Source organism: Camelus bactrianus, chromosome 26 (assembly GCF_048773025.1).
Source record: "Camelus bactrianus isolate YW-2024 breed Bactrian camel chromosome 26, ASM4877302v1, whole genome shotgun sequence".
Classification (NCBI taxonomy): domain Eukaryota; kingdom Metazoa; phylum Chordata; class Mammalia; order Artiodactyla; family Camelidae; genus Camelus; species Camelus bactrianus.
The window spans coordinates 30,234,486-30,782,213 of NC_133564.1; the positions used below are offsets into that span (position 1 = coordinate 30,234,486).

The 547,728-nt window shown below is 38.5% G+C and overlaps 11 protein-coding genes, 2 long non-coding RNA genes and 2 other non-coding genes across 34 annotated transcripts; 12 read left to right on the forward strand and 3 right to left on the reverse strand.

The window, feature by feature from the left end:
- The first annotated feature begins 21,999 nt into the window (after positions 1-21,999).
- Positions 22,000-29,451, forward strand: LOC123617749 (uncharacterized). Its single transcript, XR_012502396.1, has 2 exons — positions 22,000-22,222; positions 23,454-29,451. It is a non-coding gene; the product is annotated as an uncharacterized LOC123617749 (long non-coding RNA).
- Positions 29,452-36,026: 6,575 nt separating this feature from the next.
- On the forward strand, positions 36,027-88,022 carry PLEKHA2 (pleckstrin homology domain containing A2). Of its 4 annotated transcripts, XM_074353493.1 has the most exons (14): positions 36,035-36,291; positions 36,512-36,605; positions 41,367-41,499; positions 47,066-47,229; positions 58,270-58,326; positions 64,299-64,347; positions 65,777-65,874; positions 70,381-70,521; positions 71,094-71,240; positions 71,534-71,602; positions 71,962-72,032; positions 75,533-75,596; positions 83,583-83,660; positions 84,091-88,022. In XM_074353493.1, exons 4-14 carry the CDS (start codon positions 47,089-47,091, stop codon positions 84,451-84,453), a joined length of 1,278 nt encoding a protein of 425 aa, XP_074209594.1. In that variant the 5' UTR covers positions 36,035-36,291; positions 36,512-36,605; positions 41,367-41,499; positions 47,066-47,088; the 3' UTR covers positions 84,454-88,022. The 4 variants fall into 4 exon arrangements, with proteins under 4 accessions (XP_074209596.1, XP_074209594.1, XP_074209595.1 ...); XM_074353492.1 differs by lacking the exon at positions 41,367-41,499 and having other exon boundaries at positions 36,038-36,291; XM_074353495.1 differs by lacking the exons at positions 41,367-41,499; positions 83,583-83,660 and having other exon boundaries at positions 36,027-36,291.
- Positions 50,584-50,655, reverse strand: TRNAA-AGC (transfer RNA alanine (anticodon AGC)). Its single transcript has one exon. It is a non-coding gene; the product is annotated as a tRNA-Ala (tRNA).
- A 152-nt stretch (positions 88,023-88,174) lies between the features above and the next one.
- Positions 88,175-97,456, forward strand: HTRA4 (HtrA serine peptidase 4). The gene is made up of 9 exons (XM_010958055.3): positions 88,175-88,846; positions 89,263-89,362; positions 90,091-90,295; positions 91,191-91,385; positions 91,802-91,834; positions 93,127-93,241; positions 93,628-93,685; positions 94,039-94,134; positions 97,201-97,456. The coding sequence occupies exons 1-9, from the start codon at positions 88,342-88,344 to the stop codon at positions 97,364-97,366; spliced, it is 1,473 nt and encodes a 490-aa protein (XP_010956357.3). The 5' UTR covers positions 88,175-88,341; the 3' UTR covers positions 97,367-97,456.
- A 149-nt stretch (positions 97,457-97,605) lies between these two features.
- TM2D2 (TM2 domain containing 2) lies at positions 97,606-119,294 on the reverse strand. The gene is made up of 4 exons (XM_010958049.3): positions 118,949-119,294; positions 108,362-108,449; positions 106,524-106,639; positions 97,606-105,538 (listed from the first exon to the last, which is right to left on the reverse strand). Exons 1-4 carry the CDS (start codon positions 119,173-119,175, stop codon positions 105,325-105,327), a joined length of 645 nt encoding a protein of 214 aa, XP_010956351.1. The 5' UTR covers positions 119,176-119,294; the 3' UTR covers positions 97,606-105,324.
- A 234-nt stretch (positions 119,295-119,528) lies between these two features.
- Positions 119,529-188,669, forward strand: ADAM9 (ADAM metallopeptidase domain 9). The gene is made up of 22 exons (XM_010958041.3): positions 119,529-119,880; positions 127,509-127,606; positions 130,360-130,418; positions 138,706-138,784; positions 140,806-140,882; positions 141,908-142,103; positions 143,549-143,614; positions 145,567-145,638; positions 148,074-148,243; positions 150,880-150,961; positions 151,483-151,616; positions 155,910-156,081; positions 160,546-160,638; positions 161,635-161,830; positions 163,790-163,895; positions 168,455-168,638; positions 174,802-174,882; positions 175,130-175,235; positions 178,284-178,416; positions 179,894-179,981; positions 185,150-185,217; positions 187,209-188,669. Exons 1-22 carry the CDS (start codon positions 119,790-119,792, stop codon positions 187,300-187,302), a joined length of 2,445 nt encoding a protein of 814 aa, XP_010956343.2. The 5' UTR covers positions 119,529-119,789; the 3' UTR covers positions 187,303-188,669.
- Positions 188,670-191,273: 2,604 nt separating this feature from the next.
- ADAM32 (ADAM metallopeptidase domain 32) lies at positions 191,274-270,430 on the forward strand. Its single transcript, XM_045518873.2, has 24 exons — positions 191,274-191,319; positions 193,388-193,461; positions 194,439-194,453; positions 198,938-198,999; positions 202,243-202,318; positions 204,506-204,582; positions 205,859-206,033; positions 210,564-210,632; positions 213,875-213,946; positions 214,157-214,323; positions 218,633-218,714; positions 223,620-223,756; positions 231,156-231,333; positions 234,232-234,324; positions 235,663-235,861; positions 245,972-246,077; positions 246,643-246,820; positions 248,991-249,074; positions 254,021-254,120; positions 255,269-255,428; positions 257,473-257,505; positions 263,776-263,814; positions 267,327-267,368; positions 270,293-270,430. The coding sequence occupies exons 1-24, from the start codon at positions 191,274-191,276 to the stop codon at positions 270,297-270,299; spliced, it is 2,271 nt and encodes a 756-aa protein (XP_045374829.2). The 3' UTR covers positions 270,300-270,430.
- A 715-nt stretch (positions 270,431-271,145) lies between these two features.
- On the forward strand, positions 271,146-317,876 carry LOC105071530 (disintegrin and metalloproteinase domain-containing protein 5). 2 transcript variants are annotated; one of them, XM_074353585.1, is made up of 20 exons: positions 271,146-271,685; positions 272,425-272,504; positions 276,238-276,293; positions 277,530-277,605; positions 277,875-277,951; positions 279,395-279,572; positions 280,474-280,539; positions 283,200-283,271; positions 283,471-283,634; positions 284,422-284,503; positions 290,947-291,083; positions 295,246-295,429; positions 298,632-298,730; positions 303,295-303,490; positions 309,470-309,560; positions 310,179-310,398; positions 313,294-313,380; positions 313,738-313,849; positions 315,355-315,514; positions 316,779-317,876. In XM_074353585.1, the coding sequence occupies exons 1-20, from the start codon at positions 271,172-271,174 to the stop codon at positions 316,828-316,830; spliced, it is 2,703 nt and encodes a 900-aa protein (XP_074209686.1). In that variant the 5' UTR covers positions 271,146-271,171; the 3' UTR covers positions 316,831-317,876. The 2 variants fall into 2 exon arrangements, with proteins under 2 accessions (XP_074209686.1, XP_074209685.1); XM_074353584.1 differs by lacking the exon at positions 316,779-317,876 and having other exon boundaries at positions 315,355-316,314.
- A 3,489-nt stretch (positions 317,877-321,365) lies between these two features.
- LOC123617792 (U6 spliceosomal RNA) lies at positions 321,366-321,472 on the forward strand. The gene has a single exon (XR_006726035.1). It is a non-coding gene; the product is annotated as a U6 spliceosomal RNA (small nuclear RNA).
- A 3,594-nt stretch (positions 321,473-325,066) lies between these two features.
- On the reverse strand, positions 325,067-386,210 carry ADAM2 (ADAM metallopeptidase domain 2). Of its 16 annotated transcripts, XM_074353593.1 has the most exons (27): positions 386,056-386,210; positions 385,839-385,890; positions 383,337-383,371; positions 375,516-375,668; positions 374,609-374,659; positions 371,669-372,101; positions 370,164-371,566; positions 369,511-369,587; positions 367,166-367,221; positions 364,500-364,578; positions 359,324-359,400; positions 358,699-358,867; positions 355,968-356,024; positions 354,554-354,625; positions 353,781-353,947; positions 352,711-352,792; positions 350,450-350,586; positions 348,973-349,147; positions 347,184-347,282; positions 346,876-347,071; positions 337,553-337,658; positions 333,645-333,828; positions 331,584-331,661; positions 331,244-331,379; positions 326,890-327,049; positions 325,638-325,702; positions 325,067-325,237 (listed from the first exon to the last, which is right to left on the reverse strand). In XM_074353593.1, exons 7-26 carry the CDS (start codon positions 370,216-370,218, stop codon positions 325,669-325,671), a joined length of 2,196 nt encoding a protein of 731 aa, XP_074209694.1. In that variant the 5' UTR covers positions 370,219-371,566; positions 371,669-372,101; positions 374,609-374,659; positions 375,516-375,668; positions 383,337-383,371; positions 385,839-385,890; positions 386,056-386,210; the 3' UTR covers positions 325,067-325,237; positions 325,638-325,668. The 16 variants fall into 16 exon arrangements, with proteins under 16 accessions (XP_074209694.1, XP_074209695.1, XP_074209692.1 ...); XM_074353594.1 differs by lacking the exon at positions 383,337-383,371; XM_074353591.1 differs by lacking the exon at positions 375,516-375,668.
- Positions 333,835-336,844, forward strand: LOC123617744 (uncharacterized). Its single transcript, XR_006725943.2, has 2 exons — positions 333,835-334,450; positions 335,640-336,844. It is a non-coding gene; the product is annotated as an uncharacterized LOC123617744 (long non-coding RNA).
- A 9,451-nt stretch (positions 386,211-395,661) lies between the features above and the next one.
- On the forward strand, positions 395,662-453,940 carry LOC105071520 (A disintegrin and metallopeptidase domain 3). The gene is made up of 20 exons (XM_045519008.2): positions 395,662-395,784; positions 402,214-402,269; positions 408,376-408,451; positions 411,209-411,285; positions 411,761-411,938; positions 416,400-416,462; positions 419,719-419,790; positions 420,023-420,189; positions 421,280-421,361; positions 425,433-425,572; positions 427,688-427,874; positions 431,203-431,301; positions 434,536-434,731; positions 435,225-435,315; positions 435,589-435,781; positions 444,466-444,546; positions 446,222-446,336; positions 448,613-448,778; positions 450,980-451,030; positions 453,611-453,940. The coding sequence occupies exons 1-19, from the start codon at positions 395,662-395,664 to the stop codon at positions 451,026-451,028; spliced, it is 2,211 nt and encodes a 736-aa protein (XP_045374964.2). The 3' UTR covers positions 451,029-451,030; positions 453,611-453,940.
- Positions 453,941-455,556: 1,616 nt separating this feature from the next.
- ADAM18 (ADAM metallopeptidase domain 18) lies at positions 455,557-466,794 on the forward strand. The gene is made up of 6 exons (XM_010958019.3): positions 455,557-455,926; positions 456,525-456,601; positions 462,749-462,804; positions 465,090-465,168; positions 465,518-465,594; positions 466,584-466,794. The coding sequence occupies exons 1-6, from the start codon at positions 455,872-455,874 to the stop codon at positions 466,783-466,785; spliced, it is 546 nt and encodes a 181-aa protein (XP_010956321.3). The 5' UTR covers positions 455,557-455,871; the 3' UTR covers positions 466,786-466,794.
- Positions 466,795-466,811: 17 nt separating this feature from the next.
- Positions 466,812-481,833, forward strand: LOC141575148 (disintegrin and metalloproteinase domain-containing protein 18-like). The gene is made up of 6 exons (XM_074353697.1): positions 466,812-467,153; positions 470,779-470,850; positions 471,053-471,219; positions 471,966-472,047; positions 477,427-477,563; positions 481,067-481,833. Exons 1-6 carry the CDS (start codon positions 467,094-467,096, stop codon positions 481,260-481,262), a joined length of 714 nt encoding a protein of 237 aa, XP_074209798.1. The 5' UTR covers positions 466,812-467,093; the 3' UTR covers positions 481,263-481,833.
- A 40,834-nt stretch (positions 481,834-522,667) lies between these two features.
- On the forward strand, positions 522,668-536,941 carry IDO1 (indoleamine 2,3-dioxygenase 1). The gene is made up of 10 exons (XM_010958010.3): positions 522,668-522,824; positions 526,307-526,402; positions 526,521-526,640; positions 529,631-529,749; positions 530,427-530,441; positions 532,515-532,614; positions 533,319-533,436; positions 534,481-534,532; positions 534,975-535,123; positions 536,110-536,941. The coding sequence occupies exons 1-10, from the start codon at positions 522,750-522,752 to the stop codon at positions 536,472-536,474; spliced, it is 1,209 nt and encodes a 402-aa protein (XP_010956312.2). The 5' UTR covers positions 522,668-522,749; the 3' UTR covers positions 536,475-536,941.
- Positions 536,942-547,728: the final 10,787 nt, after the last annotated feature.

Sequence of the window (547,728 nt, forward strand, 5' to 3'; positions counted from 1 at the left end):
GCGGCAGCCTATAAAGTTCCTAAAAAGAGTATTTCTCTCTAGTGTGCCCCTGAACCGTCCGGAGTAAGGATGTGGCAAACTTTTATTAAATTAATAAGTACATAATAAATTAGTGTAAATGAAGAGAAAATGCAGCAGGAAATAGAGTGCATTGTAGAAGTTAAGGGTAAGTATTGCTTCATGAAATTTGTTTCAGATATAAATAAATGTGTGCTGGGTCACAACAAAAAATAGGATGCAAAAACTTGATCTAGTCAACAGAAGTGCTTTTACAAATGAAGAAGCTGAGGCCCAGAAGGAGATGTGGGGCATCCACTTGTGCATTACTGACCGTTGTTGCTGTCACTCAAAATGAGCAATGAAATTAATTGCCCCTTGGTCCTTTGGGAACTCTTTAAATCCAAGTTCTCCCAGCTTTGGATAGCAGTATAATTCTATCATTCTTAATGTTTGTAGGTAATTTAAGAATGAGTCAAAACCAAAGACTGTAGAATGAATGTTTTTTCTACATTCATTCATTCACTTACCAAATTTTTAACTGCATTTGCAGAGTTAAAGGGAAACATGCAAAAATTTCTCATGCTAGTTAAACAGAAATGTTTTGAAGTTTAACTGAAGCTTCATTTAAATATAAACCATATGCTAATTATAAAACTACTCTTTCCCAGAAACTATAAACATCAGTCAGCCAAGAAGGTGGCTGGCATGAGAATCCAGGCAGGTCTCTGATCTCAGATCTCATTCTTAAAGGCACTACATCCTGGGAATACTTTGGAATATGTTCTTCAGCAGGGACAGGGCCAAGGAGGAACTTTTTATTCACTGAATGAATTTTCTTGCTCTTTTCTCATCTCAAGTGGGAATATTCAGTGGATATCAGAGAAACTTGCATAATGACATCACCAAAGTTCAGTGGTGTTAAGAACATGAAACACAAAGATGCATAATTTGGGGGAGTGGGTATAGCAGGGTGGTAGAGCGCATGCTTAGCATGTGCAAGGTCCTGGGTTCAATCCCCAGTCCCTCCGTTAAAAGAAAAGATGCATAATTCATGACTGTTGGGAAGGCAGGCGGCGTCAGGGAAATCAGAGCTCCAGTTCCTTCTGCCATCCTCGTTCGCAGAAACAGTTTTGGCATAAAGGCTGAGACATGGTTTCTGGTCCTAGTTTTGGTCAGCTGCCTTGGACAGGCCCTTAACACCTTCATCTGAACTGGGAATGCTAGAAGATCCTTTTCTGTGATTAGAGATTTTACAATCTGTGAAGTGCTAACGATAAGACCAAAGTCTCCCAGTGTTTCTTTCAAAACCATTCTGAAAAGGCCCGAGTTGTCCTGACGGTAGCGGACTTGCCACAGGATGATGGGTCTGCAGGGCTTTGTGCCACGAAGCCTGTGCCTACAGCATTTGGAGAGGTGAATGCCTGTCCACATCACCCAGGATGGGGAGAGGCCTGGGCCGCCAGCCCCAGACCAACATCCAAGGCCATGCTCTCATTTTCTCTGGCGACTGCAGCTCTGTGGACCTTGGTTTTGTCCTCAGGATGAAGAAGCTGGGTCTGTCCTCTGAGGCCTTTGCCAAGAGTGAGTGTCATTGTTACCAGTCCCTCTCCGGATTCTTGGACAGCAATACCGCAAAAATGGATATCGCTTCCACAAGACTCTTAGGCAAGCAAACTTTTTGTTAAAGAGATGGTTTTTGCATAAAGGAGAAGGCAGCGGGGTGGGGAGTGCCAGCTCTCCGAGTAAAAGAGGCGAGTTGCTTTTATAACAAAAGGGAAGGTTTGTCCCATGATCACTGATAATTCCCAGAAACGTCAGACTTCTTCGATCAGTAGCAGGGGATGCTCCGAGGTGGTTCTCAGGAGTAGGGGGTGCTTCTGTGAGGGGAACGGAGTGCCTGAGGACTTTCTGCAAAAAAGCACCAGAACAGATAAGGTTAAAATTTATGGTTGAGCTTCTGGTAACAGATAAAGTTAATCTTTTATTCCTGCGAGCCTGGTTTTTGTCTCTGGGACTCAGGCCCCCAGGACGTTTCTTCTTTAGCTTGCAAGGTCTTTTTTTGCCCAAGGCTGTTCCCGAGTCCTTTTCCAAAATGGCTGTGCTCTTGTCTTCCTGTCTCCGTTACAGCGGCCGCACCCCTGACTCCAGCCAACACAAGCGCAACATTTTCCCAGGAATCTGCCCACAGGCCTCGCAGTTCAGCTGCACGCCCTGTGAACACGGCCAGCCTGCGCTGTCTGCATTTCTAGACTAGGCTGACAAAATGTGTCGAGTCCTTAAGATGTGCAAACTCACAGTCACAAATAAGCAATTGCAAAACACCGTGTAGATCCCAAAAGGCATTTTTGTTCTAGACACCAAAAATGACAGCACACTTAGCTAATTTGGTGCATTCAGGCATAATCACAATATTTTTCTAAAACCCTGAGTCTGGACAGATCTGTCCAGCTTCGTGGTGGCGTGCCAAGATGAAAGCGATCTGTTTCACCCCAGAACTGGCACTGACTGTAAGGTCTTCTGAAATCCTGATTTTTTTTTCCCCCGACACATTATTTTTTTTCTTTCTCCCTCTTGGTTGATCTTTGTAATAACCCCAATTTTCGGGAAAAATAAGATGTCTAAAATATGATTTAATGTGTGTGGATGGTCACTAGGGGGCTCCACTCCCAAAGACTTGCAGTCAGTCTTGCCGGCCGTGGTTTTCAAACAGCAGGTCAAACCCCATTATAGAGGCTGTGGATTAGAAGAGGCCAGAAAAAATAGAGTGTTTGTATGAGTAAATAGTGAAAGAAAACATTGTTTTGTGGAACTTTTATTTCACTTACATGTGTATGTAAGTGTGTACTGGGTTGGAATTTTATTTCACTTACATGTGTGTGTAAGTGTGTACTGGGTTTTAAGTTGGGGGCTTGAAAAGTCCAAAAGAAAAAAAAGTTTTAAAGTGGTTAAAAAGCCATTAACTTCAGGTTATGGGGGAGGAAGTTTGTTGAATCAGTCAAGGGTTTTATGAGAGTCAAAAATAACTTATGACAGCAATATCCATCTTTTAAAAGTAAGCTACAGAGTTAAAACACTCGGTAACCAGGCACCACGGTTTATAGTAACTTAAAGAAATCCAAACTTGAGAACAGGAGCACGAAGCTGCATTCTGAAAACGGGACAGAGTAAAAATTCCTTTCTAATGCTCAGTCAAGAGGGAGAGGAGAAGAGAGGAAGTTAGCAGGAGAGCGTATGGAGAATAAAATCCTGTGACCTGAAAACTGCTCTAAAAAATAAAGTGTGTTCAAAAAAGAAAAGCAAAATTCTTCTTTACTAGCCCCCTTCCCACTTCGTGGCAGCAGAGAGGGAGCTACATGTTCAAAAGCCCCATTTCTGTTTTGTTACTGCTTTAAAAAAAAAAAATAATGAACCTGATTCACATCTGAAAAAAATGAAACCTTTGTTAGGAGCAAGAATTCTCCTCGATTATACTCAATTCTCTTGGCACAGTTCAATTCAAAACGAGAAACGGTTCGTATCTGCAGTCACTGAGATCCCTCATGCAAATCCTAACGAGACCAGGGTGATTGTTACCACCAAGGCATCCTTTTTCAGCTCAGTAGCCACAAGCGACCGGTCCACAGGCGGGAGATGAGTGAGTGACTCAGTCCCGAGGTGACCACATGTTTTCAGAAGTGCAATAAAGCTTGAAGTTGAATCCGAGAGATTGAATTAAGGAAATAAATGTAAGGAGAAAACAGAGAGGTTCACCGCAATGTCACGTGGATAGAAATCAGAGAATTTCAGGGGTCCGGGAGAATAATTGGTCAGTTGGAATATTTGTTGAAATAACCACAGGCTTCTCTAAATATCTTACAGCTATTTTGGAATCATTGCAGAAGTACAGGAAAGTGGATCCTATAAACTTTCCTTCTTTTGTGGCGAGCTCTCTGCCCCTACCCTTCCCTATTTCTTCTTCCACTCTTACTGTGTCCAAGACAGTGGGAGAATTTATTGAGTGTTTCCCATATGCCACGTCCCCCGTGGGTGCTGATGGAAGAATCATTTCTTGGTGATGATGGGAGAGGCTTTGCTCATTTCTTTCCAACAGTGCTGCCCCCTTCCTTCAAACATTATTGCAGTGTGTGGTCTGATGCAAGAAGGGACAAGGAAGGATCTGTGCTCACCACCCATCTTAGAAACAAGCATCACTGTGGCTTGTCACCAAGTGGTGGAGTTGTGGGCTATCTTGTTCCCAGGAAGAGAAATTACCTTAAATCTTTTTAAAGCTGCAAATCAACAGGTGATCATTTGTCTTAGATCAAAGAAAGGCCCCTCCCTTTTCCTCTCTGCATCTTCTATGCAAAGGGCCTGAGTCAAGTTGAAGAAGAGAGCTTGGTTGAAGGCTCAGCCAGCACAATGGGGCTGTGGATAGTCCCTGAGATGCCTGATCCTCTTTCCTCACTGGTAAATTGCCAGAAGTTGGGACTCGCTCTGTGAGTCTGTTCTTTCTGAAACCGCGTACGTGTTTAGGCATTCTGTCATGTTCCATGCATCTTTAAAACTTGAGCTCTTTTCCAGTTTCTGTTCAGGCTTCCTTCATTTTCCAGAGAGGTTCTCCTGCTATAGCAGTTTTCCAAATTTGTTTGGTCACAGTCCTGCACTGAGAACTGCTGCTCTTTATAGGATTCCTGTTTGAAAGTTCACCCTCCAAATTAACTTTTGCCTGAGCCCTAAAAGAAATCAGTAGCACAAAAAAGAGAGAGAGAGAGACGGAATCATGAACCCCTAAGCAAAAATACAGCCAGCCATGTCTTTGTGTGGGGCCGTGTGATCTTCAGGGAGGAGCGGGTTCCCTTGCTGGAGGCAAATGCTTTTGTGTGTCTGGGAGACAGTCCGGGGGAGGGGGAGGGAGGCGTCAGTGCCAGGAGGCGAAGCCGGCAGCATCTGGAGGTCCCAGCTGGGTCCTTTTCAACTCCGTAGGTGGATCAAATTCTGGGCCTCTGTGCTTTTGGATGCTGATGTGCTAGTTTCCTGACTCTGGAAAATTCCTATCTCTGGTCTATGAAATTGCCCAGTCCGACAGTTTTTCTAGCTTATCTGGGAGGACATATCTTGTAATGTGATTCTGGTCACATTTTCTGATCAGCATGTACTTTCTCCTTAGACGAATTTATCATTCTGTTTTATTTATGATTTAAAATTCTATTTTATTTAAAATTCTGTTTTGTTTTCAATTCTATTTTATTTACTATTATTTATTATTTTAAAAGGATCTAAGGCAGTTTCCAGGACGCTATAAAATCATCAGCGTCACTTAAGATTTCAGTTAAGAGTGATGATGGCGGAGCATTTGCTTGATGCAGTTAGGACTCGTGGCTCCCACCCCAGCCACACGACAGGCTGAGCCAAGCCCGCTAAACTCCTGTCATCCCAGATTGAATCTTTCTGAACTGACTCTGCAAGTTACTCTCCTAAAACGTCTCCCTTTTGCCTTTATCCAAGTGTTAGTTAATTCCACAAACATGTGAACATCAATTACTCGAAAAGGACTAGATTAAAGGTTATATGAAGAAGACATAATTCTGGCCTTTGACAGACCCAGGATCTGATTCAGGGCTCAGTAAACCATGGCCTGGGGCCAAATCCAGCCTACTGCCTGTTTATCGACAGCCCTCAAGCTAAGAATGGCTTTTACATTTTTAAATGGTTGAAAAAAAATCAAAGGCAGAATAATATTTCATGTCGTATGAAAATTATATTAAATTCAAATTTCAGAGTCTATCAAGTTTCATTGTAACACAGCCCCACCCATTCGTGTATGTAATGTCTGTGGTGCTTCTCCATCCCCGCAGAATCAAGCAGTTGGATGGAGACCTTTTGACTCACAAAGTCTACATTAGTAACTACCTGGTCCTTTACAAAAACTAATTTGCCAACCTGTGTTATACGATTCAGGTCATCTATTGAGGGTCTACCGTGTTCTTTCTTGGCTCTTGGTTCTACTGGGCTCTGGGCTGCAAAGTTCCTATCCTAACGGCCCCTGCACACTATAGGGAGATGGACATTAATAATTAGATCCTAGGGTACTGAGGACTGTAATCTAGAAAATAACAGTAATCACAAACCCCTGGTGCTTCTACATGCCAAGCACCACTCTGAGGATTGTACATGCGTGAACCCCCTTCATTTTCACAATAACCCCATGAAGTGGTTTTTTATTTTCCCTCATCTGGAATAAGTCTTTTTTTTTAATTTTTACCTTATGAAGTGTTGAAATAATTTTTAGAAAAGGGCATAACCATGCTTTCTATACAGATGTAAAAAATGAACACATGTCAAAGATTTTATTAAACTCATTAATGAATGAGGGGACCAGTAAAATGAGTGATGCCAAGGAGAACTCAAAGAGCCTAGACAGATTGAGAGAATAAGGAATTCTGAAATAAACTTATGAATAGGTACAGATGAGGTGTGGCCGCAAGGCAATAATCAGTTGCGTCCTCTCTGACACAGACACACGTCCAGGGACAAGGATCGTTTCCACTAGCATCGGTTTCTACGATTTACAGAGCTGAAAGGAACTTGAAGGTGAGAGTGAAGAGAACAGAGATGGGGCAGCTGATCTGAGTCCTCACCAAGCTTTTTTTTTCCTGCCTATTTCAGTCTTTCACAATCTTTTTCTGGCGGAAGTCAGTACTAGTGTGTGTCCATAAAATTTATGTTTTATGCACTGAAGATCTTCTTCATACAGTTAGCAGTTGGAGGGACCCCTGAATTAGGAAGCCCACCGAAGTGTGGGTCCTTGTCCCCCTGGCTGGGAAAGAATTCACACAGCAGAGGCAGAGGGACCAAGTGAACAGCCGCTTTACTGCTCCGAAGGGGAAATGGAAGGAAAGCGCTTGAGCGGAGAGAAGGGAAGAAAAGCTCTCGAGGGAGCGGAGAGCCGTCAGCCAGGGTGGCCGGAAGAGACAGCTCCTGCCCCAGTCGGGCCAAGGGGTCTTTGGTTAGAAGGCTCTGCCATCATTGCCTTCATTTCAGGTGGTGGTGTCATTATTTTCTGCTACGGGCTCTTCCCCGCTCAGAGCTCAGCCCTGAAACAAAAAGCAATTAGCAGAAACTTCGGAGGAACAAAGGAAGACATACTGGGGTACATCCTTCGATTTGTAAGGAGCCAGCTGTGCGGTAAGAGAAATGTCCTGCCTTTTCATTAGCTGGGGACTTCCTTTCCCTCGGACATCAGCCAGGGGGACCTCTGCTGGCCTGTGGCAGAGCCAGAGTGAGAGTCCAGAGGGGCTGGCTCAGGGTCCGTCCTCTGCACGGGTGAAGAACGAGGCTCTCATACCACGTGCTCCCTCAGGCAGAACACCTGATTTGCACAGTCCCCGTAGGGCATGCCCTTCTCTCCCATTAGAAAGATGACTTTACGCCTGGCTTAGTTATCACCGAGGGTTCTCCCTGACACTTGATGATGCTTCTGGCAGGACTCACTCGAATCTCCGGCCCCTGGTTAATGGAAAGCCCAGTGCCCTCCCCAGATCACTGAGAATTCCACACTGGCTTCCCTGCTTATGGTGAACTTGGAGCCAGCTTCCTTCCTCCAGTGAATTCTTGTTCTTCACTCTGGATCCGATGGCTGTTCCTAAGTCCCTATACCTGCAGTGACTGAAATGTGTTCTTAGCATCTTTTTAAAGACGTCTTCACCAAAGTAGTAGTAGTAATAATATAATAATAATAATGTAAACCCTGTGGCTGTAGAATGACTGCAGAACAGGTTAACATCCCAGGAATGCAACCACTCAACTTTGAGCATTAGACAGGGCTGGTAATACCTAGTACCTCCTGAGTGCTTGTGTGCTAGGTACTACCTATACAGCTGTATGCACAGTAAACTCCTCCACAGGTAACACATGGAGTCCACGTGTTCAGTCCCCCAAAACGCAGATTGGTTAATGAAATGACCAGAGGTGAGCTTGTTCCACTTGCAGGCCAGGCGTTCCAGAGGTCCAGCTGTGTGCTGTAATTCCATCCTATGGTTCGGCCCCATCCCCCGAGTGGTGACTGACCACTCTGGCTTAACCATCCATAGCGTCAGTCTCCCATCCTGGGGTTAGCCGGCCTTCCAGGATGGTAGCCCCAACTTCAGGAACCTCCTAGTTAGATGGTGCCAAGGAGACGGGCAGGGAGATCACGGGGCATGAAAGCACCCTCTGTCTTCTGAGGCTGTGCCACCCCCTCCCACAGTCCTCCCCTCCCCCCAGAGGAAGTGAGACCCTGAGCCCAGCACAGCCACACTGCTGTGAACTGTCACTTAAAAATGGTTATAAGAGGAAATTTTAAGTTACATATATTTTACCACAATTAAAAAAAAAAAGAAACTTAGCCCAACTCTGGATAAGGATGGGAGTTGGGCAGAGGAGGGGAGCCAAGTACCAATTCTCTTCTAACTAAATTTGCTTTATCACAAAGTGCATCATGACAGGCTTCATAGCTGGAAGCCTAGGTAGGTGACCAAACTCTGGGGTCTCCATTTCCAATTGCATCGCACAGACCCCACTACCATTCCACCTCTTGGTTGAACTATTTCCAACAACAATAATAAACAAAAAAAACCCAACAAGGTCTTACTGTATAGAACAGGGAACTGTATTTAATATCTTGTAATAACCTGTAATGAAAAAATATATATATATAAAACTAAATCACAATGCTGTACACCAGAAACTAACAGAACATTGTGAAACAACTATACTTCAATTAAAAAAAATTTTTTTAGCTTTTAAAAAAATAACAAACAAAAAAACCACATTTCTTCCTCTTTATTATGCACAACAGTTCAATAATTCCTCCCCTGGGTCTGTCTTTTTAGGCTCTGTCCCATCTTTTAAAACCTAAATGTCCCTTCAAGGTACTTTTCTAAACAAAAACAGTTCCCTCCTTCAGAGGAATTCTTGCAGAGGACTTTAAAATGTTTTTTCAGTATTGAAAGGTGACCTTGAATCCACTCTGAATTTTCTAAACATCACTTTCAAATTTTAGTGCTCTAAGTATTCATTTGGAATAGAAGCCTGACAGTGTCACGCACCCCCCCACGCCCTCCCCCCAGTGGTTGAGAAGCACTGCTTTAATCTCCCAATTCTGCACATGTGTCAGATTACAGATCGACCTCAGGGCTCAGAAGGACTGTTTATGAGCTTGTCTCCTCACAGCTGGAGCTCCTGACAAATGCTTGGATGCAGCCAGCTGAGAAGAGGCGTCTCTCCTGAGCCTCCTTCCCGGGACTTGGTACCACAGAACTGCTCTGGGATTGGCCCAGGACGCGTCTCTCCACTGCCCTCCGCAGCCCTGGCTGATGACCTCTGGCAGAAAATTTTGGCCAAGTTGCGATTTGATAGGGAACAAAACCCAGGAGGAGCCATGACTCAGCCCCACGGCCAAAAACCTAGAATGGAATGCTTTGTCTCCTCAAGTTATCTCGTCAACCTTCCTGCCTTTTTTTTTTTTTTTCCCCTCTCTTTGCAAAAGTGAGACCCTGAAAGGCCACAGCTGCTGTTGAACCTCCAGGGACCACCTCAGTTAATTCCTCAAATTAGGGCCTCTGATTTTAACAATGCAGCGAAGATCCAAGCTCAGAAAACCAAGAAAGAAAATTGGCATTGATGAGTCCCCATTCACTGGACTGCAAAAATCCACAGCCTCGCGAGGAAGAGTGTTTAAGTCAGAACCGGGCTGAGCAACTTCAGATGCTGGAGGGGTGATAGACGAAAATGACGAATCAAAACCTCCCCTTCATGTAACTTACTGATGAGAGAAATCTCACTTTCTGCTGATCAGAAAATGTCATTGCCAAAACAAAAACAAAATCGAAAACAAAAACAAAAAAACAAAAAAAGAAAAGAAGATGTCATTGACAGAGGGCAGGACCCTGGGAGATGGTCTCGTCCCAACTCCCTTATTTGGCAGATGTGAGACATGGGGACCTGCCAGGGCCACAAAGTCGTTTTGTGGCCGTGATGGGATTGTTACTTACGTCTTCTTTCCACTCAACCAGTTTACCTTTAGAAGAAAAATTTCAAATGTCTCTAAGTTTTAAGGAGGAGAGGTGCTTGCTATTGTGATAGTTATGTTGTAGTCTACACGAATGGCGCCCCCTGGAGTTGTGACCTGTCCCAGTTGTGACTGTTCATGGTGCCCTGATGAGAGTTTTATAACTGAGAGTCGGGTGTGGATGGCCCAGTGGTAGAGCGCATGCCTAGCATGCATGAAGTCCTGGGTTCAATCCCTAGTACCTCCATCAAAAAATAAATGGAAATAGTTTTAAAAAAAAAAGGGGTATACTCTGTTTAGGAAAATTGCAGCAAATTAGACAAAACTCTCAATGGCAATCTTGGAAGAAGAGGTGTTACCCTCATGGGCCTGTTACAAAGAGAGGTCAAGTTTGGGGCTGAAGGGCAGGGTGTGACTTGCCTGCTTTTCTGGTTGTGACTGGCAGCCTCCTGCAGTCTCATAGTTAGAAAGCTGCTTCCCTTTGCTGGGTCGTGGGTGTGGTGGTCCCCCGCCCGTCTCTTCTCACCCTGTCTGTGGGTCCTGGGCCCCTTTTCAGGGCAGCCCTGCCCCCCCCCGACCCCTGCGTGGAGCCGAGACCACCCCTTCCTGACCTTCGCTGCCCTCACTCCTCGGGTGGGCCCAGCTTTGGCTGTGGCCCAGGGGACATAACCTTGAGAAGTGGAAATTCCAGAAAGTTGGGGGAAATATCTTCACCGAGAGTAGAATGAGTTTGAATTTGAGAAATGGGGAAGTGGGTGAGTAAGAGCGAGTTGAGCTGCGGGGAAATAAAGGGAACAGAAGAGGAATCAGTCTGACTTGACCCTTGAGGGAAGCTGCCTTAAAAATGTGAAAATACTTTGCAGAGGAATGTGGACACGAAAACTAAACTAAAGAAAAAACAACTTACACACCAGCATCTAAATGTCACTTGTTCCCAGAGGCAATGAGCTCAGAAGCTACAAGGAGAGGGGAGCCTCTCCAACTATTAAATGTATTTTTTTAAGGCTCTTTTGGGTTATTTGGTTCCAGGAAGAACATGGGCGCGTATCCCCGGAGAGGTGTCTGTGCAGAGGCTCGGGGAAGGGCTGAGATGCTGAGTGTTCAGATTGGGGGTGGCTGGTGCCCAGAGCAGAGAGGTCAACCAGAAATAGTCTGCCACTGGTGGTTTCAGCCAATAAATTCAGCCAGATTTTGAGATCAAACATTTGGAGCTTGAGAAACTCCCTCCGGGGCGGCTTTTGTTTATCATACTTTTCTGGCCCTCAGAGTTCACAGAGGGTGATCGCACAGAGAGATCTTACAAAGGAGGTCCAAGTTTACCAAGGCACAATCTTAGGAATGGAAAACAGCTCCAAGGTTGGTTCAAAAGGGTCACACAGAAACCGAAGTGGGCCTTCTTCATAAGGACCTCCTGAACAGGGAAAAAAGCTGAAAATCCAACTGCCAGTGCAGGCAGCTAGCTGGGCCCCCGAGGGGAGAGAGGAACCAGGCTTCCTGATTCCCAGTCTTGTTCTTTTGTTATCAGCTTGATCCTACAGCATAGAAGTCAGCCTTGTAAGTATAAAAGTAAATTCAAAAATGAAGTTGTGGTGGGGAAGATACAGCTCAAGTGGTAGAGTGTGTGCTTAGCATTCACAAGGTCCTGGGTTCAATCCCCAATGCCTCCATTAAATTAAAAAAAAAAGTGAGGTTGATTTATTTTATTTTATTTTAATTTTAACCTTTTTTTTATTGAATTATAGTCATTTCACAATGTGTCAAATTCCAGTGTAGAGCACAATTTTTCAGTTATACATGAACATATATATTCATTGTCACATTTTTTTTCACTGTGAGCTACCACAAGATCTTGTATATATTTTCCTGTGCTATACAGTATAATATTGTTTGTCTATTCAACATATGCCTGTCAGTATCTACAAATTTTGAACTCCCAGTCTGTCCCTTCCCGACCCTCACCCTTGGCAACCACAAGTTTGTATTCTATGTCTATGAGTCAGTTTCTGTTTTGTATTTATGTTTGTTTGTTTGTTTGTTTGTTTTTTAGATTCCACACATGAGCCATCTCAATATGGTATTTTTCTTTCTCTTTCTGGCTTACTTCACTTAGAATGACATTCTCCAGAAACATCCACGTTGCTACAAATGGTGTTATGTTGTCGGTTTTTACGGCTGAATAGTATTCCGTTGTATACATATACCACTTCTTCTTTATCCTGTCATCTGTTGATGGACATTTAGGCTGTTTCTATGTCTTGGCTAGAGGTTGATTTATATACTAAATACAGAGACACCTAGTGTCCCCAGGCACTGCACAGAATCCAGACCTCGAAGCAACTTGTCACAATCTAAGGACATCCAGTCAAAAGGGGATCAGGAAGATGCTACCACCCAGCCTGAGAGAAGGCGGACTCACCAGGCTGGGGGCTGGGGGCCTGGGGGGCTGGGGGCCTGGGGGAGGCCACTCTTACCCCTGCTGCAATTTCAGGAGGCTGCTTCCCCTTTTGCAAAACCTCCGACTTCCTCCCTCCTCTGTAGGCCAAGGCCTAATGTTCTACCTCTAAAGCTTCGTTGGTTTGCCTCTGAAAGCACCTCTGTCCCCTTGCTTTGGGTTAACAAAGGCTGGAGGAGTCAGTGTTACCGCAGGTGACTTCAAGGTAATACTGGGGATTCCACCCCTCTCCATTCCCTCCCTTCATCTTTACCTGCAGATCCACTCCCCTCCCCACCTCCTGCTGGTTTTGTTGGATTTTTTTCTCCCCTTTCCACTGTTTTATATCAAAAAGTCTCCAAGGTCATTACAGTGTGTGGTCGACTACTGCTGAGTCTTCAGCAATTTCCATTCATTCAATGAACCCTTCATCAAGTGCCTTCTGCGATCCAGGCTCAGTATTAGGGAGTCAAGGCCAGTCCTGGTCCCTCCATGGCCTGGGGGGGTGGGTCAGAGAGGAAAACACTAGGGAGGGCTCGCAGGGAGGGTCCGGTGCCCAGGGGAGGGGAGGGGTGTACGTGGGAGGCTGGCTCTGCCTGGAGATCCAGCAAGGGTTACCCTGCGGGTAGGACGCAGGTGAGAGGTGACCAGAAAGTTGACTTTGAACCCAGGGGAAAGCGTGGCTAGGAGCACCTGGCCACAGCTCTGGGGCTCCAAGGAGGTTGTAATACTGAGCAGTCAACCATCCCTAGGAACCTGGGCCTCCTTGGGTTTGTCCCACGGAGGTGGGGGGAGCAGTCCCTGGGTGCCCTGACCTGAGAACTCTTGGCCCCCCCCAATGCCATCATCTGTCTCCCAGAGAGGCTGCTGAGGATTTGGGAACCGCTGCATTCACAGACAACCCCAAGGAGAGGAAAAGGCCGGTTCTATAAATAAATGCGCGGCTCCTGGGTGATGCCCTGTCCTCCCACTCCCACCCCCATCACCTTGTGACTGGCAGAGCAGAGCAGCTCAAGCCAGGGATCAGTGTGAGCACAAGGTCACGGTAGATACCCGGGTCCATAAATACTCCTGGAGAGCTTTAGTCTTTGGACAGGAGCCGGGAGGGGGAAGACCAAGGGAGGAGAGAGAGAGAGCTGGACACCGGCCGGGGCTAGCTTGAAATGCTACAGTAAAAACAACGAAAAAGAAAGGAGCCTGGCTTTCCTCCAGAATGTGGAAATCTAGAGAGAGTGTGGAGAAGGGAAGGGGAAGGGGCGATTCCCACAAAAGTGCTCTTGTTTTTAGGGTGGCGAGCCTGAACCTGAGAACACAGATCTGGCCCCCAAACGTTGTAGAAAGACCCAAGAGCTGGTTCCACCAGAAGTTGCAGACTCTCTCGTAATACAGTCAGCATCAGAACGGCTGAAAGTTCACAGAAAATGAATTTTTGGCCCTTCCGCAGGGGAGAAGCTCAGAGAAGCAGGAAGAGAGGGCAGGGCTCCTGGGCCGATAAGGCAGGGGAAGAGGCTGGGTCTGGTCTCCTTGGATACGCAGACCAGAGGAGATCACTTGGAGGGGCTTTTCTGTGGGTTCTGAGGACCCTCGGGACCTCTGGGTTTGCACACTCTGGGTGGTGCAGGTGGACGGAAACGGTGGAGAAACGTGATGGAGGTGGGGGAGAGCTCTGGGTAGGAGCAAGTTGCCCAAGAGGACGGCACCTAAATAACGACAGCCAGGATGCACTGCTGACGGTGCCGCAGAGCTGATATTCTGCCGTTTCACCAGATGTGGCGCTGGGGCGGGGGGCGGGGGGCGTGGCGTTCAGCGTCTCTGTCAGCAGCAGAGACAACGTCCTGAGCAGCTTGGATGAATCCTCTGGTGCACATGCATACTCCCAATGTTAAATATGGGAGATGGGGGTGGGGAGCTGGATTTGGGGTCTGTTATTTGGGGACCCAGTGTGTCTAATTCTGTTTTCAATGATGGAGTTTTTTGGTACCCTTTTGAGTGAAACTTTGTGCCACTTACTTAAACACAGACCGCCACTAAACTTCTGCCGTTAGAAGGCAAAGACCTAAGTTACTTAGGGTGATGTACTTCATGCAAGCAGCTAATCAACAACAAATTAGCTAACTGGGACACGGTCACACGTTATGAGCATCAAATGCTGTTAACATCTTTGTCTTCCTCTTAAAACCTAGGTCCAGGTCGTAGTTCCAGAGTGAGTTTGTATTTCCAGCTGATGTTCGGAGGAAAGACTTGGAACACCGCCCGCCTTCCCACACCTCCCTGGAAGCCTGTGTTGGAGACAGAGCATGGCGCTGGAGCCACGACAGATGTGACCCTGTGCCACCTCATATCCACAGAGAGGAGCCATGGAATTAAATTCCTCCTTTGCCTTTGAGGACCTGGGTTCTGCCTCTGCAGAAAATAAAGATTAAGGAAGATGATGACTGAGCAAATGGGGATACAAGAAACTCTCTTAAGAGGGTCAGAGGTTAAAAGCTAGCTAACAAAAGCCTTAAGGGACTTTTCTTGTGCACTTGGAGCTGAGTGACCATGGGATCTATATTAGGTGATATTTAATCAATATGAAACATCTTGCTGGGATCTAAAAAGCTGAAACTCAATATATCCATCAAGTAACAGATATATTTAGTATGTGTTTGTTACGTGCAGTCAATGAACTCCATGGGGCACTGCTCTGAAGACACTGTGTCATGTATCAAATTAGATTGGTGAGTCAAGAGATAAACATATGGAAAGTGAAAAAAGAAGAAGGAGAGGCAGAGGAAGAGGAAGAAGAGGAGAAGGAGAAGAAAAGAAGTCAACCGCAATTTTGTACCATTAAGTGAGGAGCTACGCGGACTTAAACTTGACCCAGAAGCTGCACGTGGCTTTCTGCTTGAGACCAAGTGAAATCACCACAGTCAGGATTTATGGAAGGATGAGTCATCATAATTTGTAGTTTGATTTTAAGTTTTCAAGGCTTTCTTCAGAAATCGGTCCTGATTTCATCACATCCCAGCACCGGCCAGCCACCCTCCCCTAAGCATGGCTCCATGCGAGGCGGTGCCAGCAGTGATGTCTCCCTGGCAAAGCCTCTGGGTGTCTTGCTGTAGCTGTCTGGAGAGCAGGAGAATTTATGATCATTGGTCTTCACAAGGGGCACATTTGCCTTTGGGGTCCCATCATGACTTTTTTCAGTGAGAACCTGCAAAAGAGTCATCAGCGACAAGAGTTCTCTTGACCCTCTGTCAGCAGCGTGCACGGATGGTGCGCCCCCGTGTGTAGTTTCCAGGGCTCAGCACACGTGACCGTCTCCCTGTGCCTCCAGGTCAGTCTCGCCTCCCCTTCTTCTGAGATGCAGCTGCTGAAAAAAAGGCAGGATCCGTTTCGAATGCATTTCTCAGTACGTGGCATGCACTTTGAATAAGCAGCAGAGAAGCTGCTCCAAGCGCTCGGCAGGGTCTTTCCTGATTCTCCGGGGGTTCATCCTCACTTGTGGTCCGGCCCATAAGCAGACCCAAGCTGGTAGAAGCCACATATTGACCTTCAGCATCAAGGTCAAGAGACCCTGAAAAGAAAAAATCGACAGCTGTTACCGCCTGTATAACACGCCACCCAGCACTTGATTATATAGTCCTGGGTTATAGTCTAATTCTGTCCCACAGATCAGCGTGTCAATTGACAAGTATCAGCTGAGTGTCTTCGCCAGATAACATCGTGATCTCCCTTCCCCAAACAGAGGGAACAGGTTACGTACTTCCTCATTCTCCCCGGCCTGCACTCCACAGTGCTAGACACTCAGCAGGAAATTATGAAGGGACAAGTTCGGTCTCCAAGTATGCTGTGCCAGCCAGCTACCAGGTCCCCGCTGCCATCTGTCGGTGGGAGGAGCACTGCCCAGGGGATGATGCGGACACTGCAGAAGGCGGAGAGGTGCCTGAAAGCAAACAGGCTTCAAATCCGTGCCCCACAAATACTGTTACCTGGTCAAACCCTTTCCCAAACTCATCCTTACCAGTGAGGACTGATGGATTGAACCCAGGACCTTGTGCATGCTCAGCACGCGCTCTACCACTGAGCTATCCCCTCCCTCCACCCCGTGGGGTTTTTACTTTCTCAGATGTCAGAGCTAAGGGGGCACCAACTGCTCTGTAGCCCCTAAATCTTAACATTCTCTTTTTCCTAACCTGGGGGCTTCCTTCTCTCAGAGCAGCTTTCTTCACCCACCATGGGTAATCTGACACCCAGCTTTGATGCACAGAAGAAGAGGACCTGGATTGTTTTTATTCAGCTCTAATTTGAAATATCCCAAATAAGTTGACCAATGGGCCAGACTTGGGTCACAGCCTCATCCCTGGATGGATGCACTGAGCCCAGTAGGTGGGACATGGTGATGGGTTTGGATTAAAACAGGGATCCATTGACCCTATGACCAGATGACGGTATGAGGGAGGCAGCGTTCGGGGAGAACACAGAGATGACAACCCCTCCCCTGCGCCCCAGGCTTTGGAACCCGAGTTGCAAGTTGTGGAGAGAGGAAGAGGATTTCTCAGGAGAGCGGAGGTGTGGGGAGGGGACCTTCTCCCAAGCCGCGGTGTGTGGGCAAGTGTCCTGGGCGGACGAAGCACTGGAGCCAGTCCTCCATCACGGGTCCCCTCACAGCTGCTTTCCAGGTCTGCCTTCCTCCCACCCAAGCCCTCCCAGCCCTCACACCAGATGCTCATTGGCTTTTTGCCCCACAGAGGTACCAGCGATCCTCTTCAGAAATCAGTGACTGATGGAAATCACACTGTTACCATCTTCTGGAATCACTGAGCTTTGCATCGGGCACAGACTGCAGACCAAGTCCTCTCTCAGCCAAAGTCCCCTGAAGTGATGTGGGCAGAGGTGCCCTTTTCTTCATGAATTACTCCACCTGCAGTTTACTTGTACTTTATTTTACTTCCCTTTCCATGTCTGTTACCCAGCCCGGCCCTCTACTACCTGGTGTGACAATTATTCTTCCTTCCTCTGGATTGAACAAAGGCTTTCTCTCCCCGCCCGCGCTGCCCCCAGCAGCCCTCACAAGGTGTCCAACTCTTTGTTAACAGTCATGACTCCTGCCATCTTGGCCCAAGAAGGGCCATCAGCTGGTCCGATCCTTTTATCTCACCGGGGAGAAAAGGAAGCTAAACAATTATATCTGAGCTTTTTCCAAGGCCACCCAGGACAGCAGCGGCACGGGACAGCTGAAGTCTTGGTGTTGTCTGGTTCCGAACCCAGCAATGTCTCCAGGACTGGACAAAACACCAGCAAAAACTAGAAATGGGGTGGTACACAGAGAATCACTCAAGCAGTTCCTCAGGTCCTGTGACCAAAATCCCCCACTGTCATCCTGCTTTTTTTATTCTCGTTTAAAATAAATCTGTCCCCCTTAGGGACATGTCACCGCAGGACCTCTTACCAAGACAGGGCGGGCCTCCCGTGGCTTGTTCAGAAGAGAGTTATCAAGTGACTCTCATGCCAAGTGGGGGATGCAAGAAAAACAAAAACAAAAAAACCCCAAGCAACCAAACAAAAAATACATTAGCTCTGGTCCCTAACCATCAGAAAGTTTTCAGCTGGTTTGAGGAGAAAGGCCAAACATATTTGATCCAGTTCAGGAGACAAGGACATCAGAGAGCAGAGTGTGATGTCATCAAACACGTGGAGACACCAGGCTTCACAATATTGTCCTTACTCTGCATTTTGTCATCATCTTATGTTAAATATATATATATATTAGAAACTTCTCCTGAGCTCCATAAAGATGCACCCAGATCTCCTCCAGTTTATTCTAGAGGTTGAAGAAACATAATTATTGCGGGAAAGGGATAGACTTCAGGACCAAGAGTTCAGAGGATGAGAAGGGTGTCTGAGGAGAGGCCACCCACTGGGCTCTGAGCGCCACCCCCAACTTCTGGCGTCACCAGCTCCTCATCTGACGCGCGAGAAACTGAAATCCTGCAGCAGGACAGGGAAGAACTCGGACCAGAACTCAGAATGCCTCTTGTGTCAACTTTCAAGTGATCCTGTGAAAGCAATGGATGCACACAGTTCAGGACATCAAGTGATGCTACGAGACTTATCACACAAAAGAGCTCTGGGCGTCAACCGCCACCCTGACCTGAGAGGTAATCACTGTGAACTCAGCTCTGTCGGACGCTCTTTACCTTCTTGGTTTCAGACATCATATTTGTGCTCTATTGCTTGTTTTTTTTTCCTTCGGTGGACATCTTACTATGGAGTATGAGATTTTTCTCTCCCTTACTTCTCTCCTTTCTGGTTACATAACCAGTTTTATCAAATCAACGTTCCACGTTTCCATTAGTCCTTCTGTAAACATTGTCCAGAGAAGAGCCACGTAGCACGTTGTGATTACGCGTTCTTTCCTATATAACTTTCTGTTTTTCCTGGAATTAGTAACTTGCCTCTTGGTTGTTGTGATTGTTTAACTGGTTTTCTGTGTCTCTCTCATGAATTCATCTTCCAACTTTACAAGTTATAAAATTATAATTTCAGAATTATCAAATTCATAATTTTATAAAATAAGAATATAATTCTATAATTAATAGGACTTATAAAATTCTTCCTAATACCTCCAAACACGTCAGGTGAGCTCTTAATTTCTTATAAAAATAGAAATAAGACAAGTCCTTTGGATTCACCAATCCTGAATTTCTCAGTCCTCCAGCCGTGATAAGGACTGCTTTTCCCCTAGGTCTGATGCTCAGCTATGATTTTGAAACTTAGCTTCATTTTCATCCTGGGAATTCCTTCCACCTCCTGTGTTGGGCCTGTTTTCCAGGATTCTAAGTTTGTCTCCTCCTTTGGGAGGAATGCATCTTCCAGTAGCTTTTTGCGAATGGGTAAATGGGAAGTGAATTTTGTGAGAAAAGGTATTCCTGAAAAATACCTTTATTCTATCCCCGTGATGGGTTTACACTTTGGTTGGGTATAGAGGTCTAGGTTGTAAGCCATTTCTCCTTTCTGAGGCCTTTTGAAGACCTTGATCCCTTTGGCCTTGGGAATCCAGTACTGCTAATGCCAGTCTGCCTCCTGGACTTCTTTGAATATGACCTGTTTCTTTCTGGAAGCTTTTAGCATCTTCTGTTTATCCTGGAAGTCCTGAAGTTTCACGGGGATGGTGTGGGTCTGTTTTTATTCACTGTGTTGGGTACTCAGTGGCCCTTTTAATTGGGAAACCGAAGTCCTTCAGTTCTGGGATTCCATCATGATTTAGTTTCTCTCTTCTGTCCTTTTGTAACTCTTATCCAGACATTGCCCCTCCTTGGTTTGTATCCATTTTTTCCCCGTCTTTCCTGCTTTCCAACTTTGTATCTTTCTGTTTTACTTTCTGGTAGATTTCCTCAACTTTATCTTTCAACCCTGCTACTGAATTTTTTCCTATCATATTTGTAATCTCTGTGACTTCTTCTTCTTTTTCTTTTTTTTTTTTTTTTTTTAACATTTTTAATCTCCATGACTTCTTTCTTGTTTTCTGAATGCTCTGTCTCTCTCTTTAAAGGGCATCCTGGTATTTTAAAGAAGTTATTATTATATTAAAAATGAACACTGTGTCTTTTTTTTAACTTCAATATTATAGTATTTTTTCTCTCCGTGCGTTGCCTCCGTTTCTTTGAAGTTCCCCCATTTCCCCTTATTTGTTTATCTTGGTCTATCTTATGTTGGAGGGTTCCCTCCAATATTACATGGTCCTTGATGGTTCACAGTTCTGAGTGAGGCACTCAGATCTATTTGAAAGTGTTGAGCATAACTGGGGGGTTTGAAGGCAGGTGGGCTGCACCAAAGCTATTGCCCTGGGAGACAGAGACCTGATTCTAGTGTTTTTCTCTTGAGCTGGACAGTTTCCCAATGATATGAACCCTCCATTTTCCTGCCTGGGGGTGGGGGTGGGAATTGAGGAGGTACAAGCCTTTTTCAGCAATCTTCCATCAAGAATGAGTAAGGATTGTGTAAGGGAGATGGGAGATCCTAGATCTTAAGCCCTGAGACTTCGTGTTCAACCTCTCAGTCTTCTTCCTCCCCACACAAGCTTTCAACCAATCTTCCTGTTTCCAACCTCACCCAAACCCCACTTCCCCCGCCGCCACCCTGAGCCCATCTGGGGCTTGGAGATGCTGAACAGCCGGTTTCTGACTGGCCTCCAGTCTGCGTAGGTCTAGGTTTCTCTGGTAAGGTCGGTTAGTTTCCACTGATCATAGCTTTTATGTTTCTTGAAGGTTTAACATTATTGTTCGTTGTTGCTGTTTTCACATTCTCTTTGTCCTTGAGGAGGTAGATGCCTTTCCTCCCTTTATTGTCATTTCAATGGAGGTTTAAGAGGGAGCAGGGATAAAATTATATCTTCTATAGATCGTGCTTAACTGGGATGTCCATGTGCCTTTTTGAAAATTCACTGTTCCAGTTTTCTTTTTTTTTTCTCCCTGTCTCTCCTTCCCTTCTTCCCTCCCTCCCCACTCCCTCCCTTTCTCCTTTCTTTCCTTCTTTTTCTTTCTTCCTCAGTTCCTCCTCTCCCCCACCCCACCCCAAAGGTTGTTCCTCCCTCCTGGAAGGTGTTGCAAAGGCTGATGGTCTCTGCTCTCTCCCTTTCTCCTTCCCTCCCTCCTCTCTCTCCTTTCTGTCTTCCGTTCTTTCTTGCTTTTCTTTCTTTTTTCTGCAATCCCTCCCCCTCCCTCCCTCCTTCCCTCTTTCTTTCTATGGGAGACGTGAGCCCTCCTTCTGGTGTCTCCTTGGCCAGGCAGCTGGGGATGCACTCTTCCGGGCTCAGCATTCACGGTCTGCAGAACCAAAGGCAGAGGCACTGACTGGTGCACAAGATCCCCCTGAAACTGGCTCTTCATCCTTGGACATCACTCTTGTTATCTTCTCAACTCCAAACCTAGGGAGAGTGTGTCATGTTGAATCAGAGGGAGGAAACACATTCCACTGGTAACCAGCAGTGTTTTTGAGCCCCATCTTCAGTGTGGAAAGGACCAGGGGAAAACAAGTCAGGCAAACCCTGAACTAGAACTTTCCCAAACCACAGGACACTCTTAGACATGCTTTTTTGTCTCAGGACACTCTTTTTCTCTTTCTCATTTTTTTCCCCTTTCTTTTTTCTTAAAAACTTTTTTTTTAAATTTTTATCTTTTTAGGAGGGGTAGGTAATTAGGAATTTATTTATTTATTTATTTATTTATTTATTTATTCCTTCGTTCATTCATTCATTCATTCATTTATAATGGAGGTCCTGGGGCTTGAACCCAGAACCTTGTGCATGCTAAGCATGTGCTCTGCCACTGAGCTATATCCTCCCAACCCTTTCTTTTTTTCTTGTCAATAACAAAAAAAAAAAAAAAATTCACCAGAGGATTGAGACATGGAGCTAAGGAATGGCCATGAGGACAGAGGGGTGGGGAGGGGCAGAGGTTAGGTCTGGAGAGATTTTCAGGAAGGCAGACCAACTGTCCCCCAGAGGAAGATCAAGGGGTTAAGTGCGTGAACTGGGAGAGCGACACACACACACACACCTCTCTGAATTTCATCAGTTTTTCCGTTTTTAAAACTCTTGTCTCTGAAACAGGAACTTGCCTTGAGGCTCCTGAACCGAGGGGCACAGGGCTAGCCTCCCTCCTCCTTGCTGTCACCTCGTCCTTGTCAGCGGTTGGCCGGCCGGCCGAGGTGGTTGCTTCTGGCTGGTGAGGAGCTGGCTCCCTTGTGCAGGGAGCCTTGTGCTTCCCAAACCAGGGCGGGTAAGTGGAGGCTGCAGTGCCCCCCAACCCAGGGGGCTCCTGGGGGGCTCCTCTCTCACTTCTAAGAATGAGGCAGAGAGGGTGTGTGTGGGGGGAGGGGGGAGGAACAGGAGGTGGGGGTGGGGTGCAGAGATTCTGCCAAATTACAGATGGAGCCGCCTAGATCCAGAACAATTCCCAGGGGAGCTGCTCCCCCGCCCACAGGAAGGCCGAAAAAAGGCTTGAAATTCACATTATTTTTGGTACTTGGGAGATGGGAGGGGAGTGAGAGAGGGCAGTGGTTAGTAAATAGAACAGAAGGGGGAAGAAAAAAGGAAAAACTTGGTCGGTGTCTTTCCTAAGCAGCAGCTCAGGACTGCAGCAAAGACGATCTGATACGAAGTTGGACTTGAATATTTCCTGTTCCGCCTCCATGGGCTAGCCTGGGCGGGGAACAGTCACAGACTTGATATCAATTTGGTGTCTGCCCTGCAAGCAGCAACCGCTGCCCCACCTCCGTTTTATAGCCCTGTTTTTTAATGTTTTTTAGTGACTTAAAACAACACAGACTTATTATTTTATTTTAGTTTATTTTTTATTACACTACAGTTGATTTACAATGTTAGTTTCAGGTGTACAGCAAAGCAGTTCAGTTATACATTTACATACATGTATACATTTATTTTCAGATTCTTTTCCATTATTTATTACAAGAAATTGAGTAAGTTCTCTGTGCTATATGTCCTTGTTATTTATCTATTTTATATATAGTGGTGTGTATCTGTTAATCCCAAGCCCCTAATTTACCCCCCTCTTTCCCCTTTGATAACCATAATTTGTTTTCTGTGTCCGTGAGTCTATTTCTGGTTTGTAAATAAAACTTGTGTCTTTCTTTAGATTCCACATATAAGTGATATCATCTGATACTTGTCTTTCCCAGTCTGACTTACTTCACTAAGTATGATCATCTCTAGGTGCATCCATGTTGCTGCAAATGGCATTATTTCATTGCTTTTTATTAGCCCTGTTTTTGAGGTGATGGGGCTCTGATGTTACAGTTCTGTGTATTCGAGGTGGTTCTTAAATCACCCCCCTCTGGTGATGTGAAAAGCCTGGGTACCCCCAGGGAACATGGTTTTAAGGGCATCAGTCTCTACATTTGCCTGAGATGGAGAGAAAACCGGGTCTCACATCCATCTCCTCTGCTCCCCACTCTCCTTTCACACCAGCCTTCTCTCTTCTTCTCAAAAAGGAAAGAAAGGCATTGCCCTTTGCCGTAAAAACCTCCAGGGCCAAGACAAGGGACAATGAAAAGTATCTGGGTTTGTGTTGAGAAAGCAGAAGCCTTTTGTAACTGAGGTGCGAATCATTTCACAAGGTAGGTGGTTTCCAATTTATGACTTTCCATAAAACTTGGAGAAAAAAACCAAACTGAGCTGACCACTGATAGATCATTACAATAAAGTTTTTAAATAGACTTTATTTTTTAGAGCAGTTTTAGGTTCACAGCAGAATTGAGCAGAAAGCACAGTGTTCCTGTACCCTCCCTGCCCACCATATGCACAACCTCCTCCATAGCGTAAGTTTTGAACAGATGTCTGACCTATAACTTGAAGGAGTTCAAAAAATTGAATGACACTGCCAAGTTTGGCTATGCTGAAAAACAAATTTTGAGTTCCCTGGGAAAGGTGGATCAGCTAGAAATCTTCACGCAGAATTTGTGTTCACAGGCAAATTCCAGCCTCCCCTCTGAAGCCACGAGGCCAGAAATATGTCCCAATTTTCCTTCCTTCTCGACAGCCCTAAACATTGTCATAACGAAACTCCTTCCAGCCCCATCGACTTGTTAATGTGAACAAGGTTTCTCAGCACCTACATTCCAAAAAATGAGAAATTGGGACAATATGTTAAACCTACTCTTCTTGCGGTAACTAGTATTAATTCATGGCTATTTGAACTAATTACATATCTATGTAAATATGTAAAAATCCATGTATTTAAAAATCCATCCTCATCCATCACATTAAGAAAATAATTTCCAATAATATTTTACTATTTTATGTTTAATGATGAATAAAATATATATCTATCTTGTTACTCATAATTGTAACGATGACTTGGTCTCAAAAAAAAATGTTTCACACTTAAAGCCTGATGGGTCACAGGATATTTTTAAATTGTGACCTTTTAAAATTGTAAACTCAATTTACATATGCATTTTTGTTTCAGAAAATATGATAGGATAATCAAAAAGAGATGTTCCAATAATAAAAGATGTCATAAAAGTATATGACATTTGGATACATACACTTCTTTAGAACTGGAAAGAAAATACAGTTCAAGGAGGGAAGGGAAGCATTTAACTTTTTTGACTGTTTAAAGAACTGCTTCGTGTTGAGAAAGGAACAATGGTGTCAAGTAACTCTGATATTTAGATTCTATCGGGTACATTTTAAAAGCGTGATCTGACAGTTTTATTTTAAAATATCCCATGTTGCGGGGAGGGCATAGCTCAGTCGTAGAGCGCGTGCTTAGCATGCACAAGGTCCTGGGTTCAATCCCCAGTACTGCCATTAAAATAAATACATAAATAATCTAATTACCTACCCCCAATTAAAATATCTCATGTTAACAATTGGCAGAATACTTTCTTTGCAAGCACTCAAACCTATGATTAAAAGTTACAGATGCCAACTTAAAAACGTGCAAGGAGATAGACACTTTTCCAGCCTTTTTAGGGGGTGTGTGAAGAAAAGCTTGACAACCAGCATTTTGTGTCATGGTCTTATTTCTTCTGGTAATACAGCATTTTACATTTCTAGATTCTTTACAGCTTTGAACAATAAAAAATGCAGGCATCATTTTACCTACAACGTCAGAGGGTTCCTAATCCAGAGTTCTTGGTACCTCAGCATGCTGCCCACCTACTCTGAACTGGGTGCTAGTTACAGGGTCATGATACAAGGGCTTAAATTGGAGAAACCAGAAATAAATCAGCCTATAGACCTCGTGGCTGAGCTATTTCAAGACTATGCACTTACATTTCAGGGGCCATGATTTGACTCCTGGTGTAGTCAGTAACATACAATCACAAGCTGCATCCTAATTGACTTGTACTGTGACACTGGCTTGTCACCTTCTGAATTTATGGGGCCACCGCAGGGCTGGATGGTCGCTAATTGAAATGATCTAATCAACCCTGTTGTGCACCCTGTCATGGGAGAGTGACTTTCTTGGGTACCAGCCGAGGTTCTGGGGGAGACTCCACAACACGGATTGTAGCAGCGAGGCAGGAGAGGAAGAAGCCCTGTTCCTCACGTCGGAACTGAAGAGGAAATGTTAGCTCACCACCATCTGAGTACTGCCAGGCACAAAATGCAAAACTGCGCTTAACCGGTGTGCGGAGTGTGTAAGTAGTGATGGCTTCATTAAACTAGGGTCGAGAGGGGAATACGTTTCACCGCAAGTGACTTTAAAAAAAAATCTATTTAAGCACAAAGCACTCACAAAAATTTGTTTAGCTTTAAATTTTTTTCTCTAATTAAACCTTTTATTTGGAGATAATTATAGATTCACAGGCAGTTGTAAGAAATAATTCAGAGAGACCCCACGTACCATTTTACCCAGGTTCCCCTGATGGCAGCGTCTCGTAAACCACAGTACGATATTGCAACCAGATATTGATGCAGATACAGCCAAGAAAGAGAACATTTCCATCAGCACAATGATCTACGTGTTGCTCTTTTTTTTTTTTTTGCCACACACACTTCCCTTTCTACCCCACCCACTTCTTAACCCTTAGCAATCACGTATCTGTTCTCCGTTTCTATTATTTTTATCATTTCAAGAATGTTATATACACAGAATCAATCATATAATATCTCAGCTTTTGGAACTGGTGTTTTTCACTCAGTGTAATTCTCTGAATATTCACCCAGGTTGTTGTGTGTATCAACTGTTTGTTCCTTTTTTGTTACTGAGTGGTATTCAGTGGTACGTACGTTCCACAGTTTCTTTATTCACCTGTTGAAGGACGTCTGGGTGGTGTCCAGTTTTGGGCTATTATCAATAAAGCTGCACTCAGGTTTTTGTGTGAACATAAGTCTTCATTTCTCTGGGATAAATGCCCAGGAATGCAATTACTGGTTTGTATGATAGTTGCATATTTAGTTTTTTTTAAGAAATTGCCAGTTTTCCAGAGAGGCTGTACCATTTTACATTCCCACCAGCAATGTACCATGATCCAGTTTCTCTGCATCCTCACCGACATAGGATGTTGTCACTGTTTTATATTTTAGCCATTCTGATAGGTCTGTAGTGCATCTCATTGTGATATTTCTCATTGTGTAGAATATATACATATATATATTAAAAATTTTTGAAATTTTCCCATTTTTATTGATATAATTGACATATAAATTGTATTTGTTTAAGATGTACACAACATAATGATTTAATACATGTGAATATTGCAAAATGATCCCACAATTAAGTCTAGTTGACATCCATCACCTCACATAATTACACTTTTTTGTTCTGAGAACTTTTGAGGTCTACTCTCTTACAAACTTTCAAATACACAATAGAGTATTGTTAACTCCAGTTACCATACTGTACGTTACACCCCCATAACTTACCTATCTTATAACTGGAAGTTTGTACCTTTTGACCACCTTCACCCATTTCCCCCACCAACCACTCCCACCTCGTGCTCCCTCCCTCCTCTGGCCCCCACTTGCCTCTGGAAACCACCAATCTGTTCTCTGTCTCAGGTGTTTTGGATTCCACATATAAGTGAGATCATACAGCATTTGTTTTTCTCTGTCTTATTTCACTTAGCATAATGCCCTCAATCTCCTCCTTTTTTATGGCTGTGTAATACTTCATTGTGTGTGTGTGTGTGTGTGTGTGTGTGTGTGTGTGTGTGTGTGTGTGTGTGTATACACATCACATTATATCTATATACCACATTTTATATATATATATGTATATCCCCCACATTTTCTTTATACATTCATCTATCAATGGACACAGGTTGTTTCTATGTCTTGGCTATTGTGAATGATGCTACAATGGTCATGGGAATGCAGGATATCTTTTTGAGATAATGATTTTGTTTCCTTCTGATACATACACAGAAGTGGAACTGCTGGATCATATGGTAGTTCTATTTTTAATTTTTTGAGGAACCTCCATACTGTTTTCCAGAGTGGCTGCCCTAATTTGCATTCCAACAGTGCCCAAGGGTTCCCTTTTCTTCACATCCTCCCCAACATTTGTCATTTTCCAATAGCCATTTGCTAATAGCCATTCTGAGAGGTATGGGGTGGTATCTCATTGTGGCCCTGATTGCAGTTCCCTGATGGTTAGTAATGTGGAGCACCTTTCCATGTACCTATGGCTGGTTGTATGTCTTCTTTAGAAAAATGTTCAGATCTTCTGTCCATTTTTTAATCAGATTGTTTTTGTTGGTGGTGGTGTGTATGAGTTCTTAATATTTATTTTTATTTATAAAAATATATTTATTTATATGTATTTAATATATCTATATTTATTTGTTTATATTAATTTTATTTATATGTGTATATTTATATTTTATATTTATCTTTTTATTTATCTTGGATATTAAGCCTTTACTGAATATCTGGTTTACAAATATCTCCTCTCATTTGGAAAGTTGCCTTTTCATTTTAATGACAGTTTCCTTTGCTGCGCAGGACTCTTTAGCATGATGCGGCCCCACTGGTTTGTTTTTGCTTTTGGTGCCTCTTGTTGCTTTTGGTGTCACATCTGAAAAAACCATTGCCAAGACCAATGTCAAGGAGCTTTCTTAGGCTTTTTTCTAGACTTTTATGGTTTCAGGTCTTCAATACTTTGATTTATACAATTTCCTTTTCAAAGACTTGTTATTTGTGAAGTCTTTTGCAGGGGCTTTAAATTTTTTTTTTAAAAATTTATTATTAAACAAAAGAAGCATAAGGCACACAATATACTATTTAGAAATATACAAGAGCACGAATGAATCCTGTCTCCTCTGACCACCTCCCGGGTGGTCTCCCCCCTAGGGGCCACCACTCCTACCAGCAAAACCATATGAAACTTTCCACCTAAAATAAAGGCACCGATCTCAGTTCAACCACTCTTTCCTACCCCAGGTCATTGCTGGGAATGATGAAGATTGTCTCGGGCACACAGAACCCCTGGGAATGCTTGTTAAATTTTCTTTTCCTCCTTTGTTGCTGTCGGCGAATCCATTTACAGGCAGAGGAATGAACTGAATGAAATCATTTCTGCTCCCCGCCCCACCCTCAATGGCTTCTCCAGTTTCTTGGTTTCTAATCGGCTGAGGACTGGGAGACCACACAATGGGACCTTCTGAAATGAGGTCTTCAATCAGAGTCAATAAGCAGGGACTTTGGCAACTCAGAGGCCCTTCCCCTCTTACTTTCTGGCTCGGAGTTTTGTTCCAGAGGTTGAAGTTACCAGAAGGTGACCCCCAGGTCAGGACCATGTTCCTGTCTCTGTCTCTTTGGCAAGCCAGGACCTTGAAGCCTTCCGACATCAGGTGCTAGAGCGTCCATTTGGCTGTTTATCCAATTATCGCATGTGCAGCATCATTAGGTTTTAGGTGTAAGGATGCAATTAGCTTGTTATTACTTGATTACTAAATGAAACTCACGCTGGACTGGGCTTAATTCTGCAGCCTCAGTGCTACACTTAATTTTAACAATGTTTGGCAGACATGTGGAGTCATCATACAAATTATGATGAAATATGAAAGAAGATTCCTCAGCAAATTACCTGTCTCCAGTGACTCACACTGAATCGCACTAGGTCTCGGGTTCAAACTGCTCATCAGGTTTCGTATATGTTTTCCAGTGGCCGGAGTTTTAATGTGAATGGATACAAAATTGGCTAAAATTTCTTTAAAAATGTATCCACAGACTGACAAGTATTTTTAAATTGAAGATAAAGTTAGCTCTATTTTTTTTAAACCACAAAGCAGCTATGAGATCTCTGAGTTTTACATTGAAACCCAGTTATTCACTTATAAAATAAACATTTTGTCTCTTATCATCAAATAATACAAGCATCTTGAGGAATTCTTGGACAATTCAGAAATAGGACAGGTTTAAAAAAAAAGAAGATATTTGCTCACTCTTACTCCTTTGTACTTTTTGAACTTTGGACTGTGTGCACGTATTCCCTATTAACAAAATAATGGGAGGACATAAATCCATCTGTCCAAATATCCGGTTTGATTGTCTTTGTTTTGTAATCATCAGCTTGTGTTGGGAACTGCTGATGTAAGAGGCAGCCTGCTTCAGTGACCTCCACAGGCATCTCTTGGAATAAACCAGATAGAATTTATTCCAGATACAACTTTGACTATATTCGCCTCCAGGATTTTCTCATCGCAGCCCCCAGGCAAGGCTTGGTGTTGAAGAAATGGATTATGTAACTAGTCTAAGCAAACATAAAGTGAAATAAAGCAGTAAATCATGGTCAGGGACCCAAACTGAGGGTATCTAGTTCTTCTCTGCTCTGATGCCACAGGCCCAGCTCTTCCCATATAATCACAGGGCACATCTCTGGGGATGCGGGAATCCCAGCCGTGCTCTGCGCTTATCCAAACTGACGGGAAAACAATGCCATGAGCATGAATCAGTAGGAATGGTGCATTGGGCCGGGAGACTGTTATTTCTGGGACCTGGATGAACACTTCGTTTTGAAGTTTATATGAGCATCTGATTTAGCAGTATAGCAATGTTTTCCAAACTCTGTCACTAGGAAATCATTTTGGCATGTGTACATATGTCATGTCTATAAATATGTATGAGTATAAAAAGTACTATCGCGTGGGTGGCTTGAACAACAGAAATTTATTTTCTCACAGTCCTGGAGGCTGGAAGTCCGGGATCGGGTTGTCAGCACAGTTGGACCCTGGTGAGAGCTCTTTTCTTGGATTGCAGATGGCTGCCTTCTTGCTATGTGTTCACATGGCCTTTCCAGGATGTCGTAGAGACAGGGAGCGATCTCTTCCTCTTCTTATAAGGCCATTAGTCCTATCGGAATAGGATCTTGCCTTTATGAACTCATGTAACCTTAATAACCTCCCAAAAGCTCTGTCTCCACACACAGTCAGATTGTTTGTTGGGGGAGGGGAGGGTATAGCTCAGTGGTAGAGTGTGTGCTTAGCATGCATGAGGTCCTGGGTTCAATCCCCAGTGCCTCCATTAAAAAACAAACAAACAAATAAATAAATCTAATTACCTCCCTACCCCTGCCAAAAACAGCCCACAAACAGATTGTGAGTTAGGTCTCCAATATATGTTTTATTTTGGGGAGGGGGTGTATGTGTGGCATAATTCACCATGTATAAATATATGTATTTTTTATAAGTTTGATTTTATATACAAACTTCCTGCTGTTCCACCAATTTTTTCTCTTTTTGACTTTACTTTATCACTGTCCCTCACTGCTGTTTCCCTTATCCTATAAACAGAAATTGCCAACATTTCTTCCACTCTCCACTTTTCCTATTTTCCAAGCTCTGAGAATTTGAGCTAAGAGATCACTCTGGCTTTGGGGCAGGGATCGCTGAACCAGGATTCAGAACTCATGGATTCAACTCGTGACTGGCTATATGACTCTGAAACTGCATCTCTCTCCTTAAAACCTAAATTCTCCCATCTGTAAAATGAGATTACTAATATATAATCCTGTGAAGGTGTGAAGAAAGAATAGTTAATAATTTGTCATGTAATGTTAGCTCTTGGTAAAAAGTTTCAAAATGAAAACAATTTTCATCCAAAAGTATGAAACTGATTGTTAAAATTTAACAGACATTCATAGCACTTACCATGTGCCGTAAAAACATTAACTCAACAGCCTCAACAGCAGTGCTATGAGACAGGTTATCTGTTACGACCACCTTCTCCATTTCACAGAAGCACAGAGAAGCAGAGCAACTGGTCCACGGCTATACAGCTAGTTAGTGACAGTCAGGAGTCACATCCCGGCGGTAGCTCGGTGATGGAGACCAGTTACTACGCAGTCACCAACTGCGGAACTGCTGCTGTTTATTTACTTCTAATTGTGTCACTTCCTTGTTCAAAAACCTCCAGCGGCCCTTGAACTAAAGTAAAATAAGTTCAACTCATTTGCTTAGCAATGAAGACCGTCTAGAGACCTTTCTTTTGTTCCTTTGTTTCACCCCCCCCTTAAAATCCTTCATCCCGTCCACCCCCATCCCCCACCCGTGCTCCGGCTCAGCTGGACCCGTCGCTTTATCTGGAATCTACCTTTTCTAAAACCCCTCTCCATCTTCTGTATTTCACACTGTCTGCATCTTCAAGTTCCTTCCAAAGTGCCATTTCCTTGATACGTTTTCTCCTGCAACTCTCAATCCCAGCCGGTTGTTTTTTTTTTTCCCCCAGAATTTTTTCTCCCCTCTCTTCTCTGCGTGGTATTGGTTCCTAGCTTTTATGATAGTTCTTTCTGTATATGTTATATTCCCTCCCTAACAAATGGTGGGATCTTTCAGGGCTGCAATATGCTTTCTCATAGAACTTTAAAGTTTTTTTTATTAACATTTAAAATCATTATTGTTCTTCTTTGATAACCAAACGTATGCAGGCTTATTGCAGAAAAATTAAACATCACAGAAATAAGTCTCCTAGTGAGATCCATCAGTATAGCCCCTCCTCCCCGACCCTAAGAGAACAGTTGACAGTTTGGAATGTAGGTTTTTTTTTTTTTTTCAATTGAAATACAGTCAGTTATGATGTGTCAATTTCTGGCTGTAGCACAATGTCCCAGTCATGCATATACATACATATATTCGTTTTCATTAAAGGTTATTACAAGATACTGAATATAGTTTCCTGTGCTATACAGAATGTAGTCTTTTAGGCTCTTTTTTTTGTGTGTGTGTAATAAACATGTATCCTTTTTATTTACAGAAGTGGGATTGTACTGTACGTGGGAGCGTATCCTTTTTATTTACAGAAATGGGATTGTACTATATGCAGGAGCTTTATGCTTTTTTTTAACCACTTAAAATATTTAGTATTTTTCATATAGAGATGTATCCCATTCTAAAAAAAGAAAAGCTGTTAAAAAAACAAAACAGCTGCATAGTATGAGATTGTGTGGTTGTGACAATACTTATCTGTTTAGTCCCCTGTTAATGAACACAAAAGTGATTTTCAGTTTTCACCCATAGGATCACTGCTGCAATGAATACGTGTGTGTGTTCCGTATACACACAAGCGCACACACTCCGTATTGCACTGTCTGTATTTCCAGATGACTTTCTGTAGGACAAATCCTTGGACGTGAAATGGCTAGCTGAAACGGAATGGAGATTCTACATGATGACAATTCTTGAAAATGTGGAGGGAAAAGAGTCTGGTTTTATGTCTTCCTGTATCCTTCACAAACTTAGTGGTGAAGAGGGCAGACTCTAGTAACAGACTGCTCAGGCTTGTATCTGGGTTTGGTCCCTGTGTTTTAATCACCTCATCTATAAATGGGGAGTAGGACTTGACTCCCAGTGTTGTAAGACTTAAATGAGATAATATGTGTAGAGCAATTAGCATTTAGTAAGTAGCTGGAAAATAAGTAAATGTAAGATATACCGGAGGAAAAATGGTTAATAGATTCGGATAATTGCTGAATGAATAGTATGAAATAGAACAATAGTAATTTGAGTAATCTTCCTAGAAATGGCTGGTACTTTGCTATCAAAACCAAAAGCAACTCTTTATAAAATGACCAGCTAGCATTATAAGTGCGATGGCTTTGGAGCAATGTATGGCCTCTGTGCAAAATTATCTGGGTTGAACCAGGCACAACCACTGACCTTGGCCTCTTCAGTTGCACACTTTCCCCAGCTGAACGAACTGGCCCCAGTCACAGCCTGAAACCTTATATAATGGGTGTGTCTAAGGACAGAGAACAATGTGCTTCCCCCCAGGGTGCGTGGGGCTCACCACTGAAGGTTGTCAGGGTGTCTAGTTACCCAGCCGTGAACACTGAAAATAAACAGAAAGTGCATAAATGGCTAGAGTATAAGGCTCTCTGTTTAAATTCTTAGGTTCTGGGCTAGTAGTCTTCATCTTCACGGAAAGATTCCTGTATCAGTACTAGACAATTCTGGGGATAGTCGACCCCAGAAACATCTCTGCCACTAACTAGCCACAGAACCTCGAGCAAATTGTTGAACCTCATCTTGCACCGATACAACAGGGGGCTGAAATGGCTGATGTGAAAGGTCCTTTCTGACATTCCTTTCCCCACAAGCAGAATCACATTTTCAGACACCAGGATTGTTTATTGCAGTGAAAAAAAAAAAAAGAAAGCATAAAAATCAGGCAATGGAAATACTTTCAAAATATGTGGGTCAGGAGATGGCAAAAGGACCACAGCAGGGCTCGCACTCAACTGACACCCGCTCAGTGGGGCCACTACAAGTGGGGATGGTCGGGGTCCTCAGAGGAAGCATTGGAAATGCAGGGAGGAGGGGGTGGACTCAGGGCAGGAATTGTAGTCTGACTGGAGCCAGGTCCTGGCTGGGAGGTAAACGTGGCAGTAAGTGAGGCTCTCAGTGAAGTCCAAGCATCACCCAGAGTTGCACTAATGACCTTCTCCGCAGCCCAACAGGTACACCTCCATCCCCCTCACCTTCCTGGCCCTCAGGAGTCAAATTGTACCCATCTTTTCAGGCCCATTTCAAAATCTACCTCCTTCTTGAGGAACCCCTTCCCCACCACCTCCTAACCCAACACACAAACACACACACACATACACACACACAATTGCACCTCGGTCCTCTAAAGGCTGCCAGCACTTGCCCTCGGTACTATTCACAGCACTTCCAGGAGGGATACCAGGCTGCCTCAACCCCTTAGTGACACTTGGAGACCCCAGGCCATTGGCTCTTCTTTGCCTCCCAGGCATCCAACACAGTAGTGCTCAGAAAATATTTGTGGTTCCGTGATTGAGTGACTCAGACAGGCCCCACGGGGAGAAGAGTTTCGTGGGTTTTTAATATGAACCATACCATGGAATCTGAGACTTTTATCTTATTGCTCAGAATGGAAACCGTCAGTTCCAGTCAGATTTGCTGGGAGCCAGAGGGAATTTGGTTCCTTTTCGTGCAGAAAACCATAATCTAATTTTTAAAGTCAAAAACATTTACATAGCGCTTGCTTCATGTTTGGCTGTAATCGAAACACTTTACAAATGTTCCCTCATTTACTCTTCATAACCATCCAGATGTAGAAAGTGAAGGCGCCCAAAGGTTGTCACTTGCCCTGAGATCAAAGCTAATAAGCACCAGAGCTGGGATGCAACCCCAGGCCATCTGGTTCCAGAGTATATGCTCTGCCTGAAATTTATGTGAGTGGCAAAAATCTTCATGAGCAGAAAAAAAAAATGACATTGATGTATTTATTTCAAAGGAAATTTTTTTTTTCATGTGTCCCCCTTTCCTTCCTCATTCAAAGCAAAATGTTCTAAAGCTAACAGTCTTTTTTCACACCTGAGAGAGCTAGGGGCTCTTTTTTTTTTTTTTTTTTGCTCTGACAATCAAAATGCAAGAGGAAACTTGTGTGGTTTCTTCGCTGGTGTTTTCGGGGTGTGTGCTGCGCTGCGGGTGGTCCTTCAGCCTACCTCCAGGCTGATGTGGCTGGAGCCCCCCCTTCCTCCAGGCTTCGTTGCCTCAGGTCCTGGAGACTTTTAACAGCCTGCCTGTCCCCCTCCAACACTGGGATATGGACCCGCCTTTCCGGCACTCCCGCCTGATCCAGACTTTGAGCCTCAGGGGTCTTCTTAGGCCCACCCCTTCGTCAAAGCCCCGCTGGACCCAGACCTTGTCAAATGTATTTGCATCAGAATCCCCAGAAATCGCAGCTCGAGGTCTTCCATCCCAGGGTGAATCCACTCCATTTCTGTTTGGGAAGTTAAGTGCCTGACTTCTTGTATATTTAAATATCTATCTCGCCGCGTGGGAGGCCGGCGTCAGAACCCGACAGACCAGCCATTGATTAACTGTTGGACCCAGGGCAAATTACTTAACGTCTCTGAGTCTCGGTTTCCTCATCGCGAAGGGGATTGATACCCACTGGGTTGCCGCGTGGATCCAAAGAGCGAACGCAGAAGCTGCACCGGCACCCAGCGCAACTCTTGGGTTCCTCTTGGCAACATTACTTAATACCTGCTGGTCTGTTTCCCATGTTTTTGCAGAGCACCGTCTAACTCTGAGGGCTACAAGGTCGTCTTGGCGCCACATTCTGATAAAGCCCCTATTCACCCTTGTTAGAACGGAAGACCCCACTGGGCTCCTGGGGCACATTCATGACAACCTGTGGGAACCTGCGCTGCTTCTTTTGACTCTGACGCTAAACCTAACTCCGCGGACCCAGATGGCTTAAGGGCGCCGGGTCCGAGGGAGGCCCTGCTGAAGCCGCCGGAGGTGGCGTGGTGGGAGGCTTTGGCTTCGGGAAGAAGAAATGGGATCAAGAGAGAGCCTGCGCTCTGACTCGCCTCCCTCCTTCTGGGATGCCCACAGCCCCGGGCCCCTTTCCCTCTCGGACACCTGCTGCCCGGGGCCCAGCGTCGGAGGCAGGGCCTCCCCCGGCGCGGCCGGCTCCACGGCCCCGCGTCCCACCTGCGCCGCCGCGGGCGCGGGCGAGGTGGTCCCGGAGCGCAGCCTGGGGGCCGCCTCCTGGGCGCCATGCCCCTGCCCGGTCCGCGCAGCCTGGGCGCCCGGCCGCGCCCCCTCCCAGCCCGCGGCGCCCCAGCACCCCTCTCCTCCCCCGGCGGGCTTGGCGGAGCATTGTACTCACATCCGGGGCTGGGTTTTGCTTTAATACGAAACGTAATTAACCCGGAAAAAAGAGCCGAGAGACCAGAGAGAAGGAGGGGGCGGGGGGTAGGGGGAGAAGAGCCAGAGGAGCGCGAGGCCCCGAGAGTTCGGCGGCGACAGAAATCCCCCGAGAGCGACGGCCCGGCCGGCCCGAGAGGCGCGTCCCAGCCCGATGTGACCCACGCACCCTTCCCGAGCCCCGGCCGTGCGCGGCGGGGTAAGTGGGGCGCCCGCGCGGGCCCGGGAGCCGAGCGGCGGCGGCGGGCGCGCGGGGGCCGGCGGGGGGCGGGGGAGCCGGGCGGGCGGCCCCTCCTCCGGCCCTCGCGAGCGCCCAGGGTGGCCAAGGTCGCCGCCGCCAGGGGTCGGGCTGCGGGGGTGGGGCCGCGGGCAGGGTGGGGGCGGGTGTTCTGCTGAGCTGCGTTTTCTCACGTTTGCAGCGGCGAAACTTCTCTGCGGGTTCTGGCGCTGGGGCAGCGGCCCCGCAACGACTGCCCGGGCTGCGGGGAGGGGAGGCGAGCAGAGAACGTCCAGGCAAGTCCCGGGGGGCGCGGACTGGGCTGTGGAGGCTCCTTTTCCCCTGCCCTTACTACCTTCTTACATGGCAGGCCTAGAATACTCCCGAGGGAGCGCCCTCCCTTCCCCCTGGGTCCAGCCCGGGCCCTCGGGCTTCTGGAACTCGGGCTTCTGGGGTGACTGGAAGGAAACCGTCCTAAAATGCAGGTTCGGTGCCAGGTTGGGAAAGCACTCGAGGGAAGCTGTCTGTCTGTCTGTCTCACCAACTTCTTCCTTGCTTTACACGCTTCCCTCTTCTGCTCCAGTTCTAAACACTGTTATTTCATCGAATTAAAAAAAAAAAGGGAAAAGAGAGGCCTTGTAGGAAAGAAAAGTGTGCAGACACGTCTAGAGAGGAGGCGCGGCTGGGCCACCTCAGTAGGGGTTGACGCATCTCCTGCCCGGGCCAGCCCTGTCCCCCACCCCCCTCCCCCAACCCCAGCCTTTCGCTTTAAAGGTTTCCTTCCTTCTGGGCGAATCTTCCCCCTCTAATTCCTTCTCCAGCCCCTCCCTCCTGTCTTTCTTTAGGACTCCAAATGAGGTTCTTGGAGGAGAGTAAACAGCGGAGAAGGGGGAGGGGACATTCTACCGGGACGCCAGCTGTGGCTCCTGGAGGCACCTCCGCCCTCTGAGTGGTGGTCGCACTTGGGATGAAGTTCCAAAATTGGACTCATGTGTCCTTACAGGCAACTAAGTCAGTCCCCCTTTTGCTTCTTTTTGGAGTTTCATCGTTTTTCTTTGTTTGGTGGCAAAACCTTCAGAAACGGAGAAGCCGAAGATCTTGGAAGAATAGAAGCGTTTGTTTTCCATTTCAGTTGCATTCAGTTGACATTTGTTGGGTAATCGATTGTTGTTTGTTTGTTTTTTGTTTTTTTAATGGAGGTGCCGGGGATTGAACCCGGGACCTCGTGTGTGATAAGCTCAACCACTGAGCTGTACCCACCCTCCCTAGGGAGCTGTGACACCAAAGGCAGTGATGAACAAAACGTAGCCTCTATCTTCAGGGAGCTTACAGTCTGATGGAGGCCATAGGCCGCACAGAGTACCTAGAATACAAAGCAGATTGCTGAAATCGAAATCCAGTATGCTTTGAGAAACCACAGGAGACTTTTAAAAAGCCTCCTCATCGTTTCAGATATTAGCCTTCTCCACTGCTGCTTTCATGCAGGTGACTTTTGCCATAGCGAAGCTCTAGTTTGTAGTTTAAACTCTGTGGCCAGCCTGGTGTATGACATCTGCTAGCTGCTAAGTAAATGTTTGTTGAGTGAATGTGTGAGTGACTGCAAGCACAGGCATTGTTTGCCTTTGTCCAAATGGAAGAGAAAGGAGTGGTGTGGCAGTGCGCCAAGCCAGTTCAAGCTGGTTCATGAGGGTTTACCTTGGATATTGCCTTTAGACCTAAGTATCCTTTGCCCTATTTGTAGGCCTTGCTTTTTGCAAAGTCTCTGGCACTCCTAGTGATGGAGTCTTGCTCCCCTTTCAGATGGGTAATCACCTAGTTGTGAATTGGAAAACCACCTACCCTTTGGTGGAGAGTTTGCAAAGCCTTCTTTTCCCTTGTCGGTGCATTCTTTATTCTGTGTAAGGAAGTAGGGTCTGCAAATCCCATCCTGTCTTCGTAGTGAGCTGAATCACATTCAGCCCGGTATTTTCCTTGACGTTAAAATAAACCCTGAAGACCTGCAGGTTTTGGTGGCGTCCTGCTTATGGAGAGGTTCTGCAGAGTGGGAAGGGGGAGGCATCAGCCCTTATCACCAAGCCCCTCCGAGCAGCCTTCTCGCTGGCTTGCACGGTGTTTGCTGAAAGTCCTGGAGCACTAGGGAGACCAGGACAGCAGGGGCTCGTCTTCAGGTGTCACCAGATCTGTCTGCTTCATGGGGCAGGTGGACAGGTGGGTGATGCCCCTGCTAAAAGTTTGGAATGCTTCAAATTAGGTCTTGCTGGGGCCCCAGTGCACTAAATATCCTTCTGTTTCACTGAAACTGCTGAGAGGCTATTTGTTCTGGCCGATGCAGCCCTAGAGCTTGGAAAAAATGATCTGGGTGCCGGGACATTGGGCTGCTCGGCTTCTTCCCTCTTCCCACCGTGGGCAGTTGGGGCTGCCTTACTTTCAGTTTGCTGTGTGTCTGAGCGAGCTGGAGAGGACTCTGGCGATCCAATCTCTTAGGCTTTGGACAGGAAGGAAGGAGAGCAAGTATTATAGAGTGACGGCCCATGGCAAGAGAAGAATCCTAGCTCTGCCCCATGTAAGCCCATCCCTGAGCCGAGAAGTGGGACAGGGAGGGGAGAGGGGCTGACGAGCGCTCGCAGGGCCGGGGTCGTCCCTTCCTTTCCGTCCTCACCAGGCCTGTGGTTGGTGCAGCGGGACAGTAATTGGGAGAAGACTCTGTTGACCTTAACTCTTGAATCTTGCGCTGCTCTGCTCTGGCCTTCCATGGTCCCTGCTGCTAAACCCGCCCTCCTTTTTGGCTTTATAACTTTCTTTTTTTCTGGAAGCCCCTTCTCTGCCCTGACCCCCAGCGACTGAAGCACTTGCAGGGGGTGGAAGGCTGAGTTGGGCTCTCTCTCCTGCTGCTGGGGCCGCACTCCTGACACTGCCCAGTGTGGGCAAAAGGCTTTCAGCTCTGGACCTGTGATGTACCTGTCCGCCCCTGGAGGCCGGCCAGCTGAGGTAACGAGAGTGGGAAGCGAGGTCCCTTCTCCTTCCGCTCTTGAAAAACACAGTAGTTAAAGTGCGGAGGCTGGGGCTTGCGGTCCCATCGGCGGGGACCCCCACCTGGCCGTCCACTTGCAGAGTGGCCCCGCTGCTGTGATTCTCCCATGGGCAGAGCAGGAGGTGGCTCCAGGGTCCCTTCCCTGGAACCGGCTCACCCGCCTGGTTCTGTTAACTTTCAGGGTGGCCTGGCTGAGATGGAGACTGGATTTTTGATGGAACTCTTGGATTTCTGTTTTAACCTCTTGGAGAATTTTAGAGATGAGGAATATGATGGTTTGGACTCAAGGAAATAGGATGGCCAGTGGATGCCTTTCTCTCTGAGGGATCCCAGTGTCACCGCCTGGCCGCTGGGATTTGCTTGTTGATATCTGAGAGGTAGAGATGGCGAGGCAGCTGCCTGCCTTGTATTAAGCAGCTTTGAGGTAGTTGTGGGAGTCCTATACCACTTGTTAGACACTTCTCACACACACACACACACACACACACACACACACACGCACACCCATCTTAACACCAGCATTTCCCCAGTGCTTAGTCTTTTCCAGACCTCCTGGTAAGCTCTTTTCACACATTATTTCATTTAACCCGCACGGCAGCCTTTGAAGTAAGTAGAGCGATTCTCTCCATTTTGCAAATGAGTGTGAAATGGGCTTAGAAAAGAGTAGTAGGATCTGTCTGACCCTAAAACCTGTGCCCCTTCACTTCACTCCAGCACATCGATGGGTAACTGAAATCAGCACACCCATTTCCCTGTCACCTTCTTGCAAGAGTTTCGTCAAATGCACTCACAACCATCGCTGTCACTTGCACATCCCCTTTGCTACACGCAGCCCCTCCTCCTTCCCTCCCTCCCTCCAGAGACCAGAGCATCTGCCTTTAGACAGACTTGCTTAGGTCGTTTAGATGTTCCCCCAGCACTTTGCCAAAGGCTGGTTTATGGGAGAAAAATGGATGCTTCCTCTGCATTCTCCTGCTGCCAGTGTTTTCGTGGGTGAGACAGTCAGGTTTTAAATGACGATCATAGCCCTGGGCTGCTCCCGTGCGGCTCCCATTAGGAAGCCGGACAGTGAAGCTGAATTCATCCAGTCTTCTAATCCCGGGGGACTTTCACATTCTGAAAGTTGGAGATCTCAGTTTTTATAGGCTATTTATAAACCCACGGTGGCCGCTCCCTGTGCTGGTTGATCCCTTTGGTGGCTGTGGTCCAAGGAGTCAAGGGCAAGACTTTGTTTCCTGCGACCCCATTTTCTCTGAACCCAAAGGAGGCTGCTGTGAAGTGTGGTCATGCGCATTGAAAGATTTTGTTGTTTTGGGCATCTTTGTTGCGGTGGTATCAATATTCAGGTATTCATGCCTTTTCCCCAATATTTTTTCTCTTAAAAACTGCTCGAGGGTCCCTTGCCCTGCATTTTGGGTTCTCAGGTCCAGGGGGAACTGGGCACTGTTTCTCACCCTCCCCTGGGGCTGTTGGCGGCCCTCACCCTGCGCTTCCGTAGGGACCGAGTTCTCAGTACATCCCCTCCTCTCCCACATCATTCTTCTCCTGCCTTAGACTATTTGGAATGTGCTCTGATGACAGCTTCAATATGCAACGATGTTATCACAATAGGAAATAGATGTTCCCACACTTTCGAAGTGATAATCTTTGGCCGGCCTCAGGGCTGTGTTCTGAAATAGCTGTGCTTGAGTTTGGTGGCTGCGCTGGTTGTGTTTTTACTGGGCCCTTGGCATCGCCGAGGCTCCGCAGTGCACACTCACACAGGCTGGAGGTTGAAACCTAGGTGAACTCTCTGTTCACGTGGCCCCTGCCTCTTCTAACTTCCACACCCCAGTTCCTGTCTGCTCATGCCAGCCCTCTCTGGGACCTCTGATGTCATTTCCCGATTAACTTTCTCCTGTCGAAGTTTAGCAGTTTCCTGTTGGTATCCCTCCTGCTCACCACGGATGCTGCCGTCCCCAGCTTCCACCCTCCAGGGTGGCAGCGCAGCAGACGTGCTCACTGCCTGCCCTCACTACTTGTCCAGGAACGCCTTCTTGACTTTTTTCTGGAGCAGAACCCCTGGAAGTCCTTGTCCTGCCAACGCCAAGTAACGTGAAAGAGAACTCTCCAGATTGAAAAATGGATTTAATTTTGTTTCCATTTTTGAACTGTCGGAGGTGAGAGTGGCTTGTTTCATCGTGGGACCAATACCACTTAAGGCTTATGTCTTCTATCACTTTCTCTTGTTTTTATTTACCTGAAAAATGTCAGAATTATCAGGCCAATGAATCTCCTTTATTTCACTCTTTTTTCCCCCCTGTATCTGCAAACCACATTAGAGATCTTAAAAATAAAACATCCACTGGATAATACAGTAAGCCATAGCTTTCATGACTTTAGCTTTTCTTAAAGAAAACCTGTTTATCCATCTCTTTATTCATCTGTGCAGCCCTTTAATTTAAAAATGTCAGTCCCATCTCTCCACTTTCAAGAAGGAAAATTCCACTGGGGGGTCTTTGTAGGGGTCCCTGCTTCCATTCCCGGGATGGAGCCATCAACTCGGGTGTGAACCTTCAGGCGACCCCCAGGACAGGGGCTCCTCTTAGGAAGACCAGAGAGCAAGGAACCAAACCCACAGAGGAAAGAAAGAGCTTCTCTAAGAGGATGTTGCAATAGGAAGTAAGAAACCCAGCTAGATTGGAGGATGCTGGAGCCCTCTGGGTAGGTACCTGGCTTTTAGGCAGTTGTGATGGGTGGAACATTGCTTTGTTACATTTAAGACTTTGCAACACAAAAAAGCCCCAAGAGAGCTATAATTTAGGCAAGGTTTTGCTTGTTTGTGAACTCTGGAGAATTGAGAAATTTATTCTCAGCTTCAAACTTATACGCTGGGGATGGGGTCGGGGGGTTGTGGATGCAAATAGCTTTTCCTCCTGCTAAATAAAGTAACATACATTTCTTGTAGAAAATTTTCAAAATATGGAAAATATATAAAAGTAAATAAAATTTGCCCATGATCCACAGATGATGACTGCTAATATTTTGATGTCTGCATGTCCATCTTTTTCTATCCAAATATAGAAATATAAAAGTAATATTTAGAAGATTGGGATCATATTTTAAATCATATTATTGTATCTTAAAAAAAACTTACAGTTAAGTTTCTCTCTAATTTATTTAAAATTACTTGAAAATATAGTTGTTTTGTTTTGTTTTGTTTTGTTTTGTTTTGTTTTTGATGGAGGCACTGGGGATTGAAACCAGGACTTCATGCATGCTAAGCACTCGCTCTACCACTGAGCTTACCCTGCCCCACAAAACATAGCTTTTTAAAGATCATGTAGCGTTTCCTTATGTGAATCATTTATTTAATTATTCCCTAGTCATTGGGACATGCAGGGCATTTCCAACTTTTTGTTATTGTAAATTCTATTACAGTGGCTATCTTTTTATTTTAATCTTTATTTGCATCTTTATTTACTTGGATGGAATCCTAGAAGTAGAATTGCTGGGTCAAAGGGTATGAGCATTTTTAGCTCCCTTGTTACATACGGCCAGGCTGCTTTCCAGAAAGATTCATGCCCCTGTCCCGGGTATAACAGAATCCTGTTGCTGCTGATCCATGCATGGGTGACTCCATGCAAAGCCACTCCCTCAAGGTTTCACTTTTACCATGAATTAAATATTAAATGTATTCATATTTTCATTTGCAGCACATACTTAGGAACTTAGACACTGAAGGAATCTAGATTGTGTAAAACTTCCGTCTTTTCTTTCTAACTTCTCATTGTAATGCATTATTTACTTACCTGGATTATGTGAGGCCATGTTGTGGTTGGGTCTGGGCACATGCGTGTGTATGTGTGTGTGCGTGTGAGCATGAGGAGGCGGGAAATTGTGTGCACACATAATTTTGATTTGCATTTAACAAAGTCTCGGAAGGAAGATGAAGCTGGAAACTAACATGAAAAAATGTTCCGCATCATTATACGTTTAAACAAGCCACAGTTAAAAATAATGAGAACATTCTATGTGTGTGAGGTTACGGCAGTGGTAACAATATACTGCTGGCTGCAGCGTAAACAGATGAAATCACTTCAGAAAGCAATTTTGTAATAAGTCTCAGGAATTATAAAAGATCATAACCTATGATCTAGTCACATTATGACTTGGAATTTATGCTGTTTCCGTGTGTAAAAGAAGAAACAAAGTATAAAAACATGAATTTTAGCATTAGAAAAATTGGATGTAATCTAACCGTCTAATCATAGAGAAATGGTTTGAGTAAATTATACTAAATCCAGCCCAGTAATATTATGCAACCATTAAAAACAATGATTATAAAGACCGTGTAGCAACATGGAACATGTCTGTGATATAATTTAAAGTTTTAAGAAGCCTGATTATGTGGACAGAGACATGAAAAAGCATGCAAGACTGAAAACGGTTGGCTTGGGTGATTTTTTTTTTTTTTTAAAGACCAGCAGTGTTATATGGTGATTTTTGCACTGAAAACGGAAGACACTAGGGAGGCTGGCATGCTTTGGAAAGATAGGGTGCTGCATGCGGTGGACCGAGGTCCCTGCCTGCACACACGGTCTGTGCTGTTTGTCATCCCTGTGTTGTGATGGCAGAGGGGATCCTTGCTGGGTGGTCTTATCGTGGTGTTAGAGCCAAGGCAGAGGGGCTGGCCTGAGAGAGGGGTGTCTGGCGCTCTGACCCAGCGAGAATACTTTGCATGTTGTCCCAGGAAGTGTGACAAGAGTCGTTGTCTGGGTGACAGTGTTAGGACGCGGAGCAAGTCCTGGGACCCATCCCCCGGTGTCACCTTCCACCCAGTATTTTTACGCCGGGGAACTCGGTTCAAATGAAATTTAAGATAAATGATTTTCAAGTTTAGAAGATGGGCTGAAACTATGTAACTGAGGAGTGTCGTGAGAGTTGGAAAGGACATTTCCAAGGAGTGAGTCTGTGTATGTCCCCCTCCCCTTTACATACCTTTCTCCCCGCACTGCCAGGTTGTTGGGGCTGGCCTAGGGGTGGGGGCAGAGTAACTGTATTAGAGGAGCCTCTCTGGGGAACAGAGGAGGAGCCAGTGGGACTTGGAAGATGATGGTGGCAGGTTGAAGAGGCAGGGAGAAGGGACTGGAGCCTGGGGGGAACGCAGGCTCTCTGTACCACATCTCAGCTGCTGTGACAAGGGATGTAACAGATGGGGCTGGGAGGACCGGGCTCAGGACCTCGGATTTGGGCATTGTGTACCATCTCTGGGTCCGCTGTCTCTGCGTGGGTCGGCCAGTTATCAGCACGCTTCCATGTGATGCTTGGTTCTCTGCCGCCCACCCTCGCCCCACCTCCCACGTGCCACTGAGCTCTGTGACTCAGCTGCTTCTCAGGACATCTGAGCAGCTTTTTTTTTTTCCCCTGGGGCTGGCACCACTGTCAGGAGATGTGTAAGCAGAATTCTTCTTTTTATTATTGTTCCTTTTGGTCCCTGAGGTGCCTCTCCCACCCACGGGTCCGTGCCAGTGGGAAGCCCCCTCAACAAGAGTAGATTGTTGGCAGATGGTGGAAAGAGGGCCTTCTGTAGCCTCTGATTTGAGAACGAGGCTGGCACTGATGAGTGAATCCCTCGGGCTGCAGCGGGAGCACTGGAAGGCAGTCCACTGCAGTTTATATGCCTCCTCTTAGAGATGTCCCAGGAGCGGCGACAGCCGTGACTGCCCTGGAGCGTCTGTGTTTGTGGCTGGGCTGGCATCAGGGGAATTTGCTGAGTTTTCCTGGGGGATGGGTGCCCGCTTATGGCGGCGAGGCTGACCCAGCCTTTCTGCCTGGGACTCCTGATCTCCCCTGATCCCCTGGGGGAAGCCGCATCCTTTCTCAGGGATCTGCTTCCCCTCCCACCAGCACCGGGCCTCTCCCTCCCCATCTTTGACCCAGTGTCTTCCAGACTTGAAGTCCCTTCCATGGTCCCTCCCATGGCGATTGTTCTTTGGCTTGAGCCCATCTCTCTCCCTTTTCTGAATTCACAGTTGCCCCTCGTGAAACTGGAGCTGGGCTGGAAGCTTCGTCTGGGGAGGCACTGAGAAGCAGGGCAACTGGAGTGGGTACCTCTGACCATGTGATGTGCCGCATGCACGGCTGTTCCCCTCCCCTCGGCCACCTTTTCCATCCTCCTCCTTCCACTGTTTCTTACCTCCTCTTTTACTTCTGCTCCTTCTCCTTCCTCTCTAGCTGCGCCGTTTCATCTGTGTCCTGTTTCCCTGCCTGCTTTTGCTCTTTTGTGCCCCATCATTACCCAGTGAGTCATGGTGAGATCCCCTGACCCATCTCCCTCCTGATGGAGTCATTTGCCCCTTTGGGGTTCTGCCTGACCTCACCTGGAATCTAGGGGCTCACTGTTTCCTGATATCCTTGTGTGTGTGTGTGTGTGTGTGTGTGTGTGTGTGTGTGTGTGTGTGTAGGGGGGTACTTTTTTCTTGGGGCAGCCTCTCAGCATCGCAGGGCCCCTTGTAGGGGCAGGAGAGAGCAGACCACACCGCCATCACCACCCTTAGAAATAAGCCTGATTTCCTGGGAACGTGGGTCCCTGCTTGTGGGACTTGCCCCTCCTGGCCCGGAAGCCTGCGAGCGCACATCTCGGTAGCCCATGTGCTGACCCAGTATCGTGATGCAGGGCCTGGCCCTCCGCCAGCCGTCTCACCGCCACGCTTAGTCATAGACTAAGGGCCACGGTGGGCTTGGGTCAGTGAAGCTTGCTTTGTTGGAGCCGAGCAGGGCTGGGGCTGGGTGGTGTCTGTCCTTGAAGGTCTGAATGTCACATGGGGTTTTCTAATCCTTGGGGACCGTGCCCCACTTCTGCAGTATATTGTGCAGCCAGGTGGGGTGTCCCTGCCTGTCCCAAGAAGGCGCCCGTCCTCTTGGGGGATTGAACAGCGCTCCTGCCTCTTCCTCTGGCTCATCAGACAGACGGAAGGAAACCAGGAGGAGAGGGAGGCTGGCTTGAGGGCGCGGCTTTTCTCAAATCACCAGACCCTGTTTTGGAGTCAGGGAACGTGTTCAGGGCTGGGCTCTTCTTCTGTTCCCTCATCCTTTCAGTTACAAGTGGCTTCTGGGACGTAGGGAAGTGAGGGGTGTGATGTGGGGGCTGAGGGGTGGTCCTGCCCCAGGAACCCCTCGGATTTGAGTCCTTGGTGCCCTGGAGGCCTGCCTGCTCTTTACTCCTGAAATCGGAGTTTATCCAGGTATTTGCACTGGAGCTTAGACCCTGTCTGAGATTGTTCCTTTATGTATAAAATTGGGTTATGACCTACTTTACAAGGCTTTTCTGAAGAGTCATAATAATTCTTCGTGTTTCTGAGGGCTTCCTGTCTGTTCGGCACTTAATTCTCATCAAAATCTCAAACGGTGTGGGTCCTAGTATCATCCCCATTGTCCAGATGCGGAAGCTGAGGCGAGGAAAGATGAAACAGTTCGTGGTCACACAGTCAGCCAGCGGCCAGAACTGGGATTTGAACCCAGGCCCCGGACCCCAGGTCTAGGATCTTGTGTTTGTGGATTTTGATGATGTGGAGGGGAGTTGGTAGACGTTTCCAGGGACTGGTTAGGGTGGGACATTTGGGGCCCTGGGGAAGGGGGCGGATGAGAGGGGCGCCAGCCTCCCTCCCTCCCCGAGGTGAGTCAGGCCAGAGCGAGGTGCCCGCCCCCACTTCTCACGGCCCCTCCCTCCCTCCTGCCACGCAGGGTGATGTGAGCAGAGCCCAGGAATGCCTTATGTGGATCGGCAGAACCGCATCTGTGGGTTTCTGGACATCGAGGAGAATGAGAGCAGTGGCAAGTTTCTGCGGAGGTACTTTATCCTGGATACGCAGGCCAACTGCCTCCTCTGGTACATGGACAACCCCCAGGTGAGAGGTGGGGGGGTAGGGGGTGGGGGGGCTGGGAGGGTGGGGTGGCCAGCCGCCGTCACTGCCTGGGAGGATGCGCAGAGGCTGAGCATCGATCGAGGGCTTCCTTTCTCACGGGCAGCACCAACCTGCGGGTCAGTGAGTAGGAAAAAATCCTGCAATGCACACCTACACCCACACCCACAACCACACCCACACCCACGCACAGAAGCAGACACGCCTGCACAGGAAACCAGCCCAGATCTTGGCTGGAGGAGACAGAAGCTCATCTCTCCTGCCCCTGGGGACCGGGGGGTCTTGTCTTTTTCCAGACTCAGGAATGTAACACTTGCAGAAGTCCAGCCGAGGCCGGCCAGGCTGGATCAGGCTCTCAGGCAGGGCTTGCTTCCTCTTACGTCTCGCCAGGGCTGTGGCCCTGTGGCCACGCCTGCTCCTCCAGCCGGGGGCCCCTCCCCAGCAGAGAATGTGACCAAGCTTGGACTCCTTTGGTCTCCTGCTCAGGGAGTCATAGAATCCTGGGTTGGAGGTGACTTTGGGGGCTGCCCCGGGTGTGACAGATGAGAAATTTGACTCTCACGTTGGAATTGGCTTCAGCAAGGACACAGCCAGGACTGGGGGGTGGGTGGTGCTGGCTTAGCGCTCTGTGGCGGTCAGGCGAGAGGACAGGCCCCGAGGCTTCACTGCTGTGCCGGAGTCACTGGTTGGGAAAACGTTGCTCTCCTCCTAACTGGGGATCTCAGATCTTTTTCTCTCGAGCTGAGTGCTGTCGGCTCTCCCCTCCCCTCTGCCCTGGGCGCGTGGTGGGATGAGGCTCCCAACGATGGTCGGGCCCTGGCGCTCAGCAAGGTCGTGGTCATGGCTGTGTGGGGGCAGGGAGGGGTGCGGGGCTGAGACCTGGCTCTCCTTCAGAGATTTGGGAAGAGGAGAGTCTGAGCGTTGGGGGCTGGATTTGTGCTTTAAGATGTGAAGTGGGAAAAATCTGGAGACCAACTCTCTAGAAGCCTTTGGTGTTTGTCCTCTGGACTTGCTGGCTGAGAGAAAATGCTACACATACGGCCTTTATACCTTTACACCAAGGTAGGTCTGGTTGGATGGAACGGCCCAGCGGCCAGCAGTTCGCTGGGGGCAGAGGGGTTGCAGTTTCCCCTGCTGCTGCCCATCTAGGGAAGAGGTGGGGCCTGGAGGGGGAATCTCAGGTGAAAAGTGCCCAGGAGATCAAGGATCAAGTCCTCTCTCCGCCACTGCGTTGTTTTGTAGGTTAGGCAGGTCATCACTGTAGTCACTCTACGTCATCCGTAACCTGGCTTTTAGTCCTTTGTTTCCTGAAAGGCTGAGATCCTGGACAACACTATTTAACACATCCTTGCACAGTATACCCCAGAATGCTGAAGTGACAACTGTGAATACGTCCAAGTCTTGGTCTTGTAGGTAGGGAGATGGAGGACTAGATAAAAATGTGGCATAGAGAGCTACGGGCCAGGCCTTCGTGGAGGGATGGCTTAGATCCAGGTCTGCAAGGATGGGTGAGCCGTGAGTCATTATTCCTCCAAGGAGTTCATAATGATAGCACATTTTACAGGTTTGAAGTGTTTTCACTTAACGCTGGCTCATTTGATTGTTATGCACCCTGTCCTGAGCAGAGCCCAAGGGGAAGAGGAGGGCGTCCCAGGGCAGGAAACAGCGCCATTAGCGGTCAGAGACAGCACCAGGGAGGGACGTGAGCTCACCTGCTTCCAGGATGTCCAGGGTCGGGCTCCCCAGAAGGAGACCCCAAGACCCAGCCTCAGGCACCGAGACAAGGATCGTGGCAAGTTCTTTATTAAGGAGATATTTTCCTGGAGACTGTTAAGAGGATTGGGAAGCCGGACAAGGGTGTGAGCTCAGGCAGAAGTCTGTCAAGGGTAGGCTCAGCCTGATTCTCTGGGACTCGCCATGAGTCAGGCCGAAGAGGTGCCCTAAGGAGGCGGGCTTCCGCGTGCCACACTGTGGGCCGAAACGGCAGAGATGGGAGGCCAGCGACCACGTCTGCTTGCAGGACGATGGTGGGTGCGTGTCGGGAGTCACCGTGGACCACATACAGCTTTGACTGCCTGTTAGATTTAGATTGCTGTGCTCAAGTGTGAAATCAAGGCTTTTTTCGTCCAGAGAGTGGTGGCACCAAACAGATACAGGCTGAAACCCACTGGCTAAAAGGGACCCTGTCAATGGAAAATTTCAGTGTTATCGATTCGGCCACCGATTTGGTTAATGCATTTAAAAATCAATCTGCTGACAGTACTGAGCACACAATTCCTGAAGAGAAACAGAGAATGGCTGGGTTTCCCGTAAGACGTGACTGTGATGTGCTAGGACCAGCATGTGCCTTTCAGTTTCATGTTGGTCCCTGTCGTGACGGAGGAGGTGACAGTCCTTCATTAGGCTGCTTTACTGTATCACTGTGACCCTCAGGGTCACTGTGTTTCAGTTGTACGGCAATGCTCGTGTTCCACCCTTGTGATGCCCGCTTGGTTAAGTATCACGAGACTTCATCATACAGCCAGGAGCAAAGGGTGAACAGAAGCATGGCAACAATGTCGCACGAGATTGTGCTCTTCTCAGATTTACTACATAATCTATGTTTTCTCTCTTTTGCCAAAAAAATACTCAGATGCTTTCACTTTCCAAAGGCCATGATGTGAATTATGGATTCTCATAATCTCCAAAATGATTGCTTTTCTCTGGTAACTCTGGGGCCACAGTAAAAGCCCTTTGCTTTTGGCTTTTTTTTTTTCTTCAATAAGCTGGAAATGATTCTTTCCATTGAAAGGGGCAAAGAGCTTTAACTGTGTTGACAAAGAGATGGATCTTTGGCTGGATTTTAGTGGAAAGAATACAGAGGACCAGGAAGAAATTACATTCACATACAACGTATAATGGATAATACTTTTGCCTTAAAGGCTAGGTGAAAATTGCTATTTTTTTTTAAATTGCGTTTTCTGTATCAGAAGTTTCTTTGAGCAACATTTGGCTGAAATTCAACAATATTTAAAAAGCTTCTGTGTCGTATGCTTCAACCTGTCAAAATGCCAAGAACCAGGAATATAACTTTCGTTAAAAAATGGCCAGCACATACACATGATATAAAATTCAAAATGTGGGAAAACTGATTTAGTGACACATTTCTCCCCACCCCGTCCCTCAGCCACATGTCCCCCCAGCCAGTGGCAACCAATATTTCCAAGTTCTTTTTTTTTAAACAGCTTTATTGAGATATAATTCACATAGTTATATATATTTAAAAAATTTTTATTTATTTATTATTGTTTACTTGTCTCTTCTTTTTGGGGGGGGAATAATTAGATTTTTCTTTTTAAATGGAGGTACTGGGGATTGAACCCAGGACCTCGTGCGTGCTAGGCACACACTCTACCACTGAGCCACACCTCCTCGCCATTTCCAGATTCTTGTGTGTCTCTCCAGAGATACTCTCTACAGGTGTAAGCATCATGATAACTTTCAGATCTTCAGCAATTGTTTGCGCAAAGAATTTTTTTTAATTTATTATTTTATTTTTATTTTTTAAATTTATTTTTTTTATTTCATTGTGGGGGGAGGTAATTAGGTTTATTTATTTATTTTTTAATGGAGGCACTGGGGGTTGAACCCAGGACCTCGCGCATGCTAAGCATGCACTCTACCACTGAGCTATAATCCTCCCTGCAAAGTGTTTTTAATTCATGATTTTGTGTAATTGGTATATTAACTGTCCATGTAGACACATGACTTCAAGGGTTAATTGGAATTGCTGGCCTGCTTTGGTCCATACTAGGTTAGAGTAAGAATGCAGAATTCCTTTTGGAAAAAAATCCCCAAAGATTTTAAGCAACAGATTTGTGTTTTCACCAAAATGCAAATTCTGCTTAGGGTCAGTTACTATTAAATTAATTATTTTAGACTCAAAATATTATGTGGACTTTCTGAGAGTTAAAATAAGTGCAGTTTTGTTTTCTGTGCTTTCTACAGTCATCTTATTTTTTTTAGGACAATTCTTGTCCTGAACAATTATTCTTGTCCTATAACAGGATGTGCTTTGTCTAAATTAAAAAGAAGTGAAAACTAAGAAGCACTTTGGGACAACCATGTTAATAGTTAGCATTGCTCAGTATGAAAGTCCAAGCAACTAGAGATGGAAGCTGTGAAGATGAGCAGAAGTTTTACTGATGCAGGACTGTGGTGAAGACTGTTCCAAGTTTTCTTGAAATTTGTTGTTAGGTTTTGCTTTCAATTGTAACCTTCAGCATTTGTTTTGTCTGCCTATTGTATATGTCTATTTTTACATGGTTAAATATCTACATGCAAAAAAATGCCATTTTATTATTAAAATAATGTGTCTGGGAGAAGGATATAGCTCAGTGGTAGAGCACAAAGTCCTGGGTTCAATCCCCTGTCCCTCCATTAAATTAATAAGTAAATAAACCTAACTGCCCCACCCCTCCAGAAATAGAACTCTGAATAGAGCTTATTTTTAAAAAAAAGGAAAATAAATTTTAAAAAGATAATGTCTCTAAGGCAGAGCAGGCAATTGTGTGTTTGGGAGAAGGGCTGCATATCAGATTTTGCTTCAGAATCCCTTTTGTTAGTTACATCAGCTGAGCACGAGGCACCTGGATGAACATGTTAATTAGGAAAACAGCCCCTTTTCTGAGCCTCCATCATCTTTACCTCAGACCCTGTTGCCATGAAGAATAAGTAAAGTGATGTGTAGGGAAGCACTTTGATAAACTAAAGTGCTACAGAGACGCCATTTGTTCAGGAAGCTTGTTCTGGCAGTGACATCAGGATGGGCGGGGGAGCCGGGGAGCCTGAGATTGGAGATGATGGCAAGGAATTCATCCTAGAGTTTCCGGAGGTGTTTGCGGTGGCGGTGTGGTGGGAGCAGCGAGGAAGGGACAGATCTAAAGGCCGTCTGAAGGCAGCCAGTGGCCCGCCTGGTGACTGACGGAAGGGTGAGTTACATCCGTCAGAGGCATGGTACCCGGTTGACTCGGGGAGAACACGGGGCGGCCGATGGACCTGGGATGTTGGGAAGGGAACCCTTTGGAGGGTGGAGGGGAAGTGATGACTGAGTTTGAGGCAAATGTGTTGGAGGCTGCGTTGATGAAAGGGGTGAGGAGTTGGCTTATGAGTTTAATGTTTTGGAACCGTTTCCATGGCCAACAGTTGGAGTCGTAGAACTTGAACATGTCCGGGAGATTCTCTACAGCTTAGCCCGGTGTCTTTAGGTCATTATCACTAGGACTGAAAGAGGGAAGCAAGGAGCTGGGGAATGGGACCAAGAGGCTGACACGTCATGAAGTCCATCCTGGCTGAACAGGTGCTGGTGTGTCAGCGAGAGACACTCTCAGATCCGAGGATGAAAGCATCGCACCAGCACAGCCGTTTATGTCATGGGTTTGGCTGTTTTTAAATGGAAGTATAGTTGATTTGCAATGTTGCATTAGTTTCTGGTGTCCCACAAAGTGATTCAGTTACACATATGTATATAGATAATCTTTTTCATACTCTTTTCCATTGTAGGTATTACGAGATACTGAGGGGAAGCCGGTGGGGAGGGACAAAATGGGAGTTCAAAATTTGCAGAAACTAATATACATAAACTAGATAAACAAGGTCTTACTGTATAGCTCAAGGAACTGTATTTAATATAGTAGTAACTCATGGTGAAAAAGAATGTGAAAATGAATATATGTATGTTCATGTATGACTGAAGCATTGTGATGTACACCAGAAATTGACACAACATTGTAAACTGACTACACTTCAATAAAAAAATACATATACAAAAAAAAAGATATCGAATATGATTCCCTGTGGACCTTGTTGTTTATCTATTCTGTGTATAGGATAGGATTGACTTTTCTTGAAGGGAAAGATTAAATGCTATTTTGACCTGGAGGATGGGGAGAGGAGCCTCGGGTCTGTCCTCGAGTTGGATCAGCAAGTGGAGCCCCAGCTGGTGGAGGTGTGCTGGGATCGGAGCAGCAGGTGAAGCCGCGGTGCGGCCGTCCAGGGCCTGGGAGTAGCTTGCTTGCTTTCCTTTGGGTTGGTCTCTCATGCCGGGGCGAAGGCTGGGCAGTGGGCAGAGGGAGTCAGGCTCTCCCCTTCCTCCGTTCCCATCACACTGCTCTGCTGAGCAAGCCTTTCTTTTCCGAGAGTCTGTGTCTGGCCTTGGCTGGTGGTGGTTTGAGTTGTGGGTTCACCTCGGGGGCAGCCGTGGTGGCTGGACCCACCCACTCCTCCCCCTACCCTGGGTCACCAGCCGGCTGGTCTTGGCTGCCGGCGGTGCGCCTTGCTGCCGGCCAGGCGCCTGGGAGGGACGTGGGAGAAGGTAAGAGGCCCCAGCATCCCCCTTCTCCCGCTTCGCTCCCTGAATCTTTTGGAGTTTGGCACCCACGAGCCAGTTTGACTAGCTCCTGCCCTGCCCAGTTCGGGCAGCTCTGTGGGGCCTCTTGGTGTCACCCAGCTGGCCCTGCTCTCGTCTTTACCTTTCATTGGTAATGAGCTCTCAGATAATGAGCAGGTCCTGGTGGAGTTAAAGGACTGTCTCATGGGAGGAGGCCTGGTGTAGAGAGGAAGTGCCTGCGATGTGAGAATCGGGAAGGGTTGGGTTCGAATCCTGGCCTGACTAGCCTGTACCTCCGTGACCTTGGGCAGCTTGCTTCACCTGCTTCGCTTCACCCGCGTTTGTGGAAGACTTCATGTCCGTGAAGCCGGGTTAGGATTAAGCGACGGGGGGCCGCAGCAGCAGCCCTGGTGTGTGTGTCAGTTTCCTCCCTCCGTGCAGCCTCCCAGGTGGATGCTGGAGTTGTGAGGTCTGTCTGTCGGCCCCTGGAGAGTGAGGCCGAGAGGCCCCGTGGTGAATGACCAGGCATCCACAGAACCTTCTAGTGCCGATGTTCTGTGAACTTAGGCTCTGTGGACGGATCTTCTGGTCATTTCTGTGTTTTTTGTGGTTCTTGCTTGCAGGTGGGGAATTGTTTCTCTTTCACCAGGAAATCGTGTTGCTTCTAGAAAAAAGGCTTCCCCTAGGAAGTGTGTCACGTCTCTGGGGGTCCTCGGCTCCTTCCTTGGTGATGGGACAGAATCACCCCTGGGGTCCCTGCTCAGGGGGAGTGGGAGCTCCTCTGAGGCCCTGGGTGGCAGAAGAACCCTTGAACAGAAAGCAGGGGTTGGCAGCGTCTTCCTAAAACCATCTGTCATTTCACAGGAACGTGCCCTGCCCCCTACACTGTTCCAGAAAGTTTAGAAGCCCCAGAATTGTACAGGCTGCCCCTGGGGGAGAGACACCCAGTGTAGGCTGGGCTCTCCTCTCCCCCATCTGCCACCCACGACTGCCCTGCTCCTCTTCCCTGAGTGCTGGTGCCACACTGGGCCGCAGCTGGGTGTGGCCCTTTGTCTCACCAGCTGTTGCCAGTGTCTGCAGCAGTGAGTCTCAGACCTGGCGGCCCAGTGGATTCACTTGTGACCTTTAAAAATATACAGGTGCCTGGGTCCTACCCCTTGTCACTTGGGATGAAGCTTGGGCATTAGTTTGTATAAAAATCCTCCCAGGTGATTCACACGAGGAGCCTCCCCCACAGCCTCTGTCTCCGCTTCCCACCTGCTCAGATGCTCCCCACCTGCTCAGATGCTCCCCACCTGCTCAGATGCTCCCTGGCCTTCTCCCTAGTCTGGTCCTCAACTCCCTCCCTGATGGGACTCAGTCTGTCATGCCTTCTGCACCCGGGACAAGGGAACTGCAGACTGAGGTGACACCCAAGCTCAAACATGAACATGACTTCTGGAAAAAAACGTTTGCCCGTGGTGGCGAGAAGCTGTCCTGGTCTTCAGTACCATCTGAGTGTAGCCGGCTCTCATGGGCTGGTTTGGAAACTTCACCACCACGTAAGCAGTGTTTTCATTTAAAAATCGAGGAGTCTGCCGGGTAGAGGAATAAGATTCTACTCATGTCCTCAGTGTGCTTAAAACTGAGGAAGAAGAGACAAACTCACAGTAGGACATAGTCCAGTGCAGACTCCAGGGTGATATTTTCTCCCGGAGACCGGTGGTTCTCAAACTTGGGCCTATTCGAGACCACGGAGGAGCATTTAAAAATGGGCATGTTCTGACCACATTCCACTTGAGTCTGATTCCATGTGTTTTGGGTGAGGCTTGAGTCTGGGCCTTTTTAAAACAAGCTCACCAGAAGAGGCTGATGTGCAGCGAAGCTGGAGAGGGGTGATGTACACACGAATTCAGAGAGAGGGCGATCAGGGCAGGCGGCAGTCATGGCCAAGGCCTCGTGAAGGCAGGGCCTCTGGTCCTTTCCCTGGAAGAGCCAGGCTGGGGCCAGGGTTGGGAGGGGCGGCTGGTGTGGGCTCTGACGCCGGGCCCTCCCCAGGTGCCGATGACATCTGGCTGCTGAGACCCTCAGCACAGGTAGTCGGCACGCTCTTCCTGAACCGGGGAGTGTCTTCCTGGGGCTGTTGCCCTGGCAGCCAGCTGTCACCGGTCATCTCCTGGGTCCAGCAGTCACCGTGGACACTGAGCCATCACTCTGGCTCAAACCTTGGCTGTTTCCTCCTGTCACTCATTTCCCCCCGGGTGGGGAGGAAGGTGGGGGGAAACCGCCTTTTCAGACATGTGTCATGCATGTGGGCCTAGGAGCAGGCGGGCAGTGGGCAGGCTGTGGGGAAGGGAGTGGGGACACCCCCAGGTGGCAGGGCTTGGTGAACGGCTGTGTCTTTGTTTCCGAAGTGGGAGAGCCCGGGTGGCAGGGGCTGAGGGTGGAGCGGTCCTCTGGAGGGCGGAGGGGATGCAGGGGTCGAAGTGGGATCCGCTCACCTCTGGCACTGCGTGAGGGTTAGGGACCGAACGGCTCCTCAGATCCCACTTCATCGCTCATAACTGGAGACGGGGCTCTGGGGACCTCTGGGCTGTGGCTCGGGGTGAGCAGAGTGAGTTGCGTAAGAGCGGCCCCGAGACTTGGCGTCCGCAGTGTGTAATTAGTGTTGTGGGTCCGGGAGGGGTCCGGCCCTGCGCGGGGGCTCGTGCTGGTTCATCTTACGTAACCCTCACAACGAGCCTATGAGGCAGGGCTGAGGAGCCCCCCTTTATAGGTTAAGAAACTCGCCTGCAGTCCCCGGGCGGTAATGTCACAGCTGGAATTCCAGCAGCTCAGGCGTTTAAAATGACACTGCGCTGCTTCTGGGGCATCAGGTGGGAGTCAGGAGACCTGAGCTCCAGTTCAGGCTCAATTGTGTGGCCTTGGGCAAAACCCCTTACGCACGAGTCACTTTCCTCAAGTGTGAAACAGGAGGCTAGGGGCGGACCAGGTGCCCCTGCTCCGTGTGTTCCTGTGGGCGATGCAGGCCGGCCATGGACAGCATCCCTCTGAGCAGAGCTGTCTGCCTGTGGTGGTTCACAGGCTCCTCCGGGGCCGTGTCAGCCGCTCACTGGCCTTTTGGGGTGCTGTGGCTCCTTTCTGGACTCTGATTTAGGGGTACAAGCCCTCTCTCTCTTTCCCCAGTAGAGGTTTTCTGAAAACGAATGCAGCCACTATGTAGTGGAAAAAAATAGGTCAATCCAATAATCTTTACTGGAAATGCTAATTCAGCTACTTGTCAAAACTTTTAGGTTTATGGCCTAAGGGGGGAGGTGTCCTTCATAGATCTCTCTCTCCCTAAATTTCTAGGGCTATCAGAATCCTTTTGTCCTGGTTTATCCCCGTCCCTTTTCTTGTGACTAGGAAACTTCACCCTCTCCTTTGCTGATGCATGTGAGTTTAGGTGGCTGGGCCCAGAAGGGCTCTTCTCCACCATCTAAGGTGCTTCTTAGGGCAGTCCCCTGGAGGGACAGGTCAGTTCGCTGGTAACCCTTTAGGATACTTACTAAATCCCCATTACCCCAGATTTGTCTCTTGTTCATTGCTTTGAGGTGACCCCAGGTAGTGGGGGCTTCAAGGTTATTCTTTGAGGCTTATGGCAAGTTTAAGAGGTTACCAGGAGCTGGTCCTTGGGGGAGTGAATTTTCCAAGGTGTCAGTGAGAAACTCCACGGCTGTGATTTCTCATCCTGGCCACTTCCTTGGTTTGATACCATCCTCCTGTCTTCACCACCTCACTTCTGACAGTGGAGACATTAGAAAGCCAAAGAGGTTGTGTCACGGCAAAATATTGCCAGACAAGGTGCCTGTGAGTTTCTGGCTGTGTTAATAGTGCATTTACTTAGTGTTTTATAGTGTTTGGACATCATTCCATTTGGAATACTCGTAACAGTCCTGTGAAATAGACTGCACAGTTGTATTTTTCCTTTTTGTTTTTCTGTACTGTGTGAATCTGTACCCTGTTTATTGAGAAAAGGATTTGGAGTGGCATAAAACAGGACCAAGCCAGCAAAGAGATCAGAGCAGTCAGGACTGAAAAAAAAATCTTAATGGCTAACCCTTGCTGAGACTCGTGTACATACCAGGGACGATTCTGAGGGGTCTTTAAAAATTTTGTTTGTTTGTTTGTTTTTGAGGGGGCAGGTAATTAGATTTATTCATTCATTTATTTTTAGAGGAGGTACTGGGGATTGAACCCAGGACCTCGTGCGTGCTAAGCATGTACTCTACCATTTAAGCTATACCCTCCCCCGCTGAGGGGTCTTAAATGTATTAACTCATCCTTAACTACCTGCCTGGTAGGCAGACACTTGTCATGCCTGTTTTTACAGAAGGGAAAAAACTGAGGCTTATTGGTTAAGGAATTTATTCACAGTCCAGTGGTGGCGCCCACACTTTTAACCCCTGTGCTAGAATACCTCTCTGTGACAAATGAGGCCAAGGGAAATATTGATGTCCTTGTACCCAAATCCGTGATCAGTGTTTTACAGACGAGGAAGGTGAGCTAAATAGGAACGTGCCTTGCTCAAGGTTGCAGAGCCAGTCAGTGGCAACACAGGTCTTCTCTCTCCTAGTGCTGATTCTGTGGCCTTTGCACAGCATCCTTCTTAACACGAAAAACAAACACATGTCTTTCAGAACCTGGCAGTTGGGGCAGGAGCCGTCGGATCTTTGCAGCTGACCTACATCTCGAAGGTAATGTTGGCCTGGAGCTCTGGGAATTCGTGGTCTGTAAGTAGGTTTAGTATCTGAACTAGAGGAAGTGTCACCTCCTCTGGCGTTGGCACTGGGGAGGTTGCGGGGCAGTCATGGTTGCCTGGAACCCCTGCTGCTGGCTGGGGCGGCGGGGTGGGGGGGACTGTGGTCAGCAGGTTCTCGGAGGGCGGCTGGACCCCTCTGTCAGTGACGCTACTGGCTCCCGCCAAGGAGGGAGGGGGTGGGGGGAGGAGCAGGATGTGGTCTTTTTTGTATTTGGGATAAAAAGGAACACAAACACCACAACAGAAAGCCTGGTGAATGTAAACGATTCTCCCAAAGGGTGTGGTTCAGCTAGCGTAGCTCAGGAAGAGTTGGGGCCGCACTGGGATTTTATCCATCACTGGACGGGATCTCTGTGGAGGGAAGGTTCAGGCTGCCCCAGGAGGTACTCAGATGTGCCAGGAAGCCATTCCACAGCCAGATAACTGCTGGAGGGTCTGGCGGGCCTGCCGACAGGCCATGCCCTTGTCTAGTTTGCGCAGACAGGGCGAGAGCAGCCCCTCGAGGTGCTGAGACCTGGGTGGGGGCTGGAGCTGGTTGATGGAGCCCCACCCGGAGCTGCTGAATTCAGCTTTTTTCAGCAGCCCCTCCCTGGAGCAGGCACCAGTGCTGACCTGTGATGCAGCCATGATAAAAAAGAAAAAAAAAAGCTGGGGAGGTAGAGCCTTGCCAGAATGAGGAACTCTTTGTCCAGCGAGGAGAGCCAGGTGGCGCCCAGCCAGCAACGAGGTTCTGGAAGGCCTGCTCTCCCCCGCCCCGTCACTTTGGGCCTCTTGGGGACCTCTGCTTCCTCGGCCACCTTCTCCCACCCTCGGGGGTGTTGAGACCCTGGTCTGAGTGGCTGCAGCAGGCCCTGGGGGTCCTTGAGCAGCCGTCTCTGCTGGTTGGAGGTGGAGGCGGCGGCAGGGGCAGCAGGAGCAAAGGCGAAAGGTGCAGGGCCACATCTGAGCGCCTTAGGGAGGGAGGGAAGGACCTGGGGGGCGCGGGGAAGGGCCTTTGAAAGCAGGCAGTTTGTGGTAAGAACGTGTGCCCGGCTGGCCCTTCTTTCTTCCCCGCTTGCTCTGAGCTCCTCACAAGATTCGGAGAAAGAGAATTCAGAGAGAGGGGAGCCGAGAACCTCAATATTAATGAAACTGCAAACGCTCCTGTTGGAGAGTGATTTATAAATACAGCTCCGATGAGGGTTTTTGAAATTCCCAGCTTTGGAAGCAGCTTCCCTTAGCAAGGATGGACCTGCCCTTTGCCCTTCGCGGATGGAAGAGGCAGGCCTGGGTGGGTTTTGCAAAACCCGCAGCTGCCCCCTGGTCAGGCTTCTCTGAGCAAAGCATCTTCGCCTGCTGCCTGGTCCAATGCCAGAAAGCGGAGTTTTCCCAGAAAAATACTTTAGCCGGTGCTGGGATCAAATTCAGCATTCTGGGGTTTTTTTTGTTAACCTCTAGATTTGTGCCTCCCCGAGTGTCAGCTCAGTGTCAGCTTGGCTGGGGGTTGGGTGTGTGTGGCCTCTCTGTTCAGGGGTGTGCTTTCTTGAGCACTAGTGTGGGGGATGATGGGGTACTTCAGAGGGGCCAGCAGAGATGAAGGTTCTCGACTTGATGTCACACAGGCCCTTGATGGCAGCAGAACCAAGCTAGCCGCCCACCTACCCTTGTCCACACAGCCAGCCCCACTGTCCTGCCTCCAGCGTGTGTCCCATTTTCTCTGGGCTTCCCCGACCCACTACTTTACCTACAATGAAGATTGCCCTAGAACAGTGTTCCTGACTTTCGGGGGAGGGTTCAAGGATCCTTTGGAAAGTCTGATGAAAAATGTGGACCCATTTCCCAGGTAAATTACATATGTGTGTACACACCCTAGTTTTGCCTGTAACTTCAGGGCTCATTGACCCCACGAAGCTGGCCCAGAGACCCTGACTTAGAACCCCTGCGCATCGTTCTGTGTAAGTGATGCTCCCCTCTCTCTTGAAGCCGCCTTGCAGGGCAGGGTCACTCTGGACACGGAGGCAGAGCTGCACCAGGGCTCCGAGGCCTTGGTCTGATGCTGCTGCTTCAGGCAGAGGGGCCCCAGCTCCACTTCCGGCCGAGGGCAGACAGGGTGGGGCGGGCCAGCCGTGCCCCGCCGCCCCATGACTTTGCTGCTCCTGTGGTCTGCGTTTGATCTGATAAGAGCAAGTTCCCGAGAGTCTGTCGAGCTGCGGGGCGGCCTCATCTGCGTCACTCTGCGGGTGACCGGTGCCCGGTCCCTCCCTCACATCCTCACTGCTGCCTCAGCCAAGGACCCACCAGCCAGCCACCATTGTGCAGCCACTGAACTGTGGCCAGAGTCAGCCTGTCAGCCACACTGCTTCCTTAAGAGCCTCTGTTCCTTCACAACATGTGTAGGGGGCTGCGTGGCCTGGCCTGGGCATCACCGTGCGGTGGGGGTATGGGGGAGTGGACTTAGTTATGCCTCCCGGGGGACAGGTTCTGCCCTGCCACCACCAGGATGTCAGGGGGAGGCCAGAGGTATACCCCTCCATAGTAAGTGAGACCCCCCGAACTGGGCCCTTCTCTTTGAGGGCACAACGACCGCTAGATACTTCATTCTCTTGTCATTCTGAGGCTCTAAGAAGAACGATCATTCCACTCTGGTTTTGCCAATCAGGAACCTGATCAGAGACATTGAGGGTCTCACCCCTGCTAAACAGCCTATCAGGGCTGAACTAGAGCTGATGTCCTGTTATTTCAGCAAGGAACTACTTTGCAAAAAATCCTTCCATGGTCACCGTGAGGCATGAGGCAAATTATAAACGAGGAATCACGCATACCCTCAACTGAAAACTGGGTGAACCTATAAAAACGAATGAAAAACCAGGCAACCTGTCTGAAAGCTTCAGTTCCCGTAATAAGCACGTGGGTAGCGTTCTCACTGTGGAAGCTGGTAACGAGTTGTGGTCAGAGGGGACCATTTGTCACCCAGCCAGGGTGAAGGTGTCCGTTTGGGTGCTCTCTCCAGTTGACGATGAAAGGTCAAGTGTCCTAACATAAGCCAGCGACGGTCTCGAGGCCCCCAGCCATTTCAGTGCCCTTTGAAAGCCAGAAGTAGAAGGGGGGCCGTGAGACAGGTGGGTTCTGAGGGCCAGGGGGGCCGGGGCGGTTCTGCGACTGTCAGGGTCACACGGGAACCAGGAGCAGGACACACAGGAGTTGTGGGCTCGAGGACCCACAGGGACACGGATCCTGAGGGACAGAGGAAGCACACGGGTCACTGACAGATCAGAACATCAGAGGCAAACAGGATGAAGGCACACACCCTGGTTCACATTGAATTCTGGGCTCTGAAACCCAGAAAAACAAGATAGCACGGCGGTCGGCACTCTGATGTCGTGGGGCTCTAGCGCGCGGTTCCTGGGAGTGCTGAAGACCTGATGGAATTTGCACTGTCTGCGTCTGAACTCAGGATACGGTGCTCACCACTGCGTAAATCTTCATGTTTTGGGGGACTAACTAAAGACTTTCCCAGGCCCCATGGCCTGCACCTCACATCATGGTAAACATATCAAAATGCACCCACATCCCTCATTGACTATAATTGTCTGGCTGTAAAATATTTGAAAGGATTTTAAGTTTTTTTTAATTCGGGGGACGTAATTAGTTTTATTTATTTATTTTTATTTTTTTATGTATTTTTTTTTTTTAACCGAGGTACTGGGGATTGAACCCAGGACCTTGTGCATGCTAAATAAGCAGGCACTCCACCACTGAGCTGGACCCTCCCCCTGCCCCAAAAGGATTTTAATCGTTTTACTTTGGGCATCATTTGGCTGTAACTCATTTAATTTATGATGAGCTTCATTTCACAGCAATCCTCTTATACATCCGAGGATTCTCGTGAACCAAGAACATTGAAGCAACTAAAGTATTTTTGAATGTAATGCAATATTGGCGAACGTTTAATTGGAACGTTGATGACGTTGACTTAACGTGACATCTTGTAGGCATTTACTTAAATACTTCTCAGCGAGATGGAGTGTTATACAGATTTGTAATTAAATATTTATTAAAGTCAAGTATGCCATGTTCATTTTGTGGGTTGGAGGCCAGCTCTTGTACCTTTATTTTGGGCTCCTGAGCACCTCACAAAGCCCTTGGCCTTTTGCCTATAGTGCTGAGCATGGCACCACCTGTATTGATATGTAGGGGGTGGGTTTAAATGACTGTTCAGTTCCTCTTTGACTGAGGAGCTTCTGTATGACAGGATGGGTCAAGTGCCTCACTCGCACTGTCACGTTGAACTGTCGCCATAGCCCCTTGAGAACACGATTTCTTATCCCTGTTTGGGAAAACAGGAAATGGGGGTCAGACAACCTGGGGATGCCTCCGGCACCAAAGCCCAGGCCGTGCTTCCTTTGATCTTTTATATTTTATAGGCTGCCACCTCGGTTCCTGTCTTAAGTATTTCGGGCAGTATTAATTTTGGTTGTTAAGGAATCTGGGCAGGTCTTTAGAAAGAACTTAGAGCCAAGAGGGAGACTGCAGACAGACGGGTGGGTCAGTCAGGCCCCGAGTAACCGTGAGCCACGAAGAGACCTTAATTTCTTTTTATTTTTAAAATTTTTTGTGGGGGTGGGTAATTAGGTTTGTTTGTTTGTTTGTAAAGGGGAGGGACTGGGGATTGAACCCAGGACCTTGTGCATGCTAAGCATGCACTCTACCACTGAGCTATTCACCTCCCCCAACCCTCAAGACCTTAATTTAGACTCAAGTTTTCTTTAGCTCCTGACTTCTAATTTGCCTCCTGTAAAATTAGCAAGAAGCACTCCAGGAGCCCTGGGTGAGAGCGAGTAGGAGAGTGCCCTTGGCTGGAAACGAGGGGCTTGTGTCCACGGAGGATTATGAGAACGTGTGAATAGTGGTTCCTGCCCTAGTTTCCGGAGCAAGGGGGCTGCCGCCTTAGAAACCACAGGTACTGGGGTGGAGGCCAGCTCTGGGGGGACTCAGTCCATCACGGGCAGTCACCCAGTTCCGTATGCTGTCCTTTCTCCGATCAGTGCATTTGAACCTGAGTGTGGCTCACATGTGCACAAAGGAATGTACATGCAAGAGGCAGACTTGGAAAAGCAGGAAATACTTCGGCTTTCTTGTGCCTTCCCTTCATCTCGGGTCTGTCTCTGATTCTACCTGCTTCTCTCTGGGGAGGTGGAAAGCAACTATTTTCACGGTTAAGCCGTCAGGGTAGACAGAAGGGAAATCGGTCACGTGTCCCAGTGCGTGAGTGACAGGCTGCCTTACTTTTCTGTGAGCTCCGATTGGAATCTATGTATTTGTGGCAATTTTACCTACAATTTGCAGAACCGTTTAGGGAGGGTCTGGTCTTTGGGAGAGGAGTGGAAATCTTGCTGGTGTGAGGGGTGCCGGTACAGTTTTGTGGTCCAAAGAGAATTCTGGGGGAGAGTATAGCTCAGTGGTAGATCGCATGCTTAGCGACCTGAGGTCCTGGGTTCAATCCCTAATCTTTCCATTAAAAAATAAAGAAGAATAAAAGTTAAATAGTAAAAAAAAAAAAGGGTTAAAGAATACAAACAAACAGAACAAAGAGAATTTTATCAGGACTCTGTGGCTTTTATATATTTTTGCAAAGATCAAGATAAACACAGACGTGAAGATATTGGTTATCTTCAAGGGGCGGAGACGGGATTCTGTCTGGGAGGGGCACACAAGGGCTTCTAAGAAATAGGACTGATAATGGCCTATTTCTTAATCTAGGTGGTGAGTACAGGGTTTCCACTTAAGTATAGTCTTTAAAACGTTCCCATGTATTTTACATACTCTTTTTGTATAACATTTCCCAATTTAAAAAATTTGGGGGGAAAAAGGACTTTGCAGCACTGTTAGAAACGTATTCATGTTTCTTTAATTTTTTATTTGATTTAGGTGAGCATAGCTACCCCAAAGCAGAAACCCAAAACTCCGTTTTGCTTCGGTAAGTACTGAACCAGAGGGCAGGTTTTCTGAACAGCCTTACAGCTACTTCCTCCTTTGCGTGGAGTCGGTCCTGTGATCACATGTGACTTATACCCTGTGTGTATGAGTGACTTCAGTCCCAGCCACGTCCCTGGGCCTCAAGTGATACTCCTTCCCTCGGTCTCACTGCAAAGATTGTCAGTAACATAAGGCAGAGGTCCTTCCAGGGAACAGTCACGTTTCAGTGTTCCTGGCTCCACAGGGCAGGGTGCAAGATCCTTTCAAAGTTTTTAGGAATCCTCGACTCTGAGCAGTGTGCTCAGGAAAGGTGGTGATCCAGGGAGTTGGGGGATGGTAGAAAAGGAGGAGAATTCTGTCTCGGGTCTCACTGTTGCCAAATGAGTGGCAGCTGGGGGTGACACAGGAAGCGGAGCCACTTGGCAGATGCAAGTCATTGAATCATCATATCTGCTCAGCTTCCCCTGCATGTCAGTGCTGTCTGAGCTACGAGCCTCAGCAAATAAACAGCCTCTGTTGCACATCTGGAGGGGGTCTGAGGGTGAGCTCCACGAAGGCTGGGGTGTTCCTCTGCTGTGTCACTGCCGTGTCCCCGGCACTTAAGAGTGTGGTTCTTGGCACGCAGTAGCTGCCCAGTAAATATTTGCTGAATGAATGAGTGAACTAATGAATTCTGTGTCTACCCCCATGATGTCTACCTCTTCCAATTCGGGCTTATTGATGCGAGGAGAGTAAAATTGCCCCCTGAGCTACATCCCCTTTCCCAACTTCAGGTTGATTCGAACTTTTTTGGTGCTCATTCTCCTATTTCATTCAAACATCGCTGCTAAGTTCAAAAGTGAACCTCAGATTTTGTGGGTGGCAGATCTAAAAAAACAAAACAAAACAAAACAAAACAAACAACCTAGAAGTAAATTGTTGACCTCATGGAGTGCTCAGAGGAAAGACCCAGTTGTCGATGAGGTCAAGGTCACAGGTTTGATCTCAGGCAAGCTTTGTTCCGTTTCCCAGCCACAGACAAGACTTCTCGCCCAGGTCAGATGTGCCAGTGGAAACCGGGCACTGGGGCCCAAATTACCCACATCCTAACCATAACTGTAACTCTCCTGGTGCCTCTGAAAAGCCGTTCAAGCTGGTCTCTTATGGATGGTGGATCAGTGGCCTTACCGCACAGCAGCACGTTAAAGCTGTTAGTGTTGTTAGGCAGCATTCTTGTGGCCAATGGAATAATCCACACTTTTTAAAAGTGAGAGCCCGCTGCTCCTCAGATACTCACACGAGTGACTTCATAAAGATAAAGGAAATGTTTTCGTCCGCTCTGGGGGGCACCCTCCATCCTGCTGGGTCCAGCACCTTAGTTTTTTATGGAGTCTTTGTGTTGCTTAGCTTATAACCTGGGTTCCTTTTTTTCATCCCTGTGCCTTTTTCAGTCATCAATGCCCTGTCACAGAGATACTTTCTTCAAGCCAATGACCAGAAAGATCTGAAGGACTGGGTCGAAGCCCTGAACCAAGCCAGCAAAATCACTGTACGTATGAGCCTTCTTCCGGGTGGAGGGAGTCGGGGCCTCTGCCCCGCAGGTGGCCCATTTGGGTGGGGAAGGACCCCCTCCCCATCAGATGGCAGCGGGGACTTTCCCCGGACCCCACTCCACACCAAGTCCCCTCCCTCTTACACCTCGGCTGACTAACCGCAAGTTGAACTGAGAGTTTGAGTTTGAATCAAGTTCAAGGGGAAGTTTGTGGAGTGTCCCCTTGGTGCTTCCTGGGAGGGCTCCTGGTTGGTCGTGGTCTGGGTCATTCTGGGATGCTGATTCAGAACCTGGTGGGATTGGAACATGGATTGCTGACTACGAGGAACAGTAACGGGAAACACAGATGAGGAGGGAAGTCAGGGCCTTTTCCTGGCCCGGGGGAGACTCTCTGACTTTAAGAGGTGGCCCTGGGACCCGTCCAAGCCATCCACACACCCATCCTGGGAAAGCCTTCCGTTCAGAAGCACCGCTGAGCTAGTTCTATGAAGATTCATTTTCCTGGACTTGGCTGACGAAGAACTCCTTTCGTTTTTCTTAGAAATACAGAAAAAGAAGGGTAGGAAGGAAAAGAGGGAGAAACTGTATGTCTGGGATAAAACTGGACCTTGAACCAATAACACAGGCAGACTTCTGGTATACAAAAGAGGCTTTGTTGAAAAGTTTGATTTTCTGTATCATACAGTCAGAAATGCTTACATTCTAGTGACTTCCAGGGATAACCAGTCTTTGCTGGGGCAGGTTATTCTGTCTAATACCTAAGGGTTCCCGTGAATAAATTAATAGGAGAAATCTGTACACCCATCCAGCACCCGTGATACTGCACCCAAGCAGGGTACCGTTCAGTCATTGAGGCGGTTTTGCTTGTTGGCTTGTTATTCTGATAAACCTCGGTAAACCTGTGAAAAGGGAAAGAAATGGTGGGGTGGGGAGCAGGGGGTTTGCTGCCAGCCCACATATGTCTGCTAACCACGTGCTTATGTATGTGAGTCTGGAATGATGATTTTCTTTGTTCACGTTTGGGTCTTCACCTTTCTGTGTCTTCCGCAACTTGGCGGGTTTCTTTCAATGTCTGGTACTTTCTTCTCGTTCAGTGTTTCCTCCTGGATTTCCTCCTTTGCTCCTGCCTGGTGAGCTGGGCTCCACAGCGTGTGAGGCGGTGCAGCCTCTCAGCCTTGCTTTAGTGCCTTGAGTGTAGAGTTGCTGGCAAAAAGCTGGTTCCCTGTGCTCTTCCGTGGCCCCGCTGAGGAGAAGTGATGAGTGACAGGAGTGGGAGGGCACGTGCTGGTGCCCAGAGGCCTGTCGGGCTGTCACCACCTCTGCAGGGGCTCCATGTCCTCAGGATCTCCCTTCCTTCCCTTTGCTCTGTTTATTCATCTCCTCACTCCTCCGTCCAGAGGTCCCTGTGGGACAGAAGGAAGGGGAGGGGAACTCTCCTTCCCAATTATGTGCATATTTACCTCAGGGCACCTTGTGTGCAAAGCAGAGAATCTTGAGGGAACGCAGAGATGGAAGACACAGTGTTTCAAGCCAGGCTTTCTCACGTGGTGTACCATTCACTCCTCATCAGTCCTGTGAGACGGGTGGTTTTACTCCCATTTTTTAGGTGAGGAAAACGGAAATCAGTCTTGTCCCAAATCTAGAGGTTAGTAAATGGCAGAGCTGAGATTCAAACCCAGGACCCTCAGACTTCCAAGCCCTGAAAGAGTTCATTAAAAATGTGAAAAACGAGCAGCCGTTGCAAAAGATGTTAGATTACACGCCGCTTTTACGTCCATGGCTTCGTTTTAGCCTCGTGAAAACCTTAACTCGGAGGAACATGTGTTACTCCCTCCATTTATAGAGGAGGAGATGGAAGTGCGCAGAGATCCGAGTGGCCTGCCCGGGGTCAGGGGTCGGTTTTTCTGCCCACAGATCACTGGTCATTTAGTGCCAGGTCACTGAGTCCCCGTGATTGAAGATAATGGTCGGCACGTGGTGATTAGAGAACTGGGTTCTCTTGGAGTACTAGTTTGGGTGCTACGGCTGTCGTAGCAAAGTGGGCCACTTAAAGCAGCAGACATGTATTCTCCCGTAGTCCTGAGGGCTCTGAAATCAAACTGTTGGCCGGGCCATCCATGTTGCCCCTGAAAGCTCAAGGGGAGACCCCATCCTCGCCCGTTCCAGCTCCCACTGGCCCCCGGCTGGCCTGGGTGTTCCCTGCCCATGGCTGCATCCCTCCGTCTGCCTCCGTCGCTGTGTGGCCTGTGTGTCTGTGCGACTCTCCTCTTCCTATGAGGTCATCAGCCCTTGGGCTCAGGGCCCTCCCTAAACCAGTGTGACTTCATCTTAATTTAATGACATCTGCCAAGACCCTGTTTCCACATAAAGTCATGTTACTGAGGTTGTGGGTGGACAGTTTGGCGGGGACACATTATTCAACTCACTGCCTTTTTTCAGAAGGATTGAAAATTGAGCCGTAAGAGTAAATCACAGCTTTCCCTTCCCTCCCAAGTTGGGTTACTCCTTGTAGACAAGTCCTTGCAAATATCATTTCACGTTGCAAGTAGGGGCTCCCTGTGGCCCACCCCATGGACTGCCCCCATCAGAGAGCCCTCCACAGTGTCGTGTGTAGAGTGCCCACCTTTCATCCGGCCTCTGGGAGGTGGACAAGCCAAGGGGATGACCTTGTTTTCAAGCTCTGGACCATAGTTTTGGGGAGTTTGTCCTCCACAGGCTGATTCAGAGTCTCCGAAAGTGGAAATGGCTGTGAATGGGCTCCGGGTTGGTCAGAGGCAGCCCACAGTGCAGGGGTGTGAATGGGTCCTTGGGGTAGGCTGACAGGGTTGAGGGGCAATGCAACAGCCCAGCTTCCGTGAGTCCTTTTCTGGCCACTGTGAACTTCCCCTCTTCTTTGCTGAATTTCAGGAATTCACTTGGGGGCTGTTGTGCTGTTCCATGGTGATGATATCACTAGCCATCCCATAGCTGCTCCACTTCCCTAAAGAATTTCATCACACCAGAGCCAAATGCAGAGAAATTGGAAAGGGTGGACCAGGTAGGTAGGTAGGCAGTGGTGCTTAGCAGTGAGGCAGTTGCTTCGTTTTAGTGAGCTTTAGTTTACTTCATCTACGAAATGGAGAAAATAGTGCCCATCTGGTAAGATGGTCTGAGATGAGAGATAAAACTTGGTAAACAGACGTGTACTTTGCCTGGAACTGAACGGATGCCCAAAGCAATGAATCAAGTCGCTGTTGTTTTCCTGCCAGAAGGAAAGGAGAGGGTAGATTTCTGGCCCGACAGTCTGGTCTCTGTTCAGGTGTTAATCATGGCTTTGGGCAAATGACTGGATTGCTTTTGGGCCTCTCTTGTGATGAAAGATTTCATCAGCGTTTCCAGAATAAATGAGAAATGGACAAGGAGGAAGAAAAGTGGTGACGTGAATGAGGATAAATGGTACCTGACACACAGCCTCGAGTTGGGAGGATGGTCAGGACTGTGGCAAATTGAAGGATCTATTCCCTGTTCGAAGACTGAAGTATGTAATTTTCAGCACAGCTGAAAATCAGGATTTATATATGAAATAATCCAGATTTTAACTGCAGATTGAAACACACAGTGGATGGGACAAATAAAACACAGTTGGGGCAAAGTCTGCCTTTAAGCCACTAGTTTGCAACTTGTGGTCTCAAACTCACCCTAAGACTTCTGTGATTCTTTATCAGCTGTGGTGCTCCAACTCCACCAAGGAGCGGAGCAAAGACAACTCATTCTGCAGAGAGAGCTTCGTATGTAAGTGGTGGTACCGTTTGTAAAAGGTTACTTAGAGTATTTTGTTAATTAAAATACTTTTGTATTTTTATCTGTGCTCCTAAAGTTTTAAAATTTATATCCTCTGTCATTTGTTGACCAGGACAACACCATGATTATGTCCCTCAGTGACAGGTCGGGCCCCAGGACTCATGCTCCCCAACTCCTGTACGGTACACCACACACATCTGACCTCCTCCCTAGCGTGCTTTCTCCCAACTTTACATTCCTGCCTCCTTTTTATCCTCCATATTACTGTTTACCATCTCCCCTAGGGACCTCCTCCAGCCCCGCCAACCACACCAGCCACACCGGCCACTCATTTCAAGTAGTTCCGCTGCCGCTGTCTCTCTCAGCTCCTGGTTATTGTCTGCATGGCACTCGCCACGCTTTGTCATTACTCTGATTGTTAGTCTTGCCCTGTGATTTTTGTCACTCTCCCCTATCAGCGTGTACATGGCGTGAGGGCAGGACGTGTGTCTGTGTTTGCCGTTTTATCTTTGGTCTCTAGCCAGACACGGGCAGCCTCGCAGTAGGTGCTTAGTACATTTGTTGGCTTGCAGACTTCATCACATCCAGGTTTGGATGGACGGAAGGGCAGTGGAGAGAAGGACAACTTACTGTAACTGGATACATTAGATTTCCTCCCCACACCCCCTCCTGCTGCGGTCGCTGCTTTTCCTAAGCCTGTTAACCATGCTGTCATTCTTCCAGGTACCCAAAGCTGGGAACCTGCCCCTGACGACTGAAGTTCTCAAAAGCCTAGCAGTTCCTCCGGCCCTGGAGAAGAAGCCACAGGTGGCCTACAAGACTGAGATCATCGGAGGGGTGGTGGTGCACACACCCATCAACCAGGTGCTGGGCCCGGGGCTGCCAGGGGGTCGTGGGGTTTGGTGGTGTCCGTGGTGTGCCAGTCACGTGACAAGAGGACTGGACTGAGGGGAGAGTAGGGGTGGGGTGGGGGAGCCAGTGCACATGGAGTGGTCAAGAAAATCCAGGGCAGGGGTGGGCGTGAGTAACAGCAGAGCAGAAATTCGAGGCCACCGCGCCCTGAAGCTCTGTGGCCGGTACTCCTCTGCACCACACGTGGGAGGCTGACACTTGTAAACCCCAGAGGAAGTGGGGCCCGAGGGCGGCTGGAAACAGGCCCTCTGTCCCTCCTCCCGTCGGGGTGCTTATCCCCTCTTGCGGTTTGCATTCTCCAGTATCTTGTCCTTTTATCCTGGGTCCGCCCAACCTCCCCGTACTTGTTCTGTGAGAGCGCCCAGGACAGTGCATGACGGAAGCGAAGCAAATGTTTAGTTTCTTGTTTATTTCTGATTTGAGTGCCGTCGTCGTCGTGGGCCGGGAGACAAGAGATGATTGGCCAGAGGGGTGGGGCGGGGCAGGGGGTGTGGCTCGCTAATCCTGCCCCTGTTTCCTCGCAGAACGGTGGGGATGGGCAGGAGGGGAGTGAGCCCGGCTCCCACGCCATCCTCCGAAGGTCTCAGAGTTACATCCCCACGACGGGCTGCCGTGTGCCCCCCGGGCCCCCCCTCATTAAGAGCGGCTACTGTGTGAAGCAAGGGAACGTGGTGAGCGTCAGTGTCCGGGCGGGAGGGGGTTCCTGGGACCCTGGGAGCCCGTGAGTGTGGGCGAGGCAGAGGGGAGGGTGGTTTGCACGGAGGAGCATGGAGCCAGCCACACCCAAACCTGGGAGAGGCTTGGAATAGGACACCCGCCACCCCGCTCCTCCCCCCCCCCCCCCCCACGCGCAGCTTCAGCTCCCGGAATAGGAACGAGTCCTGGCCATACCCCCAACCCTGAGCGACCCCCCCCCCCCCCGCTGAGACCTCTTCTAAAGCCCTGCTTTTTACCTTTATTTCAGCGGAAGAGCTGGAAACGGCGCTTCTTTGCGCTCGATGACTTTACCATCTGCTACTTCAAGTGTGAGCAGGTGGGTAGTCACCCTGGGGCCCTCCTGGGAGGCCGTGGAGGGAAGAGGCGCGTGACTCACACCCCCGCGTGCGTGACTGAGCCGAGAGGTGGGCACGCAGCCTGCAGAGTGCCTGTGTCCTACCTCCACCCGTCCTGTGTGGGCATCTTCACCGCCACGTGAAAGTGGCCTTCACTTCCTCCCTGCCTCGGTGGTCAGAGCCACAGAGCACCGTATTAGATTTTTTCCCCCCTCAATTATTCTGAGACCTTGTCTTGCTTGCGACCTGGTTTTGGCCAGTCATCCTTGAGGAGGGAGGCGTTTGGGCCCCTTGGTCTGGGCTGAGAGCCTCAGTCACCCTCTCTCCGTTTCTCCCGCAGGACCGAGAACCACTGCGGACCATATTCCTCAAGGATGTTCTCAAGACTCACGAGTGTCTGGTCAAGTCTGGGTAATTGTCTCTGCACATTCTTCTGTGATCCGAACCCCCACGTGCCCTTCTTCAGTTACTACCCTTCTGAGGCTGCCTTCCAGAGTCTTCCTCCAAGAGCGGGACGTTGTCTTCTTGTTGGCATCTTGCAGCTGACACTCTGCATCCAAGCTGAGCAAAATATCCCTCTTCCGTCCCTTTAGTTTAACTCCTGCGAACATGAGCGTCTGTCATAGATTTTTTTTTTTTTAATTTTGTTTTGGAGGGGTAATTAGGTTTACTTATTTATTTTTAGAGGGTGTACTGGGGAGTGAACCCAGGTCCTCATGCAGGCTAAGCGTGTGCTCTACCACTTGAGCTATACCCTCCCGCCATAATAGTTTTCTGATGGAGAAACTATTTTCTGAATAAAGGAGAGAGTGTCTTCTCCAGTATCAGAGGGAGATGCTCATCTCACAGGAGACTGGGGCTCAGGGGGCTGTGCTCCTAGTCTCTTGCTTTTCACCATTTCTGGGCAGACCCCTCTTTTGCCGGTGCCTCTGCCCTGAACTTAGGACGTTTCTCTCCTCCTTTTGACAAAGTCCCTAATGTCTTCTTAACACCAGGGTGATTCACGGCAATGCTGTTGGGCAGGAAGGGGAAGTATTTTTAATGTGTTCCTCTTTCCACGAGGAAATGGTTACCTTTCAAGTGCCATGGTGCGTCTTATGAGTTTGGAACCCGGGCCCCTTCCAGGGCTCTCCCAGCTCCAGCACGAGTACAGGGGCCTGAAGAACCCAACTTCAGAAACCCCAGGGCATCTGGGCATCTAGCAGATCCTCATTCGGCCCTCAGTCTGCTGGGACAGTATGTTGTATCTCCGTCCCACAGACTATGTGGGCAGAGCCAGATCACCAGGGAAGCTGTTGGCAGCGGGCAGACTGTTGTCACATGAAGGCATGGGAGGGTCTCGCATGACAGCAAGGGGCCGCACGGCCCAGGGAAGCAGGGACTGTCCTGAGTCTTGCCAGTGGCAGTTGCAGAGTGTGGAAGATTAGGGAAGTTCCCACGGACAGTTTATAATTCGTGAAAGCTACAGAGCTACAGAGGGAAGTTCCAGAAGCCAGGCTCCAGAGGTGACAGTGGGCGGAGGAGAGCTTGGGCACGACGGGGTCCTCGCAGGGCTTCCTGACCCTGGAGGCCTGTGCAGCTAGATAAACATCTTGGGGCAGCTCTGCGAACCCAGATCAGGTTCAGTCCTAAGAGTTCTTTGCACTTTGCCAGAGTCAGGCTGAACTCCAGTGAAAGGAGTAAGGGAGTTGAAGACCCCTGGGGAAGGAAGTTCCCGAGGCTGTGCAGTCAGTGGGGGTTTAGGGCATCTGAATAGTCAGTTAACATTTGTTGAATTGAATTGAATTGAGTTGAGTTGAGTTGAGTTGTGTTGAATTGAATTGAATTGAATTGCAACATGCATCCTGAGAAGTAGATGTGAAAAGGCTGGGGATTTCCTCCCTGTTTTGCTTCTACCTCCTCTGCAGTTGGCTACATGATTGTACTGTCTGTGCATGAATAGTTTAAAAGGTTAGACTCTTTTAGCCAGAAAGAAGAGCCATCTCCACTCAGATACTCAGAAAGTGATTCTAAGAGCTAGTGAAATGATTTTCAAATGACCACCACTCTGTGACGTTCATTGTACCAGTTGCCATGGTGGTGGTGAGCTTGGTAGAGGAGGGCTTTGGGTGTCTGTTTTATCGTCGGAGTACAAAGCTCACTAAGTTTCAAACGTATTCCTAAAATAGCTTTTCCCAGTGGAGTCGCGTTGGGTCCCAGGTCTGTCCGAACGTCGATTGCCATCCATCCCCTTCCATGTGGGTCTTTAGTCTGAGGCTCCTCCTTTGTCCGGGTGCCCAAGTCACTGGCCAAGCACCTGCCGTTTCCTTCCAAGTCCTGATTCCTGAAGTCAGCCCTGCCTGGGATCAGCCCTTTCTTAAAATCCTTCCACCTCTAGGCAGATAACACACCATCCAACATCTGATTGTATAGTTTTGCTTTGTCATGTTCTTTGATGGGGAAGGAATTGGATCTTTTTGCTCCTGTGTATTTCCCCACAGTGACCAGATACACAGAGCAGGCATTTCACACTGTAAATAATTTCGGGTGACTTGAGGTTGGTGGCTGAGCGTCTGCTGCTTCTTGCCTCCTTCCTTGCAGAAGTCAGTATCCCTCTTCCAAAGCTCACACCCGATTCGAAGCATCTTAAAATGGTCCACTCCCTCCTGCCCTTTCTCCTCTTTAGCATCCAGTCCCCTCGTGAGAGCAGGAATTTAAGGACGCTGATGAAGTTGGCCCTGTGCAGACAGCAGGTGTGGGTGGAGAAAGGCTCTGGGACTGGGAGAGTTGGGTTCCTTAGGGGAAACCGCTGGTGGTGGAGTAATTAAGGGACTCTGGGGTTAGACCTGGCTTCAAATCTTGGCCCCACCATTTACTTACTCCGGCACCACGGACAGGTCACGTCACTTCTCTGAGCCTTATTGCCTCATTGGATTGGTGTGAAGATTGGATGAAATAACACATTACAAAGCACTAAGAACATGTTGGTGGTTGTCAGAGGCAGGGGGTTGGGGGGTGGTCGGAATGAGTGAAGGAGGTCGAAAGGTACAGACCTCCAGTTATAAAATAAATAAGTCCTGGGGACAGAGTGTCCAGCATGGTGACTCTAGTTAACATTACTAGAGTGTATCTGAAAGTTGCTAAGAGAGTAAATCTTCAAAGTTCCCATCACAAGAAAAAAAAAATTGTAACTGTGTGTAGTAATGACCTTACTAGACAGTGATCTCTTTTTAGGTTTTTTTTGTTAAATAGAGGTACTGGGGATTGAACCCAGGACCTTCTGCATGCTAAGCATGCACTCTGCCACTGAGCTATACCCTCCCTCCCGTCGATCACTTGCAATGTATACAAATAAGGAGTCATGTTGTACACCTGAAACTAATATAATGTTGTGTGTCCATTAAACTCCAATAAATATGTATATATAAATATTTATATAGAATTGAGATATAATGGACATATAACTGTGTGTGAATGTTTATATGTGTGTGTGTGTGTGTGTGTGTACACACATACATATATATATGCCACTAAAATTTCCGTACACTTGACCCTAAAGTAGAAGCACTCAAAGCGGTACTTCTCGCAAAGCACTTGACACATCTTAGCCACTAAAAAACACACATGTGTAGGTAGTATGGGGTGTGGTACTGATGAGGCAAGAGGTTTTAGAGGCAAAGGAGCTCTGCCTTGTTAGAACTGGTGGTGGTGTGCATTAGGGGAGCGTCCACAGGGGTGGTTAAATTACCTGAGACTCTCCAGGAAGGGAAGCTGGAGGAGACCCTGTGATGTCTTCCGAGGCCGGGGCCGCAGGAGGGACGGCTGGGGACCCCCCTTCACAGGAGGGGACATGGGTGCCTGACGTCGGGCACATCGGGTCCTCAGCCTGTGACCAGCATGCCCAGTAACTTTCTTTCTCTTTCTCTGTCTAGCGATCTCCTAATGAGGGACAACCTGTTTGAAATAATCACAAGCTCGAGGACCTTCTACGTGCAGGTAACAATTTCCTTCCAAGAAGATGCCGACGGTCCTTTTCTGTAGATGGTGGACTTGTAGGCCTGCCTTCCCCTTGGCCTTTCTCTTTTACTTTGTGTGAAGTTTCTAGGTGGTAAATTTAGCCCCCGATGATCAGTCTGAGTCCCATTTTATTCTAAACAGGATGTTTGCCTAGAGCTTCCCAACCATAAAATAATGAGCGGGTCGAGCCACTAAACTGGGGAATGTGAGTTTGTACCAGCTGCTCTCGGCTGCTGGGCGCCAGCTAAGCAGAGAAAAGGAGAACTGGTCAGTGGTTTCACTTCTCCTTCGGAGGGTATTTATAAGCCCCGTCTGTGTGGACATCGCTGTGTGCGGAAGGACAGAAGCACAGAGGGCCCTGTGCAGACAGCAGGTGCACGGCCCAGCTGCACAGAGCAAGCCATTGTTTGGGCTCCGACCGTTCAGCTCTCAGAAGCTTCTCCCCTCCACCCACAGCTTTGGAGTTCTCCCAACTCCTTCTGAAGTCATAGGAGCTGGAAAGGCAGATTTCTATCCTCCAGCACGGTCTAGACTTTCAAGGCCGAGTCCCCTCCCCAGCCCACCCGGCGGTCCGCACAGCTCATTCCTGCAGCCTCGTCATGATGCTGCATTTCTGGCGTTAGGACCACCATGGAGGGTGATGGTTTAAAAGTGGGGCTCCCCGAGCAAAGCTTTTCAGGGTACCTGGCACACACCCCGCTCACTACCTATTCGTGGGGTCGCCCTTTCCCCCTTTCTTGGGCAGCAGCTCCCTCAGAACTGGTCCCCAACCTGAGCCCAGCAGGCAGGCTCGCAGCCTGACTCACCTGTGGGTTCTCTCCATTCAGACAAGCGCGTGCCCTCTGGGAAGAGCTGTGGAGCATGTTGCTGGGGTGTTAAGAGTTTGCTCCACCGCCATCCAGGCACAGAATTCGAGCCATGGGTGCAACGAGAGAGTTTCTAGTTTTTGGATTTAACAGCTATCTGGAGAGCATCCCCAGAGGGCAGGCATTGCCTCACCCTGGGGACACTGCGGTGTTCAGCGGAACAGATTCTGAACTATAGAGGGAGATAGTCAAGTAAACGGGCAGTTAAAACAGTGTGAGGAGGTGAGGGAGGGCGGGTTGGAGAGATGAACTCAGGGGAGCTTCTAGGGCAGTGAAACTGTTCTGTATGATAGTGTAGTGGCAGATGCATGAAACAGAACTTTATAGCATGTAGCATAAACCTTGATGCAAATTTAAAAAGTCATTTAGGAGGTCATGTGATCCTAGCATGGCGTGCAGAATCTGACAGGTGAACTTCAGTGTGTTACAAATATGAAACAACCTCATGGGGTGGGGTTGGGGGAATAAAAGATAAAAAAACAAAACCCAAAACCAAGGTGGTAAGGGCTCGCCCTAGAGTGAGTAGCGGTTGCCATGGGAACTCCTAAGAAGGGGACTTCAGGGACTCGGGGGAGGCCTCCTGAAGGAAGACGCATCTGAGTCCACTGGGGAGAGAGTGGCCCCTGGGGCAGAGGGAACAGCAAACAGCAAGTGTCAAAAAAGCCTGCAGATCAGAGGGGCAGAGAGCGACCAGGCGCTGGAGAGCTGATGGGGAGGGTCAGGGCCCTGTGGGCCTTGTCAAAGAGCTTGCATTTTATCCTAGAGGTTAAACTAAGTTTGGGGGCGGGGGGAAATGACCCAATCAGATCTGCCTTCTAAAAATAACACTTGGGCAAGTGACTTAACTTTCAGAGCCTTGTTTTCCATCTGTACAGTGGAGAGGACAGACCTCGGCCCTGGCCCCTTTGACGGGACGCTGGCTGTGAGTGTCCTGGCTGGAGCAGGGTCGGGGACAGACAAGGAAAGGGTAAGACAGGAGCTCAGGAGAGCAGTTGAGAGTCTATTGTAAGAGTTTAGGTGAGGGATGAAGGCAGCCTGATCTCAGGTGGTTGGAGAAAAGTGGGAAATTTTAAAGCTTTCCAGGACTTAAGATTGACTGGATGTCAGGTAAAGGGAGAGAGGGGAGAGGGAGGGTCCTTCTCAGATACCTGGCTTGGTTCTCAGGATGGCTGAAGGCAGTGATCACCGTGATGGATGGTCACACGGGGGAAGGGATTGTTGAGAGCAGAGATAAGCGTCGCACTGGTGGTTGTGAGTGCCTCTGGGACATCCAGGTGACCTGTTATGAAGGCCTTTTGTTAAGGTGGTGCCTGACAAGTCGGTGTTACTAAGTAAATATTTTGTCAAGTGAACAATTATGCTGGTAAGAGTAGAACAGAGCTTTGCACTGGAGATAGTGATTTGGGAAACATGTATGCCAACCACCACCAAAAATGTTCCAATGACACGACATCCTTTGCCCGAGTGTCCACACATCGACCAGAACCTCATCATCACTTCTGCCCTCCTCTGCCATCTGCGCCCATGTTTCTGGGGTAAAAGAACACTTAGCATCGCCCTGCAGAAATAAATGAGCGAATGGATGGATCTGTGTTTGGCACCCAGCTCAAAGAGAATAGAAAGTTGGTGAAGAATAGAGATTAAAAAACCATTAAAAATAGTATTTGTTCATTTTAAACCAGCAACCATAAACTCCTTAATGTGAACCCAAGTAACATTTTATGAAAAATAACTATCACTAAAACAAAAAAGCAATGTGAGGAGCATTGTTGGGTTTTTTTTTTCCTCACATTTTTGCAAATCTCATTAATGACTGGCTCATTAGAAGTCAGCAGAACTTTTCTGTCTGCTTCTGCATTCGGTCTGTGGCCATATGTTGTTTTGATGGAAGAAAATGATGAAAATCTGGCCCTGCCCAGTTATGTGTTTGGAAAAAAGGAGTATTTTAATAGCTCTTTCAGATGATTTGATTCTATACCAAACTTGACAAATAGTTTCTTAGTGTTTAGGTGCAGTGCGGAATTGGAAACTGACACCAGTAAACGTTCATACTCTTGTGTTGAAATCCATTGGTTAGTTTTACACTTTGAATGGATCCTTTTTTACCGATGCATGATTTTGCAACTGCATGCATTGGTCATTTGGAAATTAGTGGTCTGGACTGAGGTGCGCAGACCTTCTAAACGTTGACACATTTTATCAGATAATACAGAAAAATCATATTCATTAATGTCACCACTGGTAACATCAAACCAAGTCTTTGTGAAAAGCTGTCAAACTCATGGAGGTGGATACAAGGTTCCTGAAATTCTCTCTCTTTTTTGTTTCTTTGAAAGCTCAAACTTCATCATATGCAAAAGGAAAAAAAAAGTACTTGCCTGATTTTCCTTGACGTAACAGGCTCATTCATTGCATTAGTTTTTCAGAAAGAGCCGGCCATGCCCATGTCTGATTAAGTTTGACTGACAGTTTGCCAGTTACTCATTTCAAGTAAAAATCATGTTTCATGCAGAAGGTGAAACAATACAGTAGCTACTCAGACAGTGTGGTGTCAGCAGTTTTACCCACCACGCCAGAGGGGCCTTCTGACCCGCTGCCCGAGGTGGTGATCAGTAAATCTGCCTGAAGGAACCACGTTTCCTTGGTGTCTGGGAAAGCTCAACCAGAGAGCCGGGCGGATCCAGGCAGAGAAAATGAACTCCTTGGACAGAAGGGAAGGACTTGGGGATAGAAGGGGGCTGGATTCTAGCTACGTAGGGGCTGGTCATTTACCTCTATGTCACCTTGGCTTTAGATGTCACATTTATGTATCACTGCTCACATCGATGTCCCAGGCACGGTGTCAGGCAGTTTATAGGCAGGACTTAATTCTCACTTAATTCTCAGCTGTCTCTGAGATCGTCTCCACTTTAGAGGTGAGGAACCGGAGTATCTGAAGGCAAATTACATGTTTGAGATTATAAACCTGGTGAATTATGGTACTGACTGAGAGGTCCCAGATGCTAGAGGAAGACCTCACTTGTGTTGTTGAAAACTGAAAAGCTCAGTGCAGAACCCAAGAGGTAGCAGGTGTGACCATAGGCAGCCAGGGGAGACTGGCTCTGAATCGGGAGACCACCTTGAGGCAACTGGGTGTGTTGGTAGGTGGGTCATCATGGTGACAAAGATCCAAGATCTGGAGGTAATCAGGTATCTAAGTTTGTGATGTTAGCAGGTTCTCAGTCTGGGGCAAGGGTTTCAAATGAGATTCCAGTCTTTGGAATACAAGGCAAGCAGAGTTCACCGTTTCCCCATTTCCCAGTCACAGAGGGTCAGGGGTATTAAGTAGCTTATCAAGAGGAGGATCAGTTGCTCGAAATGAGAAATGTAGTGTAGACTGGTTTTGGTGACTTGGCAGAAGCCGTTGTCAGAACTAGGGGCTATGTCAGGGTAAGAATAGTCACAGAGGGCTCACCCATGGATTGCAGAGTGTTGGGCTAGAACTCCTGGGGTGCTTATTGTTTTAATTTAGACTACAAGGTGAATGACATCCCTTAGAACCATGTAGTGCATAGCTGATGAATCATGTGGCAGGGCTGTGTCTAAAGATGGGACTGGTTCTTGGGGAGAGGGTAAGGGTTATGAGCTGTTGGGAAGAGAGGGCTGCAGAGGCTGAGAATAGGATGAGGAAGGAGCTGCCTAACATTTTGGACGACTGCAGTGGAGGGAACCAGAAGTACATACTGGAAGCCTTTTCTTGGTGACCTTTCGCATTCATTGCTTGAAACCACTGAATCTGTTACGGTGCGGGGCTCACGGCAGATACTCAATGAAAGCTGTCGGACTGCAATAAACCACAGACTGCAGTGACTCATTTTAATACCCTTTGTTCCTCTCACCTCAAAAACTGCCCTCAAGGACAGAAACCCTTCTTTTTGTTTTGAGCCAAGCACGAGAAATATGCCCACACTTAAGCAGACCGGGAAGAGAGGAAGGGTCAGCCTGGTACCTCACTTTTTGTTCTGCTGAGTTTCAAGGTTTTTTTTTTTTTTTTTTAAGTCTCAGGAATTCACTGTGGGGTTGATGGGTTTCAGCTCTTTTTTACCTTTGGCTCATGAAGCTACCTTTGTGATGTGGTTTTAAGATATTTTTGAGTTTTTTGATGAAAGCTAAGCACAGGCTTTCCATAAAAGACAGATACACACATACACCATGATTTTTGCATATTGTTTTTGAGGTTTCACTGAATTGCTGTTGCCAGTGGATTCCAGCTCTTAAAACTACTAATAGAGATTTTAATTGTGATCTCAATAAAATAATACTCTATTTCTTCTCATGTGGAATCAATTTCTCCTTTTCTATTTGAATAAGATTTTAAACATCACTAAGCATTAAAATAATGTTTCCTCATGTTTATTATCCTCATGGCTGGGTTAACTCCCTAGGTTATCTGACCGAAAAATGTCCTTAAATGGAATTAGAGAAACAGGGAAGAATTATAATTAGCAAATAATTTCCATCTCAGTTACTAAATGTTTTAAGAAAGAGATTTAATTATTTTGCCTTTCGTATTGGCACAGATTTTTTTGTTTGTTCTGTGGGGTTTTTTTGGGGGGGGGTAGGTAATTCAGTTTGTTTATTTATTTATTTATTTATTAATTTATTAGAGAAGGTACTGGGGATTGAACCCGGGACCTTGTGCATGCTAAGCACACGCTCTACCACGTGAGCTATACCCTCCCTGCTAGCACAGATTATTTTTTTATTGCAATATTTAATTCTAACAAGGGTGCGTGTAAAAAAATATATGTATATACACAGTTGGTAAATGAAATTTATATTGTTGGCTAGAAATCACTCTGGCCAGATGTAACAAAAGCCTTAAAAGAATGTGTTCTCTTTCATCCAACAATTTCCCTGGGAGCTGACGACTCCCAAGTATGAAAAGGGGTTTCTCCACAAAGATGTGAATAGCAGTCTTATTTCTATTAGACAATTGGAAATGATTGAAATGAGCTTTAGAGGATTTTGATTCTTGTGTTTGAATCTGCTGATGGGAAGTCAGGTGATTCCTGGTTTTCTCTGATTCAGGGATTCCTTGCAGAGTGGAGCTGGGGTGAAGCCCCCTAGGCTTGTGGTGTGATTGCTCCTAGAGAAGATGTGAGCGTTTGTTGGTGAGGTCTCAAAGGGCAGTCAGATAGGTGGCCTGTGGCTTGGGCGGGTGGGGAGTAACATTTAACATGGGGGGGGGTGTTTTGCTGGGGTAGCAGACAGAGCAGCTTAAAAGCCCTGGAAGCTGATTCCTGGACTGTCATCACAGGGCCCTTGTGATCGGGGCTGAAAATGGCAGGTCTGCCGTGTGATGCGGGAGACATTTGTCTGTCCCTCCCCCAGCTCCGTCGTTCCTTCTTTCTCACATTTCCCCACCAAATCAGCTTCTCTTCCCTTACAGGGAAGATCGCTAAGAAATGCTTTTCTGCTCATGTTCAGTTTAATTGCTGCCATCTTATTCCAATTCCAATATGGAATTTTTCCTCCCTCAAATATGTTATCTTATTTGATCCCAGCAATTTGATCCTTTAGGTGAGAATTATCTACAGAAAGAAAAAAAAAGATGAAGAAAATGAGAGAAAAAAAAAAAAAGTCCCAGGGAGGAGACAGGGAACATATTTATAATATTGGAATTTGAGGCTTCATTTGTGTCCCTCATATCATATAATAATAATAATAATAATAAAACAGTAATGACTAATACTTGTGAAGCCCTTTCTGTGTAGTAGGCACTGTTCAAACTGCTTTACCTAAATGAGTTCGTTTAATTTTTCCCAGTAGTTCTGCTTGTGGAACAGCTAGTCCCCATAACTAGTAAAGTGCCTTCTGGAGGAATCTTGGAGACCTTGTCCTGGATGTCCTTTTAGATGAGGAATGGATTTCTTTTTCTTGGAAAACCACCAGGTTGTCAAGTACCTGGGCAAAGTCCAGGGCAGTGAGAGGGCAGGTGCACTTGCAGCTCTTTGTGGCCCAGTGCCAGGGTGTGAAACTGTTTCCCTTGTAAGTGTCCTGCACACACCTAACCAAGGAGGGTTTGTTTGGGGTGACAGAAAGGGGTAGGGATGCAAGTTTGAAGGTTTAAAAAAAACCTGGTCATATATTACCTTGATACAGTGCAAAGAAAAAGAATCATTGTAGAGATGGGGAGAGGGAGGGGAACATGTGGAGAATTTTGCACGCCAGCGCGTGATGTTTGCATTCACACATGCACAGGCACGCACATGCATGCTGGTGATGTTGGGTGACGCTCCACTGTCAGGGGAAGGTGCAGGGGGACAGAGAGAGCTTAACAAATACACACTCCTGGAGGTCAAGGATTCAGTCTTGGTCCCATCGCTGTGCTGGGTACCTGATGCCACGTGTAACACTGAGTCAGGCCTCAGCAAACGTTTGCCGGGTTCTCTTGAGCACAGCCTCTGTAAAGCTGGAAAACGCTGAGAATTCCCAGGGCTCGGCCTGCTGTGGCTTGGCCTCGGATTTTCCTTCCTTTCTTCACAGAGCTGCTGCTGCCCCCTTCCGGGGCTGCCCGGTATTTCTGGGGGAGGCACTTTTTAAGGGCTCAGCAGTGCCCCTACCTGCTGGGGAGCTTGGTGCTCCAAGTCTCGCAACTCTGGAGGTCTGGGCGAGATTCTGGACAAACCCGGCTCGCTTGTGCTTTGAGAGAAGCCCTGTTCCTGGAGGAAAAATGGATGAAAAGATGGGCTGCACTGGGAGGCAGGAGACCTGGAATCCAGAGTTTTCTGGGCCTCATTTTCCTTTTCTGTAAAGCAGGAGGAGAGGGGCTTCTACAGGGAAGGGCCTCCAGGCTCTGCCTCCCTCGTGACCTCTGCCCCACTGCCGAGAGGCTCCACTTTGAGCCCTTTTATTTATGGGGTGTCAGATACAATTCTGCAGGGGAAAAAAAAATGTCCTCAGATGACTGAGGGCCACTGGCCTTAATGACCTCTGAGATCCCTTCCAGTGCTAATGGTGTGATTTTTATGAACTTAGAATTGAGTCAGAGATGTGACAGCTGAGATCACAGTGCCAGACGGGTCTCTGTAAGTGCAGGGCGGGGGATGTTTTGCAGGCAGACAGCCCAGAAGACATGCACAGCTGGATTAAGGAGATCGGGGCAGCTGTCCAGGCCCTCAAGTGCCACCCCAGAGTAAGTCACTTCCTTCCTGTCCCCAGGCAGCGTCAGCCTCGCGGTGAGTTGTCCCGAGTGGGCAGGTGTTATTTGGTGACGTGAGCAAGCTGCCCGGTCCCTGGATGCAGCTGAAGCCCGGTGCTGTCGTGCTTGGTTTTCTCTTTCGACTGATTTGGGCACAAATTTTTATTTTTTGTTTTTTTGAGTCGTCAGAGAAGGTGAGGTAGGGTTGGATAGAGAACCAGAGCTTCTGATGCGTCTGGTGCGTCTCCCTGCCAGGCTGACCTTGGCACATCTGGAGCGGATTCCGTGGGCTGTGTCTGATTTCTGTCGACAAGTGTCTGGACCAGGGAGGTGGTGATGCTGGGTGGGGCAGCCCTTCCTGGGGCTTTGGTATAAACATCAGGAAAGCTCATGTTGTCCTTTCCCTCCTCCTTTATTTGTGTAGGAAATGTCCTTTTCTAGGTCCATTTCTTTGACCCGCTCTGGAGGCTCCAGCCTTGCAGGGGGGCCCAACTCTGCCTTGTGCAGAGGGCGGCCCCCTGTGGAGGAGAGAAGGGCCCTCTGCAAAGCCCCCTCCGTGGCCTCGTCCTGGCAGCCGTGGACGCCTGTCCCCCGGGCTGGGGAAAAGCTGCTTCCCGCCGAAGAGACTCTCGAGGACTCTTTGTTCACGCCTCGCCCCGGGGAGAGCGGCACTGCTGGGGTGTCGCCCAGCTCCCGGATGAGGCACAGATCGGAGCCCCAGCACCCCAAGGAGAAGCCGTTTGTGTTCAGCCTGGATGATGCGAGCATACGGACCTCTGACGTGTGATGAGGCGTGGTGCCCAGGGAGGGTTGGTGGGGGGGGCAGCTCAGACAAGGGGCCACGGTGTAGCTTCTCCACCTGCTCGAATCCCTAGGGAGCTCTGTGGGAGGGGCCCTCCCAGCTGGCTTAAAAAAATATGTATATCAATGCAGTGTATTTAATTTGGGGAAAGTCACTAGGTTAGGCCTGTAGGTATGCCCAGTGGAGAGCGGGGTGCCTCTTACTTGACTATTCCAAGGTCTTCCTGGTGAGAGGAGGTTGGAAGTCCAATCTCATCCCCAACCAAGTTTTATTTCCCTGTCTTAGTCTTATCCCTTTGTTTCCAAGCCAGGCACAGAATCTTAAGGCCGGTCATCTGGTTTTATCCTATTTCCTGTTTATTGGCTGAAGTTTGACTGTGAAGAGCAGGGTGGAGACTAGTGCAGCTGATGGGAGGGGGGGAGGAGGGGGGAGGAGGGGGCAGACCCAGGCTCCAGCTCCACAGGGACACATTCTGAGGGGAGGTGTTAAAATCTGGGGGCTCGGGGGGGGGTCCCTCAGAATGTTGACCAGGGCTGATCCCCCCAGGGGACCTCCGTAGGGGAAGACCTAGGGACCTCTTGTAAGGTACGGGGAATGATTCCACCTCAGCGCATCAGCCAGTTTTGGAAATGACTCTCTACTCTTCTGGACGTTCTCTGACCCTAAATACTGTCGATGTGAGAGACAGACCTGCCCACCCGGCTTCTGTGTCAGGCCCCAAGGATGCGTGAAATCAGCATTCAATGTTGAGAACAGAATGGACAGTACCCTTGATAACCGGGTTACTTGGAACATGGAGAGGGTTGATGAATGTGTGATAATTCACTCCTGTGACAGATCAGATCTCTGTTCTAGAATGTGAGAGTCACTTTACAGCCGGTGCTGGGAAGAGATGGATTATAGTTCACCCAGCTCAAATGTTTTGATCCATGTTTTCCAGATAGAAGAAAAGGTCCGTGTTAGCAAAGACGGATGACCTTGACTCTGTGCCTCACAGCCCTTCTTTAAGGGGCCGATGGAAGTCTAATTTTCAGTGGTGTGTGGTGTGTACCCTGCCAGGTGTGCTTTCTTCCCATGCTTTGTGTTGCCCTTTGAATGATGCCTTGTGTACTTGCGTGATCACACCTGTCATCTGATGAGGTCCCCTGTACTTAACAGCGAACAGATAACAAAGATAATCTCGAGAGATATTTATATTTTTAATAAAATAGAAATGTGCATAGAAACATTGATTTAGAGGCTGTGCTTTGCTGCCTAGAGACTTCCCGGAGAGAAGAACATAGATTGTATTTCCCATGCCACATCTTAGGAGCTACATTCTTCTGTTTGACAAGGGAGTCTTCTATATTTCCAGGGTCCCTGGGAGAATCTGTCCATCCGGCTTAGGTGGTGAACCTGAAGGGGTTCCCTGAAGGGAGGGAGCTTAACTCACTTCTGTCTGTAACTTTTTATCAGCTAGATCATTCACTTTTGTCTTTACATTAAAAATTAGTGACTAGAGGAGGAGATCAGGAGAAGCATTTTTACCTCAGTCAGTCCTTTCCCCTGCTTATGCCCAAATCTCATGCAGGGGCAAAAACATGTGATTAGAAAATCCTTACTGGCTGGTGGGAAATCCTCTGTGTCTTTCAGGCACTGGAGTCTCCTTGAAGTCTGTGTCAGGTTGAGGACTTTTCTTGACTGCGCTGCTGAAACCTTCATTTAAGTTGTTTGGCTGAGTGGTCCTGGTGTCAACATTGATACAAAAAAGGAAATCTGCCCTGGATCGATTGGTCAACTGATCAATCTCTCTCTTTTTCTGTTTTCTGCAGCCTCTTGTATACTTTTATCCTCAGAAATCCGTGGTTTGGGGATTATTTATCTGAGTGGTCAGGGAGACAATATACTTCAAGTGGTCTGATTTCAAGAAGCCATTCCCAGTTCTTAAAACTGTTTTGTCTCTAGTTTCATCTTCAAATTTTACTTGAGAAAATTCTTTGGCTAGGTCAGTGATACGGAACTACCAAAAGTAAATTAGGAACTTTTGAGATCTCTTAAAACAGTCCCTAACTCATGGAGAGATGTCATCTCTTGATGCTTAAGTTGTGAAAACCTATCCATTTCTCTCTCTTTTAAGTAAACTGCTGGATTACCATTGCTAAATCAATTGGCCATTATAGTAAGCTGATCTGTTTCTTATTCAGTAAGGTCTATTTTGAGAATGTACCAAATTAAACATACTTATAAATCCAGATTGTATTATTGTGGTAGAAGGCAAACAAGGACTCTAGTTGGCAAATATTTGGGAATTCCAAGTTAGGACATTGTTAATGTAGTTCCAACACTGGATAAATATAATTATCTTCAAGGAAAGACATTCTCCTTCCGAAATCTGAATCTGAATTCTGAAATTGAATTCCTTTTTGTGTCCGTATTTCTTACCTCTGGTTAATTTCATATCACCACCTTTTAATGTAACTACCTGTGTGAGCCAAAGATGGCGCCTATACCGCTAGAGCCTCTGGTTTTAAATGTGTAAAATGGAACCAAATGGAAAGAACAGGGTGGGGACGCAATATTGGTTAGTAAGTTAAGTGCATAGGCTTGGGCATAAATCTGTGTTCAAAAAAAAAAAAAAAGAACCAAAAAATATACTGCATTTTCTTTGTGGAGTAAAAACATTCTCTGAGTTGTGCCGTTTTCATAAGACATTGGACTTGGTCTTGACCCACTGTGTGTAACAGTATTTCGTGTGTCTCCCCATAGCTGAACGATTATTGTCCACCGTTCTTGAAAGTTAAGGATTTGCCTGTTCGCGGTCAGCTGATGGCTGGTGAACATGGTTTGTCCTTTTGCATTCAGTGAGACGACATAATTGTACTAAGGTGTCCACCGAGCAAAGTGAGTCAGGTCAAAATATGAGAATTTCAAATCTGTTTCTGAGTAAAATGCTGAGCTCCCGTGAGAAAGAATCCAACTTCATAGTTCACTTGAAGCAGAACTTTTTTTTTTTCCCTTTTTCTTTTTGACCCAAACCTAACTGGGCTCAGATACGGGCTAAAAAGATCCAATAAGGTAGCAGATTCAGTAGTGGAGAGCAGTGGCACCTGGTATGTTTATTTTCACTGTTAACCAGATAAACAGACAAATTGGGGTAGCAGCATTTTGGAAACTGGGTTTCCCAAATCAGCTTTGTTTTATAAACTTTGAACATGTCAGAAATGAGCAGGTTTTTTAAATCTTTTTTTCTCTTACTCCATTTCTCTTTCTCTGTTATGCCTGCGCTAGTGAATGACAGCCACTCATGCTAGGAAAAATCTGAATAAAGCAGACATTTGGCCCAAACCTCTACTGTTTGACCCCTTCCCCGGTTGCTTCTGAGGGTGTGGCATGACTCTGTTTTGAACCAGTGTGTTTCAGCTGTGAAATGCACTCCCCGTAGGCTCTGAGCTGAGTGCATGGAAACTGTTACGCTTCTCATTTTACGTGGTCTCCTAATTGGTATGTAGCAAAAAGTAATTTTCTAAAACTGTTTTGTTGCTTGTTTTGTAATAAAACCATGTGAGATACTGAAATGTGGTGTGTGTTTTCCCAGCTCTGACCTTCCGTCCGTGGGTGGGTGATGTGTCTTGTCAGTCTGTCCCCGTTATTGGTTTTAATGTATTTCAGCAGGCAGGTCCCTGCTGGGCCGGGGACGGGTCTTCATCGCTTGGGGCGGGTGGAGGAGGAGATGGACGGGGGTGTGCGGAGAGGGCTGCCAGGTTCTGCCCCTTAAAGTCGGGGGGCTGGCGGAGGCGGCAGCCCAGTCCGCAGAAAGCGTTGCCCTTCTTAGAGCAGCTGCGGGCCCAGGGGAAAGTCATTGGGAAAGTGGGAGGGAAGAGGGAAGGGAACAGGATGAGCAGACCGCCGCTGCGGCCCGCGGGGCTCGGTCCCTCCCTCCTGCTCTGGCTGCTGCTGCCCCCGGGGCCTGTGCCCGTGCCCGGGGTGCAGGCCTGGAGGGCCAGGCCCCCGCCGTCCTGCCCCGCAGTCTGCGAGCCGATGCGCTGCCCCCAGCTGCCCCCTTGCTCGGCGGGGACGACGCCGATGCTCGACCGCTGCGGATGCTGCCGCGTCTGCCCGGCGGCCGAGGGCGAGGACTGCGGCGGGGCGCTCGTCCGGCCCTGCGCCCTGGGGCTGCAGTGCCGCGCGCCATCCGCGCCCCGGCTCCTCGGCGGCGGCGGCGGCGGCGGCGGCGGCGGGCTGGGCACCTGCGGCTGCCGGGCGGCGGGGGCGGCCGTGTGCGGCAGCGACGGGCGCACCTACCCCAGCCTGTGCGCGCTCCGCGCCCAGAACCGCGCCGCGCGCCTCCGTGGCGCGCCCCCGGCCGTGCCGGTGCAGAAGGGGGAGTGCGGGGACCCAGGTGAGCGGAGGGCCGCGCGCCCTCGGCGCCCTCTTTGCACTTCCTTCACCAGCCGCCTTCGCCGCGGGCTCTCCCCCGCTCCATCGCCAGAGGGACTCAACGCCTCCTTGCTCCCGATTTTCTTCCCTCTTAGGTGTCTCGTTACCGGTTCCCACGTGGTTGCTCCCCAATTTCCTCCCCAAAGCTGTTTGCAGTCTTACCTTTAAAAAATTTTTTCCACCCAGGATGGGAGGTCTAGTTCCTTCAAGGCGTATCCTCATGGGACCGCAGTGAATACATAGGGGGAGACCCAAGAGAGGAAGGGAAGGGAAGGTGACGGAGAGGGAGGAGAGGGGCCGAGAGATTTGAGAGATGACGCCCGGATGCGGTCAGGCAGCGAGGGTCCCCCGCCCCAAGAATGGAGCATCTCTTCACAGGGACCAGAAGCGCAGGCTGGCTCAGGAGCAAGTACAACTTCGTCGCGGCGGTGGTGGAGAAGGTGGCGCCGTCTGTGGTGCACTTGCAGCTGTTCCGCAGGTAAAGGAGATTGGAGGAGGACCTCAGTTCCCGAGGGTTAATTGTTTCCCTGAGCCTCCGTGCTCTCCAAGCGTCATTTACTCGTAAAAACCGCGGAGAGGAAACCAAGCGACTCAAAGAGGTTGAATAAACTGGCTCGTTTAGCCGAAGAGCAGAGGCACAGGGATTCTGACTTCCCAGTCTGGGCTACCCCTCTCTCTCATCTCCCACAGATTTAAGAGCTAGAAGGCATCTTGATGGTGATTTTGCCTGGCCCTCTCCTTTGCAAGGAAGGAATCCCAGACCCAGACAGCAGGAGTAATTTGTCCTATGTCACAAAGCCAGTTAGTAGCGGAACCTAAGCTGGAAGCAGACTTCCTTGACTCCCTCCCTGCCTGGGTGTTGGATAATGTGGCACTCGCTCCACTTTTGCCCCCAGTATTATGATTAGGTCAGTCCTCGTTGAAGCAGAGGGCTGATGCTTTGACCAGCTCTCAAGAAGGGAGCATCCTTGGAACAGGAGAGTTGGAATCAGCTCTCAGTCGTGTTCACAAGAGACGGCCAGAGCCCGGAAGAGGCAGAGTCCAGTTACACATGGGGAGAATGAAAACAGACAGGGAAAAGGGAAATGTCTGAGAAAACTGTGGTGGCAGTTATGTTTAATAAATGTGAGGGTCCCATGCTTCCGGACCACGGTGGAAGCCCGGATTTTCCCACCCTCTGCTTATGCTGCTGTCTTGCCGAGACAGGTCACCTCTCACTGGCGAGGATATTCCTGCATCCAGTGGCTCTGGGTTCATAGTGTCTGAGGATGGGCTCATTGTTACCAATGCCCACGTCCTCACCAACCGGCAGCGGATCCAGGTGGAGCTCCAGAGCGGGGTCCAGTATGAAGCCACCGTCAAGGACATTGACCATAAATTGGATCTCGCTCTCATTAAGATTGAGCCAGACGTGAGTCTGCGAGGGCCAAATCAAAAGTCTGCATATTTGGGGGTTTTCATCAATTTGCTCATATTTTCTTCCCCACCCCCACCGCACATCTTTTCTCCCTGGTATATGCCTTTTTTCCCCATAGTTTCCTTTCTTTTTGTTCTTCATGTCTTCTCGTTTATTTTCTTCCATCCTGTCTGTCTGTATATCCCTAACGATTTCTATTAACTACCCAGCAGTCTTTTTTTCTCCTTCGCCTCGTTCTTCCACAGATACTGCTGCTGGGAAACTTACTTCTCTGCTTGTCTTAGAACAGCGGGAGTGCTTGAAATGGATTCAAAACTGCTAAGGAATGCTTTGAGTTTCTTGCTATACACAATGGTCTACCCTCCCACCCCCCACTTCCGGCAGCACTGACATCATCTGAGAATTTTTCAGAAATGCAGAATCTCAGACCCCACACAGGTCTACTGAATCAGGGTCTTTAGTAAGGTCCCCAGGTGATTCGTGTTTGCATTAAAGAGATGTGCTGCTTTGGGTGACATTTCTGCCTGTGGCTTGTTATCTTTGTAAATTTTTGAGCTGGAATGGTGCTAAGTAAGTTGCGGATGTCAGTTTATGTTCATCAGTCACTTCGTGGGCAGTTTACTTACAGTGATTTCTGCAGGCGATGATTTTAGATTTTAGAGATGGTCTCCAGCATCTCAACAAGGGAGAGTTCAGAGGTAGTTGGAATTTAAGGAAGAGGCCTCGGTCAGTTGTAGAACCTATGTTGGGGGGTGGTGATTCTTGGGTTATAAGTTTCAAAAGGTTGGAGACTGTGTCACATGTGTGTGGTACACAAACACTGATTGATTCCATTCTTGATTTGTTCTTCACCTCTTTGTTGTCCCCGTCCCTCCTTGTGCATGTGCAGACGGACCTTCCTGTATTGCTGCTGGGAAGGTCATCTGACCTGCGAGCTGGCGAGTTCGTGGTGGCCTTGGGCAGCCCGTTTTCTCTGCAGAACACAGTGACCGTGGGAATTGTCAGCACTACCCAGCGAGGGGGCAAAGAGCTGGGGCTGAGGGATTCCGACATGGACTATATCCAGACGGACGCCATAATTAATGTAAGTCACAGGGGTGGACCATCCTCAGCTCCTAAGACACTGGCAGTGCAGTGAGAGGAACACTTCAGGGTGCCTCCTTTTCCTTTTGGCCTTTCGGGCATGTCCAGAGTTCAGTTTTATCCCCACAAGAGGGACGGGATGGCACGCTGTTAGAGCTCAGCCTGTTTGATGTGATACTGGGCATCCATGATACTGGGTGGCCTCTCAGGGTCTGTCACTGAGGTCACCACTGCTGTAGGAGGTGGTGGTCCTCCTGCTGTTGTCCTTCACCTGCACCGACTTCAGCATTTATGATGAGGGGGCATAGCTTTCCCTGCCCTGGGGGACTAGGAGCTCGCTAGGGCAGGCTGCTTTTGGTAAACCTCTTTAGGAACTATCAGAAAAGGACTGACACCTTTTTCAAATTCTCTCTTCAGCACGGGAATTCGGGGGGGCCCCTGGTGAACTTGGTAAGTGGCCCCTTTCCTTGCTGCTCCATGCCTCTTCCTAACTTTCAAAGACTCGACAGATTCCCTGATGCAGACTAGGATGTCGCTCTTGCATAGAGATTTGTGGAACAATGTTTTTCTATGATTGCGTCTTAAGGAAAGGGTTAGGAAAAATTTAAGATCTACAAAGGATTTGTCATCCTGGCGTGTGAGCTCATCCAACTGAGGGCACCGGGGTGTCTTTACAGTCTCCTTACCTCTTCAACATGCTTTGTTTACATTGGCTACTTAACAAAAGTCCTGCGTTCGCAACCCAAATTTATGTCAAATGACACGTGTATTATGTAAGGTATCTCCTTCAAGACCCCTTGTTGCTGCGTATGAGGAACTAACCCTCATCCCCAAATGTGAATTTTGTGTTAACCTGCTTAGAGATGTCAGAAAAGCCACAAGAATCCCTTACTGTGTAGTGCATTTAATTCTTAAATTTTCTTCAGCATCCTTAGTGAAACTGCCAAGGTTTCTGGTTGCTGGAATACATGTGAGGGGGCAGTGCTGTTTGACCCGCAGTCTGTGATCACACTTTCTGAGTCTCTGTGATCTGATTGCTTTTGGTGCCTCTTTACATATTACTCTTGCTTGTCGGAGGATGAATTGTGTGTGAATTACCGAGCGCTTTTTACTCCTAACATTGCATGTGTTATTTGTGTCTGCCGTCTCCAGTAGATAATGAATTTACAAGAGCGGGGATGAACTGCAGAATTTCAGCCACACTCCAGACCTACCGAATGATAATCTGTGTTTTAATGTGATTCCTAGTCTCTTTTCTGTCCTTTCCGTTACTGAGCTAAAGGATGGTGAAATGCACAAAAAGGAAAGTATTTACCACATCATAGCTTTAGCTTTTACAGCTCTGTTCCTAAGTTCAATTTGCTCAATCTTCTGAATAGTTTCACTGAAGTGTTGCTGAAAGTCCACAGTTTTTTTGCCTTTTCCCTGTTTATTTTTAGTTTCATTTAAGGAACAAAAAGGCAAGTACTCCTTGTCCTCATATCTGTGTCAAAATATGAAGTCTGGTTCACTTTGAATATCAGTGTAATTTGGCCAAGGGGGAAAAAAAATGGGAGCTCGAGAATAAGCACCAGATTCCTCAGCAGGAATTTGCACACGTGTATGTCCCCTCTGATGACCTGTCACACTGTCCATCCCCTAAGAGGACAGCCGTTGCTCTATCCTAAGTGATGTGGTTTGCTGGCCTCTGCTTGTTTCATCTGCCCAACTGGGCAGCTGAGTGATGTCACCTGCCTTGTCAGGATGGTGAGGTGATCGGCATAAACACCCTGAAGGTGACAGCGGGCATCTCCTTTGCTATTCCCTCCGATCGCATCCGACAGTTCTTGGAGGAATTCCACGAGCGCCAGCTGAAAGGTAAGGGGGGTTAGGACTTTTTCTTCCCCTCCTGTGCTTCCTAGGAGCCCTCCAAGGATGGATGCTCCATCGTGGTGGGGACACTCCTTTGAGGTCTGTAGAAAACGGAGTCACTGTTACTCAGCTCTTGTCACAGTGGTCCAGGCAGCAATACGGGGGGACCAAGCCCCAAACCCGGAAATATTTGAGTTGAACTATTGTGGAAGGGGAAGCGATGGGCTGGAGGTGGGAGGTAGGTGGGAGGAAGGCAAAGGTTCTCCGAGGCACGTTTGTCTTGAAAGGGCAGCTATCCTAGTAAGGATATTCTGTGACTTAGGTGTCTTTTAAACTCTGCCAAAAGGAAAGAAGTCTTGTCGTTAGGGACGCATTATAACTTTTCTTTCCAGGAAAGGCTCTTTCACAGAAGAAATACCTGGGTCTGCGAATGCTGCCCCTTACCATGAAGTAAGCACTGGTTTGCAAACGTCTGGGGTGTTTTTCTGAAGCCAAAGCTGTAGGTAGAGTCTTGGCGGGGAAGTTAGAGCCTTTGGCTACTGCTGGCTCCTCATGTGACCGTAGGAGTCCAGGGTGGGTGTCTGCCTCTGCCTGTACCCGCATCCACTGGACTTTCCAGGGCTTTCTTTCACTGCGGCTGTCTGTGCTTTATCACGCCCAGCGGGTCTTGGCTTTAGAGAATCAGTCAGGGAAGAAAGATTGTGAGCAGCCGGAGGGAAGGAAGCCTCATCCCCTGGGTGTGAGCCTCGAGCGTGCCTGATGGTGTCCTGACCTCATGGGAAGCCTCTGCTCACTCTCCTTAGCCTGCTTCAGGACATGAAAAGGCACGATCCCGACTTCCCTGATGTGAGCTCTGGGGTTTTTGTGTATGAGGTGATTCAAGGAACCGCGGCTGAAAGGTAAGAGGGCCTCAGGCCTTTGCCCAACCTCCTCCGTCCTCACCAGCTGTGTCCCATGCTAAACGTGTGTTGCATCTGGATTTGCAGTGTCCCCCCACCTCCCCCATGGCTGTGGAACCCTTGAGGTGTGGCATGTGTGACTGAGGAACTGCATTTTAAATTTTATTTGAGTTTATTTAAATTAAAAAAACAAACCCAGAAGCAATGCAAAATATTTTCCCACTTTTTTTTTTTTTGCTTGGGGAAGACTGCATTTCACTTTAATAACTGCATTGTGTAAGACGTTACCATTGTAGAGCAGCAGATGGGTGTGTGCTATTTCTGGGGGACTTCAAAGACTTACAACAGAGTATCAACTATCTGTTAAGGATTATGATTACATGTTAAAATGATATTTTGTATGTAGTTAAATAAGATATATTATTAACATTAATTTCATCTGTTTAAAACTTTTAAAAATCTTTAAAAACTGTAATTTTTGGGGGGAGGTAATTAGGTTTATTTACTTATTTATTTTTAGAGGACGTACTGGGGATTGAACCCAGGACCTCCTGCATGCTAAGCATGGGCTCTACTACTTGAGCTACACCCTCCTCCTCCCTAAAAATTAAAAAAAAAATTTTTTTTAAACATGCCTATCAGAAAATGTAAAATTGTATGTGGCTTGCCTGACATTTCTCTTGGACAGTGCTGATTTAGACATGTGCTTGTAAGGTTTTTTTTTTTTGGAAGGGGATGGTTCTCTGCAACCCGAGAATTCATGCTATGAGGTTACAACAGAAGTTTATATTAATTTTGCCAGGAATTCCCAAGTCTATTCTTTTGCTACGTTAGTTATTAAGAATCAGAAGAATCCAGTGGGTTAGAAGCTTAAGAATATATTTTAGGGACTTTAAGACACTTTTGGCTTTGAATTCGGGATGACAGAGGCCAACAATAAACAGACAAACAAGTAAATAAAAGTAAATAAAGTGAAGCTAGAGGCATTCTGAGACATTTATCGTAACTACTGAGGGAAGAGGTGGCCTGTCCTGCAGTTATCCTCCTGGGCCTCTCTTGTACATCTTCGATCTCTCTCTCTCACCGTTTTTGTTTTTCAAGAGCCCACTAATCTGCTTAGATTATGGCCACCCTTTTAGCAGGGGGAAGAAGTCACAGGACACGAACGGTGCAGAGTAGCTAAGTGTTAGGAAACCTGTTACTAAATTTGGCTGGTCACAGGCTTTTCTAGACTTTCTTGGTTCCCCGCCACCCCCACCCCCAGGGCAACACACATACACACACTTATTTTTAACTTCTGGTTCAAGGCCAGAGCTATTTCTTTCAGCTCTCCAACTCCTTGCTCCTCAAAACGTGGTCCATAGACCAGCAGCAGTAGAATCAGCTGGAGCTGTTTAGAAATGCAGAATTACAGATGCACCACTGAATCAGAAGTCTGCTTTTTAAATAAGATCTTCGGGGCAATCTGAATGCCCATGAAAATGTGGGAGGTACTGCTTGCTTGAAGTCGCTGATAAACCGGAAATGGTTCTGACGTCTCTCTAATAATAATGGTAATAATTACAGTAATAACAGCTGGCGTTTGTCAACCACTATGTCAGGCACCACTTTAAGTGTTCTGCACACTTGTTTGAGCCCCTCCAGGAGTTTGGGGCGGGTACAGGTGTTAATTTATGGAGGAAGCAGCTGTGCTCCAGAGAGGTTAATTACCCTGAGTGTTACACAGGAAGTCAGAGGGCGGGCATGCGGAACCAGCCTGGCTTCTGTAGCAATTAGCCCATTGCCGTGGCTGCCCTTCTTGTTTCTGAGAGGCCGAGTGACTGGCATCGAAGATGAGTTTTCAAGTCTGAAAGACCCAGGATCAAATTCTGCTTTAGCCTCGTACGACGTGGGGGTCCTGGTGAGGTGTTTGTTTGTTTTTTTTTTTTTTAATCCTGCCTGAGCCTCACTTCTTCATACTTGGTGCATAGTTGCCCTAACAATCTGCAGGTTTTTCTCTTCACAGAACTACTACGCATTAAGTTCTTTCTTGGTGCTCTGTGCCTGTCATCCTCCTGAGCTGTCCTTGTTCTAAAGGCTTTTCCTATTTTTAGCTCTACCCTCAAACTTCTCCACATCCTCTTGCTTTACATTTTTCTTCTTCTTTTTTTTAAAATAAGCCACACGTATCTTGGTAATCTTCCCACATTAATCACTCTTCCCTGGGTTTCCCACTTCTCTTAAATGGTGTTTCCTGAAATCATTTAATTTTACTTTCAGCCTATTTTTTTTTGGCAGGGAGGAGGTAATTTGATTGATTGACTGATTTACACTGGGGTCCTGGGGACTGAAGCCAGGACTGGGCATGCTAAGTATGCCTTGTACCACTGAGCTAACCCCTCCCCACTTCAGCCTGTTTTTGGCTTTAAGACAAATCATCAGCAAGGCTATATATTTATTGCAGTGTTTTGTTTTTGGAGCTGGTTTTTGTTTCTAAGGTATATATTGCACGTGAAGCAAATATGCTGGAGACTGAATACAATCACAACTTGGAGGCAAAGGAGCCTAAAACCAGTGTCTTAAATATTTAGACTTTGGAGACTGGTTTTTGACTTACTGGAAGCAGCTTCTACGGCGCACCTCAGTATTCTCTCCAGTTCCATAAAGTGTGGGTGAAGACAGGGCTAGCGAGTGCGCCGTCTACATCAAACTGAGCAGAGTGTAACTCCGGGGAAAATAGATCGCTTGGGCTTTTCAGGTTTGCTGGTAAGACTGAGAATGCGCCTGAGGTTAACAGCAGTCAGGGATTAATAGAAATGAAAAGCTAAACTCTCTATTCCAAACCAAATCCAACAGATGGGAGGAGTAAACCTCTTACACTGGTATAATATTCTGGTATAATATTAATTTTAGAAAGGATGTTGCCCTTCAGGTGATTTTACAGCGTATCTTAGAACAGCTCTCATATTTGGAAGGATGGAGGCGATTTCTGGTTTCCTGATCGGCATGTTTAATGCTAGCAAAACAGTAGTGCTGTGAGATAAGTAGAACTCATAGTTTGATGGTCCTTTTCACCCCCTCTTCCAGCTCGGGGTTGAGAGACCACGATGTAATTGTCAGCATAAACGGGCAACCTGTCACCACCACCACCGATGTGATTGAAGCCGTGAAGGCCAGTGATTCTCTGTCCATCCTGGTTCGTCGGAAAAGTCAAACTTTGATCCTGACAGTCACACCTGAAATAATCAATTAAGTGCCTTGCTTTAAAGAGAAATGATCTAACAAAACCAAAGCTATATGTAGTACCTGGTTTGTATTGAAGATGTGTCAAAGATGGAAAGGTGTTTGAAGGCTCGCTCTCTTATAAAGAAAAATGAATGCTTTCAAACACACACACTCACTCACACACACACACACACACATATTCAGGGTTGAGGGTGTTACAACTGCTGCTGAGAAGCCTTCCTAAGGCAAGGACATGGTGCCAGGAAGTCTGGGAAGCTGATACAATTTTATTTAAAGACAGGAAACAACTGAAACAGGCACAGTTTCTAATTTAACCTTGACAGAAGGACACTTTAGTATTTTAAAACCTCTCTATAGCCACAAACTGGATATGAGACACACACACACACAAATAGATCTATCTACCAAATATTAAGAAACAATCTGCATCCAGAGTGCAAAGGAGATTACATTTTAAATAATATTCCTTTGTTCAATCAGTTTTTCAGGTTGTACCGTATCTGGCCAGGGTTTGTGAAAACAGAGGACAGGCAGGCATTGTCCAGAAGTCAGACTGAAACTGACAAATGCACGTCGTCACAGAGGAATAGAAGGATTCCCAGGTTGTCACCCAGCAGTGGGAACAACCTGGTTCTCTATCAGCTTTCCTGACCACGAGAAAGGTTTCTTCCACAGAACAGAAACTCTTTACAATTTACAGCCTTTTATCTTTTTACCCAAGCTCTTCTTCCTGGAAACACTAATGATTAATGCTTTTTGGGTCTGGAAACTTCGAGAGATTTTTAATTTTGTTTTTATTTATTTTTAATTTTTATTTTTTAAAAAAGAAAATAGTTTTGATGGGGTTGGTGAATATCCTCGACTTTTTTTTTTTTTTGAAGTGTAAGATGAGGCAGGATTTGTAACTTAAAGTAGTATCTTATTTTGGGTAAGATTTTAATTTTAGTTACTGTTTCCAGATTTTTCTTAGAAGTGAGTTTTCTTTTTTCTTCTTCTTATTTTTTTAAATAGACTTTATTTTTTAGGGCAGTTTTAGGTTGCCAGCAAAATTGAGTGGAAAGGTCAGAGTTTCCCCATATCTCCTGCCTTTACCTACACAGCCTTCCCCACTATCAACATCCCAAACCAGGTGGTTCATTTACTATAATAGATCTACCTCCATCAACACATCATTATCAGCCAAAATCTGCAGTTCACATTATGATTCCCCCTTGGTGTTGTACACTCTTCGGGTTTTGACAAGTGTACAAGGACATATCCACCATTAGAATATCATGGGGGATAGTTTCATGGCTCTAAAAATCCTCTCAGCCCTGCCTGTTCATTCTTCCTCTCCTGCCCCGGGCAACCGCTGATCTATTCACTGTCTCCATAGTTTTGCCTTTTCCAGAATGTCGTATGGTTGGAATCATACACTATGCAGCCTTTTCAGATTGGTTCCTTTCACTTTGTAATATGCATTTAAGTTTCCTCTGTGTTTTTATAACCTGATAAGTTTTCTGGCTTGATACTCTTTTTTTATATTTATGATTTTCTTTTCTTCTTTTTTTTTTTTTTTTGTGGTATGGTTCCTGTATAGTAAACTACACATATTTCAAATGTATAGTTTGATGAATTTTGATAGATGTATATGCCCCAGTGAAACCCCTACCACGATCAAGATAGCTAACATTTCCATCACTCCCCAAGAGGAGCAATTTTCAAATTCCCAGTTTATCCCTTCCCACCCCTTTTACCCACTGGTAACCATAAGTTTGTTTTCTATGTCTGTGACTCTGGTTCTGTTTTGTAGATGAGTTCATTTGTGTCCTTTTAATTTTTTTTTAAGATTCCACATACAAGTGATATGGCATTTTTCTTTCTGGCTTGCTTCACTCAGAATGATGATCTCCAGGTCCACCCATGTTGCTGCAAATGGCATTATTTTATTCTTTTTTTATGGTTGAGTAGTACTCCATTGTATATATGAACCACAACTTCTTTATCTGGTCATCTGTCAATGAACATTTAGGTTGCTTCCATGTCTTAGCTATTGTAAGTAGTGCTGCTATGAATATGAACAGGGGGGTGCATGTGTCTTTTTGAATTACATTTTTCTCCAGATATATGCCTAACAAACAGTGGGATTGCTGGATCATATGGTAAGTCTATTTTTCAGTTTTTTAAGAAACCTCCATAGTGGCTGCACCAATTTACATTCTTACCAACAGTGTAGGAGGGGTTCCATTCCTCCACACCCTCTCCAGCATTTATCATTTGAAGACTTTTTAATGATGGCCATTCTGACTGGTGTGAGGTGGTATCTCATTGTAGTTTTGATTTGCATTTCATTAACAATTAGTGATGTTGAGCATCTTTTCATGTGCTTGTTGGCCATCTGTATGACTTCTTTGGAGATGTCTACTTAAGTCTTCTGCCCTTTTTTTGATTGGGTTGCCTGTTTTTTTTGTTTGTTTTTTGATACTAAGGTGTATGAGCTGTTTGTGTATTTTGGAAACTAGCCCTTTGCCAGTTGCTCATTTGCAAACATTTTCTCGCATTCTGAAGGTTGTCTTTTTGCTTTGTTGATGGTATTCTTAGCTGTGCAAAAGGCTTTTAAGTTTAATTAGATCTGATTTGTTTATTTTTGCTTTTATGTCCATTACTCCAGGAGCTGGTTCAAAAAATAGATTGCTGTGATTTATGTCAGAGTGTGTTCTGCCTATGTTTTCCTCTAGTAGTTTGCAGTATCTGGTCTTACATTTAAGACTTTAATCCATTTTGAGTTTATTTTTGTATGTGGTTTTGGAGAATGTTCCAGTTTCAGTTTTTACAGGTAACTGTTGAATTTCCCCAGTTATCATTTTATTGAAGAGACTGTCTTTGCTCTACTGTATATTCTTGCCTCCTTTGTCGTAGATTAATTTGACCATAAGAGTGTGGGTTTATTTTTGGACTTTCTATCCCATTCCACATTGTCTATTTCTTCCTGGTTCAGTCTTGGCAAATTGTACCTAAGAAGTTTTCTGTTTCTTCTACGTTGTCCTTTTTGCTGGCGTATAGTTGCTCAGAGTAGCCTCTTATGATCATTGTATTTCTGTGGTGTTGGTTATAACCTGTCCTTTTTCATTTCTGATTAATTTGGACCCTCTCCCTTTCTTTCTTGATGAGTCTGACTAAAGATTCATCAAATTTCTTTTCAAAGAACCAGCTTTTAGTTTCACTGATCTTTCCTATTTTTTTTTTTTAAGGTCTATCTCATTTATTTCTACTCTGATCTTTTATTTTTTTGAAGGGGGAGGTAATTAGGTTCATTTGTTTATTAATTTTTTAAGAGGAGGTACTGGGGATTGAACCCAGGAACTCCTGCATGCTAAGCATGCGCTCTACCACTTGAGCTATATCCTCCCCCTTCTGCTCGAATCTTTAAGATATCTTTTCTTCTACTGACCTTGGGTTTTGTTTGTTCTTTCTCTAGCTGCTCTAGGTGTAGGGTTAGGTTGTTTACTTGAGATTTTTCTTGATTCCTGAGGTAGGCTTGTATTACTATAAACTTCCCTCTTACAACTGCTTTTGCTGCATCCCAGAGGTTTTGGATCATTGTTGTTTTCATTGTCATTTTCTCAAAGTATTTTTTGATTTCCTCAGTGACCCATTGTTTGTTTAGTAGTATATTGTTGAACTTCCATGTGTTTGCAGTTTTCTTTCTTGTAGTTGTATTCTAATCTTATAGCATTGTGGTTGGAAAAGATGCTTGGTATGATTTCAATTTTTAAAAATTTACTGAGGCTTGCTTTGTGGGCCAGCATGTGGTCAATTTCTTATTGATTTTCTGTCTGGATTATCTGTCCATTGATTTAAGTAGGGTGTTAACGTACCCAGCTATCATTGTGTTATTGTTAATTTCTCCTTTTATGTCTATTAATAATTCCCTTATGTATTGAGGTGCTCCTATGTTGAGTGCATATATATTTACAATTGTTACATCCTCTTGGATTGATCCCTTGAGCATTATGTAGTATCCTAGTCTTGTGTAACAGTCTTTACCTTAAAATCTATTTTGTCTGATATACATATTGGTACCCCAGCCTTCTTTTGGTTTCCGTTTGCATGGAGTATCTTTTTCTATCCCCTTACTTTCAGCCTGCATGTGTCTCTAGCTCTGAATTGGGCCTTTTATACAGACAGCATATATATGGGTCTTGTTTTTATATCCAGCCAGCCAGTCAATGTCTTTTGGTTGGAGTGTTTAATCCATTTACATTTGAGGTAATGATCGATATGTATGTTCTTATTGCCATTTTGTTAACTGTTTTGGGTTTGTTTTGTAGGTCTTACTTTCCTCTTCTTTTGGTTCTCTTTTCTGTGGTTTGATGACTAGAGAAGTTCCTTTAACTTTTGTTGTAAAGCTGATTTAGCGGTGCTGAATTCTTTTAGATTTTGTTTATCTGTGAAGCTTTTGATTTCTCGATCAAATATGAAGGACAGCCTTGCTGGACAGAGTGTTCTTGGTTGTAAGTTTTCCCCTTTCACCACTTTAAATATATCAGGCCACTCCTTTATGGCCTGTAGAGTTTCTGCTGGAAAATCAGATAACCTTATTGGACTTCTCTTGTATGTTACTTGTTGCTTTTCTCTTGCTGACTTTAATATTTTCTCCTTATCTTTAATTTTTGACAACTTGATTACTGTGTGCCTTGGTGTGTTCCTCTTTGGGTTGATCCTGTGTGGAACTCTCTGCGCTTCCCTGACTTGGGTGACAGTTTCCTTTCCCAAGTTAGGGAAGTTTTCAGTTATTACCACTTCAAAAATTTTCTCATGTCCTCTCTCTCTCTCTCGTCTCTTTCTGGGACCCCTATAATGTGAATATTAGTGCACTACATGTTGTCCCAGAGCTCTCTTAAACTATCCTCAATTCTTTTCATTCTTTTTTGTTTTGTAGTGATTTCCACTAACCTGTCTTCTAGCTCACTGATCCATTCTTCTGCCTCATTTAGTCTATTCTTGGTTCCTTCTAATGTGTTATTCATTTCAGTAACTTTATTCATCAACTCTGGGTATTTTTTATATTTTCCAACTCTTTGCTAAAATCTTCACTCTGTGCATCTATACACCGTTTAAGTTCTCTGAACATCTTCACCATCATTAATTTAAATTCTTTCTCAGATAAATTGGCTATCTCTTCATCACTTAATTCTTCTTCTGGGGTTTTATCTTGCACCTTGGTCTGGAACATATTCCTCTGCCACCTCATATTGTCTTTCTATTTGTAATTTTAGGTAGGTTAGTTATATTTCTTGGCCTTGGAGAAGTGGCCTCTGTGGGAGACGTCCTATGCATCCCAGCAGTACACTCGTCTCTTGTACCTCAAGGGCCAGGGTTCAGCCAGTCCCAGGGTAGATTCTGGCCTGTGTTTGTGGATTCCTTCCACAGGCTTTTGGGTTGTTGTTTTCTTATTTCTGGTACCTGCCACCTGGTGGATGAGGCTGGACTAGAGGCTTATGCAGGTTGCCTGGCAGGAGCAGTGGGAGTGCCTGCCCACTGCTGGGTGAAGCTTGGTCCTGGTCCTCTGGTGGGTAGAGCCATGTCCCAAGGTGTGTCTAGAGCTGTTTGTGGCTCAGGAAGTTTGCTGATGGTTGGGGCTGCATTCTCACCCCATATATCGTTTGGCCTGAGGCTTCCCAGCACTTAAGTCTAGAGTCTGTTGAGTGGGACTAGGTGTTGATGCCAATGATCCAGTCAAGATGTCAGCCTCCAGGAAAGCTTGTGTAGATGAACAGTCCAGGAATGTCTGCCACCAGCTTTTATGACCCGTAGGTGAGCCGCAGCCATCCCCTACCTCCCCAGAAGACCTTCCAAATCCAACAGGCAATTCTGGCCCACGTTTCTATGAAATCACTGCCTCTGTCCTTGGACCTGGCGCACGTAAGATTACGTGTACACTTCCCAAGAGAATGAAGTCTGTTTACCCCAGTCCTGTGGGGCTCCTGGTGTTAAGCCCCACTGGCCTTCAAAACCAGATGTCCTGGGGTCTCCTCCTCTCAATGCTGGAACCCCAGGCTGGGGACTTATATGGTGCTCAGGACTCTCATTCCTGTGGGAGGGCCTCTGCAACTTAATTATTCTTCAGCTTGTGGGTCACCCACCCAGGAAGTATGGTTTCCAATTATATCACGCCCCTCCTACCGTTCTGCTGTGGTTCCCTCCTTATATTTCCATTTGAAGAAGATCTTTAATAGGTTTCAGTCTTTTTTCTCGATGTTTGCTTAGCAGTCAGTTGTGGTTTTGTTGTTGAGAAGACTATTTATGATTTTTTTAAATGGAAGTAACTGTACTGGGGATTGAACTCAGGACCTTGTGCATGCTAAGCCACTACTCTACTACTGAACTCTCTGTTTTTTTTTTTAAGGGGAATCCTTGAACTCCCTTAAATCCTATGCAAAATTTTATGTATCTGCATTTCTGGGGGGAAAGGGTCGTTTCTTCATGGCCTATGGGAATTTAAGTAATTCTGCCTTAGAGATTTTGAGTAAGAATCTTAATTATTACTGTTATAAACAAGGTTAAGGTCAATGTGGTCCAGAACTTTCAAGGTAGAACAGAATAAGTTGTTTTAATTTCTACATGATAGCCATCACTTAATAGCAGTGATCATATTAATCAGGGCTAATAAAGCTGAAACTTTTAGGAATACTGCTTCATAATGATAGAGCATTTCCAAAGTTAGTTTAACTGTGATTCCTGGTTTTTATGTCAATTATTAGGAGACTAAACTTTGAACAGGTCTACATTGATTGTTGCTGGAAATTGTAAGTTACTGAAGTAGCAGGCTGTTAGTTTGACTTACATACAAATTTGTCCTTTTGCTATGTACTTTAACAGTTCTTTTCAACTCAGATTGCAAGGGATGGGAACTAAGTTTTTAAAATCATTTATAATTCAGAACATTTTTGTATACTCAGTGATTTGGGAATGCAAAAGCTTGGTTCTCTCTTTACCTCTGGCTGATGGCTGTAGCCCACAGGGAGAGAGTTTGGTACCATGCTTATTTTGACAGAATGCGTTCAATTTCTCTTTGCCCATATAAATCACATCCTAACTCTAGCCAGCACTCATAAATAATATCCCTTAAGTAAGAGTCTGTTTTTCTTTCCAAGGTCATGAGGTTCCTCACCTTATCTTACCTAACCATAAAGAATATTTTTACAGTTACCTGTATGAAATCTTTTTTACCAGCTCTCTAAACTGGTAAATACGAATTTTTAGATAGGAAAATTCTGCCAAGAGGACAGCTTAACCTAGACATGTCTGATACTGTTGGCTTTCAAAGCCTAACTGGAATGAAGAAATTATTGTATCATATGTGTTGTCTCTTGGGCATAATGATGATGCAACAATAGGGTTTAATTAATAGGCTCACTCCAAACGCCTAGCTTTTAGCAAAACGTGTATGATTTTGAGTTTCACTGTACCTCCTGAGAATACCCAGCATTCCAGGTTGGTAACGTTGAATCTCAATGTGTATGAAAATCCATCACCATTTCTACTTCTGCTGAAGATTTTCGCTGGTTCTTCTCTGCGTGAAGGCTCAGGATCACAAAAGGCACAAGGCGAAAAATATTCACTTTGTTCATCCCGTTGGGTCCACTTGCTCCAAAAGACTGACAACACAGCAATGCACAGAAGTAAAGAATGTGGAAACCCTGCTGCGGTTTATAAGTTAATTACCATCCTTTATATTTTGTACATGAGGAAAGGTACACAGATGATACTGGCAATACTGTTTGCGTGTCATTTCTAGTCTGTAAGGGGAAATTCTGCGCTGAAAATCCATAGTCCAAGGAAACCTTCCTAACCAAATCCATTCCCTCCAAGGAGGGAAAGCAGTGGTCGAGTCTGATATCAAGGAAGAGTCTGACGTCCAGGAGGAGCCTGCAGAGATGAATTCAGAAGACTTGCCCCTCTGAGCCAGGACAGCGGCTCTTTTCAGTAAATAGTGCACCAATTGCTGCCGTCACTGGGCATCAGCCCTCCAGCGATGAGCAAAATGAGGTCAACAAACCACCAAATCCCAAGTCCTCCAAGTGTCAAGAGCTTCCCTACGGCTGTGCCAGTGTGTCCCAGACAGAAACGATCCACTCCGAAACAGCCCAGGAAGAAAGAGTAGAGTAAAGTGGTTATGAAGTAGTGTCCGGTGTACCTGGACAAAAGGAATTAAGAGGAAGGTGTTTACCACGCGGAGATGAACACACTTCATGACTAGTGAATTTCATGTTAAGTGAAAAGGTGGGGACGCAGTACCTTTGTGACCTCTTACTCCTGTAAAAAAGGGAAATCTCTAGTTAGCTGAGTCTCAAAAGAGTACTTGCTAAGGTATGAGGACCTGTAAGATCCCAGACAGGGCTGGACTGGGGAAGAAACCATCAAGCACATTTGCACAACTGGCATTCTGGTAGGAGTGGAGTTGGGCCCCCCCTCCCGCCCTCACTCAGGCTCCTTTCCCAAGGCCATGGTGCTGAATGTAGTTCTCTAACGAAGTGTTACGGTTCCTGAAATGAACACTGACCTCCTCATTCCTTTCCTGCTGTTTTGTGGCACCTAAAAACGGGGACTTCTTTGTAGGGACTTCCATCTTACGTCCTGTGACGACATTCCATTGCGGTTGTCCTAACACCATCACTCGGCACAGTCATAGACTCTCTAGCAAATGGTGTAAGTAAATTCTGGGCCTTAAAGCAGAGTTTACAGGAATAACCCTAATTCTTTTAACTTTCATCAGTGTTATCCTAAATGCTGATTTTTCAGGGAGAGAGGCCCACAGTTTTCATAATAAAACCTTTATTTCTGAAATTCTAAGGCTGTTTTCATACGATTTATGCCTGTCATAGGAACCTTGGAACTATATCATCTGGTCCAACCCCCTCATTTTGAGGATGAAAAGACAGAGACTTGGGGGTGCCCAAAGGTCCTGAAAGAGACATTTAGAAATTTCAGCCTTTGGTCTCAAGTCCAGTGTCCTCCCTATTATAACCACATTACCCAGGTCGGTGGATTATGCATAGAATTAATCATGTTGCCCCATTAACACTTAAGGTAAAAAAAGAAAGAGTCACATTGAGAGACGACAAAGAAAACAGCTCCACCTCCATCCAAGTATTAACTGCCTCATTCAAAGTAACACTTACTTTATACAAGGTTTATTCTCTCGTAGGAAGGTTCTAGGGCTGGCACACTCAATCCCGTCTAGGGCCCGGCACTGGACCGAAGTGTGTTCCACGTCGCTGTAGGCCTGACCACCAAACTGTGGAATAACAACCAAAACAAAACCACCAACTGACCAAACTCACCAGAGCAAGTCACACGACACATTAGCTTTCCGTGAATTAATAAAAGCTGACTCAGGACAACCATCACGCTAATGGAGGTCGGGTAAAGCTGTGCTAAATAGCAAGGAATTTTGTGACATCCTTTAAGGGATTTGAAATTAATCCATCCTAAATGTACATGGTTTTCAAATAAACTTTTTTCCCCCTTTATGACTGCCTTCTTTAATAATACAGCAAAAAAGTTTGTTATAATCACTTTCATTAAATGCCATTTAGTATAGACAGACACAATGCTTTAATTATCATATATTTGCAGGAAAAAAGAACACATTTCTGAGTATTTGGAAATGGGTATTTAAAAAGTCAATGTGTATTTGAGGTCTGTTTTATACACATATTATAGGTGAACATAATTAGGAAAGAACTCAGAATATTAGCTCAGAACTTGACTTGGGTCATAAAAGTGTCATCAGATATCTGTAGTACCGCTAAAGAGTAAGTTTAAATTCCAGCAAAAAATTTCAGAACAGGACCTCTGACCCTTTGTGTAACTGAATTTGAACAGAGAAAGCACAGCTGTATATTCTCTATTGACACCTTATGAAGTGCTTCACCACTGATTTTTCTGGAACATTCCTCAAAGGGAAGGGAGTGGGAAATGAGGACACTTGCTTCTCATATCTCCCCCGGGGCTCCGGGGCCTGAATACTGAGGGTCCTCTAAGAATTCAGGGGGATGTGATGGTTTGAGTGTCTTCTCGGGATCAACCCAGGTTTTCATTAAAATGGGCCAAAGCATATCTGTACAATGATCTCTGTACAGTGCTCACTCAAACTTTTATCAGTAATTATCAATACAGCAAGATTTCATTGGATTAAAAATACTTCCTTATACATGATTGCAGTAGCAGTTGCCTTTTTGGCCTTACCATTTTTAGGTTTATTCCTCTGGGTCTGATATAGTACAAGGAATACCTTCCTGTATTTCTCTTATACCTGACTGCGTCTTGACTGGCATCACACAGCGTAACAGAACATAACGGTGAATCAACAGTGGGGACGAAGAACATGAACTTCACTAGTTCTCGGGAGACTGACTAGGAAGCATGCACCCAGCTTTAGGGATGTTATTTATGGAACTGCATGGCTTTTTTCTATTCCAAGATGCCACTGTTATCAAAGGCTTCTCCTGGAATGTTATAACCTCCTACAAAGACATGTACTCACAGACTCTATTTCTTAAGGACATGGTGGGAAATTGCTTGTCTGGTGAAAAGAGGTTATTGGCAACAGGAATTCTGTCCCAGACGCGTGGGTAATGAAGATATTGCTCAATCCATCATCACTTTTGAAAGTCCACAGACCTTTCTTTTCCTCTTTCAGGAAAGTACAGGCCTTGAAGGATAGTCAGGGGTGATATTTTAGCTCCGAATCTGTCAGTCTCAATGGCCAAAGGAACCAAAGACAGGTGGGTCTTTGCACCTGGGTAACTTAGGCACAGAGACTGTTTCTTCCAGAGGCAACTACATGTCTTGTTCAGCCACTGACCCAGGCTATGCTGGAAATTTCCAGTAACAGTCATTCCAGTGAATTTTACAAAATGGTGACTTCATATCCTTTATACTTTTCTGTAACAGCATTTAGCCAGCACTATTCCTCTGTGGAAGAGTCTGCTTATAAAACAAAACAAAAACCCACCTTGAGACAACCATAACCAAGTTCCTGGGATGCCGTTGCATTTCCAACATGATCCACTGGGTCTTCACATTCTATAAATTCATCAGGTCTGTAAATCAGCAGTAAGATCAGGATCACCGTCATCATTAAGGACTTTGCAAATGGCTGTTTCAATGTACATAATCAAAACAGGCAAGAGACATTTCTTTGTTTTCTGCGGTTTAACTTCATTCTGACTCTTCTCCAAGATGTGATGGTGTCAATTAGGCTGACACACAGCAGGTCAGCCATCCAAAGGAAGCTTCTGTTGGGGTGGGGTGGGTATTTTTGGTCCTATTTCTTTTTTATTAATTAATTTCTAAAAATTGAAGTATAGTTGATTTGCAATGTTGTGTTAGTTTCTGGTGTACAGCATAGTGATTCAGACATACATAGACTTAGATACACTTTCTAGGTTATTACAAGATATTGAATATAGTTCTCCATGCTATACAGTAGGACCTTGTTGTTTACCTGGTCCTATTTCTACAAGGATTCTACTTCTGCCATGGCTTCCTCTCATCCCTAGGTAAACAGCCACAAGGCTATGGAGGCAAAATTGAAACCAAGGATTCCAGTTCTTTTTGCATTTCCCAAGTGCTTTTGCTTATCTGACATAAAACAGATGTTAAAAATTTTGGGGGGAGGGTATAGCTCAAGGCCCACAAGCTGAAGAAAAATCAAGTCCCAGAGGCCCTCCTACAGGAATGAGAGTTCTGAGCCCCACATAAGTCCCCAGCCCAGGATTCATTCCGGTACTGGGAGGAGGAGACCCCAGGACATCTGGTTTTGAAGGTGAGTAGGGCTTAACCCCTGGAGCCCCACGGGACAGGGGGAAACAGAAACTTTATGCTCTGGGGAAGCGCACACAGAATCTCGCAGGTGCCAGGTCCAGGGGCAGAGGCAGCGATTTCATAGGAACCTAGGCCAGACCTGCCTGCGGGTTTTGGAAGGGCTTTTAGGGAGGTAGGGGATGGCTGGGGTTCGCTCAGGGGACATAAAAGCTGGTGGCGGACATTCTGGGACTGTTCATTTACATGAGCTTCCCTGGAGGCTGACATCTTGACTGGATCACTGGCACCAACCCCTAGACCCACTCAACAGCCTCTAGGCTTAAGTGCTGGGAAGCCTCAGGCCAAACAACATATGGGGTGAGAATGCAGCCTCGACCATCAGCAAACTTCCTGAGCCACAAACACCTCTAGACATGCCCTGAGACATGGCTCTACCCACCAGAGGACCAGGACCAAGCTTCACCCAGCAGTGGGCAGGCACTCCCACTGCTCCTGCCAGGAAACCTGCATAAGCCTCTAGTCCAGTCTCATCCACCAGGTGGCAGATAACAGAAATAAGAAAACAACAATCCCAAAACAACAGGCTGGACTACCCGGGGACTGGCTGGACCCTGGCCCTTGAGTGACAAGAGAGGAGTGTACTGCTGGGATGCATAAGATGTCTCCCACAGAGAGAAGAGGGACATTTCTCCAAGGTCAAGAAATTTAACTGACCTACCTAAAAATCAAATAGAAAGATAGATGATACGAGGCAGCAGAGGAATATCTTCTAGGCCAAGGTACAAGATAAAACCCCAAAAGAAAAAATAAGTGATGAGGGAACAAGCAATCTATCCGAGAAAGAGTTTAGATGAATGATAGAGAAGATGTCTAGAGAACTCAAGAGGAATAGAGATGCACACAGTGAAAGTTTTAGCAAAGAGTTGAAAAAAGTAAAGAACATCTAAACAGAGTTGAAGAATAAAATCACTGAAATGAATTAACACACTAGAAGGAACCAAGAATAGACTAAATGAGGCAGAAGGATGGAACAATGAGCTAGAAGACAGACTAGTGGAAATCACTACTACAGAATGGAAAAAAAGAAAAAATAATGAAAAGAAATGAGGATAGTTTAAGAGAACTCTGGACAACATGAAGTGCACTCATATTCATATTATAGGGGTCCCAGAAAGAGGAGAGAGAGAGGTGAGAAAATTTTTTAAGTGGTAATAACTGAAAACTTCCCTAACTTGGGAAAGGAAACTGTCACCCAAGTCCAGGAAGTGCAGAGAGTTCCACACAGGATCAACCCAAAAAGGAACACACCAGGGCACATAGTAATCAAATTGTCAAAATTAAGGATAAGGAAAAAATATTAAAATCTGCAAGAGAAAAGCAACAAGTAACATATGAGGGAAGGAAGTCCAATAAAGTTATTAGTTGATTTTCCAGCAGAAACTCTACAGGCCAGAAGGGAGAGACACCACAGAAATGTAAGAGATGATAATAAGTTACTATGAGCAACTATATGCCAACAAAAAGGACAATGTAGAAATGGACATGTCCTTTGAAAGGTACAATCTACCAAGACGGGACCAGGAAGAAATAGACAGTATGAACAGACCAATTACCAGTACTGAAATTGAATCAGTAATTAAACTCCCAACAAACAAAAGTTCAGGACCAGATGGCTTCACAGGGGAATTCTATGAAACATTTACAGAAAAGTTAATACCTATCCTTCTGAAAGTATTCCAAGAGGAATTCCAGAGGCAGGAAGACTTCGAAAACCATTCTATGAGGCCATCATCACCCTGATTTCAAAACTAGACAAAGATACCACAAAAAAAGAAAATTACAGGCTAATATCACTTATGAAGATAGATGCAAAAATCCTCAACAAAATACTAGCAAATTGACTCCTATAATGCATTAAAAGGATCATACACCACGATCAAGTGGGATTTATCCCAGGGATGCAAGGATTTTTCAAAATCTGCAAGTCAATCAATGTGATACACCACATTAAGAAACTGAAGAATAAAACCCACAAAATCATCTCAATAGATACAGAAAAATATTTTGATAAAATTCAATATCCATTTACAATGAAAACTCTCCAGAAGTGGTCATTCACTAAATATACCTCAAGATAATAAAGGATGTCTATGGCAAACCCACAGTTAACATCATACTTAATGGGGAAAAGCTGGAAGCATTTCCTCTAAGATCAGGAACAAGACAAGGACGCCCACTCTTGCCACTTTTATTCGACTTAGTTTTGGAAGTTTGAGCCATAGCTATCAGAGGATAAAAAGAAATAAAGGAATCTAAATTGGAAATGAAGAAATAAAACTGTCACTGTTTGCAGATGACATGATACCATACATAGAAAACCCGAAAGAAGTGACCAGAAAACTACTACAACTCATCAGTGAATCTGGTAAAGTTGCAGGATACAAAATTAATACACAGAAATCAGTTACATTTCCATACACTAACAACAAAATAGCAGAAAAAGAAATTAAGGAAACAATACCATTCACCATTGTACCAAAATGAATAAAATACCTAGGAACAAACCTATCCAAGGAGGCAAAAGACTTGTACTCCAAAAACTATAAGACACTGATGAAACAAACTGAAGACGACATAAACAAATGGAAAGATATACCATGTTCTTGGATTCGAAGACTCAATATTGTTAAAATGGCTATAGTACCCCAGGAAATAAAGAGACTTAGTGCAATCCCTACCAAATGCCCAGGGACATTTTTCACAGAGCTGGAACAAAAAATGTTAAAATTTGTATGGAAACACAAAAGACACTGAATAGCAAAAACAATCTTGAAAAAGAAGTATGGAGCTGGGAGAAACACCCTCCCTGACTTCAGAGTATACTAGAAAGATACAGTAACGAAAACAGTATGGTACTGGCACAAAAACGGACACACAGATCAATGGAACAGGATAGAAAATCCAGAAATAAGCCCATGTACTTATGGTCAATTAATCTACAACAAAGGAGGCAAGAATATACAATGGAGAAATGACAGTCTCTTCAGTAGATGGTGTGGGGAAAACTAGACAGTTGTCTAGAAAAGACTGAAATCAGAACATTCTTTAACACCATATACCAAAAACCTCAAAATGGATTATAGACTTAAATGTAAGACCAGATACTATAAAACTCCTAGAGTAAATCATAGGCAGGACACTCTTGCACATAAATCACAGCAATATAGTTTTTGAAGCAACTCCTAGAGTAATGGAGATAAAAGCAAAAATAAACAAGTGGGATCTAACTAAACTTAAAAGCTTTTGCACAGTTAAGGACACTATCAACAAAATGAAAAGACAACCTACAGAACGTGAGAAAATGTTTGTAAATGATGCAACCAACAAGGGACTAATTTCCAAAATATACAAACAGCTCATACACCTTAATATGAAAAAAAAAGAAGCAACCCAATCAAGAAATGGGCAGAAGACCTAAATAGGCATATCTCCAAAGAAGACATACAGGTGGCCAACAAGTACATGAAAAGATGCTCAACATCACTAATTGTTGGAGAAATGCAAATCAAACCTACAATGAGATACCACCTCAAACCAGTCAGAATGCCTTCATTAAAAAGGCCACAAACGATAAATGTTGGAGGGGGTGTGGATAAAAAGGAATTCCCCTACACTGTTGGTGAGAAAGTAACTTGGTGCAGCCACTATGTAGGACAATATGGACACTTCTCAAAAGACTAAAAATAGACTTACTATATGATCCAGCAATCCCACTCCTGGGCATTTATCTGGAGAAAAATATAATTCAAAAAGACACATGCACCCCAGTTTTCATTGCAGCACTATTTACAATATCCAAGACATGGAAACAACCCAAACGTCTATCAACAGATGACTGGATATAGATGTGGTGTATATATATACAATGGAATACTACTCAGCCATAAAAAATAAAATAATGCCATTTGCAGAACATAGGTGGACCTGGAGATCATCATTCTATGGGAAGGAAGCCAGGAAGAGAAAGAAAAATGCCATATGATATTGCTTATATGTGGAATCTTAAAAAAAGGGACACAAATGAAATTATCTACAAAACAGAAGCAGACTTACAAACAGAGAACAAACTTATGGTTACTAGCGGTTAAAGGGGGAGGGAAGGGATAAATTGGGAATTCCAAAATTGCACCTCTTGGGGAGTGATGGAAATGTTAGCCTTCTTGATTGCAGTAGAGGTTTCACTGGTGTATACATCTATCAAAATTCATCAAAGTGTATATCTGAAATATGTGTAGTTTACTGTACAGGAACTATACCACAATAAAGGTGAAGTTAAGAAAAAAAGATATGAAAAGGTATTTGAAAAAAATCGTAACTGAAAAATTCCCAAATCTAAAGAAGGAATCAGATATCCAAGGACAGGAAGCATAGATGGTACCAAACAAGAAGAACCAAATAGACCCACACCAAGACATGTTATAATTAAGATGGCCAAAGTTAAAGATAAATCGTTCTAAAGGCACCAAGAGAAAAACAAAGAGTTAGTTACAAGGGAATGCCCATAAGTTACAAGGGAATGCCCATAAGGATTTCTCAGCACAAACATTGCAGGCCACAAAGGTGTGGCAAGATATAGTCAAAGTCCTGAATGAGAAAAAGCTGTAACCTAGGATACTCAATCCAACAAGACTATCCTTTAGAATAGAAGGAGAGAGAAAGACTTCCACAGATAAGCGAAAACTAAAAGAATTCAGCAATACTAAACCTACCCTAAACAAAATACTGGAAGGTCTACTTTAAATAGAAAAGAAGCAGGAAACTATAGAAAGGAGAAAACCATAATTGGAAATGTGATAACTACAATGAATTGCAAATGAATAAACATGAAGATGTAAAAGAGGACATCAAAACCATTAAAGATGCGAGAGGGGAGCAAGAAAATATATACTTTTTTCTTTCCTTTTAGGATGTGTTTGAGCTTACATGACTATTGGTTTAAAGCAAACAGATATAGTAATGGGTTAGCATACTTTAAAAACATGGTAACCACAAACCAAAAGCACAGAGTCACAAAACCCAAAAAGAAACCAAGATAATACAAAAAAATTTTATCAAACCACAGAAAGAAAAAGGGAAAGGAACAAATAAGAAATACCAAATCAACTGGAAAACTAAGTTCAAAATGGCAATAAACACACCTTTACCAATAATTACCATAAATGTCAACGGACTAAATGCTCCAGTCAAAAGACAGAGTTCCAGATTGGATAATAAAACAAGAATCTACAATATGCTGTATACAAGAGACTCACTTTAGGGTGAAGGACACACATAGATGGAAACGAGAGAATGAATGGAAACCACAAGAAAGCAAATACTGATTTCAGACACAATAGAGTTTAAACAAAGTCCATAAAGATAAAGAAGGAAACTACATAACGATTAACGGAGCAATAAAAGATGAGGATACTACACTCCTTAACATACATGCACCCAATATAGGAGCACCTAAATACATAAAGCAAATACTAACAGATATAGAAGGAGAAATTGATGGGAACACAATCATAGTAGGAAACTTGAATCCCTCATTAACATCATGGGATAGATTTCCCAGACAGAAAATCAATAAGGCAATGGAGAAACTAAATGACACAATCAAACAGCTGAACTTGGTTGATATTTTTAGGATACTATATCCCCCCAAAACAGAATATACATTCTTTCCAAGTGTGTATGGAACATTCTCTAGGATAGGTCATGTCCAATCACTCAGGCACAAAAGGAGCCTCAACAAATCTGAGAGGATAGAAATTATTTCAAGCATCTTTTCTGACCACTATGTCATGAAACTAGAAATCAACCACAGAAAAACAAAGGAGAAGAAAAACAGCAGCATGGCGATTATACAATATGCCCCCCCAAAACCAATGGATCAGTGATGAAATCAAAGAATAAATTAAAAAATACTTTGAGACAAATGACAGTGAAAACACAACCACACAAAATGCACGGGATGCACCAAAAACAGTCCTAAGAAGGAAGTTCCTCGTGGTACAGGCCTTTCTCAAAAACAAGAACAATCTCAAATGAGCAACTGAACCCACCACCTAAAAAAGTTAGAAAAAGAAGAACAAAACCTAAAGTCAGCAGAAGGAAAGAAATAATAAAGATCAGGGAGGAAATAAATAAAATAGAGATTTAAAAAAAGAATAGGAAAAAAATCAATCTCACCAAGAGCTGGTTTTTTGAAAGAGTAAACAAAATTGACAAACCTCTGGCCAGGCTCACAACGAAGAAGAGAGAGAACACAGGTAAAAAAAAAATAAGAAAGGAAAATGGAGAAATTACAATCAATACCACAGAAATACAGTAAATCATGAGAGAATACTATGAACTACATGGCAATAAATCGGACAACTTAGAAGAAATGGACAACTTTCTAGAAACATTGCATTGTTTCAGCCCAACAAAACTGAATCAAGAAGAAACAGATCATTTGAACAGACCAATCAATACAAATGAAATAGAATCAGCAATAAAAAGCCTCCCTGCAAACAAAAGTCCAAGACCAGAAGGCTTCACTGGGGAATTCTACCAAACATACAAAGAACTCATACCAGTCCTTCTCAAACTCTTCCAAAAGACTGAAGAGGAGGGGATACTCCCAAACCATCACCCTGATACTAAAACCAGACAAAGACACTACCAAAAAAAGGCCAATATCATTGATGAACATAGATACAAAAATCCTTAACAAAATATTAGCAAACAGAATCCAACAGCACATAAAAAAGATTATACACCATGATCAAGTTGGGTTCATCCCAGGGACACAAGGGTGGCTCAACATATGCAAATCAATCAATGTGATACATCATATCAACAAGAGAAAGGACAAAAATCACATGATCATCTCAACAGATGCAGAAAAAGCACTTAACAAAATTCAACACCCATTTATGATAAAAACTCTTACCAAACTGGGTATATCTCAACATAATAAAAGCAATTTATGATAAACCCACAGCTAGCATAGTACTCAATGGTGAAAAAAGTCTTCCCACTAAAACCTGTAACAAGACAAGGCTGCCCACTCGCACCACTTCTATTCAACATAGTGTTGGAAGTCCTAGCCACAGCAATCAGGCAACAGAAAAAGTAAAAGGGATCCAAATTGGAAGAGAAGATGTAAAATTGTCACTATATGCGGATGATACTATATATAGACAACCCTAAGAGTTCCACACAAGAACCACTAGAGCTGACAAAAGAATTCAGCAAGTTAGCAGGATACAAGATTAACATACAGAAATCAGTTGCATTTCTTTACACTAACAATGCAATGTCAGGAAAAGAAAGTAAAGAAACAATCCCTTTTAAAATCATATCCAAAACAATAGAACACTTAGGAATAAATCTGACCAAGGAGGTGTAAGACTTATACATGGAGAATTACGAAACACTGATTAAGGAAATTAAAGATGACTTGAAGAAATGGAAAGATAGCCCATGCTCTTGGGTTGGAAGAATCAGTATTGTTAAAATGGCCATACTGCTGAAGGCAATCTACAGATTTAATTACACAGGACATTTTTCAAGAACTAGAACAAGTAACCCCAAAATTTACATGGAATCACAAAAGACCCAGAATTGCCAAAGCAATACTGAAGAAAAAGAACGAAGCTGGAGGAGAAACCCTCCCAGACTTCAGACAATACTACAGAGCTACAATAATTAAAACAACACAGTACTGGTACAAAAACAGACATATGGATCAATGAAACAGAATAGGAAGCCCAGAAATAAACCCACAGATGTATTCTCAATTAATCTTTGACAAAAGAGGCAAGCATATACAATGGAGAAAAGACAATCTCTCCAGCATTGGTGTTGGGAAAACTGGACAGCCCCATTAAATCAGTGAAGTTAGAACACTCCAGCACATCACACAGAAAAATAAACTCAAAATGGCTTAAAGACTTGAATATAAGAAAGACAATATAAATCTCCTGGAAGAAAACACAGGCAAAACATTCTCTGACATAAATCTTAGCAATGTTCTCCTAGGGCAGTCTACCCAGGCAATAGATATAAAAGCAAAAATAAACAAATAGGACTTAATTAAACTCACAAGCTTTTGCATAGCAAAGGAAACCATAAGCAAAACAAAATGACAACCTACAGAATGGAAGAAAATATTTGCAAATGATGTGACTGACAAAGGCTTAATTTCCAGAATATATAAACAGCTCATACAACTTAATAATTAAAAAAAAACCAACCCAATCCAAAAATGGGCAGAAGACTTAAACAAGTAATTCTCCAATGAAGACATACAAATGGCTAATAGGCACATGAAAAAATGCTCAATATCACTAATTATCAGAGAAAGGCAAATCAAAACTACAATGAGGTATCATCTCACACCAGTCAGAAAGGCCATCATTAAAAAGTCCACAAACAGTAAATGCTGGAGAGGCTGTGGAGAAAAGAGAACCCTCCTACACTGTTGGTGGGAATGCAGTTTGGTGCAGCCATTTTTGAAAACAGTGTGGAGAATCCTCAAAAAACTAAAAATAGACTTACCCTATGATCCAGCAATCCCACTCCTGAGCATATATCTGGAGGGGGCTCTAATTCGAAAAGACACATGCATCCCAATATTCACAGCAGCACTATATACAATAGCCAAGACATGGAAGCAACCTACATGTCCATCAACAGATGACTGGATAAAGAAGTTGTGGTATATACACAATGGAATACTACTCAGAGATAAAAAAACAAAATAATGCCATTTGCAGAAACATGGACCTGTAGGTCATCATTCTAAGTGAATCAAGCCAGAAAAAGAAAGAAAAATACCATCTATCACTCATATGTGGAATATTGAAAAAAGAGAAAAGAGGATACTAAAGGACTCATCTACAAAACTGAAACAGACTCGCAGACAGTAAACAATCTTATGGTTACTGGGGGAAAGGAGGTGGGAAGTGATAAATTTGGGAGTTTGAGATTTTTAAATGTTAACCACTATATATAAAAATAGATAAAACAAATTTTTGCTGTATAGCCCAGGGAACTATATTCAATATCTGTGACAACCTTTAATGAAAAATAATATGAAAACAAATGTATATATATGTGCATGTATATATATATGTGTATGTATATATATATGTGTGTATATATATACACATACACACACACACACACACATATGCATGACTGGGACATGCTGTACACCAGAAACTGATACACTGTAACTGACTATACTGCAATAAAAAATTTTTTGACTTGGTTTTGCAATGGTAAGGAGATACATACACACACACACACACACACATACATATACCCGCATGTATATAATATATATACATTTTAAAGGAAGTGCCTTGTAGGGACAAGTAATTAACTCCATTTGTGGCCTCAGTACCAGCACCTGCGTCGGCTTCTCCGGTTAAAGGGAGTAGGACAAAGAAGCCACAATCTCGTACCCTTCTTCCGGTGTCTACATGTCACTTCTCCCTACTTCTCCTCTTTGGGGATCCTGAACGATCTGCTACCAACACACAGGGCTTTTCCCTGCATGGGTGAGAGGACTGAGAAACCTGCCACGCTATTTACCTCCCAGGTGTTGCCTATCAGGTCCTCAGGTGAAGAGCGTTTAGGGAAAAAAAGGCAGCCCCCCTCCCCTCCTCTCCCCGCACAACACCCTTGCATCCCAGGCCCCATCTCCATCTCCACCCGCCTCGACGACTGGGCAGCTTACAGGTAAGAGCAAAGGATGACTGGAGAGTGGGGGTCGCCATATTCCCAGCTCGCCGCGCCGGGGGAGCCCTCCGGGTGGGCGACGCCAGCCGATGTGAGCTCGGGCTCAGCGGTGGTGTTGTGCGAATGGCTCCGAGAGACACAGTGCAGCAGAAGTAGGTTCCCCAGCAGCAAAGCCGCCTGGCCGCACAGAAGTAAATAACTCACCGGGCAACCCCCCAGCACCATCTTCCCAGGCCCAGGGGCGGAGACCCAGCTTTAATCGCAAACCCGGGCCGGCACAGCTGACCCCAAGCTCTGTTCCGTCAGGCCTTTCCGCGTAGCCCCCCCTCTCCTCGCCGCCAAACAGCCAATGGGAGCGCAGCTCGACCCCGTCAACCCCGCCAACCAATCAGAAAAGGCTGCGCAGGGGGCGGTGCTGCGCTTCGCTACAGCCTCTCAATTCCGCTTCTGGACCTGAAGTTCCGCCTTCTTTTGTGCCGAGCGCTTCCTCCAATGGGTTCTCTCGACCCCCGAAGGAGGCGGGCCTGGGCGGGGCGGGGGCGGGCCCAGGCGGGGCGGGGGCGGGCCCGGGCGGGGAGGAGGGTGACGCGCCGGGCGGACTGGTGCGGGTCTCCGCGTCCGGATAGAAAGCCCATTTTCCCGCCGTGAACGGATTTCTCCCTACGTCAGTGCAGCCGGCGCCGTGTCGGGAGCGAGCTCGGACCGGGGCCGAGTTGCGTCAGTGCGGAGCGCGCGCTTCGCTGCCAGTTCTGGGGCCCCGGCGGGGCTGGGAAGCGGTGGAGCGGGCGGGGGTAGGGGCGACGAGTGTTTAGTGGAACCTGTCGAGGACTCCGGCCGAGATGGGATCGAGCGCGCCCTCTGGGACCCTCTGCTTCCAGTGGCTGCTGTTGTTCGGCTTGGTGAGCCCAGCCCTCGGTGGGGCTCGGTCAGGTGGGTGTCCGCCCCTGGAGACCTTCGGGATTTTTGTTTCCTAGGGCTGGGATGTTTGGAGTCACCCTGTGGTGCCTGGGGGTGGAGGGGCCTGGCCTGACGACCGGACCTGGAGTCGGGGAGGCGGAGCTGCTTAGCCGTGTGAGGACAGTGTTCGGGACCCCCAAACCCTTCTGGGGTTCCTCGTCCTCCGTCTCCTGCTGGGCAGAGCCTTTGGCGGTGCGCCCTACCCCCATCTCGTGCAAAGCTGGGTCCCCAGACCCTTCCTGGGCGACTCGGGACCCTGACCTCGGGGACTCGGCTGAGAGCTTTGGAGGCTGGGTGCACGCCTTGGGCTTGAGAAGTGCTCTGATAAATGGAGCTTGGTGTTGCTTGTAGAGTAAATGAGGCCGGGAGATGGAACTTTTGCTCCAGGTTGTCATGATTTGAATTTTTGATGTCCAGTTCATTAGCGGAGTCACCCGGAGGTACATAGAGCTAAATTTAGCGATAGAATAAAGAAGAGGGGTGGGGAAGATTGCTTATTTCTCTCGGGCCATTTTGTTGTAGTAAGAATACTTCTTTTTTGGGAACGAAGTGCTACATTTATTTCTATAGCCAGTGTTTTATTTTCGTTTTTCTTGGGTTCGTAATGTCTCAAATCCAGACAATCCTTGCTTGCTCTGCTTAACTCACAGGATTGCCGTAAGAAGCAAATCATTTATGTAAAATCACTTGAATTGTGAAACTTCCCTTGAATATGTAAGGTATTTACATTGGACATGCCCAAACCTAGTGGAAACCGGTCGCTAAATTCTAGCTTCTTTCTGGGAACAACTTCTTTATTTGTTTTGGCTCCTGTACTAAATTATTGTTTGCATGGCTGTTGTTTCTTTATCAGACATAGAGTGTGATGGAGAATGGGGGTCTCTACTAAATCGTAGTCTTGAGAGTTGTTCAAAGGTGATGATGGGAGGTTTCAATGCAGGACTGCCGACCTTCAGGAAACTAATTAGTTATTTTCTTATCTTTGGTTTATTCTTTCTCAGTTAAGTAAATTTGCCCTATTGCGGGCATTTTGAGGCTCTCAGTGCTGAAACTTTATTGAATGGGAAGCTACCAGATCTTTTCTGGTGAAGACTATTTTTGCTGTGGTATTCTCCACTAGTTAACTTTTACCAACATTTAAGGGGAAGTTTACACATCTGGAATTTTAGTAATCCATGATTCTGTTTGCAAATACTATAAATAAGACTAATTTTGATGTTTATGTATGGATTATTACATACCTGCATATAGATAGTTGGAATATGCATTTATTTTTTCACTGTGGCTGTAACAGTTTATGACCAGTTCCTCATTTCAAAATGTATATGTTTTCAAAAGTTAGTCAGCGTTTATCAAACTCCTGTAAACCCTAAGGTCAGTGCTTGTGGAGGGGCACAGCGTGACCAAAGGTACTAAGTCTCTTTGAGGGATGTTGGGGAAGGCTTCATCTAGAAAGTGATATTTGAATTGATCTATATAGGCAAATGGTCAAGTAAAGGAATACGAATGCATGCTAAGCAGAAGAGAGAGTTTTTGCATGAGTATAGAGGGGTGAAAGGACATGACTTGTTAGGGAATGATGGGAATAGCGCCAGAAAGTCTTCAATGAAGGGGAGGCAGGGGAAAGATAAGGTGAGTTGGGGAGAGTCTTCTGTGACTCTGTGGTTTGGACTTTACCCTGTAGCAAGTTCTTTGGGCAACCAGGTTTTTAAATAGGGGTGTGTGGTAATTGGATTTGCAGTTAATATAATTGGCTACCCAGTGGAGGGTAGACTATAGGAGGGAGAGAGAGGCCGGGAGAGACCAGTTAAGAGGCTTCTGTAATAGTCTGCGGTGAGTCAACTCATGTTTCCCTACGGGAATGTTCTTCCAAAGTCAGCTGACTGAATTTTTGCAATACAGGATGTTTAAAACATGCACTGAAAATGCTTTCCCCTAATGAAAAAGAGGAATTTAAGTACTGAGTAAGTATCACCCACACATCAGTTACACTAGGAGTTAAATAGGTTTCAATAGGATTTCTGTTACCATTTAGAACATTGTGTCAATGAGGAAATGCAGTATAAATTCCACAAAGCTGACACTTACAGTAAACTTTTTTTTTTTTTAAGCTGGGGCTGACAAAGGTAATTTTGTATCATTGTGAAAAATAGCAAAAGGAATCTGGTATGAAACCTCATCCCATTTTCTCTTTTAAGGTAGTAATTGTGATGTGCAGATCTAGAATTTTTTTTTTAAACTAGAATTCTAGAGGAAATGAATTTTAAAGCTTACTCATGGTGAATCACTATAAAAGAAGCTCATGGTAAGAACTTAGGTTCATACTAATTTTGATTTTAGGTGCCTGTGGGTTATTTGAATTTGGTATGTTTGCGTTGGTGCTACAAAGGAGGATGTAGTCTTTTAAATTTAAAGATAATTTGGGTTTCACACTTTTATGTAGAAAATAAAAACATTTACAACTAAAATAAGTACAGAACAAGTTGCTAGGTTCCAAGACAGTTTTCAAAACACACTTTAAATTTTCTCTTACCAAAGTTGACTTTATATTAATTTTTTTTTGTTAAAAATCCTGGTTTATTATAGAGTCCCCTCCAAGATGCAAGGTTTATGTAACTGGAAACTTTTTTGAAATAGCCACAGGCTCAAATGCAGATAGCCTCGTGATATTTCTTCCTTTTGTTTTTTTTCCCTCTGATTCTTAGTATATGGTAGAGTCTTAGGGTCTTGGAGCCATCCTTTGCGTCAGTCGTACGGGACTGCCTCACAAGTAAATCTAGTCCTCTTAGTATCACAGTAACTAACCCCCCATGACCCTACCTTTGAATGGGACCAGCGTGGACACAACCAAATTTGAGTTACACTTTGAATTGCATAGTCTTGTTTACATATCAAGATATTATTGTAGTTTATTTTTCATTTTGCGACAGTGTTATTTTAGTCAGATCCTTTTCCCAAAGTGATCAGATGTGGGGTAACACATCTTTTTAAGAGTAAATTTGGGAATCTGAGACATGCATTCAATTTCTTCAGTTTTTAAACACGCGGTTGTTTTTGTATCTGTTTATATTGATTTTAACCTAAGAATTAGAGTATTTCAGCTTACAATAAGTAGAAAGGGTGCCACCTCCAGACATTTGTCATATTGTAGGACAAAAACCCATCCCCGTACATGGGAAATGCCTCTTTCCCTTTGACACATTTTCCTTTTAATGAGATTTCTTTATGGTTTAACTCATTTTTGGAGGGTTCCCCCCCACCCCTCCTCCTTTAGTAGCTCCTCGAGTAGAGCCCTGGAGAGCCTGTACCACGTTCACTGACACGTCGGAATCTTGTTAGGAATAGACGTTCCAATCCCAGCTGCTTAAGAGGTGAGAGTAAGCAGTCTGTGGAATGGCAGTAAAGTGAGAGAGAGTGTTGCCATTAACGTGACCAGTGTGGTGAGCCAGGTGGGTTTGTGGAAAATTGAAATGAAAGATGCTGATCATAAAAAATAAAGCAGATTTTAGGTTGTATATGCTAATTGCCAATTATGAGAGCTATGTGTGTACAGCTGTCAAGATCAGAAGAGGTCATTTACTCAATACACATCTTTGGAGAATCAACGGTTCCAGTGCAGGAAACACATGATGAGTAAGACTGCCTTTTGTTTCAAGAATCTTAAATTCCTTGGTAGAGGAATTTAAATTCTCTAGAGCTTTAAATCTTATAAATGGTGAGTGTTTTTCCCAAAGGACCACTTGCAAACAAACCATAGCAGACGTCCTGTTTCTTTTTGAATGGAAACATGGGTAAATGTAAAAAAAAAAATATATATATATATAAAACACAAAATGTAAGCATTGTTGGACATAGCAGTGGAAATTTTAATTGTGTTTGAAGATAGTTCTTATATATAATATATGTTTATTTGGGATTGGCCTTGGAACGGAATGGAAATACATGGCTCAGAGTAACAGTGATTTCTGGATCTAACAACAATCTCTCTTCAAGAAATCGTTCAGACAACAGATTTATTCATCCTGTATGTGGAACCCAGGTTTATTTTCTATAGTGAAAGTACTTAAGGGTGGCTCTTTGTTTACATAGTAGGCGGAAGGAAAGGCGAAAATCCCCTGGCTGAGGGTTCAGATTTATTTGCTTTGCAATTAGGTAGAATTCTTTTCACTTATTTCCCTCTGCTGCAATTGTGATCGAGAAAAGCCAAACTCTGACAGCGGGTGTTTGCAGCGAAGTAAGGATTTGTTGCAGGGCGCCAAGCAAGGGGGAGAGGGAGACAAGTCTCAGATCCACTCCCTAGAGTTAGGGTTTTTTTTTTTTTTTTTTTTTTTTTTTTTCCTTTAAAGGGGAAGAACAAAGGTGCCGGGATTAACCATCATCCTGTGACATTTCAGAGTAGTGCTTCTGGGAGTCAGAATGCCTCTGGTTTGTGATTATCTGGCCAGGTTATCCATAGCTGGGGCCTGTGATCTCTTGCCCTGGAGAAACACCCTGAGTTTGTTGATGGTCCCTACAGCAGTCTTACTACATCAACGATGTTATCAACATTAGTCATTTTAGTTCTCTGACTGGTTGATAAGTATTAGTTAGCACTGGATTGCGGCCAGAGGTGACCAGAAAAGGAGTAGAATTTTAGATGGAGAGATTCATCATGAACTCCGTAAGGGAACTAGCTTTTAGGGGGATTCAGTTTCACAGATACTGTTACAAACCATAGACTTCTTCCAAAACACAGTACATAAAAGTATCTGTGGAGGTAGAGGAAGAAAGAAATGCAACGAACACGAACCTTTTCCTTTCTTTTACTATGTTTAAAATGCTTTAAGTTTCAATTCTTCTTTTTATTTCCAGCCCATGTTTTCTGGTAATGGGATTTTTTGATGGTGCGCTTATCCTGTCAAGTTCTTATATAACAGTTTGTATTTTCCACAGAGCTGGTTGTACTAAGATTTTCGTTTTCATTGTGAACTATATACCAGTGGTTTTCAACAAGTGATTTTTGCCCCCCAAAGTCATCTGGGGGATGCCTTTTTTTTTTTTTTTTTTCCTTTTCAGTTGTCACACTCGTGATGCTTTCTGGCCTATGGCGGGGCAGGCTCTTGGACGCTGCTGGCCATCCCACATCGCACAGAAGAACACCCACCACAAAGAATTTCCTGTCCCCAAATGTCAGCTTCAGTGCTGAGGTTGAAGCTTTACAGTACAAATAATGTTGATGCGCTGCCTTTATAGTGACATGGGAAACTTGTTCTTTTGATTTCCCATGAGAAGTTGCTACCATTTGGAATTAAAGACAAAAAGTAACAGGAATTGGGGGGAAAAATCTATGCAAGGTAGGAACAGGAAAAAAAAAAAAAAAGAGCCACAATCAGAGATAAAGCAATTTGGAAAAAAACATAGGAAGGAGGATTTTCATACAACTAGTGTATATTGCTTTTGAATGACAGAACCAAATATGTGCATTTTTTTAATGGTGTTTTAGAACTCCTTACGGAGCTCAGAAAGTGGATGCTTGGATTTTAAAACCGAGGAGCCAGTATCAGAGTAACAGCTCTTAATATAGAAGTTATTTTTGGGTGGTATAGTTTTGAAAGCCTGTTAAAAATAAGTGATTAATTGTGGCTCCAAAACAAGAATTGTGCTTTAAAATGGAAGAGAGGAAAGAACGTATCTTGTATTCCTATACCGGACATTCGTTCTTTGCTAACAATCTTGGTGAAAGATTCATAGTTTCAGTCCTGGCCTGAAACTGGCTGGGTGACCTTATAAAGTCACTTATGTTTCAGAATGAGAGCTATTTCAATATGTACCTGCTCATTTTCTTAAAATTATTTGATTTACACTGTTGTGTTAATTTCTGGCGCACAGCATAGTGATTCAGAGATATATACATATATATATATATATATAAAATCACCTATCTACACGGTGTTGAAATTTCCCTGATTGTCTCAGAATTTGTTTTTTTCTGTTGATTTATTTGAATTGGGATCCAAATAGGTTCAGCTCTTACATTTGGCTGTATAGCTCCTTAATTTATAACAGTCCCCTCTTCCTCCTTTTCATGGTATTTGTTCAAGAAATTCCACTTAATGAACTTCTTTCCTAAATTGATCCCCACTGAGTGGAGGCTGTGACTCTGTCCCTCCTGTGTACGCCATTCTTAAGCCTCCTCATACCGAATCTGATTTTGATATGTGGAAATGTAGAGACATGTAAATTTTTCATCCATGGTCCTTAGATGGTGACCATCTACTGCATCACATTCGCTGAACAAACATGTGCCATCGGCAGTGATGCTGGAAGGAGAAGAATAGGTTGTGTAGAGTGTATGAGAGACTAGGTGTCAGCATCCAACCTGGGTTGTGTCTTCCTGAGGGATTTCCATGGGCCATTTTAGTTAAATCCAAACTTTGCTGAAGTGATGACTATTTTTTTTCCCCTAGGTATCTAATTGTTTTAAATATGTGATTATATAACACCTTTAATAATATCAAAAATATCAAGAATACAAAATTAGAACCTAACAATAAAACTCCTTATTTAGAGATAAATCCTCCTTGACCATCTCAGTGACAATGAACCAGAAATGGCTTTCTGCTCGTTCTTTCATTCAATTTTTTTTAAAGTGGATCTTACTTTTTTTTTTAAATTGAAGCAGAGTTGATTTACAATATTTTGTTAGTTTCAGTGTACAGCAAAGTGATTCAGTTATATATATATGTATTCAGACTTTTTCATTATAGATTATTATAAGATATTAAATATAGTTCCCTGTGCTATACAGGAAGTCCCTGTTGCTTATCTATTTTATATACAGTGGTGTGTATCTGTGACCTCCATACTCCTAGTTTATCCTTCCCCCCACACCCATCAAGGGATGACTTTAAAACTCAGGCCCCACTTAGATGCAGTTTCACTGTGTGGGGAGCTGTACCAGATTGGAACTGGGAGGAAGTCTTGCATGCTTGTCCTGAGTTCTTCATTGTTAATGAATTTTATCTATTCAAGATTTTGTTTATAGGACAGATAATGGCAATAATTTCGTTTGAGATAATTACTGCATTGTTAAGTGTGCATTTCTTAAAGTTAATCCACCAGGAGTGAAAAGTAACTTTTCCCTCTTATTGTCCTTGGCCATTTCATAGAAGTACCCCAGTGCCATCTGGGATGTCATTCACGTTGGGTGAGGGTGTGAGATGAGAGAGGAGTGAATGGTGCCAGGCTCTACATGCCTTCCCTCCATACCCTCCTCCAAAAAAAGTAGTTTTTTTTTTTCTTTTATTTATACCTTAAGATTTCCTTTAAGACAGAGGGTTAAGGTTTATAGCAAAAAATTGTTTGAAAATGATTGCTGTATGTATACTGTTTGGATAAAGGCTGACATCCTTTTCTAAGAAATATATTTCTTCCCTGCTCATACTTACCTGGTACATTGCTGTTTTCCTATAAAACTTCATGTACGTATATTTTTATATGGGAATGCCAGATGATGTTTTCAGTGATTTGAACGTTCAGCTTTTGATTTCCATTATATTTTGGAACTGTGTAGTTTTTCGGGTTCAGTTGTTTTGTAACATTTGTTATTCCCTTTTCTGTAGGTTTTCCACAGACCTCACATCTCTCTTCTTATGAAATTATAACTCCTTGGAGATTAACTAGAGAACAAAGAGACGCCCCTAGGCCCCATTCAGAACAGGTAAGTTGTCTCTTGAGAAATATGGATGTATTTAAATTTCACTTTTTTTCTTTTTTTTAAGACAAGGGTGTTAGTTTCAGCAGTGATTTCCCACGGTGATTTTGGCACTGATATCCATTGCACATTATTCTGGTCATAGCGACATATGGACCCTTAGTAGCTTTTTTTTTCCCCCAAAAAACAAAATAATCAACTTGAAACATAACAAAATGAAAAAGTCAGATGAGGAAAATTCTATGACCAGGGTAGGATGCTGGTTACATAGTTTTCTGACCCTTAACTGACTGGCGGTGGTTGCAGTGGTCTTGTTATAATAAGGATTCACCTCTCTCTTCGCGTGTAAAAGGTAGAATATTTCATGCTGTACCGTCACTGACACTGGAGAATAGTAGTGTATTATATGCATATATTTCCTATCTGGGAGTGTTTGCTCTAAAGTGAGTTTTATCTCCATATCAGAAGAAACATACTATGCTAACGGGGTAACCAATGACCCCAAATTATTTTTTATACTATTTTTTCTTACTGTAAAGTTCAGAAATAATGTATTTGGTTATCAACGGATTGTACAAACTCTTCAACTTTATAGAAGCATAATTTAACTTTATTGTAATTAATTTAACAGTAACAGGTAGTGAGAGAGAGAGTTTAGTTTATTTCCCTCTGAATTGCTGATCTATTTCTAGCTATAAGGTAGCTTGTGCATTGTTTTGGGATGAGACGTAGTGAAGAGAACACTGGAGTTAGCATCAGGAGCTTTTAGTTTTAGCCCTCCCTCTGGTTACTAATTGGGTAGATCATTTGTCTTCACTTACTTCTTTTTAAATGAAGAATAAATGACTCTAAGATCTCCTTCCAGAGGAACAATTTGTAGTTTTTCCTTGTTTTGCTTTTGAAACTGGACATGCTACTCTTTGATTTTGTTCTGCCTTTAGAATAGAATTCATTTGTGTTTTCTTCTTTTTTAAATTATTTTTTATTGAAGCACAGTCAGTTACAATGTGTCAGTTTCTGGTGTACAGCACAATGTCCCAGTCAATTTGCATTTTCTTTATTGTTTTTCCCCTTTCCTCCACTTTGTAGCGCAGGGACTGTGTTTTCCACGTTATGGTGTCTCTGATGATCTTCATCAGACCGCACACATTGAATACTTGTGGTTGTAGTATGTGTCTTGCGGGCACCCCGATAAATACTTGGAGAAGAGTTGGAAGCCCTACTTAAGCACAGGGGATACGGCAGTGAACAAAACAGATAAAATCCATGCCCCTTTGGGGCTTCCATTCTCGTGGGTGGAGATTAATAACAGAGATTACTTAAGATGCTAATAAGTGCAGTGGAGAAAATTAAAGCAGGGAGGGGAGCACTGGAATTGGGGGTAGGGGTGATGGGCTGGGGGCTTGTGTTTTTTAATAGGATAGTCAGGGAAGGCCTTACTAAGAAGGTGACCCTTGAGCACAGTGAAGGCCAGAAGGAAGGGAATGAGCAATCGAGGCAGATATTTGGGGAAGAATATGGGATCATGAAACAATTCCTAGACTCTCAGAATTCTCAGAGGAGACGACAATGATGTTTTTGCATCCTACGTTTGGCTGAGAGCAGAAAGGATAGAAAGGCACACTCCAGACCTGTGGCGATGGGAGGGACTTGGTATTTTGATGCTTCAGTGGAGACGGAGGCAGAGAGCAGAGTCCTGAGGTCCGCACACAGGATGTGGAAGTAGGACCTGGATCTCGGTCTAGAGGCCCCAGAAGTCAGGCGTTGAAGTGCCCTAGGAGGGGGGATCCTGCTGTTTCTTGGCAGAATGTTAACCCAGAGGCCCGAAGCAGTAGGGAGACTAAGAGGACACTTCTGATAATATTCTTATTTGTTGATTCCTCTATGAGCATCGGTTCTATTAGAATTTAGGCAGAGTTGAATCCCCTGGTTCTAGAGATCACATTAAGGGCTCTGGTTAATGAAATGGTGAGTTGCTGGGGAGGATGTTTTAGTGTTTGAGGTGGAGAAGAGGACCCCGCGAGCTGAGATGTGTAAGCACAAGTGGCCTTATCTCAGCTCTGTTACTCCGAGACGCCACCATTGTGAGGCACACTGTTATTTAATGGATCTCTAATTAAGAAAGAAACAGGGGGGTAGGGGTATGTAAGCTCAGTGGTAGAGCACATGCTTAGCATGCATGAGGTGGTGGGTTCAGTCCCCAGTACCTCCATTTAAAAAAAAAAGGTCTTAAAAAAAAAGAAGAAACAGAATGCTACCCATTTGACTGCTACACCCATGTACAATGTGTCCTGATTTCACAGATGTTCTTGTGAGGGTAAAAGTGTCTTCTAGAACCATTGAAATGTGTTATGAAGGTATAAAATCATAAAAATGTATTAATTCGTTCTCACTTTTGGATAACCAGAACAAGGGATAATCTCTTGAAACTAAGAGGTTCATTTCCTTTAAACAAAAGGAAGACGTACTGGATGGACTTAATAAAAACAATCCCTTAAGTTATAGCTCAATTATAAATGAATTTAAGAAAAGTTTAGATAAACATGCAGGAGATTTTCTGTAATAGGTTATTAAAGGAAGGTAGGGATGAGCAGAGTATATTTTTATTATTTAAGAGCATATTTAAGGTTCTTTCATACAATAGTTTCAGTCAGATTATTTAATTCAGGATGGAATTTCCAGTGTCCTATAAATACCTGTTGTTGAAAAGTAATTTAGAAGATAGTGTTTTACTGTTCTTTTCTCCTTTGTGCATTTAGGTATCTTATGTCATTCAAGCTGAAGGAAAAGAGCATATTATTCACTTGGAAAGGAATAAGTAAGAAATTTAATTTACTTTGGCTTTTCAGTAATGTTATTTTTTTTTTTTTCCTTCAACAGTAGATTGGTTTCTTTTCTAGTTAGATGTTGCTCAGTGGAGTGATAAAAAGGTGAGAGTGATAAGAGTAGAAGTATGGAAAAAGCCCCACTTTGCATTTCTGTGGACATTAGAGCAAAGGAAAATAAATCTAAATTATAGGAGGAGAAAAGTTGTATTTAAGAAAACTTTTCAATCATGATTGACCCAAGAAACAATTGAGCAGGGGGTAAAGAAGTCTTTTTTTCTCAGCGGAGCCCGGATGTCCAAGATCAAGGTGCCAGAGGGGTTGGTGTGTGGTGAGGGCTCTCCTCTTGGGTTGCAGTTGGCCACCTTCTGGCTGGTGCTTACAGGGCCTCTCCTTAATCTGTGTGCATGGGGAGGGAGGTGGATGGAGGAGCAAGCTTTCTGGTGTTTCTTCTTATAAGGACACTAATCCTGTTGGCTCAGGGCCCCACCCTTATGACCTCATTTAATCATAGCTTCCTTAGTGGCCCCATCTGCAAATACAGCCACACTAGGGGTTAGGGCTTCAACATAGGAATTTGTGGGGGACCACAAATACTGAGTCCATAACAGTAGTGTCTCACTCCCCTTTTTAATCTTTTCCCCTCATCTTGGCATGTTTTCACCTGATCCCACCTTGGTAATCTGTGTTCTTCTGCTGCCTTATTGAAATGCCACGCTTCTGACTGTGCTGAGCTCCCCACCTTCCTGTGGTCCATCCTGTGCTCCTCTCCCTTTTCTATGTAGCAAAACTTCCAATATCTTCAGTGAGAGATCTCAGGAAGAAAGTCACCTAACAGTCCTGCTCGCAGTGAGATGTGAATGATGGGATGGGAAATGCCACTCAGAGTGAACCAGCAGCCGCAGCAGCAGCACCTGGGAGTTTGTTAGAAATGCACGCTCTCCAGTCCACCCCTAGAATGAAGCAAGGTTTGGGGGAGCTGTCACAGCAGCCTGTGTTTTAACAAGCCTTCCAGATGATTTTTAAACACCCTCAAGTTTAAATAACACCTTTTATCTTAGAAGAGAATGCTAAGCCAAAGGGTGTGAGATGTCCTGGGCAGGACTTCAGGCAGTGTGACAGATATTTTCAGACAGAGAGGCTTTCTGTGTTGCAGACACTGCACCAGGTGCTTTTAAGTGTATTACTCATTTCATTCTCACAAGACTCCTGAGATCCTGCTTGACTCCAATGTAATGATGTCATTATGCACAAAAATCTAATAGCTATAAATATTTTTTCCTGTGCTTTCTGTAGGAGATGTAAGTTAAAATTATTTCAATAAAATAATAGTTCCTTATGTTTGCCTAGTCTTCAGCTTGTAAAGCGTTTTCAATCACCTTTATCTCGTTTGTCATATTGTTGTGACAATTTGGTTGTAGAGCAGTGTTTGTGGTCCTCGCTTTATGCAAAAGAATATGAAGGTTCAGGAAGGTTAGTTGACTGACTTAGCATCACATAGTTTATAAGAAGGGCACAAATCCAAGTCATGTGACTGGAAATCTAGTGATGTACCTCTGTGTGCTACATCTGGTCTACACGCCTGTGCTTCTTGAATTGGTGGGCAAATGATAATTTTCCAGGCAATTGTCAGAGTTGCCAGGTCTTTGTGTATCTTTAAAAGGTAGTCATCAAAGCTAATGATCACAAAAAACAAGTTAGGATAGTCTATTATTATAGCTATCAGTGAAGGAGTGACTTTATTTGAGTAAATGCTTATTTTTTTCCTCCCATTGCCTCTAGAAAAATGTTCTTAACTTTCTTTTTAGGATCACGAGTCCCTTGAGAGTCTGGTAAAAGCTGTGGAGTTTCCTTGTAGCTGGGTGTACCTAATTATTACCGTTGGGGTATTTGGCAGGGATGGGGGTTTCTGGGGCAGAAAACAGCACACCTTTTCTCTTTCTGTGCTGGACAAATTTAAAATACATTCAGAGGGCGAGTTAGATAGAAGGTGAAAATAATCACTTTTCTTATTAAGGACTGGGTTGGAGGATTTATCATGGAACAAGAGCCTGATGGACCTGCCAGTCGTGACCCCAGGGTTAGGCAGATTCAGCCACTCCCGTCAGCACAGCACAGTGGCAGGCAGCTCACTAAGGGGACTTTCATAAAGGTCAAGGATACAGGACATCAGGACGAAGAAAGCACAGGTAATCAGGGCTTCAAAAACCCCCAGGCAGAGCCCCCCAAGGTCCTTTATCAGTTGCTGGTATGTGCTTTGTCTTCAGATTACAAACCACTGAGACATGAGGGAAGCCTCGGCTTTCCAGGGTGGCGCAGGCACAGGTTTACTGGAGGGGTCTTTTTACACTATCCCGGTTATGTGGCTAAAGCCTGGCTGTGTTACTGATTCAAATGCATGCAAGCCATCAATCTCTCTGTCTCTTAAACAGTCTAGACAGTCTGGTCCTGGAGTTTAGAACTTTAAATGGCGCATCATAATTCACCAGCTAGCACACTGCCTCCCTGACTTGTCCTTAAGCCCTGGAGATAAGTTTGTTGCCGCCCCAGTTCTGCTGCACACAACAAAGATTGTTTGCTTGACTGAACTTTGGCCAGGCTGCTGATCCTTCTCCTGGGCCCATCTGTGCACTCCTTGGAAAATCCAGTTTTAGCAAGAACCCCCCACCTGCAACATGTGATCAAGTTCCTCATCCTTCACCATCCCCCCCACCCCCGGTGATGTCTGATCACCGTGGCCCTTCCTCAGTAAGAATCCGTCAGGTGGGTTTAGCCAGAGCCTCCTTCACCCCTCGTGTTTCCTCGTAGTAATTTTCCATCCACTAACCCTCACCCTGCTCATTGGGTACAGATTCCCACCCCCCCGTGCTGTGTATGGAGTTGAGCCTGATCTCTGTCCCCCACTGTAGAATCCCACTGCAGTGATCCCCATACCTTTGTGATGGTCTGAATCAGATCGGCCTCACCGTCTAACAAGTGTCATTGACTGTATTTTTTCTCTGACAGTCATGGTGCTGTGACTCGAATAGGATCAGATTCATCACTGGACCCCCAGACCTCTCACTCTGGACCCTAGGTACGCATGTCTGAAGCCTTTGTCTTCAGTCCTGACAAACTGATCGGGGATCCATTGGTGAGTCTGACTCCCGAGCCATTGCTCTGGGCAAACGTCTGTTGAAGCTGGTAAGGACCGACTTGATGCTGAAGGTGTTGAGTAGACTGAGGCTGGGTTAGAGTCTCGGGCTTCTTTCAACAGCTGCCTCCTGGGCTGGCAGGCCTTCTTGGCTCCTTGCTCTGGGTGGGGATTATTCCCTGGCTCCATGGGTTGGAAGTCCCTTCTCGACTCTGTGAGTCTCCCTGTTGGATTCTGTCTTCTCCCATTGGAACTTCTCAGTCAACTGAAACCCCTCTTCTCCCACTCCTGCTGACTCTCTGCTCTGCCAGCTCTGTCTGCTTCCTGTCTTGTTGGCATGATTTTACAGAGGATACTTTGGAACTTTGTTGGTCTCTTTGGGAAACTTGAGGTCTCCCCAAACAGGCTCCTCGAATACTTCTCCCCCCATTGCTTCTGTGCCTCCTCTTCCCACTGTTGGTCTTCCCTCCAGGTCCCTTGGGTCCTTTGATGTGTCCCACTTCAAACCCCACCTCCTCCATCCCTCCGTCCACTCCCTCCACCCTCCCCCTTCAGACTTTCTCTTCTCAAGAAACTCAGGTACCCCTGAAAGCAACGACTTGAGTCTGAAAAGAAGAAAAAAAGGCTATTTAGAAATAGAACTGAACGATTTGTCCACTCACATGGGCTTTGGAAACATCCAGACAGCAGTTAGATGTCTCCTGTCACTCACCTAAGGTTTAGACCACGGTAAAAGAAGATTTGTCGAAAGAAAACCTTTGGTAGGCAGGTAATCTTAATTTGTTCCATTCACCAGAGACAGTTCAGATGAAAATACAAAGTGGAGATAAACCATGAGATTGTATGACTGTTTTACTGACTCCTGGCTAGAATTTTAGCATAAAAACTCTGTTATTTGTGTCTATACGCTTGCGTATGTCTACGTATGTACGTATGTTATAGATGAGTGATAGTTTTCTGCCCCTGGGTGGTATTGTATGTTAATTTATAAAATCCCTTAAAGAGTTCTATTCAAATTGCCTTAGAGATAAATGAGCATTTATCAAAATTGTTTTCCTATAACTCTGGAATACAGAAACTAACCCAAGTGTTTTTTTTAAGTTCAAGAGATCTCAAGTAAACTTTTCGCTAGCTTTTAAATTGTTGATACAATTGTCTGTCAACTCTGACAGCTTCAGAGTTGTCAGCATTAAATATGTTATGCAGATATATAATTTTTTCTATCTACGTTTACTGTTCAAGCAAGCTTATGTTAGCTTTACTAGATATTTAAGGCCACAAATTATAAATCCATACTAAGAACACAATGTATAGTAAAAAAGTTGCTTGATGTCAAGCATGACAGTTAAAAAAAAAAGGGAAGAAGCATAAATATATAATTTTTTAGCTCTTTGCTTTTATGGTTTTTTTTTTTTTTTTTGATACTGGCCTGATTTGTCAGAAATCAGTTTAGGAGAAACAGCTTAAGATGGTGGATGGCTAGCTTTGTTTCATTAATGTCTCATGAAATTTTCATGAGTAATTCAAGCCTAATTGCTCAGAACAAGTAAATTAAATAGATGTAAACAGGATAAAATTTTGTAAATGCTTTGCAGTAGTAATTATGTTTTATATCTCCTTAAAAATAGCTTCAAAACTTTTTTTGTATCTTGAAACCTTAAAGCTATATAGTAAGTTGAAGTTAAAGATGGGTATCTGTATCTAGACAATTTCCAAATAAGATAAAATATTGAAATATTAACTGCTGAAGATAAATTTGATTGTATTTACTTTTGGCATCTTATTTTTATATGGTATAGAGAAGCTTAATATATTTGGGTCTGTTAATAAGCATAAGAAATTGTACTGTGGGAAAGACACGTCTCTAGAAATTATGAAATGATGTATTCATGAATTTTCTACAAAATAGTAGTATGTAGCAGGCAGTTTGCTTCCTAATTTTTACTGAAAATTCATGTCACTGGTGATTAAAAATCTCATCAATATGTGTGAATTAAACTGCTAGGAATAATAAGGGTAAAGAGAAAAAAACTATGCAAGGAAGGTGTTTTTGATAAGAAAGAGTATGAAGAATGTGTTTTGCTAAGGGGAAAAGAGAATAATTTTGACTTAAAGTAGAATGACTGGTTGTTCCAGAATAAGAAAGAAGAAAAACGTAGGACAAAACCTAAGTGATATAAGAAACATTTTTTGGGAAGTTTGTGGAAAGGAATCTCTCCTTGGGTAGTCAAAGTTGGCTAATATTGGATGGATTTATTTGTAAGGTTTTTTCTTTTTTTTTTTTAAATTTGCCTTAGCATTAGTAGTACACTGATAACAAAAAAAAAAAACCAGAATTTGATGTTCTCTCTCTATTAAAATGGCAAGTTTTTTTTAGTTTATTGGTTTGCTCTAAATAGGAAATTGTAAAAAAAAAAATTGTTTTTCTTTACCTTTAAAAGTAAAGGTATTTACTTAAAGTAAACAGCTTGGGAAGAAGAGATTTTGTGTTTTTAAGGTAATTTCCTGTGTGTCATGTCTTTATCAGCTCTTTGATTATTTAAGAAAACCAAATCTCAATATTAAAAAAGCTAAGTTTTTTTTTTAATAACTATGTAACTTTTTGTATTTGCCTTTGAAATCTTTTAATTGTGACTTTGGTTAAATGGACAGCTAAGTGTGTCACAGTGACACCTGTAATCCTATTAGTCAATTGTTCAAACATGGCATATTTAACAGCTTCCTTAAATCAAATTCTAAGTGGAATCTTTTTGACGTCAAACTAACTGAGATTTCCTAGATGGCTCTTGGAAAATCGCAAAGGATTTGTCTCTCTCCTTATAAAAAAGGAGATGTTTAGCTAATTAGGCTTGTTCGATGTGTTAAACACATCTTATTTTCATGGCAATATAGTTATTTGCATAAGTTCAATAAAAATCTGTTCTCCTTGTAATGAGAAACAATTGGAAACCTTGGTTTTATTACCATGGCTTTGATAGGAATGTCATATTTGAGAATGATGTATCGAATAAGATATGATTAGATAGCTTTAAGGAACTAAGGTTGATTTTTAAGGAGGCAACTTAAATGTTTATACAGCTTCCCTTGGGAAAACCAGGCTTAGAGGGTTTCCTGCCTTACAGGTGAGTCAGGAAGGTCATTTCTGGCAGGCCCAGGAACCTCAAGATATTTTGGGGATCTCGAGAAGAGAGGAATTCACCCAAATCTTTAGATATTTCAGGCAAAATCTAGTGGTGAGTGCTTGACTTGGCTTCTTAGCCTTGAGAAGCTTTTCAGAGTACAGTCAGATTCCTTATGAAATGTCCCAGCAAAGCAAACTCAGACAAGGACCTGTGTGGTCAATCACCGTTTTTGCTGCGCTTAATGTAAATAACCAGGCCAAGTTTAATGAGACCAGACTTACTTTTTGCGAACAAATTAGTGTTAGTTTGATTATCTTTCACAGAAATGGGGGTGGCTGTAGAGAGAATGTTTTTTGTTCCGATAGAAAACTATAATGAACACCCCTTGATCCTTGCATCTTGAACATTTTGCCAGCTTTCTCAAATCCCGAATTCTTCTGGTTTTCTCCAGTATCAGGCTGCAACTCTCTAAATTAGCAATTCCAATTTTTATCATTTCTGACTTGGAATCATTGAGAGCTAAAACTGTCCTTATCCTGAAGCTCTGCAGACCGCAGCTGGAAGACCTGATAGAAACTTCAAAAAAATTATTACAACAGATCACATATGAGCAGCCTTCATACTTCCTGCTGTCTGGAGCACTCAGGAAGTTCATCAGAATATCTCATGCTATTGCCAGAGACATTCAAACTGCAAACCAGGAAGATTTGTCAGATGGTCAGCACCATCCTCACTCTGCCATCTGAAGATGCTCCAAACTCAGGTCTGAAAAATCCTGACCGCTGCCCACTCGACTCAGAAACTGGATTTCTGTCTGTTAATCTTTGTTTTTCTTTTATTTTCATAGCAACTCCCCTCATTAGATTCCTGACTGCTGGCACCACCCAGCAAATATCCTCTACTACCAAGTTCCAATAAATGATTCAACTGGTCTGTAATGAACAAAAGACAACTGAATGAGGAAATGGGCTTGTGTTACTCAGAGGAAAGAAGAATGTCTCTTCTTTTCTTGAACAAGAGGGGAGACAAAGACTCTTTGCTTGAGCAAACTTTAGTCAGGTTTCTGAATCTTCTCCTAGGTCCATCAGTGCGCTTTGCTGTAAAATCTAGTTTCAGCAAGGCCCTCTACCCCTCCTCACATATCTGATCACTCTGGATGTCTGATCAGGTTCATTATCCCCTCCCCCTGCCACCCCCACCCCCTGCAGTGATGTCTGATAACGCTGGCCTGTCTTCAGCAAGAATCTGTCTGGTTGGTTTAGACAGGATGTCCCTCACCTCTGATGTTTCCTCTTAGTAATTTTTCATCCAGTGACACTCACCCTGTTCTTGGCTTTCAGTTCCCACTTGGCCATGCTGTATTTGGAGCTGAGCCGGCTTTTTCTCCCCATCCCCCTGTAAAATCCCTTTGAAGTGGTCCCTATACATATCTCAGTGATAAAGTCTGCCTTACCATCTTCAACAAGCGTCATTGGGTATATTTTTCTCTAACAGAGCTAACCCTGTCTTTACACATGAAGTTCACACCATCCATCTCCCTTAACATGGCAGGAAGCTTCAGGAATCAGCAGTAATTGTTTCCTCTGACAGCTGACACGGATTTTGCCCCTGTACTTAGGCGGTGAAGGGAATGAGTGCTGTTTCTTTATATAGGACATTTAAAAGAGTAAAATAATTTATTTTCTTTTAGAAAGATGATGTGCTATATAACCTAATTTATACTTTCTCTATGAGATGTCTCAGAAAACTTTTAGGATGTTACGTGTATTTTTTTGCAACCAGCATTTTATAACCATGAGAACAAATGTGCAGCCTAACTATTCTTTATGATGGAGCAGTGCATGTGATTTCAGATGCCAGTCCGTTTATGAGCTTTTAGTTCTATGATAGCTCCTTCTTTAATAGTTTATCAGGTAAATGTTTTTATTCCTGCACATCTTTCTGAGGAGTAATGCCTTATGAATTGTGTTCTTAGTTGTAAGTAGATAAAATAATTTTAAATGTTGTGTTTTATTCCTCTTGCAGAGACCTTTTGCCCAAAGATTTTGTAGTTTATACCTACAACGAGGAAGGGGCTCTGATTGCTGACTACCCTAATACACAGGTAATACATTTTCCTCTTGATCCTATAGCAGAATTTGAAACAGTTATAATTTTAAAGTAAGTTCTCTTCTAAAGGTGCTTAGGACTGTTACCTTGGTCTACCCCCAAGGGCCACCTCTGATGTTATAACATACGGAATTGTCCTGGGGTAGAAGTGGTGAGTGCATTTCTGTAGATTAAACTGTACCTTACAGCTCTCCTGGTACTCTGTAGTCAAGTGTTCTTTTACAGAACAGGAAAATAATCTTCTATTTAATGATAATCCTTACTGATTATAAGGGGGAAAAGTTTGATTTATTTTTTATTTCTGTTTATTTTTTACTAAAAGTTAATACCTCTGAATGCACATCTTTCTCATTTAACCATTAGATTTGCCGTTAGTACTTAGTAAAGAACAAACAACTTGTTTGCGATTATGTATTCTAATTTTTTGCTAAAAACAGTTCTTTTCTAGAGAAGTATGGTCCTCTTTGCATCAGAGAATAGAGCAGTCTTGAGGACAAAACTAGCCAGAAATACTTGAAATAATTGACAGATGTCAAATTTGGCTTTATGTGTTATTTAATTAGAGCGTCGACATTTCTAGTTTTATTTGGAAAGAGTGTCTTACAGTCTTTTTTGGCAGTTAGGTATTATATATTATTTTCTTTTGCTGTAGTTTTCTTAAGAAGTCTTTGTTTTCATTAAACATGTATTATTTTTCCCCTGAGCTTTGTAAAGCTTTGCTAGCTGGAATTGTTTATGTGAGTTATGCACTTTTGCAGCACTCTTCAAATAAATAGAAGGCAAAACATTTATTTTAGATTAATTATTTGTACTTTAAAAAAACAAGGAAATGCTGACTTAAACCTATCATTTTTCTGGGCCATTTTCTAATTCCTTTATCGTAGTATTTTGTTTGTCCATTTTTTAATAGCAGAAGAGTTAGAGGAGCTTAAATGTACGTGATAGCATAAACCAGACCACACATAATCCATTCATCCATCCAGCCAGCCATCCATCTGAAGGTTATTACAGCATGAGACCAAAGATCACATAATTTATGCCACTCCACAAAAGCAGTGATCTTAAAAAGGCTTTTTTTTTCCTTTTGGAGAGGTTTCTTGGCCTGGATTTTGGTGACACACACTGCTTGGACTTGATTCCCGACTCTGTTATTGTGGACTGAGCACCGCTTATTAAAAAGTGCATCTTTGCCTCGGTGATTTGAGATGCCACTTTTATCCTGTTAAGTTCCATATGTATTTCAGTCTGTTTTGAAACCTGTATTCTGCCCCGCTGGTTGGTCTCTCAATAATGCACCACCAGTACCATACTGTTTTAATTACTGAGGCCTGGTGATGTGTCGTGACGTCCTCCCCTTCCTCCCACTCCCCTTGGCTTCTTTTTTTGGTGTTTTGTAATTACTTTAAAGATGATAAAAACCTCATTGTATGCACAAAAAGCCTGATATTCGTAAGTGATATGCTTGTATATCCACTGGTCAATGTCTTGCTCAAGATTAAGGATAAAAGCTCTTTAGTTTTTAAAGATGGCTAAATGTATAACTAAATAATAATATAATCAATATACCTATAGGAAGAAAAGAAAAATCACCTGATCAAAGTCCCTTTTTTTGCAGTAACTGAAATTTTTTTCTCTTGGCATCATTGGCCTGTCACAAGGTCCTCTTCTGTATCCGATTTCAGTTGGCTGTTGTGTCTTGAATTGCCTGTGATTTAAAATGTTAAACATGATGTAACGCTATCTTGATCTGCTTCTAGGTTTAAAGGTTATTGGGGGGTAGAGCTGTTTGTACTCAGTATCCTCTGGAATTCTGCCTAAATATTTGTGTAGCTGCAGGGTGATGGCGGACAGTCTGAAGATAGACCAAAGAATGCCGGGTGTTATTATGAGATGCCGATGATGCAAATAAAATTTTCAGTTTAGTGACTTTAAATAGTTTTGTTGATTCTGCAGTTTCTGTGATGATGTTCAGCAGCCCAACAGTATTTGAAGGTAATACAGTTTTTATCATTATAGAATCATTGCCATTATCGCGGATATGTGGAAGGAATCTATGATTCATCCATCGCTCTTACTGACTGTTCTGGACTCAGGTAAGGAATATTCTTTATCAGTTTTTTTTTTTTTTCCTGTTCCCTTCTTTCCCATTTACTTATCTCTATCTCCAAATCAAGTCATTTGGTGGGGCGTAAATGTAGATTTTACTTTGATGTCTCTGAGGATCTAATTTAGAGCTACGGCTCAGATACCATTCTTGGCATGTTTATTTAGGATGATACTACAGTTGATGAATTTTAAAAGATAAAGAAAAAATTTCATTTTTTGAGACTGCTAAGTAAGTTTTACTATTTAAAGTAAAGCGTACTTTAAATTTCTGTGACCCCTTAGTTTTAGAATATTTTCACAAGTATTCTTTCATTTAAGTCTCATAATGACCATGAAGAGGGGCTCATTTTTTCCCCATATTTTTATCATATATCAAGTGAAGTGAGAGCAATATTAAAATTAAAGTTATTAAGGCCCTGGCAGTATGACACTGGGGTAGTTGACTGGTTGCATGATTGATGGAACGAATAAATATTACTTTTAATTCTCAAACCAACTATCTATGAAGCCTGTAATTTTCTCCATTTAAGTAATGATGCTTATAGAATAGGTACTATGTACCAAGCAATGTTCTAAGTGTTTTGTGCCTATTAGATAACTTAGTTTTCAGAATAGCCCCATGGAGAAGGTTAAGGCAGAAGTTAAATAATTTGGGGAGAGTCCTATGGTTAGCAGGAAACATTTGGGATTCGAACTCTGGTCCTCTGGCTCCAGACTCCATGCTTTTAGCCATTATTCTGAATTGCCTTTCGTTATACAGTGGTCCTTCCCAGAGGTTAAGTAACTTTCAGGCAGTGATGCAAGGAAGTAGCGGCCCTGAGCTATAAATTTAGATCTGCTTAACTCTAAGACCTCTCTGTTTTTCTCAGTACCCTGCTATCATGTCTTACTTACGTTGAGAACTAGGACTTGAATTCAGGTTTTCTGATTCCTTTTTCCTGTGTATTTTTTTGTTGTTGTTTTTCATCTTCTTTTCCTTCTCAAAAATTGGGAATGTGTCACATGACACTAGAGGATTGCTGCATATCGAGAATGTGAGTTATGGAATCGAGCCCTTGCAAAACAGCTCTCGTTTTGAGCACATCTTGTATCGAATGGACAATGTCCACAAAGAGCCTCTGAAGTGCGGGGTTTCCGGCAAGGATGTAGAGGAAGAAATCACGTGGGATGAAGAAGGCCAGCCTCATCACATCACTCAGCTACTTCGAGTAAGGAGATAATGTTTTTCTTCATGGCTCAGACTAAAGTTTCGAATAATCGTGTGTTTGTGCATTAAACCAATACCTGTCATGACTGTGCTTTTGCCAACTGTGTGCCAGACATTGTGGTGGGTACCAGTGGGTAAAAAGATGGGCAGCATGCAGTTCCCACCACCAAGTTGCGTGCAGTCGGGCTTCTGTGTTCTGAAAACTAGGGCTTAAATCTTAAACACTAATCCTATTTCTTTTTGTCATAGCTGCATACTAGAGAGCAGTGGAGTTTTTTGTTTTTTTTTAAACGTGGATTCCTTTTACACAAACTGGAATGATGGTTCTGGAGCTCTAAACTGAGCTCAACAGAGAGAGGGAGATTGGGTTTTTAGGGCTTCAGTGACCTCAGATGTCTTTCAGGGACACTTGTATCCCTGTTTTGAGGCTGCTGCTGCTTTTTTTCTTCTCTCTCTTTTAAATTACATTGAATACAGTCATAATTTTACGTGCATTCATGTAGTTTTTTATTTTTTTTAATTTTTAATTAATTAATTAATTTTAATTGAAGTTGAGTCAGTTACGTGTCGTTCTCTGGTGTACAGCACAATGTCCCAGTCATGCATGTGCGTACGTATTTTCATTTTCATGTGCTGAGGCTTCTTTTGGATTCCGTGGCTTTCTCCACACAGGGATCTCTTAGACTGAACCATTTCTAGGGCTAGAGCAACCTCGGCTGCAGGAAGGCGGCTTTCTGCAACATGAGATGATGTTGCCGGGTTGGGAGAGATGTGTGGCCCTTCCAGTCTGTTGTCACTAACTCATACTAGTTTATGGCATTATTTTCATTGTCTCTCCCGCTGTTCATTCTTTTGGCGATTGGACTGTTAAAACTTTAATCATTGGAAAACATTGAAATTTTAGCTCATTCTAAATTTTATATAAGTTTCTATAATATCACAAAACTAGTCATTTTTTAAAAGTGGACAGTATGTCGGTGTCAATTATAATTTAATAGAACTAGAGGGGGAAAAGTAAATGAAAGACAAGAACAAACAAATTAAATGGCAAATCTTGTCTGCCCTTCTGCTCTCAGGGACTAGTAGGTGTTTTTTCTCTCACTCTCAGCAAAGTAGGGGGTTTCCTATTGAAATGTGTGTGTGTGTGTGTGTGTGTGTATGTAGTTCTGATGTTAGAAAATCAGTAATTCTGCTTTGGAAACTTGAATAACTCGTATTATCTTTAACTAGAATTTTTCTCAGATCAGTACAGATGATAGATAATCACTTAAAAAAAAGCGTGTTTTTGGCTTTATTGATTTAGGACGTGTTAAGTAAAATCATGTTCTGAAGCTCTTAGCAGGCATGAAATAAATGACTAGACGTTAAGGTAAGATCATTGTGTATGAGGAACGTATAGACTTATACCTTTTTTTTTTGCCTTTATGTTGTTTGTGTTTTTGACAGAGAAGAAGAGCTGTCCTGCCCCAGACCCGCTACGTGGAGCTGCTCATTGTTGTAGACAAGGAAAAGGTAGGATCGGTGACAGTTTTTTTTTCTTTTTCATGAAAAGCAGACGAGAAGTGAGCATCCCATGAAGGAAATACGCAATATTGTGTATCTGTATTGATTTTTCTTAAATGTAATTTGAAAACTAAAATTAACTTTTTTTTCCTATAAACATACTTAATATTCATAATAACCTCCAGAAGCTGAATGTAGCAAATGAGTTTACGTCTACCTGTATTTTTCACTAGTGACTTTGTTTTATTTTTCCTGTCCTTTCGGGTGATTGGCACCTGCTGAAGTTGTTAAGTGCAACTGTACTGCTTTCTCAGGATGTGGAGACCTTTTCAGATTAATTTAAAGGACTGGGGTAATAAACCCAGTTAATCAGATATTGCTTTCTTGCCGTATAAAATGCTTTGTTTGCTAGAATTTCGGCTAACCGGGACTTCACTTTTTTTTTTTTTTCCAGTTATTGATTTATTGCATCTTAGCTTCTAATGAACCCTCTTAGCCTGCTCTGTGGAAAGGATCTGGGATAACCGATAATTTACTTTAAGAGATGGGAAACCTCCATTCCTGGAGTGCTTTAGAGGGGAATGGAGGAGAATGGTTCTCAGCATTTATTGTCACTTTCACTCTATGGGACAACACCAGGGCGTTTTCCTTATTCATCAACATAAAAGTTGTGCTTTACTTAACTAAGAATAACGTCTCTATCTCAGCATTTTCAGAATGATCAATTTTAGATATAGCCACCGTATAATTTTACCAATAGATTATTTAAAATGTTTTGTCTCACAAAATTACTGCCAACTTGGTTGGTTGTATGAAAAGTTGTTTGCAGAAATGTAACTTGGTTGACAATTCCTTTCTGGTAAGCTGTAAGAGGAAGTTTTGAGGATTTTTATGATTTAGAAAAATCCCTTATTCTATGGAGGTAAGAAAAAAAATTCATATTTTTAAGAAGTAGATATACATTCAGATTTGTTCATAGTAGGTTCATTACCCTCAAGTGTGGAAGGAAGACGCATAAGGCAGTGTTAACAAGCATGAACTCTGTCCCAAATGATGAATGGAAAGTTCCTGTAGAATGTTGTGCACAAGTGACAAAAATAGAGATTTGGAATGTTTTTCTTTATTACTCTCTCCAGATAGGTAGAAAAATGATTCAAAATAAAAATGGCTCTGTTCTAATCAAAGCTTGTCAAATGTATTAAAATGTTTTTTTCTTGATTAGGAGAATCATGGTAAAATGCCTAATTGAAAAAATCTGATATATTCTGGCATGAATGCCCTTATCACAGGGAAAAACCACTCATTCTTTTAAAACTTTTCTTGTAATTAGTTATTAAATTGGTTGTTTTAAAATAATGTTAAAATAGACATTTGGATTTAGCTAGTTCTCAAAGAAATGAATGTCATATCAATTCTTTGGTTTAAATGGTTAAAATTTCATATAACTCTATATATCTATCTATGTATAATGTTTCCACTAGTGAACAGTGGCTAATCTCTGATTATTAATTTAGCCCAGAGTTTAGAAATGGGTTATTGGTAATGTCTTTGGCCTCGGAGGTGAAAGGATCAGGAAATCTTTTAGATCGTCTTTTATTCCTTTAAGTGTTTTGATTGTTTTAAACTACCTCTGTGAAATGCTTGAAAATGTTTTTGCATTAAAATGAATAAAAAGACCATTAAGAGCAAAACTCATTTTAAAATTGTACTAATTTGGAGAAAATTAAAGTTTCAATGCTTTTTCATTAGGATTCACTTCACATATGTACCTGTTTTTCTTTTATTTCTACTTGTCATAAAATGTACCCTTTAGATGTATTCGTTTGAAATGCAGGAGAATGTTTAAATGCTTCAATTTTTGGTTCAGAGGGAATATTTGGATTCTTCATTATAAGAGAATATAGATTTTTTTTCTTCTTAAATTACTTTGGTGATAATGATTTGCCTTCTTTGATTTTCAGTATGACACGATGGGAAGAAACCAGACTGCAGTGCGAGCAGAGATGATTCGTTTGGCAAACTGCCTGGACAGCGTAAGTCGGATTTTCTATCAACAGGGACTATTCTGTCCTCCCCTTTCACAGGCTCCGAACAGCACTTCAGAGTTGTTTCATTTTGAGCTCTGATTATTCTAGAGCCTAAGTAACTCAGTTTTTCAGGGACCTGCTTTCTAAATTTGTTCCCTAACTTTTCTTATGTTTAAAAGGAAAGTGTCATTGTTGAGAGTCTCTGAGACAGACAGGAAATTTCAAATTAGCATCTACTTTAGAGTCGAGTCAGCGAAAAATTGATCAGTTGATCTAAGAAAGAAATCGAAGATTTTATTCGGGCCGAATTTGAGGATCATAACCTGAGAAGAGCATCTCAGAAAGCCCTGAGGACTGTTCCACCAGTTAGAAGTCAAGACACAGTTATAGAAGTGTTTTGAGACAGAGGGCTGCACGTCAAATGATGTATTGTTGACAGTTTACAGAATCCAGATCTAAGCTAAGTGTCATCCTGGTGGGTCATGTGATGCCTTATGAGATCAAGAAGGAATGTTATCTTTAAGGAATTATCTTGTTGATCTAGGAGAATGTTGCTTTTTGTGATTGAGCAGGTATTTTTGCCGACGGGGGAGGTTTGGTGGATGCGTGATGCAGACATGCAATGCATAGTTGGGGGAGAGAGGAGGCCAAAGGACAGAGAAGAATTTTTAAAGTTTTTAATTTAATTTAATTTATTTATTTAATTTTTTGGGGTGGGGCTGTAATTAGGTTGGTTTATTTCTTTCTTTGTTTAAATGGAGGTACTGGAGATTGAACCCTGGACCTTGTGCATGTTAAGCACGCCCTCTAACCACTGAGCTATACCCTCCCCCTAAAGTTTTCTTGTCTTGCCATAAAATATGAATTTTATTTCTCTAGGGAGGCTAAGGTACTTTGGCATTTATGAAAAGATCTTTGAATTTTTACTGAGAGAATCTTATTTTAAATAAGGCTGCCTCCTACTCGGAAACCATAATATGGCAATGTGTGTGTGTGTGTGTGTGTGTGTGAGAGAGAGAGAGAGAGAAGGAGAGAGGAAGGGAGGGAAGGATTTGAGTCAGAGAGAGAGAGGGAGGGGTTTGGTTTGAGACTTTGGAGTTCATTCATTCATTGTGAAATACTGAAGAATTAAATACACATTCTTACAATTTCATTTCTAAATTGTTCCCCTAATACGAATACCAAGCACAATAATGATGATGATGACGATGGCATTCTATTGAGTATTTATAATGGGTTAGAAATGGAGCTGAGTACCTTAGACTTATTAAAACATTTATTCCTCACACTGTCTCTGTGAAAGAAATACGATTTCCATAACCTTTATCTGAAACCTTTGGGGCATATGTAATTTGAATTTTACATAAGAAGGATATATGGTTCACTCTGTATTACATTACACCGTCAATAGGAGTTTGGGGTAGCACCTTGTACTCAAACTTATTCATGTTTCTGCAGTGAAATGGATGAGTATTTACATTAGGTGAGCTAAATATGGACGATAAATTGGCTTGCATTCATTTATGGAAAATTTTGGAACTAAAATACCCCAACCTTTAAATATCCAGAGTTTGTCAGATTTTCGAAAGGAAGATTAAAAAGAATTTTGAACTTTTATTACTTTTGCTTATGCATGAGGAAACTGAGACTCTTGAGAGATTAGAATCTCATTGTATTGAGAGAACTTTTTATTGGAGGAGAGGAGTCCTGCTTTTAATTTAAATAGTTGTATTAATTATAAGTTAAAAGATATTCTCATATTCTTTATGTTGTTTTTTTTTTTAATTGACGTATAGTCAATGTACAGTATTATATGTTACAGGTGTAAAATGTAGGGATTCACAATGTTTGAAGGTGATACTCCATTTATAGTTATTATAAAATACTAGCTATATTCTCTGTATTGTGCAATAGATCCTTGTAACTTACTTTATACATAATAGTTTGTACCTCTTAATCGCCTCCCCCTGTATTGCCCCTCTATCCTTCTCTCTCCCCATTGGTAACCACTAGTTTGTTCTCTATCTGTGAGTCTGCTTCTTTTTTGTTATGTTCACTAGTTTGTTGTATTTTTTAGATTCCACATATAAATGATACCATACAGTATTTGACCTCCTCTGTCTGGCTTATTTCACTTGGCATAATACCTTCCAAGTCCATCCATGTTGTTGCAAATGGCAAAGTTTCATTCTTTTTTATGGCTGAGTAGCATTCCACTGTGTATGTATACCACATCTTCTTTATTCATTTATCTGTTTATGAACACTTAGGTTGCTTCTGTGTCTTGGCTATTGTAAATAGTGCTACTAGGAACATTGGAGTGTGTATATCTTTTTGAATTAGAATTTTAATTTTTTTAAATTATATAAAATATATACCCCTGAGTTATTCTCATATTCTTTAATGTATTTTATATATTTTTATTTCTGTTTACTTCCCAGATGTACATTATGTTAAATATTCAAATTGTGCTGGTTGGACTGGAGATCTGGACAAATGGAAATCTGATCAGCCTAAATGGAGGTGCTGGTGACGTGTTGAAGAGCTTTGTAGAGTGGAGGGAAAAGTTTCTTATAACACGTCGGAGACATGACAGTGCACAGCTAATTCTGTAAGTGAGTTTTATTTTTATACTATTAATGACATGGTCAGAATAATAATTTTTGCTTTTTTTCCTTTTATTAGAATCATATTCTCTTAAGGTTTTTGAGCATTCACTTCAATGAGGAAAACTTTGATACTATAAGACAACTGACAGTGTGCCAGTAAGACCTCTCTGTGTTGGACCCCCTGTGACCTTTACCCCATACTCTTCTTCCTCTTCCGTGGGTTTCCCTCCTCATTTTGGTATGGCATGTTTTCTAGTTTCCTTTTGTGAAAGGATAGATAGAAAGAAAAAGATTTCACCTCTTACATGTCAGAAAATATGTTTCACAGACTCGAAACAGAATTTTAAAATGATCTCACTTTGACCTCTGAATATCCTAGGGCATCAGTAACTCAGTCTTTCAGAGGTGTGCTTTCTAGTTTGTTTTGTAAATTTCTCGTTAGTTTGCTGGGTATAAAATTCTAGGTTGAAAACTTTTTTCCTTCAGAATTTTGAAGGCCTGGCTGTTATCTCTTGACTTCCAGAATTACTGTTGAGAAGCCTTAATCCATTCTGATTCTTGATCTCTTGTAGGTGGTGGTAGCCTTTTTTTTTTTTTTTTCTCTCTTTCTCTCCTCCGGAAACTTGTAGATCTTCTCTTGGTTCCTAGGCTTCTAAATTTCCTGATGTTGTAGGTCTGTTATCACTCATTGTGCTGTGTTCTTAGTGGGTAATTTCATTCTTGAAACTCATGTCCTGTGGTTCTAGGAATTTTTCTCAAATTGTTTGGTAGATGATTTCATCCTTTTTATCTTTATTCTTCATTTCTTCTGGAATTTCTTTTACTCTGCTATCGAGTTTCTTGTGCTTGTTTTCTGTTTTTATTTTATCTTTTGTGTCCTTTCTTTTCATTGTCTTTTGTTCTACTTTCTGGGACATTTCCTTAAATTTATCTTCTAAGCTTTTTATTGCATTTTTCATTTCTGCTATCTTACCTTTAATGTTTAATAGCTCTTTTTTTCATCCCCCTTAACATTTTTATGTAATTGAATTCTTATTCTATGGATGTAATAGATTTTTTTAACTTTCTTTGAGATATTTCTGTTATATATTTAAAAAATTTTTCTTCTTTCTACACAGCATTTTCATGGTACCATAATAAAACCTAAACTTATATAATCACTTAATACAAATATATCCCCAAAACTTACAGCAAAACCCTCACTTAAAAATTAAAAAATTTCATCCTTCTTAAAAATTTTCTGGTTGATGGCTGACGTTTTGCAAAAAAATGTTTTACGTAATAATTTTTGCCTCCCTCAATGGTAGTGGTAGCTAAAACTCAATTTTTTCTGAGGAGAAATTTCACTTGATTTTATTTTGTTTTCTTCTGTTGCATGAGTTAATTTAAAGCAAGACACTGAGAGTGCCTAAATGGATTTTTATGGCCCCATAACTCCAAAGGCTTGGCCTGACCTTTTTATTAATTTTTAGTAAAATTGCTCCCTGAAGTGTCCTCACACCCTCCCTGGCAGTGAGAGTGCTACCTCGTTCCCCGAAAACCAAGAGGAGCAGGCACCGAGCAGACTCCCTGTGCTTTCCCAGCCACACCTCCCAGCTGTCTTTCTCCTCTGTTTGGTCTCCATCTGCCACGTTGGACGCATTCCCCAGAGGTTTGATGATCCCTGGTTGTTGTTTGTGGTTAAGAATGGGGCACTAAAAAAGCCTTTTGTAAGCACTTAGGACAGTAGTGGGGCTTGAGGACTTCACTACAGGGTGATCTGGCTAAAATGTTTCCTTGGCAGTTCTCTTATGTCAGTATCCCTAGGCCTCTTGTCCTGGCTGGTTAAGATGCCCCAGAGAAGGATTAGTTTATTCATTTAAAAAGTACTTGTTAGATGTATACCTAGGCCCCTGGGTAGAGCAGTGAACAAAACAGACAAAAATTCTTGCTCATGGAGTTCATATTGTGGTGGAGGAGATTAGTCTCATAATTGAGATAGGTAAGTATATATGATACACTAAATAGTGGTAAGGAGGGTAAATAAAGCAGGGATGGTAGAGGGGGAAGTGTTGCAGGAGTGACGTTGAAATTTTAGGGAAGATCTCAGTGAGAGGATGGCTTTTGAGTAAAGGACTGAAGGTGGGGAAGGAGTAAGTTGGGAGTGTGTTTCAGGGAAGAGGGCTGTAGGTAGAGGGACTAGGTCCTGAGATCCAGGTGTGTCCAGGATGATCAAGGAACCACAGGGAGAGCCCTGTGGCTCTCCTGTTCCCTGTGCTCCCTGCCTGCAGCCTCCTGTGTATGTTCACTGACTTTGTTACCCAATCTCTCTAGAATTTTTGAATAAGTAGATGTCACGTGTTCTAGGAAAGTTTTTCGTCTAGAAGGTAGAAAACAACCTGGTTCGATATCTAAAATGTGTCCTCACTTGCCTGCAAAATGAATTTGTAATATTAATCTCACTCTCTGATAATAAAAAGGAGACAAGGCTTTCATTGAATTGTGATTTTTTAAATGGTATTTTTACTTTTTTGCCACTTTCCTCCCAGTTTTTGTAGGTTCTACCAATCAGTTCAGGATTACCCCAGAAAAATAGGAGCAATGTGTACCTTTTTCCCCCAAGAACATTTTGTAACTTTTACCTTTGCTCTTCATTTAGGAAGAAAGGTTTTGGTGGGACCGCGGGAATGGCATTTGTGGGAACGGCGTGTTCGAGGAGCCATGCTGGCGGGATTAACGTGGTATGTCTTGTTCTTAATGTTCAACCGTGGACATCTGCATTGGGAAATGTCATGCGTTCATTGACTCTGCACTTCCTCTCCTGGTCCTTATAACGATATTTTGGGTATTATGAGGGACATGGTAGAAGCGGCTCTTTCCCTAGAGACTGGATTAAGTTTTCTGATATTTATGGTGTGTTTATTAGCACCTCACTTTTTATGATTGAGGAAACAAAGGCTCTGCTTGAGAAAATTAAATTAGAACCATGAACCTGTTTCCCCATAAACCACCATCAGTAATCTGTCGGTGCTAAAGGAGTTGATCTGTTACTTAAAGGGTTTGTCTCTGTCATCAGTGTGTTGTCACACCAGTTTCTTACTAGACTGAAGTATATACACACTGATATTGGATGCTAGATTTATCACATGGACTATCAACATGGTAGTGATGAGTTTTCTTTTTGTGAAAAAATCATCTAAGAAACAGAAGGCATGTCCTTTTGGTTCTGAACTCTAATTAACACCTTCCTGTGTTTGGTCAGTTTGGACAAATCGCGGTGGAGATATTTGCATCCATTGTTGCTCACGAGTTGGGTCATAACCTTGGAATGAATCATGATGATGGGAGAAATTGTCACTGTGTAGTCAAGAGCTGCATCATGAATTCAGGAGCGTCGTGAGTAACTGAATTCTTCCTTTTGATTCTTCTTAATGTGGGATTGCAGATCAGTGTGTCTTAAACTCTGTGGTATATTCATGTGTATGTTGGAAACATAGGAAACATTACTCCTTGGTCCCCTGAAATTAATTACGTGGTAACACCAATGAGAAGTTGATTTTTCAATTAAATAAATAACCCCAGAGAGCTTTAAGAAGGAAACATTTATGTAGGGCACAGGTCTGGAACTACATTCCTCTGTAAAGCAATGGAGAGACCAGAGGAGTGTGAGAACATGGAAGAATTTATATGTAATTAGAAATTAGAGAAGGGTTTCCGGTAGACTCACTGCAGGTTGGATTGGAGTATAGGAAGCGTTTGCTCACAGACCCTTTCTTGAGAAAGCGCTGCATTGTCACTGAAGACGTCCTGACATCTTCCTACTAACACCCTCAATTTTATAGCTCAAGGTGGGAGACAAGACAAAGAGGAGAAAGAAGAGTTAACATTTACTGAACCCCTTTATGTATCAGACATTGTTCTAAGCATTTAAGAGGCACGAACAACTTAATGCTCAGCAACGTGATAGACGTAGGGACTTTGTTATCTCTGTTGACGAAGGAGGACATGGAGGTCACACATCTAAGTAAGTGGTGAGGCTGGGATTTGAAGTTAGGAAGTCTGGGTCCAGAGCCTGTGATCTTAGAACCCCTCCCTTTACCAGGGCACAAAAATAATTACAACAGAGAGTCTGAGGATGAAAAAAACCATTGAGTTATTTGGCTTCTTTTTGATGCAGATCTGTCATAATGCAGCAAGGTTCCTTCCTAATTCAGTAGGCAGGGGTGCTAAGCAGAGAGCTGGAGATAGCCACAGTACAGACATGGAGAGAAGCTGAGCCAGAGAGAGAATTAGATATGAAAGATGTTCATCTTTATTTATTTATTTTTCATTGAAGTATAGTCAGTTACACTGTGTCAGTTTCTGGTGCACAGCACAATGTCCCAGTCATGCATATATATACATATATTCGTTTTCATATTCTTTTTCATTAAAGGTTACTACGAGATATTGAATACAGCTCCCTGTGTTATACAGAAGAAACTTGGTTTTTTTTAATCCATTTTTATATATAGTGGCTAACATTTACAAATCTCAAACTCCCAAATGTATCCCTTCCCACCCACTTTCCCCAGTAACCATAAGATTATTTACTATGTCTATGAGTCTGTTTCTGTTTTGTAGATGAGTTCATTAATGTCCTTTTTTTTCCTCACATATGAGTGATATCATATGGTATTTTTCTTTCTCTTTCTGGCTTACTTCATTTAGAATGATGATCTCTAGGTCCATCCATGTTGCTGCAAATGGCATTATTTTATTCTTTTTTATGGCTGAGTAATATTCCATGGTATAAACATACCACATCTTCTTCATCCAGTCATCTGTTGATGGACTTTTAGGTTGCTTCCATGTCTTGGCTATTGTACATAGTGCTGCTATGAACATTGGGGTGCATGTAAAAGATGTTCATCTTTAACAAACACAGATGAAGATTTCATGGGGAATAACTGCAGCTCTGTGTTCATTCCCTTTTCTACCACCCTCCAGCTCCTGAACACAGAAAGAATAATGAAAACCTCTGTTAGCCAGTTATCTTCAGACCTGAGAGTGCAGGTCTCTTTAATCCTGGTATAAAATGACACACTTAAGCAAAATTTACTAGAGAGTTTATCTCTTTTTGACACATGGTATGCTGAAAAATAGATATGGAAGAATTAGAATAGTACTTAGGAAAAAACTGTACTTAGTAAAGAAAAGGTAATTTTTGTCACAAGAAAAATCACATGTTTGTAAAAGATGTCTAGTAGGAGAGGGAAGTAAATTTGGCATCTGCTTTGGTTGCCACTTAAGGAAGACATGAATTCAGGAAACAAGAAATAAATAAGCAACAATGAGGTAAGACAGGGGACTGAGATGGAACAAGGAGCATCAGAGTTAAGGAGGGGATGCCGTGAAGCATTGCTCTCATGGAGTTTAAAATGGGGTAAGAAGTAATGAAGAACGGACTGTACTTTTTTCATTCACTCATCAAATATTTTATTGAGCACTCATGATGTGCCACACTTTGTTTTAGGTGCTTGGACCCACTCTGTGAATTAGACACAGACTTGCTAGTCAGAGAATTTACATTTTCGTGGAGGAAGAGAAACTATTAGCATAATGAATGCATCAATAATATAGAACGTGAGAAGGTGCTAAGTGCTGTGGAAAATAAAATGGAGCAGGATGGAAGAGTGGAAGGGCCTGGGGTGGTGGAGGTGGTGGTGGTCGAGGTTAGTTTGTGGTTTTAAGTTCATACAGTCAGAGTAAGCGTCTTTGAGATGACACTAGACCAAGTACTTGAAGGAGGTAAGTGGAAGGTTAGCCATGTGGATGTCTGAAGTACAAAGGAAGTGCGGTCAGGTTAGAGTGTTCTTTTTCAAGATGGAGGAAATTGTAGTGGGTTTATATACTGGCAGGACTGATTTAGTAGAGGGTGAAGAATTGATGATCAAAGGCAGAGGGGAACAGTGCTGGAGGAGTCCTGCAGTAGGGGGGAGTGTTTGGGATCTGGGGCACACGTGGAGGGATTTGCGTTCATGGAGTGCTGGCAGGGTGTGTGTCATAATAGGAGTAAATGGATGTAGATGTTGTTGTTGGATGGATGTGATGGTGGGAGTCTGTGCTCAAGTTTTGTCAGTGAGGCGGGAAGTAGGTTCATCAGCTAAAAGATGAGGCAGGGGAGGAGCTGTTTGGGGTTTCAGGAAATAGGAGCAGGCGGGAAATGGTCCTCTGGGAGAGTGAATGGAGTAGGGCATGTTTCCTGGGCAGCTGGAGAAGGCACCGAGTTTCACAGTTACGATTTCTAAGTGAGATCAGTCAGCGTGGTTGTGTGTTTTTGTTCAGCCAGTCTCAGCTACCTAGGCACAGAAGAGAGATGGATTTAATTAGGCTCTTTGAACAAAGACAGTCGCTCCTCCCCATGCACAGGTCATCTCCTCCACTCCCTCCCCTTTCCCCCAACTCACACTTACCTCCTGATGCACCATTGAATTTCCTTACTTCTTATATTTATAGTCTGTGTCCCTCCCTAGAATGTCACCTTCACAGGGGCGGGGATTGTTGTCTGCTTTGTTTATTGTTTTCCCCTTTGCACAAAGAAGAGCGCCTTGTACATAACAGGTGTTCCCCAAATATTGGTCGAATGAACGATGTACAGAAAGGACTCCCCCTTACAACAGTTTTAAGCAGAGAGGAGCAAGAAAAAGACTATGAAGACAACTGTTTTTGTTGCTGTCAGAAACCTCGGGCTGGGTCTTACTTTCTGTGTGAGTTCTTTCCAGTCCCAAGAGCCAAGAGCCAGGACTGTCTGCTTCCTACGAGACTTTGGGCCGGTGAGCAGAGGCGAGTTTACGCAGGGGACAAAGCCTCACAGGAAGGATCTGTTTCTTAGATTCCTTGAATGTCCAGAAGCCTCGGCATAGATAGGAAGCCCTCCTCAGTGACCATAATGTAACAGAGTTTTCATTCCCACTGTTGCTTTTGGCACCGTTGCTCAAACTGATGAAAAAGGGATTCTTTCAGGGCACTGAACGTCCTTGATAAAATTTTGAGAGGACTCAGATTTCTTAAAGATTCATGTTGTATATATGAGTGTGTTTCCCACTAGTCTTCGAAAGTGAAAACAGTGGAACTATCTGGAAATATTTTATTGTTACTGAGAAAAACGACAACTGAAAAACCCTCCACAGCACATAGACACACATCAGAATTGCATTTGTTCAAATAGCACATAGAGAGTTCCAGTTGGATGGTTTCCAGCAGCCTTCAGACTATTAACTGTGGTTCTTAGAAATTATCACAAGAGGCTTCATCTAAACCTCACATGGTGGCTGAAATTCTGCACTGTGTGTCCCGCCCCTGGATGCCACGTCATCCTCCCTGAAACTGCCCGCTGTCTTCACATAGCACCTTGTAAGTGATGATGAGGATAACGTGCGACTGTTATTCAGCAGAGTGGAAAGAGATTGGGGAACCGTAGCCAGCTTCAAACAGTTGAAGAGCCCCTTTTGATGGAAGATAAATCAAACTCAATTCTGGGTAGGACTAGATAGTTTTTCAGGTCTCTTCTGCTGGCGAGACTTCCGATATTATAAGTATTTTCTGTCACTAAAAATATTCACTTCTTGTTGGTTGAAGGAGTGACTCAAACATTTCAAAATGAACAATCGCTCTGACCAAAGACCTTTTTCTTAATGTTTATTACAGAGGTTCCAAAAACTTTAGCAGTTGCAGTGTGGAAGACTTTGAGAACTTTATTTTAAAGTACGGTGGGAACTGCCTTCTTAATATTCCAAAGCCTGCTGAGGCGTATAGTCCTCCTTTCTGCGGCAATAAGCTGGTGGACCCCGGGGAGGAGTGTGACTGCGGAACTCCGAAGGTTAGTTTCCCGCCTGACGTTTGCTCTGCGAATTTAGCTCGCAATTTGCAAAAAGTGAAAAAGTGTAGCTCGCTTTTGGGCAACCCTGGCACAGGAGCCCAAGTGAAAGTTAGTGACAAAATGAGGATTGGTATTTTGCTTGTGGGGCTGTGTTCCTGGGGTTGATCGCTCCCTCTTTCCTAGAATGTAACTGATGGTGTCCTGTTTCGGTACCATATTCATTCTTCCATTTTTTGCTACCTTCTACAATTTCTGTTATGCTTATGGGGTCATTTATTTAGTAAATGGGAGCTGGCCCATTCTCCAGAGCTCTTCATTGAGAATGTTCTTGTGACTCAACTTAGTTATTCTCCCTATACTAACCTTCGGTTCACCTCCTGACCTCTGGCTTTCTCAGACCTATTAACCCACACTTACTGTCTTAAGTCCATGCCCATAATAAAGGCTTATTATTATTTTTCTGTATCTTAGCCATTCTCCTCTCAAAATGACCAACCTAAGTCCTCCTAGACAAGGCTTAGCAGGAACATTTTTTTTAAATTAAATTTTAAAAATTAAAAAAAAAATTAAGTTTCAAAGAAAACTTGTTCAGTGGTGTGCACGCTTTGCTATATTCTCAGTCTTCTCTGAAAGTACTGTTGCTTCTTCCTCACCTGACCACACGCACCTGGCTTTTGCCGGGAAACTTCACCTTCTAGAAAGGCAGTATGTATTTTATGATGAAATTGTGTTGGGCCTTCACTGCACTATTGCTACATGTCAGGGACTTCCGCTAAATGTTCTACGTGGTATAATCCCCACAGTAAACCTAGGAGATTGGTATTTCTTTATATTCTTATTTTTAAATGAGGACAGTAAAGCCTCACGAGCTTCTGTTCAATTTCTAAATTAACGGCATGCTGTTAGGACGACCAGACCCTTCTTTTCCAAGCATTCTCAGATCCCTCTCCTCAAATATTTAATGTTTTGATTTCTCCTGACTACGTAGTTCATTCCCAGACTAATTGAAATAGTCTATATTTGCTTCTTGAGCTTTCACACTGCAAAATTACTCCTGAAAAAAGTATTTCTTCCCCTCACAGATATCAGAGATGTTTTTCTTGGTATAAAAGTTTCAAACAGTACAAGCAAAATTCCCCTTTCGTATCTTTATTTTCCCTGTACATTTTGTAACTTCCTCCTGCAGCAGTAACCATTCTTAGAAGTTTAGTGTGTTTCTTTATAGATTTTATTCTGTGCATTTATATACATACATACACTATGTGCGTTTGTACATAGTTGGGTTTGTTTTAGGATTTTATTTTTTTACATAAATGAAATCCAACGAAGTATGTCGTAGGCAGAATTTTTTTTTCTGTTAGCATATCCTGGAGATTTTTTTTTTACCATGTCACTATAGTTAGACATAATCCTTTAGTCTGCTGATTAGTATTTCTTTTTAAAAATATTTTTATTGAAGTATGGTCAGTTTACAATGTTGTGTCAATTTCTGGTGTACAGCATAATACTTCAGTCATATAGGAACATACATGTATTCGTTTTCATACTCTTTTTCACTGTAAGTTACTATAAGGTATTGAATAGAGTTCCCCGTGCTATACAGTATACACTCGTTGTTTATCTATTTTATATGTATTAGTATCTGCAAATCTCGAACTCCCAATTTATCCCTTCCCCTTCTTCCCCTGGTAACCACAAGTTTGTTTTCAATGATTAGTGTTTCAATATGAGGGTGCACTATGGCTTATTTAACTGTATTCTGATTAAAGGATATTTACTCATCATGGTTAGTATTCTTCTGCTGGCAAACAGTACATCCTTGTATATGCCCCATGTGTATATATACGAATATTTCCCTAAGATAGCTACATAAAGGTGGAATTATTGAATTGGAAAGTATGTGCATTTTTAGCTTTACTAGAGGCTACCACATTCCCTACAAAAAGGCTGTGTCAGTTTGCACCCCTGTCAACAGTGTATCATGGCATTCAGTGACCCTCCCCCGTAGTTTTGTGACTAAGCAAGGTCCAAGTTTCACTTCTGTTTCAAGATTATCAAAAAAAAAAAAAAGATTATCATCATAGCCCTTCTGTAATTTTTTCTAGCATTTTTTAATTGAGAATTTTTATATTAGCTCTTTAATTGAAGGGGGTAGTCACGTGAAGTGAGCTAGAGAATTAACTTTTATTCGTTAAATGTCAGCTGTTGCAAAACCATTTAATACGGTGCTTTCACCTGGAACAAAATTCCTGTGTACATAATCTATTTCCTTATCCTCTATTCTTTTATGAAGCCATCAGTCCTGCACAATATTTTTGAAAAAAAAAATTAACAGCTTTGTTCGGGGGAGGATATAGCTCAGTGGTAGAGCACATGCTAAGCATACATGAGGTCCTGGGTTCAATCCCCAGTACCTCCATTAAAAAGTTCATAAATAAATAACCTAATTACCTCCCCACCAAAAAGCTAAAAAAAAAATTAACAGTTTTATTGACGTATAGTTGAATACAATTTCAAAAAACTCAAATTCAGACTTAGATAAGAAAAGGCTTTATTTAGAAGACAGACTTGTAGCAGGGAGAGCACGCAGATCTCAAATCTGGAAGCGTCTCAAAGTCAAACAAAAAGGTTTGTCTTTTATAGGGTAAAGGTGGGGGCAAACAGAGATAAACAGAATCTTTTCAGGTGAAGCTGGATAAGCCAGTGGAAATGCCCAGTTGAGGTCCAATAGGAAATTGTCCCATGGTCAACTGATTTCCAGAAGAAGCTGATGGAGGGGTGGGTACTTTCTCCCCTTTTTTTTCGGTGGAGGGGGTGACAAGCAGAGTTCAAGGGCCTATAGGAAACAGAGGAGTCCTATCAAAGTTTGATCAAGACAAAGCCAAGGGTAAGAAATAGGCAATTATGAACACTTGTCAACACCTGTTTAAAGCATACAAGTTAAGTTTTGACCCACGTGTGCATATGCGAAACTATCACCACAGTCAAGATAATGTGCGTATCGTCATCTCCAAAAGTTCTTTGTGACTCTTGGCAATCCCTTCTTCTCACCCCACGTTGTTCCTCCGTTCCCCTCAGGCAGTCACTGATCTGCAGTCACTGTATATTAGTGTGCATTTCCTAAAACTTCATGCAGATGGAATGGCTCTTTTTTGTCCAGCTTCATTCACTCCGCATAATTATTTTGGGTTCATCCATGTTGCTACTGTGTCAGTGGTTCTTTCATTTTCACTGTTTATCATTGAGGAGCGTGGAAGCCAGAAGAAAATGGGGGAACAATAAGGGCCAGAAGACAATAGAACAGCCGCTTTACAGTTCTGAAAGAAAAAAAAACACCCATCAACCTAGAATTCATACGTATACATCGCAAATAAATGCTCTTCAAAAATTAAAGCTTATTTCTCTGCCCCTTTCTCCTCCTCCATTCTGCTGTCTTCTTCTCTGCACTTCTCCCTTCTTTGTTTCCCAAACAGTTCAGACCTGGAGACATCAGTTGAGACAGGAGAGTAGTTGCCTCTGGGTGGGAGGCTGGGGGGAGTGGGGAGCCATGGTGGCCCACAGTGGAGTGAGAGAAGCCAAGCAAGATGAAAGGAATGTCCACGTCAGCTGAGAGCCCGCCCAACAGAGAAGTCAAACCCTGAGCATGAGGAGAAGTACATTCATGGGTGCTTAATTCCCTACGATCATGAAGTATACTCTTACAGACGGAATGTTTGTGTTCTCCTCAGGTTCATATGTTGAAGCCCTAACCCCCAAGAATGGCTGTATTTGGAGATGGGCCTCTAGGGAAATAATTAAGATGAAATGAGGTCATAAGGGTGGGCCCTAATCTGATGGGATCAGTGCCCTTATTAAAAAGAGCTTGCTTGCTGTCTCTGAACACACACAGTGCAGAAAGGCCCTGTGAGCACACTGCAGGAAGGCAGCTGTCTGCAAGCCAGGAAGAGAGTCCTCGCCAGAAACTGAATTGGCTGCAACTTTGGTCTTGGACTTGTAGCCTCCAGAGCTGTGACGTAATACATTTCTACTGTTGAAGCCACTCGTCTACGGTATCTTGTTCTGGCAGTCCAAGCAGACTAAGACACGTACTTTCTATGATTTCAGCCCTCTGAAGTATGTTGTGACCTAAATAGTCACTAAAGAGTCACTGATAAGGGGGAGGGTATAGCTCAAGCGGTAGAGTGCATGCTTAGTATGCATGAGGTCCTGGGTTCAATCCCTGGTACCTCCTCTAAAAATAAATAAATACACCTAATGATCTGCGCGCACATGTGCATGCACACGTGCACACACACAGACACAAAAGGAGCCACTGGTAAATCCAGAAGGATCATTCAGCGACTGCAGAGAGTAGCTACCATAGCCAGATTAGAGAGAAGTATGGGTCTAGGATAAGAGTTCTGTTAATGAATATTGATGATGATTATTCATTTCTTTATTGACAGTTTTCTTTGTTCTTCACAGGAATGTGAATCGGACCCTTGTTGTGAAGCAAAGACCTGTAAGCTTAAATCATTTGCTAAGTGTGCCTATGGTGACTGTTGTCACAAATGTCAGGTAGGGAATTCCTCCCTATTCGGGAAAAAAAAGTAGAAAAAGGGAAAATACGCATGTATCAGAATTTGTTTTCTCTGATCTGTAAGAAAGCACTATATCTTATTATATGATATTTTACACCACCTGTTTGCATCATGTTCATGACATATGGTCTAGTGAGATTTTTTTTTTCCTAAGTAGAAACATTTTTTTCTGATTTTAAGAAAAATCTATGTTTTTTTTATTAAAAATTCAACAATACCACAGTATAGAAAGTAGACACTGAAAGACACTTATTTTACCCTCTTTGGTAGCCATTGTTGGTAATTTGTCCTATATAAATGTGAGTGTGTGTGTGTGTGTGTGTGTGTGCGTGCGTGTGTGTGTGTATAAGTGGGTAAACGTGGATACACGTATTTTTACTACCTACTTTTTTCAATAAGACACTACTAAGTGGACTTTCCTTTATTCGTGTGGTTCTGAAGGCTGTATAATTAGTGTTCCTTGGTATGGCTATACCATAATTTATTTGGTCAACTAATGATGGGCATTAAGATTGCTTCCAATTTTTGTTTACAAGTGGAATTATTGGGACAGAGTATGTGTGTGAAAACTCTTGGCATGCATTTTATTTACCTGGACACATGGGCCAGTGTGTACTCGCTGGTGTAATCGCACACAGTGGAATCACAGTGCTTGTCTCCGCATGGCAACGTTGGTTGCTAGCAAGGGGTGTAATGTAGGTTAGTCTGATAGGAGTAAAGTGCTTTTATACTTTGCTTAAATAATTTGCATTCCTTTTGGTTATCAGTGAGGTTATGTTTTCTTGTTTTCCGTATTTCCTAACTTTTATGAATTGCCTATTATTGCCTTTTGTTCATTTTTCTACCGGGCTATTTAATCTTTTGTTTTTGCTAGAACTTTTTTAGAGATTGAAATACTGTGGTTTCAAATTTGGTTATCACTTTGTGGAAATTTTCCTCATATTGCTGTTTAATTTGAACCCTGTTACCCTAGTTCCTTTCAGGAGGTACTTTATGCCGAGGAAAAACCAATGAATGTGATCTTCCCGAGTATTGCAATGGTTCTTCTCAGTTCTGTCAGCCGGATGTTTTTATTCAGAATGGGCACCCTTGCCGGAATAACAAAGCCTATTGTTACAACGGCATGTGCCAGGATTATGACGTTCAGTGTCAAGCCATCTTTGGCTCAAGTAAGATATTTTATTTATATTGATTGCTTTGATTTTATTTATTTCTTTGTTTTAGTTTTTTGTTAAAAACGGAAATTGTTAAAATTTAAGTTGTCCCATTTCCTTTCTTCTCCTGTCACATCTCCCTCTTTCCTCTCCGTAGACAGTCATGGTTATGAATTAGATGTGTCCAAATTCAGCTGGTGATTTTTGCTTTTACTCTCTCGCTCTCATCTCCCTATCCTGTGTATATAAACAACATGTCATATAGATATTGTGTATGTGTGTATATATATATGTGCACAGTATCATATTCTAGTTTTAATAAATTCATGAAACTACTATGGACACACACATATGGGTCTTCTGTCTTCATTGTTCACTCAGAATGTTTTTGAGATCCATCTGTGCTGCTATATTTAGATCGTAGATCAGTGGACTGTTCCATTATATAAAATGGAATCTATTCTCTTACGAATAGTATTTAATATGTTTTTTATTTTTTGTTTCTCTTTAAAAAATTTTCATTTTTATCAAAGCTGTACATACAATAAAGAGCCATATTGTTCACAAGCCTTTATGGAAAAGTAAAGTGTACTCACACGTAATGATCACATCCCTTTTTTTTTTTTAATTTTTTTTTTTAAATTGAAGTATAGTCAGTTACAATGTGTCAGTTTCTGGTGCACAGCACAATGTCCCAGTCATGCATATACATACATATATTCATTTTCATGTTCTTTTTCATTAATGGTTATTACAAGATATTGAATATAGTTCCATGTGCTATATAGTAGGACTTTGTCTCTTTTTTTTTGTTTTTGGTTTTTTAAAATCTATTTTTATATATAGTGGCTAGTGTTTACAGATCTCAAACTCACAAATATATCCCTTCCTACCCCCTTTCCCCAGTAACCATAAGATTGTTTACTAAGTTTGCGAGTCTGTTTCTGTTTTGTAGGTGAGTTCATACTGTCCTCTTTTTTCTTTTTTTTTTAGATTCCACATGTGAGTGATATCATATCATATTTTTCTTTCTCTTTCAATAGCCACATCCTTGAGGCAACCGCTTTTACCTTTACTCACTGATTTCTACCCGCGTACTGTGTTACCTGCTCCAGGCCTTTAGATAATCTCTGGATAATGCTACTTTTCAGTTTTTCCATTCTAGGTATTAACTGTCAATTTTTCACTGTGGCAGATGAGAATTTAATTTCTTACCTTCTCGTCTCTCAACACTTGTCAACTCTCATCATATTCCTGCTCATTTTTCATTCTCCATCCTCTTAATATGGATTAATTATAATTTTATTATAAGACCTGTGTTGACTGTTGAGATATTGTGATTTATAATGATAAAAAAGGTTTCGTCTTTGTCCAGTTTTTGGCATGAGCTCCTAAAACCTTTGGAATTTCCCAAGTGATAAGAGCCATTAAAGCGTCTTTTGTTATGTCAATGAGGTGACTTTTGGAAAGTCCCTGGGTGACCTAAGGATGGGACTGGTTGCCAGGGAACTAACCCTGCCATTAGAGGTTGGAACTTTTAGTCCCTCATGGCCAGTGATTGTCAGTCATGCCTAGGTAGAGGTCTCCATAAAAACCTGGAAGGAAAGGACTTCCCAGCCTGATCTAGCCAGGGAGCAGCAGTTCTGTGTATGAGAGCAATAAGGACTAATATGCTGAAAGTGTCATCATACAGTGCATGGTTTTCAATTTATTTATAATTTCATCTTGTTTTATGACATTTCTTTTACAGCCTGAGTGTTTGAGTCCAGGCTAACTTTTAAGTACCATCTAAGCTTTATTTTTACATTTTCTTGTTAATCATAAAATGTGGAACAAAACGTGTTATCTTTAGGTCCTGAAACTTTTTCACAGATGTTGAGGCAGTTCATCCAGGTGTATGGACTGTCGTAAGGAATACTTTCATTTCTGAATTAAATTGCCATAATTTTTTAATTTAAATTTTTGATGTTACAGAAGCCAAGGCTGCCCCCAAAGATTGTTTCATTGATGTGAATTCCAAAGGTGACAGATTTGGCAATTGTGGTTTTTCTAACAATGAATACAAGAAGTGTGCCACTGGGTAAGTGGAAGTGAGGTTGTAAAAGAATATGAAAAATTATAAGACTGGTCATCCTTAATTGCTCCTTGTGACTACCGACTTTCTCCCCCTTAAATATCTGACTTTTCAAACTTACAATTTTGCAACACATGGCTTCAGAGAGACTCTGAATAGAGAAAGTAAAATAATTTATGCCTTTTGACCTCACCTGTCTAAAATTTAATGTTTTTTTAAAATGTTTTTTAATGATTTTTATCTTTTTTTGTTTTGTTTTGTTTTTTATGAGGGGGATGTAATTGGATTTGTTTATTTATATTTGGAGGAGGTACTGGGGATTGAACCCAGGACCTCATGCATGCTAAGCATGCACTCTACCACTGAGCTATCCCCTCCCACCACAAATTTAGTGGTTTTTAGCAGCTTACTTTTGTCTATCCTTGTTCTACTGTAAGAACCTCAGATAAACATTCTTCTTCCTCTTCCTTTCATTAAAGATTATGCTGCTAAATCTGTAGATAAAGGTACCTGCAGAATTATCTCTGGGCTTCATTATTTTCTTCTGGCTCTATATAATTTTAAAGTGACAAATTAAAAACCTTTTTTGTTTCTCTAACACTTGCATATTGTAAAAAATAATGTTACAAAATTATAAACAAGAGAAAAGTCATCCATAGTTCGTCTATATATTCACTAATTTCAGTGGATGTCTTTGTTTTTTAAATTTCTGTGCAGTGTCCTTGTACACACTAACATTTTATGTAATTGAAATTATTCTGTAATACTGTGCAGCCCTTCTGGCCACTCCATCTCCTAGTCTGCCAGTTAGGTTATGTAGCTGCAGTGAAAACAGTGCTTACCAAGAAGAAGTAACTACAGTGACCTCCATGTTACTAAATCCAAGAGACATTTTTATGTCTTCATGCTGCTTGACCTTTCAGTAGCATTCAACTGTGTTGACCATTTTCTCCTTGAAAAAACCCCCTTTCCTTGACTTTTATGTAGAATGTTTTAGTATTTTTTTGTATTTCTGGATGCGCCTTTAATGTGTTTATTTGTGGGCTCATCTTTCTCTCCTGAGCCATTAAATGCTGTGAAATACTTCGGCTATACTGGTCTGCATGTGACCTGCCCCAGGCCCTTGACATGTACTGCTCCTTCTGCCTGGCATGTTCTTCTCTCCCTGCTAGATCTCATAATTACAACTTCTCTAAGGAAGACTTTCCTCAACTTCTTTAACAGAGTCAGGTACCCCTCTGACAGACATTATTAATGCTGTATGCTTTTTAAAAAGTTAGCCAATTTATGTTGCTCTGATTCTTTACAAATTAGTTATCCACATAAAGTGCATTTCACAGAATGTCTAGAATATACATTTCTTGATATATTGAAATAGAGTAGATTGAGAGAAATTAGAAAACCAAAGTATTTCAAAAGGGGGATAAACACAACTGTTTCGACTAACCTGTATTGTCTCAAACTAGGTGTAGATAGAAATTCTCTTGCATTTGTATAACACTGCTTTTTTCTGGGAAAGTCAAACTATTATTCTTAATAACTTTTTAGCATATTTAAATTGTGTGGGAAAATTTTATGTCCAAACCATTGCCTTAGCAAACACATTTGAAGTTAGATTCTAGGTTTGAATCCTGCTTCAGCCATTTAAGATCTCGGAGACTTTGGACGAAATGCTTCACTTACAGACCTCATGTTCCTCTTCTGTGAGATGAGGATAATAACAGTACCCATTTCTGAGTGTTGTTTTGGAGCCTGAATGAGTTAGGGGTGTTAGGACTAAGGAGCGTCCCCCGTTCATTGTAGGACTCATCATTGTCATGTCAGCGTCATTGCTTTGTCATCATCCCCATCACAGAAAATGTATAACACATAGAAAAGTCTTGGGAAAGTGATCACATATGGTCCTACTATCCAGAGAAAACTCCGTTAAATTTTGGTTGTATTTCCTTCTCATGTGTGTATACATTTATAGACATGTGTACATGCATCATACGTGTATATACATATATGTATGGTACTCAGAGGCCCACATTTGTACATATAAACAAAATGCATAGTATGGTTTATACTGTTTTATAAGTCGATGTCATCACTTTCCACGATATTAAGAGTATTCATGGTGTGGGGGAGGGTATAGCTCAAGTGGTAGAGTGTATGCTTAGCTTGTGCAAGGTGCCAGGTTCAGTCCCCAGCACTGCTACCAAAAAAAAATTAATAAATAAACCTGATTACCTCCCCACTCAAAAAAAGCTAAAAAAGTAAGTAAATAAATAAAGTCTCCCAGAAAATATACGGAAAAACAAACTTAAAAAAATAAAAATTGTTTAAAAAGAGCATTCGTAGGGTATACCCAGCTTCTTTTAACCATTTCCTTATGGTAGAAATGTAAGTTGTTTCCAGTGCTTGTTATTTTAAACAAGGCTGTGATAAATGCAGTTTAAATATTTGTTTCTCTGATTATTTCCTTAGTAGATTTTTGTCGGTCAAAGAATATGGAGGATAGTTTCAAGGCTCTGCATAGACATTTCCAAATTGACCTTCAAAATGTTTGGCTGATTCGTGCTCTTCCTGCCCCCTCATCAGTGTAATAGAGTATTATCTTAAAAATTACTTTTCCAATTTATTACATCAAATAGGTATTTCACTTTTGTTTTAAATGAATTTAAGTCATGATTTAATTTGTTGTGGTTATTGTCATTCAGAAATGTTTGAAGGAACATAGAGAAAGTGTGGCTTTCACTCCTTTCCTTTTTTTCCCTCTTCCCACCCTACCCCCACACCCGACATGTCTTTTAGCTTCTCGTATGCCTTTGTGGCGTTTCATTATGCAAATATATAATCTGCATCTATTGAGACGATCATGTGGTTTTTGTCCTTTCTTTTGTTGACGTGGTGTAACACGTTGATTGATTTGCGTATGTTGAACCACCCTTGTGTCCCTGGGATGAGTCCAACTCGATCATGGTGTATGATCTTTTTTATGTGTTGTTGGATTCTGTTTGCTAATATTTTGTTGAGGATTTTTGCATCTATGTTCATCAATGATATTGGCCTGTAATTTTCTTTTTTGGTGATGTCTTTGTCTGGTTTTGGTATGAGGGTGATGGTGGCTTCATAGAATGAGTTTGGGAGTGTTCCCCTCCTCTTCAGTCTTTTGGAAGAGTTTGAGAAGGATCCGTATGAGTTCTTCCCCAGTGAAGCCATCTGATTGGTCCTGGGCTTTCGTTTGCAGGGTGGGTTTTTACTGCTGATTCTATTTCACTTCTAGTGATCTGTCTAGTGAAGAAGAGGCTTAATAGCAGCATGTGCAAAAAGTGAGTAGGGGTTTTAGCTAGGGATAAGTTTAAAGACATCAATCATGTAATGTAGTTACCATAAAAGCTACTGTCAGCCTAGGCTTCCTAGAAGTACGATATCTAGAATAAAGGAAATGATAGCTCCATCTTGTTCTTTGCTTGTCAGGCTATAACTGGAATTTCATGTTTCACTCTGAGCACTTTGCTTGGAGATTCAGTGAGACAAACTGGAACGTTTTTAGAGGGGAACTTCCTTGTTGCATGAGAAATGATTGTAAAATATTACCCTGGTGAAGTAGGTAGTTGGGCCCTACATGATAATTGTTCCTAAGAAGTTGCCATGTGGAGGAAAGAAAAGACATTACCTGTGTAGTCTCATATGGAAGATCTGGGACCAATCAGGAAAAGTTATAGGGAGGAAAGATTTTAACTCAAGGATAGAAGAATGTTATGATAGTTAGAATGAGAATATTTAGGAAGTGGTGAGTTAGAGGAATTGGAAAACAGTGTCCTATAATGACTTGGCAGTGATATCACAGGGGAGATTTAAGAATCGGCTAGGTGCTTGGATCAAAAGACTATCAATTAAATAGGAAATTTCAATACAGCATCATAAAAGTTGATGTTGGGAATACTTAGTGTATCATGAAAGGATACAGGAAGGACGTTTAACTCATACGGCCTTGGTAATAGGAATTGTAGTCTGGGAAGTTTCTTAGAGTTCCAGTACTGAATCAGTGAATTGAACTAGTGCATTAATGAGTTAATGAATTGAGTGTTTAAGTAAGTTAACTAAAAGTTAGCCACACGAAGAAAGGTGGAGTCCTTTCATAGTTATTTATCATTACAGAGTCTAACTTCCTCCTTACTGTATAACTCTGTAGGAAGACACAATTGAATTTTGGTATAGTTCTGTTATTTTCTGTGTAAAAGGATCAATATGATTATATCATACGTAAAAACAACTTTGTTAGTTAGACTTTTTTGAGCCCTAGACAGATAGAGAAGAGGGATTTTTAGGTGTCAGAAAAGAAGGAGCATCAGCACCACCTGGTACCCTCCTAATTTGCGTCTTTGCATCCACTTGCGTCTTCTTTGCCATATTTGAAGAGAGCGATTTTGATCTTTGTTGCTCTTATATGCTTTCTGTGTTGAGATTCTCTTCAGCTCAGTAGCAGTAAACTCTGTCTATATACAAAAATATATAATTTTTCATTTGCATCTACACTGGATACAGTTTACATTTGCATTATTTCTCTGTCTTTCCAGGAATGCTTTGTGTGGAAAGCTTCAGTGTGAGAACGTACACGAATTACCTGTCTTTGGAATTGTACCTGCTATTATTCAGACTCCTGGGAGAGGCACCAAATGTTGGGGTGTGGATTTCCAGCTAGGATCAGATGTTCCAGATCCCGGCATGGTGAATGAAGGCACAAGATGTGACGTGGGAAAGGTAATCAAAATGTTTTCTCCAGGCGAAGTACAATTAAAAAAATTTTTTTTTAAATCATGATGCAAAGCGAGTGGTTCCTTTCTAATTAAAAGAAATCTATATTTATTGTAGAGATTTTGGAAAATAGAAAGCCACCAGGAACAAAATTAAGGGAGGGGAGGGTACAGCTCAGTGGCAGAGTACATGTTTAGCATGCACAAGGTCCTGGCTTCAATCCCCAGTCCATCCATTAAAATAAATAAACAAATAAATAAATACCCAATTACATTCCCTCCCCCCCAAAAAAAGAGGAACAAAATTAAGAATAGCTATAGTTTTACCATCCTGATTTCTTCTTTGGGGGTCATATATTTTAACCTGTGGTTTCTATGTTATAATATATTGTGCATCCTCCCCCCTCCCCCAATAAACGTGCTGTAATTTATTAGCCAGTCGACTGTTACTGGGACACACAAGTGATTTCCAGGATTTGTGTATGTGTGTGTGTACACGCATGCACATGGATCTCTCTCTACTAGGAATGTTATATAGCACTTGTCCTGCCCCTGTTTCGCTGCCCTGACCACAGCTATTTGGATCAAGCGTGAGCCAAGAGGTAGCCCCTGACTTGTTACTGGTGGTTTTTGTTATTTTATTCCTAGGTATTTTATATTTTTATTGCTATTATAAATTGCCCACTTTGGGCCTGTTACGTTTGCTGATTTGTTACGTTACATTTTCTAATTGGTTTCTACTGATGTGTGAAGCTATTTTGTTTATATTTTTACTGGGCATTATTGACAGTCAGAAAAAAAATTCATTTTTTTATATTTTGTTGCCAGCCCTATGTTTAGTGTTACATATTTTTGTTGTTCATTACATTAGAATTTTCTTGGGAAACAGTCATTATCTATAAATGATACAAAATTTATTTCCTTTCTCATGTTTACAATTTGGATTTATTTTCTTGTGAAATTGCAATGATAGAACTTTCAGGATAATTTTAAATAATAATGATGATAGTGTACGTCTTTGTCCTGTCCCTAACTTGACTGAGAATGCACCCACCCTTCCAAGATTATATGTGATTTTGGCTATTGTCTTGGTGTAGGTAGTATTTTTCATTTAATGGAGAATCCTTTAAATTCTAGTTAATAAGAATAAAAAAACAGAAGATTTAAAGTTTTGTAAGTATTTTTTTTTCAACTGGTGTTGAAGTAATTATTACATATTTTCCTTTGACCTATTGATGTCAAAGGAAAAGTGTTACATTCCTAAATTCTCTGATATTAAATTGTCTTTACATTCGTGGAGCAAACATTGGTCATACAGATTTATTCCTGGATTCTATGTGCTAGTGAATAGACTTTTGTATTCCTGAAAACTGTAAACTTACCCTTTTTTAAATTTATGAAATTTTACTCTGTGGATTATATTTGGTACTCTTAAGTCTCAGAAAAACTCAGCCAAGACTGAATTAAAGCGTAACAGAAAATTTATTGATTCAAACTGTAGAATCATATAAAGAGCTTTGGAACCCAGAATCTCAGATAATGTTCCTGTGATTCTTTTACTGTATCTTTTGTCTCTGCTTCTCCTTTGTTGACTCCAGTCCCCAACTGCAGCTGTATTGAGATACAGTCAATATGCATAACATTGTGTAAGTTTAAGGTTTACAGTGTGATGATTTGATACACATATATATTGTGAAATGATTACCACAATAAGGTTAGTTCACACATCTATTACCTCACATAAATAGAATTTGTATTGTGTGTGGTGAGGACATTTAATACTTACTTTCGTATCGATTTTTAAGTATATAATACAGTATTGTTAACTATAATCACCATGCTGAATGTTAGATTCCCCAGAACTTACTCATCTGATAACTGGAACTTTGTACCCTTTGACAGACATCTCCTCATTTCTCCCATTCCCCAGCCCCTGGCAGCCACCACTCTACTCTGTTTCTGAGTTTGGTTTTTTAAGACATTCCACATATAAGTGAGATCCTACAGTACTTGCCTTTCCTTGTCGGACTTATTTCTCTCAACCAGGATGCCTTGAAGGTCCATCCACGTTGTTGCAAGTGACAGGATTGCTTGTTTGGAGTGTGTTGTTTAATTTTCATGTTTTCGTGAATTTTCCAGTTTTCCTCCTCCCATTATTGATTTCTAGTTTTCTACTGCTGTGCTCGAAAAAGAGACCAGTTAGGATTTTGAGCTAGTGAGTTTGTTAAATCTTGCTTTGTGGCCCAACATATGATTTATCCTGCAGAATGTTTTATGCGCTTGAGAAGAATCGGTGTTCTGCTGCTGTTGTGTGGAATGTTCTGTGTATGTCTGTTATGTACATTTTGGTCTATGGTGTTCTTTAGGTCTGATGTTTCCTTATTACATTTCTGTCTGGATCATCCATCCAGTGTTGAAATTGAAGTCCGCTACTATTATTATATTGCTGTCTTATTTCTCTCTTCAGTTCTGTTATTACTTGCATTAAATATTTAGGTGCGCCAATGTCGGAAGTGTATCTACTTAAAATTGTCATATCTTCTTGATAATTTGATTTCTTTATCACTATGTAGTGACCTTTGTTTCTTGCAATTGATTTTGACTGAAAGTCAAATATATCTTTTTTTTTTCTTGTTTGCCCATTCATATACCTCTGTTCGTATACTTCTCCAAATTTCCTTCTCACCAGTTTTCCAATCATGCTTCTTCCAAGTCCTGACAATCCTGCCAAACTATTGGCCACAGACCATGAATTGGTGTATAAAGCACATATGGCCTTTTCTCCTTCCAAGCAAACTTCCAAGAGAACAACTTGGTGCACTGCTCAATTCTGTCCATTGGGAGGATTTCCCTTCACTGCTGTTCTTTCAGGGTGTCCAAGAGAGGGGCTGTAATGCTGCAGCTGTGTACATTAGGGTGATGAAAGATTCTCAGCCTAGAATGAGGTACACAGCCAAAGTAGCCATCAAGTGAGGGGGTACAATAAAGACATTTCAGACAGTTTATCTTTTCAAACTTTCTTTTCAGAAAATTTACCTTTTATTTACCCATTTTTAGGAAATCATTTAATGTAATGTTCAAGCAAATGAAGTAAACCGAAAAGAGAAAGAATTATAATCTAGGACCCAAAAGAATGTCAAAGAGAAATTGTAAGGTAGCAGCTGTGTACTAGGCCAGGCCAGGAGAGTAATCTGTTTATATTGGAACAAGGGGATCTGCAGGGAGGTTTCTGGAGAAAGAGGGAACTTGAAAGAGGGAAAGGACATGAGAGAGGTGTTTTTTTTTTTTTCTTTTGTGGGGAGGTTGAATATTGATATGACAAAGGCCAATTGTGTAAGAAGAAAGGCCAGTGTTAGCGGTAGTAAAAACAAAAGCTGTATAAGAAAGAAAGTACACTTTTAGTACTTAGCTTTGAAATCAGCTGGGTGTTACCTTAATTGTCTTCAAGGGATACTTATTCCCTGCTTCACTGTTTCCCTGTCGGGGAACTTCCATTAAAATAACACTCCCCGGCTTTTGAGTAACATCAACAACATGATGAATAAGAGCTCCCTCATTTGTGTTCCCCTCTAACAATAACAACTTGGCATCCATCCATGGACAGAAGTACCTTTGGGGGAACTGTGGGATCCAGCACCAAATATAAGGGACCTGGGAGGGCCTTGCCCCTCATGAGTCAGGCAAATAGGCAGACAGACCTCAGTTCTGGGTGTGGACCCTGCAGTGGCCTGTGCCTGGCTCCAGCCCTTCTGGGCTGCAGGCTGGAAGCCCATGGAAAATACAATCTTAGTCTGTCACCCATGGTGAGAGAGCCCTTGTGGAAGCCCAGGTTTCCAGTGGAGGAGTTCCAGCACAATATCAGAGCAAAAAGTTATGAGATTGGAGGCACAGGAGAGGGTAAGGATAATGGCTTGACTTTACCCGCAACCCCCCTCACCCAGGCAGCACAGCTTAGGACCAGGATATTTTCAGCCTGTGATCTCTCCTGTGAGGGGGAAATGAGAGCAGGTGTGTGAGTGACTGGCTTCCCCAGCTGTTAGGGGCCCATTCTATACCCAGAGTACTGACTTGTGAGTGGCATGACTAGGGGATGAGAGGAGGCTGGGAGAGTGGCATATAGGCTTCTCAGAGGATGTAAAAGGAATGCAGATCCTACTGTGAGGTGGACTCCATCAAGAAGCCCACCCACGAGTGCAGACCCCTCACCTGCAGACCCCTCACCAAGTGGCCCACAAGCATCCCCAGCTCTCCGCATGCCTCACCCAGACACCCCTCACCCTGTGGCCAGCATTCTATGTGCCCTCCCAACAGTGGTGCAAGACTGAGCTTCTGCAGACAGCTAGTGAGCATGTGCAGAAAGCCAGCCAGAATCTAATGGCCAGAGAGAGACTGCAGATTTGAGCTTCAGCATCACTTTTGGGAAAGGTTATCAGCACTTGGCTTGGTGTGCTGCAGGATTGAGAGAAGGCAATAAGATCAATGAGATTAAGAATTCTGCCCTAAGAGGGAGCAAGAAGGATGGAACAGGCATTTCCTAGTAGTCTGAGAAAGCCTTAGAATCCTAGCACGATTGAAGGGAAGGTATTTCCTTAAAGGTAGTTTGTAACGACTGGAGGAGGTGACAGCAGTATAGAACTTCTAGGAATATAAACAATCAAGGAAACATGACACCACCAAAGGATCATAATAATTTTCCAGTCACTGATCCCAAAGACATATGATGTGAGATGTACCAGTAAAGAACTCAAATAGCAGTTTTCAGGATGCTCGATGAGTTAGAAGAAAACACAGAAGGACAATTTAATGAGATCAGGAAAACAATTCACGAACAAAATGAAAAGGTTAGCAAAGAGATAAAAATCATTAAAAAAGAACCCGACAAATTCTGGAGCTGAAAAGTACAGCAAATGAAATGAAAAAAAAAAATATTGCAGAACATCAACCTCAGAATGGATGAAATGGAAGAAAGAATCTCTGAGTTGGAAGACAGGAACTTTGAGATTATCCATTCAGAGGAAAAGAAGAGCAAAAGAATGAAAAAGAGTGAAGAAACCTGATGTGATAGCATAATGTCAAAAGAAACAATTTGTGAATTATTGAGTTCCAGAGGAGACTAGGGGGAAGGGGGAAGGAAGCTTATTTAATGAAATAATGGCTGAGAATTTCCCAAAGCTGAGGAGGAAATTTCATATCCAAGTTCACAAAACAAATGGGTCAGCAAACAAGCTCTGAGATATTCTCTCCATGACACATTATAATAAATCTGTCAAAAAATTAAAGAAAAACAGAGAATCTTAAAAGCAATAAGAAATAAGAAGCTTGCAAATTACAAAGGAGACCACACAAGACTATCAGTGGATTTCTCAGCATCAATCTTACAGGCCATGTTCATACTCATATTCACTTACTCTGTTAAGTCCGTATTCATATCTTTCTGTTTTTCTGTTGAGTTATCTTTTTATTATTATTTTAACAGGCTCCTCATATATAAAGATTATTAACTGGCAGTCAGTTATGTCTGTTGTAAATATTTTTTTTACAGTGCATCGTTTATTTTGCCCTAAAAAATTTAAAATATCATGGAATCATTCCAATTTTGTCTCTTAAAAAGAGTGTCTGTGGATTTTCATGAATTTAGTTTCATAATTAGTCACAATATTGGAAGATAAATTCTGTCTTATCAACAAAGTACCTTTTATTCTTATTTTGGAAAGAATTTTAAAAAATAAAAGGAGTTTCAAATTTTATCAAATGCTATTTTGATACCTGTTTTAATAATGACAATTTATGTGAGGTATTATAGTAATAGATTTCCTATCATTGATTCTTTTTAGTAGTAGTGGGAACCTTTCTATCTGACTTGAAAAAAGTCCACTTGTGATTATTTTACTTTGGATTTTCACGACTATATTTGTATGGAAGGATAGATTTTGGTTTTATCTTTTGTTTTTAGCCTTTGTGTCATCTTTGTCCTTTTTGATTATTAGTTCTATGTCACTTAGTTAATTTCACTTATTTTTCTACGTTTTCAAATATATAATATGGGAATTAACTATTCCTTAAACATTTGGAAGAATTCACCAATGAAATAATCTACACCCAGGTCTTTTTTTCTGGCTAGTTTATCAATGTGTTCAGTTTTTCTTTACTCATTACTTTTTTTTCCCCAGATCTGTAGAAATTTCCAGTGTGTAAATGCTTCAGTTCTGAATTATGACTGTGATATTCAGGGAAAGTGTCATGGACATGGGGTAGGTAATACTCTCTTTTGATTTGTTCACAAAATTAGTGCTGAATAATGAGACTGCTCAGTGAGATTTCTTAAGATTTTTAGATTTTTAGATATTGGGGAATTTAGATGCCTGATCAATTTTTCATCCTTAAAAAGAGTGTCTGGTTTTGCATGAATTTAGCCTTTTCTCTTGGTTTCCATTCTTGAGCTCATGATTTACAGCAACATTCATAATTAACAAAAGTGGTATTTTGATTATTTTGAAGGTATGTAATAGCAATAAGAATTGTCACTGTGATGATGACTGGGCTCCCCCCAACTGTGAGACTCCAGGATACGGAGGAAGTGTGGACAGTGGACCTGCATATAATGGCAAGTAAAATAGAGGAAAATTACTGAGATCTCCCAGTGGCCCGTGTCAGAAATTGGGCATCCTTAAACCTCTGCCTTACTTCCCACATCAGTTAATCTATTTGTGTCTTTATATTTAAAGTGGGTTTCTTGTAGGCGGCATATAGGTGGGTCTTTTTTTTTAACTGCTCTGCCCATCTCTGCCTTTTAATTGAGTTGTTTTGGACAATTATATTTAATTTGATTATTGATATGTTTGGGTTTAAATCTACCATATTGATATTTTCTATCAAAATCTCCCTTCATGTGATATTGTATCATGTCAATATCCTTCCTTTTCACTCCTCCCAGCTTTTGTGCTATTGTTGTCATTTCACTCTTCTGTGCTGTCAGATCTGCCATTAATAATTTCATCCCGTGTGTTTTTCATCTTAGATGTTGGAATTTTTATTTCTTCCTTCCTTCCTCCCTCCCTCCATCCCTCCCTCCCTCTCTCTTTTTTCTTTGTATCTTTCACATCTCTTCACAGCATGTTCAATCTTTAGCTTCTTAAACATATGGAGTACAGTTATAATAACTTCTAATGTCCTTGTCTACTAATTCTATCATCGGCATCATTTCTTAGTTTTGATTGATTTTTCTGCTCATTTTGGGTCATATTTTCCTGCTTCTTTACATGCCTCATAATTTTTTTATTAGATGCCAGAAACTGTGAATTTTGCCTGTTGGATACTAGGTATTTTTGGATTTCTATTGATGAGCTTTGTTTTAGTCGGCTTAACTTACTTGGACTTAGTTTGGTCCTTTTGAATCTTGCTTTTAAGCTCTGCATTTAGCCGAGGGCTGATTTTGCCCCGTTACTGAGGCAGACCCCTTCTGTTCATCCTACTCACTGTTGTTAACTGTGGCGTTTCCCCCTGGATGTGGTAGGACGGGGCACTCTTCCCGGTCCTGTGTGCATTGTGGGGTTCGCTCCCACCAGTCCTTTCAGGTGTTTCTCTGGCTTCAGGTGGTTTCCTTACCTGTGTACAGTGATCCATCATCACCTGAAGGTTTGCTGGGGGCCCTCAGCAGAGCTTTCAAGTCCTGTCTGTGCGGCTCTCTCCCTCCTGGTCCTTTGCCCAGTGAACTTGAGCTGCCTTGGCTTCCTCAGACGACCAACTCCATTCCTCAACTCAGGGAGACCATGGGGTTTTGCTTGGGTTCCTCAACTCTCCTCACAATCTAGCACTTTCTAGAACTTTCTCTAGCAGCATCCTGGGACAGTTTAAAGCTCACCTTATTTGTTTTCTGTCTCTCGGGGATCACTGTTCTTCATCACCACATGTCCAGTGTCTTGAAAACCATTGCTTCATGTATTTTGTTTGGTTTTTTGATTGTTAAAGCTGGGAGGGTTAATCTGGCCCCTGTTACTCCATCTTAGCTAGAAGTGGGAGTCAGAACTATGGGATTTAGCAGCTGTGTGTCATCCTGTTGAGTGGATGTGCCATTACTTGACTTAGCTGTTTTCTGATTATTTGACATTTAGGTTGTTTCTGAGTTTTTGATACACACTGGGAATATCGTAGTGCACATCTCAGTATTTACTGCATTTTTTCCAGTTGAGAGATAAGTTGCCAGTGATGAGATTATTAATTAGACTGAAGGGTATAATGTTTTTTATGGTTCTCAATAAAAATTCCAAATGAATCTGTGTAATGCCACTGACAGCATGAAGGTACCAATTTCAACATAACTTTGCTAGTGTTGGATGCTTTAATTTAAATTTTGTTTACTTATTAGTAAGTATGAAATGATATATCAACCTTGCTTTAATTTTTCATATTTTTATTTTTAATTGGGTTGAATGTTGTTTCATATAGTTTCATATAACTTTTAACAAAGTTTAGGTACTTTGACAGGTTTATAATTATGAGGCTAATTTCACAGTTTACCACTCATGTTCATATTTACAATATTCTCTCACGGAAGAACATAAAACAGACAAAATTAATGTTAATTAATGCATTTTAAGAAGTTCTAAATCCAGAAGCCATAAAAAATAAGATTGATAAATTCAGCTACCTCAGAATAATAAACTTATGCATGGAGAAAACCATTGCACTATAAGACAAATGACAAAATGCGGGAAGTATTTCCAAGTCATATCACAGAAAAAATATTCTCTCTAATATATAAAGAGTTTTTAGCAACTGAAAAGACAAAAACCCAGTAGACCAGTAGAAAAATAGTCAAAGGACTGAGAAGAAAAAGAAATACAGGGTTTCCTTAAACATGAAAAGTTGTTCAAATCATGGTATAAAAAGAGAAACACAAGTAAAAATCACATAAGATATAATTTTTCACCTGCCAGGTTAGAGAAAATATAGACATTTGACTCTGTGGGTGAGGCTGTGAGGAATTCTTGTGTATTGCTGGCAGGCATGCTAACGTGTGACCACTACTGTAGTAGACCAGCTGACAATGCCTTAACAAAATGATGAATGCGTTTAACCTCTGATATAGCAATTATACTTTTGGGAAATTATTCTGTATGTATATCTGCACCCATATGATATGACATATGCACAAGATTCTTTATTATGATTTTTTTTTTGTAATTGCAAAGGTTGGAAAGATAAAAGTATTAGTAGGGTATCTACTGATTAAATAAATAATGAGGCATTCTTACAATGGAGTTTTGTATCGCTGTACAGAAAATGAGGTGGCCTCTACGTATGGTTTGGGATGATATATAGTATAGATAAGTAAAAAAGTAATGTGCTGAATAGCATTTATGCTGAGCTACGTTTAGCATAAAAAAAGGGTTAACGGTAAAACATTTTGTTCTAGCTTATATTCACATGAAGAAATCCTGTAAGATTATACAAGAAATTGATAAAAGTGGTTATCTTTGGGAAGGCAGAAATGAAGTGGGTAGGCATGAGGTGTTGAACAAGACTTCTGAATGTATTTCAATTTATATCGGTGAGACTTTGTGAAAATGTGGAATGTATCATCACCTAGTATGTTTTAGTTAATACATGTTAACTTCCAGTTTAATGATCATTCATGTAAACTTCTCTCTAGAAAAGAATGCTGCCTTGAGGAACGGACTTCTGATATTCTTCCTTGGAATTGTTCCTCTAATTGCAATCGGTATTTTTGTCTTCATTAAGAGGGATCAGCTATTGAGGACCTTCAGAAAGAAGAGATCACAAACGTATGAGTACTTAGATTTTTTTTGTTGTTTTAAATTCATATTAAGTAGTTTAAAGTAATTATTAATGATGATAGGCATATCATAGAGGCTGGTTTAAAAATTCTATGTTGTCTCTCTAGTCTTTTGATATGGTTAGCAAGAGTTAAAGTGTAGTGGTAACTCAGTCACCTCTTTTAATGGAGTGGGGAAAGGGTTATGGTGACCAGCATGTTTGCTCCTGAAAAAGATCCCTAGGCTTCATTTTGGTTGGCTTTGATTCCTGATAGGGTAAGTAGAATTTGGGGCTACAAATTCTGATTTGGGCTTCATTAAAAATTTTCCTTCCATGTCTATTTCAGAGTATCAGTTCTCGTAGAAAAAATGTTTTTTAAGTCTGTTTTTAAAACAGATTTTGTGAATCATCAGCTTTTAAAAAACAAGTGATGAAAGAAAGGGTTGTCGTAATTCAGACACTTGACATTTCTAGTCAGTGTTGGACTCTTGTACAACTGTCTCTCAATGGCCACTTCTAATAATGTTGGCGTTGGAACATAGCATATATTACTGTGGCCCTTGTAGTCAGATCTAAGTTCAGATTGCATTTGTCATTTGCTAGAATTATGAACTGGAACAGTAAATAAAAGTCTCTGAGCCTTGGATTAATTTCTCTAATATGGGAATAATAATATTACCTACTTCTTAGGGTTGATGTAAGAATTAAATGAGGAAATATTAACAGATAAAACCCATAGCACAATGTAATTACTTAATAACTAATTTTGATTATGATTTCAAAATGTACATATCTTGCCTTGATTGCTCACCTTTACTTCATTGCTCTATTTCTCAATTACTACATAATATTTTCCTAGAGTATCCTGATGTTAGCTTTATTTTTTTTTTTTAATGTATTCTACAACAGGTTTATCTTTCTACCCTTTCCTTCTCTCAACTTTCTATCACACTTCAGATCCACCAATCCATGTAGGTAATTCCCCAATCCACATCTCTGAAATTTCAGTTCCAGAATGATAGCTTTCTCCCAAACATCCCTACCTAGTTGATTTACTGCCACCCCGGCATGTTTACGACTTAGCCGACATCTTTCCAGCCAGCTCGTTTGCTCCTCCTGGTCTTCCTAATATTCATAGTGACTTCTTCATGCCTAAGAATCTGCCTTTCCTCCTGTCTGATTTCAGGAAGACTCAAGGAGAAAAGTTTAGAGACACCCACCCAATTGACCAGATTTCACAGTTTCTTAGAATTTCAGTCTATTTAATTGTAAAATGGGGTTAATAAAACTGTCTAGTACTGTAAGGATTAAAACTGTGTGAAAGCTGTTAAAAAATGCCATAAAATTTTTAGCTGTCATCATGATCATCATCTCCGCCACTACCAATGTCATTATGCTGTATTTGGGAAACTGCAAGGTCTGTGTGATATATCATGGAGAAATGTTTTAGTCTTAATTTAACTCAGATGTAATTGTGCCTTTCAGATCGGATGGCAAAAATCAACCAAAAGTTTCTAGACAGCCAGGGAATGCTCCTGGACATGTTCCCTCAGCGATGACTCCCAGAGAAGTTGTAAGTTTAAATGAAAAATTCTTTTTCTTTACTATATTATGGTATCAAGTTCTTAAAGTTTCAAAAAATTGTTACATAAGATAGAAATAAACATAGAAAATTTCTGAAGAATTTAGGATTATGGTCTATAGGTGGTCTCTGGATTAGTTAAAGGAATGCCAGTAGGGTCCCTGGCTCAGAGGAGATGGGAGAAACCATCTAGACATTGAGAATGTCTTGCCTTGAAACCCAAATTGGGAAATGACATGGGATTTATGCTGTCATTATTTTTCCCTGTGTCTGCTGTCTTTCTGTTTTCCATATCTAGCTCTCCCAGAGCATGTGACCAATGACCTGGTGCTGAGCTTCTGGAATAATCAGCCTGATTGTCTCAGCCATGGGGCCAGCATCACTGTTCCTCTTAGTGTATTAGGTTGTATTGGGTTGATGATACACTTTTCCTCACATGCATATATCACTAAGAAATGTCTAGTACTACTTTATCTGCTTTTAAACTTTGTATAATGTTTTGTGTGCTTTTTTACACAAATATCTGCAACCTGCTTTTTCCTTTAACATTACTTTGTGATTTGTCCCTGTCAATATACGTGGCTTCCATGCGTTCATCTTCACTGTTGATACTATGTTACATAAATACCACACAATTAAAAAATCCATTTTTCTGTGACCAGATTCCAATTTTTCATTACTATGAACAAAGCTAAGATGAACATTCTGTATGTTTCTAAATGCACTTGTGTGAGTTCTAGGACTACACACGAGGACAGTAGTAACTATCCATATGTGGCTGTTTAAATTTTATTTTATATTAAATAAAATTAAGAATTCCATTCCTTATTGATGTTTTTTTAATTCAAATTTTTAATTTTTAGCTGGGAGGTAAATAGGTTTAATTTTAGGTTTATTTATTTATTTTTTACTGGAGGTACTGGGGATTGAACCCAGGCACTTTACTGCTGACCTATACCATCCCCTCTCCTCACTGACATTTTAAATGCTCAGTAAATCACATGTGGCCGCTAACTATGGTATCGGACACCACAGACATAGAATGTTTCCATCATTGCAGAAAATTCTGTTAGAGAGCTCTGATTTAGAGTCATGTAAGGAATTTAATTGCTGGGTTGAAAGATATGTGAATATTTATTAGAAAATGCTAAATTGTTTTCCAAAAAGGTCACACCATTGGGTGATGGTGTCGTCAGTGGTGTATGAGCATGCCTGTCAAACTACATCTTTGCCAACACTTGCTATTGTCAGATGTTTAAAGTCTTTCCAATTATGTGGAAGTACAGTGATTAAATATCCTTCTAATATGGAAGGATACATATGGAATCTCCCTGTTCTCCTTTTTTCCTTTATAAAAAAAGAAACAAAAATTCTTATGCTCTTTTCCCCCTTAACCATATATCTTGGAGATGTTTCCACATCACTACATGTACAGAATGATCACACAGTCCGTACACATACAAGTGGGAAATTGCATATATGTTCTTTTTTTGTCTTTGACATATTTTTTCTTTTTTTTATTGTGGTAAAATGTATATGCCCTAAAAGTTGCCATCTTGACCACTTTAAAATTTACAATTCAGTGGCATTAATTACATTCACAATGTTGTGCAATCATCACCGCTATCTATTTCTAAAACTTTTTCGTTACCTTAAACAGAAACTCTGTACCCATGAAACAGTAACTCCTTATTCTTCCCTACCAAGAAACCACTGTTCTACTTTTTAAAAATAGTAAAATACAATTGAGATATAACGTTATGTAAGTTTCAAGTATATAACTTAATTCAGTATTTACATATAGTATGAAATGAGCACCATGGTAAGTCTAGTTAACAGTCATCATTACACGCAGTTACAAATTGTTTTTCTTCTGACGAGAACTTTTAAGATTTACTCTCTTAGCAGCTTTCAGATATGCAATGCAGTATTACTAAGTATAGCCCCCACTGTACATTACATCCCCATGACTTATTTCTTTTATAACTGGAAATTAGTACCTTTCGACCACCTTCACCTATTTTCACCCATTCCCTCTCCTGCCTCTGGCAATCTCCAGTCTGTTCTCTGAGTCTGGTACTTGTTATTTGTTTGTTTGTTTGTTTGTTTTGAGATTCCACATGTAAGTGAGATCCTATAGTATTTGTCTTTCTCTGTCTTACTTGTTTCACTTAGCTTCATGTCCTCAAGTCCATCTGTGTTGTTGCAAATGGCAAGGTTTCCTTTTTTTTTGGTGGTTGAATTATATTCTTATATATACATATGCCACAGATGGACACTTAGGCTGCTTCCATGTATTTGGTATTTTAAATAATGCTGCAGTGAACCTGGGGGTGCAGATGTTTTTACAAGTTAGTGTTTTTAATTTGGATAAATACCCAGAAGTAGAATTCCCGGATCATATTCTACTTTTACTTTTTTGAGGAACCGCCATACTGTTTTTCATAGTGACTTCACCAATTTACATTCCTCCAACCGTGCACAAAGGTTCCCTTTACTCCACATCCTCCCCAACACTTGTTATTTCTTGTCTTTTCAGATAATAGCCATTCTGACAGGTGTGAAGTGAAATTGCATTATGTTTTGACGACAATTCCTTGGTGATTAGTAATGTTGAGCACCTTTTCATAACCTGTTGGCCATTTGGGAAAATGTCTATTCAGATTTTCTACCCATTTTTTGGCCATTTTTGTTGTTATTATTGACGTTTATGAGTTCTTCATATATTTTGGACATTAACCCCTTTTGGAATATATGCTTTGCAGGTATTTTCTCCCATTCAGTAGGTTGCCTTTTCCTTTTGTTGATGGTTCCCTTTGCTGTGCAGAAGCTTTTTAGTTTGATGTCCTGCCACTTGTTTATGTTTGCTTTTTTTATCTTTGCTTTTGGTGTCCCATTCAGAAAATCATCTTAATCCATTTTGAGTTACTGTTTGTGTGTGGTGTAAGATAGTGGTTCAGTTTCATTCTCTTGCATGTGTCTGTCCAGTTTTCCCACCACCATTTATTGAAGAGACTGTCCTTTCCCCATTGTGTGTTATTGGCTTTGTTGTAAATGGATTAACCGTATATGCATGGGTTTATTTCTGGGCTCTCTAGTCTATGTGTCTGTTTTTATGCCAGTACCATACTGTTTTGATTACTATAGCCTTATATATAGTTTGAAATCAGAAAGTGTGATGCCTTCTATTTTGTTCCTTTTTCTCAAGATTGCTTTGGCTAGTGGGGTCTTTTTCTATTTTCTGTCTCTATGAATTTGCCTATTCTGGGTACCTCATACAAGTGGAATTATACAATATTTGTTCTTTTGTGTCTGACTTATTTCCTGTAGCACAGTGTCTTCAAGGTTCATCCCTTGTAATAGCATGTATGAGAACTTCTTTTTTAGGTTAACATTCCATTGTATGTATATATAACATCTTGTTCATTCATCTGTTGATGAACATTTGGGTTGTTTCCACCTTTTGCCTAATGTGTATAATGTTGCCATGAACCTGTACTTGTTTTGAGTACCTATTTTCAATTTTTTGGGTCTATACCTAAGAGTGCAGTTGTTATATCATATAGTTCTTGTATAGATCAGTACCAAGGCCTACTTAGCAGTGTCTCCACTGTTCTTTGAGACAGGTGTTTATCTAATTAACCCAGGGACAATATTGCTCTTCAGGGTCTAGGCTTTATATAAGGTCTTACATTCAGCATTCCATCCAACTCAGGCCCCAAGTATTGTCTTCTAGGTCTGTGTTACCTGAAAATGCATAATGTAACCCCCCAAGGATGGGAAGATATTCACAGGACAAATGCTGCGACTTGGACTCTTCCATGCTTTCTTACTGTTTTTGGTCTTGAATATCTTTCTTACCGCCTAGTAACTCATCCAAGGATTTAAAAATTTATATTTAATATTTTAACAAGCATTTTATTTTATTTTTCTTTATTTTTAATTTTTAAATTTTTTTGTTTATATTTTTATTGAAGTATAGTCAGTTCACAATGTTGTGTCTATTTCTGGTGTACAGCGTAATGTTTCAGTCATACATGAACATACATATATTCATTTTCATATTCTTTTTCACCATAAGTTACTACAAGATATTGAATATAGTTCCCTGTGCTGTACAGTATGAACTTGTTTTAACTTTAGATTCTCTCTGCTTGGAACATTTTAGTCTGCTGTTTGTGAGTAATGAGTATGTACCCCATTGTTTTCCATAACTGCATACCACTCCATCTTATAGATTGACCATAAATTTAAAAACAGGTTATTTCAAATCTTGTTAGCACAGAAAATGCAGCATCAGGCTTCCTTGTACATAGGTCTTTCCATATATGTAAAAGTATATGTTATATAAGTTTCAGGAAGTGGAGTTTATCCCTTTAAAGTGCTGTTCCTATGGCTTGGTGGCAAGGGATATTTTGTTTTGTTTTGTTTTTTTGCATCCTTTCTCCATTTTCACAGAACAAGTAAATCACTCTGTGGGGCGAAAAAACAGCAGGTGCTCGAGCACCTTTTCCATAGCAGGACCCAGAGAATGTTTTCTGACTCTGCGTATTCTGCCACTCAGAGAGCTTGAGGAAATAACAGTATATAGTGGAGAACATTGTGGTCCAGATCACGTCAGCAGTGATTAGTAATTCCATCTGATTGTCCCTAACTTTTCCTCATGTAATGTGATATTTGAAAAATACTTACTTTGACTTTCTTACTTGTGGTTATAGAGTCTCACTTTATTGTAAAATTTTATTTCAACTACCTTGACAAGGAAGAACATCATGAATTCTAAAGTCAAGGGTTGTAAACTAGTGGTATTTATAGTATCAGTTAAGTACTGTATAAGATTGGCAATACATTTTTGGAAGATTTTATTAAATAAAATATCTGGACATGGGAAATGTGTTTCATTTCAATAATGTAGTTGATCAGGGCCAAGATTATTATTCATTATTATTGAATTGAAAAAATACAGTCTTAAAAGGATTAAGTATTCTGCATTCAGTGGCAAAGATATGTTGACTAAGCAAAATATTTTAAAATGTCAGCATTATAAGTTGTCCATTCATTGGTTTTTTAAAAAAATAGGAATTACTTTTATATGGAAAATAAACTTATAGAAAATGTATTTATGAATGCATTGTGGTAATTTTTTTTTTCCTTTTTAGCCTGTATCTGCAAACAGATTTCCAGTACCAACTTATGCAGCCAAGCAGCCTCAGCCATTCCCATCAAGGTCTGAAGTGAATTTGTTTAGATTTTTTGACCAGAATAGAACCCAGGGTTAATGTCTAAATAGCTCCCCTGTATTTTAATTTAATTTAGGACCAGGTATTTATTGCCAATAGTTTAGATGGAGCACAACTTGCAGTAAAGCTTGTAAGAACTTTTATCTAACTTTTGTCATGTTAATGCAGTGTCAAAATGAAATTTTAAAGAGGCCCAAACAAGACAATCAACAGCTGTTGTAGCCTTTGGTGTCCGTAAGATTCAGAGCAAGGACCTTTAAAATAGCCAGCAATGGGAAATCAGACAGGCTGGTCCAGACTTTCTGTTAGGAACATCCAGAAAAGCTAGACAATGTAAGAAAATATGTGTGTGAAGGCGTCAGAAAACTACCAAAGAGATGAGGGATTATGGGGCTATGGTTCAGGAGAGGAAGACGGTCCAGAGATGATCTCAGTTTTTGGGACCATTTTTCTGTCCTCAATTGTATCTGCCTGTTCTGAACATGAGAGGTTAGGAAGCTGAGGAGCCCTGCCAAGAAGGTGGTACCCTGGCGAATATCCCAGGCTTTGTGTTAGAACCCCATGGGTAAGGGTGAACCAGAGCCTCAACTTACTTCTTACAGTTTTTTTTTTTTTTTTTAATCACCAACTCCGCATTCTCCCTCCTCCAGCCCCTGGCAACCACCATCCTATTGTCTGTCTCTATGATTTTGATGTCTCTAGGAACTTCACCTAAGGGGAATCATATAGTATTTGTCTTTTTGTGACTTTGCTTACATTTGATTTGTTTTGCCCCTGGTTTAAAAAGCCAGATATGTAAGAAAAGAAAATGTGACTAATCCCAAGAAAAGCAGACTCAAAGGGTATCCAGTTAATAGTTATCAGGCACAGGCTTTAAAGTCACTGTAATGATTATGTCATGGAATTCATAGTTAAGATTAAGAATTTCAGGATAGAACTAGGTGTGCTGAGCTTAAAACCCTAAAGAAGGAATCAGATGGAAATTCTGGAACTGAAAAACACAAGGACTGAAATTAAAGACTCCATGGATGGGCTTAACATCACCAAGACAGGAGAAAATTTATTACATTCTGTATCACATAAAATACATCTCACCCTTCCCGCCCCCCAAAAATCCTCCAAGTTACAATTGAATTGCAACACTGAGTAGTGTCCTCAGGTATAGTCTTAATGTGAGATAAGAGTGCATTGAAATCCAACAGAGCATCCAAAGAGTATATAAACTGTGAGATCGATATTCACCAGGTAAAGTTCTAGTAGGTTATTGGAGTAGAGATATACTAGAATTGGATGAAGAGGTTAAGGAAGATGGTATCCACAGGTTAAAGTGTAAAGATTGAAAAGAGTGGGTATAGACATCATAGGAGGTTTAATTCTCCGAGTGGAAATTATATTTGAGAGAGCTGGAATCTTCAGCTCTATGTATATATGCAAGGTTTACACTTTGTAGTAATTTGCTGCCCTTAAATCCTTATAGCATAAGAGGTACTTAATCCACATGGTGTCTTCACTTGTCTTTTATCATTTTTCTTCTCAATTTCATGGACTCTCCTTTTCAAAATCATGTAAAGCAGATCCTATATACATCGTTGATTATAAATCAGCATTACGTTAAGGTAGTTACTCCATTTTAGACTCTGATGGGAGACCTTTGACCATTATATATCAGATTCATAGTAATCTCAGAATAGTTTAGTATGCACAAGGTCCTGGGTTCAATCCCCAGTACCGCCACTGAAAAAAAAAAAAGCTAAACAAATAAATAAATAAAGCTAATTACCTCCTACCCCTCCAAAAAAATTAAAATAAAAAAGGAAAAAGAAAGAATTATAATTAAAAAGATAATAATCTCAGGATATAATATACCCTTAAGAATTGTCAGTGCTTTAAGGATGGTGTTATGTTGGGCTTGTAATGAATGTAGCATTGTTTTATTCAGTCGAAACATACGATTAACTGTTTTTTTCCCCCTTCACAGGCCACCTCCACCACAACCGAAAGTAACAACTCAGGGAAATATAATTCCTGCTCGTCCTGCTCCTCCACCTCCTTTATATAGTTCCCTCGCTTGATTTTTTTTTTTTTTTGTTACCTTTCATTTTGCAGATATCTTCAGGGAACTGAGCTAATATTTTTTTTCCTGATATTTTCTTGAAAAGCCTTTCTTCCTGCTGCAATTATGAATGAAGACAAAATACCACAAAACAAACTTTATTAATACAGAAAAACAGAACTTGAGTCATGGGAAATGAGAAATAGAAGAAACGCAGTGAAGCCAGGGAATTTAGAATAACATTTTCATTTCCATTACTGAATATGCTGTATTCAGTCATCTGTGAGGTTAATGCACCTGACATGGATTATGTTATTTGAACATGTTACTGTAATGGATTTCAAATTAACTATATTGGTTTAAATTTTGTCACTGTGTGCTTAAATGTAATTCTGAATTTTGACCTTAGTTATCATTAATGTAGTTTCTGGTTGAATGTGTAATAATCTAATACCTATGAAAACCAACAAATTAGCTGCCAATAATATCTAATATTTCTCATCTCGCATGGACTAACCATCCTGTGCTAGAAATCTTGTCTGTCTTATTCACTACATGAATAAAGGAATATTCTGTTTTCAGAAGAACGCACAGAACCCACAATTAAGATATCATAATATTTTTTTAAAAGTGCAGAACACACTAAAAATGTGTGTGTTATTATCTTCCACTTTTATGAACATTCTATGGATAAATGATTCTGTGGATTCTATGGGTAATAGATTCTATGGGTCTATCTATGGATCATGAATATTAGGAAAGTTAATTTAATAATAGAATTTCTATATGGATCATGTTAAAGCATAGCATCCTTTTACAATAGCATTATTTTAAATAAATTATAAACTTTAAGGTACGAAGTATTTAATAGAACTAATCAGATATGCTGTTTATTCATGGCTATAATTAAAAGCAGGAGCAATTATAATATCTTCCATCAATTGAACTATCATAGAACCACTTGAGAATTTCATATGCACTTTAAGTCCAAAATCTGAAACTTCAAAACCTGTTATTAATACAATTTAGAATGTTTACATTTACTAAGTTGTGCTTGATAATGTTTCACTTGACAGTAATATTTTTAAAGGAATTAGAGTGGAGAAAGGGAGGACGAAAAGGTTTTCTTAGATAAGTGCGAAAAGTTAGTGTGGTGTCTGTGAGTTATTGTCCCAGCTGTGATTAAAAATGAATTTTTACCATGGAAGAAATGATATGCACGATAAAAATTTAAGCACCTAAAATTTTTTCATAACCTTTCATAATAAAGTTTATTAATAAGTTTATTAACTGAATTTCATTAGTTTTTCAAAAAAATTTTTGGTTTGTGTATAAATACATATACAAATATAAGATTTACAATAAATAAAATACTTGAAATTCTAATTTGTGTCACCCAGTAACCTCTTAAATACTCAGCTATTTATAACCTTATTAATTAAAACATTATACTAGTTTTAGATAAAACTACAAGTTAAATATTTACACAAACCATCTCATTGAGTTTCCAGACTTCTGCCAAATTATGAACAATGGCTTTTTGTTATTAAAGGAAGACAGATTAGTTTTGAAAAAGACACATCTCAGTCCTCTGAAGATGGTACATTATTTTAACCATCAGGTATATATTAAAAATTGTAAACAATCCCAAATTAAGATTCTTCATTTAATTTAAATCTCTGAATGAATTAATATATGATTAAAAATGTTCTTTTCACTGATACAGACCCAGTTTTTGCAATTATAATTCATATCACTGAAATTTTACAGTTGTTATTATATTAACTGCACTTAAAACTTTTCTCAGAATTAGATAATTCCTTGGATCTTTGAATATTTAGAAAGTTTTTCTAAAAGACCACTTGATCAATCTAAACTTCTTTTGCTTTTATACATATTTTTACATATTTTATATGCTTTTCACTTAGGTATATCTTTGACTTATCTTGGATTGTTATTAAAAATTATAAACTTTCTTGGGCATAGATGCCACTACAAAATTTGAAAAATATTAAAGGGCTTCCTTGCCATCTGCTAAAGATATTTTAGTAATCAAAAATAAATTGTAACTTTGACAGTGTATGACTATGTTGACAAATTGAACTGTTCAAGTTACTGCATTTTCCCTTTCTATCAAGAAGATGCCTGGGTCTCTAACCATATGGTTAAGCACAATCCAGGTTTTCTAAGCACAAGTCAGATTTTACTACATTCTATAAATGTTTACTGAGACTATCATCTTGCAGGTACCACGTTAGGTACTGTGATAGATAAGTTCTGGATGGGACATGCCTCCGTTTATAGAGAGAGCCATATACGCAAGAACAATGTAAAGTCTGCTCTTTTAAAGATTTAAACAGGAAAGTTTCAGAAGAAGGAAATAAGAAAGAAATACAGTAACTAGAAGTTCATTAAAAATACTTAACACTAATTGACAAGTCGAAGCATTTACAGTAATGGTTCCAATGCTGTGAAGCAAGACGAAACAGGCTTTTGGCTCAACTATCCATTAAAAGAAGTGTTAATCTAGCATTGTCTGTTCCTGTTGATATACAAGCTAGGTGTATACAGTTGACCCTTGAACCACGTGGGTTTGAACTGTGCAAATGCACTTGTAAGTTGATTCCCCCGCCCCAGTAAATTTAGTGGCACTCCCTATCCGTAGGTTCACATCCGGGGATTCAGCTAACCGCAGATGGCAAACAAATCTGTGGTTGGTTGAATCTGCGGATGCGAAGCTGGAGGGCCAATGCTGGAACCTCGGTTTCTGGGGATTTGTGTATCCACCATGGATCCTGGAACCCATCTCCCCTTGGATACCGAGGGGCTAACTGTATTTTTGTTGCCGTGTTTCTGATATGCTTTTTCAGGCTTAGATTACCCTGTCGAAATCCTATGCAGCCTTAAAATCACATCTCAATGGTCAGTTCAGATGTGTTGCTTCCCCAAGTGAGCTTTTCAGCGTTACCACGGGAACTTTTAGTTTGTGTCTGTCGTTCTGTTAATTGGTACGAGAGATTAATTCCTTCTTTGGGATTTGAAAAGAATTAAAGATAGTGCATACAGGTGGAGACCGGAAGGTGAGGGAGGGAGGAGGCATTGCAGTCCGAGGGAGTAGACGATGTTAATTCAGGGAAGACCAGAAATCAGTGGTCTTTGCACTGGGGAATAGGAGAAAAGAGGCAGCAGCCTGGGTTCCGAATTTAGAAAATTTTGAATACTGTGTTGAGGTACGTGGCTAGAATTTTCTACTGGAACGTATGTACCGTAATCATGGGCAAGAATCTTGTCCATCTCATTCACTACGTGAATGAATGAATATGCATTGTACCAAGAAGTTACTGAACAAGAAAAAGCCATCACATGGATTTTTGCTGAAAGTCTGGGGACAACCACAATGATTGAAGTAAGAAGTACACAGCCTGGTTACAAGGTGTATTTGGGCAGTGGGTGTGGGAAAAACCTCAGACGGTACTTTCCGAAGATACCAAAATCTCACTTTCCCCTTTCTTGGAATCATTTTTATGTATCTGGCTTTTTTTTTTAATTAAAACCACCAGTTTTAGTAAATATGAATGTGTAATTCGTGTGTGTGTGCGTGCGCGCACGCGAGCGCGGAGTTTTAAATTCAGAGAGTACGTCTTTTAAAACACCTAGACGCGTCTGATACAAAACAGCGCACAATATATGTGTTCTAGCTCCATCCACAAGAAGCGAAAGGTCTGTGAGGGACGACGATCGCGACAGAGAGCGCTGGGGTGGTCGGGTAACTCCGGATGAACTGCGGGCCACTGGGAAAAGAGCGCCACTTAGACCCAGACGGACCAACCTGCAGGCGGGAGCACACGGCCGGCGACTGGTGCGTTGGACGCTGAGTGTCGGGCGCTCCCGCGGTCGCCGTGGTCTCGCGAGAACTCCGCCCACCAACGGCCAACGGCCGCTGGGCTTTGTCGCCGCTCGAAGCCGAGAAGCCACACCATGTTCCGCCTAATGGTGCTGCTGGCGGGGCTCCGTGGCTTGCTAACGTCAAGACCTGGTAAGCCTGTCGTGGAGGCCCTGTTTCCCCCGTGTGGGGCAGAGGAAGAGTTTTCTTACCCTTCTTTCAACGTGTAACTACTTTTGGTCAAACTGCGTCCCAACTGGAATGAAAAACCCGGGGCCTTTCCCTGCTTTTTGGTTCCTTTTGCCCTGTCACTTCTGGACGCCAGGCCTCTCAGGCGCTGCGTCGGGGTAGAGAGGTGACTCGAGAGAGAAATATAATTTCAGTAAGCTCGAAGGCAGATCCCAGACTCTGAATCTGGGTTTGGAACAGCCTTTTTTGTAGGTCTGTTACGCGCTTCACAAAAATACCTCAGAATTTATTGCGCTCAAAAGTACCCTCAAATTTGATGAACTCCACTCAGACTCCCCCAAATGGACTTTACTCAGATATCATTTGTTCCAAGATAATAACTTGCCCTGCATGCAGTAATAATGTGTCCTGCCATACAAAAGAATATATATATTCAATGTCTGCTGTGCCGACACTGACGAAGGTGCATTATGACAGAATAGGAGGAACAGATATAAAGAGTCCTCAAACATTTAAAGGGTATTAGTGGAGATTTAGATGTAAGTAAAAATTTAAGATTAAATGTTCTCATTTCCTTCCTTTTTATACACTGTTTAGAGTCTTGCCGTTCCGTATCCAGTATGTGGAATGTTTTTTTGTGTTTTGTTTTCCTCCTCCATCTGCATAGTGTTCTGTGGTTGTCATCACGATTTATTAGCCAGTTTTCATATTAATGGACCGTTGGATTGTTTCCAGTCATTTTGCTATTACATTCTGTGCTGCTGAGCTCAGACTGCCCTGGTAACAAAATACCCCAGACTGGGTGGCTTAAACAACAGAAATTTATTTTCTCTTAGTTCTGGAGGTGGAAGTCTGAGATCAGGGTGCTGTACCAAATGGGGATCTGGTGAGGTCTCTTTTCCTGGCTTACAGACCGTTCCCTTCTTGCTGTGTACTCACATGACCTCTTTGTGGGCAGAGAGAGCAAACTCGCTGTTGTCTCTTATAAAGGTGCTAATCCCATCATGAAAGACCCACCTTCACAACTTCATTACCTGCCAAAGGTCCCACTTCTAAATACAATTTTAGAGATTAGAGCTTCAACACGAAATTTTCTGGGGGGATATATCTTTATCATAACACCTACAATATTTAAATACAGTGGTTCTCAAAACTTTTTGGAGTATTTCCTTACACGAAGAAATTAAAAAATCTAACAATTACTGAAATTCTGAAAGAGTTTTTGTTTTGTTTACATTTGTCAATATTTATCATATTTCACTTGCATCCTGTTAAATAACCATGACTCCAACCATTGTTTTGGCTTCTATTCTGTATTTAGGTTTATTTAAAGCTCACTACTAAGCCTTTTACCTTAACTCAATTGATAGCTTTACTGGCAGAAGTTTGCCTTTTGTGACAGGCACATATGAACTATTTTGCTTGAACATTTGCTTGTAAATAGGTGTCTTTTGTCTCTATATTTGAATGACAGTTTCTTGGGGTATAAAATTCCTGGATTCACACTTTTACTGAAGATTTTTTTTTAGACATAGTTCTTCAGTTTTTTAACATTGTGTACTATTTCAAAAAAATCTCAACCCAATCTGCTTTTCTCTCCTTATGATTTTCTTTTTTTTTCTTTCTGCTCATATACCCATAAAATTCTTTATCTTAGAATTCAGATAACTTTAGTAGATTATGTCTCAGTTTTAATTAATTATTATCACTTATTCCTGAAATTCAGTGTACTTTCCAGTCTATTGTTTAAAATTTTTTATTTCAGGAAAGTTTTCTTGAAGAATATATTTGATTATTTTTTAATCCATTTGTTCTGTTTTATTCAGGAACAGCAAATTTTGTATAAGTTGAATATCTTTCTCTGCACTACTTTTGGTATTTCATAACTATCTTGTCTGTCTTTAAATGTTTTCAAGATTTTATAGGAATACACAGTAATGACTCATTTGCATAAGTGCATTTTATGAAAGAAACTGAACACATATTTAGTCAGGTTTAAAAAAGTTATTAACTGTTTATTTTCTTTTTTCAGGTTTTCAAAATTCATTTCTACAAATCATATATCCAGAGAAAATCCAAGCAAATACAAGTGGTAATTCAGAAAATGTGAGAGATTTTTTATGGTCAATATTGTTATATGAAATTTCTTATTTTTATTATATAGCAATGAAACATATCAATTCCATTGTAGTATGAATATAAGTAACCAATATTACTACTGTTAAGGAATTAAAAGTTTTGATGGTAAAAGCAAATATATAAATCAGAATGTTCTGTTTAACATTTATTGTTTCCTCATGATAAAACTATCCTTAAAATTCAAATACAGAATATAATATAAAAGAATTAGGGTCTTATCTGAATGGTGTCTAGATAATTCATGTGAAGAAAATAGTTTTCTCCAAAATGGTTAAGGAGAACATCTTTTACTGAAACCTTCTTCCTTAATCTTTACCCTTGCACCTACCAGTTCTCAGAGAGTATAAATGCTTTATTCTGTTATTTTTGTTAGAAAGGGAGATACTTTATTCATTTATTTATTTACCAGATATTTCTCTGGACTTGTGTGCATAACTACATACTAAGTATTTCAGGAGGAAAAAAAGAAATACAAAAAGCAAGCCTTGCTTATAAGTGCCAATCTTTTGATAATGCTTCATTTTAACAGTTTTAATGAGATATAATTATACACCACAGTTTTAATGAGATATAATTATACACCACAGAATTCACCCATTGTAAGTGTACAATGATTATTAGTACATAAACAGAATTATGTGAACATTACCACAATCCAGTTTTAGAGTATTTCTATTGTTTTAAAAAGTTCCTGCATGCCTATTTGCAGTTCTTCTCTGTTTCCATGCTCAGCCCTTGGTAACTGCTGATCTGTTTTCTGTTTCTCCACATCCTTGCCAATATTTGTTATTTGTAGACTTTTTGATGAGAGCCATTCTGACAAGTATGAGGTGATATTTCATTTTTGTTTCTTATACTATTATTGACTATAATTCCCTATGTGTACATTACATCCCCTGACTTATTCATTTATTTTAATTTGCAATATAGTTGATTTATAATAGTTTCAGGTGTACAATGTAGTGATTCAATATTATAATAGATTATACTCCATTTAAAGTTATTACAAAATAATGGCCATGTATCCCTGTGTTGTAGAGTATAATCTTGTTGTTTATTTTATACATACTAGTTTGTACCTTTTAATCCCTTCCTCCTTCCTGTCTTGCCCCTTCCCTCTTCCCTCTCCCTGCTGATGACCACTAACTTGTTCTCTATGCCTATGAGTCTGTTTTTGTTTGTATATGTGGTATAGCCACCATGGAAAACAGTTGGAAGTTCCTCAGAAAACTAAAAATAGAACTACCATGTAATCAAGTAATTCTGCTTCTATGTATATATCCAAAAAATCCACAGAACACTAATTTGAAAAGTTTCATGCACTCCAGTGTTCTTAGCAGCATTATTTACAATAGCCAAGACATGGAGGCAACCTGAGTGTCCATCAATAGATGAACGATAAAGATATATACACACACACAGATATGACTATATATGATGGAATATTACTTAGCCATAAAAAAGAATGAAATTCTGCCATTTGTAACAAAGTAGTTGGACTTAGAGATTATTATGCTTAGTGAAATAAGTCAGTCAAGTAAAGACAAATACTCTTATGTTATCACTTATATGTGGAATCTAAAAAATAAAACAAACAAATGTATATAATACTGAATGTACAACAATGGTATCTCATTGTGGTTTTGACTTACATTTTCCTCATGATTAGTGATACTGAGTATTTTTTCATGTACCTGTTGGCCATCTGTTAATCTTTTTTGGAAAATGTCTGTTCAGGTCTTCTGACGATTTTTTAAGGAGGTTGTTTGGGTTTTTGTTTGTTTGGTTTTTTGTTTTGTTTGCTTTGTGAGAGTGGGCATCCTTGTCCTATTCCTGATTTTAGAGGAAAAGTGTTCTGCTTTTCAACTTTGAGCATGTTGTTAGCTGTGGGTTTGTTATAAATGGCCTTTATTATGTTAAGATATGTTCCTTCTATATTACCTTTTCTTAGTTTGTATCATTGATGGACGTTGAATTTTGTTAAATGGATTTTCTGCATTAATTGAGATAATATGTGATTTTTATGCTTCTTTTGGTTAATGTGGTGTATCAAATTAATTTGAAAATATTGAACCATCCTTGCATTCCTAGACTAAATCCCACTTGATAATGGTGTTTGATCTTTTCTATATATTGTTGTATTTGGTCTGTTAATATTTTGCTGAGGACTTTTACTTCCATATCCACTAGAGATGTTGGGCTGTAATTTTTTTTGTAGTGTCTTTGTATAGTTTTGATATCAGGGTGATGATGGCCTTACATAATTAATTTGGGGGTGTTCCATTCTCTTCAGTTTTTGGAAATAGTTTGAGAAGGATAGGTATTAGGTCTTCTTTATATGTTTGGTAGAATTCCCCTGTGAAGCTGTCTAGTCCTGGACTTTTGTTTGCTAGGAGGTTTTTTTAAATTACAAATTCAGTTTCACTAATAGTGGTCTGTCTGTTCAGCTTGTCTATTTTTTTCTAATTCAGTCTTGGAAGGTTGTATGTTTCTAGGAATTTGTTTTCTAAGTTGTCCAGTTTGTTGGCCTATACCTGTTTGTAGTATTGTATTATGATTTTTTTTGTATCTCTATAATATTGGTTGTTACTTCTCCTCTTTCATTTCTGATTTTGTCTATTTGGGTCTCCTCTTTTGTTTTTTCATAAGCCTGGTGAAACATTCATCAGTTTTATTTATCTTTACAAAAAATCAGCTCTTGGTTTCATTGATCTTTTTTATTTTTTATCTCTATTTCCTCTCTGATCTTTATTATTTCCTTCCATCTGCTGACTTTGGTCTTTGTTTGTTTTTCTTTTTCTGATTCCTTTAGATGATGTTTTTCTTATTTTTTGAGGTAGGCCTGTATTGCTATAAACTTACTTCTTAGAGCTGATTTTGCTGCATCCTGATTCTTAGAACTGATTTTGGAAAGTTGTGTTTTTATTTTTATTTGTATTGAGTTATTTTCTGATTTCTCTTCAATTTCCTCACTGACCCATTGTTTTTTAAGTAGCATGTTGTTTAGTCTCCATATGTTTGTGCTTTTTCCATTTTTCTTCCTGTAATTGATTTCTAGTTTTATAATGTTGTGGTTGGAAAAAAATGCTTGATATAATTTTTATCCTTAAATTGTTGAAACCTGTTTTATGGACTAGCGTGTGATCTATCCTGGAGAATTATCATTGTGTGCTTGAAAAGAGTGTATATTCTGATGACTTTGAATAGAATGTCCTGTAGATATCTATTAAGTACAACTGGTAATTTTGTCATTGGAGACCACTGTTTTCTTGTTCATTTTCTGTCTGGATGACTTTGTCCATTGATGTAAGTGGGATTTTTTAAGTGCCTTACTATTATTGTATTATTCTAACTTCCTCCTTTTATGTATGTTATTATTTGTTTTATATATTTATATAAATATAGAATATATACAGTTTATATAAAAACATATGCACCTCATACAGGTGCTCCAATATTAATTGCATATATGTTAATGATGTAATATATGTTATATATAGTATCCTTTTACTGATCCTTTTATCAATATATAATGCCCTTCTTTGTCTTTTGTTATATACTTTGTTTTGAAGTCTATTTTATTTGATGCGAGTATTGCTACCCCACTTTCTTGTCTCTCTATTTGCATGAAATATCTTTTCCCATCCTTTCACTTTCAGTCTGCATATGTGTTTAGCTCTGAAGTGATTCTCTTGTTAGCAGCATATAGATGGGTTTTTTTTTTTTTAAATACCATTAGCCATCTTGTGTCTTTTGATTGGGCCATTTAACCCATTGACACTTAAAGTAATTATTGATAAGTTATACTTATTGCCATTTTGTTACTTGTTTTCTGGTTGTTTTTGTAGTTTTCTCTCTATTTCTTCTTTTAATTTCTTCCCTTGTGGTTTGATGATTTTCTTTATTGTTATGTTTGTGTTCCTTTCTCTGTAGTTTTTGTGTATCTATTGTAGGTTTCTGATTTGTGGTTACCATGGGGTTCATATATGGTGACCTATAACTATATCTACTTATTTTAAACAGGTACTCCTTTAAGTTCAAACACATTTTTAAAAAGCTACACTGTTTACTTCCCTCCCCCAAATTTTGTGTTTTTGATGACATATTTTACATCTCCATGTTTATCCTGTTACTGAAACCATATACTGTGCACTTGTATTTGATTTTATAATTTTTGTCTTTTAATCTTCATACTAGTTTATTTAAGTTGTTGATCCTCAGCCTATCCTATATATTTGCCTTTCCTAGTGGGATTTTTCCTTTCTTGTAGATTCTTAGTTCTTATTACAGCCTTTCTTTCCAACTTAGGGAAACCTTTAACATTTCACTTACAGCAAGTTTGATATTAATGAACACTTTTAGTTTTGCTTGTCTAAGAATTTATTTCTCTTCCAATTCTAAATGATAATTTTGCTCAGTATAGTATCCTAGTTTGCAGGTTTTTCCCTTTCAGGACTTTAAATATATAATGTCACTCCCTTCTGGCCTGCAAAGTTTCCGCAGAATAACCAGTTGATAGCCTATGGGAGTTCCCTTGTATATGACTATCTTTCTCTTGCTGCCTTTTAAATTCTCTTTTTATCTTCACCTTTTGCCATTTTAATTATATTATGTCTTCATGTGTATCTCTTTGGGTTCGTCTTGCTTGCGGCCCTCTGTGCTTCCTGCACCCAGATTTATGTTTCCTTTTCAGGTTTGGGAAATTTTCAGCTATAATTTTCAATCTGCAGTCTCTGGCCAGACTTACTTTGTAATTTCAGTTTGGGTTGTTGGTTCCCCAACTCTTGAGATACCACTGTATTCTGGTATTCATGTCTTTTTGGTTTTTTGCTTTAGCAAAGTTTTCTTTTCAATGATGCTCTAAATCTTGTTTTTCTCATGTTCTCTTTTGCAGGATAAAATCTTATCACATAGGTTCACCAACCAATTGATATTGCAACTTACTGCCATCCATGTTTTAACTTGAGAATAGTAGTGATTGAATCAAGAAAAATACCAAATTTTGTTCAGTAATCTTCTGTTTAGAAGTATAGGAAACAGGCCATACATTCCAAGAAAATGGTTAAAGTAAATAATTGTTTTGCTCAATAGAGTAAGGTTCACTGATGTAGAGTACCTTATTATCCCAAGATGCTACCTGAACAGACACTACAGCATGGCACATGGTCTTTCCTTTCAGAAGAGTTTAAAATTCAGTTACACATAGATTTCTAGTGCTATATTACTCCTTAGATTGGGCTTATTTTTGTGGAAATAGTAAGGATGGATTATATAATAAATAAATACTATAATTTTTGATATATTGTTGCAGATTTTAAATCATACATAGTCATACATTTTAAGCATGATTTGAAGGAATAAATTGGTGTAAAATTATGTAAAATCATTGTTTTGCTTCTTCTATTACACTTGTCTTCACTCTCAGTTGTTCTGGATTCTCTAGGAACAGGTGTCCTATATTATTCCAATAAGTGAGAAACCATATACTGTACACCTTAAGCAAAGGTAATCTTTTTATTCTTTAGTTTTGGATTTAATTTTATTTTATATGAATTTATTTACTTAAAAAAAAACTCGAGCAATAATATAGTTGTTACTAAAAGTTTTTAGTTGTCTCAGGTGAACAGATGCTCTCCTATGATGCCTCACGTAGTCTTCTGTGAATAGAGAAGTTAGGAACAAAAAAAATAGAGACTCACCTCCTGAAGATTAATCTATATGATCTTAAGTTAGCAGAAATAGCTGGACTTATGTAATCAGAGCAGGATGTCACAATAAGAAAGAAGTAAGTCTTTAAGTGATGATATCAGTTAGGGTTTGATCAGGGAGGCAGGCTCACCACCAGGAATATGAAATAAGGGATTTAATATAGAAATTAGATCATACAGTATTGTCGGAGCTGGTGAATAGTTTATGGAAAATAGTACCAGCTATGTACCATCTCTAAGAGAACAGCAAAATAATTTAAATAACTTTCTATAGGGTTTAATTCTTTGATAGAAACCCAGTTGAGAAAGTCTGGCTTAAAAGCAATTTGTGACTTTCAAGAGGTCAGGTTCAATTAAATTTTGGGTGTAGAACTAGACTACATCGTATTAGGGAGAGGTGAATTGTGAGAAACCAAAAGTGTTAAGTGAAAATGGCTTTAAAAAAAAGTTCAGCAGAGAAAAAAGAAAAAAGAGTTTCATATGAATGCTTTTTAAGAAAGAAAAAACCAAGTATTTTGGCTGAGAGGAAGTTTCTTAAAGAGAGAATTATAACAAGCAATTCATTATGTTGTTAGGTGCCAAGGAGTAGCATTGGGTAACAGAAAAGTTAATCTACTCCTTTAGACAGAAGGGAAAAGAGTAGTAAATAACAATACAAAGAACTTTTCAAGCACAGAAGAGGGAAAGCGAGAACTCATATTGCATTTGAATATTGTATCAGGACTACCAACAGTGGTAAGAAATAGAGGGTCTGGAGCTTGGAAGATGGAGAGGGCATGTGTGTACTCCATTCTTGGAAACTAGCTGCATAATATATCAGCATAATGACATACAGAAGCTATTGCCAAAAACTTATATAAGAAATAATGAGAAGCAGAACTATGACCATATAAGAGTTCTTTCTTTTTTCCTTTCTTTTCTTTTTTGAGACATACTGAGGTGGCAGAAAAAAGATTAGATAACAGATTAAGCATAGTGGTAGCAGAGATTTGGTGGGGCAGTGAAGGAGAAGAACAGATCTATGTTGGGAAATACGGGCTCATTTTTGGAAAAGTTGGATGTGAAGTGCTTGTGGGATATCCAGGAAAAATGTCCAGTTGGCAGTTTGAGAGAGTGATTGAGGTATGGTTGACGTACAATGTTATAGTAGTTTCAGGTGTACAATATGGGGATTCTACATTTTTATAGATCACAAGCCCTACAATTACATTATTATTGACTATATTCCCTGTGCTGTACATTGTATCTCTATGACTTGTTTATTTTATAATTGATAGGTTGTACCTCTTAATCCCCTTCACTTATATAGTAAAGGTTATTTATGACAAACCCACAGCTATCATAGTACTCACCACTGAAAGCTTTTCCTGTAAGATCAGGAACAAGATAAGGATGCCCACTCTCACCACTTTCATCCAACACAGTATTGGAAGTCCTAACCACAGCAATTAAAAAGAAATAGAATATATCCAAAATGGAAGGGAAGAACTAAAACTGTCACTATTTGCAGATGGCATGATACTGTAGAAACCCTAAAGATGCCACCAAAAAAACTATTAGAACTAATGAATTTACTCAGTAAAGCTGCAGGATACAAAATTAATGTACAGAAATCTGTTGCATTTCTATACACTAATAATGAAATATCAGAAAAAGAAATCAATCCCGTTTACAATTGCATCAAAAGAAAAAATATCTGGGAATAAATTCAGTGAAGGGAGGTGAAAGACCTGTACTCTGAAAACTGTAAGAGATTGATAAAAGAAACGTAAGAGAACACACTAAATGGGAAGATATACCATGCTTATGCATTTAAGAATGAATATTGTTAAAATGTCCATATTACTAAGCAAGGTAATCTACAGATTCAGTGCAATCCCTGTCAAAATACCCCATTTTCACAGAACTAGAACAAATAATTCTAAAATCTGTATGGAACCACAAAAGACCCCAAATAGCCAGTTAGATTTAGTTTAGGTCATGGGAGAGAGGTGTGTTTCAGAGCCAACTTTTTATATAGGTATAAACAAGGCACCAGAAATGAACAAGATGTAGAAGCGGGGGTGAATGTTAATGATGAGATGGAAAAACAACATAGAATTGAATGTGATGGAAACATTAAGTGAAGAAGTAAGGATCCAGATGAAGGGGCTTGTGAAAGGAGACAGAAAGATAGGTGGGAAACGGGGGTAAATGGTATGATGGAAGTTGAAGAATGGATGGTTTAAAGAAGGGATTGTGGCCAACAGTGTGGACTGCATCAGGGTAGGTCTACTTGACTCAAACTTTCTCTTGGATATGACAACAAGGAGGTCATTAGTAACCATGTGACACGAGTTCTAGTGGAGGATTCCCGGCAGAGGCTAGTCTGGGTGGTTGCCTTAGACTGGGTTGAAGAGTGAGCATAACTAAACTAGCGTAGTACACACAGGGAGTGATGCCAGAGAAGGTTGAACTCAGACTTGTAGCTTCAATACCTGTGTTCTGCTTAGTACGACTTTTACAGAACACTCTTCCACTTCATTAGAGTTGTACATATTCCTGAGAGTAACACTGAGAAGGAATGAAAGAATAGGAAACTCTCCTCATCTTACATCTGTTTCACATCTTTGTAAATTTAAAAATTTCCTCTCAATTTGTAGTCCCTTCTCCTTATTTTCTTTATAAAGGAGTATATTAAGATGGGAAAATTATTTTGAGTAAATGTGTATTGCTTTGAATAAAAATTACGTACATGTCAAAAGAAAATACCACCTTTGTCAGAGATTGACAAACTTTTTCTCCAAAGGCCCAGATAATAAATATTTTAGGCTTTGAGGGCCATACTGCCTCTGTCAGAATGACTCAGCTCTGCTGTTGTAGCATGAAAGCTGCCATAAGCCATACATAAGTGAATGGGTGTGGCTGTGTTCCAATAAAATGTTATTTACAAATACAAAGGTATGTCAGATTTGGCTTAAGAGTGTTAATTTTGCTGACTGCTGCCTTATATGTTTCAAAAAGAATAACTTTTAAAATTCTGTCACTTTTTTATATTCAGATTTTTTTTAGCAGATAATTTCATGGTTTATTTGTATAATCAAGGATCTATGAATTCTTATTCTTCAGATATTCGGGTAAGATTTAAGTTTTATATTTTACAATTTTTTAAAAACTTTTTGCATTGAATAAATGCTTTCCTAATACAGAAGACTCCACTCACAGGGAATATGTTTAAGTAATCCACGTAAGCTTTGTTTCACCCATTATTTGGCTTTTTTGAAGCTTAGTAAATTAAAGACAAGGTAGATTGACTTAGCACCTTCCACTCTGCCAAGAACATAGGTACAATTTAATTAGTTAATATTTTGTTGAATAAATGAATATAAATTAAATAATAATAGAAGCAAACACAAATATTATTGAACACAAAATCACAGATTGAAATTCTTTTCTTTTTTTTTAACCCCCTATCCTTCCATCAATAAATCCTATGGACTCTACATTTCAAATTATATATTCAGAACCCACTGTCTTCCTCTGTCTCTCTCATTGATACCACTGTTTTCCAAGTAAACATCATATCTAGTTTAGATTATTGCCATAACTTCCTGAATAACTTCCATGCTTCCATACCTTGCCCATCCCCTCGGTTAGTTCTCAACATGGCAACCAGGCAACCAGGTCAGTCCTACTAAAACCTCATCAGATAATGTCACTTCTCTGCTCAGAAGCCTCTGTGGGACTTGTTGTTCATGAAGTGAAAATCACAGTCATTTCAGTATCCTGCAGGCTTGGCACAGCCTGGTCCTCATTACTCTCTGACCTTGCTTCTGTTATTCTCTGCCTTGCTCTTTCTGTTCCAGCCACATTGATTTTCTTGCTGTTCTTCAAAGAAGCCAGACATGTTCTCCTTTCAAGAACTTTGCACTTTCTGTTTTCTCTGATCCAGATGTTTGCTTTTTCCCAAAATACTCACGTTTTTCTCCCTCATTTCCTTCAAGCCTTTGCTCAAAACCACCCTATTAGTCCTTGACCCCTATTTTAAATTGCACTCTTAACCTTGTTTTGTTTTGCTTACCTGTTTTGTTTTGCTCCATAGTGGTTATCAATAGATGATGTACTATATATTTTATCTATTTATTTTCTGTTTCCTCAGTGCAATAGGATTTTCATTAGGGCAGAGCTTTTTTTTATTCAATGATGCATCTCTAGTGCCTAGAAATATTCCTGGCACATAGCGTTTAATAAAAATTTGTTGAATTATTGAAATATGTAACTTCATTTCTATAGGAAAGGACCATTAGTTTACTTTTCTTGTTCCTACTTCCTCCTCTTAGCATAAAGCAGTGTGTTAATAGGAAATCTTATATTGATTCCTACTGAAATTTTTAACACTATTGAATCTTGGAAATTATCCTTTTTTGTCTGTGATGGTAGTTGCTGTCTCTGTGTTAATTGTACTGTGGTCAGAACTTTGTGTGATTTCAGGCCTTTAAAATTTGTTGTTGTGTTTCATGGCCCAGAATATAGTTTCATCTTTGTAAATGTTACATGTTCTTTGAAAAGAAAATGTATTATATAGTTTTTAAGTGTAGTGTTCTACCTATATTAGGTTAACATTCTGTTCAAATCTTCTGTAGATTCTGAATGCTAGATTTATCAGTTACTGACAGTAACGTATGCTTAAAAATCTTTTAGTATGATTATCTATTTCTTTATTTTATTATTCTTAAAATTTTGGCTTTATATATTTTGAAGCTATGTTATTACAAATATGGAATATTTGTATCTTGCTGGTTAATTGAAACTCTTATCATTATGAAACGTCCCTCTTTATGTCTAGTAATGCTTTTTGCCTTAAAGCCTACATTTCCTGTATTAGTATAGCTTCAGAATCATCCTTTTGGTTTGTGTTGGTGTGGTATATCTTTTTCTAGCTCTTCAATCTTTCTGTGCCCTTAAATTTTAGATGTTTCTTTTTAGCAGAATATCAGATTTTAAAGAAAATCTAGAGTCAAAATCTTCGTCTTTTAATTGATGACCTAAATTTATACACTGGAAAATAATTTTACCTAAAAAATGGGAAAACATTTTGGAAGCAGGGTGTAAAATAATAATTCCAAGTATTGATCTGACAGGAGTACTTACTATGGTGAAAGTGGCAAATATGGGGAGACTTTTTTCTGAATGTCACCTTATTCATACTGTTATAAACTGTACAGCCTGTGAAAAATATTTAGAAAGTTCTATTAAGTATAAAGAGAAATCATTAGAAAGTTTTGTCATTTCCTAGGTAACCACTTTACTTTTTTTCCCCCTAGACTCAATGCTACTACCAAGGATATATTGAAGGATATCTGAATTCTGTTGTCGCACTTAGCACATGCTCTGGACTGAGGTTATGTATTTTTGTTGTTGATGTGCAAACACCACAGTTACAATATTTGGCTGTAGTGAATTTGTTAGCTTATACAAATATGGAGCTGGAAGAGGATTCTCATGTGGAGATTCTTCAGTGGTATCTTCGTCTGAACATGTTTCTTCTCTTATTTCTCCTCACTTTCCCCGCTGACCAGAGACATGTCTGACTTCCTTGAAGGTTTAGATTTCCTGGTGAACTTGCTCCCCGTCTTGTTTTTTCTTTACTACAGAAATGACAAATGTGTTTGACTACAACAAGTTGGAGGAGCTAAGTTCAGGGTAGCTTATCTTTTCAACAAGTAGAATATTTTTGATATCTACCATGTACCACCTACTGGCCTAGTGTCTGGAGATGTAAAGATAAATAAACAAAGCATGCCTCGTCACAAGGAAAATCATCTTCAGAGAGAGGAAGCAACTTCTATATAAATACATATTATTATAGCACATACATTTTTTTCTAGTAATATCACTATCTTAAACTCTGTAGAATTGTAGGGTTTCCTCCTTAGTGCTTGGAGAGGTTTCCATCTGCCAGGAAATTCTTCACCTTCATTTTGTAGTGTTGGATCTTTGTTTCACAAACAAATATTTCTCAGTGCTTTTTACATGGAATTCTGAAATTTGGTTTTTTAGGGACTATCACTTGAACTGTTACTTGTATTCATGGAAGAATAGTTATAAAAGCTGTTTATTCTTTAAAACCTTGCTTTTAATTTCTTATTGAGACTATGTACATAAAAGTAATAAATAACCTTTTTATAATTTCTGCTAAATTTTATTTTATGAATAAAATTTCTCATTACGTATCCTTTTGTTATACAAGCAATGTAATCATTTTTCAAAATCAGTGCCAACCAGAGAGAAATTTGTCCAGATTTCTGTTTGGTATTGCTTTCATTAAATCACTGGCTTGGAGAGCAGGGGACTGACTTGATCTCAGGAATGCTGTATACTTGCACACCTGGCAACTGATTACATAATTCTGTTGCATTTATAACTATAAAGAAAATTAAACAGGCAGTTTGTGGATTGGGGAAGATACTTTTTTGTCTCTTCAGAGTCACCTCCAAAGCATGAAGAGTTTGGGTTAAAATACTGAGCTCAAAAATATTCTATATTTTTCTTCTCCTACTCTTCCCACCCCTTCTCTTCTCTTTCTCCCTCTTCCTCCTTCTTTATTTGGAATTCTGTCAGAATTTTATAATGTAGACCTGATTAAAAGCACTTAAATTTTATCCTTAATTCTACAGAGGAATTTTGCAATTTGAAAATGTTTCTTATGGAATTGAGCCTCTGGAATCTGCAGTTGAATTTCAGCACCTTCTTTATAAATTACGGAATGAAAATGAATTTCCATTTCTTACTGAAAATAACCAAGACACAGAACAAAACCCAATGGACTATACTGTTTTTATAAATGAAAAAGTGAGTTGTATATGCTTTATTACTCTTTCAAGGCAGCTATTGCTTTTATTTAATTTATTTAAAAAAAGATTTATTAACCAATAATGTAGCTGTAGCTAATACCTTTTCTGTAAGAACATTCTCACCTTTTCTTAACGTTACAAATTCCTTTGAACCATGTGTTACCTTTTCCTCCTTGCAGCAATCTATCATTTACTTTTTATGATCCATTTAATTTTTAATTTTTATTTTGTTTGTTGCATACTTATAACTTTCTAAAAATTACTGTATATTCAGTATAAACTTTAAAAACTTATTTCTTGCTTTTGGCTCTATATTCCTGGAAATTATTCAATTAAGCCAGTATTTTATAAACGCTGCATTTGTAACCAGGGAATCATCATTAATTAAATTACAGAAATGATTAAAATGTCATAAGCAGGATTGTCGTGCATGACCATGTAAATTGTTCACTCTGTATAACTGCGTGTTTTGGTTCTCATAAAAGTAATTATGAAAGGGAAGATTTTTGTGCCAAGTAAAAGTGGCGTGAATGTGCATAGTTTATACAAGAAGTATATGGCAGTATTGTTCCCAATACATGTTCTCTCTGTATTCTGTCAGTTTAAAAAAATAGACAAAAACCCTCAGAATTTAGCTAGGCATTAAAAAAAAGACTCCGTTTCTCAGCTTCCGTGGATTTATTCTCTTAATGTATTGTTGGAATCAGTTTGCTGATATTCTGTTAAGGAGTTTTGCATCTATGTTTGTTTATCAGTGATATTGGCCCACAACTTTCTTTTTTTGTGGTATCTTTGTCTGGTTTTGGTATCAGGTGTCGGTGGCTCATAGGATGATTTTGAAAGTGTTCCTTCCTCTGCAATTGCTTTCAGTAGTTTCAGAAGGAGAGATATTAACTCTTTCCTAAATGTTTGGTAGAATTCACCTGTGAAGCTATCTGGTCCTGGACTTTTGATTGTTGATAGTTTTAAATTACTGATTCAATTTTAGTACTGGTAATTTGTCTGTTCATATTTTCTATTTCTGGTTCAGTCTTGAGAGGTTGTACCTTTCTAACAATTTGTCCATTTCTTCTAGGTTGTCCATTTTGTTGGTGTATAGTTTCTTGTAGTAGTCTCTTATGCCCCTTTGTATTCCTGTGATGTCGGTTATAACTTCTCCTCTTTCATTTCTGATTTTATTGATTTGAGCCCTCTTCCTTTTTTCTTGATGAGTCTAGCTAAAGGTTTATCAATTTTGTTTATCTTTTCAAAGAACTAGCTCCTAGTTTCATTGATCTTTTCTGTTGTTTTTTTAAGTCTCTATTTCATTTATTTCTGCTCTGATTTTATGATTTGTTTCCTTCTAGTAACTTTGTATTTTATTTGTTCTTCTTTCTCTAGTTCCTTTAGGTATGAGGTTAGGTTGTTTATTTGAGAGTTTTTGTTTCCTGAGACAAGCTTTATTGCTATAAATTTTCATGTTAGAACTGCTTTTGCTGTGTCCCATAAGTTTTGGATTGTTGTATATTCATTTTCATTTGTCTCTAGGTGTGTTTTGATTTCCTCTTTGATTTCTTCAGTGATCCATTGGTTGCTTAGTAGCATGTTGTTTAGCCTCCATGTGTTGTTGTTTTTCAGTTTTTTTCTTGTAGTTGATTCCTAGTCTCATAGCATTGTGGTTGGAAAAGATGCTTGATATGATTTCAGTTTTCTTGAATGTACTGAGGCTTGTTTTATGGCCTAGCATGTGATCTATCCTGGAGAATGTTCCGTGTGCACTGGAAAACAAAGTATATTCTGCTGCTTTCAGATGGAATGCTCTATAAATATCAATTAAGTCCATTAGGTCTATTGTATTATTTAAGGCCTGTGTTTACTTACTGTTTTTCTGTCTGGGTGATCTGTCCTTTGATGTAAGTGGGATGTTAAAGTCCCCTACTAATGTGTTACTGTTGATTTCTCCTTTTATTTCTGTTAATATTTGCCTTATATTGAGGTCCACCTATGATAGGTTCACATATATTTACAACTGTTATATCTTCTTCTTGGATGTATCCCTTAATTACTATATAGTGTCCTTCTTTGCCCCTTGTAACAGTCTTTATTTTAAAGTCAATTTTATCTGATATAAATATTGCTACTCTGGTTTTCTTTTGATTCCCACTTGTGGAATATGTTTTCCCATTCCTTCACTTTAAGTTTGTATGTGTCTCTAGATCTGAAGTGAGTCCCTTGTAGGCAGCATATATATGGGTCTTGTTTTTGCATCCATTTGGCCTATATCTTTTGGTTGAAGAACTTAGTCCATTTACATTTAAGGTAATTACTGATATGTATTTTCTCATTGTCACTTCTGTTCATTGTTTTGAATATGTTTTTGTAGGTCTTTTTCACCCCTGCCTTCTTTTGTTCCCTTCTCTTGTGATTTGATGACTATCTTTATGTGTTATGTTTGGATTCCTTTTTCTTTTTTGTGTGTGTATATCTATTATAGATTTTTGGTTTGTGGTCATCGTGAGGTTTCTGTACAGCAGTCTACATATACGTTATTGTTTTAAGTTGCTGAAATCTTAATTTCAAATGCATTAAAAAAAACTGCATTTGTTCTCTCCTCCCCTCACAATTACTGTTTTTTGTATCAATAAGGAAACATTGGCTTAAATAACACATTGGACAGATGCACTTAACAGATATGTACAGAATATTCCATTTAAAAGCAACAGGATACAAATTCTTCTGAAGTGCACATGGAACATTTTCCAGGAGAGATCGTGTTAGGCCACAAAACAATCTTAACAAATATAAGGAGATTAATAACGTATGAAGCATGACTTTAAGGTCAGGAATATGTCAAAGATGCCCACTCTCATCACTTTTATTCAGCTTAGAATTGGAAGTCATAGCCATAGTAATGAGGCAAGAAAAAGAAATGAAATGCATTCAGATTGGAAGGGAAGAAGTAAAATTATCAATTATCACTATTTGCAGATGACATGATATTATATATAGAACACTAATCACTCCATAAAAAAGTGTTAGAAACTACTAAACTAATTCAGTAAATTTGCAGGATACAAAACTCATGCACAGAAATCTGTTGTGTTTCTATACACCAATAAGAAATGATCTGAAAGAGAAATAAAGGAAACAATCCCATTACAATGCATCAAAAATAACTAGGAATGAATTTAACCAAGGAAGTGAAAGACCTCTTCTGTATTGAAAACTGCAAGACATTTATCAAAGAAACTGAAGAAGACCCAAATAAATGGGAGTATATTCCATGCTCATAGATTGAGTCAGGATTGTTAAAATTTCCATACTACTCAGAGCAATCTACATATTCAGTGCAATCCCTATCCAAATTCCATTGGCATTTTTCAAAGAAATAAGATAATACTTAAATTTGTATGGAACCACAAACACACACCAAATAGATGAAAGAATCTTGAATAAGAAAACAAAGCTGGAGGCTTCCGACTCTCTGATTTCAAGCTATATTACTAAGCTATAGTACTTAAAATAGTATCATATTGGCATAAAAAGGGACACATAGATCAGTGGAACAGAATTGAGAACCCAGAAATAAACCCACGCATATATGGTCAATTAATGTATGACAAAGGAACCAAGACTATTCAGTGGGAAAATGTAGACTTTTCAATAAATGATATTGGGAAAACTGGACAGGCACATGCAAAATAATAAACATCATTATTTTACACCATACACAAAAATTAACTCAAAATGGATTAAAGACTCGAATGTAAGACCTGAAATCATAAAATTCTTAGAAGAAAACAAATATAGTAACTCGAAAATATATATGCACTTCTGTGTTCATTGAACCATTATTTACAAGAGCCAAAATATGGAAGGAATCTAAGTATTTGCTGATGGATGAATGGATACATAAATTGTTATATACATATATATGTATATACAGAGTGGAATAATATTCAGCCTTAAAAAAGAAGAGAATCCTGACATTTGTGGCAATATGGATGAACCTTGAGGACATTATACTAGTGAAATAAGCCAGACACAGAAAGACAAATACTGCAACTACTCACTTTTATGTGGAATCTAAAACAGTCAGACCCATAGATACAGAGAGTACAGTGGTGTTTGCCTGGGGCTGCAGACAGAGAAATCGGGAAATGCTGGTCAAAGAGTATAAAGTTTGAACTTTGCAAGATGAATAAATTCTGGAGATTTAATAAATACCAATGGGACTATTGTTAAAAGTATTGTATTGTAAACTTGAAGTTTTCTGAGAGCGTTGGTCTTATGTGTTCTCACCACACACATACACACACACACAGAGAAAAAAATGGTAGCTATATGAGAGTGGATATATTAATTAGCTTGATTGTAGCAGTTACTTCACATTGTATACATATATCAAAACATCAAGTCTTATAACTTAAATGTATATACATTTACTTTTCAACTATGCCTCAATAAAGGTGGAAAAATATTTAAAAGTTCAGAATAAACAATTTGTAAAAGTGTTTAAGTTTTTAAATGCTGTTATTCTTTTTTCTAGCCAGAATCAACTGTTTCAGATTTAATTCCTCTTTATTTAGAAATGCATATCGTGGTGGACAAAGTTTTGGTATGTGTTTTGCTTTTTCTTTGGTTTTAAACATTTGATATGAATGTATGTTTATCCTTGGCTAGAAAGAAACTTAAAGATCCAGTCTTCTTACTCGCATGTCGTAGAAAAGTGGAGAAATTTTCCGTCTGAAAAACCAAATATTCAAAATTACATGAGTTCTATCCAAAATGTTTTATTTGAACTCTTTACATAACAAACCTGCATATAAAATTGATTTTTTTTTTTTTTTTGCTGACACTTAATATCTTTAGGGCCTCTCTCAATCCATAAACATTTCTAATGGTGATTTTTTTAAGTGAAATTCTTTAAGCTTTTAATTCTTGTTTTAAGGTACTTGAAGAGCAGCATGTAGTCTAGAGAATGTTTTGCCCTGTAAAGTATTTGTTGGCACTAAAATGATGAAAGCCTGACTATTTGTGACAACTGCTTACAAAAGTGTCAGGATTTTTTTAAAGTGGTTTTTAATGGTGCAACTGTTTGAGTCTCATCTAAATGCACCTCTAGATCCCTGATTCCCACGAACAGTTTGAGGACCTCTGAACTTTAGACCCTTGAGGTGATAACTTATTTTATACTCAATCAAGTTTGGTTTTATTTCTTCTATATTTCAGAGATTTGAGAAAACAGGGATAAAAATGTACTGTCCGGGTTTTGTTCTGAAGATAAGCATTTGATTGTCACATCTGTGGAATACCACAGAGGATATGACTCATCCTTTGTTACCAGTTCTGCTAGGATTGCAGAACTTGTCAGGAAGCCAGAGCTGGGGGTCAGAGACAGGAGAGATTTGGAGGCGGCTATTAAAACACTTGATTTATTAGAGTGTTAGGGAAAAGGGGCAAAGGGAAGATTTAATAGAAGTTGAGATATTTGTAGTAAAGATGACTAAATTTCCAGGGAATATTTTGGATTATGAAAATTATTTTGTTTCGGGATTATGTTGCAAATTTTGAGAGTTGTTTTAAAAGCTTCTTGTCCTAACTGCCAGATTTGCCAGCCGTATGATGCTGATTACACATCTCTTTTTTATGTTCTTATACATATTTACATGTTCTTTAATAAATCAGACATTGAGCCAGCTATGACATCTGTGTTACTAGGTGTTGGGCATGTAAAAAAATGTAGTGATACTGTCTTCAATCACTTCACAAATTTTAACTCCACAATTTTAGCCTAGTGAATTCAGTGCCAGATTGAGGGAAGCTTATGGTACTATAAAAACTCAGTGCTTTAGTGGAGAAAGACATGGAGATACACAGCTGTAACTTGGCGTACTCTTAAGAGCATGTACGTAGGTGTTTTAAAATGTAGGTTTTGTTATTATTTAGGTATGCTGACCACAGATCAGGAGATGACTGCTATAGGAAAGATAGCTTGTTATTCCCAGTTCCCAGGGGAAAGGGCATACACATCATGCCCTGTGGGGAAGCACCCGAGTAGGGCAGGAGACAGAGGGAGAGATGCGAAAACATGGCGGGGGCCTTTATTGTGGTTTCCATGGGAAGAGAACAGCAAGGCCAGGTAAACAGGTTTAGGATTGGCTCGTTTGCAAAATTTTAGTGGGTTTTGGGAATAGAGGTTGTTTCAAGTTGTTTGGTACCTTGCCCTTGGATGATTAAGGCAGGGGAATTGGAGTGTGAGAACCTGATAGGAGATGGTTGGGGGTTGTGTTCTGGTTTGGTTAGTTTGGGCAGTGGGGAGAGGATGGGGCCAGGGAAGAGTTAGCGTGAGAGATTTCTTTGCAAGGACACATGAAAATACGAGAGACTCTTCTTTTCAGATAACTCCAAGTTTAGTATGATTAATACACAGGGTTGAAGAAGGGAAAGGAAAAGGAATGAATTGAAGAATTGAGATGATATTTGAATTTTATCCTAAACGTCATAGAGAGTCAATGAAAGAGTTTAAGCAGGGTAGAGACATGTTCATGTTTTCATCTTAGAATCATTTTTGTATTAGCGTATGAACTGGAATGCTTGTGGGAAATTGGAGAAAGAGAAAGCATTTAAGAGACTATTCCAGTAATCAAGGTGGAATTTTATAAATTAATAGTGTTAGGAATAGACAGAAAATGGCAATTTTAAAAGTTACTAATGAGGCTTAATTAGAAGAACTTGTGAATTGATTTGATTTATTCATTCATTTAATAAATTTATTAAGCATCACCTGCCATCCAGGTGCTTAATAAATTTATTGTTCTGTTTACTGGGGATAGAGCAGTGCCCAAACAGAAAAAGTTTTGCTGTCATGAACATGTAGTATAAAAAATGTGGGAGGTCATAGATGATAATACCATTCACTAAAGTAGTGGAAGTCTCAGTGGGAGCATATTTTTGAGGGAGGATAATGAGTGTAGTTTTGAATGTGTTTAATTTGATGGCCCTGTGGAATATCCAAGGGATAGTGTACTTTAGAGATTTATTTTATAGATACGGAATTTGACGTTGGTACATCCCTCAGAGCTTATTCAGATTTCAGGTTATATATACACTCATCTGTGTGTGTGTGTGTGTGTGTCTGTGTGTGTGTGTGTCTGTGTCTGTATGTGGTTTCGTGTGATAGTAGTCTTTCGTAGCCACCAGTGATCAAGGCACTCAACAGTACCAGCACCACAAGACTTTTTTGTTATCCGTTCAACGTCACACCCATTCCTCCCCTCTTCTGTACACTTCTTAACCTCTGGCAATCACTAATCAATTCTCCATCTCTATGATTTCAGGAATATTGCATAAATGTTATCATGTAGTATGTATATTTGAGATATTTTTATACTGAGTATAGTTTTTGTGAGGTTTATCCAAACTGTTCCATATATCAACAGTTCAGTTACTTTTTATTACTGAATAGCATTCCATGGCATGAGTTTACCACAGTTTGTTTAACCTGTTAACCATTGAAGGACATGTGTTTCCAGTCATGTATGGGTCTTTGTGCGCATCATTTTTTATTTCTTTGGGATAAATGCCCAGAGGTGCAATTGCTAGGTCATATAGTATGTCCATTATTTGATTTGAAAGAAGCTGCCCAAGTATTTTCCAGAGTGGCTATATGGTTTTACATGCCCACCAGCATGTATGAGTGATCTAATTTATATTCATTTTTTATTTGTTGTTGTCTTATTTTGAAGTGTTCTAAAGAACCCCAAAGCAGCCTCAACCTCAGAGAGTAGATGGAGAGTAAATCTCAAACATATTAGGTGACAAATTATATTTAAATTTTAAATTAATTCTGTTTTTCAGTATGATTTCCTGGGCTCTGATAGCATGATAGTAACAAACAAAGTCATCGAAATTATTGGCCTTGTAAATTCGGTAAGTATTTTCCTTTCATACTAGTTAGGAAAATTTAGGAAAATTCAGTTTTGAAATTATAATTTGCACTAACTTGACATGTCATTTCTGAATAATTAAGTTATCCATATAAATTGAGTGTGGATTTGTCAAAACATTGAATTAATTTCTTGGTTGTTATAAAATAACATAAAAATTAATTTTTTGTGTCTTTATCTCTTCTGTTTTTAGATGTTTGCCCAATTTAAAATTACTGTTGTGCTGTCATCTTTGGAGTTGTGGTCAGATAAAAATAAGATCGCTACAGTTGGTGAGGCAGATGAATTATTGCATAGATTTTTAGAATGGAAAAAGTCCTATCTTACCCTAAGACCTCATGATATTGCGTATCTATTCATGTAAGAATAATGTTTCAATCTTCCTCAAAATCAAAGATGTATGATACTGATGGAGCTGAAAGGAGGGAATAGTTCATTTCTGACTTTTCACACTTTGCTTATTCAGTATGCACTCATTCAGGCCTCATTCTCTCTTTCTGGTTGTCAGGCAATAAAAAAGATTGCTAAAATTTATTTCTATGCTTATCAACATTTACTGATGAGGAGATTGATATTTCAAGAGGTTAAACCAACGCAGGACTCCTGGTTGTAGTGGTGTGTTTAGGTTTTGAGCTCACAATCTTAATCAGTACATAAAAAGATGGGATTTATCTTTTGAAGCTTGTATTTTTGTTATAGGTTTTGATCAAAGGCTTGGTAAAGTAGGTTAAAATATTGTATCCTAATGAATTTTCTGCATTATTTTTAAATGTTGGTTTTCTAATGATCAATCATAAGTATATATTTATAATTTTATTCATATAAAATTTATTAGCAGTTATAGTCAGCAAATGGCTTTCAATAAATCTGTATATACATATTTTAAGTTGGCATGATAATATTTCCTTTTTCATGTGTGTAAAATTAATCTTTTCCCCACACCTCTACCAACAATGTGTTGCTTCTCTTTTCATTTTTGCCACTCTGATGGGTATAAATTGATGTTAATATTTTTTAATTTGTTTCTTCTAAAAACTCATATATTTGAGCATCTTTTCATGTTTGTTGATCATTTGGATCTGTCCTTCTGAAATTCCCTTTTCATGGTATTTGACCACTTCTTTGTAATTTATAAGGGCTTATTGAGTGTTTAGATATTAGTCCTTTATTTATGTATATCAAAAGATACCTTTTCTAGGTCTACAATTTTTCTATAGATATTAAAAATCTTTTTTTGCCACATGAAATCTTTTGTGTTTATAGGGCCAAATTTGTTAATCTTTTCTTTTTTTACTTCTGTATTTCCTGTTTGATAAAGGTCTCTCCCAGCCCTAAATATTAGTCTACAGCTTTTTAAAAAAGAATAAATATTATTACTTTTTATAAATAAAATTTTAATATATCTTTAATTTTTATATAGTACAAAAGAGAAATAAAATTTTATTTTCTGCCGGATGAATAGGCAGTTTTGCGATAAATTTACCAGTTTTGGCAAACACTTGTCAAGTCCCACAAAAAAAAATCTTGAAATGTTTAGAGAGATTAAATTAAATCTATATATTGATTTGTTATTTGTAGACTTTTTGGTGATAGCCATTCTTACAGTTGTGAGGTGATAGCTCGTGGTTTTGATTTGCATTTCCTTGATGACTAGTGATATTGAGCATCTTTTCATGTGTCCCTTGGCTATCTATGTCTTCTTTGGAAAAATGTCTTTTCAGGTCTTCTGCCCAATTTTAATGAGGTTATTTGTTTTTTTAGTGTTGAGTTGTATGCGTTCTTTGTATATTTTGGGTATTAATCCCTTATAAGATGTATCATTTGCAAATATCTTCTCTTGTTCAAAATAGGTTGCTTTTTGATCTTATTGACATTTTCCTTCACTGTGCAAAGCATTTTAGTTTGATATAGTCCCATTTGTTTATTTTTGCTTTTGTTTCCCTTGCCTGAGGAGACGGATATAAAAAATATTGCTAAGACCAATATCAAAGAGCAAGCTTCTTATGTCTTATTTGAGAAGTTTTAAGATTTCAGGTCTTAAACGTTTAATTCCTGAATCCATTTTGAGGCCTTTTTGAATATGGTGTGAGAAATTGGTCCACTTTTAATCTTTCTCATGTGGCTGTCCAGTTGTCCGATCTGGTCCTGGACATTTGTTTGTTGGGAGTTCTCTTGTTACTGATTCAATTTCAGTACTGGTAGTTGGTCAGTTCATGTTTTCTGTTTCTTCCTGATTCCATCTTGGGGAATATACATTTCTAGGAGTTTGTCCATTTCTTCTAGGTTGTTTATTTTCTTGGGGTATAGTTTTCATAGTGGTCTCTTACAATCCTTTGTACTTCTGTTGTGTCAATTGTAACTTCTCCTTTTTCTTTTCTGATTTTATTGATTTGGGCTCTTTTTTTCTTGAGGAGTCTGGCTAAGTTTATCAATTTTGAAAAACCATTGAACACTCGTTATAGTGGCTAAATCAAAACAGAGCAGAACAAAACAAAACAAAACCCTGGCAATGCCACCTGCTGGAGAGTATGCAGAACAACTCTTCTGTATTGCTGGTGGGAATGCAAAAATGGTTGCCCATTTCCTATGAAGTTAAACTTACACTTACCTTATGACCTGGCAGTCCTACTCTGAGGTATTTACCCAAGTGAAATAAAAACCTGTTAAAAAAAAACTGGCTTTGATTTGCATTTCCCTGGTGATTAGTGATGTTGAGCATCTTTTCATGTGTCCCTTGGCTGTCTGTATGTCTGGCAACCACCATTCAACTCTTTGCTTTTATGAGTTGGATGGACTAGTTTAGGTTGCACACGTAAGTGAGACCATACAGTACTTGCCTTTTTATCTCTGGCTTATTTTACTTAGCATAAGATCATCCAGGTTTATCCATGTTGTAAATGGCAGAATTTCCTTCTTTCTTGAGGCTGAGTGATGTTCCACTGCATATGTACATCACATCTTCTTTGTCCATTCATCTGTCAGTGGACATTTCAAAAGTCAGCCTCTTGGGCATCATGTCACGTGGCTAGGGGCGCTCACTATGCTCTCACCTTCGCCCTACGTGCCTTGGGAGGAATCATGACTGAAGGCCTCTCTCTCAGCACTGAGCTGCGCTACCTTGAGGGTAGCACGTGAGTAAAGTGCAGCTGTTCTCACCTTCTTTAACATGTCTTTTTTGGATTTTTTTTTTTTTTTGCTTCAGTGTGATATGAGACCTTTCCTTGGACTCTTGGGCCACAAAGATACTCTCATCTGTGGGTGGTTGTCAGAATTGTTTCTGTGGGGAGATGAGGGCTAAAAAACTCCTATTCTGCCATCTTGCTGATGTCACTCCACAAGACTAATGCCAGCACATTATCTCCACTTATTTATAGTTTATAGGAGGAAAAAACAATGAGAGTGAGAGAGCAAGAGTGAAAGAGAGACTCAAAATGCGGTATAACAAAAAGGCCAAATTAAAGAAGTACTAACTGAAGTAAAAGTAGGAAGGCAGATTTAGGCATATTTAAATTCAGTACAAGGAGGTGGAAAGCACTCCAGGTTATGGAAACTGTGCTTAGAAGCATGAGACTAAATAATAGTTCTTTTCAAAGACTATGGAATTCATAGTTACAACTAGAGCTGAACCTCTGAAGGAGGTGAAGGATGCAAAAAACACTGAAGAAGTAAAAACAGTAAATCTTGACAACTGATTTGATGTGGAGACTGGATGGGCAGTATTAAGTAAAAAATAGCTATCATTGAGTCCAGCTCATCAGGAGTATGCAGAGAGTTGGAATGTAAAGCCAAAGTTGGGTGCTAAAGGCAAATACTTGGAAATAAGTGCTGGAGGGGTTAGGTATAAACAACACCAGAGAGACAGGATAAGGAAGCAGTGGAGAGTGCAGTTGTGAAGTGCAGGTGAGACTGAGGGGGCATTTCAAATTGAGAATTGAGTACCAAGCTTTTTCACGCACATCCCAGAATGTTCTTTTGACGAGGGCTCTGCAGATGGCAGAATATGTGTAGAGCATCCATATCTTAGTGATTGAGAGCGTGGCTCTGGATTCAGACTGCCCAAGTTCATGTTCAGGAGTACTTATTAATTGTGCTGCCTTGAGAAAGTTACTTGTACTTCCCATCTGATGTTGGATTTGTTCAGTGGGGATAAAAGTCGTATCTATTTCACTGGCTAGATTTGAGGACTAAGTAGAATAATTTGTAAATCTCTAAGAATAACGATATTATTATATGGCAGCTTATATGGGCCCTTTCTCAAAGCAGAAAAAAAAATGTTAAGTCATTCCAATGAGAAAAAGGTGAGCTTTTCTACATTAGAGTGAAAACTTTTAATCCATACATAAAAACTATTTTTCACTGTCACCCAACAAAATGCTTTTGATTGAAATGTTGATGAAAGCTTTGGTAACTGTAACCAAATGTGGTAAGAATAGTAAAGTCATCAAAAACTTGGATCCATTGGATATGTTTTAGAAACCTTGAGTGCTTAATCTCATTTAATTAAGACTATTTTACAAATTTGAAACAATTAAGAACATATGGAAAGACTGTACTTAAGTTTGCCTCAGACTAGAATTTTGTGAACTGCAGACAGACAAATTATTAGCAGGAATTATCACTTGTGAATTGTTTGTCAAAATTAATTATAATTGTATACTTATTTATTTAGCTATCGAGATTATCCAGATTATGTGGGAGCAACGTTTCCTGGAAAAATGTGTGTTACCCATTATTCTTCAGGAATTGCTTTGGTATGTAATTTCTTAATTTTATTATTTGAAAAAAGTGTACATTTAAAAATTATCCAGCATTACAGCATATAGTTTATACAGTTTACATTTATATTTACACTTAGAGATTGCATTTATTTTCCATTACTGTTAAAATTTTGAAGTATGTAGAAGGAAGAGTTTTATGAAGTACAAGTGTCTTATTGCAGTTATTTTGAGGTTAAAGTGGAATAAAAATATCACAAATACACATGCATTCCTTAATATATAGAATAGTGCATTATGAAAAATCTGTAAAGGTATTTCTATAACCCAAATAGAGTTTTGCTTATAGATATAAAATTGAAGAAATAGTCTTACAGATGAAATAGCTTCAAAATGAAAACAATCAACCAAAAAGTATGATAAAAATCCTTTAAAATGCTTCAAACCTCTGAATATAGTATTTAAAAGAAACTTTTGTGTCTATTTTAAATATTTATAGTTCTTATGCATATTTTATATATAAATTAAGTATTGATACAATTAGAGGCATCACTGAAAGGTGAAGGAATTCATTCAGCCTTTTCCCCACCTATTCATTCTTTTTAAAATAAGTTTAAGTACTATATATGCATCTTTAAATTACTAAGTCATTTATGTTATTCATGTCCATTTCTTAAAGAACGTATAGAAGCCTATTAGAAAACTCATATGTTCTGGAATCTTCCAAGGGATGAAGCGATGATCACTGTTAACATTTTGATAGATGTGTGTCTTCTTCTTCGAGTTTTTAATCTGTTACTGTGGCTCCCCCTGTATGTTTTTGCAAAAATGGGATTTGCAATACATACTTTTATTTCTGATACTCTTTTAATTATTTTTATTACAGAATTTATTTATGCATGCATATATATGTAAACTGTCTTATGTATAGATATAAAAAGCAAAAATTGATGGTAAAACTCTCTTCTTTATTTCATGTAGTCCCATTTAAGAATTTATAATTTCTATTTAAATTCTCTGGTAGTTAAGTTTATTTATTTACAATATAAACACTCTTACTACTACTTTGATTAATACACTTTAGACAGCATTGGTAATATTATCTTTGACATATTTAACCCAATCTATTTGTCATATATTTTTATATTTTATTATTTTACTAGTATTTATAATAGTAAACTATACTATAATATACTTTAAATATTTTATGTATGTATACATAATAGATGTAATTATATATTATATATAATATATAGTATTTAATGCACAATAGTGTAATATATGGAATATTATATTGTTATATTAATATTTTTATTTATATTTATTATTTAAAAAATACCTGTTTACCTTAGGCAAAGTCCATTGCTTACTTGCTATGAAAAATAAGATGTAAAATAGCTGTCATATCCACTTATATCCACTTCTTATTTCCATTGTTAAGAGTTATAAAATTTGTAATTTATTCTTATAGAACTTTCGTACTTTGTCTACAGGTTGATTTAAAAATTAAGTCAATAAATATTATTTTATAGTATTATGAATTTAAAAATATTAACTCTGAATCAAGAAGTAAGTATATTGTTATGCTAGTAAAGCTTTGATGGCCAAAAGAGGATCTTTTAGGCATCAGAGTCTAATGATACTTCTTATTTTTTTTCCTGACTTCTTTTACTTCTGTGGGTGGAGCCAATCACCACAGAAAATTTAACTTCATATTTCTTTCCTCAGAATTCCTTGCTGTTTTTCTGGTATAACTCTTTGTGTTTTTCAATTTTAAACACACACACTGAATTATTTTATTAATGAAAACACTTATGCTTTCCTTCCACATTTGATTGACAGTTTGGCTAGGTTTAGAATCTAAATATGAACATTTTATTGTTTGATTGAATACCTAAGAATATGGAAATACAGTTCCTTGGACAAATAAGATGCTGAAGTTCTACTTACAAAATTTTATTGAGATATAAGCATTTTGAGCCTATGTCTAGCTTTGCCATGATCTAGCAAGTGAATGCCTAACATTCAACTACTAACTACTAACAAGTAGTGCGGGGTGATAGCACCAATTTACTTCCCAAACCTACCAGATTTGGTGGGGAAGGAGTCAGAATCTGAAACTTGGGATGGGAACAATTGGTATCTACTACTCTGTCCTATTGTTTGCAGATCTGTTCCTTTGTATCATCTAATCTACTGTTTATTTCTTATAGTGTAATTTTCATTTCAGTTATTATATTCTTCAGCTCTGTTAGGTTCTGCATTGTATTTTCTCAGTTTTTGTTGAAATTGTCATTGTGTTCATCCATTCATCTCCAGAGTTTGTTGAGCATCTTGAAGATCATTTCCTTGAACTATTTATAAATTGCTTGTCTCCCTATGTTTAGTTCTTTGTGAGCTATAGATCTAGATTTCTAGATCTATATATAGATCTAGATTTCTAGATCTATATATAGATCTAGATTTCTAGATCTATATGTCTGTTTTTTGTGCCAGTACCACCCAGTTTTGATTACCGTAGCTTTGTACTATTGTCTGAAGTCTGGAAGGATTATGTCTCCAACTATGTTCTTTTTCCTCAGGATTGGTCTGGCAATTTTGGATCTTTTGCAATTCCATATAAATTTTAGAATTATTTGTTCAGGTTCTGTGAAAAATGTCCTGGGTAATTTGATAGTGATTGTATTTAATCTGTATATATCTTTGGGTAGTATGGCCATTTTACCCATATTAATTCTTCCAACCCAAGAGCATAGGATATCTTTCAATTTCCTTAAATCATCTTCGTTTTCCTTTATCAATGCTTTATAGTTCTCAGTGTATAAGTCTTTCACCTCTTTGATTAGATTTATTCCTAGATATTTTTTCAATTCAATTTTAAATGGGATTTTTTTCTTTCTGATATTTCATTGTTAGTATAGAGAAATACAACAGATTTATGTATATTAATTTGTTTTGTTTGTTTGTTTGATGAGGGGGAGGTAATTAGGTTTATTTATTTATTTCTATTTGGAAGAGGTGCTAGGGATTGAACCCAGGACCTCGTGCATGCTAAGCATGCACTCTGCCTCTTGAGCTATACCCTACCCGCTGTATATTAATCTTATATCCTGCTACCTTGCTGAAGTCATTTATCAACTCTAGAAGTTTTTGTGTTGAGTCTCTAGGGTTTTCTATATGGAGTATCATATCATCAGCATATAATGACAGTTTTACCTCTTCCCTTCCGATTTGGATGCCTTTTATTTCTTGTCTGATTGCTGTGTCTGACTTCCAATAGTATGTTGAATGGAAGTAGTGAGGGTGGGCATCCTTGTCTCATTCCAGAATTTAGCTGAAAAGCTTTCAGCTTTTCACTTTTGAGTATTATATTGGCTGTGGGTGTGTCATAAATGGCTTTTATTATGTTGAGATATGTTTCCTTTATACCCACTTTGGTGAGACTTTTTATCATGAATGGATGTTGAATTTTATCAAATGCTTTTTCTGCATCTATTGAGATGATCATGTACTTAATTCCTTGGCCAGATGGGACCACCAGGTCTTTCTCTGAAGACGGGCAAAACCATGGGCTGTGCTCTCTGTTCAAGTGCACTGTAAGCAAGGTTGTCGGATGGGCTTCACAGCTTCCTGTGTGCTCTGGTTAGGTTCCCTGGTTGGGCTTTCTGAAGGCTATATTTAGCAGTGGACCGGGCTATGAATTAGTTTCCTTGCCCAGGTGGTTTGGGGGAACCAGCTCAGCTCATGGTTTGTGGCCTTGACTCAAGGCAACTCGCACTCCCGTTTCCTAGTCAAACTGTGCCATGGGCTTTGCTCTGTGAACAGTCAACTCTGCCTGCCATATTCTCTGCTCAAATGTTGCTGCCCTGTGCAGACCTGCACCCCATTGACTTCCCTGGTCAGGCTGCTTCACTGTCCTGCTCTGCAGATGAGCAAAGCTGCTAGTTGGGACTACTACTAAGGTGCTACAGGTGGGAACTTGACTTGCCAAGATCCAAACCCTGGTTACTGCAAACCCCTCCTGCCTCCTCTGTCATGATCAGATTCCCAGTGATCAAATCCCGCTCATCCTTTGTCATCCTCATGAGGCAAGACCAGAGTGGGGACTCCCAGAAGTAACCCACAATGCTGGGGGAGTGGATGTCTACCCCGGGCGTCTTTTCCCACTCAAGGGACCATAGGCTCTGGGAAGACCTCTTGTGTGGTGCTTCACCAGCCTTGAGGAGGAGCAATGCAGTCAGTGTACAGCTTCTCTTCCTAACCTTCTAATGAGGTCTGTCTTGGTCTCTGTGGTGCAGGGGTGCTTCAGCCTCACCTCTGTGTTCCAGGATTTTCTCAGTGGTGTCTTATCCATGAATAGTTGCTAGTTGTTCTTCTTGTGAGGGGGAGTGAAGTTTGGAAAAACCTATATTGCCATCTTGGTGACATCACTCTTGTTGCAATTTAATTCTTATTATGGACCTGAGACAGTGAGGGGTAGTGAGACAATTACCCCAGGTGTTGTCACTAAAAGTGTCACTTTTTAAAATGTAGGGGCTCTTTCATTGTTTAGAGGGAGGCTTACTTTACTGGCAAGGCAAGTCCATGTCACTTCAGTTGTTCCCATCCCAAGTTTCAGATTCTGACTCCTTCCCCACCAAATCTGGTAGGTTTGAGAATTAAATTGGTGCTATCACCCCGCACTACTTGTTAGTAGTTAGTAGTTGAATGTTAGGCATTCACTTGCTAGATCATGGCAAAGCTAGACACAGGCTCAATATGTTTATATCTCAGTAAAATTTCATAAGTAGAGTTTCAGCTTCTTACTTGTCCAAGGAACTGTATTTCCATATTCTTAGGTATTCAATCAAACAATAAAATGTTCATATTTAGAAAAAATATTATTCTTACCACTCTTCACTGAGTTGTCTTTTATTTGAATTTTCTTTGTTGTTAATGTAGTATCCCAAGGAGATAACTTTGGAGGCGTTTTCAACTATTGTCACCCAGATGCTGGGACTCAGTCTGGGGATCTCATATGATGACCCAAAGAAATGTCAATGCTCAGCGGCCACCTGCATAATGAATCCAAAAGCTATGTAAGTTTTTAAAACATTAGATATGTTTATTGGTTATGTTCATTTTGTTTTAAATAGTTGAAGGGAAAAATTTTAGTATTTGCTTATAGCACAAATCATCTATAAATGGACCATGTATTAAAAAATATAAATATGAAATTTTAAGGGTCAAAGGAGTATGGATTGAGGTTACCATTAAGAACAAAGATTAAAGAAAAGAAGATAAATCCAACCTGCAAGATACATTACCAAAATGATTCTCCTTAGGCTATGTATTGTCTGAAATCATTTAGTAAAGATATTTAAAAATATGTCAGTAGGCCAAAACAAGTGGCTTTTGTTTTTAGACAGAATTTTTGGTTCTGCTTTTAGTAAATTAAGTGGGAAAACTACAATCTAAAGAATATACTATTTGTGTGACTTTGGATAAATTACTAGAACTTGCTTGCTTAGATTTATTTTTCTTATCTTTAAAATGGGAATGATCATGCCTATTCTCTTATGCTAAGTGTGACCTAATCCTAATTAAACAATCAGAAATCAAAAATGAAAACAAGCTGTTAATTTTTTAAAGCATCCTCTTTTTATAGTTACTCCTAAGCACACCTAAGGTTAACTCTAAAAATAGCTCAAACTCAAACATATGTATTTATATATACACATATTATATTACAAATTAGTTCTACATGGATTATATATAAAAACAATATTTTATACATATAAAATATTACATAATTTTGTTAAATTAAATATGTAATAAATTAAAATATTATAAAATTATTTATTAAATCAAATATAAAATTTATATAGATATATAAAAATATGAGAATTACCATTCTGGGCCTGTTGTCCATTTGGCCAACTATTCTCAAGTATGCTATGACAAGGTGTTTTGTGTAAGTCACCTAGAGTCTAGTATTAATGACAATTAAAAATAAGATGTTTACAGTGTACTTGCTATGTGCTAGAGACCATTCCACACATTTTACATATGTTGAATCCTTTGATTCTCACAACATCTTTTTAGGGCAGGTCCTATTATTCTCATCTTTACAGATGAGAAGCTGAATTATAAGAAGGATACTCTGGGGTCAGATAGCTAGTTTGTGGCAGACCTGAGTTTTCAACCTAGGCCTTCTGGCTTTAGAAACTGTGTTAATAAACCTTTAGTTTTTATGGTGCTTTTATGATATTTAAAGTGATTTCATACATATTCTCCAATTTCTTACAAAACCTTGGTGATGTGTGTAGAGCAAGTATTATCTTAATTTCTACAAAATCTCACAATTATGTATGATAAATGGATATATAAAGTCTGTAAATGCAGATAGATACATCTTTTGCATTTCCACAGTACATCTCATACATTGTTTTATGTAATTTTCAAAGAAAATATTATTATTTCTATTTGTCTTTTTCCATGGATTTTTTTAAAAGACCTGGAGTACAGAGAACCTAAATGACTCTCCACTGGATACACAGTTAGTAAGTGGCCAACTTCAGCCGATGTCAGTCATGTCATCAGTGGTTTATTGGGCACCTGCAATAAGCCAGGGGGTTGAATTAGAGACTTTGCTTGTTTATTAACCTGTAATCCTCACAATAACCCTATGAAGTGGATGGGTAATATCCCTATTTTGTTGATGAGAAAACAGACTTAGAGAGTTTAATCACTTTGCCTAAAACCTCCTAAGTCTCAAGATTGGTACTAGTCAACAAGTTTATCTAACTCAAAGCTTCGTTATTTTCTCTGCTCCATACTGACTTCATATAGAAGACAATTAATATAGTGGAATTAATTTAAAACAAGTAGCAAGAGAACGTTAAAATGTATTTGTACAAACTTCATTCTTTATTTCTGTGATCCTTGTAACATTTTTTTGATGACTTAATTTATACCTACTTCTTAAAAGTGGGTAAGTCATGTCTGAAACTCCAATTTTCAACATAGTCTATACAAACAAGTGAGTTCATAAATGGAGGGAGGAAAGAGGCAGAGAAAATGGTGATAAATATGAATGTAGGAGCTTAGGGAAAACTTATGGTGACGGTTTACTCACCTATCCAGTTGCATCATTTTACAGAAAGGCAAAAACATTTGGAAGAAGCATGGAGTTATCATTTGTTAAGAGAAATTAAATTATTTTATTCATATTGCTTTCTCTTAATTCCCTGTCAAGACCAATTTTATTAAGCTATAAGAATTTGGAGAAGAGGGGCTACCATTTTGGAGTAAGGGATACATTGATGGTAATGTGAGCTTTGGAGTCTTTCACTTCTTTGATTTTTTTCCTAACCCTATTTTTCTCAACTGAAAAATGAAGATCATGGTAGCTGCATCACACAGTTATTGTGAGGATGCAGTTAATCAAGAAATATGTAAGTTATTTATCATGTGCTACACTCTGTCCTTTCTGAAGAGTAGGGAAGACCTAGAAGGTATTAAGATAGTGGTGGTAGGGATCCACAAGAGCAGTGAGAGTATGGAATTTGGGCGGGGTGGGGGGGGGAGTGTAGGCAAGAGACGAACCCTGAAAGGAAAGTGAAATAGTGTAAAAGAGAAACTTCTTTTCTCAAAAGGGTGTCAAGTGCTCACTCTAACTTCAGAAAAATGGTAGAATTGTGGGTGGTTTTGTTTTGTTTGGTTTGGTTTTGCTTAATTTGTTTCTGTCAAATAAGTTCTCTGTTCTTTGAATACAGAACTTAGACTAGTTATATAGTAAGCTTTTATAAAATAATTTGGGAACAAAATAACAGCATTAGAATTTAGAGTACAGAATCTCAACTAAATGAATGATAAGGAAAACTCTAGATAAGTGATTCAAATAAACTTTGGGAACATATGTTCTTAGTTAAGAACTGCCATGTGGGTAGCAAAAAGGTAAATAATTAGGAATTATATACAGTTAACTATAAATAGTTTCTAGATACAAAATATTATACAGTTTTTTAATTAAAAATTTTCTTCACCTTTCAGTTTTAGTGTTAAGGTCATCAAAATTTATGGTTTATACCAAAATATCTATTAATATTTAATAGTAAATATTTTATTGAAGGATTTATGTTCAGAGATGAATTTTTGAGTAAAAATTACCTGAATTTGAAATCTTAAATTACTGAATCCTGCTAATTTACAAACTATCTGAATTTGATAGGTTTCTAGCTTCTCTGACATTTAATTCAACTTTTTTTTTTTAATTCAACTTTTGTAAAATGCTGATGACAATAGCAACCTCTCTGGTTTGTAGTGAGGATTAAATAGTCAAGTGAATAAAATATCTGGCTAATAATAGGTGCTCAATACATGTCAGTTTCCTCCTTGCCTTACAGATTTATACCATATATGGAGAGTAACTCATCCTATGGAAATTTTCTCTGCAGTTATTTTTATTAGTGGTATATGGACATAATTATATAAAATTTTAATTAATATACAATTTCTGTGAAATCTTTGAGAAAGGTGAGGATTAAGCACAGCACAGTCTGTTTAATAAAATTTTGTTATTAAGAAGAATCAATAGACAGTTCTACATTTGCTTAGAACTTTGTGGGTAGTAAATTACATTAACAATAAAGATGACAAAATTCCTGCCTCAAGCAACTTATAATTTAATGAATTATCATATTATATATGTAGTACAAACCTGTGAATAAACATTGAAAAGCCATTAAAAGAGAAGAGATTCAAGCTTTCAGAGTTTGATTCTTAATTTGGTCAATGGAAAGATGGAGGAAATAGAAGTTTAAAGAGTTGTTGATGTACGTCTGGGAATTTACTTAAGTGGCTGCTGGTGTTCTCCATGCCATCATTTCAGTTGTATTTCACCTGGGCAGAGGCATCATACACATATATAGCCAGACTTATCTTTATGCAAGGATTTGCATGTAACAACACTGAGAAGTTCAAAACTTTCTCTTAGGTGGATTTAGTTTGTAATGCATATAAAAATAAAATTAATCTATTCTTTTTTCTTCCAGTTTTACTGAGGTGTAATTGGCACACAGTGCTGTATAAGTTTAGAGTGTACAGCCTAATTATTTGATTTACATAATAATGAAATGGTTATCACAGTAAGTTTAGTGAACATCCATTATCTCAAATAGATAAAAAATTAAATAGAAAAAAATTTTTCCATGTGATGAGAACTCTTAGCATATACTGTCTTAATAAATTTCATGTATAATATAGAGCAATGTTAATTATATTTATAATGTTATATATTACATTCCTATTCCTTATAACAGGAGTTTGTGCCTGCTGACTATTTTCATCCAGTACCCACTTCCCCCTACTCCCGTCTCTGGTTACCCACATCTGATCTCTTTTTCTATGAGTTTTTTGTTCATTACTTCCTGTTACACAACATAGTGATTTGATATTTCTATACATTTCAAAATGATCACCACATGTCATGTTATGTTATGTCATGTCATCATACAAAGATGTTACATAGTTACTATGTTCCCCACACGCTACGTTTCATTTCTGTTTTGCAACTAGAAGTTAGCACCTTTTAATCTCCCTCACCTATTTCTTACTGCTCCTCCTCCCCTCTGGAAACCACTTGTATATTCTCTGTATGTATAACTGTTTCTATTTTGCTATGTTAGTTTATTTGTTTTGTTTTTTAGAGTACACATGTAAGTGAAATCATATAGTATTTAGCTTTCTCTGACTAATTTCACTTAGCATAATACCCTCTAGTTCCATGAATGTTATAGCAAATGGCAATATTTCATTGTTTATGGCTGAGTAGTAGTCCATTGCATTTATACACACCACATCTTCTATGTCCATTCACCTATTGATGGGAACTTAGGTTAACTATTGTAAATAGTGTTCAAAGGAACATATGGGCACATGTGTCTTTTCTAATTTGTGTTTTTGTTTCTCCAGATAAATACACAGGAGAGGAATTGAGGGATTGTATGGTAGTTCTATTTTGAAATTTTGAGTAATAGCCATACTGTTTTCCATAGTGATTGTACCAATTTACATTCCCACTAACAGTGCACGAGGGTTTCCTTTTCTTCACATCCTTGCCAAAACTTATTTGTTGTCTTTTTTATAATAGCCATTCAGTAGGTCACCTTTTCATTTTGTTGATGGTTTCCTTTACTGTACAAATGCTTTTTAGTATGATGTAGTCCAATTTCTTAATTTTTGCTTTTGTCTCCCTTGCTTGAGGAGAAAGATACAAAAAAATATTACTAAGACTGATGTCAAACAGCTTACTTACCTATTTACTTCTAGAAATTTCATGGTGTAAGGTCTTATATTTAAGTCTTTAATCCATTTTGAATTTTTTTTCTACATGGTGTGAGAGAGAAGACTAGTTTGATTCTTTTGCATGTAGCTGTCCAGTTTTCACAGCATGATTTATTGAAAAGGCTGCCTTTTCTCTATTGTATATCCTTGCCTCCTGTGTTGTAGATTAATTGACCTTTAAGTGCATAGGTTTATTTCTGGGCTTTCTATTCTGTTCCACTGATCTATATGTCTGTTTTTGTGACAGTACTGTACTGTTTTGATGACTGGAACTTTGTACTATAGTTTGAAATCAGAGAGTATGATACCTTCAGCTCTGTTCTTTCTCAGGATTTCTTTGGCTATTTGGAGTCTACTGTGCTTCTATACAAATTTTAGAATTATTCTAGTTCTGTGAAAAATGCTATTGATATTTTGATAGGAGTTACACTGCATCTGTAGATTTCCTTGGGTAGTATGATTATTTTAACAATATGATTTCTCTTCCAGTCCATGAATACAGTATTTCCATTTGTCTGTGCCATCTTCAATTTCTTTCATCAGTGTCTTACAGTTTTCCGAGTACAGGTCTTTTACCTCCTTAGTTAGATTTCTTCCTAGGTACTTCATTCTTTTTGATGGAATTGTAAATGGGATTGTTTTCTTAATTTCTCTTTCAGATAGTTTGTTGCTAATGTATAGAAATACATCACATTTCTGTATATTAATTTTGTATCCTGCAACTTTACCGAATTCATTGATAAGTTCTAATAGTTTTTTTGGCAGTGTCTTTAGGATTTGCTATATATAGTATCATGCCGTTTGCAAAAGGTGACAGTTTTATTTATTTCTTTCCAATTTGGATTCCTTTTATTTCTTTTTCTAGTCTGATTACTGTGACTAGGATTCTAATGCTATATTGAACAAAATTGGTGAGGGGGAATCCTTCTCTTATTCCTGATCTTAGAGGAAATGCTTTCAGCTTTTCACTTGTGTGTGATATTAGCTGTGGGTTTGTCATATGTTTAGATGTGAAGTGAGTCTCTTGTAGGAGGCTTATGTATGGGTATTATTTTTGTATCCATTCAGCCACTCTGTGTCTTTTGATTGGAGCATTTAGTCCATTTACATTTAAGTTAGTTATTGATAAGTATGTACTTACTGCCATGCTGTTAATTGGTTTGATGTTGTTTTTGTAGTTCTTTTTTATTCATTTCCTCTTCTTTTTTTCTCTTTTCCTACAATTTGATGCCTATCTTTGGTGTTATGTTTGGATGCCTTTCTCTTTTCTGTGTGTGTATCTATTACAGATTTTTGGTTTGTGGTTACCATGAGGTTTACATATGGCAATCTCCATATGTACGTGATTATTTTAAGTTGTTGATCTCTTATGTTCAAACACATTTTAACAACCCTGTATTTTTACATCCCACCCTCAATGTTTACTATTTTTGACATATTTTACAGGTATGTACCACATTTTATTTTTCTGTTTCTGTTTCTTTTTCTGCCAATGGATGTTTTGATTGCCTCCATATCTTGCTATTGTGAATATTGCTGCAGTAAGCATGGGAGTGCAGATATCACTTCCATATCCTGATTTCAGTTGTTTTGGATATATCCCCAGACGTAGGGTTGCTGGATCGTATGGTAGTTCTATTTTTAATTATTTGAGGACCCTCTGTGCTGTTTTCCACAGAGGCTGGACCAATTTACACAAACAATGTACCAGGGTTCCAATTTCTCCATATCCTCACCATCACTTGTTACTTTTTTTTTCCCTAAGAATCATAGCTATCTTAACAGGTGTGAGGTGATATCTCATTTTTTTTTTTGATTTGCATTTCCCTGATTATTAGTGATGTTGTTCACCTTTCATATACCTGTTGGTCATTTATATGTCTTCCTTGGAGAAATATCTATTCAAATCCTTTGCACATTTTCTAATTGGCTTATCTAGTTTTGCCCATTGAACTTAATTTTGTTTTAAGAGGATATGTATTCTAGTGAATGAAATCACATGACTTCTTCAAGAATGACTTTGGCCTCTAACCACTTGTTATGAACATTTATCATTATTTCTTGGATTAACATTTTGAAATTAATTTATATGATATAGAATTGTGTTTTCAGAAGTATGCTGTCAATGATATTATATGGATTCGTCTTTAGGCAATCCAGTGGTGTGAAGACTTTTAGCAGTTGCAGTTTGAGTGACTTTAAAAATTTCATTTCAAATATGGGTGCCCGGTGTCTTCAGAATAAGCCACAAATGCAAAAGACTCTGGTATCAATCTGTGGCAACGGCAGAGTGGAGGGAAATGAAGTCTGTGACTGTGGTACTGAGGAAGTAAGTCTGATAACTAGGAAAATTGATAGATAAATTTATCATTTTAGTTCATCACTTTGTCATAAATGCTATATATCTCAAATATGACTGAGTACCATGCAGAATATTGGCAGTAATGAAATCAAGGTTGAGATACATGCAAGAATATTCTGTCTAGGTTTAATAGGTTGAAGAGTTTTGCACAAATAGATGAATATTCCAAAAAATTTTTGCTGATAGGAAAAAAGGGGAGTCGAGAATGACCTGGTTCTAGACTAAATTATAAAAACTTTCCAAACCTGTGCTTAACCTTGTCTTACTGAAGATTAGTGTGTGATAGACCATCAGATTTCCTTTGAATCAGCAGTATGGGGAGGAAAGACTGTTAATGTTAAAGTCTGAACATTGGGTGATTTTGATTATTCACTTGATAGAGAAGCCCTGAAAATATAAGAATGCCGAAGGTCCAGGATATAATGCTTCCAGATAGTTCAGGATTTGCAGCAGTACTGCAGATATCATAAATGTCTGTGATTACAAGATAGACAGAAATGATATGAGGGTTGAATACATACATGGGTGGGAACGAACTTGGACTCATATCACATTGTTTTAGTAGCATGCCTTTGTGTTATGTTTTACCATTCTGGTAGAACAAGTCCTTCCTCTTTATTCATCTTCATCTATTTTAAAATCAGTTTTATTGGGGCATAATCTACATACAGTAAAATTCAACTGTTTTATGTATACAGGTAGATGACTTTTCACAAATGTACATAAGCATTGGTACAATTCAGATACAGATTTTTTCTTATTTTAAAATTTATCTACAACACTATGTTAATTCCTATTAGACAACATAGTGATTCAGTATTTGCATGCATTTCAAAATGATCACCATGATAAGTTCTAGTTATGATATGTCACCATGCAAAGATATCACATGGTTATTGGCTATATTCCCCACCTTGTACATTTTATACTCATGACTCATTTATTTTGCAACTAGAATTTTGTACTTCTTATTCTCCCTCACCTATATCCTTCCTCCCCCAAGCCTCTTGCTTCTGGCAACCACCTGTTTGTTCTGTGTGTCTATAACTCTGTTTCTGTTTTGCTATGTTTGTTTATTTGTTATGTTTTTAGATTCCACATAGAAGTGAAATCATACGCTATTTCTCTTTCCGACTTATGTCACTTAGCATAATGCCCTCTAGGTCCATCCATGTTTTTACAAATGGTAAGATTTAATTCTTTGTTATGACTGAGTATTATTTCATTGTATATATGTACCATATCTTCTTTATGCATTTGTCTATTGATAGGCATTTATGTTGCTTCTGTATCTTAGTTACTGTAAATAATTTCTTTACATAAATAATCATCTAATCTATGGACAAAAACAGGTTTTATTTCTTCTTTTCTATTTGTGTATTTTTCACTTCAGTTTTTAGTCTTATTGCATTAGCTAGGACTTCCAGTAAGATGTCGGAAGGAGTGGTGAGAGGAGGCATCCTTGCCTTGTTCCTTTTTTAGGAAGAAAATTTATGGTTTCTCACCATAACTATGATGTTAGCTATAGGTTTTTTCTAGATTAAAAAAACATCAAATTGAGGAACTTCCCTCTATTCCTAGTTTGCTAACATTTTGTGTAATAAATGAGTGTTGGGTTTTGTCAAATGCTGTTTCTACAGCAATTGTTACGGTCATTGATTTTTCTTCTTTAGCCTGTCAGTATGATGGAGTACATTAATGGATGTTTGCATAATAAACCAGCCTTGCATACTTGTGATAAATCCCACTTGGTTGTAGTGTGTAATTATTTTAATACACAGCTGGATTCAATTTCCTAATTTTTTTGTTGAGGATTTTTATGTCTATGTTTATGAGAGATATTGATCTGTACTTTTCCTTTCTTGTAATATGTATATCTGGGTTTGATATTAAGCTAATACTTACCTCACTGAGTTAGGAAGCCTCACACAGCAATCCTGGGAGAGTAATGTGTCTGTGATTCCATGGGGTGAAGACAGTAGGAGCTCCATATTTAGTGCTTCTCCTGGATTCTCTCTATTTGCTTCTCCTGGCTGATTTTAATTTGTATCCTTTCCATATAGTAAACCGTAACTGTCTAACAGCTTTCAGTGAGTTCTGTAAGTCCTTCCAGTAAATTATCAAACCTGAGGGTGGTTTTAGGAATCCAGTGAACTTGTGATTGGTGTAAGAAATGAAGGCAGTCTTGGGAACTTTCCTACTTTGCAGTGGGCCTAAACTCTACCCACCCTTTTTCCTCCAGCTTTATTGAGGTATGTTGTACAAATACAAATTGTATATATTTAAAGTGTACAGGTATACAACGTGATGTTTTGATGTATGTATACATTGTGAAATGATTCCCATAGTCAAACTAATTAACATATCCGTCATCTCACACAGTTATCATTTTTTGGTATGGTGAAAATATTTCATCTATCTTCTTAACAAATTTCAACCATATAGTACAGAGATGTTGAGTATAGTCAACTAGCTGTACGTTAGATCCTGAAAACTAGCTCACCTCATAAGTGAAGGTTTGTACCCTTGATCAGTATCTCCCCTTTCCTCTCACCCTTCAGGCATGGTAACTACCATTCTACTCTCTGTTACTGTTATCAAGTTTCTGGAAAAAGTTGTTTTATATATTTTTCCCAGTTTTCTAGTTGATTATAAGAGTTAGCAAGGTACCAGCTACCCTGTTTGGATCCAAAGTATAAGTCCCACCTTGGTATTTTAATTGTTTAGAGATGCAAAAATATGTAAATGTCTACAGCATTCATATTGTTCCCCTCAGATAAAAAAATTAGCCCTTAATACAGCTCCTGCCGAAATCTGTATTATCGCTGTGATGTATTTATACTTGTGCATTCCGCTCACTTATAGCAATGTGGAACTGATAGCTGTTGTAATCCTCGAACTTGTATGTTGCAACCAGGTGCAAATTGTGATACAGGATCATGCTGCAACAACTGTCAAGTAAGATTTAAGTTTGTTATTATCTTCCCAGTATGTAATGAATTATGTCTTGGATACTGTAGGATACTTAGACACTTAGCACAAAGTCAGAATAAATGACCTTTCATATAAAGAAAAAGATACTAAATTCAGGATCATGTGTCTGATTTTATGAATTATAGTTGGATGTTGAGGCCTTTTTCTAATGGCATTATTCTCACCAATGATGCTGCTGGTTTTAAGCCTTGATTGAGACCTGTTTCAGAATTCTTTGCTACAGAAGATCTCTATTAAAAGGGACTTTTTACATTTATTTTATCCAATATTTACATTTTTTTTTGAATAAAAATGTTGTTTTAGGTTGTGGTGGGTATCTCCAGGTATGTAACTGAAAGATATGGCAGCTTCCCATAAATGCATAAATAATGAAACTTACTGGAATTAACACTTTTCAAATACTACATGTTAATACAAAATTTAAACTATGAACTTGTTATACAAAGATTATTTGACTTAAAGGTCACATTTTAGCTTATTTGGTGAAGATACTAATTCCTGTCTTTTATTTTCCTTTTAAGCTCTTCTACCATATCTGTAACAGATTTGTCACGTGAGAACCCCTCTGTTGAACAACCTGCCACTGGTTCTGTGTCCTTCACTGTCCTTGACTGATGCAGTTTTATTTTAGATTTTTTTCCAGAATTTTATTATGTAGCTAATTCTTAACCTCTGTGATCTTTTTAGTATCAACTGGAAATCATCAATTAGGAAGTATGATATAGAGATTCTTTATATAAATTTAGAGGAAACTATACATGGAAGTGTTAATTAACCATAGGATAATTCAGGAGAAAGATTGCAGTTGGGTTCCTTCCTTTCCAAAGAATTCTGTAGCTGAACTGCCTCTTTGATCACCCTCGGTTTCCCACTGTTCATTCTCAGTTATTTAAGTTTCACATTTTCATGGAATTATAAATATTCCATACTTACAGATTGTGGTTTGAATAAGTCTATTTTATTTGGAAATTATCTAAATGACACAGTTTTTGCCCAAAAGGAATAATTGTCCCAAGCTAAAAGCTGGTTTTCCTTCCTTCCACCAAACACAAACAAAACTTGGGCTCTCATCACATGTTTGTGTTATACTCTTCCTTTACCCATGTCATCTCCGTTCTGGTTGATAACATTCAATTTTTTTTTAATATGATTATCATAATGTTTTACACAAAGAAGGTACTAAGAGACGTTAATAGGTACATCATCAAAGTATAAGTGGAGTTAGAGCAATTTTGAAATAAATATTGATAAATACAACAATCATATATAATGCTTTTAGTTTTATATTTTAATTTCTTCTAGTTTAAGGCAGCAGGTGCTGAATGCAGGCCCGTTGGGCATCCTGAATGTGATATTTCTGAGGCTTGTAATGGAAGCTCAGCAATCTGTCCAACTGATATAACCATACACAATGGACACAAGTGTAAAGATGGAAAAGCTTTTTGTTTTGATGGAGGCTGCCATGATCTTGATGCACGTTGTGAGAGCATATTTGGAAAAGGTAATATTGTTTTTGTAACATCTATATAGATGGTCCTTAATGTTTTTATTAACATTACCAAAACAGTGGGCAATTATATGTATTTGAATTCTTTATTCTGTTCAACATCTCTATTTTTATTTTTTGAACTTTATTAAGATATAACTGACAAAAATGTTTAAGGTGTATGACTTAATATTTTGATATGCATATACATTGTGAAATAATTGCCACAATCAGTTATTTAACGTATTTATTGCATATATATATATATATATACACACCCAGGAATAGGCTTGCTGGATCACAAAGTAGTGCATTTAAATTTTTGAGAAGACTTTCTACTGTTTTCCATAAGGGCTGTACCAATTTCCATTTCCACTAATACAGTATATAAAGGTTCCCTTTTTTCCACATCCTTGCTAATACTTATGATCTTTTGTCTTTTTGATAACAGCTATTCTAAAAGGTGTGGGCTGTGGTTTGATTTGCATTTCCCTAATGTTAGTGATGTTGACCCCTTCTCATATATCTGATGGCCATTTTTATATCTTGTATTTTGGGAAATGTCTATTTGGGTCTTTGCTATTTTAAAATCTCATTATTTGTCTTTGTTATTGAGTTGTATGAGTTACTTATACATTTTGAAGATTAATTCCTTATCAGGTATTTGTTAATATTTTCTCCCGTTCTATAAGTTTCATTTTAACTTTGTTGACTGTTTCCTTTGCTGTGCAGAACCTTTTTAGTTTGATGAAATCCTACTTTTTAGTTTTTGCCTTTGTTGCTAGTGCTTTTGGTGTCATATCACTGTTAGTGTATAGAAATGCAATTGATTTTTGTATGTTTCTATATTGATTTTCTGTCTGGATGTTCTATCCATTAAGTGGGATAAAGAAGTCTAGTGTTGTATTGCTTTCAATTACTCCCTACGGATCCGCCGATCTTATGCTTTATATGTATTAGTTGCATATATATTTATAATTGTTTTATCTTTCTATTGAATAGACCCTTTAATCATGAATTGACTCTTTAGTTCATTTAATAATGAATTTCTTTGTCTCTAGAGATAGTTTTGACTTAAAGTCTATTTGTCTAAGTGTATAACCTTGCTTTCCTTTGGTTCTCATTTGGATGGAATCTCTTTTCCATCTTTTCACTTTCAGGCAATTTGTAGATCTCCATTTCTTTGGGTAGTTACTGGGGAATCTGTTTTGTTCCTTTGATGGTGTCTGAGCTTTTGAAGGATCAGTCACTTCTAGAATTTACAGACTGGCTTCGGTGGGGGAAAGACCCCCACTTTTGGGGGGTGCAAGAGTACCAGCTGGGCGGGGTGCAGTGGACCTGTGGGGACACAGCAGTGTCTCTGGCTCCAGGAGGGCACAGTGGTATGGACTCTGGGCCTTTCCATCAGCTGTGATCAGCATGGGTAAAGACCGCTGTCTTCCTTGGCAGCTAAGACTGCAGGTGTCTGAGGTGGTTGTGTGGGATTCTGCATCCTCTCTGTGGTGAAGGCTGCTGGGGTCCTTCTGCTCTACTTTTCCTACGTGGAGGAAAGGTGTTCCTTCTTGGTGCTGAGGTCTGGGGCATGGGTACATTCATGACAGCAGGGCTGGTGTCTGGGGCATGGGCTTGTGCACAACGTCAGCTTTATATGGAATGTTACTAGATGTCTTAAAGCCACTGATCATGGTAGTTTTAAGTGAGATAAAGAATAAAAAGCACTTGGAATATTAACCTAGGACACAGTAAGTGCTCAGTTACTATATTTATATAGCACCTTTATTCTGAGATGACTGAATTTAGTTAGTAAGTGCTACTAATTTTTTATTCACAGGTGTATATTGCAATATAATACAGATAGTTAAATTATAATAGCCTGAAAGTACTAAAATAATTACCTCTTCCTTATACACTATATCTTGACTCTGAGGCCAGCTTCTCCTAAAAACAAACCAACTCAAAACTATACCTTAAAAAGACCTCTTTAGCACCTGTATTGTTAGCAAAATTCCTCTTCTTCTGTTTCAGTCATAAATTCCTCACCAGATTAGTGGGCCCACCTGGATACTGTGTTAGTCCAGAGGATGACACACGATCCAAGACAAGTCAGAATCTCCTTCAGATATTATTTTCACACTGTAGCCACATTGAAAAGACATTTTTGTGTGTGCTTTGGGGATGGGCCCATTCTCTGTCTGTAAGAACTATTCTGCAGTAGGGGCAGTGAAGCCAAAATGAAGAGAAAAGCAAAGATGAAAGATAGAAACAGAGGATCTTGCTTATTTTTAATTGTCAAGTCAGCTTCACCTTTGAACTTTGTGCTCTTTGCTGATGACTCAGTTAATTCACTTTCATTGCGTAAGCTCACTTAGGTTGGGTTTCTATCATTTACAACCAAATTGATTTGATTAGTACAGAAATGCCTGAAATTAGGTTCTTTTAATTGGCAGATCATAACATGTTTTGAGGTTGAATGGGAGAATAATGAGAAATATTTCTAGCTTAAGAAATAGCAGCCTTGGTTATGCACTACGAAAGCAATTGGCTTAACTATCACCTGTTGTTAGTAGTCAAACCAATTGCCCATAGCTGCTTGAGTTTTAAAAAGGATTTTGTGTATAAAATGAGTTACTTTTTGAAACCTTTAGAATATTGCTGAAGGTTTTGTTCAAATGTTACCTAACAGTTTATAAAGCACAAAATATTTTTGTACTGTTTTATTAAGTGAGAGCTATTACCCAATGACCCAAGATCGTTTTACATCATATATAATATGGTAGTCTATGAGAATGATAAAAAGCCATGTCCAAACCTTATGAGGAGAAATGGACATCATCCAGAGCTCTGGAACTTGGAATTCATTGCCATAGTTGGATGTGACTTAGATTTGGAGTAGAGGTGAATGTGTTAGTTGTTGTGTATGAGTCTGTCCAGTTTAGAATTTGTACGTATGAAAAGGTGACTGTGTGTTTTCATATGTGTCCAGGCACCAGTGGTCTGTGGGTATTTTTTTCACTTTTATTTAAAAAATATCCTAACTGTTAAACAGAGCTGATCTTTCAGTGGGTAAAAGATGCATTATTAAACTATTTTATAGTGCATTATTAATAGATAATACAGTAGTTATTTTTATTAGATATAATTATTATTAAGTAGATCATTAAATATGTTATTAAACTTGTGGATAATTACTAAAATTACCCAATAATTTATTTACCATAACTCTGATAAGCACTACATGGGAGACTTCTGTGGTAAATGTGACTATTATCGTAAGAAAATCCACCCAATGTGTGTGTAGTGGGCCAATGACATTTGATATGAGGGAGAAATAATTATTCTGCTGAAGGGCATGGGAAAGAGTCATCACAGATAACAGGGACAGCATGTGAAAAGATTCCAGAGTGAGAACCAGTATGGAGGGAGCTGAAGGGAAGCCAGACAGAGTGGTAATGAAGAGGGCAGCTGCCATTCTATACATTATTACAGTATTCCAGGAAATGGGTGATTGTAGTTTGGATTTGACAAAAATTGATTTGAGAGCTGTTTAGAAAAAAACTGATAAGTATAGAAGATTAGTGAAATAAAGGGGTTGAGGGAGTGGGAAGTGTCAAGAATTACTCCCAATTTATGACTTTTTAAATAAGGACATGATTATACCATTCCTCTACTGGGAAAAAATTGGGGTGTGGAAAGGAGAGAGTAAAGATCCAGTTTTATACATGCTTAGGTTGAGGTGCTTGTAGTAGGTCAACTTAATTGTGTCTTTTACAACACCATGTACTATAATCCTCGTTTCATGGGTTTGATAATTTTCCTGACATCCCATAGCTAGTAAAAGGCAGCCAGATTTTCTTGACATCAGAGTTTACATTCTTAACAGTTTAACTATTCAATACATTTTCTCTTAATTGAGAAAAAGACTGTGCAAGATAAATTGTCCTGCTGGCGTTGGTAGATAAGTTTCTGTTAGTTACATAGTAACCCAGTGCATTCATTTGGCAGGATGTCCCAAAGGATGGCATCTTTTTTCCCATCCCAAAATATTCCATTCTGGAGCTCAGGGCTTGGTCACTAATCATTTTAGCTAAGCAAGTTCTCTGTTAGAGATTCAGTCAAGAGAGATAACAACATGATAATGTATCAATCAGGATTCTGAACTAGATAAGATGGAGCAATTTGGAGGTAAATCAGGATAAAAAATGAAGGAAGCAGGTAGAGTATAAAGTAAGAATAGATTAAGTACCAGATTGGGATGGATATTCTGATACTGGGTATCAGTCATGGCATTCTTTGCCTAACTTGATTTGTCAGTACAAGACTTAACAGCGTTTGTATATATAAATATACATTTATATATATATATATATATGCATCTGTATTAGGTGTGTATGTGTATGTATATATATGTGTGTGTATGTATGTATGTATATATATATATCTTGGTAGATGATCAATAATTAGTGCTTCCCTTTTAATCTGTTTTCATTTTTCAGAATTTGTTGTTCTTCTGTCTGCTGTATACTCATTACTAAATTCCATCAATAATCAGTGCCTATTTTTGCTCAGTGCTTCTAAGCTAACTTCTGAATCTTGTGTCCATTGCTGTATCTCCAGCACATAGAATAATCCCCGGCACAAAATGGTTGTTCAATAATTGAATAAACGAATAGTGAAAGAATCTTTTACAACTGTAGTTTGCTTTTGCAAGTAGCTCACATATCTGGTTCCATAGTGAGGACTTGAATATTAGTTAGCAAACTTTTTTTCACATTAAGACTACCTGAAGAAAAGGGGATTAAATAATAGGGATTTATTTTGCATGTGTAATAAAAAAGACAAGAGATTATTTTAGAGTCGGATTGTTGAATTCTATCCTTGTCAAGTTTCTGGACTGACTTCCCCATCATTCTCTTGACTTTCTTCTTAGTGATGGTCAGGTAGTTTCTTTGTTCAAAGGTAGGGAAAAGGGGCTTATGTAGTTCTACTTATCTCTTTTACAAGAAAGAACAGTCTTTTACAGAAGTCCTTAGCATAATTTCTCTCAGGACCACTGGCCATGATTGGGCCACATGCCCATGATCTGGCTGCAAAGGAGGTTTAGAAAGGTAATATCTGGTATTTTTCAGTCTTTATGTTGGGAATTGGTTTCTTCTAGCAAGAATTGGAGTGTGAGAATATTTTAGATCGGCACATGAGTTATGAAAAATATTTATTGTAAAAGAAAAAAATCCCTAAATACTGCAGGTACAATGGTAAAGGGAATCTGATTCTCAAACTCTGTGTCAAGGAGTCATGAGGGAATTGTGGAGACTCTGGCAACCTGGATAAAGTACATCATGTCTAAGGAAGGCAGATGAATCTCATTTCTCCCCAAATTATGAAACCTGAGCTGCCCATCATGAACACAATGCTATATGATATACCAAGATGTGCAAAGCACCAAAGAGGAAGATCTAAGTAAGTTATTTGAGCAGGTGGCCAAAAGTCCCATGCCACGCACTCCTGCTGCATTGCTAACCCTTTCTCCGTGCGTCCCTGTGGCTTTACGGGAGTTTCCTAGAACCGGTTGCTGGAGGAAGAAAACAACTGAGGCCTGGTACAGATGACTCTACCTAGTTTTTGACACCACTTGGAAGTGGATGCCCTCTGCATTATTATAGCGTTTCTCAGAGGTGTTTTTGAAAAACAATGATCAAGGAAAATTCTCTTATTGTGTAGAACTCTGAGCAGTGTATCTGGTTTTCTACTTTGTCTGAAAAAGGAGGAATCCAGAGGTAGTCATTGTTAATATTTGACAGTGGCTAATCATGTGCAATTAATTAGGGCTTGAAAAAATAAGATTAAAAAGTTGATGACAGGGAGTTCTGGAGAAGATGTATGTGGTTGTGCCTCTCAGAATGAGCATGGAATATGAAGGTATTTGTGTTGCCCGCAAAGCTCAACAAAGGGCATTCCACATAGAGGAGCCTCTGAATAGTTAGATAAACAAGATGATCTGTCCTGAGATGTCAGCATCTCTCTCCAGGTACCCTAGTACGTTCATAGTGAGCCCATGTACAAAGAGTTGATGGCTTCAGGGATGGAGACAATGAATGGGTTCAAAAATAGATTTTCCCCACTCAGGTGATCTGACTGCCTCTGTTGCTAAGTTAACAACCATGGGCTAAGTCAACAGCAATGGGCCAGAATTCAGATTCTGACTTAGCACGGTGCTGCGACTGGCCAGCCACTGTGCCAGCTTGATGACATTAGATCTTTTCAACATGTAAGGGCAGTAATTTCCCCTGACTGGAATAGAGACATAATTTACATATGGATTTACCTTTCTGATTATCATACTTCTGCTAGCAGCATTAACCATGGACTTAAAAAACTGGGATATAATTACATAAAGTGAACTTCATAGATCTTTAAAGTATATTTCAATGAATTTGAAAGATGCAAGTATAATCCTCACTCCAGTTAAAAGGTGGAAAATTTTCATCAGCTCAGTAAATTCCTTTGTATCTCTTTTCTTGTCAGTTCCTTTAAAGCAACAACTGTTATCTTTCCTATTATCATACGTTAATTTTACCTGTTCTTGAACTTCATATAAATGAAGTATTTCATGGTATAAGTATACTGCAAATGATTTTTACATTCTCCTGTTTATGGACATTTGGATTGTTTCTAGTTTTTTTTTTCTATCGTGAATAAAGGTGTTATAAACCTTCATATATAAGTCTTTTTGTGAATAAATGTTTTTGTTTCTCCTAAGTAAAGATTTAGGAGTGGAACTGCTGTCTTAGGGTAGCTGTATGTTTAATTTGATGAGAAACCTGCTCACAGTTTTCTAAAGTTGTATTACTTTCTGTCTCTACCAGCAACATGAGAATTTCAGTTGCTCCATATCCTTGCTCACATTTGATGTTGTCAGTCTTTTTAATTTTAGTTGCTGTATTGGTTGTAAAATAGTAGTTCATTGTAGCTTTTATGTGCATTTCTATTGCGTATAATTGTCATTAAGAATGCTGAGCATATTATTTGGTGCTCATTTGACACATGTATGATACATTGTATATATATATCTTCCTTTTGCAGTGCTTGCCCATTTTTAATTAGGCTTTGGCCTTTTCATTATTGATTTATATGTGTACTTTATATATTCTGTATTCAAATACATTTTAAATTATAAGTATTGTATTTTTTCCCAGTATGAGGTTTCCCCCTATACGTTTTTAATGGTGATTTTTGATGAGGAGAAATTTTTCATTTTGAGGAAGTTTAGTTTATCAAATTTTTTCTATAGTCAGTCTAAGAAATATTTGCCTACTCTGACCGAGGTCATCCACATATTTTCCTATGTTTTTTTCTAAGAGGTTTTGATTTAACTTTTAAATCAAATTAATTTTTGTGTATGGTGTGAGATAAGGATTGAGATTTATTTTCCCCTCGTAAGCTTGTCCACATATTCCATCATTATTTCTTGGAAAGATGATTATTTTTCATTCATTTGATTTGATAGATCTGCTAAAAATCAATTGATGATGTAATAAAGTTCCATGTCTAGATTTATTCTACATTGACCTATCTGTCTATCCTTATGCTATTGGTTACTGTAGTTTTTAGTAAGCCTTTATATATTAGGTGGTATAAATCATTCCACTGTATTCTTTTTCAATATTGCTTTGGATTTTCTGAGTCCTTTTCATCTCCACATGGATTTTAATATAAGTTTGCCAATTTCTAAAAAAAAAAAAATGCCTGCTAGAATTTTGTGTCAGATTTATAAATGAATTCTGGATGATTGACATCTTAACAATGTTGTGTTTTGCAACCTATTGATATGATAGATAGCTGAGAAAAAGCCCCAAACACTAATGAGAGAGGGTATTCAAGGGAGAAATGAATAATAGGGCTCATTGGTGCCTTTAGAAGCAATAGATGGGCTTGTACAAGTTGGGCTGGATGAAGAGCATTCCTAACCTGGTATTCTCAGATTCACAACCAAACTGATTAAACATTGTGAATACTCACAACATGACCTGTCCTCACAGTATGTATACAATCACCTTGATGGGCCAGTGTTTAAAAATGGTGGAAAGAGTCAGAATTAGAAGGTAAAAAATTAAAAGGGCTAGTAAATTGGAGAAACCCTCTTTTAAAATTTTTATTGAAGTATAGTTGATACAGTGTTTCAGGTGTACAGCAAAGTGATTCAGTTTTACATGTACACACACACACACATATATGTATTCTTTTTCAGATTCTCTTTTCCATTATAGTTTATTACAAGATATTGAATATAGTTCCCTTTACTATATAATAGGTCCTTGTTATTTATCTATTTTATATATGGTATTGTGTATCTACTAACCTCAAATTCCAAATTTATCCCCCCCCCTTGGTAACCATAAGTTTGTTTCTATTTCTATTTGGAAATAAGTTCCTTTGTATCATTTTTTTTTTAGATTTCACATATAAGTGATATGATATTTGTCTTTTTCTATCTGACTTATGTCACTTAGTATGATAATCTCTAGTTCCATCCATGTTGCTGAAAATGGCATTATTTCATTCTTTTTTATGGCTAAGTAATGTTCGTGTGTGTGTGTGTGTGTGTGTGTGTTTATGTGTACACACCTCACAGCTTCTTTATCCATTCGTCTGTATTTAGGTTGCTCCCATGTCTTCGCTATTGTAAATAGTGTTGCTATGAACACTGGGGAGCATGTCTTTTTGAGTTAGAGTTTTCTCCCAAAAATGTCCAGGAGTGGGATTGCAGGATCATATGGTAGCTCTATTTTTAGTTTTTTAAGGAACTTTCATACTGTTCTTTATAGTGTCTGCACTAATTTTACATTCCCACCAACAGTGTATGAGGTGGAGAAACCCTCTTGATATTAAAAGAAAATGGAGAAGGATTAGATGAGAATTAACAATGACTAAATAAACATCATCTTAATTAATTCTCATAACAATCTATTGAAGTAGCTATTATTCCCTACTTTTATATTTTATAGACAGGTAGTCAGACTCAGCAAGGTTTGTTTGGGGGAAGGTAACGGCTAGGTAGAATTCTAAGATGGCCCCCATACTCTTCTGGTATACATTTCTTGGATAATCCCCTCTCTTTGAGTTGGGGGAGAACCAGTGAATATATGATGAAATATTTCCTATGATTAGATTATATCATAAATATGAAGGGATTTTAAAGAGGTAGTTAAGGTCCATAATCAGTCGACTTTGAATTAATCAAAAGGGAGATCATTCTCAGTGGGGCCTCCCCTAATCCTGTGAGCCCTTAAAAGATGGGAGATGTCAGAAGATTCTCTTGCTGGCTTGGAAGAAATAAGCTGCCATGTTGTGAGAGGGCCATGTGACCAGGACCTGAGGGGGAGCTCCTAGGGGCCAAGAGCAACCCCTGGCAGATAGTTAGGACTAAAATGGAGCAATGGCTGCAAGAAAATGAATTCTTCCAACAACCAATGAGACAGGAAGAGGACTCCAGCCTCAAATGAGACTGTGACCCCAGCCAGGAACTTTATTTCTGCCTAGTGAGACCCCAAACAGAGAACCTGCTTGTGCTTTGTTGGACTTCTGACTTAACAGGAACTGTGACATGGGTGTTGTTTAAAGTTGCCAAGATTTTGGTAATGTTTTACACAGCGATAAAAAACTAATATACCAAAGAAGGAAAAACAGGTAACTATATGGGTTGGCAATTTTGGTCCCTTCATTTTAGATTTCCTGAAGATATGAAGTTTCTTCATGAGATTTTGTTATAGACCTGCCTTTTTATAAATTCCTACTCAGAATCTAAGAGAACAAGTATAGTTTTCTTGTGTTACCTGTCTATTGCTGTCTTTCACAGAGGTTGCTCTCAAGGCTTCCACCTCTATAACTTTCCCCTACCCACATAATATCTTTTGTGGTGGAAATTACTGAAAGTGAAGTAAAAGGAAAAATAACCATGGTTATTACTTTTCACTTTAATTCTTTCTCTTTTCTTACAACTTCACCAGGAAACTTCTGAATAGATAATAATAATAGAGAAAAAGGCAAAACAAACATAAAATATGAGGAGATGGAGAAAGATGGAAAAGAAAGGAAGTATTAATCCAAATATATTTCTAACTTTGACAGGTTCAAAAAATGCTCCATTTGCCTGCTATGAAGAAATACACTCTCAAAATGATAGGTTTGGGAACTGTGGTAAACAAGGAAAGAGTTACAAATTCTGTCCATGGAGGTATGCTATGAAAATATTAAAAATACTTCTCCTGTGTTCCGTAAGATCCTATTTTTGGTTTTTCTCTATGTATGTCATTCATTCCAATTGTTTCAAGTATTGCATGTGTATGGGAGTGAACCTGAAATCAAAATCTCTAACCTTGACATCTTTCTTGTGCTCCAGGCTTATTACATTTCAATCTCATTTTTAAACGTTTATATATGGATGATCATTAGACCCTTAGGTCTGATCCAAGATTGAAACTAATAATAGCCATTGCATCTTTCCTCTCTGAACATACTCATGTTTTAAAAAATAGAAATACCATCCCTATTCACTTGATTGCTTGCCCAAGCTGAAGACTACCCAGTATCTGTTAAATGAACTTCAGTTTCCCCTGCATCTGAAGAGCTAGTTATTTGATATTTTGGTTATAATTTTATTTTAACAAATATTTATTAAGAACCTACTATGTGCTGGACACTGGGCTAGATACTTGTTAGCAAAGCATACATGGCCCTTGTATTTATGAAATTTATAGTGCCTAATGTATAATAATCATATAATTTTATTATGTTTGCAGGAATCTTATATGTGGAAGATTAATTTGTACCTACCCTTCTCAAACTCCTTTCCTTCAAGAAGATGCTTCTGTGATTTATGCTTTTGTACGAGATGTTGTATGTATAACTCTGCACCACAGATCAAAAAATGAAGATCCAATGGAGATAAAAAGTGGCTCTATTTGTGATGATGGGAGGGTAAATGACTTAAAATCCATTTTTTACAAAATCTAGTTTAAAAATGTGTATATGGAAAAGCAAAATGAAAGAAAAAATCTAGTTTTATTTATTTCTTTAATAAATATTTTCATTAAATATTAAATTACAGTTCATTTCCGGTTGTATGTAACCTTAAATATTTGGACAAGGAGAAAATGAATAAGCTTCATTTGGTCTCCAGATAATAAGAGGGAAATGGAAATGTTTGATCTGCTTTAGAATTTCCATTTTCTGAGCAAAGAAACTCCAAGTGTTTTGGGGCTGGAGTGGGGAGGAGAGAGATCTTAGGAATACTTGTAGTTAAATATTCCATAACATGGAAAGGCACATTTTTTCTAGAAGAAGAAACAAGAAATCCCACTTAGTAATATATGTCTCTTTGTGGCCCAATAGATAAAAGTACAACTTAGATCAGGTTGCTTAGAATCAATCTTCACCTCTTATTTTTTGATATTTTGCAAGTTACCTAACCAGCCTGAGATACCACAACTGACTGTAAAGTAAGGATAATAATAACATTTACTTTGTGGAGTTGTGGCAAAGATTAAATGAGATAATAGTATAAAGTGTTTAGCACGATGCTCAGCACATAGTAAGAGCTAAATATAGGTTGGCTATTATTATTGCTATTATAATTTATTACCTATGAAACCAACCCAAATCTAGAGAAAACATGGAATAAAGTTACTTAAAAGCTCATTTAATTCCTACTCAGAGTTTTGCTTATGAGGAACTATAATATAATATAAAGTGTAGGCTTTGAAGACAGATGCCCATAGATTTGAATTTTGACTCTTCCACTTACTTGATAGATGATTTTGAACAAATTATTAAATATGTGAAATGACTGTGTATGTTAATAGCCACTTTTGGTGATCTTACAGTTTAAATGATGTTTACTATAGGTAAAGTGCATGTATATATATATGTGTATACACACACACACACACACACACACACACACACTCTCTCTCTCTCCTTAATATTAGCTTCCTCTTCATGCCTAGAAGTCATAAATGCCTCTTTGAAGGAGGTACATGCCAAGGAGCTCAGTAGATACATTTATGCCATGGAGCCAAAACAATTAAAAAGTGAGACATGGAGTAAGTAAGCACCTGGAAGGTCAGAGCTGACTGAAATTGAGTGCTTCCCTTCTCCCAGAGCAGTTAGGTGCTGATGAAACACCAGCAAGGTTGGCTCTGGTTAACTAGTTTCTCCTCAGGGCAAGCTTTGTTAAGAAGGACAGAGTGCTTGGGCTATTTCAGAATGGTTCCTTTCCCCCTCCTCCTGCCAGAAAACAAGAAAAATTTTCTCTAATAGTTACCATGAGAACCTGGCAGAGCTTCTGGATGTACATCTCCCAAAACTGTAGGGGTCCCCCATGGCTGGGTCGCCTGGGGTTTTAACTCTCAGAGTTGTCCACAACGAACCTCCAGCAATCCATCAGTTACAGTTCAGCCTTTCCCTGGCACTGGTACCCAAGGTGGCTTTGCTTGTGAATCTTTGCTCTAGTTAAGCTGCGACTCCCCATGTCTGCTTGTCTATCTCCCTAATTTGGGGGCAGTGGTTGGCCTTTGTCTCCACTTCTCTTGTGGATCCTAGAAGAGCTGTTGATTTTTCAGTCTGTTCAATTTTTCACTTGTTGTTAGGATGGAGTGGCAACTTGCAAACTCCTTATATGGGGAACCAAATACTGGAAGCCTGAATCATTTTTTAAAAATTTATTTTAAGAAATACTTTTTTAAGAGCAGTTTTAGGTTCACATCAAAAGTTGCAGAAAGTACAGGGAGTTCCCACATACCTCTACATAAGTACAGACTCCTACACTCTCCACCATTGTCACCCAAAGTCCATGGTTTACATTAGACTTATCTGAAAAATCCCAAAATAGTTGTAGCTTAAAGTACACGTTTCTAAATAACCCTTGTGTCAAAGGAGAAATCCCAAGAGAAACTGAAAAATATTTTGAACTAAGTGAAAATGAAAATACAACATATAAAAATTTGTGGGATGCAACAAAAACAGTAGTTAGTGGAAATGTGTTGCATTGAATGGCCATGGCCTTAACTATAAAACCACTGATTGTATTTGTTAAGATAACTGGGCTCCTCTGACTTGGAAACATTTTTTTGTATGTATTTTTCTTTAGATTTGTGTAAATCGTGAATGTGTAGAATCAAGGATACTTGCAACTCAATCACATACTTGTTCACAAAAGTGCAATGGACATGGAGTAAGTAAGCACCGGATTCCTGTTTCCTCAAATCACATCTCTCTTGGACACTTCTCAGCATCAATCATTAATGTATTCAACATTTATTGGGTTCCCACTGTGTGCTAGGACCTGATGTATCTAGCTTCAATGTGGGGCTGAATCGGGTTACTAAATTTGTAGTCATGTGTTTTAGAGAACATTGTATAGAATTAAATTGCTGATGACCTTAACAGATTTCTTACTACAGCTGGGCACTTCTCAGAGGTGTTAAATATTCCAATAAATACATTAACCTGTTCTTCAAGGGAAGATAATTACGCTAAAATTTATGTGTCTGTGGATACATAGGGTAAAGGAAAACTATCGGTTTTATCCCTCATTTTATACTAGAATTTTTTTGTTGAAGTATAGTTGATTTACAATGTTGTGTTGGTTTCAGGTGTATAGCAAAGTGATTTAGATACACATACATATATATGTCTATTCTAGACTTTATTTTTTTAGAGCAGTTTGAGGTTCATGGCAAAACTGAGCAGAAAGTATAGATTGCCTACATACCCTCCGACCCCAGTACACACAGCCTATCCCACATCAACATCCCCCACCAGAGTGGTACATTTGTTACAATTGATGAACCTACATTGACACATCATTATACCTCAAAGTCCATAGTTTATATTAGGATTCACTCTTGGTGCTGTCCGTTCTATGGGCTTGGACAAATGTATGACAGATAGCCATCATTAATAATATCATACAGAGTAGTTTCACTGCCCTAAAAACCTCTGTGTTCTGACAATTGGTCCCTCTGTCTCTCCTACCCCTGACAACCCCTCATTTTTTTTTAACTGTTTTCATAGTTTTGCCTTTTTCAGAATATCATGTAGTTGGAATCATACAGTATATAGCCTTTTCAGATTGGTTTTCCCTTAGTAATATGCATTTAAAATTCCCCCATGTCTTCTCATCAACGAATTTCATAAAGCTGCAGGATACAAAGTTAATATACAGAAATCTGTTAATTCTTTCCATTTAAAATTGCATCAAAAGAATAAAATGCCTAGGATAAACTTACCTTAAGGACTTAAAAGAGTTTTACTCAGAAAACTATGAGACACTGATGAAAGAAATTGAAGACAGCACAAACAGATGGGAAGATATTCTGTGTTCATGCATTGGAAGAATTAATATTGTTAAAATAACCATACTCCCCAAGGCAATCTACAGACTCAGTGCAATACCAATCAAAGTTCCAGTGGCATTTTCCCACAGAACTAGAACACATAATTTAAAAATTTGTATGGAAACACAGAAGACCCTGAATAGCCAAAACAATCTTGAGAAAGAACAGAGCTGGAGGTAAAACACTCCCTGACTTCAGACTATATTACAAAGCTACCATAATGAAAACCATATGGGCAGGGCTGTGAATTAGCTCACCTTCCCACGCAGAGTTGGAGAGCTGGCTCCATGCAACCTCCCAGGTGTTCTGGTTAGACCTTTTGTTTGGGCAGGACGAGGAGCTACACCCAACAATGGGAGCAACTATGAATTAGCTCCGCTGTCTGGGCAAAGCAGGGGAATTGTCTCCAAACTTTGGAAGTCTCTTTGTGGTCTTGACAAGCTAACCTGCACCCCATATCCTCTGGCTGAATGATACCAATGGCTTCGCTCTATAGTCAATCTGCTCTGCCTGCCAGACTCACTGCTGGACCGTTGCTGGGCTGTGCGGTTTATAGGTATTCTAACAAGGATTTCTGGTCATGTGGAGCTGGTAACTATACTTAGCACTGGGCAGGGTTATGACTCGGCTCCCCTGCCTGGTGAGGGTACAGACCAACTCAAGAAGTGGCAAGGCTCTTCTTTTGAGATTCAAAATTAGGCAGACCTGCACCCCGTCAAGTTCCCTTACCAGACTGTGCCACTATTTTGGCTCGACAGATGAGCAAAGCTGTCAGTTGGAACTACTGCTTGGGTGCTGTGGGTGGGACCTTGGTCTACTTAGATCCAAGCACTGCTATTTCAAGCCCCTCCTGCCTTCTCTGCCACGATCAGAATCCCAGTGGACAAGCCCCACAGATTTGCCCATGAGCACCATGAGCCAAGACTGGAGTGGGGTCTTTTGTATTGAGATAATTGTTTACTTAGCTTCATGTTCTTGTGGATCCAGTTCCTTCCCCAGGTTTGGGAAGTTCTCTGCTATTATTTATTTAAATAAACTCAGTTCGTTCTTCTGTGGGATACTCAATACCCAGATGTTGCCGTTTCTAAAAGAACTGGATAGCTCTCATAGAATTCCCTCATTTTTATCTTATTTCTCTTTCCTCGTCTACTTGTATCGTTTCTTGATTTCCATCTTCATGCTAGCTCTCTCTCCCATATGATCTGCTCTATTTCCAGTGCTTTCTAAGGCATTTTTTGTCTACTTTATTGAGTTCTTCAGCTCCAGAATTTGTTTGTTTCTTTTTTAGAGTTTCAGTATCTTTGGTAAAGTATTCCTTCTGTTAATTAATTTTGTTCCTAAGCTAATTGAACTGCCTTTCTGAGATTTCTTGTAACTTGTTGAGTTTCTGCACAACACCTATTTTGAATTCTCTATCAGACTGCAATATTTTGTGACTCTAAGTTCAGTTTCTGGAGAATTCATTTTCTTTTTGTGATACAGTGTTACTGTGGTTCTTCATAGTGCTGGTTGCGTTGTTCCTCTGCCCGCACATTTTAAGTGGGGAACACCTTTCTGCTTGATTCTAATGATTCAACCGGTTAGAAATTAGAGGTCTTGCTTTTGTTTTCCAGTAGGTGGCGCCAGAGCACAAGTTTTTTTGGGTTTTCTTGCGCTGTTTCTGGTTATATTTTAAAGCCTGCACTTTCCACCCTCTGCCACCTCTGGCAGAGTTGTTGCCTGTGCCTGTTATCACTTCTTGTGCCTCCGGGGTTGTTGGTGCCATACATCTGTCAGCTCACTGTTCTTGCCGCCTGGAGCACTGGGATGGTGGGTTCTTCCCTTCTGTCCAGGACTCCTGAGTGTCAGGCTCCACCACCACTGTGGGAGGGGAAGAGTCACACAGGAGCCAGGGTCCTGCTGGCGTCTCTTACATATCTGGTGCTTTAAGGTTCTTCTTAAAAGCAGCTCCACTCTGTGGGTTGGGGGGCAAGGGGCTGGGGTCACGAGCATTCAGCAGCTGGAGGAACAGTGTCCCAGGTCCCAGTGCTGCTACTACTCAGTTAACTGTGGCCGCGGGTGCTGCTGCAGCCGAGAGGCCAGGATCACGTGCGCTACCTCCCCTGCTGCTACTGGCTTCTCTGTGGGTGCAGCTCGGCCGCCGTGGCTGGAGGGCCAGGACTGCACGCACAGCTTCTGCTTTCCCTGGTTTCTGCTTCCTCTCTGTGCTCCAGCTCACCCCCCTTTAGCTGTATACATGTGTACAGTTCTCTAGTGTCCTGCTGCACTGGGCAGAGACACCTTTGTTGCACTGGGGATGTTTTACTGGTTGTAGATTGAAGGGGAAAAGCAAGGGTAGCTTTCACTTCACTGTGTTGCTGACGTCATCCCTTGCTATAGCCTTGTGGGTCTCATGGCCCTAAGTCCTGTTGGCTTTCAAAGCTGGATTGGGGTGGGGGTGGAGGGCTTGTTTCTCAATTGCATGTCTGAAGAGTTGGGTGCTAAAGTAAAAGCTATGAAGTGAGGCTCACAATATTTGCATCAAGAAAATTTAGCATCTTCAGATATTCACCTGAAAATTTCAAAAACATATACTTAAATTCTAATGAAAATGAGACCCTTCCAGTGGTGTGTTGGTGCCAGCTAGTTCAAACTCCCAGGGCGGACTGCCTACATCTCTTCCCATCTCTAGGTTCAGTGCTGTCATGTGGCAGCTTAAGTATTTGCACTTACAAATGAGGATTTATCCTCCCCCAGGCTAGTTGCCCTTTGACCAAGATCAGGTTTTGTTTCATTTGTTTGCTTTTGTTTGATTTTTAAGCAAAAGCTTTTTGCATTCCAAAAGGGCATCAAATACTTAAATACAGCATAACATTAAGACTGATGGTTTCTGTAATTAATTAATAATAGGAAACAGTTTTATGGTACTTACTTTGTGTAAATTTCTAATCTGAGCATTTTATATAGATTTACTTATTAAATCCTCACAACAGCCTATGAGATCAGGACTATTATTCCCACTTCGCAGATGAATACACTGAGGCATAGATTTTTAACATGCCAAGAGTCACATGGCTAGTAAGTGATGGAGCCAGGGTTTTTAACCAAAGCAATCCAGTTTCAGAGTCTCTGCTTTTGACCACTATGCTATGCTACTTCTCAAAATAATATAAAACATCTCTCAATTTCTAAGATCTCAATTTAAGGACATGAATCTAATTTCTTTCTTCCAGGGCTTAAATGTACGGGGGAAAAGCCCTATGTTTGGGGTATCCACTGCCCCAGCTTCTCTAATACCACCATGTTGTGTGTGTGTGTGTGTGTGTGCACGCGCGCGTGTGTGTACCGTGTGTACTCTGAAATACCTCACAGGAGTGATGTTGCCCTTCTCAGGAGACACATGTCAGTTTGTTCTCATGTTATGATGTCACTTTTGGATTACTTAGTTAAGGTGATGTCTTCCAAGTTTTTACACTGTAATTTACCATTTGTAATAATAAGTAATCTGTGAGGAGATACTTGTGAGGTTATGTAAGTATCTGGGTCCTTGTAAAGTTTCACGTGCTAGTTTCAGGAACCATTGATAATTATTTTTAGCATGTGTGTGTGTGTGCGTGCGTGTGCACTTTAGGCTAAGAAACCAAGCATTTCCCCTGTAGGATTATCCCTTTAAATAAATAAAACAAACAAAATTACACTAGATGAAAATACAAAAGTAAACTTGATGACCCATCTGATAATTTTACTTTCTATGAGAAAATATTTTAAAATGATCATTTAACATTTAAAACAATGTCCTTAGGTGTGCACTTCAACCTTGGAGTGCCATTGTTCTAGTGGCTTCAGACCTCCAGATTGCCAAAGGAGTGCCCGGGACTCTTCTAATTCACCTGGGGAACAGGGTAATTACCTATCTCTTTTCATACCCAGTTAATAAAATTCTCAAATTGCTTATCTTCACAAAAAGAGTTACATTTTTGCCACTTAGAAAGAAATCAATATTTGTAATTAAAAGATAAAAAACTTCCTCAAGAAATGGAAACCAAATATGCCTTCTTAATCTTGCTGTTTTTTTCTAATACTAACTTTCAAATATGATTGAAGCTGAGTGTATCTTTTAAAATTTTTCTTTACTTATGTCTGACTTTCTCCTTTAAACCACCTTTCAGCCTTTTCCCCCTTTATGATTGATCCTGGGATCTCAGCTCTATACAAGCAACACTTACCCTGTGTCCAGCACGGTTACTGTATGTCTGTTATAGAAGAAATAAAGGAAATCAAAGATGAAAGATTCAGAGTAAATTACTCTCATTTACAGTTTAAATGAGAAAAATCTATTAACTGCTGCTAAAGAGATGACAGAAGGAATGCTAAAGCAACACTGTTTGTTCACCGTGACTGTAGTTTCTGTTATTCATTCATTGATGTAGCCAATATTTACTGAACTCCTTGAACTCCTAGTATACACCAAGTGCTCGTCATGCGGCATGAGGCCTGTACAGTAAGCAAAGCAAAGTCCTGCTCCTCATGGAGCTTAAAGAATACCCAGTGCTAACTGGTTGCAGAATTAGAGTTAGGAATCAGGCCTCCCCATCTTACACTGGTGGCGTTTTAGTAGCAGTGCAATGGCTCAGTGTATAAAAACAGATCCCTAATGTCAAAGAGCCAACAATCTAATGAAAGCAAGATACGCTGAGATATAGTGGGATTCTGTGATAATGCACCTTGTAATGAGGCAAGTTTGCTAGCTAACCTTACAGTTACACACTCCTGCACTACACATTACTGAAGTCTTGGGGCCCCACTTAAGGTGAGATTTTGCTGCAGCTGCTGTGTAATGTAGAACACGTGGGGACTTTCTGTAACTTAGTTTCTATTCTTTCACATGAGAGGTTATAGAGACAAGTATTATGATTATATTATTATTGTTCTCTGTTCCTTGAATAACAATGAAAATTAAGAACATTGTAATTAGTTTGCTGCAACTTGAAAGTAAAAGTAGACAGCTTAATTTTTTTACTCTGGCTTTTTAATGTATTTTCATTTTTAGGTTTAATTATGGAAAAAACCTTTGTGAAGGCTCGGAAGAAACAGTGGCTTCTGGGTATCTACCTGGCTTTACCTGTTCTCACCGTAGCAACCATAACAGCTATTTCATGGAAGCGTTTGAAGAAGCGGCTCACCAAGCAACAGGAATCCCAAAGTAGCGAGTAAGTGGAATTTATGTTCTGAAGTTAAACTTTAATACCATTTAAGTCTAGTCATGTGTAAGGCAATATTTTGAGCAGCAACAATTATTCACTTTTACCAGGAATTTTAAATGCTGTATCAACATCTCTGAGATAGTTTTGAATATCCTTATTTTAATTAAAGATGCAAAAATTTGGGAATGTGGTTTTAATAACTTGCTAACATCATTGCGTTGGTAATTGAGAGAGGAAGAACTAAAATGTATCCATATCTATTGCTTTCAAATACCCAGTGGTTCTCAAAGTGTGACCTGTGTCACCTACAGAAGTACTTATTTAGAATGCAGATTTCTGAGCCTTACCACAAACGAAATACTTCAGTTTGCATTGCTGCCTCATTCAGTGGTCAGTACCGGCGGAACACGCGAGGGGGACCCTGTGCAGATCTCAGAAGCTCTCTCTGCGCAACGTGTCCCTCTCTACAGTTTTGCCCTGAGAATTGTAACTGCCTCCCTAGACTCTGTTACCTCAACTGAGGGAGACTCCTGGCCTTTGCCTGGGATCCTCTCGCTGTACAGAATGGAAACTCTCACCAGGCAGTAAGAAGGGTCAATCAGGGATCTCACCTCTAGTCCCTTCTCTCAGAGATCACTGTCCTGCCTAGTACTCAGCATCTGAAAATCAGTGTTTCATAGCTTTTGTCCAGATTTTCAGTTGTTTCAAGCAGGAGGGTAAGTCCAGTCTGTCATTCCATCCTGGCCAGAGTTGGAAGTATGTCTTTGTGGTTTGTAACTGCGCTTTCGTCGTTGTCTGCGTCTCACACTCTGCTTGACTCCCTCAGGTCGCTCTTGCATTTCACCGTTCTTCCTTCTCTGTCCTGTTCTGGACTTAAGGGTTCTAATTCCTACAAAGATCTTGATGGAAATTCTAAATAGTCTCAAAGTTTTTGAAATCGTTTGTATTTCTTGGTGTGTGAATTTGTCGTTCTTCTGTGGCTGTTGACATGGACTATTAGGGGTTTGTAATCACAGACTCTTTCTCTTCAGTGTCTGGCTTCCCCATGAGAATTCTGCATGCTCTGTGTTGAAAACACATACCTATGGGTTGTTTTATCTTTGCTACCTTTAAAACAAAAACATATGAAGCAATTGCTATGCCTCGTGTTCAGGAATTTGTAGGGGTGTGAACTGGGGTCCTGGAAATAGACTTTTTGGAGGCTTGGGAACCCTACATCTGAGTGATGCAGTTTCCTCCCATCTCTTCCTGCTGCGTATCCCTTCCCCTGCTGCATCCCAGAGGCCACTGCTCAACATTTTTATTATCCCTGTTTAATGGGGTATATGGCCATTCATGGCTCCAGTTTTAATTAAGGAGCTCATTTAGTTTCCCCACATGGAAAGGTCTCATAACTTAACTCCTAAGGAAGGGCTGTTAAATCTCTAGTCCCAAAGCCTGGTCACCAGTTTAGATACCCCTGAAACCGTTTACTTTTAGCCCCTGTTTAGCCTTTGAATTCTGTTTCTTCATTTTTTAAACAGCACCAGGAAAAGTCTTCTCTTGTTAACCTCAGTTATGTATTAAATGTTTGTGTTATTTTTTTCAGCACTCCTCTATGAGGAATGCAAAGGGGGACTGTCCCACCAGCTCATTCTGCCAGATTGTCTAGAAGTCAGTATGGGTTTTAATTCACAAAATGTAGCATTTATTTATCAATGAATAGAAGGATAAAAGTTGGGGTATGAAGCTCAGAATCAGGCATTCAGGGTCAAACCTATGTTCTGTGTTCAGAGGAGACAAGGATAAAGCAAACCTGTGCCTTCTTGACAGTTTCCTCACTGCAAGTTTGAAATGCACTCTTTGTGGATGAGGTGTAGTGGTGGAGGTGAATAAGAATGTTACTTATTTGCATCGTTATTCCATGAACTTAGACACTGTTTCTTGTTTTGATAACTAGTCTTGTGAAAGAGAAAATACTGCTTATAAAATAGCCTATCTTATTCATGCAGTTGGCAAGCTCTCTTAGTACTAACTTTGGACATGATTTTCCATTTTTTTAAATATCTAGATCAGAAAGCAGCACTCACAGAACTGACAGCAGGTAGGTAAACTGGAAGACATCTTAAGGTATGTGTTAAAAATTAAGAACGAATTAACAATTCACAATTAATTTCTAGATACTGTTTGAACAGCTGCAGTTGGTAAAGTAATCCACTGAAAACCAGGCTACTAATTTAGTTTCTAGTAATTTAGTCTCTTATTTATAAATTTAATAAGTGTTTACTGGAAATCCACTCTGAGGAACCAAGGAATAAAATGACTGTTTTTATTAGTAACAGATAACATATGTATAATTAATAAGGAAAAGGATGTATAGTGCCTGGAAGTGACCCAAGCTGGGGAATATTCATGTACTGCTCGGGTAAACAACCAAGCAAACGCCAACATTTGAGAGGTTGTACGTGACAGAACTCAGAACTCAGACCTCATGTATAAATCCAGGATAATTATGGGTTGGTGAGAACTGATGACATTGACAGCTGTGCTGTTCTTTTATCATTAAAAGTAGCATATTGTCCCTGTTAATAGTTTTTAACCATAAACTCAGTCCTTACTGTTTTATAGCTGCTATACCAACTTTCTGTTTGTTAAATTTACCTTATGTAACTTTTCCATCCCTTACTTTCAATCTTTTATTTAAGCTGGTCTCTTAAAAACAGCCTGCCAATGGAATTTAAAAATATGTAATCTCAAGAATTTCTCAGTAGTTGAATTTAATATGTTTATATACTCATGTTTGCTGATATATTTAGACTAAATTCTACCACTTTGTTTTGTGTGTTTTTCTATTTATCCTGCTTTATCAATATCTTCTTTTTCTACTTTCTTGTATTCCATTATGTTGATTGTGATTGTTTTTTCTTTCCTTCTACCAATTCGGTCATTATATGTTCTAATTCTATTCTTTTAGTGATATTCTGTAATTATTAAATTATTATGTTATGATGTATTTAATTATTAAAATTAAATGTAGTTAAAGTTACAACTTTAGATATAACAAATATTTATAATCTTTTAACAATTTAGGGATATTAGCCCATTAAACCCTATACTCTTTTCTACACTCTTGCATATTATTATCATTTGGTTTTTAGTTACTCATGAATTTTAACCTGCTACAAGTAAGTCATCATTATCATTACTATGCTTAATCAAAACCTACTAGGATTTCACTACCTATTTGTCACTTTATTTACTCACTATTCTTTTTAGTGTTCAGTCTCCCTTTAGGTGAAGTACATCTCTTAGAATTTCCACCATGAGTCTGTGTGTAGTGAGCTGTTTATCTTATTCACTTAAAATCGTCTTTATTTTCACTCTCAAGTGTGAATTTATGTAGTGTGGACTTCGAGGCTGAGAGTTATTTTGCCTCAGCTGTTTGAAGATAAGTCAGTGTAGTGCAGCATTCTGTACTGATAATGATAAGTCTTCTGTTTGTGTTTTGATTCATTTATTCCTTTATGGTTAATATGAGTTTTACCTATAGCAGTCTTTGTATTTCTATTGCTGCGTAACAAGTTACCACCCATGTAGTAACTTAAGCAACATCCATTTATTATGTGGATGTTCCGTAAGACAGAAGTACAGGTGGATTTAGCTGGCTTGTCGCAAGGCTGACCTGAAGGCCTGAAAGCCAGGCAGGGTTCTTGGCTCATTCAGGACATAAGAAAAATCCAACTGCTTCCAGCTGTAGGTCTGAGGTATCTATTTCCTTGATGCCTGTCTGCTTGGGTCCCCACCCCCCCTTTCCTAGAGGCCACCTGCATTGCTTCTCACGTACCTCCTTCACCTTTAAAGAAACAAGGGCACACAAGTCTTCCTAAGGCTTTGACTCTCTCTCACTTTCTCTTCTCTACCAGCAGGAGAAAACTCTACTTTTAAAGGGCTGACCTGACTGGGTCAGGCCCACCAAAGTAATCTCTGTATTATAAGAAGATTTGGAGCTTTAATTACATGTGCACAATGTCTTCAGAGTAGTACTTTTGAAGAGTGTTTGAATAACCAAGGAATGGGAGCCATCGTTAGAATTCTGCCTACCACAGCCTCTAAGGTTTATTCTTTGTCCTCACAGTGTGGTTATTTTGTTATAGTGTATTCTGGTAGAGATATTTGTAAAATCATGAACTGGGCCCAATATTTCCTTTCAGTGTGAAGACTCATGCCTTTCTTCAGTTTTGAAAAGTCCTAGCCTTTTTCGCTGCAAGTATTGACTCTCCTTCATTTTAAGTTTTCTGTGTCTAAATTGCTCCATGTTTCTTAACTGGACTGTTATGTATTATATTTCCGCTTACCTAGTGTTCTCAGTGATTTCGCTAAATAATTTAAAATCAGCAACTCTTTTTTTTTTCAGTTCTCTCATGTCTTTTTTTCCTTCTTTTAATTGAGGTGCAGTTGATTTATAGTATTATATAAGTTTCAAGTGTACAACATATTGGTTTTTAATTTTTTATAAAGCTTATACTCTATTTATAGATATTATAAAATATTGGCAATATTCCTTGTACTGTACAATATATCTATGTAGCTCATTTATTTTATACATAGTAGTTTGTATGTCTTACCCCTCCCCCGCTCTTGTCCCTCCTGCCTTCCAACTCTATACTGATAATCACTAATTTGTTCTTTGTATATGTGAGTCTATTTCTTTTTTGTTATATTCACTAGTTTTTTTTTTTTAGATTTGACATGATACCATATAGTATTTGTCTTTCTCTGTCTGACTTATTTCATTAAGCATAATGTTTTCCAAGGACATCTATGTTTTTGCAAATGGCAAGATTTCTTTCTTTTTAATGGCTGAGTAGTATTCCATTGTCTATAAATATATTGCATCTTCTTTATCCATTCATCTGTTGATGGACACAAGGTTGCTTCAGTATCTTGGCTTGGCTAATGTTACTGTGAACACTGGGGTGCGTATATCTTTTCAAATTAGTGTTTTTGTTTTCTTTGGATAAATACCCAGGAGTGGAATTGCTGGATCATATGGTAGTTCTATTTTTAGTTTTTTAAAGGAACCTCATACTGTTTTCTACAGTGATTGCTCCTGTTTACATTCCCACCTGCAGTGTACGAGGGTTCTCTTTGCTTCACATCCTCATTAACATTTGTTATTTGTGGTCTTTTTGATGATAGCCATTCTGACAGTTGTGAGGTGATAGCTTGTCATGGTTCTGATTTGCATTTCTCTGATGATTAGTGATGTTTAGCATCTTTTGTATCTGTTGACCACCTGTATCTCTTCTTTAGAAAAATGTCCATTCAAGTCTTCTGCCCATTTTTTAATCAGTTGTTTGGGTTTTTTTGATTTTGAGTTGTGTAAGCTGTATAGTTTGGGTATTAATCCCTTAGCAGTCATATCATTTGCAGATATTTTCTCCAGGAGATTGGCTTTTCATTTGGTTGATAGTGTCCTTTGCTGTGCGAAAGCTTTTAAGTTTAATTAGATCCCATTTATTTATTTTTGCTTTTGTTTCCTTTGCCTTAGGAGATAGCTCCAAAACAATGTTGCTACAATTTATGTCAAAGACTGTTTTGCCTGCATTCTCTTCTGGGAGTCTTATGGTTTCTGGCTTTAATTCATTTTGAGCTTATTTTTGTGTATGATGTAAAAAATGTGCTATCTCATTCTTTTAGATACAGCTGTGTGGTTTCCCCAGCACCACTTATTGATGAGACTGTCTTTTCTCCTATATATTCTTGCCTCCTTTTTGTACATTAATTGACCATAAGTGCATGAGTTTATTTCTGAGCTCTTTATTCTGTTCCATTCATCTGTGGTTCTGTTTTTGTGGAAGTACTAAACTATTTTGATTACTATAGCTTTGTAATATAGTCTGAAGCTAGAAAGTGCGATACCTCCAGCTCTGTCCTTCTTTCTCAAGATTGTATTAGCCATCAGTGGTCTTTTGTATTTCCATACAAATTTTAGAGTTATTTGTCCTAGTTCTGTGAAAAATGGCATTGGTATTTTGATAGGGATTTCACTGAGTCTGTAGATCACCTTGGGTAATATGGTCATTTTAACAATATTAATTATACCAATCTAAGAACATGGTATATCTTTCCATCTATTGTATCATCTTTAATTTCTTTTATCAGTGTCATAATTTTCTGAGTGCAAGTTTTTTACCTCTGCGTTCCAGGGGTGCTCCCTATGTGGGCTGTGTGGGTCCTCTGTGTTGTGGCAATCTGGCTACTGTAAGTGGCCTTGTAGGCTTGGTTGGCCCCTGTTCCAGGTGGTTGCTGGACCGTGCCTCATGTGGAAGCTACAGGCTGCTGGTTGGCAGGCCAGGTCACAAGACAGCTGGCTGTGAAACCCCAGGGAGGGGGCATGTCCGAGGCTAATGCTGGCTTTCTGGTGGGTGAAGTTGGGTTCCAGAAGATCGCAGGAATGTTGCTTACCCACCAGTGGGTGAAGCCAGTTCCTGAGGCTAGTGCTGGCCCACTGGAAGGCAGATCTGGGTCCTGGGGGTCTGGCTGCAGTGCCCCAGGGTCTCAGAGCTGGTGTTAGGCCAGTCGTGGGTGGGGCTGGTTCCTGACACAGCTGGCTGCAGGGCCCAGGCTGTCTCAAAGCTTGTGTTGGCCTTCTGGTGGGCGGGAACAGGGCTCAGCCAGTCCCAGGGCTGGTGCTGGCCTGCTGGACGGGGCTGGATCCACAGGCTGTGGGGCTGCAGCTGTCCCGGGCCTGCTGCCCACCTGCTGCTGGGTGAGGGTAGTCCTGAGTCTAGGGCAGGCTCACTGGTGGGCAGGGCCAGGGGCTCCAGGGCTGGGACCTGCCTACTTATGGGTGGAGCTGAATCCCAGAGGCTCTGGCTGCAGAGCCCTGGGGCTCCTGAGTCTGGTGCCTGTGCACTGGTGTGTGGGGCTGGGCCCTGGGCCCTCTGGTGTGCAGGGCTGTGGCCCAGGGTGGCCATGGGCTCAGGGGGGGTCTTAAGCTGGTAGGTGAAGCTATGTCCCTGTTCAATTATTTGCTTGTCCCACTACTGGTGCCTATTGGATGTGGGGCTGGGGTGGGACTGGTCCTGGGGCTAACCGGCTAGACAGAGGATTCCAGAATGGTACTTGCCAGCACCAGTGTCCATGTGGTAGACTGACCTCCCCCAAATGGCTGCTGTCAGTGTCTGTCCCCAGGATGAGTGCCAGTTGCCTCCTCCCTCTCTGGGGGGCTTTCCAAGATCAGCAGGTAGGTCTGACCCAGGCTTCTTTCAGATTACTGCTTCTGCCCTGGGTCCTGGAGTGTGTGAGAGTCTGTGTGCCTTTCAAGAGTGGCGTCTCTATTTCCCACAGCCCTCTGGTTCTCCTGAAAGTATGCCCCACTGGCCTTCAGCTAAATGTTCTAGGGACTCATCTTCCCAGTGCAGGACCCCAGGCTGGGGGTCCTGATGTGGGGCTCAGGTACCTCACTCCTTGGGGAGAATCTCTGCAGTTGTAATTATGCTCCCATTTGGGGGTCGCCCACCCGGGGGTGTGGGTTGACTATATTGTGACTCTGCCCCTCCTGCCCATCTTGTTGTGGTTCCTTCTTTATATCTTTAGTTGTAGAAGATCTTTTCTAGTAGGTTTCAGTTTTTTTCATCGATAGCTGTTCTGCAAATAGTTGTGATTTTGGTATGTCTGTGAGAGAAGAGGAGGTGAGTGTAACATCTTCTTATTCTGCCATCTTGGCCGATCTCATTCTGTCGTTTCTTGTTTAATGAACTCTGTTCTTTTGCTGATCTCTATGGAAATCCTAAACATTCTTTTTTCAAAGTTTTCCTGTTATTTATGTTAGTGTATGAATTGTTTAATTTACTCTGGCTGTGGACATTACCTCTACTGGCTTTTTAAATTTGATTGTAAGGTCATCTGAAGTAGCAGTGATTATGTCATGAGAATGCTGCATATCCTTCTTGTAGAATCCTCCTTGTCAAGATTATGTTATGTTTTACCCTCCTAAGTCATAAATGTTTACAGTGCTTGTTACACGTGGAAATCTAGAGTTCATAGGAAGTGAGAGGAAGTGTCCTGAACCTGTGTGGTGAAGGCTTAAGTTTCCAGTTTTGGTAGTGATGTCCAGTTTGGTAGAGTGATGATCCTCTTTCTATTTGGGAATTTGAGGTATATTTTCTTTAGGGATGTGGTATATGTGTACATAAGGATGTTACTTGTTCACATACCATAATTTAGTGATCTTTCGGAAGGACTCATTAGTGGTGACGACTGGTATAAGAGAGTTAATGCAGGTTCCAGAATAGTCTGGTGCTCACTTGTCATGTACACACAGTTTTTAAAGCATTAATTTGGAAGCATTATTTTCACTTTCATTTAGATCCAGATCAGAAAGTAGCAGCGGAACAGACACTGTCAGGTAAGTACATTAGGACGTATTTCTGAAAATGAGGACGTGTTAAAAATAAGGTGAACAAATTGATAATTAACAATTGGTAAGAATTAACTGAGAAGCAATTCATAAGGTGCTACACACAAAACTAATCCTATTAATATTTGCCAGTCTAGTAACTGGTGAGTATTTGTCTAAATAAATCAATGCCCTCTTCTCTTCACTTTGTTAAGATATGTTGAGAATTTATTCTTGGGAAGCAAAAGAATAAATGATTGTAAAATGTTTATGGTGCTGACTCATAAATGGGGAGGTTTACTTCTTTATTTTGAGACTCTACAGGCAGAAACCCAATATGTATGCTCACGGACAACTGAATGAATGCTTTCCCTGGTCACTTAGGGACAATTTGCTGAAGAAGAAGACGGTAAAGGAATAATAATTCTGTGTATTCCACAGCCGCTCAGGATTACAAAGTAGCTTTAAGTAGGTCTTCCTCTGTTTCCTGAAAGATGGGTATCTCTGCATAATAATACAATATTTGTTTGGTTTCCCCAGTCCAATAGTTTTTGATGGTGTTATTCCACTGAGTTTCCTCCGAAGTACCCTGCTTTTCCAAAACTCCCAAATCTATGGAATAAGCTGTCTAGGCTGCACAACAGGGTTGCATCATTTCTTTCCTTCCAGAAGAGGTCTTCCTCTTTAATTACAGTATCTGCTTTTCTTACCCTTTCTCTCTCTTATTATTATGATCTTCTCCTCTTAGTGACACTTTGGAGTTATGTTACTCTAACCAGACTAAAAAAAACTGATTTTCAATATTATGTCCTCTCAGTGTCAGGGAGTTACTGTATGGTCCTCAAGCACAGTTTACCTTTTCCTCACCTTGGACATACATCTCATAATACTGTGTCACTGTAGAGGGTAAAGGCCATGTTTATCTTGCTCAGTGTTGTATAGCTAGCATGTAGCAGAGTTTGTGGTTAATGGCAGAACTCAATAAGTATTTGTTGAATGAATGAATGATTACTTTCAATCTTTTCCACACACACACAGAGGCAGCCAGACAAAAAACAAATCCCCCCACACAAAGATAACGTAGACAAACACACACACACATCTGTATATCTGTAATGTTATAACTGCCCCCATTTCTCCCTCTCATCTTATCTCTCATCCTGAAACCTTGTTGACATAATTCATCTCTCATAGGATATTACCCACCTACACTGAGTGAGGGCTGACAGCATCATCCATTGGTAAATGTACATTTCAACTGGAGCAGTATAATATGGAATATAAATCCACTGGTCTAACCTTCTGGCTTGGTGTACACCAGGGAAACATTTTTAGGATAATTTTATTCATTTAAATTTACAGAATGCCACTTGACGCTACTGCTGTGCTTTACTGACAGAGCATCCACTGCAGTGTTCAGGTCATTTATTTTTGGAATAATCTTTTTCTGGTGGAAAGTCAGTGGGAAAGACTGTTGAGGTCAAAGATTACAGGGAGGTGGGATGAATCCCGGTATGGGTTATACTCATACCATTTTAGTATAATTAATTTTTTAAATATCTGAATTCAATCAATATTTTCAGTCTTTTTCTAAACAACAGAAGGATGTTAGGTCATTTAGCAGCAAACCCCTATCAGTAAGCTCTCCCATAATGTCATTTGACTTTTAACTTCTTTCCTTTTTTACCTGCATGACTCCCCCTTCATTTGTCAGTTATTAGTGTTACCATTTTACATTAAACGAATACTTACTAGGACTTCACAACGTATTTACCCGTTGCTTTGCTCACTGTTCATTCTTGAGCCCATTTTTTTCATTTTGATTTCCATTTCCCTTTTCCTGAAGTATAGCCTTTTTAGTTACCAGTGTCTGTGGTTATAAGCATTTCGTGGCAAATGTCTGAACATGTCTTTTTTATGCTCGTTTTTGAAAGCTAGCTTGGATGGTTACAGACTTGTAGTTGAGAATCACTTTCCACAACTCTTTTATATTCTGTTGCTGTTAGTGTGTCATTTACTGTCAGTGATGAGCCCTCAGTTGTCAGTCTGATTAATTTATTCATTCCCTTCCAATCAATGTATTTACTCTAAATGACTTCTGAGATTTCCTCTTTGTCCTGAATGTTTTGTTATTTTATTATAACATGTTCTGATAGGATGTGTTTTTATTTGTGCTGCTCTGGATTCAATATAGTCTTTAGATATCAGTACTCAGGTCATTAGTTTTGGGAAAAAATCAGTCATTATCTCTTTAACCATTGACTCTGCTCCGTTCTTTTTCTTTCTGCATGTACAGTGACTGTGTTTGGGAGAGTCTTCTCGCTTTATCCTCCATTCTTAACCGGGCTGCTCATATGCGGTGCTTTTTCACGTCTCTATCTGGCGTTGGTTTCCCCATGTTAGTTTCCAAATCACCCCCCCCTCTCAACAGCTGTCCTTGTCTTGCCTCATTTCTGCCTTGATCTCTGTGGAGATCCAAAACATTTCTATTAGAGGTTTTTCTGTTCTCCATTGATCTTACCATGTGAATTTTTTGTTCTGCTGTGCTCTGGCTGTGGGCATGAACACACAGTCGTTTGTAATTTAGACTTGTAAACTGGTCCTCAGGGGCAATGATTGTTCTCATGGGATTTCTGCAGACCCAAGTTGAAGAGGCACACATTAGCAAGAGAGGAATGTTTCTGGTTTGCCTGTCTAAGGGCATGAATGTTCCAATATTTTCTATGCATGCTGGTTCAGACTTGTGGGTAGTGGAATTAAGGAACTGTGGTCCAGTCCCGATGCATGGTGCAGGCGAGGTGATCCTCTTCCACTGCTTGGCTGGGGCAGGTTGCCTGTTACACTCTCGGTGTCCATAGCTTTCATTATCTCCATTCTAGAGGTCCAAGCTTGGGCTTTATTCTCACTTTCTAACGTCTAAATATCGGTGCCTTATGCTTCTTCCAAGCTAGGATTATTAAAATCACATCCTTCGGGGTATAAGTAATTTGGGTTCCTTTGTAGTCATTCAGCTTTTGCTCTTGTTTGCCCTCTGAATTTCTAGATTCTTCATTTTTTACTGGCAGACAAAAAGCCTTTTCTGACTGTTAAGCTCAGTTGGGTATTAAATTTTTCTGTGGAATAGAAACTAAGCTTTTTATGTGGAATAGAAAAGGGAAGTTATTCCATCAATTAAGTCCTCTAGTTTGCTCAGAAGTAAATGTGAGTTTTAATTTGCAAAATGTAGCAATTTATGTATCAACCAATAATAAGCTAATCTGTAACCTGAAGGTGAAATTTAGGCATTCAGAGTCAAACTTATATACTGTGCTTTGAAATGATAAAGAAAAAAAATGCATCTCTGCTATCTTGATACATTTCCCCACTGGAGGATTTCAATTTTGCATTGTATGTTACACTTGGTGTTGCATACATGCCCCTGGTGTTAAAAGAGCTAGTTTTGGTATAAAATGGCTTGATTATCATTCTTAAAGTAGGCAGTTTCTTAGTATTAACTTTCACACATTTTTATTTTTATTTAGATCCAAGTCAGAAAGCAGTGCCCAAACAAACACTACTAGCAGGTAAGCCACTTAGGAAGTGTTTCTTATAAGTAGGTATATGTTGAAAATGAGAATGAAAAAATAATTGCTTAATATTTTTTGAGCAGCCAGTTAATAAAATACTGCACCAAAACTACTTATTAATATTTTTCATTCTATTGATTAATCTTTTCTTCAGTTACTTAAATTTTTATTGATTGCCCACTGTCTTAATACATAGGAAAAAACTAGTTAAGTCTAATGAGAGACAAGATATTTACAATTGTTTTGTGAAACTAACTCATAAGTACAACATTTTTTGCATGCTTTATGATGAAATACACAAAGGGAGATTTTACTTTTTTGTTCAGATTCCGTTTATACCTACAAACTCATTATGAGCAACTGAGTGAATTATTATCCCAATTAGGAGGAGTTTATCTAAGAGACAGTTATCATAAACACACTAAAATTCTACATTTTCCATGTCCCCAACCCCAGCCCAATAGCTTACAGTTGTGTTGATAAGGGTCCTCTGAACTGTTTTTGAGTTTTCAGTTTTCCCATGTGGCCTTGTGATTCTTCTAAAGTCATCAGATATTTACTGATCTCATCTTCTTTTCTCCCTTGTAGAGTTTTAGGTTTCTTGTACTGCCTTGCATTTTTCCTTAAGGTTTCTTCTTTTAGTTACATTCTGTCCGTTGATTTTCCAGAATATCCTTTATATCCACAGATTAAGTTTCCAGGCTACACCACAGCATTAAGGAGTATCTGTCCTCCCTTATGAAGCCACTCCCTCCAGAAGGGAAGCGCCTGACATTTCTATATCCTTTATTCTGTCTTTGAATGTCTCCTAACATAATTACCCTTTTATAGACATTACTTTCTCCAACTAAGTATGAAGAAAAAAGCTGATTTTCTTTATTGCCTCCACTCTGTGACCATTACCAAGGGGTCTGTGATTTGTGGTACAGTGCTCAGACCCTATAATCCTTTCAGACTTCTGCCTACCTGTGAGCATTCCTTTCCTGATAAACTCTGAAATTCCTTGAGTGTAATGGGCGTATGTATTTTGCTAATCAGTTTATAGTTAGCACCTAGCAGAGTAAATGCTTAATAAGTATTTGTTTAATGAAGGAGTGATTACTCTTCTTTTTTTTTTTTTTTTTAAGGAGTGATTACTCTTAAACTTCACATGCACACGTGACTAATGTTATCACTGCTCCAGCTGTCCCTCCCATTACCTCCCATTATAGAATACGTCATTCACACAGTCATCCTCTTCTGGAAGTGGTGCTCAAGCCTGAGGGACAGTCAGCATCCACAGGACAATGTATATTGCACTGGAAGAGTATAATCTGGAATATCAACCCTAGTCTAGCTTGTATTTAGCATGCCAGAAAAGCATTCTTGGATTACTCTCTGTTTTAAAGTTAATAAGGTTAGGCAGACATAGTTGCTGCGTTTTACTGTTAGAGTGCCCATTATATATTTTTCCCCTGTTTTAAGAATTTTTTTTTTTTCAGTATTTGTTTTCATTTGAAAACCAGTAGGAGACGTTGGTAGAACCAACTCCTTGGGTAAACACTACCACAGCAAAACTCTTTTTTAAAACTGGAAATCTGATGGGTTATATATGCTAGTAGACTCACAAATCTACATATACAATCCCTTTGTCAGTTTTGGGGAAAACTAACTACATTAAATACAGGGGTTTCATGGTCAAAGTAGTAGCAGAAATCTACCGTAAGTTTTGAAAACAGAAAATAGCAGAGGTAGGGAAAGGATGGGAAGGGTAAAACTGTATCACTCTTATCACTGAATTCTCTCCCTAGTCTTACTCTCTATGTTATCATCTTTGTCAGTTAACCTCAATTAATTTGTCTTCAGTGTATTCATTTTCTCTGTCATTCTTTTAGCTGGGGGGTCAGAAACAAGAAATCTGTGGATATAAAAATGGAAAAGAGGCCCAAGAATTTGATTTTTGACTTTTGGTAATAATTAGTATAAAACCAGAAATGTGGCAAATACTTCTTTTTCACCACAATTTTGAAGGAGAAGAAGAAACTGCTATAAAAATATGACTTTGTCAGACTGTATTATATGAAGCTAAAAGCATTATTTCCTTATTTATTTAGATCAAATCACAGAAAAGCATCAAAACACATAGTGATAAGCAAGTGCATTAGGAAGTATCTCTTAAAATAAATATGCTTTAAATTAAAATGAAATTTATGATCTACAGTTGATTCCTAAATATTTTTTGGGTAGATGAATTGGTAAAGTACTGCACCAAAAATAATGTATTAATCTCTACTAGTCTTTATTTTTAATGAGTAATTAAATCACTTTTAAAAGACTTTAGTCTTTTTTCTTCAGTTTAGTAAAGTTCTCTTAAGTTTGTTGGGAATTTGCTCTTGTGGATAGAATGGAATTAAAGAGTTGAATCTAATAAGATATAAGGTACATAAATTAGTCTATAAAATGAATTCATAATCATACCACTTTATCCATTAGGCATTGTAGGCAAAATGCTTAAGGTCTATGAGTTTCTATGTGGCAAAAACAAAACACTGTTTACAACATGAAAAAAGTAAAAGTGATTGGCTCCAAGATTTGGAAGAAGTAAAATTAATATGTATTTAAATCTCTCTAAAATGCAAAGATTTAACTTGGTTGTTGTATTCATGAACATTTCATTGCATGTGGGAAAAATGTTAGACTTTCTCATTCGCAAGTACTTCAGATTAAATATGATGATTCCTCAGAAATCACAGAAAATTGTAAGTAAGTTACTCATAGCCAAATAATTTCACAAGCAAAACTAAAAATTCTTTCTAGAGTTCTTTTTTTGCTGTATGAATTTTTCACTTGGCAGTATGTCAACTGTCTGTACGTTTTGCACTGGAAGTTACTTTATTTGCTACCAGTACCTTCAGCACATGTGTCTTTGTTATCTTCCACAGTAACTAATACTTCCTTCAGAAGGCAACAGACGTTACCAACGGTCTCAGTGAGAAACGAAAATTCTGCCTTTCCTCCCCTGGGCACAGCCAAAGGAGACAATAAACCGAGTGTGGACCCATTTGCAGGAGTGTCTGTTTCTCTTTCGGCCTGTAGGCACCAGTGCTGGGACCCCTCAAGCCACGCAACTAACTGGGGTAGGGCGAACACAGCCTTAAGACCTCTCTGGCCCACAGCTGCCCCTGGATGTGACCCTTCCCACCAGAGAGCCCAGGACCCAGCCCCACTCACAAGCATGGAGGAATCAGCCACAGAAATCCCTGGGCCCTGGCCTGCAGGGAGCCTGTTCTAGCCTCTGCACCAGTCTTAACCACCAGCAGGGAGTAACCAAATGCATGAAAAACCACAATCCCAAAATCTGGGGACCCAGCCTGACCATAGTAGGATAGGTCTTGCCCTGGGACAACCTGGGCCCCAACCCTGCCCACCAGCAGGCCAACACAAGCTTCAGGACACCCCAGACCCTATACCAAACTGTGTCAGGAATTACAGCCCCTTCCCCCAAACCCAGCAATCCGATTCCAGCTCTGGGATCCCTGGGCCCTGCAATCGGACCCTAGGACCCGGCTTGCTCGCCAGTAGTCTAGCACTAACCCCAGTGGGTGGGCAACAGCTCTGGAGTTTTTGCGACCTTGACTCTGCCCACCAGTGAGGCAGCCCTAGCCCCGGGGCCCCCTGCGGTTCTTCAGTCAGCCACCTGGTGACCTGGTCCCACCAACCAGCAGCTGACAGCCTCTGCTCAAGACAGGGCCTGGCAACCAACCAGATCACCCGACAGCCTACCAGCAGCTTTCGCAAACATCTGCATTTTGCCTGTTTGGATGGTATGTAACCAACCAGGAGGGAGCTTGCTTGCTGTCAGTAACTTGAGCATTTTTTATCTTTGTTCCTTCTCCTCACTGCAAGTAGAAAGCACTTCAAAAATCGCCGGCCTAAGTAAAAGATACAAACAAAGCCGTCGCCAGGCACCGTCGCCAGGCACCGTCGCCAGGCACCGCCTAATCCGAGAATTCAGAACCGCAAACAGCGCAGCCTCTCCTCCGTTAACGAGAAACCGAATGTGTGTGTCGCTGCTGTCTTCCCTGGAGCCCCATCCGCCCGCCCGCCGGGATGCCCACTCACCTCCAGAGGCAGCAGAGAGCCGTGGTGCTGCTGCTTCCTTCCAGCGCTTTCTCGCTCCGCAGCCCGCCCCTTCTCCTCCGGCGCGCGGCGCCTCCACGCGCCCCAACGCCCCAACCGCCGCCTGGTACTGGGCAACGGGGCTCCAAGTCAGCGGAGCCATGTTCCTTCTTCTGGTCCTTCTCGCCGGCCTTGGGGGGCTACACGCAGGCCCCAGTAAGTCCAGAGCCTTCCTGCCCTCCCAGCCCAGGCCTCGGAGGAGACTGTGTTGGGTTCGGGGGCTGTCCGTGTTGGTCCTGGATCCAGGCCGGCCCGACCTTACCCCTGCCCCCCCGCTCTCCCCACCTTGCGCTGTCTCCTTACCTTTGGCTTCCAGGTCCGTAGCCAAGAAGGCAGAGAGGAGCCTCCGGGCAGAAACTCTTTTCACTTCACAGCGGTGGGTTCCTTGTCTGTAAAATGGGCAGAAATGGAAGATGTGGTCTTTTCCACAGACGGAATTTTGCTGTTCTAGAAATAACTGCAGCGCCGTGGAGAAGCTACTTAGCAATGATTTCCTGGTTGAGGGACGGCTGTCTTCCACCTTCTCCGTTGAAAACTGCAGATCACCCTTGTATGCCGTGTTCTACCTCTTTTCCCTGCAAATGATTCTCTTTCTTGATGCACCTGTGTTTTATTTCCACACCTCTTTTACACACCGTAGTATGTTACTCGGTGTAGTCAAAGTGCCTAACTGCCTAGTATGCCTATGGGTGTGTGTAGGGATAGAATAAAAACTTGAGATCTCACAAGCGTTAAGAAATTGGTTGGTAAGAATGACCCAAAGACACTGAAAAGGAAAAGTAGCTGCATAGATTATACCAAAAAGTTGGTAATGTAGAGAAAGAAATAATTGGATTAAGAAATGAGTAATATAAGATATCAAATATCGGAGTAACTTGGCTTATTTTTATTTTAGATCCTCATAAAACATTTCTGCAGACCACAGTTCCTGAGAAGATTTCATCACCTGAGGCAATAAAAGATCCAGAAAATAATGTAATTGGGAAATTATACTTTTATATCAAATAGTGTTAAGTTGCTTTTAGTATCAAGACTACAGGTGCTGAACGTGGGCAGGTGTTCCGTTGTTGGGGGCAGAGCTCACTGCTCTGACCAGGCTCACAACAAGGTCATTTTGGTGTGTGTTAGTTAATGTGTGTGATTCTGTATGTTTCTGTTGAGGATGAAGGAGTCTTAAGGATAGGGTTTGCCGGGGCAAGGGCTTGAGAGAGGCAGGCTCTTAAGTTCAAACACATTTTAACAACCCTGCATTTTTACATCCCACCCCTAGTGAGTACTGTTATTGACATCATGTTTTACATCTTTTTGTTTTGTGTATACCTTAACTAATTGTGGATACAGATAATTTTATTTAGCTGCTAGCTTTACAAGTGGTTGATCCACTACCTTTACTGTATATTTGTCTTTACCAGTGAGGTGTTTTCCTTCCATAATTTTTGTATGTTCAGTTGTGGTCTTGGCTTTTACGCTTAGAGAAGTCCATTCACCATTTCTTGTAAAGCTGGTTTAGAGGTGCTGCACTCTCTTAGCTTTGGCTTTTCTGTAGAGCTGTTCGTCTCCTCTTGAGATCTGAATGAGAGCCTTGCTGGATGGAGTATCTTGGTTGTAGGTCCTCTCCCTTCATCACTGTGCATATAGGGCGCCGCTCCCTTCTGGTCTTCCAAGTTTCTCCTGAAAAGCCAGCTGAAAGCCTTATGGGAGTTCTGTTGCATCTAACTAGTTGCTTTTCTTTTGCTGCTTTACGAGTCTTTATTTTTAATTTTTGACATCTGAATTTTGGAGTGGACCTCTTTGGGTTCATTTTGCGGCTTAGCAGGCTGTGATTCCTGGACCTGTATGTCTGTCTCCTTTCCATTCCTACGGATGTTTTCAACTATTATTTCTTCAAATAAGTTGTCTCTCCCTTTCTCTCTCTCTCTCTGCTTCTTGTAATGTGAGTGTTAGTAGGCTTGATGTTGTCTCAGAGTTCTCTTAAAAATTTTTTTTTCTTTTTCTGTTCACCTTGAGTGATGTCTATTCTTTCTTCCTTTTCACTAATCTGTTCTTTGGCACTGTCTCATCTACTGTTGGTTCCTTCAAGTGTATTTTTTTATTTCAGGTGTTGTATTCTTCAGCTCTGTTTGGTTCTTCTTCATATTTTCTGACTCTTGGTAAACGTCTCACTGTGTTCGTCTGTTGTTCTGAGCTCAGTGAGCATCTTTATGATCATTACCTTGGGCTCTTTATTGGGTAGATTGCTTATCTCTGCTTTGCTGAGTTCCTTTTCTGGAGTTTTATTCCTTTGTTTGGAATATATTCTGTCACCTCATTTTGTCTAATTCCCCTTTTTCATTTATATGTCTTAGGTAGGTCAGTTACATTTCCTGATCTTGGAGAAGTGGCCTTGTATAGGAGATGTCCTACAGGGCCTTGAACACACTCCCCTTTGGTCATCAGAGCTGTGTGCTCTAGGGCTGCCCCCACAGGGCTGCATGAGCCCTTCTGTTGTGGTGGGTCCACTGCTGTGGACAGACAGGTAGACAGGGCTGTCCCCCTTCCCAGCTGGCTGCCAAACTCTGCTTTGTAGGAGGGCTGCCAGCCCACGTGGGGCTGGGTCCAGGGCTTACTGGTCGGGGGCCAGGTCCTAGCATGGCTGGCTGTGGGGCTGGTGGTGGAGGACTTGGGCTTGGTGCCAGCCTACTGGTGAGCAGGGCTGTGTCCCCCTGTAGCTGGTTGCTTGGCCTGGGGTTCCCAGGACGGTTGGGGGCCAGAATATGGGAAGGTAAACCCCTGGTGCTAGTGGGAGGCTGGTAAGAAGATTCCAAAATGGTGCTTGCCAGCACCAATGTCCTGCTGGGACTGTGTCCCCAAGGGGAGTTCCAGTCACTTCCTGCCCCTCTGGGATTTTCTCCAAGATCAGTTCAGGACCCTTTTAAATTACTGCTTCTGTGCTGAGTTTCAGAGTGTGTGAGATTTGATGTGTGCTCTTTGAAAACAGTCTCTGTTTCTTGCAACCCTCTGGCCCTCCTGTGCGCCAGCCTTACTGGTTTTTAAAGCAGACGTTCTGTGAGCTGGTCTTACCTGCACAGGACCTCCCGCTGGGGAGCTCCACAGGAGCTCAGAGCCCCCACTCCTTGGGAGAACCTCTGCAGCTGTGGCTGCCCTCCTGCCTGTGTTCACCTCCCCAGGGGAGTGGGTCTTGACTGTACCGCATCACCATGCTCCTACCCATCCACTGTGGCTGCTGCTTCATATCTTTATTCGTGGAAAATCTTTTCTGCTGCTCTTTATACCAGCCATGGTTGCTCCTGACACTGTCCTCTGGGTTTTTAGAGTTTCGCTGCAGGGTGCCCACGTTGTCTTGCTCTGAGGCTAACGTCCAAAAATAGATGTAACTGGCTTAATGTCATTCTCTTTTTTCAAGTGTTGGCTCATTTCTAGAACGTGTCTGCTTTTGTTCACTTTCCAATGCCGTAAGGTCATTTTTATGTGTGTTTTAACCAGAATGTATATTTGTTATCTGTAGTAAGGCTAGTTCTGGTAGCAGCTACTTGACCACAACAGAATGGGAGACACTTTTCCTTGACTTAAGAGAAACTTATTGTTTTCTTTGAAAATGAGTCATTTGTCTCTGGTTTGAGCTGCAAATATTTTCTTCCAGTTTGTTATTTGTGTTATATTTTTATATTTCTTCACATTTTTGTTTGAACTTTTTATTGGGCTATACATTTCAGTAAAATACACAATCTTAATTGATGAAATTTCATGCATTGTAAACATCTGCTTACCCATCACACAGTTCCAGATATAGAATTCTTAGCATCGTAGCAGCATTCCTAGCTTTGTACCCTCCTATAACCTCCCAGTCAGGACCCATAAATGTTACCACTATTCTTATTTCTTTCAGCATAGGTTAATTATGACTGTAGTTTATATACATAAATCCATATCCATATATATATACATATACACATGTTAAATAAATATATCTGTGTATACATGTATATTTGTGTTTATATGGAATCATACAGTAGGTGATCTTTTTGTGTAGCTTCTGTCATTTAACATTTTATCTCTTTGATTCAAATTGACTGACATACTTTTTTTTCTTATGTTCTTCATTCTTTTTTATATTTTCAAGATTTTTTTCTTAGAACTATTTTCTTTCATTAAAAAAACTATTGTTAGTGTTTCTCTTAGTGCAGGTTTGCTGGCAATGAATTCTCTCATCTCCTCTTGTTAGGAAATGTGTTTATTTTGCTTGCGTATTTGCTGGGTATTTTTGCTGGGTATAAAACTCTTGGTTGTATATCATTTTCTTTCAACACTTTAAAGATGTCATTCCATTCCCTTCTGGTGTCCATTGTTCCTGTGGGAGAGTTACACATACTTTATTAAAAATTATTTTGAAGGTGGGCATCTTGGTATTTGGGCTTGGTGAATTGGTGGTGTGTGTCCAAACCAAAAGATAATTACCAGCAAGCTTCTCCCTCAGATATGTGAGCAGTGGTGATTAGTGGGCACGGGGGGACTCTACCACCTAGTTCTCAGTTCCGAATCCTGCCACTGCACATATCCACATGGGAAGGGAAGCATATATAACGGTTATATATTATTATTATTATTATTAATTTTGTCAATTTAAAAGCATAACTTAGAGAAAACACTATTTAGCATATATTATTTCCAAATGTTGTTATTGAAATTTTTTTGTGTGCTCGTGTTACAGGTTGCTTATATCATTACAGTAGAAGGAAAACCATATTTTGTCCATCTCAAAAAGCAGTAAGTAATTATTTTATCTTTTCAAATTTTATGAATATTCTTTGGTTTCTTGATTTTTAAAAATAATTATGAATAGAATCATTTCAAATCAAATGTATATTTGATACCTATGTACATTTGTTACCTCTTGTCTATTGGTTATTGGATAAAGTCCTAAGCATGCAAAAGACAATAAAACATGGTGCACAGTTAAAGAATTTATAGTTCAGAAAGATATATTCAGACATATCAATAGAGAAATGGAGAATTTTATTATGATGTGGTATTATGATAAATGTGTAGATAGTATTTGCTAAAAATCAGGGAAGGCTTTTTGGAAAGAGTTAAGAGATGACTTGAGAAGGGAAGATACTTAGCTTTGTAAAGAAGTAGGTAGTCATCTACATAACAGGAGAAATTGTATGTAGACAACTCTTTTGATAAAATCAGTTGAGAATTGATAATACATAGGGAATAGCTCGAGGAGGACACAGGGTCATGGGAGAGTTACTTAGGATGATAATGACTTGATAATAAACTTTTTAATAGTATTAAGATTAAAAAAAACCAATAGAGAGGAAGAGTTAGAAGTTACTGTACCAAAAAGTATGTATCTTCAATACGTGGCCCAGAATAGGATGCTTAATGCGAGTTTAAGGGTTTGTTTTGAACAAAGAAGGTCATCCTCCAGAAATAAAGATACGGTGTGAGGATGGTACAGGTGATCTGAAAGTCAGGTGACATGGAGATTATTGAGATGACTGACAGGAGTGGTGTCTGGATTTTGAATTATGATGTGAGGAGGATAAAAGAAAATTATGACTAAGGTTATTGAGAAGAACTTGGTGCTTCGCTAAGCTTAGTGAATATGAATTTGTAGTGATACCAAGAAGACCTTTTAAAATTCTGTCCTAACTCTGCATTTTAATTTTGAGATTCAGGTTTAAAATCTAGAATTAATGAACAATCAAGACAAAGATTTCAAAGTTCCTTGCTGGAAGTTGAGACCTATTTGGTATTTCTAGCAACTTGGGTTGTTCATTGTGATGCATTTTAGTATTATATGTTACTGTGTGAAAATGCCTCCCTCCGCCCCTAATTTATTGTAAATGACAAGCATTTGGTCAATAGGCTATGCCAAGATAATTGGCACCACTTTAAATTCCTCCGTAAAAGGAAAATAATTGTATTATGAAGAATAATTTCTTCTGTGTTTTCTGATCATAATTCGAGCGTGTTTTTGTGATTTCTGCCTAGATCATTTTTATCTTCAGCTTTTGTTGTTTATTATGACAAAGATGACCACCAACATTCTCAACCTTTGTTAGATCAGGTAAGACTTCAGGTTTTTTTCTTAGAGGTTTCTTATTCTGGATTAAAAAATATATGAATATTATGAAATTACTAGAATATTATTTTACACATTCACTGAAACTGAAGAACCTGGACTAGTTATTTCCACATGGTACCACTTCATTGGGTAATGGCCATTCTTATTACAGTACTAAGGTAGTTAAAGTGGTAAATATAAATGAGATCGCTGGGATGTCCATTTGAAAAATAAGGTATCCATTTGTTTTTCTCTGTGTATTTTTTTTTCAGATGGATTGCAGTTATCATGGATATGTTGCAGGTTTTCCAAATTCTCTTGTGTCACTCAACACTTGTTCAGGACTCAGGTTGTAGCCTATTTAAAGCTAATTCCACTAGCCAGTATTCGGTCTTGTTAGTCTATAAGTTGATCCTCCATGTGTCTTTTCTGTCACCTCTGTTATTTCAGTTTTCTAAGGAGTGAAGTAGAATTGCTGATTAAATTGGTCCAGAATGCGTTCCAGATGGGAGGCTGCTTGTTGATTCTAACAAGAGGCTTTGAACAATCTTGAGTGTAGGGGGTATTGATTGGATGTCTCCATACTTGTTTAGTCTTTCCAAATTCTTTGTTTTTATTACTGGGAAAAGGGGAATAAGAGTTACCTCGGTTCTTAGTCACCCCCCAAAAAAGAATTTTTAACGAGAGATAGAAAGCATGATATAAACAAGATTTTATTAGTAAAGAAAAAAGTTAGTAAAATATAGTACACTCCTGAGAACGGGGAGTGGGCCAATCCAAAAGAGAAAAAAATGGCGCTGCTCCTTTGTTTTTCCTGTTTTTATTTCCTGGCTTGGGGGCTGTTTTTGTGATTGATTGATTGATTCATGGCTCAGGTTCTTTGAGTGTTCAGGCTGACTGACAGCTGTTTCCCTATGCTCAGGCTGACTGACAGCTCAGGTTCCCTGTGCTCAGGCACTCCCATCTGTTTTATGCATGCTTTTACTCATGATGCACACAGAGAAACCTATGGGAGGGGGTCTCAAACTGTAATGTTAATTACATTATAATGAGCATTGGGTCAAGTTAAGCTGGGTCCTTCTCTCCAGTGTGCAGCCATAGCGCTTGATTTTAGCCAGCTTCTTTGCTGGCCTTCATTTAGAGAAAGTAAGTTTTTTGGAGCCCCTTATCCTGAGCGCAGGCTTATGGTTATTTTCTGGGTTGCTCCCTCCCCCTTCTCCCCTTGCCTGGTGCTCATTTCTGTCTGCCTAACATTTTTTACTGGTTTCTTAATTTCCTAGGATGGTTGACAATTGTAGAATACCTGAGTCTGATAGGTACTTTGGCTTGCCTCACAGTCATTTTTAGGCAGGTGGTACCTTTAATTCAGGCCACACAAACAAATGATTTGGGACATTGAACATCAAGGGAGAGTTAGGTTTTTTAAAAAGAGGAAAGGGAGCTAAGAGTAAGGAGGAGAGTGCCTGTAGATCCCAAAGGCTGGCTTAGAAAAATCGACACCATAAGTAGAGATCTTATCCTTTTTAAGCACATGGATGCATGCCACTAGCATGCTTTCTTTAAGATAATCAAAATGTTTCTGTTAGAATGTTTGTAATAAAAAGCCATATGTATCCTGTGTTATTGCTGGTCCAGTTCTGGGGTAACACCTCAAAGAATAAAGAGAGAAAGTACAAAAACTGAAGTGACTTTACATGTAGGAAAACTTTTTTTGGCCAACATTTCTCTTTAGAATATTAGATTATGGTTCTGGTAGAATCATCTCAGACTTGTTTTGATTATTTTATTTCAGGGGAATATTGCAGTTTAAAAACGTCTCATATGGAATTGAACCAATGGAGGCTGTATCAGGATTCATGCACATGATTTATGAAGAAAAAAATGATGACAGTAATATTCCTCTGTTGTGGGAAAATGACACTTACAGCTATAGGAGGAACTCAGAGTATCCTGTCAGAAAAGGTTCAGAAGTAAGTGTTGACATTTATTTTAGCTTTTTAGTATAATTTTATGAAATGAAAAATACTTTCAGAGCAAAATTTGGTGACTTGCAAATTTTAAGTTGATTTTACTTTTTCCTGACGGCCCTGCGTGACTTTTAAAATGGATAGAGAATGAATTAAGTTCTTTGTAATGCCTGTAATTAGATGAAAGTTTAGCAAAAACTTAGGTAATTAATCTGGGAAATAGATATGTGAATATAGGATTAAATAAACCAAAAAACTAATTTTCATAGGTGGGCATTTGGATAATTAATGTAAATTATTCCCTTTCCTCAATTATTCTGATAATTCAGTGCAACTAATATGTGATTTAGATTTCTAAAGAAGTCTTTGTTACACGAGAATTCAGAAATGAATACTATCAGTGGCTTACATAAGGTTCATGTAAGGCAAGCTGATAAATTCTTCCTCCACAAAGACCTGTAAGCTGCCATACGTAACATTCCCGGCTCTAGTAAACTGCCATTGATTGTCAACTTTAGTAACATTTTTCTAAACTGCATTGTTTGTCAAAACTAGTTTCTAATAATTGGTAGCAGAAAACTGCCCAAGTGGAAGATGACTATGAGAAATTATCATAAGACTAAGGAAAGTTTTGTGTTATAAACTTAATATTTCCAATTTCAGCTATTGCTAAAATCAAAATATATCTGGGTTTTTGTATAGCTTGGAATCTCATTGAAAATTCTTTAACCACAGGCACGTTTTGGAGTGGAATTTTCTGCACGGTACCCACATTTTGTATTTTGCAAATCACTTTAATATGTAATCAGTAGCAGTAATGTCTCTCAGTTTTATCTCTGAACATAATTTCAATAGGAGGTAAATTTGTGGAAATTTCTCAGGACTCATGTTATGTGTTTTTCAGAGACCTCAGTATTTCAAGTTATTCCCCCAGTATCTTGAGATGTATATTGTTGTGGATAAAAATATGGTAGGTCTTTTTTTACGCATTGTTATTTATAAACTATTGAACATTTGTCTTTAACTTGATTTCAGTGGTGTACTTGAGCAGGCAGCCCAGTCAGGGGCTCTGAATCTGCAGAGCAGAGACAGTGGCCCTGACTGGCCAGGGAGTTGAGTACAGTTCTTTCTGATTTAATACACAAATACCATTTCCATTCCGGGGACTGTTTTGCAGCCCCAGTTGGGCAAGAAACTTATTTAATTACATAACTGGAGCCTTGGGACTCTGTGAAGCCGCTCCTGCAGCTCCAATTGATGCAGGAAAACAGATGTGGGGCATGAGAAGGGCTGTGTCCCAGGCTTTGGTTGAGCCCCTGGAATGTCCTCGCCAAGTGTGGGTCCTTAGCTTTGCGCAGGAAAGAATTCAAGAGCGAGCCACAGTTGAGTAAAAGTAGATTTATTCAGAGAGATACATTGAAAGGCAAGAGAAAGACCATGAAGTGTGAGGGTTGGGTACACATTCCATAGACAGAATGTGGGAATGTGGGCCACCTCTGAAGAGGGAGAGAGAGGGGTCGCAGTGAAGTGCTGTGTTGCGTTTTTATGGGCTTGATGGCTTCATATGCTAATAAGTGGAAGGACCAGTCTAAGTAGCCTGGGGAAGCGGCTGGGATTCCCAGGAAGTTGGCCATTTCCCACTCTTTGACCTTTTGTGGCTAGCCTTGGCACTGCCATGGCGCCTGTGGGCATGTTATCTATCATGTTAGTATATTACAGTGGGCGTATAATGAAGCTCAAGACCTACTAGGAGTTAAATCTCCCATCATCTTGAGCCTCAAGGCCTACTGGGGGTGGAATCTTTCACCATTTTGATGTTAATTGCTGTAGCATTCCTTGAATGGCTGTGCCCTGCCCCTTTCCTGTCTCACAGAGCAGCACTTGAGCAGAGAGCCCATCAAGCAGTCCTGCCTATTTGCAGGGCCTCAGGCCAGTGAGCTTTGTGTATGCATCTGCTTACTTTGATCCCCCGCAAAAAGGCTGGCTGGAACTGGTGCCTATGTGGAGGCTTCACCTGGGCGGAGAAACTGCTTCTTAGCCCAGCCCACTGCTGATTACAGCTTTCAGCCCACATGACCAGGGACCCTACCGAACACAGAGGATGCTGTGTAGCCCATAATATAACTCTGCTCACAGGCGCATTGAACAGAGAACACAGCCCATGGCTTTCTGAGTCTGCAGAGCAAATCTGGTAGCCCCACCCGGCCAGGGAATTCAGTGCACAGTGCTGTCTGATTCAGGTCCTCAGACGTGAGCCACAGACGCCATGGGTTCATTCTGCTGCCACACCAGGGCAGGGAAGCTAACCATTCACTTAAGCCAAAAGGAAGAAAACATGTTATGGTGTTAAAAAGGGTTAAGATGATACAACTGTGGCCTTGGGGAAGGTTAAAACAGGCAAACAAGCGCAAATTTCACAAATTCTTCAGTGGAGGTAAGAATTTAAATCAAAACATCACATTCTACACCTCAAAGTTACATAATCTTATATGTCAATTATATTTCAAAAAGCTGGAAATAAAAAGAATTTGAATGTTTTCAAGTGTTATATATTAATAGTTTTATAGGAGAGTTCTTTAAAATGTTTCAGGAAGACAATTCATATGCTAATATGATTCTAGGGTGTAGAAAAATATGCAACTGAATGTTAGGTAGTGTTTTAATATTTACTAAGCTGCGTTCATTTGCTCTTTTATGACAAAACACGCATGCACACACAGCCAAGAAGCTCATCTTTCTTAAAGCTACAAACTTCTAAACAAAATGTTAAAACCTCTGATAGTATTTTAGTAGAAGGTAATGTTTTGACAAAGGAATAGACGATAGTTTAATATTAAGTAATGTATTAATGAAATGTATTGCATCAATCGTTCAAAACACAAAAATCATTATCATTTTGGTATGCTTCAAAAAGGCTTTTGATAAAAATTCAACTTCATATTTTACAAAAGCTTTGGTAAATAGGAAGATTTATAAATAGGCGTTTCTCAACATGATCTAAAATACTCATCATAAACTGAACACCACTTAATGATGAAATATTTGAGGTTTTCCAGTGAAAAACCAGGAGCAAAGCTCACATTCCTGATATCACCACTGTTATTTAATATTGTCCTGGCATTTTAAAGCCGTTGGACATAGAAAGAGCTAGTTGGAATAAAGAAGTTAGAACAGGAGTTACATGGGGATGTCAAAAATGTATCGTAACAAACTATCCATGATCACTTTGTGAGCCTCTTGTTGAGGATTATTCCCTCTTTATGCATATTTTTTTGGTTTGTGATTATATGTGTTATTTTAGAAATGAGTATATTTTGAAATACCGCATTTAAAAAATTTAATTCAATTATCATAAACAATTAATAATGCCACAAGTGCATTAAGCATTATTTAAAATCATGTTATTAAATGTTTTTATTTATTTATTATATAGACTAAATTATTGATTTAATTAATTTAAATAAATGATTATTTACTCATTTACATATACAAACGTAAATACACATTGCCTGGATCTCAGTTGGAATGTAGCCCTATGGCTATTTTAGAATACAGCATATTGTATGTGTAAAGCGTGTGTGATATCTTAATGGTACCCACTATTTTTTAATAATAATTTATTTTTTTCAGTTTGATTTCATGGGCTCTGATATAAAAGCTGTAACACAGAAGGTTATTCAGATCATTGGCTTTGTTAACAGTGTAAGTTTTTAAAAACTATTTTGTTTCTTTATTTTGTAAAAGTACAGGTGATATGACTTGATGTATATGGTATTTTGCTGTGCTGTTGAAGAGTTTCCACAATCAAACTATTGAATTAAATGTCTTAAATATACATTTGTAAAAATGTAATATAATGTTCAAATTTATTTTTAAAATGTCATTTATTTTCTTCATTTAGATGCTTACCCAGTTAAAACTGACTGTTAGAATATCTGCCATAGAGATCTGGTCAAAAAAAAACAAAATTTCTACTATAGGAAATCCTAATTATATATTATATAAATTTTTAGAATGGAAATACAAATCTGTTACTCGGCCTCATCATACTGCATACTTATTTGCGTGAGTACAGTATTCCATATTTCTATAACATTAAAGAAATAACCCCAGATGATTTCATATGTTAATTATGAAAAATTAGCATTTACTTAATATATCCCGAGTTCTACAAATTTGGTAGGCACTATGGGATGGGGAAAAAAATGTAAGTTAAAGTCCTTGTCCTTAGGGAGCTAATATGAGGTAAGACTTAAAAACTTTTATAAACTGACATAAAATTACCTGATAAATTAAAAGTATGGAAATAACTAAACAAGATTAATTATGAGTGATACAGTGTTTTGACTTCCCTTGGCTTTTATCTTTTACTGTTATCTTATCTCTTCATTCTTGTCTCTCATCTGATTCATTTTTGTGTCTTTATTTTCTAATAATATGAATATGTGGAATGTTTGAAATATATGGAATGTAAAGTCTAATGCACAGAAAAACCTATTCATGTTTAGTGAATAAATGAATGAGGAGGTCACAGAAAATTGAATTTTCAGGGCTATCAATGTAGAGAGAACCAGAATAAAAATGACAACCATTAGGGCAATGATATTTTGCATGAACTATTAGGCCTCATACTTACTATAATTCTGGATGTTTTTCAAATGCAAAATTTATAAATATATATTGAAATGATCTTATCATTGAAGGTTTGAAAAAATGTATTTAAATAGTTTAATTCAGAGTAGCATGGTGCATAGCATATAGTAATTGTTAAATAATGTTTACTGCTATGAAAATTATTGTCGTTAACAATATCACTCAAAATGCCATTAGGAGGAAAATTGTTATTTTTCAGCTTCAAGAAACATCCTACTTTTATAGGAGCCACATATCCTGGAAAAATATGTAATGAGAATTATGCTGGCGGAGTTGTTCTGGTGCGTAATCACTAACCAGTTTGCTCTCATTCTCGTGTTTCAAAATATCCTAAATATTTTAAAGCACAAATAAATATATTATTGGTTTACTCATGCTTTAATAGTTTTTTATATTACTAATTTGAAACGTGAAAGTTAAACTGTGTATAATTGCTTTAAAATACAGAATATTTATAAATTGAACTGATCTGAATATGAAATGATCATTTTGTTTTAAAAACATATCTGCCTTTTAAAGTCAGTTTAATTGTTTTGAACAGTGGTATGCTTGCATCAATATTTATTATATAATCAATGCAATTTTAATGTTAATTATTAAACATTATCAGTATTTCTCTCAAAACTAATAATTGGTATACACTCGTGCTTTTTTATTAAGAGACATTCATTATTTTTTCTGTTTCATGGTAATTTTTATTATTGCATTCAATTCTTTGTTATATGTTTGGGAGGTGCAGACTCTTGTAGGAAGAAACAACAATCAAATATTCATAATCTGTAGTTTTCTGGAAAATGGGAATAAGCTTTTACAATGAAGTTATATTCCTTTTACAACAAGCTATATAAAAAGTAACAAAGGGAACTAACTTAACAGTGCTTTAGAAAAAGAAGTCCACACTATGATTTTTATACTGACCCATTTGCATATTTTGTTGACGATTAGTAGCACGTGCAATGATTCAAATTGCCATTGACAGATTAGAATGATTTAAAACCTGTACTGGTGTTGGGCTGCACCCTGCTGGCCTGTGCATGCCGAGCTTCAAGACTGAAGAAAGAGCCAAGAGTCAGCAACAGAGACATCAGTGGTTTAATGGATGGGGCATCTTACATGTCGGAAGCAAGGTCCTGGAGGGACACCCCACCACGTGTGGCTGACAGTGGGCTCCTGGGGTGGGGTAGGGGAGGTCATCAGTTACAGGGGGAATTGACATCAGGTTAGCTCATCGGTTACCAGGGAAACCAGCAGAGGGGCACGCCCTCACCAACCCTTTGATAAGCAAAGGGGAGAGTTCTGATCTAAACCTAGAGCACTGGGGCCTGGGGCAAGTATGTAGGAAGGTCAGTCATGTGAGTAGGTGTAGGTGAAGCAGGCACGGGTCGAGCAGGGATGCACAGAGAGCAAGGAATGGCCACCTTGACTGGCCTGACCACCAGCTGATATGTACTTGTTACCATGACTACAAAAGATGTACTGATTGATTAGGTAGATCTAAAACCCGTTCTGCAGGTGATTTGTTACCATGGCTAAAGAACAGTCACATATTTCCTAGGGATTTGTTTTTATTCTCAGTCCCTGCTGTTGGTCTTCTTTCAGCCCAGACTTGAGGAAGGACCACCAGCAGCTGTCTGGGTCTTTGCCACTGTTGTTAATTCGCCTGAAAACAGTGTTTCTTTGCTGAGAACTAATTGCTAGGTCATGTGCGTGTGAAGCAAATAAAGCAGATGATAGGAGTTGCTGAGTATAAGTGGTTAGTATGTGTGTTTTCCTGGTGCCGTTCTTCAGACTTCAATTGTGATTGGAATTTTTGTAAAAAATTTTGTAAGGAAAAGAATTAATATATGAGTTAGGCAAGAATGCTTTAAAAGTGTCAGTATGAATTTAAAATATAAATATAAATTTTTTTGATTTATTCTAATAACAAAGTTTGAAGATAAATTTTAAAAAGACAGATATCAATCATAATATTCTAAAATATTTTTTAAAAGTTAAAAATCAGTCCTTGAGTGTGGTAACTTTGTTATATGTTTTGAAATCAGGTAGTTTAAGCCATCCAACTTAAAACTGCCATTGGAATTTTGGTAGGGATTGAATTGAATCTATAGATGGCTTTGTGTAAAATGGACATTTAAACAATATAAATTCTTCCAGTCCATGAGCATGGACTATCTTTCCATTTATTTGTGTCTTCTTCAGTTTTTCTTCAAAAAATTATAGTTTTCAGTGTACAACTCTTTCATAGCCTTGGTTAAATTTATTCCTAGGTATTTTGTTCTTTTTAATACAGCTGTAAGTGGGAGTGTTTACTTAATTTCTCTTTCTGGTAGTGCATTATTAGTGTATAGAAACACAACAGATTTTCTCGTATTGATTGTATGTCCAGAAACTACTGAATTCATATATTAGTTCTAATGGTTTTTGTGTTTGTGTGTGTGGAGTTTTAGGGTTTTCTATATATAATATCATGTTATCTGACAATAGTGTCAGTTTTATTTCTTTCTTTCCCAATTTGGATGCCTTTTATTTCTTTTTCTTGCCTAATTGCTCTGGCTAGGACTTCCAATAATACATTTTAAAAAAGTGATGATAGTGGGTATCCTTGTCTTGTTCCTGATCTTAGAGGAAAAGCTTTCAACTTTTCACCATTGAGTGTGATGTTAGCTGTGAGCTTGTTATGTATGGCCTTTATTATGTTGAGTTATGGTCCCTCTATACCCATTTCTGAGAGGTTTTTTTAAAATCATAAATGGATGGTGAATTTTGTCTATTTTCTATTCATTGTCCTTGTTCCTTGTTTCTTGTTTCTTTTAAAAATCTTCCTCTTTTTTTTTTTGCCTTGTGTGGTTTTAGTTGCACATTTTATATTATTCCATTTTCTCTCTTTTCTAGAATATCAATTATATTAAAAATATGTAAGCAGTTACCCTAGAGTTCACAATATACATTTACAACTAATTTAGTTGTAATATGGTTTGAATTAATTAGACTAAACTAACTTAACTGAAGCAGAACAAACTAATCTAGTCGGGAAGGTTGTTTGAGTTTACCTGGAATCTGTTTCCATTAGGTGTGGAAAGATATGCAGACATGGAAATGACTGTCATGCGGGAAGAAGTTTATCATACAGTTCCCTAGAAACAAAAGATCTGCTGCGCCACGCAGGGGCCACATGAGGAAGCACCATGTTTGGTCAGGAAGCATGGGGGGCGGGGAGGGGAAAATGTGGGCAAGAGCCTCTGTTGTGGTTTCTTTGGGAAGAAATGGTCAAGGCAGGGTAAGCAGGCCTAGGATTGGCTCGTTCAAGTAATTTCAGCAGGTTATGGTGCATAGAAGCTGTCTGTAGTAGTCTGGTCCCTAGCCCTGTGTTATTTTGGCAGGTGGACGGTGGCCTGGAGTATGTGAGTCTGATGAAGCAGGTGGTAGGGTGTGTGGGCTCTGGATGGATTGGTTCACATATGCTGTCTTTGTGCAGGATGCAGAGTCATCTCCAACAGGGAGGTCTTGGGCTGGAGTGATGTCGTTTGAGGTGCTAATATCTCTAGCAGTGAGACCTGGGGCCAGGGCAGTGTGGCTAGAGATGTGGAGCTAACATATCCTTTTTAAGCTGGTACCTGCTTGAGTTAATGTAGGTGTTATTTTTGTGGCTCTGCAGTATTAAAATGATGAAGTACTTGTGTAATTTGAAGGCAGTGTTGGGCCTGGGACTTTGACTTATAAATATCTCTTAACCGAAGGGGCTGGTGGGTTCACAGCAAACAGAAGTGACATTGGCTTCTGTGCAGAGCCTGACTGGCACAGTTAAAGTCCACGTTAGGTGCACCTGGATCTAAAAGTGCCCAACAGTCTAAAGTTTTACCTTATGAGGTGATGAGAAGAGTTCTGTTGTACATAGATTTTCAGTCATGTGACCTGATGTTGGTGTATGTTGTTAATAGGTTGTCAGGTTGTCCTCCATTTAAAATATTTACGCCCTTGTTTGTGGCTCCATAATTCTGCTGTAGGCAGGCAGCCTAATTTGGACTTTGGCCTCAGTTGTTGGTTTGGTTAGCGACAGCCAGGCCAGTCTTTGGGTTGTAAAGTCTGTATCAGCCAAACTCGATGGCTTGTGAGCCTCCGCATTTGCCACGTGTGGGTGAAACAGTGGCTTTCTTGGAGGATTCAGGCCTCCAGATGGCAAACTCCTGAGAGCACTCGGACCAGTAGTAAAGAGATGAGTAGGCAACAGAATGTTGTACAGCTACACTTGTGAGGTTTTTTTTTTATTTTGTTTTGTTTCTTCATTTGCTTGTTTTTGTGGTGGTGGAAATTTAAGCTCAAGTGGCTCTCCTATCAGATTATCGGCCGCCTGGTCAGTAAGGAAGTCGGTGGTTACCAGACCCCAGAAGTGTGTGTGCCCTGGATCTGACCTCCAGCTCTTATGGGAGGGGGCAAGATAAAAATTTAAAACAATAGGGAAGGCATAACTAAAGGGCCTTGTGTATAATGAGTCTTTATATACATGGAATCAAGAAAGAACCTCCTTTCAATATAGGGAAGGAAAATGGAAAAAAAAATTTAAAGTTGGTAGGAGGTGTGAGTCAGACAAAGGTCCTTGAATTAAGAGAGATTAAGAGCGTGGGCAATCTAGAGACCCCTGGAGGGGATCCATTTGTTGGATTGGTTGGACTAGAGTTTGAAAAGGAATTGTTTGAGCACACTGTAATGTCGCTCAGTTCAACCAGCCATCTGGGACCTGTCAGAGACGTGAAAGTTATATTGAATGCCTGCCTTCTTGATGAGACAGTGTTGTGTCTTCTGAGAAGCAAAACGCGTTCCTTGGTTACTATTAATGATGTCTGTAACTAGGAAGGGAATAAAGTGTGTCCTACAAGGCCTTCTGTTTCGTGCTAAGAACTGTTTTTGCTCAAAAACTGGGATGCAGGAAGGAGAGAATGCTTGAGTTCAAGGAGTGTTCCAGGAAACCAAATTTCTCTCTCTCTCTGAAGGTGGACTGAAATGTCTGATGCAGCAGTTGATTGTTGTTTTCTACCTCTTAGTGGCTGTGGTTGAACAACAAGCAGCCCAGGGCAGTGGGGGGAATAGAAACTTTAGGAACGTCTTCACGGGTCATTTGCATCTTTCTCCTCTGAACTGTTCTTTACTTACCACTTCCTTACAATGCTGTCTTGCTCTTGGTCCATCAAGAACCAACAACTTTCAAAAAGTATTATTTTTAGAGCTGCTTTGGGTTCACAGCAAAACTGAGGGACAGTGCATAGATTATCCATCTATATCCCTTGCCCCTACGTGCAGAGCCCCCTCTGTTGTCAGCGTCACTCACCAGAGTGGCACACTTGTCACAAGCGATAGATGTACATTTACCCATTAAAGTTCAAAGTTTGCCTTGGGGTTCCATCTTGATGTTGTACATTCTATGAGTTTGGTCAAATAATGCTATGGATCCATCATTATGGAATCATACACGGTATTTTCATTGCCTTAAAAGTCCTCTGTGCTCTGCCTATTAATTCCTTCCCTCCCCCCTGCAACCATGGATCTTTTGTGCCCTTAATTTTTTTTTTCCGGAATGTCATATAGTGGGAATTATATAAAGTATATAGTCTTTGCAGATTGGCTTCTTTCACTTTGTAATATGCATTTAAGTCTCCTCCATGTCTTCCCATGACCTTATATCTCGTTTCTTTTTAGTGCTGAATAACATCCCATTGTCTGAAACATGCCACAGTTTACTTATGTTCATTTGCTGAAAGACATGGATGCTTGCAGGTTTTGGCAGTTATGAATAAAGCTGCTGTAAATATCTGTATGCAGATTCTGAAAGTAATCAAAAGGAAAACACCACCTATTGAGGGTGTATTAGATAACTAATAGTATTTTAGATAATATTATTTGAATAGTATTTAGATAATAATATTTTAGATAGTAGCTAATACTAATTAGGTAACTATTGCTATGTAACTGATAATACCAAACCTTAGCACATGGAAACAGCATAGTTCTGTGGGTCAGGAATCTGAGAACAGCTTGGTGGGTAAAATGAAGGTGTCAGCCAGGACTGTAGTTATCTCAAGGTTCAACAGAGAGGGGGTGTGCTTCCCAGGCTCAGCTATGTGGCTGTAGGAGGACCAGAAAATGTTTCCAAGCTCACACCTGAGGACCTCTCCACAAGCCTGCTTCACGACATAGCAGCCGCCATGAGACACAGAATCCAAGAAGTCAGACTCTTTATAACCTGTCCTGCAAATGAAGACCCAGCACTTCTGCTATATTCAGTTAATTAGAAGCGGGTCAGCAGGTCCAGCCTGTGCTCAGTGGAGCGGGAATACACAGGAGCATTAATACCAGGAGGTGGGGGTCACTGGGACCCACTGTAGACACTGTTAGCTGCAAAGAGAATTTAGAATTGACTATTAAAGGATTAAAAGCATTTTGCTTAAAATAACTCAAAGAAGTGATGCAACATGGTATTTAAACTCTTAGATTTGCTAAGATAGCAGGTATTTGCATCAAGTTATGATACCTGGGAATTATTGTGTTATTCATCCATGTTTAGTAATATTTATATAACTCTGCTACAGTTGCGTCTCCATAGATATCTTGGATGCATTAATGAATTTTAAAATTGAGTTTTATATGCTAATTTTTGACTATAATAAATAATTTTTAATAACTGAAGAGGACTCTTAGCTGACTATTTTCCTTTTCTTTTCCTTATATTTAGTATCCAGAGGGTTTATCCTTGGAGTCATACAGCATCAGTGTCGTGCAGTTGCTTGGCCTTAACATGGGACTGAGTTTTGATAATACTGAGATCTGCCACTGTTCAGGAGATGTTTGCATAATGTCGTCAGAAGCTGTGTAAGATGATTCTGTTGTTGTTGTTAAGTGCACACTATACTCAATTTTTTATTATTATTATTTTTTGGTTAGGAACTTTACATTTTTGTTAACCAAACTGAAGTAATTGACACTTACCCAACAACTCTCAGATACACATTCTTTTCAAGTGCAAATGGGATACACACCCCAATAGGCCCAACACTCCTCCAGGCCTCTCCATGCCTGGGGAAATTCTCTTCCTCCTTCCTGCCTCCCAGAGTCCGGCTTGAATTTTTCTCTGCTGGCTAGGTTGAAGGCAACCTCTAGGAACAAGCCATATGAATTGCGTAATTTCAGTGCTTCTGCATAAAGTCAAATGCTTTGGTATTTGCATTGTACAATATAAGGATGAATACTGCAATTCATGTTAATAATTTAAAGTAAAAATGTTTATTTAGAAAGACATTAAGTCGCACATAAATAAAACCATGACCGACTGAAAGAGAGGACTGTTGAAGAAAGGATAAAATTTCTTTAATTTTAGTACCGTCAATAATACCTCTTCCCTACTTTACAAATAAGAGCTCCTGCATTTCCATTTTGCATTGGTTCCTGCAGTCACGTAGCCAGTCCTGGTTGATCCGCATCACCACCAAGACTGGTATGCTCAGTATGTTTAATTTGAGTCATTTTAGTGTGTATGTACAGTTACCTCATATTGGTTTTAATCTGCATTTCTTAGAAGATAATGATGTTAAGCATATTTTCATGCATTATAGCTTTGAATATCTCAGTTGGTGAAGAGCCTGTTTAACACTTTTGTCCATTTTTTAAAATAACAAATGAGATGTTCATGCTCTTGTTGAGTTGTAAGAATTGTTTATATATTCTAGCAATCAGTCCTTTACCAGATACATGATTTTTTGAATATTTTATCCTTATAGTGTCTTTTTTTAAGAAAATATTTTTAATTTTGATGAAGTACAGTTCATTTTTTTCTTCATGCATCATGGTTTTATAGCTCTTGTATTCAGTTTTATCATACAGTTTGAATTAATCATTATGTACGTGTTTAAGTTCATTTTTATTTTTACCCTATGGATTTCCAGTTATTCCAATTCCATTTGTTGAAGATACCATCATTTCCCCCACTTAATTGCCTTGGTGACTTTGTGAAAAACCAGTTGACCAGAAATGTGTGAATTTTTATTGGACTCTTATTTCATATCGTTAGTCTGTACGTCTGCCCTTATAGAAAAGCAAACTGCTTTTATTACTGCAGCTCTATACTGAATTTTGAAATCACGTAGTACAAGTCCCTAAATTTTTTCTTCTTTTGCAAAATTGTTTTGGCCATTCTGGGTCCTTTGCATTTTCATATGCATTTTATTATCAGATTTCCAATTTTTATGAAACCTCCTGTTGAGATTTTTAAAAATTGAAATATAGCTTATTTATAACATTATATTGGTTTCAAGTGTACAGCATAGTGATTCAGTATTTTGACAGATTATATTCCATTAAAAGTTATTACAAGATAATGGCCCTAATTCCCTGTGCTGTACAATATATCCTTGTTGCTTAAAATAAAATATTATACATAGTAGTTTGTATGTCTTAATACCCTACGTGTAACTTGTGCCTCCCCTCTTCTCTCTCCTCTTGGTAACCACTGGTTTGGTTTCTATATCTGTGAGTCTGTTTCTGTTTTGCATATACCTTCTTTTGTGTTATTTTTTAGATTTCACATATAAGTGATGTACATTATTTGCCTTTCTCTGACTTATTTCACTAAGCATAATGTTCTTGAGGTCCATCCACATTGCTACAAATGGTGGAATATATAGGTATATAAATTCCTGAACCACAGTGTCAATCAGGCTATGCAACATATATATCTCCACAGAAAAGTTCTTTTGTGATACTCAACTGTCACAAAGGGCCAGGTCCTGGGTTTCTCATCTCAAAAGCCCCGCAGGTGCTATTTGTTGTGCTGGCCCAGTGTGGGGCTGCCAAACTAAGACCTGGCGGATCGAAGGTCAGCTGCCTGTCCGGCAGTCAGTCTCCTCCCTGACTCTGCAGTGATCTGTTGGTTTTAATGCTGGATCAAACAGTATGTTGTACTTTCCAGACTGGCGGCTGGGGACCTGAGCCACAGCTCCCCATCCCGCCACCCTCACCCCGCCTTCCTGCCTCCATGTAAGTCCTCTCTTGTTTTAGTGATTTGCAGTGAGCATCTCTTTCCCTCTGTTGCAGGGGACCTGGAGGAAAAGGAAAGGTGTGTTGCCATATTTCCTACTCTTTAGGGCATGGATTCCCTCCTTTCCCTTTGTTAGTGTCCTGGGTTCCCATGGACTCAGGGATTTGTCAGTTGAGGTTTCTCTGCGTGTGTGTGTATACTTATATATATTTAAATACACATTATATATAGTACAGAGTAAAAATGTTTTATTGAAAAAAAAAGGGCCCTTTTACCTTCCACCCTGCCTCAGGCAACAACTGATCTAATTTCTGTCACTGCAGTTAGATTTATTGGCTCTAAAATATGTGAATTGAATGAAATGTACTCTCTTTTGAATGTTCAGTCTATAAGACTGTAATTTCTCTGAATTATTTAAGCATTTTTCTTTAATTATTTGAATTTATTTATAATGTCTCCTTTTAAGTATTTGTATGCTAAATCTGACACCCGAGCTACCTCAGTGTTACTTTCTACTGACTGCTTTTTTTTAATTGACTATGGATTACATTTTCTTATTTCTTCGTACATCTGTTATTATCAGCATATTGGATATTGTTGATAGTACAATAGAAAGCCTAGATTCTCCCACCTTCCTCTGAATAGCGTTGACTCTCTTTCTGCCAGGCAATTCAATTGTTGGGTAATCATTTTTAACTTTACGTGCTTGGTTTTACGCCTTGTTAGTTTGGATCTATGGAAAACTCAAGGTATTTCCAAACCTCTCTAAAATGGCAGGATTGAACCTCCAAATTTGGTTTTCCCCGGGGAACTTGTCAGGGCTTGAGTTTAGGCTCTAACTGAGAGAATTGATACAGAGTAGGTTTTAGTGTAGGGCAGAGGTCAGCCAACAACAATCCATAGGCAAACTCTGGCTGCCTGCCTGTTATGTAAATAAAACTGTCTACGCTTATTGGCTTACATATTGTTTACAGCTGCTTCTGTACCACAGTGGCAGAGCTGAATAATTGCAACAGAGCATATGGCATATAAGCCTATCATATTTAGTCTGTGGCCACTTACAAAAAAGTGCATCAACTACTCTTAAATCGTGTTCTTTCTTGTGTTTTAGTTGGATGCTGAGGTGTTAGTGAAGTACTAACAGCTCTCTCACTCTGTCAGGACAGGTGTTTCTACTGCCCTTCCCGTGGTATAAACCAACAGATATTTATCTGAAAAATGCTTAATTATGGAGAGCAAAAGCTCTAAAACACGCTTTTAAGGTTAATACAAACATACTCATATTGTCACTTAAAGAAAAACATAGAAAGATGATATTAAATATATAAAAAGTATATTAAATACTGAGGTCAAAAATTTTAAATTCAATTTTTTTTGGCCCTGGGAATGTAAATAAGGAACAACAGAATTTCTATGTCTAAAGACTTAATAAAGATCATAGGGTAGGTAGATAACAGGTCTTACTTAAAACAAGATGAATGGCAAATGATTTTGGAACTTTTTTTTTTTACTTCATTATTTATTTATTTATTTATTTATTTATTTATTTTACTTTTTTTTATTGAGTTATAGTCAGTTTACAATGTTGTGTCAGTTTCCAGTGTAGAGCACAATTTTTCAGTCATACATGAACATACATATATTCATTGTCACATTTTTTTTTGCTGTGAGCTACCACACGATCTTGTATCTATTTCCCTGTGCTGTACAGTATGATCTTGTTTATCTATTCTGCGTATGTCTCTCAGTATCTACAAATTTTGAACTCCCAGTCTGTCCCTTTGAAACTTCTTTTTTTCATTACAAGATTTTTCATGATGAAACTTAAAAAGTGTGTTAAAACATATTAGTATTTTAAAAATACTTTTTATTTTTAAAAAGTGTTCTTATTGTTTTCCATGAGAATAATGCTCTTTAAATTTCTCTTCAAAATATACAGTAGGAGAAATGGAGAGATACACAGTAATAATTTTTGTCGTACTCATGTTTTGTATATGTCAGGCACTCTGCGGGTGTAAAGGATTTTAGCACCTGTAGCTTGGATGACTTTAAATATTTTGCTTCACATTCTGGCCTTGAATGTCTTCGTAACATCTTTCCTGAGAAGCCAGCTTACAAGCAGGGCACAGTATGTGGCAATGGAATTTTGGAAGCAGGTGAAGAATGTGATTGTGGTACTTTACAGGTTAGTAGGAAGTTTCTTCAAAAGCTTTTTGTTTCCCATATATATGTATAATAGGTGGAAAAAAAGATAAAGAAGACCTTGTCTTCTAGAAAAATAAATTTGAGAAAGACATTTTGGGGGGAAAGATGGAAGCCTTTAAGTTTCCTACTTTTGCTATTTTTTGAAGTGGACAGCAAAGATCCTTCAGATAATGTTTGTCTTCAAATATTGCCCTCTGACCTTCTTTAGAGACATCAGCTCTAACCTTATAATTAGTGACCACAAAGAGTGCATAAGGAGTTGGAGAAATACTCCCTTAACAACAAGCAGTAAATGAAAACCGACAAGAGCATCTAAAGACTATAGACTGTTACCAGTGGGAGAGCAAAATGCATTGTTTGCTATTATATGGAGAAGAATTTTTGTTGACAGATTATGCCAATTAAAAATAGTTTAAAATGAAATCTGTTGCTTGTAGAAAACATAAAAATATAGAACTAGGATAAAACCGAAACAAAGATGAAAGATGATAGAAGAGGAATTGACAACGAAGTGAAGAGTCATATGAAAACTCTCAGGAACAACAATGATAAAATATGGAATCTATTATACACAAAATATATATATATATATATAATTTTATGTAGTAAAATATATAGTAGATACACACACACACGCATGCACACACACACACACTCACACACACACAATGTATATTACTTAATGGTACTGGAAAACATCTAAAAGAAGGAAGAAGCCAGAGGAGAGATTAATCTCCCCATAAAAACTGCTAAAACCAATTAATGAATGAAAGTGAATCCAAATTCCATGGATTTCTATGTGTAAATAATAAATAAATGGAAAAGGAAATAAACTGTACAATTCCATATACATTGTTTCAAAAACACGAAATATATAGAGATAAATTTAACAGAATATGTGTAAGACCTGTACAATAAAATCTTAGGTTACTCAAATAAATGAAAGAAGATTGAAATGGAGACACATCCCACTGCATGGATTGGAAGACACAATATTGTTAAGATGTCAGCTCTGCATAGATTGATCTGTACCCTCAACGTAATCTCCATCCAAACCCCACCCATCTTTCTGTAGAAACTGGCAAGCTGATACTATATATGGAAATGCAAAGGACCTAGAGTAGACAGAGCAATTAGAAGAAAAAGAGCAAGAGTGGAGTGTAAACACTAGTTTTCTGTAAATTTCAACATTTTCTGTAAAGTGGTAATAATCAAAGCAATGTGGTATTGGCCAAAGCATGAATATTTACCTTAATGAAATAGTATAGAAAATCCAGATATAAAATATTTATATAATCAGTTGACTTTCTGCCATTATGTTAAGACAATTTAATGGGTGAAGAAAATGTTTTCAACAAAGATACTATATGAACTAGATTTTCATGTACATAAAATAAACCATGACATCCCACCATACACAAAAATTAACTTGAAATGGATCAAAGACCTAAATATGAAAGCAAAAATTCTAAAACTTAGAATAAAACATAGGAGGCAGTCTTTTTGACTCTGTGATAGGCAACAGTTTCTTAGATAAGGCAAATAAAAAAGAGATTTTAAGGAAAAAAACGTAAGTTGTACTTCATCAAATTTAGAAACTTTTTCTTTTAGGCTTTGTTGAGAAAAATAAAATAGCAAACTCTGAAATGGGAGAAAATATTTACATATCATATATGTTCCAACATATATGTATAATATATTCAAAAGCCAATTCAAAGGACTTTATTCAAATACATAAAAAGGACAATCAAGAATTCTGATTTCTAGGGGGGAAGGTATAGCTCAGTGGTAGAGGGCATGCTTAGCATATGTGAGGTCCTGGGTTCAATCCGAGTACCTCCATTAAAAATAAACAAGCAAACAAACCTAATTACCTGCCCCTCCCCCAAATATGTGAGAAGTTTAGGAATCAGCACTCAGTCCTTACAACAAGTAAAAAGCTAAACAAATTAATAAAGCAACAGCTCTTCTTACATCCATCAGAGAAGTGAGGTCACAGAGCAAACCACTGCCCGCTCCAAACTGGAAAAACACTCAGGTAAATGCAGAGAATCACAACTTACTGGAGTAGCAACCCAAAGCTAAAACCTTTTGGGAACCAGCACCTGGGCAGACAAACCTGAACTATAATTTTCAAATTTCTGGAGGCTCAACATGTAGAACTTGGATAGTTTAAAACTCCAGGGGGACCCAGTCATAGATGGGAACCACCCACCATTTCATGAGTTTTACCTCCAGGAGTTTGAACTGTTCATCACAGTGAATACTGGACACAAGTTTTATGCTTCCGGCGAGGGGAGGAAAAGGAACCATCCTGAAATAGCCAGAGCATTCTATTCTTAAGAAAGTCTGCCCTTAATAATTACAAAGTTGTATGGAAAAAACAACTCCCCCAAACTAAGAGTAACCAAACATTTGATTAAAAGAAATGGTGAAGGAATAATTAAACTTTGAGTGCATCAGCACATAAGTCAGTATATGAAACAAATAACTTTTTAAAAGTATAGTATTGCTGTCTGTGGTGAAGCTGTTTATTAAAATACCAACTAAAAATAACAGTAACCAAAAAGACAAGACCAGGAAACCCAAACTTCTGATGTTGGTAAACTCCATAGTTTAGAACAAACTTGCTACTGACGACTGGAAAAGTTGGTTGAAGGCACTGAATCTTGTACAATATAAGTAATCATGGGGCCAACATCCCAGTGAAAGCAGAAGTCTGGACAGACCAGCATGGCTTCTGGGACCATTTTGTTGAGGGGCAGGGGTTTGGGGTTTTGCCATTTCAGAGAGGGATGCTGAGAGTCTGAATGTTGCTCTTGACAGCTTCACATCAGAGAAGTTCTATATGTAAATAGAAGTATTAAGGAAACAAGAACATAAGAAAAATTTTGAAGACAATGTTAGTTAACAAGGCATCTTAATAAGTATTTCCTCTAAGAGTCTGGCTCCACAGCAGTATGTTAATATTGTTCAAATTACATGGAATGTTGTGAAATGACACATTTCTTTTACAAACTAGTGAATGAGATGTTGATTTCAGTAAGTCTCAGGTAAAGAATGAGATTACTGAAACTGTGCATTTTACGAAACGTGTGTACTTTGTAAAGAAGGTCTGTGTTGCAGTTTTATTTGACAATACCTAATCATACATGATTGAGTAACGAAGCATTTGTTCACAGGATTGTACACATATGAAATGCTGCGATCCTAGAACATGTAGAAAAAAGAAGAGAGAGTTAGTATGTGGCTCTGGGGAATGCTGTACCACGAGATGTGTGGTAGGAGGCAATCTGTATTTTATTATATCTTAACATTAGAATTTCTTTTATTTATTTATTTATCTATTTTAACATTTTTTTGAGTAATAGTCATTTTACAATGTTGTGTCAAATTCCAGTGTAGAGCATAATTTTTCAGTTATACATGAACATACATATATTCATTGTCACATTGTTTTTTGCTGTGAGCTACCACGGGATCTTGTATATATTTCCCTGTGCTGTACAGTATAATGTTGCTTATCTATTCTACATTTTAAAATTCCAGTCTGTCCCTTCCCACCCCCAACCCCCTTGGCAACCACAAGTTTGTAATCTATGTCTATGAGTCTGTTTCTGTTTTGTATATATGTTTTATTTTTTTTAGGTTCCATATATGAGTGATCTCATATGGTACTTTTCTTTCTCTTTCTGGCTTACTTCACTTGGAATGACATTCTCCAGGAACATCCATGTTGCTGCAAATGGCGTTATGTTGTCGGCTTTTGTGGCTGAATAGTATTCCATTGTATAAATATACCACATCTTCTTTATCCACTCATCTGTTGATGGACATTTAGGCTGTTTCCATGTCTTGGCTATTGTAAATAGTGTTGCTATGAACACTGGGGTGCAGGTGTCATTTTGAAGTAGGGTTCCTCCTGGATATATGCCCAGGAGCAGGATTCCTGGGTCATACGGTAAGTCTATTCCTAGTCTTTTGAGGAATCTCCATACTGTTTTCCACAGTGGCTTTCCTTGCTTCCCTCTCCCACTCTTAATGATTTAGATGTCTTATTTTACAATTTTGTGTTTATTCTATTTGTAATTCATGATAGTTATCACCTTTCCAATTACGAGTTTCTCATTTTTGTAGCATCCTGCTTCTTTTCTATTTAGAGTAGATCTGTCAGTATTTCTTTTAGCATGGGTTTAGTGTTGCTAAACTCTTCTAGTTTTTGCTCGTCTGTGAAGTTCTTTATCTCTCCTTCTATCCTAAAGGATAGCCTTGCTGGATAGAGTATCCTAGGCTGCATCTTTTTTTCATTCAGGACTTTGAATCTATCTTGCCACTCCCTTCTGGCCTATAGTGTTTGTGTAGAGAAATCAGCTGAGAGCCTAATGGGGGTTCCCTTGTAATTCACTCTTTGTTTTTCTCTTGCTGCTTTTAGGATCATTTTTTTATCCTTGACTCTGGCCATCTTGATTATAATATGTCTTGGTGTGGGTCTACTTGGGTTCTTCGTGTTTGGGACCCTCTGAGCCTCCTTCCTGTACTTCTTTAGGTTTGGGAAGTTTTCAGTCATGATTTCTCCAAATACCTTTTCAATCCCCTTTGTTCTTTCTTCCCCTTCTGGAACCCCTATTATGCGTAGATTGGCACACTTTATATTATCCCATAGGTCCCTTATATTGTTTTTGTTGTTTTTTATTTGTTTTTCTCTCAGCTGTTCTGACTGGGTGCTTTCTGTTGTCCTGTCTTCTAGGTCACTTATTTGTTCCTCTGCATGATCTAGCCTGCTTTGCACAGCCTTTAGGTCAGCTCTCATCTCAGCAAGTGAGTTTACTAATTCTACTTGGTTCTTCTTTATACCTTCTATTTCATTTTTGACATATTTTATATCTCTAAACACTATTTCTTTTAGTTCCTTCAGCACTTTGATCACTCCTTTTTTGAAATCTTGATCTATAGGCTATCAATGTCTATTTCCTCGATCGTAGTTTCAGGGGATTTCTCTTGCTCTTTTAATTGGGAGTGGTTCCTCTGCTTCTTCATATTGCTCATATCTCTCTGGTACTGTGGCTAGTGGGTGGGTGGGTCACTCCCCCTCCCGATGCTGCAGTCAGATGCTGCGCTCGGGCTAGGCAGGTGGGCAGATTGCGCCCCCTCCCAGAACTGTGGTCAGGTGCTGCGTTCCTGCTGGGAAGGCAGGTGGCTACCTGCCCTCTCCCAGCGCCGGTTGCTCCACTGCTCTGTGCAGCTGCCTGCTCCACCTCGGATCGGTGCTCCGCTCTGTAGGCGGGCTCGGGGAAGACCGCAGAACAGCCCTGCCCCTGCTGTGTGCCAAATCTCAACTCCTTGTTTGTCTTGGTGGTGTGAGTTCTTTGAGGTGCCAGGGCAGAAAGATCCTATCTGCCTCAGGCTGTAAACAAGTCTCAGTCCTGTGTAGAAGTTTGCAGAGCCCCCAGGTGTGGATGCAGGTCTCGGCCCCGCCACTACCCAGACACTGCGCGCAGGAGAAGATGGCGGCTGTGGCTGCGCCCGCCTCTCTTCTTGCAAGAAGTGCCAGTAATGGCGCCATGGGTCTGAGGAGACAAAGGCTATGGTGCCCCTTCCCCCAGGGCACACTAGCCATGTTGCTTTGCTTTTTTCCACAATTTATGGGGGACCGAGGTGGTTCTGCTCCGTATCCCCTCCCAGCCACAGCGCGCAGCACCTTGCAGTCCCCTGGGGCTACCTCAGTGCGGCCGCCCCAGTCCTCCGCCCAGCTCGGGTGGCCTGTCCCAGCCCCCAGCTGCCAGCTCGTGTCTCGGGCTGGGTGTCGCGTGGACCCTTTGTGCCCGTTTAACTTAGGTCTGTTGGTCAAGGGGTGCTTAGGGCAGATCTGAGACTCAGAGGCTCCCTCTCCGTCCTGCTGATCTCTCCGTTGGAGAGGGGGAGACCCAGCGAATGAGCGCCAGACCTCCTTTGCCGCTCCCTCCTCCCGGGACCGGTCCTGCACTGTTCTGCTTTTTCTTCTTTCTTTTTTCCTTTTCTCCTACCAGACTTTTGGTGTCTTTGTCTTTTGAAGGGGGCAATGTTCTGTTGGAGTTTGGCAGCTGCTCTGGTTGGCTGAGTGGGTCTGTAGATGTGAGTTTTGGTGTATTTGTGGGAGAGGGTGAGCTATGAGCATCCTTCTACTCCACTATCTTGCTTCTCCCTCTAAAATTTCTTGAAATTCTTGTTTTTCCAAGGCAATGAAAAACATGTCAGTACTATATTCTGTCCTTACCATTATGTTATATGCAATTAGTCCTGGACCCGCTCTCACACTTCAGTCCAGTCAGTGATCTGTCATCTCTAGGACTCTCCTGTATGTAGTGCCTGGTGCTTCTGTCTCCTGGCTTGACCTCCCATTGGTATCCCACATTACAAATCTCTCCTACACCCATTGAGATTTCTCTATGATCAGCATATATCTTGGGGAACCCTCTTCAGGTCTTATTTTCCAACACACTGCTTCACATGGGGACAGGAAGTTAGATTAGTTCCTTCTGTTGGCTAACTCCTCTTGACTGTCTTCTGGTAAAGTCCTCTTCGCAATTCATGCAGTTACTGTTATATAACCATTCAGTCCTTCTTTATTGAAAGCATTGAAAGAATTCCTGAAAATTGCCCAACAGACAGCACAAATACACTGGACTCCTAAGGAGAAAGAAACAAACTCTCGAACAAGATAAATGGTGCACCTCCATAAGATTGGAGAAACAGTATGATTTTATCTTTAAAAACTTCCCCCCAGGTTTATTGGTGTAATCAACATAAAACATTCTGTAGTTTAAGATGTAAAATGTAATGATTTGCTTTCTATTAAGCATATATTGTGCAAAGGTGACCACAATAAGGTTAGTTAACACATCTGCCACGTCACATAAGTGAGAACATTTAAGATTTACTATTTTAGCAACTTCCAAGTATATAATACATCATTGTTAACTAGAGTCATCATGCAGGACATTAGGTCCCAAGACTCTTTCATTTTATAACTGAAAATTTGTACCCTTAACTGTTAACTCAAGCTTGAGTGACACAAGTGTCGTGTCTTCTCACATGTCACTTGGAGAATCTGTTTCATATTTACCCCAGGTAGCAGATACTTACTGACAATGAGACGAGTATCCAGAAAACCTCTTTGAGAGGCAGGGTTTGAGCTGCATCTGTAGAACCTTTGAAGCTAAATCAAACTTGACTTAGTTTGCATAAGATAGTGATGATAGCCATAAGGAACTGGGGCTTGGCTTGAAGAAGGGGTTTGCAGTGATGATATTTAGATGTTTGTTGGCAAAAGTAGGTAAACATAAAGGGAACCCTGGTAGCTATGAGCACTGAAGAGATGAAAGATGCATAATTGGATAAATTATTTTTTTATAGCTGTTTTCAAAATGGTTTGTGAAATAAACCTTCACCTATGTGTCCTACAAATTTCTTTTCCTGAATGTTTATGAGGAAGATTTATTGTTTTGTCAATGGTTGCTGATTTCTGCTTTAAGAATAGTATAGTTAAGAAACCAGAGGCTGCCCATGGGAGCATACCCTTAATGGGTTGAAAGCAATTTTTATACTAATTCCTTAGTTCTTTCTTTTTTTATAATTATGGTGGTCTACTTATCTTTGAGTTTATCATATCTCTCACAAGCAATACCCACTCCTCGGGCACAATAAATAGGTGTCTATGAAAGGCTCAAGCAGTTAACAAGAAAACAATTTCCTTATTGCTCTTAGCAAATGAGAAAAAAATGGATGGAAATTTCAAGCCTGAAGAGAAAGCAAACTTGGGTGTCCTTGACATGTACTTTTTCCCCTTATGTTCCTTTTCTCTTCTAGCTGAAGCCACCTGGTACTGTGTGTAGGGAGCCAGTTGATGAGTGTGACTTCAGGGAGTACTGTAGTGGGACTCGGCCACACTGTGGGGTGGACACCTATGCACGAAATGGAGAGATTTGCTCTGGGGGTTCCTCCTTCTGTTTCGGTGGACGCTGTCGGTCATACACAGCGCAGTGCAAGCGTTTACTTGGAAGAGGTAATGACCATCCTTTTCCTTCTTTGTTCCTAAAAGCCAATTATTCCAAGCTCCATTGTTCAATTCTATGAAACAAAAATGTACGTGTAATTTTAAAATGAGTATATATTATGTGTAGACCTAGTGTGGAGTAGTGTTAAAAGAAATAAAATTTTCTTTTTTTTATTTATTTTTATTTTATTGTTTTAGAAATAAAATTTTCTTCATTATGAATAAAAAAAAAAACCTCTGAATTTATAAAGATTCCTTCTTTGCATAAGAGATAAACCTCAAGTGGAAATGTAGCTTCTTGGAAGATTATGTTGACAAAAAATTAAGTAGTAGTCAATCTAAGAAAGAAATAGGGAATGTTATTTGAGCCAACATGAGGATTATAACCCAGGAGATAGTCTTTCAGAAAGCTCTGAGGACTGACTGTTCTGCCCATTAGAGGTCAAAGCATAGTTATATATGTTTTCTAGACAAAAGGTCATACATCAAAGTAACATACTGACAGTGTATATAGTCCAGATCTGCACGTAAAAGGCCAAGTAGTGGGTCATCGTGACCCCTTACAGGATTGAGAAAGGAATGTTATCTCCCAAGGAGTTACCTTGCTGATGCCAGGAGAAAATTGCTCTTTTTGTTGGAGCAGACATTCCAGTGTCTTCCAGGGAGGTCTGGTTATGTATAATGTAGATTCTCAGTAAGAGAGGTATTGGCCCAAATGGGCAGAGAAAGAATTTTATTTGAAAATTTTCTTGAGCTGCCTTAAAAATCATCTTATTTCATCAATTATATAGAACTTGTGGTGGTGCAGTTTAGTTTAGATTTAAATAAAACAAGCATTTTTACTAGAACAAAGCAGGGCTAATCACTGATTGGGTGAATTTCAAAAGTGGGTGTGTTCAAAAGGTCTTGCTGTTGAATGAAGGCTTCAACTTGGAACTGGTCTTGCCCAGTTTGATAGCTTTCTGTAAATCTGTGAATCATTAGCTTCATTGAAATATACAATCTCTTGCACATGAGAAGCTCATGTTCTTTGAGAGAGAGAAATTTTTCATTCTCTGTCCTCCCTTTTGGCCTTCCTTAGCCAGGTTATAAGAGAGGACTCTAAGTATTGTCTAGAGGGATATGAATGCCAGAGATTTAAGAAGGATATGAGATGAGATACAGGTTTTGGTGATTTTTATAATTTTTTTCTGCTTTTCCACCAGAGTTATAGTTACACCATCTGACAGGACAATGGCTCCATTAAAGTAGTATTTAAAACATAATTGAAACAAAAGAGATACAGTCAAACAAATGGCCAGTAAAATTGGGAAGAAAAACAATCCAGATCCATGATTCAATGTTCCCCCAAGTAAAACCAGGAAAATAAATCTCAGTTCTGACCACATAAATTTAGAGCCAGGTAGTGGGATGTCGGCTAGGTGTCCCTCAGGTTGTTTATTTTATTTACTGTTTCTTTAGTATTAGCAGTGATTCTGAGTGATATTAAGCCCTCTGTGAGGATTACATGTGTGTAAGTAAAACAATCTTCTCCATTAATGGTACAGATTTCTCCCTGGAGGCAAGTATAACATCTAAAGCGTTTTGATTTCAAAGTAATGCCTGTCCAGCACAAGTGGCAATTTTTGCTAATGAATTTAGAGCATGATGAGTCTAGGCCTAACTGTCATTCAGTTTTTGTACTTATTTTTGGAAAACAATCCCATTTTCTAATCCTTCTGCAAAACTTGGGGGCAAAGGAGGCTGTTGCAAAATTTCCCTCAATCGTCATTGTATTTCCATCCAAATTAAGTATAATTCATCTCTGTCATGGACACTAGTTAATTAGAACAGTATTGAGTAGGGGGTGATATAATTCTAAAATAGGCATTATATTTCCAAGATAAAAAATATGATTTTCAGGCAACAACAGCCCATAAAAATCGTATTCCACAGACGCAATACAAGCCATCATGTACCACCAAATTATCGTTTCTGCCAAAATATACTTATGCGGTTGTAATACTGAAAGACACAGTTTATACATAAAGCGATATCATTTAAAGTAGAGAAATCTATAGATCTACGGTAAAGAACCTTGAGTTTAAGCAGTAAGGTTTTTTTTTTTTCTTTCTTTCTTAGGTTAGTAAATGCACCTCCACTGGAAATGTACCACTTTCTCTAAGTTCCTTTGTTTCTGGAAAAGTCTAGTTTACAGCATGCTCTCACACGCAGAAGCTTTCTATTCTAGGTGTACTATAGAATGATGTTACAGTGTGGATCCCATCCCACTCGTGGTGATGTTCGTCCTCTAGAATGTAGAAAGTCTAGCTGGTTGTTAAGTCACATATATTATTAGGGGGATTTGTCACGAAATTGAACTGTGTGACGCGTAAAGAACGTGAGTACATAACCAAATTACATCAGGCTTTCTCAGCCTCGGCACTGTTGGTATTTTAGGCCAGACAATTCTTGTTCTGAGAGGTAGGGGATTGCATTTTAGCATTTTTAGCAGCATTCATGGCCTTTTCCTGCCAGACACAGTGCCTGCACACATTTTTGGTTTCCACAGCTGGCTTCTAGAGAGCAGAATTCAGGGTTGCTGTTCAGTATCCTACAATGCACAGAACAGTCCCTACAAGAAAGAATGATCTGACCGCAAATACAAGGACTTACTAATGCCATCTCATTAATTGCTTTCTGGCTGTTTTGTAGCTCCCCTGTGAGAAAATACTTGCAAATTATATATCTGATAAGAAGTTAATATGCAGAATATATAGAAAACTCCTAAAAGTCAACAACAGAAAGCAAACAGCCCGATTCAAAAAAGGCATATTACTTAAATATTTCTCCAAAGAAAATATACAGATGGCCAACAAGCACATGAAAAGAAGATCAACATCACCAATCATTAGGAAAATGCAAATCAAAACTACAATGAGATACCACCTCACACCCATTAGGATGGCTTCTGTCAATAAACCAAAAAACAGCAAATGTTGACAAGGATATGGAAAAACTGGAAACATTGTGTACTGCTGGTGGGAATGTAAAATGATACAGCCACAGTACTGTGTATGAAGACTCCTCAGAAAATGAGAGATAGAATTACCATATGGCCCAGCAATTCCTCTTCTGGGTATACCCAAAAGAACTCAAGGCAGTATCTGGAAGAGGCATTTGTACACCCACGTTCATAGCAGCATTATTCATAGGAGCTAAAACTTGGAAGCAACCCAAATGTCTACCAATGGATGAATGGATAAAGCAAAATGTGGTGCATATAAACACCGGAATCTTATTTAGTCTCAAAAATGGTGGACATTTTGCAATAAGCTACCACATGGATGAACCTTGAGGACATTACAATAAGTGAACTAAGCCAGTTACAAAAAGACAAATACTGTGTGATTCCACTGAAAAGAGGCACTTAGCATAATCAATATCATAGAAACAGAAAGTAGAATGGTGGTTGCTAGGGGGTCAGAGGAGGGAAGAATGGAGAGTTATTACTCTGTTGGTATAAAGTTTCCATTTTACAAGATAAACAGAACTATGGGGATGGACAGCAGTGATGGTTGCAGAACAATGTGAATGTATGATCACTTAACCCTGTACTTAAAAATAGTTAAGATGGTAAACTCTGTGTGTATTTTAACATAAAATTTGTAGAAAGGCAAACAAAATACCTACTTTATTTGACATTTGGAACTACGTCTTTTTAAGATTCTTTATAATAATCCAGGCTAATTTTTTTTAAAGCTTCATTCCATTATTTCCTTCCTTTGATGCCCATTTGATACCCATAGTTGGAGAATGAGAGGTATTACCATTTCCTTAAATGTCTGGTAGAATTCCCATGTGAAGCTGTCTGGTCTTGGACTTTTTGTTTGTTGGGAGTTTTTTGATTATTCATTTAATTTCAATACCAGCAATCTATGTCTGTTCAGGTGATCTGTTTCTTCCTGATTCAGTTTTGGAAGATTATATGTTTATAGGATTTAACCTTTTTCTTCTAGGTTGTCCAATTTGTTGATTTATAAGTTCATAGTATCATTATATGATTGTTTGTATTTCTGTGATATTGTTGTAATTTCTGCTTTTTTATTTCTAATTTCATGTATTTGAGTCCTCTGTCTTTTGTCTTTTTTCTTTTTTTTTCTCTCTGTCTTTTTTCTTAATGAGCCTGGCTAATGGCTTACCCATTATGTTTATTTTCTCAAAAAAAGCATCTCTTGATTTCATTGACCTCTCCTGGAGAGTAGAAATGTGCACTTGATGAGAATGTGTATTCTCATGATTTTCGATGAACTGTTCTGTAGGTATCTATCAAGTCCAACTTGTCTAATGTGTCATTTAAGGCCAGAATGGTTTCCTTGTTGTTGATTTTTCTGTCTGGATGATCTATCCATTGATCTAAGACGGACATTAAAATTCCCTTACTAATATTGCATTACTGTCAGTTTCTCCCTGAATGTCTATTAATATTTGCTTTATATTCAGGTGCTCTTATAGTAGGTGCATACATGTTTACAAATGTTACATTCTCTTCTCTGTGGGCCCCTTTATCATTATATAATGACCTTCTCTGTCTTTTATTATGGACTTAAGTCTCCTTTGTCTGATACGAGTATTGCTACCCCAGCTTTTTCTTTTTTCATTTTCATTTCATAAAACATCTTTTCCATCCCCTCACTTTCACATTGCGTGTTTCTTTAGGTCTGTTGAATTCTTCAGTTCAGTCATTGGATTCTTCATCTCCAACATTTTTTTGTTTTTTTTAATATTTTCTACCTCCTCATTGAACCTCTTAATTTGTTCTTGTATTATTTTCTCTATATCCTAAATTGCTTGTCTGTTTGCTTTTGTGGCTTTCCTAGTATCTTTAGAGCAATTATTTTGAATTATTTGTCAAACATTTTCTGGGTATCTACTCCTTTGGGGCCATTTTCTGGAGTTTTATTGTGTTCTTTTTGTGGTGTCATATTTCTCTGATTTTCATGATCCCTGTATCCCTGCATAGGTGTCTGCACATTTAAAGAAATGGTCACCTTAAGTTTTGCACCTTTTCAATTCTGGCCATGTATAGAATTTGGGAGAATTGGGAAGTTAGATTTAATCAAATCTGTATTTTGAGTATAGGAAAGCAAACAGAAGCCAATTACTTACTGGTGAGTTGAAGAGCAGGCCTTTTCAAAAGAATTGCTGCTGATTATGGTGGATTCTTGCTACGAATCTATTTTGGCCTGTTTTATAGAATCCTGTAGATGTATGGATGGATTGTGTCTTTCAGGAGAGAGAGTGAAATTTATAGACCATGTTCTCCAGCTATGAAAATCTGTGAAATTGCTGAAGAGAGCACCCTTGTCAATTAAAAGTGGTGACAACAAAAGATCTCAGTTCTTATTTATGTGTGATGAACATGATCAACACCACCCACCTCCAAATCACCAAGTCAAAGCGATGGGGCAGCCTTACATACCTTTTAATTTTTCATGACCTTAAAATTAGATACAACTAAATATTTAAAAGGGCTAAAGTAGTTGAACATTCACATGTTTCCTAATTTTCAAATTCAGTAGTTCTAGTTCAGCGATTGTTAGGATACTAGGGAACAGAGATGAGGACCCTAGTTTGGAATAAGAAGAGTTAAATCACTGCTCAGTATTGCATTGTGAATACTATCGCTTTCCTTTTATTTTGTAATGAGAGGAAACTATCCTTTCACAGTGGATAGGTAGCTAAGGCAGAAAGTAAACAATTTAGAGGAAATAGAGCAATGGCAGCTTATTTTTCTAACAGCCTGTGTTTTTCCATATGTAGCCATTTGAGTAATGTTGCTTTTTACTTAACTAATCTTGATTTATCCCCAGCAACATTTTAATGCCAGGTAATTATAAACCTTCCTAGGGATCATATTATAATTTCCAGACTGAGTCTTTTATTTCTATAATGGTAGTTGGAATTATGTGTTATAATTTACTTAAGGCTTTTTTTTTTTTCTTTTAGGTGCTAGAGGTGGTCCATTTGCTTGTTTTGATGAAATAAATACAAGAGCAGATAAATTTGGAAACTGTGGCCGAGGATTTTGTGATTTCCGGTATGTACTTATAAAATCATAATTTCATTTGGAGTATAGGTTACATATTGCTAAGATTCTAGAATATATTATTTTGTACAAGTTAAGGTGGCATTTTATAACAGGTGCTTTTTGTTTCATGATCTGAGCTAAATAGTATTACCTGTTGCCTACAAATAACATGTATTCATTGCCTATAATGTTACAACAATGAAAACTTGCCTCTATTTACTGCTGGGATGTGCTAGGCATTGTGTTAGGTCATTTACATACATCATATGTTTATTCTATATATTATAAATATATTTATATACATGAAGTATTTGTAGTTAGAATTATTTATCTCATTTTACTAATGGAAAAAAATTGAAGTCCAGTGATCATTTGCTCACATTTCAGAAGCTAATATAGAACAGATCAGGGCCGCCAGATGCAAAAGTGATTTTTACCTTGCCACGTTTCCTCACAAAACAAAAAGAGCCAAGTCATACATGAATCAGTGTGCTCAAAAAGTTTACTGGGAAAAATATGTAAAACTTGGATCAAAATGAGTAAAATACTTTTAAAACTCAGCTATAGCAGGCATCTATGTTATTTCAGTAAATAGTAATATAATCTTTTTCTTCCTTATGCTTCTAGTCATGCCCTATGTGGAAAATTAGTGTGTGCCTGGCCACACAAAGCTATAGTAACACATCCAAATTTATCTGTGATTTACACACATGTGCGAGGGGAAATATGCACATCTACATTTCTACACACGGATAAGCCAGTTAAAGGAACAATGACCACAATTGATAGACCTGAAGAAAGAGATGAGACATTTGTGGAAGATGGCAGTATGTGTGGACCTTATATGGTAATTAGAACTAAAAAATTTTAATGTTTTAAACATTATTTTTTGTGGTTATAATCATTTTGACAGTATACCAACCAGTGCATTTTAAACAGCCTTATTGAGGTATTATTTACCATAAAATTCACCCATGGTAAGTGTACAATTCATTGCTTTTGACTAATGTATAGAGTTGCCCAGTCATCACCATATTCAATTTTGGACCCCTGCCCTGATTTCCCCCCTCCCCGTATTGACTACCCCACCCATAAGCAACAAACCAGCTTCCCCTATTATTATATCTAACAATGGTGTGGTTTATGCGTTATAATCAATGAACCAGCGTTGATACATTACTCTTAACTAAATCTCATGCCTCATTCAGATTTCCCTAGCCTTTACCTAGTGTCCTTTTGCAAGGTTCCACTCAGAATACCACGTGATTTATTAAATGTGTATCTTTAGCCTCCTCTTGACAGTTTCTCAGAATTTTCTTGGTTTTGATGGCCTTGACAGTTTGCAGGAGATATTCTGTAGAATGTCCCTCAGTTTGGATTTGTCTAATGTGTTTCTTATGACTAGCCTGGGTCTATGTGTTCTTGGGAGGAAAACTACAGAGATCAAGTGCTCTTCCATCATGTCATATCAAGTATAGGTCCTTGCTGATGTTAGATTAGGCTTGATTAACTGGCTGAGGTCATGTTTGTCAGATCTCTCACTGTAAAATTACTCTTTTCCTCCTCTTTCTGTATTGTACTTTAATTGAAAGAAGGCACCACGCATACACCAGATTTAAAGAGCAGGGAGTTGTGTTCCATCTTATTGAAGGCTCGGGAACTACATGCATTTTTCTTTATTTGGGCATAGTTGATTTATGATGTGATATAAGTTCCCCGTCTACAGCAGAATGAGTCAATATTTTTATAGCTTATACTCCACTTAAAGTTATTATGAGTCTAAAATGAGGGGACCAAAATTGCCAACTGGTATATTTACCTGTTTTTCCCTGGTTACTATATTAATTTTTTATCGCTGTGTAAAACATTACCAAAATCTTGGCAACTTAAAACAACACCCATGTCACAGTTCCTGTTAAGTCAGAAGTCCAACAAAGCACAAGCAGGTTCTCTGTTTGGGGTCTCACTAGGCGGAAATAAAGTTCCTGGCTGGGGTCACAGTCTCATTTGAGGCTGGAGTCCTCTTCCTGTCTCATTGGTTGTTGGAAGAATTCATTTTCTTGCAGCCATTGCTCCATTTTAGTCCTAACTATCTGCCAGGGGTTGCTCTTGGCCCCTAGGAGCTCCCCCTCAGGTCCTGGTCACATGGCCCTCTCACAACATGGCAGTTTATTTCTTCCAAGCCAGCAAGAGAATCTTCTGACATCTCCCATCTTTTAAGGGCTCACAGGATTAGGGGAGACCCCATTGAGAATGATCTCCCTTTTGATTAATTCAAAGTCAACTGATTATGGACCTTAACTACCTCTTTAAAATCCTTTTATATCTATGAAATAATCTAATCATAGGAATGATATTCCATCATATATTCACTGGTTCTCCCCCAACTCAAAGAGAGGGGATTATCCAAGAAATGTATACCAGAAGAGTATGGGGGCCATCTTAGAATTCTACCTAGCCGTTACCTTCCCCCAAGCAAACCTTACTGAGTCTGATTGCCCATCTATAAAATATAAAAGTAGGGAATAATATCTACCTCAATGGATTGTTACAAGAATTAACATATACAGTTACTTATATTATACATAAAAATAAGAAAACAGTATTAACAATTAATTATATAGCATACTGTAATTATAGAAAGCTTTTAGAAACTTATAATATTCTATAAATTAATGATGTATCTAACAACAATTTAATATTCTAATTAATCCTAGAAACCATTCTAAGAGTTGCTCTGCAAAATTTAATTAACAGACTTTTTTTTGAGAGACAGTCTCAAGGTTTAATTGCTAAATTCAAATTTATTTCTATATAATACTTTTTGATAATAGCACATGAAAATAATTATAGATCTGTCACATCTTGCTCATTTGGAAACATAGGTAAAAATATGACCCAAGGTCTCCCTCCCCCTTGAAATCTAAGTGATATTGGCTCAAACCTGTATCTTAGAATTCTGACCCTCCTCTTTCTGCATATTGTTGGTTATTGTGATCCAAAGACAAACTTCACCCAAGAACAAAATCCTTTCACAAAGTATTGAATTTACTGAATATTTTTGGATAATTAAGAAAAGTCACACAATTTAATGCCATAAATTGGGAAAATGTTAATTTACACGTTAAACATTCCTTTTTCTTAGAAGGCCTTTTAGCCATCTCACCCTTGGGAGTCTCTAACTGTGCTGTTACCTCATATAATGATCTGTTACCCTGGCTTTTCTCCTTCTCATTTTTTCCCCACATGGAATAGTAAATTACCTTCCTTTGCTCCTCATACCAGTGATTTTAAGACCTTGACCTCTCACTAGATAGTTCTCAACCCTGACTGCCCATGATGACAGCTGGACCTGCCCCACGAGATTTTCACAGAAGGCTCTCGTGTGGAGCCCAGTCACGAGTATTTTTTAAAACGCTCCTCAGATAATTATTGAACTCAAGAGACTAATCAAATTATTTTTCCAGATATTTCTCTTTCTAAGAAGACTACTGATGCTAGATGGTAAGAAAATAAAACTTCCACCTTCTTCCATTTGACTTTATCTTTACCATTTGAAGGCACATAGCTTATTTAACATTTATTTCAATATAGTCACAATTATTACTTTATTTTACTTTTTGGGTTTTTGTGCAAATTCTTGGTAATGTGAATTCTGGCATTTTCTTGAATTTTTCTTATTATGTATGCACACAAGCTGATGGTTTGACTGACTTTGTTTTTCACTTCTGCTTTATTTTAGTTTTGTCTGAAGTTTCTATGTGTAGAGGCCAAATACCAAATGAATCTTAGGGCTTGCAATTCTGATATCGATTGTCATAAAAATGGAGTAAGTAATTTCAATTTTCATTTTAAGCAACATGCTTTGAACTATTCAATAAATAGTTTGGCGATTTAAATAAATCATTTGAATGATTTTTTTAAAAAAATTTCATGCTGCTTGGTGTCACTTAACAGTCTATAACTTAGAGCCTCAATCTTATTTTCTTAAGAAATCCTGCCAAATTCTAAAGTATGGAAATTTCAAGAGAAAATTTGTGAAAATTTGTTGAATTTGTCTATTTAAGATAAATTCTCTAGAATGGACAAATTCTTTGGAATAAATTCTGTTGAATAAGTATAGAATTGGTCTCTATTGAAAGCCATCTTTGTACATAAAAAATTGTTTATTTTCTGCTTATTCTAGACCTGCAACAATTTTAACCATTGCCAGTGTAAGGAGGGATTTATGCCTCCTAATTGTTTACCAAAGGAAGGAGAATTTGGAAGTATTGATGATGGACATGTGATCAAATCTGGTTAGTGTCTTTAAAACTTTATTAATCAAAGATAATACGTGAGAGAATAAGTTTAGGTTCCAAGACAATACATAAGAGAATAAACTGATTAATCAAAGATGGTATATGAGAGAGGAAGTTTAGGTTCCAAGCTAGACTGCAAAGCAATTGATGTCAACAAATACGGTTTTACTTTACTTGTAAGATTTTAAAAGACTTTAAGATAGTTTAAGTTTGTATTGTTCTTTCTATATCAACATTGACATTATTTATTAACAAAAAGTGTACCTAATGTTAGGCAATTTTAAAAGTAGAAATTTCATTGCATTAAAAAAAAAAAAAAACTAACAACAACAAAAAACAGTGTAAGGGAAGGAAGCAGGATCTGTTTTCTGGTCCCTGAAAATATTACTTAGACTTTCGAGGCCACCTGGGCATATATTACTTTCATTTTCAGATATCCACGTGGTATCTATCACTGATCACCCAGAAGATAATACAGGGTGCAGAGAACCCACCTGCAGTGCGTGGCCAGAGAGGCTGATCGCTTCGCCTGATGCACTCCCTGTCTGATTACAAATAATCCTTATCTTGAAGATACGTAGGGAACCCCAAGCATGTGCATAAAGCTGACTGAAAAAGAAAATGCTGCTCCTACTTGGAATTCACTTGAAAAACAAAACAAAACAAAACAAAAAACCTATGGGAAGAAAGGATCGCTGGGGCGGTTGTAAGGAGTATTTTGAGCCTGGCGATCACCGCACTGTGGCCGAAGGAAGAGTGGCTCTTCCGACCCTCGGCTCCTCCTGCGGCAAAGGCGTGGTAGAAAAATAGCTCATGTCAGGTGAAAGGAAACATGGCGGCAAGTTGTGGAGGAAGCAGGCCTTGGTCCGTTGTAAATCCAGAAAGGTGGACCTGAGGAGCCACATAGATCAGATGCTCAGGAATGAATACAGATGTTCGCTGAGAATCGAAAAGAACTGGTTAGTCAGAAGTGGGTCAAAGCCAGGCTTAGCCGTGACTTGAGCCATTTTAACAATTTACTCTTGCTCCATATTTGATTAAAGGACTTAAATAAGTTAGAGACTACTGATTTTTGATTTTTAGGAAAAAAAATCGTAGTATTGTAAGAGAAATTAATGTCATATACCCCAGATTTAATTTTCACATATAGGTACAACCCCAGTACTCTTTGTAATATCTATACTGGAGCTTTGAAGACCCTGTGTCAGAATGGAACTAAGGAAATATTTGAAAGCATTAAACACATGGTCCATGAAAGAACATTACCTTCATTCAAGGAAATCACCATACGGTGAAAGTTTGAAAACTCAAAAACATCAGTAAAGCACTAGTAACAGCCCATTTTATACATGAGTTCAGTTTTTCAGATTTTACATTTTCATAGTCTCTGTGAATGAAATGTTCAGCGTCCAGGAATATTGTGGGTAATGATATCCCCTCCACCTTTTCATATGGTTAATAAAATCTCTGACATAATTTGAAGCGCATGTTTTCCATTCTAGGTAAAGGTTATTTGGAGGAAAGATCTCTCACTGGTACAAAACACAGATTTCAACTCATCTTGTACCTTTCCCTACCCGTACTGCTCATTACCACCGCTGTCATCATAAAGCGGAATAAAATAAGACAGCTCTGTGACAGAGGGGAAACGGAAAGTGAGACGTATGTATTTTTTTGTCTTATTACGTTAAATCAGTCACAGAAAAACGCTTTACATCTCATCAGGAACAATCTCAGACTATAGGGATAATCTGTAGACTCTAATCAGCGGTACGAGACGAGGCCCTGGGATACAGTTCAGACTGGTTTGTGTCCTTCGTGTTTTCTCTGGCTTTGCACATCCTGCAAACCATTCATTTTACCGCCAGTATCACTTTAGGAGGAGACATGGGTCCAAGGGTATCGTGGCGGGTTATTCAGCCTCCTGGCCCACTGACCCTGTCTAAACAGTCGTATTGTCCGTGAACTTCATGAGAATAATCAACACTGCATTTAAAAATAAATTAAGATCCAGATCCTCAGACAGTGGTCAGCAACTTTTATCAGAACATCCTGCTCAACCAGAGGTGATGTCTGTGAACCTGCCTGCTTAATATTTATTTCCCTAGCTACTGATGTTGTTAATTTCTCATTTCTCAGTTAGAAATTGCGTGTGTAGTTAATGATCAGGTTACGAGACAGAAGGAAGCATCAGAAATGGGGAGAAGATTACTTTTCGCCTCAGAAAACCTGGTTTTCACTCCTAAATGGTGCCTATCTTGATAACTTATGGTGTCTTGAGCAAGTGATTTAATCTTTATATTCTTAAGATTATTCTCCATAACTCTGTAAAACGTGAGATCATAGTGATAGCTTTCCACTGTAGCATAAGCACTGGGGCAAACCAGATTAGTAACTGAAATGATCACATCCTCTGTAACTGGTTACACAGATATTTGTACATCATTATTAAGCCCCTTATTCCTTATTCATAAATTACTATATTTTTCTACAGAGGTGTTTACCTCTAGTTTTGCCTTCCAAGGGTTGATGTGAAGGGAAGATGTGAGTCTGTGTTACAAGAAGATGAAAAAAATTCCCTGAAGCTTTTGAGAGTGCTACTTTCTGGTTTTAGCCCAAGTTGACCTGAGGAGTTAGGGGTATCATAGAATCAGGGGGCCTGTCTACACAGATGTGGGTTTATCCCATAAATACTTGAATAAACATAAAAGGAGGATGAGAGGGGTGAGTCGACAAAGCAAGGTGGCTGACTGCATTTGTTCTAATAATGAGACAGTACCTGTTCTATTTCTTTTATTTTGCTGGAAGGAGACATTTTATTTAGTGAATCACTCTGTTTCTTGGAAGAACATTCTTTGTTCAAACAGTCCCTTAATTGTTACAAGACTTTTCCATTTCCCCACTGAACACTTTATCGACGTTACAGATCTGTGTCAGAAGGAAGCAGCAGTGACAGCAAGTTGTCCCCCGCAAGGTGAGTGCAGAACAAGTGATTAACCATTCGGTATTGGACACTTTGATCATTGTTTAAGGAGCACTTAAGAATTGTTAATTTTTATTATTGTTAATTATTATTATTCCCAGTTTTATTGTGAACGAAATCCCAAGTGTGGGATTTTTGTGCACCCCCACTAGCATTTATGAGCACATAAATCGTGGGATTCTTTTTTTTTTTTATCTGAGGATTGGTGAGGAGTACTTATATCTTGACTTCATTTCACTGCCACATAAAAAGAGGGCTGATATCATAAAGATGCCAGAGGTGCTCTGAGTTACACTGTTAACTCAGAAAAAAATTACTGAAAGTAAGTTAGAGCCTTGGAGTTTTCATTCATTTTATTGTCTTAATTCACCCAGGAAAGTAAATTTAGAGATCAGACTGTGGAATAATCAAATCTAACATTTTATAAATATAAAATTAGATATTTCCCCTTTATTTTCAGTATATAAAAATTTTCCTGCAAGATGATGGATGAAATATAAAAGGAGAGAGTATTTCAGATAGCATCCAGGATTGTTTTTCAGTTTTCTCTTGGTCCTGACAGTATAACGTTGCACACTGACTATGATATTCATGTAACAGATGTTGAGATACATGTCTGAACCGAGGGAATTCCTGGTTTTAGGCAAAGCACTATGAAGTATGGACGGGCACCATCCTAACCCTACTGTCAAGGCAGACTCTTTCAGGTGCTCCCAAGAGGACACATCTCTGCTCTCCAGGCAAGACTGTACTGAAGTCCTTTTAACTGCAGTGAAATGCGTATTACAGGGCAGAGGCCAATAGAAAATGGCTGTTTTCATTATAATCTCTATCAAAAAGGTAGAAAAGGAAGAACTAATTGCCCTCACAGACAGTGGATGGAAAGAAAGAATTAAGGGAAGAGCAGAAATAAATGAAAAGGAAAATAAACAAACAAAAAAAAGAAACAGAAAAAAAGCAAAGACAAAGGCTGATTCTTTGAGAAGATTTATATGGTTGGTAAAAATTAGTTCAAAATAAAAAGAGAGCCAATATCAGGTAATAAAGCTGCATATTTGGGATCTGTTAGACATTAGAAGAAAAGAGGATCCCAATGAGAACTAAAACCCAGGCAGTTTAAAGTTTTAGATGATATACATATGATCTTCCAAAAACACATTTTTTCCATCTTTCCCAAACTTGAATATAGATAAATTGAAAGTATAAACAAAACTACATCCATCAAAGATCTGGAAACTACGATTTAAAACTTTCTCACAAAGTTGATGCTTGGGCATCATCTTTTCACCGCAGGCATCAGGAACACCAGGACCAAACCAAGTAATCCGCTCGCTCTGTCGTGCTGCCCTACGTTGCATTGGACAGACAAGTCACAGTTACCAAACTCATAAAGCTCATAAAAGGGTGTTTATGCCTCCCACCCACTCTGATAGGAGGTCCCAGTCCGTCTGTAATGAGTTGGAACTTCCATAAGTTACTCGTTTTAGTCAATGGGACGTTTTTGAGTAATATGCCTTCTGAGTCATAGCGTATCTTATATTCGACTTCCTCTCAATATCCTATTTTTAAAAAAATTTTCCACTCTGTTATCTAGTAATGGACTGTTTTGATAGTAAGTGTGGCACAGAAGTAAAAATAGGTAATATAGTTACATGGGATTCGAGGCATTTTTGAGGCTCCCTTCAGTGTGAGGAGGGTTTAGTGTGCCTTGACCTTCTCCCATCTCTCACTCCACTGGTTCTTCCGTTACACAAGTTAGGATTTTCGGCCTAGCCTACTGTTAGTAAATTCCTGCCTTTAAACATTACTTATCTTGGTTCCAAAAACATTTTATCATTTTCAGTTTTGTGCTGATGTTTACCACAAAAATTTTGACATTATTTTATGCTTAACCATTTCCACTTTTCATAATGATGAAAAGTTATTTTAGATTGTTAATGACATTAAGATCCTTTTCCATCCAGAGAGCTGGGAATGCCCTAATATTTCCCTGACTCTTTAGTCAATAAATTGTACATGCATGTGAGTGTGTGAATGATTCTGTTTCTTATTACAGTAGTAAGTAATACACATTTTATTTAAAGAGTCTGAGTATGCATAAGAATAAAATAATTATCATCATTAATCTTAACACGTAGGATGATCACTTTTTAAAATATGTCATTATATAGATATATAGACGTGTGTGTGCACATGTATGTTGGTGTTTTTCTCTTTTATAAAATATGAGAGCACTTATAAATGTCACAGTCTTTTCTTTTTTATTCTAAATTAAAATCCATCTATATGCTTAGAATGGAAATTTAAAGGCACTTTGCTTTATTGACCTAAATAGTTACCAAAAATAGGTAAATAAATGCAGGGTACTTTAGGAAGCCACTCTATTACAAGACTAAGGATATCTGCAGTTGAGGTAACAGATGATTGTTTTCTCTGCAATCAATTTTTATTTTTTTGATCCTTACTCTTCAGTCATTCATGCCTTTTAAATAAGTTACTTGGGTTAGAAGTACGTTACTCAAAAAAAAAAAAAAAAAAAAAAAGAGTAACACTGGGATTTTGTTTGAGTTGTGTTTTGTCTTGTTTTCTCTGACAGTAACGGTTGATAACAGTATTGGCCTGAAGAGAGGATAGGACCAAATAACTCATCAGAAACTGGCTTAAACCAAGAAGGAAAAAAAAAAACACAACAATTTCTCCCTCCCCTCTGTTGTCACTGCTGAGGGTTTAAATTATGAAATAATAAATCATCTCTACCTGAATCACCTGAATTACGTCTTGTGTTTTCCCTTAATTTTCATTTCCAACTCCCATCCTGTCTACTCTAACTTGACTCCAGAAAAGTATCTGAATCAGGTCAAAGCAGCCAAAGACCCTCATCCCATAGAGCGGCAAGAGCCTGCCGGTTGAGGCCATGACCCCAGGATGGAGAGTACCCTTTTCTGCTACTGCTTTTTAGGTTGCCCTGATCCCCCTGCCCCTCAGTCTGACCTTCCTCCTCCCCTGCAGAGCTCCCTGACTTCAGCTAGCCTGTGACTTGTCCTAGTGGCACTTAGGTAGGAGTTGAATCCAGTCTTTCTCTTGTTCCTGCATCTCCGCTTTGAAAGCTTGATACCCACTTGACAGAGTTCAGATTCCTGTTTACCACGAGGAGCTTTACCACGAAGCCAAGGAAGCAAAAGCATCAGGGCAACTTACTTCCATAGGTTCTTTTCAGCCTCGGGGACCTAATTTTGTATGTCATCCACAACAAATAATTCTGTATCTTTTGAGAAATGGGGGTATGTTCCTGGGCTCTAGGAGAGCTGGAACAATTGACCTTCAGACACCAGGTGGCCACACATCTGAACTGCTCACTATGGCTGGCCACGCCACGAAGTCAGACTCCTGTTCCCCAGCACAACAGCACTGGTTTTCTTCCTGTAGCTTGTGCCTGTGGCCATGTTAGTCTGGGTCCCATCAGGAAACAGGAATTACACAGTAATTTAAATAGGAAGTATAATAATAAGCGCCAATGGAGAGTGATTATAAAGCTATAAAGAGAACTCTGTAGGTATCTGAGGGGTCTGAGGGAAAGTACCTGGGGAAGGACAAGATTGGAAGGGTGGCCACTCTCCAAGCCTGGGGTTCAGACCAGGTATATATACAAGTGTGTATTTCACCTGTTTTGTTAATATCAGCTGAAATATCTGTGGAGACTTGATAGAGAGGATATTTGCTGGAAGGTGCAAGCACCCAGGCATTTAATGAGGGAATTTTCTATGACAATAAAAGAAAAATAATAATAGTTATAAACCAATCTTTTCAGTCTAGAAGGAGGCCAGCCTGATTTCTAGACTTGAGTTTTGAGCATCTTTACATGGTGGAGTAAGGATGGAAGCGGAAATCTGATCAATTTCCTGGCTTGCAGTTTTAATGTCTTTCACGATTGCTTTGGGTGTTTCGGTGAACTTTCTGAGTGGTTCACACAGCAACGGGCAACGGTTGCTCCTACATGGTCCTCTGTGATTTCTGTGAACTTTGTATCAATTGTCCCATTTCAGGGCTTCAGGAAAAGGAAAAGTTCTCAGTGATCCCAAGTTGGCAGAGGTGATTCACCAGACGGTAATAACCTTAACCCTGCAACTTTGCTTCAAGCACCACAAGGAAGAAAACTCTAACTGCACTTTATTAACCGATTATCTACTTGCTCCTAATAGGAATGACTTAAAAGAAAATCCTATAGCGAATGCTGATTTAATTTGTTTTTACAGATGGTTCCTAGTTAAAGGAGAAACAGAGATGTCACCAAACTCGATATGCAATCAAGTCCATGGTGAACGTAATTGAAAGCTCTTGTTTACAGCAACAAAGTCATTACAACAAGCTGAATTAATTGCCTTAACCTGAGCTTGTCAAGTAGCTTAAGACCAGGTGCCAAATATTTATCCTGGCAGTTGCTGTGCCTTTGGAGTGGCACACCACTTTGGAATGTTGTGGAAACAATGAGGGGTTTTAACCCCTTCGGATAGCTCATAAAAATGGAAAACAGCGCTCCCTTCTGCAGCCCATATACCAAAACTGGAATGACACACAGAAGATTAGCATGGCCCCTGCACAAGGATGACACGCAAATTCGTGGAGCGTTCCATATTTTAAAAAATGGAAAACAGGTTGCAGAGTTATTAAAAGCTATATGACTATTAAAACTGTTGGCGAGGATTAAAATACCAGTCATTCCAAATCTGACACCATGGAAGCTAAAGGAAGTCATCTTGTTGGTGCTGCAGCCGGGCAGGCAGCTTTAATCTTGTTCAGCCTCCACAGTGTCCACTGCTATCCATTCACTCTGCTAACCCAGCCAAAAGATGTCCTCCTGCAGGCTCAAGAAACCATCACTGAAGGAGAGAAACAGATGGGGCAACAAAAGGGGGAAATTTTTGGCCCTGTCACAAAAGTAGGGTTTGGACCTGATAAAAAAAAATCCGTAGTGCCTGTTGGTGCACAGTGGCTGTTACTCCAGCATATACATTCTTTAACTGGCCGGGCACCTGAGAAGACGGTTTTAGGGGGAAAATGATATTTCCCACAACTTTCTCCCATGGTGGTTCATAAAATATATACTCTGTGGACTATATGCCCAAAATATAATCCTGGAAAACCACTTCATGGGTCATAAATTCACTTTTCCCTTCCTAAGGAACCCTTTGAAGTATGCTCGTTGGACTGTGTCCAAATGCCAACATCTCAAGGGTATAAATAGATCTTGGTAATGATCTGTATGTGGTCACGCTGGGTTGGAGCTTTTCCCTGCAGGGGAGCAAGGCCTTAACAGTAGGTCAATTGTTATTGGAAAGGATAGTTCCTGTTTGGGGAATTCCTTCTGAGTTACCTAGTGACCGAGGAGCTCATTTTACTGGACAAGTAATTAAATCTATTTGTCACATTTGGCCGATGCATTTTCACTGCTCTTATCATCCCCAGTCTTCGGGTTTGGTGGAAAGAAACAATGGCAGTGTCAAAACACAACTGGCAAAACTTTCAGAAGCATTTGGTCTCTCATAGCCAAAAGCGTTTCCTCTAGGGCTTTTCAGCCTTAGGTTTACTCCTTTTGGTAAACATTGGCTGTCTCCTGAAATAAAGACAGGGCCTAGCCTGTGTGACTAGATGAGGGAACGTATGAAGCAGTGTTACTCAGGGGAGATCTATATTTGTCTGGATTTTACTAAGACACTTAAAGGAAATGAAAATTTGGCAGCTAATTCCTTTCACAGTGAGTTCCAGGGAGATGAAGACCTTAAGGATCATGGATTACAACCTGGAGATGTTGTTTATTGGAAAACACATCAAATAGAAGATTCTTGGCAGCCACATTGGAAAGGACTTTATCAGCTATTATTAACTAATCCATGTGCTGCCAAACTAAAAGGCACAGACTCAAGGATTCACATCTGTCACTTTAAAAAGAGCCCTCCGTCTCCATGGACTTGACTCCTTGTTTCAGACTCCTGGCTTTGCCTGCCTAAGGCAAGCGTCACTAGAGTCAGAAGACTGAGTAAAGACCACTGTCCACAACGCTGGTGGGCATCCACTGCGCTGCGCTCCTGAACAGAACACAAAGACAGAGGAAGGGTGAATTTGCTCTATGCTTGAGTTAAGACTCTATTTTCTTCTGCTTTCTGACATCAGCACCCCTGGTTTTCAGACTGGGACTGTTTCTCTGACTAATACAGATTTGGAGATTTACAGGATGAATTCTGGGATTCTTGAAACTGGCTTTGTAATCTGATAAAATTTAAAGATGCCATTGGCTATTTCCAGTAATAAAAAGAGCACTGATAGTCCATGGAATGAACTATTTACAGAGATATGCAAAATACTTGCTTTGGATACTTCTAATCAACCACTTATAAGAAGAAAGGAGCCAAGTGACTCTGTATATGATACTTCTGAACATTTTTTGAAAACTAAGGAATATAACAACACTGACGTCCTTTAACGTCGCTGGACAACATGGTGAAAGACAAAGGTAAGCTCCGAGATCTGAATTTCCAGGTCAAGTGTTGCATAAATGACCCAAAGGCTTTTAGGCATGCCCTGAAGAAGGGACTGCTCTCTTACAGCCGCAGGACTGAAATTGCTGAAAATTAAATGGAGAACCTCATTGTGTAATTGGCTGAGTTATAATGCAAGTTGACCTCCCAGCCTCACAGGGTGTCTACTGTCAAAGTGAGGGCATATATTGGGAAAGAATGGGACTCTGTTAGGATGGGGATGTGTGGGAAGACTGATGAAGCTAGAGACATCCTAGAGGATGTAGGGTGAGCCCCTACATCCCAGCGAGCCCTCTTGGTGGGAGAGGACCCCCAACCCTCATTGAAATTGGCCAACTGTTCATCATAAAATGGATATTTTCTGACCACGAAGCCATAAAATGAGACAGCACCGAAACATGCCATCATCAAACTGAAATGGCAAATATGTGAGCAGGCCCAAGCTGGCCCTGAGGGCACAGGTAAGTTATAAGAAGAAGTGGCCTAAATGCGACACTGCCTTCTCGCTCTCAGCTTGCATTTCTGGCCTCATAAGGAGTCCACTACAATCAATGACAGAGGAAGAGAAGACTTGGGTGAGCTTACAGATGATTCTGTACAGTGTGCAGGCCCCACCTGAGGGTGGAGAGCTGTATCCTACAGCCCTTCTCGTGGACATCCCTGCAGGACAGGGGTGAAAGGGAATCCTGCTGAAAGGGCAGAGCTTCTGGCAGTGTACCTGGTTGTGCAAGTCGCTTGAAAGGAGAAATAACCAGACATGGGATTATATACTGATTCATGGGCTGTAGCCGGTGGTTTGGCTGGATGATCAAGGACTGGGAAGGAACATGAATGGAAAATTGATGATGAAGAAATCTGAGAAAGAAGTACGTGGTTAGACCTCTCTGAACGAGGTGAATCTGCTCTTGGCTTGAGCTGAGACATCCACCTTCTCCTACCCTTGGACATCCATTAGTATTCCTAGTTCTCAGGTTCTGGGACTCAAGTAGGGACTTACACCATTGGGCCCCCCCATTTCTCAGGCCTTTAGATTCATACTGAATTACACTATCAGCACTTTCCTGGTTCTCCAGTTTGCAGATGGCAGATCTTGGGACTTCTTGGCCTCCATAACCATGTGAGCCAATTCCTATAATAAATTTCCTCAGCTATCTCTCTGTATGTCTCTGTCTGTCTCTGTCTCTGTCTGTCTCTGTCACTCTTCTATTGGTTGTTTCTCTGGAGAAGCCCAACTCACACATTTGTATTATTGTAGCTTTCTCTTAGATTTACCTTTTGCATTATGACACGTTCTTTTTTATATATACTAATGCTTTTTGTGTTAAAACCTATCCAGCTTTCTTTTTTATAAAGTTCCATGGTACATATATTGGTATATAGATTTCTGTCTTTTATTTTGAATCTTTATATAACTAAAATTGTGTCTTTTATAAGTAGCATATAGTTGAGAATTTTTTCCAAATCTTAGGATCATTGTCTTTTGATTGGCTATAGACTATGAGACTGTAACATAACCACACACCATTGACATTTAAAATATAACAGTGGCCTTTAACCATGGTATTGCATGTATTACATTATAACCTTTTCTTATCTCATGCCTACTGATGAACAGAGTCAATGCCTACTGACTAACAGAATTAATGTGAGATAACTTTAAAAATAAGAAATATGCAGTATAAAACTCATAAACATGTATTCCTTAAAAATAATTTATCTATGGTATTATATTATATTATACTTGAAAATTTCTATCTTTTCTTGACAGATCAAAGCCATAATGTGCAGGTTTTGAATCCCAGGCATTCAGGCAATGCATGTACTTTTTTTTTTCTTTTCCATTTTTCTGGCCCATCAAAGATAATTACTCTGGAAGAATAAATAAAGGAGAAAAATTCACCTGTATGACCAATCAAGTTAAAAATGATGGTTAATTCAACAAATGTCATGAGGGTACACTTATTTTGATGTAGAGTTCTATCATGTAATTCACTCGTAACCAACATTTTGAATACATAAATGCTAAAGAAATAAGCATTATTAGAAAAAATATATAAAAGCACTACAAGAAGTAGTTTAAATGACAAATTTACCACATCTATGACAGCTTACAATATTGAAAACTACTCCTCAATTTAATTTTTATCATATGCAGGTATATGACTAGCACCACTTAATCTAGATTTATATTATTTTTATCTATCTAATACATTGAATTGTCTCTGTTTCTCTGTCTCTCCCTCTCATCCTTAAAGTATTCAGTACTTACTGTGGTATCGTGGTTTCTTTGGTTTTGCAGTCTAGTCTTTGGGCTCACTCTCACTTTCAAATTGCCTATATATTTAAAAATAAAAATAATTTTTTAAAATTGTAATTTCTTCAAAGATTGTTCTACAAAACTCTGTACCATCTATCAGTATTGAAACAGTTTTGAATCCTTATCTGAGATCTGGGAGCAACCACTACTTGAGAATATCTTACCAATGAGAACAATTCTCTGCTGATAATCAGGGCTAACATGAGAAGAGGCACAGTAATATAATTTTACCTGAAAATGAACTCAGATCATATTCATATTCATACCATTATTATCTAAATAGCTTTAAGCCTTTTTTTTACCATTCATATTCTGATCAGCTTTTCCACAATAAAATCATCCAATAAAAGAAAATTCCTTTAATATATTTAAGTATTATCTGAATTACGTAACCATTTTATGTTACTTATTATTTCAGCAAGTTTATACAAACTTTTCAAAGTATTTCTATGCAATGTCTTCTCTTTTAATATTGTCTTAAGTTACCACTTTAATAAAATTCTTAAAATATTTTCATAAAATTCATTTCATTTTAACTAAATTGGAGGGCACAGATATAAAACTCAAAGGTAGGAATTATTTTATAGCAATTTCCAAGAAGAGAAGTAAACCAATTTTAATATTTATTTTTTTCTTAAAGCATATTTTCAGATAGTTCTGTTTGAAAAATTGTTTTATTTTATTTTTTTCTGTAGATTAGCCATGGTTTTAATCTAGATTTTTCAGTTTTACTATTATATGTCAATTTTTAATCTTTTCCACCTCTGGCTGCCTCTCAGTTTATTTAAGTGCATTAAAGGCTAAATACTCTACTAAATTTCCCAGCTATATTTTAAGAAAATAGTGTATGTAAAATTTCCTTGAAATATATAAATATTAAAAACTAAAGTAATAATGTTTAATATACATTAACTAATTAAGATCAAATATTAAAAGGAGGTAGATAAACATTAACTAGAAATCATTTCTATTCAAACTTACCCTTAACAGAGTCTAAGGTGTTTTAAGGTTAAAATTAGTCACCTCTTAAATATTGTTGATTAATTATATTGATCATTAATATATTATATATTAGATTTCCATATACAAATAAATATATAATCTGAATTATTACTAGTTACATCAACATGTTATTTACTGACAAGTTACTATGGATGCCAACCAATTATAAATGTAATGAATCTTAAATATGAAATTAACATACTCATCGCTTGAATACTCCTCAGTTCTCCATTTTTTTCTTTGGAAATAAACTTTTACCAGTGTAGCAATCAGTACACAGAGAATAATGAAAAAAGGAATGAGTAAGAAAAATGGCCATTTCGTAGGTTTGGCATGGTAAGTAGTCTCAATATAGCGGCCTCCTAGGAGAGAAAACATTAGTGATTTGAAGAAAACAGCAAAAACACATCTGTATTTTAATATAATGACTATTAGCACAAAATGTTTCAACATTTAATAATTTTATAATTAACATATTTTTATATTCATATAGATTAGTTGAAAGCATAGGTGCCCAAAGTTAGACACTTCTAACTCTATGTAATAGTCCTGTTCCTCATTTTTTTAAAATTAAGAACCTTCTATTCCATGTAGTTTCTTTTCAGCTCTGTCTCATAATACAGATGAAAAGAATTAGAGTGTGATCCCGGTAAGAACCGAATTTTCCCTCAATACTCAATTTTTTTTTTAAAGAAATACTGCCATGTAATAAAATTTTGATCAAGTCCAAACTATCTTTTTTTTTTGCGTCAATATGTATTTTCATGGTTTATCTAAGAAATTATTTCTCATCTCAAGGTCATGTAGACATTTCCCATGCTTCTTTCAAGAATAGTTTTAGTTTCTATGTTCAGATTTATCGTCTGTCTTGTATGAACTGTGAAGTAAGTTGTGATTTTCAGATTCATTTGTCTAATGTGGATATCCAGTTCTTAGAATACAGTGTTTTAAACTGATTTTCCTCCCCTTTTGAACTATCTTTGGTACTTTTCTTGATTATTGTAACTATATACTAAATCTGTGCTATAATAAATTTAATACAAGGCAAATAGACTAAGCTGTCCTTCTTTGCTGTTCTTTTTCAGAGCTCTCTAGCTCTTCTTAAACACTTTTGTGTGTATTTTAGAATGAAATTGTTGATATCTAAAAATATTGCCTGTTTTTATAATTGGGTTTTGTGATCTCTAGATTTAATTTGGTGAGAATTGACATCTTGGCAAAAACAAACTTTCCAAAGGTAAACATGGCATATTTCTCCACTTACTTGTATATTTAGTATCTATTTGCATTTTTGTTTGGTTTCAGTGTAAAAGTCTTGCACATCTTTTGTTAAATTTATTCCTAATGTTTTTTATATCTTGATACTATTGTAGATGGTGCTGATTTTAAGCTGATTTTCATTTACTGCTGCTAGTATATAAAATACTACTGACTTTTAAACATTGTTTTCTTTGATCTTCAAAAGATTTTTATTACTTCTGGAAGTGTTTTTGTAGATTCCTTAGGATTTTCTAATTAAGCATATTGTCTGCAGTCTCATTTCATTCTTTCTAACTTTATGCTCCTGATTTTTTGTTCTTTACTTGCTGCACTGGATAGGACTTTGGGTAAAATGTTGACGTGGTGGTAGCAGGCGTCATTGCTTTGCTCCCAACTTTTTGGAAAAAACCAACGTATTTTATCATAAGCTACATTAGCTACAATTTTTTGGTTGATGCTTTTTTATCAGATTGATGAAGTTTACTTCTGTGGTAGTTTGTTGCCTTTTAACAAGTTCATAAATAGGTGTAGAATTTTGTCTTAATGACTTTTCTGCATCAAATGAGAAAACTGTACACATTAAAACATTTCTTGATTTGGTAAATTGCACTGATTTTCAAATGATAAAAGAGTCTTGTATTACTAGGATAAACTCCAGTGTGTCTGCATTTTTATCCTTTTAAAATAGATAGCTACATAAACTGAGTTAATATTTTGTTGAGAATATTTACATTTATGTTTATGAAATACATGTCATTTTTTTCTTTGTTAACTTTTTCGTCTGGATTTCACATCAGGGTTATGTTTTCCTTAGACAATGAGGTGGCAGAAGTCCTTCCCACCACTGTTTTTTAAAATGTTATTTCTTCCTTGCAAAAAAAATTGCTGGAATTAACCTGTGAAAACCATCTACACCTATATTTCTTGTTGCTGTTATTTTTGTTGTGATTTTTAAAAATCACAAGCACACAGATCAATGAAGTTTTGGCTTCTGATTTCTTCCTTATACCCTATGATTTGTAATTCCATTTCCAGGAGCACGTTTATCAGTCTCCTTGCCCAAGACTGAGTAGGACTCAAAGAGCATATGTATTTTCTTGGTCATTTTTGAATGGATGTAATTCCTTTAAAAAGTTTGGATCTAGAGTATTACATAAAAAAAAATACACCTGATTAAACAAAACCACACCCACAAATCTCTTTGATGTAAGCCTGTCTGTATTGGACCCTGGTGAGACTGTATGAAATAACCTATTTAAGACTCATACTATCCTTACTGTTTGAGAGTTTTTACGAGGCGGTCCACTATGAGCCTTCTAGGCTTTTTCTATAGATGAACGTGTCTAAGGGGCATCACTAAATTTTTCTGAGGTCTTAACAGGTGTTTACATATGCTTGACAATTTTTATCTGAGATCAAATTCTATTGCTCAGTATCTAAAATTTAGCTGTTAGCCGTTTCTTACTTTAAGAAAGTTTTGCCGGAAGAGTCCAAAAATGAAAATTCATTTTATTTTCAACCCAAAAACATTTTCTAGCTCTTTTTATATTTGCTACATTTTACTTGAAAATCAAGCTGCTCCTTCATTAATAATTACTGCCGGCTTGCATTTTATCATAGGTAGCTTAAATCACCCGACCTGGAAATCATTACAGTCTACCTGGAAATATTGCTGACTAGAATCATGATTTCTATTTATCACACTATCACAGGTAGCAGAGATATCACACAATTCACAACTTCATAATAAATGTCTTCATGTCTCCAACTTCTAATAAAACGTTTTTAAGCTATTTTTGAATTGCTCACCAGCAATATTCTCAAGATGATTTCGACATATACCAACTGTCTTCAACAGTTTCCTATTCTGTCTTCCACACACCATCCACTTCCAATGCTACCTGTTTTAGATTCTCATTATATAAATACAACATCTGGTACCAAATTGTGGGGTGGGGGTGGAGAGAGACAGCGAGCTTGTGCAAGAAAGTATCCCCAAATTGAATAACTTAAAGGACTGAAACAGTCGTTTAATCTTGTTAATTTTGTGTCATGAATTTGAGGAGGGCTTCGTTGCATGGTTGTATTTTTGTGTCTCAGTCAAATTTCATAATATGAGCAGATGATTTTCAACAGAACGAGTGTTCCAATACTGAGAGTTAGCATTCTAGAAAACCCAGTCAGAGTCTGCAGGAAGACCATGGAAGCCGCAGAATCTCGATTCTGTACACTTTGGCGTTCAATCATGTCGCTAAGGCCAACCTGGATTCTAGGCAAGCACAGTCCCCTCTGCCCTTTGGAGAAACGGCATGCATATGTATGGACAGAAGCAATTCACTGTAGTTAATTTGAAGGTATGCTAACTGTTACTACTAAAATAGAAATAGCTTGATAATACGTTAAATATGTTATAATGTTTTTTACTTATTCTATTATCATATGGCCTTAAACACTATATTTCAAATGCTGGAATGAATGTGGAAATATTAAGAACTATGTCTGGCTCAAAATCTAGAGAAATCTGCTTCGATTATGTGTAAATATAGGTTTTTATGTAAAGGAAGTCTGGTCCTAAGCATCACTAGATACGCTGGCTTGCTCTAAAATCTATCTCTACTTCGAACCAAAAATTGTAGAAAACTACATTTCCTAAGCTCCTTGACCTCCTGTCTTCTAGTTTGATTTGGCCAATGGGATTCAATGGATGAGATTTGGACAATAAGAAAGCATGAAATTGCCATGACATTTATTCCCCTCTCTCTCTCCAGCGTCTCCAATTGTGTCTGTGCATCCTCCGTACCCACCTCATGCTGGAGAGCAACTCTCCCTGTGATCTCGGACCTGGCATGCAGCCCTGACCATGTTACACATCCTTCAAGATGGCTCTGATGCTGGTTCTAGTAATGCCATCTCCATCCACTGTCCACCCGGCCCTAAGAAGTGGTGGTGGCTGCCTGTGCTCTGTCCTCTGGGTCGCCTCCCTGTTCTCTGACTGGCTGTCATCTCTGCCATTACGTGTTACCCCACACCTTATACTGACCTCCTTCTGTATGAAAGACTACAGTGATTTCTATCTTCCTGCCTGGGCCCTTGTTGACATGTCGTATTTATAATATGTGTTTCATACGTTACAACATATTAGTCTCTGGAAATAAAACACAATTAAGTAGCCATGTATGGTTTATCTATTGATACTGAAACATAATCTAAATATAAATTAGTAGATAATTATTTATTAAGTTTGATATATTAAAATGTTGTTTCAATTATGTTTTTGGTTTGTTATCAATGCTTACCAGGTACACCGCCTCCTCCTGAGGGTGGAAAGTTACCACTGTCGACACTCCCACCAGTCCATCCTGGTGATTCATTTTGGCAAACTGGAGGTAAATACGTAGGGTTACAGTGACAGTTCTTTTTATTATTACATATCTGAAACAAGGAGAAGTGTCACCTTATAAAGTAAGTAGCTAAAATTATTTGTATTCCTTTAGAATTGTGAAATATCTAGGTCAGATAAGGCCAATTTTCTTATGTGGTTTACAAGTGTGCGTGTGTGTGTGTGTAGCTGTATGTTTGTTTTCCATGGATCATTCTCAATGATTTCTATTCTTGCTGCACAGTACTGATACTTACACCTTGATTGTTGCATTTTTCTGGAGTACAGTCATAATTCAAGAACGCAGAATCTACACATGTTTTATTCTTGCAAACCTAAAACAAAAATAACCCGAAGTAGGTTAACTGAAATGCCATCTGTATTTGGCATCTAATTAAAATGGTTCCATATTATACTGACAAAAAAGGTGTTCACTTAATAATATTACTATACTAACAATAAGTGATTAACTTATAGTGCTTTTGTGTTTCCAGCATTAGGTGAGACTGGTTTTCTGAAAGTAAACAAGACAATAAAAGCAACTTCCCTGCTTATACTGGGATAGGATGTACAGACATGAAATCAATACAAGTAAAGATAAATATGTAATTAATACTATAATGAAAAAATAGTTTTACGAGAGAATAAAACACACAGAATGTATCGAATATCTGAGGACAGTAAAACATGTTTATTGATCCCTGATGCTGAGCAGGACTTAGCCAAGCATAGAGACGAAAGGCAAAGAACTTACAGAAACAGAAGAAATACTTGGGAATGACTCTGAATTGGAAGATAGTACAGAGCTTTTAAGAAATGTTAAGGGTGGTGTAGCTGCTACACAGAGACCAGCCATTCAAACACTGATTGACTAAATAGTTGAGTCTTACAATGGCTCTGGCCCTGAAAACACAGCAGTGAACAAACAAACAAAAAACCCCCTCCTCTTGTTCGTAGTGCAGTAAAGATACAGAAACGCACACAGACAAAAAGCCCACATGCGATGTGACGGAGGTTATTGCAGAAGGACTGAGTCTTACAGCTTAATCAGAAAGGTGGCCTATAAACAGTTGATTGTATTCAGCGATTTAATTGGAAGATGGAAAGCTGATACAAGTAGGTTTTGGAAAAGAGACTGTAAAGGGGAAGAGAAAACACAGTGAGACAAACTAGAGAGGCCGCACGAAGTCTAGGAAAGTGACAACCACAGAGTGAAACTGAGTGGCGGTGGTGGTGTGGTGGAAACCAGTGGTTGTAACTGAGACACAGTGAAATAGCTTAATCCACCAAGTTCAGTGATGGACTGTCCGTGAAAGATGAGAAGAGAGCTGGGGCAATGGCGCCAAGGTTTCTGGTATACCTAACTTTCTCTCGGTTGTGGTGAAATTAATGAGAGACTACAGGTAAGCATCAAGCTCAGAAGTTTAGAAATATTACTTTTGAGACTTCTTTTTACTTGTAGTATCAAATAATACTATGCCTTAGATTTTTTTTAAAATGTTTACTGCACTCATAGAAAGGCTCATAGTGACCGATGGTAAACCAAAGAACATATAATTGGAAATATTATTTTTATAAAAAACATTTTCTAAATGATGCTGTCAATATAGCTTTGGAATTTATCCTCTTAAAAAAATACGACCAAAATATACTAATGGTATAGTCAGAGAGTGCAATCTGCTCACATAGGTTTTGTTAAAATTTGAGTATGAAAAATATGTTGTTATATTTCATCTTCCATATATAATCACTATAACTGTGGCGACATACACCTTTGTTTAAGAACTAGGAAAAAACATATTGATCATAAATAGATGGTCAGGTCACACTGAGTGGCTGGGGACAGAGTATGAAAGTTCCAGCTCTGGATACAGACTAGTAACATGATAGTTAGAAATACACCCACTCTGTTAGAAGGATGTCTTGGGGTGGAGATATTAGATACATAGTTTGCAAAGCTGTTGTCCAGAAGAAGGTAAACCTAATCCTTGTAACCATTAAATAAATGCTTTCAACCAGAGAACAAAGAAGTTGAAAAGGGATTGTTCGTATTTTTTTTGTAAAATGGAATTTTTTTTTTCTTGAGCTTGATCATGTTTACTTCAGTTGTGTACAAGGCAAGGGAGAAAATCCATTCAAACTAGGAACCTAGCTATAAAACCACAGAAGTTATCTGTCACCATTCAGGGATAATACCATATAAAGAATATTATTTTTTGAAATTAAATGTACACTGAAATTATGAGGATAATACCAAATATGCATTTAAATTTGAAATTAGGAAATTACTTGGTAATAAGACTACACAGACTACATACCTTTCTTTCACCACAGACAGTTCCATCTCTTACCCACATATTGTCGCTGGCTTTATCACCAAATGCATAGTCCAAGGCAACACAGAGATGTCCTTTTATGTTGGCATAAACAATAGTGGCACTTGGAATGTTAATTAGTTCTGTCTTATCATATGTGCATATTAATTTTCCACATTTCAGATCCCTATAATTTACCATCAAAAAAAAATCATTAGTTTTTCCATACAGAGAAATACTAGAATATTATTTCTTAAGCAAAAAGATTTAAGTAAAGCACAAAGGCCTGCGAAAAGACGTGTGCTATTAATTGTGAAACATCGAAAACACGAGGGCCTTTCCTGCACTGCTAATAATAATGACATTTTAGTAATTATGAACCATGTCCTATCTGGCCTGATCACTTTTTTGGTAACAATTCTTCACTCTTTTTTGACTCTTAATCATGATACTGAGCTTATTCTAGCCTAAAAAAAAAAAAAAAAAAAAAAGGGTAAAATTTATGTAATTACCACTCTAATTGGATTTCCTCTTCTGTTTTTCAAACATAATACCTACTTTCTGCATGATGGGTCCTGAACCAACAAGACATTGATGCATATGCTCAAGAAGCATTATATGCAATAAATGTTAACACTGAAAGACTAAGATATGTCATGATAATAGTGCCGTAAACCACAGGAAAAAAATCATGAAAGTAACCAGAAAATAAAAAAGCATTAAAAACAAAAGAACTGTAATACAACTTAAGACTGACTTTCCAAAAGAGACAACGGAAACCAGAAGATTATCGAATGACAGATTTAAAGGTGAGACAAAACACCTAGTGTCTTCCTATCCTGTATGCAGAGGAAATACCTTTCAAAAGGAAACAAGGCATCTTCAAATGATAATTAAGAAAATTTACCAACAGCAGTCCTAGACTAGAAAATGTAAACTGAGTTCTTCACATTGAAGGGCATTTATCTTAGATGTAACCTGCAGAAATACAAAATCCATATAGCTTGATCAGATTGAGGATCTCCTTTCTATTCCTATTGAGATGAGAGTGTTTCTCATGAGTCAGTGCTAGGATTTGTGATAAATCAGGCACAAAATAAAGAAAATTGTGTAGTTAAATCCAAATTGGGAGGGGGGCTAGGAGAGAGAGAAGAAATAGGTAAATTATCTCCCTTCACAATAAGTATAAAACTGTTGCAAACTTGTCAAGACAACCATTTCAGGGCTATGAAAATTGATCACAAGCAAACAACAAATTGAGAAGCATTTATGAAAAGTTGTCAAAAAATCAAGTGAGAACACCTAGCTGTGGTCTTCCTGCCTGAGTCGGCTCCCTTGCCCTCTCTCAGGTCAACTGATGACATCTTTTTACCAGGGCAAGGGTGGCCAGGAAAACCAGTAAACTCGACATCAGAGGGGTCATCCTTGATTTTGGCGCAGAGGGCCAAAAAATCTCAGCCAGCAGCATTTTGAGTTAAAGTAGCAAATTTGGTAGGGAAGGATCTTAACGGCCCTAAACTAGAAACATTCTACATGCCCAGCAACTGGTAAATAATTTGAAAATATTGTATATCCACACTACACAATATTACCCAGTAATAAGAAAGTTATGAACCACTGATATAAGCTACAAAATGGATGAACCTCAAAACCATCTGATAAGCCAAAGAAACGAGACAACAAGACTACATATTGCGTGATTTCTCTTATACAACATTTCCAGAAAAGGCAAATCCATGGAAAGAGAAAGCAGGTCTCTCGTTGCTTGGGGCTGGGATCAGAAGTTAGGACTGGTTCCAAATGGGCACAAAGGAAAATTTAAAGTGATTCTAGATTCTGGTGATTTTAGCAGTTTCAGTAACTTTATCACAAAGTAAACAAAATAGCCCATTAAAATAGATGAGTACTTTTTAATTGTTTTAAATCTTAGTAAAGCTGTTGAAATTATTTATGAGCTCCTATGGAAAGTTTAGAAGTAATTTTTCCTGTCTTTACAAGGAAAAGCTGAATGAACTGACACCAGCGACTTTTCAGGAACCCAGCAGAGAACGGAGGTTGCAGAGAAAGCCCCTACATGGATCTGGAAACTTAAGGACGTTTAGAAACAAGTTCAGCGCTTGCTCAAAGAAGCCACTGGATTCCGTAAGTCACTGAAAATAATTAAATGCTGATTTTGACAAGTTGCCAGAGACTGAACGTGGACTAAAACATAACTACTCAAAGCAATAATGCAAGAATGTGCTGGATATTTATTTCATACGTAGAAGTAAAATTAATAACAATAAGCTATCACAAGCATGTGGATGCAGGAATTGGGAAACTGTTATAATCCACCTTCACTACACATGAAGGAGTGAACAATTATTTGAATGTGGGCTATTAATGTTTTATATATTGTGTTATTTGTAGATAGTAGATGTGAGTCAAAGTACATTAGTAATCACTTTTAATGGGAGTGGTCTAAACAACTAATTAAAAGCCAGACATTGTCAGAGTTGATGATAAAAACATGACCCATGATTTTAACATCTGAAAATCAATTAATGTAATAGACTATATCAATAGAATAATGGGAAAAAAACATAGATTCATGTTAATAGATGTATGAAAAGCATTTGAAAAATAGAGCCACCATTCAAGATCAAAAACTCTCAACAAAGTAGGAACACAAGGGAACTTTCCTAATCAGATAAAGGGCATCGACAAAAATCCTACAGCTAACAACACACAGTGGTTTAAGGCTAAATTTTTCTCATAAAATTGGTAATGAACAAGTCTTTTCTTTCTCCACCTGTATTTCAACATTTTAACCGACGTGTATACAGTGTAACCAAGCAAGAAAAACAAACAAAGGAATCCCAATTAGAAAAGAATAAATAATTCAGACTTTATTTGTAGATTCCATGATCCTGGACATGGAAATACTGAGAAATTCACACACACATACATGAAAGAATCCACGTAAAACTGACAAAATATGAGCAGTAAGGTGTGTGAATTTACCAGTGCCAATTTCCTCAGTTTGCTATTTCACTACAGGTAAGATATATAAGTCATATGAGATGTCACCATTCGGGGAGAACAGCCAAAGTGGACAGGGGTCCTCTGTATTCTCTCTATATTATTTTTGCAACTTCCCATGAATCTACCACTAGCTCAGAATGAAAAGATACACAGGTAAAATTCAATGTATTTTTTTTTTTTTACAGAATTTTAATTTTTACTATCAAACCAAGTTTGAAATAGAGTCAAAATAAAATATTATATTGACTGTGACATTCAAGTTCTAATATACATAACAATCATAATAGTTAACAGTGAACGCTCATATAGTGCATACTACGTGTCAGTCCCACTCTTAAGTGCTTTTCGTAGAGTATCTGAATTCCACACTGGCACCAGCCCAACGATGTTACTAGAAATGATACGCATATTTTACACATCAAAAAGGTGAGGCACATGTCCAAGGTCACACTTGTAGGTAAGCATTGGGATTAGCATTTGAAATCAAGATGTCTGATTGTGGAGTGTGTGTTCTTCAACACAGTGCTTTACTTCCTGGGTAGTAAAAATGTATACATTTTTTAATTAGATTACTATAAAGAATTGTCTTCCTTTGTGAAATTAAAGTGACAGATGCAAAATAAAAATGATCAGTCCTTCTAACTAATGGGGAATGAATGTACCTATATGTAAATTCAGTGCTCTGCAGGCTGGTACAAGGGATAGGTTTGGATACATGAGAAAGGTTAAGTACAGACATTCAGTATTTAAGACATTTATAATTTGATTAAATACAGTCTTACTTCATGACTGGGCGATACTGATTATTTCTAAAGTTAATTATCACATGATATTTTCAAATTTAAGGCAATAAATAAAGTTCCTCAGATATATTTCTTAAAGCTTACTTGGGTTCGCACTTCGTGTACCCTGAAGCAGTGGCACCACAGTTCCCTGACTGGTCACCCTTAGAATTAAGATCTTCATAACACTCTTGACCAGCAAAACTTGAACCTGAAAAAAGAAATGTGTGGTTAGTCGTACTGAACTTGCATTAATTTAAAATAATCAAAGAGTACACTTAAAATTCTCAGATGGCTTAAAATACTGCACAAAATAAGCGCATAAAATTGAAAACAAAAACTTCCAGTTTAAAAATCACGCAAGACCACTTCAATGAAATATTTTAAAGTTGAAAGTACTCTCATCCACTCTCCAAACAGATTTTAGGATTAACTGCAGTATGCAGTTTATCTTCTACTTTTTTTGTAAGTCTAGAAGTATATAAGAAACTTTTTTGAAACAAATAATATGATTTATCAGTCAACAGTGTTTTTGTATAAATGTCTTTTCAAGTCAAACCACTAACATAATGTCTTATTTTTTGATCCTAATTTCCTCAGACCAAAAAATCTTGGAGTCATAACAGATTTATTTTCACATTCACTATCCAATCCGCACACATTATGTGTTTAATTCTGATAAGATCCAGTCCACTAAAAGAGCAGTTTCTTGATCATAATTATATCAGTTTCACTCTAATTGGAAGATTAAGCCAAAAACCTCTGAGAGGAAGATTTTAACCATGCAGAAAAGTGATACAACCTAAGAGGAGCCCCAGTGAATCCATCAGGATCTCAGCTGAAAGCACTAGAGACAGTGTGAACTGAAGATACTGTCCCCAAAGTCATTTACAAACCTAGCTAGGTGTGACAGGTCAAAGTTATAAGCTTAGGTAGGGAAGCAGGCCATTGGACAAAAAAAGGGAAAAAGTTGGAGGATCTTTTATGACTACAGTCACAAAATTGAAGACTCCAGGGTCCTCCACATAAGACATGTTCCTGCTTCTAAACATGAGAAGAGGAGATTAAAACATAAAGAGACGCCCTCCATAAAGCAGAGCATGCTTTCCTGTGGTTTCTGTGCTGCAGTTGTATACCTGCCGGGGGCGGAATCTCAGTAACCGGGCCCACTTTCAGTTGAAGGCGCTCAAGAGCTATGCCTTAGAAACAAGAGGGGACAAGATAGAGACTGAAACTAATCGAAGCTCTAACTGAACCTTAACAATCATTGGTTTTTGATTTAATTAGAGCGATTAGTCTCTCATTTCATATCCTTAACAGAAGAAAAAGACAGATGTATCTACAAATATAGATACGTAGTATCTACATAAGAGAAGCACTTAGACCGAAAACAGTTTCTGTAAGTCAAATATTGAAGATGGAGACAATGAAAAAATTTTTAACTAGCAGTATGTCTTTATGTAAAATATTCAAGAAAAAATATAAAATAAAGACATTCATGTATGTTAAAAAAATTGAATCGGAGAACCATGGTACGTATGTACTAAAATTTATTACAAAGGATATAAATCTTGAACGTGGCAAAGCATCAAAAATAATTGAGATAATTACGGAGAGATAATTAAATATAAACATAAATTGAAATTAGAAATCTGTACAATGTACAGTGTTTACACCACAGTTTCACGATACTCAGGAACACCGAGAACAATTACATGCACACGCATCCACACACACACATTCGAACATGTAACATGAAGACTGCTAAAAACCAAGGACAAAAAAATCTTGATGGCTCAAAGAGAGGAGACACAAGATAAGAGATTTTTCTTCAGAAATATGAAAACCATATGACAACGGGGTAACCTCTTTAAAATGCCGGTGGAAATAGAGGTTCTAATTCAAGATGGGGGGGGGGAGCGGGGTCCTGAAGTCACAACCTCTCGCAAATATGCCAAATCTACAGCTACATGTGGAACAATTTCCAGCAAGGAAAACCTGAACCCTGGTGGAGTGATCCCTTCATGCTGGGCAAACAAGAGGATGGCTACACTGCAGCAGGTAGGAAAGGCCAAGACGCAATCTTGTGGTAAACCCATCCTGGCTGGACAATCCACAGCTGGGAGGGAACTCAAAACTTGGAGCTTCTCGAGGGAACCCCATATTGGGCACCACAGCTTTTACTGCACCTGGAAGATGAGCCCTTGAAATATCCAGCTTTGATAACAGGGGCTCATGAGAGAATGAGGGCTTCATCACAGGGTTATGGAGAACTGTGAAATGGTTCTGAAGGCCATTTATGCTCAGGGGTCCCAGGACTGTAACTGATGGAGAAAGAGTTCTTAACTGGCCCCTACCCAGCACGACCAGGGGCAGCAGAGGAGCCCAGTCTTTCTGTAAAAAAGGCCTGTGAGCTTGTCTTTGTAGCTGTGGCCAGAGGAGCTGGCTTCTAATTAAACACACATCCACAGACCTACCACGAGCCTTCACAGAGACTTGGGAGGGTGAGGGCCATCTTCGTGTTCTCACTCTGCCACACCCCAGAGTGCCAGGATTTCCCAGAGGGAAGGTTTTACATGCATTTTATGCCCTGTTTTTCACTTGTGGGGCTCTGATTTTTGTGGCTGTGTCCCAGGGACACCCCTACAATCACCTGGCTCTGGTGGCCGGGGTGGGTGGTTGCATACCTGGGTCCCCTGGGATGGTAACAGTCAGAGAGAGTGTTTTGGCCAGCTAACACCGCCAGGGCACGGCACAGCCAGCAGGCTGAAATGGATGCTCAGTCTTGCTGTGAAAGAGTATGTTCATGTATAACTGAAAAATTGTGCTCTACACTGGAATTTGACACAGCATTGTGAAATGACTATAACTCAATAAAAAATGTTAAAAAAAAAAAAAAAAAAGAAAGAAAGAGACCTCTTTGCTTGTCCTGAAGCTTTGGCCTGAAGGGAAGGCATCTGGTTTGGGTATCTACAGATCGAGAGAAAGAGAGAGAAGGAGAAGAATGACAAGGCCTGCAGGTTCTGTTTCTCTGGTGGCATCCGGGCTGACACAGTTGTTAAGACAGAGGGCTCTGTGATGTTTCGATTTGGGGATATTCTCATCTTTCCTCGGTGGCATGGTAGCCAAAAGGCAGCAGCCTTACGGCTAACGAAGAGATCTGACCTATTTGGAGCCTCGGTAAAAGCACCGGAGCACAGTGAGAAAGTTATCCAAACTGACTTACCTAGAAAACCTCTGTTCCCGGGTTGCTGTTGTGATTTGGTTCGAGCTGGAGCTCAGCGCAGCAGAGAGAAAACGCCTCCCACCCAGGGAATTACTGAAATGACAGCGATATGCCAGCAGCACTTCAGCAACTGAGGCAAACAAGAGCCTACTGAGAATTTAAGAGGACACCTTGGAGAACTAGATGGTCACAAGGACTGCTGAAAAGCTCCAACACATAACTGAACGTAAAAGAATCTACATGTGCCAAGAACAATCCTGAGAAAGGAGGAGTCCCCAGACACTCTTCTCTGGATTATATTTAGGTCTTGAACAAGCAAGAGGTGGAAGCTATGGCTGTCCTGTAAACTGACTGAAGCTTGAAGCTGTGTCTTCTCACCCAGATATCCTGGGTCTGGGGAAGAAAATGAACAGTCAGGGCATTTAAGGGTATCTGACAAGCTGTTGGCTGGGCACTCAATTGTATTAACTTGGAGTTCTCCCCAGCAAATCAGGCTTTAAAAAATAAATAAGAACTTGGGGGAAAGGAAAAAAAAAAAACTGGCAGAGAACTCAGTGGCTGCACACAGCAGGGAATAAAGAACCTGAAAAATTAGTCCAGGATAGTTGCTAAACAAATAAACAGTAAGAAAAGAAACAGTAACAGTAAACCCTGGAGAAATCTGAATCAGAATTGTTAAAATTTATTATCTACAATTTCCACTTTTTAAAGTTTCACTACATGCAAGGAAATAAAAGTATATTACACACCCAGGAAAATAAAGCCAATAGAAAATGTCCTCAGAGATCCCAAATTTTGAATCCAGTAGACAAAGACTTAAATTAGCTCCTATAAATATGTTCAAATTACAAATATGTTCAAATTTTTTGAACATTTCTAGAAAACTAAACAGAGAATATGAGAGTTTTAAATAAAAAAGGGAACCAAATAGAAATTCTGGAATTGAAAACTATATTAACTAAAATGAAAAAATTCACTAAAGAAATTAAAAACTTAATAGGTTTAATCTGGCAGATTCTGTTGACCTGAAGGTAGGTCAATGGAGATTATCCAGTATGAGGAACAGAAAGAAAAGCAAATAGTCCAAAATAAAGGAGCTTTATGGACCAGTTGGACCTCAAGTGTATGAATATTGGCATACAGGGATTCCAAAACTGAGGGAAAAACAGAAAAGGGGAGAGATACATTTTAAGAAACAATGACTGAAATCTTTTCAAATTTAACTATCTATCTATCCATCCATCCATCATCTATCTTTACAAGATTTTTAAAGCAACTCCACATATAATCATCTTAAAGAGGTGCACATATCAGGATCAAATTGATTACACTCTTCATTAGAGACAAGGGAGGCAGGTGACTGCAGGATAATATCTATAGAGTTTTGCGAGAAAAAAGACTAAGAATTCTATATTCAGCTAAATTCTTCTCAAAAAAATTATGGAGAAATTATAACATTCCAAGATAAACGATATTGGAGAGAACTCATCTCTGGCAAAGCTTTCCAGCAAGACCTAATAAAATGCACCCTTAAGGCTGAAGTCAAAGGACACTAAGAGGTGACTAGGACCCACGTGAAGTGATACTGAATGCTAACATAGTAAATGTTAGTGTAAAAGAACATGTAATAGACAGTGTAAGTATGTTTACCGTTTGGATTCTCTTCTACAGATTTTAAAAGACAATTGCATAAAAACAATTATTATAGAACTTTGTCATCAGGCTTATATAAAGATGTCAAACGTTTGAAAAAAAACAGAACAAGGGATGGGAAAACAGAGGTATGTATAAGCTAAGTTTTTGTTTACTTTTGAAATTAAATTAGTTATTAATTGAATGTCTTAAGACAAATTATAACACCTGAGCAAACCACTCAACTAGCTAAATATATATAGTAAAAGAAACCACAGAGAGATTAAAATATTACACTAGGAAATACCTATTCAACAGAAACAAAGACATGGCTGAGGAATATAGGGTAAAATATACGACATATTGGAAAACATATAGCAGAACAGCTGATGTAAAGACTACCTTATTTATATGAATGGATTAAACACTTCAGTCGAAATGAAGAGACTGACAGAATGTATTACAAAACATGATCCAACGATGTGATCTATGGAACTGACAGATTTTAGATTCAAAGATATAAATAGGTTGGAAATAAAAGGGTGAATGCAGGCAGACTGTACTGGCAGTAACAAAAAGAACTAGAATGGCTATACTAAAACCATAAAAATAGGCTGTAAGAAAAAATGCTATTAGAGACAAAAAAGAGTATTTTCTAATGGTAAGAGAGTCAGTCCATGAGGAAATTATCACACTTATAAACGTATCCCCTAAGAATAGAGCAACACATTCAACATAGTACTGGAGTCCTGCTCAGAGCCATAGGTGAGAAAAAAAGACATCTAAATTGGAATGGAAGAAATAAAATTATCTCTGTTCATAGTTACCATGATCTTTTATATAAAGAACACCCTAATGATTACACACACAGCCAAATACACACACACACCAACACACACACAAACTGTTAGAACTGATATATTCAGCAAAGTTTCAGGATACAAAATTAATCCATGAAAATCATTTGCATTTTTATATATTAGCAATGAAAAATCCCAGAAGGTAATAAAGTAAACAATTTCATTTACCATAGAATCAAAAAAAAAAATACTTAGATTAAATTGATTAAAGATGTAAAAAACTTGTACAATGAAACCCACAAAATGTTGCTAAGAGAAATTATAGAAGACACAAATAAATGAAAGACATCACATTTGCGGGTTGGAAGACCAAATATTCAGATGACAATATTACCCAAAGTGATCAACAGCTTCAATGCAAACTTTATCAAAAATATTAACAATATATTTTTGGAGAAAGAGAAAAATCTATCCTAAAATTTATATGGAATCTCCAGGGACTTCAAATAGCCAAAACAATCTTGAAAATGGAGAATAGTGGAGGTTTCACACTTCTTGAATTTCAAAACTTAATGCAAAACTAAACTATTCAAAACAATGTGGTATTGGAATTAAGACAGATATGTAGATCAGTGGATTAAAATATAAATCACAGAGATAAAGCCTTGCATATATGGTAAATAATTTTTGAAAAGGGTGCCAAGACCATTTAATGGGAAAGGTTAGATTTTTCAACAACCGGTATTGAAAAACCATACCGTTCTTCATCCATCCACATGGAGAACAGTAAGGTTGATTACCTACCTTACATGCTACACAAAAATTAACTCAAAATGCATCAAATACCTGAACATAAGAGCTAAAATATAGGGGAAAAGATTTGACATTGGATCTGGCAATCATTTCTTGGATTGCCAGGCACCAAAAGAAAATATAGACAAAATTTTTTAAAAAATCACACTTTTGTGCATGAAAAAATCAACAGTGAAGTCAACTGACAGAATGGGAGAAAATATTTGCAAATCATACAGAGTTAGCTGTTCAAGCACATTTGTTCAAAGACTTGCAGGATAGTTTTGCTGATTAGGGAGCTCTCGTTGGACACATTTCTTTTAGCCTTTAGGAGGTCTTTTTTCTTCATCTTCTGTCTTCCACAATTGCAGAGAAATTAGAAGACTGACTCATTCTTGGCTCCTTTAGAGGCACTGTTTCTCCCCATTTTTGTTCTTCTCTTTTTAGTTATTTTCTGTCAGTTCGTTATGATGTCTTTATGTGTCTTAGGGCACCTTAGATTTGTGAGTTTCCATTTCATTTCGTTTCAGAATTTCATTTTGAAAATGATTGGTTCTTATCTCTTTTAGGTATGGGCTTATTTCTGTTTTCTTTCTTATCTTTTTTAATGCTTCCCTTTTCTGAGTCAGGCAGCCTGGGCAAGGCAGTGATCACCCAGGTCCAATCAGGCAACTAAACGGGCCAAGGCTACTGCAGTTTTATTCGGCTTTAGTCATTATCTTGGGCGTGGCCCTTGCACCCTGCTGATTGAGAGCCTTGCAAATATTTATTTTCTCTTCAGTGAAAGTTTGCTGTGGATAAATAATATGCTCTTTAGTCTCAGAACAGCTTCTGAGCCGACCAACATGCAGCAAAAGGTTTTAGAAGAGTAAGACTTTTTTAAAGGCAAAATGCCTCTTCCATTTGGTTTTCCATAGTCTTGTGACTGCAAGGAAGATTGTAAGGCCTACTTAAATGTTCTTCATCTAACTGACCAAGTTTCCGAGCAGCTTCAGAGCTCCAAGGATGCCTCGTGGAAAAATAGTCTATGGTTTTGACAGTTCCTCCTCCTAAATTCCAACTGCTGAAACTTTTCTGTATCTCTACCTAAGCCAAGCCTGACCTTCAACTTTCAGAACCTACATATGTCCCTAGGAACAGAAATGGCTGTCAGCTGTCCCCTAAGATACGCCAAGTTTCTCTCCTGAGGAGATTTAAATTAGTTGTTTCTGGTTTCAGTGTACTCGAAAGCCTTTAAAAATGCCATCAACGCAATACATCTTGATTTTTCTAGTCATTTTCTTGTAGTTGCATCTGTCAGTTCTTGCTGTGTTCTTTCCCTAAATTTAATACCCAATACAGCTTTTATACTTAATGTACTTGCTAAATATTTAAATGTAAATAACCAGTCTTACTACTTGTTTTCATATTCTATGTTCTTTTATTTCTCTGTTCCGATCTCCTTTTGGGTTAATCAAATATACTAACTGCTTTTGTTTTTCTCCCCCTTTTAACTTTTAGTTTCTAATTATTTTATTACTATTCTTGGATTTACCTTAGATAATAAAACAAATACTTGATTTACACCAATTCTTAATTTCTCTGGGTGCTGCATCTTATTGGAATAATTGAGTTTTGTTCCACCCCCCCCCCCCCCGGTGATACTATCTTTTCTATTTTTATTCTTCTAGAGGTTTACATATTTTTGGACATATTAATAGCTTCATTTCATAACATTCTTTGTCTTTTCTATAGAGAGATATGTATATTAGTCAACAATGACTTTTACTAATTTCTATGATTTTCATTTCCTCTTTCTTAATTCTTCTTTCTCCTGGTTTTTGAACATCATTCATAACCACTTTTTACAGAGATGACTTAGGAAAGTAAATTAGATGGGTTCAAATATGTGCTTTCACATACTTTTTTTTTTTTTTTTGTATTTATCTTTTTAGCATTGGGTAAATTTCTCAATTCTATCTGCCAGCGTCAACAGAAGTTCGGCCTTATGAGTCATATAACCAACATATTAATTTATTTGTAAATTTTAACCAGTGTATCTTTTAGTTCAAGTTCTTCTTTTCCTTTCTTTTTCTCTTTCTCTCTCTCTCCCTCAATCTCTCTCTCTCTATAGCTACATGTATATTTTTTTCCTCTCTTTCTTCAAAACTTACTGTGATTCCAAATCACCCACTTCCTCAGGACAGCACTTCTCCACCTGTAAGTTTCTTTCCTTGTGTGTTCGTGTGTTTCTACCCAACACCCACTCTGATTGTGTGTTCATTTTGGGAGCTGATTGTCATTTTTCAACTCCTTTTACGCAGAAATGAGAGTAGACATTGAGAGAAGGCTGAGCCACCTGGCTATTTCATGAATGCCCTAAATACTCCCATTCAGTTGCTCCTGATTCTTCTGAATACTGTTGCCACTTCTGCTTTCCATCTTCTTCGGCAAATGATTCCACGTATAGTTTGTATCATGGTTTTTCTTTTGTTTTCAGCCTCAGTGCACGTTATCTTTTAATGATTTCATAGTTCCTGGATTTTCATGAGTCCGTGTGTTGATTTTCATGTCTCCCTCGCAGTTCCCAGGTGTGAATGTGTGCCCACGCTGGCTGTGTCTGCATGCGTGTTTTAAATTATGTTCATGTGCCAACTTACACTTACGACCCCCATGTTCATAGCCATATGCATTTATTCTCTGTTTACTAAGAAAACTGTGGCTACAGAGTGAGAGGACAGTGGAGGTTGTATTTCATCTGCCTTCTTCCTCCTTGAATGCAGATCCCATAGACTTTGAGTCTTTCCTTTTAGTATTTAGTGGAAATACTTCAGAATTTTCATCCCAGAAAACATGTATTTTTTTCCCTTACAGTATTCGATAATCTCTTTCTGTAATCCTTTAAAATATTTATACTAAAAAAATCAAAATTATATATCAATATCCATTTTCAGTTTCCAGAAAAATACATATATAGGAAATCAAATTGTCATAAATACCTTCACCAAATATGTGCGTACATTGGATTGCCCCACTCATACAGTTTCCTTCCAAACAGATCCACTGATTGTCCTCACATGGATGCCCATTCTGAACATAAAAGTCGTCTTGACATGATGCAGATGAGCCATTGCAAAATTCAGGGAGATCACATTCATTAGAGGCAGGTCGACACATCTCTCCTGAGAGCTTATACTGGTGGGGTGAGGTAAACGATATTGAATAAAGAAGGTGAGCATATAAATATTATTTAAAAAAATGAAACTTTGCTAATGTAGGTAACACAGCAGTTTAAACAGGCTCTTACAGCACAAGCTTCACAGCAGGGGCCAGTATCGCAAACCGAATTGCCTGACAGTTGACACGTGGCGCGGTTACAGCACACCTGTGGCAGAGCCTCACATTCCTGAAAGGCAAATCGGGAGCTTTAAAGTGTCTTCTGATTTTTATTTACATTAAATAGATATTTTAATGAAGACAGCATATTATATAATATACAAACAGATACTTAACTTCAATGTTGGCAAGCAGAAAAAAGAAATAAAGCCACTTAATCGTTCGCATATTTATCAGACACGCACTGGTTTTCTAACGTGCTAGACCAGGCGTTCTTTAAGTCCCTCCAGGAGGTCTGACGACATTGGTAGCAGGGTTTTCTAAAGCCCGGGAGTCCCCCAAAGCCCAGATGTCAAGTTCTCTGGCTCTCGTAAACAGTTAAAGGCAAGATGTTAACTGAACAGAAGCTATGATTTAAAAATTGCATTATAGTGACTAGTCCTTAATCAAATGTTATGAATCTACTGTACTTAGATGTCTTTAACTTTTATGGAATATTCAAAGTTTACTTATAACTCTCTAAAGATGAAGTGCTATAAAATGACATTTCGGAACACGACTGAAATGATCGCTTTTGTATCATTCACCCTCACCTTCTTATGCCTTGTTTTATGTTATAATTCATCTCTGCCTGTGATTCTGTACTTAAAAATACTATTATTAGGGTTAATAAAAAGCAACAGATAAGAAAGGGGAAGGCTGGAGAGATAGAACACATACACACTCATACACAGTCACATTTTTTAAATACCCTGGAATGTGAAATAGGGTTAATTGGGCAACAAATTCCAGTCAGTTACAAAAAATAAATCATGGATTTTAAAAGCTTTAATATGAGTTATGGCAGGATACTTACCAGGGCACAGTCCATTTGCAGCATTTCCCAGAACTATCCCTCCTAAACAGTGTCATTGCTACTGCTATTGTCTTTGGGATTCCAGAGGGTGAAGTTACATCACACGGGGTTTGGGACTCAACCATATGACTTTTAATGGAACTAAGATACACTCCTGTCTGTTTTTATTAGAAATTTTCAAGTTGTTTCCATTTAGTCCCCTCAAGGCAAAAACACGTGCGTTCTGGGGAGCAATTCCTTTAGCACGTTACCCAGCTAGGTATCTGAGAACACCCTGTGCGTGCTGTGAAGGGCCTGCATGAATGAACACTGAGCTACTGCAGTAGGGAACACGGCACCTGTTCATGTCTTCTTGAGTCTCTCAGGTCACCCTGAGTCTCACAAACTCTCTCCTTTATTGCATTTCCTTTATCGCCTCTCTTTCCACCTGTCTCCAGTCCAGCAGCTTTCTCTAAGATTACTGTGGGTTAGAAAAGCCAGCTTTTATTGATCATACGTGGTCCAAATCTTTTGACTTAAATATTGATCTGGATTAAAACATTCAAAGCCACAGCTGAGTCTCCTATGTTTTCTTGTTCAATTGTGAAAGCTTTCTAGCTGTCTTTCTGAATGTCAGAGGATCTTAGGTTAAGAAGAAATACTAAGGATTCAAGAGGGCAAGTGTAAACCTAGGTCAGCTCAGTTGTAGGATTAAGACCTTGAAAATCGCCTATATGAATCATCTTACAAACTACTGAATTCATATACTAGTGCACTCATTAATTTAATATAATCCCACTGTGCATTCTTAAGGTCTTTGTAGAAAAGCAAGTTTGATAAATTAAGGAAAATGGCCGTGTGACGCTATAAAAATTAATAATTTTTGATGTCATTCCGGTATATAGTCTTCGAAATTGGTACCAACCTCCTCAGACCCACAGTCACACTGTTCTCCTTCTTCGACTTCTCCATTACCGCACACTGCACTTTTGTAGGATGGATCTAAACGTGGCTGGTTTTGAAGACATTGGGATTTTGCAGTAAAATGTGCAAAATCTTCCATGCTGCAGTTACTAAAGAACTTCACACCACTGGAATGACTGAAAATACACCAAACTTCAAATTTTTATGTAAGTGATGCTTCCATAAATCGCCTAGCCTCAGAATAAAAGTCTATAATTTAATGATCAATTACTAACAATTAATAGATTAACAATTAATTGATTACTAACAATTAAAAGTCTATAATTTAATGATAGAAGACTAACAATTAATCCTTTTCAAACATGCCGTTTATTCAGATTCTCTTTTAAATATAGCAGATTTTCATATTTTTTGCCATTCAACAAAGAGTGAAGTGGCTGTCCTCCAAAATTTTAGAATCATACAATGCTATTCAAATGATGCTGTGCATTTAAAGATATGATTAATAGGCATTTTTTGCAAGTTGTAATTTGTCATACTAAGCTTTTTAAAAAAAATGTTTCCACAGATGAATTGTTTCTATATGTATATTAATAATTTCACCAATCTTATAGGCCATAGTTGCATATTTTAAAGTGGAATTTTTGTTTTTGCACATTTACACAAGAATTAGTTGTATTATGTTAAAAAATTTTATTTCAACACTCATTTAGATTATAAGTTATGTTTATTGATTAAGTTGTTTTGAAGGGCATATTGGAAAGTTAAAAAAAGGCAAAATATTACAGATAATATGGGAATTAAATGCACTGTTAAGCAAAATTAAATAAAATGTACTGTTGGGCTTACAGTCCAAAAAAAGGGGGGGGGGATAAGAAGTTGGCTCCAATCACTAACTGGATGATGGTTTCCCTAAATCTCATAACTATTTGGTCCTAATTTTATAAAATCCTATAGCATATTCTAAGAATAACGATGATAACAGCAAACAATTCACTAGGCCTTTGAGGCATGATAACTAGTGCAAAAGGCCTTCTCTAGTGACAAAGAAAAAGCTGAATAACAGCATCTCTGAAATTAGAAGATGCCAAGAGTTCAGGCTGAGCCACAGCAAAATGAAGGAGATTCATGCAGAAAGGGCCTACTGATAAATCAGCCTTGTATAATCATCACAGGCCTGTATTTGGCTTATCAAGTCAGGCATCGGATTGTAAAACTAACAAATCACGCAAGTGACATCATGATAAATGTAGAGTTCGGTCACATACAAGAAAGCAAGCGTGACATCAGAATACGAGAAATACTGAGACGCGCAGCACGGGCCCGGGGATACATATTTTGGTCTGGGGTCCTTGGCCACAGTTTATATTTGACCGTTATTAATTATTTTAATAGCGCAGACGTTCACAGGCTAAACATACCAAACTTCGTTTCGTATAAGCTACATATGTAAAGCATATAAAAGTAGAGCCTCTTACACTGCTTCTGGGTTCATCACGCAGACGGCCCCTGGGCAGTGGCATTTATTAATGTCATCATAAGCTATCCCCATACTGAAGCTGAGTAACTGAGCTATGATAATGGCCAGTGATTCCAGACTTATGGTTCTGGGGTGCTGGGGAAAAAAATCATTTAACCACATTTTAGGAGATCATTTATTTACCTGGAGTATAACGTAATTGTTAAAAATAGTTCCATGAGAAAGTGGGAATAGAGACATCTAATACGTTAACCACAGAAGTGCCATCCATGTTGGCCCAAGATCTTACAGGTACCATGATCAATATAAGGAAAATATGAAAAGTGAAATCTGAAATTTTACCAAAATGTAAATGCAGGGTTCACTTGGTGGCATCAGGCTAAGAAAATATTTGCCCAATAACTTGTTAATTATATAGAACATTAGTTACAGCCATGTTTGTACTCACAAAAGAAAATCTTTAAAGACACACTCATATTCACATATGGTGTCAAATTATGAACAGGTTGTGTTCATGTATCATTTAATTATTTGGAGATAATATTTTATATGAATGTATCATGCATTAAAAAAACCATAAATTAACCCAATGAATTAATTCGTATTATGGTAATAATGACTGATGAGGAGAATGCTGACTTTTCACCGTTTAAATCTTATTTTCAAAACTAAAATGCCTTTGCTTCTTTTTAATAAATATAACTTGTGGTTGCCAGGGGGATGGGGGTGGGAAGGGAAAGACTGGGATTTCAAAATATAGAATAGATAAACAAGATTGTACTGTGCAGCACAGGGAAACATATACAGGATCCTGTGGTGGCTCACAGTGAAAGAGAATGTGACAATGAATGTATGTATGTCCATGTAGAACTGAAAAATTGTGCTCTACACTGGAATTTGACACAACATTGTAAAAATGACTATAACTCAATAAAAAAAGTTTAAAAAAATAAATGTAAGATGTTTATTACATAGCACATTTTGACCATACTAAAACATACGATTTTAAAGAAGAATCCACAGATGACACTATCCCTTCAAGTACATCTAGTAACGTTTTGATGAATGTACTTCAAGAGAGTTTCTAGAAATGCATTTTGGCAGCTCCTGTCTGCCTCCCTGCATCAACTTTCCATCATCTTCTTCCCTACTCTCTAGCCCAGAAGGATTATGCCAGTGGATTATGTCAAGGGGCTCCTTTGCTCTCTGCTCTTACCTTGCTTTCGTCTAATGGGGAGAAGAGGGTGAGAAAAGAGCAAGGTATTTATTACCATCCCTTCCAGGGTATCTACCACTGTCTGAACCCCTGGGTACAGGCTTCTACCTTCTGTGTGTCCTTTCCTTCAAGCCTGAATGACAATTAAATGTCTTTGTTACTAGCCTGAGGTATTGCGAGGTCCCTCCATCTTGCATACACACTGATAAGTGGTCGCTGTCAAATTACCACAGCTGAATGTACCATCCACTTTCAGAGCGAGAGGGGCAGGGAGAAGGAGGGAGGACGAGACAGAGGGAGGGAGAGAGAAAAGAAGAGGAAAGAGGAGGAGGAGGAATGATTGATTCTATGGAGAAGAAAGTGAAGATTCTGCTAAACTTCAAGCATTTAAATAATAGGATATTACAAATAATAATGCAAGAAGTATGAGAAGTTTCCTGGTATTCTTCTTTCTTTTTCTCCACACTTCATTGGGGTGATCATTGCCTAATCTTTCGCTGGAAAAATTAGCAGCAGCTGATGTTCAGAGGAATGAGACGTTGAAGAAACGCAGCCCTGCCCTCTGATGACTAAACATCCACTACCCTCCCTCCCTAATCCCCCAGGGCTGCGGAATCAAGTCTAGGAACCATTTCCTTCCAGGACTGCTCCTTCCTCAGAGTTTATGGGTGAAACCACAACCCCAAGAAGTTTCGGGGTGGGTAGAACCAAGTTAATAGAGTCAGCAGATTTTTGATGTCTTTGCCCTGGGGCTCACCTACTCAGCTGTCCTGACGCAAGTTCACTCACAAGGACAGACACAAATTAGTTCTTGGCCTCAAGAGATTTATACGTTACCTATTACCAGACATACTGTCTGTTGACCTCAGTTCCTGGACTATATGGATTCTGAGCATTAAACTTCTTCAGAAGAAAGCACACTACATAACACATACCACTTGAAGCAGATGTATGTTAGCAGTTGTAGACCAGGAATTTCCATCCATCTTCAAATTAGCATCCTATTTATACATCTTAGCCAAGCAAAGTAAACCATACCATACCAGAGCAACACCACCTCCATACTGTTTATCACACATCTTCCCTTGAAAGGTTGCACCAACGTAATTTGTTTTTTCTCTGTAACTTAAGTTTAAAAAAGAAGCTTAATTACATAACTTTGTAAAATTAAGCACAATTAATATTAAATTTACCTAATATATTTTTGATTTGCATATTTATATAATAAATTCATAGATACTTTCACCTAATATTAGGATAACAAAGCACAGAAGGCGACTAAATGTCTCTGCTTATTTTGAAAATAGTAAAATAGATTTAAAAATCGAATAATAGAAAGTGTGTTATCATATGAATTTTCTAGAAAATCATGGAAGGTTCTTTTTTAAGTATTTAGTGTATTTAGAAATTATAATAATTCCTATAATGTAAAAAATAGTAACAATCAATAAATTGTTTAAACCTAGAAAACTAAGGCAATGCAGTTGACAGATGGGCAGAGTAACCTTATGGGCTGAGGTCTCCCCTTAACCAGATAGAATTAGCCTGCCCGAACCATACAAAGGCATGCATACATGTGGGACAGAAATATTTATAAGAGAAAAACAGAGATTACATAGAAAGGGAAGCTTATATTTTCAAAAGTGCAGCATACTGTGAATATGGTATGACAAATATTAAAATGTACAACAATAGTGTTTCTATTTCCTCATTATTTTTGCTTATATTTTATGGAAATAAAGCATAAGAAGAAGGCCAAATTACTATATTCACAGAATTCAGGTGTATTTCTTCAGACAGAGATTGTTAATATTTTATGCATAGTTAGGCACATTTAATGATACGCTATAGACACACTCTAAGATAAGAAGACATAGTTATAAGATTGAAGGAATGAGTTTTAACTACAAGCCAATCAACAGAATAACTGATATCAATATTTCTGCTATAAAACTTGTGTTGTAAAAAAATAATATTCACAAGATAGTGTATATAAGAAAAAAAGGCACAAGATTTTTTTTTTTTACCATAAGGGACTGTCAACTGTCAGAAATTAAGCCAAATTACATATGCTTTCTATGTGGCAGATTTAGTAATGCCAAAATATACTTACACAAGTAAAAAGGCCACATCATGTGGACGCAAAACAAGATAAGATTGTTTCCATTTTAAAAATCTGTATAATAATTCATTAGCATCTCCAGTTACTGAAATTTTATTTTCATCTATCCAAAGCTCTAATGAAGATAGAATTATTGTAATTTTAAAAGCTGTAAAAATCTAAAATAGAAGACATACAGAAAATATGTTCAAACTACATGGTTTATATAGATTTCGGAATTTATCTTCAAAAATAAACACTATTCTGATTTCAAATATTAAAAACCTGAACTGTAAGTCTGGATTGGATCTTTTTTTTTTTTTGGTACAATTTATTTTTATTTGTTTATTTTGGGGGGAGGTAATTAGGTTTATTTATTTATTTTTAGAGGAGGTACTGGGGATTGAACCCAGTACCTCATGCATGTTGAACATGCACTCCACCACTGAGCTATACCTTTCCCCCAAGTCTAGACTGGATCTTATAAATTCTATTAGCAAGTAATAAATAACACTAATAAAACAGGTATTAATTAACATTTTGATATGCTTGTACTTAACATAGCCCAATGTCAAGTGTTTCATTTAATTTAATCCTTGCAAAACCCTAATCAGGTACTTACAATTATTATTACTCCAACTAAACAGTTAGAAAACAGAGACGTAAAATGGATGTATTTTTGGCCTATTTCACACATGTGTATTCAAGCACACTCATAAAAAAAAGTATGAGAATTGTTTAAGTAACACAAACAAACGCAAAAGCACTAAAAAGCAAGTACTTACAGCATTGGTCAGTCCAATCAACTGGAAAATTTTTTGAGTGACAACAGCAGTATCAGAGCCCATCTGATTATACTGAAAAAGATAATTATCTTTTAGATTTAAATATATATTGCTTAATATTTAATTGATGGTTACTCTGTTTAAAATTTAAAAATATGACTTAAGAAACTGTTTAAATTACCAATGTATTAGTTTTTAGATATTATTTATTCTTAGAAGAATAATGTGATATAAAGTGTGAATGATAAAAAATATTTAAAAATACAAAAAGACACTACCAACTCTTACAAAAATAAGAAAAGAGGAAACCCTTTCTAATGCATTTTATCACGCCAGCATTATCCTAATATCAAAACCAGACAAGGACAGCACAAAAAAAAGAAAATCACAGGCCAATATTCCTGATGAATATAGATGGAAAAATCCTCAACAGAATGTTGGGAATATGAATTCAACAGCACATTAAAAGGATCACACACCATGATCAAGTGGGCTTTATTGTACAGAGGCAACAATGTTTCAACTTCTGCAGGTCAATGTGATATATACCACATTAACAAAATGAAGCATTAAAAAAATCATATGATCATTTCAATATATGTTGAAAGGTATTTGACAAAATTCAACATCCTTTCAGGATAAAGACTTTTAACAAAGTCGATATAGAGGGAATGTACCTTAACATAATAAAGGCCATATATGACAAGTTCACATCTAACATCATACTCAACGGTGAAAAGCTGAAAGCTTCCCTTCTAAGACCAGAAACAAGAGAAGGATCCCTACTATTGCCAAATTGATCTAACATAGTATTGGAAGTCCTAGCCAGAGCAATTAGCCAAGAAAAAGAAATAAAGCACATTAAATCTGGGAAGAAAAGTAAAACTGTCACTATTTGCAGATGATGTTAATATGTAGAAAACCCTAAAGACTCCACAAAAAAAAAAAAAAAAGTTAGAACGAAAAACAATTCAGTGAAGTTGTAGGATACAAAATTGATATGCAAAAATCTGTTGCATTTCTATATAATAATAACAAACTATCAGAAAGAAAAATTAAGAAAACAATCCCATTTAAAACTGCATCAGAAAGAATGAAATGCCCAGGAAAAAATTTAACCAAGGAGGTGAAAGATCTGAGGTTGCTAGACCTTAGGGGTGTGGGAAGGATGAATAAAAATGACTAAGAATCTATTCTATAGGTAACAGCTGTTTTAGCTTGCATTATTTATATAAAATTAAAATAATAAGAGATTTCCAATTTACTACTGATACTAGTAATTTCAATTCATTAAAACAGAGATAAAGCAAAAATTATCATTTATTTTCTATGTTAAAATTTTATTCCAACTTTTCTTATAACCTCTCATTGCTAATATAATTGACATAAGACAAGTAAGTGAAAACATACTTACCAAATTTTTTTCAACTACAACATGCATTTCTATATACTGAGTGACGTCTGCAAGTGGCTGAAAAAAACCGCAAACTTTAGATCAAAATTGAAGAATTACTAAATATTTTAGTGCATATCACTATTTCACAAATTCAGTGTTGAAAATTCAATTTTACATATTAAAGTAGAAATCATTTTCAGAATATGATCTTTGTCACATCTTATGCACCTGATCAGTCATTTAACTTATTCAGAAAACAACTTTCCTCTACCTTCCACTCTCCGTGTGCTTACTGGTACTGGGTTACTAATGCTATTCTCTTCTCTGAAGAACCCCGTCCCTTGATTTCCCATTAGCTCTGTATTTGCATTAGTTTAATGATGCTATTACACATTGATATGTGGTATGGTTTTATCGATGACCTTGAGAGAGTAAGGGCATATCTCTGTTTAGAGGGGTGGGATTTCATCTGAAGGATGAAGTTAATCCTTGTATAAATCACGTCAGGAAAAAGTGAACAACAGAGAATCAAAATGACTGAATTTCTTAAACTGAACCATAGATATCTCAAGATATAGATTCTGGGTATGATGTCATCCACTTAGACCACAGTGGTTAACTTAGGCACAAATATGAGGCCCAATGGGCTTATAATTTTTTGTGATTTAGACTCGGCCAATTTAGGAGGATAAAGTAATCATTATTGTCAATACCATTAGTAAAATGTTCCTTGTTTTCATCATTATTTTTCTGTGAATTTAACGTAGGAGGAATGCACTAGGGAACATTTATAAGACACACTTTGTGGGCACTTTAAAACTGTAGCGTAGATAACTCAAAATCATGTATTACCAAAATACCACCTACGGGCACGGGACAAATACATAGAAGCAGAAAAGAAGGACTGAATTTCAAAAACTGAGGAAACTTTTATTACACTTATTTTAAGTCTGCATTTCTTTTCTTTCTACTGGTATTTAATCCCTTGAAAACTCAAAACGGTTGCACTTTAGTTAAACCATTTTCGTTAACATAAAGAGGAGCAATATTGGAATTTGACACAACGCTGTAAAATGACTATAACTCAATAAAAAAAGTTTAAAAAAGAAAAAAAGAGGAGCAATAAAGTGGGAGAAACAAATGCAGATTTAGCAAAGGTGAGAAAAGTGAAGGTTATAGACTTAAAGGGAAAAAAGTTAAGAAAGGTCAGAAAGACAAAATTAGGGCTGGATGATTATTGAGTTTTCCCCCCGACTTTAAAATTCTCTTTTAAAGCTTTGGAGATTTGAGGGTTTTGTTTAAAAACGCAAATAAAATCCCCTGTGTTCTAACTGGTTTCTCATTCCCATCCAAAAGTGAGCACCAGATGTTTCGTGGTAGTCTTGCTTATGGGACTCCAGCCTTTCATTTAAGTTCCTAAACAAGCAAACAACACTACTTGCCTACAGGATAAAAATAAACATTTAAATTAATTGAGAGAAACAAAACAATAATGGATTGAGGGATTTAAAACTATTTCTTTGCTTTAACCAACATAAGTGTTAGTAGACTTAGATTTCCTGAAGTAACCTTTGTTTATTTTCACCTTTGAGGTTGGGATTGATGATATTTAGTTGATAATAATGCATTAGTTTATTTACTGGACAATAAGCTTTCATGGAGAAAAGATTTTAGCAAAATAAATAAAAATTTAAGACAAAGGTACAGAAAAGGATGCCAGGAGATGTGTGTATTGGGAAGGTGGGCAGGGATTAGATTTCAAAAGACGGTAAAAGCCATTTTATTTAGTAAAAGAAAGTAGCCATGTAAGGAAAACCAATTCCTTGGATCTGGGTTATATAAAGTTGACACCAACTGCACAAAAGTTTGCTTTGGTCAAGTAAGCACCAAAGAATTAGATCTAGGTAAAAAGGTTGGAGGACACAGCTAAACTATCCAATTGCAATGTAGTTGGGTTAAAGAGTTAAATTTGTAAGATGTCAGAGGTCACTGGTAAGAATATTCAGGGAGTGAGAAGGGACGTGAAGGTGATGATACATAGGTGGATGAAACAGACAGATAAATAAACAGATAAGTAGGTAAATATTAATGTGTGTGTTCATGTATTTTGTTTAACCCAGACAATCATTATGTCCAATAGAGGATCAGTGACTTAGAAAAAAAATGAGAGTGGGAGATCTTTAAATCACCATAGATAAATGGAAAAATAAATCAGACAAACAAAAACCTGAGACACAACACAGGAAATATCAATATCTAGAATGTGAGTGTATAACGAAAAGTCAGAGAAAGCGAGATAGGAAGAAAAGCACGAGAATTTTATCAGAGAGTAAAGTGAGTTGAAAATTCCAGGCCATTTTTATTTTATTTCACCATGAACATTGTACTTAAGGGTGGTGGACTGAATCCTTTCCTCCTAAAATTGATCCAAGACAAGGAAATTTTTTCTACCATTTCAACTCCATACTAGGTGCTATACATAGAGAGAAAGGAGTGCACCTGCAGACCAAAAAAGGTCTGGGTCACAGGGCAAAAATGCCACGTGGTCACAGTGGAAAATGCTAGCTTGGAATTCTGGAAAGCTTCATGACTAGTTTTAAGGCTTACAATAAAAGTTATGAGGTTTCTGTTATCCTCTCTCTCTCTCTCTCTGAGACATATTACTGTAAATAATTTGTTTATCAGAAAAATACATTGTTTGTATGGCTGCACAATAATAACCATATAGTTTCCTCAATGAATCACCTACCTCCACACTTTGTATTTTGTAGGGCATTTCTCTTGACTCAGTCTCCTTCTCAGCATATAAAGAAATGCCTGCGTTCCTATGTTTCACTTGATAAATCACATGTTCAAAACCAATTGAAGGCTCCAAGGGCTCAATCCCATAACTGACATTTTCAAACTGCAGTAAACCCCTACAAATTCCAAAAAATAAGTGGACAAATGAAATAATGCATTTATATTTATATGCACATTTACATATTGCATTTATATTTACAAAATAATGCACAAAGTCAATAAAATGACAATCAGTTTTTTAAACTAGCATGCAGATTATCTTCAGTCTTAGCCTTAGGTGGTGAAGTTGAAAAAAGTTACTGAGTATCCACAAACTTCCTGAGTGGAACGAACTAGCAATGTTATTGGTATTTGCCCGGCTGTCGATACTTCATGTCCTCAAATATATTAGAAATCTTAATTCAGGAGAAGAGTAGGAGACATTACAAGAATTTCCACTCTATGCTTTTTCAATGACAGTTTTCCACAATAAGCCATGTCTCACTTTAGAACCTCTGAAAATATTTCTTTTAATTTGAACATTATTTCTAAAAAAATTCCATTTTGTAACCATAAATTTATATTTTCACAACCTGAGTCCAGTACATGTGCTAATGATCGCCACAGAATTTGGGTAGCCTTCAATAAACCCTTGGTAGTAGCAAAGATTCTGAAAAATAAACACATACATTTTTATTAGAACAATTCATGTCAAATGCACTATTTTCAAATATTTAGAACACATATGTCTACTTGTGTGTGTGTGTCAAATACTCATTGTTTCCAAAATGGATTTATAAGATTATCAGATGAACATTTGGCTCAATTATCCAAAACTGTCCCGAGAAGTTCAAAAGAGTACGTACACTTGCATAATTTTTTCTGTTATATATTAAACATGACAACCTCAGTTATTAGGATGAAGGTAAAAAATCAAAAAATTATTTCTTCATGCTCTCCTGACTTAATTTTGGAAAGGTAGAATTAAAAAAAAAACAAAATAAATTCAAAATATAAATTTTTCATTTCAAAATTTCTTTAGTGTAATGGCAGAGTAGCTTGCAATGGATTAGCCTTCTCACCAGTAACAAACATAAACTCTGAGAAAATATTTTTTAAAACTCCAACTGCAAAGGCAGGCAACAAAAAAAATGAGGGAAGGGAATCAACTGTAGAAAGAAGAAAACTGCATTTACTGAGTTTGATTATATTGGTTTTCACCCGAGGACGTTCCATATGGCAGGGCAGCACATAGTAACTCACGTTCCACCAAAAACCCCCAATCTTACTGACCCTGGTTTCCAAAGTGCCTAGAAATTCAAGTGCGAAATCTAGGTCAGGAGGAGACACACAGTGAGGCCCCTAATGTGTGCTATAAACTCAGGTGTAAGTTCTTTACTTGCATCAAAACTGAGAGTCTGCCGATGAGATTGCAAAAAGCTTAACAGAATCTAAGACCAGAAGAATTGAAAAGAGATTTTTGGCTGTCTCCAAACACAGGGCAGTAGAGTTTGGAAACTCATTCTTACCAAGTTAATTGCCTGATGGAAGAAGAATGAAAACTCCCCAAAGAATCACAAGCTCTCCAATGTGTCACTGAATATGAGTAGCATGTGATTAAAAAATATTAGATATGTGAATAAAAGATGAATGCGGCCCACAATGCAGCCCACAATCAAAAAACCAAAAAGAAAACTGACTCTGAAATAACTCAGGATTTCGGAATTAGTAAATAAATGCATTTAAAACAGATATTAAAAATGTGATGAAACATAAAGAGAAATGTGGGCATAATAAAGGCAGCAACTAGGAAATTTAGCAGAGAAATAAATGGTATAAAAATTCCAACTCTAAATTCCAGAACAAAAAAATATATTTAAAATGAAATACGCTGGATAGGTTTTGCTACACATTGCAGATGGCCAGAAAAAAAAAAAAAACCACCCTAGAATAAAAATGTATAGAAATGATCAAATCTGATAGAAACCTGGGAGAAAAGAAGCTTTAAAAATTTGACACAAAATTGTAAAATGACTATAACTCAATAAAAAAATGTTTAAAAAACTGAGTATAGCTTCAGCAACCTACGGGACAATGTTTAACTGGAAAAGAGAAAATGGAAAGAGAAAACACGTATAAAAGTATTTGAAAAAATAATGGCCCAAATTTCCCCCAATTTAGTGAGAAATCAACATTGATTGATTGAGACAATGAATGAACAAGTGGACAATGGCCAGCCCATATATAAAAACAGAACTCTGACCCACAGGACACCAACCCCCTATTGACAGTAAGTAGCCAACTTTGCAGGACGTCAGACTGCTGTGTCCAGTAACAATCCAGGAAGCTAACCAATAACTTATAAAACAAACAGCCCCAATAACAAAGACTTGATTAAAAAATGTCAGCTTGTCTAATTTTTGTCCCTGCTTCCATCTGAGAGCCAAGGAGAGAAAGCCAAATATGCACGCTAATCACACAGAGCGCTTCGCTGCTAGTTGGCCTACCTACAGCACCCCCTGCCAGCAACCCCCAATCAGGGCACGCCTGTGGCCTCCCCTTCCTTCCCCCGTAAAGCTTTGCCACTCCTCCGCCTGCCTTTGGGCATTGGCCAAGATGCAAGTGACAGTGGCCAACTTCCTTGCTATGGCAAGCTCTAAATAATTAATTAATTTGCTGATTCTCATTTGTTTGGTTTTTATTTATCTCCACAAGACCCAAGGAACTAATCACATCAGCATAAATGGCTGAAAACCAAAAATGAAGAGCGTTATCTTGAAATAAACCAAGGAAAAGTAACACATAACATCCAGGCAGGACACAGCGGGACGAAATAAAAGGCTGCAAGACAGAAAAGTGCCCTGGCACTTAGAATTCTATACTAAGTAAAATCATTCTTCAAAGATAAAGACCATGAGCAGCTCCACAGGTCCAACCCCTAGGGAAACTGATGAAAATAAGTAAATAACCATTTAAATCCTCTGGACGTGGATATAAGGACAAACGGTCCTAACAGAAAATAAACAGCCACCCAAGAAAACATGAAAAATTCAGCAAGAAAAACGAATCCCTGTGGTATCTGGTATCTGAGCCAAGATCACACTGTCCTTCCCTGCTTCCAAGCTCAGTAAGGAAGGGACTGTACTCCAGACCGGTGCAGCCAAGACCTCCCCTTGGGAAGAGCAACGTGCCAGCATCTCTCATCCCTCCTCCAGATAGCTGTCGCTGAGGCTAAGTTCCAGGCCAGTGCCATCAAGAATTAGGAGCTCCCTTCTTTTGTCCAGGCATCAGTCATGGGACACAGCAGTGCAGATCACACGGAGACTATGGTCACTCCTGCTCTGGTTCATAAGCCGGTGACTGATTCCATGCCAGGAGACGCAAGCTGAGCTGCCAAGGTACTGCCCACCTTATCTACTGAGTGCCAAGCTACCAAAACAGGGGTGTCACTCAGAAAGACGTGTGCAACTGTTCCCACCGCCAGCTTGTCTTAGTTTGGACTGCTGTAGCAAAATATGGTAGGCTGGGTGGATTCAACATCATACACTTATTTGTCACCATTCTAGAGGACGGAAAGGTGCTGACTGATTCAGTGTCTGGTGAGGAACCCCTTCCTGGTTTGTAGACAGTAGCCTACTTGTTATATCCCACATAGCCGAACAAGAAATTCTCTCTCTCGTCTATCTTATTATAAGGGCAATAATTCCATTCATAAGGGCCCCATCGTCATGGCCTAATTTCTTCCCAAAAGCCCTCCCTCCAAACACCATCCCACTGGAGAGTAGGGCTTCACATATGGGTTTTGGTGAGTCAAAAACATCCAATACATAGTACATCTCCAGAGCACTGGTCAAGAGGTTTTGCCTGGTGAGAAAAGTGGGGTATAAAACAGATAGTAGCTAAACTCCCCTCAGAGGAAATTACTTTATTTGCAACAGAGTGTAGAGACATTCAAAGCTAAGGGCATATTAAAAATGGCGGAGGTTGTGGTTGGGAGCAATTGGTAGAAGATTCGTGGAATCAATGAAGATACAGGCTCCATCTGTAGCTTGGTTATTTGTAAGTGAGAGCTGGGGAAGTAGATGTTTGGGAGGAGCTCTCCTGGGGTCAGAACAAATATTGACAAGACTCAGGGGACCGTTCCTTCAAGTGAGTTCAAATTTGATTGGATTAGACTGTGGAACGATTTGTCTCCAAAGCACTGCTGAACGCAATAGAGCAATCAGGGAACAGTTCGCGGAGTTTAACAGATGAGTGTGGTCAGGGGAAGGGACAAAGAGAGCCCTGCCAAATCGTGTCATTTTTATGTATGTACACATTTTGATTGCTATGCCATCTGGCAGTTTCACCTTTTAACCACTATGAGCATCTCTCTGTCGTGGAGAGATCGTTAAATAGGCTGTAGACGCAGGGAACAAATTCTTTCTGGATCTAACTGTTTGATTTGTTCTCTTGTAGGTAAGTCTTTAGTTAACAAGATAATACGATTTCTAGGGATGAAAATCATTTGTGGAATTCATGAAAAATAAAATTTATATGCTTTTAATCTAATTTAATAAACTTTCCTGATTTTTCCTATACTGAAGACAGGTTTGCAGCTTTGATAAACATAATTTACTTACATGGCATTGTAGAATTCATTTATTTGAGGCCTGCATTCAATAAGTTACTATATTCAGGTTGTTAATAAAACATTTTTTGCTTTGTCTCTTTAATTACACATTTATCTCTCATGGTCACCTGCTGGGAAGCAGGAAGTAGGGTTACGTGCTAGGGGTGGCAGAATTACATAAAATTCAGGTGTGGGATGCTGTGGCCCTGTGTCTCGGTTTTAAGTCTGTCTTCCTCCCTCCCTTTCACCATATTCACACACACACACAAACGCCACACACACGAGTGTGTGTATATGCACATATATATGCATATGTGTACATATCATAAAACTCTTTGACAGTGTGCATTATTTATATGTTTGTATAGAGAACTCCACAGATGTTTCACATACATTTGCCCACTCTCTTGGGCAAAATCTGATGAATTCACCATGTCTATTATTTCTCCTGTTAAAAGCTTAGTCTCCATAAAAATGCTTTAATTTCAAAGTAGTAGTTGATTTGCTACATGGAAATCTGGAATGCAAATTAAAAAAAAAAAACCCAAAAGGAACTGGTAAGGCAGGGTAAATTTAAAAACAAAAACAGCATTTCAGGCCTGGGTAATCCCTGAAATTCTACGCACACTTCTCTATTATATTTACAACAAGCTGCAAACTCTATTAAATGAAGCTCCAAGTGTTCCAAACAGATGAAAATTTAATATATTCCTCACCGAGCTTGAAATTTAATGTGTATTTATTTGATTCCTGAACATGCTTCAGACAAGTCTTTGGATTCTCCTTTTCTTCCTAGAGATTTAGCTTTCCTGATTCAAGTCATGGTTTTTTTTGTTTGTTTTTTTTTTAAATTTTCAGTATTTCACTCCATATTCAACCCTGCTGCCACAGGAACATAAGCACACACTTGTACATCGTCATGAAGTAATAGCTTAAAAACATCACGATCATTTTTGGTTTGGCTAACCATCCGTGTAGCAGGGCTAATTCAAGACACACCATCAAAGGGGAACGGCTACATTCACGTCAAAACAAAATATAACTCTGGCTCTGTACACTCTAGCAACATGTGGGCCCTAAGAAAGGTGATCACAGCAACTCACATAACAAAGCTAAAACAGACAACAGAAATCTAAAACAGATACAAAAAATCGTACCTGAAACTGTTGTGCAAGAGGTTTCATACTTCCTGTGCCATTATAGGCATAAACTCTAAAATTATGAGGTAAGAAAGCTCTGTAAAATAAAGGTATAAAGTATTTAATGTAAATTTGTTTTCCAGATTTTATTTTGAAAATACATTTCTTTTATTCTATTTATTATAGATAGGTAGGCAGAGAGAAAGAGAGATTCTCTGATTCCATACATTTTGTTCTAATTTTGCTCAAAAATCCTAGTCTCCAGACGTCTCCTCACTCACCTGACAAGCTTGCCTGTTGTGTTTAAAAAGCAGCTCAGAGGAGAGTGTGACAGTCAGGTGAGTATTATATTGTATATGAAATCGATAAACATATCATTATAATACTCAGGGTATTTGCACTGGTTGTCGCCCCTTCCTGGGATGTTCTGGAACATGGTTCATTACCTCGTGTACTTCAAGTCTTTGCTTATATATCAGCTTCTTACTGAGGCTGATCTTGACAAGTTTATAAAAAATTTGCAACTTTCTCAATTATCAAAGGGTAGGATTTCCAAACAACACTTCTTTGTTCTACATTTTTGCTTAAGCACTGATCACTTCTAGCATTCTTCCTAATCTACTTTTTATCGTATCATTATTAGTCTCATCTGATGATGACCTTGGCTGCGCCCCTAATCCCTACCTCGGGGCACAGTCCTACAAAGAGCTAGTAACTGCGGCTGAACCAGCCGTTTGCCAGCATCACGGGAACACTAAGAAAATCAGACCCACGTCCACTGGCTCAAGGTGGGAGCTGCTGGACCGATCTAGAAGTCAACCGCCTACAGATTTCTTATCAAGTGCAAAACGTATGTGTCATATGGTTTGAGCTACTTCTAGTCAGATGTTCTGTTTCTGCTGCATTCCTTATTCATATGATGACATAATATTTTCTGCTGTTGAACTTCCTGCTTATGAGCTAGAGAATGTTATATGAAGTGGAGATTGGAACTTCCTCTTTCAGCTAGACCTAGCTCAGAGCCTCTCCTGGGCTGTAATACTTGGAAGTTTTAGCTCCTTTAAATAAATTAATACAAGAGAATCGCCTCTCCCCTCCTAGGAAGCAGGTCACTTTGCCCTCTCTTCCAACCCAGGACTGCTCTGGAGGCATGATTCCTTTATGTGCTGTGAAAATGCAATTAAAATGTTTTCTTCTAAAGATATAGGCACCCCAAGGTTCATAGCAACACTATTTACAATAGTCAAGATGTGGAAGCAAACTAAATGTCCACCAACAGATGACTGAGTACACACACACACACAACACACACACTGGAATATTACCTAGTCATAAAAAAGGAATGAAATAAAGTCATTTGTAGCAACATGGATGGACCTAGAGATTATCATATTAAGTGAAGTTAAGTCAGACAGAAAGACAAATACCGTATGATATCACTTATATGTAAAATCTAAAAACAAAATGATACAAATGAACTTGTTTACAAAACAGAAAGACTCACAAAGAAAACAATCTTACGGTTACCAAAGGGGAATGGTAGGGAGGGATAAAGTAGAAGTTTGGGATTAACAGGTACACACTACTATACATAAAACAGATAAACAACAAGGACCTACTGTATAGCACAGGGAACTATATTCAATATCTTGTAATAACCTATAATGAAAAAGAATCTGAAAGACTATATATATATATATGGCATGGAATCATTTTGATGTCCACCTGAAGCTAACACAACATTGTAAGTCAACTACATTCAATTTTACCCGTGATAGTGAAAGCTATTTATAGGCTGCTTTAAGCCTGACCACTGGCTCACTCTCACATCCATAACTTGGCATTCCAAAGTAGCAACTGACTATGAGATTGTATCTGGATTTTCTCTATGTATTTCTAGCAAAAATGCAGCTTTTTTTTTTTCCTTCAGGAAGAAGCAATTTTGAGTCAGCTTTTTAATGTCTTCCTTCAAACTAGTACCATCCATATCTTAGATATAGAAAATATTTCCCAAACTTTAAGATGTATAAAAGAATTGAAGCTTTAAATTCTAGAAATGATGTAGATGTATTTCTTAATTTTGTATTGACTTGGTAGCTTCACTTGCAGGCTTCTGTCAGTCATTATTATTAGAAGTCTATTCTTATCTTTTGAAACAGGACCACTACAATTTTAATTTTTCTTTATTCCTAAGTATGGTGTGCTTGCTTTTCCCAGATCCATCAGCTGACATGGACTGAGTCTGGCTAACTACAGTTACAGTCTTAGTCCTCAATACATTCTGATATGTAAACTAATTTAAAAAAATCACTGGTCTTTCCACTTGAAAATCCACTATGTTCTTTCAAATATAGTTGAATGTAAGGGAGCTCGAAAACAAGTCATATTTATGTTTTGATCACGATAGAAAAATATGAAAATTCATCCTCCACAAAACCACATAAACAGTCAAATGGAAAGGTGGTGCCACTGGGAAGGAGGAAGGTGGGAGCACACATGATGGATTCAAGTTCTAAATATTTATTATATAGACTTAAAATCTTTTTCTGAAGCATGAAGTGAGACAAATGAACAGCCAGCAACTAGAAATGTTAACAAATCCAAAATAATTACTTTCTGGAGAATTGTAAACAATAATTGTAAATAGAACAAAGACAGGTGGTAGAATAAAGTATGTCACTTACTTTTGCATTAGGTTCACAGTGTATGTTTTCCCTTCAATTACAATCTTGTAGGACACCTGGCAGGAGAGTATATTAAAAAGGCAAAGAAAAGTGAGAAGAATATTAAAAAGGAAAACTATCATTTTATATTCACAATAATTACATCCTAAAGCACAATAATACAACAAAAAAGAGAGAAATTTATTGTTTAACATTGATTTATTTCAATGAAATCTGATACTAAAATATTGGCTTTCACAATAAAGATGAATGGGAAAATACGGCATGTGCAGTTTCTTATTAGTTTTAAAATTTATCCAGTAAAATAGAATCTGAAATGTTGATGATTTTCATCCGATAATTGTGTTAGCTTAGTAAAGATTGAGGCCACTGCAAAATTTATGCTTAAAAATAGAAGAGCATAACTAAATTACTCAATAGAAAATATATATAATATAGCAAAGAATTAATAACATACAATGTATAATATTTGTAGATTTTATAAAATGTTTCAAGTTTGGATGCAATACTCATTGATTTTGTTAATATTAAGAAAGAATGAGTAAAGAATGGACAATTTAGTATTTATAGATCAGTTTGAGGAGCCTTAACATTTTTACATTATTGGCTCTTCCAACTCATGAGCATGGGATATACTCAATTTATATAGACCTTAAACTCCTCTCATCTTGTTTTATTCAGTGAGGAGGTTTTCCTTTTTGTGGGGTTAGATTTCTTTAGATTTTGATTTTTATGTATGTAAATTGTATCTTTGAAAACTTTCATTTTGTATCTTTGCATAATAGAAGTGCAATTGATTAATATTTATATTGTTTCTTGTTTCCAGAGAATTTATTAAATTATTGTAATACTTATAATGTTCTCTAGATTATTTTGTGTAAACATGTGTTGTGATACCTGATCTGAAGATTCATTTTTTAATCATTTCTCAGTTAATACATGTTTAATATAACCTCTTCTCCAGATTTTTCTCTCTCTTTCAGGAATTCTAATTATTCTGTTCTTACATCTCTTAATTATATCCTCTTTTTCTCTTAGTCGTTTATACATTGTATTTATTTAGTCTCTTCAGTTGTCTCTGGTCTACTGTTAATTTTCGATTTTACTTTCATATTGTATTTTTCATGTACAGAAGTTCCATTCAGTTATTTTTAAAATCTGCTAGAATTTTTAAGTTGAATATCTCTTATAATATACTCTTTATTAATTATAATAATTACAAACATATACAGTTTAATACTATGCTTGTAGCATTTGTTAAATCACTAAGTATAACAGCCTTATTGGCTAAAAAATACTACTAATCTTTTAATATGTATCCAGCTCTGTTCCAGGCACTGGAGTTAGAGATATGAACAAAATAGTCAAAATTTTTCCCTCATGAATTTGACAGTTGAGGACAGGTGATTTTTTTTTTTCCCTACTTCTCCTATGGGACTTACTATCATGGAATCTGGTGAAATCTGCTGCAAGATACTTGCCTTTAAAGAGATTCTGTGTATATTTTCTAATATGACCAAGCAATTCCATATATTTTTCCTTTAAAAAATAAAATGCTGTTAAATGCCTCACCTCTTTTTCTGTATTTAAATGATTTAATTTAAAGTTTTCATAAATATGAATTCCCTTTAAAATGATATATTGAAAATTTTAAGCTTGTAATATCTGTACTAGGGTGATATGTCGGTAGTTGCTAAAGAAATATTTGCACTCAAATTATCAAAATATTTACTAACCAACCAAAAAGAAAATTAAAGTGTAGCATTTCAAAAAACACATTTCACTTCTTTAGAAATGATTCTAGAAATTAGTAAAAAAAAGAAAAAAAAGAAAAAAAGAAACTTTCTATTTAATTCAAAGGAAGAAGAAAGAAAACTAATACCTGAATCAGGATGAACTAAGGCACACAAAGAATTCTAAATGATTAACATATTTGCAATCGAGATATAAAAATTACCCATACAACGCTTCATTAAATAAAATCGTCATTCCATATAAGGAAACTATAGGCTTCCTTAACAACAAACACTAAAATCTTCCAAATATTGCCCCCTGAGTGAGAAGAGACTCTAAATAGATCAGGTCAGTTATCACTCAGACACTCAAGAGGGAAAACAGATTTAGAAGACGGGGCTTGAGGCTTTGGTAATGAGCATCACAGCACCATAGTTCTATGGAACATTATTAATTTTGGTTTATTTTCAAAAGGGCTCTTCCACTTAAGAAAAATGGAGTATAAACATAAAATTCAGAAAGTGTGCAAGAATCAAAAATGCCAGGTTTAGTTATTGGAAACAAAATATTCACATGCTTTTTAGTTTTGAAAAATGTTAGTACTTAATTACCTGTGATTCAACTCCTCCACTTGATATTGACCGTGTTTTCTCTGGAACTGTAATTTGCACACGTAGCCTTTCAGACCCTGCAAGGTGCAAAATGTTTTATTGGGGCGACACCCATCACCGCAGAGATTCCCTCATTATTTCCTCATGTAAATCCGTAATATTCTACATGTCACCTCTTATATTTTACTTTTTTTTTTTCAAATATCTTCAATACCCGCTTCTTTCTAGAATTACAAATCTTTTAAAGAGAAGTAAGTATTCTGTTTTACAAACAGTGCCCTGTGGGCAGGTTATGGTAATCCTTAGGCAACAGACCCAAGTATTCTCAATACAAATAGTCAGGTCCTTCGGACCTTCTGACTACAGAATCCAGAGGTCAAAAATACAGAGCAGGACATGAGGCTTTAATCTCAAGGTATCCACTCGAACTACGGCATCCCTCATTTTCACCATGGTCCCAAAAACAGTGGGAAAGATCCTCACAGCCAGAGCGGATTCTGACTGGGGAGATGGCAGTGTGGGAGTGCACTCGGGCTCACACAGTTGGCGCCCCGACAGAAAAGCATGTTCATAGGGATGGACAGCCTCTCAGAGGGAAACGGAGAGGAGACCTGACGTTCCCTAAAGGTCAGAGGAGGGATTTTTGTACGTACTGTCGTCTGTCTGGAGCCCGATGAGCCCAGTGAGCAGAAACAGAAGGCACAGCATGGCTTGACGTCCCGGATGCCAGCCCGAGTAGTGGCCGTTGGAGAGGGTGGCGGGCAGTTGGGAACGCGAGGAGACCCCTCCGGCCCGCGCACGCTGCCTGGAGCGGCGGCTGTGAGAGCGACGTGGGCGGAGAGGCTGGTGCCGAGCGCTGCTGAACGCGGGCGGTCTCGGCCCCCAAATCTACGCAGACGGAGGCTTCAACTCAGTTGGATTACGCTTTCCAGCTGAAAAAAAAAAGTGCAGAATCACTTCCAAAAGGCAGGGTTGAAGAAACAGTTACTGAACAGCAAGACTTATCTTCACTTCTTAAATGAACTTACATACGTGTATTTTATATACATACAGGTGCACAGTTCAATATTCAAGTTAACAAACCAGTGTAATTAACACCTAGATTCCGATCAAGAAATAAAATATAGAATGACTGAAGTCCCCAGATTGCCCCTTGACAGACAGTCATCACCTCTAACACCATAGATTAGTTCTGTCTGTTTTTGAGCTTATGCAAATGGAACCAATCAGCATGTACCCTTTTTACCTTTGGGGTCTTTTAACGCAATGATTAGGAGATCCACCCATGTTGTGAGTAGCAGATCCATCCACTTGGTAAGTAGCAATAGTTTTTTTTTTCCTTGTTGTATATCACACACTGAATGAATATGTGGCCATCTGTCTTTCTATTTTACTATTGATTAGAATTTTGTTCATTTATAGTTGCAGCTACTAAAAAATATATTTGGCATAATGCCTTCCAGGTCCATTCATGTTGTTGCAAATGGTACTATGCTTACTGAAGTAAGTCAGACAGAGGAAGACAAATACTGTATATTATCACCTATATTTGGAATCTAAAAAAATAAAATAAATGAATATAATAAAGCAGACTCACAGATACAGAGAAAAAACTAGTGTTACCAGTGGGGAGAGGGGAGAGGGAAGGGGCACGATAGGGATGGGAGATTAAGAGGTACAAACTCCTATGTGTAAAATAAATAAGCTACAAGGATATATTACATAGCATAGGGAATATAGCCAATATTTTGTATTAACTTTAAATGGAGTATAATCTATAAAAATACTGAATCACTATGTTGTTAACCTGAAACTAATAAAACATTGTAACGCAACCTTGTAAATCAACCACATTTCAGTTAAAAAAGTTTTTGAAAAAAGTTTTTGAAGGACACCTATCTCAGTAAGAGGGAGATGAAGAGAGGCGGCACTGAAGCAAGAAAATGCCACCCAGGAAAGCTCGGCTTCAGGGAAGAAGGAGCAGCAAGTCCGAGTTGCTTCAAAGGACAAAGAAATATTCCAGATGCCAATTTCCAAGAGGCCAAGGAAGCATCACCTGGAGACAGAACAGTTATCTGTGACCAGGAGCTCAGTCTGAGCACCTCCTTGAGGACAGAACGGATGCAGCGACTCTCTCAGGGCTCTGGGCTGGCCTCACCTAGCAGCACCTTCTCTCCACATTCCGAAGCCTGGGATGCACAGGGCCCGAGGGTCACGAGCTATCGGAGAGGCGCGGCCTGTAGGTGTCCGCTCTGAGACGGGAGCAATTAGCAGGGCAGTGGGCACCTGAGGGCAGGCAGCAGCAGGAGTGGAATGTTTTCAGTTTGGGGTGTAACAGCCTCCTGGCTTCAGAAGAGGCCAACTTGCTGATTTCCTACCCGATGATCAGGGCGGGAGAAGAATCAACAGACGCAAGCCGGCGTGCTTTCACTCACAGGGTTTATTTTGGTTTCTGAAATTGAAAGCTTTAAGGCATCACAAAAGGAGAGAAGAGCAGACTTTTCTTCATTCTTGAATCAGGCCGGTTAATAGTGAGTTTGTTGGTAATATCTTTTCTTCAAACTGTGGCTTTTGACATAACTGTTTACTCACTGTGGTAAAATAAATATAGAAAAATAGAAATGCTACATTTTAATTGTTAGTAAAAGCTCTTTAATGTTACTACACAATGACAGGTGTATCAACTAATTAGCACAAGAAGACAGTTCATACCGTCAGTCTATGCCTGTGCTCCACAGAATTCATACCTGAGTTTTTGTTTGTTCTGATTTTTCCCTGAATCGTTCGTGATAGTCACACTGAAAGGAAATGCTATAAACTGGTATTTATGTATGTTTCGTTTACACAGCCTCCCTGTTTTGCATGGGTGAAAGGAAATCATGAACAAGGAAACAGAAAGGTTCACCTTCAAAATTTATTCCTAAGACCTTCGTTTACACAGCCTCCCTGTTTTGCATGAGTGAAAGGAAATCATGAACAAGGAAACAGAAAGGTTCACCTTCAAAATTTATTCCTAAGACCATCTTTACCACCCCTGGTCTGGGGTAACATCCTTTTTCTCCTGGATTATTGCAGTCGCTTCTCCACTACCTGCTTTCTCCACATCTACTCCTGCCATCATAAAGATTATTTTCAACAAACCAGCCTTTAAAAGTTTAAGTCATGTGCTTGGAATTTAACTCCTCCAGTGATTCCTGCTTTTCACTTAAATAACCTCCAGGTCCTCCCAGGTCCTACCAGTGTTTTACTTCTCTGACCTCATCACCACTACAGCCCGCTTGCTAACTCTGCTCCAGGTGAACTGGCATCACTGTCATTCATCAGACATTCCTGACTTCTTTGTCCATCGTATCATTCATGGGCTTGAAGAGTTCCTGCCCATATACCTACATGGACAGCTCTGCCAGCTCTATGCCTGTGTGAGACCGAGTTAATTTACAGCTGGAATGGAGAAGCTCCATCTGTATCTGTTGGAAAGCTTGAATATGTGGTTTCACTTTTTGCTGAGCCAAGGGCAGAGGGATCTATGCCGGGCTGTATAAAATTCAAAATAAGGAACCTTGAGACCTTGTGCGTGAGGTGTCTCTTTGAGCCCCAGTGCTTGCCTGCACTCTCTCTCGTTGCACTGCATCTCTTGTATTTAAACAAAAGCCTATGTGAGTCGATTCTGTGATGTCAGGTGACTCCTTTCAAATATCTAAACTGGCTGGTTATCTGCACCTCCTCCCATTCTTTGTTTACTTATCACTTGCTCAATAGGGCCGACTCAGTCAACCACTTTTAACACTGCTATCCACTTCCGCAACATCATCTGCCCCAATTACCTCTGCTTCTCTCATCTTTTCTATATGCTTAATCACCTTTCAAAATACATATAGTCAACTGATAAGTTTATTTATTACTTATGGACTGAATGCCTAACTACTGTGTCAAATTCTTGATGCAAGACCTTAATATAAACATAAAGTACTACTGGCAGGAGAAGGCTGTGGGAAGAAAATATAAAAGAAAGCAAGATATTGAATTGATGACTTAAGATCTGGGAAGAATCGGGGTCATGGCATGGTCGGCGTACTGGTCTAGGAGAATGACTGAAGCTGAGTGGAGGTGAGGTGTTCAGGGGAGGACACCTAGCACGATGATGAGACTATGAAGGACATGAGAAGAAGACAGCCAAGTGCCAAAATCTCCACCTGAGATGTGGGCCTTTAATAGAGTTGTCAAAGAAGAGGCAGAGGATGATCTAGGCAGAAACAAGACTATTTTACATTGAGGGTAACAGCTATAAATATTTTCTTTGGCAGCAGATACTGAAACAGATCAGAGATCCATTATTTATCCTCAACCAAAGTCAGATATGGCACATAAGTAAAGGGATGAACTCGATCTCAGCTTGGATCGATTTTTGTTTTTTTCCTTTAGTCCCAGTGATAAGTTTAAAATGTCAACTATCACAATTTCTTTATATATATGAGTTAGAAATTTGAACAATATACACAGAAGCCTACTTTATCCCTTCTCAGTAAAGAACTGTTCTTCTGCCTTGGAGGGTGAGTACATTTAGCATTTTGCTTGGCATCTCCTAGGTCCTCAATAAATGTAAATCCCCTTCCCAGTCCCCAGTCATACATCAGAAAATATGTGTCAAAATTGTGGCGTTATTATGAGTTTAAACCCTGGAGTCTGACTGTCTTAAACTCCAATTCAAAAACTTACTAAAATTCTATACATGTGGGGAAGTTTTTAAATTCTTTATGTCTGTTTCCTTATTGCTAAAATAAGAAGAGCAAATAAGCAGGGGGTCACTAAGGAAGAAACGTAAGTGTTGGGAGACAATTTGCGTAAATCTATGAATTTGAACCTTAAATCTATGAATCAAATGCATGATTGCTCATAAATATTTTAAGAACATTTAAAAAATTTCTTTAGTCATTTTTATTATAAAAATGTTGGTTAATAAAACTATAGCTAATGTGAATTATCATTAACTGGTTCTAGATAAGTATAAAATAACAGCACTAAGGTACTGTTAAACATATTTTTTAAACTATTTAATGAATCATATTATTTTGTCAATAATTTTACTCATTCACTTCACCTTTAACTGTAAGACTGGTTGCTGTTACTACTGCTGTCTTCTGATGTAGATCTGTATGCAAGAAATAAGAGTTATTTTTAAAGGTTAGAAAACATTCTAATCTTAAAGTCAAGAAAACCAAAAAACCCAAATTTGTACTAACTACTCAATTAAAATGTACCAATATCTAGTTTGCCTCCTATATCCCATCTCAGGAAGTAGAGGTGTTGATGGAAGTTTATTTGATTATTTTATCTTCTTCTCCATAAGTAAGAAACAGAGAACCATACTCCCTTCACATGGAGCAATGAGACATGTTTCTAACTTATCCTTACTTTTCCATTCTTATTTTCCTAAATATTCACTCAGCCAGCTGTGGCTTGTATTGGTGTTATGATAAAGCAAAAAGCTGTGCAAGTGCCTTAATTCTAAGTTTAGAAATACATGAGTGATATTAGTTACGTGTGAAGTGGGCAGTCTCCTGGGTTCTCTCCTTCATTCTCTGCCGTCTTATATTTTTCTCACCTCCCCACATTCTACACTTCCGTATCTCCCCTCATCTTCACCTGCCTCATAGTCTATGCTGCCCTGTCTGTATGAATCTTCTTGGTACAACTGAATGTCAATACGAGGAAAACGGGGTTGCTTAGGAAGCAAACAGACCTTCTAAAGCAATTACAGCCAACATGGCTTTCTAGTCAAAAGGCACTGAGGGTTTACTGAGTAGCTTCAGTTGTTCCTGGGCTTATACGACCACAAAAGATGCCTACCTGCCTGAATCCTGAAAACACAAAACAAAACCTGGAATAAACACTAACTCAATCTGTCCAAGGACCCCTACTTGTGATATTCTGAATTACATTTGAATTCTTCCCATAATACATTTTTCATGAGAAATATAAAAACAGTTTACTTCCTCTCCACTTACTGTTCCCTCTCTGTTCCAAAATCTCTTCATTTTATTCCATTTAAGGGTGATGATGGCAGTTAAAATAAGGAAAGGCAGATAAATGTAGAAACTGATCAAGAGGCCATTTTTTTGGATGAGCAGCACGCTGCATGAGGAAGTCTGTACTTTTAACTGGAAATATAAGATTACCTTTTAAGTTTTTAAAAATAATATTAAGAGACCACTAATTTGATTTATGAAAATTTGGTATTCAAATAATACAGTCATATAATAAATAAATTTAAAAGTGTTTTCCCAATATTCTATTCATCATATATTTATGTCAACTCAATATTATATATAACTACATCACTGACATAAATGTGTTTTTATATTTATCATTTATAAGAGTTTTTTATGTACTATATTCTAGTGTATTTTATTTTATCATATTTCCTTCCATGAACTGTTACTTAGAAAAATTAGATTGATAATATTTAATAAGTTCTATTTAAAAAACAGACCAAAAAAAGAACTGCTTTCAAAATGATTTAATAAAAAATTGACAAAACTGAGGATTAATTTTAAAAAACAATTAATGATGGTAAACTAGGTTGAATTTCCATATTATCTGTATAATATGCTATTGTTTTAATTTTGCCTATATTAATTAGAAAAATAGATATTCCTCTAAGTGTAACAGAAAATTAGGGGGGAAAAAAAACCTATGGAACTTTGGTACATACAACTAAAATACAAAAACCAAAATTAAGCAATCAGAATTACCACCAAAGCAACTACAATTATATTAAATGTAAATGAATATCCCCCAAAAGACAAAAGTTTGTTAACTTTGAAACACAATTTCATTCTATGTAGTTATTAAGTCATTTACCTAAAAGAAAGTGATTCAAGATGTTTTACGTATTATAGGAAATAAATTGGTAAACACATGAAAGATGTTGAAATGAAGCAAACATGCAGCAGACTAATGCTATAGTAGGACAAAACACTTTGAAAGCTGCCCTGTCCCAGCCTCATCCATCAGAAAAGGTCAACTTTCTATTAGTCCACCTTCACTTAAATTTCCTACTGGAAGTGAAGCTTTCCACCTCACACGCTTAACCACTCCAAAGGCTGATTAAAGAAACTGCACCTAATTATTACTGAATTAATAGGGAGATATCCATTACTCTAAGGAAGAAATGACGTCCACTTTGACCATGATGAAGTTTTTCCATTAAATTGTGCCAAACTTGCCCTCTTGAAATAAAAAACAGAGCAAAATACATGAGGGAAATGGTTTCTGAAAGGCAACAGCAAAAGCAAAACTATAGTATCTGAAACAAGGAAAAGATGTTGATTTATGAAAATCCAACTCTACATATGGACAATTGGCTGATCTCAGCACAAAGAATTGGAGTCGTAGGCAAAGCGCAGCATTCGCACTGAGTTAAGGAAGCAGAGGACAGAGCTCCCAGCAGCAGGAATGGCTGGAATCTTCAGGCTGCAGCAATGGAGAGGAAGTTGCTGTGTAGATTAGAGACCCCAGAAGTGTTGGGGGGAGACTGAGGAGTCCTTGCAGAGGAATAAGGAAGCTGTAACCTATTTTTAATTGTGTTATTTGTTGTTTTATATGAACTGGAAAGTGCTCTTCACATATTCTGCAGACAAGTCTCATGTCCGCATAAGTTTTGCAAATATTTTCTCCCATTCTGTAGTTTGCCTTTCATGTTCTTGGATGTATCACTTGTAGCACAATATTTCTTAATTTTGATGAAGTTCAATTAATCTGTTGCTTCTTTCTTTACTTGTGCGTTGGTGTCTACAACAGCATAGCCTATGTGAGGTCATAAAGATTTACTCATATGTGGTCTAAGTGTTTTATAAGTTTAGTTCTTATTTAGAGCTATGATCCACTTTCAATTTTTGTGACTATTGTGATGAAGCAATCAAAATTCTTTAGCATGTTGATATTTACCTTCCACAACAACATTTGCTGAAAAATACATTCCTTTCCCATTGAATTGCCTTTGTATCCTTTGTCAAAATTCAATGACTATAAATATGAGGCTTTATATCTGGACTCTGTTGTATTCCACTGAATTATATGTTTATTCTTATCCAGTATCTTGATTATTTTAATTTGTAATGTTTTTAAATTTAGAGGTGTTTTTAGTTTCTAGTTTTCTTGAAAATTATGTTTTCAAGATTGCTTTTGCTATTTGGTGTCCTTAGGAATTCTGGTGTGACTTTTTCAGCAAAAAAACAAAAACAAAAACAGCTATGGTTTGTTAAGGATTGTGTTGAATTTGTAGATCAATTTTTGGAGTATTTCTGTATTAACAAAATTGAGTATTCCAATACACAAACATGAGATATCTTCACGTTTATTTATATTCTCTTTCAATAACGTGTTTTTAGTGTTCAGTGTATCTCACACTTTTCATAAAAATATTTCTAAATATACTATTTTTGGTGATATCATAAGTAGAATTTTTCCTAATTTTTTATTGTGGTAAAATATACAACACACAAAATGTATCATATATAATTTTTAAAGTGTACACTGAGTGGCCTTAAGCACACTCACATTGTCATGCATCTGTTGTCACTGTCAAACTCTAGAACTTTTTCATCTCCCTAAACTGAAATTCTCTACCCCTTAAACAGTAACTTACCATTTCTCTCTCCTCCTAGCTAGGACAGGGCTGTGATAACCACAGAGCAGACAGGAGACCCTGCTCAACATCCAGCACAGGCTCTGGTCACCACAACACCAATCACAACCTCAGTCAAAGGGATAACAGACAGCACACGTGGAGGAAAGAAGTGGCAGCCATCCATACTAAAAACAGCCCTCTGAACAAAAATAAAAGACACAACAGTCTACACAGGGATGCTCCCACATAAAAACAGCCCTTCAAGACCACAGTAATAACCACTGGTCCTAAACTCACAGAGCCAGAGAAATATAAGTAAAATGAAGAAGCTGAGGAACCACTCCCAATTAAAAAAAGCGAGAAGTCCCCCAAATGAACAATGAAATAGATCTCGACAGTCTACTAGATCCTGAGTTCAAAAAGGAGGAGTTTATAGGCATGGAAGGAAATAAGTGAGGCTATCAAAAGAAATGCAGCATATTATAAAAAGGAAATAGAAACTATTAAACAGCAGCCAATTAACGGCTGAGATAACAGCTGAGCTAAAGGCAGTTAGTAGCAGACTAAATAATGCAGAAAACTAACAAGTGATTTGGAAGATAGGGTAATGGAAATCAATCAATCAAAATACCAGAAAGAAAAGCAAATGAAAATCAATGAAAGCAATATAAGGGACCTTTGGGATAATATAAAGCATGCCAATCTACACATAATATGGGTCTGAGAAGAAGAAAGAGAAAGGAGGGTTGAAAAGGAATTTGAAGAAAGTATGACGGAAAACTTCCCAAACCTACAGAAGGAAACAGATATCTAAATATAGGAAGCAGAGAGGACCCCCAAACAAAATGGACCCCAACAGACCTACACCAACACATATTATAAATAAGATGGCCAAATTAAAGACAAAGAAAAGATTCTAAAGGCAGCAAGAGAAAAACAAAGAGTTAGTTATAGAAAACCCCCATAAGGCTTTCTGCTGATTTCTCTACACAAACACTTCTGGTCAGAAGGGGGTGGCAAGATACATTCAAAGTCCTGAAAGAGAAATATGTGCAACCTATGATACCCTATCCAGCAGGAGTATCATTTAGAAAATGAAAGATAAAGAATTTCTCAGACAAGCAAAAACAAAAAGTATGCAGCAATACTAAACCTGTCCTAGAAAAATACTGAAACTTCTTCTCTATATAGAAAAGAAGCATGAAGCTTAGAAATGAGATTATCCACAATTGGAAATATGAAAACTACAATGAACAGCAAAATAAACATGAAGATGTAAAAGAGGATATCAAAATCATAAAATGTGGGAGAGTGGAGCTAGAAAATGTAGATTTTTCTTTTTGTTCTTTTTTGGATGTGTTTGAGCCTGTATGATTATCAGTCTAAAGCAAACAGTGTAATGGGTTACCATACTTGAAAAACAGGGTAACCACAAATTAAAGCATACAAAAGAGACACAAAAACCAAAGAGAATAGAAATCAAGCTAATACAAAAGAAAATTATCAAATCACAAAGGAAAAAACAAAAAGAAAAAAAGAAGAAACACAAAACCAACTGGGGAGAAAGGTTGGGATGGGATAAATTAGGAATTTGAGATTTGCAGATATTAACTACTATATATAAAATAGATAAACAACAAGTTTCTTCTGTATAGCACAGGGAACCATATTCAATACCTTTCAGTAGCTATAATAAAAAATATTGAAAGGAATATTTGTATGTCTGAAACATACAGTATACACCGAAAGTTGACATAATGTTGCAAACTGACTATACCACAAAAAAAAAATTAACTGGAAAACGAAGTTTAACATGGCAAAAAAACACGTATTTATCAATAATCACCATAACTGTACAATGGACTAAATGCTCCAATCAAAAGACATAGAATGGCAGACTGCATAATAAAACAAGAGCCTACAACATGCTGCCTACAAGGAACCCACTTTAGGGTGAGGACACATACAGATTAAAACAAGAGGATGGAAAAAGATATTTCATGCAAATGGAAATAACTTGAAAGTGGGGGTAACAAGAGTCATACCAGACAAAATAAACTTTAAAACAAAGGCCAAAAAGAAAGATAAAGAAGAACATTATATAATGATAAAAGGAGCAATTGAAGAAGAGTGTATTTCACTTGTTAACATATATACACCCAGTATAGGAGCATCTATATATGTAAAACAAATACTAACAGACATAAAGGGAGACACTGATGGAAATACAATAATATTAGGAGACTTTAAAACCCCATTAACATCACTGGAGAGATATTCCATACAGAAAAAGACAACAGAGATGCTAAATGTCACAATAAAACAGTTAGACCTAATTGATATTTTCAGGGTATTACATCCAAAAAAGCACCAGAATATACATTCTTTTCAAGTGCACATGTGACATTCTCTAAGATAGACCACACAGTCATATACAAAACAAACATCAACAAATTTAAGAGGATAAAAATTATTTCAAGCATATTTTATGACCACTAGGGCATGAAACTAGAAATCAACCACAGAAAGAAAAAGAAAAACAAAACCAAATGCATGGAGACTAAACATTACACTACAAAAAAAACCAATGGGTCAATGATAACATCAAAGAGGAAATGAAAACAATATCTTGCAGTAAATGACAATGGAAACACAAACCACACAGACTTTATCGGATACAGCAAAATTAGTCCTAAGAGGGAAGTTCATAGCAATAAAGGTCTTCCTCAAAAACCAAGACAATCTCAAATAAATAACTCACCTACCACCTAAAAGAATTAGAAAAAGAATAAACAAAAACTAAAGTTAACAGAAGGAAAGTAATATTAAAGATCAGGGAGGTAATAAAACAAACAAGGAAAAATCAATCAAACCAAGAGTTTGTTTTTTCAAAGAGTAAACAAATCCACAAACCTCTGGCCAGGCTCACCAAGAAAAGAGAGAGGACACAAACAAAATAAGAAATGAAACAATAGAAATCACAACCAACACCACAGAAATATAAAAAACCATAAGAGAACTATGTGGCAACAAATTGGACAATCTAGAAGAAATGGACAAGTTCTAGAAAGACAGAATCCACAAAAAATTAATTAAGAAGAAATAGATCATTTGAAAAGATTTATCACTAGACAGGAATTAGAATTTGTAATAAAAAAAACTCCCTGCAAACAAAAGTCCAGGACCAGACAGCCTCACTGGGGAATTCTATCAAACATACAAAGAAGAACTTATTCCAGTCCTTCTCAAACATTTCCAAAAGACTGAAGAGGAAGGAACTCTCTCAAACTCATTGTATGAAGTCAGCATCATAGTCATAGCAAAACCAGACAAAGACACTATCAGAAAAGAAAATTAAAGGCAAATATCATGGATGAACATAGATGAAAAAATTCTCAATGAAATATTAGCAAGCAGAATCCAATCTGATTCATCCCAGAGACACAAGGATGGTTCCGCATATGCAAATTAATCAAGGTGATACACCACATTAACAAAAGGACAAAAATCACATGATCATCTCAGTAGATGCAGAAAAAGCATTTTATAAAATTCAACATTGTTTATGGTAAAAACTCTCAGCAAAGTGGGTACAGAAGGAACATATCTCAACACAATAAAGCTATTTATGACAAACCCATACCCATCATAATACTCAATGGTCAAAAAAGGAAAACTGTCTTGCTGAAACCTGAAACAAGATAAGGATGCCTACTCTCCCCACTTCTACTGAACACAGTATTGAAAATCCTAGCCATAGCAATCAGAAAAATAAAGAAATAAAAGGGATCCAAATTGAAAAAGAAGAGGTAAAATTGTCAAAATACACACATGACATGATACTGTATATAGACAACCCCAAAGACTCCACACGAAAACTGCTAGAGCTGATGAACGAACTCAGCATTGCAGCAGGATACAAGATTAACATACAGAAATGTGTTGCATTTCTTTACAGTAACAATGAAATATTAGAAAGGAAAAGTTAGAAAGCACTTTCTTTTAAAATCACATAAAAAATAAAATATTTAGGAATATACCTGACCAAGGAGATGAAAGACCTATATGATCAAGGAAATTAAAGATGATTTAATAAAAATGGAAAGGTATCCCCTGCTCTTGGTTTGGAAGAATTGGTATTGTTAACATGACCAAACTACCCAAAGCAATCTACAGATTTAATGTGATCCCTATCTAATTACCCAGGATATTTTTCACAGATCTAGAACAAATATTCCTATAATTTATATGGAATCACAAAAGACCCAGAATTGCCAAAGCAACATTGAAGAAAAAGAACTAAGCTGAAGCATGACTGAATCAGACTTCAGACAATATACAAAGCTACAATAATCAAACCAGTTTCCCATTGACACAGAGACAGACGTACGGATCAGTGGAACAGAAGAGAGAGACTAGAAACTAACTTACACACCTACCATCAATTAACCTTCTACAAAGGAGGCAAGAACATACAATGGAGAAAAAGCAGTCTCTTTGGCAAGTGGTGTTGGGAAACCTGCACAGCTGCATGTAAATCAGTGAAGTTAGATTACTCCCTTACACACCGTAGACAAAAATACACTCAAAATGGCCTAAAGACTTCAATGTAATACAGGACACTATAAGCCTCCTAGAGGAGAACATAAGCAAACCTTTCACCGACATAAATCTTAGCATATTCTCCTGGGTCAGTCTCTCCCAAGGCCATAGAAACAGAACAAAAAATAAACAAATGGGACCTAATTAACCTTATAAGCTTTTTCACAGCAAAGCAAACCATAAACAAAATTAAAAATCAACCTACAGAATGGAGAAAATATCTGCAAACAATATGACTGAGAAAAGCTTAATTTCCCAAATATACAAACAGCACATACAACTCAATAACAAAAAAGACAAATTACTCAATCAAAAATGGGCAGAAGACTTGAACCAACATTTCTCCAATGAAGACATGCAGATAGCTAACAGGGACATGAAAAAAATGCTCATTATGGCTAATTATTAGAGAAATGCAAATCAAAACCATAATATGGTATCACCCCACACCGGTCAGAATGGCCATTAACACAAAGTCCACAAACCTAAATGCAGGACAGAGTGTGGAGAAAAGAGAATCCTCCTACACTGTTAGTGGGATGGAAGTTGGTGCAGCCACTATGGAGGTTCCTTAAAAAACTAAAACTAGACTTACCATACAATCAAGCAATCCCATTCCTGGGCATATATCTGTAAAAGACAAAACTCTAATTCGAAAAGATACATGTACCCCAATGTTCCAAGCAGCACTATTTACAATAGTCAAGACATGGAAGCAACCTAAATACCCACAGACAAATGAATGAACAAAGATGTTGTGCTGAAAAAAAAAAAATATATATATATATATTTAAACAATGGACTATTACTAAGCTATAAAAAAACAATGAAATAATACCATTTGCAGCAACATAGATTATCATACTCAAAGAAGTAAGTTAGAGAAGGAAAAATATCATTTGATATCACTTACATGTGGAAACTGAAAAAAGGATAGAAACGAACTTACATATAAAACAGAAACAGACTCACAAACATGGAAAACAAACTTATGATTACCAAAGGGGAAAGGTGGGGAAGGATAAATCAGGAGTATGGGATAAAAATACAAACTACTATATACAAAATAGATAAAAAAGGACCTACAGTACAGCACAGGGAACTATATTCACTGTATTAGAATAATCTATAATGAAAAAGAATCTTAAAAATAATATACACATTTTTGTATCACTGAATCACTTTGCTGTACACCTTAAACTAACAAAACATTGGAAATCAACTATACTTCAAGAAAAAAATCTTTTAAAAAGAAATTTAAAAAAACCAATCAATGGAACAAAAGGAGCATTAAATAAATGAAGGTAAGGCAATAGATACTCATATGCAAAAAAAAAAAAAAAAAAAAGAAAGAAAGACAAAAAAAACCCTTGACCCTATTTCACAGCATTAAAAAATGATCACGGACATAAATATCAAACAAAAATTAGAAATTTCTGGAAGAAACTCTATGAGAATATTCCCAAGGCTTGTGTCGGCAAATGATTCTTAAACAGAAGATAAAAAGAACAGGTAAATATTTGATTAACTGGACATCATTTAAACTAAACTCTGATGTCCACTTAAAGGCACCATTAAGAAAGTTAACAGGAAATCCCTAAAAAATGACACTTGCAATTCATATCCAATTGGCCCATCAACATGCAGCTATCACTCATCATTACTATTCATCACAGGATGGCCAACAAACCACAAAGGACAGAATGAAAGAGAAATAAAATGAACAAAATTGCAAACAACAACAAGGAGCCAGGATGCCAACTGTTCATGAGGATGTGGAACAACTGAAATGCTCATGTATTGCTAGTGAAAATGTAAAATAGTAAAACCACTTTAGGAAACTATTTACCAGATTTCAATAAATGTGAATGTGCTCTTACTATAAATCAGCATTTCACCATTAGAAATATGCACATGAAAACACTTGTCAATAGAACACCTGTTTCCTTGTAGCCGATTTATTCATATTGCCTACAAACCAGAAACAATGTCCACTAACAGGTAAATAATTCAATTTTTGGTAATCTACACAACTGTAACATTTATTAACAAATTCATACATAAAATTACATGCATGAATCTCAAAAACAGAATCTTGAATAAAAGAAGACAACCAAAAAACAAGTATTACTGGATGATCCCTTTCATGTGAAGTTAGAGACAACAAAATAGTGATGTTGGTGGTTATGTCTGAAAAAGGCACAAAGGAACTTTCTGAGGGGTCTGATCTGGGTGAGGGCACACACAAGTTTAGGTATGCAAAAAAAGGTTCAGATTTATGTATTTTGATATGATTATACATGTTTTTTTAAGAATCAGAATCTCTAAAGGGAGGGGACAAGAGGATTTAAGCAACGTTTCACTTTGTTAATAGGATAAGAGAATCAGTGCTATTTCATCTGGCGTTAGCATTGTTATATTTTTATGATTTTAACTATTTTCTTTAAAGTACAAGTTAAAGACATACACTTTTTCATCAGTTTATGTAATCCCTTATATATTCCTCATTTCTAATAGTACATATTTACCTTCTCCTTTTCATCTTCCTTAGTCTTTCTCACCAAAAGTTCTGTTGTATATTCCTTTCAGAAACCTACTTTGGACACTGTGAATCCAGACTACTTCAGCTTAATTTTCTCTTTCATTTTAACAATGATTTATATATGAATATATATGTAAACATAGGCATTAAGATTATTTTTTATACATTGTCATTTTAAAAACATGTTACAAGGTAATTATTAGTATGACTTCACTTACATAAGATATATTTTTAAATGTACATCTTTTCTAGAAAAAATCCAGTAGACTCTATATGCCATTTTGTGTGATAGGAACTTAGGTAAATTTTTTTTTTTTTTTTTTTTGGTTTGTGTTTTAAAATTGTTTCATAATGTCCACCTATTACTTGAGAAAGGAAAGGAAACGAAACGAAATGAAACCAAACAAAACCAAAACATTTGCTCTCCCTCAGACAAAACGGCTCCTGAGCACTGCAATTTTAAACACAGAATTTCATGAAGGGATACGCATGATTTGGCACTTGTAGTCCAGTAAAAATAAAACACTCATTTGTTTACAGTGATTTCTGAATTACCTGAGTTTCTGAATCACCGCCGGCACTGGAGTTTGACCCAGTCTTCTCGCCACTGTAATTTGTAGAAGTGATGTTTGCTCTCAGCCCTCCAACCAGCAGGCCCAGCACCTGGGCGGGCTCTGAGCCGACGCTGGGCTCGCCTAGGCCTGGCCTGCTTTTCTGAAGCCGAGGGGCACTGCGACAGGCAGCCCTCCTACCCAGCACGGCCCTCACTTACGATGGCTGGTGGTGGTCAGCCGGCCCAGCCCTGAGAGGAGCAGCAAGAGAGACAGCATTGCGTGGCCGCCGGCCTCGCCACAGCGATGGCGGTTGAACGCTAAACGGCTGCAGCAGGTGGTGCGCGGGCGCCTGGGCTCTAGGCCGGGGCGGGGCGGGGCGGGAGCGGAAGGGGCGGGGCGGGAGCGGAAGGGGCGGGGCGGGGCTGGAGCGGAAGGGGCGGGGCGGGGCTGGAGCGGAAGGGGCGGGGCGGGGCGAGTGAGTGAGATGAGAAAGTGTGGCAGCAGAGTCTTGGCTCTGGTCCAGCTCTGAGGAGAGAAGCCCCAGTTGCAGCCCCTGGGCAGGCACCTGCTATCAGGTGTATGAGGTACAGGAAAGCCCTTGTCTTGCCCAAGTTTGCTTTATTTAAAAAAATTTTGACATTTTAAAGATATTCACGGGGCAACATAAGAGTTATAAACTTCACTTTTTCCTCTTGAAACAGCCAATTTGTTGGTGAAGTTCTTGGCAATATTGATATACATATTATAGCTTTCTGATGCATTGTTTGAATTACTGTAGTAAAGAAAAACTGAACAGAAGTTCACGCTATGTTTAGTAGCTGACCATTGCCATTTTAACCATATCTCCTGCCACATTTCTACTTTAAGTTTCCAGTAAAAATAAACATATACACACACACAAAGAGATATTGCTAAAAACAAAAAACAAAAACTAAAGAAAAGAAAAAAAAGGCTAAGTTAATTCTATCATTGTATATAAGTTTAGTTTTTAGAAAACTCTTCAGTTAAGGTAATGAAATTAAAAAGCTAAATATGAAATGTGTAAATATGTATGTATATGCTTTAATCCCTCTGTATGGATTTGTAATTTAAGTATCAGGCAATAAAAATCACAACTGCAAAAAGATTCTGTAAAACAAACTTATTTTCCCATTATGTATTGTTACATTGTGCATAATTTGCCTTTCTAGGAAAATCTGTGGCTAAGGAGACTAAATGATAGGTTAAAAATAAATATTTTTCCCTAGCTGTAGGCACATGGAAAAGCAATAGTATCAACTTGGAAAAAGCATTCATTTTAATGGCTTAATATGCAGGTTGGCAACTTGCATAATTTCACTTTCCAAGGATTTTTGACAGACAGTTCTTAAGTTGTCTTTCCATGGAATATTTGTGCTTCATTCCTTACATGCAATATTTATATACAAAAGCAAATGACTGTATTGTGTTTTCTCAATTTGTGAAAGGAAACAAAATGGAAAAACATGTAAAGCTAGCCTGTTTTTAAAAAGTTTTTTCATGCTTACCTACATCATTTTTGTGTTTATCAAGAAAATAGTTGTGCAAAGAATAGCAAATGATAACAGAGGAAATTTAACTTCAAAATAGCCAATCCAGCATATTTCATGAGTGTATTTATTGCCTAATTATTTAATTTTCATTTAGTGCATGTTGTATCACATATTTATTTAATATTTTGAATATTTCTACATACCTTAAAATTGGTAATTTATTTTTTTCTGATTATATGAAAATTAAAGGAATTTAATATGTCAGGATTGAATGTGCTGCTCTAAAGTATAATGACTTTCTGATTGTCTATAACCTGATCAAACTTTGAAGTCTAACATATGTTGTTGAAGGCATGATAAGCATTAAAAAGTTGTTCCTGTTATAACTGAAAATCTCTGTAGTTCAGTCAAATAACTAAATGAGGAAATATATATATTTATTATTTAAATTCATTTGTGTGTTGGTATTGACTGCTCATTTTTTAATGGACATGACTTACAGGCATTCAAATCATTTGTCTTTAATTCAACAATTTTTTACATGCTTACTGCAAGCCTGAAACTAGGCCAGTGTCAGAATGTGTGTGACACCATCCCTGTCTCCAGGGACATCAGAGACTAGCAGAAATGTGGATGTGACTGGAGATGCCATGGGTAGAAAAATTCTTCGTTAGAGGGATGTTCAAAATTCTCTGGGAATAGTATTAAGATACTTTTGTTTACAGATATCAAGTGAAGCTTAGGAGTGTGACATTTGAGATCTCAGTCATTTACAGATGAGGAGATAACTGATATGGGTATTGGTATATTTGAGGACTTTATTCTTAATTTAAAATCATCCAAAAAGTTTAGGGCAAATGAATGATGGATTTTTGTGTTCAAATGATTACTTGTAAAAGTCTGGTTGTGGTAGGATTGAGAATGATGACTGGAAGCAATGAGTTCATTAAGGGGAATTTTTCCATAGTTTAGGATAAAAATGTCTACATCCTCAAGATTAGAGAATGGGAAGACAAAGTAAGTTATTGACAGTATCTCCCAGATATTTAGGAAAAAAACAGGTTTATTGAATAACTTGACATGAAGGTTAATGAAACTTTTAAGATGACTAAGCAACTGTGATGAGAGTGGCACCAATTCTAGAAGTAGATTTGAACAGGGAGTGGGAGATAATGAGTTAAGTTAAATATATGTTGAACCCAAAGTATTTGTGGAATAGCAGTACAGATACTGGATGGGTTGTTGGAAATATGAGTCATGCTCTAGAGTTTAAATTGAAATATATAGATTTATGAACATATAAAAAAGGAATTTGAAAGAACAAGAGTGAATAAGGTCATCTAAGAGAAGCATATGGAAAGAAAGAGGCAGTCGAAAATAGAACTGTGGGCAATGCAGATGACTTGGGGATTAGGAGAAAAGAATCCAGATAGTAAATGAAACTAAAGATTAAGGTCAGTAAGGAAGTAGAAGATGGTATAATTATGGTGACTAAAAAGAAAATAACAGAATTTCAGAGGGGGCAATTAGCAATTTCAAATGCTACTCAGAGATCAAGTTGAATGAGAACTGAGAAAGTGATTATTGTGTGGTAGTAACGAGTCAATAGTGAACATCTCTATTGTGTCCTCCAAGAAGCAGAGGCTGAGGAAGAGTTAGAGAGCAAAATGGTTTTTAGGGAGCAAAATCTGTGAAAGGAAGGAGGAAGCAGAATTGGATAAGGGGAGTCTAGGACCATAATGAAGACTTGACTGACTTTCTGCCAACTCAAGCAAGGGAGCTGCAGAGCAAACACTGAGAAGCACCAGAGCAAAGATGGCTCATTAAAGGAGACAAAGTTTAGGCCTTCCTACCAATGTTTGGCTTGTTAATTGAACTGATACACACCCACAAGGCCATGTAGTTGTTTCAAAAGCTGAAACAGATCTTAAATCAGCTAAGAATCTGAGGATGCCACACTCCTCCCTTGGGAAGAAATCCTTTCTTGAAGGGGGATCTGAGTGGTGCATTTTTCTCTTAGCCGAATAAACCTTGCTAGAATCTGGCAGAATATCATGCAGAAAGTTAGTAAAGAAAGTGGAGTGAGGAAATGCAGACATTAGCAGAAGTAGCCTATATTTTTTAGGAGGGTCAATGAAAGATCCAGTTAGGAAGGAACAGACTTAGCAAGGCTGAAGTTGGAAGATAAGGATGATTAGAAAATAAAATACGAAAGTAAAAAGAAAATTGAATCACTTTGAAAGAGACATGATTAAAACACTAAATTAATAATCTATTACTGTTTTTTGTAAAGAAGGGAGAAATATTGTGCCAAATGAATTAACATTTGGAGGGTGATGAAAGTACCAGTTCAGAATGTTCAGAGGCGTTGTCTACTGTGTGACATAAGATGTACAGTAAATAGTAATATTTCCTAATTAGAATGTAAGTTGCATAGGGCAGGGATTTTTTAAAATTTCCATTTTTCTCACTGTGCCTAGGACGATGTCTAGAATATGGTAAGTACTTCATAACAATATGTTGACTGAATACATATTTGTTGAATTAGCTATATAGTTAATTAAAACGAGTTACCTGCAAGGGGCAAAAACATAGTTTGAGATAAACTTTAAGAGAGCAGAGCATGGAATATTGCCATGACATATGCTGTAGCAATTTCCCAACAAATTCCCATGAATGATAAATGAAATCACTGTCATGGACAGAAAGGGCATGCAAATATTTGAGGTAAGGAGAAAAAAGATGCCAAGGCTAAGGCAGTCTGAGATTTCTAGGTGTAAAGACGTATTTTTTCCATAGTTTCCACATATATTCTTGATAGTGTATGTGGAGAAAAAAATAGAATGTTGTTGAAGAGATGTTATGTGAGGGCAGGGGCTATGGATGGTGGACCAGAATGTACTTAGACCTATGATGAGCTTCAGTTTTTTCCCAAGATATGAAAATGATGAAATTTATCTTGAAGAGATAAATTATAAGCCATTACATAAGATCATAAATATGGAACATCTCATTTAATACAGTAACATGCTTTCTTATAATGTAGTTGAACTTGTTTGGATAGCTAAAGGAAGAATATAGGCATATTTCATGCAATGTGGAGGATGATATATTATGAAAAAATTCCTCTGGAACAATAGTAATTAAAGTGCTTGATAAAACTATAAATATATATAGCTGACCCTTGAACAACACAGGTTTGAACTGTGTGAGTCCACTTACACTCAGATTTTTTTTTTCAATAGTAAATAGTACAGTACTACATGATCTAGGTTGGCTGAATCTTTCCTTGCTTAAATATTTGTAGGTGGAATCATGCATATGGAGGAGCAAAGCGTATGGAGGGAATACTGTAAGTTTTATGCAGATTTTGGACTGTGTAGAGGGTCAGCGTCCCTAACCACCACATTGTTCAAGAGGTCAATTACATATGTAAGTGTATACATATGTTTATTATATATATATATTATAACATATTTATTTAAAGTATAACCTCAAATCCATATGTTCAAGAAAGTAAGAGAAATCCTCAACAGCAAAAAAATGAAGCGACAGATATAAGCCTAAATGGTAAACAGGCATTAAATTTTGAGAGGGCTTTAGAGATGTTGCCTAATAGTTTTCTTTCCTACAAGCATATTAAAGTATAATTGATGTACAATAATATGCACATATTTAAAATCTACAACTCCATGAATTTTGACATATGAATACAATCTTGAAACTGTAATCAAAATAGTAAGCATATCCATTACCTCCAAATATTGTCTTACATCCATTTGTAAACCATGTGCCCTACCAGCACCCCCACCCTCAGGAAACCACTGATTGGGTTGCTTTTAGTCAGTATAGATTAGATTTCCTTCTCTAAAATTGCATGTAAATTTAATCATAATGTATGTACAACTTTTTTGAACTGACTTCTTTTTCAGCAAAAGTATTTTAAGATTTATTCATCTTATGTATACAAATACTTCATTCCTGTTTATGATTAAGTAGTATTCTATTGTTTGATACACCACAATCTGTTTATCCATCTACATGCTCATAGACAATAGGACTGTATCCCATTTTTACTATTACAAATAAAGCTTTTACAAACAAGTCCTTGTGTGGCTCTTTGTTTTCATTTCTCTTAAGTAAACATCTAGCAGAGGAAAGGCTGGGTAATAAGGTTAATATATGGTTAACTTCATAGTAAAATTCCAAGCAGTTTTCCAAAATGTTTATGCAATTTCACGCACTTACCAGCAATAAATGATTCCCAGTTGCTCTAAATTTTTTGTCAATATTTGATAAGTTGGTCTTAATATTAATGATTCTAAGTGGGTTGTAAATTATATCCTATTGTGGTTTAATTTTGCACTTACATAATAACTAATGATGCTAAGTGGATTTTCACATGCTTATGTGATCCATATATCTTCTTCAATGAAGTGTCAATTCAAATCTTTGTCCAGTTTAATTGGGTTGTCTGTGTTCAAGCTATTCAATTGTGAGTGTTCTTGATATAAGAATTTGTTTAATATAGATTTTCAAATTTTTTCCAAAGTTTATGCTTGTCATTATATATTTTTGACACTTTTTTGTAATGAGCAAAATTTCCCATTTTAATGACTCCAATTTATCAATTTTTCCTTAACAGCTTGTGCTTTGTTTTCTAAGAAATCATTACCTAAACTGAGATTGCTAAGATTTTGCTCTAAGTGTTTCTTACAGAGATTGTATAGTTTTTGTTCTTATATTTTATTCTATGATCCATTTTGAGTCAATTTTTTTAATAAGGTGTGAGACTGGTCAAGATTCTTTGATGAATATTGGTCAAGATGCTCAAGAGAGCATCAATAGCAGATTGACCAAAAATAAGAAAGAATTAGTGAATTAAAAAACAGGTCCTTTGACCCCAAACACCCAAAGCAATCTTGAGAAAAAAGAACAAAGCTGGAGGTATCAAGTTCCCTGACTTCAGACTAAACTACAAAACTACAGTGATCAAAACAGCATGGTACTGGTGCAAAAACAGACACATAGATCAATGGAATAAAATTGAAAGGCCAGAAATAAACCCACACAACTATAGTCAATTAATCTGTGACAAAGGAGGTAAGAACATACAATGGAGAAAAGATCATCTCTTCAATAAGTGGTGCTGGGAAAACTGGACAGCTACGTGTAAAACAATGAAATTAGAATATTTTCTTATACCACATACAAAAATAAATTCAAAACAGATTAAAGACCTAAATGTAAAACCAGAAACCATAAAACTGTTAGAAGAAAACATAGACAGAACACTCTTTGATGTAAAAGCAATTTTTTCTATCTGTCCCCCAAGGCAAAGGAAACAAAAGAAAAAAAATGACCTAATTAAACTTAAGAGCTCTTGCACAGCAATGGAAGCCATCAACAAAAGAAAATGATAACCTACTAAATGGGAACAATATTTGCAAATGATATGACTGATGAAAGGTTACTATCCAAAATATATAATTAGCTCATAAACTCAACCTCAGTATGGAGGTTCTGAAAAAACTAAAATTGGAATTACCATGTGATCTAGCAATTCTACTCCGGGGTATATATCCAAAGAAAACAAAAACACTAACTTGAAAATATATGTGCATCCCAATACTCAGAGCATCATTATTTACAATAGCCAAGACATGGAAGTAACACAAGTGCCCATCAACAGACAATTGGATTAAGAAGACATGACATATATATATACAATGGACTATTACTCAGCCATAAAAAGGGTGAAATTCTGCCATCTGCAGCAACATGAAGACTATTATGATTAGTGAAATAAGTCAGACAAAGTCAAATAGTGTATGTCACTTATATGTGGAATCTAAAAAAATAATACAACTGAATATATGTGCAAAACAAAAACAGACTCTCAGATATAGAAAACAAACTAGTGGTTACCAAAGGGGAGATGGAATCGGGGACAGGCAAGTTAGGGGTATGGGATTAATAGATACAAACTGCTACGTATAAAACAGACAAGCAACAAGGATATATTGTACAGCACAGGGAATACAGACAATATTTTATAATAGCCTTATGGAGTATAATTTATAAAAATATTGATTCACTATGTGGTATACCTGAAACTAATATAATATAGTAAATCAATACAACTTTAATATAAAAAAGAGATTCTCTGAAATCATCCAGAGGAGAAAATTTCTTTTAAAAAAATGAAAAAGAGTAAAGAAGACCTACCTAAGTATGTAATACTATAACAGAAACAATGTAGACATCACTACATTCCGAAAATGAGGAGAGAAGGGGGCAGAAAGCTTATTTATAGAAATAATGACTGAAAAATTCTCAAAGCTGGGGAAAGATATGGATATCCAAGTTTATGAAACTAACTGGTCACCTCAAAATTTTATCCCCATACAATCTTCTCCAACACATATTATAAAAATTTGGTCTAAATTTTTCAAAAATTGGGAAAGAGAGAAAAATTTTAAAGCAGCAAGAGAAAAAAAAATCCTGTAAATATAAGGGAATTGTAACAAGGATGTTAGTGAATATTTCAGCAGAAACCTTGAAGGTCAGGAGAGAGTGAGATGATGTGTTCAAAGTGCTGACAGTTGCTGCCAAACAAGAATAATTTACCTATCAATGTTATATTTAAGAATTGAAGGAAAGAAAAGGACTTTACTAAACAAACAAAAAAAAATTGAGAGAGATCATCAACATTAGACCTGTCTTACAAGTGAGCAAAGGAGTTCTAGAAGCTGAAATGAAAGCATGCAAATTAGTAACATGAAAATACATAAAAATGTAAAAACCATCAGTAACATTAAGTATACAGTAAAATTCAGAATACTCTAACACTTTAACTTGGTTGTGTGCTAATCGTTTAAATCTAGTATAAAATTAAAAGGACAAAGGTATTAAATATAACTGTATCTTCAATGATGTCTTCATGCATAAACAACAAAAAATATAAATTGTGACATCAAAAACATAAACTATCAGAAATGAGTAAAAAGTTTTATATGCAATCAAAGTTAAGCAGTTATCAATTTAAACTAGACTGTAATATCTATATTTTCTCTAAACCTCATGGTGAACACAAAGCAAAACCTACAGTAGATGCATAAGGCATAAGGAGAACGGAATCACAGCACATCGTTATAAAACAATCTTACCTATAATAAAAGAATTGGCACTTGGTTTCTTAGTGTCCGTATTCCTTTGCGTGTATATTCTGACCTGAGAATTAACATAGAAATCCGCCGGTAGAGAAGCTTAAAATAGACAACTGTCTACTACTAAACATACTGTAATTTCGTTTTCCTTTTTCCTTCACATTCAGCCATTGCACCAGAACGCTATGACATGGATTATTAATAGTGCCAAGAACTTCACCAGCGAATGGCCTACATGCAGAGGAAAAAGTTCAGTTTATAACGCTGACGTGACGCCTGAATAACTTTAAAAGGTCAAATGTTTGGAAATAAAGCACACTTGGGCAGGACGATGGCTCCCGTGTGCTTACCTCATACACCTGACAGCAGGTGTGCACCCTGGGTCTGCAATAGCGGCTTCCGGGTCCAAGGAGCTGGGGGCGGGGCCAGGACACCTCTGCCGACCTTCGGCTCCAGTCAGCCGCCCCGCCCCCTCCGCTCCCCCCCGCCCCCTCCGCTCCCGCCCCGCCCCTTCCGCTCCCGCCCCGCCCCGCCCCGGCCTAGAGCCCAGGCGCCCGCGCACCACCTGCTGCAGCCGTTTAGCGTCCAACCGCCATCGCTGTGGCGAGGCCGGCGGCCACGCAATGCTGTCTCTCTTGCTGCTCCTCTCAGGGCTGGGCCGGCTGACCACCACCAGCCATCGTAAGTGAGGGCCCTGCTGGGTAGCAGGGCTGCCCGTTGCGGTGCCCCTCGGCTTCAGAAAAGCAGGCCAGGCCTGGGCGAGCCCAGCGTCGGCTCAGAGCCCGCCCTGGTGCAGGGTCCTGCTGGGCCTGCTGCTTGGAGGGCCGAGAGCAGGCCTGGGGCAGTTGTCCCTCAGGACCTGAGCCTGCGCCGCGGGAGGGGGCGCCGGCCCTCCCGGGAGGTGGGGGAAGGAGGGAGCCTGGGTGGGGTCCTGGGGCCGGGCCCTTCTTCCCCTACTGAGGCCTGAGGTCAGCCAGCCCCAAGGGTCTGTGGACGGTGGTAGGGAAACAACACTCCCACTTGGAGAGGAGCCTCTTCCTGAATCCTCCACGGTCTGATTTTGTGGTGTGTGTGTGTTGGAGCTTGGAAAATCCGAGAGTAATGTGAGAGGAAGGACAAGTTAGTGAAGAGTAAGGATGTCGCTATGCGTTGGGTGACGCTGACACATGCTTTCCTTACTGCAGAGTCTGAAACATCACTTCTACAAATTATAGTGCCGCAGAAGATTGGGTCAAACTCCAGTGCCGACGGTGATTCAGAAACGCAGGTAATTCAGAAATCAGTTTAAACATATGAGTGTTTTATTTTTACTGGACTATAAGATCTAAATCAGTTTACGCATGTTCCCTTCATGAAATTTTGAGTTTAAAATTACAGTGCTCAGGAGACATTTTGTTTGAGGGAGAACAAACGTTTTATTTTAAGTAATAGGTGGGTATTACGAAAAAATTTTAAAACACAGACTGAAAAAAATAAAAAATTACCCAGATACCTATCACACAAAATGGCATATGGAATCTACTGGGTTTTTTTCTAGAAAAGATGTACGTTTAAAAATACATGCTATGTAAGTGAGGTCATACTAATATTTACCTTATAATATGATTTTAAAATGATTTAAAATACATAACCAATAACTTCATGTCTGTATTTAATTATATGCACATATAAATGTTTGTAAAGCTGAAAGTAATTATTGATCTAATTAAACTGGTAAACCATGTACATGGTAAAATTAATCTAGACAGTATAGAACGTGAAGAAAGTGACTATCCACCTCGTTTTCTAAAGGTAGTAAATTTGAATGAAATGATCTTTGAATGACATGCATACACACACACACACATATATTTTTTATAATCATGTAGGAGAGTTTTAATTGGGTTTTCCATTTATTTGTAAAGCTAGGATTTACTTTTATGATAATAAATGCAGCTCTGTCATTATTTTTCCTCACTGCAAGATGTCTTATTATATGGATGTAACATCATACAGTGCTTCAAATTTTAGACATGTAGTTTCATAAACCTTCTTTGAATAGTCATCTCAATGGAAAGAACTGCAAGCCATTTAAAATTTTTTTGATAAATATTTTTTGATGGAAAATTGCATTATGTTCGACCCCTATTAATGAAGAATAATATTGCTTGTCTTCCTGCGGCCTCTTCAGGCTTGCTTCAGTCTTTTCATCTTTGCTCTTGCAAACATCGCAGTGAACGCTTCACTTTTAACAGGTATTTTCTGGTTAAGCCTTAACAAGAGATGCCTTTATATATAGTGACTGATTTATTTTGTTAGTTGTCCATATCTTAACTGGTTTTGACTTCTCTTTTAATAAGTATTAGCAGCTTTGGGCAGGACACTTTGTTTTCAGGAAGGAGTGTTGATGTAAAGACACACAGGGATGAATAGGAATTAGAGGATTAGAACCTCAGTAGCAAGGTTTGAGGGCAGTTTGTCAGTTGTCAACTGAAAAACTGTTAGATACTGAGGCAGGTTTTATAGACTGAGAGGTCTACTTCTGACTGTCCTACTGTGTGGCACCAAGAAAAGCCAGCAATTGTGTATTTATAAAGCAATCAAACCCCCAAATTAACATTTGGAGACATCCTAAAATTCTTCATAAAGAAAAGGAAAATATGAACCACAAAAATAACTTAATGGATAACGTGAACCCAAGGAAGTTTATGTATTGTTTTCCCTTTTTTGCTCCTTATTAAGACACACTAGACTCCACAGAGTGTCATACATGAGGCTTTTATTTAATGGTAAAGCATATGGTGCAGCAAGGGAAGGAGAATTCAGGCAAGTGTCAGGAATCCAGGAAACGTCTACAGTGAGCTCCCTAAGAACCCAATCTCTGTGCTCCTGGAACATGCTGAGCCTCTGGCTTGAAAGAACAAGATTTATGGAAGGGATTTGGCTTTGGGAGGACTTACAAAGCTTTCAGTGGGTGACTCTTTTAAGTAGCCAACCCTTTTTTGTCAAACTAGTTAGGGAAACACAGCAGAAGCAAAATCTTGGCCAGGGGAGCTCTGAACCCTAAACGGTACGTTATAAATCTCAGCGCCTTTGTCTTAGCCAAGAGTCAGGAACATCCAGACTTGTAGGCATGCCCTGAATAGAGCTTTTCTGGCCAAGCTGTACTTATGCTCTTTCTCTGATGTGAATAATACTTCTCAAGAATACTCCTAATTTTCAAGAATATACAGCATCATCCAACAAAATTGACCACAGGAAGGAAAAGAGAGAAATAAATAAAAAGCAAATACCAAAGTGGGTATAGAGGGAACATATCTCAACATAGTAAAAGCTATATATGACAAACCTACAGCCAGCATAGTACTCAATGGTGAAAAACTCAAAAGCTTCCCACTAAAATCTGGGACAGTACAAGGCTGCCCACTATCACCACTCCTGTTCAACATAGTCTTGGAAGTCCAGGCAAGAGAGAGAAATAAAAGGGATCCAAATTGGAAAAGAAGAGGTAAAAGTGTCACTATATGCAGATGACATGATACTATATATAAAACCCTAAAAGGTCCACACAAAAGCTACTAGAAATAATTAAAGAATTCAGCAAGGTAGCAGGTTACAAGATGAATGTTCAAAAATCAATTGCATTTCTTTACACTAATGATGAATCAACAGAAAAATTTGAAAGTAAAGAAACAATCCCCTTTAAAATAGCACCAAACGTAATAAAATACCTAGGAGTGAATCTAACCAAGGAGATGAAAGACTTATACACAGAAAATTATAAAACACTGATTAAGGAAATTAAATAAGACTTAAAAAAATGGAAAGATATCCCATGCTCCTGGATTGGAAGAATCAATATTGTTAAAATGGTCATACTGCCCAAGGCAATTTACAGATTTAATGCAATCCCTATCAAATTACCCAGGACTTAATTAGAAAAAACAAACAACCCAATCCAAAAATGGGTAGAAGACCTAAACAAGCAATTCTCCAAGGAAGAAATACATGATCAATAGAAATGATCAATAGGCACATGAAGAAATGCTCAGTATCACTAATTATCGGAGAAATGCAAATCAGAACTACAATGAGGTATCACCTCACACCAGTCAGAGTGGCAGTCATTCAAAAGTCCACAAATGACAAATGCTGGAGAGGCTGTGGAGAAAAGGGACCCCTCCTACACTGCTGGTGGGAATGCAGTTTGTTGCAGCCACTGTGGAAAACAGTATGGAGATTCCTCAAAAGACTAGGAATAGACTTACCATATGACCCAGGAATCCCGCTCCTGGGCATATATCCAGAAGGAACCCTACTTCAAAAATGACACCTGCACCCCAATGTTCATAGCAGTACTATTAACAATATCCAAGACATGGGAACAGCCTCAATGTCCATTAACAGATGACTGGATAAAGAAGAAGTGGTATATTTATACAGTGGAATACTATTCAGCCACAAAAACCGACAACATAAGGCCGTTTGCAGCAACATGGATGTTCCTGGAGAATGTCATTCTAAGTGAAGTAAGCCAGAAAGAGAAAGAAAAATACCATATGAGATCGCTCATATGCAGAATCTAAACAAAACAAAACAAAACAAAAGATAAATGCAAAACAGAAACAGACTCATAGACATGGAATACAAACTTGTGGTTGCCAGGGGGACGGGGGTGGTGGGAAGGGACTGGGATTTCAAAATGTAGAATAGATAAACAAGGTTGTACTGTGTAGCACAGGGAAATATATACAGGATCTTGTGGCTCACAGTGAAAGAAAATGTGACAATGAATGTATGTATGTTCATGTATAACTGAAAAATTGTGCTCTACACTGGAATTTGACACAACATTGTAAAATGACTATAACTCAATAAAAAAATGAATAGTGCAGAACTCCTTATCTGGTAATAATGCAATTAAGTTAAAACTTAACAAAAAGACTGAGAACTGTTCTTGGAAATTCAAATACATACTTTGATATAATCCATGGGTTGAAGAGGAAACCATTAATCATAATGTTAAATAATAATGAACAAGAAGGAAAAAATGACAAAAATTTGAGTCATGCTCTCAAGATGATATAGGAGCATAATTTCTAAGTACAAATAATTAAACAAGCCAATAATGGTCATAAATTTAAAGTCAGAAATATAATTATAACCTTAGAATTCTTACAAATGCTATTAAATTAAGAATTAGAGTCAATGAAAGAGAAAATTAAGGTAAGATAGCCTGGATTTACAGTGTCCGAAGTTGGTTTCCAAAATGAATATACAACAAAACTTTTGGTGAGAAAGAGTAAGGAAAATGAAAAGGATAAAGAAAATATGTAGTATTAGAAATGAGGAATATAGAAAGGATTACATAAAAAGATGAATAAGTGAATGCCTGTAACTTATACTTTAAGGAAAATAGTTAAAATCATAAAAATATAACAGTGCTAACACAGATGAAATAGCACTGATTCTCTTATCCTATTAAGAAAGTGAAACGTCGTTTGAATCTTGTTGCCCCCTCCCTTTAGAGGCTATTCTGATCCTTAAAAAACTGTGGATAATCATATCAGAGTATTTAAATCTGAACTGTTTTTGCATCCCTAAACTTCTTTGTACCCTCACCCAGATCAGACTCCTCAGAAAGTTCCTTTGTGCCTTTCTCAGGCATAACCACCACTGCCATTTTGTTGTTTCCAGCTTCACGTGAGAGGGATCATCCAGTAGTACATTTTTGTGTGTGCTTTTTTTAATTCACGAGTTTGTTTTTGAGATTCACGAGCTTTATATATGAATTTGTTAATAAATTTTAAACTGTGTAGATAGACAAAATTGAGTATTCAGCTGTTAGTGGACATTGTTTCCAGTTTTTAAGCCAATGTGAATAAATCTGCTACAAGGAAACAAGTGTTCTACAGACACATTTTCATGTGCATATTTCTCGTAGTGAAATGCTGATTTATAGTGTAAGAGCACATTCACGTTTATCGAAATCTGGTAAATAGTTTCCTAAAGTAGTCTTACCATTTTACATTTCCACCAGCAATATATGAACATTTCAGTTCCATATCCTCACGAACAGTTGGCATTCTGGCTCCTTGTTGTTTGCAATTTTGTTAATTTTATTTCTTTCATTCTGTCCTTTGTGGTTTATTGGCCATCCCGTGATGAATAGTAATGATGAGTGATAATTGAATGTTGATGGCCAATATGAATTGCAAATATCATTCTTAAGGGATTTCCTGTTAACTTTCTTAATGATGCCTTTAAGTGGACATCAGAGCTTAGTTTAAATGATGTCCAATTAATAAAATATTTACTTTATAGCTGTCCTTTTAATTTTCTATTTAACAATCATTTGCCCACATAAGGCCCTGGGACTATTCTCATGGAGTTTCTACCAAAAATTTCTAATTTTAGTTTTGATATTTATGCTTGTGATCATTTCTGAATTTTTTTAATGTTGTGAAGTAAGGTCAAGGGTTTTTTTTTTGAATATGAATATCTGTTGCCTTACTTCATTTATTTAATACTATCTTTTTTCCATTAATTGATTTTTTAATTAATTTTTTACTTTTTAAAAATTGAAGTATAGTTGATTTGATTTCCAATGTTGTGTTAGTTTAATGTGTACGGCAAAGTGATTCAGTTATATGTAAGTGTATATATTCTTTTTCATTATAGGTTTTTACATAATATTGAAAATAGTTCCCTCTGCTATAGAGTAGGTTCTTGTTGTTTATCTGTTTTATATATTAGTACTGTGTATCTGTTAATCCCATACTCCTAATTTATCCCTCCCACCTTTTCCCTTCGATAACTATACCTTTGTTTTCTGGTGTCTGTGAGTCTGTTTCTGTTTTGTAGATAAGTTTGTTTGTTTGAATTCTATATATAAGTGATACCATACGGCATTTTTCTTTCTCTTTCTGGCTTACTTCATTTCGTATGACAATCTCCAGGTCCATCCATGTTGCTACAAATGACATCATTTGATTCTTTATCATGGCTGAGTAGTATTCCATTGTGTATATCTATACCTACATCTATATCTATATCTGTGCCACAAGTTCTTTATCCAGTCATCTGTCACTAGACATTTCAGTTATTTCCATGTCTTGGCTATTGTAAATAGTGCTGCTATGAACATTGGGGTGCATGTATCTTTTCGAATTAGAGTTTCCTTCAGACACATGCCAAGGAGTGGGATTGCTGGATCATATGGTAAGTCTATTTTTAGTTTGTTATGGAATCTCCATACTGTTTTCTCTAACGGCTTTTCAAACATTTACCAGAATTTACCATATGCTGCACCTTAAAGAATGCATATGTTTTATGATGATGTCATAAATTGAGTTCTTTGAGATTTAGTCTCTGAGAAGATTCATTTGAAGGAAGTTTATTAGTAAATCAAATTTAACATTTGATTGTTACTTAAATTCAGTGACTGATGCTCTTACTTTTGACAGATTTAGATTTCTGGATTTTATGTAAGTTTGATTATGATTAAATCTGTCACACATTCCAAGTTTAATGAAGAAAGGTAACTATAACTATGTATGTATGTATGTATGTATGTATGTATTATGTAATTTTGGCCCATTCATGATACATTCTGTGTTTATATTAAAGAGTATGTATGTTTAAAAAATTAGGGCTATTGACTTTTAAGAGTTAAAAATTTCTAATGAGTCATTTCTCTCTGAATACTTTGCTGTAGGTCACTTATGCCATCAAAATAGACAGGAAAACATATACTCTCCATCTTGAAAAACAGTAAGTGGCCATTCTTCTGTTTATACGCTTGTTTTTAGTTTCTTAAATTTTACAGTCACTACTCTAAACTGATGGTAATTTAGAGCCTGAGTATTAAAGAGCATCAATATTATATTTGCTTAACATGTTAAGTATTTGTGATTCATGTAAGACTAGAATTTTGAGTCTTTAGATTTTAAATCTTAATATTCAAACCAATTTGTAATTTAATGATATAAATATTAAAGTATGTCAGATAAGTGAAAATCACTTTATATAACTTCTTAAAATCTGATTACAGTTTGAGCTATTAAGGGAATAATTTTATTTGTCCATGATTAATTTTGTTTGCCTCATGTCATTTTACAGGTCATTATATGATTTTAAGCATTTTACTTGCTGTTACACTGTAGTTGTGACTCATTTTGCTCTAGTGTATATTTTTAATTGCTTCGGTTTTCTATTTTCTATTTTTACACTTGAGGAAACTATTGTTAATAACATCTATGTATTATTCAGTGATTTTATATCTTAAATTTCATCTGAATCTTAAATATAACATATAGAAACATACCCCAAAAATGCTGTTTTCTACAAATGGACATAGCGTTTTGCAGGTGTCAAGTTTTATTTAAAAATGGGATTTGTTTTCTTGCTCTGTGTACGTATTTTTCTTCCTTTTAAATAGGTGTACATGAGATCCCATTGATTGAAATGTTGATAGATAATGAGGTTATTTCCAGGGATTGTCACTGTAGACTCATACCATGAACTTCCTTGTCTGTGTATTCTTATTAGAGATTTTGGTTTGTAGACTGGATATAAATAAATGGGCTTCTGAATAAAGCATGATGAATGCTAATAATAGTAGTGATAATGATAATAAGAATAAGAAAAAAAACAACAAAAGTAACTGACATTTATTGAACACAAACCATTTTCCTGGCATATTACTAAGCCATTTGCATGTGGTAACTGATTTAGTTTTTACAACCACCCCTAAGGTAAGCATTGTGTATCACCTACATTTTATAGCATATCAAGATTTTGAGCGATACTGCCAGTTACTTTCTGAAAAGGCAATAGCAGCTTAGATTTCCAGGAGCATGCGTGATGTGCTAAAGCATTATATCTCATCTCAATGTCAGGTTGTAGCTCCCTAAATGATCTCCCTAAACATTTATAAGCTGTTAGCATTGTATGTGGTTTGCCTATTCAGCAAGTTTTCCTATTATTGTTTATTATTATTATTTTGATATTATTTATTTTTAGAGAAATTGTAGGTTCCCAGCAAAGTTGAGTGGATGGCCCAGAGATTTTCCATATACCGTCTGCCCCGACACATGGAGAGCTTCCGCCATTATCGATATTTCCCACTAGAGATAGATATTTGTTACAACTGATGATCCTACATTGACGCATCATTGTTACCCAAAGTCTATAGATTACATTAGCACACTGTTTTTTGTATTGGCTTTTTTGAATGAATAAAAAAGAAAAATTCTGAGACTTTTATGAACAATTAGGTTTTTACTATAAATGTTGCACATGTAAACATTTTGCCTACTTTTTTTTTGGTTTTCTTTTTTTTTTTTTTGATTGACGTATAGTCAGTTTACAATGTTGTGTCAATTTCTGGCATACAGCATAATAGTTCAGTCATATATATACATACATGTATTGCTTTTAATATTCTCTTTCATTATAGGATACTACAAGATATTGACTATAGTTCCCTGTGCTGTACAGCATAAATTTGTTTATCTATTTTATATATAGTAGTTACTCTCTGCAAATCTCAAACTCCCAATTTATCCCTTCCCACCCCTTTTCCACTCTGGTAGCCAGAAGTTTGTTTTCTGTGTCTGTTTCTGTTTTGTAACTAAGTTCATTTGTCTTTTTTTTAGATTCCACATGTAAGCGATGTCATATGGTATTTGTCTTTCTCTTTCTGGCTTACTTCACTTAGAATGATAATCTCTAGATCCATCCATGTTGCTGCAAATGGCATTATTTTTAAAAAAGTGTACATGGCAAGTAACAGTGAAGTCTGTTCCTTCTATGCTCAGACCTGTACAATACTCTCACTCCACTGTGTTAATCACAATTATGATACTGACATATTTTTATGTCGTCTTTATAGCTTCATTCATCCCTATGTCTACAGATCAGTGAAAATGATAGTGTTTGGAGGATTCCTTTAAGTAGACATAAATGGTACAGTGCTGTACAGTATATTCCATTATACGATTTATTATGGTGGATCAGAAGGGTAGGTTAGGGTGGACCTTAATATGGTGAATCACAAAAGTGACCCCAATTCTTTACCTTTCTTTGTGCCTTCACTCTTTGCCATGTAACTTTGAGTTCCTGTCACCAAAAGGTGGCGTATGCACAACTCTCCAGCCACCCCACACCCAGTTTTTGGATCTGAGTTTATCTACACATGGCCAACGTCATGGACCTGAGGGGCGCAAGGTTAGAAGAACCCTGTACTTGGTTTAGTGCTTTGCTGTTGCTGTTCTGAGATTCTTAGTACTTTCAAACAAGAGGCCTTACATTTTCATTTTGCCTTAGGGGCCCCACAAATTTTTAGCCCAGTTTGTGGCTATGTCATTTACTTTGGTCAAAGAGATGGTAACTGACTTGATTCCAGCAGAGGCTTGAACAAATTCTCCTGCTTTTCTGCTTTCCTTCTTGTTTATGTGTCATTCCCATGAGAATACCCCTAGGCTATCTTGCTGGAAGATTAAAAGACATGTGGACCACAGCCAGGGAGCTCTATTTATCCTTCCATCGGCCAACACTCAGCTGAATCCTGTACCACTGAGCAAGCCTGGCCAGAATTAGCAGAGCTACCGTGGCTACCTGCACATGACCCAGAAGTGTGAGCAATAGATACTTATTATTTTATTGTATGTGGTTGCGGTCTTGTGGTTGTTTGTTATGCAGTATTTTGGATAATATTATTTGCTGAGATTCATTCATATTGATGTATGCAAAATGAGTTCATTTTGTAAAATGCATATGTAGCCATCAAATGATTATACCTCATTTGTTATTTATCCACCCATATTTACAGCAAGAACTGCTGTATTGTGGGCATCACTGGCCATGACTTCCTGGGCAACAGTGAATTTGCTGGATGATAAGTAAGAAAATTCTCAAGTACTGTATATTACCAGTGTTTTCCTTCAAAAGTCTTACACCAGTTTTCACCCAGGCCAGTATTTGAAAGTGTTTCTCTTCTCTACATTCTCAACAAAATGAGTATCTTCGCTCACATATTTTTGGTAATTAATGGATAACACATGCTATTTTATAATTTTTTAATATGTACTTCACTGGTTATTAATAACATGTTAATAACTAATTAGTAATTAATAACATCTTGACAAGTGTTTCCTGACCATTCTAATTGACTTGCTTCTACTAAGGTTTTGTTTTATACTTTGGGTCTTAATTAAAAAATTTTTTTTTTTTTATTGAGTTATAGTCGGTTTACAATGTTGTGTCAATTTCCAGTGTAGAGCACAATTTTTCAGTTATACATGATCATACATATATTCATTGTCACATTCTTTTTTCCTATGAACTACCACAAGATTTTGTGTATATTTCCCTGCGCTATGCCGTATAATCGTTTATCTATTCTACATATGCCTGTCTTAATTTTTATTCATTTGTTTTCTTTATTTTCAATCTATGGCTTATCTTTCTGTTTTTTTGTTGTTGTTGTTCCTGATCAATTTGTGGGAACCTTTGTTTTCTGTAGATATTAACAGATACTCTATAATTTTGCAAATATGCCACCCAGAGTATTGCTTGTCTTTCTTCCTTTGCTTCTGGGATTCATTGGTATAAAAATGAAATATTGTATAATCATTATGTTCATATTTTCTTTGTAAGTTCTTAGATTCATCTCGTATGTCTCTGATAATGAATTTATATTCTAATATTCCTGTAGTATTTAAAATTTTTTCCTCTTGAGATATAAATCCACTGCTTTCAGTTTCCTTAACAACAGTATTATATTCTCCTACTTTTATCACTGCTTCTTTTTTATTTTTTTCTTTTTATTGCAGCTTTATGCTGACTGAGTTATAGTTTAGTTTTAATAGTTTCGGATTATTTCCTTAAGATGTGATATGCAGACAGCATGCTTTCTGAATCTGTGCATATCTGCAGATGTCCCTTTGGTTCTATTAACTGAGTAACATTTTGGCAGTGTAAAGAATTTGTGAGTCACATTTTTTTTCTATAAGTTTTTGCAGTTTCATATAGTCCATCTTAAGTAAATTTTACAGTGCATTTTGTGTGTGTGGTGGGTGCGTATGAGTTTGTGTGTGTGTGTTTGTATTACATTAATCCCACACTGATACATCACAAGTCCTTTAGTTTTTTATTTTAGTTTTAAATTCCTACACTATTTTTTCCTTCTTTGGGAAATCCATGTTTTCATCCTGGTTCTTATTTCTCTGTGCTCCCTATCATAGTTATTTTTTCTATAATTTAAAAATTAATTTATATTTTTTGTGCATTTTACCAGTATTTTTGTCTTCATTTGCTCAGCTTCTAATGCTGGTCTCAGTAACAAAATCCTCTTTGACACATTTACTGAATTTTCAAATTTTAACTGTCGTGTATTTTACAGTTTTAGAGAATTTTTTCTTGAAATGGTCTCTTCTGAAAACTTACTAACTTTTTTGAAATTAATTTTTTTCAATCAGTGCTACTTCACTAGGAAGTAACTTTTAAGTTTTGCCTTCTTCCTTTTTTTTGTTCATGTTCCTTGCATTGGATGTGGCTTTTCTTTAAATGTTATATTTTCATACGTCACTGATTAAGGCAGACTGTATTGTTTTCTGTAGAAGCAAAAAGTATGCTGTTGAAAAAGGGCCCAGGATGAATACACTTGCAAGCTAAATTTTTATCCTTTTAATAATGCTTGTCAAATACCTGCTAAGACTTTTTACTTCTAATTTTTTTCCCTGGAAACTGCTTCTGGATTCCCACGTGCACCAGCTCCACTTACATACTTACCCTTATCAACATGTGGCTCTGCCCTTGTACCAGATGTCATGTTCTACACACTTGCACCTAAGCCAACCCAGGCCTGTCAGAGTTTTTCTTGAATATGTGTGGAATGCGAACTGATAAATATCAATTTTTCCCTGGAATTTCTCTAGCTTTGTTATTTCAATTGAGGAAATGCAAAACTTTTAGAGACAATGAAGGAAATATGAAAAGAAGAACAGTAGTGAAAGAAAGTACTCTGTTAATACTCTAATTCCTATTCCATTCCAACACTCACATGCTTCTTGGTGTTTAGTATTTTGAGAAATCCCAGTGTTCCTACAATAAATAACAGTGCTAGATTTAAATTGTTCTGGATGATCAGCATGTTCCTTGTGAGAAGATAGTAGTTCCATATCACGTTTATATTAGGTTTGTCTATAGAAATAATTTAGCTTATGAAATTTGAGCATAACACTAAATCCTGCTTCTAAGCAGTGGGTTTAAGAACTATTGTTTGTTTCTACAATTTTTCTCCTTCTGCTACAAGAAGGGCGTCTTCCACGGAGGCATCGGGCCTCCCCTGGTTGCAGAGCGCAGGCAGTGCGGAGCTGAACCTGCAGTAATGTTGTGGGGAAAGAACATCCATTGTCATTTGAAGGCACTGGGAATTTGGAGGTGGTTTTTACCACAGCAGGACTTCATGAAAAGACACTAATGAAATAGGCTGATAGATTTTTTTTGGTTTCAGTCAGTCCATGACTACTTGTCAGCAACTTTTAACTAACAGATTTACGCCATGAGATGTAATGATGGTTGAATCCAGAGGGACACTTTGCTGTGGGAATGTGGAAGTCCTGGATTTTACTAGACATCAGCCTGTGTGATTCCATTGCCCTCACTGGGGCCTGGTCATCCTGGTTATGATTTCCTCTCCTCTACACTATATGGCATCAGAAAGAAAGCTAGATAATGGAGCTATGATCCCTTGTAATTTTTGCGTATTTGAGCTTATAAAATGGAAAGAAAATTTGAATAATTTTCTGATTCTGGAAATTCCTTTTATGAATGCTTTTATTACAACGAAGCATTATTCTTTTGATTGAATTAGGTCATTTTTAGACTCTCACTTCCTGGTCTATTCATACAAGTCAGGGGCATTGTATCCAGAGTCTTCACTTATAAAGGTAAGTTTTACTTTATGTTGTGTAGATTGATATTTTTATGTGGTGAAGGTGCTGTTGGTGGGAAGAAGAATGCTTTGTACTCTATAGAATTCTTGGGCAAACAGATTGATCACAAACCCAAATATGAAGTGGCAGTGACTACGAAGGCACGTGGAATAGAGCAGCTGCTTTTTAAATTTGGAACTCAGGCCTCACTTACCTGAAAAGGTTACTTACACTATGTGGAAGTACTAATAGGAGTTTGAGAGGGAAAATAATTGGGAAAGGAATGAAGAAGCCGGTAAACACAGGGAGAAGTTTTGATGAGGATACCATAGGGCTGAGGAGTGGAGGCAACAGCGGAAGTTCCTTCTAGAAAGAGCACGGGGAAGTGAAATTGTGAAAGCACATTTGGTGCAGCATCTGAATATGTTCACTTGTGAAGCACAGGAGTTTGAATTATATCCCAAAATGCAGAGAGAAGTCAAGAAATTTTTTAAAGAATGTGAGAAAGTTAACTTTAGTCTAAGGTACTTATTTTGCTGGAATAGATGACTGGAAATTAGCAGATGCAAGTGACTGGTGAGATTGTGTTGCTCTGTTGCAACTGAGAGAGAATGGAATTTAAACTGTGGTAACTTGCACGACATTTGTCTTTCTCACCATCTACAGTAGAAAGCAGAACAAAGTCCATGAGGCACTTGTTTTGAGATATTTGACAATTTTTTTTAAATGAGGAATTTTCTCTCTGACAGAAAGAAAGCAGAGGAGGTGAGTCTCACACTGAACTTGGCCCTGTGACTGGGGATACTGTGTCAACCATAGCACAAGGGTGGAACCATGCAGGACTCTTTAAGAGTTTGGAGTTCGGGGCTGCTGGAGCAGCTGGAACTTGCAGGACACAGGACCAGAGATAGAGGGGCTGCCAGATGTGGGTTTTTTTGTTTTTGTTTTTCTTGGGAGGCCAGTTGTCTTGTTCCCTCTGACTAAGGATTAGGCTGCATCTTTGATGGGTAAGACTCTACTGAAGGGTAGAGAGTAAAATGGAGCTAATACTAAAGATGAAACAGTGTCGGGAGACGTCGGATGTTCAGCCTAGCCAGTGTAGAGTGACCTTGCTCAAAACCCAGGCGTTCAGCTCAGACAGAAATGCTAAGTACCTTAGGAGGAAGGATCAGGCTCTAGAGTAAGAGATGAGTTTATCACCCCCATTCCCCACCTCAAAGCCTACAACCCAGCCAAGACAGGATTAAGGATGGTTACCATTAAATTAGTTGCCCTCCAATAGCAAATGTGATACTCTAGCAAGAGTTAAAACATAGTAGAGGAAGGAAATAATGCAGTAAGTTGAGAAATCAGTGAGATAGATAAAGGAGAAAGAATAGGAAAAGAAATTGAGCTATTTGAAAGGACTAATAAAACAAATCATCCCCAGTAACTCTTACCTACATCAAAAAAAAATTTCCATCAGCATTAGGGATGAAATGAGATAGTCGTAGTCATACAGAAGATAAAATGATATTTTACAGTATTATGAAAGCTTTATGTCAAATTTCATCATTTGATAGACAATCTCAATCATATGAAATATATTTTACAAAACTGCATTCCTAAACAGCCAGTTTCCCCCAAAGGAACACCTTAGTTCTCACACTTCATCATTTGAGGGCTATTTTGGCTCTTTCCAATCTTTAGCAATTGATAATAATGCTTCTGTGAGCATTCACATACAATTTGTTGTTTAGATGTGAATTTTTATTTTTCTGGGATACATGCCCAGGAATATCATTGCCAGATTATACGGTAAGTGTATGTATGTTTATTTTTTAAAAGAAATTACTACTGAACACTTTTCTAGAGTGCTGTACCACTTTAACTTTCTTTTGGCAATGTACGAGAGATAAATGTATATCTGCATTGTTGCCATTTTTTTGCTATTTAAATTTTAGAATTTTATTTGAGCCATTTTGATGGATGTGTAATTTATCTTATGTAACTTGACTTGCTTTTTTCTGAGGAGTAATGATGTTGGACATAGTTTCATGTGCTTATTTGACAGTGAGTGGGAGATAGAAGGTAAGCTTAGTGCTGAGATGTGTGATTGGTTCCCGATGAAATTGTGTGCCTGGGAGCTAACGACTTTTAAACGCATTTGTAGGGAGAATGTGCTGATACTTAAGTTCTCATAGCAGAGGATTAACAAAGGAACAGGACTGATTGCAATTTCACCAGACTTCTAAGGGAAGAGAAGGGAATATTCACTGAAAGAAAATATCAGGGGAGAACCTGGGAAGGCTAATGTCATGAAAGTCCATGGAGAGGAGAGTTTGAACTGAGGATGATGAACATGGTGAGATATTAAAGAGAAAATAGTGAGGAAATGTCAGTTAAGGATATTTTAAGGTAATTTAGTAAAAAACAAATGAAATATTTCAGTTGAAGTGAAATCAGTGCAGTTAATTACACTGAGGTAGCATTTATAGATGATGTGTTGAAAAAATGGGGCTGGGAAGAAAAGATACAGGTCAGAAAGTTGTCAACAGTTTAGAATTCTGGCAAACATCATTTGGAGTAGGATGAGAGTTGTGATTATTCACAGAGAGAAGTGGGTGGAGGGCAAAAGGTTGTAGGTAGATAACAATGAAATGGAATATCTGGGGAATAAAATTATGGTGATGGCTAAATCTGAATATTTGATGAGGTCTAGGAAGTAAGGATAGACCCTAACTTTTTTTTCCCAAATCATTCATGAATGTGTCTGTATATACTCCTTTTTAGGGCCATTGCTTTTATCAAGGATTTGCCACAGAGATTCCAAAATCCATTGTGACGCTCAGCACCTGTTCCGGACTCAGGTAATGGCATATTCCAGAGATGTACAGGATTGAAATCTTGTGTATCCTTTTAATTTTTAGAAACTTCTTGAATGGTAGAGTGAAGGCAAGGAAAATAGACACTTTGATTGTGTTTCTTCTCCTCTGCTTCCTTTTTTCTTCTCATCATCTTGTCATTTCTCCCAGACTCTTGGTCTCTTTCCCAGGGATGCAGTCATAGAATTTATTCAGAAAAAGCTCCCACTACGTAGAGGAATATTCCCATTTCTCAGCCACTCTAGAACTGCAATGACTGCTCAAAGCCATAATAGAAGAAGTTATGAAATTGGGTTTTAGAGTGAATTCAAGTTAGATGGGATGATTCTGAGATGTTAGACCACAAAGGCCACTTTCAGATATCTATATAAGGTTTTTTATTAAGTATTGATTTGATTTCATCGCTGGAAATCTGCATTAATCATTTTGTAATTTCTTCTTTATGTATTTAAATATTCAGTGGATTATTGCAGTTCGAAAATGTCAGTTACGGAATTGAACCATTGGAATATTCATCTACATATGAGCATATGCTTTATCAGATAAAGGATAATAAAATTGATGTTTCCTCTATACCGGAAGATTATTCAACCTCCCAGGTGGTAGATCAGTCCTATAAAATTCTTGTAAAATCAGAAGTAAGTAACTTCTTTAATGAGATCTTCAGTTGTTCAACTTTTGATAAAGTTATTCAAATTGAATTGTATTACATTTAAATAAGAGTTTTAACCATATTGGTTATAATAAAACCTTCTCTTGTGAAATACTTATTTTAAAGATTTTTGTTTAATTATGTAATATATAGGAAATGTAAATATATAATTCAGAAGTCAAAATTCTCATGTTTCCCTAATTGCAAGTATTTTAATGCAGATATGCTTAGTTGCACTGTTACTGAATTTGCATCCTAATAATATAATAGTACTCAAATTTGCTGATTATTACTCTGTCAGCATTTTCTTGCCGGACATTTTTTCTTTGTGAAAAATTGTTATTTTGATAGAGAATGTAAAAGCAGAAAATAGGTAAGAAGTTGTCCCAAATCTCATTGTCTAGGCATAGTGCTCTTAGAACTTTGGAGTATTTCTCTAATTGGTTTACTATATCTAGTGAAAAAAGTAGATTTATAAAACAACTTTTATTTAACATAAAACTATCTAACCATATATGCTTCTTTGAAATTTCCTTTTTGTTTTTGAGGGGTTAATGCATATTTTAACTTACTAAATTGTGTTACCTTTATTATTATTTTAAGTTAATTTTAGTTAATATTGATTAAGATATTAAATATAGGCATAAGGAAGATAAGACTGTACCGTAATACCATGCTTTAGAGGAAACGCTCTTGCAGAACCCAGTGCAGTCGTTTCATATACACTCTTTTTTGCTGTTTCATATATGTCTACGCATAAACTTAAAATATATGCATTATATAATTATGGCATGTTTTGCATATCTGTATTTTTACTTTAATCAAGAAATGAACCACATGAATGTACCAAATTTTGAGCAGTCACTCTTATCAATACTTGTACCTAAGAATAGACTTACTTCCAAAGTTTTTTAGATACATATATCCTAACTTCCTCCTTAAAAGTATTTCCACAACTTTACATTTTACCATCAGTGGTTAAAGAGATGACTGTGACGCATTCTCATGCTTATTGGGTATTCTGTTTAGAGAAGCAAAACAAAGTAGTAATGGATAAAACTTGAATTTAATTTATGATGATCTCCATCTCACTGTTGCTTTAATATGCATTTTACCAAAGAAATTGGTGCAAATACAGATTAATAAAATTATCTTTTCAGAAACTCATAAAAAATGTTAAAACATAACCATAGATAAGAAATGAAAATTTGATTTTTAATGGAACTAAGATGTGACCTCAAACTCGATGCCCTCTGTATGTTGTGGCACAACATGGACGTCATTGCAGACCATTTTCATAACTGAAATAGAGCACTGTCTCATAAAGTACATTGAAAAACTCTTCGATGAATACTCCTCTTTGGGAAAGCCCAAAGGGGTTTACATGCGTTGGAAAATAGAAATAATACTGCCCGTGAAGGGATCTTTCCAATCAACAATAAGAGAGACTGGAGGAGACAGATAACATACAGCTCCAGCTGTCTCACTTTGAAGTTTGATCTGGTCAGGCTAAAGCCACAAGAATTTGGGCAAGTAACATCCATCTGTGTTTCAGTTTTCTCATCTGTAAAAATCCAGTGATAAAAATAATACTCAATGACACATTTATTTCAAACGTTCAATAAATTTATAAATGAAATTTACTTAGCACAGTATGTGGAGAACACAGGTGATCAATAAATATCACTACTTCTACTATTACTGTTTGCTCCCCGTATTTTCCAATGTAGAGGAACAGGTAACTGGGAATAATTATGGAAAATTTGTGTATAAAACAAAATGCAATAATGAAATAAAATAGAGACTAAAATTTCAGAACCTCGAAGAAGCCAGGGATACCACTGCAGGAATGGAGATAACTGGATATTTGTATGTGTCTGTAAATTAAGTGATTGCTGTTTACCCTGAATTTGAAAGGCTTAAATCTAGAGCTTTAGTTAAAGTATTTGTTGACGAGCACTAGTACTTTTACAAGCACAAATATACAAAGCAGATTTCTTCAATAAAATAGATTTTTAAAAAAGACAGAAAAAAATCTTGTATTTTAGGCATATTTTTACATTTATGAAAAGAAACACAAATAAACTCATAATCAAGGTGAATGCCTTCATTATAACCACTGTGAAAAAAGCAGCAAATAAAATATATAGTGAACTTATCTGTTGAACACCTACTGGACACATGAATTTACCCCTGCCTGATTTTCACAAGATAAAATTCCAGAAATCACATAAAAACTAAAGTATCAACAAAAATGACAGCAAAATTTGAGAGATAAAAAATTCAATTAAAATAACAATGTGGGTGACGCAATATAATTTCCAGTGTCCATAAGCATAGAAATTTGAGTTGAGTAAGTCACAGAAGAGTCCAGGAAAAGACCTCAAAATGATTTAAGGTGAATTTCTGGACTGATATTTTCAAAATATTGTTTCTTCTATATAAACAAGATGCAGAATGGCATGAAATTACCAGCAGCAATATTGGAAGCTGAAAGGCAGTATAACAATTACTTAAAATGGGGCAAAATAATTTCTAGGCTATAATTCTATACTGAGGCAAAACTACATTAATTGAGGTTTTTGGTTGAAACCATTTTTTTTCCTTCCTATTATGAATGTCCTTCCTAATGTATAAACAAACAAAAAAAAAAAGCTAGAACTCAACACAAAAAAGCAAAAACAAACAAACAAAAAACAAAACCAAAACCCACTAAATTGAACAGAAATAAATAGACTCTGAACTCATCCTGAATAAAAACAGCAGCCAGCCACAATCACAACCAAATTCCCAAAGGATAGTTTCCAAATACAGCAAAGTTTCATTCAAATCAAAAGATGGAAGAACTCTGTAAGCCGCTGTCCTCGGACTGTATTCTTCATGAGAACCACTGTCAGGTCAAATACCACTAGATTTTGAAGCCACCAATTCCCAGCTTTCAGTAGTTTAACATAATGTGTGTCTTGCTCGTGCAGAGACCGAGGTGGATGAAACTCTCCTGGTTGTTTCCCTTTCTAGCTTCAACTCAGGGCCCCTGAGTGTCCCCTACTAGTTTTTGAATCTGGACAAGATAAGGGGAAAACTGTGTGTGTCCCCACATTGATACAGCTGGGCCTGGACAGCTGGCTTTCTCTTGGAGAACGAGCAAACATCATTCTTGGATAATTGACCATTTCTTATAAACCAAAGTGTAGTATAAGTCACTTATCCCCATCATTTGTTCAAAAAAGGTTTGACATGAAAGAAATGAATGTTTTCTAAAAGAAGAAGAATCCAAATGGAATGAACATGGGCTCTGAGGGTAAATATAAAGATGAAATATAAGACAAATAAAAGATCCAAATGAATTAAAGGGCAATATATATATATATTCATGGACTGCCTCACAAGCGCCATGTATTGTACTAGGAGCTTTACAGTATACCCTGCATTTTCCATTCTTTCAACAATTATCCCCCTTTTCAGCCAAGGAAACAAAGATTTAAAGTGCTTAAGTTACTATCCTAGGAAATCCTCCAGTAAGTTGCAGCATTAAAATTCAAACCTAAATAATACAACCGCAGAGATATGTTCTTTAGAATTTACATATCTGTTGTTACATAGTCTGTTTAAAGATCCCTGGAAGTAATCAAGAAATAAATGAAGGAAAAGTCATTTAAAAAAAAAAAGACGTTGGCAATAGAACTAGTGAATAACAGAGTAGACACTGTGTTAAAACCCCAATGTAATATTTTAGTCAGGGTTAAGGAAATAGAGAAAGCTATAGTATAAAGATGATGGCAGTGAAAACCAAAACTCTGTGATGGTTAATTTTATGTGTCAACCTCCCCTGAGCCATGGTGCCTGGATGGTAGTCAGATTTTCTGGGTGTTTCTGTGAGGGTCTTTTTGAGTAAGATTAGCAACTAAGTCAGTGGAAATTGTGTAAAGCAGACATCCTCCATAGTGTGGGTAGACCTCCTCCAGCAGGTGGAAGTCCTGAACGTAAGAAAAGGATGGACGTTCCCCTGAGCAAGACAGGACTGTGTAGCTGACAGCCTTCCAACTGGAACTGTCGCATCAGCTCTCCCCGGGTCTCCAGCCCACTGGACCACCCCGCAGATTTTTGACTCACCAGCCTCCAGAACCATATGAGCCAATTCCTTGTAATAAAGCTCATTATAATAAGTATAATAAATATGTAAATATACACACATTCTATTGGTTCTGTTTCTTTGAGGAACCCTGACTAGTAGAGTGTCCATCCAGTGGGCATCCATCCCCTTATTTTCATGTTACCTATTTCTTTATGTATGTATGTCTGTATCTCTCTTGCTATCCATCTGTCATTTATCTAGCTGCCATCTACACCTATGTATCTATATATAAATGTATAATGATTTTGATAATTAGAAACACTATAAGAATATAGAAAGTGTCTTAAAATATTTCTGTCCTCTGTTTCACAGAAAAAATCAGATGTGCTGTTGAAAAGTATTCTGAAAATACAAGTCATTATGGATAAAGCTTTGGTATGCATTTGTTGATACATTTTATTATAGCTGTTTTGTATTTAAAGTGAAAGGAACTATGAAAAAGAATCTTTAATTGTTTATAGTTCAGATATATTTTACTCTGTTCAAAATATGTATCTCAGTATAACAGGATATAAAGAAATGTCCATTGTTTCCACACTGGCATGAAGGGACCGATGTTTCTGGTATTGATTGCCAAATCAGTATAGAATTCTAGCAAAATGTGCGACTTCCCTATGTAGGGAGGGTTCTGTTGGACTATAACCCGTTGGCTTATAACTAGTTACATGTACTTCTGGACCCACCCAAAATTAATGGTGAAACTGTTCCTTAAGTCAATTTTCATATTAAAGCAAGGTATTTCATTTATTACTCAATTGGAGGTCGTTGTTATTAATATTATCTAAGACTGTTTTATGCTTTATCATGGCTTAGGGTCCTCTAGTGGAAGTTCCATATTTAAAAAATGGGAAAAATAGTTTATAGGAACACTTACTTGATTATTAAACTTTTTACTTATACAATTAGTTTTAGCAAAGACATATGGGCAACAAGTTAAAAAGCCTGATTTGTCCATTATCACTAGTAATTTTGCATAAAGTGTCTCACTATGTGTCATGATATTCTAGACTTTTTTCTTCAAAGGAAATCTTCAGATCTTTAAATAATTTTTATGACAGTAATAACAAGAAAGAATGATAGGTAAAAGAATAAAGAAATAAAGCACATGTAATTTCATTATGAGGAGATAAAATATATACACACATTTCCTGGTTTTAATATGTAAATACGTGTATATATGGTCACATGGCTTTGTCTCATGTATAATATTTTGTAAACCATCATGTTTTCTCGTATTAATGAATTGTATTATTTCAAATTAATTGCAAGGTTTACATAGTGTCCGATTTCCAATAATTTGATCTATTTAAATAGCTAATGCCCTTTGTTTGTATTTTCATTGTTGTTGTTACATGGGGAACAGTGGTATTTGGCCTAAAACCAGGATCACAAACACTGAAATTATCCTCTGCCACAGCCACCCCCATGAGGTTAGTGACATTAAATCTAGACAGTCTGCTTTTCTCTCCCACCTAGCTGTGTACATTGTTAGCGTGCTAAAAATAACAAAAAGGCATTTTCAATGCAAATGTCATCATGCAAAAAAAGAATTCCAAAGAATTCTTTATAATGTCGTATGACAAATATTATCCCTCCTTTTATGTTTAACTTATCTGTGTTTGTTTTGTCTTTTGAGGGGAGGGGGAAGGTAATTAGGTTTTGTTTATTGATTTTTCATGGAGGATCTGCGGATTGAACCAAGGACCTCTTCCATGCTAAGCAAACTCTCTACCAGTGAGCTATATCCATCCCCACCTAATATACCTGTTTTAAATTTTACAGTCTGACTCTGTAAACAGTTTACTTATAAGTCTGTTTTTTTCTCTCTACTAAGTCATGTAATCCCCATCTTTTTATTAGAAGTTTGAGTTGATTTATGTGTATCAAAAAAACAAGTAACCATTGACCAGGTTAAATACTACTGTGTTGTTAGTCTTCTATTTGTCCCATCAACTATGTGCTCCTTTTTCCTCCTTTGCTGTCCTTGGATATGTGTTATTTTTAGCATTTATTTTTATCTCTTGTATTGTTTTTTTTTTTCTGATATACACCTTTCCCCTCACATCCCACTCCAGTGGTTTCTCTAGTGATTCCAGTTAACATTCCTAATTTATCATGATCTTGAATTAATGTTATGCCACGTCATATGTGATGTAAGAACCTTGCAACAGTAAAATCCCATTTAACCCTTTTGCGATGTTATTGTAATATGTCTTACATCTCCGTGTGTTACAAACTACAAAATCATTTTTCCTTAAATGTCTAATTGATGTTTTAAGAAGCTAAGGAAAGGAAGAAGTATTTCATTTTTTCCACATATTTACTATTTCCAAACTCTACATTCCTTCTTGGAGGTTGGTGTTTCTGATACTTCCTTTTAGCCTGTCGATGAATTCTCTTCAGTTTTTGTTGATCTGAAATGATCTTTATTTCGTCTCTACTTTTTAAATGTTTTATTTTATTTGGAAATATTTTCGAACTTTCAAAAATGTTGCAAGAAAAAGAATAATACAAAGAACACCTATATTCTTTTACACGGATTTATTAATATTGTTTCTCATTATTACTTGTGGTTTCTCCATGTGAACATAAGTTGTAAGTTACACCATGCAGTATTTTTCAGCATGCATTTACATAGAATAAGATAACTTATCTTATGAATCCACAATAGAGTCATCCATGTAAGTAATTTTTAAGTAACACTGTTAGAATACTTGTTATCAAGTTTGTGGTAACTTAATTGCATTCTGGTTGGACAATGTGATCTAAGTGATACAATGTTTTATATTTGAAGAACTGCTTCATGGCCTAATATGAGACAATTTATATAAAACTTCCAGATATTTACTAAAATATTTATTTATATATATATCAAGCTTATTGTTTCATGTAAGCTTTTGTATATGCAGATTGCATCCATAGTTTGCTTCAGTTTTAAAAATCTTGTGTATCTTTAATGTTAACTTATCTGGTTGATCTGTTAATGATTAAGAGACCTAAATAAAAATCTGTCACTATGATAGACACTTTTTATTTGTAATTCTGTTAAATTTTGTCTTATGTATTTTGTTGCTCTGCTGTTAGTTATAAGCCAGTTTAAAAATATGTGTTCACCCTCAATTAGACGTGTTTCAGAGAAAATATTATGATTTTTGTTGCCCTGAATGATGACATATTCTTGAAATCATTCTCTGTTGTAGTGGTCAGAGCTCTGTGTTAAGAAAGTACGTTGCATATCTAGGATGCGTAGTCATGTTGTCTTATTGGAATGAGGACAAAAGAAGGCAGCACAGAAAAGATAGCAGCCAGTGAGGACTTAGGAGCTTAGTTAGACATTTGAGTCCTGGTTCTCACCCTTATTAGTTATGCAATCTTGGAAGCTTAACTTTTGACCCTGAATTTCTACTTGTGCAAACAGAACGATAATCACAACCATGACATTTTAATATTATTGATTAATATATAAAGTCCCTACGTTTACATCTAAAACTTAACGAAGCACTTGCTAAGTCTCAATTCTGCTTTTGTCCTTTCACTGGAGCACTGCATTATTTGAACATGTTTATATCCATTTAAAACGTGGTAGTTGAGTAATTTTTACTAGCGATTAAGACACAAATTTGTCTTTCAGTATGATTATATGGGCTCTGAAGTGGCAGTTGCAGCTCAGAAAATTGTCCACGTCTTTAGTCTGATCAACACTGTAAGTATTTGTTTCATATTTAAATAAGAAGCATTCTGATTAATACAGTAGCATTGCTGGACTAAATCACATTTGCAATTTTATAAGAAGTATAGTCTTACTAACTAGTTTATTTCAGTAATGGATATCATTTCAAAAAACAGTAAATTGAATATGTTATCATTACATACAGAGGTGAAATACTATATTTATGATTACCTAAAACTTTGTATGATGTTTGTTCTGTTTTCAGATGTTTTCCCAGCTTAAAGTGACTGTGATGTTAACTTCTCTGGAGCTCTGGTCAGATCAAAATAAAATTTCAACTAATGGGGATGCTAATGAGTTATTACATAGATTTGTGTCATGGAAAGAAAAATTTTTGTTTCAAAGGTCCCATGACATGGCATACTTACTAATGTAAGTAATTTATTTTCATTGGTATAAGGTTTATCAAATTATTTGATAAATTAGGTATCAAAATTATATATAAAATGTATTGTTTATAACGACAAGACACCTCAGAAAAAGATTGTGTGAGCACTGACTGTATTGGCAATATGCAAGCTATAAAAATCTGATAACGATGTAGGACACAGGGTTGGTTATTATCCTAATAGTGGGCTGCTTACCCATGGAAATGTAAAGAACTGGAAATATGGAAAACTTTGGGAAAACTTAGGGACCCTGTGGTTTTAAAGATTTTCTCAGAGTAAATAACTGAAAGCATCATTTTAACATTAAAGAAAATGTAAATTAGTTAACAGTATAATAATTGCATATAAAGCTGCTTATATTATAAAAACATAAAAATAGTAATGTGGTGACCTTAGGATGTTTCTATACTGACCTAGGGTGTAGCTGTTTAACTGCTTGTACTGTATGGGTCAATAGTCTTTATAGAGATTTTTGTTTTACTAATTTGATTATTTTAGATGAAAAAAACCGAAACACAATTCTGATATCCGATACGCAATATGAAATACTCTTGCAAATCTCTGGGTGTCTGTGTGGAATCTAAGATCAGGTTTGGGGATTTGGGAGCAGCATTAACTAAGGACTGAACGTGTGAGGACACTTTCCACAGCCCGCCTCCCCTCATCCTCGTGTGTGTGCCGTGTGGTGTGTCTTTCTCCTGTCTTCCAGTCCAGCCCTTGTTACACACTCTACGGATTCTCTGTGTGGAAATCATGGCAGTAAGCTGTCCTGACTTTCACATCTTAGAATTCTCTCCATCCAGTGCTGACAACGGTGGTGATTAATTTGGGGGGAGAATTAGGCAGTGCTGAATTTTGGGCTGTGGATCACATAATGTTCAAGTTGCCTCTAGAACTTAACTTTGTAGGGACGATGGGAGATTACCCAAGTACAAAATGATGGAAAGCATTAGTCATGATATGTAATACTCATGTTTTAAAGAAAAAAGCTTGATTGAGGAAGCACATACTTAAAGAGTCATTAAATTATTAATTTAAAGTACACTTATCACAAGATTAAATTTGTTGTTCAGTTACAGGGACCATCCTAATTATGTAGGAGCAACGTACCATGGAATGGCATGTGACCCAAAGTTTGCTGCAGGAATTGCTCTGGTATGCATCTTCTCATGTTTTCAGTACTTATATCACAATTTGAAAATTAATGTCCACTTCACAGAACAAAATTACATACAGTATATCTACCATTTTTATAAAATGAACATTTTAAAAAAATGATATTTTTAACTTTGAAACTTAAATGTTACCATTTTTAAAGGATTTTTTTTAATTGGGAAAAAGTACAAATAACATAAAATTCACTGTCTTAACTATTTTCTTAACATGTATCTTTTTCATAAAAGATTATTACAAGAGATTGAATATATTTCCCTGGGCTGTACAGAGAAATTTGTTTTTTAACCTATTTTTATATATAGTAGTTATCATGTTCAGTTTTTTTTTTTGATGTGATTGTAAATGAGATTTTTTTCTCTTAATTTCTCTTTCTGATGGTTTGTTGTTAGTGTGTGGAAATGCAACAGATGTCCACAGATGCCTGTATATTAGTTTTGTTCCTGCAACTTTAGCAAATTATTTTTGAACTCTAGTAGCTTTTTGTTGGTGTCTTTAGAATTTTCTGTGTATAATATCATGTCATCTGCAACCAGTGACAGTTTTACTTCTTCCTTTCCAATATGGATTTTTAAATTTCTTTTTCTTGTCTGATTCCTGTGGCCGGGACTTCCAATGCTATGTTGAGTAAAAGTGGTGACAGTGGGTATCCTTGTCTTGTTCCTGAACTTAGAAGAAATGCTTTCAGCTTTGCATACCTGAGTATGATGGTAGCTGTGGGATTGTCATGTATGTCCTTTATTATGTTGAGGTATGTTCCCTCTATACCTACTTTGTGGTGAGTTTTCATCCTAAGTAAATGTTGAATTCTGTCAAAAGCTTTGTCTGCGTCGGTTGAGATGATTGTATTATTTTTATTGTTCACTTTGTTAAGGTGGTGTGTCACATTGGTTGATTGGTGAATACTGAGCCATCCCTGGCGTGATTTGTACTTGATCATGATGTGTGATTCTACTAATGCATTGTTGAATACAGTTTGCTAATATTGGATAATACAGTTCTTATATTTTGAATATTAACCCCATATCAGATAAATAATTTGTAGATGTTCTTCCATTCTGTATGTTTCCTTTACATTCTGTTGATTGTCTCTTTTGAACTGCAAAGAGGTTTAAATTTGGCATAGTCCTATTTGTCTATTTTTGCGTCTGTGGTCTGTGTTTTTCTGATCATATCTACAAAATCTTTATCAAGCCCAGTGTTGTGAAATTTTCTCTCCATGTTTTCTTCTAAGAATTTTACAGTTTGGGCTCTTAACATTTAAATTGTTATACCATTTTGAGTTAATTTTTGTATGTGACGTATTATAAAGGTCCTACATTTTTCTTTTGTATATGGATACTTAATTTTCCCATCACCATTTATTGAAGAGACAATATATTCTTTATTGAGTATTCTTATTGAAGAAACTGTCCCTTTCCCATTGTGTAGTTGGCACCCTTGTCATTTGACCATGTATATGAGGGTTCATTTATAGGCTCTCCATTCTATTTTATATATATATGTATGGCATATTTACATGCCAATACCACATTATTTTGATGGTTAGAGCTAGTAATATGTTTTGAAGTCAGGAAATGTGAGTCCCCCAACTTTGTTCTTTTTCAAAATTGTTACAGTTATTCAGGGTCCCTTGAGATTCCATGCCAATTTTAAGTTTTCTTTTTTCTATTCCTGCCCCAAAAATGCTGCTGGGATTGTGGTAGGCATTTCATTGAATGTATAGATTGCTTTGGATAGTAATGACATCTTAAAAATATGAAGTTTTTCAATCTATGGACATGGAATATGTCTTTCCATTTATTTGTGTCTTTTGTGTTTACACTGCTATATTTTGCAGCCATTAATGTACAGTTCTTTCACCTACTTCGATAGGTTTATTCCTAAGTATTTTACTGTTTTTCATAGTATTATAAGTGGAATTATTTTAAAAATATATTTTCCAGTTGTTAAGAATCGTAATCTATTGTGTTGATTTTGTACACTACAACTTTGCTGAATTCATTTATTCTAACAGTTTCTTTTATGTGGAAAATTTCACGGTTCCTACATATAAGATCATGTCATCTGTGCTCAGAAATAATTGTTCTCTCTTTCCATGTTAGAAGCCTTTTATTCATTCAGTTGCTGAATGTGCTGGCTTGGGCTTCCTATATTATGTGAAACAGATGTGGCCAGAGTGAGCATCCTCTTACTCTTGATATTAGAGGGAACCTTTCAGTATTTCACCGTTGAATGTGACGTTAGCTGTGTTCTTTACTCCATGTTCCATTTCTTGTGGTGGTCATTTTGTTATATTCCAAGTTTTTTGATTTTTTTTTGTATCACTAAAAGTGTGTTGAATCTTGTCAAAGGCATTTTCTGTGTTAGTTGAGATAGTCATGTGCTTTTTGTACTTCATTCTGCAAAAGTGGTGTGATACCATTTTAAATCTAAAACAGGTTTTAACATATTAAATGATTTTTGGATTCCAGGAATAAACGACTTGATCATGGTGTACAAAACTTATAGCGTGTTATTGAATGCTCTTTGCTTGTATTTTGTTGAAGATTTTTGCAGTAGTATTCATCAGGGATATCACGCTATAGTTTTCTTGTTGAGCCTTGTCTGGTTTTTGTATCAAGGTAATGTTGCCCATATAGAAAGATTTGGTCAGTTTTCCTTCCTGTTTATTTCTTTGGCAGAATTTGAGGAGGACTGGTATTCTTTGTTTAATGTTTGGTAGAATTTACCCCTGAAGTCATCCAGGTCCTGGACTTTTTTGGATTGGAAGTTTTCGGTTTTTTTTTTATTATTACTTGAATCTCCTTAGTGGTTTTCAGATTTTCTATTTCTTCATGAGTCAACTTTGATCGGTTGTGTGTTTATAAGTGTTTATCTTTTTTTTCTAAATTACTCAGCTTACTGGTATACAATTTTTATAGTATCATCTTGTGATCTTTTTAAAAAATTTCTGTGGTATCGGTTGTAGTGTTAACTTTTTGTTTTTTTATTTTGTTTCAAAACTAAATGCTTCCCTCTAAGATTGGAAAGAAGGCAAAAATGTATCTTATTGTTCTTACTCATCTTTGTACAGATGTGCAAAACATCGATAACACCAAATACTGTGTTGATGTGGAGCACCAGGAACTCTCCTTTATGTTGATGGGGTTACAAAATGGTACAGACACTGTGGTAGACAGTATGGCAATTGCTTATGAGATTCATCATACTCTTACCATATGATCCAGCATTTGTCCACTATACCATTTTCAAAAAACTACCTTAATACTTATATCTACACAAAACTATGGACGTGGTTGTGTATAGAAGTTTTATTTATAATTGCTTAAATTTGAAAGCAACCAAGATGTCCTTTAATAGGCAACGCAATAAAGAACTTAGGGTTAATCCGTAGAAAGGAATATTATTCGGTGATTTTAAAAATGAGCCATCAAGCCATTAAAAGATGTAGAACAATCTTAAATGCATAATGGTTAGTGAAAAAAGCCTAAGCTGAAAAGGCTACGCATAGTATGATTCCAACTCTATAATTTTCTGAAAAAGGCAAAACTATGGCGATAGTAAAAATATCATTGATTATGAGTGCTATGTGGACTGCTCAGATCACCAGTTCTCAGGTTTTATTTTTTTAATATTCTGCCTTTAGAAAATGCATGTTTGATTCTCTCTCCTACAGCTATTTCTGAAGTGTAAACTGATTGTCAGTTAAACCCTTAAGAATCTGTGTGTTTTTTTAAGTGTTTCCATTAAAAGTAATACAGTTACTGAAACAGTGATTAATCTTTTCAAAATGTTTTGTTTATTGAAATTAAGTGAGTTTCAGGAAAACAGAGGGTAATACTAATCTCATTTTGTGATTTGTCAATGGTGTTCTGATTGAGAGTACTGTTACTCAAAAAGAATAACTAAGTTATGGTTTATATTTTTGAGAGAATATTGCGCTTAATTAAATTAATATTTGCATTTAGGTAATATGGCCACAATTACATGAAAAGACCAAAGGGATGAAAAAATGTCTTAAGCAACAATTCTGTTTTTTTCTCTATGTAGTATCCAAAGATGATAACCTTAGAGGCATTTTCTGTTGTTATGGCACAGTTGCTTGGAATTAACCTGGGATTAGCATATAATAATGATATCTACACTTGTTACTGTCCGGCATCTACATGCATAATGAATCCTGAAGCAATGTAAGGTGCCATTTTTATCAAATCTTTGTCTTCTTTTGGGAGATGTCTCTAGCATTCTTTGATGTATAATTTCTTTCAGTATAACTTGAATAAGAATATTTTCATTGAATACATATGAGTCATTTTAAAGCTTATTAAAGAGAACGATTATTTGATATTGTAGGAAATGTACTTGAAAATCCTATAGTCAATGCTGTTATATCAGAAGAAAGTGGATGTTGGTGACTTTCTGTGGTGTAGTAGAATTTTGAGGTGAAATGCATTCATTCAATCAAGAAATTCTAAAAAGCATGTACTGTGTCACATGTATGGTATTAGTTTGCCTTAAAAATGGTTAACAAGATAGAACAGTGCTAGACATACCAGCCCATCAGGGACAGAAAATTAATAAGTGGACATAAGAAAAAATAAAATTTAAACGTGTGAAAAGCACCATGAGGGAAATAAACAGAGACTAACTGTGAGAAGAAACTTTCTGATGAAGTGGTCTAATTACTTTAAAAGCAAATGGGTGAATTTCTCCAATCAAAAGACAGTTTGGATGATGGATGAAAAACAAGCCCGTCTATACTGCTATGAGTGACTCACTTCAAATGTAACAACAAACAGCCAAAAGGTGAAGGGATAGAAAAAGGTATCCCCCATAACTTGAAACCAAAAGAAAGGTGAATTAGCTTTACTTATATCACACAAAATAGACTTTCAAACAAAAACTATAATCAGAGCAAAGAAAGATATTATTACTATAGGCGTCAGTTCAATAAGAAGGTACAACATTTGTAAATATATATGCACTCAATATAGGAGCATGTAAATACATAAAGCAATTATTAACAGAAATAAAAGCTAGTAGTGGATTATAACCCATAAGTATAATAGGAAAATATGATTCCATGTTCATATAAATATGTCCATGAATAAATTGAAAATGGGAGTAGAAATGAGATATTTACATAAAACGTTCTTGAAATAATTATTAACTGAGGAGGAAAAAAGAAATGTTAGGCTGAAGACCAGCAGACACACCTTAATCAACTGATCAGAGTGTATTTATCAGGAATATAACAAATTGAAATCGTGTGTCTCTGTCTGTTAGGATGCAGGGAAGCAGACTCAGCAGCACTTCTGTGATGATGAGGCTGCCGGATGCATAACCTCAGTCTAACCACGGGGAACATTTGATAAACCTCAACTGAGGGACATTTTACCAAATAATCAGCCAGTAGTTATAGATCTTTTCAGTATTATACAATTCAACAAAAAATGTAGTCAACTAATCTAAGGAGACATGAGAACTAAATGCAGTGGTTGACTTGGAACTGGATCCTTATGCTATAAAGTGCCAATATTGTGATGAAGGGGAAATTTGAACATGATATGAGGATTATATGTTAGTAATGTTCCATTATTTCCTGCTATGGAAGGAAGAATTCATTTCTATGTAAAAATTATTCATTAAAATATTTAGAGTTATCAGGATATCCCATTGGCAACTTACTCAACTGTGTAAGGAAACCAAATTTATTCTTTAGATTTTTTTTATCATTTCTGTAAGTATGAGATTGTTACAAATTTAAACAAAAACCTGTGAAACAGGGCACTTAGAAATAAAGAAGTATGAAAATAAAAGAAATCTAGGCTTAAAACATTTAATGAAATCAGTGTTGAGATATTGCTGACTTTTCATTAACAAAATCAACCATCATTTATTTCTTCAGTTTTCCATGTTATTCCTGGTATGTTCAGTTTTCTTAATGATAATAAGTGCTTCTTATATAATGATTATAATTATGATGATATTAACAGTGATATTAACAGTAATATTGAAAATAATAAATAAGGCAGACTTAAGTAGACCCGTTTGTGTGCCAAGCACTATTTTGTTTTAAGGTATTCTATCTCATGTCACTTTAACTTCCTCTAGTTAGTAGGTGTCTGTTATATTGAATTACAATAGAAGTGAACTTCCTGCTTTTATTTAGGGGTTGTATTGAAAATAAAAGCTCTCTCCACTTCTTGGCTCTTCTGTAAGGGAACTAGTACAGAATTCATAGCACTTTACTGAAGAGTGTTACTTTGATACTGATTTTATCCCATTTATCTATTTAATTTTAGACGTTCCCGTGGTGTAAAGTTTTTCAGCAGTTGCAGCGTAGATGGATTTAAACACATAGTTTCACAGCCTGAATTTGAATGTCTTCAGAATCAAACAGTTCCAAAAGTGGTTCCACAAGGAAGAGTTGGAGTTTGTGGCAATGGAATTTTGGAACCACCAGAGCAATGTGATTGTGGTGCTGAAGGGGTTAGTGAGAAACATTCATAACTTACCTGAAGATTTGTTTTCATGTTTGTCAGGTGGTCTTATAAATATAGGTGTGATATAAAAAGAGAGGAATTTTTTTTTAATGTTGTACCATTTTATCAAATACCTAAGATGGGGAGATATGGGATGTGTGATAATGGATTCATCCTGAATTTGAAGCATTTGAAGAATTTAAGTATGGGTTAAGTGTAGCATGGATTAAAGAAGTAGGTTTTCAAAAAAAAAAACAAAAACAAAAGTAGGTTTTCTTTATTGTGTAAACGTCACTACCAATACCCTCCTTCCTGTATCATAAACATCAATTCCAACAGGAATATAATTATCACCTAAATCCTCCCTGAATTCCTCCAAAGTCTCAGAATTGGATCACCAAGTTATTGAATGCATGCTGTTGCTTCCCGACTCATCTCCTAATTTCAGTCCTTGCATCTGGAGAGCTCCATTTATTTTAACTTGGTTCCACAGAACTGAATTAATCGCAGTCCTAGGTTTGTTAGTGTTATATTTAGCTTTTGGCTGTTCTCGTCCTTGTTCAATTGTGCTGGGTAAGACAGCTCGTCACTGAGTTTTGTTGTGCCTGGCTTCATACACTTGTGCATGGTGATTTTTTTGATTTAGGGAGAATTTTGAGAAGATGAAAGGTCAATAATTGTAAAGAACAAAATTCTGTATGTGATTATATCATAATTTTTAAGTTAGTGACTCAACTCTTCTGTATTTGTAATAATTTTGATTGCCTGAACTTTGAGTACTTGAGGAATAATATTGATACATCCAACTATACAGTTGAATTTGCCTAGTTTTCACTATAATTTACTCAGTTCATGCTTCATATTTTTGAAGCTGTTTTATATGGTGCAGACTTATTTACAGTTGTGCTTATATCTTCTTAGAAACTGCAGTTTTTACCTTCAATCCTGAATCTGTATATTTTTTAAGTTGCTTTCTGTTCTAAAGTCTCTATGTCCTGACATATCTGTATGCCTGTATGCCTGTCTATATTAATGCACAAGCTAGCTTCTTTAATTAACATTTTCCTGATATTTTTCTATCCTCATGTAGTTTTTATTTTGCTGTTAAGTTCAATATCTACATAAGGTTTCAATTTATTATTCAGTATGTCTGATTAAAAGGTTATCCCTTCAAACGTTATTATGATTCATAATTTGCATATTTATAAATTAACTATATTTCAGTTTATTCATTAAGATTTCCTTTTCTTTTACCCAATGGCTTCTTTCTGTCCCAGGGTTTTTTTCCAGGATACCTCATTACATTAGGTATTCTTTACACTGCCTTTTTTTTTTTTAATTTTAGTTGTCTCAAAATTTCTGTGTTCATTTTGCCATATTTAGTTTTACTACTTTTTTTTTTTTACTTTCTTAGCCACATTTAGTTTTTAATTGAATTTGTATTTATTTCTTTTTGTCTGTGTGTTTGGTTTTTCTTTATTCCACTGTTTCCTTCAGGGATTTAGTGTATATGTACTTATTATTTCCCTTTAGTGATGATCCTTGCATTTTCATCATACCTTTTTAAGGTTTAACCATACCTGGGCCACCTTCCCCCCTAAGTATCAGGGTTTAAAACCCAATTAACTTACAAAGTATTTTTGAAAAAAATTTATTTCTGTCATCTTTACTCTTTACATTACAAAGTACTACGATGACTTTATTCATCCAAAAATAGTACCTATCATTGCTTTTGTTTATTAGTAATTTCTGGGGTTTTTTTGTTTGTGTGTGTGTGTGTGTGTGAGTGTGTGAGAGTTTCCTTCTGAAATAATAGTAATTTCCTTTTGAATTATATTCTCTTCCTTAAGATATATATAAGGACAGTTCTCTACCCACTTTTGTTAAGCATTTAATATTTATATAATACTTGTAATGTCATTGTGATACATAATACACATAAAATATATACATGAAATGTGGATGAAGAGTGTATTGAATAGACATTTAAGAAGGTCACAAACTCTCTCTGCAAGAGAAGTTGTTTTTGTGACCCTTCTCAATCACATGCCTCTTCCTTCCAACCATCATTTAGAATTTAATGATCATCATTTCAGTGCTTTGCTTTTCATTAAAGTTTTACCTCTTATGCATCCTTACACAATACAGTGTGACTGTTTTCTACCTTTATATAATTTGCAATCATATGGTTTATACAGTTTGGTAACTTGGTCTAGTACTTATAAATTGTTTTCATTGATTTTAGTATTAATTTTACAAATATTAAAGTATGTCCATTCTTAGTAAATGAAAATTGAAGTTTATATCAGCTTTTAATTGTCAAGACTCACTCACTTATGACTTTCCTTGCATGTGTGCCTGCATTTCAGCAGGGGGTATGTATACCAATGAGTGAGTTTGCTATGTCTTGAAGTGTATATGTATATGTAACTTTTAAGTCAGGATATCTTACTTCCTTTGGGTTTTCTTACCCTTCAGTGGTCTTTTCGTGTGTTCTACACGTTTATCTGTCATTTCGTCAGCATTCATTTCTGTGAATTACCAGCAGTTTATCATCAATATGATAGAAAACTAGGGGATATATGCTCGTTTTCCAGTAATGTAAGTTTTCTCAGATTGACACAAGTCTTGTAAAGAGGACTCTGAGAGACCTAGTCTTTCAAGTAAAGCAGTAGCTATGTTGTTTCTGTTTCTTGTGGCTGGAAATCCTCCTATTTGTGGAGTTTATCAGTGTCAGAAGTTACCCGGTTCTAGTGGAACTTTTGGGGGTTTTCCCACCCAATTGGATTGGATTGTTTCATAAAGGACTTTTAACAGAATGAGAGTATTGAGAATTGTTATCTTTTCTTCACCTAACTATGGAATAAAATTACTTGGTTCCAAATTCCAGAAGCCAGTGATTACCAGAGGAAATTCAGGGCCAGTGGATAAAATCAGCTGTGTAAGTGGTCAGAGATGCCTGCAGTGCATGGGATCCTAATCAGATATGGTGTCCAATGGTGGGCCTTCCCCCCTTTATCCTGGGCTCTGTTTTTTTAGAATTCTTGTTGCTGAGCTCCACTTGTCCCCCTTTTTTGCATTACCTTTTAACAGTTCAAATTCCTGAGCATGGAATCATGAATAATTTCATTACCTTCTTTTTTTCCTGTATTACAATGTATTAACTCTAACAAAGTGGTGTTCAAGATCAATCCAGAGGTAAAAATCATACTGTGATTGTAATTAAGTTAGAAATATACTGTAGTATATTGTGACAATAAATGTTGTGACAGTAAATAAAATTATTTATTTGATTGAAAATTCCTATTATTTAACATGATTATATTTGGTTTTAGCATTGCAGTCATATAAAATGCTGTGATCCTGTAAATTGTGCTCTGAAGCCAATGGCAACGTGTGGTACTGGACCATGCTGTGACAAAAAAACTTGTCATGTAAGTTTTTGAAATACTGCATTATTTTCTTCCATGAAATTTTTGTAGGTTTGTGAGTTCATTTTGGGGGGCTTTTTTACTTTCTTTCTGTTAGTTTATGCTCTGATTCATGCACAGTTGATTTCAGAATTGAATGGTGGTCCTTAGGTCTTTTTTAACCCCCTTTTTTAGCTCCACCTCTCACTGTGTTGTTTCAGTCTCTGCTCAAGACCCACCGCGTTGTTGCATTCAGTAGCAATTCCAGGTAGTTTGCATGCTAGGGCCTCCTCTCGGTAGTGCCTGAAAGGTCGCTCTTCACGGTCAAACAACTTTTGATAAAATTAAAATAAGCGTCCCAACACACACTTAATATGCAATATTTGAATACAGAGACAATAGGAATGAAAAAATCTCATACTGAAAGTAGCAGAAAAGGAATCCGTGTAGAAGAGTCAGCAATATGTAGCGTGTCTACTACTGAAGGTGAACTTTGACAAAGCCCTGCAGGTGGACTGACTGAATCCTTGTCTTCCCTTGGGAAGTTCTCCATCCAGGTTTCCTTTGTAGCCACATCCGATAGGAGACTGGGAACGAGCGCTGTTCCAGGGTTTGCTGCATTTTAGCGACTGCCCTTTTTGGTGTTGCTTTCAGGAGTCTGTGAAAAACATAGAAGCTGATTAATGAGAGGTTTTGACGGTCAGATTTGGCTTTTTCTCTGTCGGTGAATCCCTGGTAACATTACTTTGTTCTGTGAGTGTTCTCTTTCCTTCTCTGGGCTAGTTTTTAAAGCCACAGCTCCTTTGCTTTGAAGGCACGAGTATAGAGACCAGCTAGGGTTTACACTTCTTCGTGGTAACTCTCCTTGGTCTTTCCTTCACCAGAGCTCTCATCTCAGTCTTTGTCTCCAAATCAGTGGGACTGAGCAATCAGTGAGGCTTTTCTAAGCAGTCCATCGCCCTTTCCCCACATCACAAAGGATAGTTTATTAAATGGAGAAAATCACAACATTTGATGGAATGAAAATTCATAGCATTAGTTGCTAGGGAGGGTTTCAGGGTAACAGCTAAATGTACTGTGTTAGTGTGCATTAACTTTATTATGTGTTGCAGCAGAAAATTTGGCCTGTGTTGGCATTTAAAGGCTCACAGGTGCCTTACGCTCTTGCTGTCATTTGTTCATTCTTGGTCTTAGTGTAAAGGCTTTCTGTTTCCTTCTGTGTCTACTTTCAGGTAGGCCAGTTTCCACTGATGTTTGTGGGAAGTTTAATGATTTGATCCAGTTTTTTTCCTTTATATTTTTAATTTAGATAGACCCAAGTCCAAGTGCAAAGACATGGAAGATCAATAATTAAACCAGCTATTCTTCTGACAGATAACAGTGATGAACATGTTTTTAGCCAGTACTCAGACATTCCTGTATGCAATTTAAGAAATTGTGATTGGTACCTTCAGTTCTGTCTTCATAATGAGAAGCCAAGCAAAGGATAACAAACAGACGGTTGTGAGGCTTACATAGGAGAAGAGTTTAGCTTCGTGCTCAGTTGAATATTTGTAAAACAGGAACAGCACGATCTTAACCCTGTAGATCTGCTGGATATGCTTGCCTTTGTGTGGGCCGTTCTTACGCTTTTTTCTGTGTGCGGTACAGGTAGCTCATTGCAGTTCCGGGCTTTTCGAGGCCATGGTGTACAATATTCCAGAAGAACAGAGGGATCCTCTCTTTCCCAACATCCACCCCCATCCCTGGTAGTGAAGGAAACCGCAACCCACCCCTACACTCTACGTTAAATTTCCCACCGCTGTGTCTAGGGAGCAGTGTTCCAATTATCATCCTGAGTCAAAAGCAGAGTGTCGACCGAAATAAATGCACAGCCTAAAAGATGAGAGTTATGTTTTATTTGGTGGACATTTCAGAGGACTCGAATCCCTTCATTCCTGGGATGACAGCCTCTCAGATGGTGCTGAGGGACTGCTCCGAAGAGGTAGGGGAGGAGCTAGGATATATAGGAGTTTTACAAGAAAGACCAGGTTGTCATAACATTAAAAAATTACTTGTTAACTGAAGAAAACGAGACATCTCACATTGAAGAATTTAGTGCTTTTCTGTGTATGAGAGGGAGCAAACATTTGGGCTCATTGAAATCGTTTTTCTAAAAAGCATCTAGCTACCTCTAGGGTGTTTTATTTTGTCCTTTATTATTGTGAGTCCGCCCAGAGTGCACCATTATGAGTGGCTGCAGAGGCTGGGCTGCAGGCTTGTCTTCACTGGGGGGTGGTGGCAGTGGCTGATGACTTGATGGCTTCAACATTCTTTGTTTACTATATTGCTTGCAGTATTTTTTGTTCATGAGAGCCATGTGATTTGTAAACTTCTCATGGTGGAAGTGGAGCAGGTCCTAAAAGGAAAATTGACATGCAAAAGTAATTCAAGATGTACATTTAGAAACATTTTAGAAATACAGCAAAGACTGGCATCTGAGTCCGTTACAGGATTTCAGGAGTGCGGTTAATTAGAAGAAGCAAACGTTGAATAACAAATACAGGTAGCTTTATATCAGATATTTTCTATTTATCTGGAAGTAAATATTCAGGGTAAGCCCAGCATTTGAAGTATGAGAACTTTCACTAGAGCCATTTTTCAAATTGAGGTGAAAAGCACACAAGATAAAACTAACCATTTTCAAGTGACGAACTGAGTGGCATCACAGTGTTGTGCAGCTGCCAGCTCTGCCTCGTGCTGTACCAGGGTCATCCCCCAAACAGGAGAGCCCTGACCCCTGAAGCACTTGCTCTCCTTTTGTTACTGAATTGCACAGGAGCCCCCCACTTTGGGGGCCCTAGCTGAAACCAGAGCCCTCCTGCCTCCATCAAGGAGTTCTCTCCTGCTCAGGAACTTGCTGCCAATAATGAAAGTGAGTTTGGTGACCTTTGTGTCTGGTTTTCCTCACTTAATACAGTGTTTTCAGGTTTCCTCCACCTTGTAGCATATATCAGTACTCCATTCCTGTAAATGGCCCAGAACATTCCACTGTGTGCATGTGCCACAGTTTGTTTATCCATTCATCCACTGATGAACATTTGGCTTCTTCCTGCTCTATTTCACCAGACTTTTACATGAATTCATAATTTAACTTTAAATACTTACAGAGGTAATAGTAATGGAAATGATAGTTACAAGTACAATGCTCCTATTTAAATTTTTTATGTTTTGTTTTACTACTTTGAAAACGAATCTTGGTTTTTCTTTGTCTCACAGGTATTTTCAAAAGGAAAATTATGTAGAAAAAGCACAGATCTGTGTGATTTTCCAGAATATTGCGATGGCAGATCTGAGTTCTGTGTACCTGACATGAAAGCTGCTGATTTAGAACTGTGTAATAATAAGACTGCCTATTGTTTCGAAGGAACGTGCCGTGACCCTGATCAGCAGTGTGCACAGTTGTTTGGAAAATGTAATAGTTCTGTCTTTCTTTTTGAGGTTTATATTTATACTGTATTTTTTCCTAAAGTTAGTAACCCACCCTATAGCCATGATCATAATTCTTGCTTAATCTAAATTTGAAAATAAAATTGCAAATCAAAGCAATGTTGAACTATGTCAAGAGGTGAAAAAGACCTTGTAAGTATAGGACAAAGAGAGTAGAATATAATTCAAATTTCAGGTGATTGGTGACAAGGAAGTAGAATGTTAGAGTTATAGATAATTGAGCAAATGACTGTTTTAGTTCTTAATCATTTCTGCACTATAATAACAATTTTCCTATTCTCAAGTGGGGACTTTCTAGTAAGTGTTTCTCCTTCATGTATACCAGTGGATGACAGCAAAAATTTAGAGTAGATGACAATGACTGGGCTTTGTTAGATGTCTCTATACCAATTTACCATACGTTTAGTTTTTTAATGTTTTTTTTTTTAAGATGATTAATTGCAACTTTATATTTTCAGTTGCAAAAGCGGGTACTGATATATGTATGCAAGAAGTGAATATGCACTCAGACAATTTTGGAAACTGTAACGCTGCATTTTGTCATCTTGGGTGTGTATTTTGAAAAATATACATTTTCCTAATGCAATGTATGTGTATGTGTGTGTACTGCAAAGAATCACTCAGCAGTACAAATGAGGGATGACTATAGTATATAAAGACAAATCTACATGTTGCCCTTTGTAAGATGGTGTATGTTCTGAATAGCTTTGGTGTTATGATCTGAATAACAGTTTGAATTATCCTCACATTTTTCATTGTTATTATGTAATTTATTTTGTGGCTAAATGACATAAGGGTAATTTTTTCTGTCTTAAATCATAGGAATGTCTTATGCGGAAAGTTAGTTTGTACCTGGACACGAACAGAAGTAGTGCCATTTAAAAATTTTGATACTCAATATGCTTACGTTGATGGCCTTGTGTGTATATCTGCAAGTCTGAGAAATCTGACACCAGTGTTACTGCCAGTGGATTATACCTATGTATGGAATGGCACTATGTGTGGTCCAAATCGGGTAAATGAAAACTTTTCTTAATTCTATATATCGTGTGTGAGTGTCTTAGTGTCTGTGTGTGTGTGCGTGAGAGAGCGAGACAGACCTTAAGATTTTTTTATTTGTAATTGTTAAAATTTTGGTGACTCCATCACGAACGTAAGCCTTAAAGGTCAAAATTTTTCTTGGTTAAAGAAACACTTGCTTTAACTATCTGTCATATTTTATTATGAATTTTACTCTTGATATTTAAAGTTGTTTCCTCACGCTTGAGTATCTTACTTAGCCTCTTCACTAGGCCAGGATCAGGTCTGCAATAATTTGTGTAAAAAAATAAGAAAAAAGAATGAAATAATGCACCCAAAAAGTAGGTCAAAACAGCCTGAATGTTAAGAACAACAAAGACGATTAATTTAGCTACAGTGAAAGTAAAACATTTATTTGCTCATTAGCTTACTTTCCCTAATTCTTTTTCCAAAACCCTAATATATCTGTTAAAAATTCACCCTTTCTTAGGTCACAAAAGAGAGTAAGCTTTATTTATTTGTATTTTTCTTAAACATTTAAAGAAACATTAATAGAAGGCTTTAAACTTGTACCACTGAAAATTTAGCTGAGTAATGTAAAACAATACACAGTTAATTCACATTTAAATTTAAATTATTTACCTTGAGAAATAATATTTTAAGAAATGAAAAATAAGAGGAAAATAGAAGTGAATAGTAAAATTGAATGGGAAGAGATATTCTTACCTAAACATAATAAAGTAATCACAACGGAACGTACTGGTGCTGATTACATTTTAAAATAATATTGTTAGCCCTTCAAAGATCATTTAAATCAAATGGCAAATAGTTTTCTATAAATATGGCAGAGTAAAGAAATACATTTATTGTCTAATTTCATCATTCATTAATTGGAAAAAAGCACGATAGTGGCTTATACACATGGCGTAACACTGAAAAAATAATTTTGTCTGTTCCTAGTTTTTGGCAGAGAGCTTCTAAACCTCTTGGGATTTCCTGACTGATAAGAATGGTTTTTTGTCATTCATAATTTGCCCTTTCCAATCAAACTGAATTTACGCTAACGAGGTAATAGGGTACGGCCTCTAGATGGCTTCAGGATAGAGCTGGTCGCCAGAAAGACCAAGTAATTAGAGGCATGGAACTTCTAGTTCCATTCACAACTTCCATAAAGGGAGTGGTGTGGCTGGAGACTGAACTATATAAAAACTTTTGAACAGTGAGGTTCAAGGAACTTCCAAGTTGTTGAAATAAAAATGAATATCCAACAATTGTTTTTGTCTATCAGTTGGAAATTGAAAATAATAATTGATGATGAGAAGTGTAATTTACGGTCATACTAAAACAAATATAAATTAGCGCATACTTTCTGGAGAGTGATTTAGAAATATGTAAGAAGTCAAATATACCTTTCTATGGATTTTAAACATTTATTATTATTACTTTTTTGAGATCTTACTGAAACATAACATTATATCAACTCCATTTGTACAACATAATGATTCAATATTTATATATATTTCAAAATGGTCACCACAATAAGTCTAATTAATATGTCACTGTATATAGTTACAATTTTTTTCTTATGAGAAATTTAAGGTTACTCTCTTGTCAAGTTTCAAATATGGAATAAAATACTATCAGCTATAGTCACCATCCTATACTGTACACTGGAAATCTCCCAGACTTTACAACTGGAAGTTTGTACCTTTTGACGCCCTTCACCCATTTTGCTCAACCCCCAAATGCCACCTCTGGCAGCCACCAGTCTGTTCCCTGTATCTGTGAGCTTTGAGTTTTCTTGGTTTTGGTTTTATTCTTTCTGGGATTCCACATATAAGTGAGATCATACAGTATTTATTTGCCTTTCTGTCTGACTTATTTCATTTAGCATAATGCTCTCAAAGTCCATCGACATTGTCAAAACTGGCACGATTTCAGTTTGTGTGGCTGAATAGTATTCTGTTGTGTATATAGATTACATTTTCTTTACTCAGTTCATCCACTGACAGACACGAGTTGCTTCCACATCTTAGCAATTATAAATAATGCTGAAATGAACATGAAGGTGTGGATATATTTTTGAGTTAGTGTTTTTCATTTTCTTCAGATAAATACCCACAAGTGAGATTGCTGGGTCATGTGGTACTTCCATTTGTAATTTTTTTGGATGAAACTCCATACTGCTTTTTATATTGGCTGCACCAACTTACATTCCCACCAACAGAAACTAAACTTCCCTTTCCTCTAGTTCTAAGCCAGCACTTACTCCTTGTCTTTATGATAATAGCCATTCTACTGTCTTAGAAGAACAGGAGAAACAATTTAAAGATAGAAAAGTATTTGAGGAGATAATGTCTGGAAAATTTCCAAATCTATCAAAAGGTATAAACCTACAAATGCAAGAAGCCAAAAATACATTATATAGAATGAACCCAATGAAATCCATAGTAGGATGCAGTATAATAAAATTTCTGAAAGACAAGGACAAATAAAAATAATCTTAAAATCAATGAAAGTGAAATAATTTTATGTACTGGATAAACACAATTACAATGACAACAATTGCAATAAAACCATAGGGAACTAGACATACAAATGCCATAGAGGATTGCCATGCCAGTTAATTAGCCTTCTCTCATCCCACATGACACTTCAGTTCAGCAAGTGTCCTGTGGAAAAATGGGCCATTTATTTAAAAGACCTCTGGTTTCTCCCATCAGCCCTGTGTGACCATGACAAGCTTTACAGGTTACTCATGTCTCCTACATGATTCTCTGCCTGGGAAAGTCCGATCATTAGACCCTGCCCAACTGGGCAACGTCCCCATGGATGGAAAAGAAAACAGAAAGGAGAGGGGAGGAAATGGAAGGGGATGGAAGGGAAAGGAAGGAAAGGGAGGAGAAGGGAAGGGAGGGAGACAGGAAGAAAGGAAGACAAAGACTGACTTTTCCTGCTCATGCCAGTAGGAGCTTTAAGCTGGCAATGATGTTTTGATCCCACACCCTTTTTAAAATACAAATCCTAATTGGCAGCTCTCTCTGTGTGACTGGGTCTGTCACATGACAGCCTTTATTTTGGAGGCTGGCTTTTAGGCCACAGGCCTAACTTCTGGTACTTGCAGTAGTTTAATTGGATAGAGGATACATCACTGGAGACGCCCGGATTCTGTAGTCACCATTAATTCAGTTGCTTTAGGAGACAAAATACCCTTCTAAATTGTCTCCCTTGGGATCAAAGCATTGTGTTGACTGTTCTGAAACTGGGGGAAAGGGAGAGGTGAGTAGTGAATCTGGAGAGCTGACGAGCTCCGTGGTTTTGTGGACAGACCTCCACTGGCCTTTCCGCATGGTGGCCGCCCTGTCCGGTCTTGCCCTTTCAGCTCTCCTTCCTGCTTTTCCTGAGGACTCGGGGGCTCCAGCCCCTCCAGAGCCTTGTGAGCTGATCCACTAGGCTCTCTCCTTTGCCACTGTGTCCCCTGTTGCTTTCTCACTTCACTTCATCCAACACTGGCCTTCATTTTATTTCAGAATCCCAGGAAGTTCTTAAACCTCTCATGTTCTGGTTGTCTCTTTCTGACTTTCCTCTACTCTCATTTATTGGGAAGAAAGGGGGCTTAAAATTGTGTGGGCCAGATCTGTGAATTTGAATCACTCTAGTTATTTTAAAAATTCATCAAGGTTATACTTTATTTTCATTTGTTATTTTACAGTGTTCAGTTGTTTTCAGAGAGGTTAGAAAGGAAAGGCTTCTTTACCGTGTCCTCATTAAATGTGATTCCTGTGTAAAAATCAACCTGTTGATTGATAGATAAGAAATAAAAGAGAAAGAGAGAAATGGAACTATTTGTTTTTTTTTTTTTAGCATTTTTTAATTGAGGTATAGTCATCTTACAATGTTGTGTCAAATTCCAGTGTAGAGCACAATTTTTCAGTCATACATGAGCACACATACATGCCTTGTCATATTTTTTTTTTCACTGTGAGCTACCACAAGATCTTGTATATATTTCCCTGTGCTATATAGTATAATCTTGTTTATCTATTCTACATTTTGAAGTCCCAGTCTGTCCCTTCCCAACCCCCACCCCCTTGGCAACCACAAGTTTGTACTCTATGTCTATGAGTCTGTTTCTGTTTGTATTTGTGTTCTTTTCTTTCTTTTTTTTTTTTTTTTTTTTAAGATTCCACATATGAGCGATCTCATGTGGTATTTTTCTTTCTCTTTCTGGCTTACTTCACTTAGAATGACATTCTCCAGGAGCATCCATGTTGCTGCAAATGGCGTTATGTTGTCGGTTTTTATGGCTGAGTAGTATTCCATTGTATAAATATACCACTTCTTCTTTATCCAGTCACCTGTCGATGGACATTTAGGCTGTCTCCATGTCTTGGCTATTGTAAATAGTGCTGCTATGAACATTGGGGTGCAGGTGTCATCTTGAAGTAGGGTTCCTTCTGGATATATGCCCAGGAGTCTTTTGAGGAATCTCCACACTGTTTTCCCCAGTGGCTGCACCAGACTGCATTCCCACCAGCAGTGTAGGAGGGTTCCCTTTTCTCCACAGCCTCTCCAGCATTTGTCATTTGTGGACTTTTGAATGATGGCCATTCTGACTGTAGTTTTGCTTTGCATTTCTCGGATAATTAGTGATATTGAGCATTTTTTCATGTGCCTATTGATCATTTGTATTTCTTCCTAGGAGAATTGCTTGTTTAGGTCTTCTGCCCATTTTTGGATTGGGTTGTTCGGTTGTTTCTTATTAAGTTGTATGAGCTGCTTATGTTTTCTGGAGATGAAGCCTTTGTCGGTTTCATTTGCAAAAATTTTCTCCCATTCCATAGCTTGTCGTTTTGTTTTACTTACAGTTTCCTTTGCTGTGCAGAAGCTTGTAAGTTTCATTAGGTCTCATGTGTTTATTCTTGGTTTTATTTCTATTGCTTGGGTATTGTCCTCTGAAAACATTTTTGAGATGTATGTCAGATAATGTTTTGCCTATATGTTCTTCTAGGTGGTTTATTGTATCTTGTCTTATGTTTAAGTCTTTGATCCATTTTGAGTTTATTTTTATGTATGGTGTGAGGGAGTGTTCTAGCTTCACTGATTTACACGCTGCTGTTCAGTTTTCCCAACACCATTTGCTGAAGAGACTGTCTTTATTCCATTGTATATTCTTGCCTCCTTTGTTGAAGATTAGTTGACCAAAAGTTTGTGGGTTCATTTATGGGCTCTCTATTCTGTTCCATTGGTCCATAAGTCTGTTTTTGTACCAATACCATGCTGTCTTGATGACTGTAGCTCTATAGTATTGTCTGAAGTCTGGGAGAGTTATTCCTCCAGCCTCTTTCTTTTTCTTCAGTACTGTTTTGGCAATTCTAGGTCTTTTGTGGTTCCATATAAATTTTATTATGATTTGTTCTAGTTCTGTGAAATATGTCCTGGGTAATATGATAGGGATTGCATTAAATCTGTAGATTGCCTTGGGCAGTATGACCATTTAACAATATTGATTCTTCCAATCCAGGAGCATGGGGTATCTCTCCACTTTTTTAAAGTCTTCTTTAATTTGCTTAATCAGCGTTTTATAGTTTTCCATGTATAAGTCTTTCACCTCCTTGGTTAGATTTATTCCTAGGTATTTTATTACTTTGGGTGCTATTTTAAAGGGGATTGTTTCTTTACTTTCTTTTTCTGTTGATTCATCATTAGTGTAAAGAAATGCAACTGATTTTTGAACGTTAATCCTGTAACCTGCTACCTTGCTGAGTTCTTTGACTTTTTTTAGTAGTTTTAGGGTTTTCTATGTATACTATTATGCCATCTGCATATAGTGACACTTTCACCTCTTCTTTTCCAATTTGGATCCCTTTTATTTCTCTCTCTTTCCTGATTGCTGTGGCTAGGACTTCCAAGACTATGTTGAATAGGAGTGGTGATAGTGGGCAGCCTTGTCTTGTCCCAGATTTTAGTGGGAAGCTTTTGAGTTTTTCACCGTTGAGTACTATGCTGGCTGTAGGTTTGTCGTATATAGTTTTTATTATGTTGAGATATGATCCCTCTGTCCCCACTTTGGTGAGAGTTTTTATTACAAATGGGTGTTGAATTTTCGCAAATGTGTCTCTGCATTTATTGAGATGATCATATGGTTTTTATCCTTTTTCTTGTTGATGTGATGTATTACATTGATTGATTTGCATATGTTGAACCACCCTTGTGTCCCTGGGATGAACCCCACTTGGTCATGATGCATAATCTTTTTTATGTGCTGTTGGATTCTATTTGCTAAAATTTCGGTAAGGAGTTTTGCATCTATGGTCATCAGTGACATTGGTCTGTAATTCTCTTTTTTGGTGGTGTCTTTGCCTGGTTTTGGTATCAGGGTGATGGTGGCTTCATAGAATGAGTTTAGGAGTATTCCCTCCTTTTCAATCTTCTGAAAGAGTTTGAGAAGGACTGTTATAAGTTCTTCTTTGTGTGTTTGGTAGAATTCCCCGCTGAAGCCATCCAGTCCTGGACTTTTATTTGTAGGGAGGTTTTTTATTGCTGATTTGATTTCATTTCTAGTGATCAGTTTCTTCAACTGGTCAGTTTCTTCTCGATTCAGTCTTGGTGGACTGTATGTTTCCAGAAACTTGTCCGTCTCCTCTAGGTTATCCATTTTGGTTCCATACAGTTTTTCATAATAGTCTCATATGCTATTCTGTATTTCCATGTTATTTGTTGTGATTTCTCCATTTTCCTTTCTTATTTTGCTGATTTGTGCTCTCCCTTTTTTCTCCTTTGTGAGTTTGGCCAGAGGTTTGTCGGTTTGTCGATTTTATTTACTCTTTCAAAAAACCAGCTTTTGGTTTGATTGATTTTTTCTATTGCTTTTTTAATCTCTATTTTATTTATTTTCTCCCTGATCTTTATTATTTCCTTCCTTCTGCTGACTTTTGGGTTTGAGACTGTTTCTTATTTATTGACATGAAGAAATATGTCTTCCTTTTTAATTATAGTAAAAATTGTAAATAAAACATATATTTAACACTGTAATATACTGTTTGAAGGGTGTATTACATGGAGATAGGCATTATTCCAGCAATGCAAGCCCTTAATACTGGTTGTGATGGAAAGCTTCTTTGAATCTTTATTTATAAAATAGAGAATAGAATAGTTTATCAAATTGATTCTAGTGCACATAGGTAGGCGAGGGGAGAGAAGAACATCTCATCATGTTCATTTCAAACTGGAAAAGGAGGATGTTTGGGGCATGTAACTGCCCACAAGTAGATAGGCTGATCAATGAACGGATAAATGAAATTACTCCCTTTTTCTCACCCATTCTTATACATAGGAATATAAGAAAATAAACCACATAATCTAGACTTTGCCCTCAGGAAATATGCTTTTAGTTCTATTAGGATTTTTTTTGAGCCTTGATTAACTGTTTCTGAGACCATATTTGTGTCTCTTGTTCAAAGAAGGAAGTCTTACATGTTAATATCTGAGACCAAGGCTAAGTGCTATCATAGTGTCCCTCGCTTTTTTTGTCATTACAAAAGATCCAGCTGCACATTGATCTGTTTACTTGAAGGAAATTGTATCAGAAGCATGGCTCTTAACTTTTTCTGGCTTGGTTTTCCCCTGAAAATAACCCAGGGAGGTATGACTAGTTCATTATTGCTTCGGTGACACTGTCTAAAGAGCAGTAGAATGAAAACAGGTTTGTGCACAGATAATGCTGGTTTGTCTAACATTTTGTTTTTCTCGCTGGCTTCATCAGAGCACCTTCAGTTAATTAACAAGCTGATATTTGTTCTTAATTAGCAGTGGTGTAGAAAATAATGATATTTTTAGATTATTCATCAGATGGTGGGTATTCTGTCAGATACTTTAGAAAATCCATCAGATAGTCTTAGTAGATTCCCCCAAAGATACTCAGACTAAACTGAAATGTGGATAGACAAATATTTAGAGTCTACATAGAAATCAGGTTAAATAAATAATTAGAATAATATCCTTTATTTAGTGAGCGTTTACTATGTACCAAAGACTGATTTTGTTCCTTCACATGTAACAAATTATTCATCCTGATAGCCTATGAGGTGGGTATAGTTATTATTCCCGATTCAAAGATGGATAGACTGAGGTATGGAGGGATTAAATAAATTTCTCAAGGTCACACTTTTGCTAATACAGAAGATAAGAAGTAATGTCACTAAAGTTGGAAAAAAATGTAAAAATGTCAGGAAGACTGGTATTGAGCTTTTGATCACTAGGTGGGCTCTGTGAGTAAAGTTCTTACACTGAATATTTGCTCTGTTAATAACTGATGGCATGACCTTAATTTTCATCAACTGTAAAATAAGAATAAAAATATCTCCTTCACAGGGTTAATGTGAGTATATATTATGAAAATGCATAAAAAGTGAGAAAATAAACCCTAACTCATTATAGTACCAGTTGGCTATTTTTATACTTATGCCAACTAATATCAATAAATGCACAGTTCTGATCCCTCAAAGATAAAAATTGTATCTGATTCTCAAAATTTGATATTTGTGGTAAGGTAGATGTGAAATACAGGTTCATCTGAGACGTATGTATCTTGTACATTTAACTTTCTTACCAAGTGCGGTTGTTCAACTCTTGACTTTACATTTAAAATTTTTGTTGTTGGTTGTTTTAACATGCTAGTTTTGTGAAAGGGCAAGTTGCAGAACCATTGAAAACGAACGTGCACTATGTATTTCCCAACAGAAATGCAAAGGACATGGGGTATGTATAATGGTTACTCTATTTTTAAGTATAGTCACTTTGATCCATGTGGTAACATTTTTCAGTATAATAATGCGTAGAATTATTTGAAGTGTACAAATTTCTTTGGAAAATTGAAATTAAGGGAAGCAGATACCATTATTCACACATATGTATGTGATTTATGTGTTCAATCAGGGTTTATAGGCCTTGTGAGCAAATAAGCTTTGAAATTTGTACTAAAATGCAATATGAAACTATTATTATAATGTTAGATTAAGATTATGAGATTTTAGAAATGAAATATTACACACATTTATACATACATATAAATATTGCTCATAATTACTATGTGTACTAATATTTAAACACAATATATTTATATTATGCGTATTGTTTATAATCTAGTATTTTCATGGGAGCAGAGTTTCCTGTTCATTCAGATCTGCTTCATCCTTCAACAGCTTCATTGTGTTTCTCTGTATGTCTCTTCCATACTATATTTGGAAATTTATTCATTGATGGACTTTCAGAGAAGGCTGAATTTTTACTTAACTACTGTAAATAGTAGGTAAAGTGGACACTGTTGTACATTCACCTTTGCACATTTTTCTGATTCCTTAAATTGTTAGCAGTGAAATCTGATGAGCAATTTAAATTTTCATTAATATTATATGGTTTTCACCTATCATGTATAAAAAGGTGTATTTCCTTACATTCTGGCCAGACTAGTTTCTCTATCTTTTTAATCTCTTCAAACATGCTAAATCCACTGTTAATTTTCATTTATTTAATAATTATATAGTTCTTAAACATGTATGGTCACATTTTCCATTTGCATATCTATTTGTCCATCCACCATGGAATAATCTACTGGGTTATAGGAATTTTGTAAGCTTTGTAAGTTCTTCCAAGCATGAGTTTGGCTTTAACTGTGTAGCTCTTGTCTCCTGCCATCTCGACGCTTCACGTTTCATATAGTCATCCAGGGTAAAGGTGACCCGTGTGTCTTTTATCATATTTTTCTCTCAGATCACTTATATGTCCAGTTATTTACAGATTCTTTTCAATTTCTTCTTTATTTAATTTGAATCTAATTTCTTACTAACTTTTTCACAAACCTACATCTGGATTCTCTGTTCTGTTTCTGGCCCTTCTTTTGATTCACCCACCAGATTACATTTATAGATATTTCCTAGCCACCTTCTCTCTATTAAAATAAATTTTGCTATCTGTGTCTGATGAAGCAAACTTCTTCCTTTAGTTCCCCCCCCTTTTTTTGTAAAAATTCGCTCTTGTGATGGCTAATTTTTTAAAACTAGCACAATTCATAGTGTATTTGAACTCCTGCTGTTTTATAATTTCTAGGTTCGTCATTCTCATGCCTTTGTAGAATAAGGCATTTCAGTTGTGTCAGAATATGATATACTTTTAAAAAGAGTTTACTATTTTTACTATTACAAGGGACGAGAAAATCTCTATAACATTTGAAAAGATACTGCATGAACATTACATTAATTTTTATTTTTAAATTGCTTTCCACATTAATATAAAAACTACCCCACTGTATGTGTGTGTGTATATATATAAAACATACAGTACTTAGGGAAAGAGTTTACTTTGACTAAAAATAACAATGTGTGTAATTTTTACGCTGTACGTAAAATTCTCTTTTTAAATTTGATTTTGGTTCTAGGTTTGCAATACTTTAAATAATTGTCACTGTGATGCTGGATATGCTCCTCCAAATTGTAGCGAAAGACCCTCATCACCAGGAGGAAGTATAGATGATGGGTTTTGGTCTGCAGATGGTTAGTATCTAAGTCACTTTGCTCCAACAGAGCTGTCTGCACTTAGGAGAGATACTCTACACCTCCACGGTTTACATGACTTTGAGCACCTGACGTGTGGCCAGTGCAGCTAAGGAACTGAAGTTTCCACTTGATTTCACTTAATGAAAATTTAACTAGTCACTTGTGGTTAGTAGCTACTATATTAGACAGTGCAGCTCTAGATCATAGTGTCAATCAACATTTTGTATGTGCTTTTAATTCACATCCAGAAATGAACATTTTATTAGGCCATCTCTTAATTTTAACCATGGTTCCCAGAACTTTTCTATGTATACAATGGAATTTTCTAGATAGGTATGCTTAATTGATAGAATAGGTGATAGTTTTATTACAGTCTGTATATTCAGTTATACATGTAGATATATATATTCCTTTTCATATTCTTTTTTATTGAAGTATTGTCAGTTTACAGTGTTATGTCAATTTCTGGTGTACAGCATAATGTTTCAGTCATATCCATATATATATTTGTTTTCATATTCTTTTTCATTATAGGTTATTGCAAGATACTGAATATAGTTCCCTGTGCCCTACAGTAGGACCTGGTTGTCTATCTGTTTTACATATAGTAGTGTGTATCTGCAAATCCCAAACTCCCAATTTATTGCTTCCTACCCTGATCTTTCAGGCAACCAGGATGTGAAGAAATTGGGATCTTCTTGGTGTTCTTTTCTCCAGCTCTGTTCAGACTCTTCTAGCATCTCTTTTCCACTCTCACCCCAGTAAGAGCTGCTGTCTCATTCGCTTCAGGCTGTCTCATACTGTGTGCACTTATATTTACCTTATCTTTCTGTAAGGGCACCTGGGAGGATCCCCGCACACACTGGAATCCTTAATCTGCAGAGCAGCTTTCTGTCTGATGCTGCACCCTTCATATTCCAGCCATTTCTCTGCTGTGAACTCTGTCCTCTGCTTCCTTAACCCAGTGGGAATGCTGCACTTTGCCTAGGACTTTAATTCTCTGTGCTGAGATCAGAAAATTGTCCATAGGTAGAATTGGATTTCCGTAACTCAACATCATGTTTTCTTTCCTTCAGATATTATAGTTATATATTTCCTGTTGACTTCCAGAAACCATTTCCCTCGTGTAATTTGTTATGCTTCATATTTTTATTATTTGGCACCATTTAATGGAAAAAATTCATCATGTCCCAAAGTGGAAGCACCCTAACTTTCTTCCTTAGAGTAATAGATGTCTCTCAATTAATCTAATAATAATTTCTTTAATCAGTCTTTGGAGTAAGTAAGCACATGAGAAGGAACCTCCATTTCCAATATGATTATTTTAGTAAAGTTGGATTAAAGGAGAGCTGACCTTTCCTGATGGACAAGGCAGGGAAAAGAGAGCTTTATAAATACTAAGTTGTACCGTAGCATAAGACTGCTACATGTTTGATTAGTTTCAATATTTTTGCACATATTTGCCAATTTATTTCTTATAATACATAAAACTTCCTGAGATATTTTATTTTAGGTAAATCACTTCTAATCAGCATAGAACTGTATTGTGTGTGTGTTTCAAAGTTACTGATTCTTTTGTCTTTTTGACAAATTTATTTACACTCAATATCATCATAAGTTGCTTTGCTGGTAATTCTGATTGTTTACTTTAGTTATTTTGTATTTCAGTTGTCTGGTTTATTTATTTTGTTTAATGGGACCAAGTTTCCATAGATTTTATTTTCTAATTTTATGTAATATCTTTATAACACCTGGACGAGTACTTCTCTATTCCTCTAATTTTCTAATTATTACAGTGAAAATTAAAGTTAAAACAGTGTCACCTTATACATCTATTATGGAAATTTAACCTAGTTTACTGTTATTGCTTTTTAAAATTAGACTCAGTTATATCAATAATTTTCATTAAATAATTAAAAAAATTTTTTTGCTATATTTTAAAAATGGAAGAGCCTATTAGATAATAATAGCAATTTACTGTGTTCTAAGTAGCAGTTCATAAAAGAGAATATGATGGAATAAAATACATTAGAATGTAGCACATAAATAAATATTAAATATACACATAAGGACTAAAAATAAATTTTATGTATATACATTTGACATGAATATGTCATGCACTTTGGTGCGTTGTCACAGAATATTGGAAAACACTTTTAAGTTTAGTCTTTCTATGACTATATTATTTGAATTTCAAATTTTTATAATTCAGATTACTAACATGATTTGAGTATCATTTTTGAAAAACTTAAAAAGTACCCTTATGTTTTCAGATAGAAGTGCAGACTTTCTGGTAAAACGACGTGGTGCTTCTCGAAAAAATGGCCTCTTGATCAGTTTCTACGTTTTCTTACCTTTCCTCATTTTAATTGCCATTATTGCTTTTAAATGGAATAAAATGAAGATATTTTGGAACAGAGAGGGTACAGTAAGTGGAGGGTAAGTAAACTCATTATTTTTTATATTTCATATTAAAAAATACTTTATCAGGAAAATTCAAATTTCATTCAGAATATTATAAGTAGGCATTCTTGTTGCATTTCTATACACTAACAATGAAATAGCATGAGAGAAATTATGTTATCATCCCATTTACCATTGCATCAAAAAGAATAAAATACCTAGCAATAAACCTACCTAAGGAGACAAAGGATCTAAATCTGAAAACTATAAAATGCTGATGAGGGAAATTGAAGATGGCACAAGCAGATGGAAAGATACACTGTGTTCCTGGATTAGATGAATCGGAATTGATAAAATGGACTACCCAAGGAAATCTATAGATTCAGTGAAATCCCCATCAAATTACCAATGGCATTTTTTACAGAAGTAGAACAAAAATTTTAAAATTTGTAGGGAAACACAAAAGACCCCAGATAGCCAAAACAGTCTTGAGAACAGAGCTGGAGGAAATCATACTCCCTGACTTTAGACTATTGCAAAATGATCACCACAATAAGCCTGGTTAACATCTGTCACCATACATAGCTAGAACAATTTGATTTTCTTCTGATGACGACTTTTAAGATGTACTCTTTTAGCAAGTTGCCAATATACGATACATTATTATTAATGACAGTCACCATGCTGTAAATTACATCCCCATGAGTTATTTATTAAGTTGAAGTTTGTATCTTTTTGACCCCCCTTCACCCATTTTTCTCATCCCTCACCCAAAACCTCTGGCAACCCCAAGGCTGTTCTCTGTATCTATGAGCTTTTGTAAAAAGTTTTTATTTTTAGGTTCCATATACAAGTGGGATCATACTTTGTCTTTCTCTGTTTGACTTACTTCATTTTTTTCTTTACTGTAATGCAAGCCACGATTTGCTTAGGGAACATTTAGGAAAACGAGAATGCAGAAATAAGGGTAAATATGTGGATCTTGTTTCTTCTTTCTAAAGCAAATCTTTTTGTTTCTCATTTGTGTAGACAGAGATAAAATAAAATGATACAAAGTTTCCATCAACTCCTTTGTTTCCCAAGGTAGTTAATTTTATTTATCAATAAATGAGCAGCAGCCAGTTAAATTCAGAGTAGTATTCTGCATGTTTCATAAGTCTTCCTGTGCTCTTACTTAAGACATCTTGGAAAAATCTGAATAATTTCAAAAAGTAAACCTGACTTTTGGAAGAGATGCTATAGTAAGAGATTATTGATCATAAATAACAAAATCTGGTCATGACAGTAGTTTCGAGCAACAGTAAATGGTTTCAGGGCTGCAAGGGCCAGAAATGACATAGAGCTGAAACACAAAAGCATGGTGATGAACCGGGTGGTCAGGACCGAGGTCATTCTCTCCATCACCCAAAGGCTTATGATTGGCATCATCTTATTGTCTACGTCCATTCTCTCCAAAATGACTGCTCTGCCTGCACATGGTCCAGGGTACTTAGCTCAGCCCTGTCTAGTTTCATGTTCAAATAAAAATACCAGTCATCTGTCCACAGCCAATATCTCTTAGTTTATATTCTCAAGACACGGAAGGAAGTAGCTGTGCAGGTGTAGCTAAATTCAGCCAGTGTTCTGTCTGGGTTTCTAAGCCTGAGTTAGGTGTTCAAACCTGATCTTATCATCTGTGGCCAAGAATTGTAGCTGTTTGGTAGGAGCCTTTACCAGGGCATTCCTCTTGAACCGGAACTGTGTGTGCATACAAGCCAAAGACAGATGGAGGCTGCAAACATACCACAGAATGTAACAAAACATAGCTGACAGACAGAGAGGCCCCATTAAGGACCTCATTAATAAAAGTGGAATAATGAGTGATCTACATAGAAATATGATAATTGGAGATAGGATCATTTAAGAATTTACATTAAGTTATCTGTTTAACGTTGGAGAAGCATTATCATAGATACTTTAATATTTCATCCTGTCTTCCATGTAGACAAAATTGAGAAAAGTAACAGATGAAATTTTAGTTTGAAATTTTAAAACTGCTTAACATATTTAAAAGGTAGCCTAACATTAGAAAAATTCCAAACACTAGACCATGCGATCCCTGAGGTGGGATATAGGAAGCAAAGTGAATATTGGTACATATTAATTAGTAATTAGTATAAATTTGGCTTTTTTATTTTCTTGACTTTAAGATTAGAATGTCTTCTAACCTTAAAAAAATAACCCTTTCTTGTATACAGATCTGTATCAGAAGACAGCAGTAGTAACAGCACCCAGTCTTACAGTTAAAGGTAAAGGAATAAAATTATTGACAAAATAATATAATTGATTAAACAGTTTAAAAAATATTTTTAACAATACCTCAGTATAAGAAAGCTATTATTCCCATATTTCATTATTCTGATTTCTGTTTGTGAGTATTATACATGAAAACAAAGACAAAAACAAAGCATTTGATGTTAATTTTATTTAATACTTATGTAGAACCATTTAATGTTAACTTACATTAGCTACAGTTTTATTAACCAATATTTTTGTAATAAACATGGCTTTAAAGAAATTTTAAAAACATTCTTAAAATATTTGAGCAATCATGCATTTAATTGGTAGATTTACACAAATTGTCTCCCAACACTTACGTGTCTTCCTGCTGACCCCCTGCTTATTGCTCTTCTTGTTTTAGAAATGAGGAAACAGACATAAAGCATTTTAAAACTTCCCCACGTGTATAGAACTTCAGTTAGAGTTTGAGAGTCACACTCCAGGGTTGAAACTCTTAATAACGCCACAATTTTGACACATATTTTCTGATGTATGACTGGGGACTGGGAAGGGGATTTACATTTATTGAGGACCTAGGAGATGCCAAGCAAAATGCTAAATGTACTCACCCTCCAAGGCAGAAGAACAGTTCTTTACTGAGAAGGGATAAAGTAGGCTTCTGTGTATAATGTTCAAATTTCTAACTCATATATGTGTAAAAAATTATGATATTTGACATATTAGACATATCACTGTAGGTAAAGGAAAAAATCAGGAATTGATCCAAGCTGACATCCAGAGTTCATCCCTTTACTTATGTGCCATATCTGACTTTGGTTGAGGATAAGTAATGGATCGTTGATCTGTTTCAGTATCTGCTGCCAAAGAAAATATTTATAGCTGTTACCCTCAATGTAAAATAGTCTTGTTTCTGCCTAGATCATCCTCTGCCTCTTCTTTGACAACTCTATTAAAGGCCCACGTCTCAGGTGGAGATTTTGGCACTTGGCTGTCTTCTTCTCATGTCCTTCATAGTCTCATTATCGTGCTGGGTGTCCTCCTGTGAACACCTCACCTCCACTCAGCTTCAGTCATTCTCCTAGACCAGTATGCCGGCCATGCCATGACCCCGATTCTTCCCAGATCTTAAGTCATCAATTCAATATCTTGCTTTCTTTTACATTTTCTTCCCATAGCCTTCTCCTGCCAGTAGTACTTTATGTTTATATTAAGTTCTTGCCTGAAGAATTTGACACAGTAGGTTAGGGTTTCAGTCCATGAGTAATAAATAAACATATCTTATCAGTTGACTATATATGTATTAAAAGGTGATTAAGTATATAGAAAAGATTGGAGAAGGCTGGTTTGTTAAAAATATTCTTTATGATGGCAGGAGTAGATGTGGAGAAAGCAGGTAATGGAGAAGCGACTGCAATAATCCAGGAGAGAAAGGATGTTACCCCAGACCAGGGTTAGTACAGATGATCTTAGGAACAAATTTTGAAGGTGAACCAACACAATGACTTGATGGTTTGGAAGTAGAGTGCAGAAAAACGTGCTTAAATGATGTGTATTGCTAGGAAGCAGGAAGATGGCGAGTCTGCAGTGTAAAGCAGACCTTTCTGTTTCTACATTTGTGCTCTTAATATATTTAAAAATTCATTTTACAGTTTATGGATGTTGAAAGAGAAAATCTGCACAAGTGATCATGGCCAAGGCAAGTGTCTGATATGCTGTGATAAGGAGTTTAAATTTTCTCGGATATGAATAGGAACATAGTTACTAATATGAACATAGTTAACATAGTTACAGTAGTTTTTGAAGTGGTCAGGGAGGGATTTAGCACAATATGGTTCGCCTTTTACACATTTCACAGGGGTAAATGAGGAGGAAGTTCAGTTGGATTCAGTGAGAACTGGAGACTAGTGACAAGGAGCGCACAGGAAGTGTGATGAGGGCAGGGCTGGATAAGAGGGAAAGAACAACCAAGTTCTGAGGGACGTCAGAGCTGTAGACATGATAGATCGGTGACTGGATACATGCACTTGGGTTAGGCTTACCCATTTCTGACACAGTGGATAAGGACACCCTATACGAATGCTGTGCTGTACAGCAGGTGAGAACCAGGGTGGTCACAGAGTAGTGAAGTGGAGGGGAGTGAAGAATGTGTGTGGTTTTGAACGTGTGTATGTGGGACACCTGTTGGAAATGCACAGAAGTCTCTTGGAAGTTCTCTTCCTCTGTAGACAGAAAGAGACAAGATAATAGTACTGTTTACTTCTCCTTATCTTACTGTTTTTTTCCTCTCTGTTTCCTTGTTCGTGATTTCCTTTCACTCATGCAAAACAGGGAGGCTGTAAACGAAATATACATAAAAACCAGTTTATAGCATTTCCTTTCAGTGTGACTATCATGAACGATTCAGGGAAAAATCAGAACAAACAAAAACTTAGGTTTCAAATTCTGTGGAGCACAGGCATAGACTGTGATAGTATGAACTGTCTTATTGTACTAATTAGTTGATACACCTGTAGTGTAGTAATGTTAAATAGCTTTTTCTAACAATTAAAACATAGCATTTCTATTTTACTATATTTCTTTTGTGACAGTGAGTGAACAATAATGTCAAAAGCCACAGTTTGGAGAAAATATACTACCAGGAAATTCACCATTAACTGACCTGGTTCAATAATGAAGAAAAATCTGCTCTTCTCTCCTTTCGTGATGCCTTAAAGCTTTCAATTTCAGAAACCAAAATAAACTCTGTGAGTGAAAGCACGCCGGCTTGCGTCTTGTTTCTTCTCCCACCATGATCATCTGGTAGGAAATCAGCAAGTTGGCCTCTTCTGAAGCCAGGAGGCTGTTACACCCCAAACTGAAAACATTCCACTCCTGCTGCTGCCTGCCCTCAGGTGCCCACGGCCCTGCTAATTGCTCCCATCTCAGAGAGGACGCCTTCAGTCTGCGCCTCTCCGATAGCTCGTGACCCTCGGGCCCTGTGCATCCCAGGCTTCGGAATGTGGAGAGGAGGTGCTGCTAGGTGAGGCTAGCCCAGAGCCCTCAGAGAGTCACTGCATCCGTTCTGTCCTCAAGGAGGTGCTCAGACTGAGCTCCTGGTCACAAATAACTGTTCTGTCTCCAGGTGATGCTTCCTTGGCCTCTTGGAAATTGACATGTGGAATATTTCTTTGTCCTTTGAAGGAAGTCGGACTCGCTGCTCCTTCTTCCCTGAAGCCGAGCTTTCCTGGGTGGCATTTTCTTGCTTCAGTGCCCCCTCTCTTCATCTCCCTCTTACTGAGATGGGTGTCCTGCACACCTCAAAGCATTATTGGTGGATTAGGAACCATCATCTGATCTGGAGTCTAATCAGGACCCACAGAGTCTCCATCTATGTAAACAAAGATGCTCTTGCGTCAGCAGTGGGAGTAGCTCATCACAAAGGCCAAGAGTACCCTCCTGCGAATGTTCAGTAACTGACGAGTGGATAAACAAATCGTGGGCTCTCCATGCAATGGGCTATTATCCAACCCCAGAGGGGAATGAAGCACTGACACTGCTGCAGCATGGATGAACCTTGAAAGCATTATGCTCCGTGAATAAGACCAGTCACAGAAGACATGTAGTGTGCATTTGTATGAAATATCCAGAACAGGGACATCTAGAGAGACTAGGGTTAGTGGCTGTTTAGTGCTGGGAGTGCAGGCGGGGATGAGAAGCCTGGGTGGAGTGTTGGAAAAGGTAAAGGGTGGAGGACATAGTTTTGAGATGAGAGAACTGAAATTGACTCTGGTAAGGGTTGCACGTGTTGGGAATATAGTGAAAGTCCTTCAGTTAATTGCTTTAAGTGGGTGCACTATGAGGTAAAAATAACACATTGGGGTGATTCTCCCGTAGCTTTCCCTCATCCTCATGGCCACTAACTAGTTTTAAGCCATTACGATCTCTGCCTTCTTTTAATGATGATTTTTCAGGACCAGCGTCCCAGGTGTACTACTACCCAGCAGGTGCTGACCAGAGCTTATTTTTGCACCTGTTGGATCTGTACCTCCTTGCTGTAGAGTGTCCTGGAATATGGGAAGGTCTGGGTGAGTGGTAGGTAGAAGTGGAGGTAGGCTTTAGGCACATGCAGTTTTAAGATTAACGTCAGGGAAGTCAGACATTGGTGTGCTCTTTGCAGTGATGCCACTTTTCCTCTCAGTTTCTCCTGCTGCCCTTCCCATTTCTACACCTTCCTTTCTACGGCTCTAACAGTGACTTAACAAAACACACTTAGGTTTATTTTAAAAAAACCTTTCCCTTTGCTCAGCAGATTATAGTCTTAACATTGAAGAATAGGCATATATTGACGAATAGTGTTTTTCACTGCCTTATCCGGGATCAAGTTCAATATTCTTTATTTTTCCTCATTTGCAAAGACTTTAAAAAACATGATGCCACTAATAGCACGAATTAAGTAGAAAATTTCTTGTAAAATAGTTAATATTTCCATTTTCCTCTTTTTCGCTCCACCAGAATAAATAAAATATGTCAGAAAACTCTAACATGGAGAAACGAAAGTACCAGGAACCTCACCCGGAAAGCAACGCTTACGTGGTGTGTCTCACTTCTGATGGTTTTGAACGATGTCAACTTAGTCACCACAACCCAGCTGTGCACAAAGACTTAACGCTTTTGTTTGCTGTTCTTTTCCCTGCCCTGAGCGCCCAGCAACTAAGGATCCCTGAGGGTGAGCCCCCACCGGCTGAAAGCAACCGCAGTCCTCACCCCAGGGCCCCGCGGCCGCGCTCCGCTCCCGAGGACTCCTGCCCGCGAGCCCCAGCGGCGCCCAACGGTCTCCAGCCTCAGCCGCTTCCGGGGCCCCGGCCCAGCCATGTTCCTGCTCCTGGCACTGCTTGCTGAGCTTGGAGGGCTGCACGCCCACCTGGGTGAGATCGCGGGAGCCTTGATTTCCTTCTCCCTTCTTTGGCCTCTAAGCAGGGCTGGGCTCTTACTGGCGAGCAATTTCTTCTAGCTCTGGGACCCCTCCCGCCCCTTTCTCGGATGGATTCTCTGCTGGTGTCTTCCTCCGTGTCTTTCCAGCCACCCCAGCCCCTCCCTGGCCCGGATCAGGGCAGGCAGGGGACAGAGCATGTTAGTCAGGGAACCCACTCTGCATCAAATGTCCAGCGTCTCAGCAGCGGGTCTTTCTGGGCGACCACCTCTGTGTCCCAAGGATTTAAGGGGTTCGATATTGCCCTCGATTTATTCGAGAACAGGCCCCAGCGTGGTTCCGGAAACGAACGGAATGGTCCTATAGAATTGCAGTGTCAAATTTTTGTTCCTTTGTTTGTATCTTAACCACTTTTAGTATGCCATTGAAAATCTATGGAAATCTGCGGACCAGGAAGTAGGGTGGACGCCCATAAATAAGTTTACTTACACTTTAAGACCCCATCCTGAACTCAAGCTTAAAAACCCGTGCTTGACTGAGTGGACTGTAGTTGCAAAGAAAACAAAACGAAAAATCCCATTTTCTTTCTATAGATGTGGAGAGACTATTCCTGTATGTCACTGTTCCACAGAAGATAAGGTCAAATGAGAGTGAAGATTCAGAGAAGCAGGTAAATCAACATTATTAGTTTAATAATTAAGTTTAAGACTATTTTTATTTACCTTTGTATTGAATTAGATCACACTGATCTGTAGTCACTTGCAAAGCAAAATATTTTCACTCCTAACTCCTGTGCCCTTCCCTTCGTCTCTCCTTCTCTTCTGACTTAATGCTCACAATTTTCAAGAATTAAACACTTTTTAGGAATCATACTGATAGACAGCAAATCAATATTAAATAAGCATAACAATGGTCCTGCCATTTATAAAAAATACTGTTAATGGTCACTTCAAGTGACAAGGAAAATGTTCTTGAGCAATGTTTAGAGCAGCAAATTTTGACCCAGTAGCATCAGATTTAATAGAAGTAATGGCCAAAGAAAAAAGAAAAGGAAAAACAAAAATGTCACATTTGTCTGATTATGAGGAGTGTTTTTAATAAATAGATATTAACTGGAAAAAAGCTGTAAATGCATAGCTGCTATTAAAAATTGATGAAATTGAAGACACTCCATCTGAAATATTTTCTTGATTAAAATACTTCAAATTGGGATAATTATAATGTTTTATATTACAAACTAGAAGTCACAATACAGGGTTTAGATTTTCATGGGGTTAAAGTGTTGTGGTCAATATATGGACACTCTGAGAAAATGTTTTCAGGTTGAAGGAATAATTTTTGAAATGAGTAAATTAAGAAAAAGAATATTAACTCTATTTTGACATACAGTATCGGAACCTATCAATATTATGTTCTACTGAACAATTATAATAAAAATTAAATGTATGTGAAATTATACTTGAAAATCACAATAATTTCCTTTAGAAAAGTTATATTTTCATATACTACTCTAATTCTCACATTAACCCTCTAAAATATGATATATATACAAGAAAGAGAATTACAAATGTGAAGTTAAGGTAATCAAAGTTACAAGTTTCAGGACATGGAATCCAATCTTTCAATGATGACTCCACTTCCCTTATAAGTAAACTACCTTCTGTTGAAAAATTATTTACATAAAAGTTTATTGTGGGTTTTTTTTTTTTCTGATTTACTTCTGTTTGTATGTATCTTGCATGATCACTTTAAATTTTAAGTTGTTTACTTCGGCTTGCCTGTCACAAAGCCTGTAGCAACTTTGCAAGACGTGAAGTGTGCTGTACCCCTCCACATGCTTTGAAATTGGTATATATTTCATTACTGATAATTGTTGTGTTCACATTTTCTATTTCTTCCTGGCTCAGTCGTGGGAGATTGTACCTTTCTAACAATATGTCCATTTCTTCCAGGTTGTCCAATTTATTAGCGTATAGTTGTTCATAATGGTCTCTTATGACGGTATTTCTTGTGGTGTCAGTTGTAACTTCTCCTTTTTCATTTTTGATTTTATTGATTTGGGCCTTCTACCATTTTTTTCTTAATGAATCTGACAAGAAGTTTATCAATTTTGTTTATCTTTTCAAAGAACAAGCTTTCAGTTTCATTGATCTTTTGTTGTTTCTTTAGTCTCTACTTCATTTTTTTCTGCTCTAATCTTTGATTTCTTTCCTACTAACTATGGTGTTTTGTTTGTTCTCCTTTCTCAAGTTCCTTTAGGTGTAGGGTTAGGTTGTTTATTTGAGATTTTTCTTATTTCCTGGGGCAAGCTTGTATCTCTATAAACTTTGCTCTTAGAACTGCTTTTGCTGGGTCCCAGAGGTTTTGGATCGTTGTGTTTTCACTTACATTTGCCTCTAGGTATTTCCTGATTTCTTTTTTGATTTTCTCAGCAATCCATTGGTTATCTGATTGGCATATGATTTAACCTCCACGTTTGTTTTTTTTGCAATTTTATTCTTGTAGTTAATATCTAGTTTCATAGCACTGTGGTCGGAAAAGATGCTTGATATGATTTCAGTTTTCTTAAATTTACCAAGGCTTGATTGTGGCCCAGTGTGTGATCTGTCCTGGAGAATGTCCCATGTGCACTTGAAAAGAATGTGTCTTCTGCTGCTTTCACTTGGAATGCTCTTTATATATCAGTTAAGTCCATTTGCTCTAATGTGTTATTTAACGCCTGTGTTTTCTTATTGATTTTCAGTGTGGGTGGTTTGCCCATAGATGTAGATAGGGTGTTAAGCAGCCATGTCACACATGGACTCCTGATCCACAGAAGCTGCAGGACTGTAAATACGTATTGTTTTAAGCCACTATGTTTGCAATAATCTGTTATGCAGCAATTGAAAACTCTTACACTCATCCCCATAAAATTCTACTCTACATACAAATAACTTAATATTCCCTCCTTCTTGGTACAGCCTAGGAAGTTCATGGAGACAAGAAGCCAGGACAGTTGTAGTGCACACCTCATCTTTAGCTCTTCTCTCTGTGATCATAACCTAGTACTGCCTATTTTCTAGTCTCTAAAAGCATGTTTCATTCATTGTGTCTAGTTTTCTAGTTGTTTGCTGCCAAAGGGCACATGAGTCCCAGTTTTCCTGTTCTAGCAGGGATGGAACTGGTGTCACTGATCATCACTGCTTCTTGCATGTGGTCCTTCCTTCTCAGTTCACTTTTCTTCTTGCCAAAGTTCATCCTTTTATGATTCATTCATATTATATCTGTCAGTGTTAAACTCACTGCATTACTATATTAAGAGAAGTATCTTTAATTTGGCTGAATTTGTTGAAGATAATTTATGATTTTAGAATTCTTTCCTGTCACTTTGATGTGTGCTTGGCAGAAGGTGCCTATGTGACAAATAATGAGAAATCCGGCTCCCATCGTCCATCATCCATTTAATACTTTTTCTAAATCCTGGTATAGATGTATAGTAGTCTCAGAATTTTTAACCCATATCCTGGTGGGAAAAAAAAAACTTTACCAACTAGAATAGTGCTGTGTAGACTTTGTCTTCAGTCTTACACTTCTCCACTTATTTCCAAAATTACTTATGTCAGAACATTTGTCCCCTATGCTCTTCATTGATGGTGTATCATACATGTGTAATAAAGTTTGATTCTTTTGCCATAATCTGCCCTTCACTGTGGGATACTGACCCTCTAAAGGATTTTTAAAAATTGGCATACATTAAAGTTCAGTCATACACAGGTTTGTAGGTTTTTACAAATAAATGATTTTATATATCCAGCATTACAGAATCATGCAGAAGTTTCACTTCCCTAAAGAATCCCCTGTGCTTCAACCCTCCTACCCACTTTCTGTCCAGACCCTGGCAACCAATTTGTTTAGTCTGTAGGGTGTTGCCTTTTCTAGAATGTCATATAGTTGGAATCATATAGAACATAGCCTTTGCAGACTGGCTTCTTTCCTATTAGCAATACGAGTTTAAAATTTATCTATGTTGGTTTCATGTTTCGGTAATTCATGCTTTCTATTGTTTAATAGTATTCGATTGTATAGATGTAACATAGTTTGTTTATTTTCCTATTGAAGGACATCTTGGTTGTTTTAGTTTGTGGTAGTTATGAATAAAGCTGCTATTAACATTCTTATGTAGGTTTTTGTAGACATAAGTTTCAAATCAGTTGAATAAATACCCAAGAGAATGATTCTTGAATTGTAAGTTAAGATTATATTTAGCTTTATAAGAAATTGTCAAATTGTCTTCCAAAGTGGTTGTACATTTTGCTTTTCCACCCTCAGTGAATGAGAGTTCCTATTCATCCACATCCTCACCAGCATTTGGTTATGTGAGGTTTTAAAATTTTAGCCATTCCATTAGTTGTATATTAGTACCTTATGGAGGCTTTAATTTGCATTTCCCTAATAAAAATAATGTTGGGCATGTTTTCACATGTTTATTTTTCATCTGTATATCTTCTCTGGTAAGATGCCTGTTAGGATCTTTTACGCTGTTTTGGGGTTTTATAAGTTCTTTGTGTATTCTGGATACAAGTCTCTTATCAAATATGTAGCTTACAAATAGTTTTTCAGTCTACAGTTTTTTTTTTTCATTGTCTTAACATTGTCTTTCTTAGAACGAAAGATTTTAAATTAAATAAAGTACAACTTGTTATTTTCTTTCCTGGATGGATTGTAATTTTTATGTCATATCCCAAAACTTACCACCAACACTAAGTCCCCATAGGTTTCCTCCTATGCTTTACTCTAGAAGTTTTATAGTTTTGCATATTACATTTAGGTCTATGCTGCTTTTTCAGTTATTTTTTGTAGAAGGTCTGAGGTCTGTGTTACCTCATCATTTTGCATATGGACAGCCAATTCCCAGCACCATCAGTGAAAATGACTATTATTTCTACATTGAAGTCTTTACACCTTTGAAAAAGAATCAGTTGATTATAATTTTGTTGGTCACTTTCTGGATTCTCTTTTCTGTTTCATTGGTTAGTGTGTCTATTTCTTTGCCAATGACATGCTGACTTGTTTACAGTAGGTTTATGGGAAATGTTGAAATTTGGTAATGTAATTACTTCAACTTTGTTCTCCCTTAGAATTTGGATGACTGACTATCCTAGATCTTTTACTTTTTTGTCAGTTTTTTTTGTTTTCAATTTTCTACATGACTCATGGTGAGAACATGAAATGGGACTGAAATCTCCATTTCTAGGCAATTTGTAAGTACTGTGTCTAAACTGTCGCTTCAACCTTGTTATCTTTATTTTTGCCTCCTGACATTCTTATTAGCTGATGTTGAAAGTTCTGGAAATAGCTTGTTTCTTATATATTCTTGCAGATCTTCCACCTTGAAAATCATTTTGTACTTAATCCCCAGAAACTTTCATAGCTTTAATGTTCAACCTCACTACTTCATGCTTCTGACATATCTAAGCTCTTATTCAGGATAATGATTTACTTAAAATCAACAATTACATTTTCATCTGTATTATCGATAATTGGTTTATTTAATACACATTATTCTTCCTTCAGTAAGAACTATCTGGTCTTCATGTGTTAGCAGCATAATGTAGTGTGGAAGCACATGACCTCTCTGTCAAGCTCTAACACTCCTTAGATACGTTATCTTGAGAGAATTACTTCATCTCTTTTTTCTCAAAATGAAAATTATGGTTGTTATGATGATAAAATTTTTTTTAAAATGTCAAGTGCTTAGGATAGGGCTAGGCATATAATAAGCACTCACTACCTCATGAAGTGTGAGACATTTTTAGAAAGATTATTCCATTACACCTAAATCTACTTGGTATAATACACACTCTCACTTCTCTAAGGATATTAAATGATTTTCAGGTCCTGTCTTACACAGTTTACAGTTTTCTCAGAAGGAAATTATTTTATTGGATTTCCTTCTGCCTCTGTTTTGCCCTTAGTCTGAGGTGATGCATGGACTGTGCTGGAGGACATTACAGTAATTGTATGGAACAACAGGGATATGGTTTGCTTCAGGTTCGGAGGCATCTGGTCGTTGGAGTCCGTCACAGGCACAAGCCACAAGCACCACTGCCCTCTCGCCAGCTCACAGACTCGGCTCCAGCTTAAAATCAGTGTTCTTCCTTGAAATTGGCTTGTCTGGAGGATAGACTGTGAATTAGCTAGGGATGGTACCTGACTTCCTTTGTGGAGCTAGCCTGCTCCCTCACTCTGTAAGGATCCTGTGAGGCACCTCCTGTTCCTGGGCATCCTCACATGATGAGGACCGTGATAACTTAGTCAGTCCCTGGGGTATCTCAGCTGCAATTCCTGCAGCCCCCGGTTCCTTGCTAGCTTCATTCTCTCACGTCTTTTTTCCTCACAGTGTATATGTTAAGCCTTGCAAAGTGGCTCTAGTGTTTGTTAGCACGTATGTATGTATTTAGAAATGTTTTATTGTTTCATTATATTTGGTGTAGAATGTAAGCCTACAACCATCTCATTCACTGTGACTAAAGTGAATATATTTTTTTCTAAATATAAACAATTAAAATACAGAATTGATAAATGGTAAAATTATATTTTTAAAAATATAGTTTTAATCTATTTTCTTCAGAAGCCATCCCTACATTAAATGTATCACCCTCATCCTGAATTTATTAGAAACATTAAAAAATTTTACTATTTAGAACAATAAATTATGAAGAATATATTCCTTTTTTTTAATGGATCAGGTGAATCTTTTTTGACTTGAGTGCAAAATACTTTTACTTTATATATTTCTGATTTACTAAATCTTCTTTATTTATTTGCTTTATCTTAGGTGACTTACATCATTACAATCGATAAAAAACCATATACTCTGCATCTCAGAAAACAGTAAGAGATGATTTCCCCTTAAAGCTTAGAATTTACTTTTTAAATGTTTTTGTACAATATTTAAATTTGAGAGTGCAGTGAAATGTGGGTTGTTTAATTAGTCAAATTTTCAGTTTAGGATTCATTAGGTCTTGAATATTAGATGTATGAGAACTTTGCAGTTTTATTTTCCAGCTTGCTATTTTCAGATTAAGAAATAAGCTTCATGTTTGAAGCTTATTCTTGAGATAAATCTTTGAGTATAAAACTATTGAACCCAAGAACTACAAGTTATATATCAAGTATATCCAGTGTGATATCAAACATATGTACACATTAGTTACTGGTAGACAATTCTACTAGTGGCATACTTTGTATGGAGGTGTTACATATGTATTTTATTTTTAACAACTTTATTTGGTACATTATATATATATATATATAACTCTCTCAAGTGTATAATTCAATACCTTTTAATAACTTTAATACTATATTACAATTATCTACCATAAATCAGTTTTATAACATTTCATTCCCCACATAAGGTCCATCATACTATTTTCACGTTTAATCCCTGTTACCATCACTGCTCCAAGGCTACAACCTGTCTAGTTTCTGTCTCTTAATTTGTGTTTTCTCAACATATTATATAAATAGAACCAAACAGCCTCATCTCTACCTACACCTTTGAAAATATGTATTTAAAACAACTGCATTTTGTACGCCTACATCTTTGTAATTGAACAAGACTGGAGAAAATTCTCTTCACTATTTATGACTATTTTTGTTGGCTTCGTGATTGTTAAATTCATATTGGTTTTTAATGTCTCTACCATTCCATGAAAATGTTTTTTGATAAGATCATCCATGGTCCTCATGTTTCTGAATGTCAGTTACTTTTCACTCTTCATTTTTCTTGATCAATTCACAGCATTTTGTATAGCCAAATAGTGTTTCCCCCATATAATAGTTTCTTCATTTGGCTTCCAGAATAGCACAGACTTCTGGCTTAACTCTTACCACTGTGCTCACTCTTTCTCAGATCCTGTTTTGCTTGTTTTCTAGATTCCTCTTCCTCTCTCCAATCTTAGAGGACTCTGTAGTATTAGTCTTAAATCTTGTTTTTTTTTTTTTTCCCCTAGCTGTACTCAATCACCTGGTTATTTTATCTACTCCTATGGCTTTAATACCATTTATGTACTGATTACTCTCAAACTTATATCTCTACTTTATTCCTCTCCAGTGAGCACCATATTCATTTGACTTATTTGATAACCAAGCATTTACTAGAACTCTCATATTTAATGTGTCTTAAATGTACTTCTGATCCTTTTCCAAAATTTGTCTTTCCCACAGTTATTTCAGTAAATGGCACCTCTACTCTTTCAGTTTCTTGGAACAAAAATGGTAGGGTCATTCTTGACATTTTTTTTTCTTTTGTTTTTTCCCCATATCCAGTGGATTATTAACTCACATGCAGTCTATCTTAAAAATGCATCCAGAATTTCACCACTGCCACAATCCTAGTTCAAGCTACCATCTTGTCTTGCCTGGATGACTGTTAAAAGCCTGGATGATCTCTCTGCTTCTGCTCATTTATCCTACAGATGGTTCCCAGTACAGCAATCAGTCTGCTTCTATTAAAATGTGGGTCTGACCCTGTCATCTGTCTGCTCAAAATCTCCCAATGGCTTATCATCTCTGGGACACTGTCTCTTAACGACTGTCTCTTGTCTTCACTCCACACTCCATCCCGGCACATTGCCACTCGGAGGTCATTGTATAGACACAACATATTTCTGCCTCAGGGCATTTGCACTTTCTCCTTTCCCTGTCTGGAATAATATTTCCGTGCAGATCGATGGAGCTTGTTTTCAGGTCTTTAATAGTCGATTTCCATGCCATCCTATCTACATTGTGCAACCAGCCTCCCTCAGCCACAGGCCTTACTTATCATCATCTAAAGCATTAGCAGCGTGGGTCTCTCATCGTCATAAAGCCCAATGGGTCTGTCTTTTCTTTACTGCTGTAAAGATAGTTGGCACTCGGTAAATTCTGTTGAATGAAGACATATGCAGGCACACACAAATATCTGAACTGGAGGATTTAGAGTCTATTCCAGTGGCAAGAAAGCCAAAACTGTCTGATACATCAGTTCTATTAATTTACACTGTTATGGCACACTAAAATTACTCTAATTAAAGAATATTATTACATGAGTCCTATATATTTTACTTTCTTATTTTCATGTTTATATTCCTCATAAAATCATGACTCAAATCATTTTTTATTTTTGTTTTTCTTAGCTTATTCTTATCCCAGAACTTTTTGGTTTATACATATAACGAAACTGGATCTCTGTATTCTGAGTCTTCGTATTTTAAGGTAAGGCTCAGATGTCTTAGACATTTATTATCATGTTTATTGAAGTGGACGTAGTATTACCACTGGGATATGTGTGTTCTGTGCTGGTAGTTATATACAGCATTATTCCATATTCTATATATGATAGAGATGAAACCCAGACCGAGACAATACTCATGGGCACCTAGCTGGTACAAAGTAAAGAGAGTAGTCAGATACTTATTTTCCTTGAATCTTTGCATTAACAAATTTGTATGATACAGAACCTTATTATTTTCAACCATTTTAATGTTTTGAATATTCTGTAATGTTTGCCAATACATCTTTATGCATAAATAATTTACTGATTTGTCTTGGTCCTGCTTTCCAGATGCACTGCCATTACCAAGGATATGTTGCCAATTTTCCAAGTTCAGCTGTGACACTCAGCATCTGCTCTGGACTCAGGTAACAGCATCTTAGGGGATATTCATGCATGAAAACTTAGGAAGTGCTTTAAAATGGACTTAGTAGCTACAAGACACAGATATGGGATATTTATGTAGAATTCACATCTGAACGTTTTGGCCATGATGGCCTTACTTTTTTATATTAATACTAGTAAATGGACCCTACCGGTGCCCATTCAAGTGAAATCACTCCGGGGAATTCTGACTGGAGATATTTTCACGTTATTGAGCAGAAGGAGATAGATTCAGTTCAAAACAAAACAAAACCAAACAACCTCCCTCCCCCAAATTCCGTAAGAACATCTCCCTACACAGTATTATTGTATTATCTATCAGTGATCTCGGATAGTTATGGGAAGTGACGTTGGTTAGTTACTTAAATAAGCACATACTGTATGTTTAGGTCACGTAGTATCAGAGGTAAAGCGACTAGTGGAGAAGGTGCCGAAGGGGTAAAAGGGCAGCAATTAGTGATTTTCATCATGGACAGTGGCGGGAAGAAGGTGGCAAGTTTATGAGAGGAAGACAGGTCCAGAGCAGAGCCAAAAGACTCTGCCTAACTTCCTTTTGCTTTTGGTTGCCTGATTTCCAGAATTTACTCATGTCAACTCCAAAAACTGACATTCTCTGATTTTTCCCTTATTCCAACCTCTGTAAGAAGAGGGACTTTTTATTCTCAGAATTCTCAACAGATATCTTGGTTCCCAGCAAATACTTGGCCTTAATGAATACATCTTGAATGAGTGACTACTTCACAGAAAATACAAAATACTTTTCAGTATATTTAGCTCTTTAATCTGTGAATAAAACTAAAGCAAATGCGGTTACTCAGTTACTATTGGTAGGCTGGGGAAAAAAATGTAGGAAAAGAGACTGGGTTTAAAGCATGTTCCCTGGTTTGATTTCTCACTTCTCACAACATTTTAGATTATAGGTCTGATGGGATCATTTGCAAGATTTTTATATCACTGCCTTCTCAATGTTCAGGGGATTCCTTCAGTTTGAAAATATCACCTATGGAATTGAGCCACTGGAATCTTCAGCAAGATTTGAACACATAATTTATCAAGTGAAAAATGACAATCCAGATATGCCAATGTTAGCAGAAAATTACAGCAATATTTGGCAGAAAGACCAGCCCTATAAAATTCACTTAAGCTCACAGGTAACAGACAATATGATTTTATGACACACTATAAAATTACTTCTGTAGAACTGTGTTAATCATGAAAAGAAACTACTTACCTGTTGAGTAGAAATATAAAATTTGGCATATCTTTTTTTCTATACTGATAAATAAAACATCCATAGTCCATCTAAAATGTACAGAAAATATGCAACAATGTATTTCATGCTTATTGTTATATGATGTATTATGTAACAATTTTTATATTTAAGACCTCATGAAGGCCTTTTTGCCCTCTTTACATGTCACTCTCTGTGCTTAATATGTTTGAAACATGTTAACATTTGATAAACTTTGTTTTTCAGGAAAAAATGCTTTCAAAACTATTACCCCAGTATCTAGAAATGCACATTATAGTGGAAAAAGCTTTGGTAAGTCAAACTTTCCCCTTCTTCCCTTCCTCCCTCCCTCCTTCTCTCCTCTTTTTTAAACATAATGATAATTTTCCTTAATTTCAAAGATATAATGGAATTTTCTCATTATTTACAAATAAAAATATTTTATTTTAAGTGTCACTTAGACATGACTAGGCTCCCAAACTAGCCTGGAATGCCCTGCACCACCCACTTACCTGCCCCTTTATCCCCAGGAATAATTGTTAAATAAGATTGTGTATTAAATTGTACAATGTGAAGATGTGATATACACGTACATGGTGGATTGATTACTGAGGTCAAGATAATGAACACATTCATCCACCTCACATAGTTAACTCTTTTTCCTGTGCACACACGTGTGTGTGTGTGTTGAGAAGATCTACTCTCAGCAACTTCCAAGCGTACAATACCATATACTTAACTGTAGTCACCATGCTGCATATTAGACCCTCAGAATTTATTCTTGTAATTGAAAGCGTGTACCCTTTACCTACATTTGTCCATTTCCCTCTCTGGCAACCAAAATTATATTCTCCATTTCAGTGAAATTGTATTTTTTTTTTTTGGTGCTACATACAAGTAATACCATACAGTTTTGTCTTTTCTCTGGCTGGCTGATTTCACTTAGCATAATGCCCTCCAGGTTCATCATGTTGTTGTAAATGGGAGAATTTCCTTCTTTTTAATGACTGAATAATATTCCAGTGTGTGTGTGTGTGTGTGTGTGTGTGTGTGTGTGTGTGTACACATATACACCATAGTTTCTTTGTTTATTCATCTGCTGATGGACACTTAGGTTGTTTGCATATCTAGGCTACTGTGAAGTTTCGATAAACACAAGAATGCAGATATCTCTGAGATAATGATTTCATTTCCTTAGGATATATACCCAAGAGTGGGACTGTCAAATCATATGGTAGTTCCATTTTTAATTTGTTAAGGAACATACATATTATTTTCCATAGTGGCTCTATCAATTTATATTCATACAGTGTCCAGGGGTCCCTTTTCTCAACATCTTCAGCATTTGTTAGCTCTTGTCTTTTTGATGGTAAATATTCTAACACTTGTTGATATCACATGGATTTGATTTGCATTTCCCTGATGTTGAGTGATGTTAAATACCTTTTTGTGTACCTATTGGCCACTTGTATATCTTCTTAGGAAAGATGTTCTTTTGGTAGACATAGTGTCTTTTGATTATCTACCTAAGAGTGAAATTATGTGATTGGGTTAGTGTATGTTACTTTTAGAGGATATTGATAAATAGTTTTCGAAAGTGATTATAACAGTTTGTTCTTCCATAGGCAATGTATGAAAGATCCAAGGGCCCTGTATCTTCATAAACAATTGATTTTGATAGTCTTTAAATTTTGCCATTCTGGTGTATGAATAGTGAGATTATATAGTGGTTTTTATCAGCATTTACTTGATGATTAATGAGTTTGAACACATTTGATACTGTTGTTGACCACTAGGATTTCTCTTTATGACTAATTATATAAATGTTTCCCATTTTATTTTTTCTTATTGTTTATGGGAATTTTTATATACTATAAATATGAATTCTTTGTCAGATAGTTACATTGGGACTATCTTGTTTTTACACTCAATAGTGTCTTTTAATGGACATACATTATGAATGATGATGCATTTAATTTATGATTTTTCTTATTATTTTCTTTTCTTTTTAATATTTTTTTATTCCAGGAACATAAGTATTTTCACCTATTTTTTATTTTAGAATTTATTTTTCTTTACCTCTTCACATATAGTTTTATGATCTGTCTCTAACTGATGAAAATGAGCAATGTGAGGTAGAGGTTAAGGTTTATTTTTTCTGTTTTATTTTGCTCCAGCACCATTTATTAAAAAAAACCTGCCTAAGTCAGTTGTGTTGACAGTTTTCACCAAGTCATGTAATGGAATATATATGTTCTTGACTCTTATTTTCTACTGACCCATTTATGTTTTTTTGAATCAATACTACACTGTTATTGTAGCTTTATTGTTATTTAATCTCTTGTTTAAATTCTTTTATTATTCTTCATTATTGCTTTGATTATTCTGGGTCCTTTGCATTTAAACACACTTTAGAATTGCTCTACAAATTCCATACATACACACACAAACTGTGTTTTTGATTTGGGGATTACACTGAATGCTTAGAACTCTTTGTGAAGAATTGTCATCTTAACAGTGTTAATCCATAATTGCACAAACACCTTTATATCTTTTGTTAGTTTCTTTCACCAGTGTTCTGTTGTGAGCTTGAGAAGATTTATTAGTTTTATTGTTTTGTATTAAGATCATCTAAACTAATTTTTTCTCCTTTAACATTTCAGTTTTTCTTGCTAGTTTATGGAGAAAACATTGATTTTTATGTATTCATCTTATCCTGTGATCTTGCCTAATTCACTTGTTCATTCTTAAGAGATTTTTTTGTAGATTCCTTTAAATATTCTATGTACACAATCATACCTGTGAATAATGACATTTTTAATTCCTCTTTTTAAATGTTTGATTTCCCTTCCTGCTTTTATTTCTTACTTTATTGTCTTAGCTTGACTCTAATACACATGAATTTATTATGTACATTTCTAACTTTTCCCCTAACTTCTAGAGCAGCCACTTTCTTTAAGTGTCATACTAGCTATAGTTTTTCATAGATTAGCTTCGTAATACTAAGAAAGTTCCCATAAAGTCTTAGTTTCCTGAGATTTTTTTTTAACCATAGACAGTTATTGAATTTTATCAAATGCTTTGTCTGCACCCATTGAGATAATCATATATTTTAAACCAACCTTGTGTTTCTAAAATATATCCAGCTAATTCATTATATTCACATGTCATGGATGATTTCTTTAACATTTTGTTTAGGATTTGGGGGTTTATATTCATGAAATAATGTTCCTTCTTTATAATGTTTTGTTTCGATGTGATATCAAGATTAGGCAGGCCTCAAACTGTGAGTGACTGAGTTTTACTCTTCTTATATTCTGCTCTAATTTTAAAAAATGTATTTACCAGTTTCAGAAGACAAATTCTTTCCTTTCTCCTTTCCTTTATGCTGTTTCATTTGTTTTTTTAATCAAACCTTTTTGAGTCATTCCACATAATTTTCACTTTACATCACTATGATTTCTGTCTTTTTTCCTATAGATTTATTTGAGGATTTGATTATTTTTAATGCTTCTTTCTGCTATATTATTAATGCTTATTTACTCTTTTCTTTAATTACTAAGCATGCAATGGGAAATACTGTCATTGATTTCCTCTGTTACAGAATACTTCTTCCTCAAGAAATCCCTTTACAATACGGAGGGATCTGTGAAGTTATTTTAGTACGTGTTTAGTTTCAAATGTTTCTGCTGGACAGTGTCTTTAAAATATATAACAATTGAGAATGTATTTTGAATGCCCAAGTTGATTTGTTCCCTTTGTTTTTTTGTTTTCATTTATTATAAATATTATCATCTTTATGTGAGTATGCTTTAAATTGTCTGACAAATCCTATGTTTTTCCTGGCTGGTATCATCAAGATGTATTCAGCATCCAAAAAAAAAAATTGTTATCATCCACATTTTTAAAGGAATTATTAAAAAAATTTATTTTTCAGTATGATTATATGGGATCAGAAATGATGGCCGTAACGCAGAAAATTATCCAGATTATTAGCCTTGTCAACACTGTAAGTTTTAAATTTTTACATTTATAATTTTACAAAAAGTCATTGAAAAACTTTCCATTATATCATGACAAATTAATGACTTAAAGCCCTTTAATTGGTTTAATATCCAAAATAATCAAGTAACTTCTTTATTTTTTGTTTTTATGTTTTGATGTAATGAGTTATGTTATTTGAATAAATACATCATAAATCTTATTTTTAGATGTTTAGTCAGTTCACATTGACTGTGATACTGTCCTCCTTGGAGTTATGGTCAGATAAAAACCAAATTTCTACCAACGGGGATGCTGATGATTTATTACACAGATTTTTGACGTGGAAACGGGACTATCTTATCCTACAGCCCCATGACGTAGCATTCTTACTAATGTAAGCATAATGTTCTACAGTAATAAAGATATACATAAATAATTCCATTGATTTTATAATTTAATGCATTTACTGTGTTCTTCAACTTTCTGTAGTCCCCTCTGAAAATGTTAAATAAAGCATAACAGTTGCCATTGAGGTGATCATGTAGTTGGAAATATGATAAAAATAAAAACAACACGAATCACTTATGTAACAAAATACTTTGAAGTATAATTTATATGAAAAGATCTGTCTGTCATGAACTTTTGTGATATCAACTATACTACTGAATACATACAAGCCTTAGTTTATTAGGGATGTAAAATTGACACTAGTCAGTTAACATTATCTATGATGTGTTAATATATTTCATGTCGACTGTTTAACAAAGATTTGATTTTTTGCTAATATTTAATTTTTAAAAATTCTTATCTTTAAAACAAGCAAGATTTCTTTTCCACAAGTTAAAAACCCTCTTTGTTTTATCTCTTAGTGACCAGAACAGTGAATGCAGAATGAGAGACGCTAAGGAGAACTCGAGATAATATAATACCAAGTTTAGGAGTTAGGTTAGGAAAGATGGTTGGTAAATTATAGTTTTAAATGATTTGAGCACTTTGTATAATATATTAGATATTGTTCAGATTTTAAAAAACTGTATGAGAAAATTATTTTAAATTTTATGGAAGGGAAATTTAATATAATAAATAAGCAAGTAAATCATTCTGAATAACTAATAAAAAAGGCAATACTGTATGTTGTAGTTACAGGAAGCAGCCTAAATATGTGGGAGCAACTGTTCCTGGCACAATATGCAATGAAAGTTACGACGCAGATATTGCTATGGTATGGAAATGTGTACCTTTCTTCATATTACTATTTTATCTAAGCTTGATATTACATTTTATAAGTATTATTTTATGTACTTAAGTAAACTTGAGTTTTTCCTCTATATTTCTATTATTATTTTGTTGGGACAACATTATTTTTACTCTCATAAAGTTTATTTAATTATAGCTTTCAGACAGAAGGAAATAATATGAACAAACAGTAATGGACCCCTTCACCACCTAGGCATAATGGATACTAACTTTGCATCAGATTTAGAAAAGTTAAAGCCTGCTGTTATGTTTCCTTCAAATTCAAGAAATAACAAAAAGTCATGAATTCATGCGTGCCTTTTTTTGCATACTTCATACTATTGTTACAAATATATGTCTCCATTTTACCATTTCAAGTGGAATATAGGAATGTTAACACCATAGTTTATGTCCCAAATTATATATATGATCATAAAATAGAGAATTTTATGGTATAGTTTGCTTAAATGTTACTTTTAAATATGTTTAGAACTATATAGCACACTAAATTACAATTTTTGTCTTCAACCATGAAACATAACTTTATAAAAAGTCAAATGAAGTAGAATAGTCTATTATATCTTCCCATATGTATGTAACCTTTCTGTTCTTTCTTCATGATGTTACAAGTCTTCTTTTATTATCATTTTCATTCTTGTATGAAGAACTTTCTTTCGTCTTTGTTTTGAAGCAGGGTGACTGGCAACATGCTGTCATAATTTTCCTTCATTTTAGGATGTCTTTATTTTCATTCTTTAAGATAATTTTTTCTGGGTGAAAGTCATGGGGTGACATTTCTTTTCTTTCAGCACTTGAAAACTGTTGTGCTCAATGCTCTGTCCAACATTATTTCTGATGAGAAACCCCCTGTCATAGTAATCATTGCTCCTCTGTAAGCAACGTGCTGTTCTCCTTTTGCTGATTTCAAGACATTTAAAATTTTTCTCCAGCTATTTAACGATGATGTGCCCGGCCATGGATTACTCTGAGTTTATCCAGTTAGAAGTTTTGTGAATCTATTATATATGTTGATTTGTGTCTTTTGCCAAATTTGGGAGTTTTTCAGCTACTTGTTCTTTAAAAATTTTTCAGCTATGCACTTTTTCTCCTCTTCCGGGCCACTGATGACATTAATGCTAGGGTTTTTTTTTTTGTTTTGTTTTGTTTTGTTATTGTCCCATTGCTCCTAAATTTGTTAATTTTTTTAAAAACTATTTTCTCTGTTATTCAGATTGGGTAATTTATATCAATCAGTCTTTAAATGTTCCTAAATTTGTTAATTTTTTAAAAAACTATTTTCTCTGTTATTCAGATTGGGTAATTTATATCAATCAGTCTTTAAGTTCACTGATTCTCCCTTCTGACAGCTCCAATTTGCTACTAAGTTCATCTATTGAGGTTTATTTTTTTATTACTGTATTTTTCTGTTCTGAAATTTTCATTTTGTTCTTTTCATGTTATCTGTCTCTTTGATGAGAATTTTGTTTTCTAATTTGTCTCAAGAGTTTTTGTAGTAGCTAGTTGGAGCATATTTATGGTAGTCGCTTTAAAGTCCTGGTCAGGGAATGCGATGTATGAGATGTCTTGATTTTGCTGTCGATTGTCTTCTAATTGCAGTTGAGATATTCCTGGTTCTTGGTATGAGTAATTTTGGCCTGTGTAAAGGATATTTCTGAGAATTATGTCACAAGAAAGTGATTTCTCTTTAAATCTTCCATTTCTGTAGACAGTTTATTCTTGAAAACACACATTCTGGATCAGTTTTATGGGCCACTGTTGACACCTACACTGAGTTTTCATGGCCTTTTCAATGACAGTCTTTGATACCTTGGACAGTATTATGGTAACAGGGAGTCTGGATTCTGTGCTTTTCTCTGGTGACGGTTGATTTTTTGTTTGCTTGTTTTGTCATGCAGTGCTCTTGGTTAAATTCAGGACAGCAACGCTGGATCATGAACAGCAGCTCTGGTCTCAGCTGAGATCGTCAGTCTTTAGCTAAATTGTGTTGAGGCTGTTCCACATATGAGGGTTTCAGGAATTGGCAAGAACTGTGGGAGACAGAATTGGAGGATATTGTTTCTGAAGCTTTCTGCTTGTGAATTTAGCAGACATCATTTCCTCACATTCACATTTTATATTTGCCAGGCCAGAAACAGTAAAATCTTTTCCATCAGTGCCCTGAGAACCCACATGCCATGTCTATTACACCTGGTCCCAGTCTAATAGACACAAAAGCTGTCACTCTTTAGAGTTACTTTCCTTCGACCGTGGACTCCCAGCCGATGCTACAAGCTTCTGTTAATCCAAGGTGGGCTCCAACGTCTTCAGGACCTGAAGCGTCTGTTAGATTCTGCCTATAGATTTTAATTCTCTATTGTAACTGTCCAATACTCATTTATTTTCTCCATCTTATTCCTTTATTCACACAAACACACACACACACACATACCACAGCTCTTTCTTCCCCCCAGCTTTATTGAGGCATAATTGACAAAATATGAGTATATTTAAAGTGTATAGTGTGATCATTTGATATGTTGATCATTTGATATATGTATAAATCATGAATGATTCCCCAACTTAAATGAATATATCCATCAACTCATGTAGTTACCATTTTATTTACAGAAATGCTTAACATCTACTCTCTATACGAATTTCAGGTGTATAATACAGTATTATTACCCATAGTCACCATGCTTTATATTAGGTCATCAGAACTCATTCATCCTATAACTGAAAGTTTGTAACCTTGCATCAACCCCTCCCTATTTCCTCCATCCCCCAGCTCCTAGCGACCACCATGCTACTCCCATTTCTCTGAGTTCAACAGGTTGTGTTTTTAGATTCCACATATAAGTGATACCATACTGTATGTGTGTGTCTCTCTCTGTACCTTTTAATCCTCTTCATGTATTTCACCCACCTCACCAGCCCCCTCCCTTGTGCTAACCACCAATTAGTTCTCTGCATCTATGACTGTTCTGTTTGGTTGTTTGATTTTTAGATTCCACATGTAAGTGAAATCATACAGTATTTGTCCTTCTCTGTCCGACTTATTTCACTTAGTATAATGCCCACGAGGTCATCCCTGTTGTCACAAATGTCAGAATTTCCTTTTCTATAAACAATACTGTATTGTATACCACGTTTTCTTATCAATTCACTCACTGATGAACATGCAGGTTATTTCCATACCTTGGCTGTTGTGAATAACGCTGCTATGAACAAGGGAGTACAGACAGTGATATCATTTTCTTTGCGTACATACGCACAAGTGGGGCTGCTGGCTTATATGGGAGTTCTATTGTTAATTTTTTGAGGAAACTGCATACTGTTTTCCAAAATGACTGTATCAAATTACATTCCCACCAACAGTGCACCAGGATCCCATTTTCTCCACAGCCTTGCCAGCGTCGGTTATCTCGTGTCTTTTTGATCATACTTGTCCTATCTTTATAAAGTGGCATCTCATTGTGGTTTTGATTTGCATTTCTCTGATGAATAGCGATGTTGAGCATCTTTTCATATACTTGAGGGCCATGTGTATGTCTTCTTTGGGGAAAAAAGTGTCTATTCAGGTCTTTTGTTCATGTTGTAATTGAGTTATTTGGTGTTTTTTGCTACTGAGTTCTAGGAGCTCCTTGTATTTTTAATATAACCTTTTATTGGCTACATGGTGTGCAAATGTTTTCTCCCATTCTACAGGTTGCCTTTCATTTTGTTGATTGTTTCCTTTGCTGTGTAGAAATATTTTTGTTTGATGTGGTCCTATGTCTTTATTTCTGCTTTTGTTGCCTGTGCTTTTTGTGTGAAATCCAACAAAATCATTGCCAAGATGACTGTCAAAAAGCTTTTCTCCTATCTTTTCTTTTAAAAATGTTGTGGTTTCTGTCCTTATGTTTAATTATTTAATCCTTTTCAAGTTAATTTTTGTGAGTGGTATGAAATAGGGGTCAACTTTCATTCTTTTGTACATCATAGCTCTTTTTAATCTGCAGAATCTTTATTAGTGTCCTCTTTTATCCCCATTTTATTAATTTTTTATATAATCTTCTCTTCCTATACTATATAGCTAGGGGGTTATTTTATCCTGTTGAATGGCTTTATACAGGGCATTTATTTTTAACCATATAAATAAAGAAGTGTAAGACTATTTCTCTTGTGAGTTGGCACTGAAAGTCCAGTTTCTGGTTCCACCTCTCGCCCTAAAACCTGATGGTTAGCCAGATATCATCTCACATTCTACTTTGTCTTTAACCTCATTTCAAATTCTGATACAGGGATTTTCCTTTTTTTTCAATCTTAGCTCTTATCGGATAACAGGAGAGGGTACCTAGTAACTCATTTTTCCAGATTGCTAGATAATATTCCACGTTTTCATGCACACATATGCACACAAGTTTTTTTTCTTTTGGGTATGAATTACTTCAATTTTACCTGCTATAAGTTTTAATTGATGTAGAAAAATTAGAGAAGTTCTAAGACTTTTACTCATAATGATTAAAAAGATGGGAAAAGAATCAAAATTTCTTTATCAAGGTTAAATCATATGGAATGCCACTCTGCACTACCACCAACCATTTTTTAACAAATAAGATCTCAATACAAATTTCTTTACCGTGGCTCTGCTGTCTCTCTAACTTCTGTCCTGCCGTCTCTTCACTTCACTCATTATACTGCAGCCTTTGACAGGTTCCCACGCAAGCTCCCTACTCCTAGTCATAATGCCGGTCACTTCCGTAAACTTTCTATCTCAGCCTGAATATCAATTTCACAAATAGGTTTTCCTAACTATCTCACCTATATAGTTATACCCCTCCTCAATATTCTCTATTGGAGCACCCCATTTCTTCATAGCACTTTTCATGATCCCTTTATATTTGGCAAGTTTGTTGTTAATTTCCTATCAATCCTCTCTCTCCGCTTCTGTAACAGAAGCTCCAGGTGTGGAAGAGTCCCTTTCTTCCATGCATGCCACTGTGGTCTTATCTTCTGTCACAGTGCCCGACACATGTATGTATTGAATTAATATTTGTTAATTGAATGGATTGATTTAATTAGAAAGTTAAATGTGTTTTATATTGGCTACGTCAGCAACACTGAGTGTGTTTAAGGCTGTGGAATCTGGGCATGCCAAATTTTACACCAGAAAATACCGGTGGTTTGATCACATTTTACTTTGTTTCATGCTTCTAAATAAATTAACTAGTATGGATATTCATATCAGTGATCTATCAAAATAAAGTGTAACATGGTCAACATAAAAAAGTATGAAAATATGAAATATGACAGGAATAAAACTTTAATGTATGAGATGCTTTTGTTTTCCTCTTACAATACTCATCAGTCTTCTTTATTTTAGTATCCAGATGCAATGACATTGGAGGGATTTTCGGTTATTATAACTCAACTGCTTGGCCTTAAAATAGGATTAACATATGATGACATCAATAAGTGTTCCTGTCCGAGAGCTACGTGTATAATGAATCACGAAGCAGTGTAAGGTTTTTTTTTCCCTTTTGAATTAATTTCACACATGTATTTTTGAGGTTGTTTATAAGATGTAATGAACAACTTCTTTATACTCAACTCCACATCAAAAATTGGGAAAGTATGTTGTTCATGAAGAGATATTGAGGTGGGAAGCCCCATGAAAAGACCAGCAGGACCCCCAGGCAGGGCCACTACTTTCCTGCCAGCGCCATCCAGTTCCCTGGCCTGGCGGCATTATCTCACGTTTTACTTCTGTGGCGTGGCTTGCTTCTAGGAAAGGAGAACTTACGCCTACGATTCTGTTGGTTCCCTGAGCTCACTCCTGATTGGTCCATTTCTAAAAAGCTCATTCCTGATTGGTCTACTTTGTTACACCTTATTTTCATATGATGTTGCAAAGTCTGTGCTGGCAGCCTGTAAAAACCTGTGCAAACCTACAGACGGGGTCCAGAGCTTGGAGTGTTAACTCCTCTGGGCCTGCTGATGTAATAAACCTGAGTTCTCCAACTCTCCAAGTGCTGCTTGGTCTTGTCAGGATCCAGGCTGCTGTCACAACTGAGCTGTAACACACTTTGCTGCAATAACATAACTAACAAATTTGTCCAAGTGATACAAGACTTCAGAAATCAATAAATCCCATGACTATGAAAGATTCCCTCAAAGTAATTAGATTTATGAAGACTATGAAATACTATATTAACATATGATACAATTGTTGTTTTTTGTTGTTGTTGTTGTAGCCTTTGTTGCTCAAGGCAAGGATGTCTAAAATTACCCTTGATTTATATAACATAGTACTGGTAGCTTTGGCTATTATTTTGAGGCAAAAAAAAGATTTGAAGAAGAAATTAGTTGTCCTCATTTGCAGATATTATGATTGACTAGCTACATAAATCAACAGAATAAGTATACAATTATAACATCAAAAAACTCATTTTGATCAATCTTGAAATCCTTAGTATATGTACCCACCTTAAACAGAAGTTCTAATTAACACTTTTAATTTTCACTCAAAAAACATGTGGTCCAAGTAGAAATTAATCTCTGAGTCCCTGTCTGTTTTTGAACTTATTTTGTTTAAAAGGCTATCTGTGTTCAAAGTATATAGCTCTTGTGTGAGAGTGGCCTGCACAAACACGATGGCACTGGTGCCACTTGAAACAATGTAGTTAAAACAAAAAGACAACCTACGAAATGGGAGAAAATACTTACAATGATGCGACTGACAAAGGCTTAATTTCCAGAGTATATAAACAACTCATACAACTTAATAACAACAATGACAAAAAACAACCTAATCCAAAAATGGGCAGAAGACCTAAACAAGCAATTCTCCAAGGAAGACATACAGATGGCCAATAGGCACATGAAAAAATGCTCAATATCGCTAATTAGCAGAGAAATGCAAATCAAAACTACAACGAGTTTTCACCTCAAACCAGTCAGAATGGCCATCATTCAAAAGTCTATGAACGATAAATGCTGGAGAGGCTGTGGAGAAAAGGGAACCCTCCTACACTGTTGGTGGGAATGTATTTTGGTGCAGCCATATGGAAAACAGTATGGATATTCCTTAAAAAACTAAAAATAGACTTACCCTATGATCTAGCAATCCCACTCCTGGGCATATATCCGGAAGGAACTCTAATTCAAAAAGACACGCACACCCCAATGTTCATGGCAGCACTATTTACAATAGCCAAAATATGGAAGCAATGTAAATGTCCATTGACAGATGACTAGATAAAGAAACTGTGGTATATTTATAAAATGGAATACTATTCAGCCATAAAAATGATAACATAGTACCATCTGAAGCAACATGGATGGACCTGGAGATTGTCATTCTAAGTGAAGTAAGCCAGAAAGAGAAAGAAAATACCATATGATATCACTCGTATGTGGAATCTTTAAGGAAAAAAAAAGAAAGGAAAAAAGAGGACAGTAACAAACTCATCTACAAAACAAACAGACTTGCAGACATACTATACCAATTTTATGGTTACTGGGGAAAAAGGGATGGGAAGGGATAAATTTGGGAGTTTGAGATTTGTAAATGATAACCACTGTATATAAAAAAAAAAAAACCCAAATTTCTTCTGTATAGCACAGGGAACTATATTAAATATCCTGTAATAACCTTTAATGAAAAAGAATATGAAAATATATGTATATATATGTATGACTGGGACATTGCGCTGTACACCAGAAATTGACACATTGTAACTGATGGTACTTCAAGAAAAGAAAAAAAAAAGTAACAGAAATCTGCTTAAATACTAGTATTCCTTGCCATAGTCTTCCCAATTCCCCCTATTTATCTCATTCCAAATGGCTATGTCATGAAAGCTAAAGCATTTCTGTTTTCTCTCACGATCCCCCAACTCTGAATCCTTGGCAGTTAGCTATTACTTTTCTCAAAGGCTCAGGAGACAACCCAGAACCTGTCATCGTAGATACAGCTGCTCAGATGCTACTTCTTCAGACATGATTGCTTAGAGGGGCACTGTGCAGTAGAAATAAAGTGTCAGCCACATATATGATTTTAAAGTTTAGAGTCACTACATTAAAACATTAAAATAAACAGAATTATAGTAATATTTTAATAAAATATTTCATTTTACCCAGTCTATCCAAAATATGACCATTTCAACATGCAATCAACATAAACGTTGTTAACTGGATATTTGTGTGTGTATGTGCATGTATGTGTGTGTGTGTGTGTGTGTGTTGGTACAGTGTGTGAAGGAAAGAGGAGAATCTGGAGTCACACCACGGTTATCAGCCTGGGCAACCAAAAGAATGGAATCGCCAGAAGTGGAGAACAGTGGATGCAGCAGATGTGGAGATGACAGTAGTTCAATGCTGCACCTTGTGTATCTGAAATGTCTGTTGGACATCTGTGAGACACAGCTATCAGACAGACAGTCTACTGGACATATAGCTGTGAACCTGAAAATGCAGGACTTCAAGGAACTTGTATTTCACTGCAAAATTTAGGTCATATAAAATATATTTAAAAGATACAGATTTTTAAAAAACTTATTTTCCATGATGCTATGTAGAATAATAAATATTAAAATTGGAAGGAGAATGTGGGAGGTGACACAATTTCAGATAATTGTCTGAAATTGTCAAGATCTCATTAGAAGGCGATATTTGAGCAGGTATCTGATGGGAATGAGGGGAGGAAGCTTTCAATACGTGAGAGAAGAGCATATTAGCCAGAGAGAAAATAGGTGATGACAGATGGATAGACAGATAAAATTAACCATTACAACCTTACTGCTTTCCTATAAAGATTAATATTCAATGCTATTTTAAAAAAAAGAATGTTAAATACAAGCAATGATAAATTAAAATTTAATCATGGTTGACTCTGTCTCTACTAAGGTACAAGTTTTTCATTTGCGCCATCTTGCAAATCATATCCTAATATTTGGAACATTGTTTAGATGTGGTTTTATTCACTAGGCTTATTTAACCTGAGGACTTTTATTTTGTTTTAGGGTTTCCAGTGGTATAAAGATTTTTAGCAACTGTAGCATGCATGACTACAGATACTTTGTTTCAAAATTTGAGACTCAGTGTCTTCAGAGCTTTTCAAAATTGAAACCATTGTACCAAAATCAGTCGGTGTGTGGTAATGGGATTTTGGAACCTCATGAAGAATGTGACTGTGGCAGTGAAGAGGTGAGCAATTAAGACTGAAATCTGAGCACAATTTCCTATGTTTCTAATAAGCAGTCCTGGTATAGATGGAACAATTTATGCAACTAAGTCTTCAATAGAATTAAGATATGAAAATGAGGATCACTTAAGATATATCAATCACTGCCCCACACTTCTTCAACTGAGAAGATGGATGAGTCATGAAACCTTGGTTTCTACACACCATTCCCAATTATGCCAGCAGATTTTGCATGTATAGGCTCAAAGAATCCCCTTTTATCTTAAATTATGTGACTTCAGTCTCTTGTTTTTTCTGCAAACTTCTCCTGAACTTGGTTCAAGTTTTTTTCTCTCTCTTGTGGTTTCAAGTTTATCTGAACATGTGTTTTTCTTAATTATTCTCAAACATTCCTGCATTTTCAGGTTTCAGGATGATCACAATTTGTTCTATTTACTCAATTTCAAGTATAGGTATGCAATTTACTATAGTCCCATCAACCAAATGTTCAATGCACATTGTTCTCAACAGATTGGGCCATATATTTAGTCTGTTATATAATATCATTATTTTGTAATATTTAAGGATTCCTCCTATTTGAATAAAATAAAGCTTCTTCATTATTCCACCCATAGTTAAATGAATTTCTTATCTGACCCACACAACCAGCTAACCGCTACTTGTTCACGTAACTCTAAATCCCTACAAATTCTCTTCAATCATCTATCATTCCCTAAAGTTATATGTATACAGTACATGTTATACATATGCACGTGTATCTGTGTCTCTGTATATGTGTATATGTGGTTTTCAATTATCTCAGATTTTTCCAGTGTCAATCTTAGTGTCTTGATAAATGGTACTATGCTTATCTTGCATCCATTTAAAACCCCTAAAATATGGTGCCAATTACTGCCAAAAATTCTGGTTATTTTTAATGAAGGATAAAATGAAACAACATAATCTGGGGCTAAATCTACACATTGTGAGTTTTCACAGCTACAGGTGGAGGCTGAATGTGACCTATGGCAGACACCGTTAGTGCTCTCCCAGGGTCCCCTTGGCCCTGATGGTTCCTGCAGGTGTTCTTGCTTCACGTATCTGACACTTCCTGTTGGAGGGCTTCCTCTTGCCTCAGTGGAATAGAACAATTATGTTCCAGATTCCTTGAGGAAATCCCTTGAGGCATCAGAATTCTACAAATCATAGCCATTGGGCCAAATACAGCTGCCACTTATTTTTGTGAATGGAACTTTACTGGAATGCAGCCATGCCCTGACGTTTGCATAGTGTCTGGGGCTGTTTTTGTGCTACAACAGCAGAGTTGAATAGTGACAAGAGACCCTATAGCACGGCATGTAAGCAAACTTAGAAACTATTTGCTGCTCCATCCTTTACAGAAACTGTTTGCTATCCCCTATTCTGCATTGTCCTGGAGGTCCTTGTGGGATTTAGCTTTATCTTACAGGAGTGGTAACCAGCTCACAAACCCGCTTGTATTGGCTTGCTTCCGTTCCCTCACACCCACCCTCTCACACCAGTGTTTTGCTGACAAGCAGAATGCACCTTCAAAGATGTCCTCACTCTAACCCGTGGAATTTGTGGAGGTGCCTATTACATGGCACAGGGTGGTTTACAGAAGTAATTGAGGTTATGGACCTTAAAATAGGGACATTGTCCTGGATTATCTGGGTGGGTCCAATCTAATCACATGATCCCTTAAACACAGAGAATGTTCATCAGGTAAAGTCAGAGCGATGTGGCAGAAGGGGGCTCACAAAGACTCGGAGAGAGAGAAGGACTCAAGCTGCTGTTGATGGAGAAGACCTCTGGAAGCGCAAGAAGAAATGCTAACAGTTTCTGGGGGGAAAGTCAAGCCCTTGGCTGACAGCCACAAAAGAAACAGGAAGCTTCTTTCCCCACACCCTGGTTCTACCCTGTGGGACTGCAAGCAGAGGAGCTGACCTGGTTTGCCTATCTGAATTCCGACCTATAGAAACAGTGAGAAAATTGCCTCCCATTACTTTAAGTCACTAAGTTTGTGGTCATTTGTAACAGTATTGATGGGAAACCAGGACACCTTCCAAATAAATTACTCATATGCATCCTTGTCTCAGAGTCTCTTTCTGGGGAAACTCAAAGCACATTAGCAGGACCAGAAATTGTCCTAGGAAGCAGACACTCAAGGCAGGATTCTGAAAGTGGATATCGCTAGCCAGATGGTAATGAGTGCTTATGTCTCTGAGTTTAGTACACTTGAATAGATGCACTTTAGAAACCTAAAACCTCTGGATTCCTCAGAACCCCCTGGGCTGTGAAGCTCCCACTACCCCCGGTGGAATCAAGCAGCTGCACATTCCCGTAGACCAGGAGACGTCACACGAGGTGGATGTCTCATGAGATGATGCATGTTCTGCGCAAGATCTGTGCCTGCCTTCCCTCCTTGGTGCTAATCAGTCTCCAGTCTAAGCAGAGCCCACGTGAAGAAATACTCTTTGATACTGGAAGAGAGAGGTTCTTTTTAAAAATTTGTAGAATGTGTTAATACGTGTGGACAAGACATGGAAAACATGCCAGGGATGGATGTTAAGGATGCTGACTCCACGATATTAAAATAGAAGCCTGGAGAGGGGTACCAAGATGGTAGAGTAGAAGGATACTCTTAGCTCACCCTCTCCCACAAATACACAGAGACATCCACAGACCTGCCTGTTCATTCTGAACACCTGATGAACATTGACAGAACATTGTCTACTACAAAAGACAAGATTTCTCACAAAATCTGGTAGGAGGAAAAAAAAAAACTTGTCTTGCGGAGAGGGAGCAGCAAAAGAGGAATAATGCTCCTAAGCCTGAATGCCCCTCTCCAACTGAGGGGTCAGCAGGGACAGAGGGGGAACATCTGAGACTCAGAGGAGTGCACAGGAGCCTCTTGGCTGACAGAACTGAGAGAAACCAGCACAAAGGGTCCCTGCGATTCCCAGTCCTAAATGCAAGCCAGCAGTGGTGGGCTGGGATTGGCTGCTAGAGCCCAGGCAGAGGGCTGAGGCCCACCGCACAGAGGCAGCCTCAGGGGGCTGGAGTGTGCTACGTGCTGTGGCTGGGAGTGTATACAGAACAAAACAGCCTGGGTCGCCCATAAAAAACCCCCAACACTGCTGGTGTGTGTGTTGTGGGGAGCGGTGCAGGCCCACAGAACCATTCCTAGTGCGTTTTCAGGAGAAGAGAGGTGGGGCTCAGCCATAGCCACCATACTCACTGGTGCCTAGCTCCCAGGTGGAGGTGGGGTTGAAACTTGGATCCACAGCGAGCGGCTCCACAACTTCATAGGCAGGACTGAGATTTGTTTACACCCTAGGCAGAGGGGACCCATTTGCTCTGTGGGTGCCTTTATGGATGTAATGGGTTAATATACTTGAAACACAGGGTAACCACAAATCAAAAGCATACAATACAGTCACAAAAGCCAAAAATAAACCAATATAATGTAAAAGAAAATCATCAAACCACAAAAAGAAAAAGAAAGGAACAAAGAGGAAATACCAAATCAACTGGAAAACTAAGTTCAAAGTGGCAATAAACACATCTATCAATAATTAATGTAAACGTCAATGGGCTAAATGCTCCAATCTAAAGACATACAGTTGCAGATTGGCTAATATAACAAGGGCCTACAATATGCTGCATACAAGAGACCCATTTTAGGATGAAGGAAACACATAGACTGAAAAGGAGAGGATGGGAAATGATAAAAAAAATTTCATGCAAATGGAAATGACAAGAAAGCGGGAGTAGCAATACTCATATCAGACAAAACAGACTTTAAAAAAAAGGCCATAAAGAAAGATAAAGAAGGACACCATATAATGATTAAAGGAGCAATACAAGATGAAGATATTACACTCATTGACATATATGCACACAATATAGGAGCACCTAAATATATAAAACAAATACTAGTAGACATAAAGGGAGAAATTGATGGGAACATAATCACAGTAGGAGACTTTAACACCCTGTTAACATCATTGGACAGATCTTCCAGACAGAAAAATCAATAAGGCAATGAAGATACTAAATGACAGAATTGGATAGTTGGACTTGGTTGATATTTTTAGGACATCACATCCCCAAAAAACAGAATATACATTCTTTTCAAATGCACATGGAACATTATCTGGAATAGACCACGTATGCAGGCACAAAGGAAGACTCAACAAATTTAAGAGGATAGAAATTACTTCAAGCATGTTTTCTGACTACAAGGGCATGAAACCAGAAATCAACCACAGAAAAACGAATGAGAAAAAAGTGACAGCATGGAGACTAAATAACATGCTATTAAAAAACCAATGGGTCAACAATGAAATCAAAGACGAAATTAAAAATACTTTGAGACAAATAACAGTGAAGACACAAGCACACAAAATCTATGGGATACAGCAAAAGCAGTCCTAGGAGGGAAGTTCATAGCGATATAGGCCTTCCTCAAAAAACAAGAACAATCTCAAATAATCAACCTAACCTACCATCTAAAAGAATTAGAAAAAGAGGAGCAAATAAAACCAAAAGTCAGCAGAAGGAAGGGGGTAATAAAGATTAGGGAGGAAATAAATAAAATTGAGATTAAAAAAAAAAGAAAGAAAAAATCAATCAAACCAAGAGCTGGTTTTCTGGGAGAGTGAACAAAACTGACAAACCTCTGACCAGACTCACCAAGAAGAAAAGATAGAGAACACAAATCAAATAAGAAAGGAAAATGGAGAAATTACAACTAATACTACAGAAAAACAGAAAACTATAAGGAAATACTGTGAACAACTATATGGCAACAAATTGGACAAACTAGAAGAAATGGACTAGTTTCTGGAAACATACAGTCCACCAAGACTGACTCAGGAAGAAACAGATCACTTGACAGATTGATCACTAGAAATGAAACAGAATTAGAATAAAAAAAAAAAACCTCCCTACAAACAAAAGCCCAGGACAAGATGGCTTCACTGGGGAATTCTACCAGACATACAAAAAACTCAAACTGATCTTTCTCAAACTCTTCCAAAAGACTGAAAAGGAGAGGATACTCCTAAACTCATTCTATGAAGCCACCATCACCTTGATACCAAAACCAGACAAAGACACTACCAAAAAAGAAAAATACAGGCCAATATCATTGACGAACATAGATGCAAAAGTCCTTAACAAAGTATTAGCAAACAGAATCCAACAATGCATAAAAAAGATCATACACCATGATCAAGGCAGATTCATCCCAGGGACACAAGGATGGTTCAACATATGCAAATCAATGTGATACATCACATCAACAAGAGAAAGGACAAAAATCACATGATCATCTCAATAGATGCAGAAAAAAAGCATTTGATAAAATTCAACACTCATTTATGATAAAAACTCTCACCAAAGTGGGTATAGAGGGAACATATCTCAACATAATAAAAGCTACTATGACAAACCCCCAACCAGCATGATATTCAGTGAAAAACTGAAAGCCTTCCCACTCAAATCTGGAACAAGACAAGGATGCCCACTCACACTATCTCTATCCAACATAGTTTTCAAAGTCCTAGCCACAGCAATCAGGCAAGAAAAAAAAAATAAAATAAAATAAAAGGGATCCAAATCAGAAGAGAAGAGGTAAAACTGTCACTATTTGTGGATGTCATGATACTATATATAGAAAACCCTAAAAGCTACACAAAAATTACTAGGAGCTCATAAAAGAATTTGGCAAGGTAGCAGGATACAAGATTAACATACAGAATAATGTTACATGTACATAAGTTATAAATACATAAGTAACATCTATGTTACATATATCTATTCACATAAACACATAAAAAATTGGAAACATGGAAAATTTTAAATGAAAAAGAATCCTACCTTCTTAATAAAGGACAAGATCTTTGAAACTGGATTTTTGAGTAAATGGAAAATGTTTGATTTTTAAGTGTTAAGAATATAAAATTATTAAAAGAATTGTATAAATGCAACATATATATATGAAAACAATATTTGGTTTGTTAACATTATTTAAATTATCATCTAATTTGAGTAACAGTTGACTGACATCTACCTTATGAAAATACATGTGTCAACATATCCATTGTAATAAAACACTGCATATGATTACTACACCAGAAGTATTTTTATTATATATATTGCCTAACTCTACCTTTATTCACAAAGGGAAACTTTAGTAAACAAATCACTAAAAAGACAACTGGGGAGAATTTTCTCTTGGAAATTCAAATGATATATTTACATGTTGGCAATTTATGAATTAATTACCAAATATTTTAAGTAATAAGTGTTACTAATCAACTGCTATTTTAAATGTTATTTATTTAGTTCTAATAGTTGTATGTGTCTTTGGGTATTCTGGAAATAGTAAAATAGTAAAACGTCATTGACTATAACTATGTTGTGCAACTAGAAAGTTAAACACAAGAGAGTATTAAATAGGAGTTGAGATTAAGAAACAAGAGCTGTTAAGTGGTTAGCTAATATAGTACTTCTTATGAAATTTTAGGAATGTCAATTTAAGAATTGCTGTGATTATAATACATGTAAACTGAAAGGCTCAGTAAAATGTGGTTCTGGATCATGCTGTACATCAAAATGTGAGGTAAGTTTCCAACATTTATGTTGGAACTTGAACTGTGATAACAGAAGGCCATGTTAATTGAATTAATGTGGAATTGATAGATTATAGAATAATTCAGTGGAACAAGGGTGCATCAACCACCACAAGTATATACGGATGACTACAATGAGATAAAGGAGGCACCTCAGATTACTATTGATTATTCTGTTGTGTTGTAACCACAGCTTACCATCTTCTAATTTATCAAATAAAGAGCAGCATAAACAAATACACTGCTATACAAAAAAATCAACTCTCAAGGCAATTGTGAAGTCAAATAAATGGTAAATGACCATGAAAATATATGCAGAGCAGGCAAAACACGTAGCAAATAACACGTGTAGTATACAGAATATGCAAAGAACACTCACACACCGATAAGTCAAATCATACACCACACACACGTGTATGCAAAGGGAGTGCCCAGGCAACTTACAACAATGAAAAGCAGAATTGTTCAATGTGTATGTACACTGATCACCTGCAGTGATTCAGGCTAACAGAAATAAAATTTTTTTTTATGATTTTCTTTTTCCTCCTAGCTATCAGTAGCAGGCACTCCATGCAGGAAGAGTATTGATCAAGAGTGTGATTTTACAGAGTATTGCAATGGAACTTCTAGTAATTGTGTTCCTGACACTTATGCAATGAATGGCCAGTTGTGCAGGTTGGGGACTGCATATTGTTATAATGGACAATGCCAAACTATCGATAACCAGTGTGCCAAGTTATTTGGTAAAGGTATTGCTCTTTCTTATATATTTCTCTTTTTCTTGTCTTTGATGAAGCAGTAGAAATTATCAATTCTATTAAGCCCCAACTTTTGAGTCCATGGCTTCCTGATGTTCTTCTGTGTGCTATACAAGAAGGATACAGAAAGCACTTCTGCTTCTTACTGCAGTATGTGGTGAAGCACTTGTGCAACTTGTGGTTGAGTTGCCAGCTGAACTAGCCACTTTTTTTTTTTTTAATCGAATGCCTTTTCTACTTAAAATAGTCATTGTGACAAACTGTTTATTAAGAGTTGGGTATGTGGCAGACAATTTTATCAAAAGTGAATGAGGTGAGCCTGTAACTTCAAGGCAAATACTGGAAGAATGTGTTGCTAATGATAAAATTCAAACCTTCAACTGAAAATTCGAGCTTTAGAAAACATACCTGCCACGGTGACCCAATAGCTTTTGAATAAAGATGCATCTGATTAAATTGGTGGCAATATTAACAAATGTGTTTGCTTGAAATTGTACAATGAAATATGTCAGCATTTGGAAGAGCTACGTAAATCAGTCAGCCAGTATTTTCCAAATGAGCAATGCATGATGTCACAAAATCATGCATGGGTAAAAGTCCATTCAAGGTTTGAGACAGATCAATGGATTTTAATGTAACAGAGTGCAAACAGTTCACTGATAATATTTCAGGTTCCATGTTGCAACCAACTTTACAGAAACTATCATTTGTCTACATTTAGTGTAGACCAAAAAAAAAAAAGAAAGAATATCCACAATTATCTGAAACAGTTATTAAAATATTTCTTCCCTTTCCAACTGTGTATCTGTATGAGGCTGATTTTTTCATATACTTCAACTAAAATAGTATACACAACAAACTGAATATACAAGAATCCAGCGGTATTCTATTGGGCCAGGCACTAAAGAGATTTTGTTTTGAAGAAGTTATTTTTCACTATAGATATATTATTTATATAAGCATACAATGGATTTATTAGAGTTACTTGTCAAGAAACGTTTCAATAATTTCTCAGTTTTAATTTCTAAGACAATGTTGTTTAACTCACATAAACAAATGCTTTTTTGGAATCCTCACTATTTTTGAGGAGTGTAAAGGATTCCTGAGTACATCTGAGGATACCATACTGCTTCGACATGAGGCTTAGATGTAAAAAGTCACATGGTTTCAGTATTTGCAATTTATGTAACATTATATGTGAGGTTGTAAAGTTGGTCTTAGATTGATGGAGGAAAGTTTTTCTTCAGTTGTTCAGTTCCTTGTCAACATTTCTTACTTCTTCATTTTAATGACTTTTGTTGTTTTCTAATTTTACGAGCAATACATGTTCATTGCAGACAATTAGAAATACATAAAGCATAAAGTAAAAACTAACAACTGCCTATCATCCTTGCCCTGCAGCGATAACCACCATTACATTTCAGTGCATTTCCTCCCAGTGTCTACATATTTTTTCACTGCAGCATAATTGACCTACAACACTATGTTAGTCCCAGGTGCACAAAATAGTGATTCAATATTTCTACACATTATGAAATAATCACCATAATAAGTCTAGGAATCATCTACTACCATACAAATATATTACAATATAATGCACTATATTCCCTGTGCCATATGTTTCATCTCTGTGACTCATTTATTATGTAACTGGAAATCTGTGGCAGGGCTGAATCCTAGGAGTGCTGGTAGGTGGGGCTGGTCCCTGGCCTGGTTGGCTGCCAGGCCTGCCTAGTGCACAGGCTGCAGGCTGCTGGTGGAGAGAGCTGGGTCCTGGCAGAGCTAGCTGCAAGGTTCCTGGGGTCCTGGGTCTGGTGTGGGCCCACTGATGAGGATGCCAGGTCCCAGCACAGCTGGGTGGAGGGCTGGGAGACCTGTCATATTTCTTTCATCTTAAATTTGGATCCCTCTGTAGGAGATAATACTTATTACACAACTCTAGAAGTGGAAGAACTTGAATCACAAGGTCAATAAACGTTAAATTTGAATTAAAGTTTAGTTTCTGCAGGAGCATTTCAGATTTTCCACGATGGTATTGTACATTCCTTTTCTCATGGTTTGATTTTCGTTTTTGGTTTTAGCTACGTGGGCAAAAATCCATGTTAGGAGTTGCATTTATGTATATAGAGATTGGAGTGGCACATCAGTAGATTCTGAAATTTTATTTAATTTCCTTTTACTTTACACATTCATAGTCTAATTTTAATGGCCATAAACTTTAAAAAGCTCAGAATGCATTTCATTCACAGGTAACCGTATTTCCTCACTGAAGGACTGCTATGATAAGAGTTGTCATAGGCAACTCATCAAAATTTATTTTTATGTTTTGCTTTTTAAAGAGTTTTTGAGAATAATTCAAATAAGATTCATGCATATATGCTTACTATCTAGACAGTGACTATTCATAATAGCCCACTATGTTTTTGTATTTTTAGAAGAAAAATAAATTAAATTGGAATAGATCAAAATTACTCAGTGAGACTCAAATATAATCATTTGGCAATTGAGTAAAGGTAATATAACACCAACTCTCAGTTATTTGCGTTACTCTCAACCTTGCCACCTTACTGCCAGGCTTCGATTACAATGCCACGTTTTAGGCATGTTCTACAGCAGAACTCCACTTCTAGGTGCTAATTCCTATGTTTACTGAATGGAAGTAAACCTCAAATCTCTGAGGTTTACAAGTCTAATACAGGTTCTCTGCTGCTCCACATTGCCTTACTGTGACACCTAGACTGACTCATGAACCTCTACTTAAAACACTGCTTGTCCCCCATCAGAAAAAAAAAAAATAGAAGAGGGGAGAGTATACCTCAGTAGTAGAACACATGCATAGCATGCATGAGGTCCTGGGTTCAATCCCCAGTACCTGCATTAAAAGAAAAAGTAAAATTAAAAAATCTGCTCCCCCACAACAAAAAATTGAAAAACAAACAAAAAAAGAGAAAATGGCAGTCTATCTGCTAGTTCTGAAGGTTTTGCCCCTAAATGATGTTCCAAATGTCTCTTTTCATTAAGCAGAGCAAGTTACAAGGTCAAGCCTGATGTACATTGGACTAGGAAATACACGTTTCCACAGGGAGGATAAGCAAATTGTTTTTAACCATAACATAATTTACTACAATAGATATAATCATTTTCTATTTTCTGACAGATAAGACAATAGTTTCTACTTGCAGTGATATCCTACACACAGAAAAAATAAGTGTGATCATGACCATGATTTTTTAATGTAATGAGTTTCATTTGCTTTTTATTGACAAATGTTTTATTTGGATTAAGAATAATAAGTGAATGGGCATGTTTTCATTTTAAGGTGCTCAAGGTGCTCCCTTTGCCTGTTTTGAAGAAGTTAATTCTCTGCATAATAGACTTGGAAACTGTGGTTTTCAAAATTCCCAACCATTACCTTGTGAACAGAAGTATGTATATAGAAATTTATTGTTTCATTGAATCATAAAAATTATATATTCCTCGTCAAGAGACATTAAATAGTATTTGAAAGTAAATCATGTATCTGGAGAACATTTTCAAATAATATTGTACTATGTTTTTCTTCTGTGCAATACAGTTCTCTTTTTTCTTTTTTTCTGCTTGTGTGTTAATAAGGAGACTAGATTAAGACAAATCCGGTGTTCATTACTAAAGGCAGAAAGTGGGCTCAGTGCAGAGGGAACAGATGAAATCACCCATCTCCAAGTCTTTCCCTGGAAGGCTTCCATCTGCATACTAGGAAATCTGCTACCTAAAGGTCAGGATCCTAAGTTAGCACACATCTAGGGACTGACTGCAATCCTCCCCAGAGACTCGGGAAACTGACAGACACTTTCCCTACTGTCTCTTTTGTAGTCCACTCCAAATCACCAGTATTTCCTTGTACAAGGAACTTATACATATTTCTGCACCCACAGCTAACATTATACTTAATGGGAACAGCTGGGAGTATTACCTCTAAGATCAAGAATAATACAATAATGTCTTCTTTTGTCACTTCTAGTCAATGTAATACTGCAAGTCCCATCCAGAGCAATTAGGCAAGAAAAAAAAAATAAAAAGCATCCAAATCAGAAGGAGGAAAGCAAAATCTTCTTTGCCAGAGAAGATATGATCTTAATGTGTGGGCAACCTGAGACTTACCAAAAAACTGTTAGAACTAGTCAACAAAATCAGTACAGCTGCAAGATACCATCTCAATATACAAAAATCAGTTATACTTCTATAGACGAACAATGAAATATTGGAAAGAGAAATTAATAAAACAGTCCCATTTATAAATATCATCAAAAAGAAAATATTCCAGAATAAAGTTAACGAAGGGAATGAAAGATCTATACACTGAAAACTATCAGACATTGATAAAAGATACTGAAGAAAACCCAAATAAATACAAATACACTATATACCAATTGCTTGGAAGAACTAATGTTGTCTAAATATCCACCCAAAGCTATCTACAGATTCAGTACAATCCCTAACAAAATCCCAAGGACCTTTTTTTTTTTTTACAGAAATAGGAAAATAATCCTAAAATTGAATGGAACTACAAAAGATCCTAGATAGCCAAAACAATATTGAGAAAGGAGATTAAGCTCGAGCCATTACATTTCCTGATTTTAAACTATATTACAAAACTATAATAATCAAAAGAATATGCTATTAGCATAAAAACAGATGTATCAATGAAACAGAATAGCCTAGAAACAAATACATGCATACACAGTTAATTTTCAACAAAGGGGTCAAGATTATAAAATGGAGAAAAAAGAGACTCTTCAATAAATGGTGTAGGAAAACCTGTATTGCTATAGGAAAAAAAAATAAACTGGACTTCTGTCTTATACTATACACAAAAAAATGATCTCAAGGTGGGAAAAAAAATTTGAAAGTAAGACTTGAAACTGTAAAACTCCTAGAAGGAAATACAGGAGATAAGCGTCTTGACATTGGTCTTAGCAATGATTTTTTTTTTCAGATTGGCACCAAAAGCAAAAGCAACAAAAGAAAAATTAGACAACTAGGACTGTCTCAAACTAAAAAGCTTCTGCTCAGCACTGGAAACCATCCACAAAATAAAAGGGCAAACTATGGAATGGGAGGAAATATTTGCAAACCACATATCTGATAAGAGGTTAATATCCAAAATATGCAAGGAACTCTTAGATCTCAATAGCAAACAATATTTTAAAAATAATAATGATAATCTTTATTTAAAAATGGGCAAAGGACCCAAACAGATGTGTTTAAAAAAAAAACCAAAAACATACAATTGACCAACAAGTACATGAAAAGCTGCTTAATGTCACTAATCATTATGATCATGCAAATCAAAACCACAATGAGCTACCAGCTCATGCCTGTTAGAATGGCTATTATCAGAAAACAATGGATAACAAACACTGGTGAGGATGTGAAGAAAAGGGAGCCCTCCTGCACTGTTGGTGGGAATGTAATTTGATACAGTCATTACGGAAAACAGTATGGAGGTTCCTCAGGAAATTAAAAATAGAACTACCATATGATCCAGCAAAAGCTAAGGTATGGACACAGTAAGTGTCCACCAAGGGATCAAGAAAATGTAGAATGCATACAATGGAATATTCAGCTTTTAAAAAAGGTGGAAATCCTGACACTTGTGACAACGTGTATAAAGCTGTGGGGTGGTATGGTAAGTGAAATAAGCAGGTGATGAATTTTCCCAAAGAATATGATAAAACATGACGAGGGGAGAGTAAAAGTTGAGTTCTGAAATAGGAAAGGAAGGCATGTCTGAATACTTGAGTTCAGTGCATAGATTTTAGTTCTGCTACGGTGCTAATTAACTGGGTTGCATTCAGTTGTCGGGCACCATAAGACAATGTCATTTTGGCATTTTTCTGGTTTTATACTATCAGTTAAACAACAATTTATGTTATCATACATGTAATACAATTCTTTTTAGAAATGCAAATCAAAACTACAATGAGGTATCACCTCACACCAGTCAGAAAGGCTATCGTTCAAAAGCCCATGAACAATAAATGCTGGAGAGGGTGTGGAGAAAAGGGAACCTCCCACACTGCTGGTGAGAATGTAGTTTGCTGCAGATATTATGGAAAACAGTATAGAGATTCCTCCAGAGGCTAAAAAGGCTTACCATATGATCCAGCAATCCTATTCCTGGCCATATATCCAGAGGGAACATCAATTCAAAAACATACATGCACCCCAATGTTCATAGCAGCACTATTTACAATAGCCAAGACATGGAAACAACCCAAATGTCCATCGACAGATTGGATAAAGAAGTTGTGGGATATATATACAATGGAACACTATTCTGCCATAAAAAAGAATAAAACAATGCCATTTGCAGTAACATGGATGGACCTGGAGATCATCATTCTAAAAGAAGAAAGCCAGAAAGAGAAAGAAAAATACTATATGATATCACTTATATGTGAAATCTTAAAAAAAAAAAAAAAGAACAAATGAACTTATTTACAAAACAGAAACAGACTAACAGACATAGAAAACAAACTTATGGTTACCGGGAGTGGGGAGGGGGTGGGAAGGGATAAATTGAGTGTTTGAGATTTGCAGATACTAACTACTATATATAAAGTAAACAGGTTCATACTTCATAGCACAGGGAACTATATTCAACAGCTTACAGTAACCTCTAATGAAAAAGAATGTATGTAGGTGTATGTAAAAAAATAAAAAAAAAAAAACCTGATTTCATTAAAAGACAAAATGATTAAGACTTTTTTTCTTTTCATTTCCAGGGATGTTCTCTGTGGAAAATTAGCTTGTGTTTGGCCACAAAAGAATCCTTTCAAAACTGATGTTCGATCTGCGGTTTATTTGTATACTCAAGGACATGTATGCATAACTACAGGATCATCAGTGAGATCAGGTGGCAGAGATTATGCCTATGTGGCTGATGGCACTGTGTGTGGCGCACAAATGGTAACAAAATACGCTCATTTATATTTATCTGTGTTAAATTATGTGATTATCAGCTACATACTCCATGATGACTATCACAATCATACTGAATGGATTTGAACCTGGTGCTGCCACATATTTCCCATATGATAATGAAAAGATAATTAAACTAAGCCTCAGTTATCCAATAACATTTTGGATTAATCTGTCATCATTCCTAATGTGAGAACATGTGTTTTTAAGCACAAGATTCCACTAAATTATGAGTGATTTTTTTTAGATCTTTGAATTCCAATAGCTTGAAATCATAAAATTCTAATTTTGAGTTTTTAGTTTTTTCCTGTCTCACAAAGAAACTTCATTGAGTTTTCATGTTTCTTCAATCATTGGCTCATCTGTATGATCAAAATGTCAGTGTGAGAAGTTTGGAAGACCCAAACAAGACGCCTGTACTGGGAGAGCACAAGCTCATACAAGCTCTTGGCGATGTATGAGCTTGTGTTCGTACGTATGTGTAGTACTAGTCAGGCAGTCAAAAAATAAACGGAGAACAAAAATGGTTCAGAGGTTTATCGTGCTGTACACCAGAAATTGACACACTGTAACTGTACTTCAATTTTAAAAAAGAGTGCCAAAAACCTCCATGCAAGGGTTTATTTAATGTTTTAAATTTAATAAAAAATACATAACATAAACATACAGTTTTAACCATTTTCATGTATACAAAATACTGTGGCATTTAGTACATTCACTTTTGTATATATGTAACTTTATTTCTGGGCTCTCTGTTGCATTAGTCAATACGTCTTAATTTATGCCAGAACCACACTGTTTTTATTGCTATAGCTTTATATTAAGTTTTGAAATCAGAAAGCGTGAGTCCTCCAGCTCTGTTATTTTTTAAGACTGCTTTGGTTATTTATAGAGTCTCTTGAGATTCCGTATGCATTTTAGGACGGGAAAAAAGTGTCTTTGGAATTTTGATAGACTGCACTGAATTTACAGATGCTTTTGATAGTATTGATATCGTAACAATATTATGTCTTCCAGTCCATGAATACAGGGTAGCTTTCTATTTTTTTGTGTTTATTTAACTTATTTTTTAGTATTTCTTTTTAGTTTTCAGTGTATGCTTCTTGGTTAAGTTTAGCTGACTAATAATAGTTGATGCTATTCTAAATTGATTTTTTTTAAATTTCCTTTTCAGAATATTCATTGTTAGTGTAAAGAAATGCATTTTATTTTTGTGTTAATATTCTAGCCTGCAACTTCACTGAATTCACTGATTAGTTCTAACTGGTATTTGTGTGTGTGGAGTCTTTACAGTTGACATATAAGATCATATCACCTACAAACAAATAATTTTAATTCTTTAACATGTGTATGCCTTTCATTTTTCTTGCCTAATTGCTCTGGCTAAAACTTCCAATGTTATACTGAAGAGAAGGGGCAAAAGTAGACTGGCATATGCAACATCATTCATTTATTGGCAATATACCAACACTCAGGAAATAAAAGCTAATTTTCGTTCTCATTGGATATATTCCTATTTTCAACGATTTAATCATATTATATGCTGATATTTTTAAAGAAATCAAAAGAACGTAAGTTAGGAGCTCAGTTAAAAAAAACAGAAAAAGGTAAATGAGGGGGAAAATGACTAATTTACCACTGGATTACCCACCTTTGACATCAGAAGGGTTTTACAATGGATACAAATTAAGTTAAAATATTTATCTTGTCAGATTATTCTGATCAACATTATAATAAGGATTCATGATAACTTATAATCCAAAATATTAATTTATATTTGAAACCCAAACCAAATTAATAAATTATGTTGCGGTTTTTTAGGGACAAATCATTAATATTGATCTAACCAGTTATTCATAACAGAACATTAACATAACAAATAAGACTATCCTGATAAAGATTCTCAATTCAATTCTCAATTGTAAGTATCAAAACCAAAATTATATGACTTTATTATATAAACTATGTTAAGGCAAGCATTCTCAAAATTTTTAAAAATTTATTATTGTTCACAATTTTGTATTGGAATGCCAGAATCTTTGTATTGGAGTACCAGAGTCAGAATACTACGGAATAAAAGGTCTCAAGTTGGGCATCTCTTATACATCTATAACAAGTAGTTAATTGTTTTCTCCTATCAAATTTGTAAATAATTATGAAATACTATGTGTTTTGTTTTATTTCAGTATTGCGTAAATAAAACCTGCAAAGAAGTTCCTTTAATGGGATATAATTGTGATGCCACTGAAAAATGCAAAGGTAATGGGGTAAGTTACTTTTCTTTTTGTAGTTCTAAATTTCATGATATTTTTGTGGGTAATTCAAAATAAAAGTCTGTCCTGTTTGGGAGAATTGAAAGTCTACGTGACTTTCAATCTGACCTTGCCTAAGAATAGCTAACTAATATAAAGAAAATTAGCCAATCTTCAACTGATTCAAATGCTATTAAGTGAATTGTAGTATATGTGTACTGAATTTATTGTAAGAAACTACGACTTATGAATTTGTAACTTACTTAAATAAAACACATTTGTTTTCTTATGTGAATAAATGCACATTTTATTTATATTGTGAACATATTTGTTCTCCCTCATACCTTCCATAATTAAAATTTATGGCTTATATATTTTACAAAGGAAATTCAATTGTATAACGTTTTCTTTTTGGTCACTAGTTACCTTGTACTTTTAACATTTTTCTTGTATCTTTCTTCCTCTATCTTTATATCAAACAAGTAAGAACGATTTCTCCCTGCAAATATAACTGTCTTGCCCACTTTGGTACTTTGGCATTCTTTTACTTTTCACCTGTAAGTTGTGTTTTTCGACTTCGAGTTTGATGTTCTTGAGATATACTATTCATTATGTCAAGTTTTTCTAAAATTAATGTTATAGGAAAGTTACAGTCTATTTAGATTTGATATTCTAGATAAAGGTTCTAATATGTCATTGTTCATCTACCTTAATGAAAGGAATGAGGTGCTGATTTACTTTTTTTTTCAAAGAGTAGAGACAAACGTATGTGGGAGATACAGATTTAGAGGTCTCACATACCAGCCATGCAAAAATTTTGCCTTTCCACATAAAAAAATCCCTTTGTTGTCAGAGGATTATTGCATTTTACTTCCCCTCTCCCAAAACTTTGTACACTGTATTGCACTGTCCTGTCGCTTTTGGTCCAGTCAGAGAGAGAGGTGATGCTAATTTAATTCCCCTTGCTTTGTGCCGAATGTTGTGAGATTACTTTTCTTTGGTTTTTGAGCTTAGAAATATTGCTGACAAGTGTCTAAGGTCTATGTTTTTTGTTTCATTTTTTTTTCTATTAGAAAGTCAAATTACACACCCAGTCTGAAATAGCAAGTCATTCTTCATTTAATAAAATTTAGTATTATTTATTTGGCTATTGCTTCTGCTCTAGCTGACAATCTTTCTCTTTCATTCAGTTGGTAAAAATGCAATGATGAGATCGATGGTATCCTCTGTTGACGTATGTTGCTTAGAAAATGGTAAATTAATTCAGGAAGGGGGAACGGTTTTGAATTAGGTTTGAAATAATAAATAAGTGATATTCTAATGCTAATTTCTAAATTTTATGTTAAAATATTTATCACCACTGCACTAAATATCAAAAAATAGAGATACTGATGTGTAAAACAGAAGGACACTTTATGGAATTCAATGTTACAGAGAAAAGAGACTTAAAATTTTAATAATCTTTCTTTACTTTCTTTTTTTGTTGATTCATCGTTAGTGTAAAGAAATGCAACTGATTTTTGTACATTACCTTGTAACCTGCTACCTTGCTGAATTCGTCGATTAGTTCTAGTAGCTTTTGTGTGGACCTTTTAGGGTTTTCTATATATAGTATCATGTCATCTGCATATAGTGACACTTTTACCCCTTCTTTTCCAATTTGGATCTCTTTTATTTCTCTCTCTTGCCTGATGGCTGTGGCTAGGACTTCCAAGACTATGTTGAATAGGAGTGGTGACAGTGAACAGCCTTGTCTTGTCCCAGATTTTAGTGGGAAGCTTTTGAGTTTTTCACCGTTGAGTACTATGCTGGCTGTAGGTTTGTCATATGTAGCTTTTATTATGTTGAGATATGTTCCCTCTATACTCACTTTGGTGAGAATTTTTTATCATAACTAGGTGTTGAATTTTATCAAATGCTTTTTCTGCATCTATTGAGATGATCATGTGGTTTTTGTCCATTCTCTTGTTGATGTGATGTATTACATTGATTGATTTGTGTATACTGAACCACCCTTGTGTCCTTGGGATGAACCCCACTTGATCATGATGTACAATATTTTTTATGTGCTGTTCGATTCTATTTGCTAATATTTTGGTGAGGATTTTTGCATCTATGTTCATCAGTGATATTGGGCTGTAATTCTCTTTTTGGTAGTATCTTTGCCTGGTTTTGGTATCAGGATGATTGTGGCTTCACAGAATGAGTTTGGGAGTATTATAATAATAATCTTTACACACAAAGAATTTAATACTATCAGTGTGCATGGACAGAACACAATATCTGAATCAGAATTATAAAAATATGCATACCATTGAATATTATGTCTATTTTTAAAATGTGCCAGTCTATATTTATACATACAGGTATAGGAATACAGTCATAATATTACATCAGTCTGTTAGTTTGGCAAAAACCTATGAATGTGTGTTTACATGGGTTTGTGGATGTGAGTATACGTGTTTATATATGAATATATATATCACAGAAAATAGTTAGCAATGGAGAGTGGGACTTCATTAGTGGATGAAGACACTTTTAGTTCTGTGCATCTGAACTGTTTGAATTTTATAAAATTTTAGTTACATGTTTTACTTTAAAATGAAAATTAATACTAAATTATTGAAATGTCAAAACACAGGTAACATGTAAACTCACTGAATATGAACTGCTAACAATTCAAGCTTATTATAAAGTTTTATTGTATATTTTAAGTATTTTTTTGCATCTATGTTTTATTTTGAAAAATTATTTACATAAAAATGAAATACAAATGGTTGATCAATAGTATTAAATTTTGAAAAAGGGGCTAGGATATAAGAAATTAAAGTGGCCAAGTCAATTGATGGCAGTTTTATCACAATATTTTATATATAAATTAAAGTGCATGAATAGAAAATGTGGAAGTGGTGACAGCAAATGTTTCATAAATAACTAAATGAAGTACTATTTGTGAAAAATTCTAAATTCACCCAATGATGCTCTTCTCTGTGAATACAGTGGCCATAATTTTATTGACTCCCATTTACTAAAAAATGATTGAGGAAGACAAAGTATTTATCAAAAACAGTCAGTATATGCAGGCCAGAAATAAACTATAATGTAGGGTAGTGATTTTGTCTTTGACTATTATGTTGCCAAAATTTTCATTACTTTTTCTAATCTATCCTCATGATACACAGTCTTAATAAACTTAACAAATAATGATTTTATTCTTTTGAATTTAGGTATTTATATATAACATTTGAAGATTACCATGATTTACAGTGATTATGCATTTTTCTGTTTCAGATATGTAATAATTTAGGTAATTGTCATTGCCTTCCTGGATATAGGCCTCCATATTGTGAATTACAAATTGATTCACCAGGAGGAAGTATTGATGATGGAAACGTTCATACATCTGGTGAGTAAAAACTGAACTTTCAAAACAAAATATAATATTAACATTGTTTTATAAAATAATTGAAGAAATATACTGCTGAGTCACATCTTTCATGATCTCCTGAGTAATTAAAATAGTTATCTTAAATAGTGGCTTTAATTAAATTAGGATTAAATAGTATTTGTAATGAGTTTTCCTCAGAGACACTCAGCTTTAATCAACTTAGTTACCAAGATAGAATATAGTACTCTTAAGTATAAATAAATTTTACAGCATGAATTCAAAACAAATTTCAGTATGGATGAATGAACACTACACATATTATGTGCATTCTATGTTATTAAAAACTTGGTAGGTTATTAAAAAATGACTGTAGGATGAGGTGTTATTCTGAGTTAAATTTAGACAAAAACATATGATGAACTGTAAGTATATGTATTTATTAGGAAATACTAGTAAATTACATTTGGGGTGATGGAGTACATGTTTATACTTTCTCTTGTTCTCATGAATGAAGGCAAGTGGCTATTCATTGATTCAACATCCATTTACGATAAAAACTCTCAACAAAGTGTGTATAGAGGGACTATATCTCAACATAACAGAGCCATATATGACAAACCCAAAGTTAACATTTTACTCAAGAGTGAAAACCTGAAAGCTTTTCCTCTAAGATCAGGAACAAGACAAGGATGCCCACTCTCACCAGTTTTATTCAACATAGCACTGGGAGTCCTGCCCACAGGAATTCAACAACAACAACAACAAAGAAATAAAAGGACTCCAAATTGGAAAGAAAGAAGTAAAGCTATCACTACTTGTAGATGACATAATGTGTGTGTGTATATATATGTGTGTATATGTATATATATATATACACACACACATTAAAGGAAATCCCTGTAAAAATCATCCAGCAGGCTCAATTGAGAAACTGACAAGCTGATTATAAACTTTAAACAGAAATTCAAAGAACCAAAAATTGCCAAAATTACTTTGAAAAAGAGTGATTTGGAAAAAATACACCACCCAATTTCAAAACTTTCTATAAAGCTACAGTAACCAACAGTGTAACACTGATGTCAACACAAATATGTAGATCAATGGAACAGAATAAAGAACTGGAAACAGACCCAGAGATATACAGAAAACAGATAATCAATAAAAGTGTAAAGCAATTCAGTGAGTAACTTGGATATCAACAAAATTAAAAACTTTTGCTTTTTAAAAGTCAGTTAGGTATATACCTAATAAGCTATATTCAGAATATATACAAATTTTACATTCAGGACATATAATCCTTAAAACTTAATAAAAAATAAATAGCCCTATAAAAATGGGTAAAATATTTGAACTGAACATCTTATCAAAGAAGATATGGCAAATAAGCACATGTGAAGATACTCAACATCATTGTTCATCAAGGAAATGCAAATTAAAATCACAATTAGATACCATTACATTCCTTTAAAATTTGTTTACATTTAAAGGGCTAACCACATGAAGGCCAAGGTGTGAGGGTAGTATCTCATACACTACTGTTGAAATGTAAAATTGTGCAGTTTCTGCAAGGTAAACATTCAAACCATGTAATTCAGTCATTTTTACCCAAGAGAATAGAATGCTTTCACCCACACAGAATTTTGTATACAAATGTTCATAACAACTTTATGCGTAATAGATAAAATTGGGAAACAACCCAAATCAACAGGTGATGGATCAACAAAGCACGGTGTATCCAAACAATAGTGTATTATCGAATAATAAGAAGGAACAAGCTATTGTTAAATGAGCCAATGTAGATGGCGTGAACATTTATGTTGTGTGAAAGAAGCAAGATAATAATGAATACATACTGTCTGACTCTATTTGTATTAAATTGTAGAACATGCAAACTAGTTTATAGTGAAAGAATGCAGATCAGATCAGGGGTTGCCTGTGGGGGGAGGGGCAGCATGGCAGGATCATAAATGGGCAAGAGGAAACTTTTGTGGATGACGCATATACTCATTACACTTGACCCTTGGACAGCACAGATTTACACCACCCAGATCCACTTATGTGCAGATTTTCAAAAAAAAAAAAAACAACAAAAAACGACAGCATCCCAGGTTGGTTGAATCCACGAAAGGGGAACCTTAGACACGGAGGACCAATGCTAAAGCTATACATGGATTTTAGACTGCTGGGCGTGGATACCCTGTCAATGACAATAATCAATAAACAATCAACAATAAGAATAGAAAAAAGTTTTACACGAGCCAAACTGTGGACTATAGCCCAGAAGCCAGCTTCCCAGATGGCTCTGAGATGCTGCTCTCTCAAGAAGTAGGATTTTCGGCACAGTTTTATATCTTGTCAGAACAAAGAACATTCAATGGATCAGGGATACATTTCTTCAAGGTTTCAAAAAAACAAGACCAGCACATACACGTACAGCATGTATGGTATGGCCTTGGCACCTGGGAAGGGAGTCCTATCATCAAAGGAGGACCAGCGTTGGCATCCCAGGTAGAGGGGCACTTAACCTTTATTTTTAACATGGACATGCTTTACTTCTGGTCAATATGCCCTTTTCTTTAATAATTAAGGTGTACAATATATGTCTGATAGGCCACAAACAGGTTATTTCAGTTGGCATAAAATTCAAGTTAACTCATGTATAAGCCAGAATGACTTCCCTATATCTCAAGATGTAAAGATTTATTTTATCAATTCCCTCCTTTTGATCATAAACCTTTTGTTAGAAAGCACTGATGATCAAAACCCCTAACCCCCCAATAAGGAAACAAAATCCTAACCTCTGTGTCTTTCAAGGGTCAACCATATTTTGACTGATGTGGTACTTTTATAGATGGATACATATAATAAAACCTATAAAATTGTACATTTTAAATAGGCCTATTAATACATGTCTTAAATAACTCAATAAAGCTGTTAAAATAGCAAAATTTAAATAACATGATAGTCACACTATTTTGTTGTCAGATCTCAGGCATTAAACTTACGTTATTTACTTATCAAAAAACAAAAGAATTTTACATTAAATGAAGAAAACTCCCAGCTGTCAAAACAGAATCTTTTAGATGTTTGCCTTATTGGAGGAGTATGCGTTTGCTAAATCTTATCCATCTGTACAGTTATATGTTTGCATTTCATTGTATATGAAGAATAACTATAATAAAAAAGGAAAATATCGTATATACCAAAATTGTCATCCACTGGTAATGGGAATGTAATTTCTACAGCCACTTGGGAAAATCATTGGAAAATTTACTAATGTTCCATATAGACATATGCTATGAATATGCCACTTCCAAGGGCATATACGTGAGAGAGATGCACACAAATGGTGACTAAGAGACATGGAGGGTAACACTCAGAGCAGCACTATTCATAACACCCATAACTGCAAATTACCCAAATGCTCTTAAGTAGAATGCATGAACAGCTGTTATTTCTACATGAAGATATTCTATGCAGTGATGAGAATGAATATTTTACAACTGTAAGCAATAATATGGGTGAATCTCCAAATTAGGTAATATTGAGCAAAAAAAATCGGAATAAAAGTATATAAAATATAACTATTTATATAAAATTTAAAATCTGTCAAAAATGATCCATGCTCTTGGGAGACAATGGATTAGTGATTCTCACTGGGAAGGACAGAGGCTGAAAGAAAGCTGATTGGAGGTCCTTAAATGTAAGTGAATTGCAAGGTTTTAGTTTGGAATTTTTTTTCCATTTCAAAAACTAAATAGAAAGGAAAATTTGGAGTGTGAGAGGGAAGATGATACAGGGTAGAGGAGATGGAAAATGATTTAGATAATCTTCACATGTTTTTCCACATGTTGTCAATATATTTTCCAGGACTCAACTATTTGCTTTATTCTTTCTTTTTAAAATTTGCTTTATTCTTTATTTCTTCAATTTAAAAAATTTTGTACTTTGTATGTGTGATGTGAAAAAAACAAAAAATAAACAAAAACACAGGTGCTGGTAATATGACATTCCTGGATTTGGTGCTGCTTACACAGATGTGTTCAACTCAGGATATCCTTTGAGTTGTATAATTACAGCATGCATGCATTTCTGTTAGTCTGCTGTACTTCAGTAAAAATTTTACTAATTAATCGTGGAAGAAGTCCATGAATGATGATTAGAAAACGTTCTGAGGATGCTTTTGGGATTCTCTCAGGCCATGTTTTGAGGTCTGGGTGATCGTGCTAATTCTTGGCTAATACATTTATTTATTATGTACTTTTGTGAATTGTGTAATACTTCCATTTTTTAAGCTTAAGAAGTAACAAAAGGGCATGATATGTTATTGAATATCAATGGGGGGAATACACACAACACAAACACGTTACATGTGGGTAGATACAGATACAAGTATAGGTATGGATACGGATTTTATTCATATGTATAAAATATAAACACTAGGTGGAGAAACATTAAGTCATTTAAAAATGGTTTCCCCCAAGGACAGAAACTATGTGACTTGGCAAGGGAGGGGTTGGGGGTTTCATGATGTATTTCTTTCCAAATTTTTAACTTAAGCCCTATTACTGTATCACCTTTTAAAATATTGATGCCATAAATAAGCTGAATGTAGTAAGCAGAACTCAAAACATGTATCCAGTATCATAATAATTAAATATGCATGAAAGATGAACAGTAAATCTATGAAAAATGCATTTTAGAAGGTATTAAAATTTCAGTTCTACATATGATTTTATATATGTACATATAACAGTGAAATAAATATAAATTTCTTTAAATATTCAATGAATATCCACTGATTCCTGTGTTTCACTTCTAGATATAACTTTGGTTAAAAAAGGCTACAAAACACATCAGAGCAACTGGCTTACTTTGAGTTTCTACATTGTTCTGCCCTTTTTCGTATTTTTCACCACTATGATCATAAAGCGAAATGAAATGAGAAAAGTATGCAACAGAGAGAATGCAGAATACGAGGGGTAAATATTATTGCACAAATAACTCATTATCTTAAATTGTGCTGATCCTTAACTAGGGTCATAAATTCATGACCATATGATATTTGTTATATTTCTTATTCAGTTTGTGCCGTTTTAAATCTAAGGCAAATGGCATTTTAACAGTTTTGTTTTCCCAATAGTTTGTGTTGTTAACGTATTGAGGCAAATCAAAATTTTGACTGCTCTAAAACTGTTTTCCTGATGAGTATTCCACACTGAACTAGAAATGTAATATGTCAGAGAAGACTATTTGGTGCATCTCGTGAAGTTCCTTTTCCAGTTAGACCTACATTAAGTACTGGTGTTTGTTTCTTTCAGGGCAAGCCTTTTTTCCAATTTAGAATTTTTGTTAAAACTGTCACTAATAAATCCTTGAATCCCATGATTTTTCTCTTTAGTAGTCTCAAATACTGTTTAAAAAATCTACAGAATTCCTTTGAAATTACATAATGTTTCTTATCATTTTGTACATGCTCTTTTTACATTTGTGCATCTTCTGATGACCTAACATTACTAAAGGCCAGAAACCCTCAAATTAGTCCCTAAATGTAACCACACAGATGGCGATTTCGGCTTCAAAGTGACGTTTTCTTTGCAAGCTATAATTACTGGTCCATTTTATGAAGCCCTTTCAATTGTACACACATTCTATGTATATTGTTCAGGGAAGTGATGGGCCACAGTCACTGAAAGAGCAAGTGAGTTTACTGGCCTATCATGAGCCTTTGCAGAGAAAAAGGAAGAAAAATAAAAAAGAGAGAGAATTCAAGGAAAGGTGACAACTATTACCTGACAGGTAGCATCACTGAGGGAGCTTTAGTAATATACATGTTCCACAGTCTTTTTAGGTGTCTACTGCCCCAGCCTTAGTGAATGCTCTTTTATAAACTCACCAGGCCTGGGATGTGTACCATTAGGCCTCCCATCTTTGTTCATTCTCTAAGTATATATACTATACTGGAGCCACTGAAAACATAATTTTCACCAGCTGGAAAGAACGATTTCATTGTAGCAATATATTTATTTCCAACACACATTAGGCTGGGGCTACAGGTTTAAGTTGGGAGACCACAGAGATGGAATTCTCATCCTATCAAGGACAAATGCTATCAATTGATAACTTAATTATCAACCTTGATTACCTGGAGGAAGCAGTGTTTGTCAGGTGTTCCCTGAAATCACGAAAACACCTGTAAGGTTATTTTTTTCCTTCCTTTTTATACCTAAATATATAAAGGGAAGTGACTAAATGTACCCCATGTGTTTTTGTTTTTTGAGCAATTATTACTTTCTGGCACTATAAGAATTGCCGAAACTCTGATAGTGTTCCAGAATAATCTTGTATATTCCTTGCCACAGCCTTGAAAGCAGCCGTTTCTACAAAGATCCTTGATTTCTTTTATTGGAGAACAGTATTAGATCTAGATGGTAGGTGTCATTGCTTCTAGATCCTCACAACAGACAGAAATATAAATTCCATACACATGTATTAACACTTGTATACACACCTGTCTACATATCCTGCGTGTAAATCGTTTATCAGACATAAAATTGCAAATCTTTTCTTCAGGTATGTGTCCTGCTTTCATTCTCACCAGCGTCTTTTGCCGAGAAGCTACTAATTTTATGGTCTCCAATCTTGGATTTTGCTTTTGTTGTTATATTTAAAAACCCACCACAAAACCGATGGTCACTCAGATCCTCTCCTATGCCTTCTTCTTGAATATTTAAAGCTTTGCATTTCACATTTAGATCTATAATCCATTTTGAGGTTAATTTTTGTGTAAAGCTCAAAGTAAATTTTGAGTAAGGTATGAAATAGGTAATAAGGTTTGTATTTTTGTATATGTAATAAAATACACACATATATACTTATAGATGAATATATATATATAAATATATATACATTTAATGTTTAGCTTTTTATTTGGACTGCTTAGTTCTCTAAGAAAAAAATGTATCTCTAAGAGTTGACTTTTGATTTCTTAGTGTCTGTGTCCTTTGCATGTGTGTTTTGACCTGAGAAGTGAAACAAAAACCTGGTGCTACATACGGTTAAAGCAGGCTAACTGTCTGCTACTAAACATACTGTCAATGTTTCCTTTTTCCTTCACAGCAGTCATGCAGCCATTGCACCAGAACGCTATGACATGGGTTAATACCGCCAAGAACTTCACCAGCAAATGGCCTATTTCAAGAGGAAAAATTACAATTTATAACCCTTATGTTACCCCCTGAATACCTTTAAAATGTCAAATGTTTGGAAATAAAGCAAACTTCGACAGGACGAGTGCTCCTCTGTGCTTACCTCTTACAACTGAGAGCAGGTAGGCGTCCTAGGGCTGCGATTGGGGCTTAAGGCTCCAAGGAGCTGAGGTCCGGTCAGGACACCACTGCCGCACTTCTCCTCCACTCAGCCCCGCTGCTCCTTCCTCTTGCTCTGCCCGTTCTGCTCCCGCCCCAACCCCTTCCGCTCCCGCCCCAACCCCTTCCGCTCCCACCCCTTCCGCTCCCGCCCCGCCCCCTCCGCTCCCGCCCCGCCCCACCCCGCCCCTTCCGCTCCCGCCCCGCCCCGGCTTAGAGCCCAGGCTCCCGCGCACCACCTGCTGCAGCCGTTTAGCGTCCAACCGCCATCGCTGTGGCGAGGCCGGCGGCCACGCAATGCTGTCTCTCTTGCTGCTCCTCTCAGGGCTGGGCCGGCTGACCACCACCAGCCATCGTAAGTGAGGGCCCTGCTGGGTAGCAGGGCTGCCCGTCGCGGTGCCCCTCGGCTTCAGAAAAGCAGGCCAGGCCTGGGCGAGCCCAGCGTCGGCTCAGAGCCCGCCCTGGTGCAGGGTCCTGCTGGGCCTGCTGCTTGGAGGGCCGAGAGCAGGCCTGGGGCAGTTGTCCCTCAGGACCTGAGCCTGCGCCGCGGGAGGGGGCGCTGGCCCTCCCGGGAGGTGGGGGAAGGAGGGAGCCTGGGTGGGGTCCTGGGGCCGGGCCCTTCTTCCCCTACTGAGGCCTGAGGTCAGCCAGCCCCAAGGGTCTGTGGACGGTGGTAGGGAAACAACACTCCCACTTGGAGAGGAGCCTCTTCCTGAATCCTCCACGGTCTGATTTTGTGGTGTGTGTGTGTAATCTGTATATATTTATGCAGATTACAGTCTTAAATCCTAAAAGCACCTCAATCTGGGAGATTCCATTTTTCCCTAGTTTACAAAGGAGAAGTGAAAAGAGACTTGCCTGGGCCCGTGTATGAGTCGGTACCAAGTTGACATTCAAACACCCTCCAACCGGCCTGAGAACCCACGCTTCTGCAAGACAGTGCACTTCCCCTGACCTTCTCCATCCTCTGGTTATCTCGGTATCAGAGCCCCAGTGAGAAGGCAGAGAATTAGCTGTTCAGCCTTAGCTGGGAACGTGAGCCTTGGTACAACCGAATTTTTTTGCCACCTTGGTCATAAACACAAACGATCCAGAAAGAGCTACAAATAGATTTGGGGGTTACAAATGCCTCTTAGCAAACAGGCAAATTTACAAACATGGAAAAATAATGATTGACTATTTTATTTTGTAACATGATTTAAAGATAAATATAAAATCAGTAAGATTTGAAAGATAATGTATATACTAGCTACTTTTTGCAGATTATATGGTTACTTAGATTGAAATCCTGAGACATTTTACATCCAAATGCTTGGAATTAGAAAGTTTAGCAAAGGATGCCTGGTCACGAAAAAAAAAAAAAAAAAAAAAAGAATTAGTAGGTGTAATGGTGAAAAAGCTTAAATGCGTTGAGGGAAGTGGTGCTTCCAAGTCTCCATCACTTACTGGATCTATGCCAAAATAAATCTAAGTTCTTTAGTTTTCTTAACTGTAAAATGGGTAAAATATAACCATACCTAGCTCATAAGTTTATTGTGATACTTTGAGGTAATTTAAAAAGTGCTTAGCCATAATGCAAAGAACAGGTTTTTTTACGTTTTGCTTTTACCAGTTAGGTACAGGTATATTTTGTTATTGAAACAGATTTTTGCCTTAAATAATGGTATATGGTGATACCATTACATGATATCTAGAATGTGGAAGGCAAAATAAACATTTTTATTCTCAAACAATGGGATAAAGGCAGGGAAGGCTACTAAAATGTTTTAATGGTTTGCTTCCTATAGAATTTGTAGCAAATATAGTTATAAATCCATCATGGACTGCAACATACAAAAGCAGCCTGTGTGGTACACCACATTAACAGAAGGAAGGAAAAGAACCACATGATTCTTAATGATGCAAAAAAAAAAAAAAAAAAAAAAGCATTTCCAAAATGTAACATACTTTAATGACACAAGTATATCAATTTATTTCCAAAATATAATTTTCCTTTTCATCATTAAAAGATTAATTGTTGATGTTACACTGTTGCAACATAAAAAAAATCATGTAGCTACTGATAAAAAGGAATAGATCCTTGAAAATATGTACCAGTCATTGAATCATGCCAACAAAATGTGGTCCATCTGTTTACAGCTTAAATTCAGAGCAGTGTTCTGACCACTGTGCAGATGTGAGGGTACTTGTACACCCTATTATTGTTTTTTATTGTTAAGGTGAAATTCACAAAACATAAAATTAATCATTTCTAAGTGAACAATTCTGTAACATTCAAAACGGTGTGTGATCACTACTTCTCCATAATTGCAAAACATTTCCCTCACTCCAAAACAAAACCCCATACCCATTGAACAGTCTCATCCTAATTTGTCCTCTGCCCAGCACCTGAAAACCACTAATCTGCATTCTGCTCTATAAATAAAATTGTTCTGGATAATCAATAAAGATAGAATTAAAAACTACCTTTTGTGTCTGGTTTCTTTCACTTAGCGTAATACTTTAGAGGTTTAGGCACTGTATAGCAGGTATCAGACTTTCATTTCTGTTAATGACTGATTAATATTCCACTTATACCACATATATATGCCAGACTTTGTGTATCCGTTTATGCATTTGATAGGCATTTGAGCTGTTTCCACCTTCTGGGTTTTGTAAATAGTGTTGGTACAAACGTGTATACGTGTGTATGTTTGAGTCCTTGTTTTTAATTCTTTGGTGTATACCTAGGAATGGAAGTGCTGCGTCAGATGGCAGTCCTATGTTTAACTTTTCAAGGAACACCCAAACTCTTTTCCATAGTAGCTGAACCATTTTACATCCCCAGTGGCAGTGTATGACGATTCCAATCTGGCCAACACTTGCTTTTTTTCTTTTTTTTCTCTTTTGTTATAGCCATTCCAGTGCATGTTAGTTGATACCACATATGGTTTTGATTAGCATTTTCCTAAAGACCAAGATACTGAGCATCTTTTCATATGCATGTTTAGGCATTCTTATATCTTCTTTGGAAAACTGTCTATTCAAGTCCTTTACACATTAATAGGGTTTTTCGTTGTTGAATTGCAGGGGTTTTTTTTGTGTGTATTCTGGGTATTATATGAATACTGTATATTTTTTCTGCCATTCTGTAGATATCTTTTCATGTTCTTGATAATAAAGGTATTTCTTTAAAAGCAAAAACCTCACAGGGACACCAAACAAAATAAAACAAAACGAAACAAAAAAAGCCAACAAGATGAAGACAAAAGCAACAAAATGTGAAGTCTGAAAAATAGATGAATCTCCTTCTAACTGAAGACCCCAATCAAATGTTTTCAGTGTCCCATGTTTAAGTATCAGATGCTTAATGTCTGAGTCAAGCATCTACCATTAAATTTAAATACCCAAACAAACAAAACATACTGGATAAAGCAAAAAGTATGCGTAAAGAATAATACAAAAAATAATTTTAATAGTATCAACATGGAGAAAATGAAGACAGCATGCATCAAAAAAAGAACAAAATACTCTAAAAATAAACAGATACAGAAAGTACTCTTGGAATTTAAAAATACTATAGCAAAATTTTAAAAAAATGTACTTTCCCAAAAGAAAGTCGAATAAATTTCTCAACTTTTTTTTGTTAGCAAAAAAGTAACAAATGGAAAAGAGAAAAAGTGAGTTAAAACAGTTTGATATGTTCAATAGTCAAAAAGAGCCCCGCAAAAGGGAATAGATAACAAAAATGGGAAAACGTTATAAAAAATAATTAAAATTCCTTGGTATCTTAGAACATGAGGTTCCAAACTGAAAAGAACTATTACATGTCCAGAATTAATTCAAATTGAGAGGACCGAAAAAAATTACCCTCCATAATTGCATGTAAACTCACCCATGTACGTAATTTTTCTCTAAAGCTAGATAAGAAAATCTTTATTCTCTACAATATGAGTCAAAGTAAGAGATTTTTATTTTGCTCCTTAGAGAATATCTATTGATAGACCTTTCTTTTAAAATATAGATAATGCACACACATAGTTTAAAAGTTCACAATAAACCAAGTGTTAGGCACTTATGGCTTCCAGCCCAACATGTAAGGAGTTTAGAGGTTAACCACTCCATCCTAACAGCAAGTGAAAAGCTGAACATCTGAAAAATCAACCACTCCATTTAGATCTGTTGGAGCCATGAGGTCAGAGGGCAGACTGTTGGCCCCCAAACTGGAGAGACAGACAAGTGAATACAGAGAATGACAACTCAGCAGAGAAGAAAACTCCACAGGAAAACCAGTTTCACCGTAAGAAAATCTGAAATGTAACTGACAAACTACTGGAGACTCAGTCTAAAAAAGTCAGAGCGGTAAAACCTACAGGGGGATTCAGTCTTTGAGGAGCCCCCATAATTCTGTAAAATTTACCTCCTGGAGCATTACCAGATTCTCACAGTGACCAGCAGAGAAAAACTCCCTTGTGCTTCCAGCAGGGGAAGGGGGAAAGGAACCATCTTAAAAATGCCAAAACATTTTAACCTTAACAAGATATGCCCATGAGAGAAACTATTTTAAAAGAATATAACCTACTGGGGTTTCCCCAGAGCCATACTGAGCTGTGGGAAGGGAAATACCCAACTCCAGCCCACTCTAGACATCGTGTCCCTCCTAACAAGTGGGGAGAGGGGAACTAAGAAGCCTTGTGGAGTTCACAGTCCAGAGGAACAGGCTCGCTAAAAGACTGACACCTAATCATAGGAGAGCTGAATGTTTCCCCATCTCCTCCTTTATCACCACATTACTAATATCATATTTACAGCAGTTTCTCTTACCCAATACATCATTTCTGGCTATCAAGAAAAAATTACAAGGCATACTAAACAGTGAAAAAAAAAGTTACAGAGACAGAGCAAGCATCTGAACCAAAATCAGATACAACAGGGATATTGGATTTCTTAGACCAGAAATATAAAACAGCCATGATTAATTTGCTAAGGGCTCTAATGGCTAATATAGAAAGCATATAAAAATACAAAAATACAAAAATAGATGGGCCATGTAGCCAGAGAGATGGAAATTCTAAGAAATATCCAAGAATTCTGGGGCAACTACGAAAGATAGAACATACACATAATGGGAGTACCAGAAGAAGAGAGAAGGAAACAAATATTTGAAACAATAATGGCTGAGAATTGGTCCGAATTGGTATCAGACACTATACTATAGACCCAAGAAAACCAGAGAACACTAAATAGGATAAATGCCAAGAACTACACCTAGGCATATCATAATCGAACAACAGAAAATCAACGTTAAAGAAGAAACTCCTGATAGAACCCAGAGGAAAAAAATGCCTTACTGAAATAGGTTTCTCTAGGGTTTACATTATACATTTACAATGAATTCAAGTGTATTTTCAAATAACAGTGTATCACTTCACGGGTAGTATGAGTACCTAACAGAAACAAAAATAAAGAAGTCCTAATTCCTTTTGTTTCATCTCTTGTATCATTGCTGGCATTTACCCATAAATATATACGTATATATAATTGAATAAATTGTTGCTATTGTTATTTTAAATACTGTTGTCTGTCAGATCTATTAAAAATAAAAATATTTTTTGATATTACCTTCTCATCCTCTCTTCATTGATCTTCCTTTCTTTATGTGAACCTGAGTTTTTGACCTATATTGTTTTCCTTCTGTCTAAAGAGTTTCTTTTAACATTTCTTCAAAGCTAGATCTACTGGCAAAAAACATTTTCTCAATATTTGTTTGAGAAAGTTTTTATTTTATTTGTGTACTATGGTGAAAGCAGTGCTTAGGGGAAATTTTGTAGCACTGAATGCATATATTAGAAAAAAATAAAAATCTAAAATAAGTAATCTAAGCTTCCATCTTAGGAAACTATAAAATGAAGATAAAATTAAACCCAAAGTAAGTGGAAGAAAAGAAATAATAAAAAGCAGAAATCAATGAAACTGAAAATAAGAAATCAATAAAGAAAATCGATGAAACTAAAATCTGTTCCTTTCAAAACATCAATTAAATCAGTAAGCCTCTAGTCAGGCTAACTATGAAAAAAGAAAAAAAGACACAAATAGCTAATATCAGAAATGAAAGCAGGGATACCAGTACAGACCCCTTGGACACTGAAAGAATAATAAAGAATACTGTGAATAATCCTATGACCACGAAATTGAAAACTTCAATGAAATGCACCAATTTCTTGAAAGATAAAATCTGTCCAAACTCACACACACACCCACCACATGAACATAAATCATCTGAATAGGACTTTAACTATAAATGATATTGAATTCATAATTAATAACCTTTCCAAAGAAAAAGCAGCAGACCCAGATGGATTCACAGGTAAATTCTACGAAATGCTTAAGGAAGAAATTACATCAATTCTCTACACTCTCTTTTAGGAGATAGAAACAGGATATACTTTATACCTCATTCTATGAGGCCACTATTAGCATTACTGGAGTGATAAAAATCAAAACCAGAAAAGATATTACAAGAAAAGAAAATTACAAACCAGTATCTCTCATTGACATAGATCCAAAAATCCTCAACAAAATTAGCCAATTGAATTCAACAATGAATAAAATAATTATATACCACTCGCTCCTGATCTGTAGTTTCTGCTAAGAAATCTGCTTACAGCCTGATTGGGATTTCTTTGTAAGTTACTTACTTTTCCCCCCTGCATTTAGGATTCTTTATCATTGATCTTTGACAGCTTCTCTATAATAAATCTTGGACATGGTCTTTTGACATTGATATAATAGGTTTTTTTTTTTGTTTGTTTGTTTGTTTTAGCTTCATGAACTTGTGCATCCAGTTCTTATTTCAGATTTGGGAATTTTTCAGCTTTTATTTCTTTAAACTATCTGCCCCCTTCTCCCTTTATTTTCCTTCTAGTACACCAATTATTTTTATATTTCCCTTTCAGATTCAATCCAATTATTTCTATATTTCTATTCTGCCAGTCACTTATTCTCTCTTCTATCTATCTGCCCTGTTATTTATGCTATCTATTGCATTCTTCACCTCATTCATTGAATTCTTCAGCTTCAGAATTTCTGTCTGGTCCTTTTTTTGTAATTTTACTTTTTGGTAAAGAACTCCTTCTGTTCATTCATTTTACTCCTGAATTCACTGAATTGTCTTTCTGAATCTTCTTGTAACTCATTGAATTTCTTCCTAATAGCTATTTTGAGTCCTTTATCAGTTAGATCACAATATTCCATGTATTTGAGTTCAGTTGCTGGAGAATTATTATTTTGTTTGTGTGCTACCGTATTTCCTTAATTTTTCATAGTGTTTGATAATATGAGCTTCTGCTTTCTCATTTGAACTAGCTGGACATCCTCCTTAATTAAGAATTTATGTTTACTTTTCTTCCTATGATTCAACAGACTGGTAATTAGAAATCTTTCTTTAACTGAAAAATTGTGCTCTGCACTGGAATTTGACACAACATTGTAAAATGACTGTAACTCGATAAAAAAAAATGTTTAAAAAAAGAGAAATATTTCTTTTCTTCTCCAGGAGGTGGCGCTATAGCTCAAGTTTGTGGTATGCCCTACAGGAGCTGGCTCTTGAGGACGCACCTGGTGGGGAGTGTGCACTAGGAGCTGGTATCAGAGTGGGAGGATGTTTGGGCTTAGCATCTCAGCATCTCAGGCTTTGGGGATATTCATAGCCTAGGGGTAAGACCCTCAACTGGGGCACTCTCAGAGGTCTAAGGGTGTACCCCCTGCTGAAATCCCAAAGCTGACAGCAGGAAATCTATTCCTTCAATGCCCATTGATATTTCCTGTCTGCCCCCTTCTCTTTCTTCTCCCTCCCACCAATCACAGAGGTCCCTCATCAGAAATCTGGGTACTGCTGGAGAGAAACAGGTTCTCCAGCTGCAATTCACACAACTGGACAGCTGAGTGGTCCCTCGTGGCTTTTACCTCCCACCTCCTCTGCCAGGAGAGGTCATCTCCGGTGCTCTCAAAAGCCTGTGCCTCATTCTGGAGTGAGGACACGCTTGGTTAGTTCCTCCATCTCTTCTGCCTCAAAACTCACTTCTGACCCACTCTGATGGTGTATCAGATTCCACTGTCCAGGCAGGCTGGACCTCCACAAATTCTCTATCAGCTGTGGGTATCTGCCCAGTTTTGCATTCTCCAGATTTCCTTTTTCCCAACCATAGCAAGCAGGCTCACCAACTCTCGTGGTTCTACAGCCCCCACTGAGGTCCCATCTTCCGACTTTCAGGTGCACAGAAGAGCAGAAACCTCCTTGGTGTCCTGGTGTAATGTGCAGAGGCACTTACGTTTGGTTATGAATGTTTAATTAGTTGTAAATCAAAGTGAAGAGAAAAAAATGAATGACTCACTCTGCCATGATGCTGACATCACTATCAGTTAGTTTTTACACACAAATCTTAGCTGTAAAAATAGAACTAGAGAAAGAAAAAGAACGTTACCATCACCCCTAAATCCCACTATTATGCTGACATCTATTCATTTCCCTCAGAAGTAACCATTATTTTGACTTCTATCACTATATATTACTTGTCTTATGTTATTTTTATGTAATGATGATGTAGTTATCATTTGCCATCTATTACTCAACATTTATTTGAGTAATCCATTTACCTATTTAGGGACATTTAGGTAGTTTCCTATGGAGGGCTTCCAGTGGAGAGCTAGTACAAATAGTAACACAATAAACATTCTAATTCATGTCTTTTAGTGAATATTTATGTGCATTTCTCTTGGGAATATACAAAGAAATGAAATTGATAGGTCATAGTGACCTATGTATCAGTATCAGTGAGCTGCTACAAAAAAAAAAAAAATACTGCAAAACAGATGCAAAACCCAGAAACATTCAACAGTGTTGCAACAATGTTCCTGTGAGCACATCTGTCCTTTGTTCCTTTTTCTCATTCCCTGTTTTGTGCTTATTGCATATCGCTTTTCACTTCTCCTTTTATTATTTAATATGATGAGAATTCTAAGTGCAGTTATGTTTGGATCTCTGATTAAAAATCTATTTGCTGAATTTGAAAGTGCTCTCTAGAGTAGAGTGTGGACTATTTGAGTTATAAACAAATAAAATATCCTAGCATAAAATTCATAGAACTGTCACAACGTGTAACTAGTTCGTAGAAATCCTTTCCTGGAAACTCGTGCACCTTGTTAAATCCAAGAGTAAAAGGAAAAAAAAAAAAAAAGGCAATGAATGCTTTGTCACCTCTTATCTGAAGAGAGGTTACATAGCATAATGGTCTTAAGATTCTTGAGCAAGTCTGCTTAGGCTGAAATCCTGTGTTTCTACATACTGTGAGATTGTACAATTTACTTAAATTCTGCATGCCTTATATTTATCATCAGGAAAATAATAAAACATACATACCTTTCAGGATGTTGGCAAGAATGGAATGGGTTAACATTTGCAAACTGTTTAGAAAAATGCTATTTAAGTATTTGATAATTAAAATGTTGATTATTTGGTTTACATGGCATTTCAAAAACAATTAGGGAAGTGTAGTTATTGATCAAAACATATTTACTCTGAATACCTTGCACTTCTCTTTAGTCAGAGCTTGCAACAAAAAAAGTGACTCAGATTTTCACTTCCTTATTAGTATATTTGTCATTACTGTAGCACTGTAGTGATACTCCCTTTTTCATTGCTGATATTAGGTATATTCTTTATTTTGTCTTCATTAGTCTTATCGGGGGCTTAAACATGGGGATTTTCCAGTTAACTTTTTGTTACTTATTTCTATCTTCATTTGTCTTGGTCTAAAAGTATATTCTGTGTGATTTAATCATATGAAAATTTTGAGACTTACGGACTTGCACATATATGGTCAATTTTTGTAAATGTTCCACTGTACTTGAAAATAATACACATCTTGAGATTGTTGAGTTTGATATTCTACATATCTTAATTAGACCAAGTTCATTAATTCTGTTTTTAAAATTGTATATATATTTAGTGATTTTTGGCTAGCTTGTTCTGTTACTGAGATTTTAAATAAAAACAAAAAATTTCAGTCTATGGGTTCATTTTTCTGTATTTCTGTTTCATCTCCATCGATTTTGCTTTACGTATTTTGAGGTTATGTTATCAAATGCATAGGAATTTAAAATTGTCATATCTTCCTGTTAAACTGAATGCTTTCTGTTATAAAGTACTCCTCTTTTATCACTGTGATGATTAACTTCAAGTCAACATGACTAGGCTATAGTACACCCTTCTCTGATTAAACACTCATCTAGGTTGCTGTGAAGATATTTTATAGGTGTGGCTAACATCTATAATTAGTTAGCTTTAAGTTAAGGGAATTAATCATGATGATTTGGGTGGGCCTCATCCAATCAGTTGAAAGGTTCTTAAGAGCAAAAACAGGTTTTCCTAAAAAAGGAGAAATCCTGCCTGTGAACTGCAACATTAGATTCTGTCAGAGATTTTCTAGTTTTCTGCCTTATTCTCTTAATTTCAGACTTCCTAGTGCCCACAGTCATATTATATAAACCAATTCCTTGATGTCTAGCTATCATCCATACATATTTATCTAAAATATCTCCAGCTTCCTAGTTCTGTTTCTCTGGAGAATGCTCACTAATAAAATCTCTAATGATACTTTTTGCCTTGAAGTCTACACTACTTAATATTTACATAGACATGCTAGTTATTTTTATTAGTGTTTCCATAATACATATATTTCATCATTATATTTTTTAACCTTTCTGCATCCTTACATTTGTATTTTTATATTTTAAATAATATATAAATACAATTTTTTAAAAGCCCAAGTGGATAATTTTTGTAGTTTTAAGTTGTAATGTTTAGCCAATTTACACACAGTGTAATTATTGATATATATGACTTTAAATATACCATTGAACTATTTGCTTTCTGTGTGATAGCTCTGTTTAGCATTTTTGTCTATTTTATTTCTTCTCTTGTATCAATTAACATTTACTTATTAATCAGTTTTTTCCATCTATTGGCTTTTTGCTTTTATTAATATGTGAATAGGTGCAGTTTTTCCTCACTGCATTCTTCTGTTTTATTTTCTCTCTCTCTCTTTCTCTCCCTCCCTCTCTCTTCTTCTCTCTCTCTTTTTTTTTTTTTTTTTCATTTTTTTCTCTCCAGGCTTTAATGTGTGTTTTCTATCTGCAAGTCCATTAATTCTCTCCTCAATTATGGTAATTCCATAATACTCATTTGGTTTTCACATTTTCTGTATTTTCCAGAAAAAATTCCCCAATCTCATCTTTTATTTTTTGAATATATTAAACAAATGACTTTTAAAGTCTGTATTGGATGGTGTGTCTGATTATTTAACACTTGTCAGATGTCTATAAAAGCCATAAAAATACTTTGGGGTCCAAGCGAGTATTCCCAACAATGCTGAGTGCTCAGGAAAATCTGGATACTGTTAATTCTCATCAAAACCTTGTGGAAACCATGATCACCAAAATACAAATGGCAAACGTCAATGGATTTTGGTATTTCAATGATTTTTTTTCATTTTTATATGCTCTAGATTACTTTCTTAGCTGGGAATTCTTTTATTCTCAAAGCCACTCTTTATAAAACAGCATAGAAAAATGGCAAGTAGGAAGTTGGATGTTTTATGAGGATGGTATATTCTGAGGGAATAAACTTGTATCTATCACGGTACTGGGTACAAGTCCTTTTGCTGGTCTACTCATAATAGTCCTGTGTCAATGAAGTGCTCAGTGAAACAGTGGAATGGGATTTTCAGATGAAGATGCTCACAGGCAATTGAAGATACAGTTTATAGCTATGGAGCTAAGTCAGGAGATACATATATATATGTACACACACACACACACACACACACACAATCATTATAGAGAAGAGATCACCCAAGTAATAAACTAGGTGATACACACAAGCCAGACAGAGTCTTAGAAACTCTCAGGGCTAGGAGGCTACAGAGAAGAAGGCTGAGTTCTGGCTTTCTCTCATAATGACCCAGACACAGGTGAAAAGACAAAGGCTCTATATATAAGGTACTGAGATTAAGATGTTCTTCTGGCACTGTGTGAAAAGGGATTTCCAAGATGAGGCTATTGCTGCAGAAAAATCAGAATGAATCAAGTCTGAGGATCAAGTAAGAATGTAAGCGTCAGAAATACGACAGGGGGCTGAAGTTTGAAGGATTTCAAAATGGTGGAGATCAAAGTAGGACAGTAAAGTATTCTTGTTTCTGCACTCAAAGGTAGGGCAGAGCTAAAGAAGGAGCCGGGTAAGCAGAGTCAAGAAAAAGTCCTATCTGGCTATACTTCCTAAAAATCTATCCTCAGAGATTTTTTTTTCCCCAAGATGGAATCATAAAAGTTCATTACATGCCTGTTTTGACTCACCCATTTAAAAAAAAAAAAAAAAATCAGGTACCAAAAAAAAGAAAAAAAAAAAAGAATAACCACACATTTTCTAATTTTCAATATTTTGTTGGTATGTTTGGCTTTCCTATAGATATGATAGCACATGATAATTTTTGTTGGTTTTTTTCCTCTTTGTCCTGGTTTCAAGTTTAAGCCTCATGAATCATTTATTTTAAAGAAGTGAAGCCATTGTGTTCTCTTGGGTGTGTAATTTTAATTTCAGTTTCCTTTACCTTTGTTATAAAGAGAACATATTCTTGTGAAACAACATCTTAAAAAAAAAAAAAGCCATACTGTAATAAGGAAAACAGTGTAAGAACCATTCTAGAATGTGGTCATTCTAATGTATTCTAAGTGCTGACAAGCTGCAAGACAACACCGCATTGTGGGTTTTTAAAATTTTTTTCAATTGAGGTAGTCAGTTTATACTGCTGTGTCAATTTCTGGTGTACAGCGTCATGTTTTAATACATGTATGTGTATATATTCCTTGTCATATTCTTTTTCATTATAGGTTACTACAAGGTATTGCATACAGTTCCCTGTGCTATACAGTAGAAACTTGTTATTTATCTATTTTATATACAGTAGTATCTATCTGAAAATCTTGAACTCTCAGTTTATCCCTTCCCACTCCCTTTCCCCGCTGGTAACCATGAGTTTGTTCTCTAGGTCTGGGAGTCTGTTTCTGTTTTGTAAATAAGTTCATTTGTGTCATTTTGTTAGATTTCACATGTAATTGTTATCACATGGTATTTTTCTCTCTCTTTCTGCCTTCCTTCACTTAGTATGACGATCTCCAAGTCCACTGTGTTTTAATGTGCTGAACACTCCCTCTTCCTTTTTTCTCCTTCTGATCATCAAAAGGGACAACAGGGCTTCTTTGGCTTCAGCCTCCTGTGTGAGATCAAACAATGCCTGAAAGCTACCATGGACCTGCCGACACCCTGAAAATCTCTACCAAGTGTAGTGTTAATTTGCATTTTGAAAGAACCATTTTCAAGGTATTTCATCCTTCCTTTCAACTTTTAATACATTAGAATCCCCAAATTGAAGGACTGTTGCCTTAGCTGTCTCTTAGCAGTCAGACAAAGTAGAGATGCAGGAAAATCTTCCTTAAAAATGACTTATTAGGTATATGAAGAAAAAAAAAAGGATAGTGTCATTCATAGAACACACATAAAAGCTTGGGTAAGAAAAACGGGGCTGGGAGGTGAAGAGATACTCTGTGCATCACAGATTTTTCTTTCGTGGTTGCTGAAAATAAGACACTAATATGTTCAGAGAACCCTGGATATTTTAAAGAAAGCCAATGACAGTAATAACTCAGTGATGGTTTAGGACATTAGCCTTGGTCCAAATCATTATTTCAATTCAAAGACTCAAAAGCTCCCATGAAAAAAAAATGTTCTTTCTGGTCACTTGATTTCCTCAAAGGCAGTAAGCAAATGATGCTCCCAGTGATTAATGTCTGGAATGGAATATGAACTTCCAGTTTCTTCCCATGATAAATAGTGATGCTTTCGTGGTTTTATTTTTTTTTAAATCAAATTACAAATAAAGAGAGTTGAAAGTGAAACTATTTTAAAAGTGGAAGTCAATTCTTACTGCCTACGTGGGTAGTTATGGTCATTTCTGCAATAAATAGATGCTCTGAAACTCCTCAGAGCCTTAGCAGGACCAGAGTAGCAGCTTGGAAGAACTGCACCTGATAAGCCATCTCCTATGGAAAATTCTTGGAAGATGTTTGAAGAATTCCACATAGATGAAGAGATGGGCTTTGCTCTGCCAAATCCACTGGTAAGAGAGGACACTGAAATAGGGGCAAAAATATTTTCTTATCTTGACCCTCCCCGAACAAGTTAATTTCTCTTGAACAAATGTGGTTTGGTAATTTCTACTGAGCAAATGGATGAAGCAGTAGCCAAATTGGAGGCAGAGTTTTAATAAAGGGGTCTCACTTAACTTTAAAATTTGCTGCCTAGAAATGTCATCTTAGATGTAATTCTTACTTACCTTACACAGGTAGAGATGAGATAAGGAAATGACAGAAATATTTTGGCTTATGACAATTGCACTTCAGTCATAAATGACCCATGAGTCAAAGGAATCCCCTTTATCAGCTGATATCCCTTAAATGGTACAAGTGTGTGTTCCTACTTTGATAATGTTTTTGAGGTGGGAAATCAAGCAACTTAGATTCAAATTAATATTGCTTGGAGTTTCCTAAGCCTAAGATTCAAGTGAGAGTTAGAACTACTTTTTCTTTTTTTTCATTTAACAAGTTTTGCCAACAAAGTGCCAGGCATGTAGAGTTAACATTGGCCTCAGAAACTACATCTCCCTAAGTTATCTTCCAAAGAATGCCACGAAAAGCATCTTATTGTTAGTATTTTAATCATCAAATATTTATATAGCATTTTTAAGCAATTTACAAATACTGAGTCCATCTTTACAGCCATTCTGAAAGGTATGCGTGTTATTAATCCCATTTGCCTGATGAGAAGGGTAAGCCAGGCAGAGTTTAAGTAATTACCCAAAGTCGACACAGCTGGCAGTCGCAGACACGGGCTGTCTGGCTAGTCAGTCCGGCCCCAGAGTCTGTGATCTGAAAACCACTATCTATTATGCTGCATTGCTTCACTCGAGCAGAGATCGCACGACATTACTTTTTTTTTTTTTTCCCCTAGTCTTGAGTTTAACAAGGTACTTGAGATTCCAGGAGAGGATTTCTAGAAACTAGTTACATTTGCGCCAACTCCGTGTACCATTACGTCTCTATTCAAATGAATAGAACTGTGAATAGAACGTTGGCTCAAACAGTTAAGAGTCCACACCCTAGAGAGAGAACCTTTGAATACAGCAAATGTGTTTTTCAGTCAGATTCCAGTCTAACTGTACCTAGAAATTACATCCTGTAAATACCTTGGGTAATGCAGGCAAATCTAATTTTCCTCTTCAATTTATTACATTAATTTAGGAAAATGTAGTATATGTTTTAACTTTATTGCTAAAAGCACCTGGTTTGCTTTATATTTGCAGATGAATACCACTCAGACTTGCTTCCTCCCCTTATACAAGTACACAGGTGTCAGGGCTGGATGTCACAAGGACGTACTTAGCAATAGTACCGAAAAAAAAAAAGGAAAGAAATCTTTTCAGAAACTAAAAGCCTTATATCAAATGTATTATTATTTTTTTTTTCTAAAAAGTTGGTTCTCTTAAGAAAAATAATCATGGTTAATTATGGAGACCTCTAAAACTGATTCCAGGGGTTAAGGCAAGACCCCCAAAACTAGAGCAAAATAAAACTCTTCCTGAGCTACTTAAAAAATAATGCCACTACTTGAGATGCTTAGGAAGTTAGATTCAGTGCCCTAAAACACGCAAAAAAAAAAAAGAAAAAGAAAAAATAGAAATTACTTTTATTCCTTCACTGAAGATCTTTCCCACAAATTATGGGTTCAAAAATGTCCATTTCTCATAATCTGTCAGCCTCCTATTCTAAAGGAAGACAATGTGTCTTCTGCTTCCATAAAGATGTGAAATACATTCTCTCATCTAGCAGTAGTTGAATGGCCCTCTGTGTTACTCTTTATTAATTTATATTATATCATTTAGGCATCCTCTGAACCAGAAGTATAGTACTGATTGAGTTTTACATTTGTTGAAAGTTCTGTCAAATAGGACACTCATCATGACACACAAGAAAGCGTTTCTGTTATTCTGGGGGAAACAGCAATGATCAAAAATTCAGATGTGCTACCCGGTGCAACACACAACACAAAGTGTTTACTGCTGAAAACACTAGAGGGCAGCCTTTGTGTGGCTAGGGAGAAAAATGCGGAACAAACAAGAAAGGTGACTAGTGAATATACCGCCTGGACCTTTCATTGCTAAACATTATGTTTGGCCAATTATCTGCAGCCCCTGAACAGGTCTGAATTTTATATTAAATTTGTCTTCGTGTTTTATAGCTTACTTATAATATTCATTTGGTTCGGAGGCTTAAAGCCTCGCTCCTTTTGCTCTGAGGAAGCCTCTTGCTATTCCATCCCCACAGTTCAGGACTGATCACCCCAAGCCCATGTCTGGAAGCAGCTTAGTGAAGAAGTGATGGGAACAGGGCATGTGGGGAGCTGTTCTGAGATCTTATTTCAGGGTGTTACTTCAGTCTTTTGTCTTTATGTTTTCCCCTGAGATGAGCTTATAAACATCAGATCTAGAGAGACACTTGTTAAAAAACAAAATTCAACTGAGTAAATTTTAAAGATGTCATTGGCTTCTTTCAATCAGGCAGCATCCCTTCTAACAGATAGAAAGGGTCTCTGAGTTGCTGTACAAAATGAAAGGCTTTTATGGGCAGAAGAGAGCACATTCTTTTATTCAGATTTCATTTTTACTGGGCAAAAAAATAAGCCTATAGTACCAAAGCAGACAGTCAACATCTACCATACCAGCATCTCCTACACGTCCAGTACTGCGCCAGTTCCTGTAAGAAATACAGAATTAAAAGCATGGTTGGGATGGGGCGGGTAATAGCTCAGAGGTAGAGTATGCATTTAGCATGCATGAGGTCTTGGGTTCAATCCCCAGCACCTCAATTTAAAAATAAATTAATAAACCTAATTACCTCCCCCTACAAAAATAAATAAATAAAAGCTCGCCATTAGATAGTGAGATGTAAAAAGAGCAAGATTTTTTTGAAGTTGGAAACACTTGTGTCTGAACCACAATAAACTATATTCATGAAACCAGTTGCATAAACTGCCTGAGCCTAGCTTTTCTTACCGATGACATGGGGATCACAATCAATTTGGGGGGCCATTAGAATAATTAAGTGAGAAGTTACCAAGCAAAACTGCCTAGATGACTGCGGACATGTAATAAATCTCATTTTTCTTCCATTCCAAAAAAAAAAAAAACATTAAAATCTAGCTTAGGAAGGAATAAAATATTTTTAGTGAAGTACTGAATGTGAAAAGGTATCATCCATTGGGTTCATAACGGGAAGAGCGAGTGTAGAATGGAATAGTCAGGAAGATGACAGTGAGACATTTGAGGTGACCTCTGCAAAGGAGGCAGATGACAGTCCTTGAGGAGAGAAGACGTGGCCCTGAGTGTGTAGACAGCAATCCACGGGCTGGTGCTCCAGACACGTGAGTGTGTGTCTGCATCACACAGAACTGGTGAAGAGGCAACACGGACCATCAGTGGGAGGCAGAGCTATTTTATAATACGCTCCACAAGTAAAATGAAAAGACCTATTTCTTCTTCTCAAGGTGGAGCTACCTCACCCTTACGATGCCTGGATTTCCATCGCTAGAAATCTGCCTCAACTGATTGAGGACGGCCAGCTCCGTGCGGAAGTTGAGAAGGTTTGAAAAAAAGTTATTTTTAAAAAAATTTATTTTAGCTTCCTAAAATGTTTGACTTGGTTTTGCGGCTCTAACGTCACCCATTTTGAGTTGAATCCACCTGTCCGTTTCCTCTCAGTTAGCAACACTCAGCACTGATGGGCTGGAAGGACACAAGGAGCAGCGCCTCGGACATCTGGCCCTGGGGTACCTCACCATGGCCTATGTGTGGGGGCGAGGAGATGGAGACATCCGCAAGGTTTGGACACTTTGAAATCTTACTTCTTTTCAATCATGACAGATTGCCATCCGATTTAGACTTCACATAGAAAATTCTAAAAGTATTGAAACTGCAGGTTGTGAAGCTTGGCTAACAGGAAAAAAATAAACACAGGGAGGCAGAAAACAATCATTCACTGAGTTCGCATGTCAGTTGTTATTATGATTGGATTTTCAGTCTTTTGTTTATATCACACAATCGCTCCATCCTGTGCATATACCTACATGTCCAGCTTCTTTCTCTCAAATTATGTTGTAAGCATTTGTAAATTACTACACAGTCATCCTAGACATCATGTGAAATCACTTTGTAATTTTTCATTGGGTTCCTGAACTTTATTTATTCAATCTTCTGTTGGTAAATCTTTTCCTTGTTTTTAATATTTTACCATTGTAAATGACACCGCCATCAATGTATTTGAATATGAAATGTCTTCCTCTATTTATGACTCTTGGGAGATAAAAATATTTTATGACCCTCCTTAGTTAATGGGAAGTTAGTGTGCTGTCTTACATCTGTCAACAGAGAACAATACATTGTTTACATCCTACTCTCATCAACAGTATATAACTTTAGATTGAAAATAAGATTACCCTGTATTTTATCTGGCAACCCTAATCACTTGAAACCAGTACAGACTGTAACACCTAACCTTTAGACCACGAACAAGGAGATAAAATAGATTCCAGAGGCACCTTCTGCCATTTAGTGAAAGTTTTTCTCTCCTTTATTGACAAAGGTAATTGACATCTTATCTTGTCTTTCCTTCCACATCCTGTTTAAAGACAGAAAAACATATATGGTTCACCTATGTTATGCATCACCTTCTGATAAGTAAAGAAGAGAAAAAAATTGTTGTGCATAATCGTGGGAACACCATTCTGGGATGACACAATAAAGTTTAAGATTAGTTCTTATCTTATAACCTGCCTTAAAATTTAACTAAGCACACAGTCTCGCTAGGCTTGCTGGAGTCTGAGGCTAGCTGAAGGCAGAGGCATGGTTTACAAAAAAAGCATCCATACCGAAGGGCAGTGAATGCTAGTTGCACGAGAGTCCGTCCAGTGGTGGTAAATAGCAGTTGATGTGATCGTGAAATGTGTCCAGGAAGAAGTTGGGACTTGACTGACTTCTTGAAAGATTGGGAGAGCTTATCCAGCGAGGAGAGGAACAGAAAGGAAAGAGAGGACTAGCAAAAAAAAAAAAAAAAAAGTGGAACCAGAACGGACACGGCATAATCAAACGATAGTAAACTTACCAGACTGGAGATCAGAATTATAAGAGAAAACAGGAAAATGTATTTTTTAAATGATTTATCCAGCTTTTGTATGCCACATCATTCTGAAAAGGATCTTAGAAGCTGGCAATGGAAAAAAAAATAGAGAAAGATAAAAAGTATTTAAGTGAGGAAATTGGAGGAAAGAAATCAAATGGATAAAAAATAAGACACGTCAACGTAAGGCATATTTTGCTTGAGAATGGGCAAGAAATTAGCACCTGAGTTTTCTAGCCACTGCATGAGTGTGCATAACAGATTAAGATGTGTTTGAACATCTCCCTTCTTTTTCCCAAGTCATTTCAAATGAATCATTAATTAGACTTCTGTCCTCCTGTTTCTCTTTGATCTTTTCTCTAAATCAGAGAAGGGCAAAACTGATTTTCTTTTGAAACACATGTGAATCGTTTGCCACCCAAAATGTTTCAGTTCCCAGAGGCAGAAGGTCTGCCACTGGACGCACACACCCAGGTGTGACGTCGCCAGTCCACAGTCCTAATCCAACATTTGTTCTCTTGGTTAAACCATCATCTTCAGGTGTACTGAGCTGACCTGAGGCTCCCATGACTTTCACAGAACTGTGGAGCGGGTCACAGTCACGCTGCCTCTGCCTCTGAAGTGCCATCACCCACCACCCCCAGAGGGACCACACCTCCTTGTCTTTTGCCTGGTTAGATACACACGTTCCAACCACTGGCTGCAGATGACAGGGATGACCTTAACAACTGCATAGGACCAGCTGGTTATAAGCCAACTGATAGTCAGATGAGGAAGTCGGGCAGATAAAGGATGAAATGTCAGCTTTATGACTAACAGCAGCTGGAAAACATGGCTTGAGCAGGAAGCAACAAACTGCCCACTCAGGATGCACTTATTCCTCAGAATTATCCTGAAGGTAGGAGCCTCTTCCTGTGTGGCTGAACACAGAGCAGAATTGTGTGGGTAACAGCCTCAGAGAAAGCAGAGTTGAAGAGAAAAGGGGGCTGGGTTTCCGTTTCACCCCCAGACACGACCGTTAGGTAAGCCTGGATGCCTCCCTGGAGGAAGGGTAAGTCAAAGAGCTGAGATGAGCCAGGAGTGTCGCTCTAGTTGGTATATCTGCATGGAAATGTAAAGCAAGGGTGAAGGAGATCCCTCCTTCTGACACACGTAAGTCTTCAAGGCTAAGTACCAATGTCAGTCCATGGTGAGGTTTTCTAAAAAGTCATCCAGAGAGAGCTTCTGTCAGCATCGGGCTCCCAGAGCCATAACCCATGTGCACATCTAGTCTGTATCAGACCCCCAAGTCTCAATTCCAGATGACTCTGAGCTGCTCTGAGACACTCCATTTTATCCTTGTACTGCCGGTGCACAATGAGTTCCTTGCACCTTGCACAGAGGACTTGCCTAACAGACGTTCGTGGAATGGATGGATGAGCGAGCAATTAGTTGCAAGTGGCCCACGGGCCATCAGAAAGTCAGAGATACAGTCTTTGTTCCTCTCTACGCCCAGATTGTGTCCACATCCACCCAAATCCAAAAACGCAAGCATTTAACAAAAGCTGGGCTTAAGAAATGAAATGAGGAAGAGAAAATTAACATTAGTTTGCTTTCAAAGCACCCCCGTGTCGAACAGTTAATGGCTGAGCACCAGGAAGCAGAAGAGAAGGTAAGACATTTCTATGGTTAACGCTGAATACGGTGTTTGAATCAGGTCCTGCCAAGCAACATCGCCATCCCTTACTGCCAACTTTCTGAGAAGCTGGGCCTGCCTCCTATTCTGGTTTACGCAGACTGTGTGTTGGCCAACTGGAAGAAAAAGGATCCCAGCGGGTACGTACACCGTGATGCCAGGAATGAGGGGAGTGCGCTCCACGGAAATCAAAAGGGACTTAGTTACTGGTTTAATTTTTGGCAGCGCGGCTTTAAATTTTGGCATCCTCTGCTATTGGGGTGTAAAACATACGTGTGTGTGAGAGGGAGGCATCTGACTGACACAGAATGACACGCACAAATCTTACGGGGTCGGTTTCATGATTTTCACTAACTTCTCCTGTTTCTGAGATTCTGTACATTTCCATTTCAACTACTCAGTTGAGTTTAGGAGTCGACACGTCTTCAGCACTCGAGACGGCAAGGTCTGTGCTTTCAGGACAGCCTGCTCAGAATCTAGACCCTTCCTGAGCATTTAGTAGTGGCCTCCACTATAGTAAAGGGACAGAGTTTCTGGGTGTGCACCTGCAGAGGCATATTCTAGATGTGGGAATACCACAACATGCAATGATCTCATCTAGAAAAGTGTCTTGTTAGTAACAACTCGTGTTGACTTTCCAAGTATGTCCTTTGCGTTTTTAATATTTTTTCACTTATAAAGTCCAAAGTGTCTGTGATGCCCACTCGAGAAACAGAAAAAACATGTCTTTAATTTGATTTTTAATTGATTTCTTCATTTTAATTGATTTCCTTTCTCTCTTCCAATTGGTCCATTGCTTCGTGGTGGCTCTCAAAAGGCCCATGACTTATGAGTGAGTATTCGATCTTTTTAATTCTAAGAATTATTTGTTATTCAGAGTAAATATAGGTTTATCATTAGCCTCCAAATGCATTTTTTAGAACACCAGTTGAATTCAGGCAAAAAAGTAATTCATGTAATTATTTACAGAGCAAGCCATGAAGGGACAGCATCTGTTTGATATTCTAGCTGTTAATACATACAGAAGTGGGGGGCGGGTACAGCTCAGTGGCAGAGCATGTGCTCGGCATGCACGAGGTCCTGGGCTCAATCCCAGAATTTGCAAGTACAGATGATTCCTGACTTAAGGATGGTTCAACCTAAAATTTCTCGACTTTAAGATGGTGCAAAGGTGATACACATTCAGTAGAAAACATAGTTTGAATTTTCTATTTTGATCTTTCCCCGACATAGCGATATGTATGCAGTCCCTACTCTCTGTTGGCACAGTCGTCCAAGTCATCACGAGGGTGAACAACAGATACATTTAAAACCATTCTGCACCCAAATAGCCATTCTATTTCGTTACTTTCAGTAGTGTATTCAGTAAATTATGTGAGCTCATCAACACTTTACTATAAAACAGACCTGATATGAGATGATTTTGCCCAGCTGTTGGCTAATGTGAGTCTCCTGAGCACATTTAAGGGAGGCGAGGCTAAGCTACAAGGTTTGGCAGCTTGAGTGTATTAAATGAATTTTCACCTTACAGTATTTTCAAATCACAATGGGTTTATAGGGACTTAACCCCATCGTAAGTTGGGGAAGATTTGTAAATAAATGTAATTAATATGCATAAATACAAAATGCACATATATCTGTGTATCTATGATGTAATAACCTCAGTGGCCATAAAAATAAACCTATGCTTTTGGACCCAATTCTTACTATTTTTGACCTATGTACTAAACAGAGGTTAAGAGCTAGGGAAAGAAAAGCAAATACCATAGGACAAAGCCTGCCCTGATGAAACTGGACCAGTGGGGAGGAAGGAAGATATACAGACATTATATCCACTGCTATATGGTCCGTATTTCCACTGCTATACGATTAACAGAATGGGTAAGAAGTTAAAGTACCAGAAGTTCGAACGAAACAAAGGAGTGAGGGAAGAATCCTTGTCTCAAGCTACTTAAGCTGAGCCCTGTCGTGTGAGCAGGCATCACCCTGAAGGAAAAGATGAGCATGTTCCTAGTGGAAGAAACAACAAGTGTGAGGGCCTTGAAGCGACACAAACCTTGGTGCCTTATCTGAACAGAAGGAAGGCTAGTGTTGCTGATAAACAAAGAATGGTTAAAGGAACAGTGTAGGAAAGGGGTGAAAAAATAAACTTAAGAAATGTTATGTAGGACTCCGGGCTATGATGAGGGGTTTAAACAGTATCCTAAATTAAACGAGAAGCTATGGAAGGTTTTGCAAGGATGACATCATCAGTCCCATTTCACAGATGAGAACACCGAGGCTGAAACAGGTGCAATGTTTTGTTCAAGGTCACATAGCAAGTCAGCTGTGGAAATCGTCTGGCGCAGACCATAAATTTAACTGCTATGAAACTCAGATACTGAGACCATGTTTGCACCAATGCAAAACTTCAGTTAAAAAAAACAGGACGTGACAAGTTATTTGAATGTCCCAGCCAATTGCTTTCTAAGGCAGATAAATCCCTGATAAATTGAATCAGGTTCATAGATAAATATATGGACATAAATTTATTTATTTAAGCAAAAAGTCTACTTTTAAAAATCATAACCTCACAGGTATCTCTGTAAACATTGAGTTTATACATTTAAATACATATGCATGGGAAAAATTGATGGCATAAAAGAAACAGAAATAGTCTTGAAGTTTCTACTTTCAAGTTCTAGGATGGAGTTTCAAATCTTGGCTTAATTTACTGTTAATTACATGATCTTAGACAGTAGACCCAATGTTAATATTCCTAGCTACATAATGGACACAGTAAAACCTGCCATACTTCTCTCACAAGAGTATTTGGAAAATATAGGATATGTAAAAAAATCCTTGAAAACCATAAAGTACTCAAGTATACAAATTTTTTTGCTAAACTCTTGGCTAATTTTCTTAGGAACATGGACATTCTGTTCTCGTTCCCGGGTGGGGACTGTGGCAAAGGATTCTTCCTGATTTCTCTCCTGGTGGAAATGGCAGCTGCTTCTGCAATCAAAGTACGTCCACCCTTCCTGGGAAACGTGTAGCTGGCTTCACGTAGGCAGAGCGATCATTTAGTGACGGAACTATACAGCACATGAAATAACTTTATCCTGACTGACTACAGCATTTGATTATTTAATTGGAGACAAGAGTTCATTGAGTATTTGTGTATTGCCTAAAATATAAAATGTAGATGCTGTATATCTAGAATCAAATTTCAAACCCCAATAAAAGAGAACTGTTTTCAATGCAATTTGGCATTGGACCTGTATCATATAATGACATAAATCTACTGGTTTTGCCCCTCAGAAAAAAAGGAAATAGAAAACAGAAATACAAAACTATGTAAACCTATATGATAAACGAATAAAGACAACTCTAAGCTTAATTAAATACATGGAAATTAGTCAAAGAATCAGAGGGTACTTAGCCCAAGAAAGAAGTGGAAATACCAAGGGGTGGGGATATAGCTCAATGGTTAAAAAAACAAAACAAAACAAAACAAAACATATGCTTAGCAAGCATTTAAGTCCTAGGTTGGATCCCTAATACCGTCAAGAAAAAAAAAAACCCTTAAAATAAAAAAAAATACTAATTTAAAAAAAGAAGTGGAAATACCAAATTTAATTTAGGGATTAAGATTTAGGAGAATTTTATTCTCTGCCAGCGTTTAGTGCTATGAAATCTTAAGTGTTTGTCTTTTTTTTTTTTTTTTAAGGTGATTCCCATTATTTTCAAGGCAGTACAATGTGAAGACTCGGAAACTTTGCAAGATGCACTGCGTGAGATAGCTTCTTGCCTGAAGAGAGCCCTTGAAAGGTTTCACCAAATTCACGGCAAGTATTGTATGCCATACACCATGCGAGCCGCAGTCAAATGTTTCTGAATATATGAGAGGTAGAGTTGTTGTAAAAAAAGGAAGCAAAAAACAACTCTTAGTGGGTGTGTCTGCACCAAATCCTTACACTTTCCACGTGGCCAGTATTATGACATTCATTTTATAGATAAGGCAATCTAACGTTGGAGGGCTAAGATAAATGACCTCAAATTACATAAATAGTAAATAGTGAAGCCAGAATTCCAAGCGAGGTCTATTTAACTCCAAGGACTGTCCTTGTCTCCCACTCAAATCCATGGAGAAACTTGCCGGCGGCGAAGGATGTTTTAAGTTCTGAAAACCTTAGCTTCTGCTTGCTAGGAACTCTCTACGAAGTATGCTTTTTTCACAAGTTAACTGAAAAACAACATAGAAAAGCCATGGAGCTCAAAAGCTATGGCAAAATTAACAGCTCAAAAACAGCAATAACTCAGAACATACATAAGCCAGGATCTGCAAAAGGAAATGTGCCCTACAGGACACTCCCAAGTACACAACTGTGTATCACTGGGCTTTGGCAAGAAGACGGAACTTCAAACCAAAGACCTTAGCAAGCGCTGGGGAGGGACACCCAGAGACAAGGTCCACAGGGCTCAAGGAGCTTTCTTTGGTTTTCAGCTTTCTTTTTGTTTAGGTTTGTCTTTCTTTATGTAAACAATTTATCTGTTATGTCAGCAAACACATGAAGTAGCCTTAAATAAATGCTGGCAGTTTAGTTGGCTTCCTGAGGATGACGGGTGGTAGATGGACCCAGGCTCTTTGTCACAAGCCATGTATTAGCCCTCTGGTGACCCGGTTCAGTGTACATGGGTGATGAGTGGGGCTCAGCCGGGAGAGGGCAGGTGAGTGAGACCTTGCCCTCGGGGACTTTTTCTTCACAGACTGACCTAACGCCTTTCTTGCATCCTATGCTGAAATCTATTATAAATTGTTTACAATACCTTGATTCCCACCCCCCATCCGTCTGACGGTACTTAATTAAACATATCTCATCTCTTTACAGATTATGTCGACCCAAACATATTTTTCAATGTTCTTCGCATATATTTGTCTGGGTATGTAGTCTTGTGCTTGAATTTGTTTCCTCTTAAACAATGAAAGAAGACAACAAGTTTCCACTGGTGCTCCCCAGTATCAATCCAGTTTAAGAAACAATTTATATCCTGAAATACATGTTGTAAGAATCAACAGACTCATCTCTCTGTTGGCCAGGCGTACCCTGGAGTCTGGACAGGAGAACTAGTCATTTTAAAGAGGGCGGGATAATCTCGGGTCACGCCAAAGCGAGCTTCCATTAATAGCATACTTATGCCGAATTTGCTCAGTACCATGTTATTTATGATCCTCATGCACGAACACAAGTAGAAAGGGGAGTGTGGAAGAAGCATCACGAAATCTGTCTCTCTTCACCCTCCATTCATCCTCTAGTGCAAGATTCTGTATATGAAAATTGGGCAATTAACCCAGGTAACAATTCTTCTTTCCTTCCTGGCTTAGTTGGAAAGGCAACCCCTCACTGCCGGAGGGCCTGCTGTATGAAGGTGTCTGGGACACCCCAAAGCAGTTCGCTGGGGGCAGTGCAGCCCAAAGCAGCGTCTTCCAGTGCTTTGACGTCCTGCTGGGCGTCCAGCACGCTGCTGGTGGAGGTGAGTGGGAAACCGCAGATAATAGTCATCTCTCGTGCTAACGCAGTGGTATCCAGGAAGTACCTCTCCACCAGCCTCTTCTCTGAGCTTATCTGATGCTTTTAGCTTATCTGATGGCAATCATCCCACCTCACAGATGGAGAAGCAGGAACTTAAAGAGAATAGGCTCCCTGTTAACCAGTTAGAAAGCAGTGAAGCCAGAACTCAAACCAAGTTCAACACCCTCTCCATCCTGAGGTAGGACTGTGTCTGGGAGGCCTGACTGGCTGTGGTGAAGCCAATATCACATGTTTGGAAAATGAATGATCCGATTCAGAAAGAGAAAGTGTCCTGCAAATGAGACATGTCTTGGCGTTGAGGCTGGCGAGGAGAGAGGCTTGGTCCTGGTCTCGCTCCGCCGTCCTCCTGCCCGGGTGACCCAGGGCCAACACCACCACCGAGGGTTAAAGAGGAGCCACGTTCATTAGCTTCCTTCCAGGGGCTTAAGGGGGCACAGGAAGAGACTCCAGGAAGAACTTCTTTCTACTGTTCTCTGTTTTCCTAAACTTCTGTTTAACGGTCCAAGGGGAGAGCGCTGGGCTGGGTGATCGTGAGCTTTTTCCTGAGGTCCTCCCCTTACGGAAAAGCGATCCCTCAGGTTCTCTTGGACTCAGTGTCACGATCTGCCCAGCACAATGTGTGTATCATGTCTACAACATCGGCTTCTTAGAAGGATCAAATGCAGGAGGGAAGCGAGACAGGAAGCCAAACGAAAATATTATGAAAGAATGCGTTTGGCTCAGGTGGTTTTCAGAACTGAGTACCTTTGACAATGACCATTACTAGTCGGAGCTAGAGGAGGAGGAGGCTGATAGGATGGTTGTAGACGCATTGCCTCGTACGCGAGGTTGGCCTGTGATCGCCCACCCACCCCGACCTCACTCTGCCCTTCTTCCCTGGACCGGGGAGCGCTTAGGAGCCCCTTACTGACTCCTCTTTTCCTTTAGCTTCTTCAGTCTCTGCTGCTGAATTCCTCCAGGAAATGAGAACCTACATGCCACCAGCTCACCGGAACTTTCTTCGCTCGTTAGAGTCAGGACCCTCAGTCCGTGAGTTTGTCCTTTCAAAAGGTGATGCCAGCCTGCGGGAAACTTACAACAAGTGTGTACAAGCTATGGTTTCCCTGAGGAAATACCACTTTCAAATAGTAACTAAGTACATTTTGATTCCTGCGAGGCGGAAATCCAAGGAAAAAGGAACATCGAAAGGGTCTTCAAAATCAGAAGATAAAGGAACTGGAGGCACCAGTCTCGTAGATTTTCTAAAGACTGTAAGAAGAACTACTGAAAAGACCCTGCTGAAGGAAGGTTAATGTAACACAAGGAAGTGTATATTTTGCTAAGACAAAGCTATCCTGTGTGGTAATGTCATTGTCCATTCTATCAGACCTACAATAACAAATTCTGTTTTTTTTAAATTGAGGTATAGTCAGTTTACAATGTTGTGTCAATTTCTTTAGCAAAATGCTTCAGCCGTACATGAATATAATAAATTCATTTTCATATTTTTTTCAGCGTAAGCTACTACAAGATACTGAATATATTTCCCTGTGCTATACAGTATAAATTTATCTACTTCATATATATCAGTCAGTATCTGCAAACAGATTCTTAATACTGCATGATAAATAGTTTTGAGATTTTTTTCTGATATCTGTGGGTGTCTTGTGTAAAAAAAATAGAAAGCAATTAGAAGTATTTTGATCTTTCTTCTACATTTAGAGTGTAATGATGAAATTCAATAAAATGTGATATGATGTAATAAAAATGTCTAAAAGTTGCCTTATTCATAACTAGAATTCAGTATTCCTCCAGAGGAGACGTACTGCCCACTGCTACCCTTCAAACAGGGCTAGTAGGTCCCTGTATGTCCCCTATATAAATATCATACTTTTTCAAAACTATCTGTTTACTTGTCTGCATTCTCATCACAAGCTCAGCTTCACGATGTCACGGACACTCTTGTGTTGTTTACTAGACTCATGCATCCCCAGTTCTTAATAAGTACTTTGCAAATACCTGCTTCATGAATATATAAAAGATTGAGTGAACTTGTGAACTAACTAATTGGGGCTAATATGAAGAGGTTGCCTTTAAAGTATCATTTCTGCTGGGAAATCAGTATTATTGAGCACTCACACTATGGCACAGATTAATAATGGAACCTAAGAAAGTTAGGGCAGAAGAGGAACTTAAAAATCATATGGGGCGGATGGGATGAAGATGGCGAAGTAAGAGGACCCTGAACTCACCTCCCCCCATGAACACATCAAAACTACCGCTACATATAGAGCAACTCTCGCTGAAATCAACTGGGAGACTAGTGTAATTAGCAGGTATAAAAAAGAACCAGTCAGAGCTGAGGAACACAATAACTGATTTCAAAAAATACACGAGAAGGTCTTCACAGCAGATTAGGTGACAGAGAAGAATCCATAAGTCACCTGGAATATAGAATAGTGGCTATTACCCAATCAGAACAGCAAAAAGAATCAGGATAGTTTAAGGGACCTCTAGGAAAACATCAAACTCGCTAACATTCACATTACAAGGGGTCCTAGGAGGAGAAGAGAGACAAAAAGTGGTCGAAAATGTGTTTGATGAAATTATGGCTGAAAACTTTCCATACCTGAAGAAAGAAACAATGTACAAGTGCAGGAAACACAGAGTCCCAAATGAAATGAAACCAAAAGACTGACACCAAGATGTATCAAAATTAAAAGGGCAAAAGTTAAAGACAAAGAGAATGTTAATGGCAGCAAGAGACACATAGAAGGGAACCCTTTACAAGGCTATCAGCTGATTTTTCTGCAGAAACTTTGCAGAAAAGAAGGGAGTGGCATGGTGTGCTTAAAGTACTGAAAGGAAAAAGCCCTACAGCCTAGGACTCTCTACCCAGCAAGATTATAATTCAGGACTGAAAGGGATATAAAGAGCTTCTCAGTAAGCAAAACCTAGGAGTTCATCGATCCTAAACCATTCTAAGAAGCGTTAAAGGGTCTTCCTTAAGTGACAAAGAAAAGTCTACAACAAGAAATAAGAAATTATTGGAGGGGAAAACGCCATTGGTAAAGGCAACTATACAGAACAGGCTGTGGCTCAGCTACTTAAATAATTTAGTGTGACGTTTAAAAGAGAAAAATCATAAAACCAACTATAACTACAACAAACAGTTAAGGAATGGGCCTGAGGACGTAAAACGTGACGTGGAATCACAAAATGTGAAAGGGGAGTAAAAAATGTAGGTCTTTTATAATACAATGGGAGAAGATATTTGCCAGTGATGTGCCTGATAAAGGGTTAAAATCTAAAATATACAAAGAGCCTCATACAACTCAATATCAAAGAAATAAATGACCTAATTAAAAAATGGGTAGAGGACCTGAGCAGACATTTTTCCAATGAAGACATACAGATGGCCGCTCAGGCACATGATAAGATGCTCCACATCACTAGTCATCAAGGAAATGCAAATCAAAACCACACAATAAGGTAACACCTCACACGTGTCAGAATAGCTATCATCAAAGAGACAACAAATAATAAATCTTGGCAAGAGTGTGGAGAAAAGGGAATTCCAGTGCACTGGTGGTGAGAATGTCAGTTGGTGGAGTTACTGCCTCAAAAATAATTAATAATAGAACTACCATGTGATCCAGTGATTCTATTTCTGGGTGTATATCTGAAGCAAAGGAAAACACTAATTACAAAAGACACATGCACCCTAATGTTCATAGCAGCACTATTTACAATAGCCAAGATATGGGAGCAACCGAAGTATCTTTCATGGACAAATGGAAAAAGCAGCCGTGATATATACATATGTGTGTGTGTGTGTGTGTGTGTGTGTGTGTGTGTGTGATATACATGTAATGAAATACTACTCAGCCATAAAAAAGAATGAAATAATGCCATTTGCAGTAACACAGATGGACCTGGAGAGTATTATGCTTAGTGAAGTAGGTCAGACAGAGAAAGATAAATATTGTATGTTTTCACTTACATGTGGAATCTAAAATATACAACAAAAGAATGACTATAACAAACGAGAAACAGAGTCACAGGTACAGAGAATGAACTAGTGGGTACCAGCGGGGAGAGGGGCAGGGGCAGGGACAGGAAAGGGGAAGGCATTCATACACAGCACAGGGAAATTAGCCAATATTTTATAATAAACTTTAAATAAAGTATAATCTATAAAATTATCAGCTCACAGCTGGACACCCACAACTAACATAGTATTATAAATCAACTATACTTTCAATCAATCCATCCATCCATCTTATGAGTAAAACTCATCTTAAAAGGACAAAGTTGAGGCTCAGAAAGTGAAATAACTTACTTAGGGGCACACAATTAGTTATAAAAGGGAGGAGAACTTAAGTATTTTGATAACTCTCATCTTTTTCGCTTGCCTTGGAGGAGACCAGATTCAAGAGCAAGGAAAGTTTGGGCAAAGGAGATGACATGACTTGGCAGGATCTCATGAGGTGTAGATGGTTGGCCAGGAACTGTGAAGGCTGTGAAAAATGAGAAGAGAAAAGAGTTGTGACGGTTGCATGGGTGAAGGATTAGCAAGCACTTTCTGATTACGAGAAGCCCAGCTCTGAGGAAATGGGTTGAAGACATCAGAGCAGTTTGAAGGAAGGAAGTGTAATGAGACACACATCTAAAGAAAAACATCAAAAAACGCTTTTAACAACATTTCTCAATACAACTCAATCTTACAAAATCAAGTGGAATCTTCCTGCTCACAGCAAAATTTTGCTTGATTCCCTAGAGAATACACCACACGTCAATGGTGACAGTTGTTAGGGGATGGGAAGCTTTATCTTTTTGTTCCCCTGTCAGTGTTTCTGCAATGAGCATATCGAAGTTTACAATGGAAAAATTATGTCTCCATACGTACATCCCAAATGCACATATGCGTGTGCACATGCATGTAATTTTTAAGAGATGACCAGAAAGATCATCATGTCGTACAGCTTGACACAGTTCAGAAAGCACTAAACCCAGAGCCAGGAGACTAAAATATGGGTTCTATGTTGGACATCTATCTGGACAAGCTTTGTGACCTTGGAGAAGTCGCCTCATATTTCTGTAACATGAGTATAATAATATTTGCCTTGTCTCATTCACAAAATTACTGTGAAGACAATGAAATATAGTGCTAAAGTTTAGGAACAGTCACGTACTATTGAATATAAGTAAGTAAATTGCTAAGGATCATTTATTGGCTTCAAGTCAAGATATTTTCTGTCCTGTCTGCTCCACTGATCACTCTCACTCCACTGCTATACATCCCAGAGCTACACAGCAGGAGTTTCTCCTCCAGACTTCATTTTCTCTAATTAGTATTGAATCACCTTGAGATGCAGAGCATCTTTGGTTCCCTCGACAAGACCTTGTACCCACATCTTCTTTAGAATACCCATGTCCATCCAACCTGGTGGTAGAGGAGAGGTAGGCAGAGGGAGGGGAAAGCAAAGGGCATTGTCACTGCCCCTGCACTGTTGCTACTGTTGATTGAAAAAAATGTACAGCTTAGGACACCGCAAGTTAATGAACTTAACGCTTTTCTAAGTATGGGAGAATGCAGGAGTCTGGGCTCAAGGAAATCATTCCTTCGATGTGCATCTTCACTATCCAGGGCCGGTATCCGCCCTTCTCCTTCCTCAGTCCCCTCAGGGTGCACCGTCAGGGGCAGCTGCAGTGGCTGCTGGCTTGATGGCATCCCATGCCATGTGTTCTCTGCTTGATCACAGTGAGAGGTGGTAGGGGCTGAGGTCGCTGGGGGGTGAAGGCAGCCTCCTACAAGAGAAGGCTTTAGCCAGATCTAATGCGCTCTCGGTAACATGGCTTCTCTTTGAATAGAGTGAATGATAATCCCATCCCAGTCTAGGTCCTAGAAGAATTGTGGCATGGTACGACTGCTTCCATGAGTGAGGAGAATTTAGCTTAAAAGAGGCATCATTTACATATCAAGGAATCAGAAGAGGAAGAATTCTTTATCCGCTTCCTTCCATAATTGACTTCTGCACGATGAATGATGGAAACTCCCTATGTATAACGTCTGTGTTTTCTTACTCTAACCTAGTAGATGTTCCATGGTGCAGAGAAAATATTCGTCAATTTACACCATCCTGAACTCCTCCGGCCCTTATGCAAAAGCCAGTGCAGAGAGTCATGCAGTTAAGCTTGGTCAGCCACCAGCTAAAGATAGAAATTTATTCATTTCCACAGAATTGTTTCATGTGACGATAAGCCACCGAAAAGCTACAAGTCCAGAAAGGCTAAAAATTTGGCACAGAAACATGCACTTAGTGGACTCCAAGGTTCTTGCCAGCTGAGCCGTGGCCCATGGAATGCAAGAATTCCTCTCCAACGCCCCTGGCAACATAGCACATTCTTACTCAGCACTTCCTTCTCCAATCCCAGCTCCAACTGGTGCTAACTCACTTGATCTTCAAAGCAACTTCACCAGGTAGGTGTTATTATTCTCCCTATTTTATAGATGGGGAAACCAAGATGCAGAGAGGATAAGAAATCCATTCCAAAACACAAGAAAGAGGCAAAGCCAGGGTCTCAACTCAGTTTGGCTCCAAAGATTGAGCTCTTAACCACCACAGAAGGAAATCTGCTTCTGGAGAAGAGGAACTCATTGACACACATACAGCTTGACTCTCCTTTGGTTTTTTTTTGTGGGGGGAGGTAATTAGGTTTATTTATTTACTTGTTTTTTAACGGAGGGACTGGGGGTTGAACCCACGACCTCATGCATGCTCAGCACGTGCTCTACCACTGAGCTCGACCCTCCCCTGACTCTTTTGTGTAGGCACTTGTTTACGCACTTGGGACTTAAAAATTAGTAAAACACATTCACTAATCTCAGTCAACTCATAGTCTAACAGACCAAGACACCATTATATTGTATTTCCATTGGTTGATTACCTTCCTAATTGTTCAACTAATAAGGAAAACGGTGTGTCACAGAGGCACAGAATCGGAAGGTGATTCTGCCTGGGAGAGATGAGGAACGTTTCTTACAGGAGGTAACGTTGGATGCTTATCTTTAAAATGTAATTAATTGTTACAGTTTCATTTAAAAATGCCTCCTGAATTTCCTGCAATAAGTAAACAAGCAAATTTATAACTCCACTTGTCAACTCAGCCTCATACAATTCAAGAAAGAAACATTAACAATACGAATTATGCAAATGAGAAGTAGCATCATCTAACACGTGGAACTGTCTGATAGAATGTGCAACACCAGGAAGAAGTCCTAATGTAAATTACGGACCTTGGCTGATAATGATGTGTCAGGGTAGGTTTATCAGCTGTAACAAGTGCACCTCTCTGGTGTGCAAAGCTGTGCTTGCCCAGGGCAGGAGATACATGGGAAGTCTACTTTGTGCTCAGTTTTGCCAAGGGCCTGAAACTGCTCTAAAAATTAAAGTCTATTAAAAAGAAAACTGCTAAAATGACCTTAGATAATTCACTTAACCTCTATGATTTATTTTTGCACATCAAAAATGATCATAGATAAACAGACTAAGGCACCTCCCAACACTATGATTCAATCCTATGTGTGATCTGAAAATGAATCCATAAAAAGTCAACTGGTAGGCCATGTGAACCAATGGAAATTTCAAACAACAAAATGTCAACGTGTGCTGAAAAGCAGAATAGCCCTTAAATTTCTTCCAGATCATAAAGACAATGATTTTGATTTAATAGCTTTTCTAACATATTTAACATTTTTAGATGTTTACAATGGGTTTTCCCTCAATGGCCTTGTTTCCTATTTACAACATGGTCAGTAAGTAAAAATAGGAACTATTTTTCTGTTTTTATGTTGATTTTAATTAGCGCGGGAGGCAGAGTGAATGAGAAAAGGAAAGTACCGGGATAATTTGTCTTTTGAAGACCATACATACCAGACCAGACCATATAATTCTCCAAGAATGGTCAATGCCTCACGGAACCTGGGAAGATCCCCAAAGATCACGCCAACAGCACCACTTCCCACCCACCCATTTCTATTTGAGACCCACTATTTTAGGCCATTGCCGCAGCCCAACTAGAGGATTAACTTAGAGGAAATCTCTCTCAACTCTGTCCCCACAGATGTTTTTTCTCTTTCAGTACATGTCCTTTTGCCCTTATACAGTGATTGTGTGTTTTTGTGTGTTTGTGTGTCTTATTTCACTTGCTCATTTGTCAGTTTCCCAAAGAAAGGACCCATGGCTTCCTAGTTTTACATCACAGCACTTAGAGAGGTACCTAAATATTGTCCGTTAAAAGAAGAAACACAGTTGACCCTTGAACAACACAGTGGGTAGGGATGCTGGCCCTCCCGACTGTGGAAAACCCGCATGTAACTTTCCATCAGGCCTCTGTCTATGTGGTTCCACTGCATACGTGGTTCCTTGGTATTTGAAATCCACATCCTGGATTCAACAGACTGCAGATGAGTGTAGCACCACAGTATTTCCTAGTGAAAAAAAAAATCCACATGTAAGTGGAGCCATGCACTCCAAACCCATGTTGTCCAAGGGTCAAGTGTACATGAATCCGTGTTGTCCCAAGGACTGTTTCATCATTTGGGTTGGACCTAACCTTGTAAGCATCAGAATCTCTACCCTAAACCTTCATTTGTTCAATAACCATTTAACAGGCAAACACAGTATGTTAGTTCCTGAGCGAGATAGCAGAGATTGAAACATGAAGGGCGCCCACACTCCCTAGAAGGAACTCACCATTGGGGAAGTGGACACGTGGATTACTTCAACACCGTGAAATAAGAGGTAGATAAACACAGAGTTTAGGAGCACAGAGGAGCAGTTCTCTAAGCCAGACTAGGAGGCAGCAAAGGGGAAATGGGGCTTTCAACAGACCCAACAGGGCAGAGCAGTGCTGAGAAAAGTGTGTGGTAAGAGCAGGTTTTCTCAGATCATGAGATGACACTTTCATTTTTTTTTTTAAACGTTACCTTCTTTTTTTTAGGGGATGGTGTAGATCAGCGGTAGAGTGCGTGCTTAGCATGCACGGGGTCCTGGGTTCCATCCCCAGTCCCTCCATGAAAAATTAATACTTAAATAAAGAAACCTGATTACCTCCCCCTAAAAAAATTAATTAAAAAAATTTAAAAATAATAAAATGTAACCTTTTTGAAATAGAATTTATTTTGGGGGGGAAGGTAATAGGTATATTTATTTATTTAATGGAGGGACTGGGGATTGAACCCAGGACCTCATGCATGCTAGGTGTGCACCCTGCCACTGAGCTATACCTTCCCCCCCCCACTGGATTAGTTTTAAAGGGTGATTAGTATACATACAAATAAAAGAAAGGTCAGAAAATCTCAGGAAGAGAAAGAAGGGTGTGCAAAGAACAGCAGGGCACGGCCTCCATGAGGAGGTGCACAGAGCTCAGCATGACTGAAGCATAAAAGAATAAAAAGGGTGGCTGGCTGGCGAAATGAAATCATGATTGGCTTCCAGGGCCCTGCATAAAGTAGTTTCAATTCATCCTGAAAACAAAGGGAACAATTTTAAGCGGAGAAATGACTTCATGATATTTGTATGTGTGAAGACCATTTGAAAGAAGTGTTGCCCATTATAAAGAAATTAATATTTCGAGGACTCTGGTAGTAGCTGGGGGGGGGGTGGTGGTGGTTGGGTTGGGATAAAATGGGGAGTGATAAGAAAGGAAGCGTGATGAGCTTGGAGGCGGTAAAAGTGACCAAGGCTGCACTGATGGGAAAGAACCGTAGGACTAGATTTGAGGCCAAGAGATCAGTTAGGGACTGGCGTGTATAGTGCTCCGATGGGAAGTGGCAAGGGATTGAAAACAACGGCAGGGAGACTGGAGACAAGGAAAACACAAGAAATATCAAGACATACTGGTAAGACGGTGCTGTGTTGGACATGATGGACAGATGACTTCCAGGTCTCTGACTGGTCAGCTGTGTCCACAGAGCCACCAGGGCCAGGCTGTGGACATCCGGGTCTTGCATGACTTAAGAATGTTCTACTGTCAGTGTCTTAAAATTCTCAATAATTTTGAGCAAGGGTCCTTACATTTTTATCCTTCACTGGGCCTCTCAAAACATACTGCCAGTTCTAAAAGCTACCATTTACCAAGGCACAGACTAGAGGGCGAGAAGATGAGCTTGGTTCTTACCGTGAGAGAGTAAGTGGTCAGGAAGCCTTGGGTCTGTCGCTTGGCAGTGGGCTCTCTGCTCAGGACCTTGCGCTGGTCGCTGGAGGTTTTCTAAGCATTTGCCCCTGTCTTAATGGAAGGTTAGTCTGGTACATGTTTGATGTGTTACGTAAGTATTTCTTGAGATGCCTCTTGAGAGTGGTTGTGCTAAGGATATCTAGTAGAGGACAGGAGAGATCCAACTAGAAACAAAACGCTGGGAGTCCCCAGCCTAGACATGATGGCTGAAGTCTCTGAATGGAGATGATCGCCCAGGCAGGGGGAACGCCGTAAGAAGAGAGGGGAGTCCAGGACCTGAACTCTGGCGATCACCAGTGGTAAACTGTAACCAGAACAATGACAGAGAGAAAAAACGAAGAAGGGAAGCCATCCCTAGGGGTTAGGAGCGATGGCTTTAAAGTCAGAGTACTCCAGTCCTGACTGCATCTCTCACAGAAAGTATGACCTTAGGCTTTGACACAACCTTCCCGAGGGGCTGTTTCCTCAACTGAATTCTGGCGATAATATTGGTACCTGACCCACAGGGCTGTTGCGATGGTTACCTGAGACCCTCCATGAAAGATGCTTACCACAGGCCTTGGCACAGAGGAAAAATCAGTGAGTGTTAACTATTAGTTTTTTCTTATTAGTCTTAAGTAGAATGAAACCAGAAGGAATACGTGACATAGGGGAGGTCAAGAAGAAAATTTAAAAAAATAAAATAAAACAAAGAAGGAAGCAAAACTGCAGATGCTCGAACAATTAATCAGAAGGGACTAGAAAGTCCCATTGAATTTATGAACAAAGAGGTCATTAATGAACAGTACAAGGATAACCTCAGTGTACCAGTACTGTTTGGGCTGGCAGCTTTTGACAGTTCAGATTTTGGACTTTATCACTCTGAAAGCAAAACTATGTAGGCCTGAAACGGCACTTAGAAAACATTTAAATGATATCCTAAAAATTTCCATTGTGAATGTTTTTTTTTTTCCTTTTCTGAATGCTCCTTGGTCCATTTCCAAAAGACCCTAATACCCAGACTAAGAAAGATGGAACCCTTCTTCCATACTGATACCACAGCAGTTAGCGGGAAACCTGGCGATGGAACCCAGGACTCCGAAACGACAAGCCTCACTATTAGGAGAGGAAGTTCGTGGGCACAATTATGTCTAACCAACTTCCTCTTTGTCAATAAGAAAGATGACGAGCAAATTTCCACGTGGCCACTGTGTCCCTTACTGCAGAGCGAGTCTCTGGTGCTCCGGCGGGGCAACAGAAAAGACCGCCAGCTGCTCCCTGGCATCCAGACACCAGCTCTAAAAATGAGATGCTGAGAGATGACTGATTAACAAACATATGTGGAACTCCAGACACTGGACGTGCTGCTAAAGGAAAGACAGCGCTGAGTTAAACACGGCTTCGCCAAGGAGCTTACAATCTAATAGAAAAGATGAGATAAATACAAAGCTTGAATGTTAGTAACAAGCAAACCAGGTAGAACTTGAAACATGATGTCAAAAGAGGTTCAAGGGGACAGAAGAATTTTGCACAACCAGAAGGATGTTTAGAGGTCAGGTGATGGACACTGAATGCCAGGCCAAGGAAATGTGAGCTTTATTTAACTTACAGTGAGGAGTTCTTGAACGATTTTGTGGCAGGACCTGAGATAGTCACTGGCCCACCACGTTCCAAGGGCCTAGAATGTGGAAGCAAGGAAGGTCAAGGCTGAAGATGCAGACTTAGGTACCTGGGCATAGAATTAATGGTTAAGATCAGATGCAAATCCATAAGAACAGTGAGGTAGATAAATGGGTTATAATAATGCTGCAAATATTTAGATGTTTCGGTCTGAACTAGGAAAAGGAGTTAGCGACTGAAACAGAAAAGATGTAGTCAGGCTAATCGGAAAGGAAACCAGAAAAAAATACGACATTAAAAATAGATTTGCAGAATGCGGGGAAAAGAACAGGAGAAAAATAGCATTTACTGTGACCTATCTGCTAGGTGCTTTACGTAAGGTTTCTCTTTTATTCACTGGGATTACCGCTTTCCGCAGAGGTGGAAATAGGTTTGGAATGTTAAGCCACTTGTTAAAAACTCCGCTAACTAAGGAGGAAACAGAGTCGAAATTCACAGCCAGGTCGCCTGGCTGAGTGCACTGAGTGGGAAAGTTCTGGGCAGAGAGGCAGCAGGTCCAAGTTCTAGGTCAATTCTGATGCCAACTCCCATAAGGACATTTGTTAAGTCATTTCATTCCCATAAATCTCAGGTTTTCCCAGTTTACTGTGAGTGTTGAACTAAATCACTTATTGAGTAAGGTTACTTTCAGTTCTGATATTCTGATTCCGTGCCTTTATAATGTTA

Bases quoted from the DNA above. Each gene is read 5' to 3' on its own strand.
- PLEKHA2 (XM_074353493.1), top strand. From the start codon at position 47,089: ATGCCTTATGTGGATCGGCAGAACCGCATCTGTGGGTTTCTGGACATC. The intron at 71,603-71,961 runs GTGGGTAGTCAC...TTTCTCCCGCAG, and splicing joins GCTACTTCAAGTGTGAGCAG to GACCGAGAACCACTGCGGAC. The intron at 72,033-75,532 runs GTAATTGTCTCT...TTCTCTGTCTAG, and splicing joins GAGTGTCTGGTCAAGTCTGG to CGATCTCCTAATGAGGGACA.
- HTRA4 (XM_010958055.3), top strand. From the start codon at position 88,342: ATGAGCAGACCGCCGCTGCGGCCCGCGGGGCTCGGTCCCTCCCTCCTG. The intron at 91,386-91,801 runs GTAAGTCACAGG...TTCTCTCTTCAG, and splicing joins AGACGGACGCCATAATTAAT to CACGGGAATTCGGGGGGGCC. The intron at 93,686-94,038 runs GTAAGCACTGGT...CACTCTCCTTAG, and splicing joins ATGCTGCCCCTTACCATGAA to CCTGCTTCAGGACATGAAAA.
- TM2D2 (XM_010958049.3), bottom strand. From the start codon at position 119,175: ATGGTGCTGGGGGGTTGCCCGGTGAGTTATTTACTTCTGTGCGGCCAG. The intron at 108,450-118,948 runs GTAAGCTGCCCA...GCTGATTTACAG, and splicing joins GTCATCCTTTGCTCTTACCT to ACCTGATGAATTTATAGAAT. The intron at 105,539-106,523 runs GTAAGTGTTACT...CCTTTTGTCCAG, and splicing joins GAGAATAAACCTTGTATAAA to GTACACCGGACACTACTTCA.
- ADAM9 (XM_010958041.3), top strand. From the start codon at position 119,790: ATGGGATCGAGCGCGCCCTCTGGGACCCTCTGCTTCCAGTGGCTGCTG. The intron at 160,639-161,634 runs GTAGGGAATTCC...CTGTTACCCTAG, and splicing joins ACTGTTGTCACAAATGTCAG to TTCCTTTCAGGAGGTACTTT. The intron at 174,883-175,129 runs GTAGGTAATACT...ATTATTTTGAAG, and splicing joins GAAAGTGTCATGGACATGGG to GTATGTAATAGCAATAAGAA.
- ADAM32 (XM_045518873.2), top strand. From the start codon at position 191,274: ATGGTGCTGCTGGCGGGGCTCCGTGGCTTGCTAACGTCAAGACCTG. The intron at 210,633-213,874 runs GTATGTGTTTTG...TCTGTTTTTCAG, and splicing joins TCGTGGTGGACAAAGTTTTG to TATGATTTCCTGGGCTCTGA. The intron at 213,947-214,156 runs GTAAGTATTTTC...TTCTGTTTTTAG, and splicing joins TTATTGGCCTTGTAAATTCG to ATGTTTGCCCAATTTAAAAT.
- LOC105071530 (XM_074353584.1), top strand. From the start codon at position 271,172: ATGGTATGTAACCAACCAGGAGGGAGCTTGCTTGCTGTCAGTAACTTG. The intron at 276,294-277,529 runs GTAAGTAATTAT...ATTTCTGCCTAG, and splicing joins TTTGTCCATCTCAAAAAGCA to ATCATTTTTATCTTCAGCTT. The intron at 298,731-303,294 runs GTAGGAGGCAAT...TTTCTCTTCTAG, and splicing joins GCTGTACCACGAGATGTGTG to CTGAAGCCACCTGGTACTGT.
- ADAM2 (XM_045518856.2), bottom strand. From the start codon at position 370,218: ATGCTGTGCCTTCTGTTTCTGCTCACTGGGCTCATCGGGCTCCAGACA. The intron at 358,868-359,323 runs GTTGTGAAAATA...TGGAATTTGTAG, and splicing joins AGCACATGTACTGGACTCAG to GGGTTTACTGCAGTTTGAAA. The intron at 347,283-348,972 runs GTTGGTACCAAT...TTTGCCTTTCAG, and splicing joins GTGACTGTGGGTCTGAGGAG to GAATGTGAGGCTCTGCCACA.
- LOC105071520 (XM_045519008.2), top strand. From the start codon at position 395,662: ATGCGTTGGGTGACGCTGACACATGCTTTCCTTACTGCAGAGTCTGAA. The intron at 425,573-427,687 runs GTAAGGTGCCAT...ATTTAATTTTAG, and splicing joins ATAATGAATCCTGAAGCAAT to ACGTTCCCGTGGTGTAAAGT. The intron at 434,732-435,224 runs GTAATAGTTCTG...TTATATTTTCAG, and splicing joins TGCACAGTTGTTTGGAAAAT to TTGCAAAAGCGGGTACTGAT.
- ADAM18 (XM_010958019.3), top strand. From the start codon at position 455,872: ATGTTCCTGCTCCTGGCACTGCTTGCTGAGCTTGGAGGGCTGCACGCC. The intron at 465,169-465,517 runs GTAAGGCTCAGA...CCTGCTTTCCAG, and splicing joins CTGAGTCTTCGTATTTTAAG to ATGCACTGCCATTACCAAGG. The intron at 465,595-466,583 runs GTAACAGCATCT...CTCAATGTTCAG, and splicing joins AGCATCTGCTCTGGACTCAG to GGGATTCCTTCAGTTTGAAA.
- LOC141575148 (XM_074353697.1), top strand. From the start codon at position 467,094: ATGCTTTCAAAACTATTACCCCAGTATCTAGAAATGCACATTATAGTG. The intron at 472,048-477,426 runs GTATGGAAATGT...TCTTTATTTTAG, and splicing joins ACGACGCAGATATTGCTATG to TATCCAGATGCAATGACATT. The intron at 477,564-481,066 runs GTAAGGTTTTTT...ATTTTGTTTTAG, and splicing joins ATAATGAATCACGAAGCAGT to GGTTTCCAGTGGTATAAAGA.
- IDO1 (XM_010958010.3), top strand. From the start codon at position 522,750: ATGGAAAATTCTTGGAAGATGTTTGAAGAATTCCACATAGATGAAGAG. The intron at 522,825-526,306 runs GTAAGAGAGGAC...CTTCTTCTCAAG, and splicing joins TTGCTCTGCCAAATCCACTG to GTGGAGCTACCTCACCCTTA. The intron at 533,437-534,480 runs GCAAGTATTGTA...ATCTCTTTACAG, and splicing joins AAGGTTTCACCAAATTCACG to ATTATGTCGACCCAAACATA.